The 453,847-nt window shown below is 48.4% G+C and overlaps 10 protein-coding genes and 1 long non-coding RNA gene across 31 annotated transcripts; 5 read left to right on the top strand and 6 right to left on the bottom strand.

Annotated features, from left to right (window-relative positions):
- Positions 1–2,375: 2,375 nt before the first annotated feature.
- SELENOM (selenoprotein M) lies at positions 2,376–5,425 on the top strand. The gene is made up of 5 exons (XM_032395071.1): positions 2,376–2,703; positions 3,858–3,893; positions 4,527–4,561; positions 4,915–4,993; positions 5,076–5,425. Exons 1-5 carry the CDS (start codon positions 2,584–2,586, stop codon positions 5,232–5,234), a joined length of 429 nt encoding a protein of 142 aa, XP_032250962.1. The 5' UTR covers positions 2,376–2,583; the 3' UTR covers positions 5,235–5,425.
- A 170-nt stretch (positions 5,426–5,595) lies between these two features.
- SMTN (smoothelin) lies at positions 5,596–28,279 on the bottom strand. 2 transcript variants are annotated; one of them, XM_032395140.1, is made up of 21 exons: positions 28,161–28,279; positions 26,282–26,412; positions 21,360–21,508; positions 20,885–20,978; positions 20,715–20,793; positions 20,523–20,620; positions 19,308–19,628; positions 19,147–19,219; positions 18,474–18,545; positions 17,872–18,393; positions 17,503–17,675; positions 14,212–14,364; positions 14,051–14,126; positions 12,790–12,954; positions 12,630–12,692; positions 12,342–12,408; positions 11,059–11,232; positions 10,746–10,863; positions 10,005–10,156; positions 8,874–9,039; positions 5,596–5,900 (listed from the first exon to the last, which is right to left on the bottom strand). In XM_032395140.1, exons 2-20 carry the CDS (start codon positions 26,330–26,332, stop codon positions 8,895–8,897), a joined length of 2,745 nt encoding a protein of 914 aa, XP_032251031.1. In that variant the 5' UTR covers positions 26,333–26,412; positions 28,161–28,279; the 3' UTR covers positions 5,596–5,900; positions 8,874–8,894. The 2 variants fall into 2 exon arrangements, with proteins under 2 accessions (XP_032251031.1, XP_032251032.1); XM_032395141.1 differs by lacking the exons at positions 8,874–9,039; positions 28,161–28,279 and adding an exon at positions 15,478–15,570 and having other exon boundaries at positions 5,603–5,900; positions 26,282–26,408.
- Positions 28,280–95,306: 67,027 nt separating this feature from the next.
- LOC116626049 lies at positions 95,307–106,133 on the bottom strand. The gene is made up of 3 exons (XR_004298159.1): positions 103,660–106,133; positions 101,812–102,516; positions 95,307–100,172 (listed from the first exon to the last, which is right to left on the bottom strand). It is a non-coding gene; the product is annotated as an uncharacterized LOC116626049 (long non-coding RNA).
- A 260-nt stretch (positions 106,134–106,393) lies between these two features.
- MORC2 (MORC family CW-type zinc finger 2) lies at positions 106,394–168,363 on the top strand. 5 transcript variants are annotated; one of them, XR_004298158.1, is made up of 27 exons: positions 106,394–107,602; positions 114,021–114,074; positions 115,927–115,961; positions 122,317–122,385; positions 122,901–122,991; positions 126,455–126,563; positions 130,446–130,605; positions 130,709–130,820; positions 131,349–131,474; positions 132,289–132,368; positions 133,099–133,181; positions 133,736–133,821; positions 135,120–135,260; positions 135,344–135,498; positions 135,611–135,739; positions 136,246–136,351; positions 136,671–136,803; positions 138,139–138,213; positions 138,298–138,678; positions 139,264–139,395; positions 139,862–139,916; positions 140,336–140,477; positions 140,606–140,833; positions 140,926–141,019; positions 144,590–144,778; positions 166,684–166,849; positions 167,213–167,250. XR_004298158.1 is itself a non-coding variant. In XM_032395127.1 (27 exons), the coding sequence occupies exons 1-27, from the start codon at positions 107,535–107,537 to the stop codon at positions 167,255–167,257; spliced, it is 3,180 nt and encodes a 1,059-aa protein (XP_032251018.1). In that variant the 5' UTR covers positions 106,394–107,534; the 3' UTR covers positions 167,258–168,363. The 5 variants fall into 5 exon arrangements, 4 of the variants coding, with proteins under 4 accessions (XP_032251018.1, XP_032251019.1, XP_032251017.1 ...); XM_032395127.1 differs by having other exon boundaries at positions 166,684–166,785; positions 167,213–168,363; XM_032395128.1 differs by lacking the exons at positions 166,684–166,849; positions 167,213–167,250 and adding exons at positions 144,902–144,964; positions 146,056–151,785.
- OSBP2 (oxysterol binding protein 2) lies at positions 163,112–328,177 on the bottom strand. Of its 9 annotated transcripts, none has more exons than XM_032395134.1 (14): positions 328,158–328,177; positions 295,900–296,108; positions 193,886–194,142; positions 181,236–181,428; positions 180,341–180,458; positions 178,184–178,235; positions 177,787–177,933; positions 176,466–176,711; positions 173,866–173,986; positions 173,476–173,579; positions 173,305–173,400; positions 173,040–173,224; positions 164,959–165,185; positions 163,112–164,722 (listed from the first exon to the last, which is right to left on the bottom strand). In XM_032395134.1, the coding sequence occupies exons 2-14, from the start codon at positions 296,093–296,095 to the stop codon at positions 164,577–164,579; spliced, it is 2,088 nt and encodes a 695-aa protein (XP_032251025.1). In that variant the 5' UTR covers positions 296,096–296,108; positions 328,158–328,177; the 3' UTR covers positions 163,112–164,576. The 9 variants fall into 9 exon arrangements, with proteins under 9 accessions (XP_032251025.1, XP_032251022.1, XP_032251023.1 ...); XM_032395131.1 differs by lacking the exon at positions 328,158–328,177 and adding an exon at positions 326,882–327,580; XM_032395132.1 differs by lacking the exon at positions 328,158–328,177 and adding an exon at positions 326,882–327,580 and having other exon boundaries at positions 163,112–164,719.
- Positions 328,178–340,287: 12,110 nt separating this feature from the next.
- On the bottom strand, positions 340,288–346,804 carry CUNH5orf52 (chromosome unknown C5orf52 homolog). Its single transcript, XM_032395117.1, has 3 exons — positions 346,542–346,804; positions 344,345–344,453; positions 340,288–341,186 (listed from the first exon to the last, which is right to left on the bottom strand). Exons 1-3 carry the CDS (start codon positions 346,760–346,762, stop codon positions 340,989–340,991), a joined length of 528 nt encoding a protein of 175 aa, XP_032251008.1. The 5' UTR covers positions 346,763–346,804; the 3' UTR covers positions 340,288–340,988.
- Positions 346,805–346,995: 191 nt separating this feature from the next.
- Positions 346,996–355,410, top strand: DUSP18 (dual specificity phosphatase 18). Of its 2 annotated transcripts, XR_004298157.1 has the most exons (3): positions 346,996–347,328; positions 349,962–351,068; positions 355,383–355,410. XR_004298157.1 is itself a non-coding variant. In XM_032395116.1 (2 exons), the coding sequence occupies exon 2, from the start codon at positions 350,031–350,033 to the stop codon at positions 350,595–350,597; it is 567 nt and encodes a 188-aa protein (XP_032251007.1). In that variant the 5' UTR covers positions 346,996–347,328; positions 349,962–350,030; the 3' UTR covers positions 350,598–352,736. The 2 variants fall into 2 exon arrangements, 1 of the variants encoding a protein (XP_032251007.1); XM_032395116.1 differs by lacking the exon at positions 355,383–355,410 and having other exon boundaries at positions 349,962–352,736.
- Positions 355,411–357,963: 2,553 nt separating this feature from the next.
- On the bottom strand, positions 357,964–370,340 carry SLC35E4 (solute carrier family 35 member E4). Of its 2 annotated transcripts, XM_032395149.1 has the most exons (5): positions 369,128–370,340; positions 363,073–364,798; positions 360,965–361,067; positions 358,951–359,035; positions 357,964–358,054 (listed from the first exon to the last, which is right to left on the bottom strand). In XM_032395149.1, exons 1-2 carry the CDS (start codon positions 369,738–369,740, stop codon positions 364,365–364,367), a joined length of 1,047 nt encoding a protein of 348 aa, XP_032251040.1. In that variant the 5' UTR covers positions 369,741–370,340; the 3' UTR covers positions 357,964–358,054; positions 358,951–359,035; positions 360,965–361,067; positions 363,073–364,364. The 2 variants fall into 2 exon arrangements, with proteins under 2 accessions (XP_032251040.1, XP_032251039.1); XM_032395148.1 differs by lacking the exon at positions 357,964–358,054 and having other exon boundaries at positions 358,439–359,035.
- Positions 370,341–374,514: 4,174 nt separating this feature from the next.
- Positions 374,515–390,034, bottom strand: TCN2 (transcobalamin 2). Of its 3 annotated transcripts, none has more exons than XM_032395156.1 (10): positions 389,959–390,034; positions 389,462–389,603; positions 385,430–385,622; positions 384,558–384,727; positions 383,397–383,555; positions 381,925–382,097; positions 381,606–381,792; positions 380,498–380,663; positions 377,778–377,893; positions 374,515–375,113 (listed from the first exon to the last, which is right to left on the bottom strand). In XM_032395156.1, exons 2-10 carry the CDS (start codon positions 389,523–389,525, stop codon positions 375,052–375,054), a joined length of 1,290 nt encoding a protein of 429 aa, XP_032251047.1. In that variant the 5' UTR covers positions 389,526–389,603; positions 389,959–390,034; the 3' UTR covers positions 374,515–375,051. The 3 variants fall into 3 exon arrangements, with proteins under 3 accessions (XP_032251047.1, XP_032251050.1, XP_032251049.1); XM_032395159.1 differs by having other exon boundaries at positions 389,462–389,661; positions 389,959–390,033; XM_032395158.1 differs by having other exon boundaries at positions 389,462–389,658; positions 389,959–390,032.
- Positions 390,035–417,979: 27,945 nt separating this feature from the next.
- Positions 417,980–432,830, top strand: PES1 (pescadillo ribosomal biogenesis factor 1). The gene is made up of 15 exons (XM_032395150.1): positions 417,980–418,077; positions 421,037–421,116; positions 421,864–422,017; positions 423,225–423,334; positions 425,439–425,610; positions 425,701–425,790; positions 428,564–428,680; positions 428,803–428,877; positions 429,102–429,188; positions 429,325–429,455; positions 429,821–429,946; positions 430,067–430,251; positions 430,717–430,883; positions 431,020–431,181; positions 432,326–432,830. The coding sequence occupies exons 1-15, from the start codon at positions 418,054–418,056 to the stop codon at positions 432,407–432,409; spliced, it is 1,764 nt and encodes a 587-aa protein (XP_032251041.1). The 5' UTR covers positions 417,980–418,053; the 3' UTR covers positions 432,410–432,830.
- A 1,928-nt stretch (positions 432,831–434,758) lies between these two features.
- Positions 434,759–453,565, top strand: GAL3ST1 (galactose-3-O-sulfotransferase 1). 4 transcript variants are annotated; one of them, XM_032395123.1, is made up of 4 exons: positions 434,759–434,907; positions 436,584–436,648; positions 448,462–448,601; positions 449,426–453,565. In XM_032395123.1, the coding sequence occupies exons 3-4, from the start codon at positions 448,471–448,473 to the stop codon at positions 450,567–450,569; spliced, it is 1,275 nt and encodes a 424-aa protein (XP_032251014.1). In that variant the 5' UTR covers positions 434,759–434,907; positions 436,584–436,648; positions 448,462–448,470; the 3' UTR covers positions 450,570–453,565. The 4 variants fall into 4 exon arrangements, with proteins under 4 accessions (XP_032251014.1, XP_032251013.1, XP_032251011.1 ...); XM_032395122.1 differs by lacking the exon at positions 436,584–436,648; XM_032395120.1 differs by lacking the exons at positions 434,759–434,907; positions 436,584–436,648 and adding an exon at positions 441,309–442,384 and having other exon boundaries at positions 449,429–453,565.
- The last annotated feature ends 282 nt before the right edge of the window (positions 453,566–453,847 follow it).

Below are 453,847 nucleotides of genomic sequence, written 5' to 3'. Positions count from 1 at the left end.
AAGAAAGCTTGCTTTCTCTTCTGAGAAGGTTACCAAAAAAGATCATCTCCCCTTCATTAGATATGAATGAAGAAGTCTGTGGTCCTGGTCACTGTTGGCAGCCATCTTGATACCATCTAGGTAACTGGCTTAATGACCAGCTGACACTATGGAAGGCAGAATGGAGAGAAATCAGGTCTTGGGGACTTTATCAACCAGATCAAACCTGACCTGAAGGCCTCCCTGCCATTGAACTTTTTTGTTATTTGAGCCAACAGATTTCCTTTATTGTTTAAGCCAGTTAACTTGGGGTATCTGTGACTTGCAGCCCAGAGCATCACAACTCCCAACTGATATTACTGTTTTATAGCCTAAAAAAAATTTTAATACCATAACTATGAACATTCTCCATGTTGTTCAACACAATGCTGCATCATTTAAAACAATTGCATGATTTTCTATCCTATGGAGGTACCATCATTTATTTAACTCATTCCCTGAGGAGACATGCTTAGGTTGTGTCTCCAGTTCTTCACCATTGTAAACAGTATTTTTTAAAAATTTATTTTAGTTTATTTTTTTAATATTTTGATGTTCTTTTGGAACTGCTCACATAACTTTTTTTTTTTTAAAGACTTTATTTATTTATTGTCAGAGAGAATGAGAGAGAGAGAGCACAAGCATGGGGAGCAGCAGAGGCAGAGGGAAAGGAGACTCCCCACTGAGCAAGGAGCCCAATGTGGGGCTCCATCCCAGGACCCTTGGATCATGACCTGAACCGAAGGCAGACACTTAATTGACTGAGCCACCCAGGCATCCCTTTTTTTTTTTTTTTAATGTATAAAGAGATTTATTGCAAAAAATGGTTTATGCAACTGTGGAGGCCAGTAATGCATGTCTGAAATCTGTGGGGCAGGCCAGCTGTCTGGAAACTCCTAGGCAGGAGGGGATGCTGCAGTCCACAGGTGGAATTTTCTCTTCCTCAGAGAAACTCCAGTTTTGCCTTATCTTCCACAGATCTACACCTCAAAACGTGAAATCCAGAAGGCCCAGGGAGTCCAGTGCCCAGCAACTGCTCAGCAGCTCCTCCTGTGGATGCAGCGCATGCCTTGGGCGCTAAAGATTGAGCCAGGGCAGGCGCCCTACAACCATGGCTGGGTAAACAGTGTTTTGATAAACTTAACCTAAAAATTGGTCCCTTCTCTGATGGTTACTTTGAGCCAAATCCTGACAAGTGAAATGACTGGGTGGAAGAAATGTTTTTAGGGTTTTGATTTATTGAGTCAAATTGCCCCTCAGAAAGCTTGGATGAATTCACACTTCCATAGCAGTAAATAGAGTGTTAGACATTGTTTATCATGTCAATAGTCTGGACAAAACCAGTTATACTTACAGCGCCCTGATGTATTTACAAAGAATGGGTATTAAATAACAACTCTAAGCCCATTATTATTTTATCTTTACAATCAAGTCAATGAATGTGAGGTAGCAAGGTATAAGCAAAGGGCTCTGTGCAAACCTGACTTAATCCATTAGGCTTAGTGTCCAGGACCCATGATACTTTTAGAGGTCATGAACATGTTTTAATTTTCATTTCTTTTAAAATTGAAAGAAAAAAATAAACCTATAATAATGAATCCAGCCAGGATTATATTCACTTTTTTTTTTTTTTTTTAATTAAGGCAGTTGTAAAATGCCTTAATGGAGGAAAAGGCCCAGGAAGGCAAAAATACCTAAGGGTCCATGAAAGTCATAATGCAGCTTTGGCTTGATGTTAAGAAGGATTCTGATTCCCAGTTTAGATTCAATAGCAAAGAGCACTGTGATCAATTTGCTGTGTCTGCCTCAGGCTTAAAGAGGGAACGTGGCGTCCTTATTTAGTCATCTTTGGTTTGATGAGACGAGCACAGGGACGTTTCAGGTTCAATTCCCAGATCCACAATGTCATCGGTCTACCTTTCTGATCCTGTCTCTTAACTTGCAAAACGGAGTTCATGGGGCTTTTATGAGGTAAGAAATGAAATAATGAAAGCTAACACTGTGCCAGGTACTGTTCTAAAGGGCTTTATGTGTATTAACCCTTTTATCCTTCCAGCCCCTACAGAGTACGTAATATCCCACATTCCGCCATAATGTGTGCTCCAGGGATTTGAAACCCAGATCGGAATTTCATCCAAAGAAATAAAAGACACAAACAAGAATTCCCAGCCTCAGTTTCCCTATCTTCAAGTCAAGTGGCTGGCCCAGAAACTCCCTGGTCCGTCCGCATCCCTCCCGCGCCCCCTGCCGGCGTAAGGGGACACTGTCTGGCCGCATCCCGCCGTAGCGTCTGCGCTCTCGGTCGGCGTGGACACACTCGCGGCTGGGAATATAAAGGCCTAAGGGCCAGAGAAGATCCCGAACCAGAAAAGATTCCAAACCCTGCCGGAAGAGAGCTGAAGGCCCCCGAGCCGGCCCTGGGGCGGAGACTGACAGCTCGGGGCGTGGTCCCCTAGGGGGCGGGGGCTCGGGCGGGGCGGGGCGGGGCCAGCCGGCGGACCCAGACGTGGCGCAGTGGCCCGGCCGTTCGCCTCTAGCTTGCGGATCATCTTCGGCCCGGTTTCGATGCACCTCCCGCTGCCTCCACCGCCCCTGCTGCTGCTTCTCGCGGCACTCGCGGCCGCCGTCACTACCTTCCGGCCCGACTGGAACCGTCTGCACGGCCTGGCCCGAGCCCGGGTAGAGGTAAGTGCTCTGGTCCCTAGCTCAGGGACCACTGCCCCCAACCCTCTGGCCCCTTAGCTTTGGAATCACCGCTCACTTTGGCCCCGGGACCCTCCTGACTCCCAAGTCCTCCTCAGGGCCGGGACCATCCCTCCCGCTCCCCAGCCTCAGGACGCCCCAGCACCCACCACCGTGGAAGCCTGAGACACCCGATCTTGCGGCCTGGAAACCCGAACTCCTCCCTAGTTTCCCATCCGGCTGGACAGCGGGCCCCCAGACACACTGGCCCTGTCCCCTAACTCTACTCCCGGCCTGTGACTCTTCCAAACCTGTCCTCTGGAGCCTAACTTTACATCCTCCCATCACCACTTTTTCCTGGACTTCCTCCCCCACCACAGTTCCGGTTTGTGTCTCCCTTCCCCGAGGGAGGGAAGACTTTCTGGGCGCTTGCCCCACTATGCAAAAGCCAACTGCATTACCAACACTTACTCCGCAGCAGGCCCCCATCCTCCTCTGTGGGGAAATTACCCGTCAGAGCCCCTGTTTGGTTGTGTGACTTGAATCATCACAGATCCTCTATGGGCCTTAGTTTTGTCTGACAGAAGGAGGAGGAGGAGGAAGGAGGACTAGAAGAGTCCTGGGGTCTGGACTCCTGCTGGGAGGTGTCTCTCCCCTCTGGGAGTGCAGGGAGGGGCCCACACATCCTCCCATGTTGCGGAAGCAACCAGATGGAGGCCCAGCTCTGCATGGGGCTAGGTAGGGACCAGATGGCAGGTATCTCTAACGGGGTCTCCCAGGGCAATTCAGAGCTGTTTCCTTCTGGCCTGCCTCCACCCTGAGGTTCTAGGGGCCAAAGTCCAGGCCCAGGTCTCTACTGCCTGAGAGAAGTAGAGTAATCATTTCTTTTGGGCATTGGGAGTGAGTCAACAGTCAGTAAGGTGTGCAGGCAAGAGCCCCAAGGCTGGTAAGTGCCTTTGGGTCACTGGTCTTGCTCCTCTTTTACCTGATGTCTGTAAGCCCCTGTACAGAGTTCCCCCCTTCTGTCATAAGGGAACTTCTGTTTCAAAGGTAATCCACAGCCTCATCCAACTCTGGGAGGAGGGTGAAATGGTCTTGAGGGTGTTATTGGGCAGATATGAAGGATTCCTGACCTATCTGATTTTGTCCCCCTCCAGACCTGTGGGGGATGACAGCTGAATCGCCTGAAGGAGGTAAGTTTGTGTGTGTGTGTGTGTTTTGTGTTTTGTGTTTTTAAGAGATGGGGGGGCAGAGGGAGAGGGAGAGAGAGAATCTTAAGCAGGCTCCACGCCTAGCACAGAGTCCGACTCAGGGCTCCATCTCACAACCCTGAGATCATGACTTGAGCCAAAATCAAGAGCCAGATGCTTAACTGACTGAGCCAGCCAGGTGCTCCTGAAGGAGGTAAGTTTGAAGAAAGGGGTCTCCAGCTCTGTCTCCACTGAGCCCCTTGGGGGATGGGTAACATAGTCCTACAGATTGGCTGGAGGGGAAGTTCCCTGGGGTGGGAGTCAAGAGTGTGTGACCTCGGGCACCTGGGTGGCTCAGTTGGTTAAGCGACTGCCTTCGGCTCAGGTCATGATCCTGGAGTCCCTGGATCGAGTCCCGCATCGGGCTCCCTGCTCGGCAGGGAGTCTGCTTCTCCCTCTGACCCTCCCCCCTCTCATGTGCTCTCTCTCATTCTCTCTCTCAAATAAATAAATAAAATCTTTAAAAAAAAAAAAAAAAAAAAAAAAAAAAAAAAAAGAGTGTGTGACCTCAGCAGGTTTCAGTTTCCTGTCGGTATCTGGAGGGGGTCGTGGTCTGATTCTCTGGTTCTTTCCCAGGTGAAGGCCTTCGTCACCCAGGACATCCCTTTATAGTATCCTTTTTCTGTTGTGGGGGAGGGAGGATGGCGAGGAGCATCTGGGAGAATCTCCTTCCACTTAACTTCACAGATAGGGATGACAAATGGTTTTCATCTGACAAGTGGAATTGATAGTGACTGCCCAGAGAATTCCTAGGTGGTAGGCAAGAGAAATTGACTACTGATGACTGCCACAGACACGGGAACGGAGAAGAGAGCACTTTACTTCTCTGAACTCTAATTTCCTCACGTGTAAATGGGGGATCCCTGCCCTACCTGGGCAAAAGAGGCAGTGCTGTTCACCTGCTGTTCATAGGTGGGAGACCCCACCAGCCTCGGGCCACCACTACATGCCTTAACAACTCCAGTCACAACCTGGTAATGAAACACCTTCCAGGGGCCGATCCAGAGCTCGTCCTGCTGGGCCACCGCTACGAAGAACTGGAGGTGAGGCTTGGAAGCCGGGCGGGGGCGGGGTGGGGGGGTTGTCGGGGCGAGGCGCACTGACCCCACCCCTCCTCTACTTCAGCGAATCCCACTCAGCGAAATGACCCGCGAGGAGATCAATGAGCTGGTGCAGGAGCTCGGCTTCTACCGCAAGGCGGCGCCCGACGAACCTGTTCCCCCTGAGTACCTACGGGCGCCCGCCAAGCCCGCCGAAGGCGCTCCGGACCGCCCTGACCTTTAGGTCCGGGGACGCGGGCCCACCTCCTCCCCCGCCCGAGCCCTGGGGACAGAATGAAGCGCTCAGCGTCCCGGGAGCACCTCCCTCGCTGAGGGCCGACGCCTCGTCCCTGAGCCGGCAGAGATGGAGTTGGGGTTTCCTCCTAACCCCTCTTTCTTCCCTACCCAGCTCAATTAAATCCTCTTCCGCCTAAACTGAGACTCGACTCCTTCCTTGCTGCGGGAGGGTGGGGAATAGGAGCCCCCCTAATACCCCCGAGAGGCCCAGCATCCCCAAATACTTGGCTGCTGGAATGGGGATGTGTGCACGCCTTGCCAAGCTGCCATAAATTTAACAACCCCAAGAGAGGCAGAGAGGAGTCAGGGTCGTTGAAAACCAATAATTTATCAAAACGCAGCGTGTGTATGCAGGGGAGGGTGTCGCGACAGACAGGGCAGCAGTGGGCAGGCGCACAGGGAGGGGATGGTGCCTGGATGGTGGGGGCAGCTTGCCGCAGGCGGGCCGTGCGGGCAGGGAGGCTAGACATTCTTGCCGCGCAGGCGCAGCTCGTGGCGCCGCAGGTGGTTGTAGAGCGACTGAACATAGGTGAAGACGCACTTGGGGTCGGGCTTCTTGCCCATGATCATCATGTCCTCCACCTCCACCAGAGGCACGCAGTCCACCAGCATCCTGCAGGGAGGGGGCACGGGGTGGGTGTCAGCGCCGACCCCGCCTCCTGCGGCTACCCTCTACCTGGAGGTCTTTTCACTGCTTGCAGCCTGTTGGTCTTCCATAAACTCCAGATTCTTGATTGACTGAAGGGGTAAAAGCTTTCGGGGAAGACAGGAAACTCCAGGCCCCACTCACCGAAGCCTAGAAGCATCACTATGGGGAGCCAGGCCAGGAAGGCGGAGGTGGAGATGGGAGAGGAGCACCATGCTCCATTCCAACTCTGGGCAGGTCCATGTCTCTACTCCTAGCCCGGGGGGGGGGGGGGGGTTCCTGCCTCCAGACTTCACCCATGTTCTGTCTGGAGGGCCACCTCCTACACACCCTCAATGGCACACTCCAGCTGGCACAAGCCTCTGGGTTGGGCCATTGGATCCAGTGGGGCCTTACCAATGGGAAATCTTTCTCTGCAGTCAGGACCCGCCCCTGTAACCCTCTGTGCCCTGGATTATCTCTCAGATGCCGGGCCTGGTACCTCCTGCAGAGAGGCCCGGGAACTCCTGTCCTTGCATCAGGGGACAATCCCACTACATGAGATGGAGGACAGCGAGTGTGTGTGTGTGTGTGGGGGGGGGGGGTAGTTCTTTAACCCTTACCACCTGCCTTGGCTAGAGCAGGGGAGGCAGACGAGGGTCCCAACCAAAACAGCCAGGACCATCTACAACATGCTCAAGGGTGGGACCGCCCTTCTGTCACCCTCCAGAGTGCTAGCTGTACTTTACAGATAGGGAAACTGAGTCACAGACCAGGAGTTATGTTTCAAGCCCCATAGCTTAGTAGGTGCAGGGCTGGGCCTCCTGGGACTCAAGCACCCCAGTCCTGGCTGCTGACACCTGCCTGGAGCCCCCTCTTCCCTATTGCAGGAGCCATCTCCCCACTCTGGAGTCAATGGGTGGCAGCATCTGACAGCCCCAGAGCTCTAAAGCTGGAGTGTGCTCCTTGGCTCCATTTCCCCTCCTCTCCCAAAGCAAGACGTTTTCTGCCTTGCTCCCTCCCATGACCATGTTAACTGAATTTCCTTTGGCAGGGAAGGCATAAGGGCAGGAATTGTTCCTATTGCCAACACACCAAAGGGCCCAGGACTACCTCCTCCCATCTTGTGCCCTCAAGGTCAAACCTTGGGACCATGGTAGGGCTGGGGCCTACTCCCAGCTCACCTGGACTCCTTCATTGAAGCAGCTTGGGAGGCAGGAGACCTCTGTTTCAGTCCAGGCTGTACCCCTGATCAGCTGTGTGTGCTAGATAAAGCTCTCCCCTGTTCTGTGACTCAGTTTCTCCACCTCTGTAGCAACAAGTTCTCTGCCTCATTGGAGACCTTGGGAGCACTTAGGATGAATGAGGGGGTTTCTGACTCTGTTGCTGATGTGCTATGTGCCCTTGGGATCATGTCTGCCCCAGGCTGGATTCATTTCCCCGGCTACACTAGGGGGAAAGAGGCAGCCTCTCTCTGCATCTTCTTCAAGCTGTGGCTATCACCCCAGGGATCCCGGGCTCCCCAGTGTGGAGCTCCCTCCCACCTCTGGTGTCTTCCCTGGAGACCTTATAAAGCCATTGTTTACACTGGGGCTCACAGCTCAGGGCTCCAGCTGCCCCAGTGACAGGCCAAACACAGGGCAATTCGAGCAACAGCACGGCTGAGTCACACTTTCCAACTGGATCAGGGCTGGGTTGGCCCCTCTCCTTCCAGGCCAGCCTGCTGGGCAGCAGCTCCTAAGTCCATATATGACCTGGAGACAGAACCAAGCCCATCCTCCCCTCACCTGCATGGCTTCTCTGGGTATATGTGTACACATGTGGGCTGCCCCCCACATGGCTCCAGGCCCCGTGGGGCATTTGAGTGCACGGCTAGCTCTGTCCCTGACTCACATTACTTTGGGCAATCCCCTTGCTCCCTCTGAGCCTTTGTCTTTTCTTCTCTCTACACAACAGGTGGGAAAAGTGATGGGGTAAGGAAAACAGCTGCTAAGTGGGGAGTCTGGAGTTCCGGTTTCTGGCCCTGTCTCTGACCTAAAACCTCCAGGACGCCGAGCCACCTTTCTCCTTCTCTGAGCAGCTCGTCTGGAATGGATAGTTAGCTCAGGACCTGAATTCTGTGGCCCTGAGGTGAGGTGACTAGAGAGAAAATGCCAGAGCTGGTGTAGAGATCCAGATCCAGATCCAGATCCAGATCTAGAAACATCTTCCTGTTACACTGGCCCCACTCCTGAGCTCTCCAATGAGTGTGGCACCACCAGATCCCCAGTGCCCAAACTGGAGGCCTGGCAGATTCCTTGAGCCTCCTTCTCTCTCCCTAACTGGATACATCAGGAAGCCTGTCCTACTTCTTATTAAGCTGCTTCAGCTATCTAGCCCATTCCTTCCCTCCCCATCCCTCATCCAGGCATTGTTCTAGAATGCTAACCAGACCACATACATTCCTTCTCTGTTTGGAAATCTTTTATGACTCTTGTCCTCAGGAGGAAGTTCAAACTCCTGTGGCCCCTTCTCCCCTTCATACCCAGACTAAACTTCCTTCCCTTCCCAAGTGTGCCATGCTCTCTCTCCCTATCAACCCCAGCCCTGTGCATAAGCTCATCCCTCTGCCTGGGACTCCCTTTCCCTCCTTTATCCTGAACTTGTCGTTCAGATCCCAGCTCGGTTTGCACTTTTTTCAGATAGCCGTCCTGGGCCTGCAGGCCGGGTCAGGTGCCTCCTCTGGGGTTCCCTCCTGAGCTTGCTCCATCTCAGTCCTACTCATGTGGGTCATCACTGCCCCTTTAGAAGAATGGTCTTGCCTGCTAGGCCCCAAACTACCAGAAGATAGGGCCATGTCTGGCTCCTTCCGGCTCTTCTCAGGGTCCGGTTGCTTCCCCCACCCACCTCCCAGGTCTCTCTCTGTGCCCCTCTGAGCAGATTCCAGCGTATAGCACAGGTGGGCGAGGCGGCGTTTCTCACCGTGGGGCCCCTGAGCAGGGGTTAGGACTTTTTGGTTTTTACCAGCCCCTTCTGGACCAGACAGCGGTAGAACTCCTGGATGTACGTGTACACGCACTTCCAGTCAGGCTCTCGAAGCCGCACCATGTCCTCTGTGTCCAGGAGCTGCGGGCAGTCCGCATGGGTCCTGGGGAGGGTAGGGGGCCGGGAAGGGGCAGGGAGGGAGGCAGGGCCCGGGAGAGGAAGAGGGGGAAGAGGCAGAGAAGAGAAAGGGGAGGAGAACAGAGAGACACACACATACACACACACACAGAGACAAGAGTTCAGTTACGTTCTCAGTGCTGCAGTCGGCCGGCCCCCCCCGCATGCCCCTTCCCCATTGTGGACGTGCCGCTCACTACCCATCACTAATGGTGTGCGATGCAGACAGGGGTGGGGGGCCAGACCAGTCACAGGTGCAGAGAACTCTTGGGGCAAGCGGGAACGGGGTGTGGGGCAATGGCGTTGGCACTGAGGTTGGAGAGGAGGGCTGTGCCCCAGGGAGGGGGGGTGAGGGAGGCGTGAGAGGAGGTGGGGGAGGGGAAAGAGGAAGAAATCTGGGGGAACCAGAAAGAGAAAAGGAGAAAAGGAAAGACAGATGGAGGGTGCTGAGGGTGAGGTGAGCAGACGGGGTAACGATTCCAAAGTGGAGGGCTTGCTGATGTCCTATATAAGCCTTTGGCAGCACCTATATAGGCTGGGCGGGCACGGTGCCCGGGCCAGGAGCCTCCTTTTGGAATCTCCAGCCGGGATCCCGTGGGAGCAGGAAGCTCTGGTGATAGTGGGAGGAGAGCAGGACAGAGAAAGGGAGAGAGAGAGAGGGAGGAGGGGGCAGAGGGAGGATGGAGGGGATATGGACAGGGCCACCTGGTGGGCCTTGGCCGGGGCTGGTAGGCGGGCCGGCGGCTCCTTCGTTCCGGCGGGCACCTGGCACGCTCAGCGGCGGGTGGGCAGGGTGGAGAGGACAGGGGCTTTCTGGGGAAGGGGGGATCTCAGCCGCTGTCTGACAGTGCAGCTGGCCAGCTCTAAGGGGCCTTGGGGCAGCTGGGCCTGGCCCAGATGCGCAGCCCCGGATGCCCAGCTGACACCAGCAGGGCTGGGGCCCACACTTACTCTGCAGATGAGAAGGCCACCTCGAAGTTCTGGCGCCGGTTCTGCGGGCTGAGCTGCCCATAGTCGAAGGCCTCGGGGAAGAAGTTGTGCACCAGGGCACAGAAGGCCATCCCATCACTCCAACTTGAGGAGAAGTTCTGGATGTCCACGTGCTATGTATGGGTGGTGGAAGGACTGGTCAGCTTCCCCATAACTTCTATGCCCCCAGCGTTTGGCATTCCAGACGTAGGGCAACTGGGGTCAGAGAGGCCCTGTAGCTTTCCCAAGGCTGCACAGCAAGTTGGGCAGTGGGAACATGAGCATCCTTCAATTGAGTTTGTCAACTCCCACGTCTGCTACGTATAGGCACAGAGCAACCAGGAGGTCCAGCACCACCCGGCTAAGACCATGGTCATGCCTCCCTCACTCCTTCCCTTACTTATAGAAATTTACCCAGCTCCCCCACTCCCATTTCCAAGAGCAATGAGGGGGGACTCCAAGAGTGAGGTCTGACCCTGAACTGGGCCCCTCATTAGGCCCTGCCACTTAATCACTTATTCTGGAATCTAGGGCACGTTGTGTGTCCTCTTTGAGCCTGTTTCCTCATCCCCAAAGAGGGCTTCCATCCTCCCTGCCAGGCACGGGGGCTGTGAAAAGCACAGGGTGTGAGAAGGAGTTCTGCCAAGAGGGAGGTGCAGAGCGGCGGGGTGGGGGTTGTGGGGAGAAGAAAGAAGCTAGGCTGCCTGGCCTCATAGAGCTCACCTCATAGCCACGTGTCTTGGCTCGGCACCAGTCCAGCAACATCTGCTTGATGCTGGTAGCGTTGGGGACCCCAAAGCTGGTGGAGCGCTGCACGGCTGCGCGGGGTCCACCAGGGCTGCTGCAGGGGCGCGTGGGGGCGGGGGGGTGGTGGTGAGGCGGGGCCGGGTCACACCACCATAGGGGACGCTGCCTCCGCCCGCCCATCCAGCCGGTCCCAGGCCCCGCCTTCCCCGTCCTTCAGGCCCCTCCCAGCACAGCTCCCACAGCGCCTTCCCGTTTCTGGCCCCGCCCAGCCACGCCCGCTGCTACTCACCCCGCGGCGCCTTCCTTCTCCAGCTTCTCAATCATGGCCTTGCGCGCCTGGGAGGCCGAGGTCTTGGGCAGGCTCTGCGCCTTCATCAGCTCTTTCTTCTTCTCTGCTTGGCGTTTCTCGAGTGCCGCCAGGCTGCCGGGCCGCGGGCTGGCCTCATCCTCGCGGTCAAAGATGCTGGGGGGGGGGGGGGGGGGTAGGGAGGCGACTGTTAGGCTCCTCCTGAGCCTCGACCCCCACTTGCCAAGGGAGGGGTCCTGTTGTACCCTACACCCTGCCGTATATCCACCACCGGCAACACAGGTCAGCAGGGGAGGCGCCCTTATCACACCCATTTTGCAGAGTAGACTGAAGCTCAAAGGACAAGAAGGTGGGAGCCACTCTTTTCAACAGACTTGGCCCCTGGGGAGTTCTCTGAGAACGGTCACTCTCTGATCAAGTTACTAGGTGAGTTCAGATTCTGGGCACTATCAACTAATAATGCCCACCAGCATAATCAGAATGATGGTAATAATAATAGCTCATATCTATTGAGCCTTTCCTATGTGCCATTTTAAACTTCACAAGGGGAGGGGCACCTGGGTGGCTCAGTCGTTAAGCATCTGCCTTGGGCTCGGGTCATGATCCCAGGGTCCTGGAATCAAGCCTACATCAGGCTCCCTGCTTGACGGGAAGCCTGCTTCTCTCTCCCACTCCCCCCCGCTTGTGCTTCGTTTCACTGTGCTCTGTCAAATTAAAAAAAAAAAAAATCTTAAACTTCACAAGGGGAGGGAGGCCTCTGGCCTCAGGTTTCAGAGGGCTTGGGGGGCAGTGCAAGAACTTGAACACAGGTCTTTCTGACTCAGAGTTCTTGAACCCCTCTGGTTCCCAGCCTGAATTCTGATCCTACCAGCCCTGATATACTCTGTGGGATAGAGGTGTACTCCTCCCTCACGGAATAAGGTGCAAAAGTGCTCTGTGACATGGGATGTGGTCTGCAGACACAGGGAAGGGGCAGGGCCATCAGGCAGCTCAGTGGCAGGCAGTCCTCTCTACGGGCTCAGTGTTATCGCTGCCACTCAGAGCTGGGAGACCCTGAGCAAGTCTCTGGCCTCCCCAGTGGTGTGGTTGAGGATTAGGTGAGATCACAAGGGGACCAGGAGTGGCCTGATTCCTGCTCTGATTCTCCCTGCCTGTATGCTTATCACCTTCCAGCACCATGGTCTACCCCTCTGTAGAATGGGTGTGCAGTGAGGTCCCATGTGGCACTGACTCCATGTGGTCTGGGGATGGGTACCTGTGCTCACCTGCCCATCTTCTTGGATGATGACGAGGAGAAGGTCTTGGTTTGCACCATGGTGCTGCTGCCACCATCTACAAGAAAGGGGAAGAGGAGCAGGGTGAGGGCTTCAGCTGGACGTCAGGACATAGGGCAGGGGGCTGTTGAGGGGGGGATGGTGGTAGCCACAGGCAGAGAAGAGAAAGTGACTGCTGGACAGAGAGACACACAGATGAAGGTACGGAGAGAGAGCTTGAGGAAGAGTCTGAGGAGGTGGACAGGCAGGCAGGCACAGGGCGACACCAGGCGGCCTTACTCTCCGAGCGCCTCACAAAACTGGACTCCACTGTGGTGGTGCGGGCCGTCCGTGTGCCATCATCTGGAGGGGCAGGGGACGAGAGGAAGGATGTGAGGCATGGGGCCAGCGGGTGGCTATATTCCCACCTGGAGCCCCGAGCCCTGCTTGGCCCCCTTACTGGAGTGGACGAGCCGCTCAGTCTTGGTGACAGTGCTGACAGCTGAGCCATCGGCTGTCCTCTGGCTGTGCTGCGTGGTGGTCTCAGTGGCTGTGTTGCCACGGCCCTCCCCTGGCCGGGCCCGTGCCTCTTGCAGCCGCCGTTCCCGTTCCTTGTCCCGCTGGTCTGGGCGGGGGTGGGGGGATGCCCCATGCATGCCCAGAAGGGCCACCCATCACCCACACAGCACATATGCATGGGCACACAGGGCACACAAGATGGGGTGGAGGGCAACTTGTTAGAAATACTGAAGACACAGGGGACAAGGGCCCTCTCTAGGAGTAGCTGAGGGTGAGGGGAAAGCTATAACTTGGCGGGGGTGGGGGGCGGGGTGTGGGGTGTGGCAATGGACTCAGGCAGAAACGGGGAATATGGACTAGCTAAACTCAAAGGGGAAGTATTTGGATCCAAGAAGGGAGTTTCTGTGGGAATGAGTAGCTTATTCCAGAGTGAATATGCAGATCTAGGGAGGAAGTAGCAGAGTTCAGGGAAGAAGCTGAGTGAGGCTAGTAGCTGAGTGGGTCTTTAAATGGGTCTTAGGTGGGAAAAGAGCAGCTGGAGGAAGAAATATCTAGATGCAAGGAGGGAGTAATTGGAGGTACCTGAGAAGTAATTCAATACAGGGAAAGAGTGGTCAGGAGAGAAACTGGCAAAAGGGGTAAGTGGGCCTAAAGAAGTAGGTGGGTGGGCACAGGGGCTAGGTGGTCATCAGTGGGGCCTGGAGGAAGCAGTCAGATTCAGAGAGTATCTAGAGCAGCAAATGAATCTAGAATCTGAGGGAAAGAATAGCTGGGTCTAGGAAGTGCTCAGGGAAGGGGAAGCTGGGTGGGGGGCAGAGGCTATGGTGGTCATCAGTGGCTCTCAAGGAGAGAAAAGCAGCTGGGGGAAGGAGTATTTGGATTCAGGGTAGGAGTAGTCGGCAGCACTTGGGGAAGCAATGGTATCCAAGGGGGAGTAGCTAGGAAAGGGAGTAACTAGGTCTAGGAAGGAGAGGAGAAGCTGGTTGGGGATGGTATAACTGGGGTAGCCAAGGGGGAAAGAAGGGGCTAGGGAAGGGAGAAGCTGGATCCAGGGGGAAGGAGGCAAGGGAACATCTGGGGCTAGAGAAGAAGCTGGGTAGGGCAGTTTACTGAACTAGAGTGTCCATGAATGGACCCCAGCGTAAGGGGAGCAGCTGGGCGATGGAGCAGCTGAATCTGGAGTGGGGCAAGTGGCTCTCTACCTCTCTTCTTTTGTCGGAGCTCACGTAGTGCAGCCCGGATGAGCTTCCGTTCCTCATAGTCTGTCGTCTGATCCAGCTACAGATAGAACCCGTCATTACCCACCTGCTGGCTGCTGGTTCCTGCCCCCTGCCGACCCCTAGTCCACCAGATCTGGCCATACCATCTTGTCCAGGATGCTTTCGTCCTCGATGGCCATCAGCTCCTCAGCGCTCAGCGCAGCCCGCCTCTCTGGTGCTTTGTCCACCCGGGTTTGCTCGGCGCCATTAGCCACTTCCACTGCTGCAGCGGGGGGCTCTGCTGGCTCTGGCTCCATCTGCAGGGTGGGGACAGGGCATGGACTTTAAGGAGGGCTGTAGAGGAAACCAACCATGCCCCCAGCGGACAGGGGACCGGGCCCTGGGTCTGCGGGCACAGCCTTGGAAATATCCACCAACTGGTCAGACTGCCCGTGCGAGGATGGTCATAGTGTGGTCAGACTCGGGGAGGAGGCACCGACAGCCTTGCCATAGGGCTTCCCATCTACCCGGGATGGTGTTAATACAATTAGCAGTGCCAATACTGGTGATTTTCATTTGGTATTAAGCATTGTATAAACACTAGGGATTTTACTGTCCCTATTTAGCATAAGGGAAAACTGAGGCTCAGGGTAGCTGCATGACTTGCCCACAGTCCTTCCGTAAGTGTGATGTAGCCTGGGGTCTGAGCTGAAGGTAGCTTAACTCCTGAACCTGAGTTCTTTCTGCTGCTTCATTCCCAGCCCCCTCCCAGGCAGACTGTGCTCTGTCCTGGCAGTTCCCAAGGCCTGGGTCCTCCTGGGCCAGTGCCCAGGCAGCACGTGCCACACACACACACACCCACACACACACACACACACACCCACCCACACCCACACACACACACACACACCCCAACGGGGCTGGACCAGGGCCCTTGGGCTCCTGACCAGGTGTCTGACTGGCACTGCTCAGAGCCAAGTCCTCTCTGAAGCCTGCCCCCGCTCCCTCTAAGGGGCCTGCAGCCCCAGCCTAGCACCCTACCCCTCCCAGGCCACCTTCCAACCACTTGCGGACAAGCCCCCAGCCCAATTATCACAGCCCCTCCCCTCCTGGCAGGGCCTCTCGGTCTGTTGTGAGGGTAAGGAGAGCCAAAGTAGCAGCTGCTTTAGGGAGACTCAGCCTGGCTGGGGCAGAGTAGGGGTGGGGGTGGGGGCTGGGCCCTGGCCAGGGGCCGCTGGGGCAGCCACCAGGCATGCCTCAGGGCCAGGAGCCTGGCACCCTCTCGCCTGAGTGTTGGAGCACTGGCATCCCAGTCCCTCTGCAGATAGGTAAACTGAGGCTCAGAGGAGGTAGTGGCATCACTTAAGGCCCCTCAGCAGAGGCAGAACCCACTCAAACCCCCCCCCCTTCCCCAGCCCACAGGGACTTACGAGACTGCTGCTGCGGGCGGGACCGGCAGAGGAGCGGCGGCGGGTGCTGAAGGCAGGCGGGTGGGCCACGGGGGTCCCGGCATCCTCAGCCGCCTGGAAGAGGGCCTCGGGATCGGCAGCGGCCAGGAGCAGCTCACTGGGCTCCAGCTCGGGCTCAAGGTCAGGCGCAAGTGGGACCCCCAGCCGCAGGCTCAGCACCTCCACCTGCCTGCCCAGTGCATCCAGCCGCCGGCTCAGTGCTGCCGTCTCCACCCGCAGCTCTTCAGCTGCCCGGGCCACTGGCTCCATGGCCGAGGCTGCCGCCTCAGCCGCCTGGGTCACTGCCGCCCGGCCTGCCTCAGCCACTGCCCGCAGCTCCTCCAGCGCCAAGCCCAATCGCTCCTCAAGGGCTGCAGCCAGCTCAGACCCAGGCCCCGGTACCCCCGGCATGGTGATGGCAGGGGCTCTATGGTGGGGTGACGAGGGGCACAGTGGTAGGGACAGTTGCCTCTGGCTGGCAGTGTCAGAGTCTTTGCAGCTGGCCTGAGGGCGAAGGCAAGGGCAGTGGGCCTGCCCCGCCCCTGCTGGCCTCCCGGCCTCCCAGCCTGCTGCCCGCCAGCTGGGGCTGGGGCCCAAATAGAAACCTATTCTGGGCTCCCTGTGGAGGGGGCTGTGGGGGAGGGGTGGCCTGCCCGAGCAGGCAGACCGCCAGGCCTGGCCCTGGCCCTGCAGAGATCACAGACTGGCAGTACAGAAACTCTGCACGGGTCCTGAAGGACTACCTAGGCCACAGCCCCATGCCCCACAGATGGGGAAATCAAGGCAGGGAGCAAGGAATGGGTCTGCCTGGGCCACCATTTGCATTAACTGTGAGGATCCAGTCTGCCAGACTCCAGAGCCTGCACTCCTTTGCCTTTAGGCCATGCAGTTTTAGAAAGCCCTGAACAAATGGGGGAAATGGAGGCACAGAGAGGCGGGACTTTGAGCAATCTGCTATAAGAAGTGTCTCGTCCCTGACATAAATATTCTCTGGCCTGCCTGTGGCCCTGGGATCCAACCACAGATTTTGAGCACGTTTTAGGCACTTTTCTGCTTTCCCTTGATTCTAGATGGGGAAACTGAGGTGAGTTGGTGGTATCAGATGCAGAGCTCACGATTGTACCTCCCACCCACCCCAAGGGCCTCAGCCACCATCCCCTCACTCTCTTGGCAGAGAGCAGTTAGGTCCTGCTCTGCAGGGGAAAGGGTGCTTTCTTGCCCCCACCCTCTCCCAGTCACCCCCGAGAAGGCCCAAGTCTGGCTCTAGCCATCTCACCTCAACCAAAGTCCCATTCAGTCCCCAGTGCAGCCCAGAGGACATTACCTGGGCAGCCGGACGGCCCACTGGGGATCCCTTCCCCAGCTGAGCTCCCAGCCAGCTGATCCCAGGCTCGGGAATGAATAATGGAAGGGTGCAGCGTATTCAGTTCTCGTGGCACCTGCTAGGCTGCGGCCTCACCTGACCGGCACCCCCTGCCTGTCCCCCCATCAGTGCTTCTGCTCAGCCCCGCAGAGATGTTGACACAGATGGTAATCACTAATCTCCAATCTCCTAAGAGGCCAGGCTGATCTTGGATGAGAAGATCAGCAGCTTTGCTTCTTGGGGCTGAGGCTCAGTTTGGAGTAGGAACAGGAGCACTGGGACTATCACAGGAAGAGGGGCAAGCCCTCACCACCCTCTCTGAACTTCCATTTTCCCATCTGTTCATTAGGAATGAACCAACCAATTTTGGAGTAAGGACCAGAGATCAGCATGTGGGAAGCCTGAGGACAGTACAGAGTAAGCTTCTGACACACCTAGTGGGCGATACAGATCCTAGTCTGCCCTTAGCTCTGCCACCAACTGGCTCTGGACTGTAGGTAGCCACCTGCTCTGTCTGGGCCTCAGTTTCCCTGTTTGTGCAATGGGGGAGGAGCGGAGCCAGAGGAACCCCGCTAGCCTACAGCCTGAAGCAGTCTATATAAGATTGATGGATCGTGAGGCTGGTGGGGTAAGGAGGGGCTCACCTTAATGCTGCAGCCTCCCCGGCTAGCAGGGGAGGCATGGCTGAAGCTGGTGACGTGAGTGACGCTACCCAGCTGGGCCAGGGTCCCAGGGCTGCTGATATGGGTGATGGTGCTCTTGCCCCCACTGCTGGTGCTGAGGAGGGTGGGAGGCGCCCGTAGCCCCAGCGTCAGTTCTGGAGGGGGAGAAGGGCTACTGTCAGATCAGCTGCGGTGAGGGCGATGCCAGCCAAGTTAATGGTGCCCCTTGCTCCCAGCACACCCTTTGGAGAAACCCTGAACCCTGGCCACAGCACTTGCCCTATGTGCAGAGCTGGGTGGCTGGCTGCAGGCACTCATCCCCAGCAGTGGGGAGACAGCAGGGAGGCCTACCTGCCCTCTGGTTGCCTGTGGGCAGCAGCACTCGGCTCGTGGATGCCTGGCCACGGCCATCCTTGATCTCGATGGTGAATGTGGTCTTCATACCGGCCCCTGGCTCGGCAGTGCCGACAGGCACGGGAAGCGGGGCACTGGGCTCCTCTGAGCGGGCCACGGGCCCCCCTGCTCTGTTTTCAAGGGGCCTGGCAGCCAAGCCCCGCCCCCTGGGGCCCTCCTCCCGGGGGCAGCTCTGAAGCTGGGCCAGGGGCCTGGCTGTTCCTCGTGGCTCCTTGCTGAAGCGGGAGGAGGTGGCACTGGGGCCCCGTGAGGAGGAGCCACTGGAAGAGGAGGCAGGGGTAGTGCTGATGTGGGAGGGGCCCAAGAGTCTTGTGGGGGTCGAGGGACCCAGGGCCAACCGGGGTGGACCATCCTGGAGCCCAGCAGCCATAGGAGAATCAGATGTGAACTTGCGCACACGATCCCGCACGGAGCTGGCCCGCTGGAATGGGGAAGGTCCACTGGCAGGGGTCGGGGGTTCTAGAAGGCATAAGAGGGCTATCAGTGACTTGGTGGGACAGGGACTGCCCTGAGTCTACAGTAGTGGGAACAGGTAGTACCTCGGTTCTGGGCTGGCTGGCGGGGGCTGAGCACGGACAGGGAGCGTTGGCAGGGACGGGGTCCAGCCAGGTCTGGCAGTTTGGAGAAATGGTGGTGGCCAGGTGGGGGAAGATAAAGGAGACGTGGATATGGGGGTTCCACCCCTCAGAGTTCTCTCCTCCATACTACCTCAGCCTCCCAACCCCTTCCTGTACTCCAGCCTCCCCATCCCGTCTTGTACCTCCTTAGCTCCTGGCCTCCCCACTCAGCTTTATCTATCTTATAGGCTCCTCCTTCTCCTCCCACACTGACCCTAGGATGACTTGGACACTCCTGGGGGCTGGGGCTAGGGCTTGGGCTGGAGGAAGGGTGCCCAGATCCTCCCTGCCGATGGAGATGGGGGACACCCCCCCCGGCCAGGACTGCCCCATGGCCTCAGCTGGGAGATGGGCGCACTCCCTTATTGGGGAAAAGAATGTGCTTGAGGCCCGTTGCCTTTCAAGGCTGCGGGGAGGCCTCTGGCCATGGGTTGGGGGGGGGGGTGGGCCAGGCTGGGGGTGGGGACACTTCAGGGCAGTAGGAGGAGTATCAGGGACTGCCTAGCCTTGAAGAAGCTGAAGCTGTCTAGGCAGTAGAGCCCATTTTCCAGACACGGAAGGGGAGGCCTGTAGCTACCCCTGCTGGGACCCTCACCTGCTCTCTTTGTGTTGGAAGGACCTTTGGTGGGGCCTTGGACAGCTGGGGGCTCTGTGGGGCCAGGCAGGAGCTGCAGGGGAGACATAGCATAGGCAGGGCCTGACTCCCAAACCAAGGAGCTCACCTGCCTGGCATCCCTGTCCCTCATCCACACTCACCTTGCTGACCACCTGCCTCTCAGTGCTGGGGGTGGCTGGAGCTTCCTGGGGCTCAGGACTGGTGGCCCTGGGTGGGCTGGAGGGTGGCTCGGGGCTGCCCACAGCCTCAGCAGCAGGACACTGGGCCTCAGCAGGCTCTAGTGGAGGCTCAGGAGAAGCAGTGGTGGGTGAACTGACGGGCGAGGCAGGTAAGCTGGGTGTGCCCCCAGGTGGGGCCCGCAGCAGGAGTGTCACCGTGGTCACATCCCGGCTGGTGCCCTGGGGGGTTGGGGTTGGCTCTGGGACTTCTGCCTGCTGCTCCTGTTTCTCTGGCTCTGGCACCTGTGGGTGACCCACGGGATGCAGCCAAGGCTCCCCAGGCTGTCCGGTGCCCAGGGCAGGGCAGGCAAAGCAGAGAGGCTAGGCATAGCTTCCTGTGGGCACACCCGCACATGCATGGACGCTGATCCTCACTTCCCAACCTCCTGGCACTACCTAGTGGAGGGTGGTTCAGAGAGGACCAGATCCTATGCCAAGGGTTGGGGATGAAAGGAGACCTGCTGGGGACTCCCGGCCTTAACAGATCCCTGGAGCTGAGGCCCCAGAGCCCTGATCCTAGCCTGGCTAATCAGTGGGTGTGTCTGTGGGGGTAGTCCTTCAGGGACTGGGACCCAGCGGCCTCTGCTGGCCACTTAAGGAATCTACACAGCGTGACCACACTCCCCGGAGAACAGTCAACTCTGTGAACAGTGCTCCACCCGTCAGCTGGGGTGTGATAGGTAGGCCCTGATAAGCCAAAGTCAGGATGTGGGCTGTTTGGACAGGGAGGGACAGCCCTCAGGATGGGTTTAAGCTGGGGAGGTACCAGGGTCAGATTTACATTTCAGGGAGATTGCATTGGCTACTGAGTGGAGGCTGGATGGCCATGGTGGGTCAGAGGGGGGCATGGAAGTAGGGAGGCCAGCAGGGTGGTAATGGGGAGACATACTCGGGAGCAGTATAGACAAGATGGCTTTGAGGGGAAGGCCTGGGTAGATGCAAAGTCTAGACTTGGGGACATGTGGCCAGAAGTTGCCCAGGAGAGGAGGCAGGGGCCTGAGATAGAGCCCTAGTGTCCCCCCCCGCCCCCCCCCGGGTCAAGTACCAGCTTAGCAAAGACACACAGGTGCTCTTTGCTGCTGGCATCCATGGGCACAGGACACTGGGCTACGCTCCCACCGTGCTCACCTTCCTTACCTCACACCGTTCCAGCCTCTGTGCTGCCCGCCCCTTGCTCTCCTCTCTTGAGCCACTGTTGGGACGCCCGCTGCACAACCTCCCAGCCAACGTGGCAGCTGGAAGGGAAGGACAAAATATCAGTGGGTGGCCCGGAGGTGCTGTGGGGAGCACGCAGCAGGGCACAGGGCAGGGCCAGGGCAGGGCACCTACCCTCAATCTCCTGGGCCCTTATGCGGCGGATGGCAGCTCGGATCAGCTTGCGTTCTTCATACTCACCGGCACCTCGCAGCTGTGGATGAGAAGCAGGCCACAGGTGCTGGACCGCGGAGGCCGGCTCCTCACCTGCCCCGCCCCGTCCCCTGCCCTGGCCTGGGCCTCACCAGCGCGGTCAGCTCTTCCACATCATTCATGGACTCCAGCCGCCCTGCCAGCCGCGCCAGAGCAGCTCGCTGCTCCGCCTCCTGCTGCTGAGAGCTGCAGGGACATCAGGACCATAACCGCCACTGCCACAGCCAAGTCATGGAGGATGTGGGCTGAGGGGCGGGGCCCGGACAGGGTACCCAGAACCTTGGCAGAGGGGCAGGGAGCGGCGCACCCCCTCTGGCTCCCCACTGGCACACGCCTGCCCATGTCCGTGAGCACTCAAACCACAGGCTCCGACGTGCTGTGGACATGCGTGTGTCCAGGGCCCCGTGACCGGCGAGTGGTCCGGGCCCACGTTCATCCCGGTGTATTCCAAATGCCGGCCAGTACTGCCATCTGCACCCAGACGGGCAGCAGACACAGCTGTGCTCGTGCCTGCCTGCGCAACGCCAGCCTCCTCCCACCTGCATGACCACCGCCCTGGCCACTCACTGCAGCCAGTTCTCCTTGTTGTCCTGCCGCTCGGCACGGAAGCGCTTGGATGCCAGGGCCTCCTCCTCACGCTGCAGCTCCTGCCGCTGCAGCTCCCGGATGGCTGAGCGGATGCGCCGCCGCTCTGCCAGATCCGCTGTGACCTCCAACTGTGGGGTGGGCGGGGGTGAGGGGCGAGTCATTATGGCTGCCGGGGTGGAGGGCGGGCACCAGCTGCCCACAGCTTGGCCTGGGCCACAATGAGTGGTCTGTCTCTCCTCTCTCTGCCACATGCCTGTCACGAGCCTGCCCTCCCACCCACCCGGGGTCTCAGGGAGACCCGGCCCATGGAACCAGAGCTCCTGGACAGGCCGCTGTGCACTGTGGTTTACAGAGTGGGCGGCCAGCAACTGCCCACCTGGGCCAGTTGCCAAGCCAGGCACCGCTTCCTGAGATTTGACTCCTGTCTCAGAGTCCTTCATCAAACCCCAAAGAGCCTGGGAGTCAGGAGGAGGGAGGCCACCCTATGGGCTCCTAACAGGGTCCCTGGGGGAGGAAAGGGTGATTAGGGCAGCCGGAGTCCACCCTGTGAGCAAGGAAGATTCTCATGTTCTGGTCCCAAAGCACTACAGCCTTGCTGGGGGTAGCAGCCTCATCCACACTGGACTGATGGGAAAACTGAGGCAGAAGCAGGTGCTCAGGAGTCCTAGTTTCTTGCCCGGCTGGGGGCTATTTTTTTCCCCCTGTACTGACCCAGTCCTAACCACCATCAAAGGGGCCAGGGCCCAGAGTAGCAGGGTCAGTTCCCCAGATAGATAATGCAGCTGCACTAGGGTCTACCCAGGGCCCTAGAGAGGGTATCAATGGGGGAACAGGTGCTCCCACCAGCTTCTGGGCCTCTCAATCCCTGGGAAATTGGAGGCGGCTGGTCTAACCAGGTTCAGGAAAGGGCACCTTCGCTGGGCAGAGTCAGCCAATTCTGTTGTGCCCCCCCCCCCCCCCCCCACCGGTACCTCTCCCCCCTACAGTCTGTGGCTCAAGAAAGAGAGGACTGACCTGGAGAAATCATTCAGGGGTAGGGGCCAGGAATCCTCTACCTCCTTCCTTATAGCCTCCTCCCCCATCATTCCTTCCTACTCTAGGATAGGGGGCCAAGTGGTGATGGGGATAGGTTTCAGCAGGGTGTATGGGCTGGCCCAATCTGCCATCAGGTCACTTGTCCTAGTCTGAAAAGAGTAGGGAGAGCTCTGGGGGACAGATCCCTCCATGGTTCCTTCAGGCTCCACATTTCTGAGGAGCTATGGGAGGGTCCCTTGAGGCTCAGGCCAGAACCCCCAACTTGCTCCAGCCTCAGTCCACACCTGGCTGGGTGGTCAGGAATATGTCCTTAACCTCTCTGTGTCTCGGTTTTCTCATTTGCCAAATGGAACAATGGCTCCCACCTCAGGGCAGTGGGTGGGGATGGGGGCAGTGACTTGGGGTCCCCCTGCATAGCTGTGCATGCAGTAAACATCACCCTGTCCTTGGTTCCAGCCGCTTAGGAGGAGAGAAAGGCAAGGGTAAATGAGTTCAAGATACGAGACATCAGTAACATTTATTGAGAGCCTATATGACAGATCCTGCACTGAGCCCCCAGTCTGTCCTAATCTCACAGAAACCCTAGGTACTTTATTACTCCTATTTGACAGATGAGGAAACTGTGGTTCAAGGGGGAGAAGTCATTTGCTTACAGCCAAACGACCGGAGCCAGCATTTGGACCCATGTCTCTCTGACTCCAGGGTCAGCCTTGAGCTGAAGATAGCTCTGTTGCTAGGGCCTGTCTGCCATGGTGGGTACCTCAAGGACCTTGGCACCACTGTGTAAGGAACCCTCTCTAGCCTGGACTAGAGAGAACTATAAAGGGGGCCTATTACAGCAGAGGAGGGAGAATGAGACTCACCTTCCCACTCTCCAGTCCTGGCCTCAGAACTAGAGCCTTCTGTGGTACACTTGGAGATTGTGGACAGTGTGTGGTACACTTGGTGATTGAGGGGTCAACTGGCTCAGTCCCCCTGTCCAGAGGGTAAAGAGGCTAAGAGATGCAATGACTAGCCCTCTGTCTCCTGGGTACCCCTTCTGAATGCCCTGGATTCCAGAGATGGGGTTCTTGTCCCTGAAAACAGCCTGATGTGGAACCTTGGCTACCTCTGTAATCCCTAGGAGCCTCACTGTCCCCATCTGGAAAATAGGATCCTCCGTCTGATCCTCCCACCAAATGAGTGAAGCGGAGCTGGGGGAAGGACAACCTCATTCCACTGGTCATCCCCAGCATGACCCTACCCTTTGGGCCTGGGTATACTGTCTGCCCACAGTAGCCCTGCTGTGTGGCCTATGTTCCCCGCCCTCTCAAGCCCCACCGTTGTGTGTGGAGGGGGCTGTGGGAGGGAGGGAAGGAAGTACAAAGCGCCATTGTCCACTAGAAGGAAGGGGAAGGGGATAGGGCGGTTTCCGAAACTGCCCAGTGAAATTCTCCCGGGAGGAAAGAGGGCACTTCCTCCTCCTTGGGGGCCGGGTCTCCCGGCCTTTCTGTCCTCGCTGCTGGGGAGCGGGGGGTGGGGTCTGGCAGGCCCCGGCATCTCTCTGGGACTCGGTCTCCCCACCAGCACAACACAAGACTTTCCGGGCATTTCCTCAGTCCCAGCTCCCCCAGCCACCCTGGGAGACCGGCCGGCAGTGGAGCGAGGCCTCGCCAGGGGGCGCCGAAGGCCCGCAGGCTCCGGAACGGCCCGCCCTCCCAGGGCACCGCCTCTCCCGGGCCGCCCCGAACTGGGCGCCCGGGGCGGAGCCAGACAGGAAGCCCCCAGCCACCGCCTGCTTTAATGTCTCCGGCTACGGAGAGGAAATCAAAGTTCATAGCACTTAAGCAGCTTCCCTAGGTCACCCAGCTAGTGAGCGTCGGAGCTTGAACTCGAACCCGGGACCGAGGCGGAGGGCGTCCGGGTATGTGGCGGAGGGACACGCGGCGTGCCTGTCCCCCAGCGCCCCCATCCCGCGCAGGCACCCCGCCCCGTCCTCAGGAATGTGCGGGAGCGTAGGCCGGAAGCGGCTGCCCGGGTCCCCGAATCGGCCCGAAGCTGGGGCGCGGGCCAGCTTTCCCTTATAAGGCCCGGCCCCGCGGGGAGGAGCCCGGCTTGGGACGCCCCCGTTCTTGCCACGAGGCCGGCGGGAGCCAGGCCGGCGCTCGGGGCGGGGACCCTCGGCAGTGCCGGGGCGAAGTAATGGCGGGCGCAGGCCGTGGAGGAACCGGTCTGGGGGTGGGAAAGACCTCGCGCCGCTTCGCGGTCCAGGGACGAGGGGCCGCGTCTAGTTAGTCCTTTCCCAGGGAGGGGGCGGGGCTGGGCCGACAACAGCTACTGCTTTGGCTCCTTCTCTGAAATCCCACATGGGGTGGGGGTTGGCGACTGGAGAACCCCGAGCCTCAGAGTGGACCCCTCAACATGGAGATGCCCGGAGACCTGGCTTTCTGTCTGGAACGCTCTGCCTCTACTACCCCCAGCTGACTTCCTGAGGGGAGGTCGAGCTGACGTGGTGGGAACCGCTGAAAAACCAACGGGACACACAGCCGGCTGTGGCGGTGGCAGACCCCCAGAGAGTCTAAGGGGTTGGTCTGAGGGCACACAGGCTGCCTGCCTTGGGTAGGTCATGGCGGTACTGGCCCCTGCCCAGTGACCCCTGCCTCCAGAAGAATGGTATGGGGGTGGGTAGGTCACTAGCCTTCTCCTAGGGAAGGTAAATCTTTAACCCCCATCCCTCCGCTGCCCACCCTCACAAAGGTAAAGAGCTGGTGGGGGGCAGGGCTCTGGCCCCTCCTCCAGTTCAGTAGCTCCCTGCCCTCGATAGTGGGCACATGCCTGCCCTGTGGTGTTGCCCTGCAGCCTTTCTGTGCATGGGGCTGGGTGGGCTATGGTTAGATAGGGTGCTCAAGAAGCTGGGAAAAGAGTAGGCCTATTCTTCCACTCTAAGATCTGGGCCCATGCCTCATCCTATCCCCATGTCAGCTCTAGGGCCTAGACATATGTTTGCACAGATCTCCACCTCCCATTTTACAGGTAAAGAAACTGAGGCTCAGAGAGGGAAAAATGACAGAGCTTACAAGGGCCCCCAAGGCCTTTCCCTCTTTACTGGCTCTTCTGGCTTTGAGTTACTCAAGACTTGGTCCCCCATGGCCCTCTTTGGGGTTTGTTTGGATCCTGGCACATCCTCTTTGTAGCTGGGTGCCCTCGGGGAGGTGATTTCACCTCTCTGAGCCACAGTGCCCTCCTGGCTTTTGGAGCTGCTGTGGTCACAGCTTCTGTGAGATGGTCTACCACCCAGCCTGACCCCTGCTGTGCCCTGGCACTTTTTTTTTTTTTAAGATTTATTTATTGATTTTAGAGAGAGAGTGTGGGAGCAGGGTGAGGGGCAGAGGGAGAGAGAATCCTCAAGCAGACATCCCGCTGAGCTGGGGGCCACATGCGGGGCTCAATCCCAGGACCCTGAGATCACGACCTGAGCCGTGGCCACCCAGGTGCCCCTGTGCCCTGGCATTTTTAATCATTGCTGCTACTATTATCGTTATGGCCAGCCTCCAGGGGCGGGCACTGCCCAGGCTGTTGCTTGGAAGAGCAAATCTAGCCTCCCCACACCTGTAGCTACACATGGGCGAGTCCTCAGCAGTTACTGTTTAAACAGGTGGTGGCAGTGGGGGGCTGGGAGGGACCAGGCCTTAGCACCTGGCACGGACAGGCACATGCTACTAGGTCCTCTGCATCAGCCATGCATAACAGGCTTAGTCCTGTCCCCCTAGCCTTCCTCCTGCCCCCTCCTTTCACCCCTCCTCTTGTCAGCTGAGAGGTAGCCTGGACAGGCCCTGCCTCTGACCTGGCTTGCCTGTCATCACAGCAGGGATGAACAGGCCACTTACCAGCTTTCGCAGGGCTCCCTCGTCCAGCCCGGCTAAGGCCTCATCCGCCATCTCGCTGGCCCCTACCTCTGTCCGTCCCCTCCTGGTGAGATCTCCAGTGCCTGTGGCACCTGACACCAGCTCAGGGAATTCTGCAGGAGACAGACATGAATTAGGCCTGCTGGGGCCTCTGGAAACCACAGGTACCTGGGTTCTGTGCCTCAGTTTCCCTCTCTAACCCATGATCATCTGTTGGTGTCCCATCCTTGCTACCTGTGGCTCCCGGCTGGGAGTTCCCCTCTGTCCTAGGCTGGCATGTTGAAAACTTAACAAACCAAGGGTGGGAGTCTCTGGTTCCTGCCCGGCTAACTTGATGCCAGCAGGCTGTGTGGCCTAAACTGGGCTCTCTCCCTGTCTTAAGCATCAAACAGGGAGAATAGAGACCTGGATTAAGAAGGCCCACCACAGCCTGATCACCACCAGGGGGTGCCCGCCAGAGTCCAGTTTCCTGCCCCACCCACCTATCCCCAGGGCCTGCCCAGCTCCTCCCGGACCAAAAGCTGAGTCTCTGGCTGTGGGCTGTGCCCATATCCAAATCCATGCTGCCACTACCCTTCATTTCCCCAGGTGATTTAATCCACTGAAGGTAACATCCTGTCTTCCAGTTCTTGACCACAGCCGTCTATACACACCCCTCCCTTCTCCCCTTCCTACCCTCCCCCTGATGCCAATTGTCTAGACCTCATGAAGCCAGGTGTCCAGACACCCAGCTCCTCCTGCCAATTTACAAACTTAGAACTGAATTTCCCAGCTAGAATGGCTTTCAGAACCTGATCCGTCCAACCTCTGGATAGGCAAAGTGAGGATTGAAGAGGGCCAGGGATTTGTCAGAGGGGTAAGGAGGATCCCAAAGACCCAGAGGGCAGGGATGGATTTAATCAAAATCTTGGCCACCTCTGGCTCCTGAAGCCCCCTTCCAAAGTGCCCCTAGGGGCTCAGGTCACTCCCTCTTGCCCCATCACTGCCCATCATGGCCCTCTAAATCCTGGCCCAACCTTCCAGCTCCTTTCTTCTTTTTTCAGCCCTCATGTCTTTATGGAATTTGAGGGCCCACAGCCTGACACACCGTAGGTGCTTAATGTATGGGGACTAAAATGGCCCCAGGATTGCCCCCCCCACCCCCGCGGAATTCCTCCCTCAGTCATGCCTTCCCCCTCCCCAGAACAGTCACTTGTCGAGTCACCCCATCCGGTGAAGGGGTCTGGTGGGGTGAAGGGCGTCCCTAAGCCACAGTTGGGGTTCTTCGGACCCTGCCTGTTCAAGTGGCTGCTTGCCTTTCCCATCCCCTTAGGCTTGGATGGGTGTTAACCACCCATCTTCCCTCTGTTGGGGTCCTTGCCTCTATCTACCTACTTTGGGGTAATCCCCCCGAAGTGCCACTCAGCAATCACCAGACTTTAGGTTCTGTGGACACTCTGAGTTCCCCCATGTCTCCTGAGGGGCAGGGGTCCCTAATGCGAAAGTCAGAACGCCGGGGGGACTATAGGAAGTGTCTTTCTCCTTAGGGACTCCCGCCGCTGCCCCACTTCAGTTCCAGGGCTCCCTGTCACACACACAGTCTGCGGCCCCCGGGGATTGAGAGAGATCTTAGAGTAATGTGGGACGTTCCCCAAGGTGTGTGCCCCCACAGACCAGGGTCCCTGGGGGTCGTGGAGCCTCCTGGAGGTCCGTGGGTGGTATCCTTTCCCGCGGTCTAGAACCTTATCCCATGGCTTAGAGCCTCAGTGGATGGGGGGAAGCTCCCAAGCCTGGGAGTCCCAGAACCCCTGTCCAGATATCCGCGTTCCACCCCCAGGACCCGTCGGGGGTCCCGGTGCCTCCCAGAGGCCTGCACACCCACCTCTCAGTCCGGCCCACCGTTCGGCGCGGGCTCAGGCTAGGTCTCTCGGGATCCGACAGAGACTAGGAACGGTCAGGCGGAAGGCGCCGCGACCGGGATCCCAGTCGCCCTCAGCAACCGTCCCCGAGATTCTGCAAGCGCCGCCCGTCCAGCCGCGCCAGCAGCCCTGCCAGCCCCGCCCCGCGCCGCCGCGCCAGCCAATCCTTAGGAGGGTCCCGCCCATTCTCGTGCCCCATTGGGGAAATTCAATTTGACGGCCACGCCCCCAGGTCAGGTCCCGCCCCACGCGGGCCGGGTTGTAGGGGATCGTAGTCTTGGGGCCACTGCTGCCGCGACCTTGGCTGGTTGGGCAGGCATCGGCAGGAGGACGCAGCTTCGCACCAAAGTCGGGGAGGGCGCCCAAAGCCGGGGTAAGTGGCCCGGGCTCGTCCGACTCGTGGAGTCTTCAGAACAGCCCCTCTCCGCCCTCCTCTTTGTTCCTGAGACCTTGTCCCTTCCCCCGACTCCGCCCCCTTCTCGCGTTAGCGTGTGGGCTTGGCTGCCGCCCAGGCTGCTTTCGGGACACCTGGTCCCGGCCACCTCAGAGCAGGGACTGTGACCGGCAGCACGTCGACCCTATGTTGGTGCATCTCATGGAGCATCTCAGGTGGAGCAGGATCAGTCACAACAACCCTTTCCCAGTCGACACACCTTTGGACTGACGTTGCCTTCATCTGTCATGCTTTTCCTTCCGAGCCCCTCAGGGTCCGCCTCTGGTTGCGCTAGAGGGAATACGGAGTACAGGCTCTCATTCAATAAATGGGGAAAATTGAGGCCCAGAGAAGGCCAACATGCCCAAGACAACACCAGGAGTTAGCCAGGGGACCCAAGAGCTCAGATCCACTGGGGAGGACGGCCCCACAGTATCTCGTGCTGGAGGCCCAGGACCCTCCCACCGACTCACAGTTCCAGGGTCATTGGACCCTACCTGTTCAAGGAGCCCGGGAGGTGGGGTCTGGAGTCCTGTCTGTCAAATAAAAACAATACCAACTCATTTATTTTGTACTTGCCATGTACCAGGTATAAAATCCCTATAACGACCATTTGAGCCCAGGGTTACTGTCCCATTTTACAGTTGAGGACAACAGCTGATAGGTAATAGAACTGTAATTCATCCCAGCATCTTTTGAGCCCAGAATTTGCTTTTACCCACTGTGATGTGGGGTAATGGGGAAGTGGTTTCAGCCTATTGCCCCAGCAGAGCCCCGCAGCCCTGCTGTCCAGATCCTCTGTGACCGACCGCCCAGCCACCCCACCCCACCCGCATCTAGAGAGAGGGCCAGTACACTCCCAGACTCTTTTAAAAGGTGTCATCTTATTTCATCCCCACATCCCTGAGGCGTGGTTCCACTTTACACAGGAGAAAATCAAGGCACAGAGAGGGAAGAGACTTGTGAAGGTCACACAGGAGGAGGAGCAAACAGATCCCAATTTTGGAGGCCATGGTTCCAGGTCCCCTTCTTCTGGGAGGGCCCCATCTAGGCCCTCTCTACTTGACCTAGATGCCATCTTATTTACCAGAACGAGGGGCAGCGCTCTCCAAGGCTAACTCGGTCCCACTTCAAACCTGGTGCTGCCCTGGGAACGGTCGATTGGGGTGGGGCACACCTAGGTTACCTGGGATTCTCAGGGCCTGCCTGTGTGGCGGCTGGCGGCTCCAATGAATAGCTTGCTTCGTGCTAGCCCGCCCCCTGGCTCCGCAGGCTGGGAGGAACCACACGGGTGAGTCTGTGCCTGCGGACTTAATATGTCGCACACGCGCTCACCAGGTCTTGACGGTACGGAAGAGGTGCGTAGGTCCCTCCCCGCTGTCAAGCCCTCAGGGCTGGGATCCTCCTCCAGACCTACCGGCCTGACTTTTTCTTCTTCCCTGCAAAGGGTGGGGCGGGATGACGGTGGTGGCAAAACAAAGATCAAAGGGTAGCCGGGTACAGTGCCGGGGGAAGCTTTCAGCTACAGCCCAGGAAGGAGTAAACATCCCACGAGGAGGGCCTGCCTCCATCTCGCTGCCTCTAGGATGGGGGAAATCCTGGAAGACTTCTCAGAGGAGGTGATTTGCAAACTGATTCTTGAGAAAGGGTGTGAAGAAATCCATCACACAGAGAAGATGGGGAAAGGCATGGAAAGGAATTTGTGGCAGGGGAATGGTATGAGTTAAGGCCGGGAGGTTTGTAAGTAGGAAAAGGAGGAGAGATGGGTTTGGGATGAAGCAGGAAATGGAGACGGGGGTGGGCCCTGAATCCCAGGTGAGCAAAGTGCACATTATCTTGGAGGCACTGGGGAGACCGGGCCTCAGTCTATCCATCTGTAAAATGAGGGGATTTGACTGGCCTGTTTCAGGCCTTCCCGAGGCAAGGGGCTATAACAAAAAGGGTCCAGATTCCTCCAGGTCCAGTCCTGGACTGGCAGAGCGGGGAGTGGCTGGAGCAGCTCAGGGGCCAAGGGTAATATTTTGCTCCAGTGCCTGAGTCTGAGAATAAATATTTTACCAAGCTGGCAGCGCTAGATCCCTGAATCACCCTGGCTTCCCCTCCCTCCAGCTAGGGTCCTGCCAAAAGGCAAGAGGGGTGATGGGTCTTAGCGCTGGCTCTGCCCCAGGCAAAGTTTTGGTTCCTTCAAAGCCTCAGTTTCCTTATCTGCACAATTATGGCCTGAGCTCCCTAATCCCTTTCCCCCCTAGACTACGCAACATAAAATCCCAAGACTTTCAGGGAGACCCCACCTTGGGGTATGCTCACAAGTGGCTGTGAAACCAGCCAAGACCTGAACCTGGGGCCTATGAGGGAGTCCAGGGGCTGCTGGGCGCGGGGCGGAGCGGAGGGTTAGACATAGGTTGGAGCTGGGCCTGCTGTTGGGGTCTCACAGCCTAGTCAGAGTAGGGAGAGACACGGTATCTGGACTCTTCCCTTTGCAGGGAAGAAGAAAAAGTTGTACAGAACGAAGCCCTCACTTGCTGTTTGGCATGCTGAGGGAATGGGAAGGGCAATCTGGAGAAGGGAACAGCATGAACACAGGAAGGGAGGTAGGACTATGAGGATTTTGTTGGGGAAAAGTCAAGCAGGTGAAGCTGGAGCATGAGGTCCTTGAGGAGAACTGGTCCTTACTGGGGTTGGTGGGATCCAAGGGCTGTAACCTTCTTCCTCATGGGCAGAACTGGAGGTTCCCATGGTCATGGCCAGCAGCCCCAGGAATAGGACTGGGGACCTGTTTGGCAAACCAGTTTGGCAAGGCTGTCTCCTCTATGATGTCATCCAGCCGCTGTGTTCTCTGAGCGACAGTGCCAGATAAACTTCCGGCCTTGGAGGAGAAGGGGGCCCGGCCTTAAGTGCTGAAGGATGGGAAAGGAGGACTCTTCCTTGGAAACTTGGAGGCAAGTGGGCTCTGGGAAGGAGAAAGGGCCCTGAGATGTCTCATGGAAAAAGGAGAGGATTCAGAGTGGGCTGGCCTGGACCTCTTGTGACTTCTGGGGGGTCCCTGATGCCTGACATCTATCTAAGTTCATGACAGAGGCTCTATGCAGTTGCTGCTCAGTGGGTTGGAGCCTGGCTCCAGATCCCCCTTATAATACATGAGTGGCAATTTTGTTATTACCAAGACCTTCATAGCTCTCTAGTCCTGTGAGGTAGGACCATCATTATACAGAAGAGGAGACAGACCCAGTGAGGCCAGGCCATGCCCACACCTCACACAGGATTTGAACCTGGAATCCTCATTCTTAACCACAGGACCCTGCTGTCTGCCATTTGGGATCTGCCATCTGTCCACATGGGCTCTTGTTCTGTTTCTTAACTATTCAGCCTAGCAGCTGAATCTTGGCATTGTAGAGTCCTAGATGCCTACCTTGTGATCCAAATAGGTAATCTGAGTCCCAGAGAGGGCAGGGAACAGGCTTCGTGTCATATAGCAACTTGGAGGGGGAGCCACTCTGCACCCCAGATCCCCAGCCTCCCAAATCCCTTGTTTCCCCCTTGGCCTGGCACACCCAGGCATGAAATAACAACACCTGGCACATACTGAGTGCCCATTACATGCCATTCACTCATTTAATCATTACCACGGCCCGTGAGGTAGATGCTCAGATTATATCCATTTGATAAAGACACTGAAGCTCAGAGAGGGAAGGTCACTTGTTCAAATTGACACAGCATGTTGGTGATAGGGCTGGGCTCTGAACCCCGTTGTGTGGCCCTTTCCCCTTGAGGGACCCAATAACCCTCACAGGAGGCACAGAAGGACCTCTAGGCGGGAGGGGAGAGGGCCCCTTTTCAGGCTCCAGAGGTGAGCAGGGTCCAGTTGGTAGTTTCCACGCAGGCCTGGCCTCTCTGGGTGGGGTAGAAAAGTGCTGAGGCTGTGGAAATGCTCTGAACCTTCCCAGAGGAGGCGGCCACGGTGGGAGGGAGTGCTCGGTGCAGACCTCAGAGCCAAGTGGAGACGTGGCGGCTGGACCCGCTGCAGGCGAGGGAGGGCAGGCGGGGTGGGGCCTAAACCCAAACCGGCCTCCGGAGCAGCTTTCCCAACCATCCGCCAGCCAGGCCCGGCCCTGCCTGCCCTTGTAGCTCCCCATCTGGATTTGAGATGAGGACTCTGGGCCTAATAATAGCTGAGTGGCAGCAAAGGCAGCGCCTGAAGCTGCAGCCCGCGGAGGGCTGGGGTCCCCCATTGTCTCGTGCTGGCCTGGAACAGGTTTCAGAACTTTAAAAATAACAGCAAGTGCTTATGAAGCGCATACAGGTGCCAAGCTTTGTGCTAAGGCATAGCCCGCAGGAACTCATTCATTCCTCACGGCCGCCCCAGTGAGTTAAGACTGTTATTAGCCCTATTTGAGGGATAGAGAAACTGAGGCACAGAGCGTTAAGCAACTTGCCTTTGATGGTTATGGCATCCTCCAACTGCTGAGCACATACGTGTCTGTCCTGGATGCTGTGCTAAGCACTTTCGTGTACTTTCCCATTTGAGGAAACGACAGGAGGCTTTAGGGGCAGATTGTCATTTACTGAGATGAAGAAAAAAAAAAAACCCCAGAGAGAAAAGGGACTTGCACAAGGTCACATGGCTCGAGACAGAGTCGAGACTCAAACCCAGGACTCCCAAACTCTAAGGAAGTTAAGACCTTGGCTTCTGGAATCAGACAAACCTGAGTATGCTGGGGACATCACTACCCCTTAGCTGTGTGGCCTTGGCAAATTGCATCCCCTGCGCAAGCCTCTGTTTTCTCCTCTTAAAATGGGGATTTGGCTGAGATGATATTATACCACCTGCCAGATAGTAAGCCCACCTTGGGGGTAGTAGGTCATTTATAGTGTGCATTTACATGATGCATTCATTCATTCAATTCTCATAACAGCCCCCAATGTGGGGACTCCTCTTGCACCCATTTTATAGAAGAGAGGGAAATAGGAGGCTCGGAGAGGAAAAGGGACTTGCCCGGGACAGATAGCAAGTGAGTCAGGATTGGAACCCATTACTGTGATTCCAGAGGCTGAGCTCTTATCTCTTTACACCTTGCCCTCTGATACTGAGGCACAGAGAGGGTGTGGGCTATGCCTGGGTCACACAGCAAGGTAGGTCTTTAGGGACATCTGATGTATGAAGGCCAGGAGCTCGCTGAAGTCACAGCTGCTTCAGGTTTGGAGCTCAAGATGTCCCCCAGCCTCAAATTTCTCTAAAGATGCCCTGTTCTTCCAAAGGCTAGAGCAAGATCCAGATTTGGGGGCCTCTTCCCCAGGAGGCTACGATGCTGGATTCTCGGTTCAGCTAGCAGAGGTGGAGAGGTTCCTTCTGGCCAAAGAGGACCAGTCCTCAGAGTCACCAGCGAAGCTTAGGGCATGAAGAGATCTTCAGGTTTTGCTTAAATCCCGATTCTTCCATTTACTATCTACTTCATCTTCCTGGGCCTCAGTTTCCTCGTCTTTCAGATGGGGGGCACTAATACCTTCTGTGGTAGATTGTTTGCAAAAGTAACTGCAATGCTTTGCTCCCTCTAAGCAAGACCCTTTGCAATGTGACCTTGAAACCCCCCCCATCAGGAGATAGAATCTGTTTCCTCACCCCTTGAATCAGGGCTCAGCCATATGACTTATGTGGGCCAACAGAATGCAGGGGATGTGACGCTGCTGGTTCTGAGCCTGGACTCTTAAGAGCTCTTGTAGCTTCTGTTTGTTCTCTTGGAACCTTCTCAGCTGGCATGTGAACAAAGCTGGGTCTCCTGCATGAGGATGACAGACCACCGGAACAGGAACGAGTTGTCCTGGCTAAGGCTGTGCTCGTCAGCCACCAGCTGATCCCACAGCAGACCACAGATGAATGCGCAAGCCGGAATGAGACCAGCATAACCTCTAGCTGAGCCCAGCCCAAATTGCCCATTGGTGAAATCATGAGCTAAATAAATGGTTGCTGTTTTAAGGCACTAAGTTTGGGGTGATCTGTTATGCAGCATTGCTGTGGCAATTAATAACTGGAATACAGTTTAAAGTTTATTTATTTATTTAAGTCATCTCTATACCCAACATGGGGCTTGAACTCATGACCCCGAGCTCAAGATTCGCATGCTCTTCCAACTGAGCCAGCCAAGTGCCCCTGGTATACAGTTTTATTCAGTGTAATTAATGTAACAAACCAAAAATCTCAGTGGCTTAACACAATCGGAGTTTATTTCTCCCTCACACAAAGTCTGATAAGGGGCAGGCCTCTCTTCCAAGCAATGACTCCCTCACACCCTCCCTGGAATCCATTTTTGAGTCTTCTGTATGTGGAAAGGGAGCCTAGAAATCAAAAGAGGCTCACCCACTCTTAATTGCTTTGCCCAGGGGTGGTGTGTAATTTCATTGGCCAGAATGTAGCCACATGACTCTACTAACTGCAAGGGAAGATGAGGCTGTGCCCTTCTTGTGTGCCAGGAAGAGGGAATAGGTTGGAGAACACAAAGCCTTGTTTCTGCCACATTCTCTCCCTCACCAGGCTGTCATGAGGGGGCCAAGCAGAGAATTAACACCTATAAAGAATTAATTCTAGCACCTAGCACAGGGTGGTTTGAATAAGGGACAATTTATAGGTGAAGAATCTGAGGCTCAGAGAGGTAGAGGAATTTGCCCCAAATTATACAGCGAGCCAGCTGAGTAGCTGTTTTGTGGTAGTGAAGCGTTCAGGACAGATCTGGGTATATAAGTCTCAACTCTGTCACTTCGTCACTGTGTGACATTAGGCGAGTTCCTCAGTTTCTCTGGGCTTCAGTTTCCTCATCCACAGAATGGGGAGAGGAATAGTTCCAACCTCATAAGGTTGGGGTGAGCATTCAGGAACTGGTGAGTGTCAAGAGCTCAGCTTGGAGTCTGGTAGTGGGCACTGCTTAGTAAATATGAGCCCCCTGTGCAGATGTGATGCTGTTTCTGACCTTATCTTGCCAGGGTCAACAAATTTATTATGTTTTGCAAATTCTGTCTCTTCTCTCTATGTCTTGTGGTGTGAATGGTCTTATTTACTTGGTTAAGAGAAGAAAACTTTTCCTTGCTTGGATATTAGTCACTCAACAAACCTTTATAAGCACTAAGCCCCCAAACACCCATGGCTGTTCTGCTGGCAGAGGTCTGAAATGCCCTCATTATTGCTTCCTTTAGACTAAAGCATGGCCCTGTGAAATGCATCCCCTTCCCAATCCACCCCTAGGATCGTCCCATCACTGAGAAAGGGGCAGGGCGAGAGGGTCTGGAGCTAATGGGCTCCAGCTGGGGAAAGGCCAGAGCCAGCGCAGACCCTGCTGGGTGTGTGGTCCGGGCATTCTGCAAATGTCTGCCCACACAGAAGGAAAGGTCCAAGATGGGTAAGAAGAGGCTTCCCCTCCTTTTTTCCCCATGTAAGCCATCTCTGAGCCTCCTCTTGCAGCCCGCCAGGCAGAGGTTCATGAGCATATGCTGAAACTTGGCAGGTCTCACAGAGCTGACAGTCTGGATGGGGAGACAGACTCGGCAGACAGAGCACCATATAAAGTTATCATCACAGATTCGGGTGAGCTCTGTGAAGGAGGGGCCGCATGACACCATGGGAGCACATCCTGGGGACCTACTTTTTTTTTTTTTTTTAAAGATTTTATTTATTCATTTGAGACACAGAGATAGAGAGAAAGCATCAGCAGGGAGAGAGGCAGAGGGAGAGGGAGAAGCAGGCTCCTCGCTGAGCCAGGAGCCCGATGTGGGGCTCGATCCCAGGACCCTGGGATCATGACCTGAGTTGAAGGCAGACGCTTAACCATCTGAGCCACCCAGGCGCCCCCTGGGGACCTACTTTAAATAAAGTTGTGTTTTGAATGGATAATCCTAGGAGGTCAGAGAAGGTCTCTCTCAGGAGATAATTATGCTCAGATCTGGAGGCTAAGAAGAAACAAAGAACTGAGTTGGTCTTGGGGTGAGGGGTGGTGTCACAGGCAGGGGTAATAAGTACAAATGCAGGAACAACCTCCAGGAACTGCTGGAGGACCAATGTGACTGCAGTTTGAAGGGTAAGGGAAGAGTCGGGTGGGAATAAGAAGGGAAAGGGGAGCGGGAGCCAGGCCAAAGTGTCCCAGTAGGTGGTGTTGGCTGTATAATTTGTGGGGTCTGGTACAAAATGAAAACAGGAAGGCCCCTGTTCAAAAATTATTAAGAATTTCAACATGGTGACAGTAGAGCATTAAACCAAGCATGGGGCCCTGTGGAACTGCACAGATCATACACCTGTGAAGTTGGTCCTGCCTGTGGACCATGGTAAGAAGGAAGGACTTCACTGAGGGCTGGAGGGAGCCACTGAAGGCTTTTGAGCTAGGAGTGATAAGCTCTGATTTGCATAAGCTTTAGTTGCTATCTCACTACCCCACACCTGGGTGGTATGTGACCCTCTTCTCTGCACAGGTGGCCTGATTCACTTTCCTGAAATACTTTACTCAGAAGGTCATTCTCCTGCTCAAGACCCTGCAATGGCTTCCACCCCCTAATCAGATCCAACCCAAATTCCCAACACGGACGCTCAAGGTCCTTCATGATCTGCCCTCCCACGATTTAGTTAACCTGTTGCCAACCCAGGCTGTGTGCTGAATCCCAGAGATGATGAACTAACTCGAGGACACGAAGCAATCACAGGAGGGCAAGTCGGGACTAGAACCCAGGTCTCCTGTTGTTTTCCCACCCGGCCTTGGAGGAGTGTGAAGCCTCACAGTGTGCTCTGTGCCCGCCCCCCCCCCCCCCCCCAATCTAGCACAGAACCCTGCTTGATATGTGTCTGTGGAGTACAACTTTGCCAGGGTAATCGTGTTCCAGGGTCCAGGATGTAGTTAGTGTCCTTTCTGACTCCTCTCCATCCCTGCTACCCCTAGGCATTCACCAAGCCCCACTGCACCCCGGGGGTGCCTGGTGGGCCAGGTCCTGCCCACAGACATGTGTCTGGCCCACATAGCTTTTTATTTTATTTTTTAAAGATTTTATTTATTTATTTGACAGAGAGAGAGCACAAACAGGGGGAGGAGCAGAGGGAGAGGGAAAAGCAGGCTCCCCACTGAGCAAGGAGCCCAGATGCAGGCTCCATCCCAGGACCCCGGGATCATGACCTGAGCTGAAGGCAGACGCTTAACCGACTGAGCCACCCAGGCGCCCTACACAGCTTTTTAAAAGCTTTTTAAATTTGTCATTGACATTTAAAAATCAGGAAATTTCACAGGGAAATCTGCATTTTTGTTTCTCTGTAGTCTCCAGCCTGGGTCTGGATTCCCCCAGGGTAGCTGCTCCCTTCTGAGGTGAAGTCAGTCTTCCAAAGGGGTTCTACCCTAAGCCCCCACTGGGCCTGTGGAATTTTGGACCTTGAAGAAAGAATGCCATACTTTTCACCAAGGGGCAATCAGGATTCTGGAATCTGACCAATCAGGTGAATGATTCCTCCTTTGGGAGGCGGGGCCAGGAAAAGTAAACCCCGCCCCCAGTCTCTGCTGACAGGAAGAGGGAGGGATGCCCCTGACCCGTGTTGCTGGTGTGGGTGAGAGCCCCTATATAATGGGTAAATTTGTTTGCAATTAGGGAGTAATTAGTTACCAGCTAATTAATGCACAATATAGCTAAGGGGCTGGGAGGAGAAAAAGGGACTGAAGCTCTGAAAGAAACCTCAGGTCTCTTTCTGGAAAAATATTAAGAGAGGGCAATGAGGAATCCCCAAGGTAATGTTTGAAAACCTCTTTTATGTTGCTGAAGGAGATTTAAATGTTCAGAAGCCCCCCCACAAAGGATTTGGTTAGAGAAGCAGTTGGGTCTAACCAGGCTGTGGTGGTTGGGGCTGGAAGGTATGGAGTGGGACGGAGGAAGAATAACCCTTTCTTATTTTGTGGGGCAAAATGCTTTTGGGTATTAGGAAAGGTTCTTTGCAAAAACTAGAAACCTCCCTGGATCACCCTGAGCAAAAGGGGACTCTATTAGAAGGCTATCAGAAGTGGTATGAAGATTATAAAAATCTCAAGGTAGAAACAAAAACTCATTGTTTTAGTCCAAATTGGTTTCTGGTGTCCAGACTTCCTTGTGATCAGCCTGTTGGCAAGAAGTACACACTTTTTGCATTCGAAGTGTGGTCCGTGGACCAGCCTTGTTGGAAATGCAGAGTCTCAGGCCTCCCCCCAGACCTACTAAACCAGAATCTGTATTTCAACAAGATTTTCAGGGAGATTCATGTGCACATTATAGTTTGGGTCTGTGGCCACAAGAATCAACTGAGTGCTGAGAAGCAGGATGTTTCATAAACCTGAAGGTTCCTAGGCCTTCGAGAAGAGCCGTTGCCTCAGTGGTCTACAGGAGATGGGTGTTTTCCAGGATACACTGGGGAGAGGTCAATAAAATAGGCAAATAGTCTTGAGCTGCAGCCACCAATTCCTACCCAAGTGCTAGTAGGGCAGGAGTCTGGCTTAAACCAGCTGGCTCCTCCGGTGGGAGATGGGCTGGAGAAACCCGGGCATGTGACTTGTCAAGGAGGAAACTGCTCCAGACCCTAGAGGGAATGCCCTGTATGCTGCTGGGTCTCTCCTTAGGGGACTCTATTTTGAGGCACTCATCTGCTTGGTTGAAGGAAGGCAGAGGGTGGTCTGGGCTGATGTCAGAGCTGGGACCTTTAACGTTTCTGCTTTGCTCTGGGCAGGCAGTTCCTAAAAGCTGCCCCTGGGGCACAGAATGGGAGTAGCAATATTGACTTGGCCCTATAGGGAGTTTCAAAGCCCCTTCACCCTTTATTATATTTGATCTTCATAACAATCTCATACAAAGAACCAAAAAGAAACAGCCAAGTATGATGGCTTCTGCCTCTAAAAAGGGTTGAATTCAACCCCAGGAGTTACTGTAACAGCTAAGTTTAGTGAGAGCTGCTACTTGACTTGTACCCTCTTGGTTTGTTGAAGTCCTGTTCTCAAATTAGAAGTGCTGTTGAGTTAGGAGGTTGGGTCAGGGGTGAGCTCATCCTTTCACATTATTCATTTAAAGTATGAAAGTATGAAAAAAAGTTGTTCATTTAAAGTATGCCCCTGTTAGAGCTCTCTGTAAGAGACAAGTATCCATCCAAGCTTGTTCAATACTTGGTGGGGTGTGAGTTTCCTTTTCAGGGCCAACGCATTATTGGAGGAAGGCAATTCCTACTTCTCCCCCTTATTTCTGTCATGAGAGAAAAGATTTCCCACCTGCCACCTACAGGTTCCAGGTATCACTCGGCACCTCGAGGCAGCTCCCAAAATTGCACAGATTCCAGAAGGAAACGGGGCTCACCTTATGTCTCCAAAACTTATTAAATGACATCACAAGTAAGGCTTGGCAAATAGGATGAGGGAGTCTGGCTGGTGAGGACAGACAGAAGCCCGCGGGCATGGATGCACACAGGATGGAAATGGAGACCTGACAGCAGGTGGCGGTGACGACAGAGCTGAGATCCCCGGAAGAAGAATGAGTAGTCCCAGTTAGCCCTGCAGAACAGTTCTGCGAGCAGGATTCCCCTTTATCCTTGGCAGCCCTGAGTGGTAAGATCGAATTATACCCATTTTACAGATAAGGATCCTAAGGTCTAGCAAGGTCATGGAGCTACACATAACCAAGCCAGTGCTTAGTGGGTGTACAGCTGATGTTTGTGGAATACAAGTAGAGAGTGTGCATTTGATAGCACTTTGTAAATGATGAGAAATTTATATTTTTGTGTAGCTTTGAGTATCTCCCCACAAGAAGCTTGCTAATTACAAAGGGACCCTTTACAACAGGGAAACTTGGCAGACGCCTCCTTAACCAAGTGATCGAAGTTAACATCACCAGTAATAATCATGTTGACAGAATGTAGCCCCTGAATGATGTACTAAGAAGGGTACAACATCGCTTGGTGGTATTCTTGCCAAAAATGCATAATCTTGATCTAATCATGAGAAAACATCAGACATCCAAATTGAGGGATATTTTATAAAATGACTTACCAGCACTCTTCAGTGTCCGGGTTATAAGAGAAAAGAGAGTTGAAGAACTGTCACAGATTGGAGGAGACTAAAAAGACATAACAAGTAAATGCGGTGTGGGATTCTGGCTTTGATCAAAAGGAAAACTGGCAAAATTCAAACAAGGTCTGTAGGTTAGTTAGTAGTATTATTATATTAGTGTTAATTTCCTGGTTCTGATCACTGTACGAGGGTTGTGTAAGATGTTAATATTAGGGGAAGCTAGGCGAGAGGTACAGAACGTGAAGATTTTAGCAGAACTCTGAACTACTTTTGCAACTTTCTGTAAGTCTAAAATTATTTCATAATAAAACTTTGTAAATTTGATGATATATGAATTATATCTCAATTTTTAAAAATAATACAAATCTTGACAAAGTAAAGCATTAATATGTAGTTTCTTCAGATGATAACTTCTCCTCTACCAGTGCTTATTTTTCTCTTCTAATTTGAGATGGCATTTAGAATCTCTGTATGTTCCACATATTCTCAGCTCAAAAGTCATGTCTTCCAAGAAGGTCTTCTCGATCTCCACAGCTAGAAGATATGTCTTCTCCCCCTGAACTCCCGTAATACTTTATCTGCACCTTTATTAGGGCATTTATCATCTTCATAATGGACAGTTATGGTATTTCCCACCTAGTCCTCTTGCCTAGCTCTTCTTTCCCCTTCTGACCCCAACCACGACTTTCTCATGGGAGCCGCCATATTTTTACAGACCCATCCCGAGCCACAGCTGATTGGTCCAGGGGTGGACATCTGACTCAGTTGGGCCAATCAGACACCTTTCCGGATCTCTCCCTCCCCCACTGGAAGTGAGAAGTTGATTGGTCTGTCTGTGGTGGCTGGTGCCGGGTGTTATGAAACATGGAAGTTGTTAGCCATCAGCTTCTCTGCTACATGGGGGTACCCTGTCCGCCACTAGCGAGGGAGGATAGGTAACACAGAGAGAAGCAGAGAGTGAGAGTGAGAGTGAGAGAGACCGGATTCTATTTGTTTTTGGAGTTTCCTGTCTTTGCCTGGTGTACGTTGGTTGGTTGTCCCTACTGTCTACTACATAATCCCCAGAATCCAATCTCCCAGTAAAATCTCCTTCCAATAAATCTTTATTAAGGTAGCCAGGATAGTTTTATGTAGCTCTCAACCCGAAGACACTCAAAGAATATAGCTACTCTGGATTATTTCCCTAAATGTTTTCGCTTTCCCACGCATCTGGAGATTGCCAAATGCCCACTTAGATACAGTTTTCACTGGCCTGCGGCTAGGGAGAAAACTAGAACAATGTGGTGAGTTATAAAGGTAATTTTTTTTAATTGCTGAATTCTGAGATTAGTCCTTATTAAATTTTATGGTGACAGTAGAAAGCAATGCTTTATTTTTCCTTTTCTTTAGTGTTCTTTGACAAATAACAAAATGTTGCCGCATATGGGGAGAACACTTCACTGGGATGTAAAATCGCAGAGTCTGGGAAGCACTGGCCAGGTAGTGATTCCTCTGGGGCAGAGCCCTCACCTAGCTCTGTGCACAGGCTCCCGATACGTGGTAGGGCAGGAGGTACCTCGGGAACGAGTGAGATGAGCTAATGGGCTTAGAGGGCTGTTCTGGTCTTCTGCCTGTCACGCGGAGATGATCTGATTCAGAACTGTTATAACTTGTTCATTAACTTCATTCTTTTATGATTTTCAAATCAGGCCAGATTTCTTTATCTATTTGCAAAATACCCTTCTCGCCCCACCTGACCTTTCCTTTCAAGTGGACCTCAGATTAATTTTCTCTTTTATCCTTACATCCAATGAGGGGTGGCTTGACTGGGAGGAGAGTTGACAGCTCTCCTCTCAGAACATGGAGGGTCGGCTCACTGTGGTGGGGAGAGAGCACTGGAAGGGGAGTCAGATAACATTGCAGTCCAACTCTGCTTTTCCCTCTGGCTGGTTGCTAACTCTCAGGCAACCCGTTTTATTTCTCCAAGCCTCAGTTTTCCCATCTGTAAAATGGGAGGTGCTGTCTAGCCTACCTTCTGCATGGGGCTCTTATGAGGGGCTGAGTAAAGCTTTGGCAGCAATTTGGAAACTGAAAGCAGGGAGAGAGGGGGGCCAGGAGTTGTTTTACAGGGGCATTTAGGGGTATCTGAGTAGGAAATGATGAAATCCTCGAAATGGGAAATTAGGGAGGTTGCTAAGTACTTCCTAGCTCTTCCTGGTTATGTCTCTTACTTGCACGTGACCTCACTTCTCTGTGCCTCAGTTTCCTCGTCTGGAGAGAGCCACGTCCCACAGTCAGGATGTCATACTGGACACTGAAGCACACAGAGAGCTGGTTAGGGAAAGAGAGGCACTCCGTGTAGAGGGGACTGCAGCAAAGGCTCTTGGGATTAGGAATTACTGCGGATTGCATGAGAAACACTGGTCTCACATGATGTTTCCCGGGTACAGTGATAATACTTGTCTGTCATGATATGAATGAAACAAGGTAGAGCCCTCAGCACACTCTGGCACATAGCAAACTCAGTCATGGTGCTTGTCCTTACTGCGCTGTTTTATTTTACCTGTAAAGGAAACAGAGTCTCTGAGAGGTGATGTGGCTGGCCTAGTCACACAGTTATTGGAGTCAGGCAGGATTTGAACCCACATCTTCACTCTAGAGGCCAGGCTCTGAACAACTGTGTTCCATACAGTCACCCCTTTGTGGGGCCACTGCTCCCGACCCCAGCTGCCTGCCTGACTCAGCAGCTGTGGGTGGCCTTGCTCCTGTGTGTGGGCAGCAGAGCCTGTAAGAAGCTTCCCGGTTCCTTGAAAACCAAATATGGCCAGACCGGGCCCTCTGAGGCCCGACCCCCAGGCTGGGCTTGCTCCTGCCTGCTCATCTGGGCCGTGGGGCCCTATTCCCTATACAACCTCTTGGCTCTGCCCCAGAGGACTCTGGGAGAGCCTCTGTTCAGATTCCCCTTCCTCATGGGATCTTGTTGAGCAAGTTACTGAAGGAGAACATGTGAGACCAGTGTCTCATCCACACTGCAGTAATTCCTAACCCCAAGCCTTTGCTCATGCAGTCCCCTTCACCTGGACCAGCTTACCAGCTCTTGTGCAATCTTTGGTGCCCAGTGTGAGGTATGAGGAAGAGGTACTTCGGGACTGTGTGACCTGGAGCAAGATACTCATCAAACCCATCCATCAATCCCTCCCTCCCTTCCTTCTTTCCTTCCTTTTGTCCTTCCTTCTTTCCTTCCTTCCATCCACTGGGTACCTACCTGTGCCAGCCACTTTATGTACAGTCTCTCCTTGCAGACTAGAAGCCTCTTGAGGATTGCAGACCAGGTGCCAGAAGATAATTATTCAACCACTATCCATGGCCCAAGGCTTGTCTTCACTACGGTCCTGGTGAAGCTTTTAGAGACGGGAAGTCCAAAGGATGCACAGCAGAGAGGAGTGGAGCTGAGACTTGTCCCTGATCTGTTGGACTCCAGAGGCAGTATGGAGGGACAGACCGTGGTGAGGGTCAGGTCCTGGGGGGAGGACTGGGACCACTTCTCCTTCAGTTCTTTTTTTTTTTTTAACATCTTTTAAAAAGATTTTATTTGACAGAGAGAGAGAGAGAGAGAGAGCACAAGCAGGGAGTAGCGGCAGGCAGAGGGAGAAGGAGAAGCATGCTTCCCTCTGAGCAAGGAGCCCGATGCGGGACTCGATCCCAGGACCCTGGGATCATGACCTGAGCTGAGGGCAGATGCTTAACTGACTGAGCCACCCCCGTGTCCCTCTCCTACAGTTCTTAGCTTCTGAGCAGTCCCCATAACCCAGAGTCTTTCTGAGGCAGCTGTCCCTCACTTACTTTCCCTGCTCCAGCCCCTCTGCGACTGGAGCTGAAACTTGCCAGGGTGGCTAGAGAGGGTTAATTCTTTCCTGTGTCTCCCTCTTTCTGAGCCTTTGAGAGTGTCTGTCCCATCTCATAACCTGCAAAGTCCTTTTCAAGGTCACCAGCATCCTCACCTCAGCCTTGCGGGGGACAGCAGAGCAGGGAGGATCTTCCCCATGGTTCAAATGGGGGAACTGAGGCCCCTGCACTGGTCATATGCCACATCAGGGGGTGGCCTTGCTTCAAGGAGCTGAGCATGGAATTAGCTCCTGGATCTTTCTTGAAACCATGGTATGAAGTGTTTAGAGTGCAGCAGATCCCAGCTCTGCCACTCGCTAGCTGTGCAGCCTTGGGAGAGTCACTTCACCTTTCTGAACCTCATCTTCTCCTCCGACAAATGGGGAGAGTGCTAGGACCCATTTGAGAGATATTGGGAGAGTGAAATAAAATAATGCTTGAGAAGCACTTAGCACAGTGCCTGGAACATACTGGGTGCTCAGACAATGAAGTTATTATTGTGCTAAGTGCCTAACATAGAACATCAGATCAGGAGGGTTATCTAGGCCAAGGCTAATTTACTAACATTCCTTTATCGCTACTGTGTGCCAAGCACAACCAGCAGGACACCGTCCCTATAACTCAGTGCCACTTTACAGATGAGGTAACTGAGGCTCAGAGAGGGAATGTGACTTGCCCTAACTCCCTTTCCAATCAGAGGAAGAGTCTGGGTCTGGACCCAGATCTGTGTCTATACCCTCAGCTCTGGTCTCCTCTGCTGGATTCTCCAACCTTACCATGCTAAGGCCCAGAGAGGAAGAGGGAATTACTCGGGGCTCCACAGCAGCTGGGAGTAAGTCAGACCGCACTGCGGAGGCCTCTTCCATCCTGGCAGCTCTGCATAGGTCTGGATAATTCTCCAGTTTTAGGATTAAGACGGGAGCTGACTGACACAGTCACAATCCTCAGAAGGGTCCCAGAGTCTGGTCCACGATCTCAGGCCAGCCAACAGATCTCAGCTTCCCCAGACACCCCTCGGCCCCCACTCTACCCCGTGACCACCCCTTGCCCACCTCCAGCTTTCCGCATGCTCCCCCTTGTTTTCAATCCACTGAACCTTCTGCCAAAGAAAACTCATCAATGCCCGCAAACCAGCCAGCCGGGGGAGGAGGCTGGCCTGGAATGTCAGAGGGGGGTCACCACACTGTTTGTGAGCGGGCCAGCAGAGAAATGTGAGCAGCTACCTTTTTTGGGGAAAGTCAGAACTCCTGCGGGAAAAGAGCCAGGCTTGGGCCTCAGTTTCCCCCCATGATCACCACCATAGCATTTATGGGGCTAGGAGTAACTCCGGCTGTTGATTCAACAGCTCTTGGTGACTGCTGGGTACCAGGCACTGAGCTGGCCGCTTGAGACACAGCCAGGACAGAGCTAAGCCCTGTCCTTTGGGGCTGACTTTCCAGGAGCAGGCAGTCCCTCAGCAAGTCTCCCGATGAGCTAGAGGCAGCTGCCCCCGGCCCACAACCCCTGATCAACACTCTTGGGGCTGGATGGGTTTCAGAACTCAGAATTTTGGAGGTTTTAAAAGGTGACCCAGTGGGGACTGGGCCCACCCATCTCCAGTCAGATCTATGAATACTGCTGTAGTGAGAAGTGTGAGTATTGAGTCAAAGTGGGATCAATAAATGTTCTGCCCAGGCCCCAGTCCATTCAGGTTGGGTTTTGCCTCCACACGAGTTTTCTTCAAATACCCAGAAAAGCCCTTGGTTGCCTGGGCTTTGTGGACTGTTAGAGTTGAGGACAAGGAATTGAAGCCCTGATTTATCTCCCCATTTCCTCAGATGAGAAAACTGAGACTCAGGGCAGAGGAATCACATACCCAAGACCCTGGAGCAAGCAAATGGCACCAGTGAGTAGGATTGCAGGTCCCACTGACTCCAAATTCAGAGCTTATCACCGGCAGGGACCCTGGCTGGGAGAGAAGCAGGGGCTGAGTGGAGAAGGCTCCTGAGCCAAACCTCGGCGGCCCACCAGGCAGTTCTGCCAGGAAGGGGTTAAGAGCACCCTGGGCCTCTGCCAGGCCTCCACACGGGGCTCCTCCTTGCACGGCCTGCCTGTCTGGGGCCTGTTTACCAGGCGGCGCTTGCATCACCGGCTTTGACGTGCAGTGCAAACACACTCACATTCTTGGGTCATGAGAAATGCACAATTGTGATGACATCATTCCCAAAGAGAAGATTTGCGCCAGCCTCCCTCCTGCCCACAGTCAGAGCTGTTTAACTAACACTCTTAACTGGAGGTCTTGTCTTCTTGTAAAAACCAACTGGAGAAACTTATGGGTGGGGGTGATGGGGGTTGGAGTGAGTGTGTGTGTGTGTTTTAAGGGATAAAAATAGCCCATCTGGGACTCCTTTTGGGGTGTTTGTATCAATGCACCACTGTTTATATTAAATCCATGTCACACTGGACATTTTCATCTGAATTTGGCTTGGAGACCGGACGAGAGAAACCACCCATGTCTTTTTGTTCCCTGTAGTTTTTCCTTTTGGGAGGGAGACACGTAGGCCAAGTAAAAGGGCCCTTGGAGACGATTTAGACCAAAGCTTATATAAAGCCAAGGAAAGGGAGGCCCAGAGAGGGAAGGGCCTTGCCTGAGGTCACACACCGAGGCTCCAAGTTCCCACAACACTCACATGCATTTAGCAGCACTGCCCTCAGGCCCCACTTCGGCTTTGTGAGTTGGTTTATCAGGGTATTGGGAAGAGAGATGCCTCTACTCGAGCTTCCTGGATGTCTTTTGAGATCAGAGTGGAGGCGTTGGTGGTGGTGGATATGGAGGTGGCCTGGGAGCAGAGGAGAGAGATTGGGACCACAGGAGACCTCAACCTCACTCCCCTGCACCCCCCCCCAAAGGAACCTACCCTAGGCAATCCCAGGCTTCCTTTAGCTCCCCCTTCCTAAGAAGTGCCACCCCCTCACTGGCCTCCTTCTCTGACGATTGAAGACTATTTCCCACAAAGGGGTGATAGACTTTTAACAAATGAAAATAGAAGATACCCCGCTAAATTTGACTTTGAGATAAACAACAAAAAATGTTTTAGTATAAATATGTCTCATGTAATACCGGGGCATCTGGCAGCCCCAATCCCCTTCATCTTTATCGTCATCATTGTGGCAGATACAATGCCTCCCATTAGCCTTCCCTCTCTTTCCTCATTAACCAAACCCTGGTGTTGTCTGGGTGGCATTGTGTCCCAGGCGATGAGTCAATCATGATTAGTCTAAGCTAGTCATGACAATCCTGTTCTCCTGTGCCTTCCCAGACTCCCTTGCAGTCAGGAATGATCTGGTAGCTTTAAAATGTGTCTGTAAATTTTTTGACACCCTCCTTTTGAAAAGGTGGAAACTCATCCCCACAACATTGAATGTAGGCTAGACTTAGTGACTCATTTCAAAGAGTAGCTTCTGAGGGTAGGTCATAAAAACCATTGTTCCTTCTGCCTGGCTCTCTTAGATTACTCACTCTGGGGGAAACTAGTGGCCATATTGTGAGGACACTCAACAGCCCTGTGGTGAGGCCCACATGGGAGGAACAAAGTCCTCCCACTAGTAGCCAGCACCAACATGTCAGGCATGTGCGTGAGATGCCTTGTAAGTGGCTTCAGCCCCAGTCAAGCCTTTGAATAACTGCAGCGTGGGACAACATTTTGACTGCTGCATGTGCCAGAGATATCTTTGCATGAATCATATTTTTTAAGATTTTATTTATTTTTAAGATTTTATTTTTACATAATCTCTACACCCAACGTGGGGCTCGAACTTACAACCCCGAGATCAAGAGTTGCATACTGTACTGACTGAGCCAGCCAGGAGCCCCTGTATTAATCATATTTTTAATTTTCTATATTTTATGATGTTTAAGTATTTTTGGAGAGCCTTGCTGGCTGGGAAAAGACTGCCCCTCCCGGTTAGGGCTAGCTAATTCCTAGAGACAGTAAACAACCTGTTGGTGAGCCCACCTTTCAAATACAAACCAACTAATCCTGAGTCCATACCCCCCAGCCACCTCCTTATCTAACTCACACACCAAGCCAATATTTCCCTTGACCTAGATCATCCTAGGGCCAAGTACTAGACAACTAGGGACAGCCCCTGTGCCCCAAAGTCCACTGGAATTATCCAAACTATCCAAACGTTACCCTGCCCTGCCCTGCCCTGCGCTGCTTTTCCCACAGAAACCCCAATGAGGGTTGTGGCCTTGGCCTTCTCTTGCTTCTTTCTGCCTCCTGGCTGACAGTGATGCTTTCTGCATCTTGTTACTCTTGTTACTAGGAGGACTGTAAGTAATGTTAAACTTTGCTCTCAGTGGCATTGAATTTTCCATGTCGTCATGTAGTCATCTTGATAAATTAAGACTCAGACACAAATCACCCCTGAGAGATCCTGATCCAGAGCCTCGTAACTACGCCATCTCTAGCTGACCCACAGTAACCAGAGATAGTAAAATGTTTATTGCAGTCTTAATAAGCAACTTAGGTTTTGGGTAATTTGTTTCCCAACAACGGGTAACTAACATGAACGGTCATGTGACCTAGTTCTGACTAGTACAATGTAAGGGAAAGTATGCTTGGGTGCTTCTAGGAAGCTTTCTTCATAAAAGGATCAGAAGGGAGAGGAGAGATGAGGGGTATCTCCCTCCTTGAACAAGGATGATACTTAAAGAACTGACAGCCATCTGGGAACCATGAGGCACTGAAAATAAGGATACAGGAGTGAAAAAGTAGAAAGTACCTGTATCTTTTATTTATTTTTATTTATTTTTAAAAAAGATTTATATTGGGATGCCTGGGTGGCTCAGTCAGTTAGACGTCTGCCTTTGGCTCAAGTCATGATCCCAGGGTCCTGGGGCTCCCTACTCAGTTGCGGGCCTGCTTCTCCCTCTCCCTCTGCTTCTCCCCCTGCTTTGCTCTCTCTCTCTGTCAAATAAATAAATACAATCTTTAAAAAAAAAGATTTAGGGGCGCCTGAGTGGCTCAGTTGTTAAGCGTCTGCCTTCGGCTCAGGTCATGATCCCAGGGTCCTGACCTTCAGCAGGAAGCCTGCTTCTCCCTCTCCCACTCCCCCTGCTTGTGTTCCCTCTCTCACTGTGTCTGTCAAATAAAATCTTTAAAAAAAAAAGATTTATTTATTTATTTTGGAGAGAGAGAGTGCATGCCTGCACAAGTTGGGGGAGGGGTAGAGGGAGAGAAACCCAAGCAGACCCCATGCTGAGCACAGAGCTCAACCCAGGGCTCGATTTCAGGACCCCGAGATCATGACCTAGCAGAAATCAAGAGTCGGCTCCTCAGCCGACTGAGCCACCCAGGTGCCCCACACTTGTGTCTTTTATAACATCATTAAGCAGGTGGACTAATTCCGTGACCACCTGCATCCAGTTGTATTTTTTTAAGATTTTATTTATTAATTTGACAGAGAGAGACAGTGGGAGAAGGAACACAAGCAGGGGGAGTGGGAGAGGGAGAGGGAGAAGCAGGCCTCCGGCCGAGCAGGGAGCCCGATGCGGGGCTCGATCCCAGGACCCCGGGATCTTGACCTGAGCTGACGGCAGACGTTTAACGACTGAGCCACCCAGGCGCCCCTGGCTGCATCCAGTTTTGCAGACAAGGAAGCAGTCAATGTGCTTAAGGTTTAAGCTACCATATCCTGCAACTTGCAGCTTTAATGCGTTCCTAACCAATACAATCAGCATGCACAATAGCATCTCACTTAACTGGAGTAACTTGTGCAATGACTTCATTTATCTGAATTTCACAATCTGAAATGAAGCTGAAAGGCCAACTGAGCACCAAAACCAATAGCACAATGTCCATACCAGTCACCTTGCTCTTAGGTAAGCGGTCCCTGGCCTTCACTCACAGCCTTTTAACTTTTACTTTAGACACAATCCTAACAAGCATTCCTAAGGTATCTTCCCAGGCAGAGTAGCTTAGAAATCCAATTCAATTCAATAATCAATCATTTGCTATTGTACAAAGCACTGTGCGAGGCCTGCTTGACACCAGGTATCCATAAGTAAGTTTTAAGAGAGAGAGAGAAACATGATCTGATTGGTCAAACAACTTGGGCTGTAAAGTAGAGACCAGAGCAAGCCTGGAGAAAGGAAAAGAGAAAAGTTGCTAGTGAATGCCAATTTATTCAGAAAATATATATTTCAAAGTATTTTTCCATGGAAAATTCCATCAACAGGACAAACCACTCTAACTCTTCTTAATTGTTGCTAGTACTGCTTTCCAAAATACCCAAAATACTTGTATGCTTTAGCTTCCTGAATCCCTTAAAAGTTTTCACAAGTAAAATCCAGTGCCAGGCCTGGATCTAAGTTCAGAGGAGATGCAGAACGTGGCAATTCTAGGATATCCCGATGCACAGAGGGGAATCTACGGGCCAGGAACAGCCCGGAGTGACTCGGTAAACTAGTGGCAGAGTGAAGACTAGAACCCAGAACTCTGAAATTTTCCTTTCTCCAGGCAGTGAGGGAGGGAACACCAGTCCCCTCAAACCACCCAAACATTTCCTCTCATGAGGAGGAGGTTCTTCACCCAGTGCTGCAAGCTTCCCCCACCCCAGGTCAGGAAGCTCTGCCTGCCCAGGATTTCCTGTGTGTGGGAAAGAAACAGAAAGAGCAGATAAATCCTCCAACACTTATTTTCAAGTGCATGAGGCCCTCTCCCTGGCCTCGATGCCTTGGCCAAGAGGACCAATCCATTGACATGTGTTTTGTGTGTTTCTAAAAGTAATTTAGAAGGATGACTGTGCGCCCATGAAGCACGAGGCTGGACACGATAGCGGAGGAGAGTATGGGTCATTGTTCCTATGCTTGGGGGGGATGCCTTGGTTTGGGTCCTCCCAGAAGCAGACCCTAAGACAAATATCTAAGTGTCAGTCATCTCTCTGGGGAGTGAATCCCTGCAGGGGAGTGGGAGAGTGAGACAGGGAGTGGAAGTCAGCCAGTAAGGGAAGCATAATCAAGGTATTACTGGGGTGGACAACTAGAGATCAGCCCTACTAGGGAGCCCTCAGAGGCAGTGTTGGGCGTACATCAGTCATCCCAACCAAAGGGTTAGGGGGCTCGGGTGTCTATCCACCAATTTTCTTTTTTTTTCAGACTTTATTTATTTATTTGTCAGAGAGAGAGCACAAGCAGAGGGAGCAGCAGGCCGAGGGACAAGCAGACTCCCCAGTGAGCAGGAAGCCTGATGCAGGGCTCGATCCTGGGATGCCAGGACCTGAGCCGAAGGCAGATACTTAACCAACTGAGCCACCCAGGCGCCCTATCCACTAATTTTCCACCCTTTGATGGTCAAGGGCTCTTCTGGGGGGGGGCCATGTCTTGGCACTCCCAGCTTACCCGCAGGTAGGCACAAGCATGCTCCTGAGACTCAAGCTGTCAGGCAGATTATAGGATTCACAGTGAGCGGCTTGTCGTGGGTAGAGGTGATTGTCAGTCGGACATGGGCAGTGTCTGGTCCCGGAGTTGACCACTAATTGGTTTTCCATTCACAGGAAAATGTGGACACAGGCCCAGGAGACGTGTCTCCTCCTCCCTGGGGGAGGATGTGAAGGGTGTGTACGCTGCAACAGCAGGGGCTTTTTCCTGTCCGGGCCTCCGTCGCCCCTTTCTTCTCATGTTGGGGAGCCACTCTTCTGTGCCCGTCAGCTCGTATATCCATGCCTTCTTCTTTGACACTCAGCTAGACCACATTTCCCAGCCTCCCTTGTAGTTAGGAGGAGCCGTGTGCTGATCCCAGAAAATGAATTGTGAGCAGAAGGGATGTATGCCTCCTCCAGACTTGGGCAAAAAACAAAACAAAACAAACAAACAAAAAAACCCCTCCACATACTGGGCTTTTTCTTACTTTCACCACATGGGCAAAGGCCATGGGGCAGGAAAGAGGAACCCAAAGCAAGTTAGTGCAACTGGAGGTAACAAGCGAGGGAGAGTGGCATGGGAGGAAGGTGCATGATCCTGATACAGGATTCCTGGGTTTGTGGGAGGTATTTGATGGGTTTGGGCCAACACAGCCTTGGCACTCTCCCCCGTCTCCCGGGGGCAAAGCATCAGTTTAAGAAACCAGATTGTAACGAGGAGGGGCTGAACCTAGATACTCAGCATTTGTAAAGTGTGGCTTGGATAGTCGTGGAGTGCAGTGGACCCCATGCCTGGAGTCCTCTGTTCCAGAGTCAGGGCCCCCTGCCCCTCCCAGTGGAGGAGGGGCTTTTCTGTGTCCCAGTCACAGCCCAGCCTCACCTCAGAGGATCATTCCCAGGTCACCTAGCCTGAATTTGGTGAGTCTTGAAATCAGGTGGCCCAGACACTCTCTTGGGCTGAGTTCCTCTTATCCTATACAAATGACTCTCCAATACCAGAGCCACAGGCTCTTCTTGTGGGCTAGCCTGGGAACCTCACCCCATGGTTTTGTTAAACCTCAAGTAACTGACTTAACTAATGAAGTGTTGGGGCCAGAGCTGCTTGCTTGACCTCCGGGGCTGCTTTTTGCCTGCCCCATCCCCTCCCCCAGAGCAGTGTCCTCTCGGGAAATGCAGCTGACCCAGCTGCATCCGTGGGAAGGCCTGGCCCCCACACCTCACCCTCCTAGCCCTGCTGAGGCCTCAGGAAATGACCCTCTTAGCAGGCACGAGCTGTGATCCAGAGGACAATGACAGAGGGACGGAAGCCTGTTTGTCTCAGCTAACATGTCCCCTTGGGTGGATGCCAGGTGCTGGAAACACAAAATTGAAGATTCAGTGGGAAAACATATTTTTAAAAAAAAACAAACAATCCTGTGGGCTTTAGCCAACTTCTGAGGATGCGAGGGGTTTTGTTTTCTTTAATTGTGTGTGTGTGTGTGAGTTTAAAACATAGATAGGGTCAGAGAATCAAAGAATCTAAGGTTTGGGAAGATCAGCTGTGCCACCCAAGCTGCAGGCCCTGCTATGGCATCTGTCTTTATGTGGCTGGGCTCAAACGCCTCCAAGGGGCTTCCTGACCACCCTCTCTGAAACAGCACTTCTCAGTTGTTCTCTCTCGAAACACTCATCATAACACTTAACCCCATCTGGACGGATCTGGCTTGTTTACACGTGCCAGGTGGATGGTAGGTACTCAGTAAATGTTGACTGGATATTTTTCAGTGGTAGTTGCATTCAGGTCAGAGTTGGCTCAGAGAATCTGGTTTTTATTGAATTGCAACACACATCATCATTCTTGGCTACAAACCGTGTGCCTGGGCCAGGAGGTAAAGCAGTCAGGAACTCCACTCATTCACTCATTCATTTGGAGGGTAGAGCCCTGAGTAGATAGTGATTCGGTCCTGGGCGGGGTGGGGTGGGGGGTTTGGAGCAGTGCAGAGAACAGAAAGAAAGGTTCATGGCAGAGGGGATGTGAGGTGGGTTTTCCATCAAAAGAGAAGCCAGATGGGACCGAGGACTGTCCAACTTGAAGGAACTGTCTGGCTTGGAAAGCGTGAACATGAATGTGTTTAGGAAAGGAAGAGAGCCATGGAGTGTGGAATTTAATTTATTCCCACTTGGGACTGCCAGGGAAAGCAGAGACATGGTTTTATCTGGGGCTGCAGCGGGGACACTCCACCTTGTTTACTGCAGCAACGGAGGGATGAATGTGAAGGGCTGAGGTGGGGTCGGGGTGAAGCTCTTCTGTCGCCCTGGGGGCCTTGAAGGGCATGCTAGGCAGTCTGGGTTTTCATCTAGAGGCAACGGAGTCGAGGAAAAAATAATGATTTTGAGAAGCCTGTTTTAAGATCCTGGATGTCACTGGCCCCAGAATTCAGTCTCCAGTGATGCAGACGTCTGTGAGGCAGAGGCTTCTGGAAAATACAGTCACCTGGGACCCATCCTGGGAGAGTCTGATTCTCTGTAAGTTGGAGTTGGGGCCTGGTCACCTGCATTTTTACAACCTTCCCAAACGTTCTCATCATTTGCCAGGTTTGGTGACCACGGGGCCTCCGAGAGGCAAAGGCAGCCAGACAGGGGCACAGGCAGAGGGGGCCTTTGAACCAGGTCCATGTGGCCCTCCGTGTTTACCCGCTTCATCTGCAGCCTCCCACTGGACCAGCTCTTTTCTCCAGTTTTCTTTTCCCCTGGATGCAAGCAAGCATCTGGGCCACGGCTGAGGCTGCTGGCCCTGTTCTCCCTTCCCCTCCCCACCCCCAGCCTCAAAGGTCAGGTACCTCCCAGCCTCCCGCGGGCATGTCCATTTATGGCTCTGTTGTTCCAAAATGTGGCCAAATTTATAAACTCCCCCTTCCCGGAGACACGAAACAATTTGCGCAGAGTACAGTGCGGGGGCAGAACTGGGAGCTCCAACCGGGGCCTGGACTTCAGCCCGGGCCCAGGCCCAATGAGCTCTGGCGTTGGACAGGCCCCAGTCCCTCCCTGGGCCTCAGTTTCTCCACCTACCGGGCGGAGGAACTGGACTAGATCATTCCCGAAGTCTTTCTTAAGTTTGGACACATGCAATTTACTGCTTACAAATGCCAATTTCCTAAATCCATGGGCCCAATCGTTGTAAAAGGGTGGGAGGATGGACCGCAGCCTCTATGCTCGTCTGCATTGCTTCTTTTCTTTCTTGCTGGCTTGTTTTTTTTTTAATTAAAAAAATTACCCAAGGAATCAATTTCCATGGTAAAATAAAAGTCCCCCTCACCTGCTTCCCATTCCTACGCTCCTCCCCAGAAATATCGGTTGTCAAAAGTTTGGAGTGGTGCTTTGAAGACAGGATTCTCTGCCTTTCTTTATACATGTATTTGTGTTCATATGGGAGGGTTTTAATGGCATTTATTTCTTACCTACCTGAGAATTGTATAGATGGGCATCTCACTCTTTTTTACTTAATGTCTTATATCCCTCTTGCTATATCAACTTCCTTTTTTTAAAAAAAAAAAACAGTTTGGTTGAGGGGCACCTGGGTGGATCAGTCATTGGGTGTCTGCCTTCGGCTCGGGTCATGATCCCAGGGTCCTGGGATCGAGCCCTGCGTCGGGCTCCCTGCTCAGCGGGAAGCCTGCTTCTCCCTCTCCCACTCCCTCTGCTTGTGTTCCCTCTCTCACTGTGTCTCTCTCTGTCAAATAAATAAATAAAATCTTTAAAAAAAAAACCAGTTTGATTGAGGTATAATTTACATACTATAAAATTCACCTGTTGTTAGGGTATAGCTCAATGACTTTTGCAAATGTCTAGGGCCATGCCATTTGGTAATGAGCTCTCTGTCACTAGGGGTATTCAACTAGAGTCTGGCCAGCCATTTGGCAGAGGCTATAAAGGAGCTCTCAAAATCTGATGGGAAATGTCTATGTGGCTTCCGAGCAGCAGTTTGGCTAAGGGGTTAGAACATTTCCACACACTCCCCATCCCCCAACAAGTGCCCTTAGGCCCATTTGCCAGTCCATCCTTCAGCCACAGGCAACCACTGATCTTTCTGTCTCCACAGATTTGCTTCTTCTGGACATTTCATATAAATGGAATAATACAATTTGCTCTTTTGCATCTGACTTCTTTGCTTAGCATAACTGTTTAGAGGTTCATCCATGCTATATGGTGTATCATCCTTTTTCTTGCTAATATTCCATTGTCTAGATATGCTGCATTTTGCTTAGCTGTTTGCCCGTTGGTGGACTCTAGGAGCGTATCTAGTTTGGAGCTATTAGGAATGATATTCTTATGAATGTTTGCATACAAGTCTTTGTGTCTTCTCATTTCTCTTGGGTGGACAACCTCAATCCCAAACTTTGAAACTGCTGTGGTATCCTCCACTGGAAGGATGAACTCTGATGTATGTAGTCCTCTATCAACGGACATTTAGATTGCTTTTGAGGTTTTATTCTCACAAACCTACTGTTTGGAGCTTGTTCACCCATCCACCTTTAAGTGTGCGTGCAAGAAGAGAAATGGCTGGGTCATAGAGTATGTACATTTTACATTTGCTGAATTGTTGCCAAATCATCCTCCGTGATACTCTTGCCTTCTCTTCAAAGAGAATGGTAAGAGAGAGAATCCATTACAAAGATATCACCATTACCCCTACCCTGCCCACTGAGCTTGAGGGACTGGACAAGGAGGAGAAAAGCTACTTCTGGATACAAGTCCCCAGGGTGGGCAGTCACAAGATAGCTGAGGTCAAGCAGGAGAAAGCAGAGGCTGGTATAGGGACTAGAACACTTCCTCCCAACCTTCTCCTTTGCAAGCCTATAGGTAATGAGCTCTCTGTCACTGGAGGTATGCAAGTGGAGCCTGGCTAGCCATTTGGCAGGGGCTACAACAGAGCTCGAAAAATCTGATGGGAAACTGGGCTATGTGGCTTCTGAGCAGCAGTTTGGCTAAGGGGTTAAGAATGTGGGCTTAGGGGGCACCTGGGTGGCTCAGTCGTTAAGCGTCTGCCTTCGGCTCAGGTCATGATCCCGGGGTCCTGGGATCAGGCCCCACATTGGGTTCCCTGCTCAGCAGGAAGCCTGCTTCTCCCTCTCCCACTCCCCCTGCTTGTGTTCCCTCTCTCACTGTCTCTCTGTCAAATAAATAAATAAAATCTTAAAAAAAAAAGAATGCGGGCTTGGAGGGGCACCTGGGTGGCTCAGTCAGTTAAGCATCCGATCCTTGGTTTCAGCTCAGGTCATGCTCTCAGGGTTGTGGGATCGAACCCTGTATTGGGCTCCATGCTCAGTGCAGAGTCTGCTTGAGATTCTCTCCCTCTCCCTCTCCCTCCGCCCCTCCCCACTCTCATGCTTTGTCTCTCTCCCTAAAATAAATAAACAAATCTTTAAAAAATAAAAAGAATGTGGGCTTAGCTGGTGGGAGCCCCTAGTTCAAACCCCAGCTCTGCCATTTTCTCTTCCTTCCAGCCTCCAGGTAACCATGATTCTGACTCCTATTATCATAGCTTTATCTTGCCCATTCTAGAACTTCATACAAATGTCATCACACAGAACATTCTCTTGTATCTGGCTTATTTCTTTTTAAATATTTTATTTATTTATTTGACAGAGAGAGACACAGTGAGAGAGGGAACACAAGCCGGGGGAGTGGGAGAGGGTGAAGCAGGCTTCTTGCTGAGCATGGAGCCCAATGCGGGGCTCGATCCCAGGACCCTGGGATCATGACCTGAGCCGAAGGCAGACACTTAACGACTGAGCCACCCAGGCGCACCATGTGTCTGGCTTATTTCATTCAACATTATGTTCATGAATTCCTGAGTTGTTTTTTTTTTTTTTACTCTCCCTCCACCCAGTAGGATATATTCATCAACATTCGGTCTTTCATTAATTTCTTCCATCACTGAGTCACTCATTCAACAAATATTTCTTGAGCCCTTACTGTGTGGGGAGGACTGGCCAAACACAGTAACCCATGGGAAAGACTGGTGAACTCTGAGTCTCCCAGGATGTTCTGATTCCAAACTATTTTGGCTCCGAATTACGATGGTGACAGCCCTACTCTGAACTACCCCAGTATCAGGTAGAATCCCCAATAGAGGCCACACAGCTCAGTGGTGAGGGGCTCGGGCTCTTGCATCAATACACGTGTACTTAGCAGGTGCTTAATAAACAGTGGCTATGACTATTTCCTTGGCACAGAAGCATTGTAAGGAGGAGAGCCCTCCCCTTTTTCTAATCCTTCACTGGCCCTAAAAGGTAGGTACCATTACAATCTACATTTTACCAATGAGGAAAGGATGCTCAGAGAGGTGAGGTAACTCTCCTGAGGTTGCACAGCTGGTGAGTGGCTGAGCCAGGATTCAAACCCAGAACTGCTGAGTATCGAGTTTGAGCTTTCACCTCTGCTACGGGGAATCAGCTGATGCCTCCTCGCACTTCCTTTAAGCCAGAATCACTCTGGACAAAGGTTGTACACTTTGCCATTTCTTGTTGTCTTTTTCTACTTTGAGAGGGTCAGCCCAGGATGTTTTCCTGGCTTTGGATTTTGTCTGTTTCAGCTTAAAATCATAGTGGAGGGGGTGGGGAGAAGCACAACTCACTAGCACCAGCTCCTGCCCCTGTCCGGTGCCCTGGGCCTGGCTTCTAGATGGTCTCACAGCAATTTGTCCCCCTCCGCCCTGCTTCCTGGGGACTATCCACCTTCGGGCCCTCCTGGACCCTCACTCTAAGGTTTTATCAAGTGATCCCTAATGGCAGCATTTTCCTAAGTGATAGGCATGAGATTATACATCTGGGCTAGTTGTTACCAACACCCTGACTCACCGGGCTCAGAGAGTGAATGAGCCTTTCATTTTAACTGCTGGCTTTTAAAGGGCCATGCACCCATTTTGTCCAACCATGTACAGTCTATTAGAGAAGGAAAAATGTGGTTCAAAGAAGTAGTTAAGTTTTCTCCATGGGAGCACATTTTCCAGGGAAGAAAATATGTCAATCTTATGATATAATTGAGTGGCTTTCAAAAAATGTTTTTTCAGCACATGAACCCTTTCGCAGAGGCTCCTTAAGCTGAAGCTCAATGTACAAATGCTAAAAGTGGAGCTTCTGTGACAGGAGGAGGAGGGATGGGATTCCCTCTCACTTCCTAGCCACTCACTCCTCTGTGAAACTGGCCGTTGGGTGTGGAACCCAGTTTGAGAACCTCTGAGAGCACCCTGGCCCAGGAGTTGAACCCTGGGTCTGAGCCCCAGGGTCATCCTTTACTAGTGTGTGACCTCAGAAAAGGGAGTGGGCTTCCCCAGACTCAGCTTTCCCATCTGGGAAATAGCACAGTTGTAACTAAATATAAACTGCTTTCTAGTTCCAAGATTCTGTGTTACTGGGGAAAATTTAGTTGAAGCGTCAACTGTTGGAAATACAGACTTTTGGAAAAAAGAAACAAAGTTCTCTTGTTCGAGGACATCCGGTAACAAACCAAGGGCTATAAAAGTGTTTTCTAAGTAGAGGTACTATGGGCCTCCTTGCATGAACTGATAGAAGAAGACCAAGAGGTTCATTTACTTCATTATTAGAAAGTAAGTGAAGTCAAATCATTATGTTGTACAGCTTAAATTTATACAGTGCTGTATGTCAATTACATCTCCATAAAACTGGAAAAAAATGGGGATAATATTAAAGTGTCGAAAAAAATACTCTCCAGGAAAATCACTCCCATAAATCAATGCAAAAAGTCATTAATGTATTACCATATGCGGCAAGGATTTTTTTTTTTTTTAATTTGACATAGGGGCACCTGGGTGGCTCAATCGTTAAGCATCTGCCTTTGGCTCAGGTCATGGTCCCAGGGTCCTGGGATCGAGCCCCGCGTCGGGCTCCCTGTTCCACAGGAAGCCTGCTTCTCCCTCTCCCACTCCCCCTGCTTGTGTTCCCTCTCTCGCTGTGTCTCTCTCTGTCAAATAAATAAATAAAATCTTAATAAATAAATAAATAAATAAATTTGACACAGAGAGAGAGCACAAGTAGGTAGAACTAGCAGGCAGAGGGAGAGGGAGAAGCAGGCTCCCCAGTGAGCAGAGGGTCCAACAGGGGGCTCAATCCCAGGAACCCAGATCATGACCTGAGCCAAAGGCAGGTGCTTACCCGACTGAGCCACCCAGGCGTCCCTCTCTGTGTAATATTGAGGAGCTACTAGCTTCTCTGGATCCCGGCTTCCAGCTTGGTGAAATAAGGGGGCTGGTCTGGAACAATTTTTTTAAGCAGTGGAACTTGTCAGATAGTCAGGACCCCAATATATAAAACAGACCATAGTCACAACATTTACATTGTCAGCATTTAGCTGGAAATTCTTCATGGTGTACAGAATTCCTGAGACTCTGTTCCATAGGCTGAGGCTTCCAGAAGCAGAGTGTGAAAACATGTGGTTTAATTGCTCTCTAAGGACTTTTGGGGCTTTAAAATTAAATCCAACATTTAATTCAAACATTTCATTTGTTTATCCCACAAAAATGTTTGAACTGCATAAGATTTACGAGGTGCTGGTCCAGGCACTGGGGTATCAGAGATGAGCTAGACCAGGATCTCTCCACCCTGGCACTGTTGTTATTTGGGGCCAGACGAGTCTTTGTATTGTCTTGTGCCTTGCAGAATGTTTAGCAGCGTTCCTGGTATCTACTCCCTAGATACTCCCTACTCCTGCCCAATGTGACAGACCCAAATTGACCTTGAGGGGTAAAAATCAACCCTGGTTAAGAATTACTGAGCTAAACTTATAAAGATCTCTCATCTCGTGAGCTTATGTTCCCTGGGGAGAGACAGACAAGAAACATTTCTTTTTAAAGAAATATGTGATAAAGGGAAAAATGGGGTGATGAGGCAGGTATTACTGGGGGACTTCTTCAGTTGGGTGGGCAGAGAAGGTGTCTCTGAGAGGATATTTGATCTAAAACAGGAATGTCCAGCAGGGAGGAGCCAGTCATGCAAAGATCTGAAGGAAGAGTGCTTCGGTCAGAGGAAGCACTGAGAGCAAAGGCTGAGAGGCTAGACAAAACTTGGCTTGATTAAGGTATAGAATGAAGGCCAGTGTGCTAGGAACATCAAGGATCAGGGCATGGACAGGAGAGATGAGCTGAGGGGGTGTGGAAGGCAGGTAGAATCGGGAAGTGTCAGATCATTGAGGGCCTCATAGGCCAGGGGAGGGAAGCTATTTTTAATTATTAGCATCTGCTATGTGCTCCTGGGCTAGGTGTTGGGGACACAAATGTGAATAAGATAGTGAACCCACAGAGGATGGTACAGTTAATTCTCTCTGGGGTGAGTCTAGGCAGGCTTCATTGTGGAGATGACATTGGTGTTCACTTGAAGGATGAACAAGAATCCACTACATGGAGAAAAGGGAGCAGCGGAAATTGTTTCCCACACACTATGCATGTGATTCTCTCTATGCACGTTGTTAAATTGCTGACTCCTGGGTCCTATCCCCAGAGGTGGCAGGGCCTAGGAATCTGTATTTAACACAGCGTTGTAATGATTCTGATACAGGTTGGGGTGGGGACCTCATTTTGAGAATAGTGCTCCATGGCTTTCCTGTCACTTTTCTGGTGCTCAGTGGAGTATGAATGTCTGGGCAAGTCTTATTCCAGTTGGAAAGCATTCACTCATTTGTTGTATACCAGGACCCAGGGATAAAGGGGAAGGCAGAAGGACCTAGTCTCTGCATCTCTATGTCCCCAGTTATCCTTTCTCTTGTATGAGGAAACAGAGACTCAGAGGGGATAAATGACTCCCCCAAGGTGTACAGCTTTCTTAGAAGAGGTCCATTTGGACATTAACTTCAGGCCTAGGGGCCCCGGGTCCTGTTCTCTTTCCCCTTCCCAGCTATACTCAAGCTGTTCTTCCCCGGAGATCCCTGCATACACCATCCATGAAGCCAGTGTCCACTGATTTGAAAATCAACTCTGACTCACACCAGAGGGAGCCACATGAAGCCGAGCAGGCCAGCTGCCAAAAGACTGGGGAGGAGGATGTACACGGGGTGCTCCACACAAAGCTCTGAATCTGCAAGTGCCCCAAATGCTGCTTGTTTTTCTTCCAACGGACACACATGGAGACGGAGGGAAAAAATCCCACAAAAATGTTCAGACCACAGGAAATATGTTGGCAACTGTCAGAGCTGTGGACAGGGACCTGCAAGAACAGGCTGGCATGAGGCAGGCGTCAGAAGTGAGAGTGGGCCTGACTGCCGGGAGTGTGACTAAGAGCCTTCCTTCCCTGAAATGCAGCCTCCTCTCCTTGTTAAACTGGGTGTCTATGCAGTTGCGATCACACCAGATCTGGAGCTGGGGCTGTAGAAGTGGGTGATAAGCATGTAGTTGTAGAAGCTTGCAATCACATAAGTGTGTCATTGTATAAGTGACTAGGCAGGTAAAAGGGTAACCCTGGAGGAGGGCAAGCAGATCAGCGAGTAAGTGTGCAATTGTGTTAGCACACGAGAGTGCAAGCATGTAAAAGGTCCAGGTGCAAGGAGATAAGCATGTGGCATGTCTGGAGGTAAACATGTAAGCTGGTAAGCGGGTAAGAACGTAATTGAGCAGCTAAGTCAGGGAGGAAGCATATAATTGTGTGGGCAGGAAGTTTGTAAGTAAGTAAACATGAGCGAGCAGGCAATCACATATGTGGATGAGCGTGTAAGTAGATAAATGTGGAAGCACGTGAGCATTTGGCTTGCTGCTGGAGGTGAGATGTGTGGCTTCCACACACTGTACTGATGTGTACTGAGCTGTTTTCAGAACTTCAACCAGGGGGGCGCCTGGGTGGCTCAGATGGTTGGGCGTCTGCCTTCGGCTCAGGTCATGATCCCAGGGTCCTGGGATCGGGCCCCGCATCGGGCCCCGCATCGGGCTCCCTGCTCCGCGGGAAGCCTGCTTCTCCCTTTCCCACTCCCCCTGCTTGTGTTCCCTCTCTTGCTGTGTCTCTCTGTCAAATAATAAATAAAGTCTTAAAAAAAAAAAGAAAAAGAAATTAAATGACACCCTTTAATATAATTCATAGCTTAAAGAAGAAATAGCACAGGAAATTTTTTAAAAATATACAACTGGTGTGCCTGGGTGGCTCTGTCGGTTAAGCATCTGCCTTCGGCTTAGGTCATGATCTCAGGGTCCTGGGATCGAGTTCCACGTCAGGCTCCCTGCTCAGTGGAAAGTCTACTCCTCCCTCTTCCTCTGCTCCCCTCACCCCAGGCCCCAGCTCATGCTCTCGCTCAAATAAATAAATAAATAAATAAATAGAATCTTTAAAAAATACAGAAATGAATGAAAATACATTTGTGGGATGCAGTTAATGCAGTGCTGAGAGGGAAATTGATAGCACTAATATCTTTACATTAAAAAGTAGTAAAGATATTAAATTAGTAATCTAACTTTCCACCTCAAGAAACTAGAAAAAGAAGAGAAAAATAAACCCAAAGCAGAGAGAATAAAGAAAATAATAAATATAAGAGCAGAGGGAAATGAAATTGAAAACAGAAAAACAATGGAGAAAATTAATAAAACAAAAAGCTATTTCTTTGGGAAAAAACTAATAAATTGACAAACTTCTTGCAAGACTGACAAAAAAGAGATCAATATCAGGATGAAATGGGAGACAAATTATGCAGCTATTAAAAGGATAATAAAAGAATACTACAGGGGCACCTGGGTGGCTCAGTCGTTAAGCGTCTGCCTTCAGCTCAGGTCATGACCTCAGGGTCCTGGGATCGAGCCCCACATCAGGTTCTCTGCTCAGCAGAAAGCCTGCTTCTCCCTCTCCCACTCCCCCTGCTTGTGTTCCCTCTCTCGCTGTGTCTCTCTCTGTTAAATAAATAAAATCTTAAAAAAAAAAAAGAATACTACAAACAACTTCACACTACTGGACTTGAAAGAGATGAACCAATTCTTCAAAAACCATAAATTTCCAAAGCTCAGTCAAGGTGAAATAGATAATTTTAATAATGCTATAATTACTGAAGAAATTGAAGTTTTAATTTAAATGCTCTCAAAAGAAAAAAAAAACCCAACCCTCCAGGCCCTGATGGTTTACTGGGGAATGTAACCTAATAGTCAAAGATTTAATGCCAATTTTACATACTCTCTTCTAGAATATAGAAGAGGAAGTTTCACTTCTTAACTCATTTTCTGAAGCTAGTACTTTCGCTATAACAAACACAAAGGCAGCTCAAAAAGAAAAAAAAATCAACAAATCAGTATCTCTCATAAATTTAGACATAAAAATTCTTTTCAATAAGTGGTGCCTAAATGGCAAAATGAAAAAAGAAAAAAAGGAAGAAAACCTCACACCTTATAAAACCTAACTCTAAATGAATTGCAGACTGAAATGTGAAACATAAAACTATAAAACATCTAGGAAAAATAAAATATAGGAGAAAATATTTGGAACCCAGGACTAGGCAAAAAGTTTTTTAGATTTGATACCAAGAGGCACTGGGTGGCTCAGTAGGTTAAGCATCTGACTCTTGATTTTGGCTCAGGTCATGATCTCAGGGTTGTGTGATTGATCCCAGTGTGGGGCTCCATGCTTAGCACGGAGTCTGCTCGAGATTCTCTCCCTCTCCCTCCCCCTCCCCTTTGCCCCTCCCCCCTGCTTGTGCGCTCTCAAATAAATAAATAAATAAATAAAATCTTAAAAAAAGATTTGACACTAAAAGCATGGTCCATACAGTATGTTAAGGAAATAAACCATTCACAGAAAGAAAAAAACAACAACTGCTTGATCACACTTACATGTGGAATCTAAAAGAGTCAAACTCAGAGAAGCAGAGAGTAGAACAGTGGTTATTAGGGGTTGGGGTGATGGGGTGAGTAGGGGGATGGGAAGTTGCTGTTATGTAGCATGAATAAATCTAGAGATTCAATGTACAGCATGATGACTATTGTTAATAATACTGTATCAAATACTGGAAATTTGCTAAGAGAGTAGATTTTATGTGCTTTCATCATCAAAAAAAGTACTAACTATGCGAGGAGATGATGTTAATTAGCTTCACTATAGTAATTGTTTCACTATATATGCACACCAAAGCATCATGTTATATACCTGAAATATATATAATTTTTATTTTTATTTTTTTAAAGATTTTGTTTATTTATTTGACAGAAAGCACGCACAAGCAGGGGAAGCAGTAGAGGGAGAGGGAGAAGCAGGCTCTCTGCTGAGCAGGGAGCTCGATGCAGGGCTTGATCCCAGGACCCCGGGATCATGACCTGAGCCGAAGGCAGACACTTAACCCACTGAGTGAGACCCGGGCACCGCTACAGTTTTTATTTTTAAAAAGCATGGTCCATAAAGGAAAATTGATAAATTGGAGCTTGTCAACATTAAAAACTTTTGCTCTACAGAAAAGCAATCAGTTAGGATGAAAAGACAAATGACAGATTGGGAGAAAATGTTTACAAACCACATATCAGACAAAAGAAGAGTATCTTGAATCTATAAAGAACTCTCAAAACTCTACATTTAAGAAAACCAAACATTCTGATTAGAAAACAGGGAGAGGAGGTGTACAGACATTTCACTGAAGAGGATATATACAGATGGCAAAAAAGCATATGAGAAGATGTTCAACATCATTAGCCATTAGAAAAATGCAAATAAAGTCACCACACACTTATATGAATAAAATAATAAATAGTTATAACACTAAATGCTGGTGAGGATGTGGAGAAACTGGATCACTCATATTGCTGGTGGGAATATAAAATGATACAGTGTCTCTGGAAAACAATTTCTTTTTAAAACTAAAAATGGACTTACCATATGACCCAACAATGAAAACTTATTTTCTTACAGAAACATGTACACAAATATTCATAGTAGCTTTGTTCATAATATCCTTAAACTAGAACTACCCAAATGTCCTTTAGTGGGTGAATGGTTAAAGAAACTATGCTACATCCAGGGGCGCCTGGGAGGCTCAGTCAGTTAAGCCTCTGACCTTGATTTTGGCTCAGGTCATGATCTCAGGGTCATGGGATTGAGCTCCACGTCAGGTTCCGCACTGGGTGTGGAGCCTACTTAAGGTTCTCTCTCTCCCTCTGCCCCTCCCCACTTGTTTGCCGCTCTCTCTCTTTAAAAAAAAAAAAAAAAAAAAGAAAAGAAAAGAAAAGAAAAAAAAAAGAAGAAAAGAAACTATGTTACATCCATACCATGGAATACTACTCAGCAAAGACAAAAATAAAAACTACTGATACAGGAAATCATTTGGGTGAAAGTATGCTGAGTGAAAAAAGCCAGTCTCAAAGGAAGTATACTGCACAATTCTGTTTAAGTGACATTCATTAAATAACTATAGAGATGGAGCCTAGATTAGCCGTTGCTGGGGGTTAAGAATGGATGGGGAGTGGAGTGGGTGTGGCTACAAAGGAAGGCAGGAGGGAGTCTTGTGATGGTTCAGCTACACATGCAATAGAATTACACAGAGCTACACACACACACGCACTCACACACACACACAGACACAGTGCATATCCGAATGTGTTCTAAGGATGGTACCACAATCAGTTTCCTGTTTGTTTTTTTTAAGATTTATTTATTTGAGAGAGAGAGAGAGAGAGCACGAGAGAGCGCATGCGTATGCACACTTGGAGGCAGGGGAGGAGGGGCAGGGGGGAGGGAGACAATCACAAGCAGACTCCCCACTGAGTGCAGAACCCCACATGGGTTTGACCTCATGACCCTGAAATCATGACCTCATGACCCTGAAATCATGAGCTGAAATCAAGAGTTGGAGGCTTAACTGATGGAGCCACCCAGGCGCCTCAGTTTTCTGGTTTGGGTATCAAAAGCATGGTCCACGGGGCGCCTGGGTGGCTCAGTCGTTAAGCGTCTGCCTTTGGCTCAGGTCATGATCCCAGGGTCCTAGGATCGAGCCCCACATCAGGCTCCCTGCTCTGGGAAGCCTGCTTCTCCCTCTCCCACTCCCCCTGCTTGTGTTCCCTCTCTCGCTGTCTCTCTCTCTCTGTCAAATAAATAAATAAAATCTTAAAAAAAAAAAAAAAGCATGGTCCATGAATTAAGTTATACAAGATGTTGCCACTGAGGGCTGCTGGGTGAGACCTCCCTGTACATTTCTTGTTCTTTCCAGTGAATCCATAACTATTTCAAAATAAAACATCTTAAAGTGAGTTGATTTAAAGAAAAATTTTAAGTAAACAATAAGGGACATAGATGTGGCAAAAATCATTTGGACATTGTACCAATGGAAAGGACATGGGGTTTTGGGATCCTGGGTTCAAATCTTCATCACTTACAAGCTGTGTGACTTTGGGGTCAGTCTTTGCTTCAGTTTTCTTATCTGTGAAGTGGGGAGAATCAGGCCCACTTGAGGGGATTGGATGAGGCTCAGAGGTGGGTGCGTATCCTGAAAGGGCAGGTGGCTTCTGATACAGGTTTATAAGGTGAAAGAGCCAGAACCATCCTTCTTGGGTGGAATTCTCTGCCTCACCCATATGTAGGATAAGCCCCTAGATTTATTCGACCCCAGTGAGGGAGCTGGCTCTGAGTGATGGATCTGAGGTGGATGGCAGGTATTCCCAGAGGTTGGGGTTAAGCATGGGGCAGCCTGAGAGAGAAGGAGCAGCATGACTGTCCTGCCCTTGGGTCCAGCATCCCCTCAGGCCATTGTGAGGTAACTGAGAATGAGTTTGGCTGAGTAGGCCCCGGGCAGATGAAGGGAAGCGAGAAGCTCCCCCAACCCAGCTAATAACCAATGACCCTTTCCTACATTTTAGGAAACTGGTGAGTTCACAGGCTGGTCTTGCCTTCTGCCCTCGTATCTCCAGCAAGCCACAGAAGGGAGGAAAGGGCAGCGGGTGTGGCAGCCTGGCCAGCAGACTCCTCTTGCTCAGTGGAGAATGGATCTGAAATCCAAGAAGGTTTTGGCCTCCTGCCACATGGGCAGGCCAAGAGTGCTTCATCCAGAACCTGCTCAACACAGAGGAACAGGCTCCAGGCCCCAGAGGAAAAGTTTACCGGCAAAAACAGCAGACTTCCGCTTCTGCAATGAGTTTACCAGGAGGAACTGAGAGATAACACTGTGAAGTGACATTGACATGCTTAGGCTAGAGAAGAAAGGTCACCTTCCTTTCTTAAGTGAACACAAGGCTGACTCTTGGCCATGACTTGGGTGATGCAAATACCTACAGGTGCCAAGATGCCAACATAAATGAAAGAAGCCCATTGGGCATAAAAAAGTAAAATAAAAACCAATAAAGGGACAAAACCCACATGATCATCTTAATAGGCACAGAAAAATCTTCTGACAAAGTCCAATACCTAGTAATAATAAAACTTCTCAATAAACTTAGAATAGAAGGTTATTTCCTTAATTTGACGAAAAGCCTACAGCTACCATCATTATAGTGAAAGACTGCAATGCCTTTCTGCTAAGATCAGAAACAAGGCAAGGGTGTCCATGTTTCCCAATTGTATTCAACATTGTACTGGAGGCTCTTGATATGTAACAAAGCCAAAAAAAAAAAAAAAAATAAATAAATAAAGGCACCTACTTGGGAATAAAGAAGTAAAACCGTCTTTATTCAAATATAACATGGTCATGCATATAGAAAATCCTAAGGAGGGGGAGCACCTGGCTGGCCTAGTCAGTGGAGCATGCAGCTCTTGATCTCAGGGTCATGAGTTTGAGCCCCATGTTGGGTGTAGGAATTGTGTAAAATAAATAAATAAAAATTTAAAAAAAGAAAATTCTAAGGAATCTCTCTCCTATTACACACACAAGCTGCTAAAACTAATAAATGAGGTTCAGTAAAGTCACAAGACACAAAGTTTAAAAATGGAACTTAAAGGAATTAGAAAAATCATTCCATCCACAGTAGCATCAAAATGAATAAAATACTTAGGAATAAATTTATAAAACATTGCTGAGAGAAATTTAAGAATATCTAAATATATGGAGAGATATTCATGTTCATGACTCATTATTGTTAAGATGGCAATTTTCCCCAAATTGATCTATACTTTTGATACAATCCCGATAAAAATCCTAGCAGGATTTTTGTAGAAATTGTCAAACTTACCCTAAAATTCATATGGAAATGCAAGGTTCTAAAAGAGACAAAAAAATTTGGAAAATAAAGAACAGTTGGAGGACTTACACTACCCAAGTATAAACCCACTTGGCAAATGGCTAGATATATATCAATAGGACAGAATGAAGAGCCCAGAAATAAACCCTTATGTTTAGGGTCAATTGATTTCCCACAAACCGTCAAGGCAATTTGATAAGGAAAAGGTAGCCTTTTCAGCAAATTATTTTGGTACAACTGGATATCAAAATGATGAATTTACAACCTTTCCTCACACCATACAGAAAAATGAACCGAAAATGGGTCACAGACATAAATTTAAGAACTACAGCTATAAACCTTATAGAAGAAAACATGGGAGAAAAGCTTTGCGTTCTCGAGTTAGGCAAAGATTTCTTAGATATGACACTAAAATGATGATCCACAAAAGAAAAAAAATAAGTTGGGCTTTAATAAAATGAGAAACTTGGGGCACCTGGGTGGGTCAGTCAGTTAAGCATCTGCCTTCAGCTCAGGTCATGATCCCAGGGTTCTGGGATGGAGCCCCTCATCAGGCTCCCTGATCAGTGGGGAGTCTGCTTCTCCCTCTCCTTCTGTCACTCTCCCTGCTCATTCTCTTTCTCTCACTCTCTCTCTCCAATGAATAAATAAAATCTTTAAAAAATTTTTAAAATAAAATGAAAAACTTTTATTTTGTGAAAGACACACTTATAGAAAGACAAAAAGACAAATTATAGACTGGGGAAAATATTTTCTTTTTTTTTTTTTTTTTAAAGATTTAGAGAGAGAGAATGAGAGACAGAGAGCATGAGAGGGAGGAGGGTCAGAGGGAGAAGCAGACTCCCTGCCGAGCAGGGAGCCTGATGCGGGACTCGATCCTGGGACTCCAGGATCATGACCTGAGCCGAAGGCAGTCGCTTAACCAACTGAGCCACCCAGGCACCCAAAATATTTTCTTTTTTAAAAATATTTTATTTATTTATTTGAGAGAGAGAGAGATAGCAAGTGAGAGCATGAGCGGGGGCAAGGGATAGGGAGAAGCAGGCTTCCACTGAGCAGGGACCCCGAAGCAGGGCTCAATACCAGGACCCTGAGATCATGGCCCAAGCCAAAGGCAGATGCTTAACTGACTGAGCCACCCAGATGCCCCTGGGGAAAATATTTTCAAACCATATGTTTGATAAAGAACTTGTATCCATAATATATAAATAACTCTTACAACTCAATAATAATAACACAATACAATTTTTAAAAATGAACTAGAATCCAACAAAATATAATAAGAACTATACACCATGACCAAGTGGGATCTATCCCAGGAATACAAAGTTGGTTTAGTACCCAAAAGTTAATTAATGTAATACACAATATCAATAGAATAAATAACAAAAACCCACATGATTATCTCAATAGATGCAGAAAAAGCATTTGACAAAATCCAACACCTTTTCATGATGAAAACAATCAACAAAATAGGAATAGAAGGGAACTTCAGCATGATAAGATGTAACTATGAAAAACTTACAGCTACCATCATACTTAACGCTGAAAGTGTGGGTGCTTTCCCCTTAAGACTAGAAAGAAGACAAGTTGTCCACTCTTGTCACTTCTCTTCAACCTTGTGTTAAAGGTTCTAACCAGAAAAATCAGGCAAGAAAAAGAATTGAATTGGAAAGGACAAAATAAATCTGAATTTGCCAATGACATGATTTCTATATAGAAAATCCAAAAGAATACATTAAAAAAGCTAATAGTACTAGTAAATGAGTTCAGCAAAGTTGCAGGATACAAGATCAATATGCAAAATTATCAACTGTATTTCTATAAAGTTGCAATGAACAATCTTAAAATGAAATTAAGAGAACAATTCTATTTACAATAGCATAAAATAGAATAAAATACTTAGGGACCATTTAACAAAAGATGTGCAAAACATACCCTGAAAACAAAACATGGTTGAAAGAAATGGAAGAGAATCTAAATATATGCGAAAAGATGTCATGTTCATGAATTGGAAAGTCTGTATTGTTAAATGGTAATAAACTTCAAGTTGATCTACAGATTCAACACAATCTCTATCAGAATTCCAGATGGCTTCTTTGTAGAAATTGATAAGGTGATTCTAGATTTCACATGGAATTGCAAAGGACCCAGAATAACCAAAATAATCTTGAAAAAGAACAAAGTTAGAGGACTCACACTTCCTAATTTTAAAACTTACTAAAAAGCGACAATAATCAAGACAGTGTGTTACCGGCTTAAGGGAGAACATATGGATGAATGAAATAGGATTGAGTCCAGAAGTAAGCCCATGTGTCTGTGGTCAACTGATTTTTGACACAGATGCCAAGGTCATTTAACAGGAAAATAATAGTCTTCAATAAATAGTGCTGGGACAACTGGAGAGCCATATGCAAAAGAAGGAAGTTTGATTCTTACCTCACATCATATATAAAAATTAGTGAAAAATAGATCAAAGACCTAAATGTAAGAGCTAAAAATATAAAACTCTTAGAAGAAAATGTAGCCTTGTAGCTCATGACCTCAGATTTGGCAATGGATTCTTAGATATGACACCAAAAGCATGAAGAACAACAAGAAAAAAGAGATAGAGTAATTGGACTTCACCAAAATTAAAAAATTTTATGCTTCAAAGTGAAACCGCTTAAAAGCATCAAGTTGAACAAAAATCAAAATGGCTGCACTGTTGCTTCAGTGAAGCTTGATTTTTTTTTTTTTTAAGATTTTTTTTTTTTTGAGAGCACTGGGGGTTGGCGGGGGGGGGGGGGTGGGATGGTAGAGGGATCGTGACCTGAGCCAAAGGCAGGTACTTAATGGACTGAGCCACCCAAGCGCCACAAAGCTTGATTTTAAAGTAACCTTTTTCCTCTCTTCCACAAACCTCCCTTCCTCTCTTCTTAGCCTTTTGTTTCAGGAACCCGGTAACACCCTAAAGACATGACAAAGAAGGCTGGCAGCAAGTACACAATTCCTGTCAAAACCAGCTAGATCCTGTTTTTCCCTCTAACCCCCCACCCCCACCCAAGCCCCTTCCTCTGGGCAGGTTTGCCGTTCTTTGAAGGCCATATCCTGCGGCAGCCTCCTTTGCCTGGCAAAGCAATAAAGCTTTTGTTCCTCTTTATCCCAAACTTTATCTTCACGTTATATTTTGGCTCTGACGCACGGAGGTTGGTTTTGGACAACAAATTGACAGTGTCAAGAAAGTGAAATGATAACCCAAAGAATGGGAGAAAGTATTTTCAAATCATATATCTGATAAGGGACTGGTATCTAGAATATATAAACAACTTCTTTAACTCAATACTAATGAGCAAAAAACTTGAATGAGCATTTTCTCCAAAGGAAATATACAAATAGTCAATACACACATGAAAAGATCCTCAGATTCATTAGTCATCAGATAAACGCAAATCGAAACCATGAGATAGCACTTCACACCCACTAGAATGGCTCTAATCAAAAAGTCAGTAACAAGTATCAGTGAGGGGGCCTGGCTGGCTTAGTCAGTAGAGTATGCGACTCTCAATCTCAGGGTCATGAGTTCAAGCCCCATGTTGGGCAAGGAGCCTGCTTAAAAAACAACAACAACAAAAAAACAAGTATTGGTGAGGATGTGAAAAAATCACATCCCTCATATGCCATTGATGGGAATGTAAAAAAATATGCTGGGAAACAGTTTGCCACTAAACAGAATTACCACATGACTCAGCAGTTATACTTCTAGGCATATACCCAAGAGAAATGAAAACATGTCCACATAAAAATTTGTACATGAATGCTCATAGCAGCATCATATGTAATAGCCCCAAACTGGAAACAATCCAAATGTCCACCAATTGGTGAATGGATAAACCAAAATATGGTAACAATGAAAAATTATTTGGCATAGAACATTATTCAGCAATAAAAAGTAATGAAGTACTGATATAAGCTACAACATGGATGAACCTCAAAAGCGTTATGCTAAGTGAAATTAACCAGACACAAATGGTCACACATTATATAACTCCACTTAAATGAAATGCCCAGAAGAGACATACTTGTAGAGACAGAGAGCAGGTCAATGTTTGCCCAGGGCTGAGACTGGAAGTAGAGATGAGTGCAAACACTCACAGGGCAACTTGTTAGGGTGCGGGCAATATTCTAAAATAATTGTGGTGATGGTTGTATAACTGTATAAAGTTACTAAAAGTTATTGAATTGTACCCTTATCTTTGGCCAATTTTATTGTATAAGTAAGTACCTCCATAAAGCTGGGAAAAATCCAATAACTGGCTGAAGGTAGGTGGTGGGAGGCATAGATGAAGCAAGTTTGGCAATATATAGATAATTATTGAAACTGGGTGATGGATGATGGGGAGTTGCAGTGGGTTGAATTGTGTCTCCTAAAAAGGTATGTTAAAGCCCCAACCTCCAGTACTTGTGATTGTGACCTTAATTGGAAATAGGGTCTTGGCAGGTATAATCAAGTTAAAATGCAGTCATACTGGCTTAGAGGGACCCTCAATCCAATGATTGATGTCCTTACAAGGAGAGGGAGATTTGGAGACACATTAACACACAGGGACAACACGTCATGTGAAGACAGAGTCAGAGATCGTTGCCAACAAGCCAAGGGACACCAAGGATTGCTGGGAATCACCAGAAGCTAGGAAGAAAGGAAAGAACGTTTTTTTTCCCTAGAGCCTTCAGAGGGAGCAGGGCCCTGCTCACATCTTGACTTTGGATTTCTAGCCTCCAGAACTGTGAAAAAATAAATTTCTAAAAAAAAAAACAACTTAAAAAATGTATATATTTCTGTTGTTTTAAGCCATCCAATCTGTGGTAATTTCTTAGGGCAGCCTTAAGAAATGAACACAGAGTTCATTATATTATTATTTCTACTTTTCTGTATGTTTGATATTTTTCACAATACAGTGTTAAAAAAGAACATTGTGAGCCAGCTGAGAGGCCTCCATGTTAGGAACGTCGGGGGTGGTAGAGACTGAGCACATGCCTACAGAGGACACACATACTCTGTCTAAAGGGGACCTCTCTGCTCCCAGGATTGCTGTGCCCTAGAATATGCATCCAGTGATGCCAGGGCTTCCAGTTTGTCTAAAGAAACTGGGAATCCATATTTTTCTGGGTGATCTCCTAAATTTGAAATGTTTGTAACTAATTCAAAATCCTAAAAACTTGTGTGGCTTTTCATAGTAAGACATGGTAAACGTGTGTGTGTGTGTGTGTTTGTGTGTGTTGTTTTAATCTTTCAAATCTCCTCATAAAAATAAGAGTAGGATAACAAAAGAAACCCTCCCCTCCACACACACACACACACACAGTCCTTGTTTGGGCCAACTAAGATTTCTGCTGGTTGGATCTGATAGTCAATTAACCCTGGAAATACAGGTTTCTTAAGTGTCTATTATGTGCCAAATACTATGAAGGCATTTTATAGGCTGTATTTCTCTTAATTATCATGAGGTAGGTATTATTCATGAGGAATTGTTTTTTTTTTTAAGTAGCTCTACTCCCAATATGGGGCTTGAACTCATGACCCTGAAATCAAGAGTTGCATGCTCTACCTACTGAGCCAGCCAGGCACCCCTCATGAGAAATTCTTTTACATGAGAGTAAAATGAGGCAAAGACTTTGTCTGTGCTCTCTCTCTTCCACCATAACCCATGAATTGTTTTAAAAGGTCTGTATCAACTGATCCCAAAAGAATGGACCCCGGAATCAGATAGACCTGGATTCAAGACTCAGCTCTCAAGTTAAACACTGTATGATTGTGGGTGAGATACTAACATTCCAAGCGTCAATTTCCTCATGTGTAAAATGGGGATGATATCAGTGCTTAATTCATGGGGCTATTGAAGAATGAAATAAGACAGTGTATGTAAAATGCTTAGTCTGGTTCCTATAAAGGCAACTGGGAACTAGTAGATGTAAGCTATCATTATTATTATTTTAAAATATTATTGCTAGGTGCAAGGATTTGTTTCTTTAACTATAACTCCCCCAGCACATTCAAAATTACTGATTACAAAAATCTGACACCAAACTTTCTAGAAGATCCCTCTGTGAAGAAATCTTTTGGTTTTCTTTTAAAGCAAATGGATTATAATTGTTGTTTGCCATGTGTACAAATAGCACACGTTCTCTTTAAAAATGCCATGTTGCTCTCCTTGCTGGGAAATCGCTGTCGCCAGAGACAGGATTCTTCCGTCTCACCATGTGCTGGAAGCAGGAACTGTCTGTCCAAGAGATTCCTGGTCACTTGACTGTTTCTCCCTGCCTGCCCAGCAGGTGGCTACTGAAGTTTGGTTTTCCTTCCAGTTCAATGCTGTAGGGCTGACTTTTGAGGGAATAAGCAAGTCCCAGGGCAGAATCTGATTTGCTCAGCTGGAATTTGATGTCCACCTCTGGGCCAATCAGCTGTGGTCTGGAAGGGTCATCTCAGTAGGGTGCTCTGGAGCACTGACTCTCTGAGAACCAGACACATGGGTTCTCCTGATCATGCAGTCAGACAAGAGTCGTTTAGACGTGCAGGTTGATTGGCAGAGATGAAAACCATGGCCCCCTGGGGCACATCCCTGGGGGAGGTTGTTAATAATTTTCTTTTTTGGATATGCACCAAGTTTATTAATTTATTAATTAACCTAATCTTTTGGAGATTAGGACTTCAGAACAGAAGAAAAAGATCTTCACTTTCCATACCTTTGTGTTGTTTAAATTTTTTTCTTTTTAATACACTTTTTTTAAAGAACCTTTTAGATTCATAGAAAAACTGACAGGATAGTAGAGTACCCTGCATCCAATTTCCCTATTATTAACATCTTCCATTAGTATGGATATATTTGCTTATAATTAGTGAATCCTATTGATACGTTATAATTAACTAAAGCCCATACTTTATTTAGATTTTCTTAGTTTTCACCTAATGTCTTTTTCTGTTCCAGGATTCCTCCAGGATACCCCATTCCATTTAGCTGTCATCTCTCCTTAGGCTCCTCTCAGCTATGAGAGTTTCTCATATTTCCTGTTGTTAATGACCTTGACAGTTTTGAGAACTACTGGTCAAGTGTCTTGTAGGCTGCTCCACTGTTAGATTTGTCTCATGTTTTTCTCATAAGCTCGGCTTATTGGGAGGGAGATCACAGAGGTCTCCATTTTCATTACACCATATTAAGCATATATACTATCAATATGATTTATGACTGTTGATATTGGCCTTGATCACCTGGCTGATGTAGTGTTTGTCATGTTTTTCCACTGTCAAGTTACTCTTTGTTCCTCTTTCTGTATTGTACACTTTGGAAGGGAGTCACTATGCACAGGTCATGCCCCAGTGGGTGAAGATTTATGCTCCCCCTCCTTGAGAGCAGAGTATCTCCATAAATTATTTAGAATTCTTTTGTGTATTAGTTTCCAAGAGCTGCCATAACAAATTACCACTGACTGGGTGGCTTAAAAAAACAGAAATGTATTCTCTCAGAGTTCTGGAGTCTAGAAGTCTGAAGTCAAAGTGTCAGCAGGGCCATGTTTCCTCTGCAGGGTCTGAGAAAGAATCCTTCCCTGCCCTTTTCAGCTTCTGGTGGCCCCAGGCATTACTTGGCTTGCAGCAGCTTAACTCCAATCTCTGTCTCTACCTTCACGTGGCTTTCTTTGTGTATCTCTGTTCTGTGTCCTCTTCTTATGAGGGCACCAATCATTGGATGTAGGGCTCATTCTAAATCCGGTAGGATAGCACAAGATCCTTAACTAATTACATTTGCAAATACCCTATTTCCTAATAAAGTCACATTCTGAGGTTCCAGTGGGCATGAGTTTTTGAGGGACACCATTCAGCCCATTCCATTCTGCATGGGAGATTTGTCCTCTCTCTCCCCTTTCTTAATTTATTCAATCATTTATATCATTATGGACTAATGGATATTTATTTTTTACTTTGGGTTATAATCCAATACTACTTTTTTTTCCTTGCTCAAATTATTTCAGCTTTGGCCATTAGGAACTATTTTAGTTGGTTCCTGTGATATAGTCTCATTAAAAAAAAAAAATTTTTTTTTAATATTTCCTTACTCTCTGGCACTACAAGATGCTCCAGGTTCGTCTTGTATGTTTCCTGCACCTGTCCTAGAATCAGCTATTTCTCTGAGGAGTTCTGGTTCCTTTTATTGGAGAACGCCATTAGAAACCAAGATTTGGACATTAAACATTCTCCTGGCTACTGGAGTGTCATTTCTTTTAGGGCTTCTCAGCTGACAGAGCAAAAAATATTTGTTTAACTAATGAACTAACTAACTATATACACACACATGCACACACACATCTACGTTATTTTTCTATATGTAGCAATATAAAGCTGAACATGAGCTCATGTTGATGCATACAATACTACATGGATCATTCTAGCCTTCTACCCTTGGGTACCTGTAAACTATTCCAACACAGAAAATTCCCACCTCCCATTATCTGTTACCCATTTACTTAATTGTTCTATTCCAGTATTCAGGTATCAGAATTGTTAACCTGCACCCACATAGGAAAAAATGTTATCAACTAGAGCGCAGTGCTTACATGCAATTCCTTTTGCCTTTAGTCTTATAGACCCGAATTATTCCAAAGATCTGCTTAGATCAGCACCCGCATCCCCTTCAGTTCTGAAGGTGTTTCATAAACTCATACATTCATATAGTTAAATTCTCTTACCACAGCCTGCATTCCTTCCTAGGATCCCCCAACTTCCTAAATGATTTTTTAAAAATTTGCAGATATTAAGGTTCAGTCTTTGTGTGGTACCATTCTGAGTTTTGAGAAATGCAGTAATGAATTGTAACCACCATTACAGTATCATACATAATTTCACTGATTTCAAATTCCCTGTACTTCATTGTTCATCCCTCTCCATGAATGTTTGGTCTGATGTTGTGTGCGCTTTTTCCAACACCACAGGCAGTTAACTCAATTCCGATACTATCTACCTAAAGATAGCATAAGATTAACTCAATTCCGATACTATCTACCTAAAGATAGCATAAGATCCCACAGGCTAAGGGTTCAGTCCTACAGACACAACCTCCCCGCCCGAACTCTCCAGAAGCTAATCACAAGTCCAGGTTGTCACTTGTGCTTCTGACCAATTGGTTATAGATCAGAGATTCTCATGACCCCATCCTTGGGTTTGATTAATTTGCTAGAGTAGCTCGAAGAACTCAGAGAAACATTTTACTTACCAAATGACCAGTTTATTATAAAGGAACAGCCAGATGGGAGGGAGGCATAGGGCAAGGTATGTGGGAAGAGACCCAGAGCTTCCATGTCTTCTGGGTGTGTCACTCTCCATGTGTTCACCAACTTGGAAGCTCTCCAAACCCTGTCCTTTTGGGGTTTTATGGAGCCTTCATAATATAGGTATGATTGAACTCAATCTCTAGCCCTTCTCCCCTCCCTGGAGGTGGGGGTGGGACTGAAAGTTCCAACTCTTGAATCCCTTGGCAACCAGCCCCACATCCAGTTATCTAGCCTGCAGATTCACCCTGAAGTCTCTTCCTTCTCTGTTTCATCACCATCGATGCTCCTTAGGAGACATCTTCCGTTTTTTTTTTTTTTTTTTAAAGATTTTATTTATTTATTTGACAGAGAGAGACACAGCGAGAGAGGGAAAACAAGCAGGGGGAGTGGGAGAGGGAGAAGCAGGCTCCCTGCGGAGCAGGGAGCCCGATGCGGGGCTCGATCCCAGGACCCTGGGATCATGACCTGAGCTGAAGGCAGCCGCTTAACTGACTGAGCCACCCAGGTGCCCCTGTATTTGGGTAATTTAAATTGAACTCTTTTTATCCCATGTCTCGAGCACACGCTACAATGCTGCCTACATGAGTTGTGTCTTTCCAGAATGTCAGCCTTATTCAGTCATGAAGCAAGGTTAACATAATTGTTAACCAGCATTCCAAACTCAATGACATTTCACCAGGCATGTGGCTTCATACACATCACACAAAGCAAAGCACAGTACAAAGTAACACAACAAACAAGATACAATAAGGGGTAAGCAGTTAATGAACCAAGCACAAAGTCAGTCCATGAGCATGTAGTTGAAATGAGGACTTAGTCTTGTCCAGGTCCATTCTCGGGGCTTACTGCTTATTATGTTGAAACAGTGGAGGATCTCTATTATGTTCAGAGACCAAACTAGCATAAACTTTGGAGGGAGTTGCCTTTCAAATGCAGTCAGACATGGAAGGTTCAGCATCTGGAGTGTCTGACAGTTTGCTGCAAAAGTCCTCCCTTCTTTTTAAATTTTATTTTATTATGTTATGTTGATCACCATACATTACATCATTAGTTTTTGATGTAGTGTTCCATGATTCATTGTTTGCATATAACACCCAGTGCTCCATTCAATATGTGCCCTCTTTATTTTTTGTTTTTTAAAGATTTTATTTATTTATTTGACAGAGAGATACACAGCAGGAGAGGGAACACAAGCAGGGGGAGTGGGAGAGGGAGAAGCAGGCTTCCTGCTGAGCAGGGAGCCCAATGCAGGGCTTGATCCCGGGACCCCGGGATCATGACCTGAGCCAAAGGCAGATGCTTAACGCCTGAGCCACCCGGGCACCCGACGTGCCCTCTTTAATACCCATCACCAGGCTAACCCATCCCCCCACCACCCTCCCCTCTAGAACCCTCAGTTTGTTTCTCAGAGTCCATGTCTCTCATGGTTCATCTCCCCCTCCGATTTCCCCCCCTTCATTCTTCCCCTCCTGCTATCTTCTTCTTCTTCTTTTTTTTTTTTAAACATATAAGGTATTATTTGTTTCAGAGGTACAGGTCTGTGATTCATCAGTCTTACACAATTCACAGTGCTCACCATAGCACATACCCTCCCCAATGTCTATCACTGGCTCTGTCCATAGTTTGGCTATTGTGGACATTGCTGCTATAAACATTGGGGTGCACATACCCTTTCGGGTCACTACATTTGTATCTTTGGGGTACCGTAGGACCCAGCAATTGCACTACTGAGTATTTACCCCAAAGATACAAAAGTCCTCCCTTTTTTTTTTTTTAAAGATTTTATTTATTTATTTGAGACAGAGAGAATGAGAGAGAGAGAGCACATGAGAGGGGGGAGGGGCAGAGGGAGAAGCAGACCCCCTGCCAAGCAGGGAGCCCGATGCGGGACTCGATCCCGGGACTCCAGGATCATGACCTGAGCCGAAGGCAGTCGCTTAACCAACTGAGCCACCCAGGCGCCCAAAAGTCCTCCCTTCTTAAAGGAGTTTAATCAGTCCTGGGTCTTTGCAGGCCACTTACCAGCTCTTGGTTCTTCCAGGCTCTCCTGGCTTTACTGGTTATCAGTTCTGAGTGCCGCCAGTCTGTGCTGGTTTCAGTGTTGTCTGGTCCTACCTGCAACGCCCTTGGCTGCTTGTCACTGCTTAACATGAGTACTGCTTGACGTGAGTGGCTCCATCTTACTCTCTACACCCCACAAAAATGAGAGCATATTTTTCTGCAATTTGCTTTCCTTAATATTTTTCCAAGTCCCTTCATGTAAAACTACCTTACTATTTTCAATAGCTATATCATCACTTATGGGGGCACCATAATTTAAGCACCCTCTTCCCTTGTTGATGGACCTTTCCACTATTTGCCATTTTTTATTATTATGAACAATGTTGTGTGAAAATTAATAAAAGGAAACCTCATTTAGAATCAAATTAGGAGGCCGGCAGGGGGCGCTCTCAAGCCCTAACTGTCTTCAGTTGCAGCCCCCTACAAGAAGAGACACACCTTGCATGCGGGTATTTCTTTACTATCCCAGCAGGAGGAAGAAAGTCTTTCCTTCTGCCCTGGCAACAGCTTAGCCAATAAGAGACTGTCACAACTCAGCCAATGAAAAGCCACTGTACTTGGAGCTCCCACTTTACTCCAATGGACTTTTTGTTTATAACATCCCCTCCCATCTCCCCATTTCCTCAATAACACAGCATTCCTCTCTTTTGTTCTGTGGACTTGCCAGGATGGGTTTGCCCAAGTTTGCGTATCCCAGCTGCAATTCTGTCTTCCCTGAATAAACCATTTTTTGCTGGTAAAATACCTGCTTTTCTTTGTAAGGGGTTAAAATTGTCATGAACGTTCATTAACATATGTATTTGGCTTTCTTTTATAAAATAACATTTTATGGTTTAAAAATAATGCATATTTGTGGTTACATTTTTATTTTATTATTATTTTTTAAAAACAGTTTATTTTTAGGGTGGAATGAGTGGGTTTTTTTTTTTAAGTAGGCTCTATGCCCAACACTGGGCTCGAACTCACAACCCCGAGATCATGAGTTGCATGCTCCACCTACTGAGCCAGCTAGGCACCCTGTGGTTAAATTTTTAAAGAAAATTACAGAAAATATAACACATAAAAATGAAAATAAAAAATCATCCTTAATTCCATTACCATGGTATATTGAGTCTCAGTTTTCAAAATAAAATATTTAATTTACCTTACCAGATTTTAATAGAAGAAAAAGAACTGAAGTGAAACCAGTCTCCCTCACCCTCCAAAATCCTTCTATATTTAAAAAGAGATTGTGAAATAGTGAGAGTGGGAACCTTGTGTTTTTTATTAAACTTTGTTTCTCTTAATAGGTATAACTTTAAATTTCCATGTAGTAAAACCTCATCACCTCACAAATGAAAATCAGAAGACAACTGTCACAGTTCAGTAGACAGTAAACACACACATATGGATTTAAAAAATTTTATTGAAAGGGAAAAAGATTAAAACCTGAACCCACTAGAAGAAAATAATTGAGAAAGGCTGCTCCAAGAAAAGATCCAATAAAAGTGACAGATTGCTTATAGGGAAAAAACAATAGACATCCTGTGAAAACACTTATTCCTGCTATCTATTTTAAAACCAACAAAGTTAATTGTGGATTCAGAATCTTAATCTCACTCCTCTCTCAATTTCTTTGTCCTATAAGGGGTGGGCAGCTCATACTTGTTTAAAAAAGCAAACAACATCTTGCTAAGCTTTGACCACGTACATTCAAGCACCTCTGGCCCAGAGGAATCTTGTTTTGACATCTTGGACTTGTTTGAAAGCAGGTTCCTACCATCGGTTGACATAGAACTTAAAGGTGACCACTTTCAAACATGGTTTGACAAGCTGCTTTGTGAGCCAGCTAGAGACCATAAATCAGAATCTTGCCTTATTTGAGGCATTCTTTTTTTCCCTCCTCTTTATTTACTTTGATTTTTGCTCAGAGAGACCTATGGAACTTGCATTTGAGTGACATGACTCTCCTTTGCCAGGAAGGCAATAACGTCAACTTTGTTTTAGATGATTTGGTGATTTTTGTGTCTTACTGTTTAAGTCACAATCAGTTGTTCAAAATCACGTGCATTTTAGCCTGATCATGATTTTCCAACATAGCTTGTGTCTCCCCCAGATTTTCTAACTGCACTCTCTCTTTCTGGCAGAGAGTCTTTTTTTTTTTTTTTTTAAGATTTTATTTATTTGAGAGAGATAAAGAGAGAGCACAAGCGGGGTGAGGAGCAGAGGGAGAAGCAGACTCTCCGCTGAGCGGAGAGCCCGAGGTGGGGCTTGATCCCAGGACCCTGAGATCACGACCTGAGCCGAAGGCAGACACCCAACCAACTGAGCCACCCAGGTGCCCCAGTCAGAGAGTCTTTTATCTTCATTTCACTTTTTTTTAAAAAAGATTTTATTTATTTATTTGACAGAGAGAGATAGCAAGAGCAGGAACACAAGCAGGGAGAGTGGGAGAGGGAGAGGGATAAGCAGGCTTCCCACTGAACAGGGAGCCCGATGCGGGGCTCGATCCCAGGACCCTGGGGTCATGACCTGAGCCGAAGGCAGACGCCACCCAGGCGCACCCCCTTCACTTCACTTTTAAAGATTTTCAGACTTTTACTTACTCAATTTGCACAATGACATCTATTTCATCTGTATAATTTTTGTCCCAGAAACATCTAATATCCAATTCTGGTTTTGACAGATTGTATTGTAGGTCTGCTGAATAGCTATTAGGTTGGAATTTTTTCACTTTTTCCTGCTTTAGTTTCACTATTTCTTTCTTTCTTTCTTTTTTTTTTTCCTAGTCTTTTCCCTGGACTGCTTTATTAGTTTGTTGGAGTACAACCTCAAGTAGTTTTTTTCAGAGAGGGTGTACAAGAGAAAGTTTCGGAGTCCCAGCCTGTCTTCAGATATCTTCTTTTGTCCTCACATTTGCTTAACGGTATGGCTGGAGATGGACTTTTCATTCAAAATAATTTTCTCTATACAGAGTTTCATGTAACAGAATTTTCATTATTTTAACAATTGATATCAGAATTCATTTAAGGGAGGGGACTGTTTAAAGGATGGGAAAATATATACTGATAAGTTCTTGTGGGTAGAGGAGAAGGGTGGGAATGTTTGGGAGAAACCAGGGGGAAAAGGAAATCAGCTATACTGCTCATTAGGAGACAAGGCCGGGGACTTGAACTGGTTCCAAGAGAGCAGAGGCTTGGAGAGGGTGTCTAATGCCCAGGATGTAGTAGAATATGTGGCCGTTAAGGTGCTTTTAAAGAACTTTGTCCATAAATTCTTTAATACTCCTCTCTTCAAAAGATAGAGCTTAGTTCTCCTTCCCTTAAGTGTGGACTAGATTTGGTGATTTGCTTCTAATGAGTAGAAAACAAATAGAGGTAATGATGTATGACTTTGGCACTGTGGCTTCTGTCTTACTACCTTTAAGAAGATTTCCTCTTTCTTGGAATTCTTGCTCTGGGGAAAGCCAGCTACCAAGCAGAAGTGGTGCCTATCCTGAGACTGCCATGCTGAGGGGAAGCCCAAGCGAGGCATGTGGAAAGGGAGCATTAAGAAAGATGTCCAAACTTCCTCCAGCTATCTGACTGTCTTCAGCTCAAGTGCCATGCAGAGATGTGACCTAGGCATCTTGGTCATTCCTGTCTCAGAAGATACATCATGGAGAACAACTGAGGCCCCAGACATATGGCCCCAGATGAGCTGTCCCAGCCATTTGTAGCCATCTTAGGCATTCCAGCTGGTGTCCAGGATATCTAAGCACAGAGATGAGTCATCCATACTGTGTTCTGCCCAGTTCCGACCCTAAAGAATCATGAGTATATGAAATGGTTGTTATTTTATGCTACAAAATTTTGGTCTGTTATTTAATAATAAACAAATGGAAGAATCACAATTTATAAATGTTAAACTAACTCAGGCATTCTTTTTTTAAAAAGATTTATGTATTTTAGAGAGAGAGTGAGCATGGAGGGGAGGGGCAGAGGGAGAGGGAGAGAGAATCTCAAGCAGACTCCCTGCTGAGTGGGGATCCTAACGCAGGGCTTGATCCCATGACCCTGAGATCATGACCCGAGCTGAAATCAAGAGTAGAATGCTCAACTGACTGAGCCACCCAGGCGCCCCTAACTTAGGCATTCTTGAAAAAAATCTTTACTAAACATTTTTTTTTTTTAATTGCAAAAGTAACACCTGTTTGTTGTATCACATTCAAATACAGAAGTATTGTTTAGCGTTGGGACCTTGTGGTACTTACCTCCATGACTTCAGTACCTAGCTCAGGGCCTGGACTTCCAGAAGCTTGATAATCAAGTTTACTGGGTGAATGATTCTTTCCTTCCTTTTCCCATCTCCTTCCTTACCACCTTCCCTCTCACATTTTTAAAAATAATTTTATTTATTTATTTGAGAGAGAGACAGAGAGAGTGAGAGAGAAAGAGAGCACGAGCAGGGTGAGGGGCAGAGGGAGAAGCAGACTCCCCGCTGAGCAGGGAGCCCGATGCGGGGCTCGATCCAGGGATCATGATCTGAGCCAAAAGCAGACACTTAACCCACTGAGCCACCCAGGCGCCCCTCCCTCTCACATTTAAAAGAAGGTTAAACCCTAAAAGTTCTGAAATGGTGTGCCAGGGGTCATTTTAGCTGCTCTGGGGCTCAGGGGATTATCAGGCCTCATGGATAGTGGGCTGGCCAGGTCTCAGGCAGAAGGGTGCTGGCTTCCCCTATTCCAAGCCTGCCTGAGCACCTCTCTTGATTAGAGGTTAGGTTGTGGCTTACACAACTGAACTCTGCCAATAAGTCCAAAGGTAACGACTTTGGGGGTATAGCAGCTCGACTATAATGTTATGAGGCATGGGAAGGGGGAGAAACTTCTGGGAGACAAGCTATCTGGCCTTCGGCATGTCATCTATTCTCTGGCCTCAGTTTCCTTTGCCAAAGCCCAGCCTGGGAAAAACCTGAGGTCATTAAAAGTGGAGTCTGGCAACATCCCCAAATCCCAGAACAAGTTCACCCCTCTGATGCTTCAAATTCTTTAGAAATTGTGGGCTGACACCGTGGAAAGGACAAGTTACAAAATAGTCCGTACAGAGTGTTCTCTGTTTGTAACTTTATCCGGTCTCTCTGCATAGAACCTAAGTTGGGGGAGGCGGTTTGCCAATATGTTATCTGTGGTTATCTGAGGGAGTAGGAGGAAATTATTCCTGCTAATTTTTATTTTCTTTTTGGTGTGCCTCCAAATGTTCTGCAGTGAATATCTATTACCTTTCATAATCAAGAAATTAAAAATTTTTTTTAAATAGGCAGTTTGGCATGTGCTCTTTGTTATGCTTGGTAGGTGCACAAGTTGCTTCTAGGTAGCGGTGAAAAAGAGAGGAATCATCCGTGCAGCCTTGTTAGTTGGAGATCGTGGGGTCTTCTAATGTATTAGCTTTCCATTGCTGTGTAACAAATGACTTAGGGGTTTAGAGCAGCACACGTTTATTATCGCACAGTTTCTGTGGGTTGGGAGTCCAAGCATAGCTTGGCTGACTTCTCTTCTCAAGGACTCACAAAGCTCCAATCAAGGTGTTGGCCAGACTGCACTCTCATCAGGTGGCACAAATGGGAAGAACCTGTTTCCAAGGTCATGCAGGTTGGCAGAATTCAGTTCCTTGTGGCTGTAAGATGGAGGGCCCCAGCTTCTTCCTTTCATTGGAAGCCACCCTTCTCTCCTAGAGGCTGCCTTCAGTTTCTTGCCATGTGGGCTTTCCCAAGATGGCCATTTACTTCAACAAATCAACAAGAGCCTCTGGAGCACCTTTGCTAGCAAGATTGAGTCTTATATAATGCAATGTAATCACAGAGGGACAGCCCATCACTTTTGCCAGATGCTATTGGTTAGAAGCAAATCACAGGTCTCACCTCAGGGGGAAGTCCAACTCTAGCAGAATGGATTACTCAAAGGTGTTGTTATGAACTCAATGTTTTTGTCCCCACAGAATTCATGTGGAAGCCTTAACTCCCAGCATGTCTATGTTTGGAGATGGGGCCTCTACAGAAGAAATTAAGGTCATATGAGATCATAAGGGTAGGACCCTCATCTGATAAGGACTACTGTCCTTATAAGAGGAGGCACCAAAGAGCTCACTCTCTCCTCTCACACACACACTGAGGAAAGGCCATGTGAGGATGGAGCGAGAAGTAGCCATCTGTAAGCCAGGAAGAGAGCCCTCACTAGAAACCAAATCGGCAGGTCACCCTCATCACAGACTTTCAGCCTCTAGAACTGTGAGAGAATAAGTTTTTGTTGAATGAACCATCCAATCTGTGGTATTCCCTCAATGGCACCCTGAGCTAAGACAGGTGTGAGTGCCCGTAGGTACTGATCATGGTGGGGGCACCTTAGAGTTTGTCTGCCACACTTAATATTGTGAGGTTGGCTGGAATTTCAAGTAGAAATTCTGAAAGCTTCCAGGTAACACACAAGGTGTTAAAAAATGCAGATTGGGGTGCCTGGGTGGCTCAGTCGTTAAGCGTCTGCCTTCGGCTCAGGTCATGATCACAGGGTCCTGGGATCGAGCCCCATATCGGGCTCCCTGCTCGGCAGGAAGCCTGCTTCTCCCTCACCCACTCTCCCTGCTTGTGTTCCCTCTCTCACTGTGTCTCTCTCTGTCAAATAAACAAATAAAATCTTTTAAAAAAAAAAATGCAGATTGTCCCCACAGTTTTTCATTCTGTAGTCCAGTGCGTGGCTTGGAAAGTTTCAATGAGCTCTCCCATGGTGATTCTAGTGAGGGAGCAGGTGGCCCACAGTTGAAGGTTAGAGTCCAGCAGCTTCAAATCCCCAGCCCTGCCACTTCCTAGCTATAGAACCTTAGATCAGTGACTCCTCCTTCCAGCCAAAGTCACTTAATCTGATGTAATGTGGCAAGTTCCTAAAATTAAAAAAAACCCTCTGGTGTCAGCAGTTCCTTTCCCTAGCCAAGCCCCAGCAAAAGGAGGCTGGAATTTCTGCCTTATACCCCCATCCCCATGCCCTTAGTGTTTGGTGTTTCAAGGCCATGGAAAATTTGAAATCAGAAGGGGGACAGGATTTGGAGAATGTTCAAAATGGAGGTGACCTGGGTCTTGCTTATCCTTGCATTGCTCCTTCAGGGGGGAGCTGAAATATACCACTGGCAGTGAAGAAGGTGAAGGTCCAGGTATAGGTCTGGGGTACTGAGGTAAGAGCCAAAGTCCCTGGACACCAGAAGGAAAAGTAGTCCTTGGCCATAATGTCCACGAGCAGGTGGAGAAGCCTCCATGTGGGGCCAGTTTTCTGACATCACTGACATCTGACATCACAAGAGTCCATGGCTGGGGGTGGAGATGTGTGTGAGCAAGTTGACTTCAGGGCAGTATTAAATGACTATAGAGTGATAAAGGCAAAACTTCTTGCACTGGGGCTATGGAATAAAACTCACACCAGAAAGGTGTCAATGAGATGGTGCATGTAAATTGCACAGCATAGTGCCTGGCACATACATAAGGGTTTGTTTTTTTTTTTTAATGAAAGTTATTGTTCTATTATGTCAAAATCTCCTAGTTTGAGTGCCTATAATGCCTCTGTTGTTTATCCACCATCATGGATCCCACTGTTTTCCAGGCTGATAGAGATCTGTCATTTAGAGGATGGGGTTTTGGTTAGAAATCTGGGTAAAGACCACCTACAAACTGAGGGACTCTGGTTTTCCTCTGTAATGACTGGAATATTACTGTAATATAATGACTGAGTATTAACAGAGTTAACAGGCAGAAGGCTTAGCTCCATTCCTAGCACTAATAAATGATAATTATTAACACATATCGTAATATCGATACCAAATGCTGTCCAGAACTGGCAGACTGGGTGGCATGGATATGTTTCAGACTCTTTTTTTTTTTTTTTTAAGATTTTATTTATTTATTTAACAGAGAGAGACACAGCGAGAGAAGGAACACAAGCAGGGGGAGTGGGAGAGGGAGAAGGAGGCCTCCCGCGGAGCAGGGAGCCCGATGTGGGGCTCGATCCCAGGACGCTGGGATCATGACCTGAGCCGAAGGCAGACACTTAACGACTGAGCCACCCAGGCGCCCCTAAAGTTTTCAAATTTCTTACAGCCGTTTTTCTTGTAGGATTCTTTATATATCTTGGGCACCTTCCTCCATTATGAAATTTCACAAGGCAGGGGTAGAAGGTGGACGCCAAAGGATTAGAAAAAGGGGGAGGAGCCAGAGCTGTGGAGAGTATGTGAGGATCTCCTCCACATTAACGTGGTGGTACCCACAGATGTGTAAAAGGAAGTAGCTGGTTTCTTGTAAGGCCCATGTGTGGGGAACATGGAAGCTTGACTCAAATTTTCTAAGTGGAAAAAAGACCAAGGAATGAGAGAAGCAAGGGAAGGGAAACAAGTAGGTTCTGCTTCTCCTTCTTAGGCTGTTAGGCCTAAGGACAAGCACAGAAAGTAAAGCCAAAAGTATCTACTTATCATAAAACAGGTCCACATAGACAAGGCCAGGCTCTGGAGGGCAGAATACGATTAGAGCAGGGCTCTTTGCCTTAAAAGAGGGAACTGGGAGAGGTATCCAGGCAAAGAGCCATAAACATAGCCTGAGCCCTTGTTCCTTTTTTGGGTGCCCAAGGCATGAGGAAACAGCAATCCAGTTGGCGAAGTGCTAAGAACAACTTGGTATCAACTTGCTTCTCCGCCAGGGCCAAGGATGCAGGCCTGCTATTATAGACTTGAGGTTTCTTGAAAATTTTCCACATTTACTTTTGATTACTGCAAGTTTTCCTGTTATTAGAGATAATGAAACATCTCAAAGTGGTTGGGGGGGGGGGTCTTGCTTTAGGCCAGGAGGTGATGGGAAGAAGTCATGTAACTACTTAGATCCTCTGTAGGGACCGTAAGGTCTGACAGTCCCCTGTCACAGGCTGCCTGCCTCTCATGGAGACCCCAGCTGGGCCCTGCCCCTGGGGCTGGCTTCTTGGGCTGTCTCAGCTCAGTCGTGGTGCTGGCAGATGTGTGTGTGTGTAGCCTTGGACTCTGATTTCAGGCTTGTTTTGTCATATACTCTTCAAAATTTGTGGTGTAACTTAAATGATCACATTGTAAAACGAATAGTGTAAAATACACACAAGAATATACTGCAGCGTAATTGTGCTGGTCACAAGATAACCAAAGGATTTATTTTAAAATGTTAATTCATAGTGCACTCTAGGCTATATGTTCTGAAGATGGGACAGAAGTTGAACACCATCTTGAGGACTGTCGTTGTTGTCTTTGACCATGTCAGGGAATCTTTGTGGTAAGAGTGGAGTGGGCTTGATGATCCTGTCGCCCCCTCCTTCCCTCCCATCAACTCCACAGTCTTTGAAGCCCTGATCTGTGTATGTCTCCTGAGTCCTGGACCACCTAAAATAGCATCTGAACTTGAATACTTTCTCTGGGAAAACTACTTTCTCCCCAAATCCAGGTAGTCCTAGGCATCTTCTGAACTTGAGAAATCAAGAATTCCTGTCCAAAGCAGCCAGGCATTGAATCAGGCAAATGTGGCTGGGATCTTTCTGTTCTGTTGCCTCAGAAGAATGACAGTGATGAGCCTGGAGCTCCCCAAGGTCCCTCAGTGCTTGCCACTGGATGAAATACAGCTTTGGCCCATTTCCCTGACCTAATGACTAGGTCTGATTTCAGTTACTTTCCCTAAGACTCAAAGTCCTGGCAGTTCAGGATGGTGACCTGGGATAAAGCCATAGGTCTTCTGGGATATTCAGAATTACACCTTAACAGAAAGATATCCTTTATTCTTGTCGGTGTGAAGGACCAGGATTCTTAACTCTGTGACTTAAACTGGTTTTCTTTTTTAAAACAAGCAGCAGTTCAGAGTGCTGAGTCTCAATGTGATGCAGTGAAGTGGTGAGCCACTCATCTGTCTGGAGCATGCCCAGATTGGCCACCTGCTCTGACAGAGATGAGGAAGGACATGTTTCTATCAATGAGAATTGGACCTCCTTAATCCAGGCTTCCTGTCACATTTGCTAACAGGCCAGTTGGCACAGGTGGTATCCAAGGACCTCAGCCCATGAGAGAAATGGAATGTGACATGTTTTGCTGCCACCAGCACTCCCAAGGGTGATGGGGCAATAAGGAATTTATTTTCCTTATAAAAGAATATGATGGGGGCGCCTGGGTGGCTCAGTTGGTTAAGCGACTGCCTTCAGCTCAGGTCATGATCCTGGAGTCCCTGGATTGAGTCCCGCATCGGGCTCCCTGCTCGGCAGGGGGTCTGCTTCTCCCTCTGACCCTAACCCCTCTCATGCTCTCTGTCTCTCATTCTCTCTCTCTCAAATAAATAAATAAAATCTTAAAAAAAATAAATAAATAAAAGAATATGATGGCAAGCTGAGGTTAAAAAGATGGCAAGAGAATGGCTGGCTGGCTGAGCTAAGAGGCTTCCAGGGTATTATTGCTGTAATATTATTGCTAACAACAACTGCCATTTACTAAGGGCTTATGAGGTGCCAGGCAATGTGCTCAGTACTGTGTGTTCATTCTTTCTCCTAATCCTCACATTCTTTGACATAGGGCCTGTAGCTACTCTTCCTTTTCTGAATAAATTGGCTCAGAGAGGTTAAGTAGCATGCCAGTGTCTTCGGCTTTGCCAATGCAGAAACTTCTGTGGCTCTGTCTACTGGAGTTAACAAGTTCTAAGTTTCTTTTCTCTCTTTTTAAAAATATTTTATTTATTCATCTGAGAGAGAGCACGAGAGCGGGGAGGGCCAAAGGGAGAAGCAGGGAGCCTGATATAGGGCTCGATTCTGGTACTCTGGGATCATGACCTGAGCTGAAGGCAGACGCTTAACCAACTAAGCCACTCAGGTGCCCCAACAAGTTCTAAGTTTCTGCCTCTTACTAATTGATCTCATACTATTTTCTAACATTTACTGTGTGTCCTGTGCTGGTAATAAGTTGAAATGGGATGGTTCAGTCAGGACTCTGTCCTTTTCATGAAAAGAGAAGACAACTCGAACTGAATAGGTTTGGATTTACTGGTTTGCAAAAAATGTCCAGGGTTAGTTTAGCCTCAGGCATGGCTAGACCCAGGGGACAACAATGTCTTTCAGGATTCTCTTTCTTAGTCCCCAGTGCACGTTCCATTCTGACAGGCAATCTCCTTATGGTAGCAAGATGGTTACCTGCAGTACCAGACTTGTAGCCTTACAGTTCTAAATTCAGTGGATTAAAAACAAAAAGAAATGCCTTTCTCAGTTGTTTAAACACCCCCACCCTTTCACCTCTCAGAATTCTTAAGTTTTTATAAGATGGGTTTGGCTTAGTTCATATGCTTATCCCTTATCTAAATACCTTGACCAAGGGGCTGCAGGGCTCTGGTCAGTCAGTCTTGGTTGGAGCCAGGGATAGTTGGCATACAGACAGAAAGTGGTGGAGGGCAATTCAAAAGAAGTGGGGATGGATAGTGGGAATACAAAAGCAATAGATGTTCATAGCAGTGGTAACTCTGGGAGCATAAAGAATGGGCACCTGGCTAATAAAGCCAACTAATTGATTTATGATGGGAGAAATATGCCTGGTTCATGGCCCAACCAGCAATCTACCTAGGGCATTGCACTTCCGTCAGTCCAGCTAGGAGCAGGTTGCTTCAGTAGCATAGAATTAGAACAGATGGAATGAGATGTTCCTAAGAAATATTCCCAACACAGTATTTGTGGGCAGATTAGGTTCAGCTGTGAGGGCCAGAAAACTTCAAATACCAATTATATTAAGAGGATAGGAGTCTGTCTTATAAACAAAGTCCAGAGGTGAATACTTCAGGCCTGGTATGGTGGTTCCTTATTCATCATAAACCTCAGCTCCTTCTAACTTGTTGCTCCATGACCATTCCCACACACCTCCTTCTCCTTCATGGTCCAACTGTGACATGCTCAAGTCTCCAGCCTCCAAGCCCACATTGTACTTGGCTGAATGGAAGAAAGAGATAGGCACACACTCCTTTAAGGACAAGTTGCAGCAGTTGCTCATGCCCCATTGGCTAAAATGTACTCAGTGGGTTATACTTATATGCAAGGGAGGATGGGAAATGTGTTTATTCTGGGAAGAACAGATACAGGGAGACAACCAGTCTTTGTCAGAATGTAGCACCCTAATGCACAGCTATTTGCTGTAGACTGGCCTATCCAAAGGCTAAAGACCAGTCACCTGGAAACCAAGCACCTTCAAAAGGCAACCCTAAATATGTAAGACATAACTAATCATTACTCTTTGTTCTCCTTTTTATCACTCTTCTATTAGCATATTCTAATGAGAAAATGTCCAATGGCAATTTAATTGCTTCTTTAAAAATATTTCAATTTAGAAATGAGTAAATTTTCTCTTAAAAAATGGCATGTGCTTCCCACTAGTGAAATAATGCCAATATGTACAAAGTACTAAGTTTCTCTAAACTCTTCAGTTTACTCCAGAACAGTCTGTGTGTCCACCTTTCTTTCATGATCATTCATTCATTGACATATTGGTAGGTTTTGTGTTTACCAAAATGGGTCACAATATATGTTACTCTGTAACTTTGTCTTTTCACTTAAATATATCATGAACATGCCACAGGTTAAGACCCAGAGGTCTGACTCATTCTTTTCAACAGCTGCATAATACTCCAGCTTGTAGTTGTTCTACAAATGATTCAATCATTCCCTTTGACTGTCAAGTTGTTCCCATTTTTCTCCTACCACAGGCCATGTTACAGCAAACTTCTTGCACTGATGTCCTTGTATCTCAGTGCTTGTAGTTCTTTGACATACAGTTCTTCAAAGTGGGACTGCTAGGTTAAAAGATGCATCTAGAAATTGTAATTGCTACAGCCAGGTTACCTCTTAAAAAGACTAGAACAATCCACACACCAACGATGTACAAAGTTTTCATTTACCCTAATTCTTGCCAGCACTGGAGGTCATTGCTGTTTTAAATTTTGCGTCTGATAGGAGACCAATGGTACCGTTTTGATTTACATCTCCCTGACCATGTGTACACTTGATCTGCTTTCATATGCTTATTGATATGCCAGAGAGAACAATGGTTTGAAGCATGGACTCAAGAGTCAAACCACTTGAGTTTGTCATAGCTCAAGACATGTGACCACCTATTGCAGGACTTGGACAAGTTACTTTATTCCTCTAAGCCTGTCTTCTTAGCCGTACAACAGGGATGATATTACCTGTCTCCAAGGGTAAGTTGTATTAAATAATGCTTGTAAAGTGCGTGAAACAATGTCTAGCACATAGCAAGCTCTAAGTAAGTGGTTAGTGACTATTATTGTTGGTCTTTTAATTTCTTGAGTTGCCTATCGGATGTTCTCTATTGGGATGATTGTTTTGTAGTAATCAATTTGTGGGAACTCTCTCTATATTAGGGATATTAATCATCAATCTGTCACTTGTGTTGGAAATTTTTCATGTGTCTTTTATAGAACCAAGATTTGTTTTCCCCAAATTTGTTTATGTGGTCAAGTATTTCTCTAATTTCCTTGAGAACTTCTAGATTTTGTTTTGCTTATGACCCCCATCATACGATTATAAAGTCTCCTCAAAATTCTTCCAATATTTCATTTTAACATTTGAATTTGCAGTCCCTTTGGTATCATGTATGTTGTGAGGCAGGAATCTGGTTGCTCTCTAGGCACTTACTGTAGCTCTATTTATATAGTAGTAACACATATCAGATTTAATTTAGAAACTTCATGGAAAGAGAACCTTGGAATCCTTTTTTCATATGAAATGTTACAGTAAACGCCAATATACAAAATTGAGCTATTTCTGTTTGAAGTGGTGAAAGGCTTGAGTAAGATAATGAAGAGCCTTGTAAAAAAAGTATAAAGTTTCAGAATAAAAGTTTAGATTTTATTCTGAAACAATGGGGGAACTGTTCAAAGGTTTTAGGCAGGGGAGTGACACAATCAGATCTGCTTATCAAAGATTAGCTGCTCTGCGAAGAACAGACTGTAGTAGGACAGCAGTAGAGTGACACTAGAATGGCATCACAATAGTCCTGTCAATAGATACCCTGGACAAGGCTGATAGAATGGAGATGGTTTTAAGGTATATTTACATGATACACCAGGAGAGTGTATCATTTACATGATACACCTTAATGACTAACAGGGATGTTAGGGGTGACAGAAAAAAGGAAGTGACAAGAATAATTCCCGTGTTCTAGTCTGTGGAGCATGGAGCCATTTATCAAGAAAAGAATGAGAAGAGCAGATTTTGAGGGAAAAATGATAGGGTCAGTGTGAAGGATCTGTTATCAGTACCTGGTTATCAACAGGCACATGCTTCCAAAGGACAAGGGCAAAGTATCTTTACTGGCTCCTTTGCCAATATAAATTGCTTATTTCCCCTACCCTGGGATACAGAGCAAGTTTTTGCTGCCTTTAGTGCAGACTCAATTCCAGATCTTCCATGTTCCTAAAGGTCTGAAGCCCATTTAACTCTCTGGTATCAATTTCTGTTATCATTCAGTCATTTGGTTGTAAGCAAGAGAAACCTGCTTTGGCTGACAAATGAAAAGGGAACGTATTTTAAGGATATATGGTAGTCTACAGAATCAAAGGAAAATTTGGGAACTAGGCCTTGCAACAGGAACCAGGGCACCATGGGGGAATGTCCTTGCACCAACTCTGATATAGCTTCCCTGGGACACTACCATCAGAATGACTCAATTCCTGATTTTGTTTGCATCACCTCTCTTAAGACTCGAAGTCCTGGTGAGAGGGGAATTTTGATTGGACAAGCCTTGGATCACATGATCAACTAGGGGGGCACGAGGCTGGAAATACTGTAATCTACAGTTCCACTAAAACCTCAGAATGGAAAGGAACAGCATTACAAAGAAAAAGTGGGGATTTATCATTAAAGGAAAGGGAAAATGGGAGGCAAAAATCCATGGATGGCCATTACACTAATATTTAAATGATGGGGAGAAGAAAACTATCTACAATGGAGCAAAAGCCAGAAATGCAGGAAGAAAATGAGAAATGTCACAATTCCTAAGGGAAAAAGAGTGTGCCAAGATATGATGGGAGCAGACTGTGCTGCTGTAAGTTCAGGTAAGATGAGTATGTACTAGACTTAGCAATAAAAAGGTCACTATTGAACTTGACTGTGATATCAAAATACTCAAGGATTTCAAAGAAAAGACTATCTTTTTCTTCTACCTACCTACTGTGAACACTGCAATAGAGGACTTAATAGATTAATCAGTTGAGAACTGGAATAATCTTTGATGAACACTGATACTAGGATATCCTGATAATCCAAAAAAACCTCATTTAAAGAGATATACTTGAAAAATTAAGAATCAATCACTGAGTTTGAGTTCCTCAAACAAGGTACAATAACCTTGTCAGCTTCACTAATGGATGATGACTATATTTATCTAAATATTCACTAACAGAAAGATGGGTATTTTAAATTATTTGACAAACTAAGCTCAGTGGTAAGTAACTTGCCCAAGTCAAACAATAAGTACTAAATTTAATTTTTAAAATTCTTTATTTTTAAATAAAGTTTAAATGTAATATTAGTGGAAAATATTCAAATACAGAAATGTATAAAGCTGAAAGTCTCATGTAATCTACACTATTTGAAGAAAGCCATTAGTAGACTTTTCTATGCATCATAAACACAAATTTTTGAGTTCATACTATACATTTTTCTATTGTTTGTTTCACTGAATATATCATGGCCATTTTTCCATGTTCATACACAATAACTGTATTTTATTAATTTTAACAGCCATGTAATTTTATATGGCTGAGCCATGTGTTATTTAACCAATCCTTTACCTATACACATTTAGGTTTTCTTCTATATTTTTCTACCATGTAATTTTTATGCTTCTGTAGTAACTTAAACATTGTCACTTCCTGTTTCACTTTGTCTTCTGGCTTGGAAGACTTCAGTGTGGCCATGACCTCCAGTTTAATAAATACTTGAATTTGTCAAGTTTCGATGCTGGGGAGACAGTATACTAGTCAGGAGTGACTCAATTTTAAGCAATAGAAACCCAACTCAAAGTAACTTAAAGCAAAAAAGGGTATTTATTGGCTCACATAACTGAAAAGTCCATAGGGATATACTAGCTTCAGGCACGGTTGGATCCAGGGGCACAAACATTGTCATCAGGACTCAAGTCTCTCCATCATTTGGCTCTGCACTGGCTTCATTCTCTGGCTCATTTGATATGGTGGGCCCTGTTGGTTTGAGCTTTTCATATTACAAAGCCAAGCAACCTCAGTAAAGAGAGCTTCTGAGCTTCTCCTCCACAGTTCAGTAGAACTCCTAGGGCTGAGTATCACTGGACCAACTTGGATCACACGACCATTCCAGAACCAATCTTTATGGTGAAAGAATGGACTATGCTGATTGATCAGGTCTGAATTACATGTCCACCCATGAAGCTTCAAGTTAGGCCAGACTGTCTGAATCATGTGGACTGAAGATACGGAAAAGTGGTTCCAAGAAACATCACAGAGTTGCTACAAAGAGATGGAATGGATGCTGGTCAATCAAAAACTGATGTCAATATGACCCATAATACTGAAAAAGTTTAGTATCTGTTCACTAACAGCTGGCATTTGTTACTTTCTTGACTATAAAAGTATTCTGAAAAAACATCATGAGGAGTTAAGTTTGTCCTGTACTCAGGAAGCTTGTAATCCATTTCAATGGAATAATTGTGTCCAATAGCATACTTTGGATGATCCAATAGCGTTTCAACAGAAGTAAACTCAGTGGCCTTGAATCTGAGAGCCCAACCATCTTGCAGACACAACGCAGGACAACAAGCCTCCCACTGGCAAATAGTTCTGTGAGGCTATTAAGTCAGTGTAACTTTTAAGTTCAGTGGAAAACTTTTCTTGCATTCCTTTAGTCTTTTGTCAAGGTGAACTGGTACATTTCTGTCACCTCTGTATTACTGCAGAAGAGAGGAATGGACAGTGCTTTCAATCTGTAGTCCTTCAGATCTGGTAGAAGGGGTCTCAAGTGCTGAAAATGACGAAATATATGTAAGTGTAGAGGCTTACTCTGCACTTAAAAAAAAAAAAAAGGGCTGCTGGTCAAGTAGTATATAGCACAGTCCTTCCAGTTGAACATTAAGTCCTGGGTGTGTGTGTGTGTGTGTGTGTGAGATGCAGGTTGCTTCTATTCAAAACTCCTTGGTGGAACTGAGTGTAAGATAGGCTGATACCAGTTGTAGTTCTCTCATGCACAGCCAGTCTGATTGCCAACATGTCAAAAAAGGCATACAAGGGCTGAGTCTAAAGAGACAAATAGGGTACCTTCAGCAGGGCTGGCCACACCAATAGCCAGGATGTGATCTGGAAAAATGGGTAGATTGATATCGAAGCTCTGTAAATTAGTTTTTACCCTGAGTACTCCAGGGTCATTCCTTAGGGTTTACTCTGGATATCATTTTCTGATCTTAAAGGGCCAGTCAGGTATAGCAGCTTTCATTTTTCTGTTTATCTGCCCCAGAACTTTCAGCTCAGTAGAAGGCTATATTCTCAATTCAGACTTGAGGTTCTGTTGAGGAGTCTATGCTACATCTGGGAATGACAAGGTTGGGAGAGCCAGGTTCATGAAGGTTGGCCCTACTCTCTTTGGTAATCAAGTCTCCATCTTCTGAAACTCAGCCCATCTCTGAGAATCAGCTTATAAACAAGGCCTTAGATTGGTTGGATGGTGCTGCTGAAAGACTTAGATTGAGATCTGAGGCAGGCAGATAGTAGTTAAGATCCTAGGTTTGAGTTTTAGGCTTTCTTCATTTTCAACCATCAATTCTTATACACAGCATACATTAGACTCTTGAACAGATGATCATCCTCACCTTAAGCCCCTCATTTTGACTGCATTTGACAGGATTAAAGGAAATGACTGGCAGTGTAGATCAGTGTCTTTTTCTGTAAGTACAGAAGAGAAAATCGAGCTGACATTTTGAAGGTAGTAGAAAAATGGAGTTTGTAGATAACTTCTTATTAACAAACAATAGTTGTATATACAAGCAAGCTAGTCATTAGATTTTTATTAGTTGAGGATGCGCAGGCCTTGTTTGATGATTTGTAGACAGAGTCATGTAATCAGGGTTAGTCTAGAGAATAAGAGACAAAGATACAAAGAAACCATTCCCAACATTTAACCAGTGCATTCATTAGAGTATAGTTGAGGACAGCTGGCCCTTAAGTAGATTGTGAAGTAAAGAACTGAGATTTTTCTCACGACACAAATTGAAGTCTACTTGTTTGACATGATCTGGTCTGGGAGTTCACGAACTGAATCCATCCTGCAGAAACAGGTTAAGTGTCTTAATGCCTGAGAGTATCTCATAGCAAGGAATGAAGTCAGCCACTCTGAATCAGTGTAAAACAACAGTACTGAGACAGATGAAATTCCATGAAAACATCCACAAAGACAAGACACTGGTCTTGTAACATTAGGAAGAAGCTGCAGGAAGCTCTTGAGTCTACTGATAAAATCTTAGCTGCAGGCTTTGTAGATTTTCAAGTCAGTCTACATTTCCAGCAAAAAGGTAGATGATATGTAACTTGAGATGCCCAGCAAGCAAGCTACCATGGCCTGGTCAAGAGGCCTACCTCCAAATATCCCTAACACCTGTAGTTGATGGTACCAGACATCAAAAGAGCCATCATAAAAGAACACCTCTCATTGGTTAGAAGAAAATTTTCCAAAAGATCACATTTAAAATCACATACATGAGAGAGGATATTCAAAAATAGTCTCTTGTGGATCAGGTGTTACATGTAGTTAGAGCAGAGTATTCATAATTGTGGAGCAGATATGCCAATGATGGAGGAAATTTTTTTAAGGTTATTAGCTCATTTATCCTGGAAACAGCAGTTAAACTGAATAATAACCAAGAAGCAGTGTAACTGCCACTGGTTGAGTCATAGTGACTTGTAGTTTTGAGAATAAGATGAATAACCAGGTACCCTTTTAGGTAATGTTGCCAGAATTTCAGTTCTACTTTCATAGTTAATGGTTATCCCTTGCACACGAAGTAAAGTACCATGGCTGATGATGGGAGGTCCAATGTACAAGTTGGTCTAATATGGCCTCAATGAGGCATCATCAACTTTAGTACCAGCTTCAATACCTGGCGATTCAGGTATCCAAGGAGGATCAAGACTTCAAAGTTACATATTTCAAGTACCGCTAGAGCATCTGGTGTTTGTTAAAGAGGCTGGGTAAGGGGGTGTGTCAGTGTGGAGTACATATGAATTGCTGACTATACAGGAATCACTGACTTGAAATCCATCTGGGGGTACAGGGCTGCTAATCTAGGTCCATTTGATACCACTTTCAGCCCACATGACTACTCTGGGGGGGCAAAGATAATGCCCATCTTCTTGCACTTTTCTGATTCTGCCCACGGTAAGTATTCCTAAGAATGTGCAGCATCAACTGAACACGGACTGGGTTGGGTAGAGGTACAGATCAGAATGCCATTCAGGTTGCACATGTTGTCTAGGACAGTGGTTTTCAAACTGTGTTCTGAAGAATTCTAGGTGTTGTAAAGAAGTCTCCTTAGGGGTCACCATGGTGGTAAAGGAAGATGCTTGTGTGGCAGGTTTCAGGCCCCCCACTCCTGCTTCATCTACAGCAGCTTCTCTTTTACTCTGGGCTTCCACACAGTTTTCATCCAAAGGGCTTCATGGTCACAAAGCCTTTGGAAAACCAATGATCTAAGAATAAGTTGTTCACAAAATGCTGAAATACAAAAAATAGGTCACAGAAACCAGAAACTGTGAGCAAAGTCTGTGGTAAGCCAAGAAGGTGTTTTCCTAGTCATTCTTTCCCTAATATGGGCCACATTACAGAATGATGTTAACATTCAAGTTTGCTGTAAATTCTGATGGCCTCAAATTGGGTTTGTGACTATCAGAGAACAGGCTATTGGTTTTAAGTGACAACAGCATTGGATTTTTGCAGTCAGCATACGTCTGCAAAATGCATTCCATTTCTTTGCAAATATTATCCCAAGTCCATGGCTAGATGACTTCTCTTCAAGCACTGGTAAGATCTCAATGGGCCACAACTCAAATTCTAAGAAAATATTTCCTTCTCATCCCTCCTCCCCCTTTTTTCCATCTTTCTCCTCCGTTCCCTTCCCAATCTCCTCACCCACCTGAGATTCAATGCCTTTGAGCTAGATTTACAGCACAATTCTAAGGACAGAGAAGTATATTGCTAAATGTCATGGAACTCATCCAATTTGGGGGTCAACATTAACTTTTCCCCATTCCCTTCCCATATATCCTCACAGATCTTCTAACGGTTCCTTTAACAGAAAAACAGAGGTAATGGTCAAGATGTAGGACTCTCAGATAAAGACATACCAATTCAAGCAGTTACTGACAAAGTCAGAAATGGGGGGAGGGGCTTCAAAGATGCTGTTTACTCCTGGGTCTCCAGTACTGGCTATACTGCATTAAAGCAGTTTCCCCATTCCGTTTAAAGGAATGCTGCAACAATAACATTCTGTGTTTGATTATACTTAGGACACACTGGGCTAAACAGCTCAATGAGGCTCTTTGTTGCAAGCCTTCTGAGATCCTTTAATACACTACAATGAATCGGGAGGGAACACATATTTTACCATCTTACAGGACTATGGAAGCTCTACGTATACATGTTATGAGTATGCATCAAATATACATACACACATATATGAACAGCACTGCTCTAAAAAAATGTAGGACTCATGTCAAGTATATGTTTGGGGGTAGAGGACCATAGATAAGATCTTGGTGTCTAAGAGTTATTAGTAAGACTTAGGAAAAAAAAAAAAAGAGAGAACAAAACATGAACAGGGATCTCCAATCAATTAGGCCATTTGGGAAGACCATGGGAACAACAGATCTAAACATAGCTTTGTGTTTCATGTTACATAGTCTTATTGTCAGATGAACATGTGCCTTGTTGACTGGAATAATCTGCCACTATGGAGACAGTCCTCTCTTAAACCTTAGGGATACTGCCATGGAATTCTGGTCTAGGTGCAGCCATTACAAGATTACACTTATGACATCCTGACTGACTGAGGGTACCAGATCAGGAAGTTGAAAACTTTTCTGGGGTTACCAATCTCTAGTCATCTTAACACTGCAGGTAAAGTCAAAGCTAAGTTAATTCCATGGAGAGAACTGGACTGGGAGTCAGAAGGCCTGACCTCTACCACTTTGTAGCTGTGTCACCTTGGATAACCTTTTAAATTTCCATTTCCTCATTTGCAAAAAGGGATTATAATTTACTGTGTTATTTTGATAATTGAGATTAATGCATGTAAAAGTGCTTTGAAACTATAAAGTGCTATATAAACATAAAGGATTACCATTATAGGTTCTACCTGGATGTATCAAGATGCCTTTTCTGGAATCTGACTGTAGCTTTGTGAGATGCTGTTAGATAAAGGGATTCCTTGGTAGAATTTCTTAAATTTGTGTGAAAAGTTCTGGTTCCTGAGTAATCCCAAAGATGCTGTGAGTTCACTGTGCCTTTGTTTTAATCCCAATATCTGCTTTCTATTCAGTAGGCTACTATAGACTTGAAGTGGAAAAAGAATAAGATCCAGTGACCTGGAGAGGATCCTAGACACTTCATGAATTTCAATCATTTGAAATTGTGGGGTATGGTCCAATGCCGTTCTTGGAAAGATGTTGTCATTCTTCAGTGTTGATAACTAAAAATCCTCTGGTCCAAATTTATTATGTGTCTCTGAAGGCTTTAACTGAAGAAATGAAATGCACACTCAAGGAACAAATTGGGCCTTTGTTGTGATAAAATAGCTTCAGCTACTTGACTTAAACAGTTTGACTTCACTATAAAGGGCTGTGCTGAATCTGGGTGGAACAGGACAGGAGTGGAAGTGAAGGCTACATCATGATGGTTGAATGCCTCTTGGATCACAGTGGTCCACTGGAATGGTGTCTTCTTCAGCAGTAAGGAATCACCAAGGGCAAAAGCCAGGTACCAGATCTGTAGGCTGATGGAATAGTACAAGGAAGGTGGTCAGAAGGTCCAGGTGAACACTCAGCAATCAGGAGGCACAGGACTGGAAGGGACAGGAACAAAACAGGTAAGATAACAAATGCATGGAATTACAAACACAGGACACTAACACTAGGGTGGGTGTGCTGTCAACATATCAGCTGCCTGATGGGTACTAGTTCTAGATAAGCCTAGCTAGGAAGCTGACAAATGATAAATGGGGAGTAAAAAAAGCTTTCTGATTAACAATCAGTGATAACTGTTCTCTGGCAGGGACTGCTTCCTGACTCTTGAGAACAAACTGTCCTAGGGAAGCAGCAAACAGGAACTGCCCTAAGTCTCGTAATTTGGGGGAGTAATTTGATTGTATTCAGGCTGCTGAGTAGTGCCTGATTGGGGAGAAAGAAGTGGCTCCACTGGTAGCACGAGAAGAACTGAATTTAAATTTATATACCAACACCAAAGGAGATCTTGTCCTTCTTCCTTTTCTAATGCTTTCCTCAAATTATCTTATGACCTGTACTTTTTTAGAAGTGGTCTTTAACTTTCATTTTAACAAGATCCCATCTTGTGTGGGAGAGAATAAGGTACCCCGGGAATAAGACCCTGGTATTTGCACCCTCTGTTAATACCCTATGCAATCTTTCAGTTTCTCTTCACATCTGAGGGCTCCCTAAATCTTTTTAAATTTAGAATTAAAAAAACAAAACAAAACAAAACCCACCATGAAACACAGAAAGAAACATGACCCATAACTAGTGATCTTTTTCCTAATCAAAAGTAATTAGGTTACCACACAGCAATTAAGCAAACGCTTACTGTTTATTCCGATAGCCCACTCTCTAAATTACCCCCTTCTATGAAAGGCTTCATCATGTGTAGGTAGTACATGCGGGCAAAAATCCTTAAAACAAAGCCCTTGCTTTCAAGGGGCTTGCTATCTGGAAAAAGAGCAAATGCTTGCAAATGACTACTTTACAAGGTATGCTATGCAAAGATAACTAAAAGGTAAACAACAGAAAATGAAACTTAAAAAAAGATAAAGTTAAGGAGACTCATGGAAGTAGAGAGCATCTGACGTGGATATTGAGGAAATGGCAGTGTTCTGACAGGTGAAGAACCAGAGGAATACATTCCAAAGTAGAGCATGAACAAAAGTGCAGAGATGGTAAGTAAAGAATGAGGCATTTTGGAAAATGGCAAGTACCGTAGTTCACTTTTGATGGAGTGTTGCTAGAGTTTGCACTGAAGGTCTGGCAGAAACTCAGGTCTTCAAATTCCCAGTAATGGTGCTGGTGGCAGTGCTTGCTCAGTTGCTGTCTCTTCTCAAAGCAAGGTCAACAGCCCCCAAATTCAAAACCAAAAATATTCAGCTCCAGAGTTCCTGTCACATCCTGACACGCTCTTCAGGTCCCAAGTGTTGAAAATCTGGAAATCTGGAGGCCATCCCGTGGCTACACAGAAAAGCATCTACTCCAGCTAGTGCAGAACACTGTAGTGAAACCTTTTCGGCCTCCTATCCTGGACATCTCATGTTTTGTCACAGAATTTCAAGCTTTGAGTTCCAGTTGTTTTTTTTCCTCCTTTCTCCCGAGGAAAGCATCTTATAAGATCACCACAGTCTTAAGATTCTTTTGAGGTACATCCAGATAATAACAAAAGAGCTAAAAGACCAACACATTTTTCTCCAAAACAGTCATTTCTCTGGAAGTGAGATCATTTGTCTTTGCCCTTTACGTAAAAGGAATAGTCAACTGATTTTCTCAGACATTTGTATGAAATAGCAAAACAGGTAAACACCTAACCAGACAAAATACACTTAAATGTGTTTATGTTCACTTGCTTAGAGCTGTACCACTGGTAAGCACCACTCCACAAAATGAAAATGTTTGAAATCCAACTGTTCAAACATTTCTATAGTGTTTGCTGGACAATGGCCTGGAATTTGATAAAAGCAGCTGACAATTAACAAAGAAGCAATAACTGGCATTTTGGCCATCTTAGTAACACACTTGCAAGCAAAGAGAATACAAAGCAGGCCAGGAAAAAGTTAAGCATTGAAACACTTCCAAATCTACTGATTTTGAAGTTCAGCAGAAGTCATAACAAAACTCTTCAAAGTGTTAACCTTCAATTAATAAAGATAAACCCCCAAACATCTTCAGGAATTCCAGGCCTGGTTTAGTCTGTGTACCAGTGAGCCAGCTTGCTAAAAATCCACCTGCACCATTAATTAGCTGGACTCGGCAGCACCATTTAAAAATAAGCCTGCTCACTACCAACCGCACAGACTAAGGATATAAAATGGAAGCAAGTAATGGATGGCAACCATGGTTGTGGAAAATGGTCAATGAAAGAGACAGGTAGTCAGGTACCAGTATAAGCAGCAGAACACTAAGAACTGCTGGGCCAAAGATTCAACAGGCTTCTTGATACTAGAGAACACACCCATTTCTAGTTTTAGCTGCTTTATGTTGGGTGCCATTGAACCATACCAACGTGTCAGCCACCCTTCAGGCACCCCATGGTAAAGGGAAAGGACTCAGAATAGAAGCCAAGCAGTGGAGTGTTGTTACCCCAAATATCCATTATGCATAGAAACAGCTCACATATCCCAGGGATTCAAACAGGGGCTTCAAATCGGTTGTGAAGGGTCCCAAATGACATCTAGGCCTCAATTTCCTCCCTGTGGCATAAAACAATTGTAGTTCTTAACTTTTCTGGGTTACAGCCCCCTTTGATAACTTGCTGGCGATGGATCCTCAGTCCCCAAAATGCACACTCCCACTATTTCTACATACAATTTCGGGGAGTTTGGGGGATCTCCAACTTCAATCCAAGGTTCCCAGGTTCCAAAATTCAAGAACTGGGCAATTGCTAACTTTTCTTACAACTCAAAAAAAACCCCATTACAAACAATAATCATCCCTTACGTACACCGACGCTTTATACGTTACAAAGCGCTTTCAACCCCACAAACATTGATAGGCAGAGGAGGAAACTGAGGCGCCGACAAATTACAGAGTGATTTGCCTAAGGTCACTCGGCCAGCTGGTGGCTAGGCCCGGAAGCAAACCCAGCTCTTCCGACTCCAGGGCTTGTCTCCCCACCCCGGAGCTGCCGCCAGAGCTCCCGCCCCTCACTAAGGGGGCATAAGGAGGAAAAGGCAAAGTAGAAAGCCCACCACCAACCATCCCCCAGCGCCCTCTTGCCCCCCCAATTGGGTCCTTGCAGGCCCCGAAGGGTGGCGCCAGGCCTCCAGGCCGGCCGCGGCCACCCCCGCCTCCCCGGCCGCGCCAAATCCCGCCGCCGCCGCCGCCGCCGCCTCCCCGGGAGCGGGGCGGAGCAGTTGCCCGCCGCCGCCGACCACCCGGACGACTCCTCGTCGAATAGCAAACGCATAGGCCGCCGCCCGAGTTCTGCGTACGAGAAGAAAGACGCGGCGCGAGCGCCAACGGCCACCGGGCGCGCGCCGCGGCGGCCGGGCCTGCGCCCCAAGAGCTGGATGCCAGAGCAGGAGAAAGAGCCGCCAACCGATCGCTCGATCGACCGCGCGCCCGCTCCTTCGCCCTACCAGACCGGGGAGGGGGGGAGGGCGCGCCAGGGCTTCTTCGAGTTAGGGGCCTGACTCCCCGGCGACGAGACAAGATGGCTCCTCCGGTCCGCGCCGCAGCTACCGTCCCGGCTGCGTCGCTCGGCCCGCCCCCGGTACTGTTTCTTTAAATGGCGGAGAGGGTCATGAAAGCAGGAAGAGAGGCGCGCTCTCTCACGTGACAGGGGCGGGCCCGGCTAGCAAGATCCGGTCATGTGGAGACCCGCTACCCGCCAATCAGGAGGCGTCGCATCAGGGCGGGGGCGGGAGGACCTGCGGCTCTGTGATTGGCCGAATGCGCCGCGGAGGCCTCGGGGGCTTGGGGCGTCGGGGAGTGCGCGAGGCGGACCGGGTTGTGTGCAGTAGCGGAGACAAAGCGGTGGCTGAGGTGGCTGTGGCGGCTGCGGCAGCGGCGGCAGAGCAGCCCTAAACGCCGAATTCCGTGGTGCTGAGTCCTGTCATCATCTCATTCAGCGCGGCGCGTGGGCGGCTGGTCTCGCGGCGGCGGCGGCAGCGGCGGAGGCAGCACATGGTTCCAAGAGCGCGCTGCGGTTGTTGGGTTCCAATTCCGTGGGGAGGGACAAAGGCAGCTTTGAGCACCGGGCAACGCCCGGTCGGGTTGTGCGCTCTCCACACAGCCCTCGTCCGAGCCTTGAAAGCTGGGACTAACTCCTCTCAGTGAGGAGGCGGCGGCCTCGGAACCCAGGCCCAGGAAGGGCCTGAGAGCCGGAGGCCTCTGTCTGAGGGAGTGGGGGAGGGGCGCTGCCCGCCTCAGGTGATTTGGGCGGGTCAATTCTGAGGCATTTTTGTGGGTCATTGTGAGGTAATTTGACCCACTACCCTGAGGAGATTGGGACGGGAGCACGCACTAGGTTGGGTCTGGGCTTTGGAAACAGAAATCGTCACCAGCGCTTACGAGACCATTCAGTTGGGAGGTGGTGAAGCCGGAACTAACGCCATATGCACTCCATCGACTTCATGGCCGCCAGCCTGGGGCCTATTTAAGAACCCTGGGATCATTGGTGAAGAAATGGGTGACTGTCCAGTTTCATGACAGAAGTTGGTAAATTTCCAGATTGGTAAATTTTCTGATCGGAAATTTAGAGGAGCAAAAAAACTTGAAGAACGTGAAGATGGAGCAGTAATAAAACCTCCAACTCCCAATACCATCTACTCCAAGACCATCTACATTCAACTCCTTGAATTATCGCAACTGAATGCTAAAGCTCTTTAAGACTACAGATTTATAACAGTTTTTTCCAGAATATTACATCACAGTCATTAAGAAGATAAAAAATTTAAAAGCGAAACCAATTGTAGTGTTAGACATCTCTTAGAATATATTTTGGATAGATACTAGGTAACCTTGTTTAACAGTAAGGAGCACAGACTTACCAAACCTTTACTGGAAGGAATCCTGCAAAATCTATTCCATTGTAAGGTTGTATTTCCCAGTTAGTGGGTGAAGGACTGGAGACCTCACTGCACTCATGGCTTTCACAAATTACAGCAGTCTGAATCGAGCTCAGCTAACCTTTGAATATCTGCATACAAATTCGTAAGTATCCTTTAGGTGCCACTGAGGTCACTGCTAACTCATTCCTTGATAATACAGAACTCCTTTTCCCAGAAAATTCTGCTTTTTTACTTTTGGGGATGTATCACTGGATGAGTCTTAAGCTCTGTATTGAAGAACTGAGATCAGTGAAATATTTGTTGCCAATCCAGAAGAATACGATCTTCATTTGTTGGATCAAAATATATTTGACCAAATGCAAATTTTAGTTGTTTTGAAGTCCATATTTTGAGTTGTTTCACTCAAGTGTTTGATAGGAATCCAACAAATACTCTTCTTTGGATCGCCAGAAGTTGGACTATTCTAGAATCAACTGTTTCTCTTTAGTGACAACAGCCAAAACAGTTAGGTTATAACAAGTCTTTTTTTCCTAACAAGAAGAAAAAAAAAAAAAGACCGAAGACCTTTAAATGACAACTTGTGAGAAGAAATTATTAGTTTCTCTTTTCAGCAAACAGTTGGCCTTATCTTCCTGGGAAATTCGTCCCTACATCCAATATAGATTTTATGTGCTAAGCAGGAAATGGTAACTTGTTTAAACCCACAATTTAGCCTTTCCCCAGAATGTGTGCAAATCACAGAACACATGTGTTTATGGTTCTTGAGTTCATGAAGAGATTATCATTATCCCATGTTGACCTGGAATGTTTCAGGGTTAATTCTTATGCCCACTCTCTTGGAAGTAATTCGGTGGGATCATAACCACATAGCGTTTTAACACATTCGTTTGTCACTTTCGAGATGAAGGTAAGTATTCTACCATTTTAGTGCCTGGAGAAGTGATGAGCAGCTACATGAATGGCCCAGAGATCTGATGAACCACACTGAGGGTTGAGGATGTAGACTTCAATCATCTAGTAATAATAAAATAATAAAAATAAATTTTAGTTTTTTATGGGAAAGGACAATATATTATTTGTGATGAGAGTAGTTTTTTGTTTGCTCTTTTTCCGATCAAGGAAATAAATTTTTTCTGGGTAGTGAAGTGAATTGCCAAATGGTGATAGCCTGGTTTTATTTTTGTTTAGGAAGCTTATTGAACTAGAAAGTTTTAGAGTAGAGGCCATTTAAGTGAAGTCTCATGCTATTGATGATGAATCTGAAACCCACTTAGATAAGGTGGTAGATCAAGCTTGCTTACCTAGTTGGTAACAGTCTTGGGCAAAATCTTCAGTATCCTTTTTTTATATTTGAACTGCATGTTTAAGAACAAGCATTTGAAGGCCACTTAGATGTTCACAGGTGATTGGGTTTGATAAATGGTTACTTCAGTTCTAAATTGTGGAATGAGAGTCCAAATTTGGAATGACAGACTATATGATAACGTTGGAAGACCATGAATGGGACTTGGGAAACTGGGTGGGTTGTTCTAGTTTCCCCCAAGGACTTTATTTGATGATAAAATAATAGTTACAACAGTTAATTGCTTCTTGCTGCTTCTAAAGATGTGTAAAGTAATCCTTATAGTAACCTTGCTGGAGTAAGGATTATTCCTATTTTGCAGTTGAGGAAACCGGCTCAGATTGAATAACATGCCAAAAGTTACACATCTTCTAAGTGGCAAATTTAAGGCATCAAATTATAAGGCAATAAGATTTATTTGGCCACAGTGGTTAGTGTCTTTAACCATTAGGCAGTACTAACTCTGGTCAGTTTTACCTTTAAGGGCTTGTTTTGCTTCTAAAACAAACGGTTTACTTCCTACTTGGAAGATCTATTCAATTTATCAAAAACCTTTAATTTGAGGTTCTGGAATATTATGTCTTTTGCTATTCTACTAATAGGTGAACAGAACTAAGGTAAAGAATTGAGCTCTAGTTAAGTCACTTGTTTAAAGTGAAATTGGAGAATTTCTGTGAATTTGACTTACCCATATTGAATTGGAACCACCTGCTTGGATGAACATTTGAGGGTTGGATGTACCATTTTGGAAGCTTTAGATTTTCTAATCTGGGTCACACCTTTGAAGTTGTCTATTTTTGGATGTGTCCAGTCCTGCCAGAAGAAAATATGAACCCTAAAGTACCATGATAAGTTAGCTTATAACCAATTTCAAAATTTATTTATCATGGTGACATGAATGGAAATTCATTTCTACAGGAAACTTTCATAAGATGTGACTTGTTACTCCTAGTGATGGTGGATGGATCTTCTCTGTGTTAAGTGATATGCAGTGTCACCTTTAGAAATAGGAAGATTTGTCTTATAGTACCTTCTCCTTTGGTCTAATGTTTAAAACATAAGACCATAATAGGGTGTCTGACATCTACAATATTGCCATATTGTGAATTATGAAAGGTATGGCCCTTTGCTTACCCCCCATGTAATTTGGACTTGCAGGCTGAACCCAGGCAGGCTAGAAGAATAGAAATCAGTGTGGTGCAATGGAAGGAGCATGCATGGGCTTGGGAGCCAGCCAAGCTTGGATTTGCCTGCTTCCTGGCTGAGTCTTTGGGCAAGTTGATTTCCCTGATCCTCAGTTTCTTCATCTATAAAAGGGAGCTAATCCGACAGTTTGAGGATTATGTAAAATGTTTATAAAGTAATTAGCTCATGCATGGTACACAGTAAACATTGAATAGATGATGATTATTTTTTCAGTGTATAATAATTTATATAAACCAGAAGTGGTCAGTGTAGCAGCTTGCTCTTTGGTGGTAGTCATTAGGCAGATACATTCTTAGTAAATTCTGGAGCATTTGTTGGAGACAGTAAACATCTGTCTTGAGGGGTTTTTTTCTTTTTTGTATGATGTCTAGGGTAATTGTTGATGGTTATTTTGGTTACATCAGCATTAAGATTTAAGGCAGGCCTGGGAGAGTCTCATGATAACATGAAAGTTTTAGGCTACTTCCTTTTAATACAGGGTGTTGCTAGTATAAAATGATAAGTTACGGTTTTTAAATAAAAACAGTTTTATGCTGTTACTGCTCTTTAGTGTTGGGTTTTGTGACTACTAGTAAAAAGTTCATGAGCAATCTACAGGTGCTAGATTCCAGATATAGTGGTGGTAATGATGTTCCTTTTTGATAAGGTGCTTATCTTACGTCACTGCAGTACTGCTAAGTGGTCTGATACAGCAGAATGCTTAAGTGTAAGATCCCTGCTCTCTGTCTATTTCTGTTGGCACTTTAATAAATTATCTTGGCAATATGATAATTTTGGCTTGTTTTATCTATATATGTAGTGAATATAGAGGAACCTGCCATCTCTAGAGACTTAATATTTTTGGGGACTTAGTTGAAATGTGGGTTAACACTCTAAATATATTAAAGCCATTTGAATGTAAAATGGTTGCTCTAGTTTCTCAGCTTTATTTTCTAGCAATTAAGGCAATTAACTGTTGTCAACATCTCTAAGAACACAGGAGAAGCTATCACTGTATGATGGACTTGTGGATAATCTGTTGGTTTAAATTCAGGTTGAATATAAATAGGGACACCATTTTCCTTATGTAATGAGTAGATTTACCCGTGAATTTGTCACTGGAAATGCTGAGCTGCAAAACTATTTTGATCATAGCGCAAATGGTATAAAAGCCAATTGAAAGTGAGCGTTTGCTAAAAATCCTTGTCTTTTTCCATATGATTGACCTTTCTTGGATTACATGCAAAGAATCTTTACATCTGTGAAAATAATTTTCTTTGATATTTATTCAAATACCTGTTTCAAATGCTAGCAAGCAATGAATGTGTCTCTTTGAATATTATTTGAAAAAAGGAGGAGAAATTATGTCGGTATATTTTTGGTTCTTATGATTTTAAGAAATATTTAGAACTCTGACTTTGTTAGTAGGACCCATCGATCATTTGAAGGTCTAGAGAAGATGAGTGTTGTCTCTGACCTTCCCAACAGTTGTCACAAAAGACCCCTTTTATGATGTGTCAGTACTTATCAAAAGTATCCGTTAGCTACATTTTACAGTTATCTGTTAACTTATCTGAAATATGTATGTGTGGAACAGCATTGATACTCTGGAACAACGAAGGTCATTTGGAATGTTTTCTTTAAATTCTGAATTTATAAGGCACATTTCTAAACATTGTATAGAAAGCAGTGAAAACTTAGCCAGAGATACTTTGTGCTTGCCGTTTTGAGATCTTACTGAATTCTGAATGTCTCTCCTTTTCATGTGAAGCAGTCAGAAATAGGTATTGCTGAGAAGCAGTTGCCATTTATTTTTGATTTCTTTGCCCTAATGGCAAAGGGTATCAAAATTAGTTTTCAAGATTATTTGTATTCACTATTCTCACTACCAAAGGCCAGTACTTCATTCTTAAACATACTTATTCCCAAGATTCCTGCATACAAGTTGTAGTCCCATTCTTATTATGGTTGTATTCTCTTTGTTGTTGTTACAGGAGCTATATTTCTGAGTTTCTTTGACTATAGTTAAAGTACAGGTTCTCACTGAAATGAGAACTTTTACAGTAGAATTTTTTATTTTATATTTTTATCTAACTATCCTCAAAATTAAAAACATTTAGAGTATAGAAAGCTAACTCACTTTGTAAGTTTCTAAGCCATTTCTTTTTTTTTTTTTTTTTAAAGATTTTATTTATTTATTCGAGAGAGAGAGAATGAGAGACAGAGAGCATGAGAGGGAGGAGGGTCAGAGGGAGAAGCAGACTCCCTGCCGAGCAGGGAGCCCAATGCGGGACTCGATCTGGGGACTCCAGGATCATGACCTGAGCCGAAGGCAGTTGCTTAACCAACTGAGCCACCCAGGCGCCCTAAGCCATTTCTAAGACAGGAAAATGGTTAAAAGCTTGAGAGCAAATGTTAGATTTAATTTATATTACCTTTAGCAAATCACCTTAATTTTCTAACATTTCTCCCTATTTCTTTAGTGTAGTATTCTACAGAATACTTCTCTGTTTCTTCAACTGATAATTTGAAGAATTTAAGATGATTATAGAGACGTAAATTTTTTAATGATCTGTTTTATGCAGGTTTTTCTCTTAGAAATTGTTTTTCTTTTCATGTAAAATAGTTAAGGATTGGATTTTGGTCAGAAGAATTTGAGCTCTATTTTCTAGGTAAATTGGAGATAAATTTCTACTTTTTGCTAAGACATATTTGTTGGTGCCACCTTTGGATTAGCAGCAGATAATATTCACTGATCTCATGGGAAAAAGTTATTCCTAAAATTCCAAGAACTGCTTTTTCTTCTTCTTCTTTTTTTTTAATAACTAGTAGTTTTAATTCAGAATTTGCTATTGTAAAAATATGTAGGTTTACTTGAGGAGGGAAAACCAGTGTTCTGGACAGTTCAGTTTTGGGTGTTTATTTTATAAGCAAATATTTTACAATTTGTTTTTTGTTTTACATGATATAGTAAGTGATCAGAGATCCTAGACACTAGTTATTTAATTTTGGTATATTCTAAATTTTCAGAAATTTTCACTTTGTGTAGTGGCTGAAATGGTATACGAAAAAATCAGGAATTTATTTTTGAAAAATTGATGATGGTAATGTATTATCTAGGTTAATGATTTTATTTTATTTTATTTTTTTAACAAAAGTCAAGGTTTCTAGATGAACACATCCTAACTTTTATATTTAAAGAGGACTATTATGGGAAACAGCACAAATTAAAGAGAATGTAAATGGAGAAAGAATTTAAGGATTCATCTTCTGCATAAATATCATATTTATTGAGTTCTGAATACTATGGTAATTGTGTATTTACCTAACCCAACTTTGAGCAGTCTCCTGGAAGAGAGATGACCTTCTTAAAGGGGCTATCAGGGACCCTAGGAAGAATACACCAAGCTGTCCTTCTAAGAGGAATATGTACAAGAGGGTCTTCGATTCCTTTCTTTAATGTGGAGAAGGTGGTTTTTAGCTAGAATTGAAATGTCAGGAAATAGATTATTCTCTCCTTTCTCCTCACTTTCATATGGAATATTTTGCTTACAAACTGCATAGAAACAAATGGGTTTTCTTTTTTCACCAATGGATAATATGCAAGTATTGGTAAAGCAAAATGTTAGCAAGTTGTCCATTAAGCATGCTTAGAGATATGCAGAAACTGATAGCTGGTTAAGGCAGTGAAAAATAAAACACAGACATTTTTCTAGGCAGAACATGAGTAGTGAAAAAAACTGCTTTTAAATCTGTAGTATACATAGAAATCTTAATGCTTCACAGTGGGTTTCTTAACATAGTAAGAATAAACATGAGTAGATAGCAGAACCTGATTAACATTTGAGGGGGCTTAGAAGGCTTTTAAAAGGCTCTAATTGTGGGGAAGTTTAAATTTCAGTAGTATAAATTGACAGCACAAATGGCAACTTTAGATTTTTTTTTCCCTAAAAACTAACATTTTATAACCTTAGTAGGTGTCATAGTTCAATTCTGTAATTCTTCTGCTGATTCTTAGTATTTATCATTTCAGAACTACTCATGAATTCTTGTTTGGTGCTCTTGCTGAACTGGTTGATAATGCAAGGTATGTAGTCTTTAGGCATACAGTCTGTGCTTGAAAACTTTCTGGGTCGTTGTGACCTTTGCTTCTGAAGACGTGGGAGGAAGACAATTCTGTAAGCAGCTGTAATTCACTCCTAAGAGGTCTCTTACCCCAAAAGTATTTTTAATAGCAAGTTAGTTGATAATTCCAGTTTACTTGATTGACTTTAATTCATCCATTGCTTTTCCTAAAAATAATGAGCTTATGACCCCCAAAGTTACCTTCCCTTGTGTATTAGAGCAAGATAATTGTAGTGAAATGCAGGGAATTGAGATAGAAACTTATGAGTCAAGTTAATGGGACAGGCAAGAGCTGATTTAATTTGTGCTGTCAGGACAGTACACCATTTAAAGTTTTTAAAATTATGCCACAGTTATGTGTGATCTCAGAATGTGTATTTTAAGGTCAGTGACTCCAATTGATCAAAGTGTCTTCTATTGTTAGCAGCTGTGCTTAGAAGAAATTCTTTAGCACTGTGTTATACTAAGTTCTTAGTGATGGAAGTCTATAAATGTTACTGTGTAGGACTGGAAAGAAGTTTGGTTTGGCTCAGATAAATAGCAACATCCAAATTAAGATTCTGTTAATAATTATGAAAATATTATCTCAGTTTTGTTTTTGAATGCAAACATAAAATTCAGACACATTGCTTATTGACCAAGTGTTGATGAATAATGAAGGAAGAGGGTAAGAGTGGAGAGAAGTACTTTTTTTTTTTGGTAGAAGTGCTTTCTAAACATCCCCAATTAACGAGCTTGCCGATAATTTTCTGTCTGTATCTATATTTTATACTATAATCCTGTACCATTATTAGTTTTATTGTTATTCACCGGACTGTTTATGGAAGTGTGCTTGTTAACAGCTGTTTAATTAGAAAACTCCCCATTTTGTTTAATCCTGGTTGACTCATAATTTTTGTATTTAATTTAAAAATGCTGTAGCTTAATGGAACTATGTTTGAATTTGCCACTTGTTAGCTTAGTGAGACCATGGTGTGCTGTGGCAGACTGCCTTTTTGTATATCATATGGTGAACTGGAGATTCCTGGGAGTATGTGTTCCTGGTCATGCACACATATTGCCCGTCTTCCTCATATTTGAAACTGTTTTTTTGTTTTTGGGAATAGGTACATGTAGAACTGTATGGATTTGAGTGGGTTTTTTGCATTTAGAACTTAAGAAACTCTCTGTGCCTCATTTTCCTTCCCTGCAGTTGGCAGAATTGGACTAGATTAGTTTCAAGCCTTTATTGATGACTGAACTTGTATTTCAGGGGTTGGTTGGAGTCTAATGGAGTGCCCCAACTTCCTTTCTAGGTTAGGGAGGATAAGATTACAGGCTTGTCAATTAGTCTGCTGACTGTAATGTATATACTATGAGACCTGATTTTTCATAGGTTTTGTGGCAGATGATGTTTTTCTTTCTTTTCAGTATCTTGTACGAAAGAAAAATGGACAAGTTATTGGAACATTTTTTTATGATGGCTATCAAATTAGTGAGAGAAACATAGTTGTGAGTCATTTTTTAGTGTGTAAAGGGGAATGTTCTTTCATTCTCTAGATATTTTTACTGTGAAATCTGAAATCCATATTAAAAAGATGTATCCAGACCCTATGTGTCGTGTGGTTATTTTAAATAATTTAGAGCTTCAGAACTGTTTCACAGACACATAAGGAAAATAGTGTTGCCAAGTATGAAAGGGTACTTTAATGGATACAGAATTTCTATGTGACTTCCTAAAAATAGACTTAAAATAGTATGCATCCCGCTTAAAATACTATGTATTTTGATGGTTGATATTTCATATTTCATTTCGATCTTGATTTCTTTTGCAGAGATGCGGATGCCACCAGAATAGATATTTACGCAGGTAAGTCAGACGTCAGTCCTTTCTTCTGATGTTCAGTTCTTTGAATGCATGTATGGCTATGCCTAAGAAGAAATGCCTAAGAGCCTGGGGAGATGGCACGATTACTCCAGGTCGTAGGGTAGATATAGGGCAGCTCTGGTCAGGCATGTAATAGAAACCAAGAATATTGGTGTAAGGAAACTAACATGTGGTTCCCAGATCTACAGATCTATCTATCTATTTATTTATTAAAGATTTTATTTACTTGAGAGAGAGAGAGAGATAGCACGAGGAGGGAGGAGAGGGAGAAGCAGGCTCCCCGCTGAGCAGGGAGCCTGACTCAGTGCTCCATCCCAGGACCCTGGGATCATGACCTGAGCCACCCAGGTGCCCCTGTAGATCTATTTAGATAGCCACTGAGAGATTTATGGGATGATGGAGTAGAGTAGCGGGGAGTGAAGTGACCAAGTACTGGTGATTTTACTGGTTGGATTACTGATCGGTTGATTTTACTGGTACCTGGAGCCAAAGAGAGATCTTGTTGGAGGCCAGTTTCTCTCTCTGCAATCTCAGTGAGGACTTAGAGAGTTGCTGGTGTCAGTTGCATAAAACATTTGGGTTAACTGGGTTGGCACTGGGGTTTGCTAAGGAGATGTTCTCAGACAGGCGTCAGGAGGAGAGCTGCTTTGCTTGGAATTTAAAGTTTTTTTCTTTTTTTTTTTAAGATTTTATTTATTTGAGAGAGAGAGCGAGTGCATGAGTGGGGGGAGAGACAGAGAGAGAAGGACAGGCAGACTCCGTGCTGAGTAGGGAGCCTGACGCAGGGCTTGATCCCAGGACCCTGAGATCATGATGCGAGCCAAAGTCAGATGCTCAGCCAAATGAACGACCCAGGCACCCCGGAATTTAAAGATGTTATTAACAGTGTTTCCTGTTTTGCTTATTTAATTGGCTCTGCTGTTTGGTAGTAAGATTCTTTTTTTCTGGAGTGGGTGCAATAGTGGAAGAATTCTTAGTCATTCTCACTGGCTTTTTAAAAATTTTAAATTACTATTTTTAGTTTGTTTTCTGCCTGTTAAGTGTATGTACCAGCATGTTTTTGGTCATTTGAATGCTAGAAATTTGGAAGCAAAATAGAGGAAGATGGCTTTTAAATCCAATTTGGCTAGCATAATACATGTCTCTGACAAACTTTTCTAAAGTCTTGAATAACATTGACTAGCTTCTAAGAAGACTGAAGTGTTTTTGTGGGAATATACACTTACCAAATAACCCATCTTTGTGGACTCATTTCATAAATGGGAACAAGCAAACAACTAAGAGGTAATTTTCAGAAACTCTAATGTTACATAATTTTATGAAGAATCTCCCAGATAGGATGACTTTCTCATCCCTGATATACTTTGGAGCAAAGAAAATTCAGAACAGCTGAAAGTCAGCTGTACTGCTTAAATTCTGAAAGCCTTCTGCTCAAAAGGCTATACCAAAGTGGTGAAAATAAGACTTCTTTTATTTTTAGAAGAAAGGAACAAAGTAAATATCAGGTGTTAGGGATACATCTCAGAGGCACAGCAAAAGAGTGTTAGAAGATTGTTACTTAAACCCTAAGGCCAAATGGAGGCACCATTCCCAAGTCACAGTGTGTATCTTACATCTCAAGTGTACTTTAATGAGGAGCAATTACAGCTACCTCTGAAAGAAATGTTGTTTTAATCGTTGCACAGATGGTAAAGCAGAGAATGGGCCTCTACTCCAAGTGATGTTGAAAGGACAAATCATCATAGCTGAGTCTGTCTACTTGAAAGAAGCATTTTAAACACAGGTCATCCCTGCCCCCTCCTACCACCTTTGGTGGGTGAATTTCACTAAGAAAATTTAATCCTTTACACTCAGAATGCAACAGAACGGTTGGATTTCAATTTAAATGAAAAAGGCCCACTGTGCATTTATTCTGTGCTCAGTGTTCTTACTCCTGTTGTGCTTTGGGAAGAGTCCAGAGAGGATGTGATGGGGCCTTTTCTAAGTTCTCATTAGAGAATTTAAGTCTTTAATTGGAGAAGACAGTTAGCACTCTGCAGATGATTAGAGAACAATAACTTGATCTTGAGGGAACTGTCAAGGCAGTTAAGGATTAAATGGTGTGTTAGAAGTACTAAGCATTACAGCATTTTATTTTTATTTTTTATTTATTTTTTTTAAGATTTTATTTATTTATTTGACAGAGAGAGAGACAGTGAGAGAGGGAACACAAGCAGTGGGAGTGAGAGAGGGAGAAGCAGGCCTCCCGCAGAGCATGGAGCCCGATGCGGGGCTCGATCCCAGGACCCTGGGATCATGACCTGAGCCGAAGGCAGACGCTTAACGACTGCGCCACCCAGGCACCCCGCACTACAGCATTTTAGGAAAAGACTTGATTTACTCCAAATACCTCAAGATTGGGTATCTTGGCTGAGATATCTTTAACTTCACACTTTTCTTTTTTGCTTTCTTTTTTTTTTTTTTAAAGATTTTATTTATTTGACAGACACAGCGAGAGAGGGAACACAAGCAGGGAGAGTGGGAGAGGGAGAATCAGGCTTCCCACGGAGCAGGGAGCCCGATGCAGGGCTTGATCCCAGGACCCTGGGATCATGACCCGAGCTGAAGGCAGACGCTTAACGACTGAGCCACCTGGGTGCCCCAACTTCACGCTTTTCTACCTCAGAGTCTTATTAACACATTCAACAGGAGGAATAAAAGCAACCTCATTTTATGAGTACAATGATAAAATTAGTAATATCCTAATACTATAAAGTTCTTATTGTCAGTACACGGGGAAAGTATTTTCCTGTCTCCCATTTTGAGACTAGATTGATACTGAACTTGGAAATCCCCTTAAACATCAGATTTAGTTTGAATTCACTAAAAAGTCATGTTTTATTTTTTATTTTTTATTTTTTTAAAGATTTTATTTATTTATTTGACACAGAGAGAGCATAAGCAGGTGGAGTGGCAGACAGAGGGAGAGGGAGAAGCAGGCTCCAGGAGAAGCAGGCTCCCTCAGGAGCAGGGAGCCTGATGCGGGGCTCGATCCCAGGACCCTGGGATCATGACCTGAGCCGAAGGCAGTCGCTTAACCAACTGAGCCACCCAGGTGCCCTAAAAAGTCATGTTTTAAAAGAAGGGTGACAAAGGAACCAGACTCTTAAAGTGTGGAGGTATTCATTTACCCAAAGCATTCCTATTAGACGGGGCCAGACAGTAATGTGCCTGTCAGAAGTAGACTCCGTATTTTTACTGACTTTCTTGACTTCCTTGGATAGGCAGTGCCATTCCTCAAAGAAAGATCCCCTTTATGATGCTAAACCATGGTTAGTAAGTGGAAAATTAGAGCACATGTAACTGAAATGAATACTGCCCAGATTGCAAAAGAACAATGAAGAACTTGGATATCATTTTATTACAACTTCTGTTAAGGACAATATTATTTTCTCATCTCTCATTTTTGCCTTACTAGTTCCATTTTACATTTCTTCTCCTGCTTCTTTCTGTCTTCTCCTCAGTGGGAGTTGGATGATGGGATGATGTCAGGCTAATTTGGAAAAGCCAGACTTGGCCATATTGGGGGGAGTTTAGATGTGCATCCTTCCAAACTCATTCTGATAATCTTACATAGCTGCTACCAGGCACAACTGTAAAGAAGGCAGTTTGGCTTTGCCTTCCCTTTCTTGCTTCCAAGATGTATGATGGGAGTGGGAGCATACAACACCCAGCTGCTTAGACTCTCCTCTCTCTAGAACTCCCCCTCCTTCATCAAAATCCTTTGCTTGGAGGCTTCAGATAACAGTCAACTGACTGATAAGTAAATATCAGGTGTTAGGAATACATCTCTAACTGGTGGGATGTCTAGGGAGATAGTTTTGAGCCGGGAAACCTTCTGGTTCTTGATTCTCTAGCTTAGTGCTTCTCACAGAGTGGTCCACTGATGGACAGCATCAGCATCCCCTGGGAGCTTGTTAGAAATGCAAATTCTCAGGTACCTCCTCAGACCCACACAGACTTTCTGGGGTAGAGCCCAAAATCTGTATTTTTAACAAGCTCTTCAACTGATTCTTAACGCACAATACATTTTGCTTTAGCTGTTACTCTTAGTCTCCTGCTTAAACCCTTCTGCTTAACTGATTTGCTACAGAGAGTAGCATCTACTGGACTGTAAGCTCCATGAAGGCAGTGGTCATATCTGCATTGTTTACTACTGTCTTCATCACAGAGCCAGGAACAGAGGAAGTGCTCAGTAAATACTCATTGAATAAACAAGTGATGAGGATAAGCATTGTAGCCAGGTGATGATGCCACATTGCCTATTTCCAAAGTTGAAGAAGTGACTGCTGTGTCAGCTAGTCTCTCTTGGCCCTGAGGCAGTATTGCATATGATCATGTGGACTTGGGTACTACTAGCTGCTTACAGGCTGTTGATCACTCTGTGGCCAGGAGGATCCTCTACTGGTGGAACTTTTACCCTTGTAAACCATATGAAAAATATTTAAATGAAGTCCTTGAACGAGGAAGGGATCTCAGGCCCACTGTTAAGTGATGATTATGTACCTAACAAACACAGGGGCCTTGCAGTAATTTCCTATATAGTGTTCAAGGAATGCTAGTTGGCTTGAACCAATTTCTAGATTCCAACGCAGAATCTTCATGAATGTTTTATGGCTGGAGTGTACAACAAATGGCTCTTGGCTAGATTTAGAACACTTTTTTTTTTTTTTTTTTTTTTACCATGCTCTGTATCTGTCCTAGTTTGAGTCTCCATGTAATACTTTGCTTCCTCCAGAAGGAAACTTTGAAGCCTTTTTGCACTTTTCTTGCACTTGCTCATGCTTACTAGATCTCACTTGGATTCTCCACACTGATAAGAGGCACTGCCATAAGGAGAAATTTTCTTATCTACCGTAAGTACTTAACAGGAAGGTCCTTGCTCTTGAACTTTTAAGAAGCACTTGTTATTAATGTTTCAGCAAAGTCAGCTTCCTGAACACTTAGTGATACTTGAAAATCTGTGGTTTATAGTACTTTTAAAATAGCGTTTTAAATTACACTAACTAGTCAATTTAACAGAAGGTGGTCATGACTCATTTGAATCTTTAGCCCAAGGGGAGGACAAAGAGTATTTTAAACTGGGATTCCTCAGCTTTGATAGTTGTATAAAGTTGATGAACCACAGCTTGCGGGGAACAAAAAAGTACTCGGGAACTAGGCTCCAAAGCACCCTTGGGCTTATCCCTATAGTACCTTACGTAGACTTTTTCCTTTTAGTAGAAGTGATCTCCTGATTCCAAAGCCTGTGCTGTTCTCCTTTGTCAGCATAATCCTCATCATTGGTCATAGGCACCTTGGGAACTCCAATATTGCCCCCTTCCCTATTTGGGAATCTCTTCTTTAGTGTTTGTGACATGCTTAGACCCATACTACTTTGAGTAACCACCTGCTACTACAGAAGACAGCTACTGAAAGAAGAGGTTCTTCCACCCACTGAAATGGCAGCCAGTTTGTTTTGTTCCCCTTCTGTCAACCAGGAAGCCCTGCCATGGCTGCACTGTCAAAGGACTTAATCCTCTTGTCAAAAGACTATTCTTCCTTCTAGTCGAGCAAGTCCAGCTGGGAGCCAGGCAGTTCTCACTGCATCTTGTGCCATCATATTCCTAGGTTAGGGAGCCATTTCAGGTACCCATTACAAGCAGAGGGTGTGGCAATGAATACAGATAACCCAGAAATTCAGGTTAGCCTGGGGATAGTCATACACAGACTTAGCAATTTCTCTGGATAGTAACTGCCACCACTGTGCCCACAGCATGTCTGGCTTGATTACATTGTCTGAAGGCTACCCCAGATTTAACCCACAAAGGAGATGCCCTGTTGAATTTGAGCAGTGTTGATAAGGTAGAGTGTGTTGTAGTTGGAGTACTTCAGTGACTTGGGGTCCATAGCAGAGGGCAGAGGTGGAAGTAATCCAGGTGGAAGAGGCAGAAGGATGATTGAGGTTTGCATTAAATACATGCATATTCAGGGGTGCCTGGGTGACTCAGACAGTGGACTCAGATCATGACCTCAGAGTCCTGGAATCGAGCCCTGAGTTGGGCTTCCTGCTTGGTGGTTAGTCTAGTGGACCAGGTATTTCCTGCCCTCAAAGATTCTGTCAATCTTTGTCATTAACTAGAAAGCATTGGAGAACCTTTGATAGTAATATCCACCCTCAAGGACCCTGACATTTACCTTGGAGCTAGGTTTGTCCTAATCTTTTGATTAGGATCACATTGATCCACCTTTTGACCTTACCCATGTTGCTACCCTCTGGTAGGTAACTACCCAGTAATGGCAACTGCTTCTTTTACAGAAAGGCGAGAGGACCTTCGAGGAAGATTTATGCTTTGCTTTTTGGATGATGGAGCAGGAATGGATCCAAGTAAGTGATGAGATTTTTTCTTTTGGGGAGGATGTAACTGTTTTTACTAAATACTCATTGTGTTTTTCTGTTGCCTTACTATTGTGATTAGAAGATCCACCTGGAGAGAGAGAGAGGTCTGTTGCAACATCTCAGGCTTAATTCCACTAATGGATTTGCCAGGTCTTGTCCTAGCATGGGAGATAGGATCTGAATGGCAACCTGAAGTCAGTCAAATTATCTGTCTTTTGACATTGTATTTATCAGCTTGCACAACATCCTGGAGCTGGAACTACAGAGGGCTCCCTCAGCCTTCATACCATGTTCTGGTAACAGAATAAACTCATAGTGATGGTGGTACTAACAGGCCAGTCAGAGGTTGTCTCCATTTGCCTCATGGTTCTGAATTTCCTTGGGAAGTGGTTTTAGTAGACACACAGCCCTGCTTAGATTTAACAAGGCTCAGACCTTTTATTTTTGAGGATCCTGGGGAAGAAATGCAAATGCTTCACTTTCTTTTGTGCCTGTCACTTCAGGTGATGCTGCCAGTGTGATCCAGTTTGGGAAGTCGGCCAAACGAACACCTGAGTCCACCCAGATTGGGCAATATGGGAATGGGTTAAAATCGTAAGTATACTAGAAGCCTGTCGTAGGACTCAATACAGAATCAAGCAGTACTCCTGCTGTTGTCCAATGAAAACTTTGTATTCCTTATCCTTCCATTAGTGTAACTCGGGAGCAGAAGAATTAAGTCAGAAAGAAGTAGTTTGGGGACTTAGCAACTGTCGTTCAGCCAAGTTTTCCTTACAGATTGAAAGAATGAACATCCTAAACATTTGGGGTGAGAGAAGCAAGCTGTAGGTTTCTCTTGGCAATGTGCTCTGGAACCGCATTTCTCCTCCTGATGAAAATTCTTATTTTTACCCTGTGGTTTGAGGATGCAAGTGGTTGTTTTGTGGGGTTAGGATGTATCTGAGATGCTAAAGGGGTTGCTTCATGGCACAGCAGTGTGCCTTGAGCACCTGCCACATGTCATGTTTTGAGCCAGGCACTGGGGATCCAGAGTGAGTAATAGAGATCTGAACCTTCCCTCTCAGAGGACATGGTCTCCACTTCTGTGTCCTGCTAGACCCTGTAGCAGGGACCTACCTAATGTCTTCAGATCCTTTGGGACTTCTTTCTCAGCCCTTGGTTCCCACTTGTTTGGTGTTTGGAATGTGTTGTTCTGATTTTGAGCGAAGCCCCAAGAGAAAGGTTTCTATTTCTGAAATGCTCACTTCCAGCTGCACATACCTTTGGATGGAATAAGATTTAGTGGAATTGGAGTTTGTACAAACGGAATTCTGAGTCACGTTTCCAGTCTTGCTGTGGAAACATGTTGTTTTGTTAGAGGGGGTGCTTTGGTCAGTCAACAGTATCAGTTGTCCCTCACATGCAGCATGCTTTAGATGTGTGGCAGGGAAAGAGAGTACTTCCAAAGACATCGGAGACATGGTATCTGGACTTTCTGATTTGTCTTTCAGGGGAGAAACCAAATGGTAATAACAAGTACTTACCATGTGCCAGGCACTGTGCTAAAAACTTTACTTGGATGATCTTATTTAATCCTCCTATTTTCATTTTTTTTTTAAAGATTTTATTTATTTATTTGACAGAGACAAAGCAAGAGAAGGAACACAAGCAGGGGGAGTGGGAGAGGGAGAAGCAGGCTCCCTGCTGAGCAGAGAGCCCGATGCGGAGCTGATCCCAGGACCCTGGGATCATGACCTGAGCCAAAGGCAGATGCTTAATGACTGAGCCACCCAGGTGCCCCTATTCTCGTTTTTTATTCTCATTTTCCAGTGAGGAAATTGAGATTTATGGGGATGAAGTGATTTGCCCAGAGGCATACAAATATTTGCCTGAGTGTAGAGCTGAGATATGAACCAGGTCCTTTTGACTGCAAAGCCGGAGCTGTTATCCATCTCATTCAGTCATGCAAATTAAAATTCAAATCTCACCTCAGCCACTTAATTATTTCTCTGAGCCTCAGTTTCCTCCTTTGTAAATTGGGATTATAATACGTGCCGAATAAGTTAAGGATTAAATGCTGTCATTGCTTTGAGAGCCTTAGACTAGTTTCTGGATTCTTATTTTATTTCTCCTTTGTTCTTTCCATTAGCAGATTCCTTGTCTAGGGTAGGGTCTAGGAATCTATAGGTTGGGTTCCCCAAGTGATTCTGTTGCTGGTGCCCTAAATTCCAATAACTGAGGTCTCTTAGAGTCAGTGCGAAAGAAGTCCTGACTTCCCATCTGGATTGTAGGCCAGCCTCCTCCTAGCTGGTCTTCTTAGTTTTGTGGCCGCAGGCAAGCTGTTTCACGTCTCTGAATATCTGTTTTCTAATCTAGAAAATGGGGTTCTATTCTCTGACATTCTCTCTTACAGAGCAAGTTTGAGGAGCAAACTAAATATGATTCTGACAGTACTTAGAAGACTAGGAAGTTGAGAGTGTTGTCATTAGCATATTTTAGTAGAATGAGTTTTGTAAAGGATGCATTGAGTTGGAGCCATCTAGTGTTGAGAGTGTATTTATTTTGAAACCAGAAGTTGAAAAAGAGTTTCAAGAGGGAGTGATTTATGGTAAGAATAGGGCTGAGAAGCAAGGAAGCCAGCAGAGAGGTGGCATTTTTGGGGTTGTTGCTCTTTAGCCTCCAAGGTCAGGATCAAAGAGGGAAGAAAGAAGCACAAAGTGAGAGTTTTTGCCAAATTAGGGCAAGAGCAAGCTTTGACAGAAGGCAAGGTAATATGCCTCATTTTGCTATCCATAAGCTTCAGGGAAGAAGGAGGGAGGGCTGTGAAATCTGTCAGAGGAAGCAGCATTGCCAGCATCTTGGGAACTGGAAGAGGAGAAAGAGAACTTGTCAGCGCCCGCTGCCAAGTGTCTCTGGATAGTGTCCTGGGCGTTTTCCTGAGCATTTGGGGAAATGGGACATGGCATTCATTTGTGTGTTTGGCATGCCAGCCTGGTTTGTATTTGTACATACAAGAGAGTAATGAGGCTTCCCACTGCCATCCCCTCCCTGGAGTATTATGAAGACTAATGAGATAATAGCCATAAAGCCCCAGAAGCTGCTCAGAAGAAAGGAGCTAAACAGCCCCATTGTTCACTGGGCAATGAACTGTTGGAACTTCTGCCCTGTTCCATGTTGCCCAGAAAGGCCTGTCCTTGCCTGTTTCTCAGATGATTTAATGTGGCCAAACAGAGGAAGGAAGCAGTTGATTCCATTCGGACTTTTGCCTTGTGGAACCCAGCCTCAAGGCACATTTCCCAGAAACCAGTTGCATCTAAAAGCAGGGACTGCCTCTGTCATAAGGAGCTTGAGGTGGCGAAACAATTTTGAGACAGAAGATGGTTGTAGTTACAGGACATGAGCCAATTATAGGTCTCTTAAAAACTATGATTAAGAATTATGTTGTGTATGGTTAGCCCCTATATTTGGCTGAGCCTTGGGATCATACTGGTTTGTTTTGTTTTGTTTTTTTTTGAGAATTTATGAGTGTAGACTGTGGGCTGTGCCCTTGATGGTACTGCCATTTGATGAGTGAATGAGAATGGAGTTTGTGTCAACAAAGGAAGGATCAGATGGGAACTGGATGTGGTCAGCATGGACGATGATGTGTTGAAGGTATCGGTTCCTGGAGAGAAATCTGATGGTGGCACAAAGAGTACAGCAGTCCTTGTGTAGCTGAGATGAACCTGGTGCATGGGCAGCAGGGTTACTTACCATGTGCAGCAGGTCAGGAGTTAACTTGGGGCTGACGATCCGTGGTGAATGTGCCCTAGAAGGGTGGTGGGGAAGCCTTGTATGGTGGGTAAGTGTGGTCAGGCTGGTTGTGAGGAACGATGAAGGCTGATGGAAGAGCAGAGGGAATGAGGACTGTGGACCTCATCTCAGGGTCCTGCGAGGGAGGGAGGTCTTGAGGAGAGCCCTCCAAAGGCAGTTTCATTCATGTCCGGAGGGTGAATTTGCTCCTTTTTCAGATGAGTTTTTGAATCCCTGGGATTCAAAATCTCCCTGGGAGAATAACCCATTTCTGCTTTCCTTTCAGGGGCTCAATGCGCATTGGGAAGGATTTTATACTCTTCACCAAGAAGGAAGACACCATGACCTGCCTCTTTTTGTCTCGGACCTTTCATGAGGAGGAAGGCATTGATGAAGTAGGTCCTGTCCTCGTGGCCTAAGTCATTATTTCACTTTTCCTGGGTCTGCTTAGGTTATTTGCGATGCTGGGCTCATTGGGATTGCAGGATTGCGGCCATGCCTCCTTATGGGATTAGCTGGTTGGATGAACTGGTTGAGGGGTTAGGCAGACCTCTTAGTGTGAGAGGAAGTAAAAATCTCAAAGCTTTAGAGAACAGTTGTCCTGTTTCTGAGAATGAGGCCATCAAAATGGCAGGAACCAAGAGTTAGATTTGCAGCTTCTCTAGACCTGCAGCCTAAATTTAGTCTGGCAGGGTGTTAGTATGAAGAGTTTTATCAAGGGGAGTGTTTTGGCTTCTTTACTGTGGGTGGAGATCACAACCTGCAGTAGTAATAGGAACTAATAATAGGAGCAGCACTGTCTTTCCCATATGATGGTGATTTTGTGGAATGTGCTATGAATGTATTTTCCTTTTGAAGAAATATGTTGCTTTAATCGTCTATATCAGAAGGAACAAGTAAGATACTTGTGGGGCCTGGGCAGGTAGTGAAGCAGGTGAGTATATGGAAAACATCATTGTAAGTTCTTTGCTAAATGACAGATGACACTTAGCCCCAGCTCATCATTGCTATGCTGGAAAGAAGTCATAATGAATTTGGAATATTCTCATTTTAAAACATTTCAGTAATTAGGTAACTATGTAAGCTAAACACATGCTCAGTTGATTCTCTTTGTGGCCTGGTGGCTCAGACATCTACGGAGTTGGTCTGGTGAGGTCTGTGCTTCCTCACCAGAGGGGGTATCAGAGACAGTTTTAGTTTGCCCAGCCTCAGACTGGACTCTTCCTCCTTTCATGTGTGGGAGGTGGTGGCCAGAGCTGTAGAGAGGGGGCTGAGAGGGTGTGCAGAGAGAAATCCCCAGATAGGTGAATTTAGTCAGGGTTTCAATCTGATTAATCTCTCTTGGTTAGCTGTAATTAGATTTGTGCTGGCCCTCTTTAGATATGAGCTTAAATCATAGCAAATTAGTTCATGGTGGGAATGAAAAGCGGTCTTTTTCCACCACCTTTACTTGGCAAACCAGTGGATTTGTTTGCCTTTTTGGTGCACTGTGTCAGTTCATCTATCATACATGCAGTGAGAGAAGTGCTACAGCTGGAAAGAATGCTCCTGGGAGAAGGTAGGGCAGGAGAACTTTTGCCCAGGCTGTGGTTTTCAGGAATGTTTCCTGATGGACTGTGGGTAGTGGGAGGAGGGTGGTCAAGTCCATGGAAATAGTCTGTTCAAGGCCCTGAGGGCTGGTGAGGGCTGTGGGAAGGGACTTGGCAGAGGGACTATCTGAAGAAAGGTGGTGGCCTCTGGAGAGCAGGGAGGGCTAGGTCAGGCTTGACCTCAGGGCCTTGGTGAATACAGGACTTTACTAACACCAGCCTTCAAAGGGAACTTAAGCAAGGGTGTGGCAGTATCAGATTCCCTTTTAAGATGATCAGTTTGGTGGGGCCCCTGGGTGGCTCAGTCGGTTAAGGATCTGACTCTTGATTTCACCTCAGGTCATGATCTCAGGGCGTGAGATGGAGCTCCGCATTGGGCTATGCCCAGTGCTGAGCCTGCTTTAGATTCTTTCTCTCTCCCTTTTCCCCTCCCTGCCTGCTCGCACTCTTTCTCTCTTAAAAAAAAAAAAAATCATTTTGTTATTGTGTGGTGATTGGATTGAAAAGACAGGTGTTGGAGTAAACTAGTTGAAATTCCCTAGCTGTGTGTAGCCTGGCAGGACCACAGCAGGGAGGTCCTTTAACATGTGGGACCCACAAATCTGGTGTTTGATCAGTGGAGAGGGGAAAAGGGAAGAGGGTCATGAATGATGTAGGTTCTGGTGTGGTAGCTGGGGCATGATGTGGGCTGTTTGGAGCTGGTGAAGAATGAAAGAAAATAGCATCCTCCTCTTTGGTGAAGAGTAAGTTTTCCTGGACATGGAAAGTTAAGTTTGGGTCGTGAGCTTGAGGGGAGGCCTGGGCTCTGGGATCCTTGGTAGCAGATGAGCTCACCTAAAGGAGTGTTCAGAGTGAGAAGAGTACCTGGGATCTCAGGGATGCTCTCCTCCAGGGAGAGGAGAAGGTGGCAGAAGAGACAGGAGTGACCAGATGGGTAGGAGGAAAACCAGGAGAGTGGTGACATTGAAATTAAGGAAGTGTCCTGATGGCTGGGATGGGTGCCAGTGGAAGTATATGCTGTTTAAAGCAATGCTGTTATCACCTGGGGCTGCTGTGAAGAATGGGGGTTGCAGAGTCAGGTATAGATTCACAGAACACAAATGGAATTCAGTTCCCCAGGTGAAAAAGCTAGGTTGAAATTTTTTCCTTACTTGGTGCTAGAAGGTCACTATTTTGGATTGTACTCCAGTGCAAACTCAGCCAAGATTTCAAAATAAGATCATTTTCTACTGGGTAGGAATGTGTCCAAACCAACTCTAGGGATGAATACCATTAGGCATAAAGCTTCTTAGAAACCAGTAAAATGTCTCAGAACCCTTAACAGTTTATCACCCCGGCACTTTTTAAAATACAGAATCCCTTTATTCTTAGGGTGGGCCATTTGATTTGAGCTTTTAGGTGCCTGGACTGGTTTGCTTTACAGAGGGAATGAAGCAGTCATCTATCCACAGGGCTCCTGGGCAGCTGGCTGGGAGAGGAGCACATCTAAGCCTCTGGGTGTGGCACTTAAGGGTAGGATTTTAGAAGAAAGAGTAGGATTTTTTTTCCCCCCGTTTTATTGAGGTACAATTGATAAAGATAGGACTTTTAAAAACATAAGATTAAATTCCATAATATGGAATTGTGTATTAAAATACAGGTACAGTTGAGAGAATAATTACAAAGTGAACACCTAGGTAGTTGCCATAATAGACCGATACTAGAAGCCCCCAGTGTGTCCCCTCACTAATTGTATTCCTTATTGTACCTCTGAAGGAACCGCCTTCAGGTAACTTTTGTAATGATTATTTCCTTGTTTCTCTTTATAGTTTTGGCACCTGTGTTGTGTATGCATTCTTGAATAATAGTTTAGTTTGTCTATTTTATGACGTTTATTTAAGTGGGCTCATACCATAGATTGTTTTTTTTTTTTTTCTATTTTGTCTTTTTCACATAACGTTTTTTTGTTGTTTTTGTTTTAGTTAGGGGGAGGGGCAGAGGGAGAGAAAGAATCTCAAGCAGGCTCCATGCCCAGCACAGAGCCCAACGTGGGGCTTGATCTCATGACCCTGAGATCATGACCTGAGCCAAAATCAAGAGTCGGACCCTTAACTGACTGAGCCACCCGGCGCCCCTCACATAACGTTGTGTTTGAGATCCATGCATGTTGATGCTAATAGCTGTTAGTTTGTTCATCGTCATTACTATACACTATTCCATTGTATAAATATATGATAGTGTAATTTATCCATTCTGTTTTGGATATTTACATTACTCTTACATGTTTGCTGGTACATATGTGCAGAAGACACTCCCAGAACCTGGGAGTGGAATTGCTGAGTTGTATGTTTATATGTATCTTCAGATTTCTTTATATGTATCTTTAGATAAGTACAAATATCTTTTTAGTAGTAGAGAGAGAAGAATTGATATCAAATTGGGAGACTGGCCAGGGCCATCCCAAGCAGGGAACTGCTCATGCAAAGACCCCCAGGGCATAAATCAGCATATCCCAGAGGACCTTCTGCTGTGAGACTGAGGCTTGGGAAAGGCAGAAGCCACAGAGCCTGTGGTGTCAGGCTGCAAAGCTTGGACCTCACCTCTGGGGCAATGTGGAGCCACTGTGGAGAAGGACAAGATGGATGCACATTTTGGGGGAAGGCTATTCTGGGTCTTCCCTCAAAGTGTCTGCCCATGCTTTCTCCAAAGGTGATAGTCCCATTGCCCACCTGGAATGCTCGGACCCGGGAACCTGTCACAGACAACGTGGAGAAGTTTGCCATCGAGACAGAACTCATCTACAAGTATTCTCCCTTCCACAATGAAGAGGAAGTTATGACTCAGTTCATGAAGATTCCTGGAGACAGTGGTAAGTAGACTTGAGCTTATAGCCCCTAGAATCCAGGAGCCATGAGTGGTGTGGGGATGATCAGGTGGTGCCTGGCAGGACAAAAGGAGGATTTGTTTCCCAGGAACACTGGTGATCATCTTCAATCTCAAACTCATGGATAATGGAGAGCCAGAGCTAGACATAATCTCAAATCCAAGAGATATCCAGATGGCAGAGACTTCCCCAGAGGGCACGTGAGTGTGGCTGGGAAGGGAGGGAAGGTTTGGAACTGGTGGTCCATTTTCTCAGGGAGAGAAAGCTCAGGAGGTGACTTTAATAGCGAAGGGGGGGTGGGGCTCATTCCCTGAATTTCCCAGTATTGGAGTTGATGAAGCTGAGCACTCCAAATTTTCTTACCACAAACAGAAGGATGAATAGGACAGCAGCTCCTCAGCTAAGCCAAAAGAAAAGATTAATGGTCCCTTGCCCCGACTCCTTGGTTCCTTGCCCCAACTCCTTGATTTGGAAACTGAGCCTAGAGACAGGATGGGTTTTGCTGGGTCTGTGGTGGGGCCAGTGGTAAGGCTGGGTCCGGTGTCTGTGGAGTGCCTGTGCTGGGGATGTGAAGGGTGTGCTCCCCACACTGAGGGAGCAGCCCTTCAGGGTGGTGAGAAAAGCCAGCATGTGAGGTGGAGGGTCTGCAGAAAGGCTGTCCTTTCATATCTTTGGTCAAGCTGGTTGTGGGGTGGGTGATAGCACTCCTCTATTCCTGCCACCTCTAGGAAGCCAGAGCGGCGCTCCTTCCGTGCCTATGCTGCCGTGCTTTATATTGATCCCCGGATGCGGATCTTCATCCATGGGCACAAGGTGCAGACCAAGAGGCTTTCCTGCTGCCTATATAAGCCCAGGTAGGGGTCTGCCCACCCTGGTCTGCTGTTCCCTTGAGCTGAGGATGGGGCCGTGGCTGTATTTCTCGGGGGCATTGTTGGAGTGATGCTAGGAGTGATGATAAGAGGCTCTGACAGTGTTGACTGGATTTGGGCCTTTAAGCTACTTGTGATTTACTGCATAGAAACTTCTAAGTCCTGAGGGAGGGACACAGATGGCTGATGAGCTGTGGAGGTTGGCTGGTGAAGCTTGTTGAGTGTGAGTGCTTTCTGTGACGTGGAGGGTACCCTGCTTGGCACAGTGAATGGTCTGAGCCTCTCAGCTTCAGGGCCAAGGGGCCTTTAGACATTACACAGGAGAGAGCAAAGGCCCTGGCTGATTGCTGAGATTTGTTTCTGCTGTGGGATTATTGATACACCTGGTGAGCAGTGGGGTTCCTTATCAAAGATGGAGCAAGGGGCAAGTGGAGTAAGGAATTGGGTATTTTGCTAAAATAAGTTTGTTTTGGGGGCGCCTGGGTGGCTTAGTCCATTAAGCATCTGCCTTTGGCTCAGGTCATGATCCCGGGGTCCTGGGATCGAGTCCTGCATAGGGCTCCCTGCTCAGCGGGGAGTCTGCTTCTCCCTCTGCCTGCTGCTCCCCCTGCTTGTGCTCTCTCTCTCTAATAAATAAATAAAATCTTTAAAAAAAAAAAAAAAAGTTTGTTTTTGACTCATCATGAGTACAGTGCAGCTTGGAAGGGAGCAGGAAGGCAGGGTGCTTCCTGAGTTGTTCAGGTTGCTGCCCAACCCTGCTGCTGCTTGGGTCTTCAGGTTGCTTTTTCCCCCTGTTCAGGATGTACAAGTACACATCAAGCCGTTTCAAGACTCGTGCAGAGCAGGAGGTGAAGAAAGCTGAGCATGTAGCACGGATTGGTAATGTGCACCCCCTACCCACCCCCAGGCAGGAGGGGGGATCAGGTTGGGATTGTCTGGGGGATACTTGTCGTGGTCAAAGCCGGATCCAAAAAAAGCTCTGTCTCGCACCCAGGGGCAGGCTGTTCTCCTGAACCACGGATCTAGTTCCTTTTGCACACCTGCATGCCAATCCTCTCAGCAGTTTTTCTTCCCAGACTCTAGTTTCTCTTCATCAGCCATTTATAGGGACTTACCTAAAACAGTGTCAACTCCTTGGCTTGCTCAGAGTGAAGAATCTCACACTTTTCTTTGGCCCAAATACTTGTGAAATTGGTTTTCCTGACTCCAGGGCAAACATCTCAAGGTCTCTCATGCTGACAGGGCTTCTTGGCTGCTTGATGGAGAGTGATTGGCTGAGGACTTGGATAACTTCCAGCTCCTGCTGAGGATGTAACTCTGGTTACCCTGGGCAGTTTTTGACCTGTTCCAGTTCATTTGTAAAGTTTAAAAAAACATGTCTCAAGTATAAATAGTGCCTGTTTTGTTTGGGACCTCCAAACAAAAGGATTTTCCTTTTTGTACTGACTGCATTCCAGGCAGGGAGGTTGGAGGTTGCTCTCCCAGCTCTCCTGTTCCTTGACAGTGTACACACATCTTGCCCAGCGGGTACTACACTGGGATTCAGGAGGGATGATTAAGAGTTTTTGAACCTTTGTATTCCTTATTCATGGTTTCTTCTGGATTTCAGCTGAGGAGAAGGCACGGGAGGCAGAGAGCAAAGCTCGGACCTTAGAAGTTCGCCTAGGTGGAGACCTCACGCGGGACTCCAGGGTAAGGCCCCAGATCTGAGCAGCTACTGTCTAGCATTTCTGGCATTAGGATCCCAGAGCTGCCCTGGCTCAGCCCCAGGCTAGTCATGAACTCCTTACCCTAAAGCTGCAAAATGGATATTAAGATGTTTCCATAATCATTATTGAACACACTGTATGGTAGAATCTTAGCTAATCATTTCAACATCCTAACAACCATATGGAGTGGCCACTGTTAGTATTCTCAGTTTATAGAAAGGGAGATTGAAATGAAGATGGTCACTTGCCCCAGGTCACACACAGTAGTGAAGGGGTCTGAGCAGTTCTCTACCCCTCTGTCTGACACTATTATTTCATTTGGGGGTGTTTCCTCCTTCATTTCAGCCTGGTCAGGTAAAGCATAGCTTTTGAGTTTGTCCCCATCAAGGCCATTTTCTGTAGAAAAGAAGTAAATCTCAGAGTGTGTTTTTGATTCCATGTGATTTAAAGTGAGAAGTTTCAGATGCTTGTTATAATATTGCCTGCTGTGGTCCAGAGCACCTCCTCCCCTCACTTGGTGCCAACGTACATTTCCAGGTGATGTTGCGGCAGGTCCAGAACACAGCCATTACCCTGCGCAGAGAAGCTGATGTCAAGAAGCGGATCAAGGAGGCCAAGCAGCGGTGAGTGCCAGGGCTGGGCTTTTTTTTTTTTTAAGATTTATTTGTCAGAGAGAGAGTGCGAGTGCACACAAGCAGGGGGAGCGGTAGGCAGGGGGAGAAGCAGGCTCCCTGCTGAGCAAGGAGCCCGATGCAGGACTCGGTCCCAGGACCCTTAACCAACTGAGCCATCCAGGTGTCCCTGGCTTTTGGTTTTTTAAAATTATGTAGCTTTTATAGTCAAAATTAAAGAGCTTAAGGAATCCCTTCCCACCCTGTGAGGTCGCTATTCTGTCACAAAGATTGCTTTGAGAGAGCCATTGATGTGATCCCAAATGCTTGTCAAATGCCCACTGCAGATTTTTTCCTGAGCTAGGAAAAGGCAGGGTGGGCCCACTCCCTGGTAGACCCTCCCTCCCTTCCTGGCAACTCCCGTTCTTTCTTCCTTCCCTCTCTCCCTTTCTTCTTTTTTTTTTTTTCTCTCTCCCCCTCTCTTCTCTCTCTTTCCTTCTTTTTTCTTTTTTCTCCTTTTCATTTAAAGGATATATAAAATGCTCATTATATAAAACTAGTAAAACAGACCATTTTTAGAAATACCATTTTAAAACTCCCTTACATTTGTACCATCTGGTAATATCTACTCTTAATATTTTATCCCTGGTTACAAATGCGGAGTAATGCTGTAGATTGAGTTTTGGACCTTTTTCATCTAGAATGGGCACTTGTCCTGACTCATTAGATTATCTCCGTGTCCCACCTTATGTCTGGAGCTTCTTGGGGCTCTGGACATTGAATTCCTGGGTTGCTGCTTCTTGGCCTTCCTGCCACAGGCGTAGGTTTTTGGATTCTTCTGAGTGAGTGTGCTGCTCATCCATCTGCTTTTCAGCTCCATGATTTTGTTACTTATCACATGAGGGTCTCTTCCCTCACATATGTGTTCATTGTTCTAGTGAATTTTTACCTTTTTAAAATTTATTACTGTCACATGAGTGGAGTAGGTATGATCTTGTTTTTAGTCCACCATGTAACTATCTTCACAGAGATTTGCAGCAGCTTCACAGTATCCCATTCATACTTAAATCTTAACGTTCCTGTTTTGTTACCAGAAGCCCGCCAAAGTCACATGCTTTTAATTAGGGATGCTTAGAGTCACTGGACAGTACCATCTCCCTACCAAGTCTGATGGGTTACACGTTGACTGGAAATGCAAAACTTACTCCTTAACATGTTTCAAGTTTAAGCTTAAGCTAACATATCTTCAAGAACATGGTGTTTGTGTATTCATGAGTTGATCTGCTTAAATTTATATTGTGTCTTCTCAGAGCACTTAAAGAACCTAAAGAACTGAATTTTGTTTTTGGGGTCAACATTGAGCACCGGGACCTGGATGGCATGTTCATCTATAACTGTAGCCGCCTGATCAAGATGTATGAAAAAGTGGGCCCACAGCTGGAAGGGGGCATGTGAGTATTGCCCAAGGAGAGCTTTTCAGCCCAAGGCAGTGGGCCAGTGGGGTGACAGAGTTGTGTCTTTTTTCTCCCTGCAGGGCATGTGGTGGGGTTGTTGGGGTTGTTGATGTGCCTTACCTGGTCCTGGAACCTACACACAACAAGCAGGACTTTGCTGATGCTAAGGAGTACCGGCACCTGCTGCGGGCGATGGGGGAGCACCTGGCACAGTATTGGAAGGACATTGCCATTGGTAATTCCCTTTCTGTTCACTTCCAACCTTAGAATACCCTTAGTGCCCAAGGATGTAAATTTAGGAAGAGCGAGAGGCTGGCTCCTAATATGTGTGGGTGTTTCCTTTCCAGCCCAGAGGGGAATCATCAAGTTCTGGGATGAGTTTGGCTACCTCTCTGCCAACTGGAACCAGCCCCCATCCAGCGATCTACGTTACAAGCGCCGGAGAGCTATGGAAATCCCAACCACCATCCAGTGTGGTGAGCTGGTGGTCGGAACCTCCTCCTGACTCTCCACCATAATCCATGACCCTCTTCTTTCTGACCCCTTGCTGGCCTCCTGACTTGACTGACATTCATGGACTTTGGGTCCCACTGGGGATGAGTCTGTTTGGTGATGGGCCTGGGAGCTCAGCCTTGGGGCTGTGTCAAGTCCCACCTGTCCCTCCTGACTGAGGCAGAAGGTGTCTAACCTGCCAGGCCTCACTTGGTTTGGTACCCCATTGTTAATGGTGTGATTGATGATTGAGCCAGGATCCTGGTGGAGGAGGGAGAGAGGCTGGGAACATTGAAAGTCCATGATATAAAGTGTCTATTCTTGCTGGAATCACTGTCCCTGAGAAGAATTACCATTGTGTAAGGAAGGCAGAGTTGTAGCCATGGAAAGTTGGGGGTATCTTTGCCTTGGGCCTGGTTGAGAGGAACCTGTTTACTAAAGATATTATGGGGCGTGGCTGATGTTTGTGGGGGTGTTTTCTGTGTCATAGATTTGTGTCTGAAGTGGCGAACCCTCCCCTTCCAGCTGAGTTCTGTGGAAAAAGATTACCCTGACACCTGGGTTTGCTCCATGAACCCTGATCCTGAGCAGGACCGGTGAGCACTTGCTCTAACAAGGAGATTGTGGGTATCTCCTCTCTCCTCCACTGTATTCTCCCTACCCTTTGGGTAAATAACTTGCTGTGCATCTTGAGGTCAGTGCTGATATTCTCACATCTCTGTCTTGCTGCAAATAGTAAGTGCCCTGGAAATAAGAATAGATGTCTGTCCTGCAGTGAGTATTAATTCTATACATTTGGGAACCCTGAGGTTGTTGCTGTGGTGAGAGACAGCATGGGTTGGCTGAAGAGGAAGGACTGTGTCCTACTTAGGGCCCTGTTTTGCCACAACCTCCCTAACACCCTCTTTTCTACAGATGTGAGGCTTCTGAACAGAAGCAGAAGGTTCCCCTGGGGACATTCAGAAAGGACCTGAAGACACAAGAAGAGAAGCAGAAGCAGCTGACAGAGAAAATTCGCCAGCAGCAGGAAAAGCTAGAAGCCCTGCAGGTGCGTGGGTCATAGGCAGTGGACAGAGCTAGCCTGTGTCAGGTCTGTCTGGGATGGGAACAGGAACCCTCAGTGGCTCCCTGGTTCTTGAGTACATTAATGATGATCTTTTTTTTTTTTTTAATTTTTTTATTGTTATGTTAATCCCCATACATTACATCATTAGTTTTAGATATAGTGTTCCATGATTCATTGTTTGTGCATAACACCCAGTGCTCCATGCAGAGCGTGCCCTCCTCAATACCCATCACCAGGCTAACCCATCCTCCCACCCCCCTCCCCTCTAGAACCCTCAGTTTGTTTTTCAGAGTCCATCGTCTCTCATGGTTCTTCTCCCCCTCCGATTTCCCCCCCTTCATTCTTCCCCTCCTGCTACATTCTTCTTCTTTTTTTCTTTCTTAAGATATATAATGATGATCATTTTAAAAAAATCAAACTATTTTGTTTATGTGTTCCAATGTGGGCAGAAAGTAAGTATTCTACCGGAGAGGTAACCACCATTAACTAACATTTCTAATTTTTTATGGCTGCCTATGTACACATATATTTTATAATAAAAATATGGAAATCGTGTCATGACACACACTCTTTTTAGTGCATACTTCTCTTGGGATAATTTTCCAGAAGTGAATTTGAAAGAGTAAAAGCATTTGTAAAATTTTATGGCTTTTTATAACTACTTCCAAGTTATTCTCTAGAAGATATATTGATTTCTGTTTCTTTACAAGCAGTACATTTATTTTAAAGTTTTTTTGCAAATTCGACAGGCAAAGGTACACATCTTATAATTTGAATTTCTTTCATATTTTTGAGTTGGACAATTTTTTTGTCTATTTGTTTTTTCAGAATAGCTTCTTCTCATGTATTTTTTTCGTAATTGATTTGTCAGGTTTTTGAGATGTATCTATGGTACATTTATCATTTTTATTATAAAAAGCTTTTTTTTTTCTGGCTTCTGTGTCTGTGCAGATGTTCACATTAACCTGGATGTCTTAGGCCTGCCTCTCTGTCTACTGAATCCCACTTGTCCTTTCTGACCTTTTCCATCAGGCTTTTCTTACCTTTCCTGGCTTCTTTTATAGGAATTTAATCCATTGACACTTTTTCCTGGTCTCTCAATTGCTAGATGAATCACATAGAATCCTGTAGTTTGCTGATGATATAGTGTCTGTATTTTTTGTCTCCTAGTGAGAATGGGAGTCTTAAAATAGTAGGACTGTGCCTAGGTTTTCTTTTTTATGTGCCCATTGTCCCAGACATGTAGTAGGGATCCAAAGAGTTTGCTTGAATGTACCAACATATGCAAACAACCTCATCATCATGTTTGCTGTGCAGAAAACCACACCTATCCGGTCCCAAGCTGACCTGAAGAAATTGCCTTTGGAAGTGACCACCAGACCTTCCACTGAGGTAAAGCCCAGGAGCGGGGGAAGGGCTTTTCCTTAGGTGTCTTGTGCTAGGATCAGTGTTCTCATCTCTCTGGTTCTCTTTTAGGAACCTGCACGTAGACCTCAGCGACCTCGGTCACCTCCTTTACCTGCTGTGATCAAGAATGCCCCCAGCAGACCCCCTTCCCTGCAAGCTCCCAGGCCAGCCAGCCAGCCCCGAAAGGCTCCTGTCATCAGCAGTACCCCAAAGCCTCCTTCCCTGGCAGCTCGGGAGGAGGCCAGTACATCCAGGCTGCTGCAACCACCCGAGGCACCCCGAAAGCCTGCTAGCCCACTGGTTAAGACTGCGCCCCGGCCCACCCCTGTGGTGCAGCCACTGTCACCATCTCTGCTACCCAACTCCAAGAGCCCTCGGGAGGTCCCAGCTCCCAGAGCCATCAAGACTCCAGTGGTCAAGAAGCCAGAGCCACCCAGTAAACTCTCCCCAGTGAGATGCTTTTTCTCTTCCAGCCCCGAGTCTACCCTCAGTGGTGTAGGAATGGAATCAGGCTGTGTCAAAGCTGTTTTGGGGGAGCCTCACTGGAGATCATCAAATCTAAAGCTTCCTGTTGCCCCTGAGGAGGAGTCTCAATAGCTGAAGAGACTTGATCTGGTCAGGGCACAGAGCAAGTTGGTTTCCTGTCCAGGGAGCTCTTCACTGCTCCCTTCAAGTTTTGGTCTGCCATGTATTTGAGTCCTTTCCATCAGCTTCTGTGGTGTAGGGGTAGGTTGGCAGCCTGTGACCGCCTTGCTGGGCTGCAACAGTGGTCAGCATGTCTCAGGGAGGTCACGGCTGGCGAGGCAGGCTAAGGGAGAAGTAAACTGAGAGGCTCCCCCTACGACAGCTTTGAGCAAAGGTCCTTGTGGGCACAGGGATCAGGAGGTTGCTGTATACTGAGTAATGTCAGGAGGCTCAGCCCTGGGGGACCTGAGAAGCACACAAGTGGAACAGCTCCTTTAGGCCAGATGGAACCTTCCTGCACTTCAAGGGCTGACAGGGCCCCTCCTCACATTCCCTCTCCTCTTGCTGTAGACCACTCCTGGTCGGAAGCGGACTCTTGGGGTCTCTGACGAAGAAGAAGCTGAGGAGGAGGCTGAGAGGAGGAAGGAGAGGTCTAAGCGGGGCAAGTTTGCTGTGAAGGAGGAAAAGAAGGACTTGAATGAGGTAGGTGGTACCAGGTGAGGTTAGAACCTCCTTCCCCAGGGTTGCAGTCTGCACCAGCTCCGTTTCTCTTTTGTGATTTGAGCCTTCCAAAAGCCCAGTTCATCTCTATAGGACTCTTAGTCACACAGATGACTTAGAAACATGGCGCCAGGTAGGCTTCTGAGTGAGACTGGCTTCTGGCTCTCATCACAGGATGGAGGTCACACACACATCAGGGAGGCTCGAAACCCTTTGCTTCCCTGTGTTTGTGACTTTCCTTTGCATACTGTCTTGTTTATAAAGGTGGCAGAAGGGTAGATACTCAAGGTAGTGTTTTGGAGAGCAGCTCTTGGTGAGACACAGAGATGTAAATGGCCACATAAGACAACATGAGGTGACAGCTAATGACCCTGGGTTGCCAGTCATGTAAAAATCTGCTTTTCGGGGGCACTGGGGATGGTTCTAACAGACTCTGTTCTCCTTACAGCTCTCGGACAGTGCTGGGGAAGAGGACCCAGCTGATCTTAAGAGGGCTCAGAAAGGTGAGTTTGGGGAGGTACCTGGCAGCCTGTGGGGGAAAGGGTAGTGGGGCCCCTCAGCCAGCAACTGTTTATCCTGAAGGCTCTCGAAGGCTTTCCTGGCTCTGGGCTCTTGTGCAGCAGTGGTTCCAAGTCTGATCCCAAGAAGAATTCTGAAGATAGCACACCCTTACGTGTATTTTTAGCACAAATTTCTTGGCTTGCACCTCTGGCAGTCACTCATCCTGCTGCTCTTTGGCACCCTCACAACAGATGGGGAAAGGAGATCAGGGTGGCTGGGCTTCATGTTCCTGGCAAAGTATAGGCAAGCATCTAGGGGTTCTTGTCTCTGCAGATCCTGGGACCGCCTCTCTCAAGGTGGCCCTGGCTGAGTGGGGAACTTTGTTAGTGTTCTGACTCCCGTTCCATCCTCATTCTTTCAGATAAAGGGTTGCACGTGGAGGTGCGTGTGAACAGGGAGTGGTACACAGGCCGCGTCACAGCTGTGGAGGTGGGCAAACATGTGGTGCGGTGGAAGGTGAAGTTTGACTACGTGCCCACAGACACCACTCCGAGAGACCGCTGGTAATGCCCCTTTCCAGAAGCTGACAGAGTTGGCCAGGCCAGGGGGAGGTCTACCCCTGGCCTCCCAGAAGGTGGCCCATCCTGGGCGCCTGGGGCACACATGACACACGTGCTTGTGTGCCTCCTAGGGTGGAGAAAGGCAGTGAGGATGTGCGGCTGATGAAGCCCCCTTCTCCGGAGTACCAGAGCCCCGACACGCAGCAGGAGGGCGGAGAGGAGGAGGAGGAGGTGGTGGTGGCCCAGCAGGCTGTAGCCATGGCAGAGCCCTCTACTTCTGACTGCATCCGCATAGAGCCTGACACCACTGCCCCGAGCACCAACCACGAGACCATTGACCTGCTTGTCCAGATCCTCCGGTAATGTGTCTTCCCACTCTGGGGCTAGCTGTGGCTCTCCACACTTGTTCTTGCTATTCTGAATTTCTGTTCCCACCTTCTTCTTTCTTTAGGAATTGTTTACGGTACTTTCTGCCTCCAAGTTTCCCCATCTCCAAGAAGGAACTTAGTGCTATGAATTCAGATGAGCTAATATCATTTCCTCTGGTGAGTTTGGCCTAACCTTTATTTTTATTCTGCGTGACGCCTCAGCTTCATGCTTTTTGTGATTGCCAGCCCTTGTTGTGTCTCCCCCCCCCGCCCCGTCCCCCCGTAGCTGGATATGACTGTGATGTGCGGAAGCCAACCACAACCACAACCATAAGATGCTGGGGCTAAGTCCTCACTTCGGAACAGCAGGCCTGGTTTGACATTTTAGAATGAGTATATCCTTTTTCCTCTACCCCAGCAGAGGGAGTAAACTTGTCCCAGGCAACAGTGAAGAACTTAGGCTCAAAGTACCTGAAACTTGACTCTTAGAGCAAGGTAGAGATGTCTTGAAAGTAAGCACTGGGTGTTGTTATGCTGATGCGGCACAGGCCCTGTGCTGGACCTCTTAATGAGCAGCAGAAGAGAGTCCTGCCTCCAAGTGGCTTAGGATTCAATAGAGACTGAATTTTTACCAATAGTTGGACATGAGACTGAGAGCAGTAAGTGCTGTGGAAGCAGGTGGTTGGGCTGTGGCAGCCTTGGGAGGGGAGAGAGCAGCAGTCTGAAGTGTCTGTATAAGTGACAGGGAAGCTTTGAGGTAGGGGGACTTCGTGAGCAAGGGGTCAGAGGGATGAAAGTTCCCAAGTCAAGGCAGCAGGCTGTGTGGAGAAGAGGGCCTGAGAGCCAGGATATGGTGCGTCTTGAATGTCTGGTCTTAGGCATAGTGGTTTAAACCTTGAATAAAATGAAGGGCCAGCAAAAGTTTTGAGCTGGGGGAACTGTCAGTCTGAACCTGGTCTAGGGCAAGAGTCAACAAACTTTCTGTAGAGGGCCAGTTAGCAAATATTTTCAGCTTTGTGGGTTATACAGTCTCTGCGGTAACTACTGAACTCCACTATTACAGTGTGAAAGCTGCCGTAGACAGTTTGTAAAGGAATGGATATGGCTGTGCTCCAATAAAGTTCTATTTACAAAAACAGGTGGCAGGCTGATTTGGCCTGGGGCTCTAGTGTGCTGACCCCGCCCTAAGAGGATACCTCTTGTGGCAGTATGTTTGGGTGGGATGGGTGGATGGGAGATGCAGGGGCAAGGGGGCGGGTCCAGTTGTGACAGCTCAGAGGTGAGGGAACAGGAACTTGAGCCAGAGTGGAGGGGGTGGACTGGTGGGTGAAAGGGCCATGTCAGAGGTTGTTGACTGGAGGCAAGTGATGGGGGAGGAGGCAGAGGCCATGTGCTTCTCTATGTCTCAGGCCTTTGGGAAGTGATGACAAAGCTATTAACTGGGAGAGAAAACAGAGGGTGAGGGTAAGAGAGGTGATGAATTGTGATATGTGTTGGGCTGGAAGCACCAGCACCTACATTTCTAGTGATGTCCACTGGGCAGGTGGAGATTGGGGACTGGGCACTTGGGAGGGGTAGGAAGGCCAGGGCTGCATTTGGGATCTGGGAGTTGTCTTTCATTGAGTGGGATAGATACTCTTATGGTTGGCATAGCTTAAGTTTTCTAGGGAGGAGTTTCTAGAGAACAGAACTAGAAATCGAAACTGCAGGGCTGGTATGTTCAAGACGTTGGGCCCTCGTATGGCAGCTGTGTGCTTGATGGTTTGCCAAAGAGGAAAAGATGGGGTTTTAAATCTCCATTCTACTTAAAAAAAAAAAAAAAAAAAAGGAGTTGAAGAAACTGAGGCTCAGAGAGATGAAGAGTCTATTGTGATAGAACCCAGATTTGAACCCAGGTACTTCTTTAGGACAAGGGTCTTGCCCTTCTTCGAGTACTGCCTTGCTTCCCCATGAGATGAGAGGGTAGGTGTTGGCAAAGGAAGCTAGAGGATGGCAGAGCTCGTGGTAGCTTCCCCAGAAAGCTCCATGCCTCAACTCTTGCGCTTGTTGAGGTTGCAGGTGCTCTCTGCAAATCCCAGGAACAAACCACTGATAGGATGGCTAGGGTGGCCTGGCATCCTCTTGTCAGTCAGATTTGTTGATTTTGGCTTAAAGTTGTCAGACTCAGAGTGAAGCCTGAGTGCAGTGGGATCTTTGCTGCTCAGACCAGAAACACAGCCAGGATCATCTGAGCCTAAAAGTCTGTTAGCTTATGCTTATAAAAGGAGGTGTATCACCAATGCATCAACTTTAATTTTTATTTATTTTTTTTAGTGTTCCATGATTCATTGTTTGCATATAACACCCAGGGCTCCATGTAGAACGTGCCCTCTTTAATACCCATCACCAGGCTAACCCATCCTCCCACTCCCCTCCCCTCTAGAACCCTCAGTTTGTTTTTCAGAGTCCATCATCTCAATGCATCAACTTTATAGTCTGCTGACTGTAATGTCTAAAATAACTTAAACATTTTTTTAATGTCAGGGACACAACAGAGTCTAATGTTCATTATGCTCTTGTCAGTCTGTAAAAGATCATCCTTTTTGCCACCATACTGGACTAGGAGTTCCATAAAGTTCTTAGGAGTCCTGCAAATACTAGATTTAAATAAATATTTTTAAAAAGTAATATAACCATGTAAATCTATAATAAAGAGTTAAAAAACTAACATCATAGGCTCAAGACATCGTATACTGAGTTTTAATATTTTGGAGTCTGCTCACTTATTTTGTGCTGCCAACATAATTTTTTACATAAAACTTCAAATTTCTTTTGCCATCTTGGTTTAATAGGATACTCTACATTGTAAGGTAAATGACACGGTTAAGTACTTTCCAGTCACACTTTTTAAAAACAGCAGTCAGGAGCCAGTAACGCTTTTTAAAATCATCCAGGAGCCCCTCAATGCCAGTAGCTCATACATCTTTATAGAAGCATATAAACACATGAGTTGATAAGACTACAGTGGTCAGCCAGAACCACTCATTTTCATCAAAATGGCCTTATTCTCATTGGTGACTTAAGAGTAAATGATGTTATAAATTTGAGCTTTGAAAATAGATATTGCTCAAATTTTTTTACAATTAGATTCCATGTAACATTTCTTTTGAAGCAAGTGTTCTGCTACCTTTTAAAAGTTTGAAAAGCCTCATGTCTAGAGAAACTGCTAGTTTACCATCACTATACCCCACATTTTGGAAGTTTCAGGTACTCAGGAAAGATAGTAAAAGCTCTAATGTTGCTTATAGAAGTATACTACACAAATCTGAAGGTATTTGCTGCTGGTGGGTGCTTGATAAATATTTCTGGAAGAGAACTTTTGGTTCTTACATTGTGGGGCGTGACTTGGAATGGGCTGCCGAGAGGACTGTGGTGAAGTTAGAAAGGTGTGATTGAGCTGGGAGAGCGACTTGTCCTTTTTGTGCCAACTGGAATGGAAGAATCATCCCTCACTAATAGCTTGCTGTCTGCCAAGGGCTGAGGGCTTCACATTGGGTGATCCTATCTCCCTCTCATGGCAGCCCCATGAGATGGGCATCAGGTTTTTCCACTCTGGAGCTAGAGAGCCCGCTTGTCCCTTGTGTGTGACATCCCTTCGCACTGAGCATCCTTGTGCTGAGCCAGGGTGGGGATACTAGTGCTAATCTAGAGGGACCCTTGGGGCCCCTGTAAGTTCATGCAATCATCCTGTGGGTTCCCTCCCTACAGAAAGAGTACTTCAAACAGTATGAAGTGGGACTCCAGAATCTGTGCCATTCCTACCAGAGCCGTGCCGACTCACGGGCCAAGGCCTCCGAGGAGAGCCTGCGCACTTCTGAGAGAAAGCTCCGAGAGACAGAGGAGAAGCTGCAGAAGCTGAGGACCAACATCGTGGCGCTCCTGCAAAAGGTGCAGGAGGTGAGCCAGGCAGCCCTCTCATTGCAGCTGGACCACCTGGTGTCTCAGGGAGGGGGGCCTGGGCACCTCCTGCTCCCTTCTCCCCACTCACAGGAATCTGTGGTTCCAACCCTGGCTGCACAGCATCCTGACCAGGAGGGCTGGAGGTGGTGCGGCTGCCTGGGCCTCATCCCAGCCAGACCCACGGTATCAGATTTTTGCCCTTGTTTAGATCTTATTTACAACCTAGTTTGAGAATCCTCCAAGCCATAAAACAGAAAGAAGTTCTTGCTTTTCCAGATGACGCCCAGATTGGGATTGGGTTGCCCAGAAGTGGGGAGTGCCCCTGTAGGGTCTTAGTCCTTCACCCAGGCAGTGAAAACTGTGGACTTGCTCTGTGTCTGTCCTGTGGATACCGGGTGAACCAGATAGGCAAGCTAAGATCCCTACCCTCATGGCCCAACAGTCTGGTGCACAGAATTATTGATGGGGGAAGTGCTATGAAGTAAATACAAGAGAAGGAAACATGGAGGCCACTTTACTAGGCTGTTCTAAGAAGGGGGTATTTGAGCTGAGAGTAGAATCAGTCATACAAGATTGGATGTGAGTGCTTTGGGCAGAGAGAAGAGTAGGACCTGAGGTCAAAGGCAGGGACTTGTGGGTGATAGAAGAGGCAGGCCTATGTGAGGTGGGCCATCCCTGGAGGGGTTTGGCACAGTCCTTTTTGCAACCTAAGATTACTTATGTGGTTGGTTGTAGGAAGTCCTGGAGTTGGGTGGAAGTTAGAAGCTAGGGCTTGGGTGAGGAGGTTCCCACACTTATCTGGGTGAGAGATTTGGTGGCCTGAATCTTGGATGGTGACCGTGAGAAAGACAGATTTGTAATATCTGGGGGGAAGGAAGGAAACAGGGGTGATTCTAATGGTTTGTCTTGAGCCCCTGGGTGAGGGAAGGTGGTAGCCTGTACTGAGATGGGCACAACCCGGGGTGGGGTGATGCAGTTGGGCTGTTTTGAATACTGAGTCTGAGAAGTCTGCAACACATCTAAGGCACCGGGAACCTGGGGTAAAGGCAGGGCAGGAGCAAGAAATCTGGGCGTCATCTGTGCACAGAGGATGGGGAGGGGGAGAATGATCAAGATGGGATCAAGATGGGACAGGCCTTACAGCAAGGGCGGAGGAGGGGGTTGGGGATTCTGGGCTCAGGCTCCTTTGCCTGTGAGAAGGATGGGGAGGTGGCCCCCCCCCCCCCCCGCCCACCGCCTTCTGGCCCCTAGCTGATTGCTCCCTTTTATTCCAGGACATAGACATCAACACAGATGATGAGCTGGATGCCTACATCGAGGACCTGATCACCAAGGGGGACTAAGGGGCTCAGAGACAAAGATCAGCTCCTCTGCCCTTCAAGGCAGAGTTCTCGGGGTGGGGGGGGTGTTTTGTTCATGGGTTGGTGGACTTACCTTGATTTGACTCACATGAGACATTTGTGCTTTTGGAGGGAAAAATACTCTGATTCTTTGAATCTTCCTCCCTAAGTTTATAAATATTTATTTTTTAAAAGAAAAAAGATGCTGCGCCTGCTATGAGACCATACATTTTTCTTTTGGTGACTCTTGGGCAAAGGACAGAGAACCAGGATGCCAAGCTCCTTCTCTTGGCTCCTGGCTCCTCAAGATATGGTAAACCCAGTGTCATCCATAAGTCAGAGAGGCTTCAGGGGCAGGGCTTAGCTCTTCTAGAGGATGAACAGTGTTGATAAGGGAAAGAGCCCTCCAGAGTTGTGCTTCTCCTAGGGGCTCTGATCTGGGGGACCCCTGGGGGCAGTGGATCAGGATAGAGGCTCAGTGCTGAGCAGCTCCCTTCTCAGGTCAGGGACATGAATGCTGGCCCAAGCAGCTCTCAGTCATGCTGTGGCATTGTCCAAACAGCTTGGGGAAGAAAGATCCTCCCATTCAGTTCCCCCATCCACTGTTCAAGTTCTCCCTGTGGCAGTGATTTCCTCAGTTAACTATGGATAGTGAGGTTTCCCACCTCAAAAACTTGAGTCCAGATTGAGTAGTAGATCTGACTCTAGTGGAATACACACTGAATGAATGTTTGAATTCCAAAGGATTCTTTTTGAGAAAGCTCCTTATGACAGAGCCCCTGGTGCTGATCTGGTGGTGACCTCTGCCTGTGGGTTTGGCAGGGTCTGGAGGGAGCACACTGCCTCAGATGGTGCTGGCTGATCTGGAGAGCCTGCTGCTGCTGTTTTTACTGTTTCCCCTCTGCCTGGCCTCACCGGTCCCTGTTCTAGGCCAGACAGGAGAGGGGGTCACTGAGCCACAGGGACTCCAGAGGCAGCTTTGTAGGAAGCACACCATGCCTTCCCTCCCATCTAATCACAGCCTCACACAGCTGTGTCCTTCAAGTGACTTCTCAGGGTCAAAGACAAAGGCAAGAGTTGCTGTTTCTCTTTAGTGGTCATTGGAAAAATTCTGGTTTGATTTCCCCCAACTCTCTTCTCTCTCCTCTATAGTTGGGGACTTTGGGTTTTCTAGAGGCACAAGAACTATGGCCTGGTACCACTGGTCTGTGATTCAAACCTTTCTGGGTGTGTTTCTGGCATCTACCCACTCCAGGTCAACACTCTGTGGCCTCTGCAGAAGACTGGGAGGCACTGGTGAGGGAAGTCTTTACCCACTTCTGCACGTGTCCAGAAGCACCTGCAATTTGTGGGTTTGGGGCTTCCCCAAACCACATCCCTCTGGCAGGGTTATTTGGGGGAAATACCACTCAGAACCTGGTCTCTTCCTCTGGAAGATTCTCTGAGCCTAGGGGTTTCTTGAGCTGGTGATTCCTCTCCTGTCCACCTCGCTCTCTTCATCCCAGGCAGCATGTGGTTCATTTTTGTCTCCAAACCTACTGTTTTAATCTAAAGGAAGTTGGTTCTGCATTTTTACCAGAGGGTAATACCCAAGTTTTTTATTTACATACCTGTAATCAAAATGCAATACTATAAAACTTTTACTGGTGAGACTCCTGAATTCAGTCTGTTTTCTTCTGTTAGTAAAATCTAGCACTTTCTACTTCATTCTTTCTACCACTATGGTTTTAAACTGTCTTCAGATTATTCCTCATCACCATCTTTTTCTATATTCACCTTCCTTAACACGCACAGAAACAGAAATGCTGAACTTCTTAAAACATTTTAGCTTGAACTCCATGTGCCCACTTTGCTGTTTAAATCCAATCACAGCTGTACTGAATGTAGCCTGTTGCCCAGACGGAGCTCTTGCCATTCTGGGTGGGAAGATAAAGTGCAGGGTTCCTCCCCTTTCCATGTGATGGGACCTGCTTGGAACTTTCTGAAGACTTGGGAGGAGGGAGTGGTCTGGCTGGTTTGTGGCCTGAGGGTCCATAGCACAATGGCTACAAAAAGGTGAATGAGTACAGCATTGCTTGTTTTTAAGGAATGGGAGCAATGGGGACTTTCTTTAGTTTTTAAGTGACACATGCATAACAGTAAAAATTCAAACAGTACAAAAGGCTGGAAAGCCTGAAAAGCAAGACTCCCTTTCACCCTTGATCCCTGTTTTCTCCTTGAAAAGAATATCCATGCTAAGCACACATCTGTTCTGTTTCTGCCTGTTTCCCACTCAGTGTTTCTTGGAACCTGTTTCAGAATAGCCCATATGGGTCTACTTTTTTCTTCTGCACAACCTCATAGCATTTCATTGTCTTGGATGTACTGATGTTTAAGAGTCTCCTACTTAAACATTTGGGTTAACATTTATGAAAAAATGCTATGATGAGTGTGTGTATTATTAACTCAGATCTATATGTATGTATGGGAAATTCCAAAGAGAAATGGCTGTGTCAAATGGTAGATACTAATATTAAAAATACTAAGATACAGTCCAGAAAAGACCTCCAACTTTAACTCCTACCAGCAGTGTATTCTGCCCCCCCCACCACCACACTTGTCAGTATGCAGTCTCTTCCATCCTGTGTACTAATCTGAAAGGAGAAAAGTGATGTATTTTTGAGTTGGTTTGAACTACGATTGAGCACCTTCATTGGCTAGTCGTGTCTCTGATGCAGTCTGTAGTTCTGAATCTGGATTAGGGACTTTTGTACAAAAGTGTTTACAAAAATAGAAGATGATAACCAAGGGGTGAAGTCCTCAGGAAAATGTTCACCTTGTACGACCCTTTCAGGCCCCAAGTGTCCCATGGATTTAGGATTATAACCCCCACTTTAGGATCAGTACTGTATTACTAGGTCAGGACAAAGGTTTAACGTGTTTGTTTACTCAACGAAGGCATGGGTTAATAGGTTGAGAAAAACTTTTCTGGTTCCTCCTTTATCTGAGTGACACTACTTTTTGGCTGCTCTTATTGGGTCCAGTTCCCCATGTCTACATAACTGCCTTTCAGACCTGTGGTTCAAGCAGTGGTAGCCAAGAGTTCTTAGCTCTAAGGACCAGTAAGTGATAAAGCTCAAATTTCTTTGCCATTTACGTAGAATACAAGGCTTGACTGGAGTGGGCAGTGTCTCCTGGTTACTTGTCCCTGTCGGAAGATTGTTCTAGCTGGGCCAGGTTATAAGGGACCTGTGGTCACTAAGGTGCTTGAAACATCCTCAGAATTCCACTAGAGGGTTCTGGCCTTTGTTGGAGATGGCACCTCTGAGGCTTCCTTTTGAATGACCTCATTGCTTTTGGTTCCCTGAACAGGTAAATGGCCAGGTTGGCCAAGGAAGGCAGAGCTCCAAGGGAACACGCTTTCTCTGCTGCCCTGTTTGAGGCCTCAGACTGTTCTGTTCTCAGCACTAATGGGGTCACCCTCCATAGTGAGCAAGACAAAGACTGGACAGAGGAAGGCCCTGGCAAGGAACATCTCACTCTGCAATGAGCCAAAATACTGACCAGTGTCTCCCCTCCACCCCGCGGTCTTCTAACTAGGGCTCCTGGTGGGTCCTGTAGAATTTTCCTTCCAGCTCACAAGGCCTCAGACAAATCATTGCCCATCCTGGCTTATTTAAGCCATGAGGCTAGTTCTCCACCTTAAATTTACTCAGAGGCCCATATAGATAGCCACTAATCTAGGGCTGGTCTGAAGCTGGAATGGAGGTCCAAAGCCCTTGTGGCCCTGACCCTGAATTTTTGTGTCCAAGATTCACTGGTCCCTGCGAGCTACCTGTAGGCATTTCACTGCTTACTCAGTGGCCCTCCTGGGGTGTTACCCCATAGCCATCCTCATGGCTGCCTAACCATTTGGCCTGTTTCAAAAGTATCCCTTAAGGGTAAGGAGGGGCGGGGCTTCCATCCAGCCTCCTTCAGGGCTGCACTGTAGGTTGCCTATGGTACATTCAGGCATTCCCAGCAGTTGGCGGCCAAGGCCTAGAGAGGGGGAGTTCATACCGCAGGGGCACACTTAGACCACTGAGAGAAGGATCTGATGGACATGGACATATCTTTTCCCCCTTTCCCCTCTGGACTTGGCAGAGATGCTTCCATGGGATTCGCTGGGGCCACTTCCTGCCCGAGCAACCGCCGGTTGTTTGGGAAGCCGTGGCCAGCTTTAATTCACCACTTTGAATTTACTGTCCCTCCCTTTACACTTTTCCTCTAACGAAGCTCTGGGCTCTCACTACCCTCCCTAATGCCACCTTTTAAGGCCAATCTGTCACCGGGTGTGGGGCGCTGCGGTAGGAGGAGAACTATTAGAAGGGAAAGAGTTCTTACTCTAAACCATCTATCACAATACGACATGGGCTGGAGAACTGGCTGCAAATTCTTACCTGGCCCAGAAGACGCGGCCAGGATCCAGCTGCAGCCCTATCCGGGCGCCGGCCTTCCAGCCCGCCAACCGTTGCCGGTCGGCCGAGCGCGTCCCTTACACCAGTTCTCCAGACCCTCGAGGCGGGAACGTAACAGCACCTGCGCGATGCTGCTGCCCGGCACGCACGTGTGCGGCTGCGCCATGCGCATGCGCCTGGGAACATGACAAGCCCGCCAATGGGGCGGTGGGGCAGGGGAGCAGGCTAGTGGGGAGGAAGCACCGTGAGGAAACTCGGGTGCGCGAGGCCTGCTGGCTGCAGGGTCGGGATGTGGAGACCTGGCAGCACCGCCACACACGGCCAGACTGGGGGCAAGCTGGGGGCCAGCGGCCCCAGGGTCTTCACATCCTAGGGCGAGCAAAAGGCCTTGGGGATCCAATGGCCTGCCCACACCCCAAGCAGAAAAGTGGGTGGGGTTTTTTGTTGTTTTTTTGTTCTGGCGTCTGCGTATTAAGCCCGAGTTGTTTTTCAACTTTTTTTTGGCCACTACAGAAAGCATTTTGTATAGATGACTTTGCGGTGTGGTGCTTTTATATCTACAAGATAAAGGACCTGGAAAGGAAGCTGCATGTTTTACGTCGTAAAATAGCCATCTCCAGGTAATTTTCCTCGAAGGTCTGGCCTGCTTGCCAGCCTGTCGGCCTCTCCCAGGACCTGAGGCATCTTGTGTCTCACAACCTTGGCCCATTTTCTACTGGTTTGTCCTTAGTTTGGTGTATGGTGTTACTTGAAAGGTAAACACTTTTAGGATTTGGGGTTTCTTATCATGCTTAGGAAAACCTCTCCCTTTCTCTTCATTGCCTTCCCCCCAAATTCTCTTACGTTTTGTTGCAATATTAAAAAATGTCAGTGTCCACTCCTTGTGGAATTTTAGCTTAAGCGGTAAGGCAAGAGTCAAGCTTTGATTCTTCTTTCAGATGGGAATTCACTATGTTCGCCCCATTTATTAAGTGAACAACCTTGGTCATTATTTATATTCCATTCTATTTGGTGGCTCCTTGGACGTGTCAGTGAAGACGTCCTGTTATCGGTTGGACAGGTGATTCTGATGTGAGGGGTGGGGTCCCAGCTGAAACTAGAATTTTGGGCGTCAGGAGCATCTAGATGGATCAATCTCCCTCACTGTTTCTTTCTTTCTTTCTTTTTAAAAATATTTTTCCAGGCTATTCTTAGAATTTATTCTGTTAAGTGAAATTTATTTTTTTAAGATTTTATTTTTATTTATTTGAGAGGGATAGAGAGTCGGAAGGAGGGGCAGAGCGGGAAGGAGAAGCAGACTCCCCACTGAGCAGGGAGCCCAGCGTGGGACTCCATCCCAGGACCCTGAGATCATGACCTGAGCAGAAGGCAGACGCTTGACCAACTGAACTGCCCAGGCGCCCCTGTTAAGTGAAATTTAAGATCATGTTACCCAATTTTTCCCCATCCTTGCCAAATAAAAAAGTTCCATTGTGATTTAAATTATAATTGCATTTAATTTAGATGTAAGTTATGGGAGGTTGACATTTTTATGACCTTAAATCTCCCCAGAGGATATAAAGTGGTTTTTCATTTGTTTGACTCCTTTTAGTCCTACAATAAGATTTTATAATTTCTATAACTTTCTCATTTTTTTCTGTTACTGTTTTTGTCAGTATTGTGAATGGGATATTTTTTCCATCTCTATTCCTGATTATTAATACAGAGAAAAGCAAACAATTTATTTTCTATGTTATGAACTCTGGTAGTTTTAAAAATAAACTTATTTTTTTTCATAGATGCAAGCCTTAAATTTGCCAGTACACCAATTTAATTGCCATTTTATTTTTTTTAAATATTTTAATGCCTTTTTTTTTTTAAGAGAGTGCAAGTGGGGTGGGGCAGAGGGAGGAGAGAAAGAATCTTAAGCAGGCTCCACATGGAGCCCATGGCAGGGCTCCATCTCACACCCTGAGATCATGACCTGAGCCAAAATCAAGAGTGTGGAAAGAGTTTCCATCTTGTTTAAACTGCCAGTGTTACCTGAGTGGAGCACCAGGGGGCACTAGTTACATAGACTGAAATGTGGGTTGGGGAGCACACAATTAGCAGGGACACAACCCTGACTGTCAAATCATATGGGTATTTTTTCCGTTAAGTTGCTGTTTTAACAATTATTTTTATTAGACATTGTGTCGCTACAAAAGAATACTGTATTTATAAAATATTTATATGGTAAGAATATGCAATGTACATCTATCATCTTGTTTTTTAGAAAAGCATTTTTCTTACCTTATAAATCTGTGTGCCTTTCCTGGGTCCTCTCCCATTTCCTCCTTGCCCAACAGTAACCACCATCCTGAATTTGATGTGCATATTTGTTCTTGCTCTTTTAAAACCTTTTACCTTCCTAAATAATTGTTTTGTTTTGCCTGTTTTTGAACTTTAGACATAACATTTACTGTTTTGCAATGTGCTATTTTCTTTTCAATATTGTGTTCCAGAAATCCATCCATGTTGTTAGATGTAGCTGTAATTTATTAATCTTCACTATCATATACTATTCTATCATTGTTGAATATCATACAGTAATGAAAAATGAATCACACCTATAATGGAACATATAATTTTTTATCCATATCTCTGTGACTGGCATTTGGGTTGTTTCTAGTTTTTTTGCTATTACAGTACAGCTGTGGACATTCTTGTTTATGCATGCATCATCTTTGGAGTAGACTTGTTGAATCATATAGGTCATACCCCTTTCAACCTTACTAGGTAATGTCAGATTATTTTCAGAAGCACTTGTATATGTTTACATGCTCACTGGCACTAAATTCTTCATTTCTCTACTTCTTCACCTACACTTGATATTTTTAGACTTGGATTTTTTTGCCAGTCTGATGGGTGTATAGCAGTAGGTCATTGCGGTTTGTTTGTTTATTTATTTTTGTCATTGTGGTTTAATTTGCATTTTCCTGATTTCTCATGTGGTTGAGCACCTTTTCTTGTCTATTGACCATTTGGATTTCTTCTTTGATAAGGTGTTTGTTCAAGACTTTTGACCATTTTTTCTGTTCTTTTGTCTTCTTTTTATTGATTTGTATTTTTGTATATTCTGGATACAAGTTCTTTGTTAAGTTATCTGTGTTGCAGATTTCTTCTACTTTTTGGCATCTTTTTAAAAAACCTTTTTATAGAGTCTTGATGAGTAGAAGTTCTTAATTTTAGTGTAGACTAATTTACCAATATTTTTTATTGTTTGCATTTCTTGTAGCTTGTTTCAAGAAATTCTTCCCTATCATGAAGTCATGAAGATACTATTTTATATTATCTTATAGAGCTTTTGTAGTTTTGTCTTTCACATATAAATCTTTAATCCACCTGGAATTGACTTTTGTGTATGGTATGAGGTAGAGCTTCAATTCCTTACTTCTTTCTGATTGTCCCCACATCCTTTAATGAAAAGTCTTACCTTTCTCCATTAATTTGCAATGCTACCTCTCTGTTATATCAAGTGTTCCTATATGTGTAAATCTTTTTCTGAATTTTTATTCAGTTACATTTGGCTGTTGTCTCTGTATGCCAGTACCACACTGATTAAATTATTATCATTTTACAGTAAGTTTTTATATCTAGTAGAGCCAATTTAACCACTTTTTATGCTTCAAGAGTGTCTTGACTATTTTTGGTCCTTTGCATTTCCATATAAAGTTTAGAATCATTTAATCAAGCTCCAAGAGAAAATCTGAAGGGGTTTCATTGGAATTGATTCTATGTCATCAGTTTGAGAAAAACTGATATTTATAAGTCTTCCTAACCATGAAGATAGTAAAACTGTCCATTAATTTAGATCTTTCTTTAGTGTCTCTCAAGAAAGTATTATAATTTTCCTTTTAGAGGTCTTATATTTTCTTTTTTTAAAAGATTTTATTTATTTATTTGACAGAGAGAGAGCACAAGCAGGGGGAGTGGCAGGCAGAGGGAGAGGGAGAAGCAGGCTCCCCAGCTGAGCAGGGAGCCTGATGCAGGGCTTGATCCCAGGACAATGGGATCATGACCTGAGCCAAAGGCAGATGCTTAGCTGACTGAGCTACCCAGGCACCCCAGAGGTCTTCTATTTTCTTGATTAGATGTAGCCTAGGTACCTGATGGTTTTTGATGCTATTGTAAATGATACTTTTAAAACTTCATTTTCTGACAGTTTGTTGCTAATATATAAAAATGTAATTGATTTTCATGTTATTCTAATTTATCTTTTGATTCTTTTGAGTTTGCTATTACATATCTGTGAGGAATGATAATTTTGCCAATTCTCATGCTTCATGTATTTTTCTTGCCTTGTTGCATTGGCTAGGGCTGCCAGTACAATGTTGAGTATAAAGGGAAAAGCAGGGGTTTTTTTGTTTCTTTTTTTTTTTTTTAAGATTTTATTTATTTATTTGACAGAGAGAGACATAGCGAGAGAGGGAACACAAGCAGGGGGAGGGGGAGAGGGAGAAGCAGGCTTCCCGCTGAGCAGGGAGCCCGATGCGGGGCCCGATCCCAGGACCTGGGATCATGACCTGAGCCGAAGGCAGACACTAATGACTGCGCCACCCAGGCACCCCTATTTTTTTGTTTCTTATCTCACTGACAAAGCTTTCTTCTTCTCCTCCCCTTCCTTCCTTCCTTTCTTTTTTCTTTCTTCCTTCCTTTTCTTCTTCTTCTTCTTCTTCTCCTTCCTTCCTTCCTCCTCCTCCTCCTCCTCCTCCTTCTTCCTTCTTCTTCTTCTTCTTCTTCTTCTCCTTCTTCTTCTTCTTCTCTTCTTCTTCACCATTCAACAGATTAAGGAAGATTCCATTCCTTTTTAAAGCATTTTTTCCTTTTAAATATCATGGGTGCATGTTGAATTCTATCTGAAGTGTTTTCTGCATCCATCGAGATGACCATATAGTGTTATTTTTTAAAATTTATTTTATTATTATTATTAACATATAATGTATTATTTGTTTCAGGGGTAGAGGTCTGTGATTCATCAGTCTTACACAATACACAGCACTCATCACAACACATACCCTCCCCAATGTCCATCACCCAGCCACCCCATCCCTCCCACCCCCCCACAACTCCAGCAACCCTCAATTTGTTTCCTGAGATTAAGAGTCTCTTATGGTTTGTCTCCCTCTCTGGTTCTTCTTGTTTCATTTTTTCCTCTCTTCCCCTATGATCCTCTGCCTTGTTTCTCAAATTCCACATATCAGTGAGATAATCTGATAATTGTCTTTATCTGATTGACTTATTTCACGTAGCATAATACCCTCTAGTTCCAACCACATCGTTGCAAATGGCAAGATTTCAATTTTTGATGGCTGCATAATATTCCATTGTATATATATATACCACATATTCTTTATCCATTCATCTGTCTATGGACATCTGGGCTCTTTCCATAGTTTGGCTATTGTGCACATTGCTGCTATAAACATTGGGGTGCAGGTGCCCCTTCCGATTACTACATTTGTATCTTTGGGGTAAATACCCAGTAGTGCAATTGCTGGTTCATAGGGTAGCTCTATTTTCAACTTTTTGAGGAACCTCCATACTGTTTTCCAGAGTGGCTGCACCAGCTTGCATTCCCACCAACAGTGTAGGAGGGTTCCCCTTTCTCTGCATCCTCACCAACATCTGTCATTTCCTGACTTGTTAATTTTAGCCATTCTGACTGGTGTGAGGTGGTATCTCATTGTGGTTTTGATTTGTATTTCCCTGATGCTGAGTGATGTTGAGCACTTTTTCATATGTCTGTTGGCCATTTGGATGTCTTCTTTGCAGAAATGTCTGTTCATGTCTTCTGCCCATTTCTTGACTGGATTATTTGTTCCTTGGGTGTTGAATTTGGTAAGTTCTTTATAGATTTTGGATACTAGCCCTTTATCTGGTATGTCATTTGCAAATATCTTCTCCCATTCTGTTGGTTGTCTTTGGTTTTGTTGACTGTTTCCTTTGCTGTGCAAAAGCTTTTTATCTTGATGAAGTCCCAATAGTTCATTTTTGCCCTTGCTTCCCTTGCCTTTGGCGATGTCTAGGAAGAAGTTGCTGCAGCCGAAGTCAAAGAGGTTGCTGCCTGTGTTTTCCTCGAGGGTTTTGATGGACTCCTGTCTCACATTTAGGTCTTTCATCCATTTTGAGTCTATTTTCGTGTATGGTGTAAGGAAATGGTCCAGTTTCATTCTTCTGCATGTGGCTGTCCACTTTTCCTTGTAGTGTTCTTTATTTTGTTAATGTGGTTAATTACACTCATTAGTTTTTCCTAGGGTAAACTACCCTTGCATTTCTGGAATAATGATTATAAGTTTTCTATATTTCTAGACTTGTTAATATTTGTTTTGAGTTATACCATCACTAGTGTGTAATTTTCCTCTCTTCTACTGTCCTTGTTAGGTTTTGGTGACCAGATTATACTAGCCTCAAGAAATGAGTTGGGGATTATTTCTTCTACTCTTGGGATAGTTTCTGTAAGGCTGATTATTCCTTGGTCAGCTATGTCTGGAGTTTTGTATGTATATGTGTCAGGGGAGTTTTTATTTTAAAAAATTTTTAATTATTTATTTAAGAGAGAGAGAGCATGAGCACAAGCAGGGCGAGGGGCAGAAGGAGAAGCAGACTCGAGCCTGATGTGGGACTTGATCCCAGGATGTTGGGATCATGACCTGAGCCAAAGGCAGACACTTAACTGACTGAGCCACCCAGGCACCCTTGCTGGGAGTTTTTAAACTGATTTTTAAAGATGGTTATACTACTACTTAGGATTTTCTAATTTTTGAGTCAGTTTTAAGTTATATTTTTCTAGAACTTTATCTGTTTTTAAAGTTATTGTTACAAAGTTGTTCATAATATCCTTATTTGACAATATCTGTAGCATTTATATTTATGTCTTCTTTTTATTTCAAATAGTGTTTTTTAGGTTCATCCATTTTCTCTCTCCTTCCTTCCCTTTCTCTGTCTTCCTTATCAGTGTTGTCAATTTTAGTTTTTCAAAGAATCAACCTTAGCTTTTATCATCCTCTCTATTGTGTTTGTTTTCTCTTTGATTAATTTCTGATCTTGATTTCTTTTCTTTGAGTTTGTCTTAGTGTTCATTTTCTTACTCTAACTGGATGGTTAGCTCATTATTTTTTAGTCTTTCTTCTTTTACAACATGAGCTTTTAATGCTATAAGTTTTTCTGTAAGTACTGCTTTACCTTTGTCCTATAAGTTTTGATATTTAGCATTTTAATTTTTAACTGTATAATTCTGTTGTTTTCTTCTCTGATCCATTAGTTATTTAAAAGAGTTTCTTAATGTTCAAGAGTGGATTTTTTTTCTAATTGCCTTTTTGTTACTGATTTTGAACTGTCTTCATTTAATTTAATTTAATTTAATTTTATTGATAGAGACACAGCAAGAGAGGGAACACAAGCAGGGGGAGTGGGAGAGAGAGAAGCAGGCTTCCCGCCGAGCAGGGAGCCCGATGTGGGGCTCTATCCCAGGACCCTGGGATCATGACCTAAGCCGAAGGCAGACGTTTAACGACTGAGCCATCCAGGCGCCCCAAACTGTCTTCATTTTAGTCTGAGAATGTGGTCTGTGTATTAGTTTTTTGAAATTTGCTGAGGCGTTATGACTGGCCCAAATACATGGTTAATATTCAAAAATGTTCCATGTACATTTCAAAAAATATATATCCTGCAGTTATGTGTACATTACATCAAGTTTGTTGATTGTGTTGTTGGAAACCTTGCTGATATTTTTTGCCTCTCTGAGCTCTCACTACAGGGAGAGGTATGTTAAAATCTTCCATTGTGATTGTGGATTTATCTATTTCTCCTTGTGATTGTGTCCATTTTACTTTATTTTGAGATGTTATTAGGTGCATAGGAGTTTTAGAGCTTTGTGAATTTTATCTTTTATCATTACAAAGTGACTTTTTTATTTATAGGAGTTGACATATAGAAATACATATTTGCCTTAAAGTCTATCTTGTCTGTATATTTATGTTTTCAGTGTATTCTTGTAAACAACATATAGCAAGATTTTGTTTTATTCTAGATACTTTTTATTCTTACCCAAAGATTTAACTTACTTAAATTTTGTGTATTATTGATGCATTACAGACTTATTTCTGTCTTATTTTGTAATTTTTATTCCACCTTATCTGCATTCCTTTTTCCTCCTTCTTGCCTTCTTTTAGATTGACTGAAAATTCCCCCCACACACACACATACAATGTTTTCCCTTGTTTTGGAAATCCGTTATTCTTTCTTTAGTGATTACTCTGTGTGTTTTACCAAATACTTAACCCACCAAAGTCTAACTCCACAAGTTTCTTAATACTGTTTTAGTAAGTTTTTATTCATACCTTTATTTTCCTTTGGATCCTGAAAGATATTTTCCCTGGGAATACTAACATTTTCTCCTCTAATCACTTTTCTCTTCTTTCTTAGGAGGTCAACTCTTAGTCTGATCAATGCTCTTTGAAGGTAATTCCCACCACCTACCCCTAATCTGGCTGCTTTTAAGATTTTGTTTTAAGAGTCTTGCAATTTCACTCTATTGTATTTTGCTGTGGATGTCTTTTTATTTTCCTAACTAGGATTTGTTGAGGTTTACTCTGTATGTTGGTCTTTCTCATGACTTCTTGGAAATTTTAAAATCATTAACTCTTTAAAGAGTTCTGCTCCGCAATGCCTTGGTGGCTCAGTCGGTTAAGCGTCTGCCTTCGGCTCAGGTTATGATTCTGGGATCGAGTCCCGCCGTCAGGCTCCTTGCTCAGCAAGGAGCCGGCTTTTCCCTCTGCCTGCCACTCCCCCTGCTTGTGCATGCTCTGTCTCTCTGACAAATAAATCTTAAAAAAAAAAAGAGTTCTCCATTTCGATTAGACACATATGGGACCTTCTCACTTTATTCTCCATGTCTCTTCTTTCGTATTTTTCACATCTTTGTGTTGTATTCTGGATACTTTCTTCAGATCTTACTTCTATGTCACTATTCTCTTCAGTAGTATGTTTTAATATTATTATTTTTAGTGATTTTTTTCTAATTTCTGGAAATTCTTTAGTTTTTTTAAAATAGTGTTCACTCATTTTCAGGAATGAAAATTTTAGAAACCTTCTATTTCTAGAAATATATTACACGTGCTTATTTTATATTCTGTGTTTGATAATTTCACTATATGGAGTTTTATGTCTGATTCTGCTGTTATTTCTGTTGGCCTATGCTCATGGGCCAACTTGTGTATTGTGTTTCCTTGTGTGTTTAGAGATATCACACTGTAAGCTATTCATTTTCCTTGCAGTGTCACATCTGGGATTCCATAAGACCTGGAATGAAGGGGAGAGCCTCAGAGAGGATTTCTTTGCTTCTCTCATGTGACTGGGGACATTGCCAATTTGAGACCATGTTATATTCTCTGCCAGAGGTTTTATTGGACTATCTGATAGTATGTATTTGGCTATTAAACCAAACCAGGAGAGGGTCTGCTCTCAATTACTAATTCTTAGGGGATTCTTTTCTGCTCTGCTTAGGACCAATCTTTAAGACAAACAATTTTCCTGTATTTGATTTTGGATTCATTATATCAAAGGTATAGACCTTTGGGAGTCCAGCTTTATGGTGCACATCTGATGTTAAATACCCTACCTTGGAAGTATCATTTGAGGCGGTGAAAACTTAAGCTCACTGGTACAGTAAGTGGCTATGAGGGAAAAGCAAGACTTCAGACTCTTCTTACCTTTCCATATTTCTACACTCACTTAATATCTGGCCCAAGTATTCCTTATATTCTTTCCGACTCATGGATGCTTTTAAGATGTTTTAAAATTTTATCTAGCATGCCTGGTATTATACAAGGGTGGTTGATATAATGAATGATTTATAATGAAAAGCTTCCCAACACCGACCCATTCTTGCATTTCTGTGGTAAACCTAACTTGGGCATGGGTTTACCAACTTGAGGTATTAGTCTTTGGTATGTGGCTGGATTCTATTTGCTATTTGGATTTTTGAAAATTTTCTTTTTTTTAAAGATTTTATTTATTTGACACAGAGAGATACAGCGAGAGAGGGAACACAAGCAGGGGGAGTGGGAGAGGGAACACAAGCAGGGGGAGTGGAAGAGGGAGAAACAGGCTTCCTGTGGAGCAGGGAGCCTGATGTGGGGCTCGATCCCAGGACCCTGGGATCATGATCTGAGCCAAAGGCAGATGCTTAACAACTGAGCCACCCAGGCACCCCGAAAATTCTCTCTCTTTTTAAAGATTTTATTTATTTGACAGAGAGCATGCACACACAAGCAGGGGGAGAAGTAGAGGGAGAGGGAGAAGCTGGCTCCCCACTGAGCAGGGAGCCTGATGCAGGGCTCAATCCCAGGACCCTGGGATCATGACCTGAACCGAAGGCAGGCATTTAACTGACTGAGCCTCCCAGGCGCCCTGAAAATTCTATTTTTTAAAAAGACTTTATTTATTTATTTATTTATTTATTTATTTGAGAGAGAGAGAGAGAGAGAGCATGAGCAGGGGAGGGGCAAAGGGAGAGGGACAAGCAGACTCCCCACTGGGGAGTCCATTGTGGGGCTTGATCCTAGAACACCGAGATCATGACCTGGGCTGAAGTCAAAAGCTTAACCAACTGAGCCACCCAGGTTCTGTTCTTAAAGTGAGCTTGAAATACACAGTTCTTATATTTTCCGTGCTGTCTTTACCAGGTTTTGTTGTTGAAGTTATGTTGGCCAGCTTCATAAGAAGAATAAGAAACTGCATTGATGGTGTCTCTGTGCTACACTTTGACATTTTTCTATCTGGTGTCCTTTACCCCCACTTTATTTTGAGCCCCAGCCCTGGGGATAAGGGAACTTCAGGCTTCCTCCCCCACAGTCTGTCAGGTGCAAAGACTTGGATTGTAGAGTTTGTGGGAGCAGGAGTTTCCTAGGTCCCTAGGTTCAGCTCTTCCCAGTTGCCCCCTCACAATTTGCTGCTGCAGCTACACTCTCAGTGGCTCTGGGGAGTATTCCCCTGAGCCTTTGCTCTGTCTGGGCCTTCTGGCCTGGAATTAATTCAACACCTATTTACTGAGCATCTCCTATGTGCCAAGCACTGGGGATGCTATAGTGTGTAAGACAGACATGATTCCTATTCTCATGAAGCTCACAGTCCATTGTGGGGTGGGGGAGATAGTCAACAAATGAATAAAATATATGGTACGACACATCATGCCAGAGTGCAGTGGAGAAAAAGGAAGCAATTTGTTGGTAGCTTTCTAACATGTTTGGGTATATGTAGGTCAACTCCATGTTCCCCATCTTCTTAAGAATTGCTCTATTCTCTATTATTTTTTGCTTAAGAATTGCTCAATTCTCCCATGTAGATTTCACAATCTATTTGTCAAGTGTTTAAAAAATATTCACAGGATTTTGATTTGGATCATGTTGGATTTGTAGATTTGGGAAGAACCCACATAACTGAGCTGGCCATCTGTGAAGATGGTGTTTTCCTTTTAACTCAGGTCTTCTCTATCATTCAGTAAAATTTTAAAGTTGTATCTGTAAAGGTCTTTTGCATCTTTTTGTCAGATGTACTTTGAGGCCCCATATGGCCTATGTTGCAGAATCTTTTTTTCTATGACCTTTTCTACTCAGTGATGGCTGGTGGATAGACTGCTGAGAGTAGGCTGATCTTCTGTGATCTGGTTAGAGTGGGTTCTAGAACGTCAACCTGATGTCACTCCCTGTTCAGAGCTCTGCCTGGCTCCACTCCAGGCTCTTCCCTCACTTTGTCTCAGTGGACTGGCTTTTGTCACCTCTGGGCTTTGCCCATGTAGCCCATCTTCTCCCTTGGCAGGCCCCCTTCCACTGCCCCCACCCCCTGGGTTCAGGTTTATGCTGGGGTTGCCTCACTGCCCTGCACCTTCTAGCCAGTGAGAGCTGCAGGACTAACCAGTGCCTGCCTCCCCACAGGTGGGAAAGCAAGGCCCTGGTAAGGCAAGAGTTGTGCAGGGCCAGCCTTGGATCCCACAGCGCTGGGGCTTCAGGGCAGGTGATTGGAGCCTCGCTCTGCTACTCCTGTGGTGCCCTGCCCCACCCCGTCTTCTCACGTGGAAGCACTGGCAGTGGGAGGCCCCCCACAGTGGGCCAGACCAAGCCGCTCTAGGCCCGTCCTGGGAGCTAGTGATCAGAGTTGCTTAGCAACCTGGGACAACAGAAGCAGTCCAAGTTATCGTGGTTATCGAGTAACCCTGGAACTCACCAAGGTGGGCTTCCCTCAAAGAGAAGAGCCGGGTGGGTGCCTTGGCTTGGCCCCAGACAGCCCCAGGCAAAGCTGTGAGCCTTCCCCTAGCTTCTTTCTCTGCCCTCTGCAGCCTTCCTGGCCCAGACCCTGTCACAACGAGTCTTCCACCCCCGTTCTCTCCCCTCCCCATTTAGACCAGCTTTTCATTGCTTTCCTCAGGGCAGAGCAGAAGAACGTCCCAGGCTCCGCCCCATGCTGCCCTATAGGCTGTCACCTGTCCTGCATCAGCCCTGATCCACCCAGTCACAGACACACTCAGGGACAGGGCCTTGGAAAACTCCAAATCCAAGGTTTTTATTACCGGTCAGAAGGTGCTCCCTCACAAACAGTGTTGAGAAGAGGTACATTGAACAGCTCTGCTGCAGGCCTGGTGGGGCCACCCACCCCACCCAGCCCACCCTGCCTCTTGAGTGGGCACCCTAAGGCATTTCATACGTTGGTGTTTTCACTTTTGTTTTTTTATAAAAACAAAATCAGTCCTGGAGTATACAGAAAAAAACCCTGTGATGAATTTTCAGGACCAAACTTAAGTGGGAGGGGTTGGAGTGGGGGTTCTGAGGGGCGGGGACAGTGGCCACGGTGGCCCAGTACCCCCACCATTGGCAGAAGCCTTTGGAAGGGGGTCCGAGGAGAGGGCAGGGCACAACTGACAGGAGGGCTAAACTCAGACAGGAGTGCCCTGTCTTCATCATTTTTTAACTTCCACATACCATAGAAATTTAAGCAAAATAGCTATTTTTATATATTTATATATCATATATATATATATAAATCAGGCAAATAAAAGAGTTCAGGGGGTGTGGAGATGGGCACCCTGAAGGTGCCTGAGGCCGAGGCGGGACACTGGGTCTCTGGTGCCTGTGGGCACCAGCCCAGGCTGAGCCAAGTGTTTGTTCTTATTGCTGATCTGGGGCCTGGTTCTGGGGTGGGGAGCACCTGCAGGCCCTGCCCCCCAGCCCTTCCTGGCCTCTCTAGGGCTGGGGAGCAGCCTCAACATGGCCAAGACAAGGCAAGGGGCTGATACCCTCAAATCTCCATGGGGGCCGCTCGGTGCCCCCTCCCCCACAGTGGGTGCGGCTGTAGCTCCAGAGACAACCGACTTGTGCTCTCCTGGGCCAGCTGGCCCCTCCAGTTCCCTTCTCTGTGGAGTCCTGTGCTCCCGCTGACTGGGCAGCTCCGACACCGATGTGGCCCTGCTATGTTGAGCGACAAAATGCTCCCTGCTCAAAGGGGTCTGGCTTCCTGATGTCTTAAAAAGAAGGGGCTCTTGCCAGGACATGTTTGTGGCAAGAAAGCACACTTAGAAAGTTGTCTGCTAAGTGCTGTGCTAAAAATATTTACTAAATGTCTTGGCTGGAAAGAAATGGAGATAGTTTTTTCTAAAAAAGTCAAATGTGGCTCCTCAGGAGGGGCCAGTGCCTCCCTGGGTGGGGCTGGTGACTGGGGCAGCCCAGGGCCCGGGCCAGCCTGCCTGAGTTGTGTTAACTGGGAGCTGGGGTCCCAGTGGGACCCAAGTCCATAATGAAGGGGCTTGGGTGACCCAGGGCACCTGGGAGCTGAAGAGAATGCAGGTCAGCACTTACTCCTTCCAAGGTGGGAGCCCCAAAAAAGTGTTAAAAAAAAAAAAGGTGGGGGGGGAGGTGTGGGGAGGAGGGCCGTTGAGTACTAAATTGAGTGCATTAAAGAAGAGGTGGACCAGGCTGTGCAGGCGCCTGTATTTGCAAGGGGTGGCGCTCAGAAGATGTTGGGGCACATGTGCCAGTCCTGCCTCTCCTTGGCCTCCCAGTAGCCGCCCTTGTACATGCAGGCCGTCTCCCCCGTCAGTGGGTCCAGCCTCTTCTCGAACCACAGCGGCATGTACACATCGGCCTCCTTCTCTGCTGGGCAGGCACAGTGGGCGGGCGGGTGGACAGTGGCCTCTTCCCAGCCCGCCCCCTTCCCTGGTTCCCCCATTCCCTGCCCCCAGGACACAGCTTCCTTCCACCCTGCCTGCCCCCGCACCCTCCCTGTCCCTGGGGTGCCCCTTCCTCCCCCTCTCCCCACCCCTGGGGCATCCCTTCCTTCCGGGAACCCGCTCCCCACCCCCAGGGTCCCCTCTCTCCCCGCCCAGCCTCACCTTCCTCCGTGCCACAGCCCCGCGAGCAGGCCTCCAGCCGCCGGCGCCGCGACACCCGCTGCTTCTCCTCCAGCCGCTGCTTCTCCGTGTTGGCCTCGTCCCAGTGCCCCTTCTCCATCAGCCGCTGGTCCGGCCGCAGGCGGCTGTCTGTGGGCGCCACGCCCTCCTCGTGCTCGTTGAGGGTCAGGGCCAGCTCGGAGAAGTAGTACATGTTCTCGGCGTTCTCCCTGTGGCGGCAGGGCGGCGTGAGCGGTCCCGCAGGGCCCCCGGGCCACGTGTCCACCCCTGGAACTCGCCCAGCCAGCGGCTGGCTCCTTCCTCTTTTACTGCCTGCACCTTGCACACTCGCTCCACCGACCTGCATCTGTTTTGCTACATTCTACTTTTCTGGGAATTTGCCGATTTCCACCCGTTTTTCAATCTTATTACTACTGCTTTAACGACTAGGACATGGCGATGTCCTCTTTTCACATCTGTGATGTGAGTTAAATGTGCCTCCCCCCCCCCCCCATTCTGAACAGTCATGGTGGAGGTTCGTGCACTCTCTTCATTGGTTGAAGATGAAACTTTGTTGATCCTCTTTTAGGTTTTTCTACCTTACTGAGTTTACTTTTATATTCTCCCACTTTGTTGCGGTTTATTTTGCTGTTCTTTTTCCAACTTCATGAGATGGTTGCTGAGCTCATGATTTTGCAGCTTTTCTTTTCTAATATGTGCGTTTTAGGTTAGGCATTGCCCTCCAAGTACTGCATTAGCTGAATCTCACAGCTTTTATATGTATTACTTTAATTATCATGCACTTTATTTATTTAAGAGAGAGAGTGCCAGCAAGGGGTGGCGGATGGACGGGCAGACTCCACACTGAGCACGGAGGCGGATGGGGGGCTTGATCTCAAGTGAGATCATGAGGCAAACTGAAATCAAGAGTCAGATGCTTAAGGGACTGAGCCATCCAGGCGCCCCTTTATGCAGTTATATTTTCTGATGTCCACTCTATCTTCTTTGATCTGTGGATTAGTTGGAAGTATATTTCTTGAATTTATAAACATTTGGGGATTCTTTCTAGTTATCTTTATTTCTAGCATAATTGCTTTGTAAACAGACAGTATACTGGTATAATCTCAGTTTGCTGAAAGACCCAGTATATGGTCAGTTTTTGCAGATGTTCCATGTATACCTGAAGAGAAAGTGTTTACTGCAATTGTTCAGTACAGTGTTCTATAATTGTCTGGTAGATTCTATGGTTCAAACTTTTTTTTTCCTGTTTCTAGCCATTACTAAGAGCTTTGTTAAAATTTCCTATATTGGTTGTAAATTAATCCATTTCTCCTTGTATTTCTACCAGCTTTTGTGGTAAATATTTTGAGGCTGTGTTTTTTAGGTACATGATAGGTTCAAATTTAAAACCCATCTTAGTGAATTGAACCTTTATCATTATGTCCCCCTTACCTCCCGTCTTACCTTTTGTTTTAAAGTCTGTTTTGCAACATTAATATAGCTATAGCAGCTTTTGTTTGTTATTTCTGTAGACATACCTTTTTCCATCCTGTTATTCCAATCTTTTTTTCTTACTTAGATGTAGCTCTTGTAAAACACATATAGTTGGATTTTTAAAACTTATCTGAAATCTTATACCTGTAATGGGAGTAATTAATGTAATTACTGATATGTTGGATTTAAATCTATCTTGTTTTTTTCTTTGTGTTCTCCTTTTTTGGACCTCAGGTGCACAGCTTTGGATTAGTCATGATCCTTGCTACACGACACCCTCTTTTTATTGGTCCTTGCATGGCCTGCTTGACCACCAGAAGAACCTCTAAACAAAAGGTAGAATCCTGACAAAACCTACATCTAACCATATGGAAAACTCACCAATCCATCCCCTTCTCAGGTAGCTGTCACGACTCCTGGGTTCATCAGTCCCTTGCTTACCTTCTAATCTAATTTTATTGCATCTTTACATAGTCTTAAATGTGCATGTATTTATGTGTTTTCATATACATATATTTACATATTTGTTTTTAACTGTGTAAGAAAAATGATGTATGTAACTTTCTGGGACTTGCTTTTTTTTCTTAATATTATACTGCTAAAATTTATATTGTTGCATGTTTCTGTGGTTCATTAGTTTCAACTACTGTGTAATATTCCCTCCTGTGAATAATAACACAGTTATTCATTCAATAAATCTGGGTTGTTTACAAGTTTTTGCTTTGGAGTAATCTTATGCATGGTTCCCATTGTACGTTTGCAGGAATTTCTCGAGTATGTAACTAGAAGTGGAACTGCTGGGGTATAGAGTCTGATATTCTTCTTTAGGAGGTAAGGCCAAACTGCTTTTCAACATGGTGACCAGGCACCAATTCGCATTCCCACCAGTGATGGGTAAAAAATATTGTGGATCTACATCTTCTTCAACACTTGATACTGTCAGACTTTTTCATTTTTTTTTAATTAAATGAAGGCAAAATGGTCTCATTGCAGTTTTGATTTTCATTTGCCTGATTACCAATGATGTTGATCATATTCATATGATGACTGGTCATATGTATTTGTTCTCGTGTGAAATTCTTGCTTGTGACTCTTGCAGTTTTTCTGCCGAATTGTTTTTGCTTTATTTGTGGAGGAGGTGTTCTTGATTTTTTTTAGTTATTATTTTTAATTGTGGCCAAATACTTTTTATGTATTCTCAATACTGATCTGTTGTCAGGCATTAAGTATTGTGATTATCTTCTGCAAATTTATATATTGTCTTTTCACTTTCTTTAAGTTGTCTCTTAACGAGCAAAACTTCTTTTAATGAAAAAAATATTTTAATATAGTTACATGCATCAGTGCTGTTCTGTGTCTTAAGATCTATTTCCTTAAGGTCTAAAAGATACTCATCAGTATTTTCTCCTTAGAGTTAACTTATTGTTTAACAGCAAATCAAGCTTAATACCTTTTCTAAGACCTTTACTTGGAGTCAGTTTCTGTTCTAATGTAAGGGAGAGATTCAGGTAATCTTTTTCCATATGGATAACCATTTTCCCAAATCTTTTAGTGAACAGTGCCATCTTTCCACATGATCTCATGTCACCTTTGTTATATACCAAAGATATATACATCCATGGGTCTGTTTCCAGGCTCACTGTTCTATTGCAGCTTCAAAATAAGTCCTAATATCTAGTAGGGCTAGTCCTTATTTCTCTGTTCTTCAGAAATATTCTGGCCCTTTATTCTTAAATAAAAATTTAAAAATCATTATATCAAGCAATGAAAATCACTACTGGGATTTTGTTTGATCTCCTCTTTAGATCATAACATCTTTGTAATACTAAATCTTTCTATTTATGAACATTGTCTTTCTCCATTGATTTAGCTCTTCTTTAATATCTCAGTAAAGTTTTATAATTTTCTCTATAGAGGTCTTGAATATAAGATTATTACAAGATTATGTTATTATATTATATATTACATATTATATATTATGTTATTATATTATTACAAGATTATCTTATTGAATATAAGGTTTATTACAAGATCCTCCTCTGGTATGATAATTGTCTTCTCTTAAATTGTATTTCCTAGTTGTTTTCTTTTAGTGTGTAGAAATGCAACTGACTTTTGCATATAACCTTATACTAAGACACCTAAAATGCTTTTTCTGAATCTACTGAGATTTATTAATGTGATGAATTAATTTGTGGATTTTTTTTTTTTTTTAAGATTTTATTTATTTATTTGACAGAGAGAGAGAGACAGCGAGAGAGGGAACACAAGCAGGGTGAGTGGGAGAGGGAGAAGCAGGCTTCCTGCTGAGCAGGGAGCCCGATGCAGGGCTCGATCCCAGGACCCTGGGATCATGACCTGAACTGAAGGCAGACGCTTAACGACTGAGCCACCTAGGCGCCCCTGGATTTTCTAATATAAAATCATCTTTGCATGCCCATGATAAATGCAACAGGATTGATGAATGCTTTCTTTTTTATACACTGTTGGATTTTCTGATGTCTTATTTTGGAATTTTGCTTATATATTCATGAGTGAAATAGGGTAGAACTTTAATTTTCCTATGACTCTTTTAGGTTGGTTTGGTATCAGGGTTATCCTGGCCTCACGTATAGGAAAAGAGAGCATTTCTTCTTTTCCTTTGGTCTGGAAGATTTTATATACTATTGGGAATAATATATTTCTTGAAAATTTGGTAGAATTCACCTACAAAATTAACTGGGCTTTGTGTTTTCCCTGTGAGAATTTTTGAACTACCTCTTCAGTTTCTTTGATTATAGGACTAGTCATGCTTTTCATTTCTTTTAGACTCAGTTCTTGTTATATTTTTCTAAGAATTTGTCCTCATCTGAATTTTAATTCTTAGTACTTTGTATGTCATATTAAACTCTTCATTAATAATATTTATTTCTATATTCTCTCTTGATAAGTCTTGCCAATAGTTTTCTGTCAGTTTTTTTTTTCTTGAAGAATCAACTTTTGGCTTTTTAAACTTCTCTATTTTATTTTTTCTATTTTACTAATCTCTGCTCTTATTTTTAAAGTCAGTTTTTTTCTTTCTTCTGGGTTATATGTTGACCTTTCTCTAATTTCTTAGATTAGAAACTCAGAAAAGAAATAGTTTCAAAATGAATGAGCTTGTTTATGTGCCTATTTAAGGCAATCCATTTCCTTTAAAGCACTGCCTTTGTTACACCCATTCTCAATTTTAGGTATTTTATTTTATTTTATATTAAGATTTTATTTATTTAAGAGACAGAGAGAACAAGAGGTGGCGCAGAGAGACAGGGAGAAGCAGGCTCCCTGCTGAGCAGGGAGCCAGATGTGAGGCTTGATCCCAGGACCTGGGATCATGACCTGAGCCCAAGGCAGACACTTAACTGACTGAGCCACCCAGTTGCCCCAATTTTATGTATTTTAAAATTTCCCTTCTAATTTATTATTTTACCCATGAGTTATTTAGCAACTTAACAATTTTTTCCAAACACGTGAGGACTTTTTGTCATCTTGTTCATAACTTCTAACTTAGTTGTCTTATCATAGATGTGGTCTGTACGCTACCTTCTAAATTTGTTGAGTCTTTCTTTAGGGTTCAGTACACAATAGATCTTTGCATACATTCCATGTCTACTGGGTAAAAGGTACATTCTATTATTGTTGCAACTGCAAGTATGTGGACATCCTGTGTTGTTTTGATCTCTTCAGATCCTTGTTGATCCCACCCCTGCTCTGACTGATCAACAAGTGAGAGAGGTATATTGAAGTCTCTCAATCTCCCACCATGGTGATGGATTTATCAATTTCTCCCTTTACTATCAATATATGCCTTGTATATTTTTGAGGCTGTTTCATTACATGCATAGTGAAACTCATATCTTCTTGAAGAACTCAGACTTTTATCATGTAGCAATTCTTCCATCCCTAGTAATGCTTTTGTCTTATTAAAGTCTATTTTATCTGATATTAATATAGCTGTTGTAGCTTTTTCAGTTAGTATTCCCATGATATGTCTTTTCCTTTCAACCTCTGCATGTCTTTGTTTTTGACATCTCTTAGAAGGTGCATATATCTGGATTTTAAATCAGTATTTTGCTTTTTGACTGGTGAGTTTCAGCTACTTTTATTTGTTATGCTTGGGCCTATTCCTATTGTGTTGATTTACTGTTTTTATTTGTCCTTTTTCTTTTTAGTCTTTTCTTACTGTTTTAACATCTTATATTTGTCTCTTCCTTCTAATAAGAACTTAGCAATCCTTCACATCCCTTGGTGTCCGTTTCAACTCCCCTCAGATCCTGACATGTTAACATTATCTACATCTTAAATTCTGCATTATTATGGGAATATTTCTCTTTTACTTCATATGTCTTTTGCAGCAACTTCTGGATTTTTTTTTCTCCCCCTTTTAAAGTACTATGTCTAGGGGCGCCTGGGTGGCTCAGTTGGTTAAGCATCCAACTCTTGATTTCAGCTCTGGTCATGATCTCACATGATCTCAGAGTCTTAAGCTTGAGCCCCATGTCAGCTAAGCACTGGGTGTGTGGATCCTGGTTAAGATTGTCTCTCTCCCTCCCCTGCCCCACCCCTGCTTGCTCTCTCTCTAAAATAAATAAATAAACAAACAAACTACTATGTCTAATGCCATTTTCATTGTGGGTTTTGTGTGGCAAACCTTCTGAGGCTGTTTGCCTGACGACATTTGTTGTTGTTGTTGTTATGTGCTCATTATTAAATGATAGCTTGTCTGGATAAAAATCTTAATCTTCTAATTTTGCTTTCTTCATTACCTTGAAAATATTACTCCAAACATGGGCTATTGAAAGATGTCAATCTTTCTGATTGCCAATCTGATTCTTTTTTTTTTTTTAAAGATTTTATTTATTTGACAGAGACATAGCGTGAGAAGGAACACAAGCAGGGGGAGAGGGAGAGGGAGAAGCAGGCTTCCCGCTGAGCAGGGAGCCTGATGCGGGGCTCGATCCCAGGACTCTGGGATCATGACCTGAGCCAAAGGCAGACGCTTAACGACTGGGCCACCCAGGCACCCCTGTCAATCTGATTCTTTATCCTTCATTGTAATCTGCTTATACTCCTCTCTTGAAGCTACTAGAATTTTCTCTTTGGCATTTTTAATTTTCACTATAGTGTGGTCTTGGTGAAAGCTTTTCTTTATCTCTTGTCTCTGGAACTCCACAGGCCCTTCAACCCAAGGTCTCCCATCTCTGTTTTTATTCTGGGAAATTTACCTCCATTATTTAACTATTTCTCTTTCCTTTCCATTTTTATTTCTTTCTTTTCCTTCCAGGATTCCAGTTAAACATTATTTTAGTGGTTGTTCTAGGAATTATGCAGACTTCACACAGCCAAAAGTTACCGCACATCTTGACCTTCTTGAGTTGCACAAAGGCCTTTGAGAAGTTTCCTTCCTAAAAATTTATCCCTCTTCTGACTTATATGATCACACAGTTGTATTTTGTTTAGACTCTAAAACCTGCAAGACATTTCTATTCTTATTTACTGTTCACTTAGGTTCACATAGTTTTTGTTCTTCATTCATTCACACATCTCAGATCTTCCATCTGGGATCACTTTCCTTCTGCAGGAGGTATATCCTTTAATGTGGGTCTGCTGGTGGCAAAATGAGTTTTTATTAGTCTGAAAATAAAATATTTCAACAACACTCTGTAAACATGTTCTTGCTGGGTGTATAATCATCAGCTGGCAGTGAGTCTTTCTGCACATGGAAGATCTCATTTGACCGTCTTCAAGCTTCCATCATTGCTGAGGAAGAGACCGCTGTCAGTCTGCTATTCCTCAGAAAGTCATACAGGTCTTTTTCACAACTCTTTGATTTAGTTTCAACAGTTCCACTGTATAGATTTGGTGTGGAAGATTCTTTTCTGTTTGCTCTTCAGATATGGTCTCTTTCTTTCTAGACTCTGACTAGAAGTATCCTAGACCCTGCTCTCAAACCTGACGTGTGCATGGCTGCCCTCAGGATCTTCCTGAGATTCTCACTCTTATGGGCTCCCAGGGCTGCTGGTGATGTTGCTCCAGGGACTCCCTCTGGGTCACTAGGTGGTAAACTTTCTCTCTGTTAGCTTTTTGTCTTTGCCAGGTTTTGTCTCTCTATTTGAAGTGTTTCTTTTCTTCTGTTGATGGATTGTATTAAACCTTCCCAATTGGAGTTCTCAAGTTCAGTTACTTAATTTTTCCTTTGTAGAATTTGTTTTGCTCTCTTTGGAACCTGCTGTGCCACTTTTTATAGTTTTCTGTTTCTTGCACTGATTTTCACATTTGGTTTTCATTCCTTGGACTGTGAGGACTCTGTCCTTATCAGCCTGTTTAAAGTCTGCATAGAACTTGCTACCACCGGATAAGGTCACGCTTATTTACGGCCGAGTGTCTGGCTCCCACACTGGATGTCAGCTGCAGAACACCGTCTCTGCCTGCGTGTGGACAGAACCGTCCCGACCCCAGTGCCTGCTGCTCGCTTCTTGCCTGGCCGGGCAGGCTCCCTGGCCTGTCCTCTGCCCCTTGCCTCTGTTTCCCGCTCCCTGCCTGCTCTTTACCCGCCCTGCAGCCCCACTCACGGCAGCGGGTACTTCTTCCACAACAGCTTGGCTGGAAGCGTCTGGTACACTGTCTTCTGCTTCCCATCCGATCCGGGGCTGCTGGGGCTGCTTTGCACAATCTTGGCGCACTCCATCTGTTCATCCCACGAGCCTGACAGCACGTAGTGGGCTTTGCCATGGCTGTCACTCACCACTCCTGTCACCTGTGGACATGGGCAGGATCGGCATAGGCACACGCCCCACCCCAGGCCCCCCCAACACTCCAAGAGGTGGCCTTGCTTACCTTCCGGGCTACCTCTTTGGAGAAGTAGCTATAGGGCAAGAACTTCAGCTGGCACCGGTCCTGGGTCTTATGGTTCACAATCTCGATGTCCCCTGTCTGGTGATGGAGGGTAGTGGTCAGTGGCCCACTTCGAGGCCACACGCCACCCCCTCCCTGAGGGCACCGCCTGACCTGGTCGATCCAGAGCTTGCCCACAATGATGTTATGTACAGTTGAGGTGCTCTTCCTCCACACGTAGTGATTCCCACTGGCCTGGAATTCTAAGTGGATGGCACCTGAAGGCCAGATATAGGGTCAGAGGTCACGGCTTGCCATGCTAGACCCCAGCCAGCCTGCCTGCTCACAGTCCCAGGGTCCTGACAACTGGAAGCAGTATTCATGTCGACTGGGGACAGGACATAGGCCAGGGAGGCATCCAGGAAGCCTGGGGAGGTGGGGAACAGATTTGTAGAGAGACTAATGTCACTCCTGGAGGCCCCAAGCTGGCTTCTGGGTTGGTAAAACCCTCCCCCTTATCCCGAATGTCTTTCTGTCCTGGGAGAGCACAGGGCTCCAGCTCACCTAGAGGCATGATGGAGAGGTATTTTCCCCGGAACTTGCTGGAGATGGTGATCTCCTGCCAGAGGCTCCAGCCATGCTTGGAGAACACGTAGTGTGCAGCTGATGGTGGGTGGTGGCTCACCTGAGACCAGACCCATAGGACATGAGTGTCTGCTGGACGTGGGCCCAGGCCTGCTCCCCATCCAGCTAAGAGGGGGGGACAGCCTGCCCTGTGCTCAGCACGTGGGAGCAGGCCCCCAGGAAAGACGGTGCTCTGAGTGGAAAAGCAAGGGTGCGGCAGTGGGACCGGCCTGGGCGGCTGTCCTGGGCTTGCTGTGGTTGGGAGAAGGGGGCCGAGGCATCTCTCTGCCGGACTTGGGCTCTGAAATGGGGTGACGACAGAGCCTGGCCTTAAGGAGGCCCCTGTGACAAGCTGTGCTGAGGGCTAGGAAGCGAGGTGTGACGCTCTAGCGAGGGCTTCTGTGCCCACTCTCCAGCTGGCCGCCCCACTCATCCGCAAAGGGCCATGTTGCACAGGGGGCCCAGGTCGGGGAAGCCATTTGAACTGAGCGGCAGAGTTGGGCCCTGCCTCCCTCCTGGGCAGCCTGGCTCCAGAGCAGGAGTCCGCGGAGGGTGGCGCAGCAAGCTCTGCACAGCCCCGCGGGGGCCCCCTAGCACCTCCCGCCTCCTCTCACGGCACTGGGCGCCCCTGATGGCTGTCTCACCTGCTAGTACGCCCCTGTCAACTTCCCCTTGTTTGTTCTTCCTCATTTCTGTGGCTCCTTTGGTCGCAGGGTCCTGGGGCCCAGCCTCTCCCCAGCTTCCTCACTCCCTAGGGCACCTCTTCGCTGAGTCACAGCCTCAGTCAGGCTCCGGTCCCAGCCTTGCGCTGGGACTGGTGCCGTGCGCTCCAGCTGCCCACTGGATGCTTCCACTCCGGCTGCTCTTTGGACTGACCAGAGTTCCTGCCGCGCCCGCATGCATCTCTCATTGCCTCCTGTCACCATGAGTGGTACCTCACTGCCTTTTGGGTCTGAGTCCCAGGTCAAACCCGCCAACCATTCCTTGTCGCCCAAGGCCAGCGCCCCACGTGCCCTAGAGCCCAGCACACTGGCAAACTCAGGGATGGGACCCCAAGGGGCTGGCCCTGGCGCTCTGCGTCATGGCTTCCTGCTCAGGCCGATGACCTAGTCTTAACAGCTGCTCACACCAAATGCTTTGGAGTCATCCCTGGCCCTCTTTCTTGTGTGCCTGCTCTAATCCTTAGCAAATCCAGGCTGTTCTTTCTTCAAAATGCATCTAGGAGCCACCCCTCCCCCTCACCAGGCCACAGTGGGTGGCGCAGAGCGTCTGTAGGCTTTACTCTCTGCTGCAGGGGTTGGGGGGGTGGGGGCATAAAACAAGGCCGGTGTCCTGACTCCTCCACCTGCCACACACAGTGAAACCAGAGGCCTCAGGCTGCCTGCCCACTCCCTGTCTGACCTGTGTGCTCCTTTCTCCCTCACTCTGGGCTTCAGCCAGCTCTCTAAAGGAGCCAGAACCATCTGTCATACACAGCACCTGTCCCTCACTGCCCCCCTCAGGAGAACAGGCACCCCATCCGCTCACTTCCCAGCTGCCTGTATAGCACCTGGTGCTTTTGGGGGTACTTGGTCAACTCTGTTGAATGAAGAAGTGAATTCACTCAGTAGTTCAGGCCAAGAACGCCGGGGTCATCCTTGCTACTTTCCCTTGCCTCCCTCCCTCCCTCCTTTGCCCTCTCTCCCCACATCCAAAGCATTAGCAAATCTGCAGGCTCTACTTTCTAAGCAGCTTGCGCTCTGCCCTCCCACATCCCCCTGGTGTGGCCACCCTAACCGGCTTCCTGTAGGGCTACACTGCAGCCAGAGCACGGCTTTTCAACTAGCCACCAGACTGTGAAACGTCTGCTTTCTGAGCTCCACCCCAGGCCCAGAACAGAGCCTGGCCCACGGCTCATGTCCAGCAGCCCACCTGGGAAGCTCTATGTTGGGTGCCTTCACGCAGCACTTAACTGGGTCCTCCCAGCACCCAGGGAGGTACCAACAGAATCACCCCTCTTCAGACAAGGGCACCAAAGCTCAGGCTGAGATGCTACTGTGGAGGCTCCCAGACCCCAGGGCCTGGGTTTGGTTTTGCTCCCTGAGGAGAATATGCATCTCTGTGGGGAAGGCGTAGAGAAGGGATGGGGGCGAGCTGACCTCGCCGCCCCCCAGGGCAGGACCTCTGGATCCGAGAAGCTCCTCACACTCCAGGCCTGTACATCACTGACCAGGGTCCCCACACGGCACGGGCTCCCCTCTGCCTGCCACCTCCCCCGCTCTGGTCCACCCGGACTCCCCGATAGCACCGCATACATGTCTCTCGAGGGTTGCTGCATGGTTCCTGACGGGGGGGAGGGGGGCCCTCCCCTTCCCCACACACCAGCCCTGACTCTGTCCTCACCCGGCTGTCTCCGGGAGGCCTGCCCCTGCTGCAGGAGGCCCAGCTGCTGACTGGACCTCGTCTTGGGCACGTCAGGGACAGAGGCCGCGTCCCGTTCGTCTCGCTAGGACCCCCAGGCCTAGCAGGAGTGGCTTGGCCAGAGCGTGCGTGGGCCTCACCTGCTCGCAGAGGGAGCGCAGGCCCATGTCATCGAGGCGGTCCAGCTCAAAGGTCTCCCCCAGCATGGGGTTGAAGGGCTTGGCGATGCGGTGCACAGTGGTGGAGTAGGAGGACACAGAGAAGGCGGCCACCAGGCACATCTGCTCCGCCGAGCTGGTGCAGTGCACCGCCTTGTCCAGCAGGTGGTGGTACTCCAGGTCCTCCGTCAGCCGCTGGAGCATGGACAGGGGCTCGTTAAAGTTGACCTGTGGACAGGCGGCCGTCAGGCGCTGCTCCCAGCGCGGGCCTGGCGTCGCGGCACCCTTGTTCTCCTCAGGGGTTCGTGGACACTGCCGCTCAGACGGCACCTTCACAGGATCCTCTGATGACCCCGTCTAAAGCCCTGTCTGAACCCGCGGCTCCATGCGCTCGCCTCCGGCCCTCACCGCTCTTGGACCTGCTGTCTCTCGGACCCTCTCACTATGGTTACTGTCACTCTCCCCTCCTAGGATGTAAATGCCACAAAGGCCAGAGTTTCTGACTTGTTCAGCACCGAGTCAGAATCAGTGAGTGAGTGGATGGATGGGTGGCTGGCTGAGTAGGTTTTCCTCCTATTCTGAGCTATTATGCTAGTTTTCTGGTGAAAGCTCCTGGAGGTGGCCCCCCATCCTGGCCTTGGACAGGGCAGGGTCACTCACCATGCTGGGCTGCGACCCTGGGCCAGCCATCAGGCAGGGACTGCCCTGCGTTCTCCCCTTTCATCCTCCCTACACTGTTATGTGGGTGCCATTACTCTCCCCACTTTGCAGGTGTGGGCGCAGAGGCCGGAGATGTGAAGGGGTTTGTCCCGGGGCACACAGTGAAGCCAAGTCGGGCCCGAACCCCAAACTCTTCCTCCCTGGAGATGCCATCAGAGCCTGGTGGCACGCAGATGCCAACCCCGCCCTCAGCCCGCTGTGTGACCTGGCCGGCGTGGGCGCCAGAGACCGCTCCCGGCCCAGAGGAGGGCCCAGTCCTGCCACTCCCCATCTATGAGGTCAGGACAGCTGGCACACCGTGAAGCCCTGTCAGGTGCAGAGGCGCTCTGGGGGGTCCCCACATCTCTGATCAATGCAGAGCCCCTCCTTCACTCCTTCCCTCAGAGCCTGAGACCTCTGCTCTCAGGGGATTTTGGCAATGTCGTTGAACACGACTGGATAATTTGTTACATGCTCCTCAGGTGTCCTTAAGAAAATGACACCCAGGTTGCTTGTACTTCACAGAGGCCATTCCTTCTCATCCATCACAAAAAAGCCCCCCGCCCCCCGGACCCACTGCAGCTGCCCCGCCCCAGCCCCCTACCGGCATGGGGATCTTGGAGAGCTCCCGGCCGATGCAGTTCTTCATGATGCTCCAGAGATTAAGGCTGTAGTTGGGTTTGTCAGGGATGCGGACACGCCTCTTGACTTTGGGGGGGCCCTTGGGCACAAGCGAGGCACCATCTAGCACCTGCCAGAGAGAACGTGCCTGTGAGCGGAGGCCAGGGTGCCCCTTCAGCCCCCCAGCCCTGGCCCTCACCTCTACCCAGCGCAGTCCGAGCACCGAGCTGGCCACTGGCATGGCGCTGGCACGGGGGCAGTCTGGCTGATGGGTCAGACCAGGATGAAGGCAGCCAGGGCACTGAGCCCACCCCAGGAGTCTGGAGCCCAAAGTGCCAGCCTGCCTTCCAGCCACCCTTGGGGTCTTCCCTCTCACTTACATTATCTGATGAGGTCCAGTCCACTGAGCCTGTGGTCCCACCCTCCGCTTTTCTGCAAGAAACACAAAAGGGGAGGTAAGTTATTTACAAATCCTCAGGCCTCCTGGGGACTTGGCCACCTTCTATCCAAACCCCTCAGTGGGGTGCAAGGGGCAGCCTACCCCAAAGCTGCTTCTCCAATGGGACATCTCCAGTTTGGGACATTCAGCTGGGCTCAGGGGCCCAGGACAGTGATTTGGAGGGGCTTCCACCCATTGATGCCCCGTAGGAGCAGCCACTCGAGCAAAGTCACCTGAGGTCCCTGCATACAGCCCCCTCCTGGGACTGGCAGACCCAGGACCCGGATGAAGCTGGGAGTGGCCATTTCCTCTGGCAGAGCCTCCTAGGGCCCCGTGGGCCCCCTCCATCACAGACAGACCCCACTGTGTCCTCACTGTCTGCTGGTCTGACTCTTGCACTAGACTGGGGTTCCAGAAGGGCAGGAAGTGGGTCAGATGCATGCCTGTGCCTGTGAATACTTGTGGTGAGATGGTTGGCTAGAGCAGCAGGGGGCGGTATGGCTGAGGGGCCCAAGCTCTGAGGGATCCCCAAGGACAGGTGACCTGGGCCAGCTGGGGTGAGGGACAGGCACTTGGCAGTCAGGGCCTCAGGGAATGGGAAGGATTCACTGGGTCACTGCGGACAAGGTACCGCCTGCAGTCCGGGGGAGCTACACTACCAGGGAAGGTGGTAGTGTGGGCCTTGGGGCTGTGTCAGGAGCCTAGGGAGCCAATGAGGAGTGTTGAGCACGGGGGTCACCTGCTTGCCGGTCGGGTGGCAGCAGAGAGGCCTGGGGCTGGTGGCTGAGGTGTGGAAGGTGGCTGGGGTGGGGGTACGAAGGAGGAGGCGGAGCCCAGGCCCCTGGGGACTCCAGATATGGGAGGGGTGGGCGGGGAGCCGGAGGGGTCCGCAAAGGTGACGCTGCTGGGTGAAAGTGAAAGGAAATTCAGAACAGCCAAGCCAAGCTCATTTTGAGAGCAATATAAGCAAATCTTAAAATATTATTGGGAAATGAACCACAATTGAGTTGGAAATAACAGTTGATAGGACTAGAAACTCCCTGAAGGGTTAGAGAGATCCCAAAGGCCCCTGCCCTGGGAGAAACTAGGACATGGGGGTGGTGACCCATGTCGGTCCACAGAGGCAAAAAAGGAGCAGCCAGGGGTTTTGCCGGCCTCCCCCTCCCCGGACTGGGCTTCAGGAAGGCAGCACGGGGCGTGGCGGGCAGCAGATCAGATGCAGGGAGTAAGGCCGCTGGGAAGCCTGCAGTCCCTCATCCGTGGGGGAGCATGGGAGGCTCTGTGACTCTGTGAAGGTGGCAGAGGGCAGCACAGGCTGTGGTCACTTAGGTCGCTGTCCCCAGGACTTGGAGCGGTAGCTCCTCCCCAGGCCACAGCAGAGGGGTGTCCCCTAATGCTGCCATACTCACGACCCTTCTATCGATAGAATATTGAAGCAATGTGATGAGAATAAAAGATCCTAATGAGGCAACTCCTAATTATAGCAAATCGTCGTTCAAGCCCCAGGGTGCTGCCCTCTGACCCAGCCTCGCGTCCCCCCCCCCCCCGCCCCCCGCCCCAGCTCCTGCTCGTCCCTGACGCAAGTCCTGTACCACCCGGGGGCGCTTCCCGAGGACCTGGACTCCGAAAACGATGTCCTGGTTACCGCTGTGTTCTAGTGCGTATTTAGAAACATCCAGAAAGAGGACGCTTTTATGAAAAAATGAAACAAAGCCTTGGAAATAGAAAATAAAAGGGACTTCCTGCATCTCCTGTCTGTTCTGGAACACTGGCACGGTGGAAGGAGTGGGTGGGACTGCACCGAGCTCCAGGCAAGAAAAAGCAGAGCCCGCTTCCAGGCCCCAGCCCTCGTGTGGCAGCCCCAACCCCCACCCCCTCCGGCTGGAACTGGATCCAGCCGAGGCCCCATTCTCCACCTCCATTTAAAATGAAACCCTGATTCAAACTTTATGTGGGCATTTTGGGTCTAAGGAAGAACAGAAGAAATCTAATCAAAATATACCGTGAAGCAAGACTTGGGAGAAAACCCGAAGCACAAAGAACAGGGGGAGCTTAGGAAGAACAAGGCGAGAAGGGCTAACCCTGGGAGAGGACGCACCTGTCCTCCTTGGCCTCAGTGATCACAGTGATGAAGGATGTAGAGTCTTCCATGGCGTCGAAGTACTCGGTATCTTCATCTTCCTCACTGTCCTCTCCTTTGGGAGTTAAGAGGCTTCCTGCAGATATGTGAGAAACCGCGGCCTGTTTGCAACACTGAAAACTCACTCACCTGCCTGAGGAAGTCCAGAGCCCAAAGGGTGCCCCCCACTTCGGACCCTGCCCCCTGCCTCCACCGGCCCCTGGTTCCCTCCCCACTCCGCTCACCTGGCCCGCATTAACCTGGCTGCGGCTCTGCCCTCGCTCCCCTTCCTGGAATGAGCTTCCCGCTCAGTGCTCTGGCTCAGAGGCCTGCCTCCTTCTGGAAGCCTCCCTGATCTCTCAGCATGCTGGTCAGTCTGTCTGGGGCCTAGCTGCCCTTTCTGACCGACCTGTCACTCCCAGCCCAAGGCGAGGTGGGCCGCCACCTGGCACCAGGGCAGCCCTGCCACAGAGAGACCCTTGGGCTCACTAGACTTTTCTTGTGAGAACTGGAACCTATCAAGCGTCTCCTCCTTCGGCTCAGGTGATGCTCCCAGCGTCCTGGGATCGAGCCCCACAGCGGGGAGTCTGCTTCTCCCTCTCCCCCTGCCTCTCCCCCTGCTCATGCTCTCTCTCTCTGTATCTCTTGGTCTCAAATAAATAAATATAATCCTTAAAAAAAAAAAAAAAAGAACTGGAACCAAAGTGCAGGGAGCTAATTGCCCTTCGGCGGTGGGTGTGGGAAGTACAAAGCCACAGAGGCAGGCCCAAGTGTGGGCGTGTGAAGGGCTATGTGCATGGGGGCGCTGTGTAAGAACCAGCGGGCAGAGGGAGGCGCAGACGGAGCTCGGGCTGGGCAGCCCTCACGCTCTCACCTTCGCTGAAGCTCTTGGTGGGGTTGGCGGCCCGGCCGGGGGCGCTGCGGAAGGCCCGTTCGAGGCTGTTGTGCTGCCGGGCTAGCTGCTCTATGGTCTCCTCCAGGTGGATGCGCTGCTCCTGCTCATACTGCAGGGCGCGCTGCCATTTCCGGCTGTGTGTCTCCGCTAGTTCCAAGAAGTCTCTGCAGGCCTGGGGGCGGAGGCACGGAGTGGCCGGTGGGCACGGGGCCTGGGGGAGGGGCCTGTCTGCCCCCCACCACACACCCCACCTGCCAGTCAGTGAGGAAGGCCCTGGGGTGCTCAGAAACACCTTTGCTGCCCCCTTTGGCTTCTGTGGGGACACGGGGACCCTTGCTTTCTCCGAGCCAGCCCCGGGACGGGTGTGTGCCCTGGCCGGCATCCCCCAGTCAGGATGCCATCCGAGAGCACCAAACCCGGCCTGTGGCCGGCGGATGCTGGGTTTTCAGACGGCTGGGGCCCGAGTTCAGCTGCCGCCTCCCCACTGTGCGCCGGACCCGGGGTTTGTCATGACCTCTGTCCCCACGAGAACCCGAGGCATACGCGGGGCTCAGGCCAGTCCCTGCCCTTGGCAGGGAAGGAAGGAAGGCCACATTCTGCTATACTTCCTGGCTTAGAGACGTAAAGGGTCTTGTCTGGCACAGGAACTGAGACTGGGCCTTCCCACAAGATTACCTCAAAGTCTGTATCACATAACTCTGCTTTTAAAGTAAGGTTCCCCCTTCAAACTTGGGGCCTACTCTGACATCCAGATTCTTGCCAGCTTCCCCGGGCTGTAGGTGGTTCCACCACACTCTAATGAAGCAGGGGCTGGTCGTTCTGCCCCTGTCATCCTCTTGGGCAGGAGGGCCCGGGCTCAGCTGTCCCTGGAGGGCAGGGAGGGCCAAGCCGGGGACCTCGGGGTTTGCCCCTTCTGGACTCCTTTAACACAGTAGGAAGCGACACATTTCCTCAGCGGTGGTCTCCGGCCGCCCCTCCCCCGCACTCCCTTCCCACACACATCACACTGTCTGACCCCGACAGAGTCGAGCTTTGCTGGAGGGAGACAGGCACACAGCCCCTCATCTGTGACACAGGGACAATGCAGCACTATCCTGAGGGCTGTCAGGAGGAACCAGGGAGGTGATGTGGAGTGCTGGGCCAAGCAGTCTTCCACAGACACTCCGTCGGGGGCACCAGGGGCATGGGCAGCCCCCCCGCCCCGCTAACCCCGCTGCTCAGACTTCTCCCATGTCTCCCCCCAGGGAAGGCTCCCGAGCGTCTCAGCCAGGTCCCCTGAGGCACCCACCCACCCCACCCCACAGTCTCGTGTCTACAGATCAGCTTCTCTGCTCACTGTGCCTGTTTCTCTTCGTCCCACGGAACCCCCAAACACAACAGCTGCTCCGAGCATTCGCTGGATGAGGGAGCACCCTGCTGAGGGGTGGCTGTCGGGGCCTCGCAGGCCCCGGCAGGCATCTCTCTGCTCAAGCCTTCCCCCCTCGTGCCTTCCCTCCTCTTGTCTCACCTCCCAGCCCCCCGTGCGGAGCGGGCGGGGCAAGGCTTCCTCCCCGACACCCCCTCACTCACACATACCATCCCAAAGATGTGATGGGGACCCAAGGAAACCAGCAAAGTAGAGTAAAAAAGGCTTGTTATCAGGAGTGGGAAGGCCTGGGTTCCTGCACAAGCCACTCTGCCCCTCTGAGCCCATGTCCTGTGAGACAGAACGGTCCTATCTGACCGAGCCTGCGCTCCCAAGTTCCCTGTCCACCCCGGCCCGGCAAAATCCTCAAGGTAGGAGGAGTGGGATCATCCCCAATTGACATATGAGGAAACTGAGGCTCAGTCTCCAGCAGCTCCCCTGCAAGGCTCTGGGGAGGAGGTGTATTCACTCCACCTCAGATTCAGGAGCTTCCCCACTCTCCCCGAAAGGTCCCTGCCTGGCCACACCTAAGCCACTGTAACCAGCTTCTCCAGGAGGGGCAGGGATTTATACTGGCAGGTGACCCGGCCCAGGTTGGGGTGGGAGTAGAGAAATCTCCTTATGCGTTTACCAGGCTCTGGAGACAAGAGAGGCTGCACCACAAGAGCAAAGGGGAAAAGATGAATCAGGCTCCCTCTCTCCCAGTCTTGAGGTTCTGAGGTGCTCGAGCTCTTAGCTGCCTTAGAAACGACCATTTTCTCTTCCAAGGGAAAATGGAATGTTCGTCGTATTTCGAGGAATAGCTGACAGCCTCTCATAGACCTGGCCTCAAATCCTCTCCAGCCTCATCTCCTGGGGCCCCATCATCCCCATGTCAGTCGCGTGTGGCCGCCAGGCACGTGTCACCCTCGCCTCTGTCCCAAACACACCTGCTTATTCTGACGCCAGCCCCACCTCCCGCACGCCACACACCTCCGTGGCCAGAGCCGTCCGGGGCATTCTTGCAAGCATGGAGGTCGCTGTTTTAATGGAGGCTCAGGGAGGCCGAGGCACTTGCCCAAGGCCACAAGGCAGTGTGTGTAGGGCCGGAGTCAAAGTCCCCGTGGACCCCACCTGCAGTCTCCCAGGGCCCGGAACCAGCCCTGCCACCACTCTGCACAGCTGGGTTTCACGGCCTGGGGGCCCCTTGAGGGATTCTGTGGCCTTCCTGGAGGGGGAGCTGGGCTCCAGGAGATGCTCGCTAGTAAGGATGTCAGGGAATAACCCTGTTCAAGCACCAGGACTCAGCCATGCCCCCGCGGCACCTGCTCCCAGCACCCATCCTTGCGGCTGAGGACACTGCCCACTGCCCCGGCGGCCAGGCCTGCTGGCTGACGGCCTGGCTGGCTGTGACCTCCACCTTGCTGCCACCGCAGGCCCAAGGGTGTGGAGCAGCAGGGGACAGGAAGCCAAATCCCCAGGACAGCTGGGGCCTCACGTAGCCGGGCTGGGTACATGAAGGTCATAGAGTGTCACAGTCCCCTAAAGACAAGGGCAGGGCAGAGGGTGCCACACGCCGATAGAGAGGGGCTCCTGTGGCTGGACCAAGGGCTTTGCCACTGCTCCTAGACGAGGGGTCATCTGCAGCAGAGGAAGCAGCCCGGTCACCGTATGGGCTGCGGAGAGCTCATCCACCCCTCCCACCCCGCTGCGCCTACCTGGTGTCCATCCTCAACTCTCAGGGTCTCCTCCGCCGCGGCTGGCCTTCTCTAGGCCCCATCCCAGCCACGCCACAGAGAGAGGCAGGCGCTGGTCCGGCCCCGCTGCCCCGGAACGCTGAGCTAGGCTGTGCAATGTGTGTTCACTAAGCTGGATTAGGCCGGGGGCCCGCCGGGGGGCCGGCTGGGGGCAGCTTCCAGGGGCCCAGGGAGGGGCCTGGCTGACCCACACCCTGAACATGGTCACATTTCCCCTGAGGCTCTGCCACAATTCTCAGAGAGCTCGTGCCCAGCCCTGAGCAAGAGCAGTTTCCTAAGCCACCCCGAAGTCCCCTACCCACACTAGCTCCTAAACGATGCAAGGGACCAGGAATGGGCAGAACAAGGAGCCCAGCCTCTGGGCCCCTCATGGGCACTGCCTGCTGCCTACCCTGGGCCAGGCCTAGAGCCTCCTGGGCCTTGGTGTCCTCATGGGAAGAACAGAGAGCCGAACCCCGGGACTCCTGCAGAGCCCCTGATTCTGTGACCCATTGAGTGATCGCCCTCTGGGTGGGAACAAGTTTCCAGTTTCCCAGCCCTGTCCCTTCCTCCCACTCCCACGGCTGTTGAGAGGATCCCTGAGATGAAGAGGTGTGGGGTCCTGTGGGCAGTGTGGGGGGTGGGGAGCCCGCCAAGCTGCCGCAAAGCAGAGTGAGAACCCAAAAGCCCAGTACAGAAAAGACAGCCTCCCCCCTCCCCCTGTACTGGGGCTGGCTCTGCTCAGCAACAGGCTGGGGGGCTGGTAGGCCCTGGCTGCCCCCCAGGGGCTCTCCCTTCTCAGAAGCCCCACCTGGTGAAGGGGGCTGTGAGGCCTGCTCACGCAAGCCGTGTGAGCTCCAAAGGGAGACGCTGCTGGTCATCCTGACAGAGGCCCCGTGGGACGGACAGAATGTCTCCAAACTGGAAACCTTTGCCCGCTTGTGCCCAGGAGGAAGGAGGACAAACTCTAATCGCTTTTGTTGTTCCTAATCCTAATCCGGACAACCTTGCCGTTCCCCAAATATGGGCGGGTGAGTAGGGCGTGGGGTCAGCCAGCCTGGATCCTATGCCCGTCCTGTGTGTGACCCAGGAAGCCTCTCAAGCTCTCGGGAGGGTCTGCAGAGCCGACCCTGCTGAGGCCTGGCCTTCAGGGACTACTGGGAAGCATCATCTCCTGTGTTGTCACTGCCCTCCAAGCCGGGGGCGTGAGGAAAGTGCCAGAGGACTGTGGGACGTTGGGGTGGGTGGTCCTTGGACTCATGGAGGAGGCAGGGAGATGGGCCAAATGCTCAGAGGTTCCAGGCTGGGCGAGTGCCTTGGGCTGACAGGGCCAGCTGGGCGACTGGCTCTGTCTCTCGCCACCAGCACACCGCAAGTTCTGGTAACCATGGATGCAGGGAGGGTGGGAGAAAGGGCTGTGTTTCCACCTGCAGCCAGACGAACTCGCTAGATGTCTGACTGCCATGTGTCTGGACTGCAGGGACCCTCAGGCTTTAGGGCTCCCAGGTGGATGGGTAGCTGGACCCTTCGGCTCTCAATGTCGCGGGGGCTGCCCATGCACCATCGACTTCCCCTGCACCGGTCTTCACGTGGCCAGCAGGACTGTGGACCTGCCTCTCACTGGCCTTTTATCATAAAAGGAGCAAATAGGACAAAGTCGTGCAGAGTCCTGGTTTCCCTGAGCCGCTGTGCCTGGCCGGAAGCTCACACCCGGGGACACACTGGGGTCAACAGGGTCCTTCCTTCTCCCCCTCACCGAGGAGCAGCAGGCCGCCCTCAGTTCGCGCCTCCCAGAGGCAGGAAGGGGCAGTGCTGAGATTCAGGCCCGGCCTGCAAGGCTCAGAGGCCGCCACAGCAGGAGATGCACAGCCATCTCAGGCCTCCGAGACCAAGAGTGGGGACCCCCGGAGCCACGACAGCAGCGCTGGGCTAACCTGGGGGTTGGGGGGGGGGGAGAGTTCCTCTGGGTCAGGCCCAGCCAAACTGCCATGCTGCGTCTTCAGCACCGTCCTGGCCCCTAGAGGCCGAGCAGCTCCCAGGCCAGGCCGGGCCAGCCACCCCTCCTCACACGGCACCCAGAACAGACCCGGCGCCCACGGGGGCCGGCCCTTCCCAAACACGGAGGGGACGGTCATGGCTTCTCCCTGATGTGACTCACTGGTGGCGCTGGAGAGGCAGCTTTTCACTTCACTTCAAACTTTAAAATAGCCCTTTCCATGTTCAAAATAGTTTACCCCTTGCGCACAGGAACCAGCACCATCTGGCCGCCAGTTTGCCAACTGATTTTAAACAGTTATGGAATCTATTTTTATTCATCTCCCCAGGCCCCAAATGAGCAAACTGTCAAGAGCAGAACAGTGGTCAGCTGGCCGGGAACCTGCCCACGGGCCCCAGAAGGACCAGGGAGGGCGGCTCCAGGGCCCCTCACCCCTGCTCTGCTTGGGTGGGCACAAGAACCCCTTCGTGATCTCCAAATGGGGCCGAGAGAAGCCTCAGAGTATTTCCAGCAGTAAACAGCTCCAGTCTGGGGCTTTATTTCTATGATGCCCCAAACCTGAGGCCTTGGCCTAGCGCTTCGTCGATATCCGCACACATCTCCCAGCTGGCCCTACTTGCCCCCACCCTGTCCACGCCGGCCTGCACTTTTCTCTTCCAGCTCCCTTCAGGCGGATCCGGAGCCAACCCCCGGCCAGACTGGCTCTGCTGGTGCCTCTCCCCACAGCGTCCCTGCCGTCAGAATCCGCACCCCCATCCTGCCCAAACAGCTCTCCCGCAGGCCCCAAAAGGTGTCTCCCGCAAGCTGCTACCTTCCTGGGTAAACTGAGAGCCCCAGAGTGCGCTGTCTGTCCCATCAGGCCCTTGGAAGTAGGCCTGGCGGGCATCCGCCCCCTGTCGGCCGGTGCCACTTCCTGCCCCCGCTGGGCACCTTGACCGTCTTCATTTCCGGTGGGGCTCACCCACTGCCCAGCTCTGCTCACTCACTGGCTGCACAAAACCCGTTTCTGGGAAAGGCCCTCCCGCATCCTACCCGAATCTGTGGGACTGACCGCTGGGCCCCTGTCCAGCACTGTGAGGGCTGAGGTGGGGATCAGACAGCAAGGGCCCCCCATTCCACTAGTAGCTCATGCCCGCGCCTTGCAGTCCCCCTGATAGCCCAGATCTCTCCCTGCACAGCCACTCTGCGGGCCCTGTTCTCAACACACCGAGCAGCCGGGCTAGCCGTGCCAGCCCCTTCCCGCAGTCCAAGCCACCAGCCCTCCATAGGCGACAAGGGGCTCCCAGTGCCTGCCCGCAGGCCCCAGTGCCTCATCTGTAGTCCGCGCTCCAAGCAGGGGGGGGGCTCTTGCTAAAACGTGGGTCGGACCTCTGTCCTTGGCTGCAGGAGCCTCATCCAGAGTGGAAAGCACGGTGTTCTCCGTGAGTGTAAGCACCCAAAGTGTCCTGTGAGCGCTCTGGCCCCCCAGGCCTCCCCTCCATGCCTGCCACCGCTCACCCCGGCCTCCCGCTGCTCCAGGCCTGCCTGAGAACCTAGGGCTGGCTCTTCGCCCCACCTCCCTCCAGGTCCCCCCCTCCCCTCCAGCCCGTGTGTCCCCGGGGCCTCCCGCCCCACCCCACGAGCCTGCTCTGTTCCCTCTGAAGGTCTTTTGGCCGCGAGCATGCCTCATCATCTGTGTGGTTACATTTCCCCGAGGGGACCCAGGTTCCAGAGGTTGGGCTTTGTTCGCCGTGTGCCCGGGGCTAGACCAGGGAGGGATCACGGAGGGCCTCCCCCACCACCCTGCTGCAAAGCGCTCAGTGCGCGTAAGCCAGGCTGGCCTGAGCTCACGGCGCCTAAGGGCCCTGGGGCGGCCCTGTGGCTGGAGGGGCTGAGTCCTGGGCCCCAACACGAGTCACCAACTCTGAGGAGCCTCTCACAGCTCAAGGGCGGGGGCTGTGTCAGGAGCAACCTACCTTGTTTGGGGGCAGTCCCCCCACCGCTGCGGGGGCCTGGAGGAGCGGCTGGTGGGGAGCAAGCCAGAGGCTGCCAGCCCGCTGAGGGGCTCGGCGCTGGAGGGACATGACGCCAGCCCTGCGGGGTAGGCTCGCCCCCAGAATGTCCGCGGCGATACTGAGGGTTTCTTCTGCCGGGGGCAGGGGCCGTGAGGCCGGAACACAGGGTTCACGGGCAACCCGTGGGAAGCCCGGGTCACCCAGGAAAGCGCAGGTGTGCTGGACCTGATGACGGGTGATGCCCCTCAGCCCTTCTGCACAGACCCCCCCAGCCAGCAATGCGGGAGGCCCAGGGCCCGGTGGCTGTGACCCCAAGTGCTCATCTAACAGCCAGCCTGCCCCCCCGCCCAGGCAAAATGACTGCTCTGGGCCTCAGGGTGGCACCTGACTGATACAAACGATGCTGATGACAAGGAAGGCACGACGACGCCAACCTCAGGTGGCCCTTGTGAGGTATCGGGGAGAAGCTGGGCGGACTGCTGTTTTATCCCACTGCCTTCCCTGAGGTCTGTCCTTCACACCAGGGCACTCTGCTTTACCCCAAAGATAAACGTACAGGAAAAGAGAACGAAACTGGAATTTATTCTTTTCCTTTATGGAAACGAATACCCAAAGCCTGAGCTGGGACTACGTATTAATTCAATCACGCTCCACCTTACACCACGGGGACCAGCCCAACGCGACCGCACACCAGGCATGTCCTGGGTCCCAGGAAGGACGCCGGCCGCCGGCCACGCTGAGGTTCCAGGCTCTGTCTACGAACCAAAGTTGTTTCACCGGGCTGTGAGGTCCCTCCTCAGCGGTGGGCTAGTTCAGTTACCCAAACAGGAATCGACGCAGGGGACCACAATGCAGTCTTTGATCAGACTCGCGAAATCCGCCGCCGGGGAGCTCTGCCGCTCGTGATGCCACCCCGGCCCTGTGTTTCCCCCACCTGCTCGCTCTCACTTGTTGGCCGAGGCCCCTGATGCTGGGCACTGGGCTGCACATGGAAGCTTCAGGGCTGCCTTGCAGGCTGCCCAGGCCAGCGGGGGGATGGGCAAGATGCTGCAGCAGAAAAGCCCCTCAGATGCCGAGGCCCCGTGGACAGATGTCACTGTTCACACCTTCTCTCCCTGCCTGCGAGTGACTCTCCCCACCGGTATAGGCTCCACTCCATGGCCACTACCTCTGCCCTCTGCAGGCCCTGCCCTGGCTCCCAGGGTGTCCAGCTAGCCCCCCCAAGGGTCACTCTCTTGGTGGGCTGTGGTCATCTGGGCTTGAGCCCCGCTCCCGGCCGACTGGGAACCTCCCCAGTCCCTCCCCAGGCCCTCTACATACCTGGCCTGCAAAAGTGGGCCTGTGAGTTGCTGTCCCTGCTGCCCCCACGTGTGACAGAGCGTCACTAGGCAGGTCCTCTGGATCGTGAGCTCCAGGAGCAGAGCCGAGTCCCTGCCTGGCACAAGCCCTTCCCAGTGAGAAGTCGCTCAGGTCTGGGCTCAATTCCCAACTGGCAGGACTTTCCTAACTGCAGGAGCCACGTGGACACGGCTTCATCAACCACAACCACAAGCGGAGGGCAGGAGGCCGGGGCTCAGTACAGCCCTCCTGCGAAAAACCCAATTATGACTTAATTTCATAAATCACGCTTCCTATTTCTCCGTGGCCAGGCTGGGTCATTTCTCTGCAAGACAGAGTGACGAGTGGTGTGGGGCAGTGACAAGTGGCTCTGGCCGAGGGCTGCGTGCTGGACCCACTTTCTCACTGACCTTGTTCAAGTGAGGAAATGGAACAAGAATGGCTTTGTAAATGGTAACAGCAGGCAAACATGAGTCGTGGGCAACTTAGAATTTTCTTTTCTGAGACATGACACCCGTTTTGGTTCCAACATCACATATTAGGCACTCCCACTGGGCTACTACTATTGGGGACACAGGTGAGTTAAAATCCGAGTCTCACTTTGGGGGCACAAAGCCTGGGGGGCAGATGACAAAGTAACAGGGGAAAGTGCACAGTGGGCTCAGCGAGGCCCAGCAGTGCCTGTGGGTTCCAGAGGGTTCTAGCCAGAAGGAACGGCTTCTGACAAGGAGCTTGGACAACCTCCTGGCCCTGGGTGACATCCATGTGGGGTTCTAGAGGATGAAAAGGGATCCACCAGGTATCTAAAGGGTGGAGAAAGTTCTAGAAGGTACAGCACAGGCAAAGACACAAAGAGGTGGAACACTGTGGCACTGTTCAGCATTCCTGATCCAGACACTTCCTCTGAGCATCCTGTTCCCTCCAACACTTACAGAAGGGAAGGGGCCGTGCTCGACTCGAGGTGAGTTTCACCGCATCGGCCTCCTGGGGGCAGTGGCACAGGAATGGGCTGCATCACTAACCATGGTTCCTGGGGTCTTAGGAATTGTCCAGAGAGCCCCCTCCCTGTCCTGCTGGGAGCTAGGGATCCACAGGCTTGTGAAGGTCCCCAAAATACCCTTTCCCAAATTTGAAGGAGATTCGATTGTCCCTCTGACTTTTCTCCTGAAGGATGAACAGCCCCAGATTTTTGGCCATCTTGGGTAAAAGTGAAGGCGACGCAGCTGATCCCTCTCTGTGTGGGAAGGGTGCTGCTTGCCCAGGGCCCTCTAAAGGATGCATTTCCCTGTAGGCTTTGGCCAGCCATCCCTCATTTTCTGCTCCACTTATATGACTCAGGCTCAATCAGAGCCCACGAGGTGGAAAACCACAGCCATTCACAATTCACAGGAGGGGGGGGCCTGCCCTAAAGTGGGAGTGGGAATAGATTCCCCAAACTCGGGCATGGGGGATGCTGGAAGCTTCCCTAGAGAGGGTGTGTATCATTAAGGCCAGGGGTGGGGGGCGGGTGGAGTTGCAAAGGGATCTCAGCAGTGGGAAGAAATAGGTTCCTCCTCTCACAGCAAGAACTGGAGTGACCTGGGGGATCATGGTTTGTGCCTTCTGGGGACAGCGGGGGTGGCTTCCACCCATCCTGAGCCCCCAGTTTCCCAGGAAGGGCCCTGGTGTGGCTGCAGCCTAAAGGTAAGAGACATACCAGGGACTCAGGTTCCTGACACTGGGGGCTTTGCCCTGGTGGATACAAGGCCACCCAGTCCGTGTGCTGACTGCAGAGGGGAGGGGGTCTTTGCCCCCCTTGGGGGTCTCATCCTCACCGCGTCTGAGAGTGTAGGGGCCAGCACTCCCCCACTGAGCCACACAGACCTGGCCTTGCATCTTGGCTCAGATATCTACCAGCTGAGTGACCCTGGGCAGCTCAGGTGACTTCTCTGAGCCTGTTTCCACTTTGCACTAACAATACCTAATGGTATTAATGAGGTTGTAGCAAGGGGTGAGTGGTCTTGGGTGTGAATATGCATGGCTTCCTTAGTTACAGATCCCTGGTCCAACCCCTTCCTTGTAACAGGGGTGGAGGCCAAGGCCTGGCCAGGGGTGGGGATGCTTTGTCCGGGGGGCTTCTGCACACAGTGGGAGTTGAGACATTTGGTGTGTGACAACCGCGTACATGAACTACCATCCAGAACTGACTCGGTTCCTGCCAGGCGAGGAGCGGCATCAGGAAGGGTCCCCAGGATAAACGCGAGGCCTCCGCCCCAGTCCGGGCTCTGAGCACAGCCTGCCGGGGCCAGCCCCTCACTTGTGGGTGCGCCCCGCCCCCCCACCCAGTGGAGGTAGGTGGCAGGGGCCCTCTCATCAGGTTCAGGCCAGCAGGGTGGCGGAGCCCAGCCCAGGGTGCAGCTCCCCGGCACTTGGGTCGACTTTCCGGGTGCTGGAACCGCACACAGGCTTTTGTAACCCACCCCAGGGGCTTGCTTCCCATCAAACAATTCATTATGCACTTAGATGGTACACGGTTTTTATGGCTTCCTAACACAGAGGAGCCTCTGATGCCCGATAAAAGATTTCTGCTAAAAACACCAGCTGAGAAGCTCATTATCTGGGAAAAGCCGAAACTGCTTACTTAAGACAAAGCAGCTTCGGTGTCGGCGGGGGGTGGGGAGGGGCAGTGCCAGGGAAGCAGGGAAGCCGCGGGCAGGTGATGGCTTCCAGGCCGGGTGGAGAAACACAAGTGCGCCATTCTGTCATCAAGCGCTTCCTATCTGGGCCTGTCACCAGAAGGAGGGCAGTGACCCAGACCCCGAAAATCTGGGGGCTGTAAGGAGGCCGGCTGGCCCGAGCGAGCGGGGGAACACGGGACGACGCGAGTACAAACCAAGGACGGGACCAACTCGCAGGGCAGCCGCTCAGCGGGCACGCCCCAGATGCACCCCCAGATGCACCCGAGGGCCGTGGACAAAGGTCTGCGCTGGCTGAGCGCAGGGAGCCGAGCACCTGCGGATGGTGCGTCCCAGCAGCCTGGGAAGAGGGTGCACCTCCTCAGCCACAGGTCCCAGGGTATGGATTCCTCAGGCTTCCTCCTGCAGGGGCGGTCCAGTGGCGGGGTGGGGGTGTGTGTGGGGCGGTGGGGGTGTGCGGGTGGTCTACTCTCCCCACAGGGACTGCCCACAGTCCCAGTGAATCAGGCTTGGGGCAAGTCTCTGGTGGCCACAGTTTCACCCAGGGGTCTTGGCCCGCCGTGGGCTCCAGCCTGCACCTTCCCACCCTGTTCTCGGCCTACAGCCTAGTCCCGACTCCTGGCCCTGCTCTCGTTGGATCCCCTTGATTTGGAGGCTGGGCACCAGTACTACCCATTGTCTCTGACCAGCCTGATGGCCTGCCTGTTTCTCTGGACGTGGGCCGCCTCCTCTGAGGTGGCCTCCATTTCCCCACACCTCCCCTCTCTGGTCTCCTTGCTCCCGGTGTGCCCCTCCTGGGGCTGTCCGTGGCAGGAGGCTGCAGGAGTCAGACCTGTGTCTGCAGGGTGGAGGCCAAGAAGAGCATACACATCTGGGGAGGCGGGGGACTGAGGAAGAAGGGCCCAGAAGCACAGGTGAGCATTATATTCTCTGCCACCATGGAGAGGCCCTCCCAGCTCCCAGTCACAGCAATGTGGCTTCCAGAACTCTGTGGAATGTGGCGACCCCCAAGGCTGTGCCTTTCAGTTTACGGACTGTGGCTACTCATCTGGCTACTGTCAGGTCGGCATGACCCGTGGCAGGCTCATCTGCAAGCTCTTCTGGCTAGGGGAACCCACAAAGCCAGGCTTCCAGCTGCATACCTGCCGCTGTGCTTGCCGGGCCCTGAGCCTGCTACTTCTGGGCGGCATTCTGGGGGGAAAGAGCAGGAGCGGCTGCTGTGCACCAGCGTGGCAGCCTTGTCCCTACTGTGTGGGCAGAGCCACGTGCTCAGCTTGGGGGCCTGGCCCTCCTCGGCTGGGCCCGAGCCAGCTGCCAGCCTCCATCAGGATTGCGCGCCCCACTCCGGTTCCCACCAGACAACTGCAAAGAGGGCAGGAGGCTTTGGGAAATGACCTGAAGCCACCAAGAAATGGAGCCCTGGTTTGTCAAGCACCGGGGCCGCCACCTGCTCGGGGACCGTGGTGCCGTGACGGGGAGCCCTGTGCCAAGTGGGAGGGCACTCACATTGATCATAGCATTTGAGGTGATGCGAAAGAGGGTGGCCCGCTCATTGACGACCTTCAGCTTCTCGCTGCTCTCATGGGGGATTTTGAGGCCGTCCAGCTCGCTCAGGGAGCGCTGCAGCGCAGCGCCGTGCTTCGCGATGAGATCATTGCACGTGCTGAGATCGTCCAGCTTCAAGGAGAGGCTCTTGATGGTGCAGTGTAGCTCGCTCTTGTCAGCTGGAGAGGCAGTCTCGTCGTCGTCGTCCCCAGAGTCATCTGCAGAAGGCAAAAGAGTGGCCACGGTTATTAACTGACCAACAGAGCGCCAAGAAGCCCACGTGGCCTGGGCCCAGGAGGAAGGAGCAGGTAGAGCATCTCAAAACAGAGGGCCCTACATGGTGCCAGCTCCTGCTCCCGGTCAGCCCTCCAGGGTGGGCACGGGCCCTCGTGAGTCAGTGGGAGGGATGGAAGGGGGGGACCAGCTTGACAGACCACGCCTGGCCCGCACTTTGGAGGGGGCAGCCCTGCGGGCACCCGCCTGCGTGCGGGGCACCAGCCCCCTAAGCTGCGCCACGCAGGCCAGGGTGGACCGAGCTGGGTGGAGAGCTGGAGACTGCCACGAGGAGCAGCTCCTGTCGCAGACCAGAGACCCCGGATGAAGGCCGGCTCCTTTCCGCGCATCATGGGCCCAGCCTAAGCCGACCCGGACTTTCCTGCCGGCCTCACTCTGCCCTCTGCTCTACGACCACACCCGGCCATGCCGAACTGCCCCTGTTCCCTGCAACACCTGAGTGCTCAGGCCTGGGGCCTTTCCCACGGTGTCCTCACTGCCTGGAACCTCCTCCTACCTCCCCCACCTCCTCAGAGGCCTCACCCCTACCCAGCCCCAGCCCGATGCCCCTGATCTTCAAAGCCTGCCTGAAGACCCCCAGGCCAAAGTCATCCTCCCCGCCCCTGGCCATCCTCCTGCAGGTCCCCACCCACCTCCCCGGCACGAGCAAGGCTGCTCTCATTTGTCCAGACACGGGCTGTGGCATCTCCATGGCCTCGTCAGGGTAGGGACGATACCATGCCCCAGGGACAGACGGGCAGCTGAGGTCACGCCCCAGGCCACCCGGCTAGTCTGTCTGCCTCCGCAGCTGCCCTCTTCACGCCAGGCCGGCCGCTGGGGCCTCTGTGAGCGGGCCAGGCGGGCGCCCTGTCTCCTCCTGGCCCATCCCGCTCACCTCTCACACAGTCGCCCGGGCGCCCTTGGGGTGGCCCTTCCTGGGAGTCCGGGGTGCCTTGGAGCCCAGCCCTCTGCCAGCCCTGCCTGTGTTGAGAGGGTCGCAGGGTAGTGGGGACCTCGGAGGGGGGGGACCACCGCGGGTGGGGTAGGTGGGCAGCCGGCCCGGGCTCTGCTGCTGCTAAAGCACCGGGCTCGCGACCGTAAAGACCTGCCACCAGCACGCGTGCCCGAGCCTGTAAGCGCCAGGGGTTTCTGAGAGGTCTTGTTTCAGAAATCATCAGTTTACAAAACTTTTTTCTTCTTTTTCTTCTTCTTCTTCTTTTTTTTTTTTTTTTGTGAAGGAAATCTGTAACCCAAGATACAAGATTTTTTAAAGAGGCACATGCTGTGAGGGAACAGATTTCTTACCACGGCAGACAGGGTGCGTGGGGGTGGCCATGGCTGAGTGGCCACTCTGAGCGTGTCCTCAGCTGGTGGCGGCGCCAGGACCGCCAGCGGCGTGGGGCCTGGGTGGGCTGGAGGCTGGGGGTGCAGCCCCCACTGGGGCCGTGGGCCAGCATCCGGGCTCGGGGCAGGGGCTCTCCCTCTTCCCACCACAGCCAGCCCGGCGACGGCTCGGAAACGGCCCGGTGCCCGGGGACCGCACGTGCTGCACCAGCCTCACCGTGGTCCGCAGACCGCGAGAAGTGAGGAAATGTACGTTCTCAGACGGGCGCTGTGGTTACGGGGTCAGAGCCGGATCCGAATCCGGGTCTGTTGAGCATCAGAGCCTGGGCTCTCAGTTACGATGTAATCTCCTGTCACCTCTCTGAGTTCAACACATGTAACCCCCAGAACGGTCAGCCACCGAGCAGTCAGAACAGGGGCTGCTGTACACCGGGAGGGCCGTGTGGGGACACGCTGGCTGCGGGTCAGCCTGAGTGGGACCCTCCCCCCACACACACACCGTGCTCTAAGCAAGAAACACAGCTGGCCTAACTGAGCATCTGCCTGTGTGGTGGCCAGAGGTGGGTAAACACATTTCTAGTTAACTTGTTAATAAGCAGCTCTTAGGGTCCAAGTTCAGGTCCGGCGGCCAGAGACATGAGAATGTACTTGTTCTGCTCCCAAATCATGGGCTGTGTTGGTGGGGGAGGGATGGGAAGATTCTTGGGTCAGCAGTTACTGACCAGCACAGTGTGTTCTATGGGGATGGGCAGGGAGAGTCTCTCCTAGAGGGTACAGTGAGATCGGGAGAATGAGGGAGGGAGGGAGGGAAAGAGGGCAGGTGCAGGGGTGGGGCAAGAGAGAGGGAGGGAGTGGGTGAGTGAAGGAATGAATGATCAGGAGGCCTGTCCAGGGGTTCTGAGTGGCATGCACAGAGGTGGTGGGTCACACACGGGAGGGCAGCGTCTGGAGAAGGGCATGATCAGTAGGAGGGAGGAGCTACTTGGAGAGGGGGGTGGGAAAGGGCCTCCGGCTCAGCTGAGAAGCCTGGGCCTTTATCCCTTGGCAAGAAGGAGAGTGTGGGCACCTGAGCAGAAATCCATGGGAAAGATGAGACTGGTGGCAAGTGGCAGGATGAGCAGACTGAAGGGACAGAGAGGCCAGAGTAGCTGGGGGGAGGCCAGGGGCTGGAGAGAACAGGACCTCTGAACCTAGCCCAAAAGTGCTGATGGCAGCACCCACCCAGCTCCAAGGCCATGACCGTCTAGTGACAGCCACGCTCCCAGGCAGTCCCCGTCCCTGGCCAGTCCTCGAGGATGGGGCCTAGCTGCCATGTGGCCTGACATGTGGCCTAGCTGCTCACTTCCCCACAGTGTCATGGGCTGTTCAGACTCATAGTGAGCGCAGCGCTGTGAACCCCCCACTCAGGCCTGGGCGGAAGCCGAGCTGAACCATGAAGGGGACTCTGCCTCTGCCATGATGAACTCCGACCATCCTGAGTCTCCAGATCTCAGTTTGGGGTCAGGGGTCCTTGCAAGGAGCAGACTCACATTAGAAAGAGAGATGAAACTCATTATCAGAGACGTAAATAAAACTACTTGCTGTGATACTACTCCAACTAGAAAAAAGAATGAATGGCATCGAATTAGCTTCAGCTTTCTGAAGGATAAACCAGCAGCTACCCCTCAAGAGCCACAGAAATGGCTCTTTCAGCTTCCATGGCCCGCTTCGTCCTTTGACGGGGGAACTCCACTGGTGGGGAATTTGGTTCAAAGGAAGGCAAACACTTGTATGCATCAAGCTGTTCAGGCCTGTGGCTCTCAAGCTCATGGCCTTGGGGGTTCTCAAGCTTTTATGACCCCGCCTGTCCTCTCTGTTCAGTCCACATCTCCACAACCCAGCAAACACTAACCTATCCACAAACGTAAAATCCTATAGAAATTCTGCAACTCTATTAATACAAGAAGAGCAGCAACTGAAATCCAGGGCCAGGTCAAAGCCATGCTCCTGGGCCACAGAGGAGCCCCCTGCCTTCCCCCAAACCCATGTGAAGGCCACGACTTAGTACGATGAGCAGCTCTTGGGGGAGGGGGCTGCCAGGGTGTCCTGGGGTGGCATAAAAATAAGGTGGTCAGAAAGAACTGGCTTGAATGCCTGAGTTCCCAGTTCACCTTGAACTCTGCTGCTTTGTGGGGCTGTCTTCCTACTCTGGGCCTTGGAATCCTCATGTGTACAGCAAGAACAGCAACACCCACCTCACGGAGCTGGGAAGCACCTGGGTGTCAGGTGGGCCACATCAGGTGGGATCATCCCCAGCAGCCGCCGCTGCCACACTGAGGGATCTCTGAGCATCTGGCCTGGGAAACAAGATCTAACACTGGGAGAAGCATACCCTGGTTTTCAGGGGCTGGCTGAACTTAATGCCTCTCCATTACCTCCTAGAAAATGCTGGTCCTTTAAAGAAAGGAAGTCTACCTGAGCATTGGGAGGGTGCAATGTTTCATCAGCCAGGACCCAGTGCAGACCTGGGCTTGGCCCCAGCCAAGTTTCAGGGGAGACTGGGAAGGAGCCAATGGACCCCTAGCAGGTGGCGTCTCTGCATAAGGCCCAGGGGTTAAGACAGGAGTGAGGGGTGGGGAGGGGTAGGAAAGCGGCATTGTTGACGTGCTCAGAGCCCTAGTGTCCCCTTAGTCTCCGCTGCCTGTCCGCCAGGGCGGCTGTGGAGAGCATCAGACAATGTCCTACTTTTCTGGACCCCTCCTTCTTAGCTGCTGCTTTGTCTCTGTTCAGAACAACTGGGAGAGCTCTGGGGGAGGCATCGTTGGCCCTCAGATAAAGGACAAGTGTCTAACCATGAGGGTGCTCCCCGTCCTCACTGTCTCCTGCTCTGCTCACTTCTCCCATTTTCTTCAGTTGCGGTCAGCTGATACAAGGGTAGCAGGAGCGTTCTGGAAGCCTCTTGGACTGTCAGGTGACCCCACTCGTGGACTGGCCAGGCTGAACCCAAGAGGGTTCAGAGCACGGGTGACTTTAGGTCATGCCCATTGCATCCAGGCCCATGCCTTTGCTTTCAGACGGGAAAACTGAGGCCCAGACGGAGGAGAGGGGCTTGGTCAAGGTCAGACGCTGACCCTGGCAGCAATGGCAGCTATAACGCCCCCGCTCTGTCAGATATGGCCCAGATCTTGGGCAGGCTCTTTCCAAACGGCTAAGATGCGTTTGCTGAGGGGTCAGAGCCTGGGACCCAGGGCAGATGACCCAGATACCTTTCCCAGGAGGGGAGGACGTGGGGGGGCGCGGCTTTATGCCCCTGCTATCAGAGCCTCCTCCCCAGGCGGTGCGAGGCCGGCCTCTGATCACACACCACGACAGCTGCTGCTGTCAGGAGCCCACAGCGCTGGGCGGCTCTCAGGTCTGCAGGGCAGAGTGCTGGGGCTCACTTTCTCCCTCGGCACAGCCCGGGGTGGGGGCAGGCAGGAGAGGACAGGGGACCGCCTTTACCGGGCAGCGGGTGTGAGCAAAGCATCACTGAAAGCACCCCAAAGTGCACACGGCTCCTGTCCTTTGCTCGGTGAGGATCTTCCTGCCCCTCCTTCCTGCCAAATCTCGGTCCCTTCACCGGGGTGCATCTTTCTCCTTCTCTCCAGGACAGGCTGTCACGCTGGCCCTGCAGTGCCCCTCACTGCCTGCCTCCGCTGAGCTCCCTGCAGTCAACTGCTCTGCTTCACTCATCTGGCTTCTGGCTGGCTCTGCACCGGGCTAGAAATGCTGCACGGACTGTACTCACACCCAACTTGGGTCTCAGCAGCTCAGGAAGCAAGCTCCGGAAGAGGCAGCTTCCCACTGCCCAGCGATGAAGCAGCTGGAGGAGAGGGCAGCGTCCTAACCTTGCACCCTTAGCACTCCCATTTTACAGGTGAGGAAACTGAGGCTCAGAGCAGGATGGGTCCTATGTGTCTGAGTGGCGGAGCTGGGGTGTCATGCCCCCTCCCCCCCACCCCGTCATCATGGCCATTTCCCATCCCCCAGCGCAGGCCATGCGGAGGGGGATCGCAGTGCAGCTGGCCTGGGAGGTACTCGGTAAGGCCAGGCGAGGACGAGCGCCCACCCTCACCCTGCACAGTGACTTCTCTTTCTCGCAGGACTAATGCGAGCATCTCATCTTGCCCTCTCCCTGCTGACCTGCATCATCTCCCTCCCCCTCCAAGACTGTCAGGCTTGCCAGGAAGAGGACAGAGCCCGAAGGTCTGCCCTGCGGGGCCCTACAGACCCCGCCACCCTGTGCTGTCCTCTCCACAAGAGGGCTGAGGCTCAGGGCACGGGGCTTCTTGGCTAAGACCACCAGAGTCAGGGCGGGAGCCCACATCCCCACATGGCTGGCCTCCAAGGACACGGTTCACAGAGGACAGTGACCCCGGGGAAGCTAACTGGAGGGACCGTGATGTGGGGGGGGGAAGGACAGGAGAGCTGGAGGGGGCCAGATGAGGGCCCCCCACGGGAGGCAGGCAGCAGGGGACTTCTGCCTCCCCATCCTCCCCGGCCCTGATCCTCCCACATGGGCATCGCTCATGCCTGCTTTGCAAAGGACCAGCCGCTGTCCTGTTGTGCCTCCCAGTAGGGCTGCCGAGGCCATGCTTCCTCAGGCCTTGCTCTGGGCGCCGCTACTCGTGGCGTGCTTCCAAGGGCAGAGCAAACCTCCCCAGCAAAGCGGCTCGGCAGGAGCCTGCTGAGTGCGGCCTCTGAGACAAGGACGCTGGGCCTGGGACACGGAGAAGCCGACTCTGCCCTTCAACTTCCCCAGGGACAACGCAGGGCCAGAGGGCCTGCACCTTCTAATGAAAATGATTTCTCAGTAACTGCGGGGGAACTCGGCCTGACATTCCTCAGCCAGGGGCACTCCCAAGCTCCAGACTGCGGAACACGAAAGAACAAATCGATCCGGCCTCTGAGGCACACTCGGAGCTCGAGACGAGGTGCAGGCAGCTCTTGGGACAGTGGGACCACGTGAAACAAATGGGCCAGCCTATTCTCAGACACCACCGTTTCTAGAAACGTACTGATTCCTAACATACCCATCAGTTTTCACCAGCTACACACAAGAATGAATTTTTTTTGTGAGAAGAGAATATATCCCAGGGCGCTGGGTGGCTCAGTCAGTTGAGCGTGCGACTCTTGATTTCGGCTCAGGTCCTGATCTCAGGGTCGTGAGATCGAGCCCCACGACGGACTCTGTGCTGGGCGTGGTGAAGCCTGCTTAGGATTCTCTCTCCCTCTCTCTCCTCCCTTCCCCCTCCCCCACCTGCTCTGTCTAAACACACAAACAAACAAACGGCAACAAAAACCAAAGAAGAGAATAAATCCATAAAACTCAGGTTGCCAATATTATAAGGCAGCAGCCAAAACTTGTCTGTCCATCTTGGTCAGCCAGCAGAGTCTGGCAGCGGCCTTTCATCCATGGCAAGCTCTCGGGTGTATGGGTTTCCAACCTTTAGTTGCCACACTGGCTTGGCTAGTCCCCCTCCCACCCCATTCATGTCCTTCCTGGAACTTCAGAATGTGACCTTATTTAGAAGGGTTGTTACAGATATAATTGGTTAAGATGAAGTCATACTGGAATAAGGTGGCTCCTTAATATGACTGATGTCCTTATAAGAAGAGGAGAAAAGACACAGAAATATATGTGATGACAGAGAGAGAGAGAGACTAGAGGGACAGTTGTGTTCACAAGCCAAAGAATGCCAAGGATTGTCGGCAACACCAGAAGCTGAGAAAGGCCTGGAACAGATTCTCCGCAGGCCCTCAGAGGGCACGGCCCTGCCAACACCTTGATTTCAGATTTCTGGCCTCCAGGACTGTGAGAAGCTAACCTTCTGTGGTTCTATGCCATCAGGTTGTGGTGATTTGTTAGGGCAGCCCGAGGGAACAAAAACGGTGGCTTAAAACAACACTCATTTGTTACCTGACAGTGTGGAGGTCACAAGTTGTAAAATCAAGGGGTTTCAGGGCCCTGAAATCAGCCCTAAAGTCAGGGCTGCGTTCCTCCTGGAGGCTCCAGGAAGAGTCTGTTTTTGTGCCTTCTCTGGGGTGTGGAGGTGGCCCACATTCCTTGGACTGTGGCCCCAGGCCCCATCCTCAAAGCCAACACCCAACTCTGACCCTCGGGCCTCCCTCCTAGAAGGACGCTTGTGATGACTTCGGGCCCACCTGGATAGTCCAGGAGAGTCTCCCCATCTCAGCATCCTTGATCACATCTGCAGGGTCCCTTTGCCATATAAGGTAACCTATGCACAGGTTCTGGGAATTAGGACTTGGACGTCTTTGGGGGCCGTTATTCGGCTCCCACACCAAGGAGCTGTGGCTGAGCTCAACACTAGGCCACATTCTCACCTGCCATGGATCATCATGTTTGATTTACTGCCCGGGGGTGTGGTCCCTGGATGCTCTCCTGTTAAACATGGAGACCCCCCCCCGGGGACAAAACCCCCCAAAAGCCCCGTTTTACCCCCCCCCCCCCCCCGCCAAAGCCTGGCACAAAGGTCTTCCTATTGCTCAGAGAGGAGCTGGGGTCTGGGCCAGGCGGTCCTGCCTTGACCCCACGTGGCCTGGGGTAAGTGCGCTCAGCCACGTGCGTGGGCATATCCACACCTGCTCTGGAAAACAACTTAAGTGCCCGGTGTGTAGCCAGCGCAGAGCCAGGACTTCCTGGTCTCCGGCCCACCGGATCCCGGTCATCCTCATCGGTACGGCTCACTTCCGCACAGAACCAGCCTTGAGCTTCCTTCAAATCGTAGAGGCCTGGAGCCACAGGGAGTCCCAGCGTGTTGGCCCTGCCCCCTGCCCTTGCTCCCCACTTGGGGCACTCCTCAATGCCTTTCACGGCCAGCTCAGGCTGAGGAGCCCACTGGGGACCCACACCGGGGCTGGGACCCTGTTTCACCCTCTTTTACCGGGGGACTCCTGGGAAGGAGTGGGTTGCCATGGAAACACTACAGTGGAGCCAGGTAGGCTATATTTAGAAATAGATCTTTTCTTTTTTCATCTGTGGAGGAAAATGGATCAGGTTTCTGGGTGGGGAAGCCCTGTCAGGGGGCAGCAAACACGAGCTTGGAACCAAGAAACCAAAAGGCGGCACCGACTTGTTTGGAGGGGGCAGGGAGACATGGTGGGGATGTAGGAGTCAGAGGCCCTGGGGCCACCCCATTTTGTACTGTCTCTTGCTTGTTTCTCTGGGAAGCCTGGCTTTGCCCCCATCTGCCCATGAGCTCCTCGGAGTCAAGGCACAACATGGTCAGGGGACCCCTCCCCTCACACACTGTGCTGGAGATGAGAGCAGCTCTGGCTGTGGAGAGGCCTCAGGACAGGCAAGGTCAAGGCCAGGGGAAGGCCAGCGCTCACCCCGCCCTTTGCACCTGTACCCAGCACAAGCCTGCATGAGTTGTGTGTGTGTTGGGGGGGGGCGGTGGTGCTGAGACGGGTCCTGACTGCAGAGGCAGGGGACGGGCCTATAGGGCTGGAAGGACAAGCACAGGAGCCCCAGCAGGGTCCTGAGCAGGAACTCCCCCACCCTACGCCCCACGCCCACTCCATGCCCAGCAAGGCACCTGCCATTGCCGCATCTTCTTTCCCCTTCCTGGCTCTTCAGCTCACACTGTGCCCCCTGCAGAGACCTCATGACCTCAGTGCTTTTCCACTTCGGCTCTATTCCCCGGATTTCTTTCCCCTTCTACTCCCGTCTGGCAGATGGCTACTGCCCCGAGGCCCAGGACACACGTTGTCTCAATGTCTGTGTGTCCTTGCTCACCCCAGGCCCTGTCCTGGCCTTCCACAGGGAGAGTGGGGAAGGACCCGCCCCTGCCACGGCGGGGGGTGGGGTGGGGGGCCCGCATTAGCGCAGCACGGGCTCCACCGCACCCGCGGCCTGCCACCCAACTGTCCGGTAGCAGCTGACGGGCACTTCCCTCACCAGCAGGACCAACCCTGACGCAGTGCCCCCTGGGCCAGCAGCATGGTTAATGGGGACAGGCACTCCTTCCTTCCCTCCCTCCGTGGCCACACCTCCCTGGGGCTCCCAGATGCCCCACAGGAGGGCTTCCAGTGCATCCCGAGCTGGAAGGACTATGCGCAGGGAGTGCATCCTAGTATTTTGCGGCCTGGCTGTGCAGACACCCCACCGCAGGGCCTCTGGGAAGACACAGACATAGTGGGTATCAGTTTCAAGTGAGAACCGCAGGGGCGCTGCACTCTTGGCAGAAAACAGCCATTTCCAATCTGCAAAGTTAGCGCCTCAAAAATTCAATTACAGCAGGTTTGGTGATTTTTATTTAGATTTCGGGAGCTTTGTTAAGCTGCCGGAATTTGATCGTAGAATCCAATTAGCCGGCTGCTGTGAACAGAGGGAAACAGGCCCTGAGGCAGGTCTACGGGATATCAAGTGACTTCGTGGGTCTGAGAATGAACAGCCCGGTTGCTCAGCGGCTGCCTACTCTGCGCTTCCATATGTTGTGTCATTCCCACGTACAACACGGTATGCGGCAAGATTCACACCCCAAAGAGGGAAAGGTGACATGAAAGTTAAGGATCATGCTCAAGACCCCAAGGCCCCTAAGAGGGGGGCTGGAATTGGCGGCGTGGTCTTTACAGAGAGCCTGGTGGCACCTGCCGCTCCACAGCCCCGGAGGCTGAGGGACAAGGGACGGCAGCAGTTTGCCTGCCCCCAGCCCTGAGTGAAGCCCACGCCTGCCGGGACCCTCCAACCTGGCCTGGAGGGGGCAGGCAGGGAGGTGAGCCCTGCCTACGGGGCTGGCGCTGGTCCTCTGGTACCCGGCCCCGACCCCTGCCGGTGCTCTGCCCCACTCAGGCAAGGGGGAGAGGGAGGCTGAGAGGTCTCTGGGCGCTTCTGAGAGAACAGGGAGCCTGCCACCTCTGACAGAGAAGGGGCTCGGGAGCCCCTGGGTGATGGTGTTGGAGAGGGGACTTCAAGGCTGGGCTGGGGCCCCCAGGGGCCTCTGGGAGGAGGTGGCTGCTTTACAGATGCATGCACTGCGGGCGGGTGACACTGCAGGGCAAGGAGGGGGCAGGGGCGCCAGGCCGGAGCACTGAGTATAAGCACCCCTAAAGTGCAGCGCATGAGGCAGGCCAGAGGCCTCGGTCCTGGGGAGTGAAGCACGTGGACCGGGTCACATGGCACAGGGAGCCACCGAGGGCCACCAAGACACTGCGGTCCTTCCTGCCTGGGGAACCCGGAAGGAAAGCAGGTCGGCCTTCCCCAAAGTAGGGCCTGGGGGACATTAGTCCTGTAGAAAGCTCTACAAAAAGGGAATCAGTGACGATTAAAAAAAAAAAAAGCTTTGGAAAATAGGATGAATGCCATCCCTCCCCAAAGGGGGCAAGTGACTGAATACTCAGAGAAGCTTGGACTCGAGGGCACTGGAAGGCGTGTCAGGATCTATGTGGATGGAAAAATCAGATAACAATAAATAATTAATTGTGAGACCCTGGCAGGCAGATGGAAAACAAAAGCCAGAGCACCGTGGTTGTCTTGGCCTTTGGTCTATGGCTCATCTCCCCTCCTCTTTCTCTGGTGACCAGCACAGGGTGTGTTGAGGGCATCGGGGACCTGGTGAGACTGCATCTGGGCTCTCCGGCAACTTCCCCTGGAGAGGGATCCAGGGGTGACACCATAACTAGGGACAGCTATCAGCAAGGCCAAGGGATGGGGCCTGAGGGATGGATGCCCCGGGCTGATATAGAAACCGGGCTTTGCTTCCATCTACTGGAGCTGCAAGGGGCAGACCCCTCATCCCACAAACACATCCGTGACAGCCAAATCTCCCATCTTCCCAGGGAAAAATACTCCCTGGGACCCCTTGACTGGTTACAGACTCCAGCAAGCAGAAGGCTGGCAAAAATCCCCAAGGGCATTTTGCTGCCGTGCCCAGCCGGTACCGCATGGTCCCCGCGGCTGGAGGACAGGTGGCCATGCGGCTCCAGGCGGGGCCCCTCCTGCAGCCCCCCATGTAGCCTCGTTTGACTGTCAGTCACAACGTGAGAAAAAAACACAAACCTGATTGCTTTGTCCTCGGAAATAGTAACCCTGAAGAATACACCCGCTTGCAGGGGACAGAGGTATGTTTCTATAAAACCTGATAACCGAAAACTGGCCAACGGGAACTAATGTCCTCAGGATACTAATCGACACTTTATTAATGGAAGGCTTCCACTTAGCGCTAGAACATTATCCTCTGAAGACAAAAGTGAATGCTATAGCTTTGAAAGGATAAAAAGGCCTGAAGCTCTCACCATGAACAAAACATTGAAACCAGAGACTACCCTCATGTCAGAGCAATCTCAGAAAAAGAAATGAGGTTCCTGTTCTCTTTTAGAGTAAAGAGAAATTGCCATTTTCTTGTTTGGAAATTCCGTATTTATGGCACGTATGCTAGTCATGTATGTTCTCATCTTACCTTCTGGCCTTGTCTCCCGGCAGGCCGTCTCTGGCAACCACACCTCACCGGCGCTTAAGCCACACTAACTGCTCGCTGCTCTCTCCATAACACTGTGCACTCAGTGCTTTGGCACACGTTCCTTCTACCTTCAATGCTTCCTTCCCTTTCTTTTCTTCATGAACGCTTACACAGCTCTCAAGAATGGGTTCTGGAATCAGACTGCTTGATTTCGAATCCCAACTTAATCAGTTACTACCTATATGACTCGGGCAAGTCATTTAAGCTCTCTGTGCCTCAACTTCTTCATCTATCAAATGGGGATAATGTATCTCCTTACAGGATATGTGAAAATAAAAGGAGATAATGTAAAGTACTAAAAAAAAAAAAAAGAAAAAATTCCCAAGGGCGTAGAAACCCATCTCCTTTCCCCTCACTGGAGGGGGCTGGGGCACAGGGTCAAAGCCACGAGCCACAGTGAAGCGTGAAAAATAAGTCCACATGAGTGACAGGATGCCCACAGAACCTGGTGCCTCCCCGACTCGGCAGAAGGCTGTGACCAGGAGCCACAGTATTCTCAGGATGACGAACAGCTCTGGAAGCGGGGCCCACCTCCTCCAGGGAAATAAACACTGGCACAGAGACGGAACATAAAAATAGAGGCGCGGACTCCAATTACGGCAGCCGCTGTGATGCTGAGGACAACCTCCCGCCCATAGCCTCCTCCACCCGGCAGAGGGCCCAGCCTACCCTTAGCTTCCACTCTAACCTGGGTTTCCAGGGGGGTCTCCCTGAAGGAATAGGGGTGCCGTTCAGGGTCAAGCCCTGCAGGGAGCTGACCCCCTCCCAGGGCCTCTGCTTCACTCGCCTGCCTTGTCTTGGTCGGAGCCTCCCCCCAGGATCACGAGGTGCAGAAGTGGGTCATTCCCTAGCCCCGAGGTGGGCGCATGAGGGCCGGGCCCCGGGCTACTGCAGTGCACTCCCCTAGACTGAGCTGAGTGAGGCAAGGAGCTGCGGCTTTCACCTGAGCCCTTGGGTAATGGGGGTGGGACCAGCGAGAAGGATCCTTAATGGACAAGGAACCCCACCTGCCTGAGTGTTTCATTTTGCTCGGCACAGACATGCATCTCAAGGCCAAAGCCAGGGGGACTAATTCTAAAGCAAGGCCTGGCAACACGCATGTGAGAACCCACTGATCTATCCCAGATGGCGCCAGCACTGTTGAGCAGGTCACTGGAAACTACTAGTTTACATTTTCCTGGCCTGAAGACAGCCACGGCTGCTTATCCTTGGAAACCATCTGACGTCCACATACTTGCACTAAAGATCTTTCCACGTGCAGCTGCCTCTGGGCGTCCACGACAAGGAGCAAGCCAAGGCAGGGGGCCTGGGGGGGGGGGAAGGGTCCTTTTGCCTAGGAGCCACATCTGCCTTGTTGGTCCTCACGTCCCCAAGCCAGGCATGTAGGAAGGGCTAACTAGGAACCTGCTGAATGAATGGAGGACACCAGAGACAACGGGTGGAAAAGTGTTTTGTGCACTGCGGCAGCGTGCGGGTGTGAGTGGTGGGGAGGATCATGGTGCTTTGGGATTAAGAGAGTCCAGGTTCAGGGTTTTCCTTTATGCCGCCCCTGGGTCTTGAACTACCACAGGAATCCAAAGTGAAGTGAATCACAGCCCAGTCGCCCTGTGACCCACCCCCCTTGGCCAGACCTCGCTGCATGGTCCCTGCAAAGATCCTCTTTCCCACCCTGCACATCTTCTCCGGGTGCCCTGCCTCTTCTCCTGGCTGCAGGGTGGTGAGGGGGTGCCCTGGCCCTGGCTGAGCTCTGCAGGGAGGGCGAGGGAAAGACCCACAGTCCCTGTAGGGGTGAAGTCTCAGACTGGGTTCCATGGGAGGCAGCCAGGCCAATCCGTGTCTTAAACAAACGAGGGGATAAAACAGCCCCTCTCACTGAATTGCCCAAGTAAGAGACGTTTTCTCCTTTTATGAGTCAACAGACCTGGAATGGGTCACCACTGTGGCCTTGCACGGTTAGGGAACAGCTTAACCTTTAGTTCTTCATCTGTAAAACGGGTTCATGCCTCAGCACAGTGCCTGGCCCACAGTGAGGCCACAAATATCGGCCATTATTCCCTGGCTATAAAAACGATCCACGCTTGAGGCAGAAAAACGGAAAAGCTCCGTAGAGGAAAGCGCGAAGTAGCAAAGAAATGATCACCAGCAGCTCTCCTCCAGATGACCTCATTTGTCCGTCTGAGGCCTGTGGCAACTCGTCCCTGCCCGCTCAAACGTGCCACATGGATCGGGGCGGGGGGGGGCTGCCTCCCTTGTCCCAGTGTCCTGCCTGCCGGGTGGCCAAGAACACCTACAGAAGAGACCTTTCTGGGGCCAGGAGAGGAGGTGCGAACTCTCGTCATTCGAAAGGCCTGTGCCCCCAGGGCCGGGCACACCCACAACCACGTCACTACCAGCACCCCGCCAGTCGGTGTCCCCAGAGGCCATCCCCGAGCCCTGCCGGGCAAGGTGGCAGAGGTGCCCCCGAGGGAAGGCCTGCTAACGGCAACCCCAGAAAAGTACACTTGGCAGAGTGTATGTTTAAAGACAAAGGGCACAGAGTGAGGCTGTGAGAAGCGGGGGAGGTTATTTTTGTGGAGGCTATTTTGGCTCCTCCATAGCTCCTTTTATTCCTCTCCCAGTTCTGGGTCACTGTCCATGCAGGTGGGAGCCTGGCACAGGCTCTGTATTTGTCGGCATCTGGACCTTTTTCCTGGAGGACACCAAGGGCAGTGGATGGCCATCCCTTGTGGGGGCTTTTGGGGAAGCCAAAGGTGTCCTCAGGCTGCTAGGGGCTGTGAGCCTGACCCAGAACTGATGGGGAGAGGCTGATGTGAGGGTCAGTGAGGCCGAGGTGGTGTTCCTGCACCTGGAAGACTTTAAGGCCTCTCCGATTGCCAACATAGTTTTGTTTTCTGTTTTCTACGTTCCCAGGTCATTAGGGAGACCGCTGGGTGGACAGGTCCTCAGTTTAAGCGTTGGTTTGGACACCAACAGGCCGTGTGACTTTGAGCAGGTCCCTTTCCTTCCCCAGGCCTCAGTGCTTGCTCCTGCAAGAGGAAAGGCCCTCTGCAGAGAAGGCCTGCCAGCTACAGTTAGGTTCATGCAGGCATGCGCTCGACCCTGGGTTCCAGGGCCCGGGGCCCCTCAGGTCGTTGCGCTCTGGGAGTGGGATGAGGAGGACTTGACCATGTAAACAACCAGCTCCTCTGGATCGGACAATTCAGCAGAACCGCTCATTTATGAGGAAGCCTTGGGAGCCAGGCCAGAGGCCAGGATCCACAGGCGCCCCCACCACTGTGGGATGGAGCAGAAAGCCGACCAAGAATAACCACATCCGGCCAGATAGGCTGAACCCAGATCTGCTACTTGGGGATTTGGCTCCAGGGCTCAGATCCAGAGTGGGGAGGAGGCAAAGGGGCTGAGGAAGGGTCTGCAGCAGAAAAGACTTGAGTGAATCATTCAGCGGCACCCTCTCCGCTCTGCACATTTCCTTCCTCCACCAGTCAGTGTGGAAGCAGCTCCCACAGAGGCCGTGTCCCGGCCTGGGTCCACCATCACCTCCCTGCCCTGTCTCCCCCATACCCACACCTGTTGGACTCAGGGTGGGCAGTCACCACCCACAGTTTAGGGGGGCCCTACCAGCAGGACCAGCGCAAACACGGCTGTGGGAGGGTGGCTTCCAAGGCTTGGCTTCGGGGAAAGCTACCCAAGTTATTGTTGCTAAAGAGGAAAATCAATCTGAAAATAATGAAGCCTCAGAAAAGTCCATATTTGGGAAGGAAGCTGCTTAACAGGAGCTTGGCCAAAGACAAATAAGGTGGGATTTAGCCTGCCTTTTCCTCAAGAAGCCGAGAGTGAAGGCTAAGGTCCCAGCCTCCCTGCAGCCTCTAGCTCTGACCCCTGCCTGCCCAGCCTCCTTCAGAGAACTGCTTTCTATAGGGCCAGCGAGCTTCACTCTCAGGTTCTTGGCAGTTACATTTCTTACTGTAAAGTAAGAAATTGGTTTTTTATTTTCTAAAAGAAACAGGAATTAGAAATTCCTACATGTGTGACTGTATTGGTCAAGAGACTAAAGGTGACTGTTCCTAAAAACTGAAGGGGGGCTATTTCCAACTGCCAAGTCCTGGTGACTAGGAGCTGGCTCCTGGGCAGGAAATGCCACCTCAGGGAGCCTGGGGGGTGGGGGGCAGGGGTGACATAGTGGAAGTGAGAGCTACTGTGAGGCCAGGGGAGGGAAAAGCCTGCTAAGGTGGAGGAGGTGGGGGTGGGGGTGGCAAGATGGGAAAGGAAGAATCTTACCTCAGAGCAGAGCCTAAAAGGAGGGCCATTGCCCATACCCCAGTTCTGGGGACCCCACTACTCAGCAGTTGCTCCTTGAGCCTGCAGGGGGGCTCCTCACGGCCTGAGGGACACCAGATCCCCAGAGCTCAGCTGGGACCTTCCCCTCAGCTGCAGAGCCACTTTGTGCCAGGGGACTTCTCACATAGGCTGCGGGGCTGAGAGGGAAAGCTGAACACATCCAAAGATGCACACAACACTCAGGCTGTGAGGGTGTCCGAATATGATCCGGCAAAATTCAAAACTCCACAGCCAGGTGGGCTTGAATTACAACCAGCCTGCAGAGATCCAACATCTTTGGGCCAAGTTTCCACCCAAGACCCATTTCAGATTGGCTCCTTGGTGGCCTGGTGGTGTTCCCCTTAACTAGGTCATTCTGTGGCTGAGAACTTTCTGGGGTTCTTGCCCTAGGCTTACCATGCTAGAAGGGGGAGAGAATGACAGAGCACATGGTGGGGGGCCTTGAGGCCTTTGGGGGCTGTGCTGAGGAATATCCGAGGCCATTTAAGACCCAGAGGGCCTTGGGGCCTTGGAATGGCCAAGTCCTACAAAGAGTCCATTTTCTGGAGCAGGTGAGCCTGAGGCAGAGAGCCAGGCAACAACAGCGGTGGCCACTGCGTGCTGACAACGCAAGTTACTTTAAGTTCCGTAAACACTCTGCCAGACGGTGCTCCCTGGGCTTGCCACACCACACCGCTGTGTGGGCGCCACTGGCCGTGAATGTCAGGGATGCTGAGGTGCCATGAGGTGAGGTGCCTGCCCACGGTCATCTGAGGGCAGCTTTGACTCTGGGACTTAGCTACTGGGGCCCTGAGAAGGGAGGTGCAGGGGCAGTGGGCACACGGGCCTGAAGACAAAGAAGAAACAGCTTCTTTACAGTCTGAAAGTAAAAAACCCCCTAGAATCATATAGCTCATAAAAACGTCTTTCAAAAATAAAGTCGAAAAAAAAGAAAAATAAGACCTGAGAGAATCTGTGGCTGGCTGACCCGCACTGTAAAAAATGTTAAAGTTCTTCAGCCTGAGAGAAAATAATACCAAAAGGAAACTCAGATCCCGACAAAGGGGTGCTAAGAAAGATAAATATGTGAGTAAATGCAAAAGATGCTGGTTTTCTTCTTTTAAATTTCATTTAGAGATAACTGACTATATAGAGCAAGGGAAAAAAGTATATTGTAGGGTTTATATCATCTTTATTTTTTTTTAATTTTTTTTTTATTTATTCATGAGAGACAGAGAGACAGAGAGAGAGGCAGAGGGAGAAGCAGGCTCCCAAGGAGCAGGGAGCCCGATGCAGAGCTCAATCCCAGGACCCTGGGATCATGACCTGAGCCGAAGGCAGACGCTTAACCATCTGAGCCACCCCGGCACCCTTATATCATCTTTAAAAGTAAAACAGGGCACAGCGAGAGGATGGGGGAAATGGAAGAGCATCATTTTAAGGTTCTTAGAGATGAAACAGTAGAGGATTTGAAGGAAGACTGTGATATGTTCAAGACATGTAATGTAACTCCTAGAGCAACCCACCAAGAGGAGAGATGTATAGTTATGGGTTAATAAAAGGGGAAAATGGGAATACTAAAAATTATACCACGGATGGCAGGCAAGGAGAACAAACAGTGCATGAAAATAGATGAAACCAAAACAAATAGCAAAATGGTAGATTTAAACCCAACCATATTAATAATTACACTGAATTAAAATGGTCTTGACACCCTAATTGAATATCAGAGACTTTATCGGACTGGGGAAAAAAAGCAAGATTCATGATATGCTATCTACAAAGAACCCCCTTAAATATAAAAGCATAGATCAAATAACCAACCATATGCTTTCTACAAGAAACACAACTTTAAATATGAAGATACCAATGGGTTGAAAGTAAAAGACTGGACACAGAAACACCGGGCAAACAGCAATTACAAGATCAACATCCAAAAGGAGGCTTGAGGACAGAGATAAAGAGGAAAATTTCATAATGCAAAAGATATAAATTCATCAAGATGACACAAACTCCTGAATGTGTGCGTAACTTATGGCGAGTTTGAAAGTACATGAAGCAAAAACAGAAATGAAAGGAGAAAGAGACAAATCTACAATAGTTAGAGATTTCAGTACTACTGTCTTAGGAATTGATAGTAGATAAAGTAAATAAGGATTTAGAGGATGTGAATCTTCTAAGTATCCTTTCTCAGTCAACTTGACCTAATGGATATTTATAGAATACTATACCCTACAATGGCAGGATACACATTCTTTTCCACAATACACGAAACATTTACTATATCAGTGCATATGCTGGGCCACAAATCAAGTCTTAAATTTAAATTATAAAATGTATGTTATCTGGCTGCTACAGAATTAGAAAGCAATAACCAAAAAGTATCTGGAAAACACCCAAATACATGGAAATTAAATCACACACTTCTAAATAACCGACGGGTCAAATAAAAAAAAAAACACACAGGAAATTAGAAAATAGTCTGAAATGGGTGATGAAGAAAATGTGACATATCAAATTTGTGGGATGCAGCTAAAGCAGTGCTTGGAGGGAGATGCGTAGCTTTAAATGCTTATTATACAAAAGAAGAAAGGTTTAAAAGATCTATTTATGATGATTTATTTATGGATGATCTAAGCTTCCACCTTAAGAAACTAGAAGAAGAAAAGCAACGTATACTCAAAAATGAGTAGAAGGGATAAAACAATAAAGAGCAGAAATCAATGAAATAGGAAACAGAATAACAATGGAAAGATTAAAAGCTTTGGAAAGATTTTCTTTGAAATGATCAAGAAATTGATATGCCCCTAGCTAGAACAATCAAGAAAGAAGGAAAATGCAAATTACCAATAACAGGAATGAAAGAAGAAACATCACTACAGCTCCTATTGGCATTAAAGGGATATTAAAAGAATATTATGTAAAATATTATGCCAATAAGTTTGACACCTTTGATGAAATGGAATATTTCTTCAAAAAACAAATTACCAGAAATGACACAAGAAAAAAAAGCCCTTTATGAAGAAACTAAATTTAAAATTAAAAACCTTTTCCTCAAAGAAAACTCAGGTACAAAGGGCTGCACTGGTGAATTCTACCAAATATTTAGGGAAGAAATAATACAGTTAGTATACAAACTTTGTCAAAAAAAAAAAAGAAGAGGAAAAAACAATTCTTGATTATCTTACAAGGCATTATTACCTCATCTTATGAGGTACCAGTATGACACATACCAAAAGCAAAGACACGACAAGAAAACTACAGCCGAGGATCCCTCCTGAATATGGAAGCAAAATTCCCTGACAAAATATTAGCCAATAAAATTCAGCTAAAAAGGATAATACGTCATGAACAAGTGGGGTTTATCTCAGGAATGCAAGGTTTAACATTTTAAATTAATTAGTATTAACAGTATAAAGAAAAAATGTAATCAACTCAATAAATACCAAAAAAAAGTATTTGAGAAAACTAAACACCTATTCAAGACAAAAACACAGAACACTTGGAAGAAGAAGGAACTTTCTCACCATTACAGAAGACATCTATAAAAATCTTACAGTTATCTTCATACTTAATGATGAAAAGTTGAACCTTTTCCCCTAAGATCAGGAACGAGGCAAGTCTGCTCTCACCTCACCAGTGCAATAAGGAAGTAATAAGTAGTCAAAAGCATACAAGTTAGAAAGGAAGAGGTAAAAAGCCTTTAGGTACAGACAACATGATCACATATACAGGAAATCCTGAGGAATCTAAAGAAAAGCCACTAGAACTAATGGGTGAATTTAGCAAGACAGCAGAATAAAAGGTTATATACAACAACTGTATTTCTATAATACTAGCAACAAAGAGCTGGAAAATAAAATTTAAAAAATACTATTTATAATAGCATCAAAACCAGTAAATACTGACAGGCAAATTTAACAAAATTTGTGCAAGAGAACACATAGCTTAGAGAAGTTAAAGAAAACATAAACAAATATCATGTTCATGAATTTAAAACTTCAGTATCATTAAGATATCAATTCTCCACAAATTAATCTATAGATTGAATGCAATCCCAATCAACATCCCAGCAGACTTTTCTGTAGGAACTGACATGCCAATTCTGAAATTCATATAGAAATGCAAGAACAAGGAATAGGCCAAAACCATTTGGGAAAAGAACAAAGCTGGAGGACGCACACTACCTGATATCATGATTTACTATACATTTACTCCATTTATAATGGAACATAATAGAGTTCAGAAACAGACCTGTACCTGTGTGATCAACTGATTTTCAACAAAATTGTCAAGGTAAGTCAATGAGGGAAATGCTTTATTTTTTAAAGAAAATGGTGCTTGAGCATTCACTGAACATTCACATGGATTTGAAAATAACTTTGGCAACTACCTCACACCACACACAAAATTAACTGAAAGTGGATCTTACACCTAAATGTAAAAGCTAAAACTACAAAACATCTAGAAGGAAACGGGACTATCTTGAGGTAGCCAAAACAATTCTTAGAACACAAAAAAGCACTAATGATAAAGAACTGACAAATAGATCTAATCAAAATTAAAACTTTGTGCTCTCAGAAAGATACCATTAAAAATGAAAAGGTAAGCCAGAGATTAGAACTTTTAATACATATTCCTGAAAAGAACTTACATTCAGAACACATAAAGAACTCCCAAAACTCAATAGTAAGGCAAACAGCCCTCCCCAAAGGCAAAAGATTTGAAAAGGCACCTTATGAAAGAATATGTACAAATGACTAATAAGTATATGAAAAGACGCTCAACAGCATTAGTAATTAGTGAAAAATAAATTAGAACTACAATGAGATACCACTACATGCTCACTAGAATAGGTGAATTTAAAAAAAAACTAACAATATCAAGTGTTGGTAGGGTGTAGGGCAACAGAACTCCCATACATTGCTAGTTGGGATGTAATGTAGTACAACCATTTGGGAAAAAGGCGATTTCTTATAAAGATAAACATACACTTACAGTATGACACACAATTCTTCTTCTAGGTATACCTAAGAGAATTAAAAATTTATGTCCACAGCCAAACTGTGGAAAGAGCCAAGATGTCCATCAACAGATGAATGGATAAAGAAGATGTGGTATATATACACAATGGAATATTATGCAGCCATCAAAAGGAATAAGATCTTGCCATTTGCAACGACGTGGATGGAACTGGAGGGTATTATGCTGAGCGAAATAAGTCAAACAGAGAAAGACATGTATCATATGACCTCACTGATATGAGGAATTCTTAATCTCAGGAAACAAACTGAGGGTTGCTGGAGTGGGGGGTGGGGTGGGAGGGATGGGGTGACTGGGTGATGGACACTGGGGAGGGTATGTGTTCTGGTAAGCGCTGTGAATTGTGCAAGACTGTTGAATCTCAGATCTGTACCTCTGAAACAAATAATGCAATATATGTTAAGAAAGAAAAAAAGAAGAAGAAGAATGTAGCAGGAGGGGAAGAATGAAGGGGGGGAAATCGGAGGGGGAGAAGAACCATGAGAGACGATGGACTCTGAAAAACAAACTGAGGGTTCTAGAGGGGAGGGGGTTGGGAGGATGGGTTAGCCTGGTGATGGGTATTGAGGAGGGCACGTTCTGCATGGAGCACTGGGTGTTATGCACAAACAATGAATCATGGAACACTATATCTAAAACTAATGATGTAATGTATGGGGATTAACATAACAATAAAAAAATTTAAAAAAAAATAAAGAAATCTAAACTGGCCAAGAACATAAAAAAAAAAAAAAAAATTTATGTCCACAAAAATACATGCAATTCACATGTTCAGAGCAGCTTTCTGGCTCATAGAAGGCCCAAACTGGAAACAACGTGAATGTCCATCAACAGGTGAATGGATAATTGTAGTATATTCACACTATGGAAAACTAGTCAGCAAAAAAAGGAACAAATCATGCATTCACACAAGAATGAACTTCAAAAGCTTTGTGCTGAATGAAAGAAGCCACATACACTACTATTTGATTCCATTATATAAAGTTCTAGACAAATAAAACCATAGTGCAGAAAGATCAGTGGTTATCTGGGGCTAGGCGTGAAGGGCACTGACTGCAAAGGGGCATGAGGGAACTTTTGGGATGATAAAAATGTTCTGTATCTTACTTGGAGTGGTGGCTATATAGGTGTATACATTTGTTAAAACTCACAGAATGGTTAAAATCAGTACATTTGATTGTACTTAAATTCTACATCAATAAAGTTGATTTAAAAAGAAAAATGAGGATAACCACCTACTGATCCAGCTCTAGTAACATATCCTACAGATACGCAGATACACATGCAGATCTGTGACCGAAGACTGATGTATAACGAATGTACATTTCAGGGCACCTGGCTCGCTCAGTTGGAGGAGCATGCGACTCTTGATCTCAGGGTCGTGAATTCAAGCCCCATGTTGGGTGTAGAGATTACTTAAATAAATAAAACTCAAAAAAAGATAAATGTACATTTCAGTATTGTTTGCAAGAGTAATAAGTCTATAAACATCCTAAATGCCCTTCAGAAGGGACTGGTTATTAAACTACGATACATGCATATAACAGAGTTATTACATAGATGTTAAAGAATCCATGAGCTTCTGTGTGATATGAAAAAACTTGAAGACATAGTCGATGAAAAAGATCAAGGTGCAGAACGGCATCATAGTATGATTCAGTTTACTTTTTAAGGGTATCTATAATGTATATGTTTTTAAAGAGCATATAAGAAAAACAGTAGGTAAGACCAATAAAACCAAAATCTGATTCTTTGAAAATATCAATAAAATCTATACACTTCTAGCCAGATTGAGGGAGAAAAAAAAAAGGTATAACCAAGTACCAATATCAGCAATGAAAGAGGGGACATCACTCCAGACATTAAAGGATAAGAAGGAAATATTGTGAACAACTCTGTGCCCACAGATTCAACAACTTAGAGATGAAATAAATCCTTGAGATACAAAAGCACTGCAAGTTATTCAGTAAAAAAAAAAAACCACAAAAAAAAACCCACAAAAAAAACCTGAATAGTCTATTAAGGAAATCGATTTTACAGTTAAACATCTTTAAAGGAAACTCAGGGCTCAGAAGGATCTGCTGACAAATTCTACCAAACACTTAAGGAAGAAACAATATCAATTCTACACAGACTCTGTCAGAAAATTAAAGAGGAGGGAATATTTCCCAATTCATTGTATAAGGCCAGAATTACCCGATACCAGAACCAGGCAAGGACATTACAAAACAAACAAACAAGGAAAAATCCTATAGACCGATATTCCTCGTGAACAAAGACACAAAAATCCTCAAAAAAGTATCAAACAAATATAATCCAACAGTATATAAAAAGGATAATGCATCTTGATTAACTGAAGTTTATCCCAGAAATGCAAGGTTGGTTTAACATTCAAATATCAATCAATGAAAGACAACCTAATTAACAAATGGGATTTGTTGGGGCGCCTGGGTGGCTCAGTCAGTTAGCGTCTGCCTTTGGCTCAGGTCATGATCCCAGGGTCCTGGGATCAAGTCCTGCATTGGCGCTCTGCTCAGTGGGGAGCTTGCTTCTCCCTCCCCCTCTGCTGTTCCCCCTGCTTGTGCTCTCTCTGTCAAATGAATAAATAAAATCTTTAACAAAAAATGGGATTTGAGGGGCACCTGGGCAGCTCAGTTGGTTAAGTGTCTGACTCTTGATCTTGGCTCAGGCCTTAATCTCATGGTCACAAATTCGAGCCCTGCATTGGGCTCCATGCTGGGCATGGAGCCTACTTTAAAAAAACAAAACCAAAAAAAAGAAAAGAAAAGAAAAAGAAGAAAAAATGGGATTTGAAAATAAATAAGTAAATAAATAAATAATAAAAAAAATTAAATTTAAAAAATGGGATTTGAACAGACATTTCTCCGAAGATATACAGATGGCCAATAAGCACATGAAAAAAATGCTCAGTATCATTCGTCGTCAAAAGAAGAAAATAAGTGTTGGTAAGGATGCAGAAAAACTGGACCCTTCAGCCTAATGGGAATATAAAATATTACACCTGCTGTAAAAAAAAAACAAAAACAAAAACCGGTTTGGCAGTTATTACAGAACTCAGCAATCCCATCCTAGATATACACCCGAGAAAAATGAAAACATATGTCTACACGAAACTTGCACGTGAATGTTTATTGCATAGTAGCATTACTCGTGGTGGCCAAAAAGTGAAAACAACCTAAACGTCCATCAACGGATGAGGACTACAGAGGAAGGAACCAGGACAATGGCGGCCCCAAGGTTTAGCTCCAGTGACCCTACAGATCAGATCGCTTCGGTCTCTCCCTGGGCTTCACTCCCATCCTGAACCTTTGAAGAACCACATCACGACCTCTGGTTCCGTGCAGTGTGAGTGAGCAGTTGGCACACGCAGTTTGGCCACAAGCTGCACACAGCTGGATGGCATGGCCTACCTCCTTCTCATAGGGGTGTGGGAGGGAGTCCCCTGCAAAAGGGGCTTGGGTGGTTTTCCTTGCTTCTGCATCACTGCAGAAGCACAAAGAACCACATCTCCGCCCCCACCCCCCACCATGGAACAGTTAAGGAAGCCAAGGTCCACTGGGGCTAAGACAAACTATCTACACTGGGCCCAGGGTGAGAACTCTGTCCCCTGATCCCCAGCACACCGTACCACTCAAAAAGACTGATGACAGCTTGGAGACACAGCAGGTCAATTTAGCATCTTACATCTGCTGAATTGGTTCCTTAATCACATTACTCACTTAACGTGTTGACTGTGTGTGTGTCACCTACCACGTGGGGTGCTGGGGACACAAGCAGCAGTCTCTAAGGTTCACTATGTCCCCAAGCCTCATTCTCCAGCCAACATCAACCCAAAACTCCAGTCATCACCACTTCTTAGGGTTTCTGGTGTCTCTCCGGTCTCAGCTGCCCACTCCGTCCTAACCACAGGTCACCTGTCCTGCTGTGTCTTACCTGCTTTCCAGGCAGCTCTTCTCTTTTTTTTTTTTTAAAGATTTTATTTATTTGACAGAGAGAAACACAGCGAAAGAGGGAACACAAGCAGGGGGAGTGGGAGAGGGAGAAGCAGGCTTCCCGCCGAGCAGAGAGCCCGATGCGGGGCTCGATCCCAGAACCCTGGGACCATGACCTGACAGGCAGCTCTTCTCTTGACCACACCTGCATCTTTGCCTAGAAAATTGCCCCAAAATATCAAATTGGTGGTAAATATCTTTGGAAAGCTTTCCCTGAACTATCTCAAGTAGGGAAGCAGGAGAGGATTAAAACCTCAAACAAACCAGATCTTGTTACGTTTAAAATTTGCTTACTTTCCCTTTGCCAGGCAAAGAGAGAGAAAGGGGATAAAGACTTAAACATTCAGCTGGTGGAGCAAGTGTGATTTGTATGCGATGGCTGTTGAGGTATGCAGAGTTCAGAGGCTAAGAGTATGCCTAATTGCCTGAGTTCAAATAAGCCTGGCTCTGCCAGTCACTAGCAGTGTGGCCCATGATGTAACCTCTCGAGACTCAGTGTTCTCATATGTAAAATGGGAACAAATATAACAGCATCCTGATAAGCTGCTGGACTTGATCTACAAGATATCAGAATGTATTATAAGGTACTTTAGGCAGTGTGGTACTGGCAAAAGGGAAGAATTGTCCTATGAAATGAGAAAGCATCCCAAATAGACCTAAGCACATGTAGAACTCTGATAGCTGCTAGAGGTCGTACAGCAGATCAGTGGGTACAAAAGGGAGTGCTCAAAAAACAGTACTAGGCCAAATAATTGACCATATGGAGAAAAATAAAATTAACCACATATTTCACATCCTATCCAGAAATCAATTCTGGATGTAGTAAGGACTTCATTGTGAAAATTTAAAAACTTTTAAAAAGAAAATACAGAAAAATATGTTATCTCTAGGCAGAAACCTAAGACTGAATTTATCATAAGACTGGTAAATTCAACCACATTAAAATTAAGAGTGTCTATTGACAGTTTGGTAATGGCATAAGGATATACAGATAGATCAATGGGACAAAATTGAGAGTCCAGAAACAAACCCTTACATTTAGGGCCAGCTGATTTTCAATAAGGATGCTAAGACAATTAAATAGAGAAAAGAATAGTGTTTTCAATAAATGATGCTGGAAAACATCCAAAAGAATGAAGTTGGACCTCTACCTCACACCATCCACAAAAATTAACTCAGAATGGATCATATCCTGAAGTGTTAAGAGCTAAAAGTATAAAATTCTTAGAAGAAAACATAGAAATTCATCCTCATGAGTTTGGGTTAGGCAGTGGATTCCTAGATATGACACCAAAAGCACAAGTGACAAAAGAAAAAAATAGATAAATCAGACACCAACAAAATTTAAAACTCTTGTGCTACAAGTGATACCATTAAGAGAGTGAGAAGACAACCCCCAGAATGGGAGGAAACATTTGCAAATGATGTATGTGATTAAAGACATCCAGAAAATACAAAGAGCCCATACAATAAAAAGCAAATAACTCAAATAAAACATGGACAAAGGATTAAAATAGACATTTCTCCAAAAAGATACACAAATAAGTACAGGGGGAAATGCCCAACATTCTTAGTCATTAAGAAAATGAAAATCAAAACCATAATGAGATACCACTTCACACCCACTAAGATGGCAATAACAACAATCAGAAAGCAACAAGTGTTGGCAAATATGACCATATGACCCAGCAATCCCACTCACGTGCAACATGGATAAACCTTAAAAACATTATGCTAAGTGAAAGAAGCCAGACACAAAAATATATGACGTCTATATGAAATATCCAGGATAGGCAAATCTATGGAAACAAAAAGTAGGTCAGGGTTTGCTTAGGGTTGGTAGAGGGAGGAAGGATAGGGAATGGCTGCTATGATTTCCTTTAGGAGGGACAAAAATATTCTATAATTAGATTGTGATGATGGTTGCACACCCTGTGACTATACTAAAAAAAACTGAATTATACACTTTATATGAGTGACTTGTATGGTAAATGAATATTTTAATAAAGCTATTTTAAAAAGTATTCATTGGGGTGCCTGGGTGGCTTAGTCATTAAGCATCTGCCTTCGGCTTGGGTCATGGTCCCAGGGTTGTGGGATCAAGCCCCGCATCGGGCTCCCTGCTCAGTGGGAAGCCTGCTACTCCCTCTCCCTCTCTCCCTGCTGTGTTCCCTCTCTTGCTGTGCCTCTCTCTGTCAAATAAATAAATAAAATCTTTTTTTTAAAAAAAGTACTCATCAGAAGACATCATAAACAAGATGATATAAAAATACAAACTAACAGCTTATCACTGGGGTGCCTGGGTGGCTCAGCTGGTTAAGCGTCTGCCTTTGGTTCAGGTCATGATCCCAGCATCGAGGTCTGCATCAGGCTCTCTGCTCAGCGGGGAGCCAGCTTCTCCTTCTCCCTCTGCCTGCCACTCTGCCTACTTGTGCTCTCTCTCTGTCAAATAAACAAATAAAATCTTCAAAAAAAGTTTTTTTTAAATAAAAGCTTATCACTGACAGTCGGTATCCAGATCATATAAAGAGCTCCTACAAATACATAAGGACAAACCACCAACAGAAAAGTGCATTTCACATAAGAAGAAACATATACTCACCAATAAAATGCTCACGCTATTTTGATATCAAGGAAATGCCAATTAAGGTAACACAGAAATACCATTTTAGGGCCATCAGATTTGTAAGAATACACATCACAATACCAAGTGTTAAAGAGGATGATAATCAAAGGGAACACACCCACATTCACGTAATGGAAAATAAGTCAGTACAACCACTTGGAAAAACAATATCTGGTGGTACTTTTCAAAACCCATCATTCATATATCCCATGAAGTGGCCTGCCCAGGTATCCCCTCAGCAAACTTTTGTACGTATGTCTCTGGAGATGTGTACAGTAATGTTCATAGCAGCGAAGTTCATGACTGCTAAGTATCAGAAACATATCTCATGTCCATCAGCAGAGGAAGGGTACATGGATTGTGATACAGTCACACAAAAGAATAGTAGAAGCCATGGAAATGAATGAACAACAGCCACACCCAACAACATAAATAAATCTTAGGAACATTATATTGAAAGAAAAATCAAGTCCTAAAAGATGCACACAATCTGATTAAAATTATCTGTGGTTATTTCTGTGCAATAGAATTAAAGATACTTTTTTGTTTTCTTCTAAGTGCTTTTTCTTTCCTAAATTTTCTACACTGGGCATGAATTATCTTTGTAATCTGGAAAAAATGTCAAAAATTATTTTCACAACCAAACGGCAATGATTTGGGACTGTGCCCTCTGATCTCTGTCTAGCAGACTATGCCAATTGTGTGTCTCCAGGCCTCAGTTTCCTTGTTTGTACCATTGGGGTTGGGTAAATCACCTGCAAGATCCCTCCAACTCTGATAGTCATGGATTCTGCAGCTACATGATTTTCCTTTGTGTGGGTAACTGAACACTTCTCAGCGCAATGTGAAGTTCACATCGACACCTTCCTGATTCATACTTCGAAAAATGTAAAAAAACAAAACAAAACAAAACCCCACACGTGTAAGGCCGCATTCCTCATGAGAGTAAGAGCTTAATCAAGCCAAGGATCATTTATAAAGCTCCAAACTCTATGTAATTCATGGGGAGAACGCAGGAGGTGCATTCCAGGAGTTGCCCCCCACCCCCGCAAGTCCCCTGCAGAATGCCATTACTCAGAACACATACCAGGGTTCACACACCCTCTTTCTGTGGAAATCCATTTGTTCCATTCAGGATGCCACCATGTTTCAGAGCCCCCCTGTGAAGTTAACACTCCCTCCCCTCTCCCCCCTTCACTTCTGGAAACTCTGCTGCTTGGTGCGGGACCACGGGACGGGGATCAGGGAGACAGCCTGGCATTTCCAATTACCAGCAAGTGCAACTAGCTACTGATTATCAGCAGCTCTCTGCAGCCCCCTGGATGAGCAGCTTCTCACTACAGAAGCAACAGTTCCTCCTGGCCCTGGGCTGGCCAGGAGAGGCTCAGGAGGGGGAAAGCAAGACAGAAGTGGGAGAGGCAAAGGTGAAAGCGCACACGGGAAAAACAGCACAGAATGTTATTAAATATTCAGGGCAGTGAGATGCTGCTTATTCTGCTTGGCAAAAGTAGGCAAAGATGAGCAGCAGAAGGGACAGCTCTCCACCAGAAAGAGCCACTAGGGGTCAGCGTGGGGTGTAAGAGGACACAGAAATGGCCACGGAGAAAATGACCTAGTCTAGGGCGGAGCAGACCTGGGAGGGCACACGGCCATTGGCCATTGTCAATCAAGCACAGCAGGAGTGGGGTACCATGTCAGAAGCCCGTCCACTTCTGGGTCTGGAACCTCTGCATCTGGAGTGGGCCCTGGGGAAGCTGAAGGGTGGATTCAGCACAGTCAGGCAAGCCACTTCCAAACTCTCTCCACTTCCAATTCAATGAGTCCACAGGGTGGGGGCGGCGGGGGGGGGGGGGGACACGTCACAGGTATGGGACTTGTGCAGTCACACAGGGCCCAAAGTCAGAAGGGCCCCAGGCTTGGTTTGATGTTCAACTGTCTCCCTCCTGAAACTCTTAATAATTTTTAAACAAGGGGCCCCAAGCTTATGCAGCAGATCCTGCTGGGGGATGACAGTTCCAAGGATCATTTCTCAGAACCTCACCCACCAAGCAAAGTAGGGCAGTGCCAGGTCCCAAGAAGTCCTGCCTGGCTTGGGTTCCAGCCATGTTCGACATAAACCAACAGCATTCATAATGCTTCCCTTTGGGTTTCCACACGAGGGCAGGAAAAGATGCAGCTGATGAACCACAGAATTTGTAACCACAAATAATAACCAAAATTGGTGGGGGTGATGGGGGAGATTCATCCTTTCTGGTTAGTCAAATGTAAGTTAAAACACTAACAAGACATAATTTTATGCCTGGTTAAAAAAATACTCTCTTAGAATGATGGAAGGCTAGTGCAGGCCAGGTAGGAGAGAAGCAGATGTCCACACGCAGCCCTGCGAGCTTCACGGACCAGAACACTTCGGCCGAGGGCCATGGAGGGAAGCAGTCTCATCCTCTGGCTCAGCAATCACACTGCTGGGAACTTGTCCCAGGCAAGAGACACCAGAGAAAAATTTTACATGCCAACGATGCTCAGGCAGCAGTTTGGCTCTGGTGACAATCTGGGAAGAACCGAAATGCCTAACAGAAGGAAAAGATGTTCCACAGCCATTCAACAGATACATATTAAGCCTGTGGTAACGTGGGAAAGTGCTTATGATGGACAGCCATGTGAAAATGGTAATATTTTTTTTTGTCGCCCAGTGATGTAAAACGGATGTTCACATAAAGGAAAAATACTGACTAAAAATAGAGACCTAAAAACAGTGGCATGAGGGGTAATGGGGTCATGGAAACACCAAGATCTTGAACATCTGGAATTGTTGCTTTAAATGGTAAACAACCCTTAAAAATAATGAATGTGCAGGGTGCAGAGGATGGGCCGAGCTGAAGCTCAGTTTGGTCAAGAACAAAGCGTGTGTGTGTTTGGGGGGGGGGGGGCGCAGAATTTCATCAGGCAGAAAAGCAGCTGCCAAATGGTCAATGAGCCAAGAGTCATGCTCCAGGGGTACCCTCTCTGGACAAACTGCGCTGCTTCTGACATAAAAATATCCTGGGCAGAGGATGGGACCCAGGGGGCTTTGCTGGCTGTCAGTTCTAGCCTCTCAGGGAAAACATTTGTCCACTAACAAGCTCCCACCTCTGGCCTCGAGTACACGAGGCACACCAGAGAGCTGCCCACGTGGGGATCCCCCCCTTCCCCGAGCCTATGGCCTCCTTTGACCTCACCACACGTCCAGCCTGAGCAGCTCCGATTTCTCAAGATGTGCGTCAGGTATCATTATTCCACACACACGTCAGAGGCAAGCAGGACATAAAAGGAAATTTTATCTTTGGCAGCCTGAGGCCCATAACTTCATCTTTATTCATACTGTTCATCTATTTGATCAGATGCTGCTGCCGGTCTGAGCTGACTGGCACTTTACAGGAAAACCAGGCGGCGGAGGAACGACTTGTTTCTGCAGAGGGCAGTGCCACCTGCTGTAGGACTGCCCCCCTGCAGTCACCTCTCCTGGCGTGGCACCCGGGCAGCCCTCTCTCCCTTCGCCTAGAGGCAACAGAGATCATTGTATAATCCTCAGGGCCAGCCAGTCGTTGCTCCTAGTACGTGTTGATATTAACAGGGCTGTTGCATCTGGTTGAGCAGGTTGCTCACTGCACAACCACAGGGGGCACCTTTCGTAATGGACACTGCAGATTTGTTTTTGTTATAACAGCAAATGAAAGAAAAGAGTGTTGCTTTAACAACCTTAGTATATTACAACAGTTTCAGGGTCAGTGGAAATAGAAGATCTTGAGGAAGGGGTGCCCTTTTCTAAAGATGGGCACCAAGTGGGCTCACTACAGCTCTGCACACCAACATGTGAATAATCAGTGAACCAGCTCCCTAGAGAGCACACTACATTCTCCAGGCTCCTTGGGGCCACCAGGGGCACCAGAACCCTGGCTGGGGCAGCCCAGGGCCCGTCACAGCCTTGTCACCTCCATGCTGCCGATACCCTCCTCACTGGGATGCTGCTATTCAAGGATGCAGCCACGAGCGCCTGGGCAGCTTCAGTTCTCTACTGTCCTCGAAGTAGAGGTCACTTCTGTTCACGACTCCCTGTCCTCTCAGTCCTCAAATCCAGCACCGCAGTCCACTTGCCACCCAGGGGCTCGGAACTGGCACAGACAGAAAGCCCATTGGCGGACACAGGCTTCCGCACAGCCAATCAGAAGCACTGGGGGAAGCTTGTTCGGCCCACCTTTCTCCACTCTCCTCCCCACCTCCTGCCTTTAGCTCTCCACTCTCCCGACCTGATGGCCTGCCCCCCTTCACACACAATGACACCCACATGCTCAGCGCTCCTCAGTGCCCCCAACATGTTGCTTTCTCTACCTGGGGCACCGCTGCCTGCAGCCCATCTAACCCACCCCTTAGCTACCTGCCCACAGTGGGCCCTCCACGCAGGACTCCCTGCCTACCTACCTCTCACCTCACTTCTGTCTTCTCTTACCATTTACTGTTCAAAGCATTGAAACATTTGAAACCCCCCCGGCATTTAGCCTCTTTCAATAAGGAATCCCAACCCCCCCCAAATCAACACACTTTACACTTCCCAGGTCCTGCCCCAGAAATTGAGCCCCCAGCCTCACCACCCACTGGACCTCTCCTCAGGCCAGGCTTGTTCAGAGTCCCGCAGATTCTCGGTCTATACTGTTCCCTTGCTGGCCTTCCCCTGCACCTGGACCCTCCATCCCACTGACACGTCGTAAGTGCTGGCACTCGGAGTGTGCAGGCTCTGGGTCCCACTTAAGCCTGTGATCTGGGGAAAGTCCTTTAGCCTCAGTTTCCCCATCTATAGAATGATACAGTACAATGATACAATAATCATCTTATGTGCTACCACTGATTAAGCCCCCTTATGTGTACGGAGGGCTTCACATTCCCCCTCATTTCAAGCCCCCAAAAGTAATGTAATAATGACGAGCAGCTACCCTGTGCCAGGAAGGGGCGGGGAGGAGGGCTCTCATGCATATTGCTCGCCATCCCCATCCTGCGGTATGCAGACAGAGGCTCCCCCAAGGTAACATGTATGTGAGAGAATGTCCTGCTTCCATGCATCACACCAAGTAATGGTGACCACTCACGAGGCCAGATGTCCTTCCCAGGGAGGACATAAATTGGGTCAGTGCTACCCTAAAGCCTTCTTTCTAGAAGCCATACTCCACCTCCTGAGCCAGCAGAGCTCATGTCCTTTCCTGCCTACCTGTCCTTTTAGATCCAACCCACCAGTGAGGCCCTCTTCCACCTCTTGCCTGTCTTGCCTCGCTTAAACCTAAGTGAGCACCTGTCTGTCCCCATCCTCCACCTGCCCACTCACCCTCATCCTCCAACACCCATCTGGGCGTCATCTCCTCCAGGAAGTTCTTTATGATCTCTCATGTTCCCCTAGGAGGCCCCCTTCCTCACTCCTCTGAGCTTCCCCGGTTACAGGGGAGCGACTCGCCATCCACAGTAACACTACAAGGGGCAGAGCAGGACAGAGTCCACCCACTGCTCTAATCTTGAGTCGAGAGAGTTCTGGTGAACCAGGAGAAACCCCCGGGGGGGGGGGGGGTCCTGGAGGGGAAAACACCAGCCAAGAATGCTCCTGACCACTCAGCCTCAGATGGCCTTCCCTCCATTCACTCCCATGCTGGTGGGTTGGTTATGGAACAGCAACTTGCAAAAGTGCCAAGTGCTGGGGGCAGAGGTGGGGGGGCAAATCACAGACACAGGTGAAACCCAGGCTTCACCTTTGGGTGCTTACAGCCTCCGAGGAGGGCAAGACTTGCACTCAAACAACCCAGGGCCACTGCAGAAGGGAAGGCCAGGAGAGGTCTGAGGGGAGAGGTTACCTCCAGCCTTGAGGGGTTTGGGGAAGCTTCAGGAGGAACGAGGATGGGCACAGGGCCTCACCAGATGAATTTGATTAACATGTGAGGGATGAGCAAGGGCGTTCGGCTGAGTGGGTAGAGCAGAGTGTGAGCTGGACTGGGCAGGCAGTGAGGCCAGGCCCCGGGAGGTCACAGATGCTAATCTCGGGGCACCGCACTGGGGGGACCATTCTGCACACACACAGAAAGTGATCAGAACAGAGAGCTAGTCCCTCACTTCATGCCTCAGTCCTTCTTCCCAAGGACCCCAGCAGACACCTGGGAACACAATGCAGGGGAACACAAGATCGGACACGTTGACAAGCCCCAAAATGAACATAAAAGAACCCCACCTGTGACTTTTTGAAGGATACCACATGCAACAGCTATTCTCAGCTGATGTTCCGTGAGGCTGCTTCTCTGAGAACGGTTCCTGTCCTAGGCCTCAGAGATGCAAAAACAAACAAACAACCTTCATCAAAACAAGAGGCCCTGGCTGTCCTATCACAGCCACACAGAAGCTGGAGCGTGCATGCCACCGAGTCCGCTGGGAGCCTGTGCAGAGACACCTAACCGGCCTGACCGCATGCACCTGCCCTTGGTGGTTCCCGCTGCCCTGACCCCCTCCCACTTCCGTGACCCATCCCCCATCCCTACCGTGCAAGCACAGCCAATCAGAGCTGTGCTCAGGACGCGGAGGCTGGCTCATGGGTCCGCAGGGGCTCTTTGAGGCCACAAATGGGAAAGTGGCAACCTCAGCAGTGCTGTGGGCAGGCCAAGGTCACCTGGCTCGGACCTTTGGTGAGTCTACCTTACCAGGGCAAGAGGGTCCCTATTTTGTGCTCTTTCAGAACTTTACAGTCCAAAAAGATGCAGAAGTCCTATATACAACTGCGCACACACGTACACACACACAAGCCAATGAGTGAGCTGCCAACGGCTGAATTCAGAGCTTATGAGCGACCCTGAATGGGCATTTCCCTGTCTGCGGTTCCCAGCCCTGTTTGAAGCACAGAGACACACAGATTGATTGATTGAATAGAAGATATGGATATATATTATCTCATTTTGACCTCCCAGCCACCTTGCCAGGTAAGTAGGTTTAACGCCGTCTTTTAGACAAGAAAATTGCAAATCAAAAAGGCGAAGAAGCTAGCTGAAGGTCGGGCAAGCATCGGGGGTGTGGTCTGAACAGGCCATTACTCACGGAGGAGCGGCCTCCTGTCAACGGACTCCCCGGGGCTCCTCTTCACATGCTCGGGCCTGAGAGCAAGACAGAGACACCAGCCCTTCGCAACCCATTCCTCCCCCGTCATTTACAGAGGTGGGAGCCACCGAGGCCCACAGAAGGACAGGGACTTGCCCATGGTGACAGAGCCCAGCAGCAGAGGCAGGATAGGTACTCAGGCCCCCTGACACCCCAGATCCACTGTGGGAACCCCACCCCCTGCAGAGTAACAGCCTGTGTGATGAACCTCCACAAGCTCATATGCTGTCCTGCCACCTAAATGATCACCACCTGGACCTCAGCCCCTCGTCCCCAGGGCAGGCTGCGAGCCCAGCTGGCTCTTCGACCTGCACAATTTCACTGGGACCCTTTTCTAAGGGGAAAAGGGTCTGGAGTGGCCTCTCATTGCAATACCCTTCAATGTGTCTGAAACGAGAAGGCCAGTCTCACCTCATCTGCAAGTTGGGGATGAGGGCCCCGTGCCCGTGCCTGCCACACCCACAGTGTGAGGGCCCACGAGGCCCCCACCTCCCAGAACAGCCCGCTCACCAGGCCTCCCAAAGGCCCCATCTCTGCTTTCCTCACTTTGCTCTTTTTAGCTGGCCAGGTTGGCAAGCATCATCCTGCCCACAGAAATGTTCCGTTTGGCCTTGCAGGGCATTGACTCACACAGGGCACCAGAGGGGACTCCCTCTGCAGTCTGCCCCCAGGGCATCTGACATTGGGGCTGAATCCTGGCTGCCCTTGACCACTGTGCTGGCTCCTGGGCCTCCTCCCACAGCCCAGGAGGCTCCGCTCCAGGACCAGTGCGAGGCACCATCCCCTCCCCCACACAACGTCCTCAGCTCCTCATCCCCAGGCCCACTGTGGAGAGTGGGACAGTCACAGGAAGGGTAAGAAGGAAGGTCTAGCAATCAAAGAGGTTACTCTGCCATCAGTCCTGAGGTGCAGCTGTTTGAGCTTCCAGACAAAAATGAGCACCCTCGGGGCGCCTGGGTGGCTCAGTGGTTAGGCGTCCGACTCTTGGTTTCAGCTCAGGTCATGATTTCGTGGTTGTGGAATCGAGCCCCGTGTCAGGCTCTGCACTCAATGGGGAGTCTGCTTCAGATTCTTTCTCCCTCTCCCTCTGCCCCTCCCTGCTCGTGCATGCACACACGCGCTCTCTCTCAAATAAATAAATAAAACCTTTCAAAAAAAAATGAGCATCCTCTCACAACCAAGCAGAAAGCAAGTGGATACCAGGCCCAATGTTCCCTGCCAGCAGCAAATGTTCTAGAGAATGGCAACCAAGAAAATCATCAGGCAGGCCAATAGAAGAAAAACTAACACCTAACTGTACATTCTTTTTTTTTTAATAAACTCCAAAATTCATCCTCAGAATAAATTCATCCAAAGTGATAAAAGGAACATTTAAACTTCTCATTAAGAACATAACTGCATTAGAAAGAATGCTCCAACTAAAATAAAAATTGGAAATTAACACCAATCTAAAACCAGAAAACATACTCTATACAAAATTTACTTGTCAGTTTCTGTAAAGCATTCTCAAGATGGAGCACAGCATCAGCTCCCAGTAAAATAAATCTCAAATGTTTGTAATTACAAACACCCTGAGACTTCAGATGGTGTTTTCAGGAGAATCTGCACGATTAAACCTGACTCCAGGGTTGAGGCTTGGAGTCCACAACTTCGAAGATGTCTGCCCTACACCAGGGCCTCATGAAGCCGTTAGTGTGACCAGTCAGCAAAATTAATTACAAGGCTTATTACAGATCAGAGAGACTTAATTTCTAAAAGGAGCTCTTTCTAATGAATTTATGTTAAGTGAATTTAACGGCGTCTGTATCTTCTAGGTCTACAGAGTCAAAGAATCCTAGTTTTTCCCTAGAGTCCCAAACTATAACAGAAACAAAAGGTAAACAGCAAGTTTCACTCGTGCAAAATCTCCAATAATGCAACTTTTTCAAGCATCAGGAATTGCAGGCAGAGGCTTAACCAGTTTGCAAGACTGCAACCTTAGCGACAGCTGCTGAGGAAGGGCTCTCAAGCGAGCATGCCTGCATACCCCGGTGCCATCCGAGACCACAGACGCCTGGGAGTGCATCCTCAAGCCTGGTCCTTGCTTAAACCCAGGCGGCCACTTACACGGACTCTCCCGATCTGCCGCAGCTTGCTCAAAGGGCAAAGAGAAGTTGGTTGGGTCATGCACTGAGCACAGCTGCCCCCACGGGTGGCCCCAGCACGAGGACCTTGTGGACAAAGCAGCAATTCTGCCAGGGCCCAAGCCGACTCTGGGGAAGGAAGGGTAGGTGGGTGGATTAAACAGGCACCTCCTCTTCCCGCCCCTTACTTCCAGAAATCTCTGGATTATATTTTGTTTCCTTTTTGCTGGGGTTAATCAGGTGGACGGGTCTCTAGCCACAGCCCTCTCTCCGAAACGCCCCGCGCCAGAAGTGAGGCCGGAGAGTACACGCTGGCGGGGTACCGGGGTTCCCCGCGCTCCCCACGCCGCGAGGGAGTGACATCAGAGGCTCGCGTGGACTGATCATGCAGCAAGCCAGGCGGGCGTGCGTGGGGCGCCCGGCCTCTGGGCGGAAGCCGGGCGGCACTAACCCTTCTCAAATTTATTCAGGCAGCCGGAGCTGCAGAAGGAGCGCACGGAGGCCGACTCCCAGCAGCCGCGTCCCTTCATCCCCGCGGCGGGGCGGCCTCTGAGCGGCCGGGCGCTACATGGCGCCGGGCCCAGGGTCTCCCAAGGACGCGTGCACAGCTCGGCGGGCCTCCCGGCGGAGGCGGCGGGTGCTAGCCGTCCCGGCGCCGCGTTACCACAATGCACCACTGCTGCCCGCCCGCCGCCCGGTGCACGAGCCCGTTAACCCCGTCGGCGCCGCAGGAGCCTAGCGGAGCGCGAGCTGCGGCCGCCCCCTCTCTTCTCCCGGGAGCGCTGCCCTCGCCCGCACGCCACCTGCTCGCCGGTGCGACCTTCAGGGCACCCAGGTCGGACCCAGGTGTCGGGCGGGCTCCTCAGTTAAACGTCCCATGTTAATGAGAAAATGCGAGCGAAGGTGTCGCCCCCTGAGGTAGCGGGATTGGCGTTGCTTTATTTCAAAGGAAAGATGCCCTTGAGAGCTCAGGGGCACGTGGGAAATGGAGCTGGCCCAGGGCCTGACAGTGCTTCCAGGAAACCGGGGTCACCTCTGAGACCTGGTCACCCTCCGATTCCCCTGTGGCGCCTGGTGTGCCTGGTGCCCCTGTGTCTGAGCACCTGCAGACACCATCCACCGTTCTGGAGGAAGGCGACAGGCGGGGCCCCCAGGAGTCCAGCTACCACTTCTACCACCGGGCTGCAGGCACCTGGGGACAAAGGTCTGTCTCTGCCCAGACCTCTCTGAACACAGTTCACCCGTCCAGCTGTCTGCAGGAGTTCTCCACGGGGTGTGTGATGGGCATCACAAACCCAACTGTCCAAATCTGAGCTCCCAATGGCCCCCTAGACCTGTGTCCTTAGCCCTTCCCCAGTCCTCCCCACCTCAGCTAGGGGCAGCGCCAACCTCCCAGTTGCTCAGGACAGAAATCTGGAAGTCATCCCTTACTCCTAGGTCTCTTAGACCCACCTCCGGTTGGTCAGCACACCGGGACAAGTTCTACTCCTAGAATACAGCCAGGATCCCATCCCTGCTCACCACCCTCGCGGCTGCCACCCAGGCCAGACACAGCATCATCTTCCCTGTGGACCCTCCTAGAGCCTCCCAGCAGGTCCCCAGCTTCCACTCATGCCCCCCATGGCCTACACTCAGTACAACAGCCAAGAGATCCTGTTCCGATGTATCTCAGACTCTGTCACACGTCCACTCAGTGGTCTCTAAGTCCCCACCAGCATACCCATCCTGTTCCCCTCCATCCCTGGGCTCCAGCCGCACTGACAACTTGGCATACACACACAGCTGCTGGAAGGCAGTCCAAACCCAGGCTGGACCTCTTCTTGGCCCTGGCCCCCACCTTACTCTGCCCTGTTTAGGTCTTGTTTTCCCCACTGGCCGACAAACTCTGGGCCCTGGGACTAGGCTTTAGCCCCAGCTCCACCCATGACAAAGCCCTCTCCAACACCGCCTCTTCACAGGAGTTCAGTCAAGACAATCTATCAAATGTAATCTATTGAAACTGAATCAAGTTCCACCAATTTAAAGGTTTTCAAATATACAATGAAGCTCCTGTTATAATAAACTCAGGCAAGGTGGTGCTGGGTCAATAATTCCCTCTAGGCCTTTGAAGCAACTGAGTATTTCTTCCACCTAGAGAATTAATCTAGAGCAATTGCGTTAGATTTGCTGGCCCAGGGGATATAAGGCCTTTAGCCACTCTGGGCCTTGATTTTTTGGCTACAAAATGAAGAGCATAATAATAATGCAAATGGCTACCAGTGGTGGAATGCTGACTGAATGCCAAGTGCTGGGCTTCAAGCTTTACCTACATTTTTTGCACTGCCTCATTTGATCCCCACTGAATAGCCTCTGGTAGGTTCCACCAACATCCTCTTTTACAGATGAGCAAACTGAGGCTCTGAGGTAAAGGGACTTGCCTAGGGTCACCAGGTTTGGACCCAGCCTCTTCTGGCTGACCTCGGACACACTCTCAACCATGTCCTGTGGGCTTCCTTATGCAGAATACTGCTCCCCAGGCTCCCAGAGGCCTCGTAAGGAAAAGTGGGGTGAGACCATAACAGTGTCCTGAGTGCTTTGGGAAATGTTCATAAACACACAGATAATTTTTAAAGGATCTGCATGTGGAAGAATAATCCCACCCAGGATATTGAACCAGATACTCTGTGTATCACAGACTCTGGAAGCTGGAAGCATCTTTTGAATGCAGAGCTGTGCCCTCCATCTCGGAGCTGAGGAATGGAGGGCAGAGTGGCTGAGTACCTCATGCCTCTCCTCACAGTGAGTGGTTGCTGGGCTCACCGCCCCTGCTTCCTTTGTCCACTTCCCCTCACTTACAGCTGCACCTGGCTGCCAGCTGCATAGCAGAGGAGATAGGGAACAATACACAGCCAGGGAGGAAATGAAAATAGGAAAGAGAAGTAGGAAGGGAGGATCATGCGGTCCTACTAAGGTAAACACACACGTTTTCTCCTTTCTCCATAACTGTTTCATGCTGTAAGTCACATCAAACAACTATCAGACTCTGCTCACGTGAAATACTTTAGAAATCTGCCACCTAGCTTCACAGGCAGCTGGAAGAGTGCCGATTTGTCCTTAAAGGAGAGGATATATTAGCTGAAATGTCTTAGGTGAGCCCGCAGCGAGAACGCCAAGAGATAGAGTGTAAGATGACCGACAGGTAATTCCAACAGCTCTGCTGGCTACCTGAGGCCTGTCAAAGTTTCCCTCCTGTCCGTGTGTGTGAGCGTGAGGCTGAACCCCAGCCCGCTCCTGTCCCCCATCTGTGTTCATTCATTGAGGGCGGCTCCTGAAGAGCTCCAGGTGGACAGCCGCCAACACCCTACACATGACATCCTAAAATCAAGTGCACTAACTCTGTGACCTTCCTGAGATCCACGCACCACAAATACCCTGCAGTGACAACGCCGGAGGCAATTGCAACCCTCCCTCTAGGCTGTAGCTGACCCCTCATCAAGTTGCTTTGGTCACTTCCGAGTTTTTGGTTTCCCCTCAAGTCTATGGTGACATTTCCCTTGTCACATCCCCCCGGGCTGCTGCTGCTGCAACAGCCTCCCTAGAGGCTGGCCTCCCCACTTCCACTTGCAACCAGAACATTGTTATGCAGGCTCTGTTTCCGGTATGTTTCCTCCTTTGCTCAGTAATATGGTACACACATCCACTCAACTAAAATTCACACAGGCATGCGTGCGTGGGGTAGGTGGGTGTATTTGTTGCCCACCCCAGTCCTGGAGGCAACAGAGAAACAGGTCCCTGGAAACTGGTATGAGGCCTCAGGTGGGGTGGGGGAGCACGTGGTAGCTCAGAACCACAAACACACATCCATACCCTCCAGCCTAGAATGGTGAATCCCCTGGGATTCATCACAAGGGAACAATGGGAAAGGGGCACAAAGCTCCAATGCCATTTGTTGCAAAAAACCAGAAGCAACCCAAGATCCTAACAGCAGGCCAATGTTTACTTCATCAACTTCACAGAATATCATGGAGCCATTCAGACTTACGTGTGTGATGACTCTGCAGAAATAAGAAACTGTGCTTAAAAAGAAAATGCTGAGGAAAAAGGCAAATCATGCAGTATATTTATAATTGTGTGAAAACTATCCATACCCGGAAATGTTAAAATACTAGACTCACAGGTGAATTTCTTCCAGTCTGGGCTTCCAGAATGCCCCAGGCTTCTTTCTTTCCCAGGACCTAACTTGCCCTCAGGTGGGGGTTCCTATTTACTTGTCTATCTCCCACAACAGACGGCAAACTCCTTGACGGCAGAGATTGTGGTCTTTTCTTACTGTTCCCAGCCTCTCGGGTGGCCCAGCACATGGTAGGCAGACATTGAATAAATGAGCGTAGGAATAAACAGATAAATTAATTCATTGATAAATCAATCAATGAAAACCACTTTATCGGGAGCCCTATTTGGCCCAACCTACAAAACCCCCACCACCTTCTTACCCTTCCGTGTTGTCTGGAGAATCAAGCTCCCCAAAGGTCTGCGTAACATACAAGTTCCTTGCGGAGACTTCTTAAGAATGAAGCCCTTTAAAACAGCAGTGTTCTAAGAATAGCCACGCAGAGATGCTGACTGCTATCATCATTAATAAATGAGTCTGCACCAGAGCCAAAGAATTAATTTGAGAGCAATTTATGATAATATGCTGCTAGGCAATTAAAATAAACTTCCGAGGGGGAAAAAACTTTCAATTTATTGTTGATTATTTCAGATCAGAAAGATGGAATAGGGGAGTTTGAAAAACGGCAAACACGAGACAGATTTCACAGATTTCAGGGATGGTGCCTGGCCCGGCTCCGCCTGCACGTGCCTCCTGCTAATAGTAGCAGCCCCGGAGGCCACCTCCCTAGCTGTTCTAGAGCGAGCCAGGGGCTGCACTGTATCCCCGCACATGTGTTTGGAAGGAATGGCCTGCCTGAGCACCAGGTCACCTGGAGGACCCCGAGGAGAGCGGGGGTCAGGTCCCACCAGGCAGCTCTGAGGATGCTGGCCTCTTCTTAGCCCTTTCTGTTCCCAGAAGTGGCTGGCCCAGCTGGTCCATTCAATCGCTTATACCAGTTATTGACCAAAAGGCCTTTGCTTGTTGAGGGGGTCTAAATATCACTTTGACCAACAAATCCCTCAAGATGATCAAAGAGCTGGGATTCCCAAGGGATTACTACCCATTTGTCTGGTCTTCAACTGTTCCTTTTTTAAAAAATTCATTTTAAAGAAAGCAACAACAGAAATAATTGAAAATACAGATCTACTGCAGAATGTTCCTCCTTCTTTCTTGGCCATTAAAAAAGTACAGATTAAAGCAGCCTTGAGGCAGGTATCCTTTAAGTATATTAAAATGGCCCCAAAGTATATTTAATTATTAACACCAAATGCAAGTGAGATGACAGTGAAGCTGGCATGCTCATTCTTTGTTGGTGGCACAGAATATCGGTACACTCGTTCCAGAAAGAGATATTATAGCTCATCGAGGCGCTGTGATGATGTTGCTTCCCTTAACTCAGTAATCTGACTCCTGGGAATTTTCCCTCAGGAAATAATTCAAGAGAAGCAAAGAGCATTCAGTACAAGGACACTCATTGCATCATTATCTGTAATAGCATAAAGGCGGAACTCAAATGCACAAAAATCAGTGGATAATTCAAAACATGAGAGTGCATCAGCTCGGTGGAATATTACACAGCCATTAAAATGACCATTATAGGGGCTCCTGGGTGGCTCAGATGGTTAAGCATCTGCCTTCGGCTCAGGTCATGATCCCAGGGTCCTGGAATCGAGCCCCACATTGGGCTCCTGGCTCAGCGAAGAGCCTGCTTCTCCCTCTCCCTCTGCCTCTCTCCCTGCTCATGCTTTCTCTCTCTCTCTCTCTGTATCTCTGTGTCTCAAATGAATAAATAAAATCTTAAAAAAATTTTTTTTAAAAAATGACCATTATAAAGATAGACTGTTAGTTATAACATGGGGTAAAAAAGGCAGACATGAAGGCCATGTGCAATATGATGCCAAAGACGTGAGACACGGGCGTGTGTGCAGGGTGGGGAAGAGCAGGGAACACGCAAAATCAAAAACAGTTTTGCGAGGCTGTGAGATTACTGGAGAGTTGCCTATATTCCAAATGCTCTTTATCTTACTTTTTCTGCATATTTTTCCACATATATATTCCACATATTTTTCCACAACAACAAAAAAATTGAGCAAGCTACATTCAATCAAATGAATTATTTCAAACCCTTTCCCAAGGGGCCAAAGGAAGTACAGAAGAGTCGGCTGGGAGTAGGTGCCCTGCTCAGGGAGTGTGGGACAGCAGGGGAACAGGATGGGACCAGCGAATGAGAAGTCAGGGCAATGTCAACCTCACTCAGGCTGCCCTGGGGTGGCCTGCGCTTGGGGGTCAGATGTGTGGGTCTGAGCACAGAGCTGCAACCTGTGCCCTGGGTGATATGAAGCAAGTCCAGGAGCCTCTCTGAGCATCGCTTCCCTGATTCTCATCCAGACACAGTCCTGGCCCCCTGTTATGGGCTGAATTGTGTCCTCTCCCCTCCTCCAAATTCATATGTGGAGGTTCAAACCCACAGTACCTCAGAATGTGACTGTATTTGGAGACAGAGCCTTTGAAGAGATGACTAAGGTAAAATGAGGTCCTATAGATGGACCCGTATTCAATATGACTGGTGTCTTTATAAGGGGAGGAGGTCAGGATGCAGACACACGCAGACCGAGGAGGCAACCACCTACGAGCCAAGGAGAGAGGCCTCCGAAGAAACCAAACCTGCTGGTACCTCGATCTCAGAACTGGGAGAAAGTACATTTCTGTGGCTTAAGCCACCCAGTCTCTGGTATTTTGGGGCAGCCCCAGCAAATGAATACCCCTCCCTTCGCAGAGCCCTGAGGATGATATCACTGGCACAGGGCAGGTACGCAAAAGACTTCTGGGAAAAGTGAACCAGGTCTGAGGCAGGGGCTTGGCGCCCTGAAAACCACCGCCCACACAAGGCCTGTGCTGGAAGATTGGGTCTCAGTGTCCATCAGTGAGTTAGTTTTACTGTGAAGTTCAGAACTATGAAGTCCTGCAAGACCGCTTCTCCCGTGATCCCCATGGCGGCTGGGATGAGGTTGGGCAGGACAGACGTCACCGTACATAGCTGGCAAAATGAGAGTTTAGTGAAGTTAAGGGGTTTTGTGCAAAGTCAAAGACCAAAAAGGGTCACTAATGCAACATCTTAAACCTCCAAGCTCCACTTCTCCCCATTACTAAAAAATAAGGCTCCGATTGATTGATCTTACAACATGAATGTTTAGAAAGTCCATAGCTCCAGAGCTACCATAAATCGAGTTAAAAGATAAGCAACACAGAAAATACTTGAAAAATTAATAACTGACAAAGGAGAAATAACCATAACTCAGAGTGAGCTCCTACAAATCAGCATAAAAACACAAATATCTAGACAGTAAAATGGCAATAAATATGAACATACAAGTCACAAAATGTACATGATTGGTCAACAAACAGATAAAAGTATACTCAATCTCTACTGGTAATAAGGGAAAGGCAAAACAGAGCAAAGAAATGCCTCGTCGTTCACCCATCAGAGCAACAAAGCGTAAAAAGAATAATGGGGTAGCTTCTGTTGACAATCCACACTATTGGGAGATATAAATTTATGCCCTCTTTTTGGCTGACAATTTGATAGTGTGTGTTGATATCCATCATGGGTATCCTCTTCTAGTCTAGCAATTCTACTCCTAGGAATCTATACACACATGCATTAATTTGCATATAGAAGCAGGTTCACTACAGCACTCTGGGAAATAGTAGTAAAATGCAAAGAACCTAACTGTCCATCAAGTGGGAAATGATTAAATAAATTATGATACACTTTAGAATTCTATGCAGTTATTTTTAAAATGAGCTAGGTTTATTTGTGTCAACATGTAAATATCTCCAAAATATATTTGTAAGGGAAAAAGCAAGCTGCTTATCAATATCCACAATATGATCTCATTTACATATATGTAAGGGCATGGGGGTGAGGGGGTGGTGTGAACTTACATGTCTTTGTAAAAGCATGGGTAAGGACCAGGAAAAGTACCACTGCTAACCAATGGGTGTGTATTATTTCTTGGGAGGGAGGTAATGAAAGATGACTAAATTTTCTGTTACATATTTCAGAGTCATTTAAACATTTTACAAGCTTGTATTTCCTAACGAATGCCATCTCTCAACAAATTACAATTGGTAAGAGTGTGCCAGGATCAACTCCTGCTCATGTTGAAACCTGAGACCCTACAAAAGACTCTCTAATGGTGGAAGGTCAGGCATGAAGGGAGGTGCATAATGAGTGAGTTTGGGGGCAGGAGGGCCCAGAAGTCACATCAGAGAAGCCACCACATCAATGCACACAGACCAACCTGGCAGGCAGCAATCAGAGAGGGGCTGGATCAGTTGACGCACCCGTGGCACAATCCCCATGAGGCGGAGGAGCAGAGCGGCCCATGGTGACGGGCCCTGCAAAGAACGGACACAGCTGCAACCAGGTGTGGGAGGCAAAAGGCTCAGGCACCCGTCACTCGGCCAGGCTGCAGGCATCACCCCACACTCAGCCACCAGGCTGTTGGCAGATGCTCATGGCCACGGCCACCAGTGACCTTGAGAGCAGCGGCAGTGGCTCAGGGATGAGGCTCAGGAGAGGCCACCACGTGGATCCACCTGTGCTCACCTCACCAGGGCTTCTCTGGGTTGCAGGGTCCAGAGAGGTGTCAGGAGAAGTGCCAGAAAAGGAGAGAGGATATTGGAGGCAAGTGTCGACCAAAGACACAGGGAAGAAGTGAGAGATATGCTGCAGCTCAAAAGAGTCATCCCTAAATGCAGCAGGCCCATTGGACGCCCCCTCTGGTGCCCGCACCGTGGCAGGCATGAGTCACACCAGTGGCCTCTTACTGAAACCCCCCTGCTTCCTGCCCTGTAGCCACACCCCCACTGTCCTCCAACCTCCCATCTCCCTGCTCCCAGGCAAGAGTCAGTCCTCACTCCCATGTTCTTCCCACTCCCTGCTGGGTGGGGCCCAAGTGATGGCGCCCATGCCCGTGGCTCATTGTCCTGTCTTCCTGTTCATGTTTCCCCATCTGTATCATTGCTGGGCCCTCCCCTTCAAGCTCCAGATCTCCTAGGCCAACTGCAAGTCCCCTCCCCCATCAACCTGACCCCAACTGAGCCCAGTATCTCTCCTCTGCTCCCTCATGACCACCTTTCCCCCTCCAGACAATCCTTTCTGCCCACAGGCACCAGGCAGGAGACCTGAGGGTCAGCTGTTACGGTTTCTCCCTCACACTGGGCCCCGACAGGCAATGCATCCCCAAGTTGTAAGGATGTTAACTTCAAAATGGTTTGCAAATCCATACCCTATGCTCCACCTGGGGGGAGTAAACCACGTACCTGCTCACTTCCAAGGTCTCAGCTTCCACGTTTATCCCTTCTGATCCATCCTACAAGCTGCCATGGGGACAATTTACTGAAAATACACCATCTGCTCTCTGTCACTTCCCTTCCATGGCTCCCTGATACCCACAGCAGCAAGTTCAAGTTCAAACTCCTTGGCAAACCATAGCCCATCAGGAGCTAAGCCTTGTGGGCCTCAGCAATTCCCCACTTCTTACTCCTTACTTCACCCCTGTTCCTCCCGCCCCTGCCTTTGCTCACCTGGCTGACATGCCCTGCCTTTCCTTCCCTGGGCTGGCTCCTGTCATCTATGGATACCAGGTGTGGGCTCCTCCTCAAGGGAGCCTTACTTGACAGCTGCCACCCCGGAGAGGGGATGGAAGACTCTTTGGAGAAGGGCCCTTCCTCAGGGTTCTCATCACACCCTTATGCATCGCTTGCTGCACTCATCACACTGACTCATAAGGATCTTGTCTGCCCCCCTGCAAATAAATGGTCAGCACCTTGAGGGCTGGGAAGGGGTGCACTCACTATATTAGTCTCCTAGGGCCACCACAACCTGGATGGCTTCCAACAGCAGTAATTTATTTTCTCACAAATCTGGAGGCCAGAAATCTACCATCAAGGTGTTGGTAAAGGCATGCTTCCTCTGAAGGTTGAGGGAAGGATCTTTCCTGGCCTCTTTTAGTTCCTGGTGGTCCCGGGTGTTCTTTGGCTTGTGGCAGCATAAGTGGGGTCTCTGCCTCTGTCTTCACATGGCCCTCCCCTTTGTGTCTGCATCTGAGTCCAGATTTCCCTCGTTTTAGAAGGACATCAGTCCTGGGGTGCCTGGGTGGCTCAGTCGTTAAGCGTCTGCCTTCAGCTCAGGTCATGATGCCAGGGTCCTGGGATCGAGCCCCGCATCGGGCTCTCTGCTCAGCGGAAAGCCTGCTTCTCCCTCTCCCCACTCCCCCTGCTTGTGTTCCCTCTCTCAGTGTCTCTCTCTGTCAAATAAATAAATAAAATCTTTAAAAAAAAAAAAAAAGAAGGACATCAGTCCTATTGGATTAGGGACCCCACTCATGACCGCATCTTAACTTGATGACATCTGCAAAGACCCTATTTCCAGTCACATTCACAGGTACTGAGGGGTTAGGTCTTTAATATAGCTTTTGGGGGAACACAATACAACCCACAGCCCTCACTTTGGCATCACTATTGATAGAACTGTTCACGGATGACTGAGCCAGGGTGCTCTGGGTCTAGGCAGGGGAGGAAAAATCAGAGGAGGAAGGCATCTTGAAGGAGGCAGCTCTGCAGCTGGGCCTGGAGGAGGTGGGGGAGGGAAGGGACATGTCCAGGAGGAAGGAGGAACACTGCATGAGAGATGAGGGAGAGCCGGGCTGCACAAGAGGCCTTGGCTCTGTGCTTGGCACTGCGGGGAGCTGGGTCAGCCTGCAGAGAGGCTTTTCAGCCTGGGCTGAGGCTTCCACCCTGGTACCGTGGAGGCAGTAGGGGGCCAGGGCAGTGGGGAACCAGGGAAGGTTCATTAGGAAAGCAGTGACAAGAGCAGAACCAGTGTTCCTGAAAGATGAATCTGCCCGAGGCATAGAGGGGCAAGTCTCAAAGGAGCCACCCAGGGCAGGGAGTCACTACCAATAATGAGGGCAGTGGCAGCAGGGCAAGGAGAGAATCCAGAGAAAATGTGATAGAATGGACAGGGCATGACCTCAGGCAGCAAGGAGAGGAAGGAGTTGAAGCTTGCAGGGGCTGGGGTTCAGGGGCCAGTGACTGAAAATGGCAGCCCAGGGAGAGCAGCGTGCCTGCAGGAGCGGCGATCAGTTTAGTCTCATGAAATGCCATTCAATTTAAAAAGCCAGCTCACGGGTGCACTCATTAAGTAACCCCTGAAGTGGGGCGTGTGTGCAAAGCAGCTATAGAGTTCACATACTTTGTAAATAATTCAAGTTTATGGGCAACTAACACGTCTTTTTCTATCAATGCCTGGTACCCAAGCTGTTAGCAGCGGGCATTTTGGAAGAAAGGTCTCAAGCCAAGGGAACTAGAAACGCAACTGAATCACCTTTAAATTACCTCTTCACCTCGGGGAAATGGAAATCAATGCAGTCTGCAAAGGGCTGCGGTGGGTGCCAGCAGAGGCCAGATGGAGCGGGTTCCCAGGCAAGAGAGCCAGGGGCACAGGGAGCTGTCCACCTTGGGGGCATCTCTGCGGTCAGCAGAGGTCCTGGGACTTAGGATGCCCTTTCTGACAGAGCCACCAGCACCTTCCAACCACCCCAGAATTTCCCGAGAGGCGCCGCTGAGGCACAGCATTAGGGGAAAGGCTCTCGCCTTGGGGGATGGAATAAAGACCCTTCTCTCCACTCCCCCTACCTTCATGGGTGATTCATTCCCTCTCTGGGCCTCAGGCTCTTCATATCAGGAGAGGCTGACCTCATTGATTTCCAAAGGGCCCCTCTACCTTCCAGCTCTGCGTACCGCTGCAGCTGCTGTCCCTGCTGCCCGAATACCAGCAAGCCTCATCCCCGGGCGAGGATGGGAAGATCTGGCAACCCTGAAACGGAAGGTCTCAGACACTCACTCCTCCAGGTCATGATTCTTTCTGTACAGCTGATCCTAACCCCTGCTTATTCTTCTTCCTCTAGCCACCCAGAAACCGGTGCTATCGCCTCAGTGGGAGAAGGGAGCACTGGACTGTGCGCCTGGAGATCAAGGTGACTGTGGGTGTGTCACTCCCCCCTTCTGTGCCATCAGCTCATCTGTGAGGCCCCCTCCTCAGGCCAGCCAGGCAGGTGCCACAGTCAGACCTTAGGCACCTGTGAGCTAACCTCTGAGCCTCAGTTTCCTCATGCACATCAGAGGGTGTGGTAATGGTTCTATTTCACAGGGTTGTTATGAGGACTGAGTTACACAGGAAAGTCCGGCCAGCGTTAGCTGCTATTGCCACAGGGAATGGGGGACATAAGCAGGAAGAGAAGACATACATTGTGGAAGGACAACCCAGTATTAGAGAGTGGGAACCTCAGGAGGGACAGCGGCCACCTCCCCCCACAAGAAAACGTCCCCTGCCATATAGCCTTTCCTGGAAGGGGTTTCTCATGGCCCTTGGCATGTAGGTCCCTTCTTCCTGGAGGGAATAATCCCCTTGTCCTTTTGCCCAAGCTCCACTGCTGGCCAGCCAAGGTCCCTGGATGACAGAGGACCCAAAGACAGCCTCCGCCTTGGGAACATTACCTCCAGCAGGACCGGGCTACCCCAAAGCAAACCACCGGCATGGTTTCAGTATAAACACTGATGTGTGGGGATTTTTGTCCTGATATGCTCAGATTCTTCTAATAACAAGTGGCAGTGCACTATGGCAAGAGATATCAAGGATAACACTGAATCCCCACAATCCTGTGCTAAGTTTACATATCAGGCAGCTGTTACTTTCTCTATCTTACAAACTGAGGCTCAGGGGGTACCTGGGTGGCTCAGTCAGCTAAGCGTCCAACTCTTGATTTCGGATCAGGTCATGACCTCAGGGTGGTGAGATGAAGCCCTGCAAAGGGCTCCGCGCTCAGCAGGGAGTCTGCTTCTCTCCCTCTGCCCCTCCCCCTGCTCTCTCTCTCTCTCTTTCAAATAAATACATCTAATAAAAAAAAAAAAAAAAAACCCTGAGGCTCAGAGAGGCTAAATCATGGCATATAGTTAATAAGAGGTGAAATGGGAATTTTAACTGGGGTCTCTCAATCTACAAAGCGAGGCATTTTTTCACTCCTTTACACACCACAGCTATTACCATCATCCCTAACAGCACTCTACCAGGAACCCAAGATGAATAACTTTCACCAAAATGAAACTTGTTCTATTGCCATATATTTATCACTATATCTTTATTTTCTGCCGTGGCCTTGAGAAATCCAGTCAGAAAAGTTCTGTTCATATTTTTCATGTACATTTTATAATTGTACACAGATGAAGGCTTGCATGTGATATAACCAAGTGCAAGACTTCTTTTTTTTTTTAAGATTTTATTTATTTGACAGAGAGAGACACAGCGAGAGAGGGAACACAAGCCAGGGGAGTGGGAGAGGGAGAAGCAGGCTTCCCGCAGAACAGGGAGCCCGACGTGGGGCCCGATCCCAGGACCCTGGGATCATGACCTGAGCTGAAGGCAGACGCTTAATGACGGAGCCACCCAGGTGCCCCACCAAGTGCAAGACTTCTGAACAGAGACTGTGAGCTGGATCTAGAACTGTGTATCACCTAGACAACCCTCAAATGTTATCTTTCTCAGTTACAGAGGAGAACCTGAGCCCACCTTAATTATTGAGGAGGTTTTAAGTTGCTCATATTGTGAGTAAAAATAGGTAGCCTGATTGCATTACAGGTGTAGAGCAGGCTAAAAATATATATATACCCCAACTTGATCTAGTTACAGAAAACTTGGGGCCTATAAATGTATTTTCAAAACGAACAACATGCAAAGCTCAAATACATCGTTTCTCCAAAGCAAAAGCAATGGCCTGCTGCCTAGCCAACCTGCATTTTATGCATTTTGGACTTCATATTTTTATGAACCAAGTCAGCAAGAATGCTGTCAAAGTACAGTTATGAGTCAGCCATCCTTCCTGACAACTACTCTCTAAAGAGGTTTATTCATCTGGCCAAAATACAAAGCGTTTACATGGTCAGTCAAAACTTACCTACTCAAAACAAAAATGCTTTGGGGTAGAAAAAAAGTGGTCAAGAATAATGTAAATCAAGTATATGTTACATATGCAGTTATTATACTTTCCCCAGTATGACTTTCCTCTCTACAGAACACTGGCCAGCGATAAATGGTACCTGGTACCAAATGGTACCCAGGAATGCTACCACACTCTTGGCATACATTTCCATCAGCACTGCAGCACCATTGCAGCTCACCCTGACCCTAAAACCAGCACATCACCTCACACATCTTTTCCACCTCTCTTTCATTTCGTTGGCACCACCACCACCAGGCATCCGATGATCCAAGGAAGCTGCCCACCAGAGTCATTTCTGAAGCACATAGCTTAGGCTAGACAGTCAGAACAAAACACAGACCCCAGTCCTCCAGCATGAGCCTGTCCAGATTCAGAATATTCATTTACATCCACCTGGTTACAACACTTTACAAGGTTTGGAATCTAGACCTCTCCAGGGCACTGGAGGATGGTCCCTCCAACTCCACCCCACTTCCTTCCATCCCTTCACCTCCCCAACACACCAAAAGTCCTTTGTCGAGGCAGTAGAGCCCCCCATTAGCCTACCCATCAGGTTCTAGGAGTCAAGAGGTCTATCTGTCTGACCTTGCCAGGTGATGGAGATGGGAACCGAATGCTGGTGGGATCGAAGGCAGAGGTGACCCATCAAGTTTAAACACATCTCCCCCTTCAGTGGATGGCTCAAGGCAGGAGGGGGGCAGCTTTAAGGACCGAGGAAGCCCAAGCCTCCTGGCTGGGTAGTTGCCCAGCGTGACCCCAAACTGCTTACTCAGAGGCACAGGCCATCTGGAGAAGGGCTTTTCCTGTGACAGGCACCACCGGAGTTTAAAATCCCCTTTGCGTGCTGGGAAACACACACACACACACACACACACACACACACAGTAGCAGGGAGTGCCTGCCCAGTATCCACTCCAAAGCTCTTCTGCCTCAGTCCAGCTCACTCCCAACAGCCAAGTGCACTCAAGTGACCCTTGCCCTTGAAGTCCAGCAGTGGCAGCTCAGGTGCCCAAGGAGACTGGACTAAGGCGGGGAGAGGGCTTTACCTCTTGCTTGCAGCCCCTGGGGAAGACTCAAGCCCACCTTCCCTGCTAAAAGATGGCTGGCCTCTGTCTGGGCTGAATTCCAGTGGCTAGTCTACATGGGCCAGTCCCCTGCACAGGGAGGGGAGAGTATTGCCCTTGTGACACCAACCTGGGCAAACATCCCTTCTCAGTGTCATATGGTGGGCAGCACCCAGGCTGGTGAAGAAGACATGCTTAGTGACTGCCCTTAGACTTCTAGCTAAACCCTTTGTCCCCTGGCTCGTGAGGGCAGAGGGGCCTGCCCTCTATCCCAGGACTGGGTCAGAACCAGGGCAGAGATCTGAGCTCTCAGTCCTGTAGGCTGCTCAAGATCAGGGCTGGAAGAAATTTACAATGGGTAAGGAAAATTTAAAAGCCCAAGAGATCCCATGCCTCGGGACCCGCCCGCCCCATGCTTGCTCCGCCTGCCCCAACTCACCCCAGGAAAGGGCTCCCGGGTGTGGAAGTGAGTCTGGCCCCGAGGCTGCGGGGGCTCTTGCAGCTGCTGCCGCCGCCGCTGCCTTCCCGCCGCCGCGCTCTCAGTCCATCTCGGTGCAGTGCCGGCTGCCACCGCCGCGCCAAGCCCGGGAGAAGGAGGGCGGTCCCCGGATTGGGTGTGTGCTACCCGGCGGCCCCGGGCCCGCCTCCCCGCCGAGGCTGCCCCTTCAGCACCGCGGACAGCGGCCAGCCCACGGGCTCCGAGCGGAGAGGAGCCGAGCGCCCTGCTCCGCCTGCCCGCCAGCCAGTCAGCCGGAACGCGGCAGGGGCGCGGCGCACGGCGTCCTCATTCCTCCAGCCTCCTCCCGACCCGCCGGGGGTGGTCGCCTCCGTCCCTCAGGGCCCCGCTCCAAGAGCGAAGGGCGCCGTGCAAGGCCACCAGACAATCCCCGGAGGATGGGACGCACCTCCTCCAGCCCGGTCAGAGCAGGGATTAGCGCTCTCCTCCCGCCCAGCGGGCTAGACAAAGGCGAGTTCTCAGTGTCTCCGTGAAGGCCGGCGGGCGGCAGAAAGCTCAGCTCAGCCTCTTAAAATGTGGGGGCATGGCCCGGAACCCGACCCGGCACTAAGGGCGCTATCGCGGCTCAATCGAGGCCAAAGAGGGCTGGCCCTTTGCCTGGGTCCCGCGTGGAAAGGGCCCTTGGCTCAAGCCCTCATTTCTCCTCTGTCATATACCCTGGGATTGTAAGGAATTAACCAGTTAACAGTGTCTTGGGACCTAGGGGAGGGAGAGCCTTTGGGGTTCCATTCCCACCTGGAATCCAATTCCCTCTTCCACATCCTTGGTGTCAGATCGTCAACCAACCAACGGATGGGACTACTGGAGCCTGGTGACATCACTCAGAACGCTTCTCCGTTTTTCATTTCTGTTAAAATCCCTCCCACCACTCCTCATCCCCGGCCAGGAAAGCCCCGATGGAGATGAGGGTCCCTAGTTGTAAGACCCTCTGCCGCAGACCAGAAACATGACCTGGGCCACTCTTCCTTCTGCCTTCAGTGGGCCTCAGCTTCTCCTCTGGGATGTGGGGGTGGGGTGGAGCTACCTCTGGTAGAAGAATCCAAGACTGGACAGCCACACCCAGCCCAGGTCACTTCATGGCCATTCCAAGTACAAGATGAGGAGACCCTTCTTTCCGCTGCCAAAACTGGCCACCCTTGCTTAATTCTTTCTAAAGCAACCACAACTCTTATACCTCATTAATTCAAATCCAAAGACATGTTGATTTTTTACCATTTGGTTGAGCCCCTGGTTTGAAGGGAGAAGACCAAATGGAATGAGTTCAAGTTGAGGTTAATAAATGCTATCCGAGCAGGCAGGAGGCACGCTGCTCAAACATTCTCAGATCAAGGCTGCTACACAAAGAGCCCAGAGCTGAAACGTTCAGGAAGGGCACAGCAGGAACAGGAGTGAGTATTTGCCATCCAGGAAATTCTGCAAGTGGGGGGTGGGGGGCAGGGGCTCCTTCAGTTTCCACATCAAGGAAGAAGAATCACGATCCCCATGTGGTGTCTTTAAAAAGAAACAAAACCACTACTTCTACAGTCTTTTAACTTAACATTTTTTTTTCTACTTTGAAAATTACTTCCAAGAGCTTTCTTTTTATTTTTTATTTATTTATTTGACAGAGAGAGACACACAGAGAGAGGGAACACAAGCAGGTGGAGTGGGAGAGGGAGAAGCAGGCCTCCCGCAGAGCAGGGAGCCCGATGCGGGGCTCAATCCCAGGACCCTGGGATCATGACCTGAGCCGAAGGCAGACACTTAACGACTGAGCCATCCAGGCGCCCCCCTTTTTTTTTAAGTAGCATACCATCAAAATCCAAAGACAAGAAACAAGTCAGGTTCCAGTGACATCAGATTATGTGAACTTCCTGCTGCACTGGTCACAAGCATCAGATGGGGGATGGGGTGCCCATCCGCCTTCCAAACATCCAACATTTGCCAAGTGGACATGTTGACACTTATGAGAAAAGTCTCAAGTCTTTCTTTGTGCATTTCCTCATTTGGAATGGAATTTCTTGAGGATTTTGTGACAGAGGAGTCCTTCAATTTAACTCTTAGTTGTCTAACTTACAGCACATTCAGCAATCACCAGCATGTCTGCATCCTCACCTTCCAGGAGATCAGTGAGGGACCCAGTGATGCCCATTCCTACACACATACCCCACTAGCACAAAGCACAAATTTTCTACTGACGTGACATGTTCACATATACACTAAAGATCCCAAAAGATTCAGGATTTGGAACAACAGAAACGATACCAGCCATACAGCAAGATTTTAAATTTCAGTGCATTTATTCAGTGCAGTTATTCTCTAGGTTCTGGAAAAACCTAAAAACTGGAACTCATTCCAATGATTCTCAACTACAAAGGCAGGAAGACACTTCTGCCCCAGGTCCCATTCCTCCGTCTGCCCCAGGGCTCAAACCCTGCTCTTTGACCTCACTAGACAATCTGTTCCTGGTGGGCAGACTATGACTGCCCACTCCTGCTGACAACTAGTAAACCACCCCCAACCTGTCTGGAATGCCACCTTTCTACCAATATGGCCAGTAAATCCCAACCAAATCCATCCTTCCCACCCCAGCCTAGCTATACTTTGCTCCCTCTATTATGCCCTGAAAACATGAGCATGTCCTTGGCCCATCCCCTCCTCCTCCCTTACAACCAGCCTACCCCAGGGTCCACCAGTGCCTTCCTTAGCCCTCTTTCCTGCTCACCCAACTGGGGACCTGGACCTAGCCTTCTTTCTCTCTCCCTGGTCCACCATGGCGCCTCCTCCCTGGGCCCCTGCCCCCTCTCTTAACCTCCTCTCTGGCCATATGATTCTTCTTACGACACCTGGTACAGACTGTCACTACTTCTGTTACAAGTCTAAAATGCCACCACCCTACTACTAACCAAGCAAGGTTTAACTTCCAAGCCTAACCCTTTGAGTCCTACGCAGACATGCCCTCTCTATCCCATTTTCCCATTTCCCAAGCCCCCCTAGTGACAGCTCTGATCTCTGGCCATGATGTCTCAAGTCTTTGCCTCATGACCTAGACTGTCCCTTGTCAACGCTGAGTATCTGCTCCACTATCCCTCACCTGGCCTTCAAGTTCCCTGTCCATCCAATGGAGCGGCAAACTCTTAAACCAGAAGTGCTCCCAAGTGCAGCTGTGGCCAGTGCTGGGTCTGGTGCCAGGCAGTGCATGCTTACTGTTCTGGAGCATGGCTCCTTATCTTGGCCTCCACTTCCACTTCCTTGAGCTCTTAGAGCACTTTCCTATCAGTACCATGCACCAGACACTTAATCTTTCTAACCATCTACACCACTACCTACCTGTCCATGCCCAGGCATCCTACCTCTCCAGAAAGTTTACATGAGCTCTCGCCTTCTATTTTTGTGGGGGCCTGTCAGTTTCTAGAAAAGTGTTCACAGCGCTATTGAGAGGTGCTCAATAGTTCTTGAATGAGCAAACTCAGCATGGGTAATAGCAAGAAAGGGATAACTTTAAATCTGCTTTTGAATTTTATCTAATTCATATTTTTTTCTCTCTCTCTTCACCCCCAGGCCACATCCTGCCAAGCTGAGCTTGGGAAGGCAGGCAGGGGAGAAAGAGGCTCTAGGCTGCCAGAGAATTCACAGAACAAGTTCTTTGCCAGTGGGTGATAAAGACAAGACTGATAAGGCATTCCGTGGTATGTTATTACATAGCTATATTCAAGACCCTTCAAGTAACTCTGCAAACAAAATGACAGGGCAAATTGGAACCCAGGGACAGGCTGAGTAACCTATTCTCACCATAGCAATGCCTCAAAAACACAGCTATTGGCAGTGACCGCTCCACAGGAGTGGTGAGGGGCTGGAGAAGCCACAACTGATTTTCTGCAGACTAGAGACTATTTGCTGCTTCCATCAAAGTAGTAACTAACATAACTCTACTCTAGGAACGAAGCAAACTAGCAACCAGGTTTAAAAAAGTATCCAGTGTGAAATCAGGCCAGGGAAGGACTCCTAGCTCTGTCATACGCTAACAATGAAGCCCAGGGCAAGTCACTTTCTCACTTTGGGCCTCAGTTTCCTTATCTGGGACAAGTAGGCACTGGATTAACTAATTCTGGCAGTCTCTTTTACCTACAAAAATTCAACGGCTCTTCAGAAATAAACCCTCGTATGTATAATCAAAGGTTTTTTGACAAGGGTGCTGAGATCACACAATTGGGAAAGGGCAGTCTTTTCAACAAATGGTGACGGGAAAACTGGATGTCCACATGCAAAAGAATGAAGTTGGACCCTACCTAACACCCAGATACAAAAATTAACTCAAAATGGATCAAAACCCTAAATGTAAGACCTAAAACAATAAAACTCTTAGAAGAAAACATAGGACAAAAGTTTCGCAACACAGTATTTAGCAATGACTTCTTAGCTATGACACCAAAGGCACAGGAAGCGAAAGAATAAACAGACAAATTGGACTTCATGAAAATTAAAAACTTCTGTGCATCTAAGGACACTATCGACAGAGTCAAAAGCCAATCCACAGAATGGGAGAAAATATTTGCAAATTGTATATGAGATAAGATTAATAGCCAGAATATATAAAGAACTCCTAAAACTGGGCAACAAAATCCAATCTGATTCAAAAATGGGCAAAAGACTTGAATAGACATTTCTCCAAAGAAGATCTACAAGTGGGCAATAAGCATATGAAAAGATGCTCAACATCACTAATCATTAGGGAAATGCAAATCTAAAACCATATGAGATATCACCTCACATCTATTCGAATGGCTAATATTAAAAAAACAAAATAAGCATTGGTGGTGAGGGTGTGGAGAAATTGGGAACCATGTGCACGATTGGTAGGAATATAAAAAAACAGCATAGCAGGTTCCTCAAAAATTTCAGAATAGAATTATAATGGTCAAGCAATCCTACTTCTGGGGATATACCCCAAAGAATTGAGAGCAGGGTCTTAAAGAGATATTTCTATACCCACATTCATTCATAGCGGCATTATTTACAATAGCCAAAAGATGGAAGCAACCCAAGTGTCCATTGATGGATGAAAGGAGAAGTAAAATGTGATATATACATACAGTGTAATATTATTCAACCTTGAAAAGAAAGGAAATTCTGACATGTGCTACAACCTGAATGAACATTGAAGAAATTATGCTAAGTGAATTAAGCCAGTAACAAAAAGAAAAATACTTTATGATTCCACTTATATAAGGTACCCAGAGTTGTGAAATTCGTAGAGACAGAAAGTAGAATGTTGTCTTGGGGACAGAATGGGGACTGAGGGAGGGGGGAGATGGGTTTATTGTTTCTTGGGTATAGCGTTTCAGTTTTTCGAGATAAAGAATTCTGAGATGAATGGTGGTGTTTGTTGAACCATATGACTGTATTTAATACCACTGAACCATAACTTAAAAATGGTTAAAATTTCAAATATGTAATATAATATTATTAATTATTATTAAGAAATTAAAAAACAAAAATTCTTATCTGAAGTATATATATTAACAGAGTGGAAGAGAATTTTTAAAGACATTATGTAGGGGCGCCTGGGTGGCTCAGTGGTTGGGCGTCTGCCTTCGGCTTGGGTCATGATCCCAGGGTCCTGGGATCAAGCCCCGCATCGGGCCCCGCATCGAGCCCCACATTGAACCCTGCATCGGGCTCCCTGCTCTGCAGGAAGCCTGCTTCTCCCTCTCCCACTCCCCCTGCTTGTGTCCCCTCTCGCTGTCTCTCTCTCTCTCTCTAATAAATAAATAAATCTTTTAAAAAAAAAAAACATTATGTAGTTGGTTAAGTTAATATCAGTTATTTCCCTTGTAAATATGTTTTTAGTGTTTAAAAACTTGTGATATACAAGGACTAAAAGCAGGAAAAACAAATAAATTCAACCCTGAATACCGTGCTTATAGCTTTGACTGACCAAGGAGCTCTCAGTTAGGTGGATCCCAGCCCAGGAGACCAGATTTCCCTCAGCAGTCACCAAGCAACCACATCTCATAAACTGGGGGCTCTGAGTCCTCATAGCTCCTGGTAAGTTCTCAAAGACTTAATGTTCTCCCCGCATGAAGCCCACGGGCAGTTAGGGAAACCTAAGAAAACACTACAAGAGAGAAATGTAAACCTTCAAAAATACAGATGGCTGAAATGTCAAGAGCCGTGAGAAGAGCCACTTGGCATATCTAGTGCGTCCTAAGCAGCTTGATTGGCAAGAAGCTAATTTCAAAATAACTGTAATTAATAATTTTAAAGAAAAAAAAGACAAAATGGATACATAGATGTAGCATTTCAGCAGAACTGGAAATCTATAAAAGTCATCACATGGACATTCCAGGATTTAAAAATACAGTATCTGAAATTAAGAATTCATTGAATTGGCTTCATGGCAGAATGGGTAAAGTAGAAAGCAGGATTGACGAACTCAAAATCTGGTTAATCAAAATAGCCAGAGAGAAAAAAAGATGGAAAACACAGAACAGAGCATAAAGGTCACTTGGGTGATCATCAAGAGGTCTAACATACACACATGTAATTTAAGTCCCACAGAGAGAGACAGAGAGAGAAAGAGAGTAGGCCAGAAGCAGTCATGGCAAAAATAATGACCGAATTTTCCCAAATCTGGTGAAAGACATTAGCCCACAGATTCAAGATGCTCAGTGAGCCCCAAGAAGCACTATAAATCAAATCTTATCTAGGTACATTACAGTCAGTCCTAAAAATCAAATACAGAGGATAAAAACTTAAAAGAAGCTGGAGAAAAAAAAAAAGATACACTATTTTCAAAGGAGCAATAAAACTGATTCTGATTGTTGTCTTTTCAATATAAAATAGAGAAAAAGAAGATAATAGGATCTTTAAAGCTTAAAAAAGGAGGGAAGGGAGGGAGGAAGGAAGGAAGGGAGGCAGGGTGGACTGCTAATCTAGAATTTTATACCCTGGGAAAAGATCCTTAAAACTTAAGGTGAAATAAAAATATTTTAAGGCAAAATAAAAAACAAAAAGCAAAGAATTCACTGCCAGTAGACATGTATCACAAGAAATACTCGAGTTCTTTGTACTGAAGGAAAATGGTCCCAGACAGAAGAGAAGAAATTCAGAAAGGAATAAAGAACATCAGAATTGTCTTTTTTTTTAATGTAACTAAATATAAATAAATATTGCCAAAAAATTCAAAACTTAAGGTGAAATAAAAATATTTTAAGGCAAAATAAAAAACAATTATAATGCTCTGTGGAATTTATAACATATGAGTAAATATATATAAGAGCAATAAGAAGAAGAGCAAGAGATAAATGGAATTTAACTTGTGGAGTTCTTAAATTGTTTGGGAAGTGGTAGAAGTACTAGTTTAAAGTAGACTCTAATATATGAAAGATTCACATTATAATCTCTTTTATTAAAAGAATGAGAGGGGTGCTTGGGTGCCACAGTCAGTTAAGCGCCCGACTCTTGGTTTCAACTCAGGTCATGATCTCAGGGTTGTGAGATCGAGCCCTGCATTGGGCTCCATGCTCAGCAGGGAGTCTGCCTGAGGATTCCCTCTCCCTCTGCCTCATGCTCTCTCTTTCTAAAATAAACAAATAAATCTTTAAAAACAATAAGAATGAGAGAAGGTACAAATAAGAATGAATAAAGGAGAGAATAAAATCATTAAAAAATGCTTGATTAGGGGCGCTTGGGAGGCTCAGTCGTTAAGCGTCTGCCTTCAGCTCAGGTCATGATCCCGGGGTCCTGGGATCAAGCCCCACATCGGGCTCCCTGCTCAGCGGGAAGCCTGCTTCTCCCTCTCCCACTCCCCCTGCTTGTGTTCCCTCTCTCTCTGTGTCTCTCTCTGTCAAATAAATAAATAAATAAATAAATAAATAAATACATAAATAAAATCTTTAAAAATATATATTTAAAAAATGCTTGATTAATAATAAAAAAATGAAAGAGAAGGAATATCCATGTTGTAGCATGTATCAGAATTTCCTTTCTTTTTAAGGCTGAATAACATTCCATTGTGTAGATAGATCACATTTTGTTTAACCATTTATCATTGATGGACACTCGGGTTGCTTCCCCCTTTTGGCTATTGTGAATAGCTATGAGAATATGAGTATTTGTACAACCTAAATAATGTTTGAAATCAACCTTTTAGCTGAAAGACAACCTTAATCACTTGTACTTTCAGTGTGTAGACAATGTAGTAGACAATGTGTACACAAGGAAGCAGAGAACCTGAAGTCAGATAGACCTGGATTCAAAGCCAGGCTCTGCCATTTACTAACTCAGTGACTGTGGGCAAGTTCTTGGGAGGGTTACACATAATGCACGTAAAAATGCCAGGCACAGAGCAGGCGCGCATGGCAGCAATTATTCATGTTACTCTCACCAGGTCAGAGCACCTCTCTGATGTAGGGTGGGCTGGGGAATGTTCCAGACTCTGGGCCCTCAAAGATGCCTGAGACTTATGCTTTTCATAATGTTCATTTCTCCCCCCAACCGGCAAGAAGACAAAACAGAACTTGTAACAGCTGCCAATCAACTTTTATCTATATAAAACATGTTGTCAACCATTGATAATTGGCCAAAGTGTATTTTACGTTTTGCTTAAAAATATTGTTTCCGTTCATCTGACATTAAACGCCATGTGCTGGTGGCAAACCCAGATTATGAATGATTCATGCATAGACACAGTGACTAATTAAACCCAATAGAGACTATTCATTAAAAAATAGAAATGCAAACTTTTACCCAAGGGCTTGCAAGTAAATGTCTGCAGGAAGCGTTTGAGGAAGGTTTATAACCTCAGCTTTCTCAATAAACAACACTGCAGATGGTGGATGAAAAAAATGCTTATATTCATAAACTATTTCTTATCATGCAAACCATGGTGATCGAAGCTTCTGTACACGGTTCCTAAATCCTTAGTTTTTTGCTGTTTTGATAAATGCCTATGGATTTTTTAAAAAGATTTTATTTATTTATTTGACACAGAAAGAGAGAGAACACAAGCAGGGGGAGAGGCAGAGGGAGAAGCAGACTCCCCACTGAGCAGGGAGCCCAATGCGGGGCTCGATCCCAGGACTCCGGGATCATGACCTGAGCCAAAGGCAGACTCTTAACCTACTGAGCCACCCAGACGCCCCACCTATGGATTTTTTAATCGTGACTCTATTTCTATATTTTGGTGATGTCTATCTATGTACCCATTGATTTGGGGCAGGCTAGGAGGCTAGCTGGGGTCTTAATAAAACTATTTACTGCAAAGGCTCCTGAAATCTCCACTGGCCTGGACCCAGCCCTGGGACGTGACTGTGACCCTCTCAGTCTCGCTGCTCTGTGCTAGCTAAGGCATTCTGCCAGTCCACAGTTTGTTTTTCTCTATCAGCAAAGTGAAATTACAATTGACAACGTATTTCACAAGACTGTGGCACAGTTATGGTAAAGAGACAGGATTGGTCATATCTAAAATTCCCTAATATATGTAAGCTCTTGGAACCTGAAGAAGGGCAGTGTTGGCAACAGGGATCATGTTGCTCTTGAATGTCAAAGACCTTCCAAGCAATGGAACTTAAAAACCAAAGAAACAGATCCTATCCCCCTCGGTTTCAGGGCATCCACATGATAAGTGGGGCAAGCATAAAGATAACAGAAGAAACATCCCTTAACTGATTTTTAAATTGTTGATCCAAGAACTTATCAGTCTTGAAATGACCCTTAACCACATTTGCCAGTGGATCCTCAGCGAGTTACCACATCTCAAATAATTTAACCTATTAAGTATTCCCCCACCTTTCTTTCCCTCCTTCTCTCTCCCCCCTCCCCTCCCCCCCTCTTAAATACAGTTTGCTACATCGCTTAGGGGTTGCTTTTTGCATGTCTTAAGAATCTTGCTGAAATATCGCCTGAAAGCCGTAGAAGCTGTTTGGAACACACTCTCTCTCTCTCTCTCTCTCTCTCTCTCTCAATCCAGCCCCCCAAACTGAGATCTCCTTGATAGTTCAAGACCAATGTGGAGCCTCCAACTTTGTCCTCTTTCCCATCTCCCTCCAAATCCATCATGGATTCTGTGTATGAGTATGTAAATTAGATGTGCAACCAGAACTACAAATAGGTGATGCAGTTTCAAGTTATCCAATCTTTTCTATCCCTTCCCTCCCTAAAAAGGGGGTCAAACACCAGTGCTATGCATTTTCATGGGGCTACATATCCAGAGTCTTTCTTAATCCAGGGAATATGTGGAGGCAGAGGGTGACACTTGAAAGGACAGAGACAATAAACCCTGTGGGTCATCTGGCCAATCATGCCTCCAGCCCCAGGAGCCCACACCCGTCAGCCACTGTAACAAACTACGACGTGTCTGCCAACCTCAGGGGCCCATGTCCTTCTTCTGAAGCCCAGTCATCTCGGAGCATGGAGAGAGCGTCACCGCCTGCCACCCTCCTTCTTTCTGATGACAGCCATTGTCACATAGAGATGCACAAGAAACAACACATGTTCTCACTGAGATTCACATCCCTCCTACCCCCAGATAACATGGCACAAAATAGAATGAAGCTGTGCTCTAAAATGGAAACAGAGTTCCCACCAGAAGAGGAGGCAAAGCTGCTACAGAGAATCTCATGAGCAGACCCTGTTCTTAGAGAAAAATTCATCCTGCCCTGTGCTCTTGGGGTTAGAACAAGTCTGTCCACCTTCTGGTCATTAGTGCTGCCTTCCGAAAGGCTGCATCCAAACCACTTCCAATCAAACCATTTCTTTCCCCTTAGGGAGATTTGGACTTGGGGGCCTCCAGTGGACTTGGGAGCCTCAGCCAATGCTTTTTCTATGTGGTGAACCCCAAAGAGGGGCACTGGGTTGTCCTGAGGCTCTTTTGGGTTTTTTGGGAGGGGTTTTTGTCTTTGTTTTTTTTCTGATTTTTGAGTCTGATTTTTCTGATTTTTGAAAGTTGATTTTTCTCTCTGCCCGTATCTGACCTGAATGGGTGGGTCAATGGAAGGGAGACCTCACTTTTGTTAGCTACTGGCTTCTGGAACTGGTTGGAAGATGCGAAATCTGGAAACAAGATGGGCCAGATCATTTCTAAGAGGAAGCGGATTTCACTGCCCTGAAATCCTGGTGTTTGAATGCACAGAGGACGCAGTCCCCACCTGCTGGCCAGACTCAGGTCCTCTCTCTCTGGTCAGGATTGGACTTCCTTCCAGAGCCCCTCCCCGCAACCCGGAGCATGCATCTCAGAGATGGAACAGTACACCTTCCAAGATCCTCCATTTAAGCTAAGAAATAGTACAGTTCTTTCCAAGAGGGTGCAACAATCAAAAGCTGATGTTTCACCAGTCAATGCCAGAAGCTAACATTTCTTGTTCATTTTTCCTTTAAGGCACCATCGCTGAGATGGCCATACATGTTAACGGCCTCATGCCAAGCCATTTTTTTCCTTTCACGGTACTGCATGTAGATTTGCCCAAAGCTATTAAAAATTAATTATTCACCCCCGAAGAAGGCCTGAATCAAAAGTCAACACTTACAACGTATTCATTAACACGATCCCTGGCATTAGAGACTCATTACACGGGAGCCACGGTGCTAATCTAATTTTACATGAAAGGAGACGCGTAATTGCAGGAGCCCTGCAAGTCTGAGCCACGGCAACACCATTTTTATGCTCCTCTTTGAATCTGTCAGATTCAATCCTACCAAAGGCCTTGGCTGGTTTGTCAGTCACCCCAGAGCACATTCAGCCTTTTGATGGAGGGCCCCGAGTAAAAGGGGAATAATGTGGCTAAGAAGGCCAGGACCCGGCTCTGAGCACACCATCCACCACCAGCTCTCCATGCGGCAGAGGGCTGGGCTCTCTCTACTGAAGGTTTCTCCTTGGAGGAAGATCTCCCACGGGAACCAGGTGGGATTCTGCATTTTCAGAGTGATCGACACGGAATTGGCATCGGGGAGACCCTAGATAAAAAGGGATGGTGTCACTCCCTCCCTCTCCCCTTTCCCACTCAGCAGGACATTCTGCAGCTAATCAAACTGTCCCCATCACCACCATCACTATCGTCACTTTTATGGGTGCTACGCAGGCCGGGCAGGGTGTTGACACTTTACACATCCTCACAACAGCCTGATTCTTCAAACAATGGAACCGGGGCTCAGGAAGATGGGGGGGTTGGGTTAGATCATGTGTCCCAGGTCATGTGGCTGGAAAGCCCCACAGCCAAGATCCTAGGTTGGTTGGCTTCTGGTTCTGCAGACACCATAAGTAACAAACAGGACGCAGAGCTCGGCTCTGCCCCCTGAAGCTCTCAAGTCCCAGGGCTTCTCTCCTGCCCTGCTGCCAACACATCCTGTCACCAGTCTTGCCTCCCTCTGACATGCTGTGTACCCTACAGCCAGAGGAGCAGAGCTGAGACTGGGAATGTGGCTGGGAAGGCCTTTCATGATCCATGATGTGGCTCCTCCAGCCTCATCTTGGGCCATGCCCACCCCATCCCAGCCCCCTCTGTTTGGGACACTCTTGAACTCTCTGGAGCTCTCCATGCGGTCACACTCCTCCCCACCTCTGGCCTCATTTTCACTTGCACTCCCCACACTTCATCAGGCAAATTCCTCCTTGACCTTCAGGCCTCAGTTTACATGTCCCCTCCTCCAGGCAGCCTTCCCTGACCCTCCAAACTAGGCGAGGTGCCTCTCTTTGTGTTTCCTTTGCTGGGGTGTAGCCTCATACACTCTCCACCACGATTTTTCGGCTGTTTGCCTCCTCACAGCAGGCAGTGAGGTCCCTGGAGGCAGTGACTGGTTTTGTTTCCCATTAAATTTCCATTAAATCCTCATCTCCCAGTACTGTCTGGCACAGAGAGCTGTGCAGCAAATATTTATTGTATACTGACTTAATATATACTAACCTCTCTAAAATTCAGCAAGGAAGCAAGTTTCCTAACTCAGAAATATTAAACACTGCTTTAGATATATGATTAAAACTATTCAAAGAACAAAATGCGGTCCACACATGACATGGTTAGAAAGGAAAAAGTAATCTACAATTAAAATGCAACCCCAAACAAAACCCCAATGGGATAGGTGAAGTAAAACTTGGGGTGATTCTAAAATTTACATAGAAGGGGGAAATCCCAATATATTTTTGAAATTGAAGAACAGTGAGGGAGGATTTATCCAACTAGCTGTCAAACTCTACCATAAAGCTACAGCGACTTAACTGTGGGATACAGGCAGAGGGAATGATAAAGAGATCAATGGACAGTAGTGTTCAAAAACAGAATAAATTCTGCTGGGAAAAATGAGATATACTTTTGGAAAACATAAAATTAGACGCCTATCCCATATCTTGCATAAAAACAAATTCCTGGGGGTGCCTGGGTGGCTCAGCCAGTTAAGCGGCCGCCTTCAGCTCAGGTCATGATCCCAGGGTCCTGGGATCGAGCCCCATATCGGGCTCTCTGCTCAGCGGGGAGTCTGCTTCTCCCTCTCCCACTCCCCCTGCTTGTGTTCCCTCTCTCGCTGTCTCTTTCTCTGTGTCAAATAAATAAATAAAATCTTAAAAAAAAAAACAAAAACAAATTCCCGGAGGATATAACTTAAAACACACTTGTTAATGGTCCCTCCACTGGGTGATTTGAATGGCACCTTTATCGCTAAGTGAACTCCCATAAATCTATTTCTGGAGATGCCATTCTGGTTTTAAGAATGAAAAACAAGGATTTTCACCTTGGGCATTTTAATAAGCAACCACAGACTCAGCTCTGTGAGACTACCCACCAGAGTGCGGACACTTATGCCCACCTCTGAAAACGCTGTCCCTGCTTCTGAAGCCTCTCCATGGGAGGAAATAGTCATTCTACAGATACATGTCAAAGACAACTTTCAATGAACACAGTCTGAGTGATTACAGTGGACATTTCTGAGATCCACACTCTCCTACAGTCATCATCTGCCTGCCTGACCCAAGTAGGTGTGGCTCTGGGAAGCTTCTGGGGCTCATGGGCAATGTTGGTGGGGAACAACAGCTAGAGAGAAATGGCACATTTTGCATCAAGGTGCCAGTTTTTCTATGTCCAAACTAAAGACTCTCAATAAATTGCATTCTTATGTAAACATTCACAAAGGCAAAGACTTTACGTGATCAGTCAGATTTGGGGAACAACAGCATTAGGAGTGTTATGGAGTTATTCATTTACCTTTAGACAGAAACATGCTCTCTGAACAAGCCTCCCTGCCTCTGCGATGTGGTATTTCATGTCCCAGGGGAATGAAAACAGACGGAACCTGTGTCTTCAGTAAGCTGCCTTCACTGATTCTCCTGGGGGTACTAATGACTAGGACCATATGTGCACAGGTCCCCTACTCCTTGAAGCAAAGAAAATGTATAAGACACTGTAATGCCTGAGAAAACATACAATCATATTTTTTGAAGGCAACATGATTGTTCATCAAGAAAACCTGTGCTCAGCATTTCCTCAGGTTATCCTGGGATCGTTGACTCAGTGTTCCCCGGCCTGGCCCCTCTCACACTGCTGGTGGGCATTTAAATAGTACACCCGTTTTGGAAGACAGTTTGGCAGATTCTTAAAAAGTGAAGCACATATCTAATACCCTATAACCCAGCCATTCCACTCCTAGGTGATTTACCCAAGAGAAAAGAAAGCATATGTCTATACAAAGGCGTGGACACGAACGTTTATGGCAGCTCTTTCGGTGATTGTCAAAACCTGGAAAAAACCCAGATGTCCATCAACTGGCAGCAGCAGACATTCCATCCAACAATGGAATGCCACTCGGCAATAAAAAGGAACAAACTAGTGATATATGCCACAACATGAATGGATTTCAAAATAGTTATGCTGCGTGAAGGAGCCAAATAGAGTATATACTGTATACAATTCTAGAAAATTCAAATTAATCTATTGTGGCAGGGAGCATATTAGTCGTTACCTGGGGAGGTGGGAAGGGCTGAAGAGGAATTACAAAAGGGCAGGGGGAAACACTGGGAGTGACAAATATGTCCATTATCTTGATGGTGGTGATGGTTTTGTGGGTGTATACATATGTCAACACTTACCAAATTAGGCACTTTAAATATAGGCAGTTTATTGCATGTCAATGACACCTCAGTAAAGACTTTGTTAAAGACTTTGTTAAAGACATGCACTGAAGACAAAAGAAAAGTCGTTGTCCATCAAGAAGCCCTGTGTTCCTCCCTGTCCTCCAGCTTGGACAGCTGCTACAAGCCACCAAGACCATGAGACCTGGCACCTTCCTGTGGATGGATCTCCCGGTTCACTGGGGCTCCCAGCCCCACCTTCCCTGCCCCCCTCCCAGGCAGGCACTCCTCTCTAATCAGCCCACACAAAGTCAGGGCATAGTCCACCGTCCATGCAGGGCCACCATTCACATTCCCTGGGGAATCCTCCCCCCCAACCGGCTAGGACCTTTGCAGAAGGAAGAGGTGTTCTTCTGACAAATTCAATTTGTGACTGTAGCTCACCTTCTCGAGCTGCTTTTAGACAGGACACCAGCACTATAGCTAATAAAAATCCAACCCACATGCTTTATTTCCCTCTCCCTGAGGTCTGGTGTAGTAAAGCTGCTACTCCAAGAAAGCAGGAGAGCCCATGGACTTTTAGGAACCTGCATGAACTCTTCCAAGCCTGCAGAGCTTCATGGCCAACTACTGAGCAAATGTCCCTACTCCTAGGTGTCCCCTACTAAATCACAAACAAAATCAACCTTACCTGCTCCTGCCTTTCACTATGTTCTCATCCAGGGGATGCAACAAGGCCTAGCTTGGAAGCTGCAAAAGTCTCTGTTTGGATTTCGGTGCCACCACGCATTCACTGGACATTTTCCTGAGCATCTCCTGTGTGGCCGGCCCTGCCCTCAGCACTCTTCTTGAAGTAGTCTATCTGAGCAGCTAGATGTCGATCAAAGCATCATTACTTCCTAACAGCAATTTCCAAAAAGGCACCGAGGTCCTCCTCTGTAAACAGGAAAAATGTTCCCTCCTTCTCGATGGTACTGCTTGACTCACTGAGACGGTCCCCCAGACATGCCCTGCACAGGACCCAGCACCACCTATGGTCAGTCTCAGTACCTGGGTGCAGGGAAAGGACATCCCTTCATGTCTCCTTCACTCCGAACAGCCCGAGATCAGAATGCTTCAACCCACTTCTGGGGCATTTTACACAGAGAAACACAAAGCGTCAGTGTGTCTCTGGGGAGTGCAGGCTCCAAAGGAGAAGTGGAGAGGTAGATGGTGGATGTCCTGGCCAAGAGACTCCCAGGCTCCTCACCGGCCTTTCCACACCCACAACTCTGAGCTGAGGCCTGAGCCAAGGGACAGGTGACTCAGTGTGTGGTGGGAACCACGGAGTTAAAATGCAGGAATGGCCGTCTTTTGAGGCGGATGATTTTTAATACTAAAATAAAATTAGTACATGGCATTTACTTTTGGGTCGCTTGAAATGAGTGCACAAAGCCCAAGGAATAGGAAGTTGACTTGACAGAAGTTAGATCCACAAATGCCAAAGGGATTCAATGAAAATGGTGTAATGGGGGGCGCCTGTGTGGCTCAGTCGTTAAAGCATCTGCCTTTGGCTCAGGTCATGATCCCGGGGTCCTGGTCGAGCCCCGCATTGCGGAAAGCCTGCTTCTCCCTCTCCCACTCCCCCTGCTTGTGTTCCCTCTCTCGCTGTGTCTCTCTCTCTGTCAAATAAATAAATAAAATCTTTAAAAAAAAAAAAAAAGAAAAGAAAAGAAAATGGTGTAATGGTATCTTAGTGGCCAGGGAACGTGGAAAGTGCCAGTCACAGCCCCCTGGCATTTCACAAGCCTCGGTTTGTTACACAGAGTAGGGGCTGAGTAAAGCTCCCTAATGAGATTTTCAGCTGCTTTCCCACTGGTGCCTGAATGTGTCCCCAGGACCTGCTACAGGATAATCACTTCGTTGTTTTGAGAAGAGATGGATTACTGGGGCATATTTACTGCAAAAACCTTGGCACTGGCATCCAGAAAACAATTCTGGGTGACTCACGCTTTTCAAATAACACCGAAGAACTGTGCCTTTCTGCTCCCCCAGGGCTGTGAGCCCCTGAGGGACTGAATGCTCAGCCTGAATAATCCTTCAATTCAGGCACCTTCCTCTGATTTTAAATAGACTACAAATAGATTAAAGTTTTTGCTTCACATTGAATGCCGGAAAGGCACATCTAAAAGGAAAAATGAGGAGCAAAGAAATACTGAAGAGTAAGAGGAGAGCCTGAGGAGTGGGGGTGAGCTGGATTTCTGTGTAACAGAGGAGCTGGGAGCGAACAGGAGGGAGAGAGGACAAGCAAACGTCGGGGCCGCCCAGGTGGGCCAGGGTGGGTAGTGAGGACCAGGGAAAAGAAGACTCAACCGTCCAAGTGGCCAAGGTCCTTCTGCCTTAGGTCTGGTCCCTGCCACTCAAGTACAAGACTGAACCATTCCTTCGTTCCCTTAGCTCTAGTTCAACTTCATTCTGGAAAGGAACTGGGGATGCTTAAAAGAAAAAGGGGCGCTTCCTTTCTGGAGCTTTCCCAGGGAAGGGCAGGATATGTATTGCTCTGACCAGCTACCACAGCAACAAGTGTACCTAGGAAGTGCAGGGCGGCCAAGGCAGTTACGACAGAAAGGCATCCATTTCCTGAGAAGCTGAAGTCCAGCCATTCAGGAGCAGGTCAGGTGGCAGCGCTGCCCAGGACCCCCTTCTGGAAGTTTTGCCAAATGTCTGTGCAGTGCCACTCTGTGCTGGGCAGTGGGCAAGGGGGTGAGGAGAAGGTGGTGTTGGTCCTCAAAGAACTCAAGCCAGACGTCCCAGCTGTTAGATTATGCATCCCATCCAAAAAAAAAAAGTGTGATCATTTGCCCCCCAATAGATGAATAGTTATTTCTAGATTATATACATGTTGTACTACTTGACTTAACCGTTTATGATCTGGTACCCTCCTGCAGGGCACTCATCGCCTTCTTAAAAACAACTGGGCTGAAGGACAGTGGAATCAAGAGCCACCATACCACCTGCATGTACCCACCTCCTTCCCCCCCCCGACACAACTTTTCCTAGGAAAGCGTCACAGAAGAGAGGACAACAGCATGCATGGACATGTTATATTTATAACAGGCCATAACCGGAAGCTGCTCAAGTGTCCAGCCAAAGAACAGCAGGGACGGAAACTAGGGCTAGAAGCAAGCATAAAAAGTGACAACTGAGGCTGCAGAGCTGGTGAATACTGACGCTGGGAAGCCGAGGGAAATGAGAATGGGTGGTGTTTGCTACAACTTCAGCTGCCCGTGCAGGGGGGTGGGGGTGGGAGATAGGAGTGGGGCCCCAAAGGCATGGCCCATGGCCATGCTTTCAATTCTTCTTTTCAGTGTCCTTTAATGCCACTATAATGTCTTTAATAGCATAGGAAATCAAGCTTGAGTGAATGGCAGAGGATGATTATTCTCACCAGTTCTCTCTTCCTCCCTCTCTTCCAAAAGAGTATCAGTTTCCTACCACCAGCTGCCCCACCCCCCAGCTTCCAGACTGATGAACGCATCTGCGTGGGAACCAGCCCCTGGCTCCACAAATGGGGCCTCCGCCTTCCTGCTCTCCGAGGCTGCTCCCATCACTCTCCCCGACAGCTCTGAGCCCTTCCTTGGCTGAAGGTCCTGTGGGCTGTCACTATGGATGCCACACCAGGGCATTTTTCTCCTGCATTTGGTTATCAATTGATGGCCTTGAGCTATGGTAGCATCTGGGAGACCCTTCGCCCAGTGCAACAGAGCATGTCTATACAAATGGGAAAATAGTGGTACTTTTACTTGAGCTATGGCAAAGGATTAACATGCGTATATTTCCAGGGAACACCTTCTCTTAACCAAGCCATCCTTTTTCTGCTAAGGGGAGTATAAACTGGAAGGTTTATGGTGGATAACTTGGCAACAGTATCAAAATGGGAAACATTCACTTGATCCAGTGATCTCTTTTCTAAGAATTTACCCATTGGAAATCATGCTACTGCCAAGAAAAAAAAGCACAGAAATGCTTGTGCGGGTACTTTTTTTGATAATAGGGAAACATTGCAAACAGCCTAAATGGCTAAAAAGTATTAATTTAATCATGTTATATCCATTCAGTGGAATATTATGTACCATTAAAAATGACATTATAATTAGATATTCAAATAGGTAATATTAAAGAATTGTTATTTCAGGTGTGTAAGTAGTCTTGAATTTATGCTTTTACAAGAGTCCTCGTTTTTTAGAGATACACAGTAAAATGTTTGCAGATGGGGCTTTTTAAAAAATAATAGCGGGGTGGGTGGGGTATGGGGTAACTGGGTGAAGGGCATTAAAGAGGGCACGTGATGTGATGAGCACTGGGTGTTATATGAAACTGATAAATTATTGAACATTACATCTTAAACTAATGATATACTATAAGTTGGCTAACTGAATTTAAATAACAAACAAATAAGTAAGTAATGGGGGGAAGCAGATTAGTGGTTGCCAGGGGCGGAGGGAAGGCGGAAATAGGGAGTTACTGCTTAATGGTTATGGGGTTTCCTTCAGGGGTGATGAAAATGTTCTGGAAATAGATGGAGGTGATAGTTGCATGACATTGTAAATGTGCTAGATGCCATTAATGGTGAATTTTGTGTTATGTGTGTTTACCACGATAAAAAATATAACAGGGGGTACAGAGGCTGGGGTGAGATGAAATAAGATTGGCCGCACTTGAGAACTGCTCAAGAATGAGTGATTACAACAGGGGTCTGTGTGTGTGTGTGTGTGTGTGTGTGTGTGTGTGCGCGCGCGCACACGCGCATGCATGACTTGCTACCAAATTTCCATAGTAAGCGGTGCCACAGATGTGTATTTGTCAGCATGGGATGTCCACAACATGCTGAGTCTGATGAGTCAGTTGCAAAACTGAATATTGGGGATTTCCCCCGATGATGTGACAGTATATACCTAGATCTACATGCATATCTATGCATAAATAAAATGTTTGTAATGCTGCTCAGTACAAGATTTCACAGTGATCATTTCTGGGTTAGTAGATTTGAGGAGATTTTTCTCCCTTTTATCCATTTTTCAGGATAGTTTACTCTTCTCTTTTTCCACGGAGTACAGTTTTATAAAACAATAAAGCTTTTCTCTTAAAAGGCAGACATGTTTAGAAACACCCTCTTCACCTCCAGCATTCTGACTGAATGGCCCCGCGTAATGGCACATTCCTCACAAAAGCCACCTGGCACCTGGCACTTACTCCAATGACCGTGACTGTCTATGATGACCACCACCCCATGGAGGGGCTGCGGAGGGCCCACTTTTATTGTCGGACCCCTCTGCCAATGACAACGCCAACAGTGACCCCTGGTAACTCTCTCCTACACACGTTCATCCAGCCTCATAGTCATCCTGTGGAGTCAGCTGACCCAGCACTGAGACTGTCCCTATTTCAGAGAGGACGACGCTAAAGCCAGTGCCCACATACCACAGCTGAGCAGCCCAGGCAGGACCCACCCCGACATGGACTCTCCCTTCTCCCAGGAACCACTCCTCCTTGGTGGTTAGGACCCTGCTGCTGGGGGCTGAGGCCAATCTTCCGCTCAGGAGGTAAAGACCACTACACGTTGATCTTGCATAAAGGAGCAGAGCCCTAACCCCTGTATTATCCCTCGCAGCCAAGTGTTTCAGGTCCTACTGCTTGTCATGTGAACAGCAGAAGCTGGAGGGCTAACTATGGTGACCTCCGCTCAACTGCCCATTGCTGAGGACACCGATGCTGCCCTGCGGTCTCTCTAGACTAGCTGCCGAGAGTCCTTCCTGATCTCCCACACTCCCGGTAATGCCCTTCAGAAGGACATGCTCCTCAAACTCGGCTCTGTGAGGATCCCCATGCAACTTATCTGAATGGCCTGAAGCCTCGGCCCCCAGAAGGTATGAATGAAAGGAACCAGGCACCTTCTTCTACGTTCATTCATTCCCCCTCCTTTATCCACCCAACAAATAGTTGCTGCATGTCTCCTTTGAGATGAGCAAGGCCTAGGCACTGGGATTATCAGGGAAGCCAGACGTCAAACAGGTAAGTTCACAAGCAAATAACAACCACGATGGTGGTGAGCGCTCTGAAGGAGAGGCACCAGGGGCCGGGAGAGCACCCGCTGCGGGGTGGGAAGCAGCCGGGCTGGGCTGGGCTGGACTGGAAGGTGTTGTGCAGAAGAACACTCGTGACATAACAGCCATCCGGTGTGTGTGCCACACTGCACAGTGTGTGGGGCTCACACCAGCTGTCTAACTGCCCAGGGGCTCTCGCCGTTTCCCTTCTACAGACAGGAACCTGAGTTCCAGAGAGGCAAAGGCAACAGAGGACAGTGCTCAGCTGCAGAGAGGGAAAGCCAGACCTCACCGTGGCCTCCAAGCCAGGCCGAAGCAGCCACAGGCCTGCCTGGAGCGGGCAGAGCGGCCGCCAGCACGGCTGGGGCTCCAGGCCTCTGTGGCCAGGCCCTGAAGGTGACTCTTCTGGCTGAGCTCACAAAACAGCTATGAATAGGAGCTCTCTGCAAACACAGAGCTGCCTCACCAATGACAAGATGTCCCTTGGACCGGTCTGGCCTCCCCACTTCTAGTGTTGAACAGAGATGAGGAAAGATGGGCTCGTGGTAGCTGCAACTCTTCCAAGGCAGGTGCGGCCCCATGACTCGAGAGCCTAATTAAAATGAAAACCCCATTCCTCAAGAGAGGCCACCCCTCTCTGAGCAGTCGAGTGTTTCCGGCTGTCTTCTACAGAAAAATGTAAGGTGGTGCTGGCAGGAGAGGAAAATCCACCACTCAGTCATCTAAAAGCAGAACTTGCCCACCAGAATCCCAGCTTGTAGTCTCCATCCCGGCCCCGCACAAACCCACGAGGGCGATTTCTTCTCTCTCTACAGAGGGCCGCGCCCAAGGCTGCAGGAGCTGCCGACTCCTGCCTGGGCAGCCAGAGGGGGCCCACATTCAGCCTGGCTCTCTGGCCTCGTGGCTGCCTGTCGGCCCAGCTATGCTCTTCCTGGCTCCCACCTGGACTAAGGCAGCCTACAAGCATGCGGCACCGTGCACACCAAACATCTGAGTGCTGGACAGAATGTTCTCTCTGCACCCAGGCATTAAAGGCCTTTGTCCTTTCCATGGGAGGAGAAAGGACCCCTGATGCGGGAGCCCCTGGAGAGCAATGCCAGCTACACGGGCAAGGGCAAACCCAGGCCAAGTTCTGTGAAGCCTTCCAGGGAGCTGCCCCCACAGGCCTCCTTTGGGGGATCATGAAAATGGCCAGCCCCGCCCCTCGCCCTAGCCCTTGCCACCCTCAGGTTCAGCCTTGGTTTCAAAGCTAATGCTGACCTCAGAGGGGACAGCTCTGGACCAGTGGTTCTCAAACCTTCTGTAGTGGAATCCGTTTTTCAAACAGATGTCCTTCACCAGAGACCACCAGACACAGAACAAGGGAAGCTACTTAGGCTGACAGAGTGGGAGGAGACCAGCGCAGGGCCTCACACACTGGCCCAAGGTGCAGGAATTACTCCTGTGCCCGGCTGTGTGCCAAATGCCAAACGTGTACCGTGCTGCTGAGAGCCAGCCTCCACTGGGCCCAACTCTTCCTGTGCTCGCAAGGCCCTCCCTGACAGCACAGCCCACTTGTGAGGGGCCTCTAGAAGCTTCCATGACTCCTGCCCCTGCCCCCAGGGACTTGTCTTCTCCCCCAATGATTCTCTTCCACAATTCATGGTTATCACACCCACCAGCTGGCCTGGCCTCCCTCCAGAGCTGGGTGTGAGCTCACCATGGTTCCTGGGTCTGGGCTGGATGTGGGCAACGGGCATCTGCTGTCTGCCTTCCTATTCTTTTTCCTGCTCCTGGAGGGGACAGTAAGGGACCACTGGATGGAGGCTGGAGGTGGTCAGGGTAGGGTCTGCAGAAGAGGTCACATCTCAGGAGGACCCGAGAGGGGGCAGGATTTCTCCCTTACTAAACACATTCAGGTCGCCCTCAGGTATGACCCTGCCTCCTCTGGCCACAGAGGATGTGGGATCAGGCCACCCTGATGGGACCAGGGCTGGGGACCTGCTCCAAGCTGCTCTGGGGTCTCTGGCCCAAGAATCTGAAACTGGGCCACCGAGACAGCAGCACAAAGGCGGGCACAGCCAGGGCAGGGCAGCCCCACCGGCAGAACAGCTTCTAGAAGAACACAGAAGCCCATCTGCAGAGGGAAAGAAAACGGGAGGGGATACCAGGAGAGAACCAGAAATGGGAAAATCAGGAGCAGCTGACGACACATTCTGTCCCTCCAGGACATACCCTGAGCATAACTCCCTACTTTTACTAAAGACAGTTTGAGTGGGTTTTCATTCCCCACCACTAACTGACCCTGAATAGGAAACCATGACAAAATACTAATTTTTAAAAAAGAATTAGTAAACAGGTCCCTGTCTATAACGGTGTTTCCTGCGCAGTGAGGAGACATCCCTGCGTGCACGAGACCATCCCACGCGCCTCTATTGTCAAGTGGGGATACGGACTGGAGTCAGGGACGGTGGGTGGTGGTAATGACTGCGCCTGTCAGCTGAGCCACACGGTTCCTTCTCACCTAGAGGTGTTCTGTAGTCTTTTATTGTTGTTGTTCTTATTTATTCTCATAACCGCCTCATGATATGGCCATTATTCTTCCCTTTGACAGGCAGAGAAACTGAGGCTTTGAAGGGCTCATCCAAAGTCACAAAGTGACTCAGAGCAAAGCCAGGATCCCAAATGTTGCACCCCTTATACTAAGCCACACTCCTTCACACCACCATGCAACTGAGACTCAGCAGAGCCCAGCCTTCCAGGTCTATATCCTAGAATACCTAGCCTTGACCTTTCAAAGTTTATCTCCAAATCAAAGCTCAAACTGGCAGAGTGAGGTGCAGGAGGGACCCAGGAAGGTGTCTCAGCCCAGTGTGCCTTGGGTTTAGGTCACACGTTCTGCCCTGGCGCCCAGGGCCCTCTGCCTTGGAGCTGGTGACATGATGAGCCGACAGCCTCACCTGTGTCAGAGCTTGGCGCTCATGCCCACAGATACACAAGCAGGTTAACATCCAAATGGTAACAAAGCATAAGCCTTATGAATCTGATAATTACAAAGGGAAGTGCTATTATGTCCTTTAGTTGCAAAGAAAGCAATTAGTAATCAAGGTAATTGCCCTGGCAGGAAAATATGCTTAAACCATCTTAATGGTAAGATTACATCAAATGTAGACAGTGACCGTTTCGTCAACTTTTTTAGTCAATGACTCTGACCTACTAATCCTCTTATGATGACCACCTCCCAATGCAAACACATCTTAGAATGCCTATTTTCTACTGGAATAAGGGGGCCATCCTTTGGCTGGCTCCGGGGCTTAGCAGGCAGGCAGAGGGTCCTAAGGGAAGAGCTGAAGTCAGAACAGATGCAAGGCTGTCATCCTCACTGTGAAAATCCAACTCGATTTCTCTGAGAACTGAACATCAGTCTCTTCTAATTCTGCACGTACATTCAAACTCGCTGGTGACCCATTTACCCTGAGCCTCTTTCAGCTAGCACTGATTTATAGGAGTCCCCCAGGGGTAAGCTGCTGCCATCTGTATGGGTCACAGGGTCACATCTAAATCCCAATTGTCAACACCCCCTACAGAACAAATACCGTCGCTTTGCTAAGTTCCCTTTTGGTGGCTATTGCCTTTGCTACTTGAGAACTGACTCCAGCTCATGCCCTGCTCTTTACCCTGCAGGGCCTCCTGGCAAGGCCAAACCAAGGGGAGTCTCCATCCTTCCATGACCTCCTGAGCCATGCCACGCCCTGCTTCTTTGTGAAGGTCCAGAATTTTCTCCCAGCTGAGGGATGTTAACTTCCTCTTTGGTTTCTTCAAACTCTGACTAAAGCCCTGCCTTCTCGGCTGGAAGCACGGGCCTGCCCCCCTTTCTCAGCCACTGCGTTCCTATTTCTAGTTCCTTTATACCCTCTTGGACACCGGAGAGTGCGCTGGCTCCCTGAAATAAACCTCATTCCAAAGCACTGTTCATTTTTCAGGTGTGATAACAGTACTTTGGTTATGCTAAATTTTTAAGAATGAATCCTTACTCTTTTAAAGGTACATCCTGAAATATTGACAAATGGAATGACATAAGGTCTGCAACTGGCTTCAAAATGTTGGGGGAACAGGCTGGAGGTGTAGAGACAGGGTTGAGGTGATAACTGAGAGACAGGTACGTGTGTGGGTTCCTGAGACTCTTCTGTCCACTTCTCTCTAGGTCTTAAATTTTCCACAACAACACAAAGGCTTTACAAAATCCCATCCCTAGAGTTTTATAACATCCTTGAGTCCAACTGTCCCACCTGAGCTTTTACCTGCATCCTTTTCAACTGACATATGTTTACTGAGCAACTACTATGTTTGAAGTGTTGTTAAAAGCTGCAGAATAAAAGTGACTGGCCCCACCTGTGAGGAGCCCTCAGGATGCTGTCCTGTTGTGCACAGTCCTGTCCTTTATTTTAGCGAAGTCCCCAAAGCTTCATTTCTCAAATTGGGCACTGATTTTTCTCTCCCCCACACCAGGGTGGCAGTCAGGGCCTCCTTTTCCTTAGGATGGAGTGAGCCCAGCATCACTGAGGGGATACCAACTCCTTCTGTTCTTCCCCCACCCCTACTGGATGAGGTGGCCCAGGTGTGGGTCAGAGCAGACAAGAGTTTCAGAGAAAGAGAGGCCAACCCATCCACATGTTGGAGGGTTTGGGTGAGGCCAACTGCTCTGTCCCTCAACTTGCAGACAAAGGACCAAGGGCCAGGACATGTCCTGCCTCCCGTCTGGACCAGAAGCATAGACAGAAACACTGAGATCATTAGGGGCTCCAGACCCAAACACCTGGACGTGGGAAACTGCCTCATCCAAAGACCTCCAAGCCAGAAACTGACCTCCCTTCCCAACTAGGCACAGAATATGTTGCTTTGCTCAGAAGTCTGTGTGCCATTCTCAAGGAAGCCTGAATTCACAGCCAAAGTGGGGAAGGAATACCCACCTTGGGCTGCTGACCTATCGACGAGCAATGGTTGCCATCCTGGGTCCTGTGAAATGTTCATCCTGGAGCCACCAGAGAAACTGAAGCCAATCCCTTCAGTCAGCAATACACTTCAACACTGTCAAGGTCAATAACCTTTAATTCACACCCATATTCCCACTCTCTCAGTTCAGGTGAGGACCATGAAGAGAGTCTGATGAGTAAAGAGTATAATACTCTGACATAGACACAATGCCTCTTGTCAAGTAAAGGCTGCACCTACGGCTGGAAGACAGGGTCCAAGAACTCGGATACAAACATACCTGGTGATCACCCTAACGGTCTCTTTTGTCTCTCTATATCCAGTGAATTAAATAAATATGTGGCAGTAAAATGGAATTAAATCCCCATTCAATGGAAACCATGAAATTTGGAAATGGGGGAAGCCAGCCAGTTGTGGCAAGGAATCCAGCAAGTTTAAACAGATGACATGTCTTAAAATGAGACCCACGGCGGACCAGCATGAGCCCTGTATGGAACGCTTATTAAAAGTGGGGTTCCCGGGGCACCTGGGTGGCTCAGTTGGTTAAGCGACTGCCTTCAGGCTCCCTGCTCAGTGGGGAGTCTGCTTCTCCCTCTTACCCTCCCCCCTCTTGTGCTCTCTCGCTCTCTCTCAAATAAATAAATAAAATCTTTTTAAAAAATGGGGTTCCTGGGCACCACAGGACCATCACATCAGAATCTTGGTGGTCCTCCACTAAGACTTTTAATGTGCTCATCCCAGGGGACTTCATGCCCACCTACCAAAGTTAATGAGAAGTTATTCAGGTGTGTGTGTGTGTGTGTGTGTGTGTGTGTGTGTGTGTGTGTGTTGTTTAATCAATGCCAGTCAATATTTTACTAACTTAATAAGCTCACAAGAGACCTCATTACATCTTCTGGCCAGCTAGGCAGATGGGTATCTTCCTCTTTGGGACTGAGGGATCTGAGAGCTAATAGCTTGAACATGGGGGCATTTTCCCTTTGTGCTGAGAAGGGCACAACCCTCTCTCCACCCAGCCTCTAGGGATTGAAGACAGAGGAGGTGGCCACAGAAGAACCCACCACAGACTCAGTACGTGCAGGCATTCTCCAAACGCTAAGGGACAACTCCCCCACAACACGTAAGAAACTCTGTATTTCAGGAAATCATTCCTTCAAATGGGAAGAGTGTTGAGTGGACCAAGGAGAGACCAGCATTTCTCCAGGCCCCTTGCATCCCAAGGCACAAAGGCAGCAGTTTTTCTAGGAGCTGTTTACAGAGCTAGAACAAATCCACATTCCCCAGGAATTTATTTCCACCTCTGGGGACCACAGCCACCAGGGACAGAAGGAAAGCCTTTGAAGTCCTACCTTTTAGAGGATTTTCATTTTGGAGCAATTGGATGGCAGGCTGCCCAGATGTTCTTTAGGGTCAACCCCTAGGGCCACAAGCCACCCAAAGCCCCCTGACCCCTGCTCAAATGCCAGCCTTGATTGTTCTAAGGGCAGAATCTGGGCTGTGTGGGATAATTCGGAGCACAGGGCTGTGATGTCAGAATAGGGCTATGACATCAATGTGAGAGTAGGCCAGCCTGGGGGAAGCAGGGCAGAAGAGAGGGAGCCACTGAGGGGCTGGGTTAGCCCCCCTGCAAGTAAGGCCAAGAGAAAGAGGTGGCTGGCTCTGTGTTCACTTCTTATAGCCTTTCAGAGCCCTGCTTGGATGCAGACCTGCAGATCTTCTGAAAATGATTCACAAGTACTGAGAGGTAAGTTGCAAGCCAGCCAATCTGCCCATGCTTCCTTAGACATCAATTTAGGAGCAAAGAAAGTGAACAACCATCCTCTAGCTCCCTCCTGTGTCAAGTGAAAAAAAATACTCTCTATTTTCTGACTGGGAGGTTCAACCCTGGACCCTAAGCAGGGAGTCAGGAGGATAGCCCCCAAGCGGGCTGAGTGTCAAGGTCTCCCAGGATACAGTTAAATGCAGATAGATAAAACGCAGGACAATCTTTACATTTGAACTCCAGATACACAATTAATAAATTCTGGTATATGTCTCGACTATTACATGGGACATACTTATATTAAGACATTATTTGCTATATACTTGAAGTTCACATTAAATTGGGTGTCCTGTATGTTTATTTGCAAAATCTGGTACTCCTATCTAAGGAGATTTTTTTTTTTTTTTTAATGTAGGTACCCTCCTCCGCCCCACCCCACCCAGTACTACTCTCATTCATTCAGATTTATCAGGGCAGGAGGACTTGGGAACCTGTATTATTTTAAAGCTGCCAGGATGGCTATTATCAATAATTACAGCTAATTGTTCTTGAGAATTTACCAAGCCAAGCGCCGAGTTCTTTTTCATGCATTCTCTAAATTAATCCTCACAGCACCTCTAAGAGGTGGGTCTATTATTAAGCCCATTTTACAGAGGAAAGAATGAGGCAAAAGACAGCAAGCAACTTGCCCAAGGTCACACAGCTGGTAAGTAAAGGAGCCATGGTTTGAACTCAGGGAGGCTCCCACTGGTTTAGAAATCTTTGAACTGCAAGGACCCTCACAAATGGGGAATCTGAGGCTCTGGGAAGTCCACATTCACATTAACCACTAGCTACTGTGCACAAGGAGTTAACCAGATTGCAGAGAGCAAGCATCTGGCCCAGGCAAGGGGCTGGCTCAGGGAAGTTTCCTGAATGGCCCTCTCCTTGAAGGAGAAGCAGACCTAAGGGGAAACAGGGTGTGGGAAAGGGGTTTGCAGGTGCTAGGGAAGAGGGTTTGCAGGTAAGAGGTTCAGCATGCCTCGCAGAAAGATAGTGTGCTGATGAGGAGAGGGGAAGCCGGGTAGATCTGGAGGGCAGGGGAGAGCCCAAGAAGGAATATAAGTCAAAATTGCATTTTGTTTTCAAATTAACCTACAGCAAATTTTACTTTCTTGTCGTACAGTTCTGTGCATTTTAACACATGTACAGCTTCATAACACACCTCCACTAGGACATAGATCAGTTTCATCACCCTCAAAATACTCCCTCATGCTATAATTTTGTATCACATCCTCCCTCCACCCCTCACCCCTGGCAATCACTGATTTGTCCTTCATCTCTACAGTTTTTGCCTTTTCCAGAATGTTAGATAAAATGGAGTCATACGACTTTTTGAGAATGGCTTCTTTCACTTGGCCTAATATCTTTGAGATTCATCCAAGTTGTTGTATGTATGGGTAACTCATGCGTTGGCATTGCTCAGTGGTACTCCATTGTGTTGTGGACCAGAGTTTGTTCAATTGGTTACCCACTGAAGGACCCTTGGGTAGTTTCCAGTACTTTGCCATAAAACCAGTGCTGCTCTGAACATTTGTGTGCAGGCTGTTGTGTGAACTTAAGTTTCCATTTCTCTGGGATAAATGTGCAGGGATGTGACTACTGGGTCATATGGTCATTGCATGTTTAGTATTGTAAGAAACTGCCAAACTATTTTCCAGGGTAGCTGTGCCATTTTATATTCCCACCAGCAATGTATAGGACAGATCCTTGCCAGCATTTGCTATCATCACTATTTTTTATTTCAGCTGTTCTAATAAGTGTGTAGTAATATCTCATAATGATCTTAATTTGCATTTCTCTAATAGCTAATGATAATGATCACCTTTTCATGTGCTTATTTGCCATCTGTATCTTCCCTTCATTGAAATATCTGTTTGTGTTTTTTTCCCCATTTATATTTAGATTGTCTTTTATTGTTGAGTTTTTACATTTAATTATACATTCTAGATACTGGTCCTCTGTTAGACAAGTAATTTGCAAATATTTTCTCCCAGTCTGTACCTTGTCTTTTCATCCTTTTGATAGGGTCTTTTGCAATGCCAAAATTTTCAAATTTAAAGTCTAATTTATTAATGTTTTCTCTTATGGAGTGTGCTTCTCATATCTTAGACATGTCTAACAACTCTTTGCTTAGCCCTAGGTCCCAAAGGTATCTTATGTTTTCTTTTAAAAGTTTTATGGTTTTACATTTAAATCCATGCTCCATTTTGAATTAATTTTTGTATGCCATTTGATGCTTAGGTTGAAGTTCATTTCTTTTTTGCCTACGGATGTCCAAAGACTCCAGCAACAAAGTACCTTTGTCAAAAAGTCAATTTGGTGTATTTGTGTTTATTTCTGGGTTTTTTATTCTGTTATATTGATTTATAGGTCTCTGTTCCTCCCCCAACATCATGTTGTCTTGATTACTCTAGCTATACAGTAAGTCTTGGCATCAGGTAAAGTGATTTCTTCCACTTTATTCTTTTTCAAAACTCTTTTAGCTGTTCTAGTTCCTTGTGTTTCTACATAAAATTTAGAGTTAGTTACAAAATGTCTTCCTAGGATTTTGATAGAAATTGTTTTAAACATATAAATCAATTCTGGGAAAACTGACATCTTTATTATGTTGAGTTTCTCAGTCCATGGACATGGTATGTCTCTCCATTTCTTCAGATCTTGAATTTCTTTTAGCATACAGATCCTGTACAAATTTTGTTAGGTTTATATTTAAATATTTCATTTTGAGGAAGCAGAGTAAAAGTTTCACATTTTTGATGAAGTTCAATTTATCAATTTTTTTCTTTAATGGATTATGCTTTTGATGTCATACTTAAGAGCTCTTTGCTTAATCTTAGGTCACAAAAGTATTCTCCTATGTTTTCTTCTAAAAGTGTTATAGTTTTGTGTTTTATATTTTGAGTTAACTTTTATAGGTGTTTTATATTTTGAGTCAACTCTTGCCAACACAAAACTATCTTCATTACAGATTCTTTATAGTAAGTCTTAACATTGGGTAATTACTCCAACTTTATCCTTTTCAAAATTGTTTTAGCTATTCTAGTTCATTTGTCTTTCCATATAAATTTATAATAAGCTTGTCTACATTGAAAAAAATGTCAGGGAGGAGTGGGGGGATGGGGTAGCCCAGTGATGGGTATTAAGGAGGGCATGTGTTGTGGTGAGCATTGGGTGTTATATGCAAATAATGAATCATTGAACACTACATCAAAAACTAATGATGTACTGTATGGTGACTAACATAACATAATTAATAAAAAAGAAAAAATGTCTTGCTAAATTATTTTTATTGGAATTGCATTAAATCCATTGATCATTTTGGAGACAACTGACATCCTTACTCTGTTGAATCTTCTGATCCATGAGCATTTTATGTCTCTCCATGTATTTTGGTCTTTTATCTGCATTTTCTAGTTTTCAGTATACAGATACTATATAGTTTTTGTGATATTTATACCTAAGTATTTCATGGGGGTGCTTTACAATTTTTTTTTAAATTTTGGTTTCTAAAGGCTCACTGCTAGCACATAAAAATATGATTGGTCTTTGGGGCACCTGAGTGGCTCAGTCCGTTGAGTGTCTGCCTTCAGCTCAGGTCATGATCCTGGGGTCCTGGGATCAAGTCCCGTGTCGGGTTCCCTGCCCAGTGGGGAGTCTGCCTCTCCCTCTCTCTCTCTGCCCCTACCCCCACTCATGCTCTCTCTCTCTCTTTTTTTTTAAAGATTTTCTTTGTTTATTTGCTAGAGAGAGAGAGTGAGAGTACAAGCAGGGGGAGCGGCAGGCAGAGGGAGAAGCAGGCTCCCCGTTGAGCAGGGAGCCCGATGTGGGACTTGATCCCAGGACCCTGGGATCATGACCCGAGCTGAAGGCAGCGACTTAACTGACTGAGCCACCCAGGCGTCCCACTGTCTCTCTCTCTCTCACTCTCTCTTAAATAAATAAATAAAATCTTAAAAAAAAAAAAGAAAGAAATATGATTGCTCTTTGTGTCCTGTAACTTTGCTAAACTCACTTCCTCTGGGAGTATTTTTATAGATTTCTTAGGGTCTTCTACATAGCAATCATGTCATTTGCAAATAGGGATAAATTTCTGTTTCTTCCTTTCTAATCTGAAAGCCTTTGTTTTTTTTTCCCTTGTTTATTATACTGGCTAGGACTTCCAGTATGAGGATGAATGTGAGTTGTGAGAATGGACATCCTGGCCTTGTTAATGATCCTAGGAGTCTTTCACCACTAAAGTTGCTCTTAATCAGGTGGAAAAATTCCTTCACTTGGAAGAATTCCCAGTTTGCTGAACGTTTTTATTTTTTAATTTTTATGTATTTTTAAAAAGATTTTATTTATTTATTTGACTGAGAGAGAGAGCACAAGCAGGGTGAGTGGCAGAGGGAGAAGCAGGCTCCCCGCTGAGCAGGGAGCCTGATGTGGGGCTCCATGCGGGGCTCGATCCCTTGAGCAGAAGGCAGACGCTTAACCAACTGAGCCACCCACACGGCCCCTGCTGGAAGTTTTTACCATGAATGATACTGAATTTTTTCAAGTGCTTTTTCTGCATCAATTGACATGATCACGTAGTTTCTATTTAGACCATTAATATGGTGATTCCACTGATTGCTTTTCAAATACTGAACCTATATTGCACAGCTAGTATGAATCCCACTCAGTCATGGTGTATTATTCTACTTATATATTGCTGTATTCAAACTACTAATAATGTAATGAGGACTTTTTCATATATGTTCATGAGAAATATTGGTCTGAAGTTTTCTTTTCTTGTACTATCTTTGTCCCGTTTGATATCAAGGTAATGCATTGGGAAGTGTTTCCTCCTTTTCTATTTTCTGGAAGAAGTTGTGTGCAAATGGTGTTATTACTTCTTCAAATGTTTGGTAGAATTCACCAATGAAATCACCTGAGCCTGAATATTTCTTCTTCTTTTTTTTTCTTTTTGAAAGGTTTTAAATGATGAATGCAATTTCTTTAATGTTATAGGATTATTCAGGTTATATACTTGATCTTGGGTGCATTTTGGAGTTTATGATTTTTGAGGAATCCATTTATTTCATCTAAGTTGTCAGAACTGTGGGTAGAGTTATTTGTAGTATTCCCTTATCATTATTTTATGTCTGTGGTATCTATACTGCTGATGGCTTCCTTCATTCCTGATGTGGGTACTTTGATATTTTCACTTTAGGAGGCAATTGGCCTAGTTGGGTTCAAGCCACAAGTTCTGACCAACCTTCTCCTGGTGATGATTTCATTATCAGTTCCCTTTACAATGCCTTTGCAGTGCTATTTGAATCTTTCCCTCATATGCGCCAGTCAGTGGCCACTGGGACCTTGGTGTTCATGTGGCTTTTAGTTCAGTTCTCCAAGTATGCAGTTTAGGATCTGACTCATGCACGTGCAGCTTGGACATGAACCTAGAAGTTCATAAACAACTTTACAGGGTCACTTTCCCAAGCTCCTCTCTGTGATATCTTGGTATTTTCCAGTTCCCAAGGGCTCCTTCTTTCTGTCCTTTGGCGCAAGACTGGGACTTTATTTACTTATCTCCACTGCCCATTTCCCATCACTGCACCCACATCTGGGGCCAAGTGGGTGGGAAGAGAAAGAGAAGAATGCAACAGGGGTTCTCACTCATTCTCTTGGGACCACAATGCTTTCTCCTGGAGGGGAGGGTTTCCCTCAAAGCTCTAGGCACCTGTAGCCCCCTGCTGCTACTATCACTGCAGGGGAACTTTCCTGTTCCTTGGGCCTGAACGAGAGGGCTTGTCCTGGAGCTCTCTCTGTCTGCTCACTCATGGATCTCCCCCAAGTCCAGACTGGAAAATACTGGAAGGAAAAAAGTTGTAAACTTACCACCTGTTCATTGTTACTTCAAATTATGATCTTCTCCAATCTGCTTGTGGCTACTTAATTTCTGGGGTGCTTAAATAGCTGTCCCATGCGTTCTGTCCAGGTTTTCTAGCTGCACAAAGTGAAGTGCTCTCACTTCATCCTCCCGAGGACTGGAATCAAGCTGAACTGCATTTTAGAAGACTCACTCTGGTTGTTGAGGAGTCTCTAATGGAAGACTCTGGAGTCCAGGATCTGGGAGGCCAGGTGGCTGAACCAAGGTGGAGGCCATGCAGATGAAGGGCAGCAGGCAGATGCAAAACTGTTCAGGGCTGGCACTCACAAGACCTCGTGACAGCTGAACGTGAGAGGTGAAGGAGGGGAGGAGTAAACAGGACACTCGAGTTTACTACTGGTCCAACTTCCAGGTCTGGAAGGTAACCTAAGACTATGATGAGGGCAGTTTCAAGGCCTTGGGCAGTGGGTCAGGTGGAACAGTGGGAAGAAGCCAGGAGAGAAGCTGAGGCTACAGGAGAGAAAGGAGAACAGCTGTGGAACGAGGTCCCACTGGAGTCAACACAGGGGTGGATGTAGGGAGGTTCATAAGTGTGATGGTAGAGAGCTGAGATGGTCCAGAAGGTGGACTTCTTTGTTCTATGGAATGAAAAGGAGGCAAGGTGTTTTGCTGGGGTAGTGAGAGTATGTAGAGTGGCAAAGACTTCAAGAGCCACTAGAAGATGGGAAAGGAAGCTGTCAGGGGACCCACACTAGGGGGACAGGCACTGATAAAGGCCCAGCACAAGCCCTGGGTTTAAGGGTGTGCTGATCTATGTGGTTGGGAGGGACTGCCCCCAAAGCATGGCTGCATGGCTTATGCACCTTGGCCCAGTGAAGGGGCCCTACTATTCCTGCCTGAAGGCAGAAGGTGCAGAGCTAAGGGGTCGTCACCAAAACAGCAACAGCCTCACTGCTGTCAACTGAGCACTCCAGTTGCTAAGCTGAGCGGTTTGTAATATGATTTAATTTATTCCTCTTGACAACCCTAAGTGGTCTTTATCAATAGACACACTTTTAGGGTAAGGAAACCGAGGCACAGAGTGGTCAAGCCACTTTGCCGAAGTGACCCAGCTAGTAAATGGCACAGCTGGGATTCAAGCCCAGGGCTGTCTGGTTCCCAGGCTCATCTCATGGGTTGGTGGAGGACGTGTGGGTGTGATGGAAGCTGGACAATCAGGCGAGGGAGGAAGACCCCTCTCAGGAGTGACTGGGGGACAGATACTGGGCCAAGCCAAGCAAGGGAGAAGAAGAAAGAAGGCTGCTACTGGAGGAGGAGCCAGAGGTCTAGAAGGGTACTGAGAGGGTAGCTGCTGTGGCAGCCGAAAAGGGGTCAGACTCTGACTTCAAATTACTGAGCCAGAGCCCCAGGGTCCAGAGGTAGTTATGTGGGGGAGGCAGGCGGGATCTGTGATACCAAGGCACAGCTGAAGATGCAAGGGTATGCCAACCAGAGGACCAGGCCTGGAAAGCTGAGGACAAGCTCCACAGCAGATATGGTGGGGAGCAATCCCAGCAGGGGCACCAAGATGCCAAGATTTAGATGAATGAGCAGCATGGAGAGGAGGGAAATGCTGGAGGTGGGCATGACCCTGGCCTTGGTCACTTGCCCCTCTCAGAGCAGGGGTCTACCTAGATGTAAATTCACTCTCCTGGTTGTGTTCTTCTTCCCAAAGGTACCACATTCTGATGACCCCACAGGGACCTTTTTAAAACGACAAGTGAGTGAGCAAAGGCACACACGCAAGCCAGCCCCAGCAGCCCAGTGCAATCTCAGAAGGGCCTTCATCCAGCCACCAGATGGCAGCTGCAGACACCAGAGAAAGCCTTCCATTGTCAACCGAGGCCCACATTTCAGAAGCTGCTAAAAGAGTAAATCATCCAGTCCGGGGTTGCTTATCTCCTCATCAGAATATCAGAAGACTCTATGCCCTTCCTCACACAGATTCTTCTAATAACACACGAGAAAAATCTTGTACATCTGAGACGAAGGAAAGACTGTCCTGAAAGGCTGGTGAGCTCTGCTCTCTCTGGTGACATGAGTCCCTGCCTATCTCCACCCCCACTGGAAGGTCCCCTGATTAGCTGCCCAGGACTTCACCCGAGGCCCCAGCCACCAGCCTCCTAGAGCTCTGCGCGCTCGCTGCTCTCGGGCTCCCCGGGCCTGGCACACTGCCTGGAGCATTCAGTAGCTGCGGCCTAGGCAGGAGTAGATGTTGTCTCTAGTGTTCCACGGCAGCTGGGCAGAGACCCACGGGAGGACACAAGCAGGATGATCGCAGCTTGGCTTTAGCAGGTGGATGTGCTAAAAGGTCAAGAGGCCAAGAAGGGCCTGGGGCAAGGTAGGGGCCACACAGGGGACCCATGGGGAAGGCTGCACAGTGGGAAGGCTGGGTGGGCAGAAGAAAGCAGAGGACAAAGGTCTTCAGGAGCTTGAAGACCGATGTGGGGACGATCAGTGATGGGGGGAGCAAGATGTGGTCAGCAATGGCAACATGTCAATGGAAGGCTTCCTAGAGGTGGGAAGGGGAGAGGGGACAGCCCTAGGAGACGGCCGAAGACGATGCCAGAACTTGCTCTGGGCTGGACAGGTCATCTAGACCCTCCCCCCACCCGCCCCCCTCCAGTGAAGTTGCAGGAGGTCAGAGGTGAGCAGCAAGGGCCCTGCAGAACAGCTCCAGGTAAAGGAGCTGGAATACCTGGTGCTGGTCAGCACCAGACACAGGCTTCCTGGAGGCTGAAAGAGGAGCCTCCAAGAAGGAACAAAGGACAGGGGGAGGGGAGCAGGGCTGGCCACAAAGCCGGGCTGGGTGTGAGTGAGGAGCACAGACTGAAGGCTAGGGAGGGAGGAACCCTCCGGCAGAGAGGGGGAACAGAGGACCCTGACTGAGGATAGTAGGGACAGGTGGGTTCATTTCTTCCTAAGAAGCAGTAAGGATGATAAATAAGGAAAAGAGAACCTCATTTAAAACAAACCAACACTAACAACACATATGTTCATTAATTGAATTTAAATAAAATAAAATAAAATTCAAAAAAATAAATAAGTAAAAAATAAAACCAACAAAAACAAGGTAGTTGCCAAAATGAGCACTGCCCTCCTCACCATAAAGAGGAAATGGAGGACAAGGGCACTCCCGGGTCCTGTGGATCAGAGGCACACAGTGGCTGCATGCAGACTCCAGGCCTTCCCAAATCACCAGGGCAGAACTGGTCCCGCGCTGGTCCCGCACGGCCTTGGCCTGCTGACCTCATCCCTTGAGGCATCTTTAGATGTCATGGTCAGCTTTGGGGCCCAACTGCCTACAGCACAGCAGGCCAAAGGGACGAGGGACAGCTGCCAGGAAGCCAGGACCCGATAAGAGCGCGGAGGCTGGAGAGAAGTGAGCCATGCGGCCTGGAATTGGTGAGGGGCAGGGGTTAGAGTACGCCATCACGGTGGACCCCACATCCATGCCCGCCATTGCTCTCGGTTCCTTTGGGTCCTCTTGAATGGCCCTGTCCCATAATCCTTCCTTCCACTGTTCCATTGCACAAGGCCCCTCAACCTGCCCCATCTGATAGGGGGGCTCAGCCTGCCCCCCTCATCCCATGTCCTCTGCCCTCTCCTTGTGGGAGTACTGGCCTGGGCTGGGTGGTCGCTGGGTCTAATGCCAGCTCCCTTTTCCCGCGACGGGTTCTGGGGCTGGTGTCCCTGTGTCCTTGGCCCTCTTACTCCACCTCAGGCTTGGCTCATCTCTCCCCCTGAAGAGTCAGGGGCACCCAGGCAGCCTACTCTCAACCCCCACCAGAGAGCTCCTCCAAGGCTGGGTCCAGGCCTGGGCCTGTTCATCTCTGAGTTCCCTACACATGGCCCAGTCCCTGGGACACAAAAGGACACCAATCAAGAGCCTTTGTGACATACGCATGCACTGTACTTTTATAAGGAACATTTCGGCTTCAAGCAACCTCACATTGCTAGACTGCTTTCTTCTTTCACAGACAGAAAAGAAGCCTAGTGCCAACAATAAAAAGCAACCATAAACAGAGGGAGCATTAAATGAAAAAACATCTAGGGAGTTTGAGCATCCCCTCGTGCACTTGGAAAAGTCTGCCCAATTTTTGTCTAAAGTCCGTTTTCCTTAGTGATTATTTACAGAAAGGTTAAAAGAAAAATCTTTTCTCCCCCATGTAGCAGAAAGAAAGATTTGACAATTAGGTCAATGTCATTTTTGTAAGTGCTATGTACTTCTGATCTCTCAGGGTCTGATCAACGTGACATAATAATTAGGTGTAACAAATAAGGATAAGTAAACTCAAACAAGGAACCCCAAATTCACACCCCAAATACATAAGTAGGAGAGAATCTGGGGGTCTTCACTAAGCAGAACAGAGGGAATACAAATGGACTGGAGAAAAGGCCCTTGAGTTACAGGGCATTTGACAGGACATGATGCTTCACGGCTTTCAAATCCTTATAATTTGAAATATATGTAAGCAATTTGCTTCCCTCTGAAGGGGTGCAGGCAAATCAGCCCTTCCCAGGGAAGAGCCCAATGGCAACTGTTAAGCAAACCACTTCTCAAAGGGGTCCAAATAACTGAAGTGTTCCAACCATCAGATGCAAAATCCTTGGGCAAAAAGTAGGTCCTTCTGCTGTGTGGGGGCTTCTCCTGCTGACCAAAGGTGCTTGGGCCTCCTGGGACGGGCTGTGTGGGGGCTTCTCCTGCTGACCAAAGGTGCTTGGGCCTCCTGGGACTGGCAGGTGGCTTCTGTGCTCTAGCTGCTGAACCAGTCAGCCCTTCTGGCTACCATCCTCCCTCCAGGAGCCCTGTGCCCCCAGCCAGATGGAGGCCCTAGCCCCAGATCTTGCCAAGGCCACCACTACCAGACTGATCTCCAGCCTCCCCTTGGTGACTGCCGGGCTGAGGGATGATGCAGCCCGAACACACGCAGTGTCCCCAGCCACATAGAACCCCCCATGGTCTCTGAACACATCCTTCCTTTGCTCCAGACATTCCCATCCCCACCGCCTGGATAGTCTTCCTTCTTCCCTGCCCCCCTCACCTCTATCTCCATATTTCAAACCCTTCTTGTCCCTCAAAAACCCACCTCGGGTCTCAGCTCCTATAAGTAGCCATCTCTGACATCGTTCTCCTCTCCCACCCACCCCAGTGGTGACAGCCTCCTACCTTACACTGTGCTAATTCACCTGCAAATCATTCTAACCTCCATGGGAACTGTCACGCCTCGCTCATGAAGTTTGAGTTCATGTAGGACTGTGCCATTTGAATGACGTTCGTTCCCTCTGAAAGGTTAATATACAAGAGCACATACTGTGCAGAGGTCTACTGGGGTTATTTTTTATATAATAAAAACTACTGTGGCCTAGAAATAGGTGATTCCTTCTTTTGGCCCATTTTAGACAACTAGCAAGTTAAGGCCACAAATATAAAACTGGAAAGCTCAAAAGGCCAAGTTTCAGGTGCCCAAGGGGTCGGTTCACTTCTGCAAGAGAGCAGGGGCAGACATGTGCTGCTGAGAAGTGGGCTCCAGGAGTGCGTCCAGGTCCTGGGCTCTGCAGATGGCTGTCCCAGCACCCAGACTCCTGACTGACACAGACACTCTTTCAGGAGGGGCAAGCACACCCCCAAGATGACCATGACTCATCCCTCTGCACCCACCAGTGTGCATGTCCCCAGCCAGAAGGGAGAGCAGCTGCCTTCCCCAGAATGCAGCCCTCCAGAACCGCTGTGCCACATTTCAGGGAAATACATGTTGGTGGAGGTAGGTCATTTAAAGAGCGAAATCATTTTTTTCCCTTCACTTTTCAAACACCCTGACTACTTGACCTTCTGCGGATGATTCTGTCCTATCACCTGCTACCAGCTGTGGGCAGGATGATTTATGAGTGCTGAGCCACACTCCCCGACCACAGTGCTGGGATGAATGGAATTGGTTGTACCCATAGCACTACACACTTCCCAAAAATTATCATGTAATCCTCCTGGTAACTGAGCAGGGGTGCTGAAGATGAGGAATCTGGAGCTGGGAAATATTCACTGGTTTGACTGAGGCCCCAGAGATGGCGGGAGCTCAGTGAGAAGCCTTGCCAACCATCCATTTTATAGACAAAGAGACTGAGGTCCCAAGAGACACAGGGACTTGCCCAAGGTCAGATCTGACCCTCCTCGGCTTAGCACCCAGCCCATAGTACCACAGAACATTCTACCAAATTTGGAAAATGAATGGCAAAAGAAACACAATTAGCCCAGAAGGACAACAATGGAGTCTTGAGGGACCCTTGGGACCCCCACCCCCAGCCCAGTTCTCTGCTGGAACCTCCCATCATGTCCCTACCATCCCCTCCCTTTTGTAGTACACTGGTTTGTTTCTCAGTCTAAGCAGTAATCGGTCTCACCCCTTCTACCGCTGGTTCTGCTTGTGTCTCCCAGTGCCACAAAAAAAGAAAAAAACAAAAAACAGGTCTGCATTCTCATTCACAAGCTCTGACCCTTCAAACTTGCAATATGAGCAGGCTCTGCCTGGCCTTCCTTTCTCCCATGAAATGTCATGAGTTCCTTCATCTGCTCCAGTGGTGGCAGGTATAGAGAAACCACGACAGCCCAAGCCTCCTCCCCAAGGACAGTTCGAGCACGGACAAGGGTGTCCTGGCTGCTGTGCATGCTGGCCCCACAACAAACCCGCACTGGGCACTGAGCCCAACGCCAAGCCCAGAGCTGGGCCCTGAGGTCACCACAGAAATAAGACAACACAGGATCTCTCTGCCCTGGAGAAACTCAGGTTTTATGGAGGAGATGGGCAATAAGTAACTAAACAAGCCAGTCCACTAATGAGGGCAGATCACAGGGAAGAAAATAAGGATGCTATCATGGAGCTGTCTTAGGAGAAGGGAACAACTTAAACCACTCTGAAGTGTTGCTGAGCTGAGACCTGAAGGATGAGAGCCAGGCAGGCCGAGAGTAGGAGCAGGAGTGTTCTAGGCAGAGAGGAGAGGCCAGCAAGTACAAAGGTTCTGAGGCAGGAGCTGAGTATGGTGAGCAGGAAGAGAGTGAGGGAAGAAGGCCACAGACTGTCATGCAAGGTAAGGAGCTCAGATTTTACCCTGAAAGCACTGACAGCTCCCTGAGATGTGTGCGTGTGTGTGTGTTAAATACACATAAAATTTAACATGTTAACCGTTTTAAGTGTATAATTCAGTGCTATTCAGTACATTCACAATGTTGTGCAGCCATCACCTCTAGCTCCACAATACTTTCATCACCTAAAAAGGAAACCCTGTACCCATTAAGCAGACACTTCCCATCCCTTCTCTCCCCAGCTCCTGGCAACCACTCCTCTGCTTTCTGTCTCTCTGGATCTGCCTATTCTGGACATTTCATATATATAGAATCATACAACATGTGACCTCCTGTATCTGGCCTCTTTTAAGAAACGTGTTTTCAAGGTTCATCCATGTTGTAGCATGTATTAGTACTTCATTCCTTTTCATTGCTCAGTAATATTCCATTGTATGGATATACCACATCTGTTCACCCATTCATCTGATGATGGACATTAGGGCTATGTTCACCTTTTGGCTCTTGTGGAGAGTGGGTGCTATGAACATTCCCATACAAAGTTTTTGTTTGAACACCTGCTTTCGATTCTTTGGGATATATACCCAGGAGTGGATTTGCTAGGGTCATATGGGTGATTATATGTTTAACTTAGTGAGAAACCACTAAAACATTTTCCACAGTGGCTGCACCATTTTACATTCCTACTGGCAGTGTTTGAGGGTTCTAATCTTCCACATCCCTATCAACACTTACTTTCCATTGTTGTTGTTGTATTTTGATTTTTGTTTTGATAATAGCCATCCTAATGGGTGTGAAGTGTGGTTCTGATTTTCATTTTCTTAATGACTAACAATGTTGATTATCTTTTCATGTGTTTATTAGCCATTCAGATATCTTCTTTGAAGAAATGTCTATTCAAGTGCCCTGTCCATTAATATCCTGGATTCTAGACACATCAAAAACATGTCTTGCACAGCATGGTACTGGCACAAAAACAGACATACAGACCAATGGAACAGAATAGAGAACCCAGATATGGACCCTCAACTCTATGGTCAAATAATCTTTGACAAAGCAGGAAAAAACATGCAATGGAAAAAAGACAGTCTCTTCAATAAATGGTGCTGGGAAAATTGGACAGCCACATGCAGAAGAATGAAACTCGACCATTCTCTAACACCACTCACAAAGATAAACTCAAAGTGGATGAAAGACCTCAATGTGAGACAGGAATCCATCAAAATCCTAGAGGAGAACATAGGCAGTAACCTCTTTGACATCGGCCACAGCAACTTCTTTCAAGATACATCTCCAAAAGCTAGTGAAACAAAAGCAAAAATGAACTTTTGGGACTTCATCAAGATAAAAAGCTTCTGCACAGCAAAGGAAACAGTCAACAAAACAAAGAGGCAACCCACAGAATGGGAGAAGGTATTTGCTAATGACACTACAGATAAAGGGCTGGTATCCAAAATCTATAAAGAACTTCTCAAACTCAACACCCAAAAAACAAATAATCAAGTCAAAAAGTGGGCAGAAGAGATGAACAGACACTTCTCCAAAGAAGACATACAAATGGCTAACAGACACATGAAAAAATGTTCATCATCATTAGCCATCAGGGAAATCCAAATCAAAACCACACTGAGATACCACCTTACACCAGTTAGAATGGCCAAAATGGACAGGGAAAGAAGCAACAAATGTTGGAGAGGTTGTGGAGAAAGGGGAACCCTCTTACACTGTTGGTGGGAATGCAAGTTGGTACAGCCACTTTGGAAAACAGTGTGGAGGTTCCTCAAAAATTTAAAAATAGAGCTACCCTATGACCCAGCAATTGCACTGGGTATTTACCCCAAAGACACAGATGTAGTGAAAAGAAGGGCCATATGCACCCCAATGTTCATAGCAGCAATGTCCGCAATAGCCAAACTGTGGAAAGAGCCGAGATGCCCTTCAATAGATGAATGGATAAAGAAGATGTGGTCCATATATACAATGGAATATTACTCAGCCATCAGAAAAGATGAATACCCAACTTTTACATCAACATGGATGGGGCTGGAGGAGATTATGCTAAGCAAAATAAGTCAAGCAGAGAAAGTCAATTATCATATGGTTTCACTTATTTGTGGAACATAAGGAATAACATGGAGGACATTAGGAGAAGGAAGGGGAAAATGGGGGGCAGAATTGGAGGGAGAGATGAACCATGAGAGACTATGGACCTGAGAAACAAACAGGGTTCTAGAGGGGAGGGGGGAGGCGGGATTGGTTAGCCCAGTGATGGGTATTAAGGAGGGCACGTACTGCATGGAGCACTGGGTGTTATACGAAAACAATGGATCGTGGATCACTACATCAAAAACTAATGATGTATTGTATGGTGACTAACATAATATAATAAAATTAAAAACTACAAAAAAAAAAAACATGTCTTGCAAATATTCTCTCCCATTCTGTGGATTGTCTTTTCCCTTTCTTGGTAAGTGTCCTTAGATGCACAAAAGTTTTAAATTTTGATAAAGTCTGATTCATGTATTTTTTGTCTTTGGCTACTTGTGTTTTTGGTGTCATATCTAAAAGGCCATTGCCACACCCAAGGTCATGAAGATTTACTCCTTTTTTTTTTCTTAGAGCATTATGGTTTTAACCTTTACATTTAGGTCTTTGATGCATTTGAGTAAGTTTTTGTATGTGGTGTGAGGTAGAGGTCCAACTTCATTCTTTTGCATGTGGACATCCAGTCATCTCAGCACCATTTGTGGAAGAGACTATCATTTCCCTGTTGAATGACCTTGGTACCCTTGTTGAAAATCCGTTGCCCATATTTCTAGACTCTCAATTTTATTTCATTGATCTGCATGTCTATCCTTAGGTCAGTACCACACTGTTTCGATTGTTGTAGCTTTTTCCTTAAATATTTATTTATTTATTTTAGAGAGAGAGAGCACGCTGAGGGGAGGGGCAGAGGGAGAGGGAGAGAGACACTCAAGCAGACTCTGTGCTGAGTGTGGAGCCTGATGTGGGGCTCAATCTCACGATTCTGAGATCTCATGACCCTGAGATCACCACTGGAGCCAAAACCAAGAGTTGGACGCTTAACTAACTGTGCCACCCAGGCGCCCCTTGATTGTTATAGCTTTATAGTAAGTTTTGAAACTGGAAAGAGTTCTCTAACTTTGTCTTCTTTTCCAAGATTGTTTTAGCTATTTTGGGTTCTCTGGGATGGTTTTTTCTACTTCTAAGAAAAAAGGCCATTGGAATTTTGATATAGATTGTATTGAATCTATACATTGCTTTGAGCAATATTGCCATCTTAATAATACTAAGTCTTCCAATCATTGAACATGTCTTTCCATTTATTTAGGTCTTCTTTAATTTCTTCTGCAATTTTTTTGTTTTTGTTTTTTTAGTTTTCAGTGAACAACTCATCTCCTTGGTTAAATTTATTCCTCAGTATTTTATTATTTGTGATGATATTTAAGTGGAATTATTTTCTTCATTTCCTTTTTGGAGAGTTCATTGTATGTATAGAGAAATACAAGTGACGTTTGTTGATCTTGTGCCCTGCAGCTTTGCTGAATTTGTGTATTAGCTTCAATAGTTTTGTGTGTGTGTGTGTGTGTGTGTGTGTGTGTGTGTATTCTTGGGGATTTTCTATATATAGGATTGTGTCATCTGCTAATAGAAAGTTTTACTGCTTTCTTTCCAATTTTTCCTTTGGTTTCCTTTTCTTGTCTAGAACTTCCAGTATAATGTAGAATAGCCATGGTGAAAATAGGCATTCTTGTCTTGTTCCTGATCTTAGGGGAAAACTTCCAGTTTTTTAACCATTGAATATGATGTTAGCTCTGGGTTTTTCATAAATGCCCTTTATCATGTTGAGGAAGTTAGCCCCTAGTCTGACTCTGCTGATTTTTTTTTTAAAGATTTTATTTATTTATTTGACACAGAAAGAGATAGCAAGAGCAGGAACACAAGCAGGGGGAGTGGGAGAGGGAGAAACTGGCTTCCCGTCGAGCAGGGAGCCCGATGTGGGGGTTCGATCCCAGAACCCTGGGATCATGACCTGAGCCAAAGGCAGACGCTTAATGACTGAGCCACCCAGGCACCCCCTTTGCTGATGTTTTTATCATGAAAGGGTGTTGGATTTTGTCAAATCCTCTTTCTGTGTCAGTTGAGATGATCATGTGAGGGTTTTTTTCCTTTAATCAATGTAGTGTATTATACTGATTGGTTTCTTATGTTGAACTGCCCTTGCATTCCTGGGATAAATCCCACTTGGTGGGAGCATGTGTATAACCCTTTTGATATGCTGTTGGATTTTGTTTGCTGATATTGTGTTGAGGGGTTTTACATTTATATTCATAAGGGATAATGGTCTATAGTTTTCTTTTCTTGTGATGTCTTTGTTTGGCTTTGGTATAGTGCCAGGCACACAGAGTAAGTTAGAAAGTGTTTCCCTCCTCTTCATTTTTTGGAAGTTAAAGAAGGATTGGTATTAATTCTTTTTAAATGTTTAGTAGAATTCACCAGTGAAACCATCTGGTCCTGGACTTTTCTTTGTTGGGAGATTTTTGAGGACTGATTCAAATTCTTTACTTATTATTTTCTATTTCTTCTTCAATCGGTTTGGTAACTTGTGTGTTTCTAGGAATTTGTCCATTTCATCTATTTTGTCTAATTTCTTGACACACAATTGCTCATAGTATTGTTTTATAATCCTTTTTATTTCTGTAAGGTCAGTAGTAATGTCCTCATTTTCATTTCTGATTTTAGTAATTTGAGTCTTCTCTATTTTTTTCCTAATGAGTCTAGCAAAAGGTTTGTCAATTTTGCTGATTGTTTCAAAGAATCAACTTTTAGTTTCACTGATTTTTCACTATCATTTTTCTATTCTCTATTTCATTTATCCCAACTCTGATATTTATTGTTTCCTTCTTTCCGCTAGCTTTGGTTTAGTCTGATCTTCTTAATCTAGTTCCTTAAGATGGAAGGTTTGGTTATTGACTTGAGATTTTCTGTCTTTTTAAATGCATATTTTATAGGTATAAATTTCCCTCTGAGCACTGCTTTTGCTGTATCCCATAAATTTTGGTACATTGTGTTTTCATTTTCATCCATCTCAAAGTATTTTCTAATTTCCCTTGTGATTTCATCTTTGAATCATGGGTTGTTTAAGAGTGTTTTGTTTAATTTCTACATATTTGTGAATTTTCTAGTGTTTCTTCTGTAATTGAGTTCTAGCTTCATTTCACTATAGTTAGAAAAGATACTTTGTATGATTTCAATCTTCTTAAATCTATTGAGACTTGTTTTGTGGCCTAACATTTAGTGTATCATGGAGAATTTTTCACATGCACTTGAGAAGAATGTATGTGTTTTGCTTTGTTGAGTGAGTGTTCTGTATATATCTGTTAAGTCTAGTTGGTTTATGGCACCCAAGAGTTGTAAGCAGTGCAGTTATATGATTAAATGCCCATTTTTTAATATGTCATTCTGCCTGCGGTTTGGAGAACTGACTGGAAACAGGAAGACAGTGAGGAGGTTGTTGCAGACACCCAGCTAAGGGGATGGTGCCTGGACTGGGGGGTGGCAGAAAAGCTGGAGAGTAGCAGATGTTTTCAAGAAGTAAGTAGAGGTAGGAAGTAGGCTTCCTGCTAGATTAGAGATGGTCCACAGTCTAAAAGGGACAGATAGGCCCCGGGACGACCTGCAGGGGGTCTGTCTGGAGTGCCCTTGACCTAGCTTGGTTGCTATCAGCCAGAGTCAAGGAGAACTACACCAGACTGCCTTCCCTCATTCAGGGTTACCTGAAACTGACTCCATGTGAAAAGTTGCAAACCACAACTCTCCAACATCAGCCTGAGAATGGTGGGAGAAGGGTGTTGCTTTGCAGAGGATGCTACTACAAGACCTATTTTTCAGGAAATAATCAACCTTTCTATACAAGCACAGTACCTTCCTGAAGGCGTCTCTTTCACATACATTAGTTCATTTATGTTTCAAAATATCCAAAGGAGAGGAATCCATTCCTCATCAACATATAGCAAGTGCTACCTTGAATTGTACCTGAATGTTTGTCCTGTGTCTTTACCTGGGAGGCTAACCCCTGGGGACACAAGACATGTGCTGTGTCTCCAGCCCCTGACTATGTCAAGGGGTATGAAATGAAGGAAGGTGAGCCTGAGGCAACTCCCTCTGGGGTCCCAACCTCTCCTAGAAGAAGTCCAGGCTTCACAATTCCTAGCACTGCCCAGCTGAGTTAACAAGCATTCACCATAGTGGCTTTCCATAGGCCTCCAAACAGAGCGCACAGGTCCTACTGGGGGTCTCGGCATAGCCCTTGCCTGAGATGGCCCCAACATCCTCCTTCACAGGAAAGGGAGTGGTACCCTGGGGACCCCTTGCCAAGCTCAGCATCCCTGTTGACACACCAGAGTCACATGAGTGCTGACCTCAAGGAAGAGTCACCGGGTCAGGGGGGGATCCATGCTCCAAACGTGTGAGACCAAAAGAAAAGGTCAGACCGATATTCAGTGACCTTCAATGTGCACTGAGAAGCTAGTACTGGGGGAGACCCCAACACAATGAGACTAGGTATGGGGCATGGTGACTGATATCATAGACCCTCTCATCCTGCTTTGTGCTAGAGCTCCTTCCACAGGACTCCCTGTCTCCCCAGCCAGCTTGTGTGATAATCCTAGAGAGCAGAGCCTGTGACTCATTCTCACCTGGAGCCCTGCTTTCCTAAAAGAACTCCACATAGGTCTAAGGAAACACACACCATTTTGTGTTAGCTTCAGAAGAATCACAGCTTCCCAATCTTTCCTGCTCGTGTGTGTGTAGACCTAGTTTTCACCCAACAGAAACATGTGCTCTCACTCTGGGTGGACAAGACAGTGGGAGGCAGGCATTCTCACACACTGCTACAGGCATCTGATCATATAACCCCTATGGAGGGCCGCTTGACAAGCTCTCAGAATTACAAATGCACACTTCTGTTAACCCAGCCACCCCGCCCCCTGGAACGTATACTTCATTTATACTTCTGCAAATGTGAAACGAAATGCAAAGTTACTCATTGCAGCAGAGTGTGTCATAACAAAATAAACAACCTAAATGTTCATCAACAGACTTTGGGTTAAATAAACTATGATACATCCGTACAACAAAGCACTAGACTGTTGTAAAAACAAGGAGGAAGTTTCTTACGTACTGATAGGGAAAAAAATTCCAAAATATATTGCTAAATGGAAAGAAAGCAAGGTGGAAGACTGCATTTAGTTTAAAATAAGTACCAATTTTAATATATACGTAAAAGACACAAAGTAGCTCTGGTTGCCTCTGGGAGGGATCATAGGGTGGGTGTGGCTGGGAACAAGAGTCAAGGGCAGGAGTCACTGCATGTGCTTTTGAAACTGTTGGCTTACGAATCATATAAAGACATTACATATTAAGAAAGTGACTGTATTAAAGTAAACATTTAAATGTCTTGCCCAGGATATCTGAGCTGGCCTTCCACCTCAGCAAAGGCAGCATCTCTGGCTAAATGGTTTTTCAGTCTCCATAATGGGCCTGGGAAAAAGTCTGGCCCCAGGGACAGGTGCACAATCCTGGACTCCCACCCCTGCTGCTGCCTCTGGATCTCACCCACTGCAGCATCTGAAGGGTCTGCTGAAGTCCAGGAACCAGACTTGTCCAAAGAAAAACACACACAACCCTGCTCACCACAAATATTTCTATCCCAAGAACTGCCAGCCAACCTTGACCACCTAAGGTCATTGCTGAGGACACATGGAGCTGAATAGGAAGGGTGAACACATATCTCTACCTTCCAGGGTTGGTCTGGACTAGCCTGGGTCTCCTGGTCACCACCACCCCCAAACGCTTTCAATTCCCACTCTCTCCAGACCCACGACACTGTGTGTATACCCGCTCACTGAGGGCTCACTACCTGAGTGGCTGCTCATCATGTGGACAGCCTTGGCCTTGGCCAGCTCCAGGGCGGTGATCCACTGCTGCCGCTCCACCTCCGAGCTGGCCTTGAGGTGGTAGGTCCTTGCCCCACTGGTTAGCACGATACCGCAAGAGTCCTCCGTGTCAAAGTGCGCGGTGGACAGGTTGATGGTGCCACGGCAGGTGTGGGCCATTTCACCCTGATTTCTGTAGGATGCAAGAGAAGGTATGGGGTGAGGCTCCCAAACTCAATAGCTCTAGACTGAAGAAAGCCTCAAGGCAAATCCTCAGAATCTCAGACCCTTTGAGCTGGAGAGACCCTGGAGTCGGAGCTAGGAGATAATGCCTGGTGGGATTGACTGGAAGGGGCTTGGCTGAGGGGTGCTCAGTGGGGAGATGGCAAGAGGGAGGAGGGCCTGCTGGGTGCCAAATGCAGGGTATGCCTGCGGTGGGCTGAGCCCTTGCAGACACCAGGAAATGGAGAAGGCTGACCGTCTAGGGTCCTGCGAGGCAGCGTAGACATCTAACTCCATCCCAGCCTCCTTCCACTAAGCCTCAGAACCACAGAGTTGGAGCAGGATGGGAATCTGCCACTGAAAATGAGATTAGAGACTTGGAACCTCAGGGGGTGAACTTGGAGGTACCCCCTAGCAGGAGTGAGCTGGCAACAGAGATCTGCAGGGCAAGGGTGCCACCACACCAAATGAGAAGAAGTTAATGGCTGGCCTAACGCAGGGTGACCTCATGACAGGGACTGACCCTTTGTCGGTTATAAGATTGTGGAGCTAATGGTACCAAAGTAAGGGGAAGCAGAGGTGATTGAAGTGTGGGCCATTTCCAGCTGTGACCAAAGTCTGAAAATGGAGATGCAACCATCATGACTGGATCTACTTAACTCACTCCTTCACACACTCAAAGGAAATTCAGAACCCTCACAACATACCAAATTTCCTTCCACAGAGAGGGTTGGAAAAGGAAGAGCCATTGGTCAGCACATAACACTGCCAGTGGCAGGAGCTCGTTCGGCAATTCTTTTTTTTTTTTTTCGTCTTTTTTTTTTGTTCGGCAATTCTGCTGGCCTCTGATGCTTCTTCATTTCCCCTGGTTGTTCCTCATCTGCTATTTTCTTGATTCTTCTACCAGTTCTATTTTCTTTTTTTTCTTTTTCTTTCTTCTTTTTTTTTTAAAGATTTATTTTTTTATTTATTTGACAGAGAGAGAGAGACAGCGAGAGAGGGAACACAAGCAGGGGAAGTGGGAGAGGGAGAAGCAGGCTTCCCGCTTCCCGCTCCATCTCACAACCTTGAGATCATGACCTGAGCCAACATCAAGAGTCAGATGCTTAACCCACTGAGGCGCCCTTCTTCTACCAGTTCAAAAGTCAAATGACTTGACACTCGGGAAGACATTCAGCTTTCATGTGAACAGTGGCCGCCTTTTCCGATTCCCTCCTGCTTTGGTTACATTCCTTGGAGAAGATGATGTAGTTTATATCTGAGGGAAGGTCCAGCTCATAGGTGCTGATGTCTTCCACTTGAAGGAGACTCCTAATTTATAAAATTACTGGCAAGGTGGGGCATGCCTGTTGGAAGCCTGCCCTTTTAGATTCAAGGGCTTTCAGGCTAGAGACTGTTCCAGTATTAAACAGTCTAGTAATTAACCACAAATGCCACTGCAGCTCAGCTCAAAAAAGAGAGGAGGGTGACTGTTCTAGACAGAAGGAACAGAAAGGGCAAAGACCATGAGGCCAAGTGGAGTTTACAGCTTTCAGAGAATAGGAAAAACTTACGTGTGGCTGGAGCATTGAGAACAACAGAGTGAATGAGAAAAAGATGAAGCTAGAAAATTGTGTAGGGACCAAATATACAGCCTTGCAGGTGATGCTAAGGATTTAGACTTTTGTCTCAAAACAAAAACAATGGGCTTGCTGGGCCTCATGTCAAGAAAGGAGCAGGGGTGGCCAAGAGTTACAGAAATTCCTTTGGAAAATGGGGAATAGAAGTATCTGGACTGAGACGGAATATGGAAGCCTGGCCACTGTGTGGCACGAGGGCTGGGCTGGAAGTTATCTAGTGGCTATTGTTTTGGATTACAACCTATTGACTAAAATAAATACCCCTGAGTCCATGCTGATGTAAGTAAATAGTTGAAGGGATAAATGAATGCGGGAGAAAGGACAGACCTTCCTTACAACCTATTGACTAAAATAAATACCCCTGAGTCCATGCTGATGTAAGTAAATAGTTTAAGGGATAAATGAATGCGGGAGAAAGGACAGATCATAGAAATAGAAAATCACTGAATGCAATGTGGGATTCTGCACTGGATTATAAAATTAAAAAAAAAGACATTAGAGAAAAACTTGTGAAATATGAATAAAGTCAGAGGCTTAGTTAATAGTATCATACAACGTTAATTTTCCACTTTTGACAATTTTACTTTGCTGAGATAAGATGTTAACATTAGGGGAAGCTAGATGAAGGGTATGCGAGAACTCTCTGAACTTGCAACTTTTCTGTAAGTCTGGGTTTTTTTTCTTTTCTTTCTTTTTCTTCTTGTTAGTAGTAGATCACCAGTTTATTATAAAAGTACACAACTCAGGAACAGCCAGATGGAAGAGATACATAGAATAAGGTATGGGGAAATGGTATGGGGCTTCCACGTTCTCTGAGTGTGCCACTGTCCCCAAATCTCCACATGTTCACCAACCTGGAAATTCTCCAAACTGTGGTCTAAGTTACTTCAAAATTAAAAATAATTCCTATTAATGCTGCCATCACACTCTGCCCAGGACCATAGCTGATATGAAATCTTGTATCCAGAACCAAGAATTCACTTGCCCTCAGGCTCAGTGACAGGGTTGGAGATATTCCCAATGTCACTGAAGGACAGAAGCCCTAAGTCCCCATCATAACATCTGGTTCTGGACTAGGCTTTATAAAGAGTGAGGCGAAGGCACTTTAAAAATCACTAGAAAAAGAAGAGTAGAGTGGTGGGTAAGGCTCAGGGAGGGAGGGAGAATCTCCCAGTCAAGACAAACTGAAAACCAAAATTCAAAACCCATGAAGGAAATCAATGCTAACAAAGAAAACAACAAAGTCAAATGCTCAGCAGATGAATCACTTCAGACAAAAATGGATCTATCAGAACAATATTTTTTAAATGAACATAAATAGGCTTAATATTCTTAAAGATGAAGGAATAGCATCAATAAAGAGCAATAATTTGTGAAACAAAACCTGGTAAAAACAAAACAAGAACAGGTAGACATGAAAAAGTAACAAGAGAATTTCAGCAAATGAAAATGTAGCAGATAAACTTTACCAGTCACCCAGCAAATTTAACCATCTAAATTTAACCTTAACTCTTTGTAACTAGAGTTACTTTTCATTAAAAGACTTGAGGAGATTCATTTTTCAGTTTTACTTTTCTGCATTATTGGAAGAAATTATATAGAGGCACATGTGAACTTAGGAATTAAAGGCCCACTAAAATCATCAAGGTCCAGTACATTTGCTTGTCTTGGAATTTAACTCTGTTCTTTTTTCTTTCACTTAGATGTTTTGTGGTCAATCCATTCTCCACCAGTAGCCAAAGTGATATTTTTTGTCCCGTTACTCAGTTTTTTAAAAATTTCAATGCCTTCAAAGTAAGTCCCAAAAGGGTCTAAAATTCAGGGAGGGACATTTCCTAAAATTCAGGTTGCTTTCTGGGAGTGGTACACCTACCCATGTTGCATATAAAAGTTTTTGTTTCTCCCATTGTGAGTTCTGGCTGAGGCAACCCTTTCTATGAGAGCTGACCTTCCAGGGCCATCCACCAGCCCAGATGGTGGAAAAGTTAAAGCCCCACTCATAGCACACTGTGGACTTGGGTCTGCAAGCTGCAGTGGCAACTCCTGTCCTACCTGCCCCGGGAGGCGAGCTTTGGAGGTGTGCAACAACCTCGAACCATCTATTCTCATCGAGCCCTGGGTGTCCTCAGTGCCTCGAGACAAACCAGGCCATGTCCTAGGGCCTGCCAGTTATGTCAGAGCTCATATCCAGCGCACGTGATCATTTATCTTCTGCCAGTTTTTAAAAGAAACACGTTCTGTGGCATTACTTTACATTTGGTGGATATTTGAAGTATTTAGAACAAGTAGAGACAAAATATGGAACACCTGCCATAAACATAACTGTGAGAGAGGTTAACCATAACTAACATCGTTCTAAGTGAGTCACACTGACTCTCAACCAAATAATATTCATCCAGTTCTGATGGCCAATGTCCTTGTCAGAGATGAGAATATGACACCAGCTATCAGAACTTGGAAGCCTGTAATAGTTAATGTAGCACTTTGGCTAGTGACTAACCCAACCCACCTGTATGGAATAACAAACCTTATGCACCAGCTCAGAGTCCCCTCACCACCTCTTCTCTTACCTCTCTTGGTACACCATTTGGCTTGAGTCGCCCCTCCATTTCTGGGCTTGGAAGGGATACTAGTCTCAGAGTATGGGATCTGGCTTCCTGATTGGCCATCAAGAGACTGGATTTTTGCAACCCACTAATGTGAAAAGGTTAGCACCTCACAGGCTGAACAATGACCAGTGGGAAGTGGGAAATGGATGGGAAGGTAAATTCTCCTCATTTTCCCCCTCAGGGGACCTTTCCAAAACACGTTATATCCTCGCAAACCTTCTGGAGAAGTCCATAAGCCCAGAGAACATGAGTAGTCTCTGTAACACTTGCAGTTTGCTGTGAAGTGGTGGCCAGCCCATTAAAATCTCACATCACTTTGCATCTTTCCCTGGCCTTTCTTTACCTTTTTGCCTCCACATCACCAAGGATCATCTTGCTGAGTGTCCAACCTGCCACGGCAGCAGAAGGGACCGACACTAAACCTCCATGGCATGACCCACTCCTTGGAAAGAACAAGACAGCCACCAACTAGTTTAGACCACTTTTACCTTGGGAGAGTGGGAATTGAGCAATTTTTCCTTACTGGAATCAATGTGTTTTCTGGTAATGGGGTTGCCTTCAGCAGCACTATGGTCCACAGTTATTGAATCCTCATTTGCTGGCCTGGATTCTCATATGACACAGCCTCAGACTAAGTCACCCATTTCAACCAAGGAAGTGAACCAATGACTCCTGACTGGAGTTCGCTGATCTCACTGTGAAACCCTGTTGTCACTCAGGAGGAGCCAACCTGACAGAAGAAAGGAATGGCCTATTGAAGGCTCAGCTGGGACGTCTACTGAAGAGATGTATTATGTGCTTGAGGGACTGTCCTCCAAGATGAAGTATATGCCTTGAACTGACAACTGATATCTGGTGCTGTGTCCTGTATAATTACGAAGACGGGCCCAGGAGTGGCCCTGCTCACCATTACACACAGTGACCCCTTGCAGAATTTGTGCTTCCCTTCAGCTGGGCTCAGCTGGATTAGAGGTTCTGCTTCCAGGGAAAGGGGAAACACAACACAATAAGGCTTCCATTCAATCAGAAGCTGATGCTATCCCCAGGCCACTTTCTGCTCCTCACGACAGTGACCAACAGACCAAGAAGGGAGTGACAATACTGCTGGGGTTACTGATGCAAACTGCCATGGAGAGTTAGGTTAGGGCACATATGGGGATGGGAGGGGAATGTCTGGAATCAAGTTGAGAGGATTCCCTGGGGACTCTCTTAATATTTCCATGTCTGGTACTGGTTACTAATGGGCAAAGCAACCAGGAACTCAGACCCCTCAGGACAAATGTCACAGGCCAGCCAAAGTGCTATCAGAGAGTGAAGAGGATCTAGAACAGGTGGTGAGGAGGAAGATAATGAATATCAATTATAGTGTTGGGACAGACACAGCAGCAGCAAATGAGCTTGTTTCATGGCCTTCTTGCTTCTGTCTTCCAGGCAACCCCAGCTGGCCACCAGGAAGGGGACTCTGTCACTGATTGGACTTGCACCTCCCCTCCCAGGGAAGGGGTAAAGATGTCTTCGTTCTCTCAGGAGAATGGAGGTCCCCACATCGTAGTAGGAGAGCTGACACCATGGGAGGGCACGAGTGGACCTGAGTAGCGCAAGGTGTGGAGCGTATTGGACACAAACCTTGTGCACCTTCTCAGATTCCCTCGACCACCTCCTTCTCTGTCTCTCTCGGTCGGTACCTCATCTTTGCCCAATTGTCCCTTCACTTCTGGACTTCCATGAAATGCCACAGTGGGAAATGGGAGGTGGAAGCAAAGGGGACAGATCAAGTCCCCTCCGCTCTTCCTTCTGCAGACTGCTCACAGGTATGTTTTCTCCTTGCATATCTTCTGGAGAAGTCCATGTGCCAGACCTGCTGTGTCTCTCTGCAGCTCACTGTGAAGTGACATCCATCCTCCTGCTTCCCGTTTCTGCCTCTCCGCCCTGGGATTGCATCTGTCACACAAAGTGTCCCATCTTGGGGGCGCTTTGGTGGCTCAGTCGGTTAAGCGTCTGCCTTCGGCTCCAGTAGTGATCCCAGGGTCCTGGGATTGAGCCCCTCATTGGGCTCCCTGCTCAACATCTGTTGAGCTTCTCCCTCTGCCCCTCCCCCCAACTCATTCGAGAGAGCGTGTGTGTAGGCTATGTTTTCTAGAGGACCTTAATAAAAAATGTCCACAGGCAAAAAAAAAAAATTGACAAGCAACAAATTTGAATCCAAACCCATAGAAAGACAAAAGATACTGATCTGGAGCAAAGCACTTAGCCTTGTGTGTGACTTTCATTCAATGCTAACTCAATGAGTCTGATTCATTGGCAAATTCCGCTCCAATCTTCCAAACCCAAATTCAGCAAGTACTTCCTATGGGTCACTATATATAGGAATTCTTTATAAAGATAAATAAAACACATTTCCTGGCCTCAAAGAACATTCCGTCTTGTGAAAGAGACAGGCCTATAAATGGCAAGCTACTATTTAATAGGCAGAGGAAAATAAATTCAAGATGGAATATTCACTTTATGAAAATTCATTGAGTTGCAGCCTTATAATTTACCTACTTTTCTGCATGTATGTTACATACAGTATATAGTGTGTTACATACATAGCCATTGTCAATAAAAATTTTGCTTTAAAAACAAACTCAAAATGGAAGAATAGGTTGCCAGTGGTGGGAGCTCAGGAGACGGAATGACCCTTTCTGTCCTAGAGGGATCAAGGAGGTACCCTGGAGCAGAATTTCAAACAATGAGGGGACTCTGCCCAGGCAAAGGCTAAGAGGAGAGCCAGACCCACCCAGAGCAGTGGTGTGGGAGTGTGTGGCTCTGGGAAAGCCCAGGGACCCAGAGCAGCCAAAGCAGAAGGTCCAGACATGGCCTGGCTTGATGATGGGTGTTATGAGTTAAACTGTGTCCCCCTAGAAGATATGTCGAAGTCCTAACCCCCGGTACCTGCAAATGTGACCTTATTTCGAAATATGGTCTTTGAAGATATAATCAGGTTAAGATGAGGTCATTATGGTGGGCCCTAATCCAGTATGACCTCCTTCTAAGAGGAGGAAGAAAGACACAGAGATACAGGGCAGCAGAGATGGGAGTGATGCACCTACAAGCCAAGGAACACCAAAGATCACCGGCAAACATCAGAAGCTAGCCAGGCCTGGAACAGAACCTCCCCTAGAGGCTTCAGAGAGAGCGTAGCTCTGCTAACCCCCTGATTTTGACTTCTAGCCTCCAGAACTGTGAGAAAACTAATTTCTACTGTTTTAAGCCACCCAGTTGATGGTGCTTTATTGCAGTATCCCTAGGACATTACACGTGATGTTTGAACAGATGAATGCAGGAATGGCCTTTTAGAAGCTCCCATGCAGCTGAGCTGGTTTCTTTCTACATTATCAACCATGGGGCTGATTTCAACCTTTCATAGAGGCCCCACCTAGACCCCTCAGTCACCACAGCACCCATATGGCTCCTCTTGTTCCTAGAGCAGCCCTGCCCCAGAACTACCCATCACAGCTCAGAGCTTTCCCTTTGTCCTAGTCTACTGAGGCTAGAGCACACAGCATGGCCTTCAGCAAAGATTCCAAGGATCCAGGTTCCACCAAGGACATGCATTAACATAAGACTTAAATGTAGAAGCAAGTTAGGAGGGAAGGGAGCAGAAGAAAAGTGATCCATTGGGGTGGCAGGAACTGTGACAGAGGGAGTGGGCTTTCGTAGCCATCAGGTTCCTGATTCCGTGGCTCCCTACAGCAGCATCAGCCGCCTCCCAGCTGAGCTAGTGAGAGTCTGGAGACCGGCGATGCTCCTGACTTGCAGCTTGCAGCTGCTCCTTCAGCCCTCCCAGGGACTAGGAAGCTACCTCAGCCCCTAACAGCACCGCCTTCTGGCTAACACTAGCCAGAGTCATTTCTGGTATGCGCTGCTGGGGCCTGGCCAAGGCACCTTCCCAGAGGCTACATCATCTCAGAATGAATACCCGTGACTGCAAATAAGGTTTGATGGGTGCTGTTTGGGATCTCTGGCTACCAAGGCACGCACAGGCCAATCCCATGCATTTGCAGAGGGCTGTTTTGTTTTGTTTTGCAAAGGTTTCAAAGTCTGGATCTAGAGATGCAAAATGTATAGCCAACAACCCAATTTAAAAATAGGCAAGAGATGTGAGCACATACTTCAAAAAAGAGGATCTCCAAATGGCTAATGACCATATGAAAAAGTGCTCAACCTCATCAGTGGTCAGTAAACATACGTGTATACCATGATCCAGCAGTTTCACTCCTCTGGACTTCCCTGTTAGGGATGTATGTTATACATGTGGTTATCAAAAGACATGTACTGGAATGTCACCAGCACTCTTCCTAAAAGCCCGAAACTGCACCACCGTGTATGTCCATCCATGTTAGAATGGATAAACAAATGGTGGCTTATCCATGCGGTGGCTAACCCAAATGGTGGAGTAGTACACAGTGCTGAGAATAAATGCATGAGAACTCCACAAACATGGGGTGCCTGGGTGGCTCAGATGTTGAGCGTCTGCCTTCGGCTCAGGTCATGATCCCAGGGTCCTGGGATCGAGCCCCGCATCGGGCTCCCTGCTCGGCGGGAAGCCTGCTTCTCCCTCTCCTGCTCCCCCTGCTTGAGTTCCCTCTCTCGCTGTGTCTCTCTCTGTCAAATAAATAAAATCTTTAAAAAAAAAAAAAAAAAAGAACTCCACAAACAGCCTGGAAGCACCTCACAAATATAATGCTGAGCAGAAGAAGCCAGACACAAAGAAAACGTATCACGTGAGTCTACTTAGAGAAAGTACAGTAACAGGCAAAACTAAGTGCTGGAGAAAGGAGTCAAGGCAGCAGGTCCCCTTGAGGAGAGATGGGGGGACACAGTGCAGAGGCTCCTGGGGGGGGGGGCTGGTGCTGTTTCATTTCTTCAGCAGGGGCAACGGCTTGTCATTGTGTTCATTTGGGGAGCATCTTCTGAGCTGTACACTTATTTGTCACTTGTCTCTATGCATAGCAAACTTCATTAAAACTTGACATTTAAAAGAATGGGGGTGTGGGGTGAGGGATTCTTTCGTAGCAGTGGAGGCAGCAACGACTAGTTCTCAAGGGCAGGAGAGGTAGCCGAGCCAGGGAGCATCAACATCCAGTGCCCAGGCAGCAATGTCCTCTCCAGGACACGACTTTGGGTCACGGGTCTGGCTGCCCAGCCTGCCCTGTTCTCACCCACCTCTGTGAGCTCTGTCCTCCTGCCTTTCCAGGAAACCTATGAGCTCCTGAAGATCCTTCCAGTAAATACCTCCTTTTTTGCTTAAGATACCCAGAGCTGGGTTTCTGTTGTTCTTAACTAATAACCTGCTACTACAGGTGGGCAGCAGCCGCAGAAGGGACGTCAGAGGGCAGAGAGGACAGTGAAGAAGGTCGTGCAAGAGACACGGGTAGGAGAAACAGTACATCTCGGATCTCCTACCTCTCAGGCCACAGGGATGCTGTTAGGACCCTTCTAGGTCTAAAGAACAAAGCTCAGCTTATTTGTTCTAAGTACCACATCCTAAGGGCGTACCTTAGAACTGTCTCACCTGGATTAGCCACTTGAGATGCCATAGGAAAGGCAGGCATGTTACCTCCCTGTTCCAGATGCAGAGGCTGAGAGGCTGGGCTTTGTAGGCAGCTCACTGCAGGTCCCAAAGGGGACCAAGCCACTAGAGTCCGGCCCACCCATCCACCTGCAGCCCTGCCTCTTACCCCCAGGGGTGCATGGACTTGTCCCCCAGAGAGTTATCAAAGATGGTTAAATAGCACCATCCAGAAAATGCTCAATATGGCAACTGTCAGAAATGGCCAAACAGAAGCATCTCCTGCGCAGATGAGACTATCACCATGAGACCTGACACTGTTTCGCTTTGCTCCTGGCCCCATTCTTTTCCATTTAAAGCTTCCCTTGAGAAATGTTAAATAAACGCTGCTACAAATTCTATAGGAAGGACATTTCTAATGTAATTTTTTAAATAAGGCGGAGACTTGGAAGCCATTCTCCAGTTATTGAAACTCACATCACTATGAGTTTACACAAATGGAGGATGACAGACAGCAATTTATAAAGGCCAGCACACTTATCCATACAACTTACATCTAGACAGTACTTCACTCTCCATGGGAGACTGTCACAAACATGATTCCTTCAATCCTCCCAAGAACCCATAAAGTGGGCAAAGCAGACACTGATTTGTTTAGCAAATATTTATCCAGTATATTCCAAATGGCAGGCACCTGCAGGAGAGAATTAGCCTCATTTTACAGCCAAGAAAGGGGAGGAGGCCAGGAAAAGGTAAATCATGCACCCTGTTATTAAAACTGGTAAATAATAAAGCCAGGCTGGAGCCGGGTTTCTCTGCCACCAGCACAGGGCTCTTTCCATGGAGAATCCTGGGGTATCCATCAGAAAATGCTTTATGTGGTCATTGCTTCTATTTGCCACTTGCCAGTGCGAACGTAAGTTCCACGAGACACAGAACTGGCCTCTCTCTCTCTCTCTCTCTCTCGTCCCTGCCCAGCTCAGAGCTCACACGTGGTGAGAGCTCAGAGACGGTGGGCTGGCTGCGTGAATTAATGCATGAGTGTTAACACAAGCAGGGGAACAAACCCAGGGAGGTGACCCAGTCCCGGGTCCCCCCGAAGTCCTGCCAACCTCCCATGGTTAAGGTGGAACAGCAGGATAACAGCACCCCACCCTTCCACAGCACCCCCTGAAAATCCACTAGACCCTTTTTGTGGTTCCACCAAAATGTCAGAATATCACGTACCACCCAGCAACATCTAAGGTAGTTCCTAAGATTCTTTTTTTTTTTTTTAAGATTTTATTTATTTATTTATTTGACAGAGATTGAGAGCCAGAGAGATCACAGAGGGAGCAGGAGAGGGAGAAGCAGACTGCCCGCTGAGCAGGGAGCCTGACGCGGAACTCCATCCCAGGAGCCGAAGGCAGACGCTTCACCGACTGAGCCACCCGGGCGCTCCGGTTCCCAAGATTCTTACATGGAAAGCCTGTCACAGAATATTAGACAAACGCTTTAGAGCTCAAATTTAGACTAAAATGTCCCATCAGGTAGAAAATGGATGAATATGCCGCTTTTACTGCCAATGGAATAATGACAAACCACAATATTTTTCCAAAAGTCATTACGCTTTTAAATTGTGAGGTGGGTCTCAGGGCGCCTGGGTGGCTCAGTCCTTAGGCATCTGCCTTCGGCTCAGGTCATGGTCCTAGGGTCCTGGGATCGAGCCCCGCGTCGGGCTCGCGTCGGGCTCCCTGCTCCACGGGAAGGCTGCTTCTCCCTCTCCCACTCTCCCTGCTTGAGTTCCCTCTCTCGCTGTGTCTCTCTCTCTCAAATAAATAAATAAAATCTTTAAAAAAAAAATTTTGTGAGGTAGGTCAGGCGAAAGCCTCATCCCTGGACATCACTGAGCAGAATTCCAAGTCCTCTCCATCATGCCTCCTCAACCTCCCTCAAACCCACACCCTTCACTGCAGCTGCCCCCCAGCCCCGCACTGGGCCACGGTCATCTCTCGGCCAGACACCCCCGCAGCCTCGTCATCAGCCTCCGCTGTGCCCCTGCCAATCTACTCTTGTGCCACCTTTTTCTAAACCTCCATTCTGAATCTGTCAATATGCTGCGTTAAACCTTTCCACCACTCTCCTCTTCCTTCAGGACAAAGTCCTTGCTCCTGAATAAGACCTACCAGCTCTTCCTCAGTAAAAATGTATTGTTTCTCCTGCCCGTGTCTCTTGCATGACCTTCTTCACTGTCCTCTCTGCCCTCTGACGTCCCTTCTGTGGCCCCCGCCCACCTGTGCTAGCAGGTTCTTAGCCAAGAACAACAGAAACCCAGCTCTGGGTATCTTAAGCAAAAAAGGAGGTATTTACTGGAAGGATCTTTTGGAGCTCATAAGATGGAAGGGCAGGAGGATGGAACTCGCAGAGGTGGGGAGAGAGCAAGGCAGGCTGGGCAGCCAGACCCATGACCCAAAGTCGTGTCCTGGAGAGGACATTGCCACCTGGGCACTGGATGATGATGCTCCCTGGCTCGGCTACCTCTCCTGCCCTTGAGAACTAGTCGTTGCTGCCTCCACTGCCATGAAAGGATCCCCCCGACCCCTGTTCTTTTAAATGTCAAGTTTTAATGAAGTTTGATATAAAAAGTGGCACAACATTTTTCAAGGGTTGAAAGGAAAGAACTGTCAACCCAGAATCTAGTAAAAATATCCCTAGGAATGATGGCAAAGTTAAGGACATTCTGAAATAAAGGGAAACAAAGAGATTTTGTCACCAGAAGACCTACTCTAAAAGAATGGCAAAAGATTCTCTAAAAAGAAAGGAAATGATAAAAAGAAAGAATCTTAGAATATCAGGAAGAAGAAAGAACATGATAAACAAAAATATGGGTTAAGACAATAGATGTTTCTCCTCTTGAGTCTTCTGAATTATGTTTGACGGTTGAAGCAAAAATTTAAACACTGTATGATGTGGTTCTACATGTATACAGAGGAAAATTTAAAGCCAGACCATACTATAAATGAGGGCAGGTAAAGGAGCTTCCAGGGAAGCAAAGTTTCTATACTTCATTTAAACTGGTTAAATGACACCAGCAGATGCGATAAACATGTATATATAATGTAATATATGGAGAAACCACTAGAAAAGTTATCCAAAGAGATACACTCAAAAACACTATAAATACAGTTATCATATAACCCAGCAATTCCACTCCCAGATATATAACCAAGAGAAATGAAAACACATGTCCACACAAAAAGTTGTACACAAACTTTTACAACAGCATTACACCTAAAAGGTGGAAGTAACCCAGATATCCATCAGTAGATGAATGAACACCAAAAAATTTGGTATATTATACAATGGAATCACATTCATACAATGGAATAATTAGCCATAAAAAGGAATGAAGTCCTGGTCTATGCTACAACTTGGATGAATCTTGAATGCTACGCTAAGTGAAAGAAGCCAGTCACAAAAGTCCACACATTGTATTATTCCATCCATATGAAAGTCCATGGTAGGGAACTATATAGAGGCAGGAAGTATATGAGTGGTCACTTAGGGCTGGGGGAAGATTCGGGGGCAGAGGGATGGGCAGAGTAGTATAGCTAAAGGGTATGGGGTTTCTTTTGGAGATAATAAAAATGTTCTAAAATTGACTGTGATGGTTGCACATATCTGTGAATACATTAAAAATCATTAAGTTGTATACTTTAAATGGATGATATGCACAGTATGTGAATCATATCTCAAAGATTAGAATAACAACTGTAATATATTGAAAGGCATCAAGTCAAGAATGATACTAAAAATAAGAATGATACTAAAAAAATAAGTCATTAGTAACCCTGGAGAGATGCTAGAAGTCCAACTCATTTGTCTGATAAGTGGTGAATAAAGGAAAGCATGGAACATTTTTCCTGCCATTTCCATATTAGCAAAACTACTGGGTAACCAAATGGTTAGATGAGGGGAAGTTTCTCTTTATAGAATTATTTCTACTAATAACTACAAAAGGAATGATAGAATATCATCATTTTGCAACTTGTACTGAACTAATGGGTCTAGGAAATTGTCCACAATGGCTGCTGGTGTGTGTGTGTGTGTGTGTGTGTGTGTGTGTGTGTGAGAGAGACAGAGAGAGACAGAGACAGAGAGACAGAGAGACAGACTGTTGGCGCCCCGACCTAGTTTCTTCAGCCAATAAATTGTAAAGGGAAAAAAAGAGAGAATAAGAACCTATAAATCAAAAGAGACTGGGGAGCTCCTTCCCCTTTCCCTGTGCTCAGCCATGGCCTGAGGCAGAGAGGTTTGACTGGCATCACCGGCAAGATCAGCAACACTAAAGTCAAGAAAATTCAGCGAGTTGGGATGCTTGGGTGGCTCAGTTGGTTAAGCGTCTAACTTCGGCTCAGGTCATGATCCCAGGGCCCTGGGATTGGGTCCCTCATTGGGCTCCTTGCTCAGCAGGTAGCCTGCTTCTCCTTCTGCCTGCCACTCCCCCAGCTTGTGCACTCTCTCTCTCTCTCTCTCTGACAAATAAATAAATAAAAACTTTAAAGAAAATTCAGCAAGTATGACTGGGTGTGGAGGGACAGACAGGATTTGGTCAGCATGGCTGAGAGAGTAGTTTCATACAGGAAACTGAGCAAATATGTAAATATATTGAGGATAGTGGGAGCCAGAGCTCTTATTGTCAGAGTCTGAAGTTGGAAATATGGAAGGGGAAGGTGAGAAAAAAAAACTCTCTCTATCCACAGAGAAAGCCTAGAAGCAATGATGTCCCAATGACAATGAGCACACCCAGCATCCAGATTTTGGCTTCTAAATTTTCCAACAAAAGCAATTTCATCAGAGAAATGCACATTCCAGTACAAGATAAACCAGGAACATTTTGTTGTGCCACAAGTAAAGAAATGTTCAGAGTGATGGGTAATGTCAAAAAGACACAGGAGCCAGTTTAAAAAGACTCCTCCTTCCCAAAGCTGGGAAAATTTGAGTATCAATATAAATGAGAGTTACTGATAATAACCCACTGGATGAGACCAAAATCCATGAGGTTATATTGATATGAATAGATGAGCAGATAAGTAAATAAAAAGCTCCTCCTTATAGTACAATGCATTCTAATAAATGTGCAAAGAATGGTGTTATAAGAAAAACCGCCAACTGGCAGCCATCAAAATAATAACATATCTGATTCAGCCAAGAATAACCAAAGGGTACTAAAAACCAGTGCGATTTGTTAAACAGTGTTTTGCCTAGCTTCAAAGTGTCTCCGCATAAAAATACATTCTAATTTAATTCTAATTAATTACACATTAATGATTATGTTAATTATATTCTAGCTCTATTCTAATTAATTATTCCAAGTAACTAAATTATGACTTAATTCTAATCAATTGCTTATTGATTATAATCAATTGCTTCCATTTCCAATTGTTTATTAATTCTGATTAATTGCTTATTAATTAGTTGGTTCTGATCAATTACTTATTAATTAATAATTATAAGTTAACTTTACAGTGGAGAAATCTGGCAAACACCATCTTAACCAAATGATAAAAGTTACATCACTAGTAGCAGGACAAAACATCATGTGCCTCCTGATATGATGCACTGTGAAGGACACAGTAGTGCATCCCGTGGTATTCCTGCCACAAATGCCAGAACTGAATCTAAACATAAGGGAACACTAGGCAATCCCAAATTGAGGCACATTCTACAAAGTAATCGGCATGTATTTATCAAAAATGTCCAGGGCCTGAAAGACAAGAAAAAATGGAAGAATTGTTCCAGACTGAAACTAAAGTGACAAGACAACCAAATGCAATCAACGATCCTGGATTGGCTCTTGTACCTCTAAAGGACATTACTGAGACAACTGGCAAAATCTGGATGGGATGCATAGATTGGATGATAGCATTATATCAATGTTCACAGTGCATACATAGGAGAATGCCCTTGTTTTAAGAAATACACACTGAAGTAGTAAGTGGTAATAGGCATCATGTCTGAAACTTACTCTTAAAATCTTAAGAAATATTATGTATAAATATAACATAGAGAAAGATAAGGTAAATGGAGATTAGTAACAATTGGGGGATCTGAGGGAGGAGTACATAGGAGCTATTTGTGCTATTCTTGAAATTTTCCTCTAAGTTGGAAATTATTTCAAAAGAAAAAGTTTATTTAAAAAATCTGGGGAGGGGACTCCTGGGTGGCTCAGTCAGTGAAGCGTCTGCCTTCAGCTCAGGTCATGATCCCAGGGTCCTGGGATCGAGTCCTGCATCGGGCTCTCTGCTCAGCGGGGAGTCTGCTTCTCCCTCTCCCTCTGCCTGCTGCTCTGCCTGCCACTCTCCCTGCTTGTGATCTCTCTCTCTCTTTCTCTCTCTGTGGCAAATAAATAAATAAAACCTTTAAAAAAAAATCTGGGGAGAAATATCAACAATTGCAATAAATGGACCTTATTTGGATCCTGATTTCTAGAAACTGTAAAAACGATTTTAAATCAATGGGGAAATTTTAATATTGACTGGATATTTAATAATATTAAAGAATCATTGTTAAACTTTTAGGCATGTTAATGCCATTTTGATTATGTTTTTTTAAAAACCTTCATCTCTACAGAGATACATACTGAAATATTTATAAATATTAGTTATTATTAAAATTATTTTTTAAACTTAATTATTAAAATTAAGGTAAAGATGTTTGGGACTTGCTTCAGGTTAAGTGAGGGTGGGGAGGCCATAGACTGACCCAAAGGTAAGACTTGCTCACACTGAGTGATGGGAACATAGGGTTCATTATACCAACATCTCTACTTTTTTTTTTTTTAAGATTTTATTTATTTACTTGACAGAGAGACAGTGAGAGAGGGAACACAAGCAGGGGGAGTGGGAGAGGGAGAAGCAGGCCTCTTGCTGAGCAGGGAGCCCGATGCAAGACTCAATCCCAGGACCCTGGGATCATGACCTGAGCCGAAGGCAGACGCTTAATGACTGAGCCACCCAGGCGCCCTCCAACATCTCTACTTTTATATGTTTGAAATTTCCCATAATAAAAAATAAAATCCATTTGAAATCCATTGCATTTTAAGTTCTTCCCTGTGTGTAGTGATGACCAACAGCAGTGCTAAACTACTTTTTTTTTTTTAAGATTTTATTTATTATCCATATGAGACAGAGAGACAGAGCACACAAGTCAGGGGGAGGGGCAGAGGGAGAGGGAGAAGCAGGCTCCCCGCTGAGCAGAGAGCCGACAGGGAGCTTGATCCCAGGACCCTGGGATCATGACCTGAGCTGAAGGCAGACGCTTAACCGACTGAGCCACCCAGGCACCCCATGAACTACTTTTTTTCCTAAAGATTTTATTTATTTATTTTAAAGTAAACGCTATAACCAACATGGAGCTTGACCTCATGACCCTGAGATCAGGAGTCGCATGCTCTAGCGACTGAGCCAGGCAGGCGCCCCTGTGCTGAACGACTTTGATGGTGAAGGGGATCTCTTGAGTCCCAGTGAGCCAGGCACAGGAATGAGGCTGTGCACGGAGCATCTCAGGAGGAGATAAAAGATGACAGGTCCTCAGGGCACAGGGCTGGATCTATTTCAAGACCTAGTCATGGGCACAGAACAATTCAGTATAGTTGAACAGATTTGTGATTTTTTTTTTTTTAATCATCACACAATCTCTGTAGCTGCAGCCACAATCTACAGAATGTTCCAACAACCTAGATTCTTCCTTTTACAAGTGATCCGTTAGCTTAAAATTTCAGCAGCACTAAAACATACCCCCCCAAAATACTTCACTAAGCAAAGGAGGTTCTAAAAAAGAAAACCAGTTAGCAAGCCAAGCAAAAGACTGAAACGCCACAAATTAGAAGTCAATTAAGGAAACACTTGGGATAGAATTTTAACACACCAAGGCCAATTACAAAATTAAATGCACAGATTACAATACAAGCTTACAGATCTGATGGAGAGACATGTAATTTATTCAGGAATTCTACTTCTTCCTTTCATGGCCTCCAGTCTTATGCACATTGATATTAATATTAGATGGAATGATCTTATGTAAAAGTGACTCCCACCAAGTTTCAAGTGAAGCAGAAATGGCAGCTGAACTCCTATCAAAACATGACAGCAGCCTGCAAAGCAGAAGGCCTCACACCACAGGCAGTCACAGACTTCCCCAGCAGAGACTGTGTTTAAAACAACTGTCGCCCCTGCTTGTCACGTTCACTGTTTTGTTCAGTCAACGTGACAGGCCAGGCACTAGGCTCAGACCAGTGAAGAAAACAGATGAGGTCCAGGCTTCTGCCATGGGGTGGTGGCTCTCCTGGGCCCCCAAAGAATCCAACAAGAGTGTAAGATCTTCTGTCTCTCCTCCATCATTTGATCTAACAAGGGAAGGGCCCTGTCAGCACAGAGGGGTCTCCTTATGAAAAGGTTCCTGAACTCCAGAAGGATAGACCACAGCCTGGCTATACCCAAAAGAGCCCTCAAATATGTCTTCCTCATCCTCTGGCAAATCCAGCCCTGCTTTCATTGACTGTACGTGTTACACAGGAGTGTGAGGTTAAACAGGAGGTTTTCACTAGTTAAGTTTTACTACTAGCAAAATCCTTACATTCAAAACATCCCTCTCAGTTATGGAAGGGTTTACCAAGTCCTTCCTCATGGGTTGTTTCAAACAGCCAGTTAGGGCTGTTTACAGATGATAAAAGTGTGGGCCACAGAGGTTTGGAGACTTTCTTCCACATTGTCAGGGCTGATTGTGTAACTAACAGGATACTGTGGAAATGACAGAGTCAAAAAAGTTGAAAAGGTAAAAAGAAAAAAAAAGAAGACAAAACAAACAAATAAAAAACAACCAAGTAACCACTGTGGTTTCTGCTTGCTCTCTCTTGGATCACCCTCTCTGGAAAAAGCCAGCTGCCATGTTGTGAGGACACCCAAGCAGCCCTTTGGAGAGGCCCATGGAGAGAGGCACTGAGGCCCCCTACCAACAGCCAGCACCACTTTGCCAGGCACATAAGTGAGTCACCTTCAAGGTGGAACCTCTAGCCCCAGTCCAGCCTTCAGGTAAGTGCAGCCCTCATGAGACATCCCAAGGCAAAATCACCTCCAACTAACCACCCACTCATGCATTCTGGCCCCACAGAAACCATGAGATAATGTTTATTATTGTTTTAAGCCACTAAATTTTAGGATGATTTGTTACGCAGGAAGAGAAAACACAAAGGGACACTGACCCAGCCTCTCTGAGGATGAAGAGTATGGCTGTGAGGAAGGGATAAGTCCAGGAGAGTGGGACAGAGAAACATCCCAATGAAGAGAGAGTTTGCCTGGAAACCCATCTCAGCTCAACAGAGGAAGAACTTTCTAACAGTCAGAGTTATCTAAGGAATACCAGCTTGTCTTGGGAGATAAAGGTCTGCTCTCTGTCACCGGAGAGGTCTGCTCAGAGGCTGATGCTAATGGGGCAAAGATGTCATAGGAAGAAATCAATGAACTTCAAGTCAATGGTTGGATCGAATGACCTGCAAGTTCCTTTCCTACCAGAGATTCTTCCACACCATGCAACTTACCCAGGGACCTGGAAAATCTTGCTCCCCAGCTTTCCAGGCTCCAATGACCTGCTTGAGCAGTGTGCATCTGGCTAATAGTTACTGAAAACTGATTTGTTCTAGGAGAAAATAGACAACACATGAGCTACTGGTCCTACCCTCAAAGAGCTGCACATGCACACGAAGCACATATTGTCACCAAGTGCAATCCAGGGCTGACAGCGGAAGGGAGGCAAGAGGCCTGCAGCCCGAAGCCATTACTATCTAGAAGGCTGCAAAGGGGAGCAAAGGGTGGCTCAGTTGGTTAAGCGTCTGCCTTCGGCTCAGGTCATGATCCTGGAGTCCCGGGATTGAGTTCCGTGTCAGGCTCCCTGCTCGGCGGGGAGTCTGCTTCTCCCTCTGACCCTGCCCTCCTCATGTGCTTTCTCATTCTCTCTCTTTCAAATAAATAAATAAATAAAATCTTTTTTAAAAAAATTTAGAATGCTGCACAGGCTGTGAGGTACTCAGGTAAATGCAAGTGAGAGAGAAAGCACTCTGGACATCTGCTCGGGGGTTAAGAATGCCCTAATCCCATCTCCAGAAGGAATGACTCAGTAAACTGGCAGGGAAAATAAATGCAAACTTAGGAGAACTGCAAGACTCAGAAGAAGAAAATCACTTCTGTGCCCACAACTGGCAAAATAATTTCGTTTTCTAAAAATGGAAAATTCAAGGAAGGTGTCTTTCTTGTCACAGCATGTGAACAACGCAGCAAAAGATGATGCCCCCCCAACTTAGTCGGCTTGTGCGTCTCCCCAAACTGGAAACAGGAACACACCACTCGCCCATCTGTGGCTCAGCAAGAGCATCACCCATTCTTTCTCTACCAGGTCAGCCACCAGCCTCCCTGCTGCCTGGACTCTGATCACCAAGCCGCCAAGTCAACAGACATTTCTGTGCCAAGCCCAGTGCCAGGCAGAGATCATCTTTGATAGCTCATCTCTCCCCCAACTTCTTCCAATTGCTTCCTCATCAAATTCTCAAGGAAGTTGGGGCTAAAAGGAACCCCACAGATCACCCAGTCCAGCCCCCTTATTTTACAGATGAAGAGTGTGATCATTGGAAGGAAGGGTAGAGGCTGGGATACACTGAAGTATTTTTCCCAATTCCTAATGTCCTCCCTGAATTACAATTCCATGTCCACACCCTTCGTCATGGGATTTTGGAGGATCACCCACTGAGTGGGGAGTGGGTACCCTCTCACCCCACTGATATCAGATGGGGCCATGTACCTTGATTCAGCCAATGGAATATGGACCAGAGTGAAGGTGTGCAGGCTCGAACCGGGGTGCTTCCTTTCCTGCTTGCCCTCCTATACCTCTACCACCACAGGGAGAAACTGCTAGCCTACTTGTTCAAGGCAGAGGAGTGTCCAGGTGCTGCTGCTGGAGGCAGAGGCGCTCCAGCCATCTGCAGACATGCAAGCAAGAATAAACCACCCTTGCTTTAAACCTCTGAGTTTTGGGGTGATTTATTTGGGGGCTGCCTGATCCAGGAGCACAAGTGAGCTGAGGACCCAGTTCTAACTCTCATCTACCCCCTCCCCTATTAGGATGTGCACAGAGCCCACTGTCACTGGGGTGTGACAGTAGAGGAAGAAACCAGAAGATGATCTTAGAAAGGCAGAGATGAGGCTGGTCCTGAAGATAAGCAGTGGTTGTATGTGTTTGGGATGAATGGAAGATGAAGAAGGAGTCTCTTGTGCTAAAATGCAAGGTACATGTCAGCAATCTTTGTCAGCAACCTAACTGTCTGCTTTTATTTCCACCCACCTTCTCTTAGGCTTTCACAATCATTCTTTTTGCAAGTGGAGGGCTTACTAGCCAGTTACAGAAGCCTGGAGATGTGGGAAGGGAATTTAGAGGTCTGTCCTCTTGGATTAACTTCCCACAGTCCCAGATGACAGAGTTGCAGGTGGACCCTGAAAGTGGCAGTGTCCTATCCAATCAGTATAGATGTTGTTCAAACGGGTTTGATTTTCATGCCTGCATATATCGTGCCAGGGTGCCAAGACCACCCAATGGGGAAAGGACAGTCTCTTCAACAAATGGTGCTGGGAAAATTGAATGTCTACAAGCAAAAGAATGAAATTGGAACCTTAACTGACTCCAGGGTTGGGTTAAGACAAGTATAAGAAGAGCCTGGAGCATGCTTTCAAGCTAGACACAGGAAACTATTAACACCATCAGGGTCCTATCCAAAAGACTCTAGAGCCAACTGAAGAGGCCCCTGTAAGGGCAAAGACAAGGCAGGACAATATGAGCACGATTAAGGGCAATACAACAGTGGGCTGAAACACAGCAAACATGTTTGTATCCATGAGATGATAGTGTTTTTGAGAAAACAAAAAGGATTGGTCACCATTGGAAGATAAGAACCAACTCATGATTTTGAGAGCTTGTGATTAAAAGGAAAGAATCAAGAATTTATTCTGCCTTTCCTGTGTGAACCATACCCCTGAGTAACCAGAGTAGTAGATAAGGGGAGGTTTCTCTTTCTGGAGGTATTCCTGCTAATAAATAAGGAAGAAGCGATAGAATTACACTAATCGAAGACTGATTATCACCAGCAGCTAACATCACAAACCAAGAAGCCACCAGACATTATGAGCTCCTGATGGAAGAACACATCATCACTTGATCAAGTTTCTAGATCCATCTGTCAAATTAAAGAACTGGCAGGACATGTTAACCTACACGAAGAGAATGCAATCAGCTAAACCCAGACTGTGTGAAATTCTGTGGGTAGACCTTACTTGGGTCCCGATACAAACACATGAATCAAAAAAACATTTTGTGACAGTTGAGACAATCGAAACTGTGAACACCAGATATTTGATGATAATAAGGAATTATTCATTTGTTTTAGTGTCACGATGGTATTGTGGATATGTCCTTAAAAATCCTTATCCTCTAGAGATACATACTGAAGCATTTACAGGTGAAATGTGATATTTGGGATTCACTTTGAAATGGTTTTGGCAGGTGGGGGACTGAGACGAAATAAGATTGGCCAGAAAGTTAGTAATTGTTGAAACTGGGTAATGGGTGCACGGGGGTTTGTTATACTATTGTCTACTCTTATATATGTTTAAAATTCTTCATACTGAAGAGTTTTAAATACAAATGAGTACAATGAGTTGTCGATACTGTCACATGTCCTTGGCTCATGCTAAGCCACAGAAAAGGAGCTAAAAATCTGAGCAATGTGTAGCTTCTGTGGTCACTTGATTCTCCTGGCAATTCAGTGACTCCCCATGGGCTACTGCAATAGTTCAGGCTGTATGTTGGGTCTTTATAACATGTAAAAAGATTAAAATGACAGAGTGTCTTCTATTTTAAAAAAGGACTTCACTGAAATTTGAGAATCTACTAAGTAGAAGGCACTATGCCCAGCACCCCAGGGGACACCTCAGTGGGAAGACACAGCCCCAGGCTCTGGCGGGGAGGAGCCGGATGTTAACCTAAAGGAGGGAGACAAACCAACATCCTGCTAATAGGGGTGCACGGCCAAATACATAATACTCAAAAGGGCATCAGAGGAAGGACAGCTCTGCCAGCTCAGCTCATTGCAGGGGAACGCAGGCAGGTTCTCCTGAGATGACTTGGAATTAAGACTGTCAGCTAGGATGTCGGTAGCAATGAAGAGGGGATCTCCTGGCTGAAAGGATGGCTGGTGCAGAGATCTGAAGGGGAGTCTGAAGGGCATGTGTGTGCAGAGGGGGAATAAGGCAAATTAGGCAGAAGATGGGTCAAGGCCCAGGTATCAAGAGAGAGGGAGAGAGGGACGGGGCACCCAGCTGGGCAGGGCAGTGAGGGGTGAGCCCAGGAAGGCCACACACTGTATTTCGGGAAGACAGTACCTACCATAGCTTCAAAGGACAACACAATCTGGCAGTGTCCTATGCAAGCTCAGCAATGCCAATAGCCCTCTTCTTGGTTTAGGCAATGGCCCAGCAATGCAGATCAAATGGTGTGAGTCAAGATTGTTAAATCGGCCTTCAGTGCGCGGAGGTGTGGTTGAGCATGTGATGAGGTGTCAAGACGAGTGGAGCCTAGTGATCAGGACTCTTAAAAATGGAAACAGACGTGGGAAAGAGTCCCATGTAAAAGAAAAAAACATAGAGTACCCAGCATGACCCTGAAACTCATCGACAGTTTGCTTCATGCCTCTGATTATGAAAGGAGCCTCTTAAAGCCACATCTTTGTGTGGTGACACCTGGTATGTGTGTGATTCACCACACATCAAAGCTGCCAATTTCAATTCTATTCAGGGTGTTTCTTACCATCTCCTACTCCCTGTATGTCAGTTTACAGTGGAATGTATTTCTCTCCTCCTAGGATAAGCAGACATTGATCTGGGTTAAGGAACCCCACACCCTTTTCACAGACCTGTCTTTCTTTCCTGACACAGTTTGCCAACTATACCCCAGAAGACTATAGGAGGCATGGGAGGGGCATGCTTGAATACCCAGCTCCCTGCGAGCTCCCCCATGGCACTGTGTCTGAACCTGCTGGCCTTTTACTGAATGGCCAGGATGGGTATGGATATCCCTCTTCCCCTTCCTCCTCCACGCAGTGGTTTTATGATGGATGGTATGCATGTCCATCTCCCACACTGCGTTATAGATTGTTGGCCCTCGATAAATGATACAACCAAAGCTGGTATAATGCTTACTGTCACAAATGTTCCGGACTGTTCATCAGGCCCCAATCTTGGATTAATAGACCCTCCCCAAAGAAGGCACAAGCTGAAGAACTCATATCAGACATTCCATCAAAGGCAGAAAAGTACTTGCAGAGGAAGGAAGAACATGTGGCAAGTGCACTCCAGTCATGTGCGAAATCAAGTCACCAAAGGGTCTCAGGGAAGGTCTAGATGACAAAAGTGTCTATGAAACAATAAAGGGACAACACTGTGGCCGGAGGCTCCAAAGAGAAGGCCCTCAAGCACACAGAGCAGCAGGCCATGCCCATACCCTGCAAGACTGGCATGTGTTTTCTCTGATAGGCAGTAAGAAGCGACTCTGGCACTCAAAGCCAAATGTAAGCGCTCACTCTCCCTGAACCGGAGTGAGTGTTGGCCCTTCCCTGTGCCTGACATCACTGAAGTCTGCAAGGAGGAAGGAGGTCAGAGCTATGCAGAAAAGAATTAACACAGCTGGGCTGAGGCCATTTATCCTTTGAAAGATTTGCCCTGGGCTGGCATCTGGGAGTCTGGGTTTGGAGAGGGCTCCCCCCACTCGCTAACTGCTAAAGGTGGCTCACTGTGCCTAAACTACTCACACAAAATCTCGGTCTACGCTGAATACCTGCTTTCATTCTGGCAGTCTGGATGGTGGGTATATGCCAGGCAGACGGTGCCCACACGGTCAGCCCCCCAGTAAAAACCATGGCCACCGAGTCTCTGATGAGCTTCCCTGGCTGGTAACATTTCACACGTGTTGTCACAACTCATTGAGGAGGAACTGAGCATGTCCTGTGTGACTCCACTGGGAAAGGACCCTCAGAAGCTCGCGCATGGTTTCCCCAGACTTCACCCCATGCCCTTCTTCCTTTTGCTGATGGTGATTTGCCCCCTTTCACTGTAATAAAGCACAGCTGTGAACACAGATAGATGCTGGGTCCTAGGTGTCCTCCTGGTTCCTTATGGAACCTAGAGGGTTAGTCTTAGAGATCCCAACACAGGGCCCCAGCAAGAGGTCTCCCCCACAAAGAGGTGCGTGGAGTCCATGAGCTGCCCCCTGGTGCCATCCGTGAACTCCCACTTCTTCCTCCATATATCAGAACAATGCTCCTGGCCTGCACTCCTCACTGAAACTGTGAACTGGAAATCACTCTGACATCTGCAGAGAACCCCACAGATGTGAGGGCCTGTTATTTGATTGGATCTAATGTTTTAGGGTGGAGGCATCACCTCTGATCCATGGCCTGCTTCCCACAGGGTCTTGCACGTGGAGGGCCTGCAAAAGCAAACCTTCCGGTGCACAGGAAACTAGTTGAATGAGCTATAAGATTGAGAAAAGCCCTTTTAAAGCTTTACCTTCGCTCCCCATTCCTGCAATGACCACCACACTTTACAAAGTGACAAGTCATCCTAGGTATATATAGACCATATGCACAAACACTTGCAACCCTATGGAAATATGAAAGTAGGACCACAGAAAGAGGCTACTGTTTCACTGAAGAGCCTATTTCAACACAGTCAAATCTGTCAACATAATATATCCAGATAATCTGCATTTCATAACTATAGCTTTTCTGGCACTAAAGGCTTCAGCCGGCAATCTCCCACTTATCATCCCAATCTCATTCGAGCAAACAAGTTTTTAAAACTGAAAACAAATTAAGAAAAACCCAAGTTTGGCATTAACCTACTTGGCTCCCTGAAATCTCATAAAATTGCAGGCAATTCTCATTCATTCACTCACTCTTCCATTCAGATTAACCAAGCTACTGAGAACATATCAACAGCAAAGCACCTGCCAGGCTCCATGAGGAATGCAAAGAAGATGCTGAACTTGGCCATGGTGTTCCTTTTGTACAAAAGCTGTCTGCAGAGATGCCCACACGGGCACCCTGTGTGTGTGTGGCTCGCAGAGAAGGAAGACAATGGCCCTTGGATCAGTCAGGGGCCACTGTGGGTATTTCAAACAGGAGAAAACCAATGCAGGGAGGGATGTATGAACAACATAAGGGAAGCAACTATTGAAAAAGAAGCCTGGAGAAGACAAGGCAAGTCCGGGGCCATTGGGTGGGGAGCTAGCACCACAGTGGGGACACGCTGTCCAGCACAGGGGCTGGAAGCTGGGACGCCAGCGAAGTGGAAGGCAGACCTGAACCACAATGTGGCCCTAGGAACGGAGAGGAGGGACTAGAGGAGAAAGACAGGCAGGGCTCGCAATTCCATCTGATGTCAGAATAGAGAAGGAGGAGGCAGCAAGCATGACTCAGAGGTTTTCAGCTATTCATAGAAAGAGAAAAGTTAGCAGAAGGAACAGGATTGGTGGGGAAAATTACAATCTGTGTCACTAGACCTTGCTAAGAACATTGGTGTGTACTGGGTTCCTCCAAAATATGCTGCCAATCCACTCACAACCTCTTTGCCACACCCTTCTGCTAAATGTTAAGAAAATACACTTCAAGCAACTGTGGACACGTTATCAGCCTGTGCATTCCTTTTCAGCCTCCTAATAATCTTATAGTATGAAACACTGGATGATATTTTAAAGTAAAGCTGAATCCAATATGATAAGGCCACCATCTTCTAGGGTGGAGACCCCAGTGGCTTAACCTGCAGACTTGCATCGTCAGGGACACTTTGCAACTGGAGAGTCTTTCCCATCCCCGTCCTTCGAGTATTACCTAAAGTGATGTTGAGAACACTACTATTTCCTGGCAGCCCGTCTCCATGAGAATTTGCCTTTGAGAGCTGGTCTCACCAGAAGAATGAGTACATGATCCATCCTAGAGTCAAAGATGTCTTGGTGTGCCAACTTCTCTTACCTGACTTGGTACCACCCCACAATGGGCCCAGCTCACCACATGTTCAGTGGTCTTCCTCAGCCAGAAGACTTTCAAAATTTACTCTTACTTGACCGAAGTCTTCTTTCTTACAGACCCAGGCTAATTTCTTTGAAGACTTCCTTACTAACTGGCCTAGCTATGCCTACCCGCGTAGATCAGCCTGAACAACAAATAAATTAAAACAAATGCTTCTGTTTGAAATCATTTCCTGGGAAACAAACATCATTTATAGTGTCACCAAATAGGCAACTGGTATAAACAAAACAGAATTTTGCTTAACCAAATCAATGTTGTCATTAATGTGGAGAAAGCTCATGCGTGGAAAACTCTAGCCCTAAGAACTTGCTGAAGCGATACCTTTGAAAATTCCCCATCACTTATGAATTTTTCCTTAATGTAACATGTAATCACATGTTCTCTATGAGATAAGAACTGGGGATAAATTTTTTTAAATGGGAACTAATAACCAAAAGACCACATTTTCTTTGTTTGTGTCCAAAGAGACATGTGACTAAGCACATCAGCAATAGAATAAGAATCTCATCTCCTGTATTTATTTAGATTCCTAGCACATTGTTGGAAAGAAGTAAAAACCTGCCAACAGTTACCAATACTTCCCCGAAATAGTTTCTATATGTGACAATATTTACAAAGAGCATTTTTTTAATCCTGATTATAGGACTGTTACCAAGCCCAGCTGTTGGCACTAGGTACCTTCTCCTTTAGAATAAACTTAAGTGATCAAATGAGTTTCTCAAGCAAAATCCAGGGCGGAAGTACCTGAGAAAGCCACACATAACAGAGAAATTCTAATCTAAACCTCCACTGATTTTCCATTAAGGTACAAATAATGGGGATAGAAATTCAGGTCAAGACTACGAGACACCACAGTATACCCATCAATGCAGACAATAGCAAGTGTTGCAAAGGATATAGATCCATAAAATCTATTAACTGCCGGTGGGAGTATACATTGGTACAACTGCTTTGGAAAACAGTTTGGCATTATGTAAGGTGAACCTTCACATGCCTACAACCCAGCAATTTCACCCAAGAGAATCTCCTGCATGTGTACAAGAACTGTCATGGTCAGCCATTGAGAGGAGAATGCATAAATAAAAAGTGACACACTCACGTCCTGGACTGTTATAAAGCCATCAGAATAAGTCCCCCCAAATCATATATTGTACAATACCCTTTTTTATAAAGTTAAAAATGGTCGAAATGAAAACTATGGGGCTTTTAAAATTGCATATAGATGCGATAAAACTGAATAAAAAGGAAAGAAAGAGGACACTGACATAAATTTGGGATGGTGGTTACCCCAGAGTGGGGCAGGCTGGAGGATGGGAGAGGGGAGAGAGCACAAGAAATATGTGCCCACATTTTCTCTGAAGATATTTCTCTGAACACCAGGCTTCACTTAGTTAAAAAAAAGAATAATAAAATTAGAGTGGTCTTTCCAAAAGGCACAACAGGGGTACAAGGAAGAAGTGGCAGTTTGGGCTCCACCTCAGAGGGGCCTTTTCTGCACTTGGAGACTCACCCATCTCCCCTGGCATCTGGGAGCCACCCACAAGTGAGGTGCCTCTGGGCGAGCCACGGAAGGTTTGTTCGTTTGGCCTCGGTTTCCTTTCCTCTAAAATGGGAATGAGGACATATTCATGGAAAGACTCACATAGGACTAAATGATGGCACAGGGTGTCCTAATGTTGGGAATCATTCATTCCACCCAGACAAGTCAAGCAACAGTTCTGCCCACCTTGGAGTCTAGAAATGTCCAAAAACAAAGCAACCGAGCTGGATTGTGCAAGCACACACACAAGAAACTTGCTCCCAACCCCTTCATCCCCCCAAACCAGTATCTGTGCCCACAACCTTATCAGCAAGCAATAAGAATTTTTCTTGCTGCCCAGAGAATCTGCACATTTGAGATAACCTTGAAATGCCAACTGTCTACACACAGTTATTTTAGAGAAAAGAAATTGGTAAACCTTTGCTCTTTCGATTAGAATAAAACAAAAGAAAAGTGCATGAGATCAGGTTTTACTTCCGCTAGAACTGTGGGACCCTATACTCATAAACATTACCTTGACCCCTCTAGGTTAGTCGTACCTGGTAAATACAGATAACAATGTGAACTCGAGAAAGTGGGCATTAGGACACAGATCTGGGACAGGCACAGACTGTGGATACAACAGGCCCAGGTCAGAATCTCTCCCCATTGCCGATGGGGCCAGTGACTTCCGACAAGCTACATCCTCCTGTCAAACCTCAGAACCCCTCGACAATCCTGGAGCCCACCTCACAGTGTGGTTGTGAGGATGAAGTGAATGTAACATAAAAAAGAGTGTGTGGTCCACAGCCGACAGTGATACATTTATAGCAAATCACAGATGATCCCTACGCTGCATGTCTTGGTGAAATGTTTACACACCTGACAGAATGGTAAGTGGGATAAAAACACCCTTTGGAAAAGAATCATTTCTTGTTTGGTTGCCTAACTATAAGAACGCTATGTTCTGTGTGATCTAGAGGGTGCGGCTGAGTGCGCTGAAGGGCACCAAGATACCACATGAGAAAGGCACATGAGAAATACTTGTCAGTTTTCTCCCCTGCCAGGAATTAATGACAGTGGTCCCCATTTTGGAGTGGGAACCATCATTTAAGTTCAGTGGAGCTCCCCAGTTGTCAGGGGCATCATAGACTCAACCATCCTCCAGAAGCTGTGTTCCAAAAAGGCGAGGAAGGATCCTACAAACCCTATAGTGAGCGACCTGAAGGGATACTGCCTGGCCAAGTGAAGTGACCGAGGTGACCTGAGTTTCACCAAACAGCAAGGCAGGGCCCTCCTGTCTGCAAAGATAATGGAGCAGTGCTTCTCAGACTGTGGTCCGGAGCAGCAGCATCCGGGAACTTGTGAGAAATGTCAAAGCTCAGGTCCTGCTAGACCCACCACATCAGAAACTCGGCAGAGAGGCAAGTACTTTATGTTTCAACAAGTCCTTCAGGGAATTCTGATACCGGCTCATGTTTGAGAACAAATGGCATAGGGTGACCTGAGATCTCAAAGTTGAAACCAACCATCCCCAGGAAACATACTAAGGCACTAGCCAGTTAGAAAAGAGAGAAGCCTCTGGTATCTTTCTCCCTTTCATCGGGCAGACAGTACTAGCTATCTCACCACTGGACTTCAATTTTGAATCCCATGCTGCTTCTGCAATAAGGAAGGTGACAGTGGGATGCTTCTGGTTCTCCACAGAATGCTAAGATGGGCCCCTAAAACGCAGATGCTGTATCTGATACATCTGGACTACTGTGCCCATCCCAAGGCCTGGCCACCAGGGGTGTCAGGAAGAGTGGGAAATAAACTAAGTGACCAGCTTGGGCGAGGGGGAGGAGCAAGCAGTCCTTCCCACAGTGGGTTCCAAGGACTGAACAAGGTGATTGTTCCCCTCAATCCCTAACACAATGATCTTAGCTCCTGAACCAGAATCAAAGACTGGGGAACTGACACTGGTTGGCTGCCCCAAGGCTCCACTACCCCCAAGACCAGAGGGGCCCTGAGGCCCCAGATCACTCTCTCACTCCACCTCCCCACTCACTCCTGAAACCCAAGCTGGTCAGAGGTCTTGTCCACTGGGGGCTCCCCTGTCAGAGGTCAGGGCCCCCAGCCCTTGGAGGTTAGTCAGAGATATTATTTCTCCTGCTAGAGTCCATGTTCCCAAACATTCCTAAGCTAGTGGCAGTGTCCTCCAACCCCACACACCCTCTGTCACCATCACTGCAACATCACCACCCTCCAACCTCAGATGCCCCAATGTGGCACGTCCATACCTGTAGTAAGACAGCAGACCATTGCTGAGCACGAACCAACGGCGCTGGTAGCCTTTCAGGTAGTTGGTCCATTTGAGCAGCCAGCCCTTGAAGCTGTCCAGAGGCAGTAAGACCTTGGGCGCAGCGGAGGTCGCGCCAGTCCCTGACATTGGAACCCCAAGAGACGCCCTCACCTGTCCGGGTCGCAGCAGGGGCGGGGGCTTTGACGCCGGCAGCGACCCCGGCTCGGGTTTGGTCCAGGGCGCGCTCCCCACGACCGGCCCCAGGGCCGGCAGCTGCTCTGATGAGGCCTTGGGGCAGGGCCCAGCCCCTACACTGGAGCCCAACTCTGGCCGGGGCCCTGACCCCCGCCCCAAACCCAGCAGCAGTTCCGTTCCCTGTTTGGACTCTGGCCTTGGCTCGGACGTCTTCTCAGGCTCCAGTCTTGGCACCGGCTCAGAAACTGGCTCCGACACCTGTTCCAACACCGGCTGCCGCTCGGGCTTCGGCACTTGCTGGGGCTGAGGCTGGGGCTTGGGCTGGGGCTTGGGCTCCGGCCCGGCGCCAGGCGTGGAAGCGCTCATGCTCGGCGCCGCCGTGTGGCAGGACAGGCAGGGGACAACCGTGAACAGCGACGAGAGTCCGCGGGTGCGGCCGCCACAGCCGCCGCCTCGGCACAGAGCGGCCGCTTTCCCCATAGAGCCCGCCGACCGGAGCGCGGCCGAGTCGCGGGGAGGGGGAAGCGGGAGGCGGAGGCCGGGGGCGGGGCCGGGGGCGCCGTCACGAGCGCGCGGCGCGGGGCGGGGGCGCGCGCAGGTCCCCTCGCGGCGTCGTGCGCCCCGAGCCGCCAGCGCCAGCCGACTGTTGTCCTTCCCGCGCGCAGCGGGCCGGAGCTGGACCTCTGTCCCTCCCGTGCGTTGCCAGCGCCCGGCTCAGGTCTGGCCCTTGGAAGGCGCCCTGGAAACACCTGTAGCGCTAGAGCTTCGTGGGCGGGCGACGCGGAAGGGACGGCGCGCTTTAGGCCACCCTCGCTGCCTGCCTCCCAGCCCGTGCCAGGCGCTGGGGGAACAATGATGAATGCGGAGCCCGCCGGCTCGCAGCGCAGCTCTGCGGGCCGAGCCCAGCGCCGGCGCTTCCCAGTCCGGGGTGGGTTCGCTCTCCGAAACCCAGGAGATCGCGGTGTGGGGGAGCAGGTGCCGCGCTCGGAAACCAGGAAATGCTCCCGAAGCACCGGGGCCTAGCCGGATGACGCTAAAAGCTGAGGAGGACGCCCACCGCCCCCCATGGGAGCCATTACCTGTCTATGGGTCCTTACTCGACGATCAAGCTCAGTGGCCGAAGTCACCAACGCCTCCACCTCCTGAGCAGGCTGGCCTCTAGTTCATGACCCGGCACTTCGCTGCCAAGTGGCGACATAGTTCAGGCTCTCTAAACGAATATAGAGTTTTTGTAAACCGGGCGTTTTAAGTATAACCAGGGACATCTGAAAGCGGAGTTCTTAACTTGGACCTCCTGGATATCCCTGGGTAATCCTGGCTGGCAGTCTATGAAGCTTCTGCAATCGTCTGCTGAGTTTTATGTGTCTGTGCAATTTTCTAGGGAGAAAGTCCACGGTTTTCATGAGATTCCAAAAGGAGTCTGTGATCCCAGAAAGGTTAAATATTTTAAAGACTATCCTAAAGGGAAAGGTCGATGGTTACCACAAATAATGGAAAATACAAGTGGAAATGTTGGCTTTGGGCCTCCCACCCAGACCCTTTCATCTCTAGACCTCTGTGCAGGCTCCCCTCTACTCAGCCTAACGAGTCTTACGCTCCCTTTGCCCACTGTTCTTTCCTGATCTTTGCTTGTGACAAGACTGCCTGTGCAGGGACCAGCCTCCTACACAAAGTGATAGCCTGAGCCCAGCACGCTGGAATGTCCTAGAAACAGGTGGTGCAGGCACTCCCCAAACAGAACTCCTTGCCATCTTTGCTGGTGACTGAGACCCTTTCCTGGGGCACTTGCCCCTGAATGGTGGTCTTACCTGCAGATTTTTGTGAGCTCGGGAGTGCAGAGACCTGCCTATCTTGGTATATCACGTAAATACAAAAATGGTCTCAGTTTGAGTCAAGGAAAAGTGGTTGTCTCTGAGAACTGGGCAGCTGGGGGATGGAGTTGGGGTGCCTGCTCTTCACTTACACCCTTTGAACCTTTGGAATGTTTTAAGTGTGTGTGTTTCACCTATTCAAAAAGTAATAATAATTGTTTCAGTTCATCCCAAGGAAGCTTATTGGAAATTCAGTTTTCCATCTGCATCTTCCTAGGATTCTTAGTCAGTAGGTCTGGGGTGGAATCCAGGAGCATGCATTTTAATGAGCTCCCCCAGAAACCCTCCCCAGGGTTTCTGATGTGGGTGGATCATTGACCACACTTTGATGGACGATGATGTGAAGGGAAAATCTTGGGCTTTGGCGTCAGATCCACTACCGAAATCCCAGCCCAGCCACTCCCTAGCTATGGGACCTTCAGCCACCTCACTGAGCTTCCTCTTGCTCATCTGTAAAATGAGGATAATAATCCCTACCTCACCAGTTGAGAGTAATAAAATCATGTATGTAAAGCACATTTGGCATAGTAGATGCTCAGTACGTATTCTCTAGTTAAATAACTAGAGGTGTGCTCTGTGAAATGTTTCGTGAAATGAATTAAACAGAGGCCAGAGCAGAAAGAGATGAGACCAAGATTAATAGGCTTGGAAAACAGCCACAACAATGGGAAAAGCTCAGTGCTGGCTAGGTATGTGCCAGATGGGTTTGCAACCCAAGGAAGGAAGCCAACTATTAAAAGTTTAATGATATGTTTTGACTGCTGCAATAAATGGATAATAGGATCTAAGTCAGCTGCCAGAGTGAGTGAAGAAGGTATCACAGAAAGGACAAGGTTTGCACTGAGTCAGAGGGGCAGGGAGTGGAGGGGCATTCAAGGCAAAGGAATCAGCATGCACAAAGCCCCAAATCAGGAGAAAACACCTTGTCTGAGAAGTAACAAAGAGCTCAACATATTTGAAAGAGCAGGGCAGGAGATGAAACAGGAAGCTAGGTGGATACCACACAATCAGGAATACCCTATATCCTACAGAAAGTGAGCCTCTTGGGCACTGGGATCTCCTGGGAGATTTTTTAAATTTAAAATGCCAGATTCCACCTGCTGGAGAAATGGATGTCTCCAAGTCTGGGGCAAAAAATATGCAAGATGAGCCTGCCTGAGACATTATGTCACCTCCAGAAAGTAAAGAGGCCATTAAGGACTTAGAAGCCAACTTCAAAGGGGCTTTCACAGGCCAAGGACGGGACAACTTGAACATCCACAAGAATAATGATTACAATGGGTCAAACATCAAATATATGAAGATCTATAAGTTTGATCCACAAATTCCTAAAGTTGCATAAATCAAAACAAAACAAAACAAAACTTCATTGGTTGCCTTTGATGACCAGGACCAATTCATTATTCTGAAAACTGATATTAAGTCTGTATCCTTCCTTTCTTATACAAATTCTATCTATAGTAACCAAAGAGTTTATGGGGGAAAAAATCTTTAGAAAAGAATTGACTAATGAATGCAGAAGGAATAATAAAATTAGAAGAAAATGTCATCTTTTGGCAACCCTAAATGAAATAATGGGTCCAGGCAACGATTATCAAAACTTCTAAGTGATGGGGTAAATGGGGAACTTCATAAAGAACTGATCAGACTGACGTCAGCTGAATCTACAGATTGATCTTCCATCACCAAAAATGCAATGACAGGACATTATGTGCCTCTGGATGTGACCCAGTAGGAAACAGATATGAAGTAATTTTACTTCTCCCCTCCTCTTATCTCCAAAAAAGCCCCTAAACCTGAATCTAATCCAGCTTGTAGCCTGATCGGTGTAAAAGAAATGCAGGGGACAGAGGAACATGCTGAGTGACCCAAGGAGTCAATCAGTCAAATTCACAAAATAGGAAAATCTATATTCAAATGACCTATTATATTCAATAAATACATGGCCTAGGAAAAAAAGATGGGAAAAGGAAAATGTTATCCATTTTAAAAAGACTTAAGAGAGGGCGCCTAGGTGGCTCAGTTGGTTAAGCGACTGCCTTCGGCTCAGGTCATGATCCCAGGGTCCTGGGATCGAGTCCCACATTAGGGTCCCCCTGCTCTGCGGGGAACCTGCTTCTCCCTCTGCCTCTGCCTGCCACTCCCCCTGCTGTGCTCTCTCTCTCTCTGTCAAATAAATAAATAAAATCTTAAAAAAAAAAAAAGACTTAAGAGACATATCAACCAGATGCAGTATGTGAACCTTGTTTGGATCCTGATTCAAACTAACCAACTGCAAAAAATATATTTCAGGGACAATTGGGTAATATTGAACAAAGAGTGGGTTTTAGGGAATATTAAGAAATTATTTGTTATATGTGTTATAATGGTATTGTGATTTTTTTAAAAGGATTTATCTGTAGAGATATATTCTGATGTCCTTCTGGGTGAAATTATATATTTGGATTTGCTTTCAAATAATATGGCTTTTTAAAAAATGAAGTGGGTGGGGAGCAGAGGAACAACGAATGGCCAGGGGTTGACAGTGTTAAAGCAATGTGATGGGTACACATGAGTATATTATATGGTTTTCTCAGCTTTCACTTTTGTATAGGTTTGAAAATTACCACAAAACGCTTTTGTTTTACAAATGTTGGGCCTTTTACAAACCTCGCCTCCTACCTTTCCAACAACCCTGTAAATTCCCCCATGTTTCCGTAAGAGGGAATCGAAGTTCACAGAGCTAAAGGCCTGCCTGGAGTCACACCATGGACAAATGGGGAGCCAGGTTCAAACAGAAGTTTCTCTAGCCCCAAAGCCTGTCCACCTGTGTCATAAGAGAACAGAGACACCAGACACTTGCCCCCAGACAGCTGCCTCCCGCCCCCAAAAGAAGCCTTGCCAGGCTGCCCCTGCAGACCTTAGGAGCGGGAAAAGCTTAAGAGTGATAATCAGTGAAGGGCCTGTGGGTGGGAAGACTCTGGGATAGCTGATCCAACCTCATGCCACAGAGCTGGTCACAGCCACCATTTCCACCTGAGGTCAGCCCAAGGTCACATTGCTAACTGGATAACAACCCAGGGCTTTCAGGGCACCTGGCTGGCTCAGTTGGTAGAGCATGCAACTCTTGATCTCAGGGTTGTGAGTTCAAGTCCCACATTGGGTGTGGAGCCTGTTTAAAAAAAACAAAAATAAAACAAAACAAACCCAGGCCTCTCTGTTCCCATTGGTCTTCGTTCAAAATCCAGACAGATTCTCTTATAAGCTTGTGGGCACAGATAGAAATGCTGACTAGTTTGTGCCTCATTTTACCCAGGAAAGGATATGTATGAGCTAAGAGCTAAGGGCACAAGTTTGGAAGAAAGGCCTCTGTTCAGATCCCAGGTTGGCTGCTTTCTGGCTGTATGCCCATTAGTGAGTACCTTGTAAAATGAGTTGATGTAGGTTTCTTCTGCTATTACACAATTAGGTCTGGCTTACCTCTGGTCCTTTCGCTAAATGAGAATACCTGGCTAGAAGCCCAGTGTGGAGCAGAATCATAAATAGCAGAGTCAGGAGGCCTCTATTCTGTGGTACCAACATCCACACTGCAAACTCTAGCTGACCTGAGATATTGAATTCAATTTCTTAAGAGAAAAGCTATACTGTTTTCTGCCTGGGAGAAATGTTACCTGCACTTTGGAAACTTGAGTGTAGAGAAGGGTAGGACAGTGGGTTGGAGCAGGTATCCACCACCCCACAGGCCCATCTGCCCCAGGTTGTGTGTGAGTTTATTATATACTAAGTAGATACAAAAGAATATTGTAAAAATATGTGTAGGCCTGCAAATAACAATACAAGTGACACCCATGAGCTTACTAACTAGCTTAAGGAATAAAATCCCCTATTTTCATTCTCTTTCCTCCCTCCTCCCTTCTTCTATAACCTGTTGACTTTGAGCCCAAAGCCCTCCCTGGGTTCTTTCAAGCCAGCTGACTCCACCTCCTCCTTAGTTGGCTAAGAGAATGTTCTTGGCTGCTCCTTCCACCTGTTTCATTCATCAAGAGCTCTCATCTTCTGCCATATTCCAAGCACTTGTTGAAATCTCTCATTCACCAGTGATCCATCTTTCTTTAAACGCCCCCCCCAACATGGCCTTGCCAAGCACCCACAGCTGTTTTCTTTTTCTCCCACAGAATTTTTCACCTTCTAAATGATTTATTTGGTTTATTTCTGTCTCCTCTTATTAGAATGTAAGCTCCAGGATGGCAGGAATTTTTGTCAGATTCCTTTCACTGCTCTACCATCAGGGCCTAGAAGAAGACTTGGCATATAGTAGGAATTCAAGGTATATTTGTGGCATAAGTCTTCTTTCTAGTTCTCTTTGCTGTTGAGTGTTTAGTACTTTTTGAATTTTCTATACTTCTATTTCAATGGGGTCTCAAGAAAGATGAGAGGCCAACATGGGTGTTAGTCGAACATCCTGAACTTGAAGTCTCAAAGTCAGTGGTTCTTAACGTGTGTGGGGAGTGGGGGGGCGGGTATCGTGGACCCCCATAAGATGATGATGGAACCTACAGAATATACAAATCAGCATTTACATCTAAAATTTTACATATAATTTATGAAGACCATGAACTTCATCTTAAGGACCTGTGATCTTAGAACATTTCTAGAAAGATGCATAGAAACTGTTAACTTGGTGGTCCCAGAGAGGAGCAAGAGGGGAGTTCCCATTTTGTTATATACACTGTACATTTCACTTTTGTATAAAGTGCAAGTTTAAAGTTGTAGAAACTAGTTAAATATTTTAAAGGAACCCATGTTCTCACACTTTGGGGTGATCACAAACTCAAATGCCTTCAGGGGCTAGGAAGGTAAGTGCACTTGGCTATAGCTCAATAGTCCTGGTAGAAGCTGTTGCTAATCAGACCTTGCATAACCTCTCCCCCCCACACACAAAATGCTTAACCTCAAGACCATGGAAAACATGGTGTTGACCAAACTCAACAGCCCCACTGTCAACCCCAGGAGGACTATTGGTTAGCAGCCTCTGTTTTGCCCTCTGCTTAGAGTGATAGAAATCCTAGGTTGTGTTTGAAAATCTTTCTGGATAGTCAATGATTCCTCAGTGACAGAGCACACAGAATCTCTGAAGCAGTAGAAGGAAAAAGAACATAGAAAACATCTTGGAAATGACCCAGGAGTTCCAGAGAATATGGTTGGTGGTACATGATGCAAATTTCCCAAAGAAAGGGGGAGCCAAACCTCCCTTTGTCCAGCAACTGCCCGGTAGGAGCTCCCATTCCCATTAGAGAATGAAGGGAATATGGTGAATGATGATAACACCAGGTATGAAAGACGAACGGGGTGCATCTAGTCCAGGAAGAGAGAGCTCACATCAGGGTGGGCTTCATGAAGGTGGACCAGAAACCAGGCCCTTAAAGGGTCTGAGCTGAATTTCAAATGGAGAGGAGGGAGGGCTGTATTCCCCACAGGGTAAACAGTAGGATCAAAGGTTGCAAGTAGAAAATCAAGAGGCCTCTTTGGAGAAGAGAGAGAATTCATGAGGTTTGGCTTGTGGGAAGAAGTACAGGAAATAAGTTTGGAAAGCTAGGTTCCACAGGATCAGGTGCTCCCAGTCCTCTAATTTGCCTTTTGAACAAAGCGAAGGAACCATTTTTCCCTGTGACCATTTCATCCTGCAGAGCCCGTGTACTCAGCCCTGTAGAACTACCAGAGGAAGGTTTGGCTGGGGCCCCAGTGACTGCCCACTGCTCCATGACCCCGTTCCCACCAGGCACTCACTGACTAATGGGTTATGGGTGTATCTCAGTCCAACTTCTTCCTCCTGAGGGATTAACTGAAATCTGAAGGAAGAGAGAAGTCCAGCAAAGCCCAGAGATGGGATGTTTGCTGCCCAGGGTCTCAGCAAATTGAGGGGCTCACTCTCCTGCACCAGGCTGCCTCTCAAGGTTTACATGTCAGCTCCAAGTACATCACGACAATTACAATTACACCACAACCCCCTTCACATTTACGCTATGAGGGGCCAGGCCTCATACCAGGTTCCTGATGTGAGCATTAGCTCACTGAGTTCTCAGAACAAGCCTATAAGGTAGGTGCCACAATTATTCCCATTTTCAGATGAGGAACTGAAGCTCCAAGGGTGGGTGGGGGGTGTAAAATAACTTTCTCCTGAGAGATAGAGCTGAGATTCTGATTTAGAGTCATCTAACTATAGAGCCCACATACATCAGATGAACGAGACCTTTCTGCAGCAGCGAGGAATGAGGACACATGCAGCCTTCCAGGCTTGTGGGCAGCATTTCCAGTGGCCAATGGGTTGAACAGGGCAAATGTAGCCCAAATAGTTCTCCCTGTAGAACCCAAAGGAGGCACCAGCCACCAACAGCCAGGGTTTTCATCTGATTCATTTTTCCCCCTAGGGACTGTTCAAATGTAAGCTCCACGAGGGCAGGGAATTTGAGTCAGTTTTGTTCCAGCACTTATGAGAGTGCCATACAAGGAGCTCGAGAAACACCCTGAATGAAGCGGAAAGTGAATGTTGGTGAGCCACAGGAAGAACTGAGAAAGACCGGCACACAAAGCTTCTCAGTGGGGGTCATTCCAGAAGCTGAGAGTGACTTGGTGACAGAACCTTGAAAGTGCTCCCAGAGGAGCCAACTGGCTAAAATGATCTCATCAGGAATCATTCTGCCAAGTGATAAATACATCAGTAAAGCAAAACTCACCCTGAATTATCATTTTGTATAAGCCTGGCTTTGCTCAGAGCAGGAGTCTCTCCAATCCATTCAAATGCAGGTATTTATGGAGCATGATGTGTGCAAAGCCCTTTGCCACATCTCAGGATCTGAGAACTGGAAGGAAGTGCAGAGATCAGCCACCAGGTTGCAGGTGGGAAAGCTAAAGCCCAAAGAAAGATTACTTGGGGAGGTGGGGAGTCCCAGGCCTGCTCCCGGCTCTGCCCCCTCAGCTCTCTGAGCCCGGCAGAGTTCCAAAGTCAGCAGCTGGACCAGGCTCTGTACTGTCACACCCAGAGTACCACTTCTCGATTCCACAAGGGGCTGGACTGAGCTATGCCCCCACCTCTTTGTGTTATGGGTCTTCAGGAATGAAATGACTTGGCCTCCCTTCCAGACCCCAGCACACAAGCCTGTGCCTTCCAGCAGATCCTAGCTGAGCACACAAGTGTCTGCTGACCCCTTGTGGTCACTGTGGGATCTGTCCTGGCCCAGCCGCCAGGGCCCCGGGTGCTCCTCTGGGACTTTCTGGCCTCAAAGCGCTTTCCCACCTTTTACCCCGGGGGCTCCTCCCTACAATCCCAGGTGGCAAGGAGAGACAGGATTCCCACTCCCACTTTACAAATGAGTGGCAGCATCCTGCGATCCAGTCCCAAATCCACCATGAGTTCCTCACCTGCACAAGTGACCTGCACAAGGCAACTCTAAGGTTTTTTCAGCCCCACAAATTCTTGGAGTGGAGAGGTGACTTGCCCAAAGTCAGAGTGAATCCAAGCAGAGGCACTCCCAGTGAGCAGGTCACCCCATGTCCTCACACTGATCAGGAAAACTGAGAGGATCACAGCAGACAAGAAAACTAGTTCCTCCACCTTTGTGTTCTGATTGTGTGCTGAAGGGCCACATGGAGAGTTGAGTGGACGGACAGATGGATGGATGGATGGATGGACAGACGGACTAATGGGATGGATATGTAAGAACTTTGCGTTTCCTCTTCACTGCAGCTGGAGTAGCCAGATGCCTCCCCTGCTCCCTGACAAGCTGTGGCTAGAATTCCAGCTGCCTAGCCCCTTGGCAGCCTACTCCATACTCTCCTGCTGGGGTTTCAAAGCCACTGCCCCTGACAGTCTGGAGCTGGGACCTTCCATGAGGAGAATGAGTAATCATCCAAGACTTCCTCCCTGCCACATCACTGACCTCTGTGGAGGAGTCAGGGGCCAGGGCCATGAACAGGCCCACAGCACGGGTATCCCTCACAGAGCTGTTTCTGCCGCCAACAATGGCTGAAATCGAGTTTGGTGCTCACAAAGGGGCTGAGGATCACCAGAGTGACTGGACGATATGGAAAGAGTATGCCCTATGCATCTCGCAGCCTGGCTCAAACCTACTGACTCTGAGCAAGTTCCTTAGCCTCTCTGTGCCTTGGTTTTCTCACCTGTAAGATGGGCATAATACCTGACAAGTGTTGTAAGGACTGAATGAGGTAAGATAGGAAATGCCTTGCATATAACAGGTGCTTGGTAAATAGAACTTCCCTCCTTCTGTTCCAGGTCGTGGAAAAATTCTGGAGAGGGAAGGAAAACAAGGTCCACTGTGCCCCCAGCAAGTTTTCTACCCTGGGAGGTTTTTCCAAGTACTCTAAAGCATGTGGTGATAGAGGAGGAGGGAATGAAATGGATTTTCAGCAAGAATTAAAGGTATGCTCAAGCAGACTTGATCCCTTTAAAAGGGAGTATCATTCATCTAATGGATAAAGAAGATGTGGTATATATACACAATGGAAACTACTCAACCATCAACAAAAATATATATGAAATCTTGCCATTTGCAACGATGTAGATGGAACTAGAGGATATTGTGCTAAGTAAAATAAGTCAATCAGAGAATGAAAATTATCACATGATCTCACTCATATGTGGAATTTAAGAAGCAAAACAGAGGATCATAGGGGAAGAGAGGAAAAAATAAAACCAGATGATATCAGAGAGGGAGAAAAACCACAAGAGACTCTTAATCATAGGAAACAAACTGAGGGTTGCTGGAGGGGAGGTGGGTGGGAGGATGGGGCAATTGGGTGATAGACATTAAGGAGGGCACGTGATGTAATGAGCACTGGGTGTTATATAAGACTGATGAATCACTGACCTCTACCTCTGAAACGAATAATACATTATATGTTAATTAATTGAATTTAAAATTCTTTTAAAAAGAGTATCATTCATCTGTCCCCTGCCCTCAGCATAGTTCTTCAGACACAAAGGATATTCCATGGAGATTCCCTGAGGGTGACACTGGGAACATCTTTTCACAGCCAATGGGCAGTAGGAGGGACTCCTGTGCCCTACTTCATCCCCATCATCTAGATCTCCCTAACCCAGCCTAACTCTCCCTCAACAGCCTATATCCAACCCAGGATCACAGCAAGGTCTTCTTAGCCACCTGGTAGAAGGGAGACTTGGGTTTTAGCCCAGCTGACATTACAGCTGAGGCCCTTGCAACACCATCTGTGAAATCAGGCTCCAGAAGGCTCTAGGTCCCAGGCCCTCCACTTCCAACTAGAGTAATAAAGATGGGGAACTTAACACATGATGGTTAGGAGATGGTCTCCAGAGTGAGACAGGCATAGGGTGGCCTTTGTCACTTACTAGCTGCCCAACCTTACTTAGGTGGAATTCTTACTCTCTGAGCCTTGATTTCTCACCTACAAAAGGGGGCTAATAAAATTACTTACTTTGTTGTTGGGAGGATTCAATGAATCATGTTTGAAAAGAGCTGAGCCTTGTGCCCAGCACAGGAGTGCTGAATAAATGTTAATATGGCGATAGTCTTGACTACTGGAATGGACCAGGTGAGATTTCATTTGAACTGAGAGTTGTGCACATGAGCGCATGTGTATGTGTGGCCACTGAACTAAAGACTCTATAAACCTCTCCTTAGCGTCAAGATTCTGTTTCTCGAACAATATCTTCCCATCCAACACCCCTCCATTCTTCCCTTGCTGATTTTTCTTCCCTTTAATCTTTTTCCTTCCCAACAATTAAGTGGCCTCTCCAGAATTCCATCACTGCTTGTCCCCTGCTTAAATGCAACATCCCCTGGTTTTTAAAACAAAAATGGGAAGACTGAGTCCACACAATTAGAGGTGAGTTAGTGACTTATAAAATTGACTCGTTAGGTTGACATCTCACTCCCAGGGAATCCTGCAGTCCTTTGGGCCACAGCATGAGGATGCAAAGACTCTCAGCCAAGGCCAGCCATCCAGGAGGGTGCATGTGGCTGGAGGCTAGACTGGAGTCAGGCTCAGGGAGGCTGCATTAAGCAAGATCCTAGAGGTAGGGAGACCCTGGGGACAGTTTAGAGAAAGAGGGGCTGGGGCTGCTCTGTGGGCCCTCTGAAGACTCCAAGATCCCCAAAGCCTTTCCCCTTTCCAGGCACACTGGCTGATGGCCAAGGAAAAATATTTGTTGAAAGGAAACAAACACACCAAATAAAGGAAAGACACCAAAGTGCTAGCAGAGGTTGATCTAAAAGGTTTTTGGCAGACGTGGTCATATTTCTTGTGTGATAAACTCTAAATATTTAAAATCAATTATTCTAAACAGTCGTGATCAGCCAAGAAAACAGATAAGGGCTTGGAAAAAAGACTGTTTTCATCCCCACTAAAAAGTAGCACGCTCCAGTTCTCAAGGGAAGACCATAAAGGAGGAAAAGAAAAACATCATGAACCAGATCAGGCTCCTGGATATTCCGTTCAGAGGAAGGCCTGCGACCAGGCACTAAGCCTGGAGAGGGGCGTGATGAGGATGAGGATGAGGATGAGGATGAGGATGAGGATGAGGACAAGTAAGGAGGACTTCCTGGGGAAGACTTCCAAAAGCCACCGAGAGGACTGATGTCCTTACCTAGCAGGTGCTGTGATGCAGAATGACCACTCCATGGCAGACAGGAAACCTGCTTCTGGTTCTCTGCTATTAACTTGCTGCAGGACCCTAGGCAAATCAAGTCACCTCTCTGGGCCTCAGTTTCCTCATCTGTAAAATGAGGGGACTTGGTTAACTTAAAAAACATATATACTTGGCCCTTGCTCTGTGCACTGTGCTAAAGCTATACTACAAAGAGGAATAGTCATTTAGTCAGAAAACACTGAGTGACGACTAGGCATTTACTAGGCATTGTGGTTACAGATGAGTAAGTCAGCATCTCCGCCATTAAGACGTTCACAATCTGGTCAGGGAGACGGTGAGCAAACAAGAAATGGCCAACCACACGCTCAGTGCAGACAGAGGTGTGGGCACTGGAAGGAGTGGCCTTTTCTACTGGGGCCAGGTGGGGGGAAGTGTCATGGGAGAGGCCTGGACTGGATCTTGGAGGATCCTTGGTCCCTGCTCTCAAAGACTGTACCATCTAATCAGGGGTTAGGACAAATGCCCAAATAGCTATCACACAAGGCAGAATTAAGCCACCCTGGGTAATCCAAGTTCAGAGGGTAGAGGAAACCCATGTGACAAAGGGGGTGGGGGGGAAGGGCAGGCAGGAAGCAGAAAGAGGTCAGAAAAGTTTTGTAGAAAATGGCATTGAGATAAGCTCTGGAGGATGAAGAGAGAACCCTGGGGGCGCTGAAGGGGTATTCTGGATGAGGGGCCTGTGCGTGTAAAGGTACAATGTGGGGACTGTCAGGGTGTAGTCAGGACAGCAGGCAAGGCCAGGGACTGGAGACTGGCAAGGCCCGAAGCCGTCAGGGAGCCATCATGATAAGAGCCATCGGCAATGATGGGCCCTGGGCCAAGCATTCCACATCCTCACACCAGTTCTTGGAGGCAGGTTCCCTCACTACCACCCCATTCTTTCGGATAAGGAACCAGAGGCTCAGAGAGGTTACAGACTCACACAGCTGGTGGGGGGCAGATATAGCGCTTCACCTAGGTCTGTCCCATGCCTCACCTTGACCCCCTCACCACTAGACAGCGGCACTACTGAATCCTTCCCATCTAAGGTACCACTCACTGTCCCAGGACACTTGGCCTGGCATTTCACTTCAGACAGGTGGGTACCAAAGGTGGATCTTGGCCTTAACCATAAACCGACTTGATTCAGCCTCCTCGCAGTCAGGCAGCTACGGGTCCATCAGGATCACCTTCACCAGAACAGACGGGATGGTGGGGCAGGGCAAGGAATATCACAGTTGCTGAGAGCTTTTGTGCTCCGCTGTCCGCTGGTCTCAGTTTATTGTTGTTCTACGATGGTGTGGGAGGGCTAGCTTCTGCCTCTCCTCCGCCTGTAGCCTAGTGTCATGGCCCAGGGGCAGATTACTCCGCCTTGACTAGGGCGGCTGGCTTTTCCTGTTACGCTGGAGTTTGAAGTGGACCTTGTACACGCGGATGCCATCCAGGTACTCCTGGATGTTCATGGATTCCCGTCGCCAGCGCCCCAGCTTCCTGAGCTGGTCCGTCATGAACTTTTTCTTCAGGTGGTCGTATAAGTGGCTCATCTTTCTCTTGGTCCTGTCTGAGGCTCTTATCTTAAAAAAACAAAACAAAACAAAACAAAACAAAACAAAACAAAACAAAAAAAACCAGAGCTGATGTTAGGATGAAGAAGCTACTTCACAGAAAGAGAGACATCTGTGCTGCTGATGGGGGGGGGGGGGGGACGTGGAAAATGAGCCAGCTGGACTCAATAGTCCCTAAATAGATTGACTCATAGTAAGCCTCAGTCTCCCTATTTGTAAAATGTGGGCATTGAGCCACATAACCCCTATGGTACCTCTGACAGTCTGCAGCCCAGAAGCCTGATTTGGACCTCAACATCTCTATTGGAAAACTGGTCAGAAGGAGGTGTGTGGTGGGGAGGGTGGAGAAAAGGTGCATCCGGCTCCTTCCCCTCCATAAATCCTATCACCCTGTCCCTAGTACTCACTCAGTGCTTCCCACATACTGTCTCTGACATCCCCTACATCACACTGACCTCTACTTATTTTGTCTAGCGTATCATTTCTGTCCTGTCCCCAACAAGACTGTAAGCCCTAGAAAGGCACATCCTTTATCTTACTCACTCATTTGCTTATTCCAGTGAGCTAGCTGTGAAGTGGACACTAACAAAAATCAGCCACAGGTCTTCAGAGCGACTACAACATCGTCAGGAAGCTGGGGCACATGCCCAAATGTTTCTAAGTGAAGCAGAGAGTGACACACCCCTACAAAGAAGTACAGAGCTCAAAGAAGGAAAATACCAAGAAAAGCCTCATGGAGGGGTGACTTATAAATTGGGATTGGGTTTTGGAGGATGGGGAAGTGTTGAGCATGTGAAAACAGAACCAGGTGGGGGGTGATCCTGGGAGCTGACATTTTTGCAAACCCTCCTGGGGATTCTAAGCCCTGACAGTGTCTCAAAACCCAGCACAACGTAGGCAAAGGAGAGCTCCATTTAAGGCCAGTGTTGCCATGATCATTGTGCAAGGGGAACAAGGGATGAGCCAAGAACCTAAGTGGATCCTGGGAACAAGGGATGAAGCGGGAGGGTGGGTGTGTTCTCAGAGTGTGCTCAGATGATGCCCAGGACACAAGGTCTTAGCTGTTCTTGTCAAGGTCCTGAGAAACCAGTGGCTTAGCCAAAGCTGCCTCTTCTCTTCACGTGAGCACTTTGGGGGAAGGGGCGGGGGGCAGGGGGAGACAGAAACACTGCCATGCTGCCACTCAGGCCTCACACCCACTGAGCTCCTACAAGCTGGGACCTTAGCAAGTCACCAGGTCTACAAATAAGGAGAAGACAGTCTTCATCCTGATGGGAAGATGCCAGTCAGACCCAGGTTTACAACTCTACGATGATGCACTGGATGACCTTAGTGAAGTTACTCTGTCTCTCTGAGCCTCAATTTCCTGAACTATTAATAATACATAATACATAATGGATGTTCAATACCTAAAGCACATAAGGGCTCAATACAGCTTTAAAAGGAGAACTTCTGGATGCCTGGAGGGTGGCACAGCCCTCTGATACATATAAAGCACCTCAGGAGAGTCTCCAGTTACAGCATCTCATGGATCCTCACCCCACTTGCCAGAGATAGAACATCCCCTCCCCCTGCTGGTGATAGAAATTGGCCCCCAACCCATCCTGGGCCAGTCAAAACAGCCCACACCACCTGGTCACACTGACTGGGGCAAGGATGGGCCAGTGACACACCCTGGGCCAACCGGAGTTTCCCCAGAATTTGTCTAATGTGAGCAACAGTGGAAGCACCCCATTTCCTTTCTAGGCTACAGGCCAGGCTTTCCTTGGCCATGCTCACCAGGGACAGCCAGCCTGATGATTATGCCAACATGCACAAAGACACAGAAAAGAGATGAAAAAGTAAAGTGGAAGACACATCCAATGGTACTGGAGTCCCTGACTCCTCTCATCCCAAACATTGGTGACCCTGCCCTACCCATCCTTGATTATGTAAACAGATTGTTCTCTATTTTACTTGTACTAGTTCAAGTTCAGTTTGAGTCACCAGCAACTGAGAGGATCCTAATAGATCCTATTTTACAAATGAGAAAAGGGAGTCCTGGAGGAAATGTCATTCCCTGAGGTCACAAAAAGCTGGCTTGTCCATTGCCAAGTCCACCCTCTTTCGACTACACTGTGCCGCTGAAGTTTAGCAGAGAGAGAAACACCCAGACCCCTGCTCTTCTTTTGGTCTCTTTGGCCTTTAAGAGGCTTTAGCTTCATCTCTTGAACCTCTCCTACTCTTTTTAATGTCAGAATCTCATAGGCCCGTCTAGATTTGGCCCTGGAACATGGAGGGAAGTCAACAGAGTCAAGAAGGGGACAGCAATTCAGGCGCCTGGGTGGCTCAGTCGTTAAGCGTCTGCCTTCGGCTCAGGTCATGATCCCAGGGTCCTGGGATCGAGCCCCGCATCGGGCTCCCTGCTCAGCAGGAAGCCTGCTTCTCCCTCTCCCACTTCCCCTGCTTGTGTTCCTGCTCTCGCTATCTCTCTCTGTCAAATAAATAAATAAAATCTTAAAAAAAAAAAAAGAAGGGGACAGCAATTCAACTCTGGGATTTCTGCTCCACTTGAAGAAATGAGTACATTATCACAGTCCATCGTGTTCACCAGCCTCTTCCTAGTGCCCAACACAGTGCCTATCCTAAGCAGCCCCTAATGATGCATTTAATGAATTAAATTGAGTCTGTGTGGTGACAACACTGTTTTCCCTCCCCTTCTTCTATGGATTTTGGGGAAGCAGTCCAACCCTACTTATCCATAAGCAGAAAGAGGAAGGGCCTCAGTGCTCCTCCAGGTAAAAGAAAAAACAGACCAAAGAGTACTGATGCCATTTCAAACTCCAAGACCCAAGATTTCTTTCTACAGGAGACAGTAGGAATCCATTCATGGATCCTCTAGAGAAATAACATGACTGGAGGGGGGAAAATGCCACAAGAACCAAAAAATATGGAATCCTTCTCCTTGGCTCCCTCGGCCCAGCAATAGCTGTGACATCTGGGGCAAACCAGTAACCTTGAATCTCAGTTGCCTCCTCTGTAAAATGAGACTTGCTTTAGAGCACCTTGATCACCTCTAAAATCTGTGATTCCCCCCCACCCCCCCGACCCAGGCTATTGGTGAGGGTGAAGTGAACATGGGTCAAGCCACTAACACCCTCTAATGCAAAAGCTTTTGATGACTTTACCTCCATCTCACAGATCCGTTGTGCACTGAGATTGTCACGAATAATCACCCGGGATAAGTTGCTCTTGGGTAAAAATTTTTTCGCCGCTGCTTCACTGGAATTCATTACGCTGGAAGTGGGAGGGAAAAGTGGCACAGGGTGAGATGGCTGGGGCCAGGGCTAGGACAGGGACTGATTTGATGGGGTCCTAGGGGAGTGACTGAGGCTTCCCCAGGATTCTTAGGAGAGGCACAGCTGCCATAATTTTCAGAGGAGCAAGGGAGTAGGCCCAGGCTTCCTCTTGCAGAAAATGTGCACTAAACGGGTATTTTCTGGATGCTGAGAGGAAAAGTCATCCTGAGAAAGATGTGGAAAGGCCCAAAGTGTGAACAGGACTCAAAACTGTCCTCAGAAGCAACCATCTTAAGGAGAAAAAATAGGATGAGATGGGAGGTGGGGGTCTTAGAGAAGAGCAAAAGTTGTAGGGTAGGGTTCAGAGGGATGAATTTGAGGCGGGTGAAGTGGGGAGCACTTGCTCCAGAGCCTAGGTCTAAGAAAGATTGGCAGGGGGAGGGATCAGAGGAAGCAGGGAAAAAGAGGACTGGAGGTTAGGCTGGTTAACAGGGGACTTCTAAGGGAAGAAGGAATTCTAAGGGAAGAGGGTTTGGAAAAAGTCTAGAAAAGTGAGGGAAGTTTGTGGTGGAAAAAGATTTGAGGAGACTTCCTAAGATGAGAGGAAGAAGATGGGATGGGAGGGGTTGGGTGGTTGGGGGTTATGGACTGGAGCCAGGTGCTCCCAGTGAAACTAGAGATAAAAATTTGGCCAAAATGAAGAATTGGTCAAGAATGCATAACGCCAGGTTTTTGCTTTTTGATAATTTACTTACACCATGAAGTGGTTTTGCAAATATGTACCTCTAAATGTTTTTGCCCATTTCAAAATAATTGTTCATATTTTCTTCCTAAAATTTGTAAATTAAGTGTACAATAGAGAAGCAATGGAATAAATTCTAATTAGGCCATACAATAAAATACTATGCAGTCATGAATAAAACAGATATCCATAGTGTATTAGGTGGGGGGGGTGGGGGGAGTAGGTAACACAATAGTGAAATTTCTTGTGATAAATTTTTCCCCCCAAAATTGAATCACCATGTTGTAGTACTTATATATGAATGGATCTGGAAGAATATACACCAAAATGTTAACAGTGATTGTCTGTGGCCATTCATTTTGCTTGCTTGTCTTGTCTGATTTTCCTATAAGTGTACACTACTTTGACAGGACAAAAAAGACAATATTTAAAGGTTAAAGCATTTTGAAGGACTAAAAAAAAATTTCTAATTCATTTTCAGCCAATCTGGAACTATGGTTTTATGAATGTTTTTACATTTATAGACTAGTATAAACAAATGTTCCCAGTCTCCCATTTACATTTTTCTGACAACAAAGGCATGAAAATAAAAAGGCTGACATACAAAAAAGGAGATGCTCACATAAAAACGTCTCCCATATCCTGTTAAAAAAAAAAAAAAAACGTAAAATATTTAAAGACACATAAAACGCTCTTCGCCTACTCAGTGGTGTACCAAATTTACCAATATTTCCTGGAAAAGTTTAAAAAGGTGGGGGGAACAGAGACTGTAAATATCCCCTTTCAAGTAATAAACAGTCATTTTGAACCAAATTGTTTTCCAACGCAAGGCCTCTGTGGGAGCCTAGAGGATGCTGCCAGGGCTGTGGAATGGAAGGGAGGGAGGGGAAGTTGGGGTCTGTGCGACTCGGAAAGCTGAAGGGCTTTCCCAGGACTACTGGGGAACGTAGAGGCTGAGGAGAGAGGTGTCAGGCCTGAAGGGACCTGAGCCTCGCTAGGCTCTAAGGAAGTTCAAGGCTGGCCCAAAGGGCGCTGGGGACCCCGGGGCTATACGATCTCAAGCCTGGGAGACTAAAGAGCCGGGGAGATTCGGAAGACACGCAGGTGGGAGATGGGAATTCCAGCTTCTCCTGGGAGTCCCAGGCTGAGGGCGTTTGGACTCCCGAGCTCCTGGGGGTGCGAGGTGCTGGCCTGGGAAGGAGCTGGGTGGGGCTCGCATCTGTGAGAAATCCAGGCTCTCTGGGGGTTTGACGGGCTCGGGGCTCTGGGAGAGCCACGGCCGAGGTCCCAAGGGCCGCTGGAGGAGCGGGGGTCTGAGAATAGCCCTGGGCATCCGGGCTGCACCTGAAGAGCACCAGCGGCTGCGCGGTCCGCGGCCGCAGGAAGCAGATCTGCGGGTGGGTCCCTACGTGGATTTCGGGTTGGCTGCCGAATCTAACGTGCGGGGAGGCCCGGGTCCGGTTGGTGCCGGAACTGGTAGTCGCCTGGGAGGCCGAAAAAACCGATGGCGAGCCCAGGTCCCATGTGACCGAGGGCCTGGACTGCTGGGCAGCCGAGTCTACCATGCTCCAGAACGACTCGGCAGCGGGAAGCAGAGGAGGGCGAGCGCGCGGAGGCCGAGTGAATCCCTGCGCCGACGCGGCGCGCAGAGCAAGGCGCGTTGCCCGGGAGACGCGTGACGGAAGGTGGGACCTTGGGGCGGGACGTATGCGCGGAGTCTAGGAGGCTGAGGACGCGGCAGGATTGTCCCTCGGCGGCCGCCGTGGTGCAGCCCGCCGCGTTGCCGTGGAGACGAGCCGGGCGAGATGGAGCGGGCTGCGGCGCGCTGAGCTGACACTACCTCTCCGCTAGGACTCATGTGGCCCCCGCGTGATCGCGGGGCGGGTAACCGGGTAGGGCCGGGCGGGGCAGCTCCAGGGAACCGAGGCGAGGTCGGGGTTTCTCCGAAGACCCGGCGCTGCGGATTCCTCACCGCGAGGAGGGACCATTGCTATGGAAACCAGAGCGCGGGCCAGCGGGGGATTGTGGCTCCCGGATGGTGACGGATCTTCTCTCTCCCCGAGACCCTCACCCGAGGCTTCGGGCGCGGTTGCTTCCTGAACGAACCTGCCCTCCCGCCCACGGGAGAGAGGTAAGACTGTGGGGGCTCTTAACATCCAGGAGGCGAGGGAGCCCATTCCAACGTCAACTCCCCAGAAAACCTAGGAGGCTCACCCCTGAAAGTGGCTCTTTGCTCTTGTCAAGCCGTGGACTTCGTCCCACGCTTATAAACCAGTATTAATGAACGCCCCCGGTGTTTGCCGACTTTTCCCACACGTGATGAGACCAGAAAGACCAGCTTTCGGACCTTGCTTCGTGACCCTAGGCAGGTCCTTTTCTCCTCTCTACTTCACTTTTCCGTGTGTAAAATGGAGATATTAACTACAGACACCTATTATGTTGGCTTGAAGACCGAACCAGATGAAGGAAGCCTAAGGCTTTGTAGGCCATAAAATGGTGAAACTAATCACCACCACGCTCCCCCTCACGCTAAATGTTCTTCAAATCTTTGTGTCATTTCTTGAGGCCATCTTTGCAACTCCCTCGCCCCGAGCCTGAAATAAACCCCTTTATTCTTCACTCCCATAAAGCCCTACATTTCACCGTCCCTAACAGCAGCAAGAATAGTTACCATTTATAGAGGGCTTACTCTGTGTCAGGCCCCGTGTTAAACACTTTACCTGGGGTTACCTCATTTCATCCTCAGAAGATCCTTATAAGACAGGCACTGTTATCCCTATTTTCCAGCCCTGTTGTGCCTATAATTGCCTGTTTAATGTCTGTCTCTCCCACTAGACTTTGAGCTCTGTGAGAGAAGGGACGTGACTGTCTTGTACATTTCAATACCCCCAGCACCTAATACAAAGCCTGATAAATATCTCTTGGCTAGCATGAAAAAGTGTCTCCTCCCATCCCTACCCTCACCATCAAGAGAAGTCTTCTCTGCACACTCATTGTCACTGTGATGAATAGCAGTTTCCTCTATTCCTGTTGCCCACTGGGCACTAATTTTGGAGACCCTCAGTTCACTTTTCTCTGGGTTTTCAGGTGATAAGGATCCATCAGTTTGGGTGATGGAACATCCCTTAGCATTTAGGCTTTCAACTGAGTTTTGGGGAGCTTTCTCTCTGCCCCCACATGACCTTTAGAACAGACAGCCCCATCTGGCCTTCCTGGGGTGAGCCTGATGCATTTGACTCTGGGGCATTGGCTGGCAGGATTTCCTAGGTACCTTTGTCCTTCCTCTCCAGCAACTTAGGAACCACCCTCACCTCCACCAAGTTCTTCCCCCAAATTCTAGACAAACAAGACCAGAAAACTCATCCTTTCCAGAAGATCTCTGAGATGACAGATTGTGGCTGTTGGAGCCATTCCTCATTCAACAAATATTTATCAAGCACTTACTTATATGGACAGAGAACTTAGCATTGGTGATACAGTAGGAGTAAAGATAGTTACAGTGAATACCAGTAGAACCACAGACAAATCAAAACAAAACCACATCTTTAGGAAGTGGTAGGAAGAAGATCACATAGGGCTTAGAAAGCCTGGAGCAGGGACTTGATTAAACCTGGGGGAAGGGTATGGTTCCAAGGGGTTTCCCTCAGGAAGTGACCCTTAGCTAAGATCCCAAGTCCTCTGCTGAATGGAACAGATCAGGATCTGATAGGCTTGTAGGGAAAGAGGGTTCTGGGCCAAGAGAACAGCAAAGGCAAAGGCCCTGGGCCAGGGAGGACCAGGTATCCATATGGCACTGCAATGGCTCAGCCTAGCCAAGGCCTTTCAGGATGGAGCAAAAGAGGCTAGAGATGGGCAGGAGCCAGACCACAAATGGCCTTGACAGTCAAGCTAAGGGGCTCCACCTCATCCTGACAGTGGGCAGCCAGTGAAATATATTAAGCAGGGGAACAGAACTCTGCTCCTCATTTGTCTCTGCCTGATGACAACTGCCATTTGGCCTTGAGAAGTGTGCTCTACATCCGAATACTCCTGTTTCAGTGGAACATGTGAAGATGTGCTATTTTTGCAGCTTTGTGCAAGACTGAGAGAGTGAAGGACCTGGGATTTCTTAGGACAAAGCAGGGGCGTGGCCCTCGCTGGGGTGCTTGCCACAAGCCTGCTGCGCACAGCATCGTGCTGGTATAGCTTGTCTACCTGAGGCCCCTCTGCTTCTCTGGGAGCTGCTGTAGTGCCCCCCATCCTGGCCTCCAGGAAGCTCCCAGCCGCCTTCTTCCCTAGGTGCCCTCCTTAGAGGCCAGTTGCAGGAGCTTGGTTAATGATGTAGGACTCTGTAATTGATGTCACTTTCACAGGGGCACGTCCTGTCTCTTCAGAGGGTTTCTTGGAGGGGGGAAGCTGAGACCCTCCTCTCTCTTATACCACCAGTGACTCCTCATATCGCTGCTTCAGAGTCTCATGATTTGAGCATAAAGTCAGAACAGAAGCAAGACTGGGCAAGTGGCTATGTGAACCTAGACAGAGAGGCCAGGGCGCAGCTGATGGACGCAAGTCCGCCTGCCCAGCTAGAGATGTGGAGACCCCCAAGGGAGGCCTTGACTTCCAGAGTTGGAGATAAGTTCTCTGGGTAGTTCTGCTGTGATGGTCAGAGGACCGCCCTGGGGATCCTGTTATAGACCCACCCATCCACTTCCCAGAAATCCCCTGGGGTTGGCTCTCTGGCCCAGCTGGGCTCCTGCTCTCTAAGCATTCTCTTCCTCCTTGCAGTTTTCCATGGCACAGCCCAACAGAAAGATGTAGCCCTTGTGCCTCACTGGCCGCTGACCCACTGGCCTGATGACAGCACCCCTGTGTACGTTTCCGGTCCAGTTCCGGCAGCCCTCGGTCAGTGGCCTCTCACAGATCACCAGCAGCCTGTATGTCAGCAATGGGGTGGCCGCCAACAACAAGCTCGTGCTCTCCAGCAACCAGATCACCACGGTCATCAACGTGTCGGTGGAAGTGGTAAATACCTTATACGAGGACATCGAGTACGTACAGGTGCCCGTGGCCGACACGCCCATCTCGCGTCTCTGTGACTTCTTTGACCCCATCGCTGACCACATCCACAGTGTAGAGCTGAAGCAGGGCCGCACGCTGCTGCACTGCGCTGCTGGCGTGAGCCGCTCAGCTGCCCTCTGCCTGGCCTACCTCATGAAGTACCACGCCATGTCCCTGCTGGACGCCCACACGTGGACCAAGTCATGCCGGCCCATCATCCGACCCAACAATGGCTTTTGGGAGCAGCTCATCCACTATGAATTCCAGCTGTTTGGCAAGAACACCGTGCACATGGTCAGCTCCCCTGTGGGAGTGATCCCTGACATCTACGAGAAGGAGGTCCATTTGATGATTCCACTGTGAGCCTGCCAGCACCCCCCGCACCCCCGCACCCAGGTCAGAGGTGCAGATCTGCTGTTGACCCTCCACCAAGATCTGAACTTAAAACGTTCCACTTTTGCTGATACAGAAAAAACAGATGATGCCTTTTATAAGGGCCAGAAAAAAAGGAAAGGTGCTGTAGCTTTTAACCTTATTATCCGTATCTTCAAAGATTAAATTCACTAACTGTACAATGGTGCAGAGAAATTTCCTACCCTTCTAAGTGACAGGTCATGGCTGCTGGCCAGTGGGGAGAGTGAGGCCAGTGCCCAGGTCAAATGGACTAGCGCCTAAAGTGTTTGGCAAGCCTGCAGTCCTGCTGCCCTCCCCTAGACCAACTAACCTAGGAATGAGTCAGCCACAGTTCCACTCAATTCTTTCAAACCTGAAGCCAGAGCCTTAAGCATCAGGGCACCTCCTGTGCTGTTCACAGTAAGTGCGCCGACCCACTAGGTAAGTGGCCTTCAGGTGGTGCCTCGGGAGTCCTGGGGGCCCAGGCCAACCCTGCTTCCACCTTCGACCCACGGGGGCCCATCTCTGGTTTTCTGGATTTGATTTACACATGGCATCGTTTTCAAAGAAAGCATTCCACAGTATAAAATTTTTTAAAGATATTTTTGATTTTGAGTGCCTTTGTAAATGGCAAGGTCTCGAAGAACCCTTGGCAGCCCCCCGCCAGCTTTTGACGAAAGGTGGCATGAGTTTCCTTCTTAGGGGCACATGTGGAGAGCAGGCCTGATATCAGGCTTCAGAGGTTCCTCTCACAGGTCTCGAAATGAAAGGCCAGAGCTATAGACCAGAACCTAGCCTTGTCACCTCCTCCCGCATGTGATCGGGACCTCTTGGCACCTCAGCTTTCTCATCTGTCCAAGCAATGACAGCCCCTTCCTCACAGCATTGTCATGGAGAGTCAATGATCCCTTAACACAGCGCCTGGCACGTGGTAGGTGCTTATGGTAGCAACTTTCGTCCTGAATGATGCTTTGGCCCTGCTGGTCTGGGTCAGCGTGGTCATCCTCATGATGACATTTCCCCCATCTGTGCATAGCCCTTCACTGTTTACAAAGTGCTCTTCCATAATGTCATCCTGTGGGGAAAAAAGTGGTTTGAGGCCTTTCAGACCCTACCTTAGAAGAGGCCTAGACTTTGTAGCCTTTTCAGAGTTTCCATTGTGTTGAATCCACGTGTGACTGGGGGTCCTAAAGCAAGGAGCACACTTCCAGCTTCCCCCAAAAAGGCCTTGTTTAGATTGCTGACCGTTAACACCAATGCTAACCACTGGGGTCCACAGGGACAAATGAGTGGGCCCCACCTATAGGCCCTGAAATCCAGGATTGTTCAAACCCCCCAAGGGCCTGAGGATCTGACTCAAGACCAACTGTTCTAATCCAGAGGTTTTCAGAAGAACAATATATGAGACAGACAAAAGCACAACTGCTCTGTGAGTCCAGAGCCCAGTGGAAGCCAAACGCCTTCTCCCTCCAAACTACCCTACCCCCACTTCCATAAAGGGCATGCCCAGGGGTGTAATTTTAGGGTGCAGGGGAGAAGGAAAAGCCCTGCTTTAGACTGACTTCTCGTTTTACAGATGGATAAACAGACCCACAAACATCAGGGCTGGTGTAGCAGAGCCCCCACAAAGCAGCCTTTCTGGAAGAAACCCAGATGGAAAATTTCTTTCATAACCTTTTTAAAGAGAAATTGATTGGGACATATTTTATCTTCATTTTTAAAAATTTTGAATTAACATACCACAAAATTAATTTTTTGTATGTACAGTTCTGTTTTAACACATTTGTGTTAACTACCTCTGCAATCGGGACACAGAGCAGTTCCATCACCCACAAAATTCTCTTACGCCACCCCTTTGTATTCAGACCTTTGCCCCACCCCAGCCTCCGGCACATACCAATCTGTTCACTGTTCCTTAGATTTGCCTTTTCTAGAATGTCACACACATAGCATCATAGAGGATGTAACCTCTGGAGACTGGCTTCTTTCAGTATGTCTTTGAGATTCATTATGTGTTACTTTTTATAGCTAAGTAGTGTTCCATTGTATGGATGACCACAGTTTGTTTTAATATTCACCCATTGAAGGATATTTGGGTTGTTTCCAGTTTGGGGCCATTTTGAATAAAACTGCTACAAACATTTGTATATAGGTTTTTATGTGAACATAAGTTTTCATTTATCTAGGGTGTATACCTAGAAAGTGGGATCGGTCAGTTATATGGTAAAGGTTATGTTTAACTTTATAAAAAAACTACCAGACTTCCAGAGTGGCTATACTGTTTTGCATTCCACTATGAGAGATCCCCTTTCTCACTAGTATTTGGTACTGCCAATATTTTTTATTTTAGCCATTCTGATAGGTGTGTGATATTAGCTCATTGTGGTTTTAATTTGCATTTTCCTAATGTTAATGATGTTGAGCATCTTTTTGTGTGCTTCATTGCCTTCCGCATACCCTCTTTGGTGAAATGTCTATTCAACTCTTTTGCCCATTTTAAAATTGGGCTGTTTTCTCACTCTTGAGTGTTGAGAATACTTCATATATTCTGGATACAAGTCCTTTGTCAGATAAGGATTTGTAAATATTTTTTCCCAGTCTAGCTTGTCTTTTCATTTCTCTTAGAAGTATCTTTTACAGAGCAAAGTTTTTAATTTTGATGAAGTGCTACTTGCCAGTTTTTCCTCTTATGGACTGTTGTTTTGGTGTCATGTCTAAGAACTCTTTGCCTAACCCCAGATCACAAAGATTTTCTTCAATGTTAAAGTTTGAGGGTCTAAATTTTTCACTTATTTTTATGATCCTTTGGTATAAGGTATGAGGATTAGTTTGAGGTTCATATTTTTCCATATAGATGTCTAATGGTTTCAACTACATTTGTTGAAGACTGTCCTTTATTGAGCTGTCTTTGCTCCTTTGTGTAGGTCTGTTTTGGACTCTTTATTCTGTGTGATATATGCGTCTTTCTCTTCACCAATACCACACTATCTTGATTACTGTAGCTTTGTAGTAAGTTTTAAAGTCAGATAGTGAGTCCTCCAGTTTTCTTTTTAAAAAAATTGTTTGGGTTATTCTACTTTCTTTGCCTTTCATATAAATTTTAGAACCAACTTGTCTGTATCAACAAACTCCTACTGGGATTTCAATTCAAAGTGTATTAAATCTTTTGGCCAATTTGGGGAAGAACTGCCATCTCTACTCTGTTGAATCTTCCAATCCATGAATATAGTATGTCTCCCCATTGAGTTAGGTCTTTGATGTCTTTCATCAGTGTTTTGTGGTTTTCAGCATACAAATCTTACATATTTTACTGTATTTATACCTAAGTATTTCATTTGAGGGAGAGCATTGTGAAAAAAATTTTTTTTTAATGTTGGTTTCCAATTGTGCATTGTTGGTACTATATAGAAATACAATTGATTTTTGTGTGTTGACTTTGTATCCTGTGACCTTGCTAAGAGCATTTTTGTAGATTCCTTGGCAATCTACATATAGACAATCTTGTCATGTGTGAATAAAAATAGTTTTATTTCTTCCTTTCCAATCTGAATATCTTTGATTTATTATTTTATTTCACTGGCTACAACTTCCAGTATGATGATGAATATGAGGGATGAAAATAGACATTCTTGCTTTATTCCTGATCTTAGAAAGTGTTCAGTCTTTTACCATTAATTATGATGTTAGCTATAGGCGTTTTGTAGTTAAGGAAGCCCTTTATTAAGTTAAGGAAGTTAGGGAAGAGTAGAAAAGTATTTTCTCCCCTTCTGTTTACTGAAAGAGATGTGTGAATTGGTGTTATTTCTTCTTTAAATGTTTGGTAGAATTCACCAGTGAAACCATCAGGACCTGGAGACTTCTTTTTCAGAAGAATTTAACAATGAATTCAATTCTTTTAATAGTTAAAGGACTATTCAAGTTATCTATTTCATCTTGGGTGAGTTTTGGTAGTTTGTGATTTTTCAGGAATAGCTCCATTTCATCCAAGTTGTCAAATTTATGCACATAGAGTTATTTATAGTATTCCTTATTATCTTTATTATCTGCAGGGTCCACAGAGATAACACCTTTTCATTCCTCATGCTGATAATTTGTCTTCTCTCTTTATTTCTTTGTTAGTCTAGCTAGAGGTTTATCAATATTTAAAATCTTTTTAAACAACTACCTCCCTTGTTTTTTATTTTCTCTATTGTTCTTCCCTTTCCTACTTCATTGATTTCTATTCTTTATTATTTCTGCAGTTCTGCTTGTTTGAAATTTATCTTGTCTTTTCTAATTTCATAAGGTAGAAACTTTATTTCAGACCTGCATCCCACCAGTTTTGATATGCTGCATTTTCATTTTTGTTCACTTCAAAATATTTTCTAATTTCTCTTGAAATGTTCTCCTTTACCCATGTATTGTTTAGAAGTGTGTAGTTTAATTTCTAAGTATTGGAAATTTTACCACCATTTCTCTGTTATTGGTTTCTATTTAATTCCATCATGATCAGAGGACATAAGTTGTATGATTTTATTTCTTTTAAATTAGTTAATGTTTACTTTACCATGTAGGATGTGGTTTATCTTGGTGAACGTTTCATGTGCACTTGAGGAAAAAAACATTATTTTGGATAGAGTGGTCAATAAATGTCAGCTTATTGATTGATGATGATTGATGGTGATTTCAATTCTTTTATACTCGCCCTGATTTTCTGTTTACTTGTTCTATTGATTACTAAGAGAAGAGTGTTGGATTTTTTTTTTTTTTTTCCAGAGAGAGAGAGAGCACAAGCAGGGGGAGCGGCAGGCAGAGGGAGAAGCAGTCTCCCTCCTGAGCATGGAACCTAACATGGGACTCGATCCCAGGACCCTGGGATCACGACCTGAGCCAAAGGCAGACGCTTAACCTACTGAGCCACCGAGGCGTCCCAAAGAGAAGAGTGTTGGAAGTATTTAACTAAAATTGTGGATTTGCCTACACCTCCTTTCAATTCTATTAATTTTTGTTACATGTATTTTGAAGCTTTGTTGTTAGGTACATACATATTTAGGATTGTTATGTCTTTATGGTAAATTGACCTTTTTTTCAATATGCAATGTCTCTTTACCCTTCTTAATTTTTTGAAGTCTACTTTGTCTGATATGACTATAGCCACTCCAGCTTTGTTTTAAGTAGTATTTGCATGATATATCTTTTTATATCCTTTTACTTTGAACCTACTATATTGTTAGATTGAAAATGGGTTTCTTGGGGCCCCTGGGTGGCTCAGTCGGTTAACTGTCTGTCTTTGGCCCAGGTCATGATCCCAGGGTCCTGGAATAGAGCCCCACATCAGGCTCCCTGCTGAGCCTGCTTCTCCCTCTGCCTCTGCCACTCCACCCTGCTTGTGTGCTCTCTCACTGTCTCTTTCTCTCTCTCAAATAAATAAATAAATAAATAAATAAAATCTTTAAAAAAAAAAAAAGAAAATGGGTTTCTTGTAGACACCATATAGTTGGGGCTTTTTTTACATATCTAATCTGTTTTTTAACTAGTGTGTTTAGACCAAATTTATCAATATTTGGATTTAGGTCTACCATTTTGTTTTCTGTTTGTCCTCTGTTTTCCATTTGTTTCCCTTTTCCTGCCTTCTTTTGGATTATTGAATATTTTTAAAGTATTCCATTTTAATTTTATATAGTTTTTTTAGAGGTTACACTAGAGAATATATACATACTTAACTTTTCAGAATCTATTTAGAATTAACATCTTAACCACTTCCCTCTGATGTTCAATGGATAATGTATTAGTTTTCTTTTACTGCTATAACAAATTACTATAAACTCAGTGGCTAAAAACAATACCTATTAATATTTCACAATTTCTGTACGGCAGAAGTCTGGTTGGGCTTGACTGAATCTTTTGCTTAGGTTGTCACAGGCCAAAATCAAATGTTTCATAAGACTGAAATCACATGTGGTTTTTTTTTTTTTTTTTTTTTACTGGAGGCTCTGGGGAGGATTCTGCTTCCAAGCTTATTGAGGTTGTTGACTGAATTCAGTTCCTTGTAGTTATAGGACAAAGGACCCCATTTTCTTACTATCAGCTGAAGGCTGGTCTTTTCTCTTAGAAGCTGCCTACATTCCTTCAAATGCTATCCAGGGGGTTGAGTCCCTCTCACACTTTGAATACCTCTGACTTTTCCTTCTGTTGCATCTCTCTGAATCCAGCCAGAGAAAATTCTTGCTTTTAAGGATTCATGTGATTAGATTAGGCCTGCCCAATAATCCAGATAATCCTGATTTTAAAGTCCATAACCTCAGGGGCACCTGGGTGGCTCAGTCTTTGGGCGTCTGCCTTCGGCTCAGGTCATGATCCCAGGGTCCTGGGATTGAGCCCCGCATCAGGCTCCCTGCTCTGCGGGAAGCCTACTTCTCCCTCTCCCACTCCCCCTGCTTGTGCTTTCTTGTGCTCGCTCTCAAATAAATAAAATCTTTAAAAATAAAAAAAATTTTAAATTAAATAAAAGCTACACAGCTGAATTTTGTGTTTTGAAAGGGCCATGGTTCCTGGCACCTGGGTGGCTCAGTTGGTTAAGCTTCTGCCTTTGGCTCTGGTCGTAATCCTGGGGTCCTGGGAGCAAGTCCCGAATCGGGCTCCCTTCTCTGTGGGGAGCCTGCTTCTCCCTCTGCCTGCCTCCCACTCTCAATCTCTGTCTCTCATGAATAAATAAATAAAATCTTCAAAAAAAAAAGTCTTTAAAAGGGCCATAGTTCCAACGTTAGTTCAATTTTCAAAACTTTGGCAATGTATTTTAGATCTGTCCTAAGTCTGTGCCACCCAGGGGCCAGTCAGAAATCTGGGTGGTCTACCTAGTTTAGTTCTGAAAGTCATTGGACTACTGTTTAGAGTCAGATCCATGCATGGAGCCTAGCAGTTCGTATGCAACTTTATGGGATCCATTTCTCCAGCTCCCTCCTCTCCACGATCTCCCCCACATTTTCGAGTGTTCAAGGCCACCCATTCCCAGGTCCTCCAGCTGGAAATCAGGGCCTTTGGTCTCCCTGCTCTGCTGCACACATTCTGCGACTGGGTCTGCTCTGGAGCCAAGTGACAGGATGAAGAGAGAAAAGGCATTAGGAATTCCATCCCCTGCCCCACACTCCCTCCCTCCATACACTCTTTTCAGGCCACAGTTCTTTTGGTCTGAGAGGATTCCCCTCAGAATTTTAGGTGATTTCCCAGCTGCCATTGCCATTGACTTTGCTGCTGCCCTGAGTTTTAACTTGAGCATGAGGTTTGCCTGGGGGCAGGGCAAAAGAAGAGAAAAGGGGAAAAAAAAAAAAAAAAAAAAAAGATTTCCCTTACTTTGTCCTTAAGGGGCCCTCCTTTCTACTCCTCAGACCAGGAAGACAGGGCTTCTTGGAGTTTTTTCTTCCATGCCCAGTGCACAGTTCCAGGAGCCACTTTGAGACCAGGCCAGGAGATACAGGAACAAAAAAAAACAAAACAGGAAGCTCACCGCCAGATTGTTTATACTTCAAGTTCTGATTCCCTTCCCCAAACCACCTGCTACCATTTCGTTTTCCGAGTCCTCAGAGAGCTGCTCCATTCGGTCCAGCGTTTTTAGTTGCATTTGGGGGAAGGACAGATGATGCTTACTCTATCTTACTCAGAACTGGAACCCCAAGAAATTTATTTTTAAAGATACATGTCCGTTTGTGGAAAAAGGAAAACAAATATGGTCCATCTACAAGACTATCTTGATAACCAAGTCAATATTTTGGTATAGTGGTATATTTCCATTCATGCATTTTTTTTCATAGTTGAAATCTAATTTTGGATCCTCCTTTTTAAAATTATTCTTTTTAATTTTCTGAATTGGTTGTGGTAGGATCAAGATTTCATATCCTAAGTGGAAGAGGCTGAGATTGAGGGCTCTTGAGAGGGTCCCCTTTTCCCAAATAGTTCACTCTGTTCCTTCAGACTCGGTAGCCCTTTACTCAAACAACCTAGGCAAAGTAGGTCATATTGGAGCTTTACCATAATCCTGTAATAGGGAAGAATGAAATGATTCTCACAGCCCAACATCCTGGCTTGGAGCAGGGATTCCAGGTCTCTGTGATTTTATGAACCTTTAACTTTCCCACTTTAAAAGTGCAGAATTTCTTTCTTTATGATAAATGAAAAAATTAAATTTGGTTTAAGAAGTTTCTGTGAAGTTCATAATACCCTGTCAGAGAAATAGTGACATGCTAGTGGCCCTGGGGATTTCCCTGAACAACCTCTGTTAAAAGGGTGATCTCATTACAGACCCCAAGGACAGGTAGCTCTTGACCCTGAAGCACACAACCCTGCTTACCTGTATCCTGGGATGTTACATCCAAATGCCCTAAGAATCCATCCACCTTCACCTCTGGATTTAGGATCTGTATCACTTAAGAAGCCTGAAAGAGAGTCAAAAGGTGGATTTTCATCCTGCCTTGTGACTTCAGGCAGACCCTGGAATTTTTCTGGAATTCTGCCGACTCCGTAAAATGGGAGTCACAATGGCATCTGTGGTGACCCTAAGGATGTGTCCCACAGACCTCCAATTACAGAAAGTAAAACTGACCAAGGGCAGTGTGAAATCTATCACCATGTTTATGCTGAGGCTAGACTTCCCTCAGACTCCTTCTAGCCAGTTCCTGAGCACAGCAGGGATACTAAGGCAGACCCATTCCTGGGAGACGTGGGGCTCTTCTGGTTGCCTTCTTTGCCTCAAGAGCTCTGATGGCCATGCTGAACCTTCCTTAGACTGCAGCATGGTCAGAAACGTGTCCACCCAACCTTCCTCCCCTCTCTCCTCCACTCAGAGTCTTACATCATGGTCTGACAGGTCTCCTAGCCTTCCCAGCTCCCTTCCCATTTTCCCTCACAGACGTTTGCCCTCATAAAACCCTTGCACTTTTCTTTCCATCTTGGTGTCTGCTTCTCAGAGGACCCAGAGTAAATCACCATCCTGCCCACCTCTCAGAGGTGCCAGGAGACACCCCAAAGCAGAAAGCTTTCAACATCTCTAAAAGCCTCTTGCCACAAATGTTTCTAGACTCCCCCGTGGCAAAACATTTGTAATGCTTTTCCCCTGAAGACAAAAAGAAATGTTTTGCTGCCTGAGCTGGGAGATACCCACCTGGCAACTTCTGTGGGAGACACTCCCTGTGAACCTGGGCCAGACCATACGTACCTCTATAAGTTCACACCCTGGCTCTGTTCTCTAGAGCAGAGTTCGGAGCAGGAAATGGCAGAATCCCCAAAATTCGCAGATAAAGCCCTAGCCCTGCTGTTCCCCCTTTGCATCAGATTTTTGCTATGGTCTGAATATTTGAAATTCATATGTTGAAAAACCTAATGCCCAAGATGATGGTATTCGGAGGTAGGGGCTTTGGGGGATCATGAGGTCATGAGAGTGTACCCATCATGAATGGGATTCATGTCCTTATAAAAGAGGCCCCAGAGAGCTAGTTGCCCCATCTGCCGTGTAAGGATACAAAAAAGTGACCCAGAAGAGGCCCCGCACCCAACTGTGCTGGGACCCTGACCTCAGACATCCAGCCTCCAGAACTGTGAGAAATAAATTTCTGTTTATAAGCCAGCCAGCCTGTGGCATCTTGTTATAGCAGCCTGAACAGATGAAGCGAATCATCTTGGTTCTTCCTCCTCTTTGGGCTTCAGTTGCCTCATATGTATGACAAGGATTGAACTAGATTTGTGGCTTTCAGACAGGGTTCATGGGAAATTTGGCAGAGGTGTCTCAGGGGTAAGGGGTTTCCTCATTCAGCTAAGGTGCCTCCGCTTTGGCTTGTTTGATATTGGGCTCCAGCATAAGATGCACAGACAGGGTTCTTACACCAAAGAAAATTTACGTACAAAGAGCACTGCCCGGTCGAGGCAGCAGGTAGTGCTGCCCCAGAATCTACCCAGCTGGGATGCTGGCAGTGCTTAGAGAAGGAGGGAGGGGCACATGATGAGTGGGCAGAAGGATGCCTAGATTCTGGAAGGTTCCATCAGGCACAGGGAGCAGGGGTGGCCTCATCTAGCTGGAAGAATCACGGGGAGTGGGCTTGGAGATAGCAGAGCATCCAGGGCTTCAAATACCAGACCAAGGAGCCCAGACCTTCTCCTGTCTGTGAGTGGGGAGCAAAGAAAGCGGCCTCCAGCCCTCACTGAGCAAACACTTGCCAAGTGCCCACTGTGGGCAGGATCCTATAGTACTGTATCCGGGAGGACACAGAGGTGCAGCCAACAAAATCCCACCTGGAGCAGGAGACTCCCGGACTCATTCCCCGTGGCCCCAAGCTGTGTCCTCCTCAATCTCTCACTCAACAAACACTCACTGATGTGGTAGCCAGCCTGAGCTGACCTCAAAGATCCCCTCTTCTTGGTATTCATGTCCTTAGGGTAGCCAAGGTGGGAGGGCCCATACTGGATAGGGTTGACCTAAGATATCAGAGAAATGACAGTATTAGAGTTAAATAATAAATGAAGATATTAGAGAAATGAGTGTGACTTTTGAAATTGGGTCACAAAGGATATTGTGGCTTTTTGCTCTCTTTATCACTCATTTTGAGAGAAGCCAACTACCATGTCATAAGGACACTGTGGAGAGGCCCACGTGGCAAGGAAGCGAGGCCTCCTGCCAGCAGCCGTGTGGATGACTCATCTTGGAAGTGGACCCTCCCGCCCCAGTCAAGCCTTCATATGACCCGCAGCCCTGGGCGACATCCAGAACTATTCCACTAAGCCATTCCCAAATACCTGATCCACAGAAACTGTCAGATAATTCATGTGTGTTGCTTTAAGCTGTAATGTTTGGGGATAATCTGTTACCCCAAATCTATACAGCTGATGGTACTCTGCACTGTGCCCACAACACTGTCCCCACTGTCCTCTGGACCACAATACCTCTTCCCTGATCTCTCTACCTCCTGTCAATTTCCCCTTCCATTTCCCCTCCACATAGGATCCAGACCAAACTAAAGGGCCACTCTCAAGAAATGTGTGTTGAACATCATGGCTTTTGCCTGCTCAAAGCCTCTCCCGTGGCTCTCCATTGTATAGTGTGTTCTTTCCAGGAAGTACTGGCAAGTGAGCTGGGGCAGTGCGATGGTGGAGTTTCTGGCATCCCTGAGCTGATTTGGGAACAGAGCAGAGAGCAAGAAGAGCCCTTGTTTGCTCTGGCCCCTGGAATGACAATCCAAGGGCCCCCTGGGGTGGCTGGGAGGGGCCCCCTCGCAGCTGGGGCTGAGACAAGGCAGGGGCTTTGTTCTGAATCCACAATGGCAGGATGCCCAGCACAGACCCAGATCCCCAGCTTCCTCCAAAGCAGGGCAAGGGGGTGGGAGCTGGGGCAGCCCTCCCACTGTGCTCTAAGAGCAAGCCCCCAGGGTGGGGGGCGGGGGAAGGGGCTCACCGTGCAGTGGAAGGCTGGGGGGGAGGGAAGTGGCTAGTATGAAAAGCCTTGGGAAGGAACTAGGAATTCTGTTAGTTCTGTTGTGAGTCAGTCTGCTAACATTTCTTGAGGACCTATTAGGTTTCAGGCACTATTGCTAAGCACTTGCCACACATTAGCCCACTGCAGCCCCCTCCCCAAGCTAGCCAGGGTTCCGTTCTACTGCTGCCCCCACTTAACACACAGAGGCACAGGAGGAGAAGGCCGTTGCCTGGAGTCACACAGCTTAGACAACGCCAGAGCTGGGGTTTGGACCCAGGTCTGACCCCTGTTCTTGACTAGTATTCTCTTCCACCTACTCTGTCCATAGCAGGCCCCGTGCTCGTGCTGGGGAGACAGTGGTGAGCAGGACAGCTGTCTTGGCCCTTGCCAGAGCCCAGGCTGGTGGGGAAGAGAAGTGATACACTAGTTCTGACAGTGGGATGTGCTCAGTGCCCAGCCTCAGTGCAAGGAGCTGGGGTGACCTTTAGCTGTGGCTCTCGACTCAGCTTTGCATGGAGCAGGGCAGAGGTAGGGGTAGGAAAGAGCTTCCCAAGGAAGGTGACATCTGTTCTCCTGAGGACAAGGCTTCCCTGCAGGGACTGGGCACAAAGATTGAGGCTTGGAGAGGTGGAGCGACTTGCCTGAGGCAATCAACTAGTAAGAGGGAGAGCCTAGAGGGGCAGTGGCCTGTGATGGAAATCACCCACCAAGCCCTTCCTTCCGGTTATTCCAGCAATCCTTACTGCCCACTCCCAATGACACTGTGACACCAAGAGAGACCAAACGGGTCACACTGTGAGAAAGGGGGCCAGGATACAAACCCGGGTTTTCTGATAGGGAGGGCTTTAAACATGACCTTGAGGGAATCTCCTCAATGCTGGAGAGTCCTGAGTCTGGTGACAAGCCAGCCCCAAGGTCAAGCACGGCTCCGATTCACCCCTGCCCTCTGCCCCCACAACCACCAAGGGCTGGCTCTGATCTGATAGGGTTTGGGGGCTGGGGTAGGCTCACCCTTCAGCCAAGCATTCCATGGGGTTCCAGGAGCCACGGCGAGGGTGCTGCAGGGAGGCTCCTACTCTGGCAGGGGGACTCCCTGGAAAGAGAAAGGGTCCTGAGTACTGGTGAGGCTCTGCCCACCCAGAGACATCTAATCTGTCTTGTCTGGCCAAGCCTCAGAGTGGAGGCTGGAAATGCCCAGGCTGCACAGGGACAGGGCTGGGCCGGCGGCATCTCTGAGTCACGGGCAGGGTGGGTAGTGAGTGACTCAGCCTGGGCCCACTTCCCCTTCAAAAGGCCAGCCTGGATGGAGGCCAGGGCCAGGAAACCCTGCGCCTGTCCTTCCTGGGCCAGGTGCCTGAAAGAAGTCGGTGAGGATGGAAGGTGGAGCCCAAGGAGAGAAGCGAGACAGGAACCTGGTGAGGCCGCAGGGGCCAGATCCTGATGGTCTTGTGGTCTCCCGCAGTTAGTTCTGACTTTGACCCAGGAGCAGTATAGAGCCCCAGAAGGTGTGTGTTTTAGAAAGAACCTTCGGGGGCTATGTGGAAGGTGGAGTAGAGGAGCCAGAGCAGAGCAGGGAGGAAGCCATTGCCACCATGCAGAATGTGAGCAATGGTGGCCTGGCCAGTTAGAGCAGGGGACCCAGACAGGCCATGATGGGTAAGGGAGGATGTCCTCATTTCCGGGTGGGCAGCTAGCAGCCAGTGGGCCCAGAGCTCTCCCTATATTTCCTTGGCTGTCACTCTGAGGAATGACACAGGTATACAAGCAAAAATAGTTTATTTGAGGATGGAAGACCCAAAATTGGGGGGCCCAGGGGTGAGGCTACAGCAGCTGCCTGGGGTTGGCACAGATGATCCCAATCCCCAGGGGATCCCAGCAACAAAGAGGCCTTTCCCTGGGCCCCCTAGCTGCCTCCCCCACTTCCAGGAGGAAGGATTGTGCAATCTCCAAGAATCATCATCGTCGTCATCAGAACATGGTGAGGTGTTCAAAGTTTGGCCAGCAATTTTTGGAGAAGTAGTTGATGCTCATCCTAACAATCAGTCCAAGAAGCACAGTGCCTGTGCTAGGTCTGGACCCACCATCCAGTGGTGAGTGAGGTCTGTGGTTAGAGCCAGGCAAGGGACAGGAGGTGGTTCTCTCCGGGAATCCCCATTCCAGCCTCCAAGGTGGCCCTTCCAGAAGGCCCCTCTCTTTCTCCCAGGGCCCCAGTGGCTGCCTGCTCTCTGCTTTTCCCATGGCCACTGGCCAAGGTTGGATTCAGGCTGGGGCTGTCCCAGGGAGCCCAGGTGTTCCCCTAGGTCTCAAAGACCTTTGCCAGTCCGGCCCCTCCTCCAGAAGCCCCGGCGGGCAGCCCAGGAGGCCACGAGCTCGCAGTTGTGGTAAAGGAACATTCCTGAAAGGGTGAGTGCAATGCCCACGTAGCTGAGGGCACTGAGGTGGCTGCCAAACAGGAGTCGGGACAGGACGAGGTTGCCCACGACAGTGAGGTTGCCCAGGACGTGGACGGTGAGGGCAGAGGTGAGAGCCAGCAGGGAGAAGCTGGCCAAGTTGTAGAGCACGGACAGCAGGCAGCTGAGCAGGATGCAGGCCCAGAGCTGGGAGCTGGCGGGGGCGGGCGGCGGGGCCACACCGGCCTCCAGCACCAGGGCCGCACCCGCCAGCAGGCAGAAGCTGGGCAGCGAGGTGGCATACAGCAGGGTCACCGCGTCCAGACTCTCCTCCTGCAACAGGGCACCTGCAAGCAGGACGGCAGCCATCAGCACCCCGAGGGAGACGACCCCCACCCCACTGGCCGACCTGGCAGGGGCTCGGGGGCCCATCACCCCGGAAGCCTGCCCCAGTCCCTCAGGCAGAATTAGTGGCTCCCGCTCTGTAACATGACAGTCAAGAATCCAGGCACACCACCTAGCCTGCGACCTGCGTCCGCTCCTGACCAGCTATGACCTGGCACTTACCCTCCGTATCACCTGCAGAGTTGGGTGAAAGCACCTCATACGCAGCGTTGTTGTAAAGATTAAAATAGATGACACTTATCAAGACTTTGTAAGGTAAGTACTCACTAAATGTAAAAAAGTAAATAAATAAGGCTGTTATCATCCACTTCAAACTGCCTTCCGCAGCCTCAAACAATAAGCTGCTTGTGATAGCCAAACGATCAATAAACATGAAATGTGGCTCAAAAAAAACCCAAAAAACAAAAAGTCTTCGGGGGCTCCCCAGGCCCCAGAGAAAAATATCCTAGGTTCTTAGCCAGCTTGGAAGGCCCTGTGCCAAGTGACCCTGACCCACCTTTCTTGGTTTCAGTCCTTACCCACCCACCCACTACCCCACACTGCAGCGCCCACCACCATAGCAACAGACGGGCCAACAGAAGGTCCCAGCTCTGCCACCTCCTAGCAAAAAAAAAAAAAAAAAAAGAAAGGTTTTACAATAATAAATTGGAGTCAAGTGGCGAGTTCATTCATTGCTTCATTCACTTATGACCCTGGGATGACGGGAAGACAACAAGAAAGTCATTGTTTGCACTTGGCTGTCACTCACTGTTCATAACTGATCATCAGCATCTTTTGCTACCAACACTAAGGCTTGTCGAGATGAATCCAGGACGAAGAGGAAAGCTTTTAGTTTTGCAAGGAAAGAGAGGATCCTACCAGCTTGCATATGTGTGAATGTGTGCGTGTGTGCGTGTGTGCGTGTGTGTGTGTGTGTGTGAGTGTGAGTCTATGCTTATACATGTTACCACCCAGCTGTTCACAAAGGAAGCAGTGGCCATCATCAAAGTCAGACACCGCTCGGGTCAAATGACAGTATTTGCACACTGGTGACGATGTTCTGGGGCCTTCTCCTAGCTTTAGTGGAGAGAGATGAGTAACCGATGGAGGCCCCCTCCCAGGGCTCTTGGAGCCTCTGTGCATTTTCTGACACACGCTTTCCAAAGAGCCACAGGGGTGCTTACTCATAGGCCAGAATAGGAAAACCGTATTTCTCTCTCAATTTCATTTTGATGTTTTGGCTTTGTTCTCTAGGCAACAGTCCCTCCAGCTCAAGCATTTCTAGAAATGAACAGATAATTGGAATGCTTCCTTCTCCTTCACTCCAAATTTAGCACTATTACAAGCGGCGTGTGGCTTGTACGTTAAAGGTCCTATCATTGGAAGGTGTTTAGGTGAACTTCACTGCCTCTAAGGTGACCCTTCCAGAAGGCCGCGCTCTCTCTCTCCCATGGCCCCAGTGGCTGCCGTGAGGTAGCCAGGCAGGAAGGTCCTAACCTCCCCACCACCCCCAGCCCCTTGTGCGCATTCTGCATCCCGACCCAGCCCTCTGCCTGCCCTCCCTGCAGCCTAGGGAAAGAGCAGTGATCCTCTGCCACAGGCCACTCGCCCCACCCAGGGCCCCCAAATGCCAGCCTATGGTCCTGCCTCCTTAATGACCCCTCCCTGGCTAGCCCCACCAAACCCTCCATTTCAACCTCTCCTTCTCTAAAGGCAATTTTGTTTCAGCATCTGAACACACCTAGGCTTCGGCCACAGACAGACAAACGTTCTCTAGACCCTCTGTTCCTATGGCTGCTGGCTTAGCCCATCTTTGCTCTGTCACCAGCTGTGTGATATCACACAAGTCACTCTAGGTCTCATCTCCTCGTGTGTAACAACACCGCCCTCACAGGAGCATGCGAGGTGCTGAGCTCAGGGTCTGGTGCCCGGCGGTGACTGCTCGCCACGGCAGCTGTCATGATCCCCCACGCTGCTCCTGCCGGCTGCCACCCGGGCCCTAGCAAGGCCTGCCTCCCACTCCCAGAATGCTCTCTCCTCTGGTCTCCCCAGGAAGAAGAAAGCTGGCCCCGACCACACCTGTGCCCACCTTGGCTCTAGAACTTTTCTCCTGCCCTTGTAGTCTCTGCCTCTGAGTGCATCTCCCCACCAGCCTGAGAACTCAGGCAGGGATCAGGTCAGGCTGCTCTCTGATGCAGGTGGGTACAGCTGAAAGCAAGTTCAGCAAGCTGGCACCCCTCTTCCCAGCCTCTCTGGGAGCGTAGCCCCACCCTGGGCCTGCAAGTGGCCCAGATTGGAAGGAAGAGACTGGCCCTGCCCATGGCTGCCTGGGTGCTCCCCTTCCTGGACTCTTACCCTTACTCCATGCAGTCTGCTCTCAGCCTACCATTTACACTCTAGTCTGAATCTGGAACCCCTGGAAGTAGAAACCTCCTCTTGTCCAAAACTCACCTCACTTCCTGGCTCTGGTCTGTTCCTCCCCATCTCTGCCAGGCTCCCATCTCGGTTGGTGGGGCCTCCAGCCTCCTAAGCTCCCTGCTTAGCACCCTGAGCCATGTACCTTAACCAGCCTGCCAATTCTGCTATCAGAGCCATTAATAACCCACCCACTGAAAGAGTACTTGCCTGTGCCAGGCCTCAGGCCAGGTGCTGGGGGACATGGAGATGCCCAAAGCCAGTCCATGCCCTCTCAGCCCTCCTGTCTGATGGGATGCAGACAGGTAACCAAGTGGCTACAATACAGGACATCAGAGCTGTGACAGGGGAAACAGAGGTACTGTGGGAGCCTGGAGGAAGCACCCAACCCACCTCGAGGGCCAGGCAGTTGACACTCGGGAGAGAAGGAGGAAGCTGGCAGAAGCCAAGAAACAGATCAATGCCAGGCACCTGCTGTTTCGCGCCTGAGGGCTGGGTGAGAAGCAGGCGTGCTGTGGGCCTGAAGGCTGGGGCCTTCCCAGCCCTGTGACCCTGCTGGGGTGGGGGGGGGGGGGGGGGGGGGCGGGGGGAAAGAGGTCAGGTTTCCCACTACCGACTCATGCCCAGAGCTCAGGCCCAAGCTCAGTCACCAGCTCTCATGTAACCCGAGGGCAAAAATAGCACGGAGCTTTGACCATGCCTCAGGGCCCAGGAGGATGGGGAAGATGCCAGGGCAGGGCTGAGCTCTGACATCTACCTTCCCTTGCCTGCAGGCTGCCCCCAACCCCAGCCTAGCACCCTTGAAGACCCCTCCTCGTTCTCCCAGGCCTAGGTCACAGATCTCAGAGCTGGAAGGGGGAGAGAGCACGGGGGCCCCTGGGACTCCATCAACTCCAACCCTCCTCCTCTGAACAGATAGGGAGACTGAGGCCCAGATAAGACCCAGATCTGCCCAAGGTTGACCAGCAAGTATGAGCAAACGCGTGGCTGGATCCCAGGCCTCCCCACCCCAAGTGGGCACCCTGCCTTCCCCCACATCTCCCTTAGGTTGAGGCAGAGAGAGGGTGGGGACAGTGACTCAGATGCCCCTTGAGGAGACAGAGGGGAAGGCATCCTCTACCCTCAGACCCAGTGATTTAGCAGGGTCTAGGCCTGGAGCCTCCACCTCACCTTCTGCCCAGGGCCCCCTGTCTCCTTTCTTCAGAAGTGAGGTCACCTGGGACAAATCATGAACCTCTAGGTCTCAGTTCCATGGGCTATCAAATGAGAATGAAGGTGGTGGTTGCCATGGCGATTCAAGGTCAACACGGAGCATGGGGACTGTTACACTGCAGCTCCCAGTAAACATCAGTCCTTCCCAGACTTAGCCAAACCCCTCAGCTTCCAATCCCAGCTCAAGGTCTCGCCCTCTTTCTCTCTCCTGAGTCCCCACTATCAGTTCTCCTTCAGGGTCCACAGCCTTACGCCACATCACTTGGACAGCACGGAGTCCGACTGCCTGGGTTCAGATCTTGCCTCTGCTGCTCACTAGCCACATGACCCAGGGCAAGTCTCTACCTGTCAACGGGGACAACTGAGTGACTTCCTTCATCAGGGCAGTATGGAGATCCAATGAGATAAAAGGCTTGACAAAACATGAGACACGGATCAATGGCAACTATTATTAAATATCGGCTGGGGTCTAGAGCTAAGTTTGGGGCCTGGAATTCTCTGAGCTGTCGGTCCTTTACCGAGCCTCAGTTTCTGCCTCCTCCAAAGTCACGAACCTCAGTTTCTTCATCTGGAAGATGGGATAACAGCCATACCCCTCACAGGGCCATCCAGGCCACACCCCCACCCCAATCCCCACCTTCTCAGCCAGTGACCCAGGCACTCACTCTGCTGGATGGACTTGAGGCCGCGGAGGCAGGTGGCAGCCAGCAAGAAGCCACAGCCAGCGGGCAGTGTCCGGAGCTCCCCGGCCAGGCTGCAGGCGGCCCCCAGGCAGAGTGGGCCCATGGCGGCAAACTGCAGCGGGTGGTGGCGCCGGCCGAGCAGCAGCGCGGACAGGGCCAGCGTGATCAGTGGCGTGGTGGTGGTGGCCAGCTGTGCCAGGTCCAGGGGCACAGCGCTCAGGCCCACGTTGCCACAGGCCATCGAGGTGCCGAAGGTGAGGCTGAGCAGCAGCACTTGGAGGCGAGTGCGGTGGGGCATGGGGCGCTGTGCCCCCCAGCGGCACGCGAAGGCCGCTGCCAGCATGTGTAGCGAGGAGAGCAGCAGGGGCCGTCCGAAGCCGTGCACAGTGAAGATCCACTTGTTGAGGCTTGACATGCTGGCCCCTGCCAGCAGCCACACCAGTGCTGCCACGGCCACCCGGGCCCGGCCAGGCCGCCCGAGGGCCTGCGGGGTGTCGGGCGGCCACTCGGGGGACCCAGCCCCCCGAGCACCACTAGCCACTGCCTCCGCTGAGGTCATCCTGCCCTCATGGTGCTCCAGCGGGCAGCGACACATCCGTACCAGTGGGTCCGCGGCAGGAGGACGGCTCCCCAGGGACCAGCTCTGGGCCACCGAAGAGTCCCACTCTGGGCCAGGCCCAAGCACAGTTCCTCAGACAGGTGAGGGCACTGCTTCTTGTGCCAGGCCTGTGCCAGCCAAGGTCCAGGAGCTATGCGGTGCTCCTGGCTCAGGCAGGGCAGAACCCCGGCCGAGCGGCTGGCATGCCAGGCTCTCTGGTGCTCAAGCCTGGCCTAGTAAGCTGCCGGCACCTCTGCCCGGTCCCACGTGAAGTCTCCACTCTTCTTCCCGCTTTTAAGCCCACTCCACGATTAGATGGAATCCTCGTTCCTTTTTCTCTTCGGTCCAGACCCGGCGACCTACTGCTCGTTCAGGCCGGGCCCAGGCCTGGCAGGGGCGATCCGGGCACCGGCTCCCGGTGGTGCCGGGTGGTCGCGGCTCGCTTCCTCCGACAGTGCGCCCAGGCCCAGCGGCTAGCTGACACACCGGCCCGCGTTCAGGCCGGTGCTCCGCGACGAGCTCGGCTAGACTAGGCTCCGGCGGGGGCCTGCGCTCCAGCTCCGGCTCCTGGCGGCTCCGGCTCCCGGCGGCTCCGGCTCCCGGCGGCTCCGGCTTCCGGCGGCCCGGGCTGCGGCTCGGGCTGCGGCTGCGGCTGCGGCTCCGGCTCCCGCAGCAGCTCCAGCCAGGCTTCAGCCCCGGCCGGCCCCGCAGGCGAGGCCCCGCGCTCTTAGGCCCCGCCTCCACCGCCGCCGCCCGCGCCCCACCCGGAGAGTTGAGCTGAGCCCCCAGCACCGCCCCTGGCTAGGCCCCGCCCCCGGAGCCGGGAGGGATGTCTCGCTCCTCCCCCAAGCCGCCCGCTCACAGCCCCTCCTCCATCCGCCTAGCAGTCCCTCCATCAGCAGAGCCCCCCAGCTGGAGTGGCCAGGCTGCCTGTCCCCTCTCCCCTAGCAGTGGGGAATCAGGCCCCTCCACATCCAGCGCCAAGGCAAGCCCCCCGTAGAGACCTATGCAGTGCGGGGACAATGAGGTGCCTTTCTGAGGGAGGCCGATAAAACCCCCAGCCTCACCGGGGACTGCATCTTCAAGGACCCCCACCCAGGGACCCTCATCCCAGGACCAGTCTCGGGGCCACCCGATCTCTGGCCACAGTTATTCCGTGGGACCTCAGCATCCAGACGAGTTGAACCACCGAGCCCCTTAAGGCCCCTCCATAGCCCCTCCCTAACTCCCAGCACTTCCTCCCTCTCCCAGCCCAGGGCCGGCCCCCTCTAGGCAGACACAGGGAAACTGAATCACCAAGGCCACCCACATTTGTGGAAGCGGGGTACCAGCCAGCATCTATCCCTGGCCAACAGCCCCTGTCCCGTCCCCTGGGCACTCAGAACTGACTCATAGCTGGACTTCCTGGGGTCCACCCTCTGCCCCCAGCCCTAGCAGAACAAAGAGCCCTGGGTGGCTGGCAGCCAGAGCAGCTGCCACTAAGCCCTTGCCCCTGTCTGAGTCTCTGCTTTCCCATCTAAACGACGGATGCTCTCTTTGCTCAGGGTTGGAGAAACCGCGCATCCCAGAGCAGAACAAGCTGATTCGGATTCCAGGCTGGACACTGGACTCTCTGAGCTCCGGAACCCAAGTGCGCAAGAACCAAGGTGCAATGCCTGGCGCAGGTAGGTGCCCACAGCCAACTGCGAGCCTCTTTCCTGACGTCGGGTTTCCTTCCCTGCGGAAGCTGCCCACCGGAACACGGCTCACCCTTAGCCTGTTGTCTGACCAGCAAGTCCTGAGGACAGCAGCCTGTCGGGAGGAACAAGACCGCAAAGGGTAACCACTTAGCTCGGTCCGCGGCGCCCCCTCGTGGTAAGACTGCGGAATGACAAGTGCCCCTCAAGCCCCATCATAATCACTGGACAAGGATTAGCAGCGTCTGTGTCCTCCGCACCACCCCCCCACCCCCCGCACCCCCGACACCCGCCCCCAGCTTCACCGGAGACCTGCTGAATCAGACGCTCTCTGGTGGGCCCAGGAGTCTGCATTTTTACATTTGCCTCTGGTGATTCCGATGCCTGCTGGAGCCTGCAAATAGCTGCTTAATAGTCCAAATTGTAGAGGAAAGGATTTTCAGGTCAAGGACTAGAATAAGGGGGTATTTAGATAGGGTTTCTCCAAGAGGGGTTGTGGGAGAGAAGCTGAGCCAGCCAAGAGGGCAACCTCCCTCCCCCCATACTTCCTGAAGAAGAGGAATCAGTGCCTCCTAAGGGTTATATTCTTTTTGAGATGTCAGTTTTCCAGGAAATTTCCTTTAATTAAAAATAATAATAATAATACTTTAAAAACTAGTAAACACCCTGACTTTCTCAGAGCTGAGCTAGCAGGGAGTGGTAGGCAGTGTTTACAACTCCTCCAAGACTGCCACAAAGCAGCTCCTACCTGCCCTGCCTGATAAGGGGTGGGTTAGAGGATTATTCAAGATGAGGCCTGAGTGCGCCATGATGGGATGGAGAGAGCTGCCCACACTGCGGTGGAGGGGGAAGGGAGAGGCTGAGGGCACAGCTCAAAGCAAGGGTTGTGCAGCCTGAGTGCTGGTGGGGGATTCAGACTAGGTCTGTCTGGGTCCAGAGCCCCAGTTTTTAACCTGCCTTGACTTGTAGACAGCAAGACTCTCCATAGGATTTTCCCTTGTGCAAAAATGGGGGCAGGGGGCTCCTTTGCTGTCCCTGGGGTCCATCCAAAAGCCCAGAGCAGCCCACAGCAGGCTGCCCTTGCCCACAGACTCCCAAATCCCTCAGATCCGATCCGACTGCTGCCCTTTGGGGCCCCAACCTGGAAGTAGGTGATTCAGGGAGGGACTCTGGGAGGCACCAGGAGCAGGAGAAGAACGCATTCCTAGCAACTGGGCTGCAGAGGCTGTGGGACAGACCTCTCCTCTCGTCACTGCATGTTCCTAGATAAATCATTTCACTGCTAGGGCCTGTTTCCCCACCTATGACATGATGAGCTCACAGGCATGAACATGCTAAGCAAATCCAGGCGCCATCCCATGGCTGTGAGAGAGGGGAATTGGTCTGTCTGGAGGTCTACAGATCTAAATGCAGGCTAGACACAAACCTGGTCCCCAATCCCCAGGGGGGACCTCTGTTTATCAGACTCTCACTGTGGGGCCCTGCACCAGACATGTTTGTGCTCTCACCCACACCCCTTCTCACGGTCCAGCAGATTGTGCCAGGCTAGACACCTGGCCCAGAATCCACAGGCAGGCTGGGCTGGGCAGACCCCCTCTCTAGGCTTTGGGACACAGGCTGAGGAAGTGAGAGGGGGCTGGGGAATTGAACTGGAAGGTGACAGAGTCACTGCTGGGGCCACACTCTGAAGAAGCTGACGGGGGAAAGACACAGAGACTAGTGATCATTGTGGAGGTGATGGAAAGTTGAGCCCCAACGTCTGCTTCCCTACCACCCTTGGCTGCCCCTGAGTTGGTGGGCTTGATTTGAGTAGGATTCAGTAGTTTTCTGCTCCTCAGAGCCAAACACACCCTGACTAAATAGTCCCTTTGGAGGGTAGATCACACCCAGTTTGTGCGCCCTCGAAAGCCCAGTGCAGGGGCATCCCTGTCGTTCCCGTCCACCCTCTCTTTCTAGCCTGGTCTAGACCTGCCACTGCCAGTCTCCTCTCTGTGGAAGGGGCCTGTGGCTTCCTCACTTGGTGTCTCCACGACAGGCGAGGAGACAGCAGGGGTTCTGTGGTGGCAAGTACCTCAGGGCTGAGGTCAGTGGGGGAGGGTCCGGACTCTGCCACCTCCAGGCTCTGTGACCTGAGGCAAGCCTCAGACCTCTGGGTCTCCACCCTTCTTCAACAGGACTATAGAAGAACCACAGAGCATGGAGCAGGTTCTGAATCCTCTGAGAAGTGCCCCTGATGGTGATCAAGGAGGGACAGGTGAACAAGTCCTCTGGGGTTCTGGGCACAGACGTTTCACCTTCCGAACAGGCTGTGTCTTCATGTGGCTTTCTGATACTCTGATGTTCGTTTCAATATAAGAATTTTTTAAATCATCTACTTCCCCTCCCTGTCCAGACCCCAAATATGTGAAACCAGAGCTCTAGGAAGAGGTATCTATGTAACACACTGTCTAGCACAGAGCCCCTCTGAGGGCAGGCCCCCCTCTTCCTCACCTTGGTGAGGTGGGGCATGTGAGGTGCCTCCCTGGCCTGAACCCCACTTCCCAGAGGTCAGCCCAGGGTTCAGGGCCCTGCCACTAACAGGCAAGGTCCCTGGCCCCTGGCCGCTGAAGGCCTGGGGTGGTACCCTGACTGTGTGTTGGGGAAAAAAAAAAAAAGCTCTAGGCTCCTGGGCCTCCAGTTACATTTGGGTTCTGTCATGTAATCCCAACAACCATGGAAGCCCCCCAATTTTCAGTGTTTGCGTGGAAGAGCCAGGAGGCCACCCCAGGCCAGGCCTGTGTCTCCTCAGCCACGTCCCCTGCCTGACATTGTGGGTGAGTCACATGCCCTTGCTGAGTACCAATTTCCTTATCTGCAAAGTAGAGATGAAAACAAAAATATCCACAACCTCAAGAGTTGTGCGAGAAAGCATCTAGCAAGGCTATGTTCCCTAAACAGTAATCAGTGTTGGCATCAGCAGCACTGCTCCTTACCAGCCCCCAGGAGAATGCGGCCACCCTCCCCCACCCCCCACCTTCCTCTGTGCCCCCAGGGGAGCTCCTCCTCCTCCAGCCCCCTGTACTCAGTCATGAGCTTGAGGCATCAGGACACCAGGGCAGGTACACAATCAACACTTTAATCATTTCAGAGGCAGGCTTTGAGCAACTCGGCAGAGCCCCCACCAGCCACTCTGCCAAGGCCAGCAGTGGGGCCACCGCCCTGAAGGCCGGAGTAGAGAGCTGGGGTCAGGACTGCAGCCCCTGGGCCACACAGGTCTCCTTGCAGGACCCCAATCCCAGAAGGGGCAGTACTCACAACACCAATGGCCGTGACTTCTCCTCCTTGTGTTGAGGAGTCTGAGATGCTTCAGACCCTTCAGACTATGAGCGGCCTTCAAGGGATGCCTGTGTGGCCAGGCGGGGCCAGACTCGAGCAACAGCCCTCCCAGGGAAGATGCGTGGTTCCCTGATCCAGGGTGGATGGTGGCTGAGGACCTTTGCAAGGGTAGTAGCTGGGTAATCCAGGGGACACTGCTCCAAGGACACATGAGGTAGCAGCAGGATTGGGCATGTATGTGCCTGTTACAGCGATGTCTGGAGGGAAGGCGGAGGCCCAGCAATGGGCCAGGCTGCTGGCGTGGGTGAGCCCAGGGGCTACCAGCTAACCAGCCTCAGCTCGATGGTTTCTCCATCCTTGGGGATATAGTCAGCAATACCTGCAGAAACAGGTAAGCAGAGGGGTTAGCAGGAGAGAAAATCCCACCCGCCACCCCACCACCTCTTCTTATGGACAAGCACCCTGAGGCCAGGGTCTATCAGATCCACTCAGGGCTTGCTGGTGGGAAAGTGGGAGCTATCCAGAGCCAGTCTGGAAACTGAAATCAGCTGTGACCTCAGGGCTCCTGAGGCCCACAGGCTCATTTTACAGTGGGGGAGGCCCCCAGGGAGGGGGGCCGGGACAGCATTCTGGATAACCAACATGGGGTGAAAGGAACCAGAGACCCTTGACAACACCTGATGGGCAGGGTCACTGTCTTCAGGGTCCCTTGAGGGGCCATCAGGAAGGGGGATTTGCTCAGTGTGGTCTGGAGGGAGAACCAAGACCACAAGTGAAGTCTGCTGGAGCCAGCCTCCACTCACTAGAGACAGTCAAGTCCCAGCTCTGCACTCATCAGCAGTGTCACTCTGGGCAAGTTATTTCACAATTGTGAGTGCTGGCATTCCCACTTCTGAAATGAGGACAATAATGGTATCAACAACCAGGTGCTCCTTTTTTCCCCATGAGAGTGGGCTTCCTGCTGGACCAGGATGGGGCGGGTGGGGGGGGGGTGGAGGACACAATGATCCACATCTGCCTCATGATTGAGTCCATCGGGCTTTTGCCCCAGGCTACACCCTCCAGCCCGGGCTTTATCAGTAATAGAGGCCAGATCTGGGGTCTCCATCTGCCCCCTCTTTGTTTTACTTCTCAGTCTGTTCAGAAGCAGGCAGGGAAAGAGAATGCTTTTTCTTGGACTCCCTCAGAAAGGCCCACTTTCTGGAAAGTACTTGGCCCAATGCCTGGCACTTGGTAGGTGCCCAACAGAAGCTCCAGATAGCAAGAGCAGGGACAGAGGACCCTTCAGAGTCTGTCTGGTGACTGGGCTGATGCACAAGGATGCTCATGACAGCTTGAGGCGTAGGCGTTAAAACCCTAAATATCTAGCAGGAATCAAGAAGCCGCAGCCTCGCCATCTCACTCCACGCCCCTCTGCAGCACGCAGTGCCGAGGCAGGCCCTGACTGGCCCACACCAGTCGTGTGGCAATCCTTGTTCTCTAGCCGACGGTGAGTGCAGAACCTGGGCCATCTCCTAACAACGGGGATGGGTCCAGGAATGTGCCTGTGTCCCAATTCCACCTCTGTCTGCTTGGGGCAAAGTTTTAAAAGGGAGCTGCCCTGGGAAGACACAAGAAGGGTGAAGAAGCCAATAAATATGGAGTCACAGGGGAGGAGGGCTGGAGCCCAGGTCACACCAGCCCCGAAGTCCTCGTTCCCTCTTGACCCTGGTCACTCGATCCAATGGATGTCATATATAGTGGAAGTTGGTTGGCACTGTGTTTCCTGTTATTTGCAGCCCCAAACACCCTCATGAGTGATATATTCTACGTGGCTATTTCAAAGGAAGGGGAAGATCTACATATAACAACATAGAAAGATGTCCACAATACATTAAGAATGAAAAAAATAAGTTGCAGGGCGCCTGGCTGGCTCAGTCAGAAGAGCAGGCGACTCTTGATCTCATGGTTGTGAGTTCGAGTCCCACAGTGGGCACAGAGCTTATTTTAAAAAATAAATAAATGAGGGGTGCCTGGGTGGCTCAGTCAGTTAAGCATCTGCCTTTGGCTCAGGTCATGATCCCAGCGTCCTGGGATTGAGTCCCACATCGGGTTCCGTGCTCAGCAAGGACCCTGCTTCTCCCTCTTCCACTGCCTGCCTGTCTGCCTACTTGTGATCTCTCTTTTTCTGTCAAATAAATAAATGAAATAAAATGTTTTTCAAAAAAAGAGGAGAATTTTTAAATTTTATTTATTTATTTATTTATTAAGATTTTATTTATTTATTTGACAGAGAAAGACTCAGCAAGAGAGGGAACACAAGTCGGGGGGGGGTGGTAGAGGGAGAAGCAGGCCTCCCGTTGAGCAGAGACCCCGATGCAGGGCTCGATCCCAGGACCCTGGGACCATGACCCGAGCCGAAGGCAGACGCTTAATGAATGAGCCACCCAGGAGCCCCAAGAATTTTTTTTTTAAAGTTGCCAAACAGTACACAGAGCTGTGCCACCCAGTATGCTCACATTAGCCACACACAGCTATTGTGCATTTGAAGTCTTAGAACAAAACAAGCATGCAAAAATGTCATTCATAATTTTACATTGATTATATCTCGGAATAATAGTATCTTGTGTATTTGGTTAAATAAGATATATCGTTAATATTAGTGTCGCCATCTAGAACATTTAGAATGACACTAGCATTTCGTTTCTGTCGGACAGCAGCGCTACAGAGCTCGGCTCTGTTTTTATGAAAAAACTTACATATTTAAAAAATTAGCTGGAAGAAAATACACCCACAGTTAAAAGAAGTAATTTCTGGGGAGCAAATGATAGGTGATTTTAATTTTCCTTTTTTGCCTATCTGATTTCCTAGAGTTGCCCCAATAACTTATGTAAAAGTTCTTAAGCGCTCAGTTCAGTAAGTCAGAAGCCGCCTGGAGCATCAGTGATGACCTGAGGCTGAGGCCCAGAAAGGCTCAGGGGAAAGCCAAGGTGAGCCGGGGAAGCCTCGCCGCAACCAGGCCGGTTGGGGCAGGTGTCCAGAGGTGGCTGGCCACCAGACTCACCTTCTAGCAGTGGTGTGTCAGGGGCTTGGAGGAGCTGCCAGAACTTACGTTCCCCAACTTCTCGCCCCATCACGGAGGTCAGGTAGGGTCCTGACAAGGAGTTCTGGGTTCCATACCTACCAAAGGGAGAGGCAGAAGGAGAAGTGACTTTTGCTTCCACTGACCCAAGGGCAGAAACGGAACTACCCCCACCAGGGAAGTCCTGGCCTCTCCCTCAGGGCTGGCACTGGCCAAATCCTTTCCAGGCCACAGGCGTTCACCCCCGTCCCTCTTCTGCCACGCCCTGACACTGCCTGCTCATGGGACTTCACCCCTCCGCACTGACCCGGACCATGGCCTACAGGAAGGGACACCTGTTACATGACTGGCTCAGCAGCTGCCCCCTCTCTGGGAGCTGATGTTGCAGGGGTGAGGAGCAGAAGCCACCAGCACCACATATAAGATGCCAGTGCCCGATGAGAGAGGGCGAAGCCAGAATGCAGAGAAGCCCAGATGTGCGAGACAGAGACACCTGGTGGTGGCAGTGGGTCTCTGCGTCTGGAAGTTTCTGTGGCTCAGTGACACTTCCCTCTTCTTATGGCTGGGTGGCTCAGTCTTCTCTCCGATTCTACACACCCCATGCCCCCCGTTACCAGAGAGGGTTGGAGTTAGGTTTCTGGCCTTTGTGACCTAGAGACTCCTTATTCACACCACCCCCTCCCTGAGTTCCTTGCCGCCAACTGTGCATTTCTCCAAACCATGTGGATATGGCTGCCAGAGGGGTCCTCTTAAAAGCCCATGGGTCATGTTCTTCCTCTCTCCAAAAGGCTTATCAATGGTTATGTCTTAGAGAGGGAGGTTTTTATAGTTTTAAGAGACAGAAAACCACTCAGGGTGACTTCGTCCAAGGGAAAAGTGTTGTTTGAGGGGGTGTCGTGGAGCAGACCCCATTGCCCTGTCATCCCTAACTCTGTGGGTCCATGTGGCTGCTTAGAGCACGTCTCCCTGTTTCTCTCTCTCTCCTCTCTTTCTCTCTGGATCTTTCTTTCTGCAGTCCAGCTTTCTCTGCCTCCAGACATATAACCTTACTGCCTGGCCTCCACACCCAGTTCAGGCACCCACCTCCACTGACAGAATTGTTTCCCTGATGTCTCCTCGGAGGTCCTGGAGTTCTGAATCAGAATGTTAAGTACTATTTTTTTCATTTTGATGATGTTATTCAGACATGAATGCCAGCAGGGTCTGCATACTCTCAATGTCTGCTGGATGGCGGCCTGCCCAGGTGCTCAGCGTGTGTGGCCGTCTGGGGCTGTGTGGGCCCCCGTAAGCTGCAGGCTACTGGGAAGAGAGCTGAGGCGGGCTTAGTAGTGAATGGAGTGTTCAGGGCCAGGGAAGGGCCTATGAAGTCACAGCTGCCTGGACAAACTCAGGGTTGACAGTAGCTCAGGCCCAAGTAGCTGAGAGCATAGGGCTCACGCCATGCCTGGCCATGTACACCTGCTCCTCAGCAAATAGTCCTTATTTGAATGTTATTCTTTTTACACTTTATATCTATTTGCAGAGTTGTTTAGGATTTATAGATGTCTGGAGCCAGAAAAAGAAGGAACTTTTAATAGTAAACATAATAGCACACATCTAAGTCATAGTATAACAGAAATATCCTGGGGTCTGTCTGGGAGAATTTTTGCTCTTTAAAGGGAGTCTTTGTATATCTCTGGCCTGAAATTCCCTGACCTGGACAAATGCGAGGCACCAGCTGTGGGCCCTCCCTGACCGCAGGGCGCTGTCCTTTGGGAACTCCAGGTGGATGCAGAAATTAGGGCTCTCTCAAACTGAGGCATATCTTTCTAGAAAAGTCTGGGGTCTGGGTGACCTGGTGGAAGGCACTCAACTCCTCTGGTTCATATTCCCCATTGGTAACACAAGAATCCCATCCATGTTATTTAGGCATGGACACGGCTGGACAGAAATGCTTGGCCCCAGACTTGTCGAATCTTGTCAGGGTGAGAGGCAAGTTTAAGGATGTTGCCCAACCTCCACATTCTACAGAGGACTTGCCCAGGGTAATTCATCACAGGGATGAGGCCAAGATCACCTGATGATAAAAATTCTGATTCTTATAAAAGCTAACCTGTGGGGCACCTGGGTGGCTCAGTCGTTAAGCGTCTGCCTTCGGCTCAGGTCATGATCCCAGGATCCTGGGATCAAGCCCCACATCGGGCTCCCTGCTCCGCACGAAGCCTGCTTCTCCCTCTCCCACTCCCCCTGCTTGTGTTCCCTCTCTCGCTGTGTCTCTCTCTGTCAAATAAATAAATAAAATATTAAAAAAAAAAAAAAAGCTAACCTATATTGAGATTACTAAGTATGGGGGGCCACATCCTCTTTGTGCAATAATTCCCGGACTCCTTGCATGGACCTTGCAAGGAGCAGGGCACAGCTGGTGTTCTCACTGGATTACAGGTAAATAACTGGTTCCGGGTCCCTAGTGGGGGAGTGGTGGAGCTGGGATTCCAATGTGGATGCTCTGCCCCCAGAGCATGTTCTCAGAGCCACTGACAATGCTGGCCCACAGCTCCCAGTTTCCACTATACCCCGGGCCATTCAGGGGTGGAGAAGGGGGAAGCAGAGCCTGGCCAGACACCTCTCCCAGGGGAACCTCCTCTTCCATCCCCATCCCATCCACGCCCTGTTTCAGGGATGTCAGGTCAGGTGGGGTGAGGGCTGGGAGGTGGGGGTCTCACGTGAATCCTGTGAGCTCCTGGGCCTTCTTAAGGACATCTTCCAAGGAGGACCCAGCAGGGACAGATATGGCGTGTCTGTATGGTGGCAAGACACTGGGGACCTTCAGCATGACACTGATGAGCTCTTGGGTCTGTGAAGGAGTCTCCACAGCTGGTTGCAACAGGACTAAGCCAGGGAGAGAGGAAGGGGTAGCTGGTGTGAGGGCAGGGGGCCGGTGTTAGCCCTCCTTTCTTCCCTTGAAGACACTGTGGCCCATCTCAGCCAGGATCACCACAGGATCCCAGCCTCCCCTGTCCTTTATCCCCCAAGTCCCCCGGCTGCCCAAGGTTGGGTCCCTCACTGGTTTTTTTGCCTCCAGTACCCCCTTCCCACCTATCTGCCACATAGCTCCCCAGAGGGCTCTTTCTACAACCAGAATCCCTGCCCACATTACCTCTGAGGGTCTCCCCTCCTTTTCATTCTCCTGCTTGCAACTCTAGCTCATTCCCCCAGACCCCACTCTCTAGTAGGAATCTTCCCCCAAATTTCAGCTTGCCCACCACGCTGTCATGGAGCCGCTTCTGGTGGACATACAGGGCCAGGATGCCCAGGCCATACTGGTAGTAGCTGGTGCGGGGGTGGCCCTTGTGATTGGACCCTGGGAGGACCCTTTTACACCTCGGCACCTTTGTTCCTGCTGCCCACTCTCTGCCCTGCCCTTGCTACTGCTCTTCACCACTGGAAAATCCCACTCACCAACTCAAGTCCTTCTCCCAGATGAAGCCCTGATTCCAGCTGCTAATTGGGACTCATTAGGATATATCAGCACTACACAAAATGTGTCTCTCCCCATTCATCCATTCAAACATTTCTGGACCGGGTATCACACAAGGGGCTGCAGACTCATGGCCCACCCAGAGCTCTCTCTTTGGTATCTCTCTCCCCACACCGTGGCTTTCTGGAAGCTCTGACTGCATCTTCGCTGCCAGTGTGTCCCACATGGACCCGCAAACCCCCGTCGACTCAGCAAATCAGGATGAGGCAACCTCCCTTCCCTGGGACATGCAGACTTCAGGAAGCACTGAGCAGACTGAAAAGAAGAGGGCTCCCGTTGAAAGGCCCAGCTACCTCTTGGTGCCTCGCAGTCTGGGGAGATGAGATCCACATAGCTCTTGCCGTTCAGGACAGGCAGCAGCTGGGAAATGATGAGAACATTCTTGAAGGCCCCATCCTGCATACTGGCCAACAGAGCAGCCCTTGCCTTGAGGCATGCTGTGCCCAGCTTCTTTTCAGGCATGAAGGAGTTCATCAGTAACTGGTGACAGAATGGGGAAGAGAAGGAGGAGGTGGGTCGGCTGGCATGGAGGAGCCAGGTCTTCCAGTCCCTGACCAGGCCACCGCCCACCGAACACCGGGGTGAACTCTGGCCCCATGCTCTCTTTACTACCTGCAGCGCCAGAGGTGTGCTGTAAACATTCCCAAAGTGGCCTTCAGGGGTCTGGGCCTTCAGGATTTTCTCTTGTACTGTCCTAATGGCCAGGGTGAGCCGGTGTCCCTGATTGCGGTTGAGGTTGGAGCGCTCCAGACAGGTGAAGGCCAAGCCCGCCATGGCCACTGTGTCTGCAAGGGACAGAGCCAATTGGGGTCAGTCTAGGCAGGGCCCTGGGGCAATGGGCTGCCACCAGAGGCTTGAAGAAGGGGCATGGTCAGATCAGCATTTTAGAACGTTTTCACCAGCAAGGGGGACCAACTCAGCCCAGTTTGTCCAGAACTTTCCCAGTTTGGCCACTGTAAGTCCGCTGTCCTGGGAAGCCCCTTAGTTCCAGGCAAACAATGGTTGGTCACCCTTCCCCTGTCTACTGTTTAGGGGTTAGAGATTAGGGAGAGAGCCTGGAGGAGGGAGGCCCAAGAGGCTTTATCCTACACCCCTCATTCCCAAACCTGCCTGCACTTAATAATCACCAGGGAAGTTTGGAACAGACCGATAGCTGGGTCCACCCCCAGGTGATCTGATATCATAGGTCCAGGGAGCTGCCTGGGCCCTTCAGGCTTTAAACCCCACCAGCCCCCGCCCCCACCCAGAGGCGATTTACTGGGCCCACAGTGGTTTTTCTACAAGCCTCAGGCAAGAGCAAGCTCTCTGCAGTATCTCCTCACCCTCCCAACCTACTCCATCCTACCCCCACCCTAGGCAAGGCACTCTCACAGAACGCCCACCTACAAGAGACCCTGAATCACGACGACAAGAAAGAGCACTGGAGGTCCAAGGTAACACAGTGAGGTAGCAGCTCCAGAATCCAGGTCTCAGGCTTCCCAGCTCATATGAGGACAAGACCATAGCTTTGTATCCAGAACTTTCTCCATGCCAGGCACCATGATAAGCCCTTGACTTATAAGGTATCTTCTATCAAGATACTGCTGGGAGAGGGGCGCCTGGGTGGCTCAGTCGTTAAGCGTCTGCCTTCGGCTCAGGTCATGATCCCAGGGTCCTGAGATCGAGCCCCGCATCGGGCTCCCTGCCCTGCGGGAAGCCTGCTTCTCCCTCTCCCACTCCCTCTGCTTGTGTTCCCTCTTTCGCTGTGTCTCTCTCTGTCAAATAAATAAATAAAATCTTTAAAAAAAAAATACTGCTGGGAGGTTATTTTACAGCAGAAGCTGAACCAAAAAGACCAGCTGACTTGCCCAGGGTAGCCTACAATAATTGTGTGACAGAGCTGGGGTCAGGGTCCCAGGCCTGCTCCAACACTGGCTCACGACCACCATAACCCACACACGAGCCCTCGCCATTTCACTCCTAAGGAACTCATAAGGAAGGGGTCCCAAGGAAAGGTGAGCATGGGGCAGGGGGTGGAGGCCTTCAGTTGGAGCTGGGGACTGGCGGAGTGCCAGCCTGGCTTTAGCAGGGCCTCGCCCACTCACCCACAGAGAGGCGGCCCCGGGGCGGATGGTCGTGTTCCACGGCGTACAGGAGCTTGCCCACCACGCTGTCATGGAGCCGCTTCTGGTGGACACACAGGGCCAGGATGCCCAGGCCATACTGGTAGTAGCTGGTGCGGGGGTGGCCCCTGTGATTGGACCCTGGGAGGAAGAAGACCATGAGGCAGGGGCTTCATGCCGGGCCTGAGGGGTTGCCTCTCTGCCCCCCTCCCAGCAACCAGCCCAGTCAGCACATGGGACCCCACTGCCCACACTTCCCAACACCCTCCTCTGGGTCATGGGATCCTTCGTTCCTTCATTCCCTCAACCCATTCTTGCTGAGGATCCACTCTGTGTCAGGTACTGTGCTCAGAGTGGTGCCCGGCCAGCCCTCCAACAGTAACACAACCTGCACCCACGTCAGCATGATTAGAACTGAAATGTGGACCAAGGTCTCTGGGGCCAAACAGTAGGGGTCTTCGAGTAGCTGGGAATCAGGGCAGGATTCTCTAAAAGGCAGTGATACTGGGGAGGTGGGGGTGAGGAGGAGCTAAGGGGGAGCAGGAAGCTAGAAGGGGAAGGAAACCTTCCAGATACAGAGAACATATACGAAGACCCTGATCTGGAAGCTGAGAAATCAGCGTGGCCAGAGCCAGAAAGGCAGGTGCGTGGGTGAGCCAGGGAGTGGGCCAGCAGGTCCTGAAGAGGAGAAAGGGGCAGACAGATGAGCCTGAGGGGCTGTGGACACAGCAGTGAGTAGCCTGTGCAGGGTTTGAGCCGGGCTAACCAGATCAAATTTAGATTTCAAATGCTTGCCCTGGCTGTCATGTGCTGGGTCGAATCAGGCGGCAGGAGAGTTAGCAGAGAGAGGCTGAGGAGTAAGCAGTACGGAGGCCATGCAGTTGTCCCAGAGGTAGACAGTCAGTTCAGTCGTGGTGACTGAGCAGAACTTGCCAACAGAGTGCATGTGGGGTACAGGAAAGGCTTGGTCAAGGATGGCGACTGCGGCAGGCCCAAGCCTCTAGGTAGATAGTGAAACAGGCAGAGTGGAGGGTGGGAAAGAAGCCTGGGGGGAAAAAACCCAAAGTTCTGACTTAAATGCTTCCCCAGAGAATGTTATCTGATGAGGGCCCCCCCCACACTTGGCAGACCATGTCCTCTCACCAATGGCCCTCTTCTCGTCCTCCAGGAACCGCTTCAGCTGTGAGACCAGCTTATTCCCCTTGTCGCCTCTAACAAACTCACAGTTAGCCCTGATAGCCAGCAGGTAGAGGGCCAACTGGCCCATGGAGGGCTTGGCCTGGTTGTTCCTGTTGTCATCGTTGATGGGAAGCCTAGGACAAAGCCAGTAAACAACACTTCTGTAAGAAAATGCCACCTTTGGTAAGCCTGGGTTGGGACACCTCCCCCCAACATCATAAAGTGAAAAGAATCCTAATAATTCGAAACTTTGCTAGAACTACCAAAAGTAGATGAGTCAGCTCTGCATGTTGTAAGGTGCATGCCATACATATTTCATAAAGATAAAAAATTAGACTCAAGGACAAGTCCCAAGGGCTCTGATATCCGGACCTATGCTTGCCCCCACCATTTTGATCACCCTTTGTCCACACAGCCCTCCCTTTCTTCCCTTTCCCTGCTCTGTGTCTGCTTCTTGAGAGGGAGTCCAAGCAGGAGATGCTTCAGGGTGGTCCCGATCCTTTACCTCTCATTCAAACTCCCACACTGAGCCTCAGAACAGGCCTCCCCTTAATGCCCCCTGGAAAGGGAGCACAAAGTTAGATGCTGCTAGATGCTGCTTCTGGGCTCAGTAGTGGGGGTGGGGGGGCGTAGACTGTGATCATGGATCAGTGATATCTGCCTCCAGTCTAGTCAAGCCAACCCCATTCTACAGATGGAGAAAGTGCCAAAGGAGACAAAACTTGCCCAAAGTCTCCCCAACAAAGCAGTGGTAGCCCAAACCAGAACACAGGTCTCCTTTCCCTTAGGAGGTAGAGCAAGACATAGGGAAAGGAGAAGAAAGTGAACAGCGATACCCCAGGACGCTCTCCTGGTAGTTGAGCTTGAGGTTGTGCAGATAGAAGGCCTCCCTGGCCCCGGCCTGCAGGCTGGAGAGGCGTAGGCCCACGTAGATACTGGGGTTCAGGTACTCCAGGGAGAGCCGGTCCATCCAGGGCAAGAGGTGCTGGCCCAGCCTCTCCACCAGCTTGCTATCCACCTCTGGTATTTCTTAGGAAAGAGAACAATAGGTCAAGTGAGGTTGCAGAGCCAGGCCACCAGCAAGGAACTGCTTTTACCTTACCGGAGCCTTCTCTAGGGAATAAACATCTCTATTCCGTCTCCACCTAGCACATATCCTACTTGTATGGGAAAATAAGGCTGTCATGAAAGGCGGCAGGTAAATAGGGGAAAGCAGGTATCCCAAAAGAGCAGTTGGAGTGGGCTAGGGAGAGGTGGTGGGCCAAGGGCAGAGGAAGCCGGTACCAGGCAACCACTCTGCCACCAGGAGTAACAGAGAGTGGAGCTCAAGCCTCACGATGTGCCCCAGGCACTGCACCTGACCTCACCTGGCCCTCATGCCAGCTCTGTGGCATCGACACTGTCATCACTGCTTTGTGCAAAAGAGGAAGCAGACGTTCAAAGTCATGTTGTGTCTTCCACAGGCTGCAGAGCCAAGGATGAACCTGCCTGCAAAGCCCGTGTTCTTTGGTGCTCTGCCGAATCCATTTACCAAGACTGCAACCCACACACAGAACATGTTACACACCCAATTTTAAAACACTGCAGGCTGGGACACCTGGGTGGCTCAGTCTGTTAAGTTTCTGCCTTCGGCTCAGGTCATGATCTCAGGATCCTGGGATCGAGCCCCGCATTGGGGGTGGGGGGTGGGGATTGTCCCCACTCAGCAGGGAGTCTGCTTGAGGATTCTCTCTCTCCCTCTGCCTCTCCCCCAACTCTCTCTAAAATAAATAAAATAAATCTTTAAAAAACAAAACAAACAAACCCCACTGTAGGCTGCCCATGGCTAACTGGGGCTGTCTGGTGAGCTTCCTCTGTGCAGATCTCAAAATAAGGCTTTTCTTGCCACATCTGTGTAGGTGAAGAGGAGACTGAGGGGTGAATCTGTAGAAAGCCATCATCGTTGGCAACCATTTCTCTGTGTGCTTTGGGGTTTGCCTGAAACTGAATCATGAAAATGCTGAAAAACTGGGGAAGCTGAAGTCTCAGAGGCATTTCCCAGACCCAGCTGACCCTGCCTGCTTCCTTTAGGGAAGGAACCTGAGCTCAGTGGGTGGCCTGGGAGGCACTTTGGACTTTCCCCCATTTACTGCCTCCCAGTTATCTGCAGGGCTCCAGCTGCCTCCACTGTGGCCGTGCCTCGTCCCAGGATGCTGGGCAGGCTGCCCCTCCCAGGGGACTGAGCCCAGGAACTGCCGCTAGAGCTCTTCACCTGCTCAAGGACCAGGGTTCCTCTGGTAACAGGCCCATCCCTCTTGGTTTGGGTCCCACCATCATTTTTTTTTTGTAAATAATCTCTATGCCCAATGTGGGGTTCAAACTCATGACCCTGAGATCTAAAGTCGGCATGCTCTGCAGACTGAGCCAGCCAGGCGCCCCTACAGGTCTCACCATCTTATGCCTGTTTTCCCAAAAGTCACAGGTATCTGTCGCTAGAGGGGCTAGAGGGGGTGGGGGTCGGGGACAGGGGTTGCTTTTCTTTTCCTTTCACATCCTCAGTGACTTTCTGGGGCTGCCTCCCATTTCTATAGGCATTTCCCCCTCTCTGTATCTGTCTCAGTCTCTACCTCTTTCTGCCTGTCCTTCTGGTCATCTGTCCCCCTGTACCTCTCTTTCCCTCTCCCTTTCCTTCAAACTGGTAGGGGAGCCTCACCCCAACCCCAGGCTCTGCCCTCTAGCAGGTGAGTCAGCCCTGGGATTAGAAGTGATAAGAAGAAGAGCCAGAGCTATAAAGAGAGGCTCATAACCACAATTCAGCCTCCTTAAAAGGAAGGAGCCGGGCAAATTCACCTTGGTCATAAAAGTGGCCCAGGGCGAGCTCCCTCCCATGGGGCCTCTTGCTCACAGGGCCATGCAGCTCTGCCAGCTGACCGGCCTTGACATTCCCAAGCACAGGAGCCCACCCTGAGCAAAAGCATTAGTGCAGCATTCTTGTCAATTTTACAACCACACAGAGCTTTGAGCTGGTAAAGTTTGAGCGGTGGGATCCTCCGCACCACACCAAGGAGGAAGGCAGGGAAGAATTCTTAGCCCATTTTGCAGCGGAGGGAATGAGGCCTGAGCAGCTAAGTGGCTCAGCTGTAGGGGGCTGCACCCCCAAACCTGGTCCAGGGCTTCTGTCGGGTCTATGGGCCAACTACTGAATGGTTCATGCCCAGTGAGGTCTGGGTCCCAGGTCTCCCCTGGGGACTGTCTGGACGGGAACCAAGAGCCAAGGGCTGAGGGGTCTGGATGCACTTATGGAACACAGGTTGGAAGCTCCTGGTGCCCAGGGAAGACCATGGCCTGGAGTTCTGAGCACTGAGTTCAGCAAAGCCCTGGAAAGCTGGAGTGCCTTGGCAGGTCACCTGGCTTCTCCAACCTTTGACTGACTCATCTGTCACCTGAACCTGCCTCTCAGTTTGTCCAAAGATAACAAGAGACCATACAAAGAGGGAAGAGAGGTGGGTAATCCCAGAGCACAGAGGCTTCCCTGCCTGCCTCCTGCTTTCTGCCTATCTCCAGTGCACAAATAGCCCCAGGCTGCATTCAGACTCCAAGACTGGTCCACCGGTCCCAAGAGGCCCCTGGGGACACTGTGACACAGAGCCGAAGCAGCCAGGCTCCTGTGCGTGCAGTATACCACAAATGCCTTGCCATGACCTGCCACCTACGCTTCTCTCAGACTCGTCTCATCTCCGTTAAGGGTGCCCACGTACTCACTTCCCTCTGCCTGGGATGCCCCCCACTCCTTTTCATGTCAGCTCCTTTTCCTCCTCTGGGTCTCAATCCCCCTGTCACGCCTGGTCCTTGGAAATCCTTCCCTGAACTCTCTCCCTGTGGAGAGTGGCCCCCAGCTCTCTACCTCCGTGCCTGGTTTGCTTCCTCTGGCACTCCCTGCAGCCCCCAAACACAGCACTGATTTGCGTCTTGACTTTTTTGTCTGTCCCCTTTACTAGAACAGATGCATTAGGAGGACAGGGATGGGACCGGTCTTCTCTTTGTTCTTTCCCCAAAGCCCAACACTGCACTGGCTCAGAAAAGCCTCAGTCAATGCATGTTGAATGAGTAAATAAATCCATGACTGGATTAATGGGAGCATTTTTGTCTGGTGGCCTGTCAGATGTATACAGTTGACCCTTGAACAACGTGTGTTCGAACTACGTGGGTCCACTTATATGTGAATTTTTCTTGATATAGTACAATACTTTAAATCTATTTTTTTTAAAGATTTTATTTATTTATTTGAGAGAGAGCACAAGCAGGGCGAGGGGCAGAGGGAGAAGCAGACTCCCTGCTTCTCCCCGGACGCCAGGCTCCGGGGCTCGATCCCAGGACCCTGGGATCATGACCTGAGCCGAAGGCAGACACTGAACAGACTGATCCACCCAGGTGTCCCAAATCTATTTTCTTTTCTTTATGATTTCCTCAATAACATTTTCTTTTTTTTAGCTGACTTTATCATAAGAATACAGTATATAATACATATAACATACAAAATATGTGTTGTTTATCTTATTAGTAAGGCTTCCAGTCAACAGTAGGCTATTAGTAGTTAAGTTTCTGGGGAGTCAAAAGTTATAGATGGATTTTGGGCTGTATGGAGGGCCGGCAGCCCTAACCCACTTTGTTCGAGGGTCAACTCAGGGTCAATCTCAACACAGTGTGTCAAACACTGAGGTCCAGCTAAGTCCCAGCTGCTGTGGAAGTCCAAAGGGGCAGATAAATCGTACCCTCCCAAACATTCGAGCCTCAGTTTCTCCAGCTACATAATGAGGGGTTTGGACAAGACAGTCCTCCCCCCTAAGGCCCCAGGAGGAAAGAGGCACAGGGTAGATCTGGTTACTCACCGCAGATATCAGCGAGAGCCCCCAGGCCCCCAAGGAGGAAGAGGAGGGCCCCAAGGTGCCCCATGGCAGGAGCGGATGGGCGAGCAGCGGGCAGGAAGCACCACAGACTCCTAGGGCTGGTCTTGCACAGCTGGTCACTGCTCTGAAAGAGGTAGCTTCCTGTCACTGATTAATCCCTCCACGCCCCCAGCAGGATGCTGCTAAATCAGCAGAGAGAAAGGGGAAAAAGATCTGTAGCTGAGGTGAAAGCAAGGCCAAAGAACAGAGGAAGGAAGGGCAGAGTCGTTTTCCTGGAGGAAGGGAGCCGGGGGTGGGGGCGGACAAATAGCAATGCTGTGAGACATCTTGAGGCCAGCCACATTCAGTCCCCGCTGCCTACAGAGCGCTGGGCAGGCACAGAGGGCCTGACATCTGATCTGCCCACGTCTGTCCACCTGCACCTGCGTGGTCGCCCCCTCACTGTTCCAGCGGTGGACAGGCAGGGTAGGGGTGCCTACCTGGTGCCCCCCCACAGAAGGAGTCCCTGGAAGTGCCCACCCAGAGGTCTGGGACAGGGAGCGGAACTGAGAGCTGTGGTGGTCACGTGAGCGACTGCTGGCGTCAGCAGTCCTCGGCCAGCCCGCCGGGCGTTAGGGTTGGGAGGGGTTGGACCCGGACCAGACTGGCCAGTTTTCCCAACCAGCCAGAAAGCGGGAGGCCTCCTGGAGACAAAGCAAAGAAGGAACAGGATTTAATCATTTGAGACACAAAGTCCTGGGTAGTGGGGCTACTTGTTAGGACTAGGAAACTAATCTTAAAAAAAAAAAAAAATCTCTGTAAGAAGAGAGAACAAAGGATTCCTCCTCTGCCTAACCTCACAGGAAATTCAATGTCCAAGAGTTAAGCATGGCCGTGCTGTGTGACCCTGTCCAGGTCACTTAACCTCTCTGAGTTTGAAATAGTTTCTCCTGTGTGAGATGAGAGGGTTGGACAAGATCATTCTAACCAAGCTCCCTTCCAGCTCAACCTGTGAAAATGTTAACATCTTAAAACACCTCTAATCATTTCCCCTAATGAGATTTTTATTGCAGTCATGTTGTGGCTAATTGCCAAGGTTCATTCTTTCAAGATAATCTGGTTTTGTGCCTGACTTACCACAAGTCAAGCTCTTCACATTGACAAATACAGATATATGCATCTGTTTACGGAAGTACTTTACAAGTTACAATTAGATTGTCTGGCTCAAGAAGGCGAGGTGTGGCCCATGGGGTGAGGTTCTGGGGAATTAGGGAGGCCAGCTGGGCCCAATTTCTGCAGATTCTCAGGTTCAGACCTCCAGGGGAGCCCCAGCAATTTGTATGCAATGGAACTGCCTTGATCCAGAACAGGACTGCTTTGGCCCCCCCAACCCTCTGTCTGTGGCAGGTGGTGGTGATTCTGGTTCCTGCCGCCTCCAGGAGGGCAGCCTGGAGAAGGTGACCATGGTGGAGGAGCTCCCCATCCCCCAGCCTCTGGGGAGAAGCAGCTTCCTTCAGCAGGGTCACCTCTGATTCCCATGGATTTAAACGTACTGTGGTGACCCACCAGAAAGAGGTGCATTTCCCATAGCTATCAGGAATAGAATGACTGGGGGCAAAGGTGGGCTGTGTTAGGTGATACCGTCAGGAAAAGTAAAAAGGAAAGACGACTAAAATGTTTGGTTCAGGACTTCTATTTAGGGGTCTATACCAAGAAAGTGAAAATTAGTGTGGAATGAACAAGTGAAAGTCTGCCTGTCCATGCATCAGTAGAGGTACTGATGAAGTCAGCTGCAATGTTAACAGGAAACATTACTTTTCCCAAGGTCATGTTACAGCTGTAAAGTGTCCCAATAATCATGTTCTTTGAGTGACTATTACATTTTACTGAGATTTCTTTTTTTCCCCCCTAAAATCATATATTTGCTGTTTTAAATCATAATTGTAAGAAAGAAACATGCCTGGAGGAGCTAAGTCACTTGGACACAGAGAAGCAGCCTGAGGTCAGAAGTTTCTGGACTCAACATTACACACCTATCTCTGTGGTTTCCAAGGGAAGAGGACTCTGAGTCCACTTTGCTGTCCAGATCTGAAGTTGACCCCTTTCACTCAGGCCTGCAATGTGCTGAGTCTATCAAAGCACTGTTTGGTTTACATTTCACCTAACCCCCCAGCTTTTAGCCAAATGCTTTAATAACCCTTCTGTTTGTATGATCAGACCCCCACAGTTGCTCTGCTCCATAAAGGAGCCTATAGATTCAAAACAGTTCCAAGGATCTGTCTGAGAAGTTCTCTTGGCACCCGCCAGCAGGGATCCAGTGTGTTCCCTCCAGGGTTCCTGGTCAGGACAACCAGCCTTTGAGGATGGAGGGAGGTTCAGGGGAAAGAAGGAAAGGCTGTCAGGCAGGATTACTCAGACTGCTGTGTCCCAGCACTGCATGGATTAAGATAGTCTATTAGTCTCGTGTCATGTGCAAGGCTCTTTTCTCTTACTAAGCTGGAATCCAGACCTTTAGAAATTGGAAACTCACTAAGTGGATATTTAACTCTTCCCTGTAAGCATTCTTTCCTGGATTTTCTTTTAAAGGTTTTATTATTTTTTAAGATTTTATTTATTTATTTCAGAGAGAGAGCATGAGAGGAGGTAGGGTCAGAGAGAGAAGCAGACTCCTTGCTGAGCAGGGAGCCCGATGTGGGACTTAATCCCAGGACCCTGGGATCATGACCTGAGCTGAAGGCAGAGGCTTAACCAACTGAGCCATCCAGGTGCCCTCTTTCCTGGATTTTGATAGTTAGTCATTAATAAGTGCTGAAATGGAATAAGCTCGAACCATATGCCAGCCACTGTTCTAAGCATTTCATAAGCATCCTCATTTGATCCTAATGAGAAACCTATGAGTATGGTATTGCAGTCCCATTTTACAAGAAATGGGCTTGAAAAACCATCTTAGTATGTGGTAGAAGGAAATGGTAGCTCTTGGGGCACCTGGGTGGCTCAGTCGTTAAGTGTCTGCCTTTGGCTCAAGTCATGATCCCAGGGTTCTGGGATCGAGCCCCGCATTGGGCTTCCTGCTTAGCAGGAAGCCTGCTTCTCCCTCTCCCACTCCCCCTGCTTGTGTTCCCTCTCTCTCTGTCTCTATCAAATAAATAAAATCTTTAAAAAAAAAAAAAAAAGGAAATGGTAGCTCTTTAAGAATGTACTTCAAACCTAGGCCTCAAAGAATTCCAAAAGGCAGAGAGATAAAGCAATGTGAGCAGTAAATTGAACAAAACATGTATAGGACCGGGGCGCCTGACTGGCTCAGTGGAGCATGCAGTTCTTGATCTCAGGGTCCTGAGATCAAGCCCCATGTTGGGTGTGGAGCCTACTTAAAAAAAAAAAAAATTGTGTAGGATCTATATGCAGAAAACTCTAAAATTCTGATAAAAGAAATCGAGGAAGATCTAAATAAATGGAGAGATATTCTGAGTCTGTCAACTGGAAGACTCAATATTGATTGTTAAGATGTCATGGTGACAGATGTCAACATGATCTAGAGATTCAAATGACCCCAGTCAAAATCCCAGTAAGCTACTTTGTGGATGTTGATAAACTGATTCTAAAGCTTATGTGGAGAGGCAAAACACTTAGAATAATCAACAAAATACTGAAAAAGAACAAAGTTGGAGGACTGACACTACCTAGTTCAAGATTTACATAAAGCTCCAGTAATCAAGATGGTGTAGAACCTGTGAAAGAATCAACGGGTTGACCAATGGAACAGAATAGAAACCCTAGAAATAGACCCAACCAAAAACTGTCCACTGATATCTTGACAAAGGAGCAAAGGAAATTGACAATGGAGAAAAGATAGTAATTTCAACAAATGTGCTGGAACAATCGGATATCCGTATGTGAAAAAAGTCTATTTAGACATATACCTTATACTTCTCGTGAAAAATTGAGAACTGAACATAACATACAAAGCTATAAAACTTAAAACTTCTAGAGAGGTTATGACTTTTTAGAAACAACATCAAAGTCATGGTCTGTGAAAGAAATAATTGATAAGCAGGGTGCCTGGATGGCTCAGTCGTTAAGCGTCTGCCTTCGGCTCAGGTCATGATCCCAGGGTCCTGGGATCGAGCCCTGCATTGGGCTCCCTGCTCGGCAGGGAATCTGCTTCTCCTTCTCCCTCTGCCTGCTGCTCCCCCGCTTGTGCTCTCTCTCTGTCAAATAAATAAATAAAATCTTAAAAAAAAAAGAAGAAAGAATTGATAAGCTGAGCTTCATTAAAATTAAAAACTTCTGCTCTGCTGAGGACACAGTCAAAAATGAGAAGACAAGGGGCGCCTGTATAGGGATGGCTCAGTCGGTTAAGCATCTGCCTTCCTTCAGGTCAGGTCATGATTCCAGGGTCCTGGGATTGAGCCCCACATGGGGCTTCCCATTGGTGAGAAGCCTGCTTCTCCCTCTCCCTCTGCCTGCCACTCCCCCTGCTTGTGTGCTCTCTCTCTGTCTCTCTCTGTCAAATAAATAAATAAAATCTTTTTTAAAAATGAGAAGACAAGCCACTGACTGGGAGAAAATATTTGCAAAAGACATGATAAAAAACTGTTAACCAAAATATACAAAGAGGGGCGCCTGGGTGGCTCAGTTGGTTAAGCCTCTGCCTTCGGCTCAGGTCATGATCCCAGGGTCCTGGGATCGAGCCCCACATCGGGCTCCCTGCTCGTTGGGTAGTCTGCCTCTCCCCTTCTCCTCTTCCCCCCCCGCTTGTGCTCACTATCTCTGTCTCTCAAATAAATAAATTCTTTAAAAATATATATATATACAAAGAACTCTTAAAACTCAACAAGAAAACAAGCAACCCATTTAAAAAAATGGGCAACACACACCTCATCAAAGATGAAAAATAAATCGCAAATAAGCATATGAAAAGATGCTCCACATAGTATGTCATTAGGAAATTGCAAATTACAACAATGATACCACTACACACTTATTAGAATAGTCAAAATCGGGGCATGTGGGTGGCTCAGTTGGTTGGGCATCCAACTCTTGATCTCAATTCAGGTCTTGATCTCAGGGTTGTGAATTCAAATGTCATTGGTTTGACACTGAACATGGAGCCTACTTTAATAAATAAATAAATAAATAAATAAATAAATAAATAAATAAAATTTTAAAAGATTTTAAAAAGGGGTGTCTGGGTGGCTCAGTCGGTTAAGCATTAGACTCTTGATTTTGGCTCAGGTCATGATCTCAGGGTCATGAGATTGAGCCTCATGCTGTGCTCTATGCTGGGCATGGAGCCTGCTTGGGATTCTTTCTTCCTCTCCCTCTGCTCCTCCCCCCACCACGTGCACACACTCTCCCTCTCTAAAAAAAGAAAAAAGATAAATATAATAAAATATAAACAAATAAACGAATGAAAGAATGGTCAAAATTCAAAACACCGACGACACCAAATGCTGGTGAGTATGCAGGTCAACAGGAACTGCCATTCATTGTTGGTGGGAATGCAATACAGGACAGTCACTTGGGAAGACAGTTTGGTAGTTTCTTACAAAGCAAAACATAGTCTTACTATCAGATTCTACAATCATACTTCTAGCTATTTACCCAACTGGAAGTCCACACAAAAATCGGCATGTAAAAGTCAATAACAACTTTATTCATAATTACCAAAAACTGGAAGCAACCAAGATATTCTTTAATGGGTGAATGGATACAAATTCTGATATATATATAATGAAATATGGTATAAATAAAAATAACAATCAAAAGAAATGGGAAAATGGGGTGCCTGGGTGGCTCAGTTGGTTAAGCATCTGCCTTCAGCTCGGATCATGATCTTGGGGTCCTGGGATCAAGCCCCATGGCCAGCTCCCTGCTCAGCAGGGAGTCTGTTTCTCCCTCTCCCTCTGCCCCCCTCCTTCCCCCACATGTGCTCTTTCTCTGTCTCTCAAAAAAGTAAAATCTTAAAAAAAAAAAAAAAAGGGGGAAATCAAGCCACAAAGAGACATGAATGAAACTTAAATGCATATTGATGAGTGAAGAAAAGTGAGTCTGAAAATTCTACTTACTATATGATTGTAATTATACAACATTTTGGAAAAGGCAAAACAGTAGAACTAGTAAGATCAGTAGTTGCCAGAACTTGGGGGGAAGAGGCTGGGGTAAGGGGATTGAATAAGTAGAGCAAGAACAGGGGACTTTTTTTAGCATGGTAAAACTATTCTATACGATAGTAATATGGTGGATACATAATACTATGTATTTGTCCAGCCCTATAGAATTTTACAGCACATAGAGTGAATTTAATGCATGCAAATTTAAAAAAATCATTGAGGAGATCAAGAGATCCCAGGATAGAATACAGAATGTGACAAGGAATCTAATCTGTATCACCAATGTATAAAACAACCGAAGGGGTGGGGGAAAGGATGCTGACCTAAGAAACTTTGAAAATGAGTGGGATCCGTAAGAATAATGGCAAAAGGGAGTGCCTGGGTGGCTCAGTCGGTTAAGCATCTGCCTTCGGCTCAGGTCATGATCCCAGGGTCCTGGGATGGAGCCCCATATTGGGCTCCTTGCTCAGTGAGGAGCCTGCTTCTCCTTCTGCCTGCCACTCCCCCTGTTTGTGCTCTCTCTCTCTTTCTCTCTCTGTCAAATAAATAAATAAAATATTTTTAAAAAAACACGAAAATTTTAGTATAATTTTTGATAGTTTATCAAATATCATAGTTAGTTGACTTTAATTTTGTCTCAATCAGTCCATCTAATTTTACAGTTCTCTTTGCAAGTTAAATAAATTAACATGTTTCCCAAAATATGAGCAATTAAAAGGCATGGATAATAGAGTAAAATGGTTCAACATAAGTCTAACGGGAACTACATGAGAAGAAAATGGTGAGAATAAAGAAGAAGCAATATTTGAAAAGATAATGGCTGAGAATTTTTCAGAATTGAGGGAAGATATAAATCCTCAGAATGAGGAATACCAGTGAATCTCAAGCCAGATAAATAAAAACAAATCCAAACTTAGATACATTATAATGAAACTAAAAACATCAAAGATAAAGAGAATATCCTAAAAGAAGCTAGAAAAAGACACATTTTCTACAAAGAAACAATAATTCTATTGTCAGATAACTTAATAGTAACAATGGAAGCCAGAACACACTAGATATTAGTATCTTCATTGTGTTAAGAGATTATACTAGCCACCTAGAATTCTATACCCAGTGAATCTAACACTCAAAAACAAAAATTAAGTAAAACAAAGACATTTTAGGAAAAACAAAAACCAAGAGCTTACCTGCAACAGAACCTTACTTACTAATATACCTCCAGAAGAAGGGAAATGATTCCTGAAGGAAAGTCTAAGATGTAAGAAAGAATGGGAGCAAAGAAAATGTCAAGCTTGAGGATAAATGTAAACAAATATTGACTGCGTAAAACAATACCAATAATGTCTAATATTAAGAGCATAAAATCAAGATAAAAATGAAGCACAACAATTGTTTTTAAGTCTAGAGGGTTCAGATTGGAGTTGGAGTATACTAAGATACATGTATTGTTCCTGAGGAGAATAATGATTAACGTTAGGATCTGCTAAGTGTGTAAATTAAAATTTGGGGGTGATCATTAAAAGAACAGAAACAGACTATATAAACTAGTAAAGGGTAAAACAGAATTAGTACAGGGAGAATTTAATCCAGCCATCACAGTCCATGTACTAACAGTCTCTTGAGTCTATAGGGAGAGGATGATTGGTACTTTCCTAGGCTCTGCCCTATGTATTTCTTCCCTTGGTTGATTTTAATCTGTATCCTTTGTCAGTAATAAATTGTTAACGTGCATATAACAGCTTTCACTGAGTTCTGAAAGTCCTTCTAGTGAATTATCAAACTTGAGGATGATCTTGGGAGTCCATGAACTTGTCATTGGTGTCAGAAGTGTGCATTCCTCCCTATCTTCACAGTTGGTGAACTTTTGGACTGTCTAATCTCCCCCAAAAATAAAATGGATAAAGTATGACATATTCTGTACAGCAATGAGAATGAATGAATATTCGCACAACAATAAGGATGAATTTCATAAACATAATGTTGAATGAAAGAAGCCAGAAGGAAAAGAAAACATTGTGTAAGGAAATAAAACTTCCATGGATGTCTTAGTGCTTCTGTAGAAAATCCTAGTCTTGGGGCACGTGGATGACTCAGTAGGTTAAGCATCCGACTCTTGATTCCAACTCAGGTCATGATCTCAGGATTGTGGGATTGAGCCCTGGGTCGGGCTCTGTGCTAGGAGTGGAGCCTGCCTAAGATTTGCCCTCTCCCTCTGCCCCCAACCCTGTACCAGGAGCTCTCGAGAGAAAGGAAGAAAGAGAGAGAGAGACAGAAAGAAAGAAGAAAGAAAAAGAAAGAAAGAAAGAAAGAGAAAGAAAGAAAGAAAGAAAGAAAGAAAGAAAGAAAGAAAGAAAGAAAGAAAGAAAGAAGGAAAGAAAGAAAGAAAGAAAAAAGAAAGAAAGAAAGAAAAAAGAAAGAAAGAAAGAAAAAGAAAGAAAGAAAGAAAGTAGGAAAGAGAAAGAAAGAAAGAAAGAAAGAAAGGAAGAAAAAGAAAACCCTAGTCCCCTGAGATGTGGAAATGTATATGATATAAAGATAGGCAATGCTTGCTTTCACTTCCCCTAAAAACATTTAACTTTTCAGACACCATGACACTCCAATCTGTAGCCATTTGTCTAGTTAATTGTCTTAACCAAAAGCAAAATAAAACTCTTATTTCCCTGCGAGGGCCAAATGGATACAGTCCAACTAGGCCCCTGGTTTAAGCTCCCAAGGTTCCAGGAAAACCAGACTGCTATCTCCCCATATATTTCAAAAGGGATAAAGCCGAGACATCCCAAACATCTCTACATTATAAAAGCCAGAGATACTGGGGCTTATCCAGTTCTTGGAGGGATGTATTTACATTCCATCAGATTAGGGTAAGTACCTAGGATCTTTTCAATTCAATTCTAATAAGCAGAGTTTTTTCTTTTTCCTTTCAGGAGGGAAGGAGAAGGCAGCTGCTTTGCTCCTACTTATAGAAATGGAGAAAAATCATTGTTCTCCATCCCTCATTTATGATATATAACCCACTACTCACACAGAAAGCTTCCATCAGCTCTCACTGAATTGTCTGTGGATCTAGGTACAAGGAACTAGGCACAAGGCTACTCTGGTTGTTAATCTGGTTGTGGGTATCAAGCAAAAATTCTTTCCTCTGACCCAGAAACCTCATGTTTCTGCAGTGTTTATATTTAAAAATTATATATCTGTGCGAGTGGGTTAAGACCTTGGACTCTTCACAGTTCTTAACAGAAGATGTTATGAAATTCATTGACACGAAGTTCAAAAACAGGCAAAACTATTGCATGATTTGGGAAGTGAAATTAGTGACTCTCATTGAGGAATATAAACTGAAAGAGAGCACAGTTGGGAGGGCCTCGGGGGTGTTGGTCATATTCTGTTTCCTTAACTGGGTACTGGTTCTATGAGTATGCTTGCTTTGTGAATCATCATCAAGCTATGAATCTATGACTTGCTATGTTAGTCCACGTTCTCCAAGAGTAGATGCCAAGATGACATTAGGGGTGCACAGGATTGATTGGGAAGAATTCTGTAAGTATGAAAAGGGAGGGAAGCAGAGGAGGCCAAGGGCCCCCTGTGGTGCAGGTCTGAATCCAACCCTGCAGAGCCCAGAGTTACAGGGATGGGAAGCACAATATCCCCCCGGTGGATCACTGGGTGGAAATGGGATGGCTTCCTATACATTGTTACAGAGTATTTCCTTCAACCTGGTGCCTTTAGAAGGCCATTCCAGTAATTCTGTGAGGCTGGCTGCCTCTGGACTGTGCAATAGGTGATACAGCACTGGATCCCATGGCCATGGGCCTACTCCTACAAATCCTTACCTGAGAAATGGGTCCTCTGGTTGAATGCAATGACATGTGGGATCCCATGCCCGTATCAGGCATTCCACAGGCTGCTGGATAGTGGTGTTGGCTGAGACTCTCCGGGCAGAAAAGGCAAACCCCTACCCAGATTAGATATCTTTCCCTATGAGGACAAACCAGTGACCTTCCCAGAACAGAAAATGTGCCTTGTAGCTGAACTGTCATTGAGTGGCCAGCTGGCCTCCTCAAGGAACAGTGGCGTATTGGGGGATCAGTGTTTTCTCTATTACTTTCATCCTTGTGTCCATCAACATACCTCTACCCCAAACCTCATCTCTACATTCTAGTTCTTTCCTTTCCAGACCCTTGACCAGACACTCAAACCATTGACTACCGCCCAGGAATCCATATGTATTCTTACCTTGGGCCACTTTACTTGCCATAACTAGCTGATGACTAGTTACAGCCCCACCCATTGGAAAGAGTTTCCATCTCCACTGTCTTTCAAGACCAACCCTGGAAGTAGCTATAATGTAGACATGGTCTATTTTTGCCTTGTACCTGTATACTGAGCCTACCCATCCATAAATCAAACTTGAGTCTTTTCCTCCTCCTTCAGCTAGTCATTCGGGACCTCCATACAGCCTTAGGTGCAAAGTGGGGAGGGATTCTGGAGCAACTGTTGTATGCAACAGAGAGGCCTTAGGCTACCAGTTCATGTTGTTTACTTAGGCCCTCTAGTTCCATAAAGCCTTGATTATACTTCCCATGTGGGAAACAGTATGGAGGTTCCTCAAAAAATTAAAAATAGAGGGCACCTGAGTGGCTCAGTCGGTTGAGTGTCTGCCTTCGGCTCAGGTCGTGATCCTGGGGTTCTGGGATCGAGCCCCGCATCGGGCTCCCTGCTTAGCGGGGAGCCCGGTTCTCCCTCTGCCTCTGCTGCTCCCCCTGCTTGTGCTCTCTCTCTCTCTGTCAAATAAATAAATAAAATCTTAAAAAAATAGAAATACCACATAATCTAATAATTCTATGACCAGGTATTTACCCAAAGAAACCAAAACCACTAATTTGAAAAGATATATATACCCCTATATTCATTGCAGCATTATTTACAATAGCCAAGATATGGAAGCAACCCCAGTGTCCATGGATAGATGAATGGATAAAGAAATGTGGTATATATGTACAATGGAATATTACTCAGCCATAAAAAAGAATGAAATCTTGCCATTTGCAACAACATGTATGTACCTAGAGTGTATTATGCTAAGTGAAATAAGTCAGACAGAGAAAGACAAATACCATATGATTTCACTCATATAGTATCTAAAACAAGGGAACAAAACAAAACAGATTCTTTTTTTTTTTTTTTAAAGATTTATTTATTTATTTATTTGAGAGAGAGAGAATGAGAGACAGAGAGCATGAGAGGGAGGAGGGTCGGAGGGATAAGCAGACTCCCTGCTGAGCAGGGAGCCCGATGCGGGACTCGATCCCGGGACTCCAGGATCATGACCTGAGCCGAAGGCAGTCGCTTAACCAACTGAGCCACCCAGGCGCCCAGATTCTTTTTTTTTTTTTTAAGATTTTATTTATTTGTCAGAGAGAGAGAGTGCGCACAAGCAGGGGGAGCGGCAGGCAGAAGGAGAAGCAGGTTCTACGCTGAGCGAGGAGCCCGATGCAGGACTCGATCCCAGGACTCTGGGATCATGACCTGAGCCAAAGGCAGGTGCTTGACTGACTGAGCCTCCCAGGCATCCCTGCAAAACAGATTCTTAAATACAGAGAACAGACTGGTGGTTGTCAGGGGGGAGGTGAGGGGGATGGGCAAAATAGGTAAAGGGGATTAGGAGATACAAACTTCTGGTTATATAATAAAAAAGTTATGGAGATGAAAAGTATAGCATAGAGAATTTTTTTTTTTTTAAATTAGTTTTGATGTAGTTTTTGGGATGTAGGTGAGGTCCGGAGCCAATGACCAAGAAATAATTCTTTTTTTTTTTTTTTTTTTAAGATTTTATTTATTTATTTGAGACAGAGAGAGAGAGCACATGAGATGGGGGAAGGTCAGAGGGAGAAGCAGGCTCCCTGCCGAGCAGGGAGCCCGATGCGGGACTCGATCCAGGGACTCCAGGATCATGACCTGAGCCGAAGGCAGTCGCCCAACCGAGCCACCCAGGCGCCCAAGAAAGAATTCTTGAGATGTCTTTGGTGCAAAAAGCTGATTTTAGGGGTGGTTCAGTCGTTAAGCGTCTGCCTTTGGCTCAGGTCATGACCCCAGGGTCCAGAGATCGAGCCCCACATCAGGCTCCCTGCTCAGCGGGAAGCCTGCTTCTCCCTCTCCCACTCCCCTTGCTTGTGTTCCCTCTCTCACGGTCTCTCTCTCTGCATGAAATAAATAAAATCTTAAAAAAAAAAAAGAAAGCTGATTTTATTAAAGCACGGGGACAGGACCCGTGGGGCAGAAAGGGCTGCTGTACCTGGTTTATGAGGGGTGACTGATTATATACTCGGGAGTTGGGGAGGTATAGAAAAAGGGAGGTTTTCAAAAGAACTTTCATGGGGCACCTGGGTGGCTCAGTCGTTAAGCGTCTGCCTTCGGCTCAGGTCATGATCCCAGGGTCCTGGGGTCGAGCCCCGCATCGGGCTCCCTGCTCAGCGGGAAGCCTGCTTCTCCCTCTCCCACTCTCCCTGCTTGTGTTCCCTCTCTCACTGTCTCTCTCTCTCTCTGTCAAATAAATAAATAAATAAATAAATAAATAAAAAAAAAAGAACTTTCATATGCTAAAGAGGACCGACAAGATACTGGAGGCCTTGCCATTGTCAGGTTAAGGTTGTTTTTCCCTCTAGTAAAGCATTAACATTGAGATAGTAGGGAGTTTCCTTCCGGAAGTTAGGTTATTGATAAAAATGCTTTTTCCTTGTAAATCACTAAGACCTTTGTAAACTGAGGGAGACTCATGTCCTGCAGGATTGTGATCTCTGTAAGTTAACCATTTGTTTTTCATTCCCTTAGCTTTAGGTCAACCAGGAGTGCCTGAGAAATGTCATACAGATCCCACCTAGGTGTGCATCTGTGTGTGTGTGTCAGCTTGTGCTTTGTCCTCAGCTTGCCTTCTGCTTCCTCATCAGTTTGGCATAAGGATATACATACAGACCAATGGGACAGAACCGAGAGACCAAAAAACAAAACAAAACAAAACAAAACAAAACCCTCGCATATATGATCAATTGATTTGTGACATGTTACCTGTCTCCTCCTCACCTTTTTCTCCCGTTCTCTTCAGCAAGGTTGTTTCATACATTTGTAAATTAAGATTGGTTTGTCACATTCGGCATTCCATCCTGGGATTCCACGGACCTCCTAACTGATTCTTTTCTTGTGGTTGTTAATTTGCACACATTAAGATTCACTCTTTGTGCTGTGACATTCTATGGCCTAGAGGCAAAAAGCAACCTTAGCTTGACAATAGCCAGATCTCCAGGATGCTGTACATCTTTAACATATGAAAATCCTTTTGGAAACTTCCTCTCTGCCCATCCCAACTTAAAAGTGTATAATCAATTGCTCCTCACAACCCCAATGCAGCTCTTTCTGCCCACAGGTTCTGTGTCTTTGCCTTAATAAAACTACCTTTTCTGCACTGAAGATGTCTCAAGAATCTTAACCATTCGCTTCCAGACCCCAACATCTCACATCATTTTGGTGTCCCAAAGCTCAGCCTGAGTCTTCTCCGTGGCTGGACTCCCATCCTTGGTGCAAACTTGGTGAATACTTTCTCATCTCTTCCTTTACTTTCATTTCAGGGGCTTTTCAAGGAGTATGGTCTTACTGGAACACTTTCATGAAGATTGCTCAGGCTGCAATCCTCTAGCCCATGGCTACTCTACGGGGAGGAGAAAGCCTGCCTTTTGGCTAGAAGTTACTACTCTGGCCGGAATGGTAGTAAGACCCAGAAACTTGATGCCCTCTCTTTATTCCTGTCCTTATACAAAGTTGTCTGCCTTAGGCACAGGACTGCCACCTAAGTCACCAGGATGGCTGCCAATCTTAAGACTCCATTGTGAGGTTTCCTCCTGATTGATCTAATGTGATCCTCTTCACATCCCTGGTCTAGCTGCTTCTGGCCGCGGGACCTCCACTGGGAGCTGACCGAAATCAGTACCCGATTGAACTGCTTTCTATCAGTGTCCTCTACTAACTACTTAAATTACAAAATTGGGTAATCTCCCCTTGTAAAACTTTTCTAGTGTTTTTCATGGTTAAAAATGGCAGGCTCTTCACAGCCCGGCACAGTATTTTGTTTCATTCACCGGTACCCATTTGTAGTCTAGAATGCAATATGGAAGCAGCGGGGACCCCAGCATCCCTCCTACAGAGCAGGGTGGTGATCATATCGATTTCATTTGAGGGACTCCTCCGGTTGCTTTGACACCAGGAACCTCGGACATATCCTGTGTGGGATGCCACTACGGAGTCAGGTGGGTGGGGAGAGGGGAGGACTTCTGTGGTAATAGACCTTCTCTACTTTTCTAGGAGTATAGGATCTTCAGTTTCCAAGGACTCTCCCTTGGGAAGCCTTTTAACCCACTGGAAACAATTCAGATTGCAAGATTAAAAAAAAAAAAAAGCACTGGTCTTCTGCAACACTGCATGGCCTCAGTACTCCTTAGGAGATGAGGAAAATGGCCCATTAATGGGACATTAAACTTCAATACGATGTATCAGTGAGATCTCTTCTGCAGGAAACAGGGCAAATGGACAGAGGTACCTCCCTCCCACCTCCTGGGTGGGATATGTGTGATATTCTTCCAGGAAGATCCCATCTGTCTTCATGTTAATGCCTTCCTAAAGGGAAAAACAACTTTAACTTGACAATGGCAAGGCCTCCGATATCCTGTGGGTCTTCTTCTTCTTTTTTTTTTTAAAGATTTTATTTACTCATTTGACAGAGAGAGACGGAACACAAGCAGGGGGAGTGGGAGAGGGAGAAGCAGGCTTCCTGCTGAGCAGGGATCCCGATGCGGGGCTCGATCCCAGGACCCTGGGATCATGACCTGAGCCGAAGGCAGACGCTTAACGACTGAGCCACCCAGGCGCCCCAATGTGAGTCTGCTTTAAGACAGGAAGATCCTTTTTTTTTTTTTTTTAAAGATTTTATTTATTTATTTGAGAGAGAGAATGAGAGAGAGAGAGCACATGAGAGGGGGGGAGGGTCAGAGGGAGAAGCAGACTCCCTGCTGAGCAGGGAGCCCGATGTGGGACTCCATCCTGGGACTCCAGGATCATGACCTGAGCCGAAGGCAGTCGCTTAACCAACTGAGCCACCCAGGCGCCCAGGCAAATCCTTTTTTGAAACCTCCTTTTTCCTTACCTCCCCCAACTCCCAAGTACATAATCAGCGCCCCTCACAACCCCGTACGGCAGCTTTCTGCCCACAGGTCCTGTCCCTGTGCTTTAATAAAACCACTGTTTTGACCAAAGACGTCTAAAGAATTCTTTCTTGGTCGTTGGCTCTGGACCTCACCCCACTGAACCTCACCTGTATTCCAAAACCACATCAATCTCTGTTGCACTTTCTCAGCTAAAAGATGACTTAAAATAATGATTAATTTTGTCTGTCTCAAAGTTCCCATGAGTAATTGTTAAGATAGCTTTCAAAGTCTTTGGAACCTGAAACTAAGGTTTTGTTTGGATGATAAATTGGATTGAATTCATTGCGATGTGGGGAACAAAGGCAGAAGGAAATGTAGATAAAATTAGATTTCCTTATATCCTGCAGGCCATTGACAAATACTTGAGGCAGTCAGAGTATAATATTTCTCCAGAAAACTCCCAACTATCTTAATGTTAATGCTTTGCTAGAGGGAAAAACAACCTTAGCTTGACCATAGACAGGCCTCCAGTATCCAGTGAGTCTTCTTTAGGATATGAAAGGCCTTTTGTAAACTTCCCTTGTCTTTAACTCCGCCAACTCTATAGTATATAATCAGTTGCTCCTCACAATCCTGGGGCAGCAGCTCTTTCTGCCCAGGGGTCCTGTCCTCATGCTTTAATAAAACTGCCTTTTTGCACCAAAGATGTCTCTAGAATTCTTTCTTGGCTGTCGGCTCCAAACGCCACCACTCCAAACAACTGGACGGTAAGTCTTTTCCAAATAAAATAAGGTACTGAAGCATTGATAACTGAACATAAGGCTTATCTGCTTTTGACTTCTTACCGGAAAGAAACTAAAGATACTTGGGTCTGTTGGTAAACATGCTTCGTGCTCTTTTAAAAGATTGTAGTGGGCGCCTGGGTGGCTCAGTTGGTTAAGCAACTGCCTTCAGCTCAGGTTGTGATCCTGGAGTCCCAGGATCGAGTCCCACATCGGGCTCCCTGCTCAGTGGGGAGTCTGCTTCTCCCTCTGACCCTCTCCCCTCTCATGCTCTCTCTCACTCTCTCTCTCTCAAATAAATAAATAAAATCTTTAAAAAAAAAAAAAAGATTGTAGTATGGAAAAATATGTTTTTAAAATTGTAATATGTATTCATAAATTTCAGATCTAAAAGAATTCAGATCTAAAAGATCTGAGATAAATTTTATAAATTTCAGATCTCAAAGAATTCTGGTGTAACAGTTCACAATTGGTTACTATTTAGTTTTCACTGGAGACTATGGTTTCTAAGAGTTAAAATTCTTCTGCTAAATGTAATTAAGACTGTTGGAGAAAAAAAGGCTTCAGTCAAAATCTGAATGAATAAGTTGTAAAGGTTTACAAAGGGAAATCACTGGAAAGGAATTTTATAAGTGGTCAGGACTAAGTTTGAAATGAATGGATTTTTAAAGTACACTGGTATAAGATTACAACTCTGCTTTTCTTTCTGTTAAAAAGACAAAGTTTTCTTGGATTGTTGATCTGCTCTTGATAAGAAAATGTAAACAGTTTTTTTCTCTTTTGTCTGCCCAGAAAACCAAAGTTTCTATGTTTGGTTTTTATCAGGTCTTTGATTACTTAAGATAGTTAAAACTTCTCAATATTAAAGGAGCTAAGTTTTGCTAACAACTATGTAACCCTACCTATTTGCCCTTGGGAATTTCTTATTGCCACCTTGGTTAAATAAATTACTATTTAGGCATGTGCTTTTAAACTTTCTGAGGGTTTTAAACAAACTCCCTCAAGATTTAAATTGTAAATGAAGTCTTTTTAACTAATTAGGCCTTTTTATTTGGTATGTTAAGTTACTCCAGAAGCACTGTTAAACAAATGATAAACCTTAGGTTATGGTGTAAATGCTATAACTATTCTAGAGATTATATGCAATTCCTAAAATTTTTAATACATTTTGGTATAAGGCCATCACTTGATATTCTGATTATTGAAGTGTTATGTGTCACAGAAATAACTGGACCTCCTTGTTAGCTACATCATAATGAATTCTCATATCAGATCTTTAACTATGTCCATTTTTGAGTCTTTTGTCATTTATAGTTATTGTTCTTAATCTCTTATGAAACAAGTTTCATCTTCAAGGAGATTCATAAAAAGGGCTTCTGACAAATACAGGTTTTTGAGATCTTTAAAATCATAAAACTATAATGGGTAAGAATTTCCAGAACTAACTTTTAAAAGCTGCATTCAAACTGAACAAGAATTAGTAACATGGAACTAAACGAACTGAAGATGATGATTATAGTTTTTGTGACTCTTGTTTGAAACATTGGGGGCTCTCTAGTGTTTGCTCTTGCAGATTAAGGAAACTTTCTCTTAAGATAACCATGACTCACAGAAATATAAAATATTCCTTTGTGAACAATTTAAAGTGTTTTAACTTTTCTCTCTACCCAAACCCTCCAGAATACAGGAAACTCTCAGTGAATATTCTTTTTTTCCATAGCAACTACAACTGTTTGCGTAAGTACAATAAGAATCTGTTCTTGTAACAGGACACCAATGGAAACATTGGCTATTTTACCAAGGCTTTGACTGGAATGTCATATTTGAGAGACATGCATAGACTCAGATATAACCATACAGCTTTTTTTAGTTAAGATTTTATTAATTTATTTTTAGAGGAAGAGAGAGAGCAGGGGAGGAGCAGAGAGGGTGGGAGAAGGAGGGGAAAGAATTTTAGGCACAGCCTGAATCAGGGCTGGATCTCACAACCCTGAGATCATGACCTGAGCCCAAACCAAGAGTCAGACCCCTAACTGACTGAGCCACGCAGGTACTCCATAACCATACAGCTTTAAGGAACAAAGGCTGACTTTATAAAGCCAATAGAGCCCCTTGGAAATGTTAGCCTGACACCTTGCTTACAGAGTTCCCAGAAGCCTCACCAGGTGAGTAAAGAATGTCACTTCCTGGCAGGCAGAGGAACCTCAGGATATTTGGGGGATCTTAAGAAGAGGAATTCACTCATCCACAGGTATTGCAGGCATGTCTGATGGCAAGCACTTGGCTTGGCTTCTGGCCCAGAGAGGCTACTAAAAGTTTAACTGAGATTCCTTATAAAAGTTCCAGCAAAGCAGATTTTAAAAGATCTGTATGATCAATCACTGTTCTTGCTGAGCTTATGTAAATAATTAGGCCAAGTTTGTTAAAATTGGACTTGTTTGATTTGGCTATCTTTGATAAAAATGAGGGTGATTATAAAGAGAAAATACATTTCAAGAACCCATCTTTGTAGATAATTAGATTTAAGCACCCGAGACTCAAGACACTGGGTTTGTAATTTGCTCCCACCATTACCTTACATTTTTCTTTTGTTTCCATAAAGGTGCCTCTTATTAATTATACAATTATTTGCTAAATAAAACAGAGTATATGATAGCTAACACCACCTGCTACACAATTAAAGCCTTAAATGATTCTCAGAATGGCTTTAGATGTCCTAACAGCCGCACAAGGAGGTGCACATGCCATTATTAAAACAATGCTGTGTATACATCCCAGATTATCACAAAAATGTCACAGGACTACCAAAAGCTATGAATACTGGGGTGCCTGGGGGGCTGAATTGGTTAAGAATCTGCCTTCAGCCCAGGTCATAAATCCCAGGGTCCTGCGATTGAGCCTCACATCAGGCTCCTTGCTCAGCGGAGAGCCTTCTCCCTCTCTCTCTGCTGCTCCCCCTGCTTCTGCTCTCTCTCTTTCTCTGTCAAATAAATAAATAAAATCTTAAAAAAAAAAATTCATGAATACTCAAATTAAGGCTCTACAAATCCTTCCCTCTCTTTCAATGATTGGTTAAGTTCCTGGTTCAGGGGAGGACTGTGGTCAACTATTAAGGTCTCTTTGTTGGCCTTCTCATTCTTACAGCCATTTTAATTCTAACATGTTGCCTTTTTCTTTTTCTTTTTTTTTTAACATGTCTTTTTTTTTCAGTGTTTTCTTTGCTTCGTGCCCAGACTCCATCACTACAATAATTTCACATTGACAGATGGTCCTTACCACCTACAGAGATACTTCTTTGCTGTCCAAATTGGACTCAGCTGCCTCTGCCTTTCGTAACTACCCTATACATTCCCTGACTGACCAACGTTAACCCATAGGTCGGGGCATCTCTATGCCCCTATTCAGCAGGAAGAAGCTACAGAAGATGAGACCTTCTGCCTTCAACAACCTTAAAGATTTAAGGGTCAGGGCACCTGAGTGGCTCAGTCAGTTAAGTGTCCAACTCTTGGTTTTGTCTCAGGTCATGAACTCAGGGTTGTAAGATCGAGCCCCACTTTGGGCTCTGCACTCAGTACGGAGTCTGTTGGAGATTCTTCCCCCCTCCCTCTCCCTCTGCTCCTCCTCCTGCTCGGGCACTCTCTCTCCAATAAATAAATAAATAAATAAATAAATAAATAAAACCTTAAAAAAAAATTAAGGGTCAAAATTGTTCAGGGGGAAAATGATGAGATAAGAAAATGCAAGCTAAGGGCAAATGGCAAACTGACACTCCACATACCCACCCCCCCAAGGTAGGAGTGGTGATGTGGTTTGAAGCAGGGTTCAGGAGCCAATGGCCGAGAAAGAATTCTCAAGACGTTTTTCTGTGCACAATGGTTGTTTTTATTATAGCACGGGGACAGGACCCATGGGCAGAAAGAGCTGCATTCGAAGTGTGAGGAGAGACTAATCATATAAGATTTTCTATCCTGTGGAGGGGAGGGTGATGTTAAGTCCAGGAAACTGAGTCTGTAGATTTCTGGAAATTGCTTTTTTCTTGTAATTTTTAATACAGTTGCAAATTGATGGAGACTCATGTCCTGTGTGACTGTGATCTCTAACAGTTAACAATTTGTTTTTCCTTTTCCCTTGCTCTTGGGCAGCCAGGAGTGCCTGAGGAATGAATGAATGTCACACATGGCTCAGTCGGTTAAGCAGCTGCCTTCAGCTGCCTTCGGCTCAGGTCATGATCCCAGCATCCTGGGATAGAGTCCCGCATTGGGCTCCCTGCTCAGTGGGGAGCCTGCTTCTCCTTCTCCCTCTGCCACTCCCCCTGCTTATGCTCTCTCTCTGTTTCTCTCTCTGCCACACAAACAAATAAAATCTTAAAAAAAAAAAAAAAAGTCACAGATCCTACCTTAGGAGGGTAGAGATTGCAGCCTGTTAGATTGTGCTTTGCTCTGAGCTTGCCTTTTGCTCCCTCATCAAGTGGGATATTATACTATTTCTCAGGCACTCATGACTGCCCAAGAATAAAGGAAGGAAAAAGCCAATGGTCAGTTGATAAAGATCACAGTCATGAAGGACATGAAACTCCATCAGTTTGTCACTGTCTTAATGATTTATAAGGAAAGCCCATCTTGAGAATAATCAGACTTCCAGAAACCCATAGACTCAACTTCCTGGAGCCCTAAGGTCATGTTCCCCTCCATAGGATAGAAAACCCTATATATATAATCAGTCACTCCTCACACTTAGAATGCAGCTCTTTCTGCCCATGCGTCCTGTCCCCGTTGTATAACGAAATCACCTTTTTCACACCATAAAACATCTCAAGAATTCTTTCTTGACCATTGGGCTCCACGATCCCACATCATCCCTACCTGGTGCCAAGACTCCTTTACTGCCATAACTTCAAGCCAATGGATGATCCTTTCCATTTGGGGAGGTCCACATACAAGGATCGTACAATACATTGAAATTAAAGTGCCAGTTTGAGTATTCATGTCAGTTAGAAACCCAGAAATATTTTTGTGCTAATCTGGAATGTATACACAGCATTCTGTTTTTATGCTAGCATAAGTTCTACCTTGTGCAGCAGTTAAAACATCTAATGCCACCTAGTTGTGTACTTATTAAGAGCTTCCATGTGCCAAATGACATCCTTCAGTCCTAAAGAAGGATGCTAGGTGTTCATATCAATTAAACACAGAACGTGTCCACCGTTGTTTTAAATTTGCAAGGTTGGCTGGGTTGGTAATGGTTTTAATAATGTGTCTGTGCATGCAGGCAAAACCCAGAGTACAGCGGCCTATCCAGTTTCAGGGAAGCCATGGCCATGAGTTAGAGCTGCAAGCCATTGGGTCCCCTTAGGCCTGGGGAGCCAGCCATCTAGTTTTGGGCCTCCTTGTCCAGTCAGTAGCAAACCAGTCAGTGGCCTGGAGAATAATGATTTGTGATATGATAGCCATCCATTATTTCCATAAGTCCATAGTTAACCCCACGGAGTGGGGTATGCTCTGGCTTTTTTTTTTTTTTTTTAAGATTTTATCTATTGGGGCGCCTGGGTGGCTCAGTCGTTAAGCATCTGCTTTCGGCTCAGGTCATGATCCCAGGGTCCTGGGATTGAGCCCCACATCGGGCTCCCTGCTCCGAGGGAAGCCTGCTTCTCCCACTCCCCCTGCTTGTGTTCCCTCTCTCGCTGTGTCTCTTTTTTTAAAGATTTTATTTATTTGACAGAGAGAGACACAGTGAGAGAGGGAACACAAGCAGGGGGAGTGGAAGAGGGAGAAGCAGGCTTCCTGCTGAGCAGGGAGCCCGATGTTTGACTCAATCCCAGGACCCTGAGATAACCTGAGCCGAAGGCAGATGCTTAACGACTGAGCTACCCAGGCGCCCCTACACTCTGGCTTTTAAAGAATGATTTTGTCATCCCAGCCACACAGAATTGGTCAAGGTGATAGCTGAGTTATACAATTGTTGGGGAATCTATTCCAGTTTCCAGCTGTTCAAATAATCATATGCCCATGGGGTCCTGTTATTATCCCCACAGAATAACAAGAAGATTGTGTATACGTGAGCTATTGTGGCAATTTCCCTGAAGTTTACTTCAAGTTGTCTAGCTTAGGCAAACAACATTCAAAGACAATTAGAACTAGAATTTAACATTTGCAAGGGTGTGTTATTGAAATAATTTTTCTCTATAATTACTCTTATTTCTAAAGATAGCCAAATCAAGCCTAATTCATTTGAAAAACAAGTCCAATTTTAACAAACTTGGCCTAATTATTTACATAAGCTCAGCAAGAATAGTGATTGATCATACAGATCTTTCAAAATTTGCTTTGCTGGAACTCTTCAGCCTTCTGACTGAATCTAGACTGAACTTTTAGTAGCCTCTCTGGGCCAGAAGCGAAGCCAAATACTTGTCATCAGACATGCTTGCAATACCTGTAGATTTGGACAAATTCCTCTTCTCGAGGTCCCTAAAATATCCTGAGGTTCTTGCACCTGCCAGGAAGTGACATTCTTTATGCACCTGGTGAGGCTGCTGGGAACTCTGTAAGCAAGGTGTCAGGCCAACAGTTCCAAGGCGCTTTATGGCTCCATGTTTCATGATGTCAACCTCAGTTCCTTAAATCTGGTCATATTTGAGTCTATGCATGTCTCTCTCAAATATGGCATTCCAGTCAAAGCCTTGGTAAAATAACCAATGTTTCCAATGGTGTCCTGTTACAAGGAGAACAGATTCTTATTGAACTTAAGCAAATAACTATGATTACTAGGAGAGAAAATACTGAGATTTTTTGAATTTCAGAGGGTTCAGGTAGAAAGTTAAATATTTCAATTTGTTCACAAATGAGTATTTTATCCCTTACATATATGAACAGTTTATCTCTTACATATATATCCCTTCATATACACAAATGAATACTTTATCCCTTACAAATAAACATATCTCTGTAAGTCATAGATATCTTCTATCTTAAGATATCTTCCTTAATCTATAAGAGCAAACATTAGGGAACCAGCAATGTTTCAAACGAGTTAAAAACTATAATCATGTTCCTCAAGTCATTTAGTCCCATGTTACCAATTCTTGTATGTTACTAATGCAGCTTTTTAGTTAGTTCTGGAATTTCTTAGCCATTTCAGTTTTATGATCTTAAAGATAGCGAATAACTGTATTTGTCCTAAAAGTCCTTTTAATGAATCTCCTTGAAGATGAAACATGTTTTGTAAGGGAATAAGAGCAGTAACTATAAATGACAAAAGACTAAAAAATGGACGTGGTTAAAGATCCGAGAGTTCATTATGATGTAGCTGACAAGGAAATTCAGTTATTTCTGTGACATATAACATTTCAATAATCAGAATATTGAATGATGATCTTATACCAGAACATAACATACCAAATAAACAAGCCTAATTAGTCAGAGACTTTGTTGGATGTTTGTTTAAAAACCTTAGAAAGTTTTAGGGGGCGCTTGGGTGGCTCAGTTGGTTAAGCGGCTGCCTTCGGCTCAGGTCGTGATCCTGGGGTCCTGGGATCAAGCCCCACGTCTGGCTCCCTGCTCAGCAGAGAGCCTGCTTCTCCCTCTCCCTCTGCCTGCCACTCTGCCTACTTGTGCTCGCTCTCTATCTCTCTGTCACATAAATAAATAAAATCTTTAAAAAATAAAAATAAAAACCTCAGAAAGTTTTAAAGTACATGCCTAAATAGAATTACAGCTATTCAAAGACCTGATAAAGACAAAACACAGAAACTGGTTTTTCTGGGCAGATAAAGAAAAGAGAAAACTTTGTTTACATTTTCTTATCAAGAGCAGATCAGAAATCCAAGAAAACTTTGTCTTTTTAACAGAGACAAAGCAGAATTTCAATCTTACACCAGTGTACTTTTTTTTTTTTTTTTTTTTTAAGATTTTATTTATTTGAGAGAGAGAGAGAGCATGAGAAGGGGCAGAGGCAGAGGGAGAAGCAGACTCCCCACCGAGAAGGGAGCCCAATGCAGGGCTCAGTCCCAGGACCCCGGGAATCATGACCTGAGCGGAAGGCAGACACACCAACTGAGCCACCCGGGCGCCCCATACCAGTGTACTTTTTAAAATCCATTCATTTCGGGGCGCCTGGGTGGCTCAGTTGGTTAAGCAACTGCCTTCGGCTCAGGTCATGATCCTGGAGTCCCGGGATCGAGTCCCACGTCGGGCTCCCTGCTCAGCGGGGGGTCTGCTTCTCCCTCTGACCCTCTTCCCTCTCTTGCTCTCTGTCTCTCATTCTCTCTCTCTCAAATAAATAAATAAAATCTTTAAAATAAATAAATAAATAAATAAATAAAATCCATTCATTTCAATCTTTGTCCTGACCACATAAAAAATTCCTTTCCATTTCCCTTCACAAACCTTCTACAACTTTACTTTGCATTCAGATTCTGTCTCAAGCCTTTTGTTGTCAAACAGCCAGTCTCATTTTAGGACTAAATTACTTTCTCTTTCCTTCCATAAAAATGTATTCCCATTCCTTGTACCTTTCTTAACGCATCTCCAACTTTCCTACATAGAGTTGCTTTTCTTATTTCCACCAGTCTTAATTACATTTAGCAGAATTTTAACTCTTAGAAACCTCAGTCTCCAGTGGAAACTAAGTAGTAACCAACTGTGAACAGTTATACCAGAATTCTTAAATGGCAGATTTATGAATCAACTAAACACAAAGCATGTTTTCCAAGAGACTTAAATATCCTTAGTTTCTCTGCAATAAGAAGGCAAAAGCGCAAACCTACGTTCAGTAATCAATGCTTTAGTATTTTATCTCATTTGGAAAAGACTTAGATGTCCAATGAATTCAGTTCCAATTTATCATCCAAGGAAAACTTTAAAGTTTCAGACTTTGAAAGCTATCTTAACAATTACACATGAAAACTTTGAGACAGACAGAATTAACCACCATTTAAGTCATTTTTTGCTGACAAATTGCAACAGAGATAACATGAGCTTATTTGACCTTCGCTAAGCCTTGGTAGAATAAAGGTTTCCTATTTAATGCCGATAACTCTAAAGACATACCTACCTTAATTAAACTAACAAACTTAAATTAGTCTAAATACTGAATTGTGTCCCACCTGGGTCCACTTAAAAGTCAATCAATTTGTTCCCCCTTGTCAATTTTTACCTGAGGCACTGGTGGGGAAATTTGAAGTGGGTGGTGTTAAGTCCAAGGAGGTGCTCTTCTCTCCTTGACCGCGAGGGTAGGAGGAGGAGCCAATGGTGCCAGAGGCACTCAGGATGGTATAGGAACTAGTTATGGGGGCACCTGGGTGGCTCAGTCGGGTTAAGTGTCTGCCTTCAGCTCGGGTCATGATCTCAGGGTCCTGGGATCGAGTCCCGCATCCGGCTCCCTTCCCCGCAGGGAGCCTGCTTCTCCCTCTCCCTCTGCCTCTCTCTGTCTCTTGTGAATAAATAAGTAAAATCTTAAAAAAAAAAAAAAAGGAACTAGTTATGCAGGGAGCACCCAAAGTGGTGCAGAAACAGGAGGAGGGGTTGGTAGAAGAGGCGAGAGGACTCCCAGTTCTAAACCTTGTCAGCTCAGACAGATGAGCAGACACCATGTTTTTTCCACCAACACGGGAATATGCAGCCCACGTCAGAAGACAGGGAACTTCCTCAAAACAAAAGGAGTTTCAGCAGCTGCTGGGGGAATATTCCTTAAAGTTCTCATCCCAAGGTAGACTAACCACAGTTAGCTCCAATTATCATAGCCTTTAATCTGGGAAATGAATGAGGGAGAAGCCCCCACATCTATTAGGAGGAGGATCAGTAAGAGAGGATCAGCATCCCCTTCATTAGGGATGGCCTGTGTTTCTTCCAGCAACCTGGATTGATCAGGAGGAGGCCTATTTAGTTAATTATCATCCAATATGTCAGGTGGGAGTTTATCAGTCTGATTTGTGGCCAGACACATTCTGCAAGAGGCCCTTAGGTCCGGGTCCTGATTTTGAGCCATGAAGGCCTGGACCTAGGGACCTAGGGTACTTCAGTCTATTTGCCCTGTTTCCTGCAGAAGAGATCTGACAAACTATACTGAGGTCATTCAGTGTTCCAGAAGATCAGTCCTTTCCTAAATTTTGCAATCCTAATTGTTTCCAGTGGGTTAAAAGGCATTCCAAGGGAGAGTCCTTGGGAACTGAGGAAGAGTTTCTTGGTCCATTGCCAAGAAAATCCACCTCCCCCACCCCGACTCCCGGGGGCTTCCCACACAGGATATGTCAGAGGTTCCAGGTGTCAAAAGTGACCCGAGGTGTCCCTTGAATGATATCACTATGATCACCACCCTGCCCTATAGGCGGATGCTAGTGTCCCCCTGCTTCCCCATTGCATTCTAGACTACAAATGGGTGCCGGTGTATGCACCGAGATGCCATGCCATGCCTTGCCTTGCCACGAAGAACCCGTCCTTTTTAACCCATGGAAAACACTAGAAAAGTTTTACAAGGGGAAATTACCCAATTTTGTAAATTAAGTAGTTAGTAGGGGACATTGATGGAAAACAGTTAAGGTGGAAATCCATCATGATCTAAGTGACATTCTAACACATGTAGTCCTTACAGCTAACTTCCCTAGGAAATGTCCCGGGTTGGGTTTTAATTCAGTTGGGTGGGTACTGGTTTTGGCTAGCTCTGAATGGAGGTCTCACGGCCAGAAGTGGCTTGACCAGAGATGGGGAGGGGACCACATTAGACCAATGAGGAAGAAACCTCACACAGGAGTCTTAAGATTGGTAGCTGACCTAGTGACTTAGGTGGCTCTCCCGTGCCCCCCCACCCCCGACCAAAAAGACAACTTTGTATAAGGACAGATATGAAGAGAGGACATCAAGTTTCTGGGTCTTATTTTCATTCCGGCCAGGGGACTAACTTCCAGCCAAAAGGCAGGCTTTTTCCTTCCCGTAGAGCAACTATGAGCTAGAAGATCGCAGCCTCAGCAATCGACATGAAAGTGTTCCAATAAGACCGTACTCCTTGAAAAGCCCCTGAAATGAAAGTAAAAGAAGAGAAGAGAAAGTACTTACCAAGTTTGCACCGAGGATCAGAGGCCAGATGAGAAGACTCAGGCTGCATGTTGGGGACAGCAAAATGATGTGAGATGGCATCTGGAGGGAACGGTCAAGAAAGAATTCTTGAGATGTTTTATGTTGCAAAAAAGGTGATTTTGTTAAAGCACAGGGACAGGACCCATGGACAGAAGGAGCTGCACTGGGGTCGTGAGGAGTGGCTGATTATATACTTTCAAGCTGGGACGGGGTTAGGGATAGCCTAAGTCCCTAAGGAATTTGGAAGCAAGGTTTCCAGGACCTTGAGGGGTCTTTTACTACTGTCTAGTAGAATATTAGTCATGAGACCCTTCCAATGTACATCAGTGGGCCATATGTTTGGGGGACAATTGCTAAACATATAACTTGGGGGTGAGGGGTGGATAGAGATAAAAGAAGTTTCCAAAGGGATTTTCATATGTTAAAGAAGACTTATAGATCCTGGCGGTTGAGCTAATGTCAAGCTAAGGTTGCCTTTTGCTTCTAGCCAAGTATTAACATTGAGGCAGCTGAGTTCCTGGAGGAAGGTCACCTTGTCTGTCCCAAGTACTTGTCAATGGGCTGTACGTTATAAGGAAATTTAATTTTTTTTCTATATTTCTTTTGCCTTTGTTCTCCACATCACACACCATCCGAAGGTGGTGTGAATATTTGTATAAACCTTGTAATTATCCTTTGAGGTTCACAATACGGAAGGTAATATGTATATACCAAAAGCTCAAACGCACTAAATGTACATTTAAAATATACCACAAGTTCTATAGTTCTGCTTCGCCTTTTGTCATTTTTCAATTCACCGCTAAGGCTCAGAACATGTAAGTGGCCTCTCGGGTCACTATACTTCTCTGAGGAAAAAAGTCTGCTTTTGATCCACTTTATCCCCCTAAAAGCCAATGAACCAAAGGGAAAGCCACAGGTGACCTGCGGGGAGAACAGCCCAGCCTAAGTGCTCCTGGCGGCCGCTTTCCCTCAGGAGGAGCCTCGTTCCGAGGGCGCCTAGCAACCGTTACCGTGACAACGCCACTGGCGCTCACTCACCTCAGAGTGTGGCTTTCCTCTGTATCCCAGAGGGTACTGCGCAGTCGATAGCCTTCCGCCACTCTCCATCCCAACATGCAACGGGGCTCATACAGTCAAGCGATCGTCACCAGGATGGTTATAGAAACGCCTGAATAGCTGCGTTCGTTTAAACATTAAAACTGCCGTAATACGTCCACAGATGAGAAAGAACTCTAAAGAGTGGTCTCAGTGATTTTTTCAGAAAGTTGAGTTGTAAATTTCGAGGAGGAAAGCCAAATATTTTCCTAGACTCGCTCAGGCACCGCATCGGGCAGCCCGCGCAGACCCGCGGCGTGGGGGCCTCGGGGCCCTAGGCAGGGCCCGTGCGGGAGGAAGTGGCGCTGTCTGTCCGCGCGGCGCATGTAGACCCTTCAGCGTGGAGCAATGGGAGGCCTGGAGAAGAAGAAGGTGAATGGGGCAGAAACCCGGGAGGGGTGGCGCTGGGGAGAGGGGGTCGGGGAGGGAGGTGGGAGCGAGGGAGACAGGGGACTGCACCTTTTCTGGCCGTGGTCACTCATGCGTTCAGAAACGGCTGGAATCAACGGGATGAGAGACATCTATGAGAAGGGGTCCGAGGATGGGCGAGGATGGTAGTACTCATCCCGGGATGAAGCCCAGGAAAGAGCCCTGGAGTAGGGCTGTAAAAGAACGTTGGGAGTTGCCAAAGAAAGCCTCACCCCAAATGCAGACCGGGCCGAAAGACAACTGTTCACTGAAACAGTAATAAACATTGCCATTACGTCAAGTTTATCATCTCCAAAACTTGTTATCCGTTCTCTGTTGAGCCTGCCCTGGACACTGGGGAGGGAAACATAAACAATCAAATGTGGTCCCTGCCTTCCCCGAGCTCACTTTCTAGCGGGGAAAGGACATAAACAACCAAATAAAACGATCACATATTGTTAAATGTGATGTGAAAGATAAGGGTGGAGAATATAAAACTATACTTACTTCAGTTAGTGTTGTGTTGGAAGGTCTCTCTGACTCAACATTTAAGCTGAAATCTGAAAGATCTGAAGATCCCAGATAGGTTCTGGGCCATGGGAGTGCTTAGCGAGCAAACCTAGCAGGGGAAACTCAGTGCCAAGACCGTTAGGTGGGAAAGGCTTTTTGTATGCAAGAAATTAGGACATCAAGATGGCTGGGGTATAGCAAACTAAGGGAAGAATGGCATTTGGTGAGCTTGAGGTTAGACAGGGACCAGATGTGCAAGGCCTGTGAGCCACCAGGAGGAACTTGGATTTTATTCCAAGTGCAGTAGGCCTCAACTAAAGGAGAAGTACCATGGTCGGTTTTTCAGGGATTTCTTGTTGCTGTATAGAGAATCACCTTGGTGGTATGAAAAGATTGGGGAAGGGATAAAGGTGAGGAAGATGTAGTTGGCTCCTGTTTCCTTCAGATTGAAAGTTCCTGTTGCCTGTTTATGTTTAACCCAACACACTATTGAACATCCAGTAAGTGCTAATGTTTGGAATTGCAAAGATATTAAATGGAAAATCTTCCCTTGCAGCACAGATGTAGCTATGTAAACAAATCACGACAGTTTTTAATGCTGGGTTTTACAAGTATTTTGAGCCAGATAATGCTTTTTTTTTTTTCTTTTTTTTGACAGAGCACAAGCAGGGGGGAGCGGCAGGCAGAGGGAGAGGGAGAAGCAGGCTTCCTGCTGAGCAAGGAGCCCCCAGAACCCTGGGATCACGATCCGAGCTGAAGGCAGACGCTTAACCGACTGAGCTCCCCAGGCACCTGGAGCCAGATAACCCTTTGTCGTAGAGAGGGCTGTCCTGTGCATCACAGGGTATTTAGTAGCATCCTGACTTCTTACACGCTAGATGCCATGGCACTCAACAATCCAAAATGCCTAATTCCCTTCCCTCCATCCCACACACACCCAAGGAGTAAAATCACCCCAGTGGAGAACTACTTGTCTACTTGATGTTTAAAAGGATAAGAATGATGACAGACGTGTGTGTGCTGTAAGGCAATGGAAAACACTTTTAATGAAGACCTAACTTTCTGAGGCAGTCTGAAGCTCATCTTTGTAGCCCCAGTAGACAGTTTCTTGAGGAAAGAATAAATGAAGGCTGTCTTTGGTGACGGGGTGATCGGAAGGTGGGGGGTCATAAATATACTCTTTGAGGGGCTGTAGGTTTATCTCTTTAGAGCTAGACCTGGCCATCAAGGTCCCTGCTGCCTTAATGCAGAGGATGATCTTGTTTGGAAAGGACATTCTTGGTACAATGCACTGCTACTCTTTATCATTGATACAGAGATGGGAACATGAGGCCGCATCTTGGCACTACAGGTATCCACATGGTTGCATCAGACAGTATGCTCCTTGGGGGTAGGTAGAGACCAGGCCTTCTGTCTTCATTGCCCTCATAGCATCTAGCTTAATACAAGGAACATCGTAGAGGTCCTCTTATTTTCTGTTAAATGAATGAATGGTGGAGGGGAGAGGCTTTGGCTTAGAGCTTGCATTCTCAGCTACATATCACCCGCAAGGGAACAAGAATTAGTTGAAGGGGTCTTAGATATTTCAGTGGGGGCGCCTGGTGGCTCAGTTGATTAAGCTTTTGACTCTTGACTTCAGCTCAGGTTGTGATCTCAGGGTCATCAGGGTTCTGCACTCAGCGAGGAGTCTGCTGGAGATTCTCTTCCTCTGCACCTCAAGAGCTCTTTCTCTCTCCTCCTCCCCTTCTCTCTAAAATACATAAACAAAATCTTTAAAACAAAAAACAAAAAAGACCGCATTACATAATAATCTTTGGTATGTCTGCAGTATTAACATTTCATGGGGCTGTGAGAGGGGACAATTAAGGGGGGAAACGGTCTAAAAAGGCTTCTGGTGGTAGGGATTGGTTATAATGAAAAAGTTGAAAAAACTGGCTTAGGGGATTAGGCACTGAGGCTGAGGACTCAGACCTACATTTGAATCCCAGCCCTTGAAAAGTTATGTGACCTGGATAGGTTATTTGACTGAGCCTGTTTCTTCTCAGTAAAATGGGAATTTTAATCGCACCCATGCCACGGTGTTGTGAGGATTAAATGAAATAATGTGTGGAAATCACTAATTATAACAGCCAATACTTAGAGCTACTGCCAAGTGCTTGGCGTAGCACCTGATCCATAGCAACCTTGTCCCCAGCATCATGCAGATGTGTGTGTCCTTTACACTGATTATTGCAAGGACAGTGCAGGAGAGCATGTTCAGGCGGGTGGACTCTCTCCCTATAGCATTTCCTGTCCCAGAAGCCTCTTGGCTACTTGTCCACAGTGATTGTTGCCTCCGGCCTGAGGCATGCCCAGAGATGGATGTCATCACGGCAATCACTGCTAATGGTCAATTGGTTTTGTTCTCCCCAAGTATGAACGAGGCTCTGCCACCAACTACATCACCCGAAACAAAGCCCGGAAGAAGCTGCAGCTGAGCCTGGCTGACTTCAGGTGAGGTTGGGGAAGGGTGGAATAGGGGAACCACGGGGGGTGCCCGGGCAGTGAGTCACACTCAGTGATGGTGAAGACTCAGCCGCATCCCTTTCTTACCTGCGCTGCCACAAACTCTCTAGAATTCTGATAAGCCCTCCTCTTTCTAGTCTGGTTTTGCTTTAATGAGCTGTGCTTTGCCAGGAGTGGGTCTGTGGAGAAGTTGGAGAATGGGTTGTGCCACTCTGGGTCATCAGAATGAGCTCACTGCTACAGTGCGTTGCTGCTTTCTGCCTGGGTCTTTGTCACCCATCCCCTCCCTTCTGGCAGAACAGACCTCTGATCCTGAAGCTAGAGGTTCTCAGCTCCTCGTAGAGTCAAATCCATAGTTTTCCACAGCCTGTGGGCCCTGCTTTGTGGCCCACTTTTAGTCACCCAGCACCTTTTACCCTTACAGCCTCTGTCCTTCCAGAATGCTTTTCCCTCTACCTTTTATATGGCTGAAATGTCAGTTTCTCAGCAAGGCCTTTCCTGACTGCCTTTGCTAAAAGGGGTACCTGCCATCTGGCCCCGTCAACATCCTGATTGTTTCTTTTCTGGTGTGTGTGACAATCTACGTTAGGTGATTTTCGGGGACTTGTCAGATCCTGCACAGGGACATGAATTCTCCAAGGGCCCCTGTTTTCCCTGTTCGCTGCTGTTTTGCAGGCCTGGTGTGGCCAGGGTTCAGCACGTTTACTGATAGAAGGGATGGCCTTTATCTTCCAGGCGGCTGTGTATCCTGAAAGGCATTTATCCCCATGAACCCAAACATAAGAAGAAGGTTAATAAGGGCTCCACAGCGGCCCGAACTTTTTACCTTCTTAAAGACATCAAGTTCCTCCTCCATGAGCCCATCGTCAACAAGTTCCGGGAATACAAGGTAAGGCTGGGGCTCTAGGGTCCGCATGGTGTCCATCACTGCTCTGTGACCCACCAACTGACCTTGGGCAGATTGTTTAACCTCTCTGAGCAAGCCTCAAAGGAATGTCTCGAGGATTAACTGAGATCCCATGTGGAAATGTGCACAGAACCTGGCAAATGATTAATGCTTTATCTGTTGTACCTTTTCCCTGGTTCTTTTGGAAAGTAAATTTATTGCCTTGAAGCAAAGATGGTACTATTTCAGGGGCTCTTTGGTGTAGTCTCTGCCCAAAGAAACTGCTCCTTTTAAAATTCTTTCTGGAATTGCTCCCAGGAGACCAAGCTTTCCATTCCATAAATGGAAACCATTAACTGCTCAAATGCCACAGGGAAAACAGAAACCTCAGACCAAATGCTGATAATTGAAAGTAGACTGCTGTTACTGAAGCCTTTGTGGAGCCCCCGGGCCAGGCTGAGTCCTGGGCTGGGAGGGGTGAGGCGCCACCTGGTGGCCACAGGAGACTGGCCAGCACCTGCTGCTGGCCCTCTTACTCAAGTCCAGGAGGTAGGTGGCTTGTTCTGTTTTGCTGCTGGGTTCTTTTAACTACTTAAACTCACTGCATTGGAAGAGGGCCTGTTGTGGGAAATGGCTATCTTGACTATTCAGCAGAGGTAGCCTTAGAGCCTCTGAAGAGCACCAAGGGCAGGCCTGACCAAAAGTACTTATAGGGAAGACATCAGTTGGTGTGGAGGACCTTCTGAGCCCATGCCTGGCCTCAGCTGCATTTTCCTGTGTGACCTAGCCCAAAACATGGACCCGTGGCTTGTTTCACGCCCACACAGACTGGTGCTCAGAATGGAGGCCAGCTTTCCTGGCCCTGAGCTGCCTTGCCAGCAGGTCGCTTGGCCTCAGTTGGAAACTAGGGCTGAAAACATTATGTTTTCATGTAAATGTGTAGTGGAGTCAGCACGTCTGAGTGGTTATCTCTGGTCATCCATCACAGGGGTGCACCAAGCTGGCTCTGCTCATCCGTGTGGGTCAGTTTTGATGTTTTTTGGAGTTCACTGTTTTATACGTCCCAGCTGAGGGGATCAGATGGCACAGACAGCTGTGGTCAGCTTCAGGAGGCCCTGAGAGTCCTCCCGCCCCGTGTGTCCCTCTTTGGTGGAAGAAGGGTCTCCAGGAGCCCTTGGCCCCAGCATCAGTGATCTCTCTTCTCTCCCAGGTGTTTGTCCGGAAGCTCCGGAAGGCCTATGGGAAGAGTGAGTGGAACACTGTGGAACGTCTGAAGGACAACAAGCCCAACTACAAACTTGACCACATTGTCAAGGAGCGGTAAGTTAGGGACTCAGTCCTAGCACTGAGACTAAGACCAGGATCCTGCTCAAGTTGCTGGCATCCTTTTGGAGGAAGCAGACCAAAAAAAACAAACAAATTGCTAGAATGATTGCAAGTCACAGCAAGTACCATGTGGGATGCTAACTGCATGAAGGGACCTGGGGGATATATGTTACCTACAGGTTTGTCAGAGTAGGTGTCTGGGGGCAGACACTTGAGCCAGCCAAGGGAAATGTGGTCCAAGCAGAAACAGCAGATGCAAAGGCCCTGTGGTGATTGAGATCCAGAGTTCTGGGATTGTACCCCAGGCACATGGGGCAGACATGGCTGGGTGCCTCTGATCTTTTTTTTCTTTTCTTTTTTTTTTTTTTTTAAGATTTTATTTATTTATTTGACAGAGAGAAAGCACAAGCAGGGGGAGCGGCAGGCAGAGGAAGAGGGAGAAGCAGGCTCCCTGCTGAGCAGAGAGCCTGATGCAGGGCTCAATCCCAGAACCCTGGGAGCATGACCTGAGCCCAGGCACCCGTGGGTGCCTCTGATCTTAAGTGTTCTTGTTCAGCCTTCTCAGTAGTCCCACTCATCCATTGGCTAAGTCAGTGGTTCTTAACCAGTAGCAGTTTTGGCCCCCAGGAGACATTTGGCAATGTCTGGAGACACTTGTGGTTCTCATGATTTGGACATGAGGCAGGGGAAGGAGTCCTACTGGTGTGTAATGGGTAAAGACCAGGGAAGCTGCTAAACACCCTACAGTGCACAGGACAGTTCCCACTACACAGAACAACCGGCCCAAATTGTCAGTGGTGGTAAGGTTCAGAAACCCTGAACTAATGAACGTCCATCTTCTCTTGGGGGCTGACGGCCTAGAAATACTCACTCCAGGCTGGATGGACTTGGCACCACTGAGTCAGGCCAGCCGTGGGCTAGCATGGAGAGAGCCCTGGCCTAGGAGCCTGACATGTGGTGTCCTCACCACAGCTCTGCAGCCTGCAAGCTGGGCAACCCAAGAAGAGTTCCTGCTCCAAGCACGTCCTCCTCCGAGCATGTGTGGAGCAAATGCAAAACTTGCACTAGGAAAAAGCCAAGTGTCTGGATTCATGCCCACACCAGGTGGCAGTGTGGTTATGGTGTTGCAAATCTGTGTCACCCCCCGCCCCCGCCGTCTCCATAGCCATTGCCTATAAAAAAGCAGGTGGCTCAGAAATAGTTGGGGCTGTTTCTACGAAGGTCCTGGCCCGGTTGGTGGGTTTGTGCGTGAGGTGTAAAGGGAACTCAGAGGCACCAGAGGGGGCCCATTGAGGTTTCCGCCTGAGCACCAGAAGACCCGATGCCCCTCCTCCTGTTGTCTTTGGAGAGGTCCCTGCAGCCTTTGTTCTGTCTCGGTGTGGTTTGAAGACTGGCAGGTTCCTCCTGGCGTATTGCAGGGAGTGATGCCACCTTGGGCTGGAGGGACCCTGGCCATCTCTGGTTTCATGGCTTTCACAGTCCCTTTTTGAAGCAGCGGAACGCTTTCTGCAAAAGAAAGCTTCCTGGAAGGCAGTTCGGGTCCCTCCCTGGCTAGGGAAGGGAGGCCCGAGGCCCTGTCTGTCCACTTGTCCCCAGGCGTTTCCAGGGAGCTACAGGAGCCCAATTTTAAACCAGCAGTCTGGTCCAGCAATGTCGTTTTCCAAATGAAATCACTGGGGTTGGGTGAGGCCAAGTGACCCATCCTGGGCCACAACTGGGACTGGAATGAGGTGTCATTGTACATACTCCAGTGTCCTCTCCATGACCCAGGCCCCCGTCCATCAGCAGGGCAGCCATGCAGTAGTGGATCCTGCCAAGGATGGCTCATTCTCGTCAGCTTCCTCACTTGTCACAGGATTCCTGGAAGCGCTTTCTCACTCTGGCTTTTCTTGGCCCAGGACTGAAAAAATTCCAACATTTTTACCCTTTGGTTCCAATTGGTTCTGCAAACTAGAAAGAGGGCTGGGTGATGAGGGACGAGACATAACTCACTCTGGTGACCTCTGGCGTGACTGACAGAGTGGACGAGGAGTCCAGGCCCCCCCGCCTGGAGCCCAGGTTGACCAAGCCTGTGAGCACTGCCCTCCTGGCCGTGCAGGTACCCCACATTCATAGACGCTCTGCGGGACCTGGATGATGCCCTCTCCATGTGCTTCCTCTTCTCCACCTTCCCACGGACTGGCAAGTGCCACGTGCAGACCATTCAGCTGTGCCGCCGGCTCACTGTGGAGTTCCTGCACTACGTCATAGCTGCCCGTGCCCTGCGCAAGGTGAGCCCACGGCCACCGGGGGGAGGGGCCGCCGCTCTGCTCCCTGCCCTGCCTCCCAGTGCTTTTCACCCTACTGTCCCCTCCCCCCAGGTCTTCCTGTCCATCAAAGGCATTTACTACCAGGCCGAGGTGCTGGGGCAGCCCATCGTGTGGATCACACCCTATGCCTTCTCCCATGACGTGAGTATGCCCATGAGGAAGGCGGGGGCTTGTGCTGGGCCATTGCTCTTTCTCTGGCTCCTAGACAGACATAAGGACTTGGGCAGAGGGGGGATTTTGTTGCCCTGCATAGTCCAGCATGTGCTGGGTTCCCGAGTGCGGCCAGGGTAGGATGTGGGGTGAGGAATGTACCACACAGCATCGTAGTGAGAGCCGGAGCCAGCCTGTGTGCAGTCCTCCCCAGCTGGGTGCCCTTGGACGTGTTCCTGCATCTCTCTGTGCCTTAGTTAATGAATGATGTGTTTCCACTTTCTAAGTCTTGTCCTGAGGATTTAAGGAAAAAAATCCTTCCAAGTGCCTGGTGCTTGGTCCTTTGGGACTGCTGAGTGAGCAGTGAGCAGCTTCCAAAGCTCGGACAGTAGCTGAGCCCAGCCCTACCTTCAGAGCCCTGGGGTCATCGTCCCGCTCTCCCGCTAGTGGCTGCCAGACCTTGGCCAAGCTGCTGTGCTTAACTCCTCAGCTTCCCCTGACTCCCACTCAAGGCTGGGGGACTGGGTGAGGTGGGGGAGGGTGAGTATATGAGAAGCCATTAGCCCATGGCACTACTTCCTATTTATCTTGGTTTAGGCTGGGTGTTTTGGGCAGGGATTCACAGAGAGAAATCCTGGTTTTGCCTCCTCATGGGGCAGCATTAGCCTCTAGTCCCCCACATGGTCTGGGCCAGGCTCTCCTTCTGCCTGACTTGTCATCCTGTGGGCCTGCATGTGGCCTGGTCTCCTGCCTGTGCCTGGAGCAGCAGATGCACCAGCCTGGCTGGACAGTCTGTTTGCTGACCAGGTTATCAGGTGCTGCAGGGTGAGCTGGGGGTCTGGGCCCCTCCCCTTTACTCTGGGCTGGCGGGGGTCCAAGGCCAGAACCCACTCTGACCGCAGGGTAGCGGACATGTTTGGGGGCAGGCTGCAGTCCGTGGGTGAGAGGTGACTTGGCCCTCAGCAGTCCCCTCTTCCCACTCTCCGGGGCTGGCCTGTTGGCCAGAGTATGGCCCTTCCCTCTTCCCCGGTCCATCCCTCCTCTCTACCTTCTTCCTTCCTATCTTCTTGCCATGCCTCCTTCCTCCCTAGCTCTTCCTCTTTTTCCTTCTCTCTGATGTTCCACCCCCATGCTGCTCAGACTGGTCTTTGTATGTCCTCCGGGTGGTGAATAGGGCCCTGTGGAGGCCAGCCTCCACACAGCTGGCCCTGGGGGAAGGGAACAGGCCGCCCATTCCTCCTTCCTCCCTGGCCGGCTCACTGCCACTACTTCCTCTCAGCCGGAGGATGGGGGACTGGTCCTGGGTCATTACTGAGGCCCTCCTGTGCCTTCTTCCCCTGAGCAGCTAGTGCAGGGCTCCTCAAAGTAGGATCCAGGCAGGTAGTAGGTGGGCTGGGAAGGGGGGTGATGGGACCCTGCTTAGCGCTGTGCTGTGGAAAATGGAGTTATTGGGGCGCCTGGGTGTCTCAGTCATTAGGTGTCTGTCTTCGGCTCAGGTCATGATCCCAGGGTCCTGGGATAGAGCCCCACATTGGGCTCCGTGCTCCGCGGGAAGCTTGCTTCTCCCTCTCCCCCGGCTTGTGTTCCTGCTCTCGCTGTCTCTCTCTCTGTCAAATAAATAAAATCTTTAAAAAAAAAAAAAGAAAGAAAGAAAGGAAATGGAGTTATGGAGTTAGTTCTCAGATGCTTCCCTAGCAGATGCTCTTGGAAGGACGGAGGTGTGAATGGGGGCACAGGTGGAGCACCTCTTGGTCCCTGCACCCTCATACCCACACTGCCCAATGGCAGAATAGAGAAACAGCGCAAGGTCATGGGCATGCCTGGCATAAAAGGGACGTTGTGATCATTACCAGTTTTGACCTTGTTCAGCATATTCTGCCATCCAGGTCCTGGGGGGTCAACAGGGCTGGGCTAGCCTCCCTGGCTGTGGGGCGCAGTGCTGCTCAAGAGTTGAGACACTTTGTCTGGCTCTCAGATCCTTCCCCTGTTTTGCTTTATCAACTCCTCAAGGGCAAAGATAAGCCCTATCATGTCCCCTACTTGCTGGGTTGGCAGCTCTCGAGGGTAGCTGTGTGCTTTTGCCCCAGGCAGGCAGCTTTTCTCCTGCCATTTCTCCAGAGCTTCCTGGGGCCAAGCCAGGCAGCTGTCCCATCCTGTCCTGGGTCCTCAAGTTGTAGTTTTGTCTCTGGCATGGGCCTGAGACTGGGTCGCTGAATTGAGTGTCCATCCCAAGCCTCCTGCCAAGGTGTGAGGGTGCTGAGTTCCATCCACCCAGGCCGACAGATGCCAGCTGGGCTGGTGATGGGGCTAGGCATGGGGGGAGGCTAGCAGGCGAGCCCCGGAGAAGATGTTAAATGAAGATTGTGGGATGACTCATGGAGAAGGATGAGCTCTGACCAGACTGGCCCTGGAAGGCCACTTCTGTGACCAAGTCTGGTTTGAGCTGGGATTTGCCAGATGAGTAGGGAACTGGGGCAGGGGCAGGGGAGCTCCAGCCAGTCCCTTTCATCTTCCCCTTTATGGCTTGGGGATCTGGCACTGGCCTCAGGATGCCCCTAACCCTGGGGAACCCTGTCCAGAGCCTCCCCCAAAGTGCTTGTGGTGGGACATGCCACATAGCCCCTTCTCATGGGGCAGGGGTCTGAAGGCAGGGCTGCCATGGAGGGGCCTTGGGCAGGTTGGAATCCCTCCCATGGGGGTCGTCAGTGCCGTCTTTCCCCTCTACCTGCACCCGCACTGCCAATGGGTCCCCTGTGCCCCCCAGCACCCGACAGACGTTGACTACAGGGTCATGGCCACCTTCACCGAGTTCTACACCACTCTGCTGGGCTTCGTCAACTTCCGCCTCTACCAGTCGCTCAACCTGCACTACCCACCCAAGGTAGGGCCCAGCCCAGCCCAGCCCAGGTCCTTCTCAGTGTGCAGGGGCCATGGCCCTGCTCTCCCCACATGGAGGCGGGGGCTCTGGCATCCTCTCCCTCTGACCTTCCCCCTGCCCCCCAGCTGGAGGGTCAGGTCCACACAGAGGCGAAGGCCAGTGAGGACACCTACGCGTTGGACTCCGAGAGCTCCATGGAGGTGAGAGAGGCTTCCAGAGCACTGGCCCTGCATCCCCCCGCAGAAGGGTGGTCACTGGCTTGGCGGTGGGGTTGTGCATGGCTAGATGGGTGGGCTCGGGGCTTGCTCTGGAACCCAAGCCCACTGATGTCCTAGAACTGTCACTGCTCCCCCTTCCCCACCGTGACCATGCTCCCAGACAAGACCTCCCACCTGTAAGCGGCAGCCCTGCTTCTTTCCTGTAGAAACTGGCGGCGTTGGGTGCCAGTCTGGCCCGCATGGTGGTGCCTGTGGAGGAGGAGGCTGAGGTGGATGAGTTTCCTGCTGATGGGGTGAGGACTGCAGGCCGGCGGAGGGGGGCGCCTTGGGACTGAAGGGTCTAGAGAGAGGCTGGGGACCATCTCCGCCCTGTGCCCTCCAGTGCGGGGCTGGGCAGGCCCGATGGTGGCACGGCCTCTTTTGTGGCAGGAGACGACAGCGCAGGCGGAGGGCCTCAGGAAGGAGCTGGAGGCACAGGAAAAGCACAAGAAACTTTTTGAGGGCCTGAAGTTCTTCCTCAACCGTGAGGTGCCCCGTGAGGCCCTGGCTTTCGTCATCAGGTGGGAAGCTGACAGCAGCGGCTCTGCCCCGCTCTGGGCTGGGTCCCGGCCTGGATGCCCGCAGTGACCTCGGATGGTGGCAGCAACTACGCCTGAGGCGTGTGCTGCACATTCACCGGAGTGGGCGTGCGGAGCGTTCAGCCCGAGCACGCAGGTGGCACTCGCCCCCGGGCAGCTAGCACCACCTTCTCACCAGCTTAGGGCCAGCCCCCACTGGGCCAGCACTGGAGGTGTCGGCCCGATGACGGGGGAGATCCCGGTGTGGGGGGAGGGCACGGGTGTGTCCTAGGAGGGGGAGCTTGTGGGCCACCTTCATGCTGGCGCTTCATGCTGAATACTCTTGTGCTCTCCCCCTGTGCCTGTAGGAGCTTTGGGGGCGATGTGTCCTGGGACCAGTCTCTGTGCATTGGGGCCACGTATGATGTCACAGACTCCTGCATCACCCACCAGATCGTGGACCGGCCTGGGCAGCAGACACCTGTTATCGGCAGGTAGGTCCGCAGGGCTCTCATCCTTCTCCGTCTATTTGGGTTTCTGGGGGCGGAGGTCTGTCTCCAGCCCCAGATGCAGAGGGGCTTCAGGTTGCTTCCATGACCTGTCTCTGCCACCAGGTACTATGTACAGCCCCAGTGGGTGTTCGACTGTGTGAATGCACAGCTCCTCCTCCCCGTGGCAGACTACTTCCCCGGAGTGCAGCTGCCTCCACACCTCTCGCCCTTCGTGTCGGAGAAGGAAGGAGATTATGTCCCTCCTGAGAAGCTGAAGCTGTTGGCCCTGCAGCGGGGAGAGCACCCAGGTGAGCGGGCCAGGCGATGGGGTGGATAGGTTCCTCCGGGCTGGCTTTGGCCTCACCTCATTGTTTCCCTCCTTGGCTACAAAGGTGGCAAGCTCCTGAGAATGGGACAGCAGGGGCACAAAGCCCTTTAAACCAACCTTTGGAGTCAGGCTTAGGAGAAGGGAACGAGTCTGTCCTACAGTCAGCTGTTGCTTGATGTTCAGAGTGACCGAGCAGGAGCGGTCTGGAAGTTGTCATGGGTATTTATGTAGGAGGTGGCAGAGCTCAAGGTCGGGGACCTGGAGTTTCCTCCAAAGGCAGCTGGGGCTGTGGGGAGAGGTGCCAGGAGGGGCCACAATTGGGACAGCCGTGCACTCTCTTTGGAATGTCTTCATGGCTGAAGAGCGTGGTGCCTGGGCCCAGCTGTTGGTCTGCAGGGAGAAGGGGAGGCTCCCGGGGCTTTCAGAAGTCATTGGCCTTTTATAGGAAATATGGGTGAATCTGAAGAGGAGGATGAGGAGGAAGACGATGATGGTGATGGTGATGAAGGGGGAGAAAATGAAGAGGAGGAGGAAGAAGATGCGGAGGCTGGTTCAGAAAAGGAAGAAGAGGCCCGGCTGACAGCCCTGGAGGAGCAGAGGATGGAGGGGAAGGTACTGGGAGGCTGACGGGGGGCACAGCCTGGGAAGCAGCCGCACTGGCCATCTTTGGTGCCAGAAGGGCAAGAGCCAGGGGACTGGTGGGGGTGGGGGGACCCACCATCCACAAGTGTCCACCCTGTGTCCCCAGAGGCCCAGAGTGATGGAAGGCACCGTGAAGCTGGAGGATAAGCAGAGGCTGGCCCAGGAGGAGGAGAATGAAGCCAAGCGCCTGGCCATCATGATGATGAAGAAGCGGGAGAAGTACCTTTATAACAAGATCATGTTTGGCAAGAGGCGCAAAATCCGAGAGGTGAGTCCCCGCCACCCGCCTGAGACTCCAGGTGTGGCCACCGGATGTGGCTGCACAGGTAAACTTGGGGGCCGACTGGCTCTCCTCTGCGCAGACTCCGGGCCCTTTCTTAGCCTTTTTCTGAGGTTACCTGTCTGGCCTGGCCTGGCCCAGCCCCTGGGGCCCCCACCCAGGCCTGTATGGGCAGCTTGGTGTCAACAGCTTGTGCCTGGGCTTTTTTCAGAGTTTCAGTCTCCTTTCTGACACCCAGCTCTTTCTGAGTGTACTGACGTCTGGGGACAGAGGTGTCCGAGCAGACTCAGGACCCACTTTCACAAACGACCACTTAACAGATGTACATAAAGCAGGAGGGACTGTGGGAGGTTTGGATTAGGTTTCTATTTCGTTTCCTCTTGTTCACAAAGCCATAGATGCTCATTGTAAAAAAACTTTTTTTTTTTTGAAGTGCTTTGCAGAACTCTATAATCGGTGATGCGGGAGTGGCTCACAGTCCTGCCTTTGGGGTGATGTGTAGTAACAGCGCCCCAGTTTCTTCTGTGTGTGTAATAACATGGGATTTTAGAGCCATCATGCTGCATACAGGTTGTTTTGCAGTGTGTTTTTCATTTAACCATAGGGTGAATTTCTTGGCTATGACCTCATACAAGTGACCTGTTCTCTAGATAGGATTAATTTTTCATTTTGAGGCATTTTTAGAAGACACCCTTGAGCACATCCCTGCCTCCCTCTGAAGTCTCTGCAGGGTATATTCACGGGCATGTAATTGCCAGGTTGAAAGGCCTAGGTATGTTTTGTAGTAGATGTTGCCAAATGGGCCGCAGGGGAAAGACCCCTCCCCAGCAGCCTGGTGAAGGTTTGATTGGCATTCAGCTTTCCCAAGGAGGAAGGTAAAAATGGGGCAACTGCTTCCAGCTCTGGGAGCCTGGGATCCTCCTAACTTGTTATGGGCCCATTGGATCATAGAGCCCTAAAAGCAAAGGTAAAAGCTTGTTTCATTGCCTGAGGTTGTTCAGTTAGTTATTTTTCCTCCTGGTCATTTGCCTATTTAACTTTCCTGGAAACTCTGCCTTTAAGGGACAGCCCTGAGTGGGAAGAGGAGAGGTACCCCACAATCACAGCTTGATCCCCCCCTTTCTCCTCACAGGCCAACAAACTGGCAGAGAAGCGGAAAGCCCACGATGAGGCTGTGAGGTCTCAGAAGAAGGCCAAGAAGGCCAGGCCAGTGTGAGTGGTGGCAGCCTCTTGATGGGTGAGGCCCGCTCCCGGCAGCTGGACTTGGCATAGGCAGGCCGGAAGACCCAGGCTTGGTGGCAGACCAGAGTCTCTTCTGTTTTCATCCCCTTCCTCCCCCTGCCGGCCCTGGCTTCCTCTCACGCTCTCTGGCTGGAGCCCCAGCCTCCGTTGGATGGAGCTCCCTGCTGGTGGCTGGGCAGAGGAGAGGCCTCTGTGCCCAGCCCAGCTTGAAGCTCCCAGAAGTCAGTGACATCGAGGGTAGGGGCCGGACCAAGCCCCTCACCGGCTGCTTCCGTTTCCCCTGGCTTTCTGCAGCGCCCCCTTCCCCCCATGGTTGGACCTGTGATTCTCCTGCTGCTGTGATGGGGTGAGGGTGAGGAAGCGTTTGTTATTAAACAGCTGGAGTTTTAGAACCAGTTGAATTCTATGTTCATGAGCCTTCGTGGGGTTGGAGAAGGGCCACCTAGTGAAGTGGAGTCTGCCCTTGGCTCACATTCCAGCCCAGGTATTTTTCCTCTGTGAATGGTGCTTCCTCCTGTGTAAATTAAGGGTAGAAATTCTGGAGCCTCTCTGGGGGGTGGGGGCAGGGGGCGGGGGAGGAGGGTTCAATGATAATGTTATGCAGACTTAGTAGTGTCAAGTGTCTAGTGAGTCAGGTACTCTGTAAATACCAACTGGGATTGTCATAACTTGCTGCTAGAGTGAGCCCAGAACGTGGAAGCCAGCACCCGATGGATCTGTGCGGCTTGAGTTGTGGGTACCAGCTTTACCTTGTAGGCTCCTCGGCAGAACCACCCAGTAACCCCCACTGTGGGCGTTGCATGCAGTCTGACCTGTGACCCTTGCTGGGCCATCCTTGCAGCTTCCCACCTGACCCTGCCAGTGCCCTTGCCGAGACCTGGAGAGACATGCCTTTACCCAGACGGCCAGAAGCCTCACAGCAGGGCCAGGGCCAGAAGCCAGCGCTCAGGATGGTCACTCAGCCCCTCCCAGATCAGGCAGGGAATTTCTGACTCGCCCCCTCAGGGGGCTGAGGGCTGTCAGGAGCAGAAGCCAGGGTGGCGGAGTGTGGGTTTGGAACTGGGCTTCATGTACCCCCAATCTAGGCACCTGAGGGCCTTGGCCCTCTTCCCCTCACTGTGCCCAGGCTCTGTAGAAGTTTTTTGGGCAGTGGCTGCAGGCCCACCCCGGGGACGGGGGGGACGGGGTGGGAGGAGAATTTGGGCGGGCTCTGACAGAGGGACCAGAGGACCCAGGGCCCCTGTCTTGGCCGGGCCTTGCAGGGGGTGGAGAGGGCTATGTTATACTCTGGCATGCTCGTGGGGGTGCCATGCTTCCAGAGGCAGGGATGGGATCAGGGCCTTTGGAGCCAAAGCCTGCCACCCTAGGGAATGACTTGGGCCTGCCTGGGTGCACGCGCATCCCAGGGCCATGGCAGGGGTGCTAGGGCAAGGCTGGAGAGCAAGCCAGTCGGATCCGGAAAAATCCCTGGCAGCCATACGGATGTGGAATTTTCCCCATTCCAGAGTCGCCCAGTACTGGCGGGGGCAGCGGGACTCTGACGCAGCCCATGGCCCACTGAGTGGCCAGCAGGTTTTGCAATTCCCACAGCTGGAGGTGCACATTCCCAACCCAGGCAGGCATTAGTTCTCATCCTTGGTCCTCCTCTGCGGTGAGGAGGGAAGCTGGGCACTGAAAGAAGGTGGATCACAGAAGGGGCACCTGCATCCTGATGGTGCTATGCTCAGCCCTTATGGACACCGTGGAGAGGTGGGGTCAGTGGAGACCTCCTAGCGGCATGACTGGTTGGAGAAAGGTCCCTTGCCTGAGCTTCCCTCGGGGGATCCTGGCACCCCCCTGCACCCCTCTCATCCACAGTTTAGACCCCAAAAATGTATGTCCCCAGCTTGCACTGACTCGAGCAGGAGGCCATACCTCACGTTGGATATTCAGGGCTCCAGAGCCCCTAATAAAAGTTCAGCAACTAGTCTAGCCACCTCCCTTTGCCCAGAGCTCGGCTGCCCTCACCACCACCACCACGCCACCCGGTTTCCCAGGCACCCTCGAATCCCCTTCCGGGGCTGGGAGCTCAGCCGAGCCTCAGGGTCCAGCGGTGGGACAATGGCCCCGTTGGCGCATCCGAGACAAACGCGCCTTGTTGAGCCGGCGGCGGGGGCGCCGCGCTGCGCTCGGGGACGCTGAATGCGGCTTCTGTGCGTCCCGGGCGAGCGCGGAGGGGCTGGGAGGGGGCCGGGGCCAGGCCGCCTATTGGCCGCAGCACCGGGGGACGGGCCAGGCTGGCGGCCGCACCTGGCCGGAGTGAGTGTGGAGGCGGCGGCGGCGGCGGCGGCGGCGGCGGCGGCGGCGGGAGCATGGTCCAGGTCCGGTGGAGTCGGGGGCCCGGGCGGGTACGCCCCGCCGCCTAGTGAGCGCCCGGGCGGCGCGGCCCGGGACCGAAATAGCCACGCCAGGCCCGAGGAGAACGGGGCCAAGGTAAGTCCTGGGGGCCCAGCACCCACTGCCTGCTTGTGCCCTGCCTGGGGCTGCAGCCGGCACTACCCAGACCTCCAAACTGGGACCGCGGGAGTCAGCCCCTCAGACCTGAGTGGTCCGGGAGTGCAACAACCGCTCCGGGTCCGAGTGCCCGGCGGGCTGACAGAGGGTGGGCAGCTGGGGGGGGGGGGCACGTTGGTGTGTGCCCTGTCCTTGGTTTCTTCCTCATAGCCCCCTTTCCAGGTTTTTCCCGGTCTTCGGACATGGGTGGGTGGGGCTGGAGCTGGGCTGGAGCTGAAAGTCCATTAATGATTAATCTTGGACACAGCAGCCTGAGCCCTGGGGGAGGAAGGGCAGGGATCTCCCCTGTTCCCACCAGCGCTTTCCAGAAGGGGTGAGGTGGGGGGCCATCGGACCAGGGGCTGGGGGTCAGGGGGAGGGATGGATCCCCCTCTGCTTGGGGAAGGCCCCGTCCTATACCACAGAGGGGGCAAAGCCAGCAAAGAGAAGCTTGTGGAAGTGGGACAAGCCCTGATATCCGGGAAGGGCCCATAGGAAATCCAGCCGGTTGAGTTTCCAGGACCAATGTCCAGGAGGAGGTTCCCGCTTGGTCTGCCCTGTCATTGTCAAGCCGGTACTTGGTCACAGCACAGAGCAAGACTGGGGTCTCTTCCCAGTAACGCCCCCCTTCCCACCTGCTTAGAGCTGGAGAGGTGATGATCTCACATCTGGCTGCAGTAAGTAATCCACACCAAGTAGGAGAGAGGGAGGGAGAGAGAGAGGGCCACAGGCCTGACACCTGATCACCTGGGTTGCCAAGGTGACAGGTGCCATGAAAATCCTCAGGAGGACAGTCCAGTTGGGAGAATCCAACCTCTTCCTTTACCAAGGGGGGTGATCTGAGGCCCAGAGAGGTAAGGCCACCGGCAGGCCTGGACCAGAGCAGCCCCTATAGTGCTACACTGTACTTTGCCCTGCAAAGGAGGGCATTCCCGTTATCCTTAGGGGGAAACTGAGGCCCAGGGTGAGTCAGTGACTTGCCCAAGGTCACACATAGCTCAAAGGTGGCTGAGTTGACTACGAATCACAGGAGTCTTGTCCCAGCCCACATCTCGGGACTGCAGCCCTGCTCAAGACCTCTCTGCTGCTCTGGGGTCCTAGGCTCTTGGATCTGCCTGTGCCGCCCAAACCCCTAGCTCAGGACCCCTCCCCCCCTTGCCTTCCTAGCTCCCAGCTCTGGCTGACACTCGGGGGGTGGGCAGGCTGCTACTCTGGGAGCAGAGACAACAGAGCCCTGTTCCCAGCTGCCACCTCGGGCTGCTTCATTCCCTGCTTCTCACTCAGGCCGAGCCCTGCCTGAAGGAAGCTCCCTGTGGACAAAGGAGCCTGCCTGCTTCCTGTGTAACCCCTTGTCCAGCGGGCATAGGTCTGCTGTTTGAGAGCATGGGGCGGATGCCCTCTTGTCACCCAGCAAGAAAGGAGTGTTTCCCTGACAGTCCCCACTCTGGGCTCTGAGGGACTGAGTGTGTCACCCTGGGGAGAGGCAATGATTAACCTAGGCAAATGAGGCACAGATGGTGGAATTCCAGGCACGGCAGTAGGCTTGTGAAGGGCTTCTTGCTTCACTTGGCCTGGGTGAGGAATATGGTGAAGAACAACCCTTTTATAACCGACAGGAAGGGCAGTAGTGAGCAGAGGTGCTCGTGGGAAGCAGTGGGCTGGAGGCTGGAGGAATCACCAGGTAAGGAGTGATGGTTGGGAAGAACTGGGGTCCCAGATGATACCTTTTTTCCCACCTGCCTGTTCCAGGTGGCTTGGCCACTCCCAGACCCGATCCCAGCAGTGCCCTGACTTGCCATGGGACCTTAGGCAAGTCCTTTCCTATCTGTGCCTCAGTTTCCGCCGATGTGAAATCTGGGGGTGAGGGAACGCGGGTCTGGAGCATGGGAAATATGGGGGTTTGGATGAGGAGGGTTGCCTTCCAGGAGTCTGCACTGGTGGGTCCTGTTTCTCCTGCCAAGTGGGTCTAGAAAGGTCATGATAATAATCTGAGGTATGAGCAGAGGGCTCTGCACGCCTCATTCCATTTGATCCTCATAGCAAACCCGTGAGAGGGGCAAAATATTCCCATTGTTAAGAAGCTGAGGCTCAGAGAGGGGAAGTCACCTGCCCAAGATTGCCCAGCTGGGGACTGGGGGAGTCAGAATTCATAGCCAGAGCATCTCAGCCTCTCCAGGAGGGGAGAGGCAGGTGGGCGGATCCAGGACATTGTGCATAACAGGTGTTCAGCACCTTTTTAAAACCTTTATTCTGTTACATATTTTTATGCAAGCAAGTGCATGACATTCCTTTAAAAAACATTTCAGTCATGCTAGAAGGTACAGCAAATGATATGTATTCTCAGTAATTGGGAGTTAATAAAAAAACCACTGACTTCTTGGTTAACCTGTGTTTTGCCCCTCTGAAGCTACTTTGGGGCAACTTAGCCTTGATGGTGACTTTGCCCGGACAAGGCCGTATAGCAGGAAGAGCTTGCTTGTAGTTCTAACTTTGTCAGTTGGCCCTTCACTAGTTTCTGAGCCTCGTGTTCCCACCCATCCCATGGCTAGCAGGTGACCCTGGGAAGTCTGTAGGGGTCCCAGGCATGGTTGCCATTTGAAATGGTAGAGATAGATGACCCTGCAAGATCAGAAAGTGCCTTCTGAATCATCAAAGAACATACCCTCTTTCAGTCAGCTGCCAGACCTGGTACCCAGCTGGCCGCCATGCCCCCAGCCCAGGGGGCAGGCTAGGGGCAAGATGTCAGTGCTGACAGTTTGGGGGTGGTCCTATGAACCAGCAAGTTGGGGTTCAGCTGAAGTGCCTCTCTGGGTGATCCTCCCCATCTCTACTCCAGCACCACACTCCAGAGGGGCAGAGTGAGGAGGCTTCTGGGTCCCTGCAGGGCACTGGCCCGGGCTCCTGGGTGGAGGGCCAACCTTTCCCATCTGCACCTTTAACTGTGCAGCCCACACTTCCCAGCTTCTCTGCCCTGGACCCCTGCTGCTTCTTCCCCACTTTAGGACACTGAGGCTCGGAGAGGGCTGTGGTCACACAGCAAGGGGGGGTATGGTTCCGACTAGCCACTTCTCTCTCCTCCTCCAGCCAGACTATAGGTTTTCAAAAATGGAAATATCTTTTCATTTTAATTCTTTTCCAGAGTAATACAGACTCTTCGTAAAGCAAAATCGTATGTGTGTGTATATATTTTTTCACTTCATTATATATTATGGACATCATTTAAATGAGTACATAATAAACCATGGAGTGAATGTCACATAATATTTTTAACCATCCCCTATCGTTGGACATTTAAGTTGTTTCTGTCTTTCCCCTTTGCTAAACTTTTGCACCCTTCTCGGATCTCCTGTTAGATTGTCTTCTGTGAACAAATGAGCACAGATGGAATTGCCGGGTCTGAGGATGGGCACCTTTAGAACTGTAATAGTTGCTGTCAAGTATGCAGTCCGAGAACTCTAGGGGGAGTCTTGTTGCTCCACTTTTAAAGTCTCCTCTAGGGTCCCCATGAGATTCCCTTCGAGCTACAAGAAACAGCCCTAGGACACCCTGACCCCTTCACCTTGTCTTCCAGAACCCTGTTCCCATGTGTGTGCACTGAGCAAACAGCATGGATGCCCATCAGTCAGGGAATGGTTCATGGGGAGCAGTGTTCCACAGAATGTTCTACAGCCAATGGCTTTAGAGGCTCTTTAACTCCTTGGGGGACTCTTGCCCTCCTGGCAGGGCTCTTCACCTTCCTCCCCCTTTCTCTAGTGGATTCCATTTGCTTCTCTGACATCAGTTCCCACCTCTGTGCCCATGGCTCCCAATCTCTTTCCCCTGAGATCTCCCTCTTGTGCTCCAGGTAAGGGATCTCATTGCTCTTTGCATATTCTACAAGCATCCCACATATCGCTCAGACTCAACTTGTCCTAAATTGAAACTGACATTGCCCATCCAAGCCCAATACTAAACATACCCCTCTCTTAGGCTCTCCCACTCAGGGACCAGCTCCACCCCCAGCCAGCTCCACCCCTAGTCACCCCAACAGGGTTCCTCCCTCCCCTCCCCCAGACCCTATCGTTCACCAAACGTTGTCTATGCTATGGCCTGCAGATGGTTCCAGTTCATTCCCAGCCTTCTCGTTGGTCCAGGTCATTTCACGCCTAGCAGCTATAACCCACTGTCAAGGTCTGCTGGCTTCTCCCAGTCCTTCCCCATCCCTACTGTTCATTTTCCATCTAGCAGCCTGATGGGAATCCCGTCTCCTCACTTCTCTGCTGAAGACTTTCCAAGGTTCCCCACTGCCCACAGGATCCAGGCCAGGTTCCTTAGCATGCTTCCCTGAGACCCTTCATCTCCTGCCTGCCCCTGCCCCCTTTCTGGCTGTGCTTCTAGTCTCCCCTGCACACCCAGCCTCTGACGTACACACATCCTGGACGTTCCAGCCAAGCTGAACATTTGTTAGTTTCTCAATCGCCCTGGGTCTTTGCACATGCTTTTCTCTCTGCCTGGCTCATTCCAGGGTAACAAGTGCATTAGTTAATCCTAGCTGCTGTAACAGACAAGCCCCAAGTTCGGAAAGGCTTAGCGCAATGGCAGTTTAGTTGTCATTTTCATGAAATCTAATCAGGTGTTTAGTGAGTGGTGATGCGAATACCAGCCTCCTCCCATCTCATGGCCCCTGCCCATCTCCAGATCATTGGAGCTGGCCCCATTCATCCAGCATACGCAAAAGGAGACCACAGAGAATGTCCGCCCACCTAACATCGACAGCTATTATTCTGCTCACATTCCGTTGGCCAGAATTCAGTCACACGAAGACACTGAACCACAAGGGAGGATGGGAAATGTAGTTTAGCCATGTACTCAGGGAGAAAAGGGAACTAACTGCCTTTGGAAATCAGAAAACACACAGTAGCTTCTGCTACCAGGGACCCCTAATCCTAGGAAGCCTCCCTGAGCATGCTCTTCCTGCCACCCCCCCCAGACTGGATCAGGTGTTTGCGTTCCAGCAAGCCCCACCAACGTGTCCTCCATCACAGCACCTGCAGCTGCCTGCTCCTCTCACCCCCAGGACTGTGAGCCCAGAACTCTGGCACGGGAATGATGAACCCTAGCGCCGGGCACAGTGCAGGTGCTCCCTAAATAACTGGAACAGATCAATTTAACACTAATTGTGGTCACAAAAAGATGTCCACAACCTATTGACATGGGAGAGGGGGAGCAAGGTAAAGACAAAATGTATTCCCCCAAAGAGGCCCCTTCTATCATCTGTATGGGTTTATGGACAGAAAAAATGTGGGGAGGCTTGTGCTAAAGTTTTAAGGGCAGTGACCTATGGGGATGGAGCTCTTTTCATTGTCTGCATTTTTCTGTAATGTCTGAATTTTTTTTTTCAGTGATCATGTACTGCTTTTATAATTAAAAACTTTTTTTTTTTTTTTTTTTGCTGGGGTTGGGGGAGAACCAGCCAGAGATGACATCACTATCGATACCCTGAGAAGGGAACCTCTGGCAGGGCTGGAAGCGTAGGTTCTGCTATCAATGCTTCCTACTCTAGAAAGCTCTGCTTCACGTGGCTCTTCTTTACCTGCCTTCCCACCTCACCACGACCTTACCCAGATCCTGACCTCCACTCCCTCCTGCCCAAGATCCTTAACCTCTTGTGACATGGGGCTTGTCACATCGCTTCCTTGAGCTTTAGCTCCCTCCTCTATAAAGTAGGGGTGGTAACAGGGCCTCCAGTGGCAAGGATTATGAGGGCGTGTGATGCATGAGAAGTCCTGAGCACAGGACCGTGCTGTGTTTGGTCAAGAGTCCACACTCATAAACCACCTCTCTGCTGTTTGATACCCGCTCTGCCCTGCCCCCCCCCCCATACATTTATTTATCTGTTTTCAAATCCAGCACTCAGAGAGATATGGACTCTTGGTCCTCCCTGTGGCTGTTTAAGCTCTGGTATTTCATGGGACCTTGAGGGCTGCTCCCAGGCTGGGTGGGGTTGTGGGGGAAGGGGCAAAGTGTCCTAGCAAATGTCAGATGCCTACTGTTCCCTGGGAGGAGTTGGCAGCTGGTCAACCTATGAAAGTGCTCAGTGTGAGATAAATGACTGTCGTGATAGTTATTACTATTAACCGATGGTCAATTACTGTTTTTTTTAATATTTTATTTATTTATTTGACAGAGAGAGAGAGAGCACAAGCAGGGGGAGCAGCAGGCAGAGGGAGAGGGAAAAGCAGGCTCCCTGCTGAGCAAGGAGCCTGATGTGGGGCTTGATCCCAGGACCCTGGGATAATGACCCGAGCTGAAGGCAGACGCTTAACCGACGGAGCCACCCAGGTGCCCCGATGGTCAATTACTATTAACCTTGGTCCCTAGAGCCCCTGTGCCTGACGGAAGGATGTGAGGTGCTTTTCTGGGCATCTTCTGTTCATGGCAAGGCTGAACCCGGACCCCAAGACAGACCTAAACCCAGCTAAGAGTGCGGTGTAAGAGATTTCAGCACCTCTGGTGAGCCTGAGGGCCCTTGGGGTTTAGGACAGGGCCCCTAGAACTGCCTCTTCTTGCCAAGACCTGGGGAAGGATTGGCACCTGCAGTGGGCCCGAATCTCTCCAAGCTGGTCCACGGAGTCCCGTGCGCCAATCCCCACACAGGGTGCAGACAGGAGAGGCATGATCGTATTGCCTCTTTGATGAAGGACTTGGAGCTCACAGGTAAAATCTCATCAGACTGATCCTCCCAGAGCTGGTCAGGTTCTCTGCCCCTAGGAGGACTCCTGGGTGAGTTGCTTGCTCTGGGGGCTCCGCCGATTTTAGACAAACCTTGGTCTCTGGTTGTGTCTCGGTATCTTTAAGCCCTGGAATTTGGCAAGTGTGCATTTGGATTTTCTGACTGGCACTGACTGTCCCCTGCTACCTATGCGACCTTGGACGGGTGAGTTCATCTCTCTGAGCCTCCGTTTCTTCACCTGGAGAGTGGGCTAATCACGGTGCTTAATGCATGGGGCAGCATTAAGATGAGGGGGACTTAATGAGGTGCTGGGACTTAATGAGATGCTGTTCGAGGAGCAATTTGCCTCCCCAATTCTCCGCAGAGCTCTGCAGCTGCTTGTGTCCTTGGTCCAAGGACACCTGAGACCTGGCTGAGCCCTGGGGTGAAGGAGCTGCCTGGCTGCGGAGGTCTAGAGATAGTCAGGGACCACCTGGAATGTGTCCCTGGCAGAGGGCCCGGGTAGCACCTGCAGGGTACAGACACATGCCACCTGCTATCCCCCGGGGAGGGACCTCATGAATATTCACACCCACTGGAACGTGAGGGAGCCAGCCAGAATACTGCTGTAGGAGCGTTCCTGTTTCCCAGTGACCGGAGAGGCAGCCTGGGAGTCAGATGTGGCTCAGACAGGGAGAGGAAAGGGGCAGCCAGCCACGGCCCAAGGTGAGTGTGTCTTCTTCCTCCACCCCTGCACAGGGGTCCCTGGGGGAGCAGGACACCTGGGACCAAGGCCTGCCTGGTAGTTATGCTGTAGGACAGAAGGTTTACCATCCTGGGCTCGGTTTCCCTACGTGCATGCTGTGGCGATGAGTCCTGTTTCTCCTTCCTTCTCTAGAGGGTGCTGGTCCAACCGAACGGGAGGATTGCTGGGCCTGGCCTGGAGCCAGCTGTCAGCACAGATGGAGGGCGATGTGCCTATGGTAACCAAGAAGGATAGGAATAGATGGGGTGGGCTAGGGAGGGGGGTGGACCATCACTCCTGAGTGCCTGGGACTGTCACCACCATAGGCAGAGGAAGAGAGACCCAGATTCTAGTTCTCTCTGCTGCTGCTGTGCTGTGTGACCTTCAGGGTAGCCCTGCCCTCTCTGAGCCTTAGCCTCCCTGCTGTGCTGTCTTCCCGATTGGAAGCTGTGAGGCTCAGCGCACACTGTAATCGTCCCTGGTGCCCCATGGCCTTGGACCTGGGGCTGTCTGTTGACTGCAAGCCTCCACTGTGGGCCATGGACACACACCTTGAAGGGGCCATGACTGGGACCCTGGGAGGGCAATCATAATGATGATAATAATAACGATGGCCACCCATGCCCAGGGAGTGTATGCTCTGTGCCAGCCCTGTGCTGGGCACTTTCCTTGTGGGACGAGGGAGATCTGCGTGACGCCCTGTGAAGGGGGGGGGAGTTGGCACCGTCGTTTTAGAGGAGAATCTGAGACCCAGAGAGGGACACAGCCTTACCTAGGGCACACAGAAAGGAAGCAGCAAAACTGGGTCTCAAACGCAGGACCCTGGCCCCAAGGTGCTGGCCCCAGGTGGCCCTCGGATGTGTGACTCACACGTGTGGCTCCCACCCACTCGTGTTAGCCCCGGCTACATTCTGCCCTGAGGGTCATGGGGGTCATTCATCAAACATTTACCTGGTGCCAGGCTCCGGCAGCGCAGGGATGAGTTACCTTCAGGCTTACCTGCAGCCGGGCACAGAGATCTCTCCGCCCATAAACCTGGGCCCGGGAACCTGGGCCCTGGTCAATAGTGATGCTAAGAATAATTAATATGTATTGATCTCTGCCTGTGTGCGTGCATACTCTCATTCAAATCTCAGTCTCATGACTCTTCCTCTGAGCCAGGCTCCTGGCTGCCAGCCAGCCCCTTTCTGGACCTTGGTCTACCCAGGGACTCTGCCTGTGGTTACCAAGGGCCCTGTTTGCCCTGCTCTTGGTGCTGTGTGTCCATCGTACATATGAGGAGACTAAGACGGAGAGGCCGAGCAGCATGCCCAAGTCCACAGAGACCAGGCAGGAAGGGAACCATCAGCCTCGAATGCCTCAGGCTGTTAACACAGTAGGGACCAGCCACCAAGGCCCCCTCTGTTTCTCTACTTTTCCTCCTGGCTGCCCTGGCCCAGCGCACAGAGGCCAGACCCTGCTGTGCTGCTGGGACAGAGCCCCATTAGCCACACTTTGGCCTCCTGTGGTGGATCTTCTGGCTGCACACACACTTCCTGCGGGCTTGGGACTGGGCTTGGGACATGCCAGGCAGGGGCTGCCACAGACAAAGCTGGAAGATGCATATTGGAGGCTGACAGACTTGGGCTTGAATCCCAGCCCCGCCCCCTGCCTTGCTGAGTGACCCTAGGCAAGTCACATCACCTCCTGGAACCTCGATTTCCCCATCTGCAAAATGAGAGTGACAGTGGGGTCAGCCTGCTGGGATAGCTAAGCAGAATCAGTGAGATGCTCTAGAGAAGCCCCTGCCCAGGGCCTGGCTCACAACAGGGGCTCAAAAGTGAAACCTGAGGGCAGGCATGGTTTCAGGAAGCCCAAGTGGCAGAGTGAATGAGTGAAGCCGTGATGGGGAGGTTGGGGGCGCTGTCCTGGGCCAGGCTAAGTGGAGCCTGATTGGTGGTTCTGGGAAGCTGGTCTGCCCCCTGCTGCTGGGCTTCTACCCCAGAGCTTCTGTCATCAGCCTCTCAGATTTCCGGAAAGTGCCCTGGTGAGTAGGTCTGCTGGGGCAAGAGTGGACCCTGGGGATTTGGGGAGGGTAGGAATTTTACCCTCCCCTCTTTTAAAGTCAGTGAACCCCAGGTCTAGGGCCCCACTCAGGGTTTGGGCCCGAGTCTGAGGCTCTGGCCTGGCTTTAGGCTCTGCCCTGTTTTCCAGTGGGCCCTAGGGGGCAGGAGCCCAATTGGGGCACTTGATGCAATGAGCTGGTTTGTGCTGGGAGCCGGCAGCAGCCACTCCTTGCTCAGGGGAGCACACCCTGAGGGTGACAAAGACTGAGACCAGGAGCAGGTCCCCAGGGGCTCAGGAGGGAAACAGCTAACACTCTTTGAGAGATAACTACATGGTAATTGCTTTCTTTGCCTCCTCCATCTCTGAAAGAGCCAGTGTGGGGGGGGGGGGTGGTGGTGGTTATCAGCTTCCCAATTTTACAGATGAGGAACTGGGGCTCCATGGAGGTTCCTGGGATTGAAACACAGGCCTGGGGCCTCCAGAGCCTGGGGTCAGCACCTCCCCCTCCATGACCAGACTGGCTAGCCACCTTACCCCACCCTGCATTCTTTATCACCTATTATTTAAATATATTAAATACATTTTATTGCCTTTTTTTTTTTTTTAAGATTTTATTTATTTATTTGACAGAGAGAGACGCAGCGAGAGAGGGAACACAAGCAGGGGGAGTGGGAGAGGGAGAAGCAGGCTTCCCACTGAGCAGGGAGCCCGATGCGGGGCTCGATCCCAGGACGCCAGGATCACGACCTGAGCTGAAGGCAGCCACTTAAAGACTGAGCCACCCAGGCGCCCCTTTATTGCCTTTTTTTTTTTTTTTAAAGATTTTTATTTATTTATTTGAGAGAGAGAGAACGAGAGAGAGGGGGGAGGGTCAGAGGGAGAAACAGACTCCCTGCCGAGGAGGGAGCCCGATGCGGGACTCGATCCAGGGACTCCAGGATCATGACCTGAGCTGAAGGCAGTCGCTTAACCAACTGAGCCACCCAGGCTCCCTTATTGCCTTTTTTTAATTAAAAAAGTAATACATGCTCCCTTTTTAAAAAGCACTTGTTACAGAAATGCATAATATAGAAAAATATTCCCGTGTATACCCCTTTTCCTAGCTATGCGGAGGATACTACTATTAACATTTAGAATACTGCCCTCCAGTTGTTTCTGGGCCTACATGTATACATATATGGATTTGGGGGCATAGTGTTCTGGAACTTTCTTTTTTCACATTATTAGATCATGATGTGTTTTTGAGCCAGTCCACTTAGCTCTGTCGTGTTTTGTTAATGGGTACAGAAGACTCCATCTGGGGACAGGCTTTGGTTTGTGTAACAGACCCCCACTGATGGACGTTGAGGTCGTTTCTAATTTTTTAAATTTCTGACCAAGCTGCCATGAACACCATGTCATGTGGGACTTTGCCCAAGTGTTTATGTGGAATCGTTGGAATTTGGAGAGCTTATACCTTCCTCCTTTGCTAGAACGAACTGCCTTCTGGAAACATTCTCCCCCATTCTCGTTTACCCCTGACTTGTCCACCTTGCCCACCTAAGAGTGAACAGAGATACGTCATTGTCATGAGGGAGGCCAAATTCCCTCTTGCCTAGTTTCTTCCTCTGCACATTGCTTCCTTATGTCCTTTTCTGTGATGAGAAATTTCTAGAGGATGAGCAGAAGACTCAGGGACTGGTGCTGGCTGGTGGGATGGGGCCTGGAGTGCCCCTTCTCTGAGAAGGGTTTATGGGTGCCTTGGGTAACTTTCCCAGAGGGAAGTATGTGGGGTCCTCCTCCAGGCAGGCTATTGAGCCTCTGCCCCCAGGGATGGTGGGGACGTGCCGTGCGTGTGGTCACGGGGCAGCATGCATGACTTCTTGTGGCCTCAGAGGCCCAAGGCCTCCATGCCGCATATGTTAGAGCTGGAGTGGAAAGTTTGTGCCCTGGTATTACAGCTGAGGGGAGGGAGGAAGGCGCCCTGAGCCCCGGCTCTCTCCTGGACTCCCATCCCTCAGCATGAACTGCCCTCCTTACAGTTCATGCCTCAGTCCCCCGCCGTTAGGGATGCCACAGTTAGACCAAAAGACTAGACCGAAAACTCCCCAAACCCAAAACAAACAAACAAAAATTACACTCAGTTAAATGTAATTTTCAGATAAACACTGAATAATTTTTAGTATGTCCTGTGCAATATTAAAATTAAACAACTTCTGGGGCGCCTGGGTGGCTCAGTCGTAAGCGTCTGCCTTCGGCTCAGGTCATGATCCCAGGGTCCTGGGATCGAGCCCCACATCGGGCTCCCTGCTCAGTGGGAAGCCTGCTTCTCCCTCTCCCACTCCCCCTGCTTATGTTCCCTCTCTCGCTGTGTCTCTGTCAAATACATAAATAAAATCTTTAAAAAAAAAATTGAACTTTTGGGGTGCCTGAGTGGCTCCATTTGTTAAGCGTCTGCCTTCAGCTCAGGTCATGATCCCAGGGTCCTGGGATCGAGCCCCACATCGGGCTCCTGGCTCAGCGGGGAGCCTGCTTCTCCCTCTCCCTCTGCCTGCCGCTGCCCCTGCTTGTGCGCGCTCTCTCTCTGACAAGTAAATGAATAAAATCTTTAATAAATAAATAAATAAATAAATAAATAAATAAATAAATAAGACAACTTTTGGGGCTCCTGGTGGCTCCATTGTTAAGCACCCAACTTGGTTTCGGCTCAGGTCATGATCTCATGGTAATGGGATCGAGCCTCACGTCAGGCTCTGCGCTCAGCACGGAGTCTGCTTCAGAACCTCTCTCCCTCTCTTTGTCGGGCACATGTGCGTGTGCTCTCTCTCTAAAATAAATAAATAAAATCTTTTTTTTGAAGAGTTTATTTATTTATTTAATAGAGAGAGACACAGAGAGAGAGAGGGAACACAAGTAAGGGGAGTGGGAGAGGGAGAAGCAGACTCCCCACTGAGCAGGGAGCCCAATGCGGGGCTTGATCCCAGGACCCTGGGACCGTGACCCGAGCCAAAGGCAGACGCCTAACCGACTGAGTCACCCAGGCGCCCCATAAATAAAATCTTTAAAAATAAATAAAATTACACAAATTTTATTCATTGTTTATCTAGAATTCAGATTTCCCTGGGCAACCCTGCCTGCTGGCAATCAGAGAGAGGAGGTAGGTTTGTGGGCAGAGGCCTGGCTGTGTGAACTGAACCCTCTCCTTCCTCACTCTGAGACTCAGTTTCTCCATCTGCCTGCCCTATGGACCCAGGGGCACAGGGACCAGTGAAAAGAGATGAGGAGCCTCAGCTCCTCACTGGGCAGCTGGGAAGGGTGGCACAGGAAACAGGCGGTCTGGCTGGGTCTTTAGAAAGCTGAGAGATTCAGGCCCGGGGAGGCCCCTGACCCCTCCTTGTGAATAGCCCTGGCCCCAGGCCTGGGGGGAGGGGGCACCGGGAGAGGGTCTTCTTTTTCTGTCTTACAAAATGATTTCATTACGGGATGCCTGGGTGGCTCAGTCGGTTGAGCGGCTGCCTTCGGCTCAGGTCATGATCCCTGGGTCCTGGATCGAGCCCCGCATTGGGCTTCCCACTCAGCGGGAAGCCTGCTTCTCCCTCTCCCACTCCCCCTGCTTGTGTTCCCTCTCTCGCTGTGTCTCTCTCTGTCAAATAAATAAAATCATAAAAAAAAAAAATACAAGATGATTTCATTACGAAGCCCCAAAACATATAAAGTAAACTGATGACACCCGGGTACCCACCCTACCCTTAAAAATTAAAACTGAACCAGGCAGTAGAACCTGCTTCCTGCCCCATCCCCCAGTCTCTCTCTGCATTGGCTTTGCCCACCGTCTCTGTCTGCATCCCTGTCGCTGTGTCTCTCCATGCATTTGTCTCTCTGTCCCTGTGTGAACCTTGCTGGGGGGGCCACAGAGCCGACCAAGGGCAGTCCCAATGTCAAAGGCTGCCCTCGACCCAGCCAGGCCTGGGGCAGCAGTGGAGGCTCCCTGGGGCTGGCCTCCTGATGCTTGCCCTGCTCTGTGACCCCACAGGTATCTGAGATGCCGCTGCCCCAGAAGAAGCGCTGGGTGTCCATGGCCAAGGGGCTGGTGCTGGGAGCGCTCTTCACCAGCCTTCTGCTGCTGCTGTACTCCTATGCTGCCCCCCCACTGCACACTGGCCTGGCCTCCACGTGAGTGGCTCTCCGGGGGGGCCAAGCGGTGGGGGGTGGGGGGTGGGGCACCCTGGGCCCTGCATCATGCTATGCTGGATGTGCAGAAATTGTGCTGATTAGGGCAGAGCTCACTGTGTAACCCTGAGCCTCAGTGTCCTCCTCCGTGAAGTGGGCATAATAACAGAGCCTGCCTCATGGAGCATGAGGATCAAATAACACTGTCTGTGTACACGGCTGGGATTATCCTCATCTGAGGCTCCAGTGGGGCTGGGACATGGGGGTGACTTGTCCGAGAGAACTCCACGGGCACAGGGCCCAGGCTGAGACTGGATTCTGTCTGCCTCCAAGCCTGGCTCCTAACCATGAGGCTAGCCCACCTCCTCAGGGGGCTGCTCAGCCCGGGCCTGGCATGGTTTGTGCTCTTAGTTGGTGGTATCAAGTTGAACTAGAGGAAATTACCGAGAATTGACTATTTTTGGTCAAAAACCGACCTACAAAATTTCACGTGGTCCAACCTAATGCTAATTCGTGATAACGTGTACAATGTGGTGGCCACGAATGAGACAAGAACCAGCAAGCTTGTCTCACTTTGACCTCACACCAACACCCCAGATGGGCCTGTTATTTTCCCCATTTCGTAGATGAGGAACGTGAGGCCAAAGAGACCAAACCACACGCCCAAGCATCGCAGCCTGGACACAGGCCTGTCTGGTCCCCTGTCCTGGCCTCCCTGCTACCCACCATCCCCAACAGGCCTGATCTTTAGACACCAGGGCGCTGGGGTTCTGCCTCCTGAGGGCCCCCAGCAGCCCCTGAGGCTCTCCCCACCATTCCATCCACAGCAGGACCCCAGAGGGCACAGCGCCCTGCTCCCCGGCGCCAGGTGAGCCCGAGGCCCTGACCCCGGCCAACGGCTCTGCGGGAGGGTGCCAGCCTCGACGCGACATCGTGTTCATGAAGACGCACAAGACGGCCAGCAGCACGCTGCTCAACATCCTGTTCCGCTTTGGCCAGAAGCACGGGCTCAAGTTCGCCTTCCCCAATGGCCGCAACGACTTCGACTACCCGGCCTTCTTCGCTCGCAGCCTGGTGCAGGACTACCGGCCCGGGGCCTGCTTCAACATCATCTGCAACCACATGCGCTTCCACTACGAGGAGGTGCGCGGTCTGGTGCCGCCCAACGCCACGTTCATCACCGTGCTCCGCGACCCCGCCCGCCTCTTCGAGTCCTCCTTCCACTACTTCGGCTCGGTGGTGCCCTTCACGTGGAAGCTCTCGGGCAGCGACAAGCTGGCCGAGTTCCTGCAGGACCCAGACCGCTACTATGACCCCAACGGCTACAACGCCCACTACCTCCGCAACCTGCTCTTCTTCGACCTGGGCTACGACAGCGGCCTGGACCCCGGCAACCCGCAGGTGCAGGAGCACATCCTGGAGGTGGAGCGCCGCTTCCACCTGGTGCTCCTGCAGGAGTACTTCGACGAGTCCCTGGTGCTGCTCAAGGACCTGCTGTGCTGGGAGCTGGAGGACGTGCTCTACTTCAAGCTCAACGCCCGCCGCGCCTCGGCCGTGCCGCGCCTCTCCGGGGAGCTGTACCGGCGCGCCACGGCCTGGAACGTGCTGGACGCCCGCCTCTACCGCCACTTCAACGCCAGCTTCTGGCGCAAGGTGGAGGCGTTCGGGCGGGAGCGCATGGCCCGCGAGGTGGCCGCCCTGCGGCGCGCCAACGAGCGCATGCGGCGCATCTGCATCGACGGGGGCCGAGCCGTGGACGCCGCCGCCATCCAGGACTCGGCCATGCAGCCCTGGCAGCCTCTGGGCGCCAAGTCCATCCTCGGCTACAACCTCAAGAAGAGCATCGGGCAGCGGCACGCGCAGCTCTGCCGTCGCATGCTCACGCCTGAGATCCAGTACCTGATGGACCTCGGCGTCAACCTGTGGGTCACGAAGCTCTGGAAGCTCATCCGGGACTTTCTGAGATGGTGACATCCCGCCCACCGGCAGCCCCCTCTGCCCGCTGGATCGCTGAGGAGGGGCTGGGCGGGGGCCGGCCGGCCTTCCCTGTGTCCTCCTGGTGCCCCCCCCCAGCTCTGGGGGGAATGAGGTGGGGCTGCTGCGGGGGCGCGGCCAGCCGGGACTGGGCCCACGGCACACAGGGCCTCAGATCAGTATTTGCTTGTTCTAGCCTTTTTTTAAGAATTAAATCCCCTTCCCTCCAAGGAAGAATGTTCTATTTCCTGCCTCCCCTTAAAGGGGAGAGTTCAGAAGTAAAGGTATTTGATGTTGTGTTTTTTGTTAATCAGCCTCAGTGGTGCTGACTGGTGGGGCCCTGGGTGGGAGGTGACTGATGAGGATGGGGGGACCCGCAAGAGAGCATGGCAGGTGCCTGAGTGTGTCTGTGGGACAGAGCCCAGCGGTGTGGCAGGGTTTGGTGTGCACCTGTTACGTGCTGAAGCCCTGTGTGGTTGAAGGACTCCCAGGAGCTACCAAGACCTGGAAGATCATGTGTGTATGTGTGTGTGTGTAGGTGTGTGCGTGTGATCATCCTGGGGCTCTACCAGTCACTGACTCCAACTCAACACTGGTTATGTGTCCAGCATTAGGCTGAGTGGGTTATCTCAATTCATCTTCATCAAAACTCAGCAATGTGGGAACTGTCATTTCCTCGTGTCAGAGATGAGGAAGGGAGCTCAGAGAGGGAAAGTCATCTGGCCAAGATCACACAGCAAGTAAGTGGTAGGACTGGAACAGGGGCTGGGTGGGATGGAATGTGTGGCCAGATTAAGATAGAGTCCATGCGTGCATGTGTGTGTGTGTGTGTGTGTGTGTGTGTGTGATGGGGAGGTGGGGAGTACCTGGTGTAGCACTGAGAGCAGGCCCCGGGCCCAGGCTGAGGGTTCCTTGTATAATCTCATTAATCCTCACAGTCACTCTTCGAGGTAGGCACAAATACCATCCCATATTACAGATGTGGGAATTGACATTCTGAGAGATCAGAAGGGACTTAACTGAGGTACACATCAGACCCAAAACTAAACCTTCTCCCTGGGACCCCAAGCCCCTTGCAGCAGTGTGGGGATGCCTCAGCCCTAACCACCTGCCTCCCTCGGCCTCCCCAGGGGGACAAGCGCCCTTTCTGGGGCAGAGGACTTGTGGGTCTCTAACTAGGAGCCAGCAGCCAGACACGAAATGTAGAAACCACAGCCAAACGAGTTTTTTGGAGCCTGTACTCCAAGCCAAGTACTTGTACACCTTATCTGAATATCCACAACATCCCAGCTTTATAGACCAAAGCTCAGAGGTTAAGTGATTTACTGAAGGCCATACATCTAATTACCGCCAGAACTGGATTTCAAGCTGATTAGTTGTCTCTTAACCTCTCCCTGGATCTGAATCAGTCTTTCTCCTGGGAGTGAGTTTCTGGCCCAAGCAAGGTGGGAAGAAGTTAGGGTGACCAACTCTCTCAGTATCCTGGGACTGTGCCAGTTTTTGCACTGAAAGTTCCCAAAGCCCGGGAAACTCCTCAGTCTGGGCAACCAGGATGGTTGGTCAGCCTGGGAGTTTTGAACCCACCAGCCCCCTGGAGCCACTGCCTGCACCCTCCTAAAGTTCTCTGTAGCAAGAAATAAGCACATCTTTGAAGCTTTATTTAATTCATATGGAAAGAACTAAGCAAAAGAAAGGAAGAAAGAAAGAAAAAAGAAAAAGAAAGAATAGCTAAGGTATTATTGACTCCAAATTCATGAGATAATCTCCCCCCCACATACTTTTTATTAATCAAAGAGATATGAGTTAGTGCAATATGATAATATCTTGGGTTTGTGGAACCTCATAATTTTATTTCCTTGGACACTTAAAGGCCTATAAATACCAATAATAATATTATATGTCATCGAATTATTTATTATTAATATTGGCACTTCTAAGCCCTTAGGGATCCAAGGAGAATAAATCTGGCAAATAGTAGATGCCAAGAATATAAATTGCTCCATTAGTATTTACTATCTGCCTGGTTTGTTTTAAGAACATTAGAGTTATTAACTCATTTATTAACATAATTAATATTTTAACAATGAGTAGTTGTCTGGTACTGAGCGAGCACTTTGTGCTCAGCTCTGTGCCCTATGGGAACATGGACAATTCCCTTTGCTCTCCTGAGGAGGCGACCAAAACACAGAGAAACTGAGCAACAAGCCCAGGGTCACCCAACCAGGCAGCCATAGAGGCAGGATGCAAACCCAGGTCAGTCAGACACCAAGGGCTGGTGCTTGCAGCTTCCAGACCCTCAGTGCCATTCCAGTTGGCCACCTCAGCCTCGGGATGGAGGTCTTTTCCATGGTTGAAAATGTATGAAGTCTCCAAGGGGCGGAGCTGCTTGTAGCCTGCAGGAGCCAGACTGCTTTTGCCATACCTGGGCAGCAGAGGGCGCCATGGTGCCAAATTTGGTCTTAGCAGGTCAGGCAGTTCCCAGCCGCCAGGGGCTGGGGGCACCCATGGTTAGGCCTGGGCTTACAGGTGAAAGCCAGGGCGAAGGTCATGGCTGTCCCCTGGGAGAAATTCAGTGGAACTGCCTGTTCCTCTCTGTTATGGGATGAATTGTAACCCCTAAAAAGATATGTTGAAGTCCTAACCCCCAGTTCCCTATGACTGACCTTATTCGGAAATAGGGTCTTTGTACATGTAATCAAGTTAAGATGAAGTCATCAGGGTGGGTCTTAATCCAATACGGCCGGTGTCCTTATAAGAAGTGGCAATGTCATGTGTATCTACACACAGGGACAATGCCATGTGAAGACAGGCAGAGATTGGCGTGGTGCAGTTACAAGCCAAGGAATGCCAAGGGCCGACAGTGACCTCCAGAAGCTAAGAAGAGGCAATGAAGGATTCTACCCAGAGTCTCAGAGGGAACATGGCCCTGCTGACACCTTGGTTTCAGACTTCCAGAACTTCCAGAACTGTGAAAGAATAAATGTCTGTTGTTTTAAAGCCATCCAGTTTGTGCCGCTTTGTTACACAGCAGCCTCAAGACACAAACACGTTCTCTGTGCCCCGGTCCCTGCTCTGGATCAGGCCTCTGTCCCTCACCTGGACTCCCTCCCCCAGGCTTGCGCCTATGACCCACCTGTAGCCAGAGGCCGGCCTCGGCTCCGAGCCCTCCATGGTCCCCCTCACGCCTGGGGAGAAGCCATGCAGCTGCACACGTCTGTGGCTTCGCACATGCTGTTCCCTCTACCGTAAGGCCTCCTTCCCACTGCAGGCCTATC

This window comes from Phoca vitulina, unplaced genomic scaffold (assembly GCF_004348235.1).
Source record: "Phoca vitulina isolate PV1807 unplaced genomic scaffold, GSC_HSeal_1.0 scaffold82, whole genome shotgun sequence".
Taxonomy (NCBI): domain Eukaryota; kingdom Metazoa; phylum Chordata; class Mammalia; order Carnivora; family Phocidae; genus Phoca; species Phoca vitulina.
The sequence above is the reverse complement of the archived record's forward strand: the minus strand, read 5'-3'. Positions and strand labels throughout refer to the sequence as shown.

Bases quoted from the DNA above. Each gene is read 5' to 3' on its own strand.
- SMTN (XM_032395141.1), bottom strand. From the start codon at position 26,332: ATGGCGGATGAGGCCTTAGCCGGGCTGGACGAGGGAGCCCTGCGAAAG. The intron at 20,794-20,884 runs GTGAGGCCCAGG...TCTCATCCACAG, and splicing joins TGGAAGAGCTGACCGCGCTG to CTGCGAGGTGCCGGTGAGTA. The intron at 11,233-12,341 runs GTGAGCACAGGT...CCCCCCCCCCAG, and splicing joins TCATCCAAGAAGATGGGCAG to CATCTTTGACCGCGAGGATG.
- MORC2 (XM_032395126.1), top strand. From the start codon at position 107,535: ATGGCTTTCACAAATTACAGCAGTCTGAATCGAGCTCAGCTAACCTTT. The intron at 122,992-126,454 runs GTAAGTATACTA...CTTTCCTTTCAG, and splicing joins TATGGGAATGGGTTAAAATC to GGGCTCAATGCGCATTGGGA. The intron at 144,965-146,055 runs GTATCAGATTTT...CTTTTATTCCAG, and splicing joins TCATCCCAGCCAGACCCACG to GACATAGACATCAACACAGA.
- OSBP2 (XM_032395131.1), bottom strand. From the start codon at position 327,558: ATGGGGAAAGCGGCCGCTCTGTGCCGAGGCGGCGGCTGTGGCGGCCGC. The intron at 180,459-181,235 runs GTGAGAGCGTGA...ACATATCTGCAG, and splicing joins CACCAAGAGCTTCAGCGAAG to GAAGCCTCTTAACTCCCAAA. The intron at 173,225-173,304 runs GTAAGCAAGGCC...CCATGTCCACAG, and splicing joins CCAAAGAGGTAGCCCGGAAG to GTGACAGGAGTGGTGAGTGA.
- CUNH5orf52 (XM_032395117.1), bottom strand. From the start codon at position 346,762: ATGGTAGACTCGGCTGCCCAGCAGTCCAGGCCCTCGGTCACATGGGAC. The intron at 344,454-346,541 runs GTGCAGCCCGGA...TCCCACTTCCAG, and splicing joins CAGCCGCTGGTGCTCTTCAG to CGTAATGAATTCCAGTGAAG. The intron at 341,187-344,344 runs GTAAAGTCATCA...TGTTTTTTTAAG, and splicing joins AACGGATCTGTGAGATGGAG to ATAAGAGCCTCAGACAGGAC.
- DUSP18 (XM_032395116.1), top strand. From the start codon at position 350,031: ATGACAGCACCCCTGTGTACGTTTCCGGTCCAGTTCCGGCAGCCCTCG.
- SLC35E4 (XM_032395149.1), bottom strand. From the start codon at position 369,740: ATGTGTCGCTGCCCGCTGGAGCACCATGAGGGCAGGATGACCTCAGCG. The intron at 364,799-369,127 runs GTGAGTGCCTGG...TCCTGCTTGCAG, and splicing joins CCTCAAGTCCATCCAGCAGA to GTGCCCTGTTGCAGGAGGAG.
- TCN2 (XM_032395156.1), bottom strand. From the start codon at position 389,525: ATGGGGCACCTTGGGGCCCTCCTCTTCCTCCTTGGGGGCCTGGGGGCT. The intron at 385,623-389,461 runs GTGAGTAACCAG...CTCTTTCCTAAG, and splicing joins GGCTCTCGCTGATATCTGCG to AAATACCAGAGGTGGATAGC. The intron at 384,728-385,429 runs GTATCGCTGTTC...GCTTTGTCCTAG, and splicing joins TACCAGGAGAGCGTCCTGGG to GCTTCCCATCAACGATGACA.
- PES1 (XM_032395150.1), top strand. From the start codon at position 418,054: ATGGGAGGCCTGGAGAAGAAGAAG. The intron at 422,018-423,224 runs GTAAGGCTGGGG...CTTCTCTCCCAG, and splicing joins ACAAGTTCCGGGAATACAAG to GTGTTTGTCCGGAAGCTCCG. The intron at 425,791-428,563 runs GTGAGTATGCCC...TGTGCCCCCCAG, and splicing joins CCTATGCCTTCTCCCATGAC to CACCCGACAGACGTTGACTA.
- GAL3ST1 (XM_032395119.1), top strand. From the start codon at position 442,337: ATGTGGCTCAGACAGGGAGAGGAAAGGGGCAGCCAGCCACGGCCCAAG. The intron at 442,385-448,461 runs GTGAGTGTGTCT...GTGACCCCACAG, and splicing joins GCAGCCAGCCACGGCCCAAG to GTATCTGAGATGCCGCTGCC. The intron at 448,602-449,425 runs GTGAGTGGCTCT...TTCCATCCACAG, and splicing joins CACACTGGCCTGGCCTCCAC to CAGGACCCCAGAGGGCACAG.